Genomic DNA, 546,942 nt, shown 5'->3' with positions numbered 1-546,942 from the left:
AGATTTATTTTTATTTATTTAATTCCCCTTCCCTCCCCCGGTTGTCTGTTTTCTGTGTCTTTTTGCTGCGTCTTGTTTCTTTGTCCGCTTCTGTTGTCGTCAGCGGCACGGGAAGTGTGGGCGGCGCCATTCCTGGGCAGGCTGCTCCCTCCTTCGCGCTGGGCGGCTCTCCTTATGGGTGCACTCCTTGCGCGTGGGGCTCCCCTATGCGGGGGACACCCCTGCGTGGCACGGCACTCCTTGCGCGCATCAGCACTGCGCATGGGCCAGCTCCACACGGGTCAAGGAGGCCCGGGGTTTGAACCGCGGACCTCCCACGTGGTAGACGGATGCCCTAACGACTGGGCCAAAGTCCGTTTCCCCCTTTTCATAATTTCTATCTCTCTATTGATATTCTCTTTGTGTTCATCTATTCTTTTCATGATTTCCTTTAGTTCTTTGCCCATGTTTGGCTTTAGCTCTTTGAGTATACATAAGATCATTTTAAAAGAAGTCTTTGTCTGGTAAGTCCCAGGTCTCATTGTCCTCATTGATGGTTTCTAATGTTATGATTTTCCCCTTTGCCTAGGTCATCACTTCCTGTTTCCTTGTATGTTTTGTAATCTTTTGTGGAAACCTGGACATTTTGATATTTTAGTGCATTGTTGCTGTAATTTAGACCCTAAAGCATCTATTCCTTAAACTTATAACCAGCTAGTGTTATGATAGAGCTTTCCTTGAATGCCAGGAGGTAAAAAAAAAAAAAGGAAATGAAATAAAACACCTTTCCTAGTTCTTGCAGATTGACCTGTGTGAGTACTTTCCTTCAGGGCTTATCCATTATGACAGGTTGAATTTTGTGAATCCCAGATAAAGACTAAACTAATCCATTCTTGTGGGTGTGGGGTCTTTTGATTTCATTTAATTGCATTAAGGGGCCTTTGATTAGATTACTCAGTAAGATCAATTTAGGACTTTTGATTGGAATGCATCAGTGAGGTGTGAGCTATCTTGGGTCTCTGCCCTCTTCCTGGTCTGATATAAACAGAGACACATAGAGAGAGACACATACAGAGAAAAGAAGCCACTGTTTTTGACCTTGCTATGTGAGAGAGGACTCTAATATTGCTAGCAATCAAAGCTCAAGCACGAAGCCCTCAAGAGGCTGGGATCATAGAAAAGCTGAAGGCTGAGGAGATGAGCCCTGCCATATGTCTGATCATTATTTTGCAGGACACAAGGTTTACCAGTAGCTGACTTTGGTGAGAAAGCATCTCTGATGTGCTTTGATTTGGACATTTCATGACCTCAGAACTATGATTTTTTTACCCCAAATAAAACCTCAGTATAAAAGCCAACCTATTTCTGGTACTTTGCTTCGGCATCCCCAGGACAAACTAAGACAGAAATTGGTACTAGGAATGTGGGGTTCGTGCTGCTAGCCATGATCAAAAATGTTGGAAAGTCTTTTTAAATGGATAAAGGGTATTTTTTTTTTTTTTGAGGAATTTTGAGATGCTTGATAGAAAAGACCTAGGTTGCTTTGAAGAGACTATTGGTAGGGCTATGGACCCTAAAGTTATTTCCAATGAAGCCTTAGACAGAAATGATGACTGGATAGAAGCGATCTTTGCTTTAAAGTGGCAAAGAACTTGAAAAATTGACTCCTGATGTTAGATGGAAGGCACACTTTGAAAATGATGAGCTTGGACATTTAGCTGAGGAGATTTCCAAATTAAAGGTTTCTCCTTGCAGCTAATAACAAAATACAGTAAGAAAGAGATAAACTGAGAACAAAATGCTGGACACAAGAATCCAGAGACTGATGATTTGGGAAATTCCAAGCGTCCAGAAAACAAGCCCCCGGAGAATAGTGCCCCATGTGAGGACTTAAGTGAACTTGGAAACAGGCAGCCATTTCCTTGCAAGTCAGGATTGGAAATGCAGTTATCCAGAAAGGACTTGTATAAAGTCCTGTTGTGTGATGGCTTGGACCCCTGTTTCCTGCATGCTAAACCAACAAGTTTTTTGTGAGATCTGTATGAATGAAACCACCGACAGCCTAGACTAAAAGGTACATAAAAGGGAGATATCAAAGGAGAAACCACTTCAAGAGGAAAACTGTGGAAGCTGAGGTCTGGACTTGGGACATCTTCTCAGTCCAGGAGAGGGACCTCACATGTGTATGGAAAGGGTGAATTTGCCCCAACATTTGAAGCGGGGGATCTTCCAACCTGTAGTTCAGGAAGAGTTTGGCCACCCCAGGCTACAGGGAAGGTGGAGCACATTCCCTGAAGGTTAGAGAGGGTTAGGTCAGCACCCTACTGTGCTGAGAGGGTTGAGCCTGTATGCCAGAGATTAGGGAGAATGTTGCCACCACTCCACTCCTAAGGGGACTGAGACTGTTCCCAAGAGATTAGGAAAAGTGTGACCATCACTCCAGTGTTCTTGGAGGGTAAGGTCTTTAGCTCAGCTGCCACCCAGATGCTTGAGGAGGCTGGAACTGAGACGCTGTCCACCAGGATAGCCCTTGGAAGGAGAGGGTCATTCTAGAGATGACTCTCAGACTTTGAAATCTAATGGTGGTTGCCCTGCAGGTTTTCAGAACTGTTTGGGATCCAGTTCCTCCCTAAGGTAATGCAAATGTTTATCCTTTTTCTGTCACTCCTTTGTATATTGGGAGTAGATAACTTGTTTATAAGTTTCACAGGTCTACAGCTAGAGGGGAACTTTGACTTAAGACAGACTGCATTTCTATAACTGATTTTTATGAGATTTTTGTACTTGGCATTGCTACTGAAATGATCAAAGGCTTTCGGAATATTGTGATATAATGAATGTATTTTGCATGTAGAAAGAACATAGTTTTTTTTGGATTCAGAGTGTGGATTGTGACAGTTTGAATTTTGAGAATCCCAGAAAAGAATTAAACTAATCCATTCCTGTGGGTGTGGGGTCCTTTTATTGCATTAAGTTCAGTTAAGGGGTCTCTGATTAGATTATTTGATAAGATCAATTTAGGGCTTTTTTTTTTTAGATTTATTTATTTATTGCTACTTCCACCCCCCCCCCTCATTGTTTGTGCTTGCTGTCTGCTCTGTCCATTCATTTGTGTGCTCATTATTTTTTTAGGAGGCACCAGGAACCAAACCCAGAACCTCCCCTTTGGGAGGGAGGCACCCAATTGCTTGAGACACCTCTGCCCCCTGCTTGGTGTGTCTCTCATTGTGCTTCTTCATTGTGCCTCTTTGTTGTATCATCTTGTTGCATCAGCTCACCACGCCAGCCCATTGCATTAGCTCGCTGTCTTGCTTGTTTTCTTTAAGTGGCCCTGGGAACTGAACCCAGAACCTCCCATGTGGTAGGTGGGCTCCAACTGCTTGAGCCACATCTGCTTCCCTGATTTAGGGCTTTTGATTGGAATATGTCAGTGAGGTGTGAGCCAACTTGGGTCTCCGCCCTCTTGCTGGGTCTGATGTAAATGGAGACACACACAGAGAAAGGAAGCCACCATTTTTGATCCTATGTAAGAGAGGACTCTAGGATCACTAGCAGCCAAATCTTAAGCATGAAGCCCCCAAGAGGCTGGGTTTATAGAACAGCTCAAGGCTGAGGAAATGACCCCTGCCATATGCCTGATCATTATGCTGCAGGACACCAGGTTTACCAGCAGCTGATTTTGGCATGAAAACCTCTCTGATGGTGCTTGGAATGGTAAAATTTTACCCCAAATAAAATCCCCATTATAAAAGCCAACCGATTTCTGGTACTTTGCATTGGCAGTCCTATGGCAAACTAAGACATCCATACAATGAATTTATTTATTTATTTAATTCCCCCCCCCCTTTGTCTCTTCTCTGTGTCTATTTGCTGCGTCTTGTTTCTTTGTCCGCTTCTGTTGTCATCAGCGGCACGGGAAGTGTGGGCAGCGCCATTCCTGGGCAGGCTGCATTTTCTTTCGCGCTGGGCGGCTCTCCTTACCGGGTCACTCCTTGCACATGGGGCTCCCCTACGTGGGGGACACCCCTGCGTGGCACGGCACTCCTTGCTCGCATCAGCACTGTGCATGGGCCAGCTCCACATGGGTCAAGGAGGTCTGGGGTTTGAACCGCGGACCTCCCATGTGGTAGACGGACGCCCTAACCACTGGGCCAAGTCCATTTCCCCGTACAATGAGTTTAGAGAATAGCTCAAGACCAAAACATAGGGGCCTCCCTGGTCCTTTCTGTTCATGTATCTTGTGTTGGGCATATATATGAGGCCATGGGAAGTCTCCCCTTTACAGAGATACAAATGTCTCCTCTTACCTAGGAAACGGTTTCTTCGTGGTTCCAGCCACTGTACTGTATGGTCCCTGGCACTGCACTGTATATCCTACAGCAGCAATTTCTTGCCCAGACAGCATGACCTGAGTACTCTCCCACAGTGTTCTGTAGGAGAGCTTGGTGAGCCACTATCTACATAAAGGGCAAGTTCTTGAATGGTGAGTTCCTTAGGCCACCACTAGATAAACTGGCCAGGTATACATGCTCCCAGTATGTGTGCAAGGGTTACTCTGCTTCCTCCAGAATGGGACCAGGTATCTGTAATGGAAGCATGGACCAGCTATCACTGAGCTGGTCATGGGTGGAGGAGGAACCTACCGGGGCATCAGGAGATCCTACCACTTTTAGGTACCTTTTTCTTGATTTGGCACTTGTCCTGTAACTGCCATTCCTTTACCTGTTTTCTGGAGCTTTGAGAAACATATTTCTGCCAGTTTTTGCTGGTTATTCAAAGCTTCTGTGTGTGGTGGGGGGCACCAAGCCCTGAAGATTGTCACTCTACTGTCTTGATCAGAGCCAATTTTGAGAATGAGACCATTTATGTAAGCCCTTATTCTGATGCCTTTGATAAGCCATTAATATTTGTTGGCTGCTGCTGCCGGTACTGTTACTACTCCTGGTTTATGCTTATTTTCGCTGTATTTATTTACAAAATTATCTGTGCAACATATACATTTGTAGCCAAAATTCCCTTTTCATGTGAAGCAATACAGATTAAAATTAGTTTAGAATTTTGAATATAGCAAAGTTTTATTGAAAAGAACATTCCGTTAAGCCCAACCCACTCTAATCACATTTCAGCCATCTACTGGCTCCTGAACAGCAGATGGCAGGCCTTGCCTTCCAGAGAGTCAAAGAAAGGTCCTTCGGGGTAAGCAGTTATTCTTTAAACCCTGATTGGCAACGATAGCTCTAGTTTAGTAAAATTAAATTTGCTTATCAATCATGTTATCAGGAACCAGTTCAGAGTGTCACTCTTTTATTAAGTTTTTGGAATGATTCAGAATATGTAGAACTACAGAATATTAAATAGGGCTCTGAAATTTGCAATTGAGGATCTTCCCAATGTAAATGTTTACTTGATAGCTTTCTAATTAAAAGTCATTTTGTATTGCATATATAATTCATATAATTATACACTTTAAAACTTTTTATTTTGAAATAATTTATATTCACAAGAAGTTACAAAAATAGTTTAGATAGTTCCTGTGAAGCCTTCATTCTGCTTCTTCTGGTGATATTCTCAAAACCAACAAACTGATATTGGTACAATACTAACAATGACTAACTACAGAACTTACTCAGATTTCACCATTTTAACATGTTCTTTTTTTTTGGTATATATTTCTATGAAATATTATCGAATATATAGATTTGTGTAACCATTACCATAATCAGAATATAAAACTGTTGGATCACCACTGAGAAACTCCCTTGTGCTACCCCTTTATACTCACACCTTCCTAAATGGAATTGTATGGAATATGGCGCCACGTGAACTGTTTCCAACTCGGGCTTTTTCACTCAATATAATGCTCTTGAGATCCTTCCAAACTGTGGCACTTATTAATAAGTTGTTCTTTTTATCGATGAGTAGTATTCCATTATATGGATGTACCACAGTTTATCCATTCATCTGATAAAGGATATTTGGATTGTTTCCAGTTTTTTTTTAAGGCTATTACAAATAATTATAAATAAAATTGCTGCAAACGTTTGTGTACACATTTTTTTTGAGGTCCTGGGGATTGAGCCCAGGAACTCAAACATGGAAAGCTGGGACGCAGGCGCACAACCACTGAGCTACAACCACTCCCCAGTGAGAGTCGATTTCTTTGTTTGCTTGTTTTTAGACGGTAGTGGGGATGGAACCCCAGACCTTGCAAATGGGAAGCAGACACTCAACCATTTGAACTACATCTGCTCCATGTGTATAGGTTTTTGTTTCATTTCTCTAGGATAAATACCTGGTTCTATAAGGTTTTAAGGGTTACATAAGATCATTAATGTTAAAATACTTTGTATCCCAGGTTTGGCTCTTGGTGCCTCCTAAAAAGAAACAAGGAAGAGGACATACACAGGAAGTGCAAACAATAAGGGGAGGAGGTAGTTGGGGAGAAATAAATAAATAAAGTCTAAAACAAACAAACAAAATACTTTGTAAATGGCAATGCTCAATTCAAATTTTTTCCCACCACTCAAAAATTTTAGTAGTATTGAAGCTTCTAGACCAAAAACTGCAAAGGAAAGGAATGTTGGGAAGCAGATGTGGCTCAAGCGATTGAGCTCCAACCTACCACACGAGAGGAGTCTGTTTCAGTTCTGGTGCCTCCTAAAGAAGAGAGTGAACTGGTGTGACAGGCAGGTGCAGCAAGCTGAAGCAACAAGATACACAAGAAGAAAAGCATAATGAGAGAACAACAAAGCAGGGAACAGAAGTAGCTCAAGCAATTAAGCACCTCCCTCCTACATCAGAGGTCTCGGGTTCGATTCCTAAGAAACAAGGAAGACGAAGAGACACAGCAAGTGTAAACAATGAGGGGGTGGGAGAAATAAATAAAATAAATATTAAAAAAAGAGAAAAGGAATATCAAAATAAGTTATAACAAATTTCTAAAACCTCTCACATATTAAAAGTGGTAGGACAAAAATATGTTTTCCAACACATACCTGCCAGCATGATAGTTAAGAAAATAGTCCACATGCTAAAATTAATTCATCCTACTTACCAAAATTTTTAGTATAAGAATGAAAATATTCAGATGCTTATAAATACAGGGCTATTCAATAGTTTCTTTTGCATAACATTCTTTAGTGTTCATATAACTGCATGTTATTTTATATGTATTTATTGTACAGCCTTTTCAGACTACATATTCAGTTTAAATTGAAAGTAAAAAAATATAAATTACATAGCACAGAAAGTAGTTATAGGGTAAATATTTTGATATCATGGTATCCAAAGGTTATGGACAAGTTTTACTTATTAAACCTTAAAACAGCTATTCTTTGCTATTTCTTATAAATCCATATGTTCCAGAAATTTTTGAAAAGTTACATCCATAAGCATACATCCAATTGCAACTTTTTTTTTTTTTTTTGCTTTGTCATTCTGCTAACTTTATTCTCTATACACAGTGTGGGTAAAGAACCAAACAAGGCTTCCCCTCTCCCCATCCCCACTCCACTTTTGAATCTTTCAAAAACAACTAATAGTTGATACTGATAAGGATTCCAAGATTGCAGAATTTCCATAGCAGAGCAAAGCTGTGCATTAGGTTTCGAAAGAAACATGAGGAGCGGATGGGATCAGAGGGGTCCAATTGTCAACTTTTGAGTTGACAATTATTTATGATTCTCTCAACTGGCTGTTTCATAATATCTGGAACTAAATGAGAAGATGTAAAGCCTACCATTGCTTAGATACCAGTATGATAAGCAGATTGGGTTACCAGATAAATGGAATATTCTACTTTGGAGGAGGAAGACCAGTGAATGAATAATATGGACACAACTTTGTATAAGTACTTTACCCAAATAAATTAATTATTCATTTGTAAATATTACCAAAAGTTAAAAAAGTTGTTTTACAGAGTGGTTGGTTTTGTAATACATAAAAAACTATAAAGTTTTATTTCTCCCATCTTACTCATTATCTCCTATCACTGTCGAAGTTTCTCCCAAATAATTTAATATACATTTAAAGTGGCAATACTGATTTTACTTAATGAATTTAAGTTATTAGAAACCAGTTTTATATACAGAAAATCCAAAAATATAGAACTTTTGTTTCTATTTTATCCTTAAGTTATGCAAAAAATTGATTAAAAATTCAGTTTTTCATTAGGTCTTTGCAATAAATATGTAAATATATATTTACAATAGAGATGGTTTCTGACAGAAAGTAAGCACACAGAAGTAATTTTGGTCTTCACTAGAATCCATCATTTGTCCATTTCTCAAGATATATGATACATTATATTCACTCAAATTTGAAGATTCTGTTTATCCACATAATTCAAATAATTTTTTAAAAATTGCATAATGTTTTATTCTTTATTTAAATCTCCTTTAAGAAAGAGTCCTTAATCCAATAGCAAAGAACTTTTAAATCTTTTTCAAATATGGTAAAATGTTTCTATGCACTCATCTGCAATTTTCTTCCTTCTGGCAATATTATAACTACTGAGCCAGAGAGTCTTCATGATTCATATACCAGGGGTAATTCTTGATTTGCCTCATATGATGTCAGTACCATCTTTGTGATATTTTATGGAATCCATTTGTTTTGTCATAGCCAGAACATCATGAAATTCTAGTACTTAATCCAGACATATGTTGAAAATATGCTTCTTTTTCCACTTGAATTGTTAAATTGTGTACTCCAGCATCTTTAAGTATTCTTGTAACCTGCTATACTATTGTTTGTTCCAGCACATTGGATGTCACCTGTATATGAATTGTTCCTGCTACAACACTGGCTGAGTGACACCAAAAATGAGGGTCTCAGTATGATATAAACCTTAACATTTTGGTGTCTTTTCTAAAGCAATATGTAGTTGCTTTTCATATTCTGGTGGCAGTCTCAGCAGCAGAACCTGACAGCCATCTTTAATCAGCGGATAACACTGAGAAATACTAGCACTGATGCCTCCACCTGCAGTTCCATGGCTGTGACCATGTCTGGGATCACTGTGACTGTGCAGGTGGCGTGAATGCCTGTGATCGGATGAGTGACAGCGTCCTTGAGAAACTCCGTGGTATGGTTATGGGCATGGTGTTAAAATGTGTGTATCTAATTCTGGAGGATCAAATAATCTAGCCACTGACTCCACAAACACAAAAAAACTATTACCCTTAGAAAAAGTCCATTAGTAAATCCAGAAAGAATTTCTGTTCAGCTGTACCCTGGTGACTTGGAGCACCATGGCTTCCTCTTCACTGGGCAGCAGTTGAGAGGGGAGAAGCAGAACTCGGGTGCACCCAACAAACCAGGGACCAGAAGCCACCACTGAGCAACAGCCGTTCCTCCGCAGCGTGCTGGGAAGAGCTGGGTCCCGCTGCTCAATTCAAATTTAAGGTAGCTTACTCTGCATATTTAATAATGATGAACAGTGAAAAAGGGTGGAATATTACAGGGGAAGAAGTGGTAAGAGTTGGCGGCAGATAATATGTAAAGAAAGGACAAAGAAAAGTCAAAGCCAATTTTGATTTTTTTCCTTTGGAGAAAATAAAATAACGTCTGTTAGGTAACAGAGGGTGTGAGACTCTGGTGCAGCCCCTTTATACAGTGGAAATGTGGGATTGAATTGGAAACAAAAGATTGATATATCTTGGTACATTGGCATGTTGTATCAGCCTGCAGAGGATATTCATAATTAGTAGAGTGAATATTAACAAAAAAAAAAGATGAATAGAGACAGAAGGGCAGATATGTTCATTCATTCATCCAACAAACATTTGCTGGGGACCTAGTATATGCCATACATTAGTCTAGTCTCTACATACATCAGGGAACATATTAGATAATGCCCCTGTATTATGAAACTTAAATTCTAGTGAGAATAAAAGACAGTGAGAAGTTAATATATAATAAAATGTCAGATAGTAGTGATAAATATGAAGAAACATAGTACATGGAAAGAAATTAAAGCGAGACTAGAAATATTATTTTATAATGTATGGACAAGGGAAGTCCCCTCTAAGGAAGGGGATAATTTTATAAGTTTTGGGGAAGTTGAGTTCATAGGAAGATAAGAATTGAGCCAAGATTTGGCTCAAAGGCAGTTGCTAGAGACATTAATACGTTATATAATAGGAAGCTGGAAACCTTTTTTTGTCAGAGCCCAAACCCACTGTAGTCATTTCAGGGTAACTTGTATTTCTCTTACTTTAGTTATTTACTTATTTATTTAATTTTAGAAAAAGATTTATTTTTATTTATTTCTCTCCCCTTCCCCTCCTCCGCCCCCCCCCCCCCGCCCCAGTTGTCTGTTCTCTGTGTCCATTTGCTGCGTGTTCTTTTTTTTTTTGTCCGCTTCTGTTGTCAGAGGCACAGGAACCTGTGTTTCTTTTTGTTGTGTCATCTTGTTGTGTCAGCTCTCCATGTGGGTGGCACCATTCCTGGGCAGGCTGCACTTTCTTTCACACTGGGTGGCTCTCCTTATGGGGCACACTCCTTGCGCATGGGGCTCCCCTACGCGTGGGACACCCCTGCGTGGCGTGGCACTCCTTGTGTGCATCAGCACTGCACATGGGCCAGCTCCACACGGGTCAAGGAGGCCCGGGGTTTGAACCTTGGACCTTCCATGTGGTAGATGGACACCCTATCCACTGGGCCGGGTCTGCTTCCCCTCTTTGTTTCTTCCTGTTTTCTACACTCAGTGAAACACCTGGAAAATGGGAAGTACTATGCAAGTGTAAGTTGGTGTTTTAATGAGTTTGTTGCTCCCGCCATGCTGTTTGCATACCATGTTGGTAGCATATATTCATTTTCTAAAGAGAGGCATTATCCTTGCAACAAGTGCTGGTGTGATTCTTTTTTTTTGGGGGGGGGGGATGCAAATATGTAGGTACTGGTACCCAAATTTGCCTGGAAGACCAGGAAAAAAATGAAAAATAACGAAATAGATCATTCTTATTTCTGCATCATTTTGCTGTGCAGAGAGAGATGCTCCCATTGAACCACCCTTTGCAGCTTTTGTTTAGACAGGATGGATGATCTCACTTTCTCATTGGCCCTCTTTTTTTTCTAGGATGGAGGATTAGAGGATTGGAACAAGGTGAGCTTTAGGGCAGTTTTAAAGAATAAAGTATTGCAGATATAACTGAAGTTTCTCCTTTTGAATCCTTTTCCAAACTCACTATGTGAGGCCATAAACCAGAGAGGTCATAAATTCTAGATCAGACAAACCTCCTCCCTGTAGGTGCATCTCAAAGTGCACATGCACATTCCCAAGCATCAAAGCTATCTGTACTAGAACCATTCCTGCTACATATCAGTAAGTTCAAAGAAACATGTTTACACTCTTGCAAATCCTGACTTGCCTTACTTCTTCTTGCCCATATAACCCTTTGTAATCCCCCTAGGTGGCAAGAAGCACTACTCTGAACATTCTGTGGCTGCCCAGGATGGGCTTCTCAGTTGTTAGTTTCCTAATGAACTGTTGCTATTTTGCTATATGGAGTGGCCTGCTTCCTTTTGCAGTCTTAAACGCCCATCAAACTTTGGTGGAACCTATTCTGTAGGTTCACAGCCAGACAATTGGTGAGTCAGCCAGGAGACTGAAAACAAGCAAAACAAGAGAAATGGGAATCCATGGGGGAGTTCCCAGTGGCCAACTTCCAGTATGTGGGGGAGGTAGACAGTTTTTTAGAACATTTAGACCAGTGTGTGAGTATGGGATGCCCTGAAAAGGCCAGCCAGAGTGTTATTTGTCCTGTGGGAGAACCTGGGGGTAAATGGAAATGGCAAAGAAAAGAAGTAATTTGGGAAGCAGATTTGGCTCAACTGATAGAGCATCCGCCTACCATATGGGAGATCCAGGGTTCAAACCAAGGGCCTCCTGACCCGTGTGATGAGCTGGCCCATGTGCAGTGCTGATGCATACAAGGAGTGCCGTGCCATGCAGGGGTGTCCCCCGTGTAGGGGAGCCCCATGTGCAAGGAGTGCGCCCTGCATGGAGAGCCGCCCCATGTAAAAAAAGCACAGCCTGCCCAGGAATGGCATTGCACACACCTAGAGCTGACGCAGCAACATGATGCAACAAAAAGAGACACAGATGCCAGTGCCACTGACAAGAATGCAAGCGGACACAGAAGAACACACAGCGAATGGACACAGAGAGCAGACGACGGGGGGAGGGGAAAAGGGAGAGAAATAAATTTAAAAAATAAATCTTTAAAAAATAAAAGAAGTAATTGCAGCCACCACATGCCTATTGTTATGGGCAGTTAGATATGCTACTGGAACCCAATTAAAAGCAGAAACTGAAGTAAGGAGTTTAGAAGAGGCTTTAACTCTAGAAAGAGATATTAAGTGAGCACATTCCAACAGCACTGATGTATTAGCAAAAAAGGTGTAAACCCAAGAGAGACAATTAGAAATAATGGCGTGTAAAGTTGACAAAGTGCAAGGACGAAGGATGTCACGGCAGCAGCAGGTCCAAGAGATTACCCAGAGGGAAGGTTGGGATCTGAAGGTGTGGGATACCTGGAAAAGTGCAGGAGAGGGAGATTTGGAGGAAGAAATTGAAACTGAAGACAAACCCAAACAAGCAAGGTCATAAATGACTACAAAAACAAAAGCAACCACGTATCTCAGTGACCCTCGGAAAGAGATTCCTGCTCAGAAGCAAACAGTAACAAGGGTGTATACCTCACAGGAATTAGTAGAATTAACAGAAAAATTTAAACACCAGTGCTGAAAGGGTATAGCTGCTTGGTTACTAAGATTAAGGAACTTAGCTTAGGGGGAGACAGTATGCTTTCAGGAGTGGAAATGACAAAAATAGTTAGCATAACTACCTCTCCTCCCTCTTTACCAAGGTCTTTACCAAAGACCTGATGGCCTTCAAAATTTCTTAGTATGGTCCATTTTAGCTGTAAAATTGACCTGGCTTATTGGGGGGGATATGCCATCTGTAATAGGCAGATGGTCATCTATGGAAGAATTACAGAATACAGTCAGAGAATCAGGAGTAAAGCATGCAGCATATGCTGAACACTTTGGTGGACCTAATGATGAAATATTCACGGCTGATTTGAAGGATCAAAATATTTTAAGCCCACTAGTTGGCCAGGACATTCATCAGGTGGCACAGGAAATGGCAGACTTGGGTAAGATGGAAAGAATACAGTTGAAAGTGATCCAAAGAGACCTCCTAAGGGAAGGGGCAGAATCAGAAACTAAAGGTAGGACCCAGAAAACTATTATAACAAGCTCTCCAGTGATTTTGATGCACACTAAAGTTGAGAATTACTGCTCTAGGTATGTACGTCTTACAGTAGTATTGCTGGGTTATAGAATATGTGTATTTCCAAATTTATGAGATTTCGGTAAATTATCTCAAAATTGTGCTAATTTACACTCCTATATATTATCTCCCAGGTTATAGTTTTTTTTTAAACTTCCTTTTATTTCTTTTGTCATATAGAAGCTTTACATTTTAATGTAGTTGAGATTATTAATTTTTTACAGTTTGTGCTTTTGGACGAGTTTATGTATGAATGCCACAGAAAGTCTCCTAAATTTTCTTCTAATCATTAAAATTTTTTAGGACTTTATCTGAAATTTATTCAAATATAGTTATGCTTTTTTTCTGATCTCCCCTTGTTGAAGAGATAGGGCTCCTGACAACTTAAAAAATCTAGATAGGGGAACGAATGTGGTTCAGGCAGTTGGGTGCCCACCTCCCACATGGGAGGTCCCAGGTTTGGTTCACAGTGTCTCCTAAAAAAAGACAAACAACAAGCAGACATCAAGCACAAAACAAACAAACAAACAAACAAACAAACAAACAAAAAACATGCAGAACATGAGTAAAAACAATGAGCAGACAAGAAGAAACAATGAGCAGATGACAAGCAAAAAGCAATAAGCAGACAACAAGGAAAACAACAAAAACAAGACAGTGAGCAAACCATGAGCAGACAGTGAGCAAAAAAAAAAAACAACCAAAAATCAAGCAGGGAGAAGATGTGGCTCAAGCCGTTGGGGTCCTGCCTCCCACACGAAGGGCCCCAGGTTCAGTTTCTGATGCCTCATAAAGAAGGAACAGACAACAAGCAGACAATGAGAAGAAATAACAAGCAGGGAAGCGGATGTGGCTAAAATGATAGAGCTTCTACCTACTGTATGGGAGGACCTGGGTTGCACAGAAAGTGTGTCTGTGCAGCAAGCCAGTGCCCACACAATTGCCTGCATGGTGAGCCAGTGCCCACATGAGTGCCACGTGAGTGCCTGCGTGGTGGTGAGTCAGTTACCCGGGCAAGTGAGTCATGTAGCAAGACAATGATGCACCTAAAGAGAGACAAGGGGAGAGTCAAGGTGAAGTGCAGCAGAACCCAGGAACTGAGGTGGTGCAAGTGACAGGGAACCTCTCTCCCCATCAAAGGTCTCCAGGATCAAATCCTGGTGAAAGCTAAAGAAGAGAAAATGAGAAAAGAAGACAACACAGACAGCAAGAACAGCAGGGCAGGAGAAGGGGAAGGGGGGAAAATAAATAAATCTTTAAAAAAAAAAGTAAAGAAAGAAACAATCAGCAAACAGATGAGGGAGCCATCTCAGGGGTGGGGGAAACCCTCAATAATTCCCTAAAAGATGTATGCAAACAGTGTCATTTTAGACACAGATTTGGTGGGGTGGGAGGACTGGGAACTGGTTATGGGCAATATATGTGCATAGCAAAAAAAAAAATCAAACCAAAGGGTTTACGGTAATGAAAAACATAGCTTTAATTTAATTTAAGGTTAATAAGGGAAAAGTTGGCCCTGTGTTTTTTACAATTGTTTTCTTTATAGGGCTGTGGATTTTGTGAATTTATTTTAGTGTGCAATAGGACCCATTGCATATGGGTCCTATTAAACATACACACACATATATAGGCTGTGAAAATTACAGTACTTTAAAATATTGCTTGGAGATATGAGGTTCTTAAACAAATTCCACAAAAATAAAGGATTTGGGGGTAATTTGTAGTTCATTTGGAAAGTTTTCCAATACTTTTAATTTTAACTGATTTCCCATTATAACCCCAGAGTCTAGAACAATGCCTAGCACACAGTAAGTGCTTCATAAATGTTTATTCACTGACTGGTTGTACAAAGTGCTGAGCTACCCAAACTTTCTTGGCTCGCTCTGACTTCTACCCGGGAGCACTAGTCCTGAAGAGGAAAAGCTTAGATCATGGTATTCACATAATGCCACATTTACCAAATGGAGGATTTGGTATATGCTACATTTTAAGTATTTTCAGTATTTAAAACCTCCAACAAGCATGTGCTTTGGAAAGATTTATTAGTGCATGCGCATGATTTGTACATTAATATTGTTGGCCTTGGATTTTAATTTAAATTATTTTACATTAATTTCAGTTCTACAAATATTTTTGTGACTTACTGTGTGCTGCACTAACCAGAGCATAAAGATGAGTATGAAAGTCTCACCCTACCTTATTCATGATGAAGCCTCCTCTTTGTATTATATCTTATTTTAGCTATCTTATATCCATCTTGGTGCTCATCACTGATATTTTGAGGGATTGGAGAAAATCTTGCAAAATTAGATCTAAAAACAATCTTCATTTATTTTCAGTCTAAGCTGAAAATATTTAATAGGCCTATGGCATTGGATAAAAAATTTAAAAATAAGGGAAGCAATGTTTCAGAGGTCAGGAATGAGTTGCATGTTGGTTAGCAGTAGGGAATAGTAGGAAGCAATTATTACTCTAATTACACTGTTTAAATGACTTGGTTGGGTATTACAAAACCTGGAAGAAGTTTTCCTGACCAGAATGGCTTGCAGGGCCACTACGCACAATTGAATTGTGCTTGTTAGGGGGGTCGATTACCTTCTTTCAACTTCAGTATGTACCAGCACCTTCCCCTTATTACTCACATCTCTTTATTGTACTTTATTTGTTTTGCTTTGCCTGCTTCAATTCAGGGCCTTGCAATATAAGGTGTAGAGGCTTGGTTTTGTCACTGGAAATCAAATGAGCCTAGAGGTTATTTGGTTTTAATTATCATTCATTGAAACAATCAATGTTGAGGATTTAGTCATTCAAATGGTTAATGGAGGGGCATTTAGATAATTACAGCTGTTGAGTGTTCTCTCTTCTGCTAATTGTTTTTATTGAACAAGATTTATATCTAGCTCTTGCAGAGATGTGTTTGAAGCTATGGCTATCACAGGTCAACATTTTGGAAGCAAGTTGTAAAGGGAGATCTTCTGGGACCTAGGCCTGGCACCTTTCTCTTTTTTGGGAGAAAACTCTCTTCATATTTCAAAGATTATATGTACAGTAAATAATTCCTTGAGGCTTAGCAGGAAAAGCCAAGCTAGAATCTGTCGCATTTGGATGCTTGTGCCCTCAAATAGTCCCCTAAATCATTGTTACTACTTAATAATTAACCCTGTGCCTGGTACCATGTTTTCATTGATAAAGGGCTTGGGTTTATATGTAGCTCTCTCTTTCTCAAATATTCTTCTGTAAGCACTAACTATTAGCAGTTTTATTTGTAATTGTAGTTGTTATTTTAGCTTATTTCCAATTAACTGAATGACTCCTACTCATTATTGTAATGGTTACTTTAGTGTATTTCCATATAAATGAGTGGTTTATACTTGCTATTGTAATGGTCACTTTAGCTTATTTCCATTTCTTACTTTAATTGTAGCTGTTACTTTAGCTTATTTCCATTCCTTTACTTGATATGATAGTAATCATATATTAACTGAGTGATTTGTAACATTGCTTAGCAAAAACTCCACCTCCCCTTGTTTGAGTCCCATAAAAACCCTAAACTCTTTAGACTTGAGGAGACAGATTTTTTTTTAAAAAGGATTTATTTTTTCCCTCCCCCGCCCTGCTGTTTTTGTTGTCTGTGTCCATCCGCTGTGTGATCCTCTGTATCTATTTCTCTTTTCTTCTCTTCTTTCGCCTTTAGTGATGTAGGCCATGAGTGGGGGGCTGTGTATCTCTTCGTAGATAACCTAAACTGTATCTGACTTAGGAGCGGCAGCCCTGCCCTCCGTAACCATGGCAACCACTCCAGTCCTGGGGAAAAACAATTAAACAATGTAAGCTCTATAAACTTTAAATATTCAGGGAAAATAGAAACCAAATATGTTAAAAGCTTACCTGAAATGTATAAGGTTCATGTTAAAAGCTTACCCAGAATGAGGGGATATATGTTAGTTCAAACTTATTGAGCACTGAAACAAAGAACCATTTAACTCTTCCTCTGTTTAAAAGGAACTCAAAAATCTTATTTGGAGCTTGGGTTTTTTGGATAGAAGCTCCCGAGCCCAGCTGGTTGTAAATAAGTTCTTTTTTCCTTCCCAAAATGATTACTGAGTCCTGGCCTTTCCATATGCAATAATTGAACCTCTCTCCACGTCTACAACACTAGGATTCACCGGGATTAGATCTTGGGACCTCTGATATGGAGAGAGGTTCCCTGTCAGTTGTGCCACCTCAGTTCCTGGTCTCTGCTGCGCTTCACCTCAACTCTCCCTTTCATCATCTTGCTGTGTGACTCACTTGAGCGGGCACTGGCTCACTGCGCGAGCACTCGGCTCGCTGTGCAGGCACGTGGCTCGGCACGTGGGTACCCATGTGGACACTCGGCTCACCACGCGGGCACTGGCTCTCCGCACAGGCATGCTGTCTCTTTTCTTTTTCACCAGGAGGCCCAGGGATCAAACCCGCATTGTCCCATATGGTAGGCAGAGGCCCTATCACTTGAGCCACATTTGCTTCCCTCCAGGTCCTTTCTTAACTAAGGTTCTGGGGCCCTGGTAGGAGAGGCTCATCCAGTCGCTAGCCCTGTGTGGCTACCTTGACTTGTTTGTCTAGAGACTCGATGATCAAGACTTTCTCCTGCCCCTGCAGTGTTGCAGACCCATTGATGCAATTTTTTTCCAAGATGAGAAACAATTTCAGGTTTTGGGCGTTTTATTGTGAGCAAGGGGGAAGATAGAGTTGAGACCAGGAAGGTTCCCTAGGGGTAAAGTCTCCAACTGAGGTAAAAAGACCCCAAATCCCCCCTTCCTAAAGACCTCCTCTCCCTCTCCCTCTGTATCTGATCTGGTTCTTGAGTTATTTGGATCTCTGTAAAGTACTGGCACTGTGTTTGTAATAATGCTTGTTAATAATATAAAATTAATTTTTGTTTTTAGATAATTACAGGAAATGTTAATGGCACATCTGGGGAGCAGATGTGGCTCAAGCAGTTGAGCACCCACTTCCCACATGGGAGGTCTCAGGTTTGGTTCCTGGTGCCTCTTGAGAAAACAAAAACAAACAACAAGCAAAACAAACCAAAAAAACCAACTCAGGAAAGCCAGTGTGGGGCAGTGGTTGAGCGCTGGCTTCCCACAAACCAGGCCCTGAGTTCATTCTCCAGGCCCCAGTGCCTCAAAAAAATAAAAACTAAAAAATAAAATAAAAAATGGTATATCAAAATGCATTCTGGATAATTGATCTAACACAGCTTGGCCCCAGCATAAATTAGAATCTGGGGAACATTGGTCTGAAAATGAATTTTTTATTTATAATACTATCCTACAATTAGATTTGTATTGTAAAAGGGAAGAAACAAGACACAATCCAATATGTTCAATCTTTTATGTCTTCTTTTTATCAAATCAATTTTATCGATACATATTAATAAAGCATACAATTCATCCAAAGTGTGCAATTAATTGTATTTGGTATAATCACATGGTTGTGCATTCATCACTTCAATCATTATTAAAGCATTTTCATAATAATAAAAATAATAAATAAAAAATGGACAAACAGAGAAAACCAGCAAGATGGCAGTGGAGTAAGGAGCTCCTAGAATCAGCTTCTGCTACAGGGCAGTTAGAAAACATCCAGAGCTATCTGGAGCTAGATGACGCACCTGTTTAGGAGGCCAGAAGAGCATCCTGCAATATACTTGAAGGAATGGAAGGAGAAGACTGCCCAGCTGCAAAGAAGACTCATAAGCAGAGCTCTCCACACCCCAGAGGCCGGTGCCCATCCTCCACTGGAGGCACACGCCACCTCAGGAGCTGTTCCGTGGCTGAAATTGAAAGCTCCACTTCCCAAAACTGGGGGAGGAAGAGATGGTTGGTCACCAACTTCAGCTACTGATGAGTAAATTCAGAGGGCTGAAGTATAATCCTGAGAACAACAAAAGTTTGAGCCTGTCCAAGTCAGAAAGAGGCCGGAAATTGCCTTCTTAACTCCATGGCTGGCACAAGGAGAAGCAGACTGAAAATCACAGTGCTGGTGGGGACTGGCTTCTTTCCATCCAGATCAGATGCAGCTCTTGCCTAGGCCCCAGCACAACCTCTGGCAGGGAGGAAGCTGCGGGGACGAGTGCAAGCCTCTCCAGGAAATTACCAGTCAAGCCATGGAGGCTGATGATTGCAGCACAATCCACCCAGGAGCTATTCTGTGGCTGGAATTGGAAGCTCCATTTTCCAAAAACAGGGGAGGAGGAGATGGTTGGCTACTGATTTTGGCTACTGACTAGTAGACTCAGCTGGCTAAAGAACAGCTGGGGTGTGAATCTGTCCAAGTCAGAAAGAGGCCAGTGGTCTCCATTGTGACTCCACCCCCAGCCTGAGAGGAAGTCCTGCTGACCAAAGATCACAGTGATGGTAGGAACCAGTTTCTTTCACCCAGATAAGCCTGCAGCCATGGCGGGCCTTGCACCACTCTATCCAGGTAACTGCAGGTACATTTGGATACACAGACTGAATAATTGGCAGTCTACTGGGGCAACTGCAGTCATCTCGGACCCACATGGCATAGATTGCTGCCCACACCTGCAGCTCCTTCCCTGACCCAGGCGGGGGAGAAAGGGGCGGGAAGATTCATCAGTCTGTCTGGACAACTGCAGTCTAGGTCTGCATGACTTGGATTATTCCACAGAGCTGTGACTCTGTCCCTATCCCTGGCAAAGGAGAAAGTTGGGAGAAGCTTCATCAGTCCCTGGGGCAATGAGGGCAGCTTGAGCCTTCACAACTTATTGCACTAACTACAGCCTTGGCTCCTACTGCACAACCAGCAAGGGAGAAAGGGCAGGAAGCCCCGAACTAAAGAGAAAAACTGCACCCAGAATAAATACTCTAGTAAGCCAGATGCCAAGACACCAACAAAAAATTACAATCTACACCAAGAAACAGGAAGATATGGCCCAGTTAAAGGAATAAGATAAGCCTCCAGATGACATAAAGGAGTTGAGACAACTAACCATAGATGTTCAAACAAATCTCCTTAATAAATTCAATGAGATGGCTAAAGAGATTAAGGATATTAAGAAGGCACTGAAAAAAAAAATAAAAGAAGACACTGGATGAGTACAAAGAAGAATTTGAAAGCATACATAGAAAAATAGCAGACCTTATGGGAATGAAAGGTGCAATAAATGAAATTTTAAAAACATTGGAATCATATAATAGCAGATTTGCAGAGGCAGAAGAAAGGATTGGTGAGCTTGAAGAAATGGCCTGTGAAAAGAAACATACAAAAGAACAGATGAAGAAAAGAATGGAAAAAATTGAACATGGTGTCAGGGAACTAAATGACAGCAAAAGGCGTGCAAACATATATGTCATGGGTATCCCAGAAGGAGAAGAGAAGGGAAAAGGGGCAGAAGGAATATTTGAAGAAATAATGGTAGAAAATTACCCAACCCTATTGAAGGATATAGATATCCATGTCCAAGAAGCACAATGTACTCCCATCTGAAAAAATCCAAATAGACCAACTCCAAGACACATACTCATCAGAATGTCAAAGGCTAAAGACAAAGAGAGAACTCTGAGAACAGCAAGAGAAAAGCAATGCATAACATATAAGGGATACTCAATATGATTAAATGCTGATTTCTCACCAGAAACCATGGAGGCAAGAAGACAGTGGTCTGATATATTTAAGATATTACAGGGAAGCAGACTTGGCTCAACAGATCATGTTCGCCTACTGCATGGGACGTCCATGGTTCAAATCCAGGGCCTCCTTGACCTGTGTGGATCTGGCCCAGGTGCAGTGCTGATGCATGTAAGGAGTGTCATGCCACGCAGGGGTGTCCCTCGTGTAGGGGAGCCCCACGTACAAGGAGTGCACCCCATAAGGAGAGCTGCCCAGCATGAAAGAAAGTTCAGCCTGCCCAGGAATGGCACTATACACACAGAGAGCTGATGCAGCAAGATGATGCAACAAAAAGAGACACAGATTCCTGGTGCTGCTGACGAGAATAGAAGAGGACACAGAAGAACACATAGTGAATAGACACAGAGAACAGACAATTGGGGCTGGGGGTGGGTGGGAAAGGGAGAGAAATGAATAAAAAAAATAATAAAAAATATATTACAAGAGAAAAATTTCCAGACAAGAATCTTATATCCAGCAATACTTTCTTTCAAAAATGAGGGCAAAATTAGAATATTCACAGATAAAAAGAAACTAAGAGAATTTCTGAGCAAAGAGACCAGGTTTTCAGGAAATACTGAAGGGTGTGCTAGAGCCTGAAAAGAAAAGACATGAGAGAGAGGCCTGGAGGAGAGTCTAGAAATGAAGATTATATCAATGAAAGTAACTAAAAGTGTTAAAAGAGTGGTGAAAATAAAATATGACAGATAAAACTCAAATAGGAATAAACTTAATGATATAAAGCACTTGTATTGAGAAAACTGCAACTCAATATTAAAAGAAATTTTAAAAAGTCCTAAATAACTGGAAGAACATTCCATGCTCATGGATTGGAAGACTAAATATCATTAAGATGTCAGTTCTACTCAAATTTATATGCAGATTCAATGCAATTCTGATAAAAATTCCACCAGCATTTATAAACAAATTTAAAACATGATTATCAAATTTATTTGGAAGGGTAAAGAGTCCTGAATAACCAGAAACATCATAAAAAGGAGAAGCAAACAGACTTTAAATTATATTACCTAGCTATAGTGGTAAAAACAGCATGGTACTGGCATAAGGACAGACACAGAGACCAATGGAACCAAACTGATGGTTCAGAAACAGACCTTCACATGTATGGTCAAGTGGTTTTTGACTAACCTGTCAAACCCACACAGCTCAGGCAGAACAGTCCATTCAACAAATGGTGCTGAAAGAACTGGATATCCATAGCCAAAAGAAGGAAAGAGGACCCCTATCTCACAACTTACCAAAAAATTAACAGAATGTATCAAAAACCTAAAAATAAAAGAACAATAAAAATTCTAGAAGAAATTGTATGAAAATATCTTCAAGACCTGGTGGTAGGTTGTGGATTCTTAAAAGGAGATATGAGGAAGACTGAGATGGACTACTGATGTTTAATGTATGTAGAAGTTTTAATTAGCTTTACTGTAAAAGTTTGGAAATGTATAGAGTGGATGGTAACAGATAGTGTGTAACACCTAGTTTATAAATGGGGATGTGACTGAAAATAGTAATCTAGGTATGTAAATGCGAATTGACAGAATGCTAGAGATTAATCTAGGAACTGAATAGCACAGTAAACCAAGAGGTGAATGAGAACTGTGGTTGATGGTACAGATGCAAGAGTGTCCTTTGTGAGGTACAGCAAATGTACATCACTACTGCAGGGTGTTGGGAATGTGGAGGAGCATCAGAAAAATACAACTGGAGTGACCTATGGACAGTGGTTAGCAGTAATAATATGATATACTTACATCTATGCCAAAGATGTACTGTGTTGATAATGGGGCAGTATAGAAAATGTGACCCAAGTGCACACTATGGATGTGGTAACAATCAGATGATATTATCTTATCTGTAACAAATGTTCCACCACAGTGTGTTGTGTTGATAGAGGAGTGTTGTTTAGGAATTCTGCACATGTGTATGACTGTTTTGTAAGTTTACAACTTCTGTCATAAAAAATATATTTAAAAAATAATAGGGTGGGGTGAGGGAAAAACACACAAAATGTAAGATAAGGACTATAATTAGTAGTAAGGTTTTGATAATATTCTTTCATAATTTGTAACAAACATCTCATGACAATGCAAGGTGTTGGTGGAGGATTGACGTATGGGACCCCTGTACGATGTTACGCATGTTTGCTTTGTAAGTCCACAACTTTTACTATACACTTAATTGTTTATGTATGTTCATATATAAATGATATAAAGATAATAATAGGGTGGGTTGGGGGGAAATACTTTGGTTAGTAGTAATATTTCAACAATGCTCTTTAATCTTTAATCAGAAAAGTTTAACAAGAATGCAAGGTATTGGTGGTAGGGTGAGTTATGAGAGTACTGTATGATGATATATATGTTTGTTTTGTAGGTTCACAACTATTACTATACAATTTTTGTTTATGTATGTTTATGAGTGATATAATTCAATAAATTAAATTTTTTTTTAAATGGACAAACAGACAAGAAAATTCTTCACCTCTCAATCTCTTGTCCCTCTGTCCGTAGCTGCTATTTCTGGCTATCCTTGCAAAATTTATTTATTAAGCAGTTTTATTGAGATTTATTCACATACCCTATGATCTATTAATATCTAAAGTAAATAATCAATGGCTTTTAGTATCATCACAATGTTGTGTATTCATCATCACAAAAAATTTTAGAATTATTTCATTACCACAAAAAGAAAAACTCCACACCCCTTAGCATGCCTTCCCTAGCCCTACATAACCACTAATCAAACTTCATCTTCAGAAATTGATTTATATTTACATTTTATACAAATGGAATCATACAATATGTTACACAATATGTTTAATTCATAGTAATGCAATCATACGGTATTTGTCCTTTTGTGTCTGTCTTGCTTCACTCAACATCCTTGTTGTCATATGTTTTACAAATTCATTTCTTCTTTCCACTGCATAGTATTCCATTGTGTAAATACACCACAGTTTGGTTATCAATTCATCAGTTGATGGACACATGGATTATTCCCAACTTTTGGCAATCGTGAATAACACAACTATGAACATAGGTGTGCAGATGTCTATTGTGTCACTGCTCTTAGTTCTTCTGGGTATATCTCCAATAGTGGTATTGTAGGGTCACATGGCAAATCTATAGTCAGCTTCTTTAGGAATTGCCAAACAATCCTTCATCGTGGCTGTACCATTCTGCATTCCCACCAACAGTGAATAAGTGTCCTATCTCTCCACATCCTCTGCAACACTTGTGGTACTCTGTCTTTTTAATAGGGGCCATTCTGATAGGTGTGAAATGATATCTCATTGTAGTTTTGATTTGCATTTCCCTAACCATTAGCGATGTTGAACATTTTTTTCACTTTTTTTTCTTCCATTTGTATTTCTTCTTTGGAAAGATGTCTATTCAAGTCTTTTGCCTATTTTTAAATTGGGTCATTTGTCTTTTTATTGTTGAGTTGTAACATCTCTTTATATAAGATGGATATTAAACCCTTATTGGATGTAATTTCCAAATATTTTCTCCCATTGAGTCAGTTGCCTTTTCACCCTTTTGACAAAGTCTTGTGAGGTGCAAAGATGTTTTATTTTGAAGAGGTCCCATTTATCTATTTTTTTCTTATGTTACCCATGCTTTGGGTGGATTTGTCCTAGAAACCCACCTACTACAAAGTCTTTAAGATGTTTCCCTACATTTTCTTCTAGCTGTATTATGGTCCTGGCTTTTATATTTAGGTCTTTGATTCATTTTGAGTGGATTCATGTATAGGGAGTGAAAGAGGGGATGTTTTTCAATCTCCCAGCACCATTTGTTGAAAACACTGGTTCTCCCAGCACCATTTGTTGAAAAGACTGGTTTCATTAAATGGACTTGGTAGGTTTGTTGAAAACCAGTTGACCATAGAGATCAAGGTTGATTTCTCAACTCTCAATTCTACTGAGATCGATGTGTCTATATTTATGTCAGTACCATGCTCATTTGACCACTACAACTTTGTGATATGTTTCAAGTTCAGGCAGTGAAATTCCTTTGATGTCACTCTTCTTTTTTAGAATGTTTTGGCTATTCAGGTGCACTTTCCCTTCCAAATGAACTTAGTAATTACCTTTTCCGTTTCTGTAAAGTAGGATGTTGGAATTTTGATTGGTATTGCATTGAATCTATAAATTAGTTTAGATAGGATTGGCATCTTCACAATATTGAGTTTTCCAATCCATGAACACAGAATGTCTTTCTATTGGTTTAGGTCTTCATTGATTTCTTTTAGCATTATTTTGTAGTTTTCTGACTATAGGTGCTGTACTTCTTTGGTTAAATTAATTCTTAGGTATTTGAGTATTTTTGTTGCTATTGTAAATGGAATATTTTTCAATTTCTTACTCAGATTGTTCAGTACTAGTGTTCAGAAATATTAATTTTTGCCTGTTGATCTTGTATTCTACCACTTTGCTGAACTCATTTATCAGCATAAGTATCTTTGTTGTAGACATTTCAGAATTTTCTAAATATAGGCTCATGTCATCTGTGTTAGTCAGGATACTGTAGGGAAACAGAATCAACAAGGGATATCTGTCAATAGTAAGAGATTTATCAGAGTCTTTCACGCAGCCATGAGGATGCACAAGTCCAGGTTCCACAGGCAGGCTGCAACCAGGAGCTCCACCAAAAGTCCAGTGAAGATTCTTGATGAGTTCTGGGAGATGCTGGCTGTCTAAAGACTAGATGGGAAATTCTCTCTCAATACTGGAATCACTTCCCCTTTTAAAGGAGTCAACTGATTGGGTTAAATGTCACTCACTGCTGATGGCAATCTCCCTGATTGATGTAATTATTACCAGCTATCTATGATTTGCCACTGCAGTAACAACGGTGATGAAAGTCCATAAATGCCCTTGTATTACAGTTAGCCCAGTGCTTACTTTACCAAACATCTGGGCACAATTACCTGGCCAAGTTGACACAATAGCCTAACCATCATATTATCCAAAATAGTGAGAATTTTACTTCCTTTTTTCCTATTTGGATGCTGTAGTAGTTTGATATGGTTATGAATTCCAAAAATAGATATTGGATTGTGTTTGTAATCTGGTCTGTATCTGAGCATGATTAAGTTATGATTAGGGCTTTGATTGGGCCACGTCATTAGGGCTTTGAGTCTCCACCCCTTGGTGGATGGGGACTCACAGATAAAAGACATGGCAAAGGACAGAGTTTTCTTTTTTTAAAGATTTATTTCATTTATTTCTCCCCCCTTCCCCCCTGTTGTCTGCTCTCTGTGTCCATTCACTGTGTGTTCTTCTGCATCCATTTGCATTATCCGGCGGCACTGGGAAACTACATCTCTTTTTTGTTGCGTCATCTTGCTGCATCAGCTCTCTGTGTGTGCAGTGCCACCCCCGGGTGGGCTGCACTTTTTTCACGTGGGGCAGCTCTCCTTGCAGGGCACACTCCTTGTGCATGGGGCAGCCCTATGCATGGGTGCCCCTGCATGGCATGGCACTCTTTGCACATGGGCCAGCTTACCACACGGACCAGGAGGCCCTGGGGATCGAACCTTGGACCCTCCATATGGTAGATGGATGCTCTATCAGTTGAGCCATGTCTGCTTCCTGAGTTGGGGGTTTTTGATCTTGGAGTTTTGATGTTGGAGTTTGATGCTGAAGCCTTAAGCTAGAGCCCTGGGAAGTAAGCTCACAGAGGAAACCGAAGCAAGCCCCAGGAAGAGAGGAACCCTAGCCCAGGAAGAAGCAAGCTCTGGTAAGAGAGGAACGCTGAACCCAGAAAGAAGCAAGACTATGGAAGAGAGGAACCCAGGAAGCCTGAACCCTGGCAGATATCAGCAGACATCTTGCTCTAACACATAAAAATAGACTTTGGTGAGAGTAGTAACTTATGCTTTATGGTCTGGTAACTATAAGCTTCTACCTCAAATAAATATCCTTTATAAAAACCAACCAATTTCTGGTATTTTGCATCAGCACCCCTTTGGCTGACTAATACAGATGCCTTTAATTTTTTTCTTGTCTAATTGCTCTAGCTAGAACTTCTAGCACAATGTTGAATAACAATGGTGAGAGTGGGCATCCTTGTCTTGTTCCCAGTCTTAGAGGGAAAGCTTTAAACATTTCACCATTGAGTATAATGTTGGCTGTGGGTTTTTCATATATGCCTTTTATCATATTGAAGAATTTTCCTTCTATTCCTAACTTTTGAAGAGTTTTTATCAAGGAAGGATGCTGGATTTTGTTGAATACCTTTTCTGTGTTGATTGAAATGACCATGTGCTTCCCACCCCCACCCCCGCCTTCAATTTGTTAATGTGGTGTATTACATTGATTCATTTTATGTTGAACCAGCTTTGCATAACAGTAATAAATCCCACTTGGTCATGACGTAAAGTCTTTTGACATGCAGTTGGATTTGATTTGCAAGTATTTTGTTGAGAATTTTTGCATCTAGTTTCATTAAAGAGATTGGTCTGTAATTTTCTTTTCTTGTAGTGTCTTTATCTGCCTTTGGTATTAGGGTGATGTTGACTTCATAAAATGTGTTAGGTAATTTTCCCTCCTCTTCAAATTTTTGGAAGAGTTTAAACAGGATTGGTGTTAATTCTTTCTGAAATGCTTGATAGAATTCACCTGTGAAGCTATCTGGTCGTAGACATTTCTTTGCTGGGAGATATTTGATGACAGATTCATTCTCTTTAAATGTGACTGGTTAGTTAAGTACCTTGTATTACTTGTAGCATCAGTATAGGTTGTGCATTTCTAGGAATTTGTCTATTTCATCTAGGGTGTCCAGTTTGTTGGCATACATTTTCTCATAATATCCTTTTTAATCCTTTTTATTTCTGTGAGGTCAGTCATAACTTTCCCCCTTTCATTTCTGATTAATTTGCATCTTCTCTTTTTTCTTTGTCTAGCTAGGGTTTTGTCAATTTTATTGATCTTCTCAAAGAACCAGCTTTTGGTTCTGCTGATTTTCTTCTTCTCAATTTCATTATTTCTTCTCTAATCTTTATTTTTTTCTTTCCTTCTGCTTATTTGGGAATGGTTTGCTGTTCTTTTTCTAGTTTCTCTAGTTTTTTAGTTAAATCTTTAAGTTTAACTCCGTTATTTTTTAATATAGGTATTTAGGTCTATGAATTTCCTTCACTGTATCCCTTAAGTTTTGATAAGTTGTGTTATTTTCATTTGTCTCAATATATTTACTTATTCCACTCGCAATTTTTTCTTTGATCCATGATTATTTAAGAGTGTGTTGTTTAGCTTCCACATATTTGTGAATTTACCTTTTTCCTGTCTATTATTGATTCCCAGTTTCATTCCATTATTATCTGAGAAGGTGGTTTGTATAATTTAATCATTTTATATTTATTAAGAGCTGCATTCTGACCTGACATGTTGTCTATTCTGGAGAAAGATCCATGGAGACTTGAGAAGAATGTATAACCCCCTGAGTTTGAATGCAATGTTCTGTATATATCCGTTAAGTCTAACTTGTTTACCATATTGTTCAAGTTCTTTGTTTCTGTGTTGATCTAATTGTTCTACCTAATGGCGTGGTTGGTGTGATGAAGTCTCCAATGATTATTGCAGGGATGTCAACTTCTCCCTTCAGTTTTGCCAGTTTATCCCATGTGTTTGGGGCATGCTGGTTAGATGCATAGATATTTATAACTTATATCTTCCCAGGAGATTGTTCCTTTTATTAATATATAATGCCCTTCTGTATCTCTTAGAACTTCTTTGCATTTAAAGTCTGTTTTGTCTGATATTAGTATAGGCACCCCTGTTCTTTTTCAGTTACTTTTTGTGTGGAGTTTCTTTTTCAAACATTTCACTTTCAGCTGATTTGTATTCCTGGGTCTAAGCTGAGTCTATTCTAGGTAGCTGTTATTAGTCAGTCAAAGGGGTGCTGATGCAAAATACCAGAAATTGGTTGGTTTTTATAAAGGATATTTATTTGGGGTAGAAGCTTATAGTTTCCAGGCCATAAGGCGTAAGTGACTTCCCTCACCAAAGTATTTTGTCATGTGTTGGAGCAAGATGGCTGCTGATATATGCCAGGGTTCAGGCTTCCTGGATTCCTCTTTTCCTGAGGCTTGCTTTTCTTTCCTCACAACCAAGCTCCTCTGTGTGCTTACTTCCCAGGGCTCCTTCTCTGTGGTGCATCCCACTGATGTTGCCCAATCAATGCCCCAATCATCATTTAATCAATTAAAAGTGAAACCTCTGAATCCAATATACTCTAATATGCCTAGAGGTACAGACCAGTTTACATACATACTTCAATATCTATTTTTGGAATTCATAAACCAAATCAAACTGCTAAAGTAGCCTATATCTTTTATATTTTTAATCGATTCTCTCAGCCTATATCTTTTGATTGGGAAATTTAATCCATTCACATTCAATGATAGTACTGTAAAATCATTACTTACTTCCACCATTTTGTTCTTTGATTTTCATATGTCATATCATATTTTTATCTTTTTACTCTTTTGATTATGCTTTCTGCAGTTCTTTCTTCTATACTCTCCTCCAAGCCTCTCTCTCATGTCTTTTTCTTTTAGGTTCTAAGCCTTCCTTTAATATTTCCTGCAAAGGTGGATTCTTTTTTTACAAACTTCCTTTGTTTCTGTTTGTTTGTGAATATTTTATATTCACCTTCATATTTGAAGGAAAATTTCACTGGATAAAGAATTCTCAGCTGGCAGTTTTTCCTTTTCAGCATCCTAATTGTATCATACCATTATCTTCTCTCCTCCGTGGTTTCTGATGAGAAATCTGTGCTAAGTTTTACTGGGCATCCCTTTTATGTGATGGTGTGTTTCTCCCTTGCTGCTCTCAGAATTTTCCCTTTATCTTTGAAGTTTTACATTGTGAGTAGTATGTATCTTGGAGTAGGTCTATTTAGAAAATTCTGATTGGTGTATGGTGTGCTACTTGGACATGTAAGTTCATTTCTTTCACGAGAGTTGGGAAATTTTCAGCTGTATTTCCCCAGTACTCTTTCTGCCCCTTTCCCCGTCTCGTCTCCTTCTGGAACTCCCATGATGTGTATGTTGTTGCGTTTCATGTTGTCATTCAACTCCCTGAGCCCCTGCTTAATTTTTTCCATTCTTTTCTCTTCCATTTCAGCTGTTCTGTCTTATCACTTATTCTGTATCACTTATTCTTTCTTCTATCATTTTAAGTCTGCTGTTGTATGCTTATGTTTTTTATCTCACCTATTGTGTCTTTCATCCCATGAACTCTTTTATTTTTCTACTCAGGATTTCAAATTCTTCTTTGTGCTCACACAATATCTTCCTGATGTTATCTCTTTAGCCACTAATTTGATTTTGGAAATTTGTGTGCATCTTGTTAATTAGTTCTCTCAAATCCTGCATCTTTTCTGGAGTTTTAATATATTCCTATTCTGGGCCATATCTTCCATTTTCTTCATATGGCTTGTTATTTTTTGATGATGTCTAGGCATCTGATTGGGATGGTAGTTTACTCAGATGCTCAAATTCTTTCTCTTTCATAGGGATTTAGTGACAGGAGGCTGTGTGTTTTTGGTTCAACCTGGATATTTAGGATTGTCCCTGTCATTTGCTGAAAACTGGGCTCTGGATCCAGTAATTAGTTGTAGACCCACTTCCTAGGGCCTTGGGGAGGGTGGCTACAAAGGCCAGAAAAAGCTTCCCTTATTTTTAATTTTCTCATGTGCATTTCCTTTCTCTGCCAAAGGATGACACTGTTTGGCAGCCCTCTCAGTTCGAGGCCTGGTTGGAGTGTGTTTGCTCCGACACTGAAGGGATCGATGTAATAGAAGTTCCTGCTTGAAGGCTGAGCCCTGTAATTCAAGCTTTCTCAGAGACAGTTATCTGACATTCTCTGGCCACTCCCTCCCTTTTCTTCCCTTATTAGGAAATAATTCCACTCCCCTCTGCATCCTCAACAATCAGTCTGGCTTAGTAGAGAAGGAGATTGGGAGAGACATCTCTTTTTTTCTTTCCTTGCTGGCTCCCAAGGCAAACAATGGCACAGCTTCACCCCATCTGGAAGAGCTCATGGGACACAGCAGACCAAATTTGTGGGTCAAAAGTGGAGTCATCCTTAGGCTTTGTCCCTCTCTCTCCCCTTTCCTGGGGTAGTGGATCCCTGGAGACCCCTTTGTCTGTTGCTGGCTCAGAGGCCTGAGAATTCTAAAGTGTCTTTAGTGTGGAGGGATGTGCCTGCAGTGTAGCCACTGGTTTCAACTCATAGTTTTAAATGCTATCTCAACTCCCCTCCTTTGTCCCTCTTTCTTCTGGGTGGGTCCAACCTTTGTCTGGTATCTTAAAGAACAATCTTTTTCCAGGTCATTTCAGTCTATCCTCTAGCTATTTTTCTGGCAGAGAAGAAGAGAGTCCTGTGTTTTTCTATTTCACCATCTTCCTGGAAGTCTCATTTATGTATTTGTATCAGAATAAGAATTTCCTGAAAAGGTGCAAAATTATGGTTCAAACTAGTGAGTTTTATATTATTGTGTTTCTGTGTTTTTGTATCTGACTTTCTATTTGTCTGTTTGATGTATATTTTCCTATCTCTGGATGGTAATACCAAACTACATGGCAGAGGAGTTAGAGATTTGATCCTGGAGCCTGGGAAGTAAGCACACAGAGAGGGCTCCATTACACGTGGCAGAGGCCCTGGGAAGAGAGACAGGCCATTCACCTGACAGTTTACAGCTGACCTGTGGAGAGAGCAGAGCACTGAGCCCAGAGAGAAATGAGCCCCAGGAGAGAGACAAGACTTGTCCCAGCCTGCGACTGAGATTGGAAGAAGCTGCGACCATGGGGCCTTGGGAGGAGGAAGACTGAATCCTCGCAGACATTGCTTGCCATCTTGAGTCAACATGTAGCAACAGACTCTGGGTGAGAAAGTGCCTCTTATAGCACCTTGAGTTGGACTCTTTAGGGCCTTGTGACTGTAAGCTTCTACCCCAAATAAATACCCTTTATAAAAACCAGCTGATTTCTGGTACTTTGCATCAGCACCCTTTTGGCTGACTAATACAGCAATATTAAAATTTCTGGTCATTCTTAGGCAAATAAGGAGGAAAAAACTGGTAGCCACAAGATAAATACAGCTGCAAAAATGCAGTAACAAATTCTAGCCCTTATTTCTGTTGCGATGATGACTTTTGAACTACATGACTTGACTGAAAGTATTAAAAAGTCATGGAAGTACCAGATATAGCTCAAGCAGTTGAGTCCCTGATTCTCATGCATGAGGTCACAGAATTGATGCCTGGTACCACCACCAAATAAACAAATGAAAAAACCAGCTTACACTGGGGAGCCGATATAGCTCAGTGGTTGAGCACCTGCTTCCCATGAGGGTTCAATCTCTGGTACCTCCTGAAAAATAAAAAAAGGAATGGAAAAATGCTGGCTGCTTTTATAAGCATATCATGGCTTTAAACCAGTCCCCCCTACTTGCCGAGAGAAAGATGTTTCAGAAATTATTCATAATGTGTCTCACTGAAATCCTGATGAAATGGTACACTGAGGAAAGCAATATTTCTGGAAACCATCTCCTAAAATAGCTATGTCCTTTTGCTGGTGGAGGACTCTGGGTTCTGAGCTTTGAGGTTCTTGGCTTATATTGCATAAAAGAATTTAAGGACATGCCATAGCATAGGCAAGGGAGTAAGGAGTTTATTAAGAAGCAAGAAAACAATAAAAGTACATGGTCTAAGGCATGGACTGCAGGTGTGCTGCAAAGTGAGACACGTGTGTGGAGCCCCAGGTAGGCCTTTTAAAGTCTTTTGTCCTCTTCCTTCATAATGTTGAGGTGGGGCCCCAGCTGTTTGCCCCACCTGTTAGCTTTCATGGGGCCAATGGTGAGGCCTTTTATTTAAAGGTATCTGGGATTCTCATTCTAAATGGGATCCTCATGGCTGGGATCTTATGGGATCTTTCTAGCAGTCTTCCCCTCAGGACATTTCCGGGTGGGGTCTCATGGCCATATTGTCTGTTGATCATATTGTCTTCCAGGCTTCAACCACCTTCCCTCTTTCACTACACTGTCCTTTCTCAATTTCCTGCCTCAGAGAGTTTACACCCTTATTCCATTTTTTTTTTTTTTAAGATTTTATTTATTTTTCCCTCTTCCCCTCCTTCTGCCCTGCTGTTTTTGCTGTCTGTCTGTGTCCATTTGCTGTGTGATCTTCTGTATCTATTTCTCTTTTTGTCTTCTTCTCTCATTTTTTCTCCTCTAGGATTCACTTGGATTCAATCCTGGGGACCTCTGATATGGAGAGAGGTTCCCTGTCAGCTGTGCCACCTCAGTTCCTGGTCTCTGCTGCGCTTCACCTTGACTTTCCCTTTCGTCTCTCTTTTGTTGCATCATCATCTTGCTGTGTGACTCACTTGTGCAGGTACTGGCTAGCCACATGGATACTCGTGTGGGACTTAGCTCACTGTGCAGGCACACACGTGGGCACTCTGCTCACCACACAGGCACTGGCTCGCTGAGCAGGCACGCTTTCTCTTCTTTTCCACCAGGAGGCCCCAGGGAGAGAACCCAGGTCCTCCCACATGGTAGGCGGAAGCCCTATCACTTGAGCCACATCCTCTTCTCTACACCCTTATTCTGAAGGGAGTGCTGAAGGGCCATGGTATTTCTTCTGTAACTGCTTCCTGCTGGTTGGGGAATAGGCTCTAACTGACAAGGTGTAAAACCCTCTGGTTATTCTATTGTGTTTGAGGGAAAATGAATCCAGCACCCTGGTTGGTCTGAATGAAAGCCTCACATGACTAATAAGGCGTTGATTCTGGAAGAAATAAACTTAGTTAGAATTTAAGATCCATGAACCTTTTAAAAGAATAAAGAAGATGGTAGTAAACGGGCCCAAAAAGGGGGGCCAGCCATGACATACTGGACCACAAGAGTGAGAAAGGCCAGGTGCTTTCAGAGGCAGCATCTTCCCAAAGCTGATGGGAAACAGCATTGTTCCTTGAGTTCTTTTATGCTGTTGGTTAACTCTTCGGGAGAGATTGTGGGTATGAACTGCCAACCCCGGTTCCCATGGCAGTGGTTATGCCTAGGACAGCTAGGAGAGGTATGAAGAGTGACACTACCCTAGACATAGATTCACAAAGACAGATTAGGAAATAGCAAGACAAGCATATGGCCAGCAAAATAAAAATAGTACTTAAGAGAGCCATTCCTTATCTTATAGGCACGTTCACTGAAGGTAGCCTCCAGTATTTCACTGGCCTGGTGCATAGCACCCTTCAGCACTATGAAACAGAGCCAGTCCGTAGGCAATATCCATTGTACATGTGACCATACTGAGAGTCCAAAACTGCAATGTACTTCCCATGCACTTTGGGAGCATGTCCTGAGATGTGGTAGATACTTTTATTGTTTTAGGGGTCATAGTGACTGACCTAACCAATAACTCAAATGGACAGGCACAATACAGGGTATTTGGGCCTGGTTTGAATGCACAGGAGAGTTTGACAGCACTGAAGTCTCTCTCTTTTAATCTTTATACACTTTCTAAACACTTCCAATGCAACATATCAAATGAGCTTAACTATTTTAGTACTTTACTTTTACCATGAGTACATTAATTAATAGGTATTTTACTTAAAGCAGTACAGGAGAAATTACTTTTCCATTATTTTATGAAATTGAAGATTCCCAATGAATTCAAGGAATTATCTTTCCTTACCACCATTTTAATATGTAGATTGGGGTGGCCTCTGACAGGTGTCCCTGTTACGAAGTTACTTTTTGTTATTAATATCAATTTAGGTTTCTAATTAATGGTTTCCTGGAATTAGTCATTTAACTGTTTCAGTTTAAACAATGATTTTGCAAACTCATTATGATTAACCACAATCACCTAGACTACATTTACATTTAAGGAAGCTTATTATAGTTAGCAACCAATGAAATTTACTTTATCTTAATTTCATTAAACACGAATTTATAATTTTCATCTTAAAGATTTAATACACATAATCCTAATTTATTTAATTGGTATTCTGTAAACCTAGGGAGATAACACCCAAAATAAATAAAGTTGAACCATTACAGTTTATGCAGGGAATGTTCTTTTTCCTTCCTTTACAGGAGGCAAAACCCCTTTTCTTTAATAAAATTCTAAAACTGTGAATAATCTTAAAAGCTTACTGACTCTTAGTTTTGAAATATATTATAATTGTTTAATTTCTTTTAATTATAATTTAGAAAAGATCTTTCCAAAGCTTTCAAGGACTTTTCCTTTACTTATTGATATTTGACAAATGGATTATTAACCACCCTTATTTTAAGGCTGTTAAAAGGTTTAAATTGGGGGATTACAGGATAAACTATGATTCTTAATTCCCTGGCCTAGAAGATATTTTAATCTGCCACAACTAGAGAAGGTCTTGGGGACTGGGTAGGTCAAAGAGTTTAGAAAAAAACCTTTTCCCTTTTCCAGTAGCTTCTATATTCAGATTTCTATATGACCTTTCTATACTGCTTAGCCTGATTTGGGTCCAAGGAATAGTCATTCATACATATAACCATATATATAATTTTTAACTATTTGAATAGAGTTCCTTTAAAAATTTTCATTTATTAATTTGATATTATCATCATGATGTATGAAGATACATACTGAGCAAATAGTCACACAAAAGAGAGCTAGACACAAACATACAACTCACTGATGTTACTTAAAATTTTCAATTCTCTTACAAAATAAATTGAACTGTAAAATAACATTTTATTCAAAAGATCTCTTTGAAGGCTATTTCTCATTAATCTTCACTGTGACCATGCAGTTTTGTACAAGAATTTTGTTCCTTTTAATTATTGGCTTATAATCAAATTGTTCCTAATGTTTTAAAATACAATTTACAACAGTTTCCTTTACTTCAGAGCTTTGCTTATTTACCATTTTGACTCTGACAGACCTTGGATGAGCAACAGTAATTCCAGTATATACTCACTGACGTCACTAAACTCTCAGGGAAACTGCTTTCTCTCATGACTTGCTGCTTTTAGGAACATCAGCTGTCAGGGTGGGAGGGCCCTCCTTCCCCAGTCCTCAGAGATAGCCGGACTTCCCAGGCTGCTGAACTGGAATAGTGGACGTCCAACCCCAAGGGTTGAGAATTGCACCAGGCAGCAATCTAATCCACACCTGGAGTCATGAGAAAGCAGGGTTATTAATACCAGTGGAAGGGCAGGAAAGTGGGGTGTCTCAACCACTCATTCCCTGAGCCACAGGGAACAGAAGTTGCTGTGCAATAGGGGAAAATAGAGTAGTTACAATCAGAAAGGTGAGACCAGTCCTGAAAAACCATAAGCATAAGCAAGGGTAAGGCTAGATCTGAAGAAACCATAAACAAAGGCAGTTTAGAATTACAATCACAATAGTAAGCATACACAAGGGTGAGGTTAGACCTGAAGCAACCATAAACAAAGGTAAATTCAGTTTATAATTACCATTACAGTAGTAAGTCTAGGCTAAATCCACCTCGTTACAGCAAGTTCAGATATCTTTCTGCTGGTTTATAATATAAAGACGTCTATATAATGATCTTAACCCTTAGTTACAGCTTCTATTAAGTTTTTATTTTAGAACAAATTGGGTACTTTTGTTTATTAACTAAGCAACTAAAACAATTGTGTTAGTAACATTAATGTTGCTAAGTTTTTCTGCTTTTCCAGCTGTTCTATTAATTTTACCTGTGATTTCTTTTATGCATCAAATTCAATTGCAGGATGGTATTGAAATTTAAAGACTCATTTTTAGTTACCTTTTATCATTATCCCATTTGTAACAGGTGAATCCCAAATCTCATTTACAAGTTCCTAGGCAAGAGCAGACTGACAAAGTTAAACACCGATTAAAAACATTAAACAGAAAGTTAAGCACAGATTAGAATTAAAGAGAGAATTTTACACACTTAGCATTGGGAAAGACTTTAGAATCACCTAGATGCAAAGCTCACAGTGTCCGTCCATGGCAGAAACCTTGCGTGGGCCCCTCAAGCTTCCCTCCTCCAGGAAAATCCCTGGGCAGCTGCTAGATCTGGAGCTAAGGGGTCCAAAGAAGCCCTGCCCCCAATGAGACACAAATTGGGGCTGTTCTGGGCTGCATCCCATTAGTTACCTTCTGCAAAGGGTAAAGCCCTGCGAGGCATTTTCACTGGAGGGAGTGGAGTGTTGGAAGAGAATAGGCAGGGGGCTGGGAATAACCAGGAACCTTTTTATCTTAATTGATGGCCTATGAGGAGGTTCCTTATTCCACAGGTGAGAGGTTTAGTAAATGACTTAGATCCTGATCCCCCAATCACTCCCATTATTAGGCACAACTGAGGCTAGAAGAGGTCTGGAGTGCAGGCTTGGACCAAGTAATTGGCTCCCATGTTAATTAAGAAATTAACAATCGGGAAGCAGACTTGGCCCAGTGGTTAGGGCGTCCGTCTACCACATAGGAGGTCCGTGGTTCAAACCCCCGGCTTCCTTGACCCATGTGGAGCTGGCCCATGCGCGGTGCTGATGGGCTCATGGAGTGCCCTGCCATTCTGGGGTGTCCCTGCATAGGGGAGCCCCACGCACAAGGAGTGCGCCCTGTAAGGAGAGCCGCCCAGTGCAGAAGAAAGTGCAGCCTGCCCAGGAATGGTGCTGCACACATGGAGAGCTGACACAACAAGATGATGCAACCAAAAGAAACACAGATTCACGTGCCGCTGACAACAACAGAAGTGGACAAAGAAGAACAGGCAGCAAATAGACACACAGAACAGACAACTGGGGTGGGGGAGAAGGGGAGAGAAATAAAGAAATCTTAAAAAAAAAAGATATTAACAATCTTACCTGCCACATCAAGGATCACCCCAGGCCTCCTGGATGATGGTTCACGTGTGGCTCCAGGCTCCTTCTGTCTTCCTCGGTTGGGATGATGAGGCAACTTGGGGCCAGGGTCCTGCTGATGTAGAGCCTGGATTCAGATAACCCTGAGGTGACAGAGACTTTAATGGCAGCAGTTCAAAAATGAGTCTGTTTCTGGGCCCTATGCCTGCCCCCTCCTCATCTGCTTTTCCTTGGTGGCTCAGTCTTCATTGTTGAAAACTGAAATCTGTTGGCAAAAGGGAGGTAATGGAAGTTTTAGGGGACCAGGGAAAGTTTCTGCAGCTTTCTATGGATATATGAGGCAGATTGCTGTTCCTAGGAGGATCTGTCCTTCTCTAAAGTTAGGCTCTACAAGAGGGTTTTATTGTCTCTATCAGCTTTCTTTGAAATAAGTCTGGGTTTCCAGGTTATGCCTCTGAGTAATTTCCCTGAGCTTATTTAAAATTGAGCAGTTTGGTAGTGCATTTCCTCATCCCTTTAAGGAGAGGTGACCGTGTGGTCTCTGGCTCTCAGATCTGTCTTTCTTCTCCTTCCTCTTAAACAGGCTTAACTGGAATTCAGGTTTCCATACAGAGCCTACTCTTGGCTGTACTGTGGCCACATGGGGTGGCAGGAAAAGATTAGCCTCCTCCTTTTTAGACCATCGTAGGAGGTTATCCCCATTAGAAGCTGCTCGTTTTCCTAGGGGAGGAGAAACGCATTTGTCAGTCTTGGTGGCATCCCACTGCTAGACCTGGCTGAAGAGACTGCTTGCTAAGCCAGCATTCTGGAGACTGGGTCCCTACTTGTTGACCCCGTTTTTCTAGGAATTGGGAGTCTCTGCTCTCTGAGCCTTGGAGGTCTTGGGGACATCTGGATCCAGCTTCCAGAATGAAGCACCCAATCTGGGCTGACCTTAGTGTTACCAGATTTTGTCTAGGTTCTTGACTATGCTGCAGAAATGAATTTCAGGAGCTTGTCGGGTGAGTTAGGCCAGTAATTTATTAAGGTAGGGAGGGACGAGAAATGGGAGAAAGTAACAGACCATGGATCCCAGGTGAAAAGGAAGGGGCTGAAAAGTGATAAAGAGGACTGATTTACAGACTACAATTTCCCATTACAGATTATAAATCCCCAGGCTTACTTGTGCAATGATCCAAATTGGGGAGAAGGTGGCCAGAATTGGGGTCTAAAGGCAAGAGAGAGAATTCAGGCTTTGCATCTGCTTTTTGAACAATTATTCCACCCCTCTGTTAATGGCAGGGGAGGAGTTCCAGCTCTTTACTATTTTGATTGATTACCCCCTCCCATGAGGGCCCAATGATAAATTCCTTGGGGAATACCTGGGGCTTCTCCTGGCTTTGGAGGAAGTCTTGTTCTCAATGGCAGAATCTCGGGGAGGGTCTTCCAGCAGCCATCTCGGGGGTATTGATGTCCATGTGGTCTTCTTGCCAGGTTCCAGATCCGTCTATTGATTCCTTATCTTACTAGCCTGCTTCATTCCCCACTCAGAGAGTTTACACCTTTATTCTTAAAGGGGTGTTGAAGGGAGATGGTCTTTCTTCTGTAGCTACTTCCTGCTGGTTAAGGGCAGTAGGCCTTTCCTGACAAGGTATAAAATCCTCTGGCTGCTCTATTTCAGTGGAAGGAAGATGAAACTGGCATCCTGGGTGAATTTGGAGGAAGTCCCCATATGGCTAATGAGATGTTGATTCTGGAAGAAATAGACTTGATTAGAATTTTGAAAATATATGGTCCCACTAAGAGGACCGGACCACAAAGGTGAAAAAGGACAGGTGCCTATTAAGGCTGCAACTCCCTGACATTGGTGGGTTCCTTTTCGCAGGTTTTGAATACTGTTTAGGACTGTTTCAGAGTAATTTACATAGAGATGGCATTCTTCCTCAAGGAAAGGACATACTCTTCCCTGTGCTGCAGTTAGCATGTCAATTGCCCTGTGATTTTGCAGCACCACAGCAGCAAGAGAGTCTGCTTGCTGTTTTACAGCTTCTAAGGCATGGCTGGTTTCACTTATGCTGTTAGTAGTTCTAGGGAGTGACTGAAATAGACAACTGGGTTTGGTATAGATTGCCAACCCCAGTTTTTGATGGTGGTGGTTATGCCTAAAGCAGCCAAGAGGGGGATGAGAAAAGACATTGCCTTTTTCAAATGAAAACAGACAAGGGTTTTAAAGGGTGATGGGTTAGAGACCCAGACGATACTTAGCTTTGTCTCTTGAAGAGGTATTTCAGGCCGTCCAATGGCTGGCATTCGTATGACACGTCAGGTGCTTCTGGTGAGTCGGTACAACTTGGAGAGCTGGCTTCACTTGGGATAAGTGCACGTGGCTGGCAATTCCTTTAACTTTAACAGCTGTGGGAACGATTAAACCCACAGGATAAGGTCTCTTCCATTTAGGCTCTAATTTAGATGAGGCCTGTTTCTCCCGGTTTAAATTTAGGTAACGATAATTCATGGTCGGGGCTAGGAAGAATTTTTCTTTCCAAAGTCCTAGATGACTTGTTGAGTTTTTCCTAGTTTGGTAAAATATTTTGTGAGCTCTTGAATTTCCAGATCTAGTACCAGGTCCTGGGTAAGGAAAGGCTGCCCATAAACCATCTCAAAAGGGCTAAGCTGAAGCGGGTCCCTTGGAGCTAAACCTAGCCTTATTAAGACCACGGTAGACTGGTGACCCAATGGGATGCAGTTTCCCGGCAGAGTTTAGCTAGAATCTGCTTTAAGGTGCCGTTGACTCTCTCTGCCTTCCCTGAGGTTTGGGGCCTCCAGGAACTATGGAGATGATATTTGATTCTGAGGGCAGCTGATAGATCTTGGATTATTTTACTAGTAAAGGTTGGCCTATTATACTAAGAGGTACTTATAGCCCTGGCAAGATGGCATGTCCTTGGAGCACTGGCTACAGGCACCTTAGAGGTTCAATTTATCCCTACTAGTTGGATGCATGCCCCAGAGTACAAAGTAAATCCTGCCCCAGTAAAGCAGTGGGACATTCAGGGACAATTAAAAATTGATGGTTTATGATTAGGTCTCCCATTTGGCAGAGGAGAGGCTCAGTAAAAGATGAAATTTTAGTTTTACTGTCAACACCCACTACTGGACAGATTCTGGGGGAGGGAGGTTTGGAGTGACAGGTCAGAACTAAATAGGTGGCTCAAATGACTGAGCCTTCTGCCTGTCGCTCTTTGCCCTCGACTCCTCAAACATCTGGTCACGGTTGTTGAAGACGGAAAAAGCTACTTTTAAAAGATAATTCATTGAGGTTTCAGGACCTAGAGCTAGTTTTTGGAGTTTCCTTTTAATATCTGGAGCTGCCTGGCTGATAAAATAGGTTTTTAGTATGATCTGTCCCTCCAGTGAGTCTGGATTAACTTGGGTATACCTTCTCATAGCTTCTACCATTCTCCCTTGAAACAGGGCAGGATTTTCCTTTTCCCTCTGGGTTATTTCCTGCAGCTTATTATAAATAACAGACTTGACAATGCATTTTTTCATTCCTTCTAGTAGGCATGCTATCATATGGTCTCTCTTCCTTATGTCTGCTTGCCCCCTTTGGTAGCTCCAGTTAGGATTGGCCTCTGGAACTGTCACGACCCCTACAGCAAATTGCTGGGTAGCCATCTCCCTGGCATGCCCCTGGGCCGCTTCCCAAATGCAGCATTTTTCTTCAGGGGTGAAACACGAGACTAGGAGAGCACGCATGTTTCCCACATCAGCTCAAAATTTAGGGTTGACTTTTGAAATTCCTCAGTAAGCTTATCTGGGTCCTCTGAAAATTGCCCCAACTCTTCCTTACACTGAGTTAAACCTGTCAAGGAGAAGGAAACATGGACTCTAATTGTTCCTCCTTCTCCATCTGCTGCTTCCCTTATTGGGTTGAGGCCATTCTTGCATCCCTTACTAGGGTGGAAAGATGCTCCACTCCTAGTGACTCCTGCTGGGCTAGTTGTGGGCACATGACGTACGAAAGCAGAGGCTGGAGGGGGAGAACTGAGGAGGGGATCATCTAAGATATCACCCTCCTTCTCAGGGAGTGGTTTCACTCCCTGAGTATGGCATAGCTTGCAAGAGCCACTTAACCTCATATCCTGATATAGAGCCATAAAAAGCTGACCATAAGGAACTTCTGAATGCTTTCCTAACAGGCCTTGGGGCCCTCGGGCAAGAGCTTCCTTGCTAGCAAAGGCATTTTTCCAGTTTCATGATTTTTAAGACATTCCAAAGCATTCTAACAGAAACCTGTAAAAAGAAATTCAGTAGCAAGAAGTAGGAAGGTAAAAACGTGGTAAAAGTAATTTATGCAAGGGTATCCAGGCCTGTGATCGCCTGGGGAAGGGAATCCCCATGGCATCCATTTTGGCCCTGCCCACCCCGTCCTAGAACAGCAAGCCCCCACTCGCAGTCGCTGCTGTGCACCCCCTAGGGGAGAGGGTGGGAGAAGGCTCTGACTGCTGGCCCAGAGGGCAGAGCTGACAGCTGCTAAAAGGAATCAGTGTCGCAGTGAGCTCTTACCCTGCACCCAGCCCTCCCAACTGGGGTCAGATCTCATAAGCCTGGGCGGGTGGCATGGACACAAAGAATTCCCATGCCCCAGCCTCTTCCCCCCTGATATTACATCCTGTGGGGGCTCGTAGGCAAACCTGTTTAAAATGGAGAACCAAAGGAAGGCATTAAACAGGCTGTAGGCCATAGTTACTCACCAGTAACTTCCAGGTTGTCTCACCAAATATGTTACCGGATTTTGTCCAGGTTCTTGACTATGCTGCAGACATGAATTTAAAGATCTCGTCGGGTGAGTTAGGCTGTTGAGAAATAAAAGCATAGCCTCGCAGAAAAATACCTAATGGGCCATTCCTGCCCCCACTTCTGTAAATCAGCCCGTGAAAACATGGTCTTGCAGGAAAATATCAAATGAACTCCTGCCTCCCGCTTCTGTAATTTACCAAACCACTCAGGCCCCCTGTCCCACTTCTGTAAATCAGCCCGCAACCTTGCACCTGCATTCTGCTTCTGTAACCCCGCTTGCAAAATTTCGCCTAGCAACGCATTAGCCAATGAGGAAAAGGCATACTGATTCCCCATAAAATCCTATATAAACCTATGAAAACTGAAAAACAGAGCTCAGAATTTGGAGATTGAATCTCCTCTGAGCCTGTGCATAAAAAATGTTCCTCTGCTCTTTGAGTGTTGTTTTGGGTTTCTCTGTTGTTCAGAACTCCTGGTTTTGCTGCAACAAGGCTAGTAATTTATTCAGGTAGGGACAGATGAGAAATGGGAGAAAATAACAGACCATGGGTCCCAGGTGAAGAGGAAAGGACTGAAAAGGGATAAAGAGGACTGATATACAGATTTATAACAATTTCCTGTTATAGATTATAAATCCCCAGGTTTACTTGCATAGTGATCCAAGTCGGGGAGAAGGCACCCAGAATCGGGGACCAAAGGCGAGAGAGAGAATTCAGGCCCTGCCTGCTTTTTGAACAATTAATTATTCCACCCCTTTGCTAATGGCAGGGGAGGAGTTCCAGCTCTTTACCATTTTTATTGACTACCTACCCATAAATTCCCCATGAGGGCCCAATGATAAAGTCCTTGGGGAATATCCAGAGCATCTCCTGGCTTTGGAGGCAGTCTTGTTCTGAATGGCAGAATCTTGGGGAGGGTCTTCCGGCAGCCATCTTGGGGGTTATTGATGTCCATGTGAACTCTGCCAGGTTCCAGATCCATTTATTGATTCCTATCTTACTAGCCCGCCTCACTAGGAATGGGACTGGCTAGGGACTTTTCTTTGGCCCACTTTGCAGAGGTCTTAGGAGATAGCCATGAGAGAGCTCATCTCATGGCCACTCCCAGGGACCAAGTTCTGCAGTTAAACCCAACATTAAAAGGCAATTAAGGGAAGCAGATGTGGCTCGACTGGTAGAGTGTCCACCTACCATATGGGAGGGTCCAGGGTTTGAGACCCAGGGCCTCATGACCTGTGTGGTGAGCTGGCCCATGTGCAGAGCTGCCATGCACAAGGAGTGCTGTGCCACACAGGGGCACCCCCCCCCATGTGGGTACCCCACATGCAAGGTGTGTGCCCTGCAAGGAGAGCTGCCCTGCGCAAAAAAAAAAAGTGCAGCCTGCACGGGAGTGGCACCATGCACATGGAGGGCTGATGCAGCAAGATGACGTAACGAAAAAGAGATGCAGTTTCCCAGTGCCACTGAAGGTGCAAGTGGACACAATAACACACAGCAAATGGACACAGAGAGCAGACGGGGGGGGGGGGGGGGGGGGGAGGGAAGAGGAATAAATAAAAATAAATCTTAAAAAAAATAAAAGGCAATTAAGAAGCAGAGACTGATCTGTGGCTTAAAGGCAAAGAGCCTCAATTGCCCCAGAGGTAGTGGATTAAAAGAAACTTTAGGACTTTTAAGGGGATGAGGAAGGAAAAGACCTCCTAGCATGGTCCAGGGTGAGAATCTCCAGGCCTCACTAATAAAACAAAAAGGGCACAGACAGGCTTTATTTATTTATTTATTTTCAAAAGATTTATTTATTTCTCTCCCCTTCCCCCCTCACCCTGGTTGTCTGTTCTCTGTGACTATTTGCTGTGTCATCTTTGTCCGCTTCCGTTGCTGTCAGCAGCACGGGAATCTGTGTTTTTGTTGCGTCATCTTGTTGTGTCAGCTCTCCATGTGTGCGGCACCATTCCTGGGCAGGCTGCACTTTCTTTCGCGCTGGGCAGCTCTCCTTACAGGGCGCACTCCTTGCGCGTGGGGCTCCCTTACGCGGGGACACCCCTGCGTGGCAGGGCACTCCTTGCACGCATGAGCACTGCGCATGGGCCAGCTCCACACGGGTCAGGGAGGCCCAGGGTTTGAACCGCGGACCTCCCATGTGGTCGGACGTCCTAACCACTGGGCCAAGTCCGCCGCCCAGACAGGCTTTAATTAAAAGCTTAGACTCACCAGTTCTCTATGGGTGTTGGGAGTGTTACTTGCCCTTTTATCTCCTGGCTGGCTGGCTTGCTTGCCAAATATGCTGGTGGAAGACTCTGGGTTCTGGGCTTCTAGGTTCTTGGCTTATGTTGCATAAAAAAATTTAAGGACATGCCATAGAGTAGGCAAGGGAGCAAAGAGCTTATTAAGAAACAAGAAAACAAGGAAAGTACATGGTCTGAGGCACAGACCACTGGTGTGCTACAGAGGGCTCCAGGTTAGGCCTTTAAAGACTTTCCTCCTGCTCCTTCATAATGTTGAGGTGGGGCCCCAGCTGTTTGCTGTTCTTATTGGTTGCCCCATCTGTTAGGTCTCATGGGGCCAATAGTGAGGCATTTTTTTAAAGATATCTGGGGCTTCCCCTTGACCCTAAATGAGATTCTTGTTCCAAATGGGATTCTCGTTCCAAATGGGATTCTCGTTCCAAATGGGATTCACATGGCTGGGGTCTCATGGGATCTTTCCAGCAGTCTTCCCCTCAGGAGGTTTCCGGGTGGGGTCTCATGGCCATGTTGTCTGCCGGCCATGTTGTCTGCTGGGCCTCAGCCACCTTACCCCTTTCACTAAGCTAACCTGAACTATCATTGTTAAATGCAACACAAGTATACACTTTTATTCTACTAGGTATGATCCCCCTAAATTTATACAGACTTAATGATAAAATGAGCTAATATTATATCTACTATATTAGATCTTTAAGACAATGGAAAATAAAAATTTATGTTTAACAAAATTGAGTTATTTTAACACTTTATTTTAAGAACAATTCTGTTTTGTAAGATGTAAAAGATAGCTCAAAGATCTTTTTCGGCAATTTAAGACATGCAGGTATGTAAAGTATGTAGGATGTACTTTGTTAAGGAAATGAATGTAGTTTCGTCTTAAAGTAAAATGACTGTTTTTTATAGAATGGAAAGCAAGACTATGTAGGACAAAGCCTGCGTAGATATGGAAAGTTGTAAAGGGTTTGTGGAAATGAATTTTTTTGTCATGGTCAATGCCGAATGAGATTTGATAAGCTTATTTATAATATTTTTAAGTGCTTTCTTATCAAACTGTGTATTCACACAAAGTTGGAATTGGTTTTCTGTTAAAATAATGAAATTTTCTCAGTTTATTAGTGTGCTCTTAGTGAGAGGTTATAAAAGGTTTTTCTTACTCATCCGAGTATTCTGCCCAGAAAACAAGATTCTACATCATATCTGAATAGTATCCTTGTTGATATTTATGTTGACCTTATCATCCTTTATTGTTTTGGGAGACAAGTCTTCTCACTTTTGAAGGAACTTACCCTTTTTTACAATCATATTAACTTAAAAAAAAAAAGATTTATTTATTTATCTCTCCCCACCCCACCCCCAGCCATTGTTTTCCCTTGCTGTCTGCTCTGTGTCCATTCGCTGTGTGTTCTCCTGTGTCTGCTTATCTTCTCTTTAGGTGGCACCGGGAACTGATTCTGTGGCCTTCTGGAGTGGGAGAGAGGTGTTCAATCTCTTGCTCCACCTCAGCTCCCTAGTCTGCTGTGTCTCCTATTGTCTCTCCTCTGTGTCTCTTTTGTTGCATCATCTTGCTGCACCCACTCTCCACACAGGCCAGCACTCCTGCGTGGGCCAGCACTCCATGTGGGCCAGCTCTCCTCTTGGGCCAGCTTGCCATGCAGGCCAGCTTGCCTTCACCAGGAGGCCCTAGGAATCAAACCCTGGACCTCCTACATGGTAGATTGAAGCCCAATCACTTGAACCACATCCACTGCCCCATATTAACTTTTATTTTACTCCTTTATTGTATCTTTGGTTAAATAGGGAACCAAATATTTTTTCATAATGTTCAAACCTGACAACATTTGACATTTTGCCTTCCCCAAATCAAACACTAAAGGATATCTTTTTATTTCAAACTGTTGCAAAGGATTTGTTCTTTCACTTTTAAAAGATACTAAAAATAGCTAGGTTCATTTGATACATTATGAGTTGCATGAGAAGTATTTGAGAAGTGTTATAAAATTAAAAGGGATTTTCTAACCTTCTGTTCATTGAATTTGAATGGGTGAAGTGTTCACATAAATATTTAAAGATTGTATAAATTTCCTAAAGTCTTGACAATGTCCACACTGTCCATGTTATGTCCTCACACTGACCTGCATGATATTAGACAACAGTATAATATTGTCGGTCATGGTTTTAGTTATTAATGTTACATGTCACAAAAGCAACCAAATTTCCTTATCAACATTGTTTTACTCTGATGTTTCTTTTAAAGTGCATGTGATCAGCCATAGGTCAGAATTTCATCTTCAACAAAAAGGGATTTCAAAAGAGAAGCAAGGCAAGTATATAAGTTATGCTCTTTATTTAACATATTTAAATTATGTTCTAACTGCTAATTAACATACCTGTGGTAAAATATAAAGGTGAGACAGGAAAAAAACTGCAGTTGATGACTTCGATATAAGTTAATTGTCAAGTGTTTTTGTTTCTGGAAATTGTTTCATTTGGAAAATGCTCAGAAGGGAATTAGGGCCTAGATTTTAAGCTCTTGCAGCAGGCACATTTGTTCTGGGCTTTGGTTGTTATTTCTAAATTTTGAGGTACTTTGCTCTTTGTGTGTGACTTGGTAACTTCCTAGAACTTTGGGTGTCTGTGTGATACCCAAGAACTCAGAATTGGTGTTCTATAGCTCTGGGGTTACTGAAGGAGCTGCATTAATTCTCGAAGACAACTCAATGTAGCAACTATTGAAAAAGCTGAAGACGGGATCAGACTTCAATTGGGTATGTGAATGGGGTGATCTGGTTAGGATTAAGGTAAATCATAATACAGGGTGGAGGGTAATATTGTCTGTATTTTGGGACTTTAATTTCTATGTGAAACCAAAGGATGAAAGATTAATTTGCCCAAGATTTAAAATTTAATGTGATACACTATTTGATTTAACCTGTCTGGTCTGTTTATTTGGACAACCTAACTCAGCTTTATTTGATATGGAGCCTAGAATACAGAATGAGATCTTGGTATTCTGTGCAGGTTAATATAATACCCCGATGCCTTTCAGACAGTTTTAGGAATAAAATGAAAAAAGTATTTGTAAGATCCCTTGAGGGACTGGGGAAGGAAAGCATGAAACTATTAAACTTTCCTACCTGGGGAAGTCTTGCTATTCTCTCAAACAATAGGGGCTCCCAATTTTCTGAAACTGCAATCAAAGAACTTTACAAGGGTAAAGCAGACTTGGCCCAATGGATAGGGTGTCCTCCTACCACGTGGGAGGTCCGCAGTTCAAACCCCAGGCCTCCTTGACCCGTGTGGAGCTGGCCCATGCACAGTGCTGATGCGTGCAAGGAGTGCCCTGCCACACAGGGGTACCCCTGCATAGGGGAGCCCCACGCGCAAGGAGTGCACCCTGTAAGGAGAGCCGCCCAGCATGAAAGAAAGTGCAGCCTGCCCAAGAATGGTGCCACACACATGGAGAGCTGACACAACAAGATGACGCAACAAAAAATAAACACAGATTTCCGGTGCCACTGATAAGGATAGAAGCGGTCACAGAAGAACACATAGTGAATGGACACAGAGCAGACAACTGGGGGGGTGGGGAGCGGGCAGGAAGGGGAGAGAAATTTTAAAAAATTTAAAAAAAGAACTTTACAAGGTTTAAATCTAAAATCCATTCCTTTTGGGAAACATAAATTATCCCCATCTAAACTCCTAACAGGGAGATCTATGAAAATAAATTCTGGAACATAGGAAGCTTGCCTCATAGAAAGAAAATATGCCAGTAAGCTAAGCCCTTGATCTTGAGGCTCACATTTATAAAGTTTATTTCTGAAATGATGAAACCAGGCCTAATTGTAATTAATGTATAAGAGTCACCCCCTGGGGAAGCGGCTGTGGCTCAATCAGTTGGGCTCCCATCTACCATATGGGAGGCCCTGGATTTGTGTCCCAGGGCCTCCTTGTGAAGGCAGACTCGCTCGCACGCCGCAGAGAGTCGCTGGCCCACAAGCACAGCAGAGTGCCGTCCTGCCCGCAAGTTCCATGGAGAGCTGCCTCAGCAAGGTGATGCAACAGAAAGGGAGACAAGTATAAAAAAAACACAGAAGAGCATAAAGTGAATGGACACAGAGAGCAGACAACAAGCAAGCCGCAAGGGAGGGGGGAGTAAATAAAAATAAATAAATGCAGACACACAGAAGAATGCACAGCGAATGGACACAGAGAGCAGACAGCAAGCAAGACACAAGGGGGGGAATTAAAAAAAAAAGAGTCATCCTCTGTAAACTTCCTTGTTGCTCAAATGTGGATTCTTTTCTAAGCCAAACTCTGCAAATAAACTTATTACCCTTATATGGGTCATTACTCCCAGAGATTAAGTTCCCTGGTGTCAATGGATTAATACCAAAGGTTGATCATGCTATTCACACTGTTTTTTTTTAACTGAAGTATAATTCACACAGTATAAAATTCACAATTTTAACTATCTTAAAGTGTATTCATTGATTTTTGGTATATTCACAATGTTGTACAACCATCACCACTATCTAATTCCAGAACATTTTCATCACCTCTTAAAGTAACTTTAATCATACTGTTTTATAACTTGCTTTCTCACTTAATGCATCCTGCTATGTGAAAATATATCTCATTATTTTAAATAGTTCTCTACTATTCCATTTTAGGTACCATAGTTATTTCAATTAATGACAATTGGGTTATTCTAGATTTTTAAATATTATAAAAATGCTTTGCTGAACATCCTCAAACACTTGATACTTCTGTGTGGTAAATAATTAGAAATATAAAAATATTGAATCCAAGGATAGTAACATAAAAATATAATCAATATTGCTACATTTCCCTCCAAAAATGTTGTAGTAATTAATATTACCAATAAGAATATTTCCCCATTTTTGTTTCTCTACCCCCTTGTCAACATTGAATCAATTAAAAATTTTTTATGCCAGTCTGTTAGGAAAAAATGATCACGTTATTGCATTATTTATTTATTTATTTTATTCCCCTCCCCCCACCCTACTGTTTTTGCTATCTGTATCCATTCACTGTGTGATCTTCTGAATCTATTTCTCTTTTTGGTCTTCTCTTCTCATTTTTTTCTCCTCTAGAATTCACCAGGATTTGATCCTGGGGACATCTGATGTGGGGAGAGTTTCCCTGTTAGCTGCGCCCCCTCAATTCTTGTTTTCTGCTATGCTTTACTTTGACTCTCCTCTTCGTCTCTCTTTTATTGCATCATCACTTTGCTACATGACTCACTTGCACGGGCACTGGCTCACCATGGGGGCACTCTCGCTGCATGGGCACTCAGCTCACCACGTGGGCACTAACTTGCCACGCGGGCTCTGGCTTACCATGCAGGCATGTTTTCTTTTCTTTGTTTTCACAAGGAGGCCCCAGGGATCGAACCTGTGTCCTCTCATTTGGTAGGCAGAAGCTCTATCACTTGAGCCACATCTGCTTCCCTGTATTAATTTTTATTTGATTAATTTTAAGTGACATTGAGCATCTCTTAATGTTTATTAGCAATTTGTGTTTTTGTTGTTGTTATTGTTGTTTTTGTATGTGACTTGCCTATTCATATACTTTGCCCATAGTTCTATCGGGGTGTTTTTCTTTTCCTTATTGATTTTTAAGTAGTTAATAAGACATTTTTGTTTTTGAAAGATCTTTTGGGTTCTCATTTCAAATCATCTTTTTTTTCCTGCTCTGCTCCAGAAACATGTTCTTTCTGATTCATCTGTGTTAAGAGCTTCTAGGCCATTTAGTTAATAAAACATTTTCCTGCTGCAGGGGGCTTGGTCTGTGATCATCAAAAGAATGGTAATATTGTATTTCCATTTCCTTTAGAGCCACTACCTTCTTTTACTCTCACATTAATTGCTTTCTGTTTTCCCTATTTGATGCATTTGACCTTAGGTTTTTCATGTAGTTCTGTCTTACTAATATTCACTGGCATTATATAAGAAGAAAATCAATTACTTTGGAGTTCTGGGTACATTGTACAGGGAAACTCCATTGCACCAGTATTTCTTTCAAGATTTGTGTAGTTTTTGTCTCAATCAAAGAGTAGCCTTTGATTTAAATTTTATTCTTTAGACTTCACTAGTTCTAAGTGCTTTCTGGATTCCCAGGGTTAGGACCTCATCTGAAAGCTAAGGACAGTCATTATTTTTCTGTCAGGGTGAGGATGCTGACTAAAAGGTTAGTTGGTCACATGTAATTTCCCTGTGCTCCTTATGGTGGGAACCCTTTTCTACTTAACCCAAATGGCTATCCTGTGCTTCTATGTGCTATCAGGTATATCTTTGCCCCAGAAGCAGCAGTGGTGACCTCTGGAGCTAGCTTGAGAAATTAATGAAGTCCTATGGGATCCTTTGCAAAGGAAATGTTGGCATGAATAGGGAGGTGTGTTCTATATTGTTCTCAGGGGAGTTGAAACCAAACCAAGGATGAAAAAATGCTGCCAAGCTGCTATCGCCTGTGAGTAATGTGAGGGTGAAGTGTTGACAACATGCAGATCCCCAGAGAAAGCTTGGGGGTGAGACAGCCACAGAGCTGCTATGCTTTTTTCATGGTCTCAACACTGATTTTCAAATAACACTTTCACTTAAAGCTCACTCTGTTGTGTGGGGTGGTGGTTATGCAAGCCCCCAGCATCTTTATTATCTCTACTGCCCAGCATCAGTGTGGGAACAAATCAAGCATTCTTGGTCCTTTTCAGCTTCCAGATGGTATTAAGATTCATTTGGTCATAGACTGAAAGAGGCTAGTCAACAAGAATTTCTCCTTCCATGCCTTTGACAGTGAAGAGAATGAAGTTTTGTTTTGTTTTTAAGTGTAAGCATGGAACACAGGGCATTTTTAGGGCAGTGAAACTATTTTGTATAATACTGTAATGTTGGATACATGACATCAAGCTTGTGTCAAAACGCCCAGGACTGTATACACAAAGGGTAAACCCTAATGTAAACTATGGACTTTAGTTACTACATGTATCAATATTGGTCCACCAATTGTAACATATATACTACATTAATGCAAGATGTTAATAATAGGACAGACTATGTGCGTGTGTGTCTGTGGTTATGTGAGGGCTTTGTTCCTTCTATGCAATTTTTCTGTAAACCCAAAACTGCCCTAAACTAAAGTTTATTTAAAAAAATAATAAAAAAGAGTAAGCACAAGATTATTTTGCTAACTACCTTTCTGTCTTCATCCTCACTCACAATTCCCAGAGTAGAGCCCATACAGTCCCCTAGGTTGTTGTTTTATATTGTTAGTTATGCCACTGGTACATTTAGAAATATTAGTGCCCACCCTTTAGGCTCTATGAATGTTACGAAGGTCTTGACATCATCTATTTCTTGGGGTCTTACATTCGTTTATTACATAACATTAGTTTTTTTCTCAAATACATATATTGCACATGTTGCTGATAGTATATCTGGAAACTATAGAAAAATTATTTAAGAAGAGTTAAATCAACCACATTCTTATTACCAAAGATAACTGGTATTATTTTTTATATATCTGTGCACATTGTGTGTGTCTGTGTATATGTTTTTCACTTAATATTATATGGATTTTAATGGCTATATAGTATTTCATAATATGAATGTACCATGATTTATTTACCTTTTTCCTTATCTTGGACATTTAGTTTATTTTCAAATTTTTGCTTTTATTGTCATCTTTGAATGTAGATCTTTGTTCATGTCCACAATTATACAATTACTAGAAGAAGGCTTGTGATTCTAGTCTTTAAAGACAGAGTATTATACAGTTATGTTTTGCATGAATAATCCAGTACATAGTCCATATTTTGACATGCATGTGTGGTAAAGGGTTAACTCAGCAGACCTAGGTGTCTTAACACAGCACATTCCAAAGGTTCTCAGGACTGGCCTTGACTGGCTCCTGGGAGATATCTTCTTGGCCCTGGGAATATCCTGCCTAATAAAAGTGTCTCTATATAGCTAGGAACTTAGGCCAGGCCAGATTGTTTATGCTAACAATGTGATTTACAGTGAACACCTGTTTTTGTTTACCTGGGATCCCAGGCCATACTCTATCAATGTGACCTTTGCAGGGGCTGGAGACTCAGTTGAGTCTCCATGCAGGCACTGCGACTATGTTTTTGGTTGCCAATAAAACCCCCGGAAACCAAGGCTTGGATGAGCAATTCCTGGTTGTAATACCTCTTATGTGTTGGCACACATTGTTGCTAGGAGGATTAATTGCTTTCTGTGTCTAGCTCCACTGGAAGGAACAACTGGTTTCTCCTATACTCTGCCCTATGCACCTCTTTCCTTTGCTGATTTTAATCTGTATCCTTTGGCTAAAATAAACCATAACAATGAGTAGAACAGTAGAACAGTTTTTTTCTGAATTCTGTGAGTCCTATCTCACAATATGATCTTGGGAACCCTCAACACAATGTCTTATATACTTATGCATACTGTTTTAGTTTCCTTGGCTGCTCAAGCCAATATCATGCAGTGAGTTGGCTTAAACAATGGTAATTTATTAGCTTGTGGTTTTGAGCCCAGGAAAAAGTATAAACCAAAGTGTCATCAAGGTGATGTTTTCTTCCCAAAGACTGACATTCTGGGGCTGGCTGCGGTGATCCTTGGTCCTGGGTTGCTCCGTGACATGGCAATGCACAAGGTGGCTTCCCCTGGCCTTTCCCTTCTCTTCCAGGTTCTGTTGGCCTTCTTGCTTCCTGAGGCTTTCTCTCTGCCTGAATTTCATTCTACTTATAAAGGATTCCAGTAATAGAATTAAGACCCATCCTGACTGAATTGGGCCAAACCTTAACTGAAATAACCTCATTAAAATGTCCTACTTACAATGGGCTCACACACAGTAGAATGGATTAAATTTAAGGACATGTTTTTTGGGGGGTACATTGCTCCAAAGCACCACACATGCATACAGGATTCTGTGTACCAAATAATATCTGCTGTATTTTAGGGGAGATTTAAGTAATTGACTGTAGTTAATTTTTGTCTTACATGCCACCTTTGGAAAGCAATCCTTATTAGCTGCAATTCCATTATTGAGTGTTTTTTCAAATGCTTATTGGCCATTGAATTTCTTCCTCTGTGAATTGTCTGTTTATGTTCTTTTTTTATGAAGCTATTCTTGAATTTAGAAAATGGTATGCATATTCATATACACAAAAAGGAAATAAAATTTTATTCCCCTGTTAGTGCATGGAGCGTGGTGCTTTCCATATAGTTAGTGATTTGCTTTGTCTAAATAATCCCTAAAACTGCTCAACTCTCAGGAATACTGGTTTTCTCCAACATACATTTTTCTTATGCCCTACCTCTATTATTAAGTCATGTCAATTCTATCCTCAAATTATTTTAAGCTTTTTTTTTTTTGGATAAAACTTCCACTCACTGAATTCTGTTGATTTTTCTTTTCTAATGTATTTAGTATATGCAGTTTCCTTTATATTACCACCTTGAAAGTTCAGACCTTTAGAATTTAACATTTGATTATCATATAACCTTCCTATGAGTCCAGTAACTTTACCTTTAAATCCATCCTGCAGATGACAGATTAAACTTAAAGCACTGATTTCAGTGTAATACTTCCTTGCTCAAACTCCTCCAAAAGTTTCTTTTTTTAAACAAATCAGTTTTATTGATACACATTAGTAAAGCATACAATGCATTTAAAGTGTACAATCAATGGTATCTGGTATCTGGATTATCACATATTTGTACATTCATCACTTCAATCATTATTAGAGCATTTTCATTATTTCAATAATAATAAAAGACAAGCAAAAAATTCATTACCTCTCAATCTTTCTGTGCTGCCCCTGCTGTACATGGCTGCTATTTCTGGCTATCCTTGCATATTTATTTATTTATTTTAAAACAGTTTTACTGAGATATATTCAAATACATACTATCTATCCAAAGTGCATAATCAATGGCTTTTATTATAATCACAATGTTGTACATTCGTCACCAAAAGAATTTTAGAACAATTTCATTACTCCAAAAAGAAAAACTCCACACCCCTTAGCAGCCACATCTCAATCCCTTTATCCTTCCACAGTCCTACATAACCACTTTCATTCACTTAGCATGTTTTTTTGGTTTGATATTCACTTCTTGTAACATTAACATACATTTGCTCAGTTTCAAAGAAACAGTCTTATATATGCAATATTACCCATATTCATATTGCACATGAGGTTTTACTATGCTATACAGTCCCATGTAACATTTTTTATGGCTTCTCTTTCAGTAGTTTACCTAACCTTAGATTTTCCCTTTCAACCACTGTCATATACATATAATAGCATTGCTAGTTACCAACACTATGATGCATCCTTTTTAATCCTCAGCTTTCCATTCTCTAAACTCATTCTATTTTCTGATGACCCATTTTCAAGTTATTAACGTTATAAGATTATACAATATATTTAGTTCATAATAGCAGAATCATACAATATTTGTCCTTTTGTGCCTGGCTTGCTTCACAACATAATGTCCTCCAGGTTCATCCATGTTGTCATATGTTTCATGATTTCATTTTTTCTTACCGTTGCATAATATTTCATCATGTATATATACCACAATCTGTTTATCCATTCATCACTTGATTGACACCTGGGTTGTTTCCATCTTTTGGCATTTGTGAATAACACCACTATGAACATCAGTGTGCAGATGTCTGCTCATGTCACTGAATCTTTACCCAGTAGTGGTATTGCCAGGTCACATGGCAAATCTATATTCAACTTCTTCAGGGACTGCTAAACAGTCCTCCATAGTAGCTGTACCATTCTACATTCCCACCCTCAGTGAATTAGTGTCCTATCTCTCCACATCCTCTCCAACATTTGTAGTTCTCTTTTTTATTATGGCCATTCTAATAGGTGTGAAATGATACTACATTGTCTTTTTGCGGGGAGAGGGGTTATCAGGGCTGGGGATTGAACCCCAGACCTCGTTTGTGTGAAGCTGACAGTCGGCCACTGAGCTCGGCTCTCCTGAGTTGTTTTGTTTGTTTGCTTGTTTTTTTGTTTTGTTTTGTTTTGTTTTCAGGAGGCATCAGGAACCAAACCCAGGATCTCCCATGTGGGAAGCTGGTGCTCAACTGCTGAGCCACAACACTCCCCTTCTTGTAATTTTGATTTGTGTTTCCTTAGTTGCTAAAGATTTTGAATTTTTTGTGTGTGTCTTTTTTTTTTTTTGCCATTTATATTTCTTCTTTGGACACATGTCTATTTGAGTCTTTTGCACACTTTTGAATCAGATCACTTGTCTTTTTATTGTTGAATTGCAGCATTTCTTTATATATCATGAATATTAAACTTTTTTCAGACATGTGATTTCCAAATATTTTCTGCATTTTCACCCTTTTGAAAAAGTCCTGTGAGATGCAAAAGTGCTGAATTTTGAGGAAAATTTATCTATTTTTTCTTTTGCTGCTTATGCTTGGGCTGTAAGGTCTAAGAAACCACCACTATTTTCTTCTTGTAGTTTTATGGTCCTGGCTTTTATATTTAGGTTTTGAGTCATTTTGAGTTGATTCTTGCATAGGGAGAATCAACAGAAATGGGGTCCTCTCATTCTTTTGGTTATATATACCCAATTCTCCAAGCACCATTTGTTGAAGAGACTGTTTTGTCCTATTAACATAGACTTGATAGGTTTGTTGAAAACTAGTTGTTTGTAAAGGTGAGGGTTTATTTCTGGGACTCTCAATTCTATTCCCTGATCAATGTGTCTTTCTTTATGCCACTACCATGATGTTTTGCTTTTTTTTAAAGATTTATTTTTTATTTATTTCTCTCCCCCGCAGTTGCCTGCTCTCTGTGTCCATTTGCTGTGTGTTCTTCTGTGTCCATTTGTAGTCTTGTCAGTGGCATCGGAAATCTGTGTCTTTTTGTCGTGTCATCTTGCTGTGTCAGCACTCTGTGTGTGTGGTGCCACTCCTGGGCAAGTGCACTTTTTTTGTGCTGGGCGGCTCTCCTTGCGAGGTGCACTTCTTGCGTGTGGGGCTCCCCTATGTGGGGGACACCCTGCATGGAGGGTACTCCTTGCACTCATCAGCACTGCACATGGGCCAGTTCATCACATGGGTCAGTAGGCACTGGGTTTAACCCTGGACCTCCCATGTGGTCGGTGGACGCTCTATCTGTTGAGCCAAATCCGCTTCCCTATCATGATGTTTTGACCACTGTAGCTTTGTAATATGTTTCAAGGTCAGGCAGTGAAATTCTTCCCATATCATTCTTATTTTTTAGAATGTTTTTGGCTATTTGGGTGCACTTTCCATTCCAAATGAATTTGGTAATTTCCTTTTCTATTTCTGTAAAGTAGGCTGTTGGAATTTTGACTGGTATTGCATTGAATCTAAAAATAAGTTTGGGTAGGATTGGCATCTTCATAACATTTTAGTCTTCCAATCCATGACCAAAGAATGTCTTTCCATTTGTTTAGATCTTCATTGATTTCTTTTAGCATTGTTTTGTAGTTTTCTGAATATAGGTCCTGTACTTCCTTGGTTAACTTGATTCCTAGGTATTTGAGTCTTTTTGTTGATATTGTGAATGGAATTCTTTTCCTGATTTCCTCCTCAGATTGTTCAGTACTAGTGCACAGGAACATTATTGATTTTTGCTTGTTGATCTTATATCCTGCCACTTTGCTGAACTCGTTTATTAGTCCAAGTAGTTTTGTCATAGACATTTCAGAATTTTCTAAATATAAGGTCATGTTATCCACGAATAGTGAGAGTTTTATTTCCTTGTTTCCTATTTGGATGCCTTTTTTTTTTTTTTTTTGTCTAGTTGTTCTAGCTAGGACCTCACGTACAATGTTGATGTTGAATAACAGTGGTGACAGTTGGCATCCTTGTCTTTTTCCCAGTCTTAGAGGGAAAGCTTTCAACCTTTATCCATTTAGTATGATGTTGGCTGTGAGTTTTTCATATACACCCTTTATCATATTGAGGAATTTTCCTTCTATTCCTATATTTCTACATGTTTTTATCAAGAAAATATGCTGGATTCTGTCAAATGCCTCTTCTGCATCAATGGAGATGATCATGTGGTTTTTTCCCTCTTCAATTGGTTAATGTGGTATATTATATTAATTGATTTTCTTACATTGAACCACCCTTGCAAACTAGGAATAAATCCCACTTGGTTGTGCTGTACACGTGTATTAGTCAGCCAAACAAGGTACTGATGCAAAGTACCAGAAATCTGTTGGCTCTTATAAAGGATATTTATTTGGGCTAAAAGCTTACACTTACAAGGCCCCAAAGAATCCAAGTCAAGACACCATAAGAGGTATTTTCTCACCAAAGTCTGTTGCCACATGTTGAAGCATGATGGTTGTCAATCTCTGTTAGGGTTCAGTCTTCTTTTTCCTCTTAAGGCTCCATGGATCCGGCTTCCTTTGATTTCAGCTGTAAGCCAGAGGGCTCATTTCTTTCTGGTCATTCTCAGCTGCTCAGGGCTCTGGTCTCTTCAGCTGCAAACTCAGGCAAATGGCTCTGCTATCCCCAGGGCTTTAGGTGTTTGAGACTTCCTTCTGTCACATGGCAGGGCCAAAATGACTAAGTTCTCTCCTCTTCTATATCTATGGAGCTTTCTTTCTTCCTTTGCCTCCTTCTGTGTGTCTTCTTGATTGAGTGTCCATTTATATAGCCCAAGGGGGCAGGGACTCAACCCTGAGCCGCTGATGTAAATGAATCAAAGACCCTGAACTGATTTAATTAAGTAAACTTAAAACCTTTAAATTTAAATCAATCAAAGGGTATTATACTCAGAGGAGCAGACCAGTTTACAGACATAGTTTATATCTCTTTTTGGAATTCATAAATAATATCAAACTGCCACAATAAATCATTTGATCTGCTGTTTCATTCTATTTGCTAGTATTTTGTTGAGAATTTTTTGCATCTGTGTTCATTAGAGAGATTAGTGTGTAATTTAATTTTCTTGTTGTGGGAGGAGGGGCACCCGGCTTGCCTCAGTGGCAAATAGTGCGGCAAGAGGTGACACCGCCTCTGCCCACTGGACCTAGACAAGGTGACCACGCCTGACTAGGCCTTTGCTGCTAACGGCTAGCCGGCACCACCCTCCCCCTTCCTATCTCCCGCCTAGCCCAGCTCTCACTTCCCCTCCCCCCTCCCTTAAACCTAATCTCTTAGTACGCTGTTTGCCCAGCAACAGCTTCAGCCTATCAAGAGTTAGCACATACTCTACTGGCCAATCACTAGCCCAATGCCAGAACATTGCCTTATATGGAAACAGCATTTGCCCTAGCCAATCAGAACCCGCCACACCACTCCCCAATCCTATAAATCTGCATCCCCTTCCGCAATAGACCAGACTTGTGCCATCAGCCTGTCTCCGCGACTTCTTCCTGGGTCGTGCACCCTCCACGCCTTCGGAGCCCCCGAGGGAAGCCTCAGTGGCCGTACGAGGCTTTCTTCCCCACGCCAGGGACCCCTCTCGTCCCACAACGGGACCCCACTCGTCCCTTAACAGGGACCCCGCTCGTCCCACAACGGGACCCCACTCGTCCTGCAACAGGGACCCCGCTCGTCCCTTAACAGGGACCCTGTTTCATCCCTCATCTTGTAATACCTTAATCTGGTTTTGGTATTAGGGTGTTGGTGGCTTCATAAAATGTATTGGGTAATTTTCCCTCCTCTTCAATATTTTGCAAGAGTTTAAACAGGATTGGTGTTAATTCTTCTCAAAATGTTTGGTGGAATTCACCTGTGAAACCATCCGGCCATCCTGGACTTTTCTTTCTTGAGAAATATTTGATGACAGATTCTTTCTCTTTAAATGTGATTGGTTTGTTAAGTTCTTGTATTTCTTGTAACATCACTATAGGTTGTGTGTTTCTAGAACTTGTCCATTTCATCTAGGTTGTCTAGTTTATTAGCATACAGTTTCTCATAATATCCTCTTATGATGCATTTTATTTCTGTGGAATCAGCCATAACTTCCTCCCTTTCATTTCTAATTGTATTTATTTGCATCTTCTCTCTCTCTTTCTTTTTTCTTTGTTAGTCTAGCTAGGGGTTTGTCAATTTTATTGATTTTCTCAAAGAACCAGCTTTTGGTTCTGTTGATTTTCTCTATTGATTTTTTGTTTTCAGTTTCATTTATTTCTGCTCTAATCTGTATTATTTCTTTCCTTCTACTTGCTTTGGGAATCATTTGCTGTTGTTTTTTTTCCCTCGTTACTCCCATTGTTCAGTTAGATCTTTGATTTTAGCTCTTTTGCTTTTTTTTAATGTAGGTGTTTAGGGCTATAAATTCCCTCTCAGCACTGCCTTCGCTGTATCCCCTAAGTTTTGATATGTTATGTTCTCATTTTCATTCATCTCAATATATTTACTAATTTCACTTACAATTTCTTCTTTGATCCACTGATTATTTAGGAATGTGTTGTTTAGGAATGTGTTATTAGGAATTCACATTTGTGAATTTTCCCCTTTCCCATCTATTATTGATTTCCTGTTTCATCCCATTATGATCTGAGAAGGTGCTTTGTATAATTTCAGTCATTTTATATTTATTGAGACCTGTGTTGTGATCTAACATGTGGCCCATTCTGGAGAAAGATCCATGGGCACTTGAGAGGTATGTATAACCCACTGACTTGGGATGCAACATTCTGTATATGTCTATTAGGTATAGCTTGTTTATCATAATGTTCAAGTTCTCTGTTTCCTTGTTGATCTTCTGTCTAGTTGTTCTATCTAATGATGTGAGTGCAGTGGTGAAGTCTCCATTATTGTACAAATGTTTATTTCTTCTTTTAGCTTTGCCAGAGTTTGCCTCATTTATTTTGGGGCAACTGGTTAGGTGCAAAGACATTTATGACTGTTATTTCTTCCTGGTGGATTGTCCCTTTTATTAATATATAATGCCCTTCTGTACCTCTTATAACATTTTTGCATTTAAAGTCTGTTTTGTCTGATATTAGTATAGCTACCCCTGCTCTTTTTTGGTAACTATTTGCATAGAGTATCTTTTTCCAAACTTTCACTTTCAGCCAGTTTGTATCCCTGGGTGTAATGTGAGTCTCTTGTAGGTAGCTATGGATGGCTCATGTTTTTTTATCCATTCTGTTAGCCTATATCTTTTAATTGGGGAGTTTAATCCATTCATATTCAATGTTATTACTGTAAATCCATTATTTAATCCAACCATTTTATTCTTTGGTTTTCACATGTCATATTTCATTTTGGTTCATCTTTTTATTCTTTTGGTTATCTTTTCTGCTATTCTTGCCATCTACAAACTCCTCCAGGTCTCTCTCTCCTTTCTTTTTCTTTTGGGCTGTAAGGCTGCCTTTAATATTTCCTATAAAGCTGGATTCTTTTTTTACAAACTCTCCTAGTTTCCATTTGTTTGTGAATATTTTAACTCACCTTCATATTTGAAAGACACTTTTGCCTAATAAAGAATTCTTGCCTGGCAATTTCTCTTTCAGTATTCTAATTGTATCATAGCACTGTCTTCTCACCTCCATGGTTTCTGATGAGAAATCCACACTAAGTCTTACTAGGCATCAGTTGCATGTGATGGTTTGCTTCTCCATTGCTGCTCTCAGAATTTTCTCTTCATCTTTGACATTTGACATTCTGAGAAGTTTGTGTCTTGGAGTAGGTCTATTTGGATTTATTCTGATTGGATATGCTGCACTTTTTGAACATGTAAATTCATTTCTTTCATGTGAGTGGGAAATTTTTACCCATTATTTCCTCAAATACTCTCTCTGGCCCATTACCTTCTCTTCCCCTTCTGGAACCCCCATGACATGTATGTTGTGTTTTGTTATCATCATTCAATTCCCTGAGCCACTGTTCATTTTTTTCCCATTGTGCTCTGTCTCTAGTCTTCCCCCTCTTCAATTTCTGTTGTTGTTTTCTGCATCACTTATTCTTTCCTCTATCATTTTGAGTCTGCTGTTGTATGAATGTGGTTTTTTTTTTTTTAAGATTTATTTTATTTCTCTCCCCCCCTACCCATTGTCTTCTCTCTCTGTCCATTCATTGTGTATTCTTCTGTATCTGTCATGTGGCACTGGGAGACTGTGTTGCTTTTTATGTTGCATCATCTTGTTGCATCAGCTCTCTGTGTGTGTGGCACCACTCCTGGGAGGGGCTGCACTTTTTTCGTGCAGGGTGGATCAGGCATACTCCTTGTATGTGGGGCACCCCTATGCGAGGGACACCCTTGTGTGGCATGGCACTCCTTGCACACAGCAGCACTACACATGGGCCAGCTCACCACACAGGTCAGGAGGTCCTGGGTATTGAACCCCGGACCCTCCATAAGGTAGGCAGACACTCTATCAGTTGAGCCACAACCACTTCCCTCTAATGTGTTTTTAAACTCACCTATTGTGTCTTTCATTCCCATGAACTCTGCTATTTTCCTATTCAAGTTTTCAAATTTTCTTTGTGCTCACTCAGGATCTTCTTGAAGTCTTTTATATCTTTACCTATATTGTCTTTCAACTCATTTATTTGATTTTGGGAATTTGTATGAACCTCATTGATTAGTTGTCTCAAATCCTGTGTCTCATCTGGGGCTTTGGTATTTTCCTTTGCTTGGGTCATTTCTTCCATTTTCTTTGTATGGCTTGTAATTTTTAGCTGATGTCTAGACATCTGATTAGGATGGTGAGTTTAGTCAGATACTCAATTTCCCTGTCATAAGGATTTAGTGGCAGGAGGCTGTGTTACTGCTGTTTTTTGATTCTTGGTTTCACCTGTTCTAGGTCTTTAGGATTTTCCCTGTTAGTTGCCCAAATCTGGGCCCTGCACCCAGTAATGGGTTTCAGACTCATTTTCAAGGGCTTTGGGGAGAAAGACTGTAAAGGCCAGAAAAAGCCTCTCTTACTTATTTCCTTTTAGTTTCCTTATATGCACTTCTTTGGTCATCCAGCTGATGGTGATCTTTGGCAGGCTTCTAAGTTCAAAGCCAGGTCAGAGAGTGTTTGTTGCTACACAGACAGGATCATTGTGGCAGAGGTTCCTGCCTGGAAGCTAAGTGCCTTGTAATTCAAACTTTCTCAGAGACAGTTCTCCAACCTTTGCTGGCAGCCCCCTCTCTTTTCCCAGGTAGGACATAATTCCACTCCCCTCTGTGTCCTAGTCAGTAGGGAGGGCATTTGAGAGGGTTTGTGTGAGGAAAAAAAAAAAGCCCTGACTGAGTTTGGAATGGTTGGTCTCTTCTAGGAACAGTAATTGTGGGTTGAAGGACATGAATATTATAGCATGAGTGATAAGTCTCTTTAATTTGCTGAATAACTCAACTTTGTCCCTCCAGGAACTGCATACATAGCAGCCCTTCTTGAATTGATTCATCAGCAGAGTGGCCATGTGGGATGAAACCAAGGAACTTTTTACATTCTTGATGATTTGGGGAGAGAGATGTCACTTCAGGACTGTGGAAATCTTTGTTGGAATCAATTATCTGAACTCTTTGGCTGAGGAGATGATAAGATCTAAGAACTTATTTCTTTGAATGTGCATCTCCAGCCCACAACCTTGGTGTCACAAGTGATTCTGATGTCCTGGTTAAGAATCTTTGCTTAGGCGGAGTCCATGGCCTCAACTTGATGTGATTTACTATAACCTGATTGCCCCATAGTAATTCCCTTGCTTTCTCATTCTGACTTCTCTAATGTCTTAGCAGACTGGCATCTGGATTAAATAGATTCACTGACTCATGTCCTTCATCCACGCATGGCGCATTCCTGATATCCCATTGCTTTGGCTTGGCTGGCAATTCTCCTGGGATTTGCTCTCAAAGCAGACTTGACAGGAGCAGCTTGCATTTTAGGCTTTCCCCACCTTCTCCTATTACAGACTCAGGAAGCCAGGCCCTAGAAAGTTAGGTGGACAGATCCTAATTTATCTTTGTAAGTTTCTGTCTCACCAGTCTCTCATGGGAAGTCTTACACCAGTTAGTCTGGCTCAATCATTGCACCTAGACAATGTCTAGCCCATTGCCACCCCTGTAGATTTGCTCATTACATTCCATATGTTTGGAATGCCCCTTCCCCTTCTTTTAATCAATATGAATCTCAGGGTTTAAAAGTTATTGTGGTAAAATATATATAACATAAAATTTGAATTTTAAACATTTTAAAGTGGACAATGCAGGAGCATTAATTATATCCACTATGTTGTGCAACCCTCATCACTATAGCCAAAACTTTTTCATCACCCCAAACAGAAACACTATACCCATTAGGCAGCAGCTTCTCATTCACCTTTCTCCCCAGCTCCTGTTAATCCAAATCTACTTTCTTTCTATGAATTTTCCTATTACATTTCATGAAAATGTAATAAGCAATATCACATTATTAATATATAATATTTATACTTTGGTGTCTTGCTTCTTTTATTTATCATAATTGTTTTCAAGATTCATCCATGTTGTAGCAGATATCACATCCCTTTTATGACTGAATAATGTTCCATGTTATGTATATATACAATATTTTGTTTGTCCATTCATCTGTTGATAGACACTGAAGTTATTTCCACTTTTGCCTATTGCGAATAATGCTGCTATTTACATTGATGTACAAGTATCTGCGCAAGTCCCTGTTTTCAATTCTTTGGGGTGCATGCCTGCTAGGAGTGGTATTTCTGGATCATGTGGTAATTCTATGTTTATATTTTTGAGAAGCCACCAATTGTTTTCCATAGTGGTTGCACAATTTGCATTCCCACCAACAATGTATGAGGGTTCCAATTTCTCCACCAACACTTATTATTTAGTGTTGTTTTCTTTTAAATAGCTATCCTAGTGGATGTGAAGTGGTATCTCATTGTTTTGATCTGTATTTCCATAATGACTAACAATATTGAGCATTTTTTAATGTGCTTACTGGCCATTTGTACATTTTCTTTGGAGAAATGCCTGTTCAAGTCCATTGTCCATTTTTTAAAAATTGGATTGTCTTTTTTTGGTTATTTCTTTTTTTATCCTTTTAGTTACTCTTACCAATAATCTTCCTTTCTATGCTCTCCTCCAACCCTCTCTTCTCCTGTTTTTTCTTTTCAGCCTGTAGAATTCCCTTTAATATTTCTCTAAGGGACACTTGTTGACAAATTCTCTCAATTTTGTTTATCTCTGAATATTTTGAACTCTCCCTCATTTTTGAATGCCAGCTTTGCTGGATACAGAATTTCTGGTTGGCACTTTTGTTCCTTTTTTCTTTCAGCACCTTAAGTATGTTGTACTACTGCCTTCTTTCCTCCATGGATTCAGATGAGAAATCAGCACCTACTCCTATTGATCTTCCTTTATATGTGATGGATATCTTTTTTCTTCTCTTGCTACTTTTAGGATTCTATCTTTGCCTTGAGCTTCTAAAATTTGATAAATATGTGTCTCAGTGTAGGTCTGCTAGGATTTATTATGCATAGGGTATGCTGAGCTTCCTGGACATGGATATCCATGTCTTGCAAAAGACTTAGGAAATTTTCAGTCCTTATTTCCTCAAACATTCACCCTTTACCTTCTCTTCTCCCTCTGGGATGCCCATAATGTGTACACTTGTGTGTTTCATGTTGTCATTCAATTCCCTGAGTCCTTGCTGAATATTTTCCATTTTTTTGTCTATTTGTTCTACTATCTCTGTGATTTCAATGCCCTATTGTCTAGTCACTAATTCTTTCCTCTGCCTATTCAAATCTGGTCTTATGTGCTTCTAGTGCATTTAAAAAAAATTTTTAGTAGCTATTTACCTTAACAGTTAACTTTTAAAAAAATTTACCCCCCATCTAAGATGGCTCTCTCATCTGTTTGCTTGTTGTCTGCTCATCTTTTTTAGAAGGCACCTGGAACTGAACCTAGGAATTCCCATGTGGGGGGTAAGATCCCAACTACTTGAGTCACTTCCACTCCCTGCTGGCTGCATTGTCTGCTCATTGTGGCATCTGCAGCATCTGTTGGTTGTGGCATCTGCTGGTTGCAGCTCCTTGCTGGTTGTGATGTCTGCTCATTGCAGTGTCTGCTCATTTCTGCCTCTTTATCTTTAGGAGGCACCAGAAACTGAACCTGAGACCTCCCATATGGGAAGTGGGGACCCAATTTCTTGAGCTACATCTGCTCCCTTCTCATGTATTTTTAATTTCTTATATTGTGTTCTTCATCACCGTAAGATCTGTTAACTTTTAAAAAAGATTTATTTATCTACCTACCTATCTATCTATATCTATCTATCTATTTATTTATTTATTTATGTTCCCCCTTCACCTCCTCCCGCCCTGCTGTTTTTGCTGTCTGTGTTCTCATTTCTCTTCTCATTTTCTCTCCTCTAGGATTCACTGGGCTTCAATTCTGGAGACCTATGATGTGGAGAGAGGTTCCCTGTCAATTGTGCCATCTCAGTTCCTGGTTTCTGCTTCACCCTGACTCTCCCCTTGTCTCTCTTTCAATGCATCATCATCTTGCTGTGTGACTCACTTGCACGGGCACTAGCTCACAACGTGGGCACTCATGTGGGCACTGGCACACTTTGTTTTCTTCTTTTTCACCAGGAGGCCCCAGGGATTGAACCCAGGATCTCCTATATGGTAGGCAGAAGCTCTAACACTTGAGCCACATCTTCTTCCCTGTTACCTTTTTATGTATGCTTACAATTTCTTCTGTATACAATTTCTTCTGTATGTTTTTTAAAAGATTTATTTTATTTATTCCCCACCCCCCCACCACCACCTGCGTTCATTACCTGCTCTCTGTATCCACTCACTGCACATGCTTCTGTGGCTGCTTGTCTTCTCATCTTTTCTTTAGGAGGCACAGGGAACTAAACCTGGGGCCTCCAATGTGGGAGAGGGGCATTCAATTGCTTGAGCTACCTCAGCTCCCTGGTTTGTCATATCTCTCATTGTCTTTTCTCTGTCTCTTTTTTGTTGTGTCATCTTGTTGCATCAGCTCACAGTGTGGGACAGCTCTCTGTGGCATGGGTCAGCTTGCATTCCCAGGAGGCCCTGGGAAGCAAACCCAGGACCCCCTTTATGGTTGATGGGAGCCCAACTGCTTGAGCCATATCCACTTCCCCCCAGTGTCTTCTTGATATCCTTTATCTCTTCCTTCATTTCATTGAGTTGATTAAGAATATTTGTTTGGACATCCTTGATTAGTTGTTCCATTTTGTGTGTCTCCTCTTGCTTTTCAGTTTGTTCATAGACTGGGCCATGACTTCCTGTTTCTTAGAATGGCTTGTAATTTTTTGCTGATGTCTAGGCATCTGTTTATCTTGATGTGCTTATGCAACTGGTTCCTTTTTCTCTTGTCTTTGGTTTTATTTTTGTTTGGTTTTGTGTTAAGAGTTCTCTTTATTACTTGGTTCCACTTATTCTATATCCTTGTAGTTGCCCATGTTCAACAGAAAAAAATATCAGATCCACAAAAAAGGAAAGAAGAGAAAAAAGAAAAAGAAAACATAAATAAGGAAGAAAAAAGACAAAGAAGAAAGAAAAAATAAATAAGAGAGAAAAATAGTAAACAGGGATAAAAATTTTAAAAGGTGAACAAAAGAAAGAGGAAAAAAATAAAATAAAAGTCCAGATAAGAAGAGAAGAAAAGAAGACAAAGCAGGGAAAGGCAGGAAAGAAGAGGGAAAAGTGAAAGAAAGATAAAGAAGAAAGAAAAAATTAGAAGAGTACAAAAAGAAGGAAAAATAAAAGGTAAAATAATAGAAAGAAAAGGATGAAAAAAGAAAAAAGGGAAAAATAAAAGATGAGAAATGGGAAGAGAAGAAAGAAAAGAAGGAAAAACAGGAGAAGAAATGAAAACAAGGAAGAGGAGAAGAAACAAGCAAGCAAAACAAAACCAAACCAAAGGAAACAAAAATCTGGGTCTTCCTCTCAGATCATTAGGACAGGCTAGGTTCCTCCTTTCAGACTTCCTGTTTTGGCCAATCAATTATTCCACCAAAAAAAAAAGGCAAAACAAAACAAAAACCATGCCTCCTGCCAATCAATCACCTCACAGCCAACCTCTCTACCAGTATCCAGATAAAGAAAAAATAAAGGAAAATAAAAAAAATTTAAAAAATTTAAAGATGAAATAGGAAAACAGAAAAAAGAGAAAGTAAGAAAAAACCAAACCAAAACAAAAAGTCCTCCGGGTAAGTTCCCTCAGCTGTCCCCGTGGCTTGCCCTTCTCTTCCCTACCCCAAGCAGGCTGGGCATAGTCCCGTCTGTGGCATAGCTCCTTAGCAGCTCCTGTCTCCCCAGAGCCAGCTGCACAGCTCCCCTTCCCCCAGGGCTGACTGGTCAGTTTCCTCTCCCCCTGAACTGGATGGTAATGTCCCTTCTTCTTTGGGCCACCTGGGTGGCTCCCCTTTTCCCCAATGCCTAGCTGGGACCCTTCCCTCTCCAGCCACCTTCTCCTATTGCCCTGAGACACCCTGGCTTTCCTTTTGCCTGACAAGCCTGCCTATCTTCCCACTGTTTCTAGAGGAAGAATGCAGCCTACCATTCCCTACCCTACTCTGCCACCTTGGATCTCCCTAATCTTTTTGTTGTTGAGTTATAGGGGTTCTATATATTCTGGATATTAAACCCTTATCAGATACATGGTTTCCAAATATTTTCTTTCATTCTGTAGGTTGTTTATTCACTTTTTTGATAATGTCCTTTGATGCATAAAAGTTTTTATTTTGATGATGTCCCATTTATCTATTTTAAGTACTTATATTGAGGTCTTTGATCCATTTTGAGTTAATTTTACATATGGTGTAAGGTAGGGTCACTTTCATTCTTTTGCATGTGGAAAGAGAAGAAAAAGAAGGAAAAGTCTATGCAATGATAAAAAATTGAAACCATAAGAAAGTTTATACTACATTTAATTTGAAAATTCAGAAGAGCTGTTAATAATTTGTACATATTCTTCTGGTCTTTTTTCTATACTTTTAAAATATAGAATTGTAATTTTATTGCACAATTTGTATCTTTTTATTACTACCATATCATGAACATTTAAATATCCTTTGAAAATACAATTTTAATAACTATACATTGTCCCATCATTTGAATTAGGTATTATTAAGTCATATTCCTTCTACCCCATTCTGTTCTTTATTATATTTGTACTATTTGTAAAATGTAAGTATAGATGGTCGAATGATATGAAATGATTGACTGTTTTTCACTACAAAAATGCCTGTTTTTGACTACAAAAATGGCAATTTCATATATGTATATACATACACACAGAAGCATTTTTATCTTGTGCCTTTCAACCACAAAGGTTCCTCAAGATCAAAGAGAAGCATTCTTCATCTGTTACTTTCTCTCTGACTCAAATTATTTTTAAGTGATGGTACTGCTACACTTTCTCTCATATATTACCTTCTTGACATTCTCCCTGAGTCCTTATCATTATGAACTCAGCTCCTCATGAGGTGCTAGGGAACAGAGGGAGGGGTGGAATAGTGACGAGAGTTTACAAACTTCCTGAACCAGACAGCCTTTGTGCTATGGTGTGCTGTCACTCTGCATTTGCTCACTCGCATTTTCTGGTGAGAACCCTGACTGACTTAGAAATGTCAGAGGCAGGTGTGGTTGAATGAAACTAAATAGTGAGGACCCTCTCAGTGGCCTCTGTTTCTTGCTTTACTTGGGGAAATACACTTCAAATGTGCCTGAATCACGTTTTTTGGTAGATTGTTACAGTAGGATATTGACTCTCTGTTCTGAAGCCAGGCTATTCCTAGGGACGGTCTGTTTTTCTAAGAGCTAATAATAAGAACTGATCAATAGTGGTGGTGGTGGAGGAGGGATTGACCAAGATGAAGGAAGAGGAATAAAACCTGATCACTATTCAGAGTACACTGAATTCTGAAGATATTTTGCAATTTTTTCTGCCTTATTTTTTTCTTATTAGAAATGAAGCAAGTTTTCAATGGACATTGTACAGTTCAGTTAAATAAAGCAAATCGAAATGCTGTCTTTTTAGTTCTATGAATTTCCCTAACCTTTAGTTCTCATCATCTCTATACCTATATAGGTCAAGTCTGATTACAACCAACCCATGGGGAATTACATTATTTTCAATGTAATGGAATTTCATTATTGCAATATGAAGCTTAGTAAGATGGTGGATTGGGTCCCAGCTTGTTCCCTAGGGAGAAAATATTATACCTACCCTTTTGATTAATCATTCCCCGGCTCCCAAACAAACAGCCAAAGGGAATCCATCTTCATGAGAAGTGTACTCTGGTGGTAGTGAGGCAGGTTAGATTAGGGAATCAAGAGATGGATCTGGAAACTTACAGAAAGCCCATGTGGCTATGGATACCCCACAAGATGGCTGCTGAAGAACCTTGTGAGAACTGCCATTCGGAAGAGGATTTCCTCCAGAATCAAGGAGAAGCCCCAGATATTCTCAAGGGACCTTTTCATTGAGTTCTCCTGGGGGATTGAGGGGTAAGGTAATCAATCAAAATAGCAAACAACTGGGATTCCTACCCCAACATTAGCAAAGGGGCAGAATAATTAATGTTTAAAAAGCAAGCATGGAATCCAAACTGGCCCTGTTCTTGCCTTTTCTTCCCCTGCCTGGGTTAGCATGCAAGTAAACCTGGGGACTTGTAGTCTCTAAATCAGCTCTCTTTACCTCTTTTCAGCCCTTTTCCTCTCTCTATCTAGGACCCATAATCTGTTAATTTCTCCCATTTCTCTTCCTTCTGCTCCTTAATAAATTACTGACCTAACTAAACTGGGTGGAACTTAAAATTCATGTTTTTAGCTTAGCCAAGAACCTAGAGAAAATCCAGCAACAGTAGAGATGGGAGCCTACAGTGGTTTCATTTTTTTTTTAAAGATTTATTTTATTTCTACCCCACTCCCCCAGTTGTCTGCTCTTTGTGTCCATTCTCTGTGTGTTCTTCTGTGTTTTACTGCATTCTTGTCATGCAGGACTGAGAAACTGTTGTTTTTTTTTGTTGTTGTTGCATCATCTTGCTGCTTCAGCTCTCCATGTGTGCAGTGCCACTCCTGGGCAGGCTGTGCTTTTTTCACGCCAGGCAGCTCTCCTTGCAGGGCGCACTCCCTGCATGTGGGGCTCCCATACATGGGGTACATCTTTGTGTAGCATGGCACTCCTTGTGTGGATCAGCACTGCACGTGGGCCAGCTCACCACACGAATCAGGAGGCCCTGGGTATAGAACCCTGGACCCTCCATATGGTAGGCAGATGCTCTATCAGTTGAGCCACAACTGCTTCCCTACAGTGGTTTCATTTTTAAGTTGGAACTTCTTTTTTTGATAAGTGATTTCCTTCCCTTGATAGTTTGGCCAGTTTTATTTTATTTTAAAGCAGTGTTTCTCCATACTTTCTGCCCAATTAAAGTACCTTCAATAAAGGTAACTGTCTCACTGTCTCATCCCATCTGTCCTGTTGCCCATCCTCTTTAGAATTCTGATATGATTCTTTACAGTGGCATGCCACTTTTGGGAAGACAAAATAACTTTCTTGAGCTTCATTTTCTTTGTTTGCATTATGTGAACAATAGGTTATTTTCCCCCAGATATAAAATTATAATATTGGTGATCCAGTGCTTTTTCAAATTACACATGCTTCTCTTGTTATCAAGCAAGGGCTCATTGACCAATATGCATAGAGGTCTTTACTGTGACACCAGAATTTCAAGTGAAGAGAGAGTTTATTGTGAGGCAGCGAAACAAGGAGTCAGGAGCTAAAATTCAAATCTGTCTCCCAGAGTTTAAAGAGCTTAGGGTTTTTATGGAATTCAAAAAAAGGTAGGTGGAGATAGTGATCTTATTTAAGTTGGCATATACTTAGTGGTTATATTTCAATTACAATCAGCAGGAATGTGCAAGCACATGCCCAAGAAACCCTTGAAAACTGATAAAAGCTAGCTGGGGTAAGCACAAATTGGCTGTAAATGAGGGCCAAGCATCTGGTTAGAGTAATGTTATGACACTCAGTTGACATAAAAGAACAACTACAGTAACAAGTAAAGCAGTGGAATTGGGCTGTAAATGAAGGGCAAGAAAGTATCTGGTTATGGCAGTGTTATAAATGATTCAGTTAACATAGATAACAATTACAATAACAACTTAAGGAATGGAAAGAAACTAGACAAATGGACTGTTAAGGAGGGGCTGTAAATGAGGGTTAGGTATCTGGTTACAGTGATGGTATAGATCATTCAGTTAACATAAGATAGTAACTACAATAACAAGTAGAGGACTGGAGATGGAATATAAATGAAGAGCAAGAAAAACAACTAGGTATAGAAATATTATAAATTGCTCAGTTAACATAGGATAACAACTATAATAACAAGTAAAAGAATAAGCTAAAATAACTAATATTACAAGTAAATTCACTGTAATCAGAGGTTACTCTCTCCTTACTAATCTCCTGTACCCTGAAGTGATGATAAGCTCTCCAAGACAACTCTGAGAGGAAAATGCTATCCTTTTTTAAAATACATTTTGTATTTTTTAAAAAAGACAGTTAGATTACATATATGTTACATAAAAATATAGGGGATTCCCATATGCCCCGCTCTCTACACCTCCCACATTTTCCCACACTAACAACTTCCTCCAACAGTGTGGTAGTCATTACAATTGATGAAAACATTTTGAAACATTTTGCCACTAAGCATGGTATATTAGTCAGCCAAAGGGATGCTGATGCAAAATACCAGAAATGGGTTGGGTTTTATAAAGGGTATTTATTTGGGGTAGGAGCTTACAGATACCAGGTCATTAAGCATAAGTTATTTCCCTTACCAAAGTCTATTTTCATGTGTTGGAGCAAGATGGCTGCCAACATCTGCTAGGGTTCAGGCTTCCTGGGTTCCTCTCTTCCAGGGTCTTGCTTCTCTCTGGGTTCATGGGTCCTCTCTTCCTGGAGCTTCCTTCTCTTTCCTCTGTGAGTTTACTTCCTAGGGCTCCAGCTTAAGGCTTCAGCATCAAAATGCAACATCAAAACTCCATCATTAAGAACCCTCAGGTCTGTTCTTTGCCATGCCTTTTATCTGTGAGTCCCCACCCCTTGGTGCCCTAATGACGTGGCCCAATCAAAGCCCTAATCATAGCTTAATCACACCCAGGTACAGACCAGATTACAAACAAAATCCAGTATCTATTTCTGGAATTGATAACCATATCAAACTGCTACACATGGGTTACAGTTTACACTGTAGTTTATACTCTCACACACATAATTTTGCAGGTTACGGCAAGATATGTAATGCCCTGTACCTGTCATTGTAATGTTATTGAGGACCATTCCAAAGTACCAAAAAATGTGCCCATATTTCACTTGTTTTTCCCTCTCCCTGCCTTTAGACCCTCTAGTTGCCACTGTCTCCATATCAATGATATAATTTCTTCCATTGTTAGAAGTCTACAGTAGAAGTAAGTCTCCTTTAGCCCATGGTTCCTTCCCTGATCCTGAGGATTCTGGGATGGTGATGCCACTCCATCTCTAATTGAGAGGGGAGCTTCGATCCCATGGGGCAGATGAATAGGACTCTGTGCTTGCAGCTGTAGACTCTCTCGGTTCCTTGGGATGGTGGTTGTCCATCATCATCTCCTTTGTTAGTTATCCCAGTGAGTCCAATGGACTGGAGAGTAGGTGTTGCAATTCCATTGAGATTCAGGGCCCAGCTGGCACATGGACAGATCAAAGATTTTAGTCTCTAGGATGTACACCTGTCAACTCTCATACTAATTGTAGGTCAAATAGAAGGGTCAGAAGAGCCTTGTTTAGGAAAACCACAACTGAGTTCAGCTCCATCACATGGAGGAGCATTAATTCCAAAGTAGGGTCCACTAGCAAGACATCAAACTCCTGAGCTATCTACCCAGACTATAGTGTCTGGATGTTTCCAGAGCCCTCATGAGCCCCACTATTTGAGGTAGTATTTACTTTGGCAGTCAATAAGATCCTGCTGAGACATGCATAAGTGTAACCTCTGGAATGACCTCCCAACTCACTTTGGAAAATGCTATCTTGAAGAATGTTTTTCTTTTGTTTTTTGAATGTGTTTGTGTGTATATGTTGTGTTGTATATCTTATTAAGTTCCCTGTTTTTTATATTCTTCCTTGGAGCCTATACCAGAAAATCAGGTGGTATTTTTTTTTTCTTTTTGATATATATACTACCAATAATGATAAGACTTAAAACTCATTGAACACCTTCTATGTGCAGGCACTCAATGGTTCAATCCTCAGAACTATCCTGTGAGGTAGGTAAAATTCCCCCCATTTTCAGATGAAGAAACAGAGGCACTCAGAAGTGAAAGCACTTGCCTAAGTTTATACAATTAGTAAATGATGGAGTCAGGGCATGAACCCAGATATAGTCTGACCGTAGAGTTCATGCTTTTGTCCTATCCACTATGTTGTGTGGTCCAAAACTGGAGGAAAACACATTGTACTGACACTAATAATATGGAGCAAATGTAGTAGTGCAAATAAAATTAAAACAAATATTCTCTTTCTGACCAAAAATTTCAAGTTCCAGTTGTAGGCTAATACATTTCAAGTAGTATTTAATTAAATGCATTCCTGGTATAGGAAATATAATCAAATAGCTGAAAGTCTCTTAGAATTTTTTTGTAGTGGAATTTGGCTGTAAGAAATATACTGTAACTATATGGGGGAGTGTGGGGGAGTCTATCTATACTCTTCGTGCTGATTTGAGTCTTTTGTGGACCCCAGAAAAATCTTTTTTTAAAAAAAAGATTTATTTATTTATTTATTTCTCTCCCCATCCCCCCCACCCTGGTTGTCTGTTCTCTGTGTCTATTTGCTACATCTTCTTTGTCCGCTTCTTTTGTTGTCAGCGGTACGGGAATCTGTGTTTCTTTTTGTTGCGTCATCTTGCTGTGTCAGCTCTCCGTGTGTGCAGTGCCATTCCTGGGCAGGCTGTACTTTCTTTTGTGCTGGGTGGCTCTCCTTACGGGGCGCACTCCTTGCGCGTGGGGCTCCCCTATGTGGGGGACACCCCTGCGTGGCAGTGCATTCCTTGTGCGCATCAGCAACTGCACATAGGCCAGCTCCACATGGGTCAAAGAGGCCCAGGGTTTGAACCGTGGACCTCCCATGTGGTAGATGGACGCCCTAACCACTGGCCAAGTCCACCGCCCAAGAAAAATCTTATTCTTAAAGAGAACCCATTCCTGTCCCTGTAAACCCACTGTAGATGGGACCTTTTAATTAGATTCAGTTTAGGGTCCTTTTGATTAGATCACTTTTGAACAAATTGCTTCAGTTAAGGGCCTTTGATTAACTTGCAGGACTAAGAGTAGGCCTTAGTCCTCTTACTGGAGTTCTTTATAAAGGAGAACTAAAAAGCTGCAGACAAAGAAAAAATCTGCAGAGAAAGAGAAACCCCCAGAGGTTGAGATAGAGGTCTCAGGGGCCAGAGGTTGGAATAAGTAGATCACAGAGGCACTGAAAGAGGCCCCTAGAGGCTGAAAGAAAAGAGGCCAGAGGAGAAGGGAGATTTGAGCTGAGTTAGGGGAGAAAGTTAGCATGGAGGAGAAGGCAGAGACTGGCAGAACTGCCATTATGTCCTGCCATGTGCCTGAACACCCACAGCTGAGCTTGAAGAGAAGGCGTTTTTAGATGGTGACAACATGTGCCTGATTGCTCACAGCTGCAACTTGCTGAGTAGGAATCTCTTGATGGTGCCTTGATTTGGACACCCCCAAGGCCTCAGAACTGTAAGCTTTTAACCTAATAAATTCCCATTTTAAAATCCAACCCATTTCTGTTATATTGTTCCCAGCTGCCTTTAGTAAAGTAAAACACTCTAATAAACTTCTTTGAAAATCGATTATGGAAAAAATTACCTGTGTTTTTTTTTAAAAAAAAGACTTATTTAATTAATTAATTTATTTCTGTGCCTTCCCTGCTACCCTCTTGTTTGTGCTCACTATCTCCTCTCTGTATCTGTTTGTTGTGTGCTCATCTTTTTTTTAGAAGGCACTGGCAACCAAACCCAGGACATCCCATGTGGGAGGGAGGTGCCCAATGGCTTGAGCCACCTCCATTCCCACTTGCTGTGTCTTTCAATGTATTTCCTTGTTGTGTCTCTTTGTTGTGTCATCTTGTTGTATCAGCTTGTCTTACCAGCCTATCGCCTCAGCTCACTGTCTTGTCTGTCTTCTTTAGGAGGCACTGGGAACAGAACCTGGAGCCTCCCATGTAGGTGGGTGCCCAACTGCTCGAGCCTCATCTGCTTCCCTGTCCTTTTTAAAAATTAAAAAAAAAAAAATGACTAAACTGTTCATCATTATGGTATTCACACTAATGGGATTTTTTTTAAGGCATAATGTTTTGTTTTGTTTTTTAAAGATTTATTTCTCCCTCCCTCCATTGTCTGCTCTCTCTGTGCATTTGCTATGTGTTATTCTATGTCTGCCTGTATTCTCCTTAGGCGGCTCCAGGAACTGATCATGGGACCTTCCAGAGTGGGAGAGTGGTGATCATTCTCTTGCACCACCTCAGCTCCCGGGTCTGCTATGTCTTCTTTTTGTTTCTCCTCTGTATCTCTTGGTGTGTCATCTTATTGTGCCAGCTCTCTGTGTTGGCCGGCACTCCTGTGCGAGGCGGCATTCTTGCAAGGGGGAGCATTCTGATGCGAGGTGGCACTCCCGCATGGGGCGGTACTCTGTATGGGCCAGCTTGCTGCGCAGGCCAGCTTGCCCTCAGCAGGAGATCTGGGCATTGAACCCTGGACCTCCTGTATGGTAGATGGGCGCCCAACTGCTTGAGCCACATCCATTTCCCTACAATGTTGTTTTTAAGCCTAGAAATTGGAAATTTGAAAAGTGAAAAAAAATTATTTTGGATTTAAACATCGAGTCATTTAAAATATTTAAAAAATAGATTAAATGATCATAAAAATCCATTATAATTTATATCTCATAGTTAAGTAGCAGAAAAGATCACAGAGAATGTATGTATATGTGACCGAATTATATACTTTTTTTTTTAGGAGATACCAGGGATTGGACCTGGGACCTTGTATTGATCAGCCAAAGGGGTGTTGATGCAAAATACCAGAAATCGGTTGGTTTTTATAAAGGATATTTATTTGGGGTAGAAGTTTGTGGTTACCAGGCCATAAAGCATGTTACTTCCCTCACCAGTCTTTTGTCATGTGTTAGAGCAAGATGACTGCCGATGTCTGCTAGGGTTCAGGCTTCCTGGATTCCTCTCTTCCCAGATCTTGCTTCTCTCTGGTCTCAGGGTTCCTCTCTTCCCAGGGTTAGCTTCTCTCTGGGCTCAGGTTTCCTCTCTTTCTGGGGCTTTCTTCTCTTTCCTCACAACCAAGTTCCTCTGTGTGCTTACTTCCCAGGGTTCTACTTAAGACTCTCACTTCAAAAGTTTGACATCAAAACTCCAACTCTGTCCTTTGCCATGCTTTTTATCTGTGAGTTTCCTCCTACCAAGGGGTGGGAACTCAATACCCTACTGACAAGGCCCAATCAAAGCCCTAATCATAATTTAATCATGCCCAGGTACAGAAAGTTTACAAACATAATCCAATTATCTATTTTTGGAATTCCAGAACCATATCAAACTGCTACAGAGCTCATACATGTAAAGCACACATTCAACCTCTGAGCTACACCCACTTCACTGAATAATATATTTTTAAAAGTACTTTTTCAATAAGCTATACATTTACATGATTTAAAAGTAAAAAAAGTTAAAAAGGTATACAGTAAAACCTCTTTCTCATATCTGACCCCATCTACCCAGTTCCTGCTCCCCACAATAATCACTATCATTTGTTTTTCTCTGAATCTTTTCAGAGTTTCTAATACATAAGTAGGAATATATATTCCTCCCTTTTAAAAAAAAAAAAAAAAAAGGTAGCACTATTTTACACATAAAAAAAAACCCCACCAAACTTTATATATCCTAGAAATTTTCTTTCCATTTCAGTATATAGAACTTTCTCATGTCTTTTTTTTTTATTCTGCAAACTATTCCATTATATAGATGTGCCATAATTTATTGAGCTAATTTCCTATTAATGGGCATTTTAAATTGTTTTCTAATACTTCACTAATACAATGTTTTAGTGAGTAACCTATAGAATTAATCCCTAAAGTGGATTTTATAGACCAAAAGACTTACAAATTTTGATTTTGATAGATTTTTCAAATGGTCCTCCATATGGGGTGCCCTAATTTATGCTTCCATAACCAATGTATGAAAGTACCTGCTTCCCCACAGCTTTGCCATACTGTCCATTCTCAAACTTTTGGATTTTGCCAATCTAATAGCTAAGAAATGACATTTCAGTGTAGTTTTTTTTTTTTATTGTGGGAAAATATATGTAACATAAAAATATTCTAAACTATTTTAAGTGTACAATATTATGGCAATAAGTACATTGACAGTGTTATGTAACTTTCTCCACTATCTATTTTCAGAATATTTTCATCATCCCAAACACAAACTCATACTCATTAAGCATTAACTCCTTACCTCCCACTACTCCCCTGGTAACTACTATTCTGCTTTCTATCTCTATGAATTTGGAGTTTTTCTTTTAAGAGAAATCATACAGTATTTATTCTTTTGTGTCTGGCTTATTTCACTCAACATGTCTTCAAGGTTCATCCATGTTGTCGCATGTATCAGAACTTCATTCCTTTTTACAGCTGAATAATATTCCATTGTATGTATATATCACATTTTGTTTACCCATTCATCTGTTGATGAATACTTGGGTTGCTTCCATCTTTTGACAATTGTGAATAATGCTGCTATGAACATGGGTGAACAAATACCTGTTTGAGTTCCTGCTTTCAGTAATTCTTAGGTACACTGCAGCTCTAGACCTAGTTGAAATTTCATGAACACAGGCTCATAAGCATAGTCATCAGTATCAAGGGCCCATCATTGGACCATCCTTCTTTACTGGTCTTTGTCCTTGCACTTGGGGGATTGTTGCTGCTCCATTTGGGAATGCGACAGAGTTCCCCAGGGTAGGAACTCAGCACTCCCTTAGTTGTCATGTGTAACTCTATTCACTATGACAATATCCAACGAACATCTGAACATATCTATATATCCTATATGCATGCCCTGGAGAGTTCACTCACACCCATCAATGACACCCCACACCAGTACTCCTCCCCTGCCATAGGTGAACCCCACTGTGATCCAAACTTCTTCAAGAATGAAGCCTAATATATTGATCAGGAGGCGAGAATGGCCAACCACCACACCAGGGAACTGAGAGTGTCTACACCTGCAAGTAGGAGAATTGCATCCATCAGTCATGTGGGATCTAAGTCCCCCTCAATATAAAGGTAGAGTGGACATCACCATCCCAGGTTCACAAGATGGGGGAATATAATAAGGACTGGAGTGGACTTGCTGGTATTCTACTATAGAACTGTTGTGACTCTAGCAATGGAAGAAATTGTATCATTGATATGGAGACGGTGGCCACGGGAGTTGCTGAGGGTTGGGAGAGGGAGGAAGAGGTGTGATAGGGGGCATTTTCGGGACCTGGAACTGTCCTGAACGATATTGCAGGTTATCCTGTCATAACCCACTGGATGGACTGGGGGAGAGTGTGAACTACAATGTAAACCATGGTCCATGCAGTTTGGCAGTGCTCCAGGTGTATTCACCTAATGCAGTGAATGTGCCTCACTGATGAAAGGGGATGTTGATATGGGAGAAGCAGGGGATGGGGTGGGGAGTGGGGTATATAGGAACCTCATGTTTTTTAATGTAACATTTTATGTGATCTATTTATCTTTAAAAAAGACAATAAATAATAAATAAAAAGGACAAGGAACACCAAAGCAACATTAAAAAAATAAATCAATCTGCATAGATACAGTGTGGTTTTATTTGCATTTTAAAATTTTGATTTTTACTGAAGTATGTCATTCATACATGAACACACATAAACAATAACTGTATAGTAAAGATTGTGAACTTACAAAATAAACATAACATCACACAGGGGTCTCCTACATCACCCCTCCACCAACTCTTTGCATTAGTGTGAAACATTTGTTACAGACTGCAAAATATTACTACCAACTATATTCCTTATCTTAACATTTGGTGTATTTTCCCCTAACCCATACTATTTTTTTTTTTTTTAAAGATTTATTTATTTATTTAATTTTCCCCCCTCCCCTGGTTGTCTGTTTTCTGTGTCTATTTGCTGCATCTTGTTTCTTTGTCCACTTCTATTGTCGTCAGCGGCACGGGAAGTGTGGGCGGCGCCATTCCTGGGCAGGCTGCTCTTTCTTTTCACGCTGGGCGGCTTTCCTCACGGGCGCACTCCTTGCGCGTGGGGCTCCCCCACGCGGGGGACACCCTTGCGTGGCACGGCACTCCTTGCGCCATACTATTTTTTAAAATGTATTTTTGTTACAGATATTGTGAACTTGCAAAACAGTCTTACAGATATGTAGATTTCCCATACAACTCCACACCCTGGTGGAATATTTGTTACAGATTATAAAATAATATCATATGTACAATGGAATACTATGCTGCAATAAGGAGAAATGAAATTGGGACATATGTGATAACATGGATGAGTCTTGAGGACATTATACCAGGTGAAGTAAGCCAGACACAAAAGGACAAATATTGCATAGTCTCATTAATATGAACTAAATACAAATAATAAACACATGGAATTAAAACCTAGAGTATAGGTTATAAGGAGATAAGAGGAGGGTTGTGAAGAACTATGGATGCTTAATGTACGTAGAAGTTTTAATTAACTTAATTGTAACAGTCTGGAGATGGATAGAGTTGATAGTAACACATTATAGTAAGTAACAACTGGTTTATAAATGGGATTGTGACTGAAAAAGGTAGTCTGGGGAAGTAAATGTCAATAGAAAGAAAGCTCAAGAATAATCTAAGCACTGAATAACACAGTGAACCCAGAGGTGGTTAAGAATTGTGGTTAAAGGTACAAATGCAAAAGAGTCCTTCTGTGAGCCAGGGCAGATATACATCACCATTGCAGGGTGATGAGAATATGGAGAAACATAGGAAAACTACAATTGGTGTGACCTATAGACTGTGGTTAACAGCAATGCTATAATATTCTTGCATTAATGCCAAGCTGTACTGTGTTGATAATGGAGGTGTATGGAAAGAGTGTGTGAAATATATGCTATGGACCATGATTAGTGGTAATAGTCTGATGATATTATTGCATTTCTTTTATTATAAGGGAAGTTAGATATATTCTCCTGTGTTCAAGACATGCTTTTACTTCCTTTTATGTGAACCATCCTTGTATTTAGTTCATTTTACTTCTGAATTGGGTTGGTGGTTTTTTTCCTGTTTCTATTTTTAAGAGCTAGCTCCTAGATTAGAGAGATTAGCCTTTTATCTTTGGTAAGAATTACAAACATTTTCCTCTAATTTGTAATTTATCTTTTGACATTGCATGTGGTATATATATTTGTTGCCATGAAGAATTACAAAAATATTATGTGGCAAAATTTATCAATCTTTTCTTTAATGGCTTCTGAATTTCAAGTCATAGTTAGAAAGGCTCTTCACTACTCTAAGGTTATAAAGGAATTCTTTCTTTTAGTACTTTTATGGTTCTTTTTCTTCTTTTTACATTTAGATTTGTAATCTTTTTGGAATAATGGTAAAGATAATAATTTGTGATATTTGTTTTTATCTCCTTTTTTTTCTTTTCTTTTCTTAACCCTCTTTCAGTCAAAGTAAATAGCCTGCTCAAGGTTTCTAGAGGGTAGAAAGCAGAGGTATTATGCAAGACTTTTGGCGTTGTTTTCAAAAGTTTAAGTCCTTGAGAGAATTTAAACAGTTTGTGAAGAATGTAAAAGGGAGAAGGAGATTTTCAGAGATAGAATGTCGTGGAAGTGGAGTAGAAACACTAATTACTTCAAAAACCCCTTCTCTAACACACACACACTCACACACACATACACATACTAGAATGGGATCCTACCTGGCTAGAGGGAGGGAAGAGACAGGCCTGTGAATTCTAGGGTATGATGGTCCCAACCCTGGCTTCCTGTAGCACCCTGGGGAGTAGGACTTGTTGCCTCTAGGCATATGGGATTTACTCAGTTTCAAGGAAGATTCTCAAGTCCCAAATATGTCAATGAAATAGAAGAGAATAGCTGAAACTGAAGGGGGCATTTAGGCAAGGCCATGGAATGCTGAGCTGTGACCTGTGTACAGAGGTGACTAATTATCAGAACCAGTCCCACCTCAGTGCTTGGACAATGCAAAGATCAGAGTCTTGTCACAATTCAGAAGAAGGGGTGGGGGGGAGACTTTAGGGAGAACTAATCTTTTTTTTTTTTTTTTTTACTAGACCAGGAAAATAGGGGGCTAGTGTCAGATTTTGTTTTTACAGAAATACAGTGATATTTCTTGCATACCTAAGTTTTTAATCATACCCACTACATATGTTTTAACTTGAGTATGCACTATTTGTGATTTAACTTCTACTTTATAAGTCACTAAACTTGCCATTGTTTACAATAAAAGATTACATAATTCCAAGTTTTGAGAAATCACAAACTTAGTTCCACCATTATAGAACTACATGTACCAAGGTATCCTTGAATGCAACTGGACCACAAGGTTTTATTTGGCCGGGGGTGGGGGGAGGGGATCTTAGGTGCACAGAACAGAATTAATCCGACTCCTCAATTCTTAGCATACCATTATTATTCTGTGCAAAGTGACTCTCCTGTTTTGTTTTTCTCTTCTTCATTCCCTCGTTCACTCCCATCCTCCTCAAATGTACCAGATCAGATGTTCTTTCCATGGTCAATCATAAAGGCTTGGAATACTCCAAGTTTCTCTAATATAGGCGGCTGTGGAACAAGTGACAACAGGATAAGAAGCCAGTCACAGCAAGAGTATAACTGGAGTTACATAAATTTTCTATTAAGAATGAGGTTGATAAACCTATCCACAACTAACAAAAAAAGATACTATAAAGAAAAATAAACATGGCTATGAAATGTTTATGATTTTGAAGAAAAAACTATAAACGTACTAGAGAGTTTTCAAATATAGAATAAGCTAAATAAGAAGGAGATATTTGTGAGTATTAATGGGGAATCTCAAGTCTTTATTTGTTGGTATGTCAACTACTTGAAGTTGTAAAGGTAACTCACTGACCTGAAAAAAACACATTTTAAGCCAGTATGAGAAGTGGCTAATGGACTAATCAGAGCAAGAAAGACCCAGATGACCTTTAATAATAATTCAGGTCAGAATAGATATTGACAGGGCAAATGGTGAATGGCACTGAAAGGCAGATTTAATTTATTTACTCTTTCTTTTCTGGTTTATGTAATTTTAATTAAAGTGACTAAAACCAAAATCTTATCTAAGCATTTTTCCTTCCCAATATGAAAAGTGTTGACACATCACATCATTGAGTTGGGAAGAGAAAGACAGGGAAAAGATTGGAACTTGGTGTGAATTAACATATCACAGGGTCTTTGTGTCTGTAAAAGGTGAGGAAACAAACACATGTGTTAATGTAATGCCAACTGCAAAGGAAGGCTGTCAAGGCATGTATGTGTGCTTGGCCAAATGCTGTTGATCCCAGAAATGTAATTTCATTTGATGGATATTGTAATTAACACAGGGAGTTAGACCAACTCAGAACTCTTAACTTTATTATCTTGGGAAAAGAATTATGAAATGTGTGCACTTATAAAATAGGATTCATATTTTGCAGAGGGTTGGTTTATAATGCTAATGGATCTTGGAAACCTTCTGGGATTATGCCCTCAAGCTTGCAATTAGGGTTTCTGCTTTGTAGTCTCAAGTGTTGTTTAGAGCATTTCATCTTAAATGGTATTTAATAGAACTTGGGAGCTCTTCAGGTTAGGGATTTAAAATTTTTAAACCTATTGTAAAGCAGTAAGTTCACTGCTAGAGAAAACTAGCAGTCACTTTTTATGTGTACGCCTGGTTATTCTTTTAAATCTGACAGAGATGGTCTCTAAAATTTAATAATTCATAAAGGCAGAGAGTTTACATAAGTATATTATTATGTATTTAGAATTCACCAATATATTTTAAAAATTAAGCAAAATCTTTGAAACATGAAAATATGGCAAACAGGATAAATAAAAAGAAAAGAAATCCATGAATTTCTTCAAATATGGGATAGGAACAGTTCATTTCCTGAGGTGTCTAGAATAAAATCTTAGAACTAGAAAAAAACTACCTGGAAGCATAAAATTTGCTCAAGCTTTAGGATGGGATCTACCTGCAGGTCTGAGCTCAACCAACAACTTGGATACTGTCAAAGCAGTCTGCCCTTTCAAACCTCTCTTTGGGAAACTAATTAGCAGAATAATAAAAAGGCAAGATCATCTCTGTCTTCCTTGTTGTGGATATGAAAAAAAAGTAGTTCTAATTAGCAATAATTAAAATTTAATTAAGAACCTCTTTGCAATCCCCTCCCCCTGCCTCAACTGGCGCTTGCCAGCAAGTAATTTTGGAGCTGTTCTTATCCCTGTGGTGCTGAATCACGACTTAATCACAAAGCTTTAGATCACAGCTTATCCAGCCTGAGCTCTAATCACCACTGCTTTCCAAGAGTGACAAGTACATATTCTAATTTTTAATAACATGAGCAATTACCATCTTAAATTTTATCACCATTAATTGTGATTTTTCTTCCATTTTAATTATCTGATTACAAATGCCATTGCCTTTTTTTTTTTTTTTTAACTGATTTTTGTATTTGTTTCCCCAGTTATACCCCTTGGGGCAAGAAGACAATAGGAGACCTCTGAGAATGTTAAACATCTGTACCCAAATTGAAGCTTCTGTTTTCAATTAAATCATAAAATTAGCTTACAAAAAGAAGACTAAAACATGGATGAAGCCACACATTTAAAAAAATAAAAGTACTTAACTATGAAAAAATAATTGTAGATGAGAGTTAAGGAAAACAAAAACAGTACTTGATGCGCCTTACAAAGCTTATGGGGTCATCTAAATATTATTTTGAATTTTACATATTTCATATTGCAAAAAAGGAACTCCACTGAATTATACACTTTAAAATGGTTACAATGGTGAATTTTATGTTATGTGAATTTTATCTCAATGAAAGAAAAATGAACTCAAACTCTGATTTTTGTCCTAGTTTTGAGTATGAGGATTAATCACATAGTTAACAGAGAGAAAAAAAAGCCCCAAGATTTGATAGTTCATTATTAGCCAAAGAAAAAGGAAATAATCAAGAACAGAGGGAAATTAGTTTTTAAAAAGCCACTGTACTAAGAAATATAACCCCAGTTCTTTAATTATTAAGGGAAGGGCTCTGAATCTGCTCCATTATCTTAATTATGTTTCTGGAGCAAACATTATTTCAATGTGATAAAAGATGACATGACACTAAAGGTAAAGCCAGAACAGATGTTACATCAGTAACAAGCCAATAGGCCCACGTTCTGGTAATTTCTTTCCCACTAGACATGTTCTCATTAATCTGTGATTAATAGGATTTGAGTATAGTAAATGATGATGATCTATTGTCTGTCTTTGTTGAGCACCATGGAGAGAGTAATTTGTCAGCTCCGCTTTTGTGTGACTATTTAATAGCAAAGAGGGTGAGAGAAAAGACACTAATCTTCTAATTGGCATCTACAGAGAAGGTCTAGGAGAATACTGGCTATATGGAAATAGCCTCAATATAATTCCTATGCCTGAGGAAGGCAAATGTGTACTATATGTGTCTTTTATTTAATTGAGCCTTCTATAGAAAAAGAAGGGTAGGTAAAAAACAGCAATGAGACAAACTTAAGAGGTCATAAGCTAACATTTATTAATCTAGTTATGAGACTTTTCAACTATAGTGACTTGCTAAAAAGAGGACAAAGGAAAAAAATATACTTTTCTTAAAAAAAATTTGCCCAGATTGACCAAAAAACAATATGACAAATACAAAAGTCACCATCATCATCACCATCACCACCAACAACACAGAATGTTCTGAAGTTAAGGTGGTAAACATTTTAATAAACCAATAAATCAGATATCTGAACTAAATGAGATGATGATTAGTCCTGTCAAGTCTGTTGTGAGGCCTTCTTCAAATGCTTATAGCCTGGTCAGAACAATGTGTGATATTGCTCTCTCCATTTTTTCCCTCTCTCCCTTCTTATTTTTAAAAAATTTCTGCACAATTTTCTTATTTTAAGTTCTCCCAGGTACTTTTCTGGTTGCTCGAGATGAATAAGACACTAGCAGACATGTTTGTAATCTATAACATAAAAAAGAATTGGTATATGAAGAATATATAAAGAATTCCTATAATTAAAAAGAAGAAGACAAACAATTTCAGAGAAATTGGCAGAAAATAAGAACAGGCAACGCACAGAAGATGAAATCCAATATAGAAAATTAGCATATGAACAGATGTTCAATATGACTAGTAATTAGGAAAATTTAAGTTAAAACAATAAGATACTATTACACACCCATGAGATTGGCCAAAATTTAAGTTTGACTATGCCAGTTGGGAACTCAAACTCTGATGGGATTAAAAATTGGACAACCACTTTAGGGAACAATTTGTCAATGTTTATAGCAATATTTCCCAAAGAAACCCTTATACATGTGCACAAAGATACATTAAAAGAATGTCCAGGGAAAAAAAAAGAAGAAGGAAAAAGAATGTTCAGGGGAGCAGTTGTAACTCAGTGGGTGAGCGCCTACTTCCTATGTACGAGGTCCTGGGTTGCATCTCTGGTACCATTCCCCCTCCAAAAAAAGGAGTTTTCATTGTAATATTATTCATAGCAGTGAAAAAGTGAAAACTACCTACATATTTTCCAATAGAGGAATTGAATAAATTAATTTTGGTATGTTCGTACAATGGGATACTATATAGCAGTTTGAACGAATGAAGGAGTCAATGAATGATTTTAATAACATGGATTAATCTTAAAACCATAATAGTAAGTGTGGGCAGGAGCAAATTGCAGGGGGATACTTAGAGTATGCTATCTTTAAAATAACGTTTTAAAGTATATGCAAAACAATAAATGTGCATATATATATATGCACATATAAATGTCCATATATATATATATATATATATATATATATGGATACATACATATGTAAGAAATGCATGAGAACGACATAACACCAAATTCACAATACTGGTTATCCCTGAAAAGGGAGGGAAAAGAGTGAAATTGGAAGGGTTCAACAGTATTTTTAATGTATTTTTTCTTTTTTTATTAGCTTTTTAAAAAAGATACATAGATTACACAAAATGTTACATTAAAAAGTACAATAGGTTCCCATATACCCCACTCCCCACATCCTCCAATATTTTTTTCAAAGACAATAAATATAAAAAAATGCTAATATTTGGTAATGCTGAGTGATAAGTGTTCGTTGTATTGTTGTCTATATTTTTCAGAATGTTGAAATAGCTCATACTTTTTTTTTCTAAAGCAGAGTAGTGATTTTTTTTAAAGATTTTAAAAATTTATTCCCCACCTCCCCCTGCCCCTCCTGTTGTCTGCTCCCTGTGTCCATTCGCTGTGTGTTCTTCTGTGTCTGCTTGTTTTCTCATCAGGTGGCAGTAGGGATCTGTGTCTCTTTTTGTTGTGTCATCTTGCTGCACTAATTTTTCATGTGTGTGGCACCGCTCCTGGGTGGGCTGTGGTTCCACACCGGGCGGCTCTCCTTGTGCATGGGCCACTCCTTGCGTGGGGGCACCCTTATGTGGGGGCATCCCTGCGGGAGTCGGCATTCTTTGCACACAGCAGCACTGTGCGTGGGCCAGCTCACCACACGAGCCAGGAGGACCTGAGTATCCAATCCTTGGACCTCCTATATGGTAGGCGGACACTCTATATGTTGAGCCATATCCACTTCCCATACCTTTAAAAGTGAAAAATAAATGGAAAAGGTAAATAATGCTTGGTTCCTAGTTTTCAGATATTCATATTGTGGCAGGTGAATACTTAAGTTCACAAGAGGCTATATGATAGTTTGATAAGTGTTCCAACATGGCCACAAACAAAGTGCTATATGTAGATACAAACACCTCACATCACACTGTATATTTATATATCAAGTATTGAACTGAAAAATATAGTTGACTTTTTTTTCAAAGATTTATTTATTTATTTATTTCTCTCCCCCACCCCCCAGTTGTCTGCTCTCTTTGTCCATTCACTGTGTGTTCTTCTGTGACTACTTTTATCCTTATCAGTGGCACCAGGAATCTGTGTTTCTTTTTTTTGTTGCATAATCTTGTTGTGTCAGCTCTCTATGTGTGCAGCATCATTCCTGGGCAGGCTGCAGTTTCTTTCACGCTGGGTGGCTCTCCTTATGGGTGCACTCCTTGTGCGTGGGGCTCCCCTACGTGGGGGACATCCCTGAGTGGCAGGGCACTCCTTATGCGCATCAGCATTGCGCATGGGCCAGCTCCACACGGGTCAAGGAGGCCCGGGGTTTGAACCCTCGACCTCCCATGTGGTAGGCAGACGTCCTATTCATTGGGCCAAGTCCGCTTCTCTAGTTGACTTTTTTTTTGGAGGGGGGGGGTGAAAAATTGTAATTTATTGAAACTCAACTCAAAAAAATATAAGATGCTGTAGTGTACAATATATTACACAAAGCACCCTCAGGTGCACATTCAAGTCAAGTAAGAACTCCATATCCCTTTCCCTAGCCCTCCCACCCTGGGACTTTAGTACTTGTTCCATATACAACCTAGGAGACTTTTAAGTGTCTCCTTAACTTAAAAATAAAAAGTGGTAGTAGTAATTCAGGCATTTTTTTCAAAAGACTAGATTGTAGTTTCTAAGAGTAAAAACATTAGACATCTCTCTAGCTTTATTGTTTTCATGAATTTGGGAAATTACTTTCTTTTCTTTGTGCCTAAATTTCTTCATGTATAAAAAATCAAATAAGGGGGCTGGATAGAGACTCTTTTAAGTTCCTTTCTGTTTCTAAAGTTTTAAGTTTCCATTTTTCTTCTGAAACAGTAATTCCAATTCACCTGAAACTAAAACAGATGAGCAAGATTTTCCAGGATTTGTCCCCATTTAGTAAGGAAAGTGCATTTATTCATGAGATGCCATTGATATTATCAAAAGGCAAAGGAAAGCTTTCTATCATGAAGTTGGAAACAAACTATTCTAGAGCAAAGCAGAAACAGCTAATTGATCATGATTAGATTTGGAGATTTGGAGAATATATATATTCTTTCTTCAATGAGTACATGCGAAGAGAGAGTTGGATAGAAATTTTAAAAATTGCACGGTTTGCAGATATAAGGTTTTAAAAAAATTTTGTTTAGAATGGGGGCTAGTGAGATAGGAAGAAACATTTTGTCTTACGTATTAAACTCTGAACCTGAAAGGATTTTGCATCAGGGGTGATTATTTTTAGTTCAGACAATGATTTGAACTTCTTCAGTCCCCCATGCTGAGCTGTAAATAAACCCCCTGGTTACTTCCTATCACTTAAGTTGTTCTGAAAAATACCTTCCTGCCTTCCTAACCCTGAGTATAACATGAAAGGATCAGAAATGAAAATGTAACTATTTGTCAATAATATAACGATTATAGTCTCTGCTCAGTGATAAAATGGTTAGTAAGAAGAACTTGATAGGCCCCAAACTTAGCCTTGCAGGATGTTGATTCTTGGTTGAAAAACTGATTCCCCTGCAGGACAGTGAGTCTGAGAAAGGCAGGGAGTCTTCTATTAATATTCCTTTTGCAATCTGATTTAAAAAACCAGACATAGCACCTCCAAAATTTTCTCAGCTGTGCTTGCTTTTGTTTGGTATACCCTAAAGAATCATTTTGTTTTTCCTTTATTACAAAAGTCTTGTCCATTTTGGGTGGCATGCATTATTATGTTAAGCAAATTTTATGAGTTACTTGAGTTCAGTTGGAAGAAGAGATTATTCATCATCCATTTCCTTCTTCGATCTCTTGGCTTTTTTGGCATTCTGTCCTCAACACTCTATTAAAAATATCCTAAAATTAACTGATCCTGAATAAACCTTTTTTTTTCCCTAGACACAGCTGCTACTGCTTGCTCTTCTTCTTTCATTTTTTAATTTTGTAATAATTATAGATTTACAGGAAGTTGTGAAAAATAGTATAGAGAGGTTCTGTGTACCCTTCACACAATTTCCCTCAATGGTAACATCTTACGTAACTATAGTACATAACTACGGTACAATATCAAAACTAGAACATGACATTGACGCAATCCATAAACCTTATTCAGATTTCACCAGTTTTAAAAGCACTCATTTATGTGTGTAAGTATAGTTCTATGCAATTTTATCACATGTGTAGGTTTGTTTAATCACTCCCACCATGAAGATACAGAACTGTTCCATCATCACAAAGATCCCTTGTATTACTCCTTTATAGTAACCTTCATTCCCATCCCTCCTCCAACCCCTGGCAAAGACTAATCTGTTCTCCATCCCTGTATCATTTAGACTCTAAATTTTAGACAATATTACATAAATAGAATAATGCAGTATGTAACCTTTTGAGACTGGCTCTTTTTCACTCAGCATAATTTCTTTGAGATTCACCCAAGTTATTACATGTATCAGTAGTTCATTCCTTTTCATTGCTGAGTAGTATTCCATGGCATGGATGTATCAGTTTGCTTAACCATTCGCCAGCTGAAAAACATTTGGATTGTTTCCAATTTCTGGATATTATGAATAAAGCTACTATAAACATTCAGGCACAGGTTTTTGTGTGACAAATAGTCTTTTTAAGTCTTTTTTTTTTTTTAAAGATTTATTTTTATTTATTTAATTTCCCTCCCCTCCCCCGGTTGTCTGTTTTCTGTGTCTTTTTGCTGCGTCTTGTTTCTCTGTCCGCTTCTGTTGTCAGTCAGCGGCACGGGAAGTGTGGGCGGCGCCATTCCTTGGCAGGCTGCTCCCTCCTTCGCGCTGGGCAGCTCTCCTTATGGGTGCACTTCTTGGGCGTGGGGCTCCCCTACATGGGGGACACCCCTGTGTAGCACAGCACTCCTGTGTAGCACAGCACTCCTTGCGCGCATCAGCACTGCGCATGGGCCAGCTCCACACGGGTCAAGGAGGCCCGGGGCTTGAACCGTGGACCTCCCATGTGGTAGACGGATGCCCTAACCACTGGGCCAAAGTCCGTTTCCCTCTTTTTAAATCTTGAAGTTCTCTTTTGCTTTCACATTGATCGACTATTCTATTCTTTCTAAAAATCCTAATTTGGATGTGTGTTATGTTTATCAATTTTTGTTGCTTCTCTTTAGCTCTTACAATTTCTGACCTGTGTCTGGTTTTCTCTAAGGCTCAGGTCTTAGTTTTTATATGGTAGTTAGTTTCTAGGAAAAGTTATTATACTCCCACAGCTTCAAATACTATTTTTGTACCTTATAAGTCTATATTTGCAGGCAGCTATCTGCCCATTTAGGATCTTTATTGGTTTCCTAGGGCTGCTGTAACAAAATACCACAAGCTAGGTAGCTTGAAATAATAGAAATTTAGTGTCTCACTGTTCTGGAAGCTAGAAGCTCAAAGTCAAGGTGTCAGCAGAGTCATATGTCCTTTGAAGTTCATAGGGGAGAACTGTTTCATGCCTCTTTAGCTTCTAGCAGTGACTTTGCTGGCAATCCATGGTGTCTCTGAAGCAGTTGTTACATGGCATTCTCCCCACTATCTGTCTCTGTCTCTCCATCTGTCTGAATTTCCTCTTCTTCTAGGGACACCAGTTATATTGGAATAAGGGCCCACCCTACTCCAGTACAATCTCATTTCAACTTGCCTAATTCCATTTGTAATGACTTTCTCTCTCTCAATCTCTCCCTTCCTTCCTTCCTTCCTTCCTTCCTTCCTTCCTTCCTTCCTTCCTTCCTTCCTTCCTTCCTTCCTCCCTCCCTTCCTACTTCCCTCCCTTTCTTCCTTCCTTTCCTCCTTGGTACTGGGGCCAGGATTGAACCCCAGACCTCATATGTGGGAAGCCTGCGCTCACCCACTGAGCCACATAGGCTTCCTTGAGTTGGTTTTTTTGTTTGTTTCCTTGTTGATTTTTTGTTTTGCTTTAAGGAGGCACAGGGGACTAACCTGCCCCCCATGTAGGAAGCAGGTGCTCAACAACTTGAGCCACATCTGCTCCCAGCCCTATTTCTATGTAAGGTCACAGTGAGAGATTCTAGGGGTTAGAACTTCAACATATCTTTCGAGAGGTCACATTAAATTCCACACAATGTCTCTACTTGGATATTATGCCAGCACAAAATCATTTAAGTTTCAAAAACATAACTCTTCTATTATCTGCATCCTGAGAGGCTTCCTAGTCTCATCATTCTTCTGGTTTGATCATATTCTTGTCATTGTTTTTGACTCATTCTTTTCCTTAGCCTCCCACATTCAATCATTAACTAAATTCTGATAATTCTTTTTCTGTGTCTCACATTTTGTTCTCTCTTGCCACTCTCAGGCTATCATTTTCACTCTTTTTTTTTTTTTTTTTTTTAAAGATTTATTTATTTATTTACTTTCCCCCCTTCCCCTGGTTGTCTGTTCTTGGTGTCTATTTGCTGCGTCTTGTTTCTTTGTCCGCTTCTGTTGTCGTCAGCGGCACGGGAAGTGTGGGCGGCGCCATTCCTGGGCAGGCTGCTCTTTCTTTTCACGCTGGGCGGCTTTTCCTCACAGGCGCACTCCTTGCACGTGGGGCTCCCCCACGCGGGGGACACCCTTGCGTGGCACGGCACTCCTTGCGCGCATCAGCACTGCGCATGGCCAGCTCCACACGGGTCAAGGAGGCCCGGGGTTTGAACCGCGGACCTCCCATATGGTAGACGGACGCCCTAACCACTGGGCCAAAGTCCGTTTCCCCATTTTCACTCTTAGTCTCTTTTCTATTATATATGTAATTTTATAATAGGCCCTGTGGCTAGTCCTTCTGCTTTTTTATCCCTCTCTCTTCTAAATCCTTATATACATCACTATCAGAAGGGTCTGCCTCTACTATAGTGCTCATTATGATACCCATGTTAAAGAATCTACAGTAGTTCACTATTTTCTCTTATATATACTTCTCAACTATTGCTCTTGTTCTTCTACTTCAGTCATGCTGGCCTCTTACCTTCTTCCCATAGTTCATTTCCTTTAACTTCATACTCTTACTGTACTGTCCTTAAATGTCTTCTTTACATGTTTTTAAAAGCTTTTCCATTATAAATGGATTACATGCTTCAGGCTTAACATGGGAAATTTACAAAATATATAAAAAGCAGAAGGAGGGAAGTGGACTTGCCCCAATGGATAGGGTGTCTGCCTACTACATGTGAGGTTCACGGTTCAAACCCCAGGCCTCCTTGACCCGTGTGGAGCTGGCCCATGCGCAGTGCTGATGCGCGCAAGGAGTGCCAGCCATGCAGGGGTGTCCCCACGTAGGGGAGCCCCACGTGCAAGGAGTGTGCCCCGTAAGGAGAGCCGCCCAACGCAAAAGAAAGTGCAGCCTGCCCAAGAATTGGTGCCGCACACACGGAGAGCTGACACAGCAAGATGATGCCACAAAAAGAAACACAGATTCCTGTGCCACTGACAAGGATAGAAGCAGTCACAGATGAACACACAGTGAATGGACACAGAGAGCAGGAAACTGGGGGGGGGGGGGCGGGAATGGGGAGAGAAATAAATTAAAAAATAAAAATAAATCTTTAAAAATAAATAAAAAGCAGAAGGGGAAAAATTACCCATAAGACCACCTTGTTTTAGTTCCTTCAAGTCATTAATATTTTTCTAAGGGAATAATATGTTTGCCTTTGAATTTCCTTTAGTAGTATTTTTAGTAGTTTCTGTGTGTGTGTTTGTGTTTATTATTCAAATTTAGGAAAGGTGTTTGCCTCCCAAATAAGATCATAATTGCATCAGGGACACTGAGGGAATCATGGGGTGTCTTGCCAGTCAAATGTTAGGAGTTGCTCTCAGAGTCCTGGATCATTTGTCTGTTTATCCTTTCTCTCATGAATATTAGTTTGATGTAGCATACTTTCGAAATTCTACCACATGTAATTCTACCACTCTCCCAAAAGAATTCCTCTCCCTATCGGGAGTGCTATGGAGCAGGATAAAGTTTTCTAAATTCCCCTCTACTGGAGGAGAATTTATTTTCATTTTTAAGTTTTAAAAAAATTATTGTTGTTTATTTTAAAATTTATTTTTCCTTTTTGTTTATTTGAAACTGTTAACAACATCAGGGAACCAAAAGGGAGCAATACCACACTAACAAACTCTGTTCCTTTTTCCCAGACATTTTGGCAAAAGTAGAGTCACAGAAAAATCTTAAACAACAGTAGTAGTTGTACTTCATTGTTATTCAGATATAGTTAAATATAGCGAATATTGTCCGGCTTCTCCCAAGAGTTAAGTGGTATTTTTTAACACAGTATTGTCTCTAAATTCAATGTTCACCCTACTTTACATACAATGATCCTACCTTATATATAGGAAACATATAGAACACAAGTATTCCTTGATAATCACTGCATGGCTCTGTAATCATATGGAATTGTTTTAAAGCTGAGCTCTATGCTTACTAATGGGCTATCCGTAGCAATTAACCTGTCTTCTTTAGTCTCAGTTTTTTCCTTCTTTGAAATGTAGATAGCAAAACACACCTTCTAGGGTTATTGAGATAACTAAATGAGACATTGTAGGTAAATCACCTATCCTAGGGCTTCGTACAAAGTAGACTCTCAGCAAATATTTGTTTACTCTTTCCTTTTTTCTTAGAGCATCTTGAATGATTCTGCACATATGGACTTGTTTGTCAAATTAATGTATGAAGATTTTCTTCACTCTTAGAGATTTCTTTCCTCATGCCCCCTTCTTCCTTTCTCCAGTGGTCATTTAAATGCAACACAATTATGTCTGATCGTGTCTGTTAAATATTAAAAAAAAAAAAAAGTGGTTCCTATATTATTGCACAATCCTTGAGAATTGGGAAGCCCTATCACTAAAAGTGACAAAGTAGAGTAGATCCAGGGTTTATAACTACAGTGAATGAGTCAAGGGAAAGGGAAAGGATTGCAAAACATGATTAAAGTATTCCTCTCTAGGCAAAAAGTTCAGATAACTATGGGGAAAAGTTTTAAAATTCTAAGAAACTTCTGGTCATGGAGGGAGGACTAAAGAGGTTGACAAATCTCTCCAATAAACAAGTCTAAAACTGGAAAAAATTGTAAAAATCAATTATTTGAGGGCTCAGGAAATCTACCAAAGGTGGATAATAAATTGAGAACTGTATATTCATGAAACACTGCTGAAGAATGGGAGTCTGTGGTGTCCTTACCTGGGGCTGCCCACCTCCTCCACCCCAGTTTGTTGGGGCTGTATTTTTATTAGGGGAATGCTGTCTGTGAAAACTATTAGCTTTGCTGCTGTAGGAGGCTAACTTGATTTGGAACCGAGGGCAGTAAACCTATACCCAGGAATGAATAGGAAAAGCAGTTCTCTTAGCCTCAGGTCTCTGCTGGGATGAAAGGCAGAGAAGAAGACTAGTCAGAAATTTAATAGGGAGATCCTGGAAATAAGACTGGCTGTCTGGGAGCCTGAAGGCACATGCAGTAGAGACCTAGACGGTCCAGCAGAAAGCAAAAGCTGGGGTATACATGGAAAGTGCCCAAACTTTAGATTTATAACCAAACAAAACATAGATCTACCAAAAGAGAATGGAAGTTTTAAGAGCTGCAGGTGTTGAATACCTCTGACCAATCTTTGGCTCATCACCAAGCTATGCAATTTCCAGGTTAAAGTATTAAAACACACACACACATACACACACACACAAAACAACAGAGCAGAGGCATCTGTGGCCTCATACCATTAGGATGACAGATTCTGTAGTTTATCTCAAGGCAAATTACTTAAAGCAACAAAAACTACAACAACCCAAACAAACAAAACCAGCAATATCAAAAATCCTCAATGGGGGAAAAAGTAATCAGAGTCCAGAATTATGTCATTATATCATTTTAAAAGGTCAAACTTAAAAAACAAGCAAACAAACAAACAAATCTCAATACTACAAGACATACAAAAAACCCACATTAAAGTGTGACATATATTCAAGAAAATAAATCTGTGAATGGAAACCGTTTCTAAGTAGGCCCAAATGTTGGATTTAGCAGACAAAGAATTCAAAGCAGTTATTATAAATATGCTTTTAAAAATTGAAGGAAATCATATTCAAATAACTGAAAAATATGAATGATTTCCCTACAAATATAGACTATAAGTAAAGAAATAGAATATATTTAAATAGAAATCTTTGATTTAAAAGAACCAAATGACTATTATAAAGTTGAAAAATTCAGTAATTGAATGAAAAAATTCACTAGATAGACCTTCATTTATCTGAGGAATAGAAGGAAAAATGACTGAAGAAAACCAAATAAAACTTCAAACACCTATGGGACAATATTAATTTTTTCAACATACGTGTAATGGGGTCCCAGAAGAAAAAAGAAAAGGGCAGAAGAAAATATTTGATGAAATAATAACTAAAAACCTCTCAAATTTGATGAAAAGCTTTAATCTACAGATCTAAGAAGTCAATGAACCTCAGACTGGATCTGGACACATCATAGTAAAACTGTTGAAAGACAAAGGAGATACTGAAAACAGCAAAAGAAAAACAACTTCATCAAGTAAAGGGCAACAACAATACAATTAATGACTAACTTCTCATCAAAAACAAGAGAGGCCACAACACAGTGGAATGACATATTCAAAGTGTTGAAGAAAAACATTTATCAATCAAGAATTCTATATCCAGCAACACTATTCGTCAAAAATGAAGGAGATGACCCAGCAATGCCACTCTTGGTTATATACCTAAGAGAAGTGAAAACATATGCTCACACAAAAACTTGTTTTTGAATGTTTATAGCATCCTTATACATAATAGCAGAAAAATGGAAACTACCCAAATGTCCATCAACTGATGAATGGATAAAACCAGTTGTGGTATATCCATACAATGGAATATTATTCAGCCATAAAAAGAAATGAAGTACTGATACTTGCTACACCTTGGTGAGCTTTGAAAACATGCTAAGTGAAAGAAGTCAGGTACAAAAGCCCCATATTCCATGATGTGGACCATTGACCATGAGGTGCAGAGGTGCCCAAAGATGTACTTACCAAATGCAATGGATGTGTCATGATGATGGGAATGAGTGTTGCTGGGGGGGGGAGAGGTGGGGTGGGGGTGGTGGGGTTGAATGGGACCTCATATATATATATTTTTAATGTAATATTATTACAAAGTCAATAAAAAAAAGGCCCCATATTATATGAATTCATTTATATGAAATATCATTTATATGAAATATGATTTCATTTATATGAAGTAGGCAAATCCACAGAAACAGACAGCACATTAGTAGTTGCCATGGGCTGAGGGCAGAGAAAATGGGGAGTGAACTGTTAATGAGTAGAGTTTCTTTTGGGGATGATGAAAATATCCTGATATTAGATAGTGGTGATTGTACAATATATGGATATGCTAAATATATGTGAATATGCTAAAAAAGCACTTGTACATTTTAAATATGTGAATTATATCTTCTATCAGTGTTCTACCAGAGAAAAGAACCAATAGGATACACACACACACACACACACACACACACGTATCTGCCTCATACAAAAGAACTGCCCATACCATGATGGAAGCAGTTCAGTGTAATCAACCTGCCATCAACCAGCTGGCTAGTCATGCCCAGGGAATGGTGATGGACACACACATACACACATATGTAATAAATACAAATTTATTGCAAGTATTGGCTTATATAATTGTGGGGGGACAGGTTAGGCAAGTCTGAAATCTGTAGGGCAGGCCTGCAGGCTGGAAACTCTTGGACAGGAGCTGACACTACAGTCCACAGGCACTCGGGGCCCACAGTGACAATCAATCTTGAGGGACCAGATTTACAGATACTTGCAACAATGCTGAGAGCTTGACATACTAGACTGCCGTAACCCATTGGGAGCCACCGATTCTCTTGAGGGACACAATTCTCTCTGTTTGAGAACATCAGGTCTCCCCAGGACATGGGTACACCTTCACACTCATTGTATGGTCTCACCCAATGATTTAACACACTATGACACACTGAGCACTCACATACTCCCTAGCAGCCTGCCCCCGTGCCAGATGCTCCCCCCCTTAAGCACCTTAAACATGTAATCCTTCCTTATTATATTTTCTAAAGAGTTTTCTCAACCTTATAGTTTCAACCATATACCTGAAATTCTCCCATATTCAACTGTTCCTCCCGGCCCTTCCCCCAATTCCTTGGGTCATCTGACCCATCCTCCCAACCCTGACCTCTCTCAAGCCCACAAAGCTCCACCCAGTGGTATCCCTATGCCCCCATATTATCTCTTCCCTGTGCAAATACTTACCTCCAGTTTATCATAGATTTCACCTATGTAGGCATCAGCTCACAATCTTCCTCTCTGCATGTGTCCTTATTTTCAGTTCCTTTGGATATATACCCAGCAGTGGAATTGCTGGGTCATATGGCAAATCTATAGTCAGTTTTTTGAGAAACTGCCAAACTGTTCTCCAGAATGGCTGGATCCTTCCGCATTCCCACCAGCAGTAGACAAGTGTTCCCGTTCCTCCACATCCTCTCCAGCACTTGTAGTCTTCTGTTTTTTTGATAGCTGTAAGTCTTATGGGAGTAAGATGGTATCTCATTGTAGTTTTGATTTGCATTTCCCTAATAGCTAGTGATTTTGAGCATTTTTTCATGTGCTTTTTAGCCATTTGTTTTTTTTTTTTCTTTGGAGAAGCATCTGTTCAGGTCTTTTGCCCATTTTTCAAATGGGTTGTTTGTCTTTTTATTTTCAAGATAATCGGAGTTCTTTATATATGCAGGATATAAGTCTCCTATCAGATATATGGTTACCAAATATTTTCTCCCATTGGGTAGGCTCTCTTTTCACTTTCTTGACAAATTCCTTTGAGGTGCAAAAGGCTTTAATTTTGAGGAATTCTTTTGCTGCTCGTGCTTTGGGTGTGAAGTTCATGAAGCCATTTCCTATTACAAGGTCCTGTAGATGCTTCCCTACATTATTTTCTAAGGTCTTTATGGTCTTGGCTCTTATATTTAGGTCTTTCAGCCATTTTGAGTTGATTTTTTGTACAAGGTGTGAGATGGTAATCCTTTTTCCTTCTTTTGCATATGGATATCCAATTCTCTAGGTACCATTTGTTGAAGAGGCCATTCTCTCCCAGTTGAGTGGGTTTGATGGCCTTGTCGAAAATCAGATGACTGTATATGTGAGGATCTATATCAGAACTCTCAATTCCATTCCATTGGTCAGTGTGTCTAGTCTTGGGCCAACACCATGCCGTTTTCACTACTTTAGCTTTGTAATATGTTTTGAAGTCAGGTAGTGTGATTCCTCCTATTTCATTTTTCATTTTCAATATGTCTTTGGCTATTTGGGGCCTCTTTCCTTTCCAAATAAATTTTATAGTTAGTTTTTCTAGTTCATTAAAAAATGTTGTGTTGATATTTAATGGAATTGCATTGAATCTGTAGATCAGTTTTGGAGGATAGACATCTTAATAATATTTAGTCTTCCTATCCATGAACAGGGAATATTCTTCCATTTATTTAGGTCTTCTTTGATTTCCTTGAACAGTGTTGTATATTTTTCTGTGTATAAGTCTTTTACATCTTTAGTTAAATTTATTCCCAGGTATTTGATTTATTAATTTACTATTGTAAATGGTATTTGTTTTTTGATTTCCTCCTCAGATTGCTTATCCTCAGTGTACAGAAATGCCACTGATTTTTGTGGATTGATCTTATAACCTGCAACTTTACTGAACTCATTTATAAGTTCTAGAAGCTTTGTTGTAGATTTCTCAGGGCTTTCTATGTATAGGATCATGTCATCTGCAAATAGTGAAATTTTGACTTCTTCCTTTCCTATTTGGATCCCTTTTATATCTGTTTCTTTCCTCAGTGCTCAAGCAAGTACTTCTAACACAATGTTAAATAGAAGGGGTGGTAGTGGGCATCCTTGCTTTGTTCCTGATCTTAGAGGGAAAGATTTTAGGATTTCACCAATGTAAATGATATTAGGTGTGGGTTTTTCATATATATCCTTGATCATGTTCAGAAAGTTTCCTTCTATTCCTATCTTTTGCAGTGTTTTTATCAAGAAAGGGTGCTGTATTTTATCAAATGCTTTTTCTGCATCTATAGATGTGATCATGTGGTTTTTTTTCCTTCAATCTGTTTATGTGGTGTATTATATTAATTGATTTTCTTATGCTGAACCATCCTTGCATATCAGGAATGAAACCCACTTAGTCATGGTGTATACTTTATTTAATATGTTGTTGAATGTGATTAGTAAGTATTTTGTTAAGGATTTTCACATCTAGGTTCATTAGAGAGATTGGTCTGTAATTTTCCTTTCTTGTGGTGTCTTTGTTTGGCTTTGATATTAGGGTAATGTTGGCATCATAAAATGAGTTAGGCAATGTTCCTTCTATTTCGATTTTTTGGAAAAGTTTGAGTAAGATTGGTGTTAGTTCTTTCTGGAATGTTTGATAGAATTCACCTGTGAAACCATCTGGCCCAGGGCTCTTCATATTTGGGAGGTTTTTAATGACTAATTCTATCTCTTTAATTGTGATTGGTTTGTTGAGATCATTGATTTCTTCTTTCATCAATGTCAGTTTCTTATGTGTTTCTAGGAATTTGTCCATTTCCTCTAAATTGTCTTTCTTCTTGGAGTGTAGTTTTTCAAAGTATCCTCTTATGGTAGTCTTTATTTCAGTGGGGTCAGTGGTGATACCCACTTTCTCCGTTCTTATTTTGTGTATTTGCATCTTCTCTCCTTTTTTCTTTGTTAGTTTAGCTAAGGGTTTGTCAATTTTATTGATCTTCTCAAAGAACCAGCTCTTTGCTTTGTTTATTTTTTCAAGTGCTTTCTTATTTTCTATTTCATTTGGCTCTGCTCTGACATTTGTTCTTTCTTTCTTTCTTCTTTCTTTGGGGTTAGTTTGTTGGGGTTTTTTTTTTTTTTTTTACTAATTCCTCCAATTGTGCAGTTAGTTCTTCAATCTTAATGTTTTCTTCTTTTTTGAAGTATGAATTTATGGCTATGAATTTCCCTCACAGTACAGCTTTTGCTGCATCCCATAAGTTTTGATATGTTGTGTTATCATTTTCATTAGTTTCAAGGTAGTTACTGATTTCTGTTGAGATTTCTTCCTTGACCCACTGTTTTCCTAAGAGTGTGTTGTTAAACTTCCATATTTTGGTGCCAAATCTGGGTTGCAAATTTCCAGCTTCATTCCACTATGGTCAGAGAAATTGTTTTGTATGATTTCAATCTTTCTGAATTCATTGAGACTTTCTCTGTGGCCTAGCATGTGGTCTATCTTGGAGAATGATCCATGTGCACTTGAGAAGAATGTATATCCTGCTGTATTTGGTTGTAATGTTCTGTATATGTCTATGATGTCCAGATCCTCAACCATATTGTTCAAAGTCTTTGTTTCTGTATTGATTCTCTTTTGAGATGTTCTGTCCAATGGTGAAAGTGGTGTGTTAAAGTCCCCCACTATAATTGTCAAGGCATCTATTCCTTCCCTTAGTTTTTGCAGTGTTTGCCTCACATATGTAAATGATGTCCTTGTTAGGGGCATAAATATTTATGATTGTTCTTTCTTCTTGAAATATTATCCCTTTTACTACTAGTAGTGTCCATCGTTGTCTCTCACAATTGTTTTGCATTTAAAGTTATTTTTTTGATATTAATATAGCTACTCCTGCACTTTTTTGGTTATTGTTTGCCTGTAAGATTGTTTTCCAGCCATTCACTTTCAATCTCCTTGAATCCTTGGGTCTAAGATGTGTTTCTTGTAGACAGCATATAGATGGGTCATTATTTCCTTATCCAATCTTCCAAACTGTCTCTCTTAACAGGTGAGTTTAATCCATTGACATTCAGAGTTATTACTTTCAAGGAATTACTTATATCAGCCATATTTTCTTTGGATTTGTGTTTGTCATATGTAATATGTCACTTTTGAAAGCTTGCTTTACTGGATAGAGTATTCTTGGTTGGAAATTCTTTTCTTTTAATACCTTGACTATGTCTTAACCACTGCCTTCTTGCCTCCATGGTTTCAGATGAGAAATCAGCACTTAATCTTATGGAGCCTCCTTTGTAAGTGATGATTCTCTTTTCTCTTGCTGATTCTAGTATTTTCTCTTTGTCTTGTGCATTGGATAATTTGACAAGTATATGTTTTGGGGTAGGCCTGTTGGGATTTATGCTATTTGGGGTGTGTTGGGTTTCCTGGACATGTATATGCCTCTTCCTCAGTAGGTTTGAGAAGTTTTCAGCCATTATTTCCTCCAACACCCCTTCTGTTCCCTTTCCATTCTCTTCTCCTTCTGGGATGCCTATGATATGTACATTAGTGCATTTTGTATTGTCAATTGTCATTCAGGTCCCTAAGTCCCTGCTGGATTTTTTCTATTTTTTTAATTGATCAATTCTACTATCTGTTTGATTTCAGATGTACTGTCTTCCAAATCACTAATTCTTTCCTCTGCCTCTTCAAATCTGCTGTTATTTGCTGAGAATGTGTTTTTGATTTCTTGGATTGTGCTGTTCATCCCCATCATATCCGTTATCTTTTTGTGCATGATTACAATTTCTTCTGTATGCTCCCCAAGTGTTTTCTTAATATCCTTAATCTCTTCCTTCATTTCATTAAATTGGTCCATGATACATGTTTTGAGGGCTTTAATTAGTTGTTCAGTGTTTCACTCCTCTTCCTGGTTTTTAGTTTGTTCATTGGATTAGGTCATGTTTTCCTGATTATCGGTATGGTTTGTAATTTTTTGTTGCTGTCTGGTCATCATTGTATCTTGATGGGTTTATTCAGTTGATTAGTTTTTTCATATTGGGGTTCAATTAGTTGTGTTTTTGTGTGCATGTTAAATCTTCCATTTGTCACTTTGTTCTTCTTATTCTATTTCCTTGTTATTGGCTAAGTTCCCTTGAAGGAAAATATTAGGGCCAGAGACAGCAAAGGGGGTAAGAAAAGAAAAAGATAATAGTAGTATTGATAGTGGATGTTAGCAGAAGAACCATGTGAGATCTAGGGGAATGGATATTGAACTCATGTGAGCTGTGTGGGGTTATAACAGTAAAAAAATGGAGTACCTATAATGGGATAGTAAACTGAATATGGGGAGGAATACAGTATGAATTAAAAGGCTACTGTGGGGAAGCAGATTTGGCCCAATTGATAGGGTGTCCGCCTACCACAGGGAGGTCCAATGTTCACCCAGGGCCACCTGACCCATGTGATGAGCTGGTCAACATGCAGTGCTGATGCACACAAGGAGTGCCGTGCCTTGCAGGGGTGTCCCCCACATAGGGGAGCCCCATGTGCAAGGAGTGCGCCCCGTAAGGAGAGCTGCCCAGTGCAAAAAAAGGGCAGCCTGCCCAGGAATGGCGCCGCACACACATAGAGCTGATGCAGCAAGATGACGCAACAAAAACAAGACACAGATTCTGGGTGCTGCTGACAAGAATACAAGTGGACCCAGAAGAGCATACAGCAAATGGACACAGAGAGCAGACAACTGGGGTGGGGGTGGGGAGGGGAGAGAAATAAATACAAAATAAATCTTAAAAAAAAAAAAAAAGGACAGTGTGGTCCAGAGAGAGATAAAGAGAAAAGAAAGGACAATAATATGAAAAGTGAATAAAAGATAGAAAACAGAATAGAAGGTTAGAGATAAAAAGTCAGAAATATTGGGGGCTAAATGAAAAGAGGTGGAATGTAAGAGAAACAATAAATGATGGAGGATAGAAAGATGTAAAGGAAAATGGAAAGAGTTGGTAGCCAAAATCAGTGCACGCAGGAAGAGGAAATTAAGGACAAAGAAGCACAGCAAATAAGAATTTTTGCCCGTAGCACCTTGAGGAAGCACTAATTTTGTCACAGTCTCTCCAGATCGACATCCAGCCACCTCCTGCTTTGTAGTTTCCCGAAACAGCTCCGGCAGGATCACGTCACCACTCAGCCAGGCCTGGGGTCCATGTGGGTCTTTCTTGGAGAGCTGTGTGGATGCTTTTTATTCAACTGTCAGGACCTTGGTGGGTCCTGCGTCCAGCTCGCACACGCATTCCTGGGAATGCAGGGGGACTGCAGGGTGGGGGTCCCTGCTCCTACCGGCCTGGCTCACTGTAAATGGTAAAGTCCCCTCTCTGGCCCTGAGGACAGGCACTATTGCCTGCCAGTGGCTCCCGCTTTCGCGCTCCCTCCCACTCTTGCACTCCCTCCATTTTTCTTGATAGCATGTAACTTAAATTGTTGTGATGTAAAGTTTACTGTTATTAATACATCTTATGGTAGATGATAAGGGGATAATGGGGGAGGAAAGCAAAAAATATCTATATCTTTCTATCTATTTTTCTCATCACCTATCCATACATAAACATATTCATAACAAAATAAAGAAGAAATACTCATTATAATCATAAGCCTTATTTTGGTAACCAGTCACATGGTTGTAGCTGGCATTCAGAACTACCTTCTACTATCCATTCCATATTCCCTTTGCCCTCAGCAAGTACTTCAGCTGGTTATAGTTCTTTGCATAATGGGTGGCCCAAACCTTCATTCTTGAAAGGTCTGGATCATTATCAATCCTGCCTGGATTGAATTTTTATCATTTTCCATTGACTTTAATCATAGAACATGGTAAGACTAAGTGATGTCCTATGGGATCTCCTGTATTCCACACAGAGTTTTCCTTTTTCTATTATATAGTAGCAGTCCAATTTCCTCTTGGTAATCAGGATCATTCAACCCAGTCAATAATGAAGTTCTCTTCTTTGCCTGTTGATTCAGAGGCATGGGGATCTTAGAGTGTCCATGTGGCAGTCTTAACTTTAACTTCAATGGAATCACTGTTGTGTCCTTGTGGAAGCATTCCTCCCTTTGGAACTAAGACCTGTCTCCAGCAGAGCATAAGGTTTGGGGGCAGGAGGCAAAAAATTTGCTACTAGATCACTAGGAGTAATAGTGAGTCATGCCACTTCCATTTGTATCCCTTGATTCTTGGACCTGTGAATCCTGGCTACGGGAGAAACAGCACCATTGTGAGGATGCTGATTTAGAGCATATACAGCCTCTTGAGAACATTGCCTCAGCCCTGAAAAGTACAGTCACCTGACACTGTAACTGAGTCTTCAAAAGGCCTTTCTACCATTCTATCAAGACAAATGCATCAGAATAATGGAAAACACTGTAAGAATGGTGAATTCCATGAGCATGGACCCATTATCACACTTCGTTTGTTGCAAAGTGGGTTCCTTGATCAAAAGCAGTGCTGTGTGGAACACCATGACAATGGATAACCAATAATTGAGGTTAGCAAGTTTGCAGGATAGAAGGTTAATATACACAACTCAGTTGTATTTTAAAATACCATCAATGTACATTCCAAAATTAGAATTAATAAAACAATTCCATTCACAATAGCTTCAAAAAGAATAAATAGTGAGGAATACATTTTAAAAAATAAGTACAAGACTTATACACTGAAAACTGCAAAACATCACTGAGAGAAATTAAAGATCTAAATAAATGGAGAGACATTTCATTTTCATGGCCTGAGAGACTTAATATTTTTAAGACGGCAATTCTTCCCAAATTAACCAATGGATTCAAATCATCCATTATAAAAAATCTAGTAGGTTTTTTATAGCAATTGATAAACTGATCCTAAAAGCTATATGCAAAGGACCTACAACAGCCAAAACAATTTTTAAAAAGTTGGAAGACTTACACTATGAATTTCAAAACTTACTATAAAGCTGCAATGATCAAGACAGTGTGGTACTGTCTATCTTCCTCACTAGACTAAAGGCTCTTTGAGAGAAGGGATTATGTCTGATTTTGAGCATCACATTGAATATCTAGAGTTTAGCACAATGTCTTGCACATGATAAGCAGTTAAAAACTATTTAGCAAATGAATGAACAAATGAATGCATGAATCAGGGATCAACTAAGGGTAAAACCACTTATTGGTCCTATAAAGGTTATCAGCAAGACTCTAGTATTGTTGATACAATTAAACAAGAGAACACAATATAAAAATTTGGAAAAGAAGAAAATATAATTATTTGCTGATTATATGATTATATGTGGAATGATCAGTGAAGCAACTAAAAATTACTATACACAACAGCAGTTTTAGTAACCTGAGTAGTTAAAAACATAAAAATCAATAGCTTTTTTATATACCAAGAATAACCATTCAGAAAATATAATGGGAAAAAAGATATTCACAAGAGCAGAACAAAAATATATACTACTTAAAAAGAGTCTTACAATGTTTTTCAGTACCTCTATAAAGAAATCTATAAAACTCTACTGAGGGACATAAATGAGAACTTAGAATAAATGAAAAGGTAATCTTGCTTTTGTGTAGGAAGATTCAATATTATACAAGTAACATGAATATGTTGATATAAAAGATTCAAATAATGCAAAAGAACACAGAGCAAAAGATAAAAATTTCTCTTTGCCAACTGCCATTCCCAATCCTTTCCCCAAAATAGACAGGTGCAATCTTTTAGTCTCCTCTCTATGAATTTACTTATACACACACATACACATATTTGCACTATTTTTTTTTTACAAATTGGATTATACTATATGTTATACTCTGTAATTTGCTTTTTTTCCTCAGAAACTCTTCATATTGGATGATTTTTATTGTTCTATCTTCCAATTCACTGATTTTTCCTCTGTCCCCTCCATTCTCTAGTTCAGCTCATTCACTAAACTTTTTTTAAAGATTTATTTTATTTATTTATTCCCACCCTCCCCCATTGTTTATGCTTGCTGTCTGCATTCTGTGTCCACTTATTGTGTGCTCTCTGTGTCTGCTTGTCTTCCCTTTAGGAGGCACTGGAAACCAAATCTGGGACTTCCCATGTGGGAGAGAGGTACTCAACCACTTGAGCCACCTCAGCAACCTGGTTTGTTGTGTCTTTAATTGTCTTTCCTCTTTGTGTCTCTCTGTTGCGTCATCTTGTTGCATCAGCTTGCTGTTTTGCTCATCTTCTCCAGGAGGCACTGGGAACTGAACCCAGGACCTCCCATGTGGTAGGTAGGAGCTCAATCACTTGAGTCACATCCACTTCCCTCACTAAACTTTCTATTTCAATTATTGCATTGTCAGTTCTAAAATTTCCAGCAAGGTTCTTGTTTTTTGTTTGTTTGTTTGTTTTTTTTTTTAGGTATTGGGGGCCAGGGACTGAGCTGGGCCCTCGTATGTGGGAAACAACATCACATTGGCTTCCCTAAGTTGGTTTTTCATTTGCCTTGCTTATTGTTATATTTTTTGTTTGTTTTTTCAGGAACCAGGATCCAAACTTGGGACCTCCCATGTAGGAGGTAGGCGCTCAACTGCTTGAGCCGTATTCACTCCCTGGTTCTTTATATCTCCTATTTCTTTGCTGAGGTTTTCTAATTTTTTCATTTGTTTCAAGTGCAGTCATAATGGCTCATTGAAGCATTTTTATCATGGTTGCTTTAAAATCTTTGTTAGATAACTCTAACATCTCTGTCATCTCAGTGTTGGCATTTATTGTCTTTTTTTCATTTAAGTTTGATTTCTTCCTGGTTTTGGTATGATATGTGATTTTCAATTGAAACCTGAATATTTTTATATTGTATTTTGAGAAACTGAATCACATTCAAACCTTCTGTTTTATCAGACTTTCTCTGACACTACTCCAGCAATTGAAGGGGGTGGGATAGGTACTGCCTCAGTACTGTCAAGTAAAGATAAAAGTTCAGATTCCCCACTTGTCTTCATAGACACAGACTGGGATGTCCTTGTTACTGCCAGGCAGGAATGGAAGAGCTGGTTTATCATGTCGTCTCCACTGACAAGGTGGTCGGGATGGCTTTATGGCTCGGTGAAGGTAAAGTCCTGATCCTCCACTGACACAACCCCAGCTGGGGTGTTGGGGCACTCTGTTAAAGCCCCATAAAGGTGGAAATGTAGGCTCTCCACTTAGCCTCTGCTGGTGTTGGTAGATGTGGGGGTCACAGTTTTTTTCTGTGGTGTCTGGCTGGAGAAAAGAGGTTCTTGTCTAAAAGATTTTTGTCTTGCAAGGCTGCCTCTTGTCTGGCATTTTGACTAGAGAGAAAAAGCTCTTGTTGGCCTTTTTTGTTTGTACCTGTTTTTGTTTCTGGTTGCTGACATCCAGGTTCCAAGTCTGGGATATATGAGGCAAAAAGAAAACTCAGGAACTCATCATTGTGTCATGGACTCTAGCTGGTCTGTCTTTTTTCCACAAAAGACTTTTTTAGAGTCTTCTTATGTTTGTTTTATGCATAACGTCTGGGGTTTTTAGTTATATTTAGTGGGAAGAATAGGGATAAGTATGCTTACTCAATTTTACCAGAAGCAGAAGTCCCATAACTTGCTTTTAAAAAACTAAATTATGTTTTACTGATTCTTCCATGCATATAAGTCTCTCCCATTCTTTTTAATGACTGCATGTTATTCTATAAGTATGGATGAACATACTTGGCATAACCACTCCCTATTGATGAAGATTTAAGCATTTTCTAGGTTTAATGTTATAGAAAGCAATTCTTCCTAACAATTCAGAAATGTAATGAAACCAATGTGAGTTGGCAAAATGAATTTAATCATTTGGAAAACTAAAAACATGGGAACATACAGAAAATTCATGTAAAAGAAAAGTGATAAGGGAATTCTTGACTACCAAATAGTAAATATATTTTTAAATTACAGTAATAATTATAGTAGTGTGGGATAGATATAGATATAGACAGATAAATAGTTTCAAAATAGAAAGTAAAGAGATAAATGTACATTAGCAACTCTGGAAAATAAAAAAGAAGCTGCTTCTTACTGTCTCCCTCATATTACTAAAGTAAATCCCAGGTTGATGAAGGAGCAAAATGCAAAAAAGAAATCTGAGAGGTCTTAAGAAAAAAAACTTGGATGAATGTTTTTACAATCTAGGTGTGGAGAAGACTTTTCCAAGAATGATAGAAAAGAAACTACAGAGGAAAAGATTCATGTATTTGATTACCTGAAAGTAAAAACTAAACCCTTTTGGGGAGCAAGAAATATATTGAACAATGTAAAATACAAGTGAAAAAGGATAAAACATTTGCAACATATAAAGGACAAGCATTGTTATTTCTGCTATGAAATGTTTCTATTAATTAATAAAAATGTATATCCCTGTGGAAAAGTAGGCAAGGAACATATAAAGAGAAGTCACAAATGAAAAAATGAAAATTACCAATAAGCATATAAAATATATTTGTTATCACTAATTATCAAAGCTATGCAAATGAAAATAGTGAGATAGTTCTCATTTTTCAAATGGACAATGATAACAATTATTTGACAGGGAAGCGGACTTGGCCCAGCTGTTTGGGCGTCCGTCTACCACATGGACCTCCTTGACTGGTGTGGAGCTGGCCCATGAGCAGTGCTGATGCGCGCAAGGAGTGCCCTGCCACGCAGAGGTGTCCCCCACGTAGGGAAGCCCCACGTGCAAGGAGTGCACCCCGTAAGGAGAGCCGCCGCCCAGCGTGAAAAAAAGTGCAGTCTGCCCAAGAACGGTGCCGCACACACGGAGAGCTGACACAACAAGATGATGCAACAAAAATAAACACAGAATCCCGGTGCCGCTGATAAGGATAGAAGTGGTCACAGAAGAACACACAGCAAATGGACACAGAGAGCAGACAACTGGGAGGGGGGGAGAAGGGGAGAGAAAGAAATTTTAAAAATAAAAATAAAAATCTAAAAAAAAGTTATTTGACGAAACCTGATACCAATTAGAGTGTGGGAAAATTTGCCTTCAACATGGGTACAAATTGGAACATGCCTGTCAACCTGAGTACAAGTTGGACCATTTCTGTATGGCAATATGTATCATAATTTAAAATTGGAATACTCTCTAATACAATAATACTTTTAGGACTGTATCCTACATTTTCATTATAGTACAGCTTATAAGAGCAAAATAAGAAATGGAAATAGCTTAAATGTCCATCAACAGAGGGACACAAATAAATTCATATAGTGTAGGCTGAAATGTCCTACTGTGACAGTTCTTGTTGCTTTAAGAAATCATAGTCAACAGAAAAATAAACCAGCAGCTACCCTAAAAAATAAAAAAAGTGTTACCTTCCTGCAAAAACATCCAGTTTTTCTCTCTTCAGAAATTCTGAAGGTTTTTTTCCATCATCTCCTGGCAGTGTTCTAGAGCTCAGGCCCTCAAGCACAACATTTCAGTGTTACTTAAAACAACACATTGAGAACTGAAACCACTGTCTTTTTTTCCCCAGTTGATTTATCTCTTATAGGTAAAGTTGTAGCCAGGACTTTTTTCATGTTATAATTTTGTGTTCTCAGTTGTAAGAACTATAGATCCAAATGTGGATGAACTAATCTTAAAGCAGACATGGCCATAACTATCCTTCCTACTGTCCTCTGCTGAAGTAACTGGAAAGCAGTGCTTGTTGGGGTGAGAGTAGTAGCCTATGGGATGAAATATAGGAGTTGGTTGAAGGTGCCTAGTTTAACATAAGAATAAATAGAGTTGTGTAAAACTCTAATCTTATTTCAGGTAATAACATCTGGTGAAATTATTGTTATCAGATAAAAATATATTCAATAGTATCAGTCTCATTTGAATATAGAACACAGATAGGCCAAAGTCAGATGATAGCTTGTCTGGTTCTGTATTCTAAATCAATAATAAATTGTGATTTGACTTTTAGTGGATTAGGGCTTCAAAACAGATTCATTTTTCTTTTGTGGGAGTAAAAAGTGTAAATATTATCACATTTAAAATGATACCAAACAAAACTTTGGAAGAAAGTGAAATGGGAAGAACAATCCTTAAATCTAGAGTGAGAATCAAACTCTGGAGTCCTTTTCACTGAAAATTATAAGATAACATTTTGATAGTCTGAAGTAAATAAAGCAAATAGAAGCAATTGCTAAGTGTTGATAGGTAAAGGAAAGAAAAGTGTAATCCAATTCACTAGAAAGAATTATTATTATTTTTTGAGGTACTGGGGCCGGCGATTGAACCTGGAACCTCATATGTGGGAAGCTGGTGCTGAGCCACTGAGCCACATTGGCTCCCCTGAGTTGATTTTTTTGTTTGCTTGCTTGCTGTTTGTTTTGTTTTGTTTTGCTTTAAGGAGGCACTGGGAACTGAACTGGGGACCTCCCTCTTGGTCCACTTGAGCCACATCTGCTCCCACTAGAAAGATTTTGATCCAAAATGGAACAGTTTTCTCATCTTGGTAGTCAAGCAGAAATTTAATTTTAATTACTCTTCTCCGATCTACTATAGAGAGAAAAACCTGGGAGGTAAAGGATATGGACCACTTTTTTTTTTTTTTTAGGTGGTACTGGGGATTAAAACCACGACCTCTTACATGGAAAGTAGGCATTCACCACTTGAGCTACATCTGCTTCCTGGTTACGGACCATTTTATTTATTTTAGTCTTAGAAACCAACAAGTGAAGGTTTTGCAGTTTGCACATAGTTACTTAACTGATGTCAAGAATAAAACACAGTAATAATTTTTTTTACTTTGATTTATTCTAGTTTCAGTAATGAGGTTGGCTATTTTCATAGTCCCTTTATTTATGTGATTGTTTTAAAGATAATCTCTTTCTCATTAAGAATTTAATGTAGAACTATTTTTTACTTCATATACTGTTTCAGAAACAAAACCAGAATAAAGGAAACTTAAAGACAAGATGTGGGAAGGTTGAGAACGTAAAGTTGAACTGAAATGAGCCTCTTTCCATTGATTTGTATCAATCCTTTTACTGTTTAAATAGTTCAATCCAATGAGGCATGGGAATCAGGTCTAAATTGAAATACTCTTCTTCTCTCTTGCTTTCCTTTGCACAACAGGACAATCAGAAGAAATGAGTTCTGGACCCAGATCTTGTCCTTACAAATGGAAAGACATGGGTTGAAGGGTGGTATGGCAAAGAACTGAGAACTAGCATTCATTGTGCTCTCACTCCAGACAAGGTGATAAACACTTTACATGCATTCTTTATCTTCACAACATTTTGTAAAGTAAATGGTATCATCCCTTTTTTTTTTTAACAGATGCAGAAACTGAATTCCTGAGAGGTTACAGATTACACAGAAGAGAAATATTTTGAAGATCAGATGCAATAACATTTGAGAACTTTGAAAATTGTTAAATGTAATATGAATTTCAACTATTGGTGCTATTATTACTTTTCTCTTTGGTAAGGAAGGTAAAAACCTGTTCTTTCTAAGTGGTCTTTCCAGACAGGCTTCCACTTATTCTGCATTAATATAGCAACTGTTTCCATTTCCATGAAGGGCAAGATTAGTGTTTATAATTGTCCCATTGGCCCTTTTGTCACAACTGGCAGAAACAGATATTTTGCAAAGTGGAGCACAGATCTAAGAGGAAAACAAAAGGAAATCCACTTTCCTTACTACTCTGTTAGGCAGATATTTAATAGAATCCCGTGGTGTTAATAAAATAATTGGGGGAAACGGACTTGGCCCAGTGGTTAGGGCGTCCATCTACCACATGGGAGGTCTACGGTTCAAACCCCGGGCCTCCTTGACCCGTGTGGAGCTGGCCCATGCACAGTACTGATGCGTGCAAGGAGTGCGGTGCCACGCAGGGGTGTCCCCGCGCAGGGGAGCCCCACACGCAGGGAGTGCGCCCCGTAAGGAGAGCAGCCCAGCGTGAAAGAAAGTGCAGCCTGTCCAGAGATGGAGCCGCACACACAGAGAACTGACAAGATGATGCAACAAGAAGAAACACGGATTCCCATGCCGCTGACAACAACAGAAGCAGACAAAGAAACAAGGTGCAGCGGATGGACACAGAGAGCAGACAATTGGGGTGGTGGCGGGGGGAAGAGAAATAAATAAATAAATAAATAAATCTTTAAAATAAAAAAAATAAAAAAATTTAAAAAAAATTGGTTTTTGTGTATGTGGGAATCATTGGGCTGATGATGACCTTGTATCATAATTGGTCTCCTGGGAAGGGTCACTCTTTTTTCTTAAGACTTTTCTTTCTTTTTTCCATTCATACAAGCAGTGTACACACAACCTATTTGTTAACTTCACAAGCACTCAGGTATAAACACCAATAACCCTCAGATTATTTTAATGGTTGGTGTGTCCTGAGAGATAAGACTGTTTCTTCCCCAGCTGCTTCACTCCAAATGACTGGGAGCTAATTTAGAAGAGGCTGTGCCTTTTCTCTCATACAAAGGTTATCAAAATGCCTACCATTCAATTCTTTGTTTTCCTTTGGGGCTGCAGTTACAGTTAAAACAATTAACCTTTTGATGAGACTATAATACCAAACAGTAGGGAGAAAGAAGCAAAAACTTGATTCCCACGTTCTGACTAGGACTATGTGGTTTGTTACATCTTTTCTCAATTAACTAATGATATATCTAGCCTATTTTGCTTCCCAAGAGTCAAATAATCAAAAAAATTTTTTTGTTAATTCTCATGTTTCTCATGCATTATGATCCTTACGTATTTAGTTGGGAAACTGAGGGAATTCTCAGAAAACCAATTACAGAAAGCCTGGAAAAAACCCTGGACCAAGAAATCTGATTATATGCCTTTCTATAATACTTTTGCATGTCACATGAAGTGACCTGAGGTTTCTCTCTCCATGAAAAAAAAGAATCTACTTTATAGGATTGTTTATCCATTCATCTGTTGGTGGACCCTTGGGTTGCTTCCATTTCTTGGCAACTGTGAAAAACGCCACTATGAACATTGGTGTGCATATATCTGTTCATGTCCCTGCTTTCAATTCTGGTATACACCCAGAAGTGGGATTATAGGATCAAATGGCAGTTCTATAGTTAGCTTCCTTAGGAACTGCCAAACTGTCCTCTGCTATGTCCAGTTTATTTCCACTCTTAATGACCACTAATTTCTACATTTAGATTCCTCTAATCGGTAGTTCTCAACCCTGGCTAGACTCACTTATGGAGTTTTTAAAAGTAATAATGCTCAGAATCCTCCCTAGACCTGGCGAATCAGAAACCTTAAAGGTGAGAAGCATAATGAACAAATGAGGCAACTAGAATTCTCTTAGAGTTCTATTGTGAAGGATAATAATATGATTTTAACACTGAGTAAATTAAACTACTATGATGTCACTATAGTAAAGTACAAATATAGCTCCTTCCTGAATATTGAAATTCAAATTCATTTATGAAAAATCTAACGTTTTTATTAAGTACTTGGCTTCAATAAAGGTGGAATATGCTTTTTAAAGGTAAAAAAATATTAAATTTGACAAAGGTAATGTACACACCTATAGCAGTTTGATATGGTTATGAATTCCAAAAATAGATATTGGATTTTGTTTGTAATCTGGTCTGTACCTGGGCATGATTAAGTTATCATTAGGGCTTTGATTGGGCCATGTCATTAGGGTGTTGAGTCCCACCCCTTGGTGGTTGGGGACTCACAGATAAAAGGCATGGCGAAGGACAGAGTTGAGGGGTTTTGATGTTGGAGTTTTGATATTGGAGTTTCCCTGGCAGACGTCAGCAGCCATCTTGCTCAACACATGAAAATAGACTTTGGAGAGGGAAGTAACTTATGCTTATGGCCTGGTATCTGTAAGCTCCTACCCCAAATAAATACCCTTTATAAAAACCAACCAATTTCTGGTATTTTGCATCAGCACCACTTTGGCTGACTAATACAACACCTGAATTAGTATTTCTAGTTGTGTATTTATTGCATATATGTGTATTTCTATTTATACATATATAAATATACATATATAAATTTTATTTATACATATATATTTATTTTATACATATATATTTTATACATATATAAATTTATTTAAATTTATACATATATAAATTTATACATATATAAATTTCTATTTATACATATATACAATTAGAAGGTAGATGGTTATGCTCTAAAAAATAGTATGTTTAGAGTGTTAATTTAATGTAACAATTAATTCCCCCCCCCCGAAAATGGAGCTTTCATCTGCTCCTTATTGTTGCTTCTTTTTGTTTTTTTTTTTTAAAGATTTATTTATTTATTTATTTCTCACCCCTTTCTCCCCACCCCCACCCCGGTTTTCTGTTCTCTGTGTCTATTTGCTGCATCTTCTTTGTCTGCTTCTGTTGTTGTCAGCGGCACGGGAATCTGTGTTTCTTTTTGTTGTGTCAGCTCTCCATGTGTGCGGCACCATTCCTGGGCAAGCCGCACTTTCTTTTGCACTGGGTGGCTCTCCTTCTGGGGTGCACTCCTTGCACGTGGGGCTCCCCTACACGGGGGACACTCCTGCGTGGCAGGGCACTCCTTGCGCGCATTAGCACTGCGCATGGGCCACCTCCACATGGGTCAAGGAGGCCCGGGGTTTGAACCACGGACCTCCCATGTGGTAGACGGATGCCCTAACCACTGGGCCAAGTCCGCCGCCAAAAATTAATTCTTAATTATTATACCTTAATAGGAAAATCAGTACAATAATAGGTCTTTCTCAATATATATAGTTCCATGGTCATCAGTATTGTGACAAATTTGTTTAATTATGTAGGGTTAATCTGTTTTGGACTTTTAATTTTCAAGTAATATCAGCCTAAAGTAAATCATTAATTCACAAATGATAAAAAAGAAATTCTGGACCCTGCTGGGTTGCAGGCTCTCCAACTGTCCTTCAGTATTTTCCTATACTACTCTCTGTGCTAGCTTTTTTTCCCCTTTCTATGTATCATCTCCCTTTCCATAGTCAAAGCTATCTAAACCCTCCTTCTTTAGTATAGTTTAGTCTCCAGTGAAAAGGTTTTAGCTCATTTATTCATTGCTTTTCATCTTCTGTCATTCTCACCAGTGCCAGGCTATCTATCCTTCTCTGAATCTTTTTAAAAAATGCTTGAACAAAAAAGAGAAAATGTTATACTGTTTTTTTCTCCAGCAGAGATATATTACTGTTATTCCCTTAAGCAGGAATTTCAAGGAGAATGTCTCAGAAGAACATTTTAAACAAATGTCACAATACTTCCTCTCAAAAGAAACCTTTAGGAACAATCCTGTCCTTAAGTGCCATTGATAGTTTGGGTACTATCCTCATTTCTACTAATTTGTATAATCATTTGTGGTGAAAAATAGAGAAATAGATGCTGTATGCAGAATTGTCACAGTATGGTAAACTTCCCTCCACCCTCAAGCCCTCCTTTTTTGTATACACGTTGGTATCTCTGTACATTTGAGTCTTAATTTACTTACTTGATTTTTATTCTTTTTATTGGCTGCAGCTCTAATTGGCTAATTACTATCTGACAAATAGTAACAGTATTTTTAGAATCTCAAGTTGCTCTCCAACTTTTTTTCACATTGGTTAGAGGGCAGGGATCAAAGCTTAGAACTGGGATAGTCACTGCTTATGTTTGTGCTTTATCTTATTAAGTGCTGACCACCAGAAAAGCAAATAACCTCTCATGAAATTTGCTTGCAAAGAATATAACAAAGAAATATTCTAAAAAGTGGCTGGACAGAAGGTGTGTTTAATCCTGTTGTAGAGTTGGTTAGCCCCAGTTTCAGACCAAGAGCAATGATACTTGGGGAAAAAAAATGAGTCTGCCTGCGGGCAACATTTACCCGTGGTGTAAAGTTTGCTACAGAAACATAACTGCTGGAAGTTTTCAACTCACAAGCAAGGATTTATTAAAGGAATTAAGGTCTTTGAAGGCTCACAAGGCAATCTTACTCTTCTGCAAGATGGATGAAAGGCAGAGATTTCAAAACATTTGCTAGAAAACATCAATAGCCAATCCTGCTGATTTAATTTTTTCTATCCCTTAGGCATCAAAAAAGTTGTGACTTTTACATTTGCCTCAGAAGCAAAGCAATATTGTAAATTAAAAATGGCTGAAGCTTGGCTGGCTGCATTTCATTTTTAATTAGCTGAAGTTTCACAATATTTATCAGCATTTCTTAAGCTCCTCCTCACATTTGTTGTGAAGAAGGTACATGGAGTATTTGGTGACATTCACTTACAAACCAAAGAAAAATTCTTAGCGTTAGCTGTCTATTACAAACACTAAAAGAACTGGCAGTTAGTCATCTCTATTACTCTTTTTAATTTTTGAGAAAGCAGAGATTTCCTACTCCTTTTAATCAGTTGGGAACTCAACAAAACATAAAGATTTATTTTTATTTATTTATTTCTCCCCCCCCCCCCCCCCCCCCGTTGTCTGTTTTCTGTGTTTATTTGCTGCATCTTCTTCGATCACTTCTGTTGCTGTCAGCGGCACAGGAATCTGTTTCTTTTGGTTGCATCATCTTGTTGTGTCAGCTCTCTGTGTGGGTGGCGCCATTCTTAGGCAGGCTGCACTTTCTTTTGCGCTGGGCGGCTCTCCTTACGGGCGCGTGGGGCTCCTCTACGCGGGGGACACCCCTGTGTGGCATGGCACTCCTTGCGCACATCAGCACTGCACATGGGCCAGCTCCACACAGGTCAAGGAGACCCGGGGTTTGAACCGCAGACCTCTCATGTGGTAGACAGACACCCTAACTGCTGGGCCAAGTCTGCTTCCCACTAGCAGCTTTCAATCCCCTTTACAAGTCTATCCTCACAGTGGAGATGATGCATCAGGTTAGTTTGTAGTAAAGTTAATCCAACTAACTCTCAAGCTGTGATTCAAGGTGATCAAGCAACCTTCTTTTATAATGTGGCTTCCCATATGGATTTTCTTTCAGGGAGTGAATGTGCTCTCTATAGTCCCAAGGACTCTAGTCCTTTTGAAATTGTAGTTCTAGGGTAGTGGGTGTAGCTCAGTGGTTGAGTACCTGCTTCTCATGTACAAGGTCCCTGGTTCAATTCCTAGTACCTCAAAAAAAAAAGTAATTCTCATTACAAAAAAAAAATAGCATTCTGGTTTATATTTTAGTATATTGGGAGTTTGGTTATCATGAATCTGAACATCTCTGGGTATGTGGACAACATTAAATTTCTAGAATATAAGCTGAAGCTCAGACCCTAAAGTGGTGTTACTCTAAGGCTAGTTTTAAAATTTCTGACATAAGAATTACCTAGGGAGTTTGTAAATTATAGAGATTCCTGGGACTCATACTGTACCTACTGAATCAGAATCTTTGAGGATGGGGCTCAAGATCTACATTTTACTAAGGCCTCAAAATTATTCTGTTGCACATTAAAGCTTGGGAGTCAGGGAAACAGCGAAGCCCAAGATAACTGTCCATGAAGCGCTATTTGGGCATTTAGCCTTTCCTAGATAACATAACCATCCTTATAACTTCAGCAAAGTGAACTCTTATTCAGGCTCGATGCTTTCACCCTCTGGCTTCCTTACCTTTCCAGTCTCATTTCTCCCCTCTCCCCTCAAGCACTCTATGCTTCAATACTCTGAATACATGATGTGGCAGTTGGAGATTATTTTATGAATGCCAAAGAGAGAAAGATCATGTTTGTAAACTAATTATTCCTCTAGGTGTGATACCCTTTTATTGTACTAAATTCAGTGAGGTGCCTTTGAATAAGTTTACTTGATAAAATCAATTTAGGGCTTCTAATTGGGCTATGTCAGCAAGGTGTAACTCAGATAGAGTCCCTACCCCCTTGGTGGGCCAATATAAATAGATACTCACTCAAGAACACACAAAAGAGGAGAGAATTTTGTCATTCTGATCTTGCCATATGGTGGAAAGGAGAAGGCTCAAACAGCCAAGGCCCTAGGGAGTGATGAACATTTGCCTAATAGCTTACAGCTGATCTTGGGAAGAGAGCTGAGCCTGATAGAGGAAGTCCAGAAAGACATGAGTCTTATGCAAGGAGAGAGAAGCCCTGAAAAACCCTATGCCAACCTGTAGCTGAGAGAGAGGAAGCCCAGAGGGGAGCACTCAGCAACCCTTTTGCTTCAACATGTGGCAACTGAATTTAGTGAGAAATCAGCCTTGAGTTGGATTCTTTAGGGCCTTGTAACTGTAAGCTTTTATCCAAAATAAATACCCTTTATAAAAACCAACAGATTTCTGATACTTTGCATTAGCACCCCTTTGGCAGACTGATACACATGACTTTAATGGCTCTGTGTCTATGCATGTCTTGATGTTTGTTGGTGGCAGAGATGGGCAATAAATAGCATCCCAATTCCCTTCCTGAGTTCCAAACTAACTTAGAAAGACAAATGAGGCAGATGGGGAACAAAATACTACTTTTATTATTGATGATAACTAATTTGAAGAATGTGGCTTAAGTGTGGAAAATAAGAACTTAATTCTGAACTCCAGAATTTGACACAGTTACCCACCCTGTCCCAGGAAGAACTGGATAACTACTGGTCTCTTATCACTGAGACAACCAATCTAAGTGTATATAAGGCCAAGAGCAGACCAGGTAGATCAGAGAAGGGAGGGAGGAAGGAGGTGGTTGACCTAAGTATAATAAATTCCTGATTCCAAATTCCCTAATCCAATTAAGACACTCCTTTTTCCTTGGGTAGGAATGAATGAGTGATGGAATGGAAAGAGCCCAGGAGTGTCACCCTAATGGATGATCCTTGACATGAAAGGAAACATCAGGAGTGGGGAGTAAATGCTGACTCTGAAAACATGTACTATTCTTGGTGCCTGATATACCTTATTACTTTCCACTCCTGTCTCCATCTCCTTATTTTGCCTGCCTACTCTTACCCATCTTTCAAGATGTAGCTCAAACATTAACTTTTCAGTGAAGGAATTGAAGAGAACACTCCTACCTTTAGGCTGTCATAGGACTTTGAACAACTTTTATTACAGTATTTGTCATGTAATGTACTTATATGTTTCCTTTCCCTTGTGAGTGCAGGGACTGTGACTTACATGTCTATATCTTCATAGTAGGTTCAGTGAATTTCATAGTAGGTTCAGTGAATTTTTGCAGAATGATTGTTAAAAAGATGGTAAAGTCAAATAGTTTTAAAGCTCAGTATTTTCAAGTGTGTATTTTAGCACTAAGACCTATAAAAAGACTAAGGATTATTTTACTTTATAGGAGTTTCTGTTCTCCAAAATTTTGCTAATAAACTCCTGGTTAAGGCAGATATTACCTAGTCAAATTCCACCTTAGCAATCCCACTTGCATCATTTTATTGAAATGACATATATGACTGGTGCTCTAGTCAAACAATCAAAAGATGCTCTTTTCCAGTTATTATAATTTCCCCTACTCAAAATTAAAATAAACTACTAGGTAATAATCACTTTTTAAAAAGGCTCAACAAAGTAGAAAGTACTAATAGAGAATCTCCTTCAGGCAAAACTTAAAATTTCAAAGTTCATTACTTTAGAAAAGTTTATATTATTATTAATAATGATTTATATTTATATTTCATTAGGAGAATATTACTTTTCTCCTTTCCAAGTTTACTTATATTCTCTAATTGTGTAAAGAAAGGGTAAAAGACATCTTGGTCTTAAAAATCCAATACCGTATGTCTTTATAGGAGGAATGGTGATGCATGGTTATGAAATAATTATTTCAAAAAGTTATGGGCATAAGGAAATATTTTCAGCTTCAATTGGTAAAACAAATTTGTAGGTTCTTGTAAAAGAGAATTAAAAAGACATTTTTGTGGACTTTCTTAATTTTAAGATGAATACTTGGTGTTAGAAAATATGTATTAATAATTGTCTCTATATAATACTGCCTTCATTTTGAACTTATTTTTTGTTTCATTTTACTAGTTATGATATACCTCTTGAATCACTGGCAAATAGAATTTAGTAAGTGGTAAATGCATTGAGCTAGGATTGTACAAGGCTAACCCTCATTCTGCTCTCTAAAAACTTACAATACAAAACCAAAACAAGAACAAAAAACAACAAAACAAGTAGAAAGACACAGAGAGCTATTAAAAACAACAATACAAGTCATCCCTGCAAGAGCCACATTTGCCATTTTCTCTTAAAGAGATCCATTGGTTTGGGAATATATAGGGCAAACAAACCATTTTCAAAACAGGTCTCTAATGTCATTTTAATACTTTTACTTCTATTATTATAATCCTAGACATTCTCTAATTCTATTTCACACAGGTTGTCTTTTAGTATATTTTCATCTGCTTAGGATCTACTGTGAACTTCAAAAATTGAGCTGTTCTGCCAATGAGCATCTGCTAAACCCTGGGCCTACATACTATCAGTAAATGTGCTTCTGTTTATCTATTTACAATCATAAAAGAAATAAACATATAAAATAAATGCATCTCAATGCATAGCTGTGCAGGAGTACAGATGTTTTATTAATGAAAATGAATCCAGCTTTTTGTAAGTCATGGCAGCAATATAACATTTCATTGTTTGGTTCTGTGCTAGACAGCTCCTGCTGTTTCTACATAGAAATTCCTGTAATGCTTAATGGACATCTGGAAGAATTCAGCCAATTAATCGAATTCACGTAGGAGCTGGGCTAATGGCTGTCTGAAAGGCAGATTACATTAAATCAAACTTGCAATATGAATGAAAGCACTTAATCATACATGCAACATTCATTAGATGCGACACAGCAAGTGTTTTGATTACTTTAATGAAAGATCAGGTAAAGTGCATCAGCTGAACAGATTGAAAAGACAGCATGCTTACAAATGTTTGATTATGCTGAATATCAACAGAAACAGTGCCAGTAATTTATAGCAAAACATATTTGTGGGTGTCTAGAGCTGGTGAACTCAGTGAAATTCGGGGCTATGCTCAAAACAATAATTAATATATGATAAAACTGTAATCAGATATCAGGAAAAGAGACAGACTGTTAGAAGTTTAGTAATTTACAGTCACTCGGTATCTTCAGGTTTTGAGTGGCTTGATGTTTCTTTGAACCCCAATGCATTTACTTTGAGGTACACATTTCTTGAGTGAAAAGGTGTTGCCATATTAAAAAAATAATATTAAAAGAGGAGTTAACTTTATATATTGGGCTTTAAAATCTCAAAAATTAAAATGTTATTTTTAATAGTTGTTCTTACCATCTAGATTCATGAATAGTTCTATCTTCTCTTCACTAATTATCTCATTGGTTTTATCCTGATATTCTATAGAAAGAAAGCTTATAAAGTACAATTTCTACATCATATTAAAGTATAAAATTAATATCATAATAATAACATATATATTATGTTACAGCAAATAACATTTGTAGCTTTTTTGATAAAACAAACAAGGATGAAGGATTTTTGTTTATATTATATACTTTCTTAAATATATAAACAAAAAATTTATAAAAGAACTTCCCTTCTTTAAGTACTTTGAATATTAGACAGGGTTGCCTTTAGAGGTGGTAGAAGCCACTTGTTCCTAGGGCTCAGCAAAAGATTTTATCTCTCTAGACTGATGTAAGTGATTCTGAAAAAGAGAAATGGACGTAAGATCTTCCAAGTCCTTTTTGATATTTTATTCAATTAAACTCAATGAATATCTAGGAAGTACCCAACTGTTGAAGATGCTACGGTTGGTAGCAAGTATGAAATATAGGAGTTTATAATATTCTATCCATCAAAACAACACAAAGGAAAAAACAGTAATAGCAATAACAAACGAAAGAACACCACAATCTATGATATATTCAAGTAGTCGAAGGGAAAGTACAGATTTTTTTAAGTTGTAGAATATCAGAGAATAACTAAAATAGTGGGGGAAGGTTGCATTTAAGCTCTTTAATTCGCTTGATAATAAGAAATATGATTTAAAAGAATTAAGCATTACAGAAAAATTTTTGAATTGTGTTTTGCTCTTTTATGGAGACATTTTTAAAAATTGAATGTATTTCCAAGTACTTTTCACATATGAAATTGCACAACACATTTTTAGGCTAAATTAGTTGATAGCTTTTATAATAGGCTGAAATTCTTTCCCTTCTTAATTTACTCCCATATCAAAAAGGGAAAGAAAAAAGGGAAAGAAAACTACTTGGCCCGGAATATAACCATTAATTATAGTCTACCAACCAAAGAATTCTTTTTCCAATTATGACCTCTTGAATCCTAGAGATATATTAAGAATATAACTAGAAAGAAAGCCTCACGCAATATTGCTGACTTAGGCCTTCCCAAAACATTTAGTTCAGGTCAGTTATTTCAGTGTCCACATTTTATATATGGCAAAAAAATGCCACTGCTGTACTGAAGTATCTCATTTATCCCATTTATTTGTCCAATCTCTTATTAAATGGGTATATTGTCTACCCTTAGAAATTCAAGTTGTCAGTGCTTCTGTCTGGAAAATTTAATTATTTATATTGGCTCAGGCAGGTCAAAGACAGACAAAATGCTTTATACTTCTCTCCACTGGCAAACTTCACCAATTTCTTTTACTTATTGGTCATGAGCTATCACTTCAAATATGTTTTTAAAATTTGACATCCTTCAACCTGGAGAGACCTCCTATGATGGGATTTCACTATCTGTCAGTCAATCAGTCAGTCAATCAATACAGCTATCTTTCTGTATCTTTAATTTTTCCAAGATATCTTTTGTGACTTTGTTCCTTATGCAGTTTAGAAGGGGATAGAGTAGCCACATGATCTACTCCTATTGTGATTTGTGATCATATTTTCCAGACATTTGTGATCATATGCTTCTGAGATTTCTGAGAGACTGCATCTCAAATATACTCTCTGATATTTTTCCAGTTTGTTTTCTTAAATAGAACCTGGGATTGGAGGAGGCAGAGGCAGAGATATCAGGGATTGAACCCAGGACCTTGTACATGGGAGGCAGGCACTTAACCACTTGAGCTACATTTGCTCCCCACAATCCACTCTTTTATCTGCCTGGGATTTGTCCCATTTTCAAGAATAGGACTTGGGAATTTTATAATTAGATCAAATGTTTACCTCATTGCATTCTTTCCCTATTTTATTTTATTTATTTTTATTTTTAAAAGAGATTTATTTCTCTTTCTACTCCCCTCCATTGTCTGCTCTCTGTGTCCATTCACTGTGCACTCTTCTGTTCTGTTTGTCTTCTCTTTAGGCAGCACTGGGAAATGATCCTGGGACCCTCCAGAGTAGGAGAGAGGTGCTCAATCTCTTGCACCACCTCAGCTCCCTGGTCTGCTGCATCTCTTGTTGTCTCTCTTCTGTGTATCTTTTTGTTGCATCATCTTCTGTGTGGGCCAGCACTCCACATGGGCCAGCTCTCTACTTGGGCCAGCTTGCCCTCACCAGGAGGCCCTGGGAAACGAACCCTAGACCTCCCATATGGTAGACAAGAGCCCAATCGCTTGGGCCACATTCGCTTCCCCATCTTTCCCTATTTTATTAAACCTGGCTAGGTAATCAAAGGGCTTGATGATATCTAGAGTTCTTCTTTCTCAGGGAACAATCCTATGAGGAAATTGGAAATAATTTTATTCAAACTCAGTGGTTCTATATTCCTGAATTATAATTCTTCTCCCTGTGAACTCAACTAAAAACGAGGAAAGAGAGAAAGTTCTCATTTCTTACCTAGTCAATAGAGAGACTCCCTGATGTTCAGTCTACTAGGCTTTCACTAGGCTACTTTCAATAGTAAATGTTTCATTGTTACTTCGGTTAAAGTGACTCTTCTGTTGTTCATTTTCATAATTTTCCATGGGGTGTTTTAATGTTAATAAGTATAATTTATTGAGCTGCTACATTCTATCAGCATGTTCTAGGATTATTTACAATAAAACTATCTTTTCAACTTTCCAAGGTAAATTTCATTTCAAGGATGAGAAAATAGAGATTCAGAAAGGCTAGGTAAATTGCTCAATGTAACACAGTTAACAAAGTTGCACAGCCAGGGCAGAAACTATGGGAGTCTGTCCACCTCCAATGCCTCTATAGTTAATTTAGGAAACATCATCCTTCCGTCACGTACTTCAATACATTCTAAGAGTATCTTTCTGAAAAAATGAATATATAGGAAATAGACAAGGGAACTCTTATATCTTTAAATATAACAATGGAATCCTCTATCAGCAGCTTCCAAAAAGAGGTCAGTAAGGATTTGGCATGCAGGTACATAAAAAGGATACAGATTAATTCCTGGAGTCCTGTCCCATATTCTCAACACCTGGATTACTTTTAATTTGGAAACAGTAGGCAGTAGCACCTCTAGATTCAGCCCAATTTACCTCCAAAGACTTCTGCAGTAGAATTAGTTTAAGAAGCATAAAATTCAGTTTTACTAGTTTAAGAAGCATAAAATTCAATTTAATTTAATTAAAAGATTTATTTAAAAGCTACAATTAGTGAAATGTGCTAGATACCTAGTATTAATAGAAAGACCCAGTGGGAAGAGGACTTGGCCCAATGGATAGGGCATCTGCCTACCACATGGGAGGTCCGCGGTTCAAACCCCAGGCCTTCTTGACCCGTGTGAAGCTGGCCCATGTGCAGCACTGATGCGTGCAAGGAGTGCCCTGTCAGGGTGTCCCCTGCATAGGGAAATCCCATGCTCAAGGAGTGCACCCCGTAAGGAGAGCCGCTCAGTGCGAAAGAAAGTGCCGCCTGCCCAAGAATGGCGCTGCGCACACGAAGAGCTGACACAACAAGATGACGCAACAAAAAGAAACACAGATTCCCGGTGGGCTGATGAAGGATAGAAGTGGTCACAGAAGAACACACAGCGAATGGACACAGAGAGCAGACAACGGGGGTGGGGGTGGGGGGTGGGGTGCAGGGAAGGGGAGAGAAATGAAATAAAAAACAAATCTTTAAAAAAAAAAAAGACCCAGCCACTTCTCTCAAGGATGCTCACAATTTATGAGAGAGATAATAGGTTCAGTAAATACAAATGTAGAAAGGGTGAATAGGGTGCATGAGTGTAAGGTGATATAGTGGCAACAGTGTCCAGCAATGTCATCATGGAGCCTTAAGTTATGAGTTAGTCTTTGAAAGGCTCCTTGATTGTAAATTTAGGCCATACCCAGGTGCTTTAGCACTTGAGTCAGTTCTGTGTGGGTTCTTGGAAGCAATCTATGTTCTACGATAGTGAAACCAGAAGGGGTCACAAAAAAATAGAAGTGGAAAGAAGTTGAAGGAGATAAAACATACCTTCAACATTCAGTATAAAAACAAAATTTTTTTCCCCGAATATCCAAATAGAAAAAAAGAAAAGAAAATGGTTAACTTGAGAGGAACTGTTAGAAGAGATGACAGTACAAGCTTTTATTTCCATTAGACTTCACATCTAAGATTTTTAAAGTGCTTTACAAAATATTATGCCTCACAGTATCTTTATGAGAGAGGCAAGTGTCATTATCTCCATATAAAGGTAGAGGAAAGGAGACATCAAGGTTTGCATCTTTCATGCCAAGTGAGGACAAATATTCTGTGGAGTATTTGAAATGAGACTTGAAAATAGAGAAGTAAGGAGGGAGAAGGCTGGAAGAATTTGTAATTGAAGGGCATAATTTCACACCACGTAAGTGTCTAGAGGACGTTAATATAGTTGAATTTTCATTTCCAGTGAAGTGGCATGAAAGCCTTGAATTGCTTCAATGCATCACATCGTGCAAATAGCAATTTCAGTTTCAGGAAATCCTCCACTTACAGTAAAGTTGTTCAGTGCAAATGGTCATGATGAAGATTTTGCACGTAATTGTCCAAAGTATGTCCATATTGCTACTTTATATATATATATATTTGTCTACAAAATATATCTACAAAAAACTTTCTCAATTGAAGTATTAAATATTTATGGGGCATTGTGTAGATTCTTTGAAATATACTAATGGATATCTAATATGTTTTGGCTCTACTGTGTTATTTTTCACAGATTTCTTTCCCCTCCTTGCCTTTTTATATATTACTTTTCTGTGTTTTCTTTCATCTTGGAAATTTTTTAAAGGATTTCTGCCCAGGGAAGATAGATGTAGCCACTCATGAAGAATAAATACTATAGTCCTGGTTTTCTTATTTATTAAAAAATCTTTAAAACACATATACATATGGATTTCTTTTAAGTAAAGACTTCAAGTTCCAATATTTCCATTGAGAAAGTTATATGTTTTATATATTTTTCAATGGGGTGTTTTAAATGGAAACATTTACAAGTTTAGACCATCTACTAATAAATTCCTTACCAAACTAGGAATAAAACCTATTGATCTTGACACCAACCTAGGACTTTTCAAACAGTGCTAATGACTGCACTATGTGGTTGTTGCTTTAATTAACTGGTATCCTAATTCTTTCACTGTTAAATTAATTTCAAAGAATTAATCACAATTAACTTTTTTGGGGGAACAAATGAATCTCATTATTCATAAGAGATTGAAATGATCTAAGCTGCTTATATCTGAGTTTCAACTATATTTTGAAGTTACAATGTAACGTTTAAGGAATTATAATTAAATATAGCTGTAAACCTTTCGCAAATGGTTTTTCAGAGAATTAAACCTTAATACCCCAAGGATCCATTGTATATAATGAATTAACTTCTTTCCTGTGTACCTAGAATGACTCTAGTTATGTACCATCCTTGGAAAAATTGAGAAAATAGTCACCCATGTAATTTTCTGTGTACTGTAGTTCAGATGAGAAATCTTGATTAACAATGTTAAAGTTCTCTTAGTTTAGTCGTCTTTGCATTTTCACCCTCCCTAAGAACTCCCCTCTGTGGCAAAACATTAATAATAAATAAGCCTTTGGGGAAATCTGCTTTATTGGAAAGCATAGCACTCCTTCATATATAAGCACTGTAGTTACAATGTACCAAGGCAGGTAAAAGTTTATTAATGACAGGCAACTCTGTTAGATGATAGCATCCCAGCCAATACTCTAATGATCCTTCTGTGAGGTCCCTAAAGTGATATAAAGGAAATAAAGCAAAGGTAGCAAACTCTGAGACATCCTATCCTGCTCTCTCACAATAAGATTATCCTCTTTAACAATCATTTTCAGTACACACACACAATATTTCATGTCTTCCACTAAACAAGCATGGTTGATATTTATACAACAGAGAACCAAAAACCAAGAAAAGATGTTATAATTGCTCCCATTAGCTATTACATCCATAAGTTTAAAAAAAAAAGACAACTTACCAACAAGGACAATGAATACTAGAGGATATAATAATTTCATGTTTGTACCAGTTTGATATGGTTATGAATTCCAAAAATAGATATTGGATTATGTTTCTAACCTGATCTGTACCTGGGCATGACTGAATTATGATTAGGGTGTTGAGTCCTCATCCCTTAGTGGGTGGGGACTCACAGGTAAAAGGCATGGCAAAGAACAGAGTTGAGGGTTTTTGATGTTGGGGTTTTAATGCTGGAGTTTGATGCTGAAGCCTTAAGCTGAAGTCCTGGGAAGTAAGTTCACAGACGAAGCAGAAGAAAGCCCCAGGAAGAGAAGAACCCTGAGCCCAGGAAGAAGCAAGCCCTGGAAGAGAGGAACCCTGAACCCAGAGAGAAGCAAGACCCAGGAAGAGAGGAACCCAGGAAGCCTGAACCATCTTGCTCCAACGCGTGAAAATAGACTTTGGTGAGGGAAGTAACTTATACTTATGGCCTGGTATGTGTAAGCGCCTACCCCAAACAAATACCCTTTATAAAGACCAACCAATTTCTGGTATTTTGCATCAGCACCCCTTTGGATGACTAATACAATGTTATAGATATTTCTTCTAGTCTTTGCTGATGTTTCTCTTGGGTTTTGATTAATTCATTAATGGGTAGAGAAACTCTATACTAATAAAGGAGATAGTTTTTGTGAGTATATAATGACAATTTTTCTATTTATTCTACCTGTGCTGTTTTGTGCTATGTTCTTACAAATTATTGTTATTTTGGGATATTTGGATTTGGTGTGCTATAAATGCTGATCAAATGTCTCCTGAGAAAAAAATTACACTTACAATCTCCCAATGTGTGAATTAGGCCCTGGGAGTTATAACTGAATTTTGGAATTTTGGTTTGTTTGTTTTAAACATTTCTAACAATAAAACTAGAGCATCAAGGAAACTGTATACTCAAGTTCAAGCTGGGTCTGGTTAAAGTTAAGATATGGGAACACCAAGGTAAGAGGAAGGTTGCTCATCACTCCTCGTTCAGGAAATGTGTTTTGTAAGCCCATTAAATTTGTTAACCTACTGCCTCTTTCAACTCCAAATCAACCTAAAGTTTTAGGCCAATGTCACTTATAAAGATAAACCACAGTGTTTAAAAGACATCATATAAATGTGAATAAGAAGAACAGTATTAACAAATATATACATTTTATGTAACGACATGGTAAGTAACAAATAGGGTTTGCTCATTTACTTTGAAATATAGAACAACTATCATTTTTTTCTTGGACAAGGTGCAATGATTATTTTGTCTTGGTACAATATATAGTAAGTTTTCCAGCAAAATCATTTCACATACAGTGTATCTCATTATTTACTTCTGATATAAAAAAACTCAATTTCAATTAAATCTAATTATGTAGTAGGGAATCAGGTATTGGTATATACTGCAGGTACACATGAGGGGAAGACATTCTTTGTTTTGTCTACAATTCCTGTTGATGTAACACAAAACACTACTCATGACATCTAGTACAATGATTTATGTAATGATGTTACTAGTTAAAGCAATGACATGGATATAATACATAGTTTCAGCTAGCCAATCCAGAAAGTGGACTTTATTGACTCAGATACTTGCCTGCTTGCTTTACGGAACATTTTATTAAGTGAAAGGAAGAATAATGTCTCCAATTGAAAAACAGAGGGAGTTTGGGGCTGGCAGAATGCAATTGCCCAAGTCAGAGTGAACCAAATTGATCTCAAATCATTTAGATAACAATGTGATGGGCAGTGGACAACATATGTTTATGAAGATAGATTATGTCAGGCAAATCTGATTTAATCTGATAAAATTACTCAACATATTTGTGGATAAAGAAAACTACATGAACAAGCAATATGCCATATATCTAAATGTTTGTAAAAAGCCTTTGATGTGGGTCTGCATGAGATTAAAATAATTGAAATGCTAGGAAGATGTTGTCTAGATAACAATGCAATGGTATGGTTATCAGATTTAAAATAGAGTAATTGTAAACAATAGATCATAATATGTGATTGGTATATTTGACAGAAGACCATAAAAGAGTATCATTATAGATCAACATTATAAGTGAGTATGAAAATGATTTGGTCCACAAAAATCAGTTTATTCTTTCTTCAGTAGGCACACATATTAAAACAAAATATTAGTTAAAAGTACTTTATGGGAAATGGACTTTGGCCCAGTGGTTAGGGCGTCCGTCTACCATATGGGAGGTCTGTGGTTCAAACCCCGGGCCTCGTTGACCCGTGTGGAGCTGGCCATGCGCAGTGCTGATGCGCGCAAGGAGTGCCGTGCCACGCAAAGGTGACCCCCGCGTGGGGGAGCCCCACGCGCAAGGAGTGTGCCCGTGAGGAAAGCCGCCCAGCGTGAAAAGAAAGTGCAGCCTGCCCAGGAATGGCGCCACCCACACTTCCCGTGCCGCTGACGACAACAGAAGCGGATAAAGAAACAAGACACAGCAAACAGACACCAAGAACAGACAACCAGCGGAGGGGGGGGAATTAAATAAATAAATCTTTAAAAAAAAAAAAAAAGTACTTTACTACTTGTCCAAAATGAGCTATTACTCTATTAGAACTTCTAGTGATATTTACAAAATTCAGAATTTGTGGTGCCTGCCAAAAGCATTAAAATAGATAACCATAAGTTTGAAAGGTTTCCAAAATATAGCAAAATTCAGTAAAAATCTAAAGTAGGCTTGTGAATAAATTTATTTGTATATTTTTAAGGGCTAAGAGATAATTTACAGGAAAATAACTACAGTGATGGTAATATTTTTGAGAAACATTAGCCAATTAGAAATAAAAATTAAAGAGGACATAGAAGGAAAAAGGAATGAAGTGTGATATATTTTAAAAGCCTTATTGTCAAATGGGAAAAAATACTTTCAATATATATTCATAGGAGTTACATTTAAAGATTTAACATTATCTATAAAATAGCTACTGCCAATCAGAAATGATATTGGAAGTGGGGAAGGCCTTTTGGTGCCTTGGATGTTAACTCTTTAGTTGATGGATTATAGGGAGGTGGGTGTTGTTGAGGAGAGGCTAGAGTGACTAGGAGAATCTAAGGGGAAACATTTGGAAGAGTAGTGACTATTTACTAATAGATATGGGAATATTGCAATATTTTAACAACTGATATAGCTTTTCTGATGGGTATCAGCTTTTTAACGGCCAAAGGACTCATAAAACTAAGAAACAGGGAAACAGATGTGGCTCAAGCAGTTGGGCTCCTGTTTACCATATATGAGGTCCAGGGTTTGATGCCCAGGGCCTCCTGTTGAAGGCAAACTGGCCTGTGTGCCAAGCTGGCCCACATAGAGTGCCAGCCCACGTGGGAATGCTGCACCACACAGGAGTGCTGCCCAAAGCAGAAAGCTGGTACAGCAAGATGACACAACAAGAGACACAGAGGAGAGAAAATAAGAATACATAGCAGAACAGGGAGCTGAGGTGGTGCAAGAGAGTAATTGCCTCTCTCCTGCTCCAGAAGGTTCCAGGATCAGTTCCTGGAGCTGTCTAATAAGAATACAAGCAGACACAGAAGAACACACAGCAAATGGACACAGAGAGTAGGCAAACTTGGGGGGGGGGGGGGAGAGGGAGAAATAAATAAATAAATCTTTAAAAAGAAAACCTAAGAAACAGAAAATTTGAATAGACTAAATTACAAAATGAGAAATACAATTTCAATAAGCTTGAAATTGATTATAAATGGTCAACAACATTAACAAACAAATATAAGATATACCAAAACAATACTTCCCACTTATCTAATTTGCAAATATATTTTCTTATAAATGACAGAACACAGAAAAGGGAACAGTGAATCTGGCATTCTCATACCTACTGATAGAAGTATAAAATGGCAACTTTCCTGAAGGATAGTTTTGCAATATTCATCACAAATTTTTAAAATTTTGGTCTGACAAATATTAAGTTAACTTAGGCAGATCAATTCTTTCAATGAAAGTAATTTAAAAGGCTATATTAAAAAACATTCTTAAAGCACAAAAGGACAAGAAAAGGTAAAAAGAAATGATCAGACTAAAGATGAAGGAAAACTGGGGACCCAAATATGGAACCTGTATCTGGCTTAAGATAATTTATTAAGTTGTGAAAATTGGAATTTTCATCCCAACAGACTTGCAAGGCAAGGGAAAGAGAAGCAAAATCCAGAACTGGTTCAAGATAGGAAGTCCAATAGAAGACCTACCCCAAAGACCTTGGGACTCCAAAGCCCTTGAGTGTTCACTGCTTTGATTAAAATTGCCTGGGTCAATGAATCTCAAGTCCTGAATCTGGGCAAAAATAATTCTGATTAGTAGTGCCTCTAAGTGCTTGGCAGGAGCAAATACAAGTTCTCTTTGGGTAAGGTACCTTCAACATAGGCCTCAAAGAATTTCTATAAATAATTTTTCATATCCAGTCAAGATGTACATTGCCTAGCACATTCTCAAAGATAATCAAGTATACCATGAAACTAGATTAAATGAACAAGAATCAAAAGAACAACAGACACCAGAAACAGAACATGAAAGACTACAGATACTAGAATTATCAGGGTCTAACTGTAAAACTAGACTATGAAACAATTATGATGACTATATTTAAGGACAATAAAGATCAGCTTGATGATATCTCAGGAAATAGGAAATGATAAAAGGAAACAGCAATTTTGAGTTTGAAAAAGTAACCAAACAGAATTTTTATTGGGACTTTAAACATTGGAATTTTTATTTTAAATATTATAAATTATATATACATGTTTTTAATTATAAATAAATTTGTTACATACTTATATATTATAATATTTATAAATTAATTGTATCTATAGGTTAAGATTTATAAACGAATTTAAATCCAACAAGATTTTAACTGTAGATTAAATACATCTTAATGCTTAGTGAAACTGAAGACATATTCACAAGAATTTATCCATAGTATAGCATGGAGAGGTAAAAAGAAAAACAAACAAAAAAAAACCACAGAAAATACTTAGGAGAGAACAAACATACAGGATATAGTGATAATGTATAACATAGATTTAATCAGTATTCTAGGAGATAGAGAAAGAGAATGAGACAGAAGCAACTATTTGAAGAGTTAACAGCTGAGGATTTTCTAAACTAACAAATAACTTTAAGGCACTGATTTTAAGAAGCCCCATGTGCGGCGGACTTGGCCCAGTGGTTAGGGCGTCCGTCTACCACATGGGAGGTCCGCGGTTCAAACCCCGGGCCTCCTTGACCCATGTGGAGCTGGCCCACGCGCAGCGCTGATGTGCGCAAGGAGTGCCCTGCCATGCAGGGGTGTTCCCCGCGTAGGGGAGCCCCACGCGCAAGGAGTGCACCCCATAAGGAGAGCCGCCCAGCGTGAAAGAAAGTGCAGCCTACCTAAGAATGGCACCGCCCACATGGAGAAATGACACCACAAGATGACACAGCAAAAAAAGAAAAACAGATTCCTGTGCTGCTGGCAACAACAGAAGCGGACAAAGAAGATGCAGCAAAATAGACACAGAGAACAGACAATCAGGGTGAAGGGGGGAGGAGGGAAGAGAAATAAATAAATAAATCTTTAAAAAAAAAAAAAAAGAAGTCCCATGAACTGAAAGCATGATAAATAAAAAGAAAACAACATCTAAGCACAATTGTAGTAAAAAAAAAGAAAAATAAATAAGAAATATTAGAAGTAACCAGAGAAGAAGATAAATTACTTTCAAAAAAGGAACACTTAAACTGACAACTAACTTTTCACTAGTAATAATGGAAAAAAGGAAACTGTGGAATGTTATTTTCAATGTGCTGAAAGTAATTACCAACCTACAATCCTATAGGTAGATAGATGAAGATATTTCAGACACACTTGAGGTGAGATATTTTTGCCACTTAGCAAGTCCAGTGATAGAAATATTAAAGCCTGTGTATTAGTCAGTCAAAGAGGTACCAGAACTCTGTTGACTTTTATAAAGGGTATTTATTTGGGGTAGAAGCTTATAGTCACAAGGCCCTAAGGAGGCCAACTGAAGGTACCATAAGAGGCAATTTCTCACCCAAAGTCATTGGCTACCTGTTGGAGCAAGATGGCAGATGACGGCTTCAAGGGTTCCGCCTTCTTTCTTCTTAAGGCTCCATGGTCCAAGATACTTCCAATCTCAGCTGTAGGCTGGTATAAGGCTCGTCTCTCTCCCTAGGGCTTGTTTCTTCCTGGGCTTAACTGTTCCGTTCTCTTTACAAGGTCAGCTGTAGACTATTAGGCTCAACTCTCTCTCCCAGGGCCTCTGCCACATCTAATAAGCTGTCTCTCTTCCTCCTTGTTTTTCTTCTCTGTGTATTTACTTCCACATGAAAGTCTGCTTTAAAGGGGATGGGGACTGAACCCTGCACACCCTAATGACATGGTCAAATAAAAGCCCTAATCTTGATTTAATGAAGTAAAAGTAGGGAAGCAGATGTGGCTCAAACCATTGGGCACTCATTTACCGTATGGGAGGTCCAGGGTTCGATTCCCAGGGCTTCCTGGTGAAGGCAAACTGGCCTGTGTGGCAAGCTGGCCCAAGTGGAGAACTGGAGCAACAAGATGATAGAACAAAAGACTCAGAGGAGAGACAATAAGAGATGCAGCAGACCAGGGAGCTGAGGTGGTACAAGAGATGGAGCACCTCTCTTCCACTCTCTCCCAGGATTGGTTCCCAGTGCCACCTAAAGAGAAGACAAGCAGACACAGAAAGAATACATAGCAAATGGATACAGAGAGCAGACAACAGCGGGGAAGAGGGAGAAATAAATAAATAAAGTAAAAGTGAAACCTCTGAATCTAATACAATCTAATATGCCCAGAGGAACAGACCAGTTTACAAACACAATCCAATATCTATTTTTGGAATTCATAAACATAACAAACTGCCATAGCATGTTATTCTAGGCAGGAGGAAAATGATTCCACATGGAAAGTCAGAGATGCAAGAAGGAATTAAGCCCAGAGACTTAAATCTTTGGTCTGTTCATATGCCGGCTGAGCCCTGAATCTAAGAGTTGCAACACCTACTCTCCAGTTTCATGGACTCACCTGGGCAACTAATAAAAGGATGATGGTGGACAATGCCCATCCCAGGAAGCAGAGAGTCTCTGCAACTGCAAGCAAGACAGTTCCATCCATCTGCCTGTTGGGATATGCCTCCAATTGAGTCCCCTATCAATTGGAGGCAGGGTGGGCCTCACCATCCCCAAATCTTCAAGACTGAGGAATGAACAAACATAAAGGGGGAATGCAACTATGAACTAAAGTAGACATTATTATTCTGGCAGTGGAAGAACTTGTAGTATCACTGATACAAAGGCAATGGCCACCAGAGTTTCTGAGGGGAGGGAGAAGGAAAAATAAGTATAACATGGGGACATTTCTGGGAGATTGGAATTGTCTTGCACAACAATGCAATGATGGATACAGGCCATTACATATTTTGTCAAAACCTATAAAATTGTACGGGGCAACATGTAAACTGTAATGTAAACTGTTGTGCATGATTAGTAGCAATGTTTCAATATGTGTTTATCACTTGTAACAAATGTACCACACTAATGAAAGATGCTGTTAATGTTGGAAAGTATGAGGTAAGAGGGGTATATGGGAACCTCCTTTATTTTCGATGTAACTTTTCTATAATCTAAAACTTTAAAAATAAAGTTAAGAAAAAAAAATCTCAAGCATGTGCTTGGATGTGGGAAAGGTGGAATGAAACTGGGCTACCACAGGGGAGCATTCTACCCATGCGGAGGGAGTGGGGTATATGGGAATCCCCTATATATTTTTAATACATATTTTTATTGAAGTATATCATTCACACATGAACATATATAATGTTCATGAACAATAAGTGTATAGTAAAAGTTGTGAACTCATAAAATAAACATGCATAACATCATACAATGCTCCCATACATCATCCCACTACAAATACCTTGCGTTGCTATGAAACATTTGTTACAAACTATGCAAGAGCATCCTCAAAATATTACTACTAAATATAGTCCATATCTTATATTTGGTGTATTTTCCCCTTAACATACCGTATTATTTTTTAAAATATATTTTTATCACAGAGGTTAGGAACTTACAAAACAATCATGCATGTGTGTAGAATTCCCATACAACACCAACACACCACACTGTGGTGGATTATCAGATATCATCATCAGACTATTACCACCAACCATAGTTCATAGCATACATTTGGCACACTTTTTGCATACTCCCAATTATCAACACAGTATATCTTTGGCATCGATGCAAGAATATTACAGTATTACTGTTTGGGAATCCCTATATTTTTTACGTAAATTTTATGTAATCAAAAGCTTCTTTAAAAATAAAAAAAATTAAAGAAGAGCAAAAAAGTGGAACACATGTTAAATCTAAATGAATATTAACTGTGTAAATAATATCTTGTGACTTTTTAAAATACAAAATTAAAATATACAGCAATAGCATATAAAGTCAAAAAAGTTAAATGTAATTAAAGTGTTTTAAATACTTTATATATATTATCAAAGACAAATTTTCATAAAATAAAAATGTGTGATGTGATTTAAAAACAATAATAAAAGAATACAAAGTAATTAATTCTAAACTGGTAAAGAGAGGAAAATTGATACATAAAATCAGAAATCAATTTAAAAGAGAACAAAAGGGAAATCAAAGAAATATAACAGATCAGACAAATAGGAAGCACATTTGAAAATGGAAGATATAATTCAAAATGTAGTAAATACACAAATATAAAGATTAAATGCTCCAGTTCAAAGTTAAAGATGATCTAAAATAGTTAAAATACCAAACAAACTTCCAAATACTGTTAACAGGAGACACACTTAAAATACAATGATACAGAGAGGTTGAAATTATTAACAAAAAGAAAATACATTCCTTGCAAACACCAACCACAACAAAGCTGGTCTGCCTAGAGGAAAACACCAGATAAAACACAATTTAAGGGACGCTCTACACTGAAGAGAGGTTTGATTAAACAAAGAAATATTGCTTTTAAATTTATATGCACCTGTGACAAGGTTTCAAAATATGTATATTTATTGAGATATATTTATAATAAAATTGCTTTTAAAATTAAGTAAATGTGCAAGAATAGCCAGAAATAGCAGCTATGTACAGTAGAGGAAGCACAGAGAGATTGAGAGGTGATCAATTTTTTGTTGTTTGTCTACTTTTTGTTTACTATTGAAATAATGAAAGTGCCCTAAAAATGATTAAAGTGATGAATGCACAACTATGTGATTATACTAATTACCAATGATTGTATACTTTGGATGGATTGTTTACTTTATTAAAATGATAAAATTGATTTAAGAAAAAGACTACATGTGAGGAAAACAGGAATTTCGGGCATGGGGCATTTAAGGTAGGAGCCAAGTTTCTGAGAAGTTGGATCTAGGAGCTTTAAAGGGAGATGGCATAGTGTAGTAGTCAAGGCCTTGGGCTGTCCTGAGTTCATATTCCAGCAACACTACTAGCTGGCCTTAATCCTATTACTGGATGCCTTTCTGAGAAGGCCACAGAAAGAGAAGCCAGAGGGAACAGCCAGAAGGTGGAAGTCAATGGAACCTGGAAAAGAAAGAAGACTCTGCAATTTGTATTGTCATGTGACAGAAAAACCAAAAACCAAGGATCACCAGTAGCCAGCCCAGAATGCCACAATCTTCCAGAAGAAAGCATTGCCTTGCTGATGCCTCAATATTGGACTTCCAACCTCAAAACTATGAGCCAGTAAATTCCCATTGTTAGGCCAAACCACCGTGTGGTATTTGTTTTAGTAGTCAGGAAACTAAAACACTAGACTCATATTTCTTTGTATGGCGATTTACAAATGCCTAGGATCTGGAGCTCCACATGACTTTGTCTTTCTTCCTCTGTGCTCAGGCAGGTAGGTTACAAGTGTGTAGGCTAAGGCAATAAAAAGCTGTGGTGCTTTTCTGAATCCAGTGGTACATTACTATTCATCAATTCATTTACATATATGCCAGGCATTGCTCTAGAGACTGGACTACAACTGTGAACAACAACAACAAAAGAACTGCTCTCAGGGACTTTATAGTTTGATGGGGGACAACAAACAATTCACAAATAAGTAAATATATAATATAATGACAGAGTGATAAGTGGTGAGTAAGGGGATAGAAAATGATCAAGGATGGCAGTGGGAATAGGGTTGCTATTTTAGTTAGGGTGGTCAGGGAAGATCTTTCTGAGGTGATATTCTTGAACAAAGATCCAAATGAAGTCAAGGAGCCAGCTGAGAGCATATCTGAAGAAATAATGTTCTAGCAGAAAAAAAAGAAAAAAAACCCAAACAGCCTTAAGGTAGAATATGCTTGGTAGGTGTAAAGAAAATAAGGAGACAATGTGATTGGAACAAACTTTATGAGGAAGGAAATGGTGGGTGATGTGGTTTGAGAATAGCGAGAGACCAACCAGAGCTTTGGATTTTATTCTAAATGTAATGGGAAGTCACTGGAAGATTTTTTAAGTAAAAGGATGAAATGATCAGATTTACATTCTAATAGAACCCACCTTGCTATTTTGTGAAGAATACACTATAAGGGGGGGGGGCAAGGAGAAGGGTGGAAACAGGGAGACCAAATAGAGTACAGTGGTAGAGACACTGAGAAATGGTCAGATTCAGGAAATGCTTTGAAGATAGAGCTGATAGAATTTGCTAATGGGTTGAATATAGGGTGTTTGGTTTGAGCCAAAAGGTTTTTGACCTAGGCAGCACGTTGAATAGAGGTGTCATTTACATGAGATGAGGATAACTGAGATAGGCATCAGGTTTAGGAGAGGAAACTAAGAGTTCAGTATTGGACTTGTGAGAGGTCTTTAGACTTCCAAGTTTTGGGGGGAGAATATGCCTCTAGTAGCTGCAGCCAGTGTTAACGTTTTAGTTTGGGTGGGAGGAAGAGAGACAGAAGAAATAAAGTTCCTTCTGAGTAAAAAGTAGTCTAGTCATCTGAGCTTGTCTTATATACCCTATGATTTTAAGGCAAGAAGAAGGCACCTCTCTCCTACCAAAATTTCTGATTTTAAGTTAAGGTAATTTATTCCACAATTATAGACAGAGGGCTTAAAATGCAAATAGTCTGAGCAGTAATCTAGTGTATATGAGATTTTATCAAAGAATAACTGAGAGAAGATGAAGGTTCTGAGTATTTAAAAGAAGGGAAAGGATGTCATTATCAAAAGAAAGGGTACAGATAAGGAAATCAAAGATCTCATAATTTTTTTCCAGGGACTGCTTTATTTATCGTAATTTCTACGTTATGAGAAAAACAGTGTTCATATCTTGAAGGGTCATCTAAGCTTATACCTAGTGGGGTTTAAGCATCTAAGTTCTTTCTCTCCCCCTCCCTGCATTCTACCCTTGATCCCTAGTCTCTTCCTAAAAGTGTTCTCCAACTAGAAGGCTGTGGCACAATAGCCTTTTCACCTATTCTGTAGGGCCAGATTTCAAGCTGGTGGCCTCGGAGAATGCTGTTTTGTGCAATTCCCATTTGATGTTACACTATTTCTCTTTCAGTACCACCTGTTACCAGGGGATGCTGTACACTTAAAGGAATAGGTAAATTCTGAAAAAGAAACTGGACAAGAAGGTAGACTTCCTATATGTCCTAACAACAATGCATAGGGAAGGGGGCACCGTGTCTGACACCAGAAAGGATTTACAGCAGCTTTAACATTATATTTTTTATTATTACAGAGAGTCCTATATGCAGAAAAATTTTATTTAAAAAGTTAAAGTTAACCAAAACAACAACAACAACAACAACAATCTAAAATTGCTACCAACTAGAGGCAACTCCAATAGCATTTTGGCATATTTCCTCCCAGTTTTTAATGTATTTTGCTTTTTTCATAATTGAACTATTTATTATACAGGCAACTTTGCATCCTGATGCTTTTGCTTCACTTTATGGCATACTTATTTGCATACGTATTTGTCCATGTCATTGTATTTTCATGGTTACAATCAAATATAGTATAGCTACACCATGATATACTAAATACAATTTCTAATTATTTGCAATTATATATAACATTGTGACAAACATCCTTGTGTATAAATCCTTGCCCTTCTTTTGGATGATTTACTCTAAGAGGAACTAATGGATCAAAGGGTATAAAGATATTTTAAATCTGTGGATATACATTGTTACAATGAGCTCCAGAAATGTTATCAAATTACACTTGAGGGGAAGAGGAGCAGAGACCTATTGGAACTATTAGAAAATGTTTGACAATAGTTCTTACAAACTGCGTACCTGGGGAGACACTCTACTGGAAAAGGATTAAAGTAGTAAAAGTCTTACAGCAGATTTTCCACACCACACAATATGTGTGGGTCATTAGGGAAAGAATAAATCAGAAGATTGAGAAGTTGAGTTAGAAGCCACACCGGTCAGAAGTTGACACGTCAGTTATGAACCATTTGGGAAACTAGGCTTACCAACACAATTAAAGGACTCAAATATTTTAAGGAGTGACTCAGAGTACTGATTTTTATTATAAGTACCACATTTATTTACTTTATTTAATTTTGTATGAATTCTTGCTATTTAATGGGAAACAACATAATGGCAGTGTTTTTCAAACTTTGGGTACTAATCTTAATTTGTTTGTCATGGCCAGCATTTATAAGAAGGAAATACAATAGAATTGCATAGAAAATGCCAAAGTGCATTATGCCTAGAAAGGGGGAACCATTATTTTGTGAAAAATTTCAGTTACCTGTGTGTGTGCTGTAAGATGTATTTCTTATTTTGGTCTGTGATTAGGAAAAAAAAAAAACAGTTTGAAGGCACTGCTGTAGTGGGAAGAATCTGGGCTTTGGAATTAGCCAAACCTCTTCTGTAATTTGGACCCTGGGTAAGTTTTGCCAGTTAGGTAATTTCTCTAAGACTCAATTCCCTCATCTTAAAAAGAGGCAGTAATACTTCCTACTGCGTGTGTGAAGGTTAAATATCACTTTAGCAGAATGCCAAAAACATTGTCAAGGTTTAACAAATGTATAATTACCTCCAAATCATACAAAAATAATGTAAAAAAACCTTCATTCAGTAGGAGGAAGACAACGTGTTTTATTGATGACTAGATCTATTATGCTATTGTCTGCTTAAAAACACCTCTCTGTCTTTTTTCTCCACTTTGGTTTTAGTAAGGAGACTGAAACATATAGCGCTCTCCCCTTCCTGATCTTACATTGTACTTACCTGCATTTTGGATTTTTGCAACTTTATTATAAATCTGTCATATATTATCTAATTATTTCATGGTTCAGCCAGTACTATAAACTTTCAGATCTCTTCTAGTACTTAAAACAGTACTGCGCATATTGCTGATGCTTGATAAAAATTTGCTTTTGGTCCATCGCACACCTTTTGCAAAGTATAATTCGTTATGCAAGGGGAAGCAGATGCAGTGCTGATTCCACCAGTATTTCTCACTCAACTCCATGCTAAACAGGTCAGTTAGGCAATAAGTCATGTCTCTGGGTGGTACAAGGAGAAGATGTGAACAGAGAAACCACTTTATTCGAAGACAGACGAAAATTAGATCCTACTTTTCCCTCCCCACTCCTGCTCCCATCAATGACCAGGCATCTATAAGCCCCGAGGACCAGGGCCCAGAAACGTGCTGGCTCCTGAGCTCCAGACGCTTGCCAGCACGCACGATCTCCCTCGCTGAGAGCCCTTCTTCCCAGATGAATTCTCATAGTATCACAGACGCGCACAGGCGCGATCGATACTGGATGGCAGACGTGCTCCCGCCACCGAGTGTAGGCACAGGGCGGTGGATTTAGCCGCCCGGCCACTCGGTCGCAGCTTTTCATCAGCTCAATATCGGCAGAAGATGTTAACCCGTCCCCCGCTGACACCCACCTGGCAGTCTGCGCGGGCACCGGCGCCCGCCCCCTCCCCTCAGCGTCCTGCCTCCGGGCGGGGGCTTTTCTGTCAGCAGGGTCCCGGCCGTGCGGAGGGCGCGTGAGGTGGCCTCGCCTGCCCTTTCCCTAGTCGGACAGCCCCTGGAGGCGGCTGAGACGGGGAGTGCCAAGTTTTCTCGCACTCCGGACCTTACCTTCGCGCCTCCTGGCTGGGTGGGTGACCTGGAAAGGCGGCCCCGGGCGGCCCCTCAACTTGCGCGGGGGCCGCGCAGAGGCCTGTGGGTGGCTGGGATGGGACACGCGCCGCCGCCCGCGAGGTCGACTAGGGCGCGTTCCTCCAGGCGGAAGCCCCGCCCCCGGCGCCCGCTCTCACTCCTGATTGGCCGTTCCATTCCGAGGTGGCCTGGCTCTCCGCGGGTTCGCGTCTCAGCTATAAAAGCCGGCAGGGCATGACCGCTGCCGCGAGGTTCTTGCTGCTGCCGCGCTTTTGGGCTCTCAGACTCGGTGGCACCCTTATTCCTCCTGGTCCTGAAGCGCTCTCGATTCCACTATGCCGAGGGGCTTCCTGGTGAAGCGAACTAAACGGGCTGGCGGCTCGTACCGAGTGCGCCTAGCCGAGAGGGTCTTTCCTCTGCTGGGGCCGCAGGGGGCGCCGCCCTTTCCCGAGGAGCCTCAGAGCGCCTCCCTGCCGGGTGTCGAGCGGGCGTTCTCCGACGCCGTAGAGGAGCCGGGAAAGGGGCTGGCGGCCCGGGGACTGCCGGGGTCGCCCTATCGGGTGCCTTGGGTGAGCGTGGGGCCGGACGGGCGGGAAGGCGCGGAGTGGAGGGCGGACGGCAGCGAGGGTCCGGGACCCAGCCCCAGCCCCGCGAAGCCGGCGGGTGCGGAGCTGCGCCGAGTGTTCCTGGAGCGCTGCCTCAGCTCGCCGGTTTCCGCCGAGTCCTTCCCCGGGGGCGCCGCTGCCGTGGCCGCTTTCTCTTGCTCGGTGGCTCCAGCAGCAGCCTCTACCTCAGGAGAGCAGTTCCTGATGCCGCTCCGGGCACCGTTCCCAGAGCCCGCACTCCAGCCGGACATCGCGCCGCTCTCCGCCACCCTGCACGGCCCCAAGCGCGCGGCCGCCTGCGAGCGCCGCGCCAAAGCACCCCCAGGCTGTGCGTCGGCACCTGCAGCCGCCGGAGTCAAGAAGCCAAAGGCCATGAGGAAGTTGAGCTTCGCGGATGAGGTGACCACGTCCCCTGTTCTGGGGCTGAAGATCAAGGAGGAGGAGCCCGGAGCGCCGTCCCGGGGGTTGGGGGGCAGCCGCACGCCGCTGGGTGAGTTCATCTGCCAGCTGTGCAAGGAGCAGTATGCGGACCCCTTTGCGCTGGCCCAGCACCGCTGCTCCCGCATCGTGCGCGTCGAGTACCGCTGCCCCGAGTGCGACAAGGTCTTCAGTTGCCCTGCGAATCTCGCCTCCCACCGCCGTTGGCATAAACCGCGTCCCGCAGCGCCAGACGCCGCCGCAGCCTGCTCTGCGGACGGGAAGCCGCCTCCTTCGTCGTCATCGTCCTCCTCGGACTCCAGGGCCATCGCACCTTTCCTGGCGCAGGGGAAGGAGAATAGCCGGGCCGAACGGACTCAGGATCAGCACCAGCAGGCCAGGGACAGTTCCAGGGCAGATCAGCACCCGGACAGCGCCCCGCGCCCCAGCCTCCAGGTGCTGTCACATCCCGAGCCGCCACTTCCACAGATCCCCTACACCGAGAGAGGGTTGGGGCGCCGAGTGCCTTTGCCAGGCAGTGCTGGCGGTGTCGGAGGGTCTGAGATCTTCGTGTGCCCATATTGCCATAAAAAGTTCCGTCGCCAAGCCTATCTGCGCAAGCACCTCGGAACTCACGAGGCGGGCCCGGCCCGCGCGCTCGCCCCAGGCTTTGGCTCCTCACTCGCTTTCGCTTGCCCTCTGTGCGGGGCACACTTCCCGTCCGCAGACATCAGGGACAAGCACCGGCTGTGGCACGCTGTCCGCGAGGAGCTGCTCCTGCCGGCTCTGGCGGGGACGCCCCCTGAGACACTAAGTCCAGGCGCAGTATCCGACGAGAGTCCTCAGCAAATTTTCTCTTGTAAGCACTGTCCGTCCACTTTTTTTAGCTCCCCCGGCCTGACCCGGCACATCAATAAGTGCCATCCCTCAGAAAATCGGCAGGTACTGTTGCTGCAGATGCCACTGCGGCCTGGTTGCTGAGGCCCGAGAAACTAGAGCCGGAAGATTGTGAGGTTGGCTTTGGAGCAAACAGATAGTGGGTCCTTCTGTAGGGCTTTCTTCAATTTACACGTTTACCCTCTCTTTCCTTATTATGTTTACTCTACAAAAACTCTCCCGGTAGTCAATGTTCTGCCAGAGGAGCGGACAGCAAACTGTAAAATCTCTCAATAAAGCAGGTAAGTATTCGCATTCAGACTGTCAACTTTAAATCCTCACTTTCCCCACTAAAATAGGATTTCCCCCTCCCCCAAACTCTGGAGACCCTAAACGAATCCTATATGACTTGTAATTCCTATGGAAAGTCGCAGTGAATGCGTGCATGTCTCAATGTCTACAAAGGATTCTACCTACCTAAAGTGGTAGTCACCAATGTTTTTTTTCTCTTGCCATCGCAGGCACCTATGTAGTTTCTGTCTCAATAGGGTCAGATTATCTTGCATTGTATATTCTGTGAATTAAGTTATGTGATTGGTGCCAAACTTACAGGGGAGACAGACCTGTGTCCTGTGGGCAGGAAATGCTAAGAGGATGTTTGCTGTTTATAGGGGTGTGGGGAAAAGCCCTGATATCCCCGGTAAACTTTCCTTTCCCCAATTATATGTACGTCTATTCTTTAGTGAATGAAGATAGGGAAGATGCTACATTACTGAAGGGAGTTAAGACTGAGACACGCCCCAATTTCTCACCTTTAGCTATCTTGTGTGCAGTATTCAGGAAGAGCTACTTTAAACCTTTCCTTTAATAGCTTTTTGGACATATCGAACTCCTTTCTGAAGTTTGACTGTTTTAGAATTTCACCGAAATTGTTTAATGCTTCTGTTATAAATCTCATACTGTGTATTGCATATGAAACTATGTCCAGTTTAAGGTAAATGTTAATATCTACAATGCGCTATGGAATTGAATGGCAATTCTATATTCAATAGTTTCTTTTCAGCAGCAACTTGTTTTTGAATTGCTTTTTGTAAGCCATATTCATTCTGTACCCATGGGACAGTGGCTGAGCACTGCTTGATAGCCCGTATTTGTAATATACTTTCCACCAAATAAATGTACATGCTTTGTTGTGTTCTGCGTTTGTCTTAAGAATCCCGTTGAACACAGCCTACTTTCAAAGCCACATTTCTTATCTCACTAATGCCAGTAGAATATTAGTGACCCATTTAGATAGAATACAAAGACAGGAGAAATTATATTTTGCAAATGAATGTAATGGTGCCGAAATGCTACGGGAAATTTTCCTTTGAAGTATGGAAATCTGAAAAGACACCTTTTCTCCAACAAGTGTCCTAACAGAAAACATATTTTATATTACAAAATAAACCAGAAGCCAGTGAATAATGTTATTTGAAGAGAAAAAAAAAACTCATGTTAATTGTGCTAGTAATTTCACTATTTCAAATTGGTGTTTTCACTCCATTTTGTTACTTACCACACCATTAGATGTTTAGTTAAAAAAATCCTCAGAAACATGCAGTTATTTTGATTTTCCATTTTGTAATTCACCTTGGCTGTGGGAAACTGTCTATATTGTTTAATCTTGCTCCCAGTACTCTCTTTACCCATTGACTTATCTTCTACATGCTTTAAATAGTTTCAAAGGAATTTGTTTTAATTTTATTTATAAGAAAACAAAAAATTAAGTGCACAGGAACTCTGAAAGGTTGTTTTTGAAAAACTTGCTGTAGAAAGTTTTGTTCTTCAAAGTATATTATAAAACAAAGTGAAATTTAAGAAATCAAAAGGACATGAGGCTGAGATAAATTGGTACTTTATCCAAGTGCACTGGGTGAGGTTTTGACCAATCTTTATGAAGGCTTAAAATTTCCTATGCTTTTAATGGCTGTGGTAGGATCACTAAGAAATAAATTGGGGTATATTCTGAGAAGGGAATCAAATTTATTTTTAGTGATTAGCTAAAATAATCTAGATTCATGCATTACATTGCCCCATTAATCATACAGCTCTGCTTAAGTTTGGAAATATATGAAATATAGAAGATGAATCAACAATCATGGACAGAAAGTCGTAAGAATATTTTTATTGTATTATTAAATATCATGTCATTTTTTCACTGTTACAAATATGATGAATTATACATAATTTTATTCTATGGTTTGCAGGTATGATATATTTACACATGCAGTTAATACCAATGTCATGCTATATTTCCTTAGGAGATGCCCATTAAAAATAAAATGTGAGCGAAATGTGAGCAGCTTTTGTACTTTAGGAAAATATTTTTGGAGGGTGGAATGTATACTGGCCTGCACCATGCAAGTTCAGTATTATCAATATTAGATTTAACTTAGGTTTGTGGGTCGTGTTCCCTTTACGTATTATTTTTTTAAGGAGGTACCAGGGACACTGAACCTTGTATATGTGAACCGTGGACCTTGTATATGTGAAGCAGGTGCTCAATCACTGAGCTATGTCTGCCCCACTCCCTTTAATTTTTAATAATTCACATAATTTGAACAACACATTTATATTAGAACATTTTTTCTTTCTTCTCTCATTCTCCCCCTTTTGAAAGAACATAAATACACTAGGATCCAGTAGCTGATAATAAAAGGCCACAATCTCAAAATGGAAATGGCATTTAACAGTGATCCTACTTAAAAAGAAAAACATTAGAAAATATTTGGAAGCTAAACATAAATCAAAGTTCAGCACAGTGATTTTTCTGGTTATCAGTATGTCATGGCATCACCTGCACAGCCAAGAAATGAGACATTGCTTTGAAAAGAAAATCTTGCAGCTAAAATTATTTCAGTTGGAATTCTAGATGCCAAAAGACCATTTAAGTATTTTATTTTCATAACATAAATAATCTGTACATATCCTGTGTGTTAATAAATTTGCAACTTTTGCTATAACTTTACAAATGCTTAAATTTAAAATTTTACATTCATAAAAAGTTACATATTTATTGAGCCATAAAGTTGCAATGTGGGCACAATAAATAAAATAATGAGACTCTCTGTCCAATTACATTTTGGCTCAAAGTTAACCATGAAATTAAAAGTAAAACTACTTAGACATAATTATCAAGGAAGGTACAGGGTATAGAATAAAACTCCACTCCCAAAGATAAGGCAGCCTGGAGTGTGGGGGGAAATATCCAACCAAATAAACAACCCAAATCTAAAATATTAAATTACATATTTAAATCCAGTGTCTCCTAAAAAAAAACAAAAACAAAAACAAAAAATCCCCCATGCATGTTATGGCAGACATGAGGGTCTGAAAGAGTTAACACTATGTTCATGCTAAAGTGGATACTGTTATCACTGCAGAGCTGCTTGTCTCCTTAGGATTTATTGGCTGAGCCGGAGGAACGACGGAGCTTCATGGACATGCGGCTCTTGCTAGTTCGAGGGGACATTGGAGAGGCTAGATCAGCCCCATCTACCTGCGTTGCTGTTGAAGTTTCACTGGATACAATCTCTGTGTAGGAGCCTGTGGAAAACAGCAAGAACATTAGTACTAATCATTCAGACTCTCATCCTGTAAGAAATAACCTTTCCGCTATTGACTTGTAGTGTGGATCCCAACCCTAAAGAGGTCATTTGAGACAAAAGAACAAGCCCCAAACCTGCTCGCTATAACAGCCTGGTATTTAAAACCCAGGACCTGGTGGCTATTTCATCATATTAGCAAGAAAGCGCCAAACATCACCTCCAGAGCCAGAACCAACCAGTGAGCTCCCCAGAAAAAGCAATGGGACGCAAATTCTTTGGGCCAGAATGGACAGGATCTAAAGCACCATTGGCATGCAGGGAAAGAGTCAAGAAGCAGGTGAGAAGGACCAATTCCTATCTCTGGGCTTCAAGGTATAATCAAGAACAGGGCCTTCACTGCTCAAAACATGAAAATAATAGCACTCTCCAAAAAGGAACTCAGCACTGTGAGACTATTATACATGAAAGACATTCAAATATACTTTTAAGAAGGTGTAAGATAAATTCCTAAGGGGAAGGGCAAGAACTCTCATTTGAAAGTCAGCAACAAAAGACAAACTGACCCCAGAAAATGTCTTGCTTTAGAAAAGATAAGCAATGTGTTCGCTTTCCTTAACTTAAACTTTCCTAGATACACTATTCAGTCACAGCAAGAAGGTAATCAGTAAAATTAGTTGATATAAAAATCTTAAAAAGCAAAACAAGGGGAGCAGATATGGCTCAAGCAGTTAAACGCCTGCTTCCCATATGGGAGTCCTGGGTTCAGTTCCTGGTGCCTCCTAAAAACAAAAGAACAAACAATAAAGAAATGAAAAAACTAACTCAGTGAAGCCTATATGGCTCAATGGTTGAGTACCGGCTTCCCACTTAGGAGGTCCAGGGTTCAATCCCTGGCCCCTGGTACCTCAAAAAAAAAAACACAACAAACTAACAGCAACAACAAAAAACAAGTTCATATAAGAAAAATTCTTTGTGTAATTTACAAAGAAGTTTTTCACCTCTGTATTCTAAGAATTGTCTAATATACAGCAATAGTACAGAACCTTGTATATTGTAGGCTCTCAAATTTTATTTTCTGAATGAATAAGAAATTACATTAAAAAACAAAGAAAATAGGTAAACAAATCAGAATAACAAAAAAAATTCTCTATTTTTAAGGCAATTTTATCCTGATTTTATGGGTTTTATGTACATGAAAATTTTCTTTGGGTGTCTCAAAAAACAAAAACAAAAAACCCAAACCACAAGTTGCAGGCTTAAACTTACACATCTATTTACTTTGTAGGGAGACTTCTGGTATATCTGTTAGACAATGCAGCATCTGACTGACATATCAAGTTTGAAAATAATTATGCTAGTACTTTCATAAAATGAAATGTTTATGCTTAAATTAAAGGCATGGATATTAATAAAGAAAAACAAAAATGTTCGTATGGGGTACAGGTCCTATTATCTTAAGAATGTATCTCTGCAGAACACTTCAAAGTGTTTTTAAGGCCAAATGCTATAATTATACTTAAGAACAAATATACATCGCCAAGGGCAAAATACTTTTGTCACTCGGCATCCAGGTCGATTGTCTCCTCAAATTTTTTTTTTCCTAATCAAGTGAGGTTGGCCTTCAAAATACAAGAAGAAAATATATTTCTGTTCACCTTTACTCTTTCTGAAGATCTAAATTGGCTTAGCCCCACAATGGAAAACCTAGAGAAGAGTATGAATCCATGGCCCTCTTTAGGAAGCACTGCAGATGGATGGCAGAAGGCAGGTGAAGAGCAGTAGCTCATGCTTTTCTAGTAATGCATACTATTCCCATCATCATAAGGGGCCTTCCCATGGCTGTTTACCTTGAGATGGCCAATGTTTTCTAGTGGAGGTTTTGGGAGGAAGAGAACTATCACTGCATTTCTTTCTTTGTTGTGAATGAAGAAATGGAGTAGCGAGCAGAAGTGAGAAAACAAAAGAGAAGATAGGTAACAGATGTGAGAGGCACAGTGCAGAATTTTACAGGTGTTAACTGAGTAGCAGAGAGAATTAATCATGTTTTTATTATGAAATACAGTTGGACATGCAATGTGTTAGGGTGATGACATTTCACAATGGACAAGGCTTCATAAATTAAAAATGTTATACTTACCAACTAATAGTTTTATAGGAAAAAAGGAAAGGAAAAAAAATCTATGAGAGATTCTATAAACATTTACCTTTTAAAATGCCCATTTTACTGGTAGCATGTTATCCTAACCACTCACTCATAAAACTCTTGAGCTGTGCTGTCCAATATTGCAGACATAGTTACAGGTGACTATCTAAATTCACATTAGTTAAAATTAAATAAAAATAATTCACTTTTTAGGTGCACTAGCCATATTTCAAGTGTTTTAAGAGCTACATGAGATGAGTGGCCACCATATTGGACAGTGCAGATAAAGAACATTCTCATCATCATACAAAGTTTTATTGAAGAGCACTGCTTTATTGTATGTCAACTCAAATATTTTCCTCAAAAATAGCAATTCTTCTATGTCTCTAAACTGAAATCCCCCTTCAGATAACTAAGAGTCAAATCAAACTCTTGAGCATGTGTGGTATACAGTTATCAGTATCTCATCATGTTTTAGCAAATGATATTTGTGGTATGTACTTGGCCTAGCCAAACACTATAAATAATTTACCGTGGATAGATCTCAATTTTACATGTAAAGAATACAGTGATACCTGTATGTGATTTCAAATCCTATTCTCCTATTCTTCCTAAATACTGATTTTTATACACTTGACTTATAAAGAATGATGATTTATTTAATTATTTCAATAATCTGTGTATCTTCAAGGATAAAGTTTAAAAATTATCTATAGGCTCCTATATTTGTACATGTTGTTTGTGTTACCAAGACTCTTCCAAGGCTCACACAGATTGTGTCTATATCTTGATGATTTAATAAACTAATTCACATATTGCAATGATTATAGTAAAATTATAAATAACATGATGAATATGACTTTGGGGATTTATACAGATTTTAAAGGGGAACTCAGAGAACTGTTATTTATTGTGGTTTTGTTAGTATTATTTGCTGACAGGAATGACCATTTTAAACTGCTTATGTTATTGGGTAAATACAGTCTTTAAAAATATTTGATTTTGAAAGCAATTTCAGTTAATACTGAACTAAGAGGAAATATGATGGGTTAGACAAACCTAGGTTAAATGCTAAGTCTGTCACTTCACTAGCTGTTTGATTTTGGGCAACTGACCTCAGCCAGTTTCCTTATTTGTAAAGGGGAGACAATACCAGTTATTATGCAAAGCTCTTACGGAGATTAATGATGATATATGCAAAGATCTTGGCACACAGAAGTGTACAATAAGTGTAGCTACAAAATAATCTATTAACAAGAGATGAGTAAAAGTTAAATAGACTTTGAATCAGAACAGATGAGGATTAGGGAGAAATTAGAAACATTTTTGAAGAAAATGAGCACCTATGGAGTATAACCATTTGAATGTGGAGGATACAATATACTGTTAAGTTTAATTTTAGGAAAATCTAAGACTTTATCCTCTCTTATGCTGATATTCCTACAAAATATAGCCATATATTAAAGCCTACAGATTACTCAAATATTCTTACTGCTTTAATATTGTTAAGGAGTTTAAGTGATTATGATCAGAACAGATACACTGGAGACTGTCAGAAAGGAAATAGTAAAACGTAATATAAAATAACATAGAAGAGAGAGTCAGGCAAATGAGCAGTTTCATTTTAAGATTTTCAAGAACTACCATCGTTGCAGACTTGAACAAATCAGGCTAAACTTGTCAGATGTTATCTCCTTCTTACATATGAGAAAACTGGGTGTAGGACAGATTAATTTATTTGAGTTCATGCGGATAATAATGCAGACAGTCTGATTCTGAAGTCCATACTTCTTCCACGGCAACCTTAAACCTATTTTTAAAAAAACGTGGGAGAAGTAGAGCCCTCAAAAATCTTTTAGCAATTTCTAATTCGAAAATATGATTGTTTTTTGGGCATTTCTCTCTCTCTCAACAATAAGAAGAGGTTGAAAATATTTAGACTAAATGGGTAATTGTAATAGTTAAGATCATGCACTCTGAAGTCAGCTCTTGGTTGGAATACTGGCTTTATCAAGTACTTGGTAACTCTGGCTAAGTTCTGTTTTCCTCTTCGTAGACCTGCCATTTAGATAAGACACTGGGGGCATAAATGGAAGAAAATGTCACTGTACATATAAGACAACAGGTTTTTTACTGGATATACATATAAATTATTGAATCATACAATGTTACACAATGTATTAGGTTCACAGTAACACAATCTTATACTGTTTGTTCTTTTGAAGACATCAGATCTTATAGTGATGAAAGACATACTGCCAAAAGTTTTTAAATTAAATTTTATTATTATTACAAATTCTTTTTAACTATTTGTATTTATCATTTTTTAAACTATCATTATTTCATTTTCTTATTAATTTTCTTTGGTTATTTTGTTGGCTTCATTTCTGAAGATATTTTAGATCACAGAAGGGTTACTACTGTGGCAGGGAGGATCATTGGTGTGAGGTGTCAGTGAGGGAGATGCATGGGAGGAGGTTTACCTGGGGTATATCTATAAGGCATATGAAAGAATTCAAGTGCTCATGGGGCACTGCTGTGGTGGGTAGGAGATCCACACAATAACCAAAAGAATATCCAATTTACATTCTGGGGAGTTCTGCTACATTTATAGCAGGGCTCATGAGGGTTCTGGATTCATCTAAACACTATAGGCAGGGCTGACAGCTCGAATTTGGCACCCTGTCAGTGGGCCCTACTTTGGAATTTATGCTCCCCAGTGTGACAAGAGTTGGACTCAGTTGCAGTTTCCCTACACATGGCCCTTCTGTGCCTTATATTTGGACCTACAGTTAGTAGAGTTGATAGGTTTATGTTCAAGAGACTTAAAATTTGGGGCTTTCCATGTACCAGCCAGGCCCTGAATCTCAATAGAGTCACAACACCTACTCTCCAGGTCATTGGACTCACCCAGGACAACTAACAAGGAAATGATAATGGGCAATGTCCAACCCAAGGAACTGAGAGAGTCTACAACTGCAAACAAGACAGTCCCATCCATTTGCCCCATGGGATCTAAGCCATCTCTCAATCAGAGGCAGAGTGGGCATCACCATCCAGAATTCTCAGGACTGGGGAATGAACGATGTTATTCTAATATAGACTTATTGTTATTCTAGCAATGGAAGAACTTCTATCATTGATGTGGAGGCAGTGGCCACTGGAGGTTCTAGGGAAAATAGGTGTAATATGGGGGGCATTTTTAGGACATGGAATTGTCCTGAATGATGTTGCAATGACAGATAGAGGCCATTCTATATCTTGTCATAACTTACAAAATTGTGTGGGAGAGAGTTTAAACTATAATCCACACTTAGTGGCAATGCTCCAATACATGTTCACCAATTGTAACAAATGCACCACACTAATGAAGATGTTGTTAATATGGGAAAGTGCGGGAGGGGTAGGGAGTGGGGCATACGGGAATCCCCTACATTTTTTATGTAATCTAAGTTTCTTAAAAAAAAAAAAGATTAAATGAGAGAATGCACATACAGTATTTACCACAGTGCCTAGCATTAAGTAACTGCTCAAATATTATTTTATTTTCATTAAAAAATTTCATACTTGAATGAATGCTATATGTGGAAATTGAATACAGTAATTATTATCACAAAAGGTTAATGAACCTAAGATGGATGTTATTTGCCTCTTGGTTAAAAACATAGGTCAAATTTTCTAGTTCAAAGGACTGAAAACAACACATTTGGCTGCTTATGATTTCAGACTAACATCTAGTGACAAATATAAGTAAGAATATGTATTTTAAAAGATTAAATAAATTTATAGCTTATGCTATATGTCGAAGGAAACTGATTATCCTATCAGCAACAGTATTTAGGCTACTTATAAAACAACTCTCTTCTAAAGTTGTCTAAAACATTTTCTCTCTCAGATCATTTCCAGGCCTGGGAAGAGGAAGCAAGTTTAAAATAACTAAAGAAGGATGCCAGACTAAAAAATTATCTAAAGCAATGACTAAATTTTGGTGATACATCTCTATCAAAGAGTCAAAGATGTGGATATGAATATGATAAACATTATGCCATTCACATATGAATTAATCGTAAAACTAAGGTCAGAATAAAGGCAGATTAGATGCTATTGTAGGTCTTCATAATCACTCTATCTAGATGATATCTGATTTTTGAGGCAGAGAAATATATTTGAATCATTATTACTAATTTTTATTATTCCTTTAAATAGGAATCTATACATTTTTAAAAGAAAAGTAATTTCACAAAGTGGTATGAATGTATAGTTATATGTGTGTTTGTATGGATGTGTTTGTATGGATGGGTCTGTGTGGTCAAACAGCAATCAATCCTTTAATTTTTAAAGTACTAAGATCTTGAACTTGATTTGAGAAAAAATAATCAACCCCAAGGGAGGTATCTACTAGCTCAATTAAGTTAATAGAGTATTAGAGGTAAATCTAGATAAACTACACAACAGGCATTCAAAAATATGTATGGCTGGTGATGAATAAAAAAGACGTAATACTGGAAAAAAATATGGGTATATATTTAATGCTGAAATTGAGAGGACACACTAATTAATATTTACTGTGTACTTTCAGCAAAACAGGATAGTTATTTTTGCTGTTAGCAGTCCAGATTTTCTTAATTAGAAAAAAAAGACTATTGGTGTTGAACAAACAATGTAACAGGGAAAGATACGTATATTTTTGTATTGCCAATGTAATCTGGCCAAGAAAAGAGGAGTAATTTCATTTTGGAGTTTAGAGTCAGAAAATAATTGATCTTAAATATAAAAAGTTTTTTAAAAGACACTGTAAAACTTTTGATATTTTCCACACACACTTGACAAAGATAAAAAGATTTTTTTTCCCTGTAATTTTTTTAAACATAAAGAAGAGAAAAATCTAATAATGTTTTAATGTGCTTATGGAAAATCAACAAAGTGTGACATCATGTTATCTTCCTGAGTGACCTTAGGGATAAAAATAATTTCCCTTATGTATCAGTCTACTGTCACAGAGAAAATACAGTTATGAAATTTATGAATCAACAATGATAAACCAAAAATGTTACTCATACCTATTTAAACAGTATTGACTTAATATGTTTTTGGATTTAGATGCCATCATGGTTGGTATCTAACTAGGAAGTGGATTTTAGATAATATTGAACCAGGATAAGAAAACTTGAAAAAATAGTATTTTTCCATACTATCATGCCAAATAGAATTATGTCATAGGGTTGGCTAGAAAGAATATCCTGGTGGTTTTTTTTTTTTTTCATTCTTCATTTATTTTTTTAATTGAAGTTAATAGATCACAAGGAATGTTACATTAAAACACAAAAAACATAAGAGGTTCCTGTATAACTCACCCCTCCCACACCATTTTTTTAAATTGTGTTTTTTTGAAAATATATACATCACATACAAAAAAGTTACACTAAAAAAATGTAAGAGGTTCCAGTATACCCCCCACCCCCACCCCACTCCTCCCATACCAAAAACCTCCTTCATCATTGCGGCACATTCATTGCATTTGGTGAACACATTTTGGGGCACTGCTGCACTACACAGATAATAGTTTACCCTGTAGTTTACACTCTTGCCCAGTACATTCAGTGGGTTATGGCAGGATATATAATTCTCATTTGCAATTATGAAGTCATTTTCTCAGTGTGGCAAATAAATGTTGCAATTATATTTAAAAAAGAACCCCTGCCCTGCCCCCCTGCCCCGTGAAGTTTCCACACTATTATGTCATTTTTGTAAACTGGAACTCAGATCCTTATCACTATTATACAGCTCATTTCACATCTTCTCTCTCCCACTTTGACTTATAACTTTAAAGGGAGTGCCATATATCTGGAGTGGTTTCTAAAAGGAAAATGAAGACTTGAGATGATTGGGAACAAAACAAAACAAAATCATTTTTCAGATACAATATTTTTATACTGGAGGAATGAATATTTCATTTTTATTTTATTGCGTTGAATTAACCATTCTAATAAAAATTTCTATGTTTAAAATAAGTATTTAAGTCTATAAAAACATCAAACTGTATTCAGTAACATTAGCACAGTTATTTACAGGTAAAAATATCCTTTTAAAAATTAAATGGCCTGCCTCTAACTGTTCCTAAAGGTGAAGATTTTTAAAGATTAACTGAAATAAATTTGTACCACAGTATTATTATGTTCAAATTCACATTTTTATTACTATTTAGATGATCATTAAGTTTTATTTTAGACAAGTTGTAAAATAAATAAAATAGCAAGATACATTAAAAAATGAAGCAAACAGAACTTTGTCTTGGATGCGTAGCATTCTTTACCTAATGTCACAGAAAGCACTTACTTCCCATATTTAATATCTGGCTAAACATGCAGGATAATATACAAAATATTAAGAAAAGGAATAGGAAGGACTATAGCTGGTAAATAACTGCAACATGAAGATTGACAACCTTTATATTTTTAAGGGGAAAAATCATTCCAAATGTGGTCCTATTTTCAATAATTTTCAGTTAAGAAATGTATCACTTCACAGTGTGATACACAAAAATGCTATTCATATTTATTTTAATAATATACTCTTCTATTTTATCATATATTCTCTATTATTAAACAATGAAATTACTAGTTTTCTTTTTGTTGCTCATCAGTTTATTCTTACCAACTTTATGCTAAATTGAATAATTTGGTTTAGTGTCAATACATGGAAGCAAATCTTAGATTTCGGATCCGTGTTTCAAAAGATTCAAACTAGTCGAATATAATTTTCTCTTCATTAAATTTTTATATTAAAGGGCTCTAAAGTTTTTGGTAAAAGTATTTTTATAATGGCCAATTTAATGATGGCAGGAGTGGAAGCTTTAATTTCACTGACTAAACTTCAAATGAGAAGTACAATAATTTCTTTTTGAAATAAATTAGGCCAGAAAAGGAGTGCTGAGTCTCTTAACCTTATTTAATATAAGGAAAACTTATTTAACATAAAAAGAACTTGGAGATTTATGATGATGAACTTCAAGTATATTGTATTCTCTTCCTGTTTCCCTTTATCACTATTATAATAGCCACCTTGTATTTTAAAAGCCTAGTACAGTGATAGGCATATAACAGAATAACCTAATGAGTTAAGATATCTAATAATAATGTAGCACATTACAAAATAAAAACCGCCCCATTCAGTTGAGTAATACTACTTTTTCATGCTGAGATACAAAAAGGTCAATATAACAAGATGTAACTCATTTCAACCAAGGGTTCTATTATTGGTTTATTTTTATCCCAGAACCAGTGTTAGTGTTTCATGCAGACCTGTGTTAGTAAGAACAATTTTGGAAGAATTTAGGACAATTTCTGAAATGTTTAGTATGAACCAGGGCAGTGTTAAGTTTGCTTATGGTTAGGGTTACAAGCTTAGTGCTTGTTCATTTTTAAAACAGGAAATGGAGGAAAGAAAAGAGGGTGTTTTGGTTGATACTTTGTCTTACCTTCAGATAAACAGAACTGATATTTAATGATCTAAAGAGGGAAAATAAATGAAATAATCATAAAGAGTGCAAGGTATTACAGAATAGGAAGGCCATGAGTTACTTTTTTTTTTTTACTGATGTCTTGACAATTAGTTAATAGTAAAAATGCAGTACCCTCTTACAATCTTTTAATATTGTTAATATGATTGTATTAAATAATACTAAATCTAGACCAGTTCTTTTATCGTTATTTGTAAAACTAGAGATGACAAAGCAGTATCTTGGTCAATTCAATTTGATTCTCTTAAGTTCAGAGTGCATGCCCAACTTGTTTCTTTTGCAGAAACTTCAGTAACGATCTCATGAGACATAATAGTCGCTCTCTGTTAGCTGAGATAAAAATGTACTGCATGTACTTTTATGAACATTGCTTTAGTTTTAAAAGCACTGCATTTAGGAAAAAAAAGTACAAATCAAATTTACAAGCCAAATTCAAATACTAAATAATGATGAATAAAATTTGTATTTCAATGATAGGAATTTTACTCAAGCAAACTTCGCCATTGTTTTAAGAATATTTAGAACAAAAGGGTATTGCATTTCAAGCCCCAATAACTACAAGTAACTACTGCTTGCTTTAATCTTACCGGCATCAGATGGTAAATGATGGTAGGGAGCTGGAGAAAAAACCTGTGCTGCAAAATCTTCAAATGTTGTGGGTTCTAAATGGTGCTGTACAATCGTTTGCAGGTATCGTGCTCTCTCCTCATAGCTGATTATCTTTGGTTAAAGATGAACTTAACTGCAGTTCACATTGGAATAGAACAGATATCATCAACAAGGACTGCCACTATGGCTCAGCTATTGCCTCTTAAATATAATTATTCACTAACTATTCTTGAATATCATAAAAAGTAAGGCTCTTTAAGAGTAAAGATATAATTTTAAATATCAGTTTACTCTTCAGCATCCCACCATAAATGACAGTTTAACAGGTAGACATTTATTAGAAAATACTAATGATAATACTAAAGTGTAGGAAGAAAGAAAGGTAACAATTTACTTGATAATGTATTTAACTGCCATCAGGTCAGCCTAGGCTTGTCTTATCTTGTTAATCAGTTTCAGTCTGCAGATTTACTCTCAAAAGCCATAAAATGAATATTATAATGCTAGTTAAATACTGTATCCAAAATTCTGTATTTTTCATTTGTAAAGATTTATTGTGAAAAATTCCTGCATATCTTCTTCTTTTTCTAAAACCTACATTTTCTCAGCAATTGTTCTCATTTTGTATAGAAGACTACTATTGCTGTAATCCCTGAATAACTCCATGTGGTTAAGATAAATACATGCTGAATCTGGATGTCAGGAAAAAATACCTAGTCAATTACAACACTGAAACAAGCAGGAATATTTGCAAAGAGTCCACAGGACTCCTAAATACTAGCTAACAAAGCATCTACAGGGCACGGACACTGACAGAAAAATACTGTACTTCCCTTTCACCACATTTTCTTCTCTGATATTATTGACAAGCAACCAGTCCCTTGAAGTGTTGTTGCTTTTGAACAACCCACTCCAGGCTTCCTGTTTCAGCAGGCCTGATTGTGCTGTTAGCACAGAGAGGGCGAGAAAGAGAGAGAATATTTCTGTTGTTCACGAAAGCAACTATGGAAATGGTTGTCAAAATGTAGAGCAGCAGGCAGCAACATACAATTATCAGGAAAAATTCACATGCTGACTTCATGTCCTATAGTTCCTGAACTGAGAAATCAGTTAACCTTTCTTCTACAACTTTTAAAAGTTTTCCTGCTGTACTGTGTGTGCTATGTTGACAGGCTCTACATAAGACATTTAAATAAGTATAAAGGATCATAAGTTGCTGATTAGTTCTTTTTCCACTGATTTTTTTCCAAAACCCGTTTTAATATTCCCCCCTCAAAATTCTTTATTCTTAGGGAAAAAAAATTGCAATTCAATGACTGTAGTTCTACAATTCTAGAAATTGTAGACCAAATCTATAAGTAACACCAAGAAAAATAATTTTAGAGGAAGATAACTGAGTTCAATAGGAGATACCTGAGCCAGTTACAATGACAAAAGGTTATTCAGAAAAGAAAAAACATAAGAACTAAATGAGACCATATTCACTAAGCACTTGACTTTAAAATGAATCTGACTACAATGTCTTTTGCCCTCTAAATGGCTTGCACACTCTCTTCTTGTATTATGGTTTATTTTATGCTTCAATATTGAAATAACCTGAATCCCAATTCTTCATAATTCATTATTTTCAATTGTCCACTGGGGATGAACTTCAAAAGAATTTCACTTTTGAAATAGGTAACAGGACAAGATACTATACTAAAATGATCAATGGCAAGAATTTTATAGGAGGACAATACAGGCATTTTTGAATCTTAACATAGAAAAGTAATATAGCACATTTTAAAAGACAGTATATGATTAAAAATGGAAGAGGATGAAACTGATGGTTCAATCTAAATAATACCACATATCTCACAACTTGTTGGAAAGTACTTTTTTTCATTGGGGGAGATTCACAGCTGCCGAATTTTCTGCAGTTAATAGAGTCCTTTGATTCACAGCAGTGCCCCTTGTACAAAAAATACTGGCCTTTGTGTATTACCAGAAACTAATTTTCTATTTGGCTGAAAAGGGAAAAATGGGGTTATTGCTTCTCCCTCCTACAGAGCTTTTCATTATGCCTGATGCACTCAACTTCTAAGCTCTTCTGAGAAAAAAAATAACTGAAGAGGCAAGAGGTAGAAAAATGAGCTTGTTAGCACATTAGAAGTGAAGTATCTTGGTGGGCCCTAGAAATTCCCAGTGGTGTGTTAACTTATCACTCTATGCATGCTGGCACTGATAGTCTCCCAATTGATCACTCTCTTTTCGCACCAAAGGTGCTGCCAGGAAGCAAAGGCTGAAGGCCCACAGGAGAACAGTCTGCTATCAAAACAAGCTGTTTTTAAAAGTCTGCTTGAATGGGTAAAATGCTTCATGAAAAGTAGGGTGGAGACACCTACCTGCTTTTAAAATGCTCTACTTTCAGAAAGCCTATAAATGAAATATTTTACTTTATCGTATTACATTTAGAGTTTACACAAAAATTATGCAAAAAGAAAGCAAATGCTAATATCTCTAAAACAGGGAAGATATTTCCAGTGTAGTAAAATTAATAAATTCAGGAAGATGAAATTTCTAAATAAGGGATACAGTTTTGAGGTTAATTCTACCTCACTATACAAAGAAGTAGGTTTATAAAACTCCATAAAAATCCTAATAGGCAACTCTATGAAACTAAAATTATGCAAATGAAGTCACTTCAGATATCAATATAATGTATTCAATTTGTATAAAACACGACATATTTAATATAATACAATAAGCTTTCATGAGCAATGCTTTCTAAAAGAGTAAAAAAAATTACATAAAAAAAGGTGGCAGAGTGAAAGAAAACAATCATTAATGACTTAATTTAGAAGAAAAATGCAGTATTCATCATATATAGAACATCTGGAGTTTCCTTTTTTTGGGGGTTATCTTCAGAAAACACTGAGAGTTTAGTATATAATTACAGTTTAAGGTAACAACTTATAAAGGCTAAATATTCTTTATAATTTTCCAAGTTTGGACATAGCCAAATAAATAAAAAACCTTAACAAAACAAATCAACCCCATCTTACACCATTTTCCCTTTTTGAAAACAAATTAAAGAGACACAATGAACTGTAAATACTTAAACAATAGTCCTAAGTCCATGAACAAGTTGCTTTTTGTGATAATGATAAAGTTCCAAACAGTGCTGTTAGCATCTGCAATTGTAACCCTAATCCAAAGCAGTTAATTCCTATATCTCCTTATAATAGGTTAGAGCCTTATTCTTTAAAAGGCAGCTCTCTAGGGAAGAGTTATTAGTACCTATAAATTGAATGGCATATACAAACTTGATGGCTAGCAACAACAGGCCAACTCAAGCTGTATTCCTACTGTGAGTGCGTGGTGCCACTGGCATTGAAATAAAAAAACTAAAATGGGTGAGATGATAAAAGGCAAAGGTAAACTAAGAAAAAAATTTTAGAACAAAAATGTAAAGTACAGGTCTAAGTTGAATTAAGGTTTTTGTCATAAATTTAAAACACCTAAGCCAAATAGCTAACAAAAATCATTTGGGGAGACTTTTAGCTGGTAGGAATCTTTAATACAGAATCAGCCAATCAAAAGAAATAACACACAGGTGCTGCAATCACAGCACTACAATTATCTACTAATCCTCCTTCCTTCCACTTTCTGCAAAAGCAGAGAAGGGGAGAAGGAATATTGCTATTCTAAAAATAATAAAGGGAAACAAACATTTTCTGTATCATAAATTGTTCACACCTAATATTAAGTTATCATTATTATACATTTTTAAGTAACTACTTTAGATTTTAAACTTACATATGAAAATATTTATGGTACTCTGTTACTACGTCAAGACCAGCTGTCAAGAAACTGGGGTTTAATTTCAACCTGGTTCTGGTAAGATATCCATGATTCTCTGTGCCACAGCTTATCTATATATGTTAAATGGCAATGACATCACCTGCTCCTATTTACTTCATAGGGATGTTGAAGATAAAGGATACAGATAGAGGGTAACCCAAAGGTCCTGCTATATTTGCATTGAAAATAATTTATTTTGACCTTCAGCTTAAGTCTTTGTAAATAGCAGCTGCTGTCTCTAGGAGGACAATTTCATTGTCAGTTAAAAAAAATACACCTGCATTCATGTGCAACTCTTTAAGTGTGGTGAGTACAGAACAACTTCTGACATATTCTGATGGGAGAGAAAACTCTGATTTTTCATGGGGACAAAGACACCATATGAAGAAAAGACACTGCAGGTTAATTAGTACCAAGACTTCAATTTTACTAACATATAGGGAGAATAGATGAAAGGTAGATTTTTTTTAAGGCCAGTAAAAAGAATTTATTTGGGAAATGGGGGAAAGAACAGAGTTTGCTGAGAAATGGGAGAGAAGGACAGAAATACACACCAGAATTTGGTGTGGGCCCCTCTAGGCAGAGAGACTCTGTTGATTTGGTTTTAAACGTGCAACGAGCCTTTATTTTCCACAATATTTTCCTTACTAGTATAATATGACAATTGTGAACTGCTTTTACTGTCAGAAAATTTAAAGTTTTATGATCATTGAGTCCATGGCATATCCAGCAGGATGTGCAAACATTTAACTCACATGTAATCTGTGACTCAAAGAAATGGACATTTGTATATATATCTATATATATATGTGTTCCTTTATGTATGTGTATATATGTATATGCTATACACAACAAAAATGAATATAAGTATTCTCAAGAATAATTTTTTTAAAGTACTGGAGGCAACATTTTTAAACATGGAAATGCATAAGCATCTCAGAAATTATAATGCAATTAATAAACTATAGGACCATATTCAAAAGAGGTTGTCAAACTCCTCATTTTATGAGGAAATTGAGCTGTTAAATCACATAGCTAGTTAGAAGGTCCAGAATTTCACTGACTTAACAAATAGATAAGATTTGGCTTTATTAACAACTTTTCAGGATGTACCATAAAGATTATAGAATTATAGTATAATTTTCCATGACAAAAGAACTATGAAAATTGTAACTGTGAACAGATATCAAAGGCATATTACTGTTTAATTTCCTCTTAAATCAGGCTTAATGTTTTATATCTTAAACAGGAAAAGAAAAAAAAACTATTGGCTTCTTTTATAAGTAAAGACAAAAGTATGAAGTGTTTATATCTGTGCTCAAGGGTATAGCCTGAGGGATTTAAGGCCCATTTTGAAATTTCTAATTTAAAGCACTTGCCTGCACTCATATATTTCTGTAGCTTCTTTGCAGTTTTAGCACTTAGGAATTTCTTTCCCTTTCTCTGCATAGAAGAATCCAAGAACAATAATTTTGGGAAGAGGGAGAGTTCCAATAGTAAAAATTACTTAGAAATTTTGCCGACTGACTTATGAGGGCCTGGTCCTGCCCTGGTAAGCTGACTGTTAAACTTTAAATGTGCATCTTTCCTCATGTTTGTTCTCTTAAGAAACTACATTTTCTTAAGAAATAGTTTCTGTCCTGATTCTTGGAGGCAGATTTTGGTGGTCCTTCTATGTTGCCACTTAGCTTTATAGAGACCAGTAATCCAGCAATTATATATATATTATTTAATTTCAAATGCCAATTTCTGTGGTTAGAATAGTGGGGAAACTAATGTCATGGGGCCTATTTTTTTTTATCTTTATATCTCTGGCACCTATCAAGCACTTTATGACTGTTTATAAATGAGAAATGAATGAAGTTTTAGATTAGGATGTCTGTTACACTAGTAAATCCAGTGCCTCTAATTTCAATTTGACTCCCTTTGGGCAAACTCCTTTGGGCAAATACAGTTGGGATTTAGAGAAATAGATTCAGAGAGAGGTTTTGAATCACACTTGTGAGAACATGTGGTTCCACCTCTTCCCTTGATCTTGCTGATCTTTTTTGAAACAAGAAATTTTGAATAGACCACAATGGACATATATGTAAAGTGTAACATTAAAGGAAAAGAAAACTGATATTTACTTCTCTAAAGAATTATAGTAATTGCCTAAAGAAGAAATTCTTAAATGTTGAAAATAATTACATTTCATTACAAGTCAGCATTGAATAAACATTTTATCCATTGACTGTGACAATGTTTTTAATTTAAAGAAATTAATTTTTTTTCATAAATTCCACAATGGTATGGGACCATGACTTTAGCTAAACAAATTCTATTCTTTAAGTGAACATGTATTAAAAAGGGAGAATAGGGAAGTATCTGGGAAAATCTCTATAGATGAAAGGAGGGGTAATTTTAAAACCATATTAGGCACATTTCAAAAACTTCTCTGTACACCATTAGAATGGAAGTAATACTCTCAAAAATAGTACTTGAAAAATTTAAATAGGCTTTAAACAATGGCCATTTTGAGAAGAACTATTCAAGACAAGTCATCATTTATTGAGAATATTTAGGACAGTCTGAACTAGAGGCAGGATACATCTATCAACATTACTTTCAGGAAACTTCACAAAGTCAGCAAAATGTTTATTCAGCAATAAACCCTTCCTTGATGGAGAATACAAACAGATACTTGCTCAGAAAAAAAACTGCTGACTGGCAGAGTTGGAACTAGAATCATGGTTTAGTTCAATGCTCTTTCTACAACCACATTCAGTGATCTGGGTCTAGTTTATGTGTGAAAAATAGGTATATTAGGTATTTTCATTATATCACAAATGGCCAAAACAAAGAATATTAGCTTAAATTCTAAAATCAGCAAGTTTTGAAAGACTATACACTAAAATTGTAAATCCTCAATAAAAACTTTGGCAAGCTCTAAAATAAGTATGAAAAAATAAACCACATTTGGCATTTTCATTTTTCAAGGCCTTGACATATCTCTAAACAGTCTTAGACACTATCATTACACAAAGACTTGGGGAAAAAAAAAGAAAAATAAAGAATTTTATTGAGAAAAAAGAAATGGATAGATTTTGCAATTATACCTCAAGACTATCATAATTATCAGTAATTTTTCCAATATATATATATAGGGTAATTAAGTATCATGGATTAATAAGTGCTGCTCATTTTTAAGCAGAAAGTAAACAATATTGCTTATCTTATAAACAAGGTGTGGTAAGAAATAATTTTCAGGGGAGAAGGGGAAAGGGGAGGAAACTCCATTTCTTTCCTATAGTAGCTAATTTCTGCAAGAAAGATGTGGTTTGGTTCTGGTTCATATGCAGCAAAAACAAAATTCCCCTAAACAAATGGTATGAATATTGGTATTAACAGTTTTTCAGAAATTCTTCTCAAAATCTCCAACAGGTTAAGATAAATTATCTATGATTTTTATGATGTCTTATATTAATGAAATTCTTTAATACTTGATACTATCTACATCATGAAGGAAAAGCTGTGATTTGTCAGAGTAGACAAAGCTGGGCTTTAATCCATCCCTTTTAAACATATTGCCAAGTCTATATTGTTTTCACTGCGTCTCAATTAGGAGACAGGCAGGACACCTGGTACTTCTTTATCTAAGTCCCATGGGCTGCCAGATGACTCAAAATCCATAACAGGTGCTAAGGCAGTGTGAGGATAGCCCTATTATTGAAAGCTGGAATTGAATAAAATTTGGACCATATATAATTGCTCATAAATCAGTCAATTACAAAATGAAAACATTAAAAGGTTGATAAGCCCAATTTTACCAAATTTCATGTAAATATATTTAAAAGATTAATCTTAAATAAATAGGATTAAAAATTTAAAACTACCTAAATGTTCTGAAAATCCTTCCTGATTTAATAATCTAATAATCACTGGTGGCTTACAGAAAGCATCAATATATGATGAGCAATATGTGTATCTATTCCACTTTTATGCAAGTTGTATGAAGCAAAGCATCTAAAAGGAAAACTAAATTAAATGGATTTCAAATTTAATGAAATTTAAGTTTTGTCCTTTCACTCAAGTTCTATTTGAAAAAATCATTAATTTAGTAATAATGAAACTTTCATAGTCCATAGAGAACTACTATAGACTCACTAGTATTAGAGTAGGAGTTTAAAAAACACTGGGAGATACCAGAAATAACCACTTTGTTTTGTTCCTTTTGGTAGCAAAAAATTGAGTACATTAAAGTTGAGGAAGCAAATGTATATGTTTGAGTTAAATACTAAAACTTGGGCTCTGATAGATTGCAAAATGGAAAAAAAATAACTATGTGAAATTTTACAGTGTACAATTACTTAAGCATTATCTCTATATAAATGTGCACTAATTTAATTAAGACTTTGTTTAAATGCTATAATTATCAAGAATACAAAAAAAGTGATTTTATTATCATAGTAAGTAGTAACAAAGTACAGCAAACTGTCATTTAAGACAGTGTCATAGAACCTATGATAAGCAGTATATTGGCTTAAACTAATGCACTATATTCCCCCAGGGAATGATAGGCTTAGAGACTGGACTTTAACATTAAAATCTATCCATTAATCTTGACTTAAATATAATCTATTCTGCAGTAAAAGGAAGAATGGGCATTCAATGAATTATTGTTTTTGAAATATTGCACTGGTGTCTGTTTAGTAAATCATTTAAGAGGAGAGGACATGGAATATTAGTAAATTTTACAGACTGTTACTCATTCTACAAAACTTTGTTTGATAGTCCCCCAATATACCAAGAGCACCCCATTACAAATATTTACAGATTTAAAAAAGTTTCCTTAAAATATCTCTCTCTGGTTCTACTTAAGGTTATGGTGCATAAATTACAATATTGTAAAATAATTTAGACAAACCAAATTCAACAGGGAAAAAAAATCTATTGAAATATATGACTGTGGGGTCAGGATACCTGGGGACTGAAAATAAGCTTTAACTTTTTTTTTTTCAGGTTGCAGATCACTGCCTTTTTTTATTTTTTATTTTGCATCAGAATGACCAACTGCTTGCTCGTGCGATAAACCAGAAGAAAACAGGAAGGCAAGAGGAGCGTTTATACATCAGGGCATATGGTGCTTTATATATAAAGAAGCAATTCTATTTGGGAATTCTAAACAGCAAAGTGTAAAGGAAATTAAGACAAATTTGTCTTTATCTGATAAGTGAATTGGGATGATCTTAAGCCACTCTTTCCCTCATTTAAAAAATTTTTAAGGCAAAAAATACACTGTTTTCTAAACATAAAAAAATATCATAAAGCAAGTTACTTTTATTCTGTTATAATCTGATAGGCTGAATATAGATAATGGCATGTTAATGAGGAATTACTACAGGTAGTCGCTTAACTATATTCATTTACTTTCTTTTTGATAGTAGCTAGGTGCTAAATAAAAGTCAACACTCCTATCAAGAGAGTAAGTAAATGTAAAAACATCAGTTCTACAGCAGCTATTTTTGCTCCTTCTCTTTTCTGAACAGCAATTAGTAAAGCAACCCCTTCCCCTCCTCCCTAGTGCTGTCAAGCTGTTCAGAGCAGTTTGCAACTCGACAATGGTACCATTGTGAATGCTCTCTGGGCTTCCTTCCCACAGAGAGTTAAATGGGCAGTTCCTGCTGCCCATGATTGGTGTCCAGTGAAATAATACTCAAGAGCCAGGTTTTATCAGCTTCACGCCAAAGAAGTGAAGCCAGGGAACCCAAGCCTTCATATCATACTGAACCATATGCCAACCCTGATGGCCCCAAAGGTTTATCACTAAGAATCAGGATCCATCATGTCCCCTGTGAAATTTCACTTCACATACCTTATGTGAAATGCAAAGCTTCACTAAAAACCAAGCCTTCTTTACAATTGGCATGAACAGATGGACTGTAACAGTGGTTTGGCAAGCAAAAGTTAAGAATTAAATAGGCTATGGCCTACTGTTTGAGAGGAAAAGCAGTTAGAAGAAAATTGAAAGATTTGTGACCCATAGTTTAATTTTAATTATTGAATTATTAAAAATTCAATAGCAAAAGTCCCTATATTTAGTGAAAAGAAAGAATGGATTAAATGCTCTGCAATTCCTATGTTAAACAAGGTTAAAGATTCATTTCAGCTTTATATTCTTTACTCTTTGCTCTCTGAAATCTCCCAACAGCATCTGAATCTATTGTGGTTTTTATATTTAAACTAAGACTAGAATAAAACTTGCACATTATGTAATATCTGTAGTGAATAATAATGTGAGCATGCCAAGGCAACCTCATCGCAAGCAGCAACAACATAGGGGTTTAAAAGAGAAAAAAAATCCTGTTCTAGCACAGGTGAGAAGTTGATAAAGACAGAAGTAAAAAAACTCCAATCGTTGTTGATTTTAGGAATAGTTTGCCCATGCCCTGATGGAGCTGTCTATCTTCCTTCTGTTGCACTGTGATATGTCCCAACTGTCTCAAATGGCATATGTGGACCATACTGTCACACTGGATTTGACAAAACAGATAAGATAGTGGTAGTCCTTTTCCTTTGGTATTTTTGCTGAAAGCCAAAAATGTACTCTAAAAATATGATGAGAAGTACTTCATATATCAATAATGTATAAATGTACCCTATCCACCTTAAAGTATTTTTATGTAAAAAAGGATTGTTATGTAAGAATAAGGAGTTATCATGAAACTTAAGAATTAGGAAAATCTCAAATACTCTTTTTAAAATGGCAAACATGTAAATATTAGCAAATATTTAGAGACCTTCTTAGTCTCATTAAGAAGAGCAGGGCTGATTAACAACTTAGCCTGGCAATTACTGCAGAGCTAATTAATAAAAAATTAAGACTATTCACATAATAATCTAATAAATGAACTTACTTTGGAAAGTAACTGTTCTATTTAATAGGTAAAAATCATATAAAAGCAGATATAAAATTGTCATCTTAGACACTGGCTGCCATATCATTGGCAGTGACATTAGAAAACCAAGTCTAGGTTAACTTTCTTCCTGCTTGACCTCATTTTCTGGTTTTGACCTACTTCTTGATCCTCATTTGCTATTCTTCCCTTTAACTAACACCACCCAGAAGTGCTGAACTCTTATTTCTTGACCAAATCACACTTTTTTTTGCCACCATTCCCATTCCCCTACTCCTGAAAAACTTTTCTCTGACCTTATCCAACTGGTAGTGTTCCATGCCTTTGAATTAATGAGCAGAATAGGCTTCTTATAAAGTCATTCCTAACTTCCTACTTCTCACCATCCTCTCCACTTAAAAGTAATCACTTCCTACTCTGCTACCACTCTGCTTTGTATACATCACTATTGCTGGATTTTCATCAAAATGCACCTCAATTATTTATTTATACATTCATTCAGCTATAGGGCACTCTCTCCCCTGCACTAGACTGTAAACTCCTTGAAAGAAATAATTCTATTTTTCTATCCATAGCTTTTCTCTCAATGTCTATATAGTAGGTAGTCAATAGTTATTTGGTGAATAAATGATCCAAAATTGTTTAGTAATCTTTTCTTATTTGTGAAGAAATACATAGGTTTTTTTAGTACTTAGATTGGTCATTAGTGCATTAAATTCTTGGTAGAGAGTAAACATTCAAACTAGCTCTAAAATAACAGTGTTGATAGAAACAGAAGTCAGCCACGTACTGAAGTTGTTTTGTGAGTGCCCATCATTTAATATAAGAAAAGTAATTATTATTGGTCTATATTAGTAAAACCTTAAAAAAGATCATCTTGGGAAGCAGATGTGGTTCAAGCAGTTGGGTGCCTGCCTTCCATAAGGGAGGTCCTGGGTTTCGTTCCTAATGCCTCCTAAAGAAGACAAGTAAGACAGCAAGCTGATGCAATGAGGTGATGCAATGAGGAGACACATGAGGAAACACACTGAGGAAACACAATGAGAGACACAACATGCAGGGAGTAGAAGTAGGTCAAGTGATTGGGCACCTCCCTCCCACATGGTAGATTCCAGGTTGAGTAACCAGTGCCTCCTAAAAAAAAGATGAGCAGACAGTGAGTGCATGCAATGAGGGAGGGAGAGAAATAAATAAAATAAATCTTTAAAAAAAAAAAAGATTCTGTCTAGATAGACAAGCCATTTTCAGACATATTCTCTATTTCAAATTCTTTTGTGGCAGAATTAAAGATTAACTTCAAATTAAATCCTTTTTTCCAAAGTAGTTAGCTTTCCATTTCTTTAGGCAATATTTTCATTAGTTTTTGGTTCAATTACACAGAATAAAGTTCTTTCATTATCATTACAAACTTACTGCATATCAGAGGTGTATATTTATTGCTTATATGTATTTTCAACAGGACAGTCACATTTGTTGGACCAAAACTGACATCTTTAAAGGTGTACAATAAAAATATTCCTACAATGTTTGGAACGCCCCTCAAAATGTCAACATCACCACCAACAGGCATATAAGCCATTCCTTGAAAATAATTGAATAAAACTGATGTTGTAGAGAATACACTGGGAATCATCACAGAAGTATTGTGCACATCCTGTTTAAACAATTATCCTGTGGTCATACACAGATTTTAAGGGTTGGCAGGAAAACACAATCTAAGGAGATATTTAGCACAGGCTTTTCAGCAAAAAATTCTTTAACAGTAATCCCATGTCTTTAACAAAAGAGACTTAAATGCTCTAATTACAAAGCAGATTGTTAGATAAATAAGAATATTTGTTCCTGGAGAGGGCTTACTCTAATGATTAATATCAAGAGTACAATGGCAGCAAGCATTTCAAAGTTTACAAAATTTCGATCACCTAGCTTGTGAGATAGTTAAGGAAGTAACTTCTCTTTTGAAGCACAAATGACCATTAATTGTAGACCTTGGAGAATTTAACAAATAACCAATTTTTCCATGAAGTTTAAGACTTACATTTATAAAGTATAAAGAACAAATGAGAAAGTATTGTGAACTCCTAAAGGAATCACTAATGTAGATGTTGGAAATGTTCATAAGCACCAAAACTGGAGACCTCACCAGCATCTATTTAGACTGCCATAGCTGTTCTCTCCTACTCTCTTGTGGCTAACCACCTTCATTACTTTACAGCAGGAAGTGTGAGCCTTCAGGACAAAAGCTATGCACAGCCTCTTTGTGTGTGGGGACATCAGCTATATCGTCCCCAAAACAACCTCTATCACTATCACTGGGTCAGAGGTGTCTTAGCTCACTTTTCATCCTATGAGATTCCTCTCCCCCTTGTAAGTGGGGAGAAAAACCCCACTGCTTATTGATCTCTGAAAATTATCATCAGTAAACTATTTTGTCCTCTAATAAAAATAAGCTGCTTTATTAGTCAATTATAAAATGTTTGCTATTTTGGCTGTTTCTGTGCAAGACACAATTTCCACTAAGTTTAAGAGGTATAGCCTAGTCTGATGCAAGCTACAAATATACTAAAACAAACAAAATGCTTGGGGGCTTTTCATTCTTAAAAATTATCTATAATAATCATAAACCCCAAAAACATGCATAATAAAATTATGAGTGAACTTACTGAAGTACAACTGTCAAAGAGAAAAAAATGAATAATTACAAATATAGCCATCTATGAATCCAAATATTATAACAAATTACCAGCCATTTAATTACGGGCCACGCACTATGCTGGAAGACAGTAAAACAAGGATGAATAAGGCTTGTTGGTATGTGCATACACTTGGTTAAGTCTTATAACACAATGTTATTAGGCAGTGTGGGCAATTAATTTTTCTTAGTGAAGAGATTTTTTTTTTTTACAAGGGTATCTTATTTGGTTATGAAGAACGAGCATATTAGCTAGAAAAGAGAGATGGGCATTCCTGGGGCAAAATTATGGGTCTGACAGAGAAGGGCATTCAGGGATGATAAATATAGTTCAGCTGGACACACATGAAGTGACTTGAGTGTCAGTGTAATGGGAGATGATGAGAGTGGAACTGGGAAGAGTACAGGTATATTTGATAAAGCTACAATGAGGAATAAGAGATGGAGTAAGCTAACAGTAATTGCTTGCTGGTAGTCAAAAAATTTAGACTTGTTTCAATAAGCAGTCAAGAGCCATTCTAATACTTTCAGCATGCTTAGATTGGTGTTTTAGAAAAACATTTCCAGTATCAATGTAGAGGATAATAATATTGATAACATCATCAATTACCATGTAGCTACACATCTACTGAGTTCTTGCTACATGACAGTCTGCTTACTGCTTCGAGCTGATAATTTCATTTAATCCTTACAAAAATCCTGCGTTTGATACTATTATCTTCTTTTTTACTGATTAAAAAAAATTACAAGACAGTGATACACTTTAATAAGTGAGTTTGACTGAAGTCTATGATGATTTCCAAACAATCAGCTTCTACATTTTTAAATATAATTAACTTATGAATTAAGGATAGCCCATACTTATTGATACAAAATGATCTACAAAAGACAGTAGACACTAAAAGTATGTAGTTTCTCAATAAAGTCATTTTCTTCTAATGTGAAATGGAAGCAATATCGATGGGGCACCTAAGAGGTTTCATAATGTTTTGCTATAATGAATGGCAAACTTCATCAGCATAACCAATCAATTATATTTCATTTAGTTTGGCCCTCATATTTTTGCAACAGGTTTTTTCCATTTGAGCAGTAGAACTTCAAGGGATAACAAATTGTGACTAAATAATGATCTTGACTTCTCATAATTTGTCTGATAAAGGTAAACGGAAACCCAATTTTGGCATTTAAGAAAAAGCTAAATCTAAACATATTAGGAAAGAAATCAAATATTGGTGTGGTAGGAAAGAATATTAAGTGTAGGAATAAAACATTCTTTAAAGATGCTATTTAACCATAAAACATCCCCTAATACTTTATACTTCAAAGTATTATATAAATGATATACATATCTATATAAACAGAAAGCTCCAAAACATAAATTTTAAGAACAACAGACATGCTACTTTTCATTGACTCATATCCCAACTCCATTGAGGCCCAGATCAATGCCACATTTCCTACACATGCTCTACTGATTTTACTCCAAAGTAATTTCTTCTTCTTTGGAACTACCATAGCATTTTGCCTATTAACCTTATTGTGATACATATTTCACTTTGTATTATAATTATTAATGTATATATTACTCTCACCCCTAATAGATTACAATCCTAGTGAGGGCAAGATTAACATCTGATTTGTCTTTGCTTCTTTACCAAGGCACCACCATGTCAGTGATCAATAAATATTTTTGAAAGAAAAACAATAGTGGAGTTCTATCTCTTGACCTGATTAATAGTTAAACTGTAGTTATTCACCATTGCAATCCATGTACTTTTCTAAATTAATTTTACAATTAATGGTAAAAAGAAAAAATTAAGAAAAATAGGTCATGATTATATACAGTAACTTCTGAAAACTGCTCTACATTAAGAAACTGTACATATAAGATAGCATATTTAACATTTATACATTCAAAAGTCATAGTAAAAAATGTCTTGAACAAAAAGAAATAATTATTTTCAAATTTTTATTTAAGGAATAGAGTCATGAGAGCTACAGATCATAAAATTAATGCTTTAGAATTATTATTCCCACAAAAAAATACAAAACAAAAAACCGAAACCACAAAACAACAACAAAAATACTCATTCAACAGGTAACTGAAAAATGATGGCCAAGATCATACTTGAAATGCCCCTCAGTTCTAATCGTTACCTACAATCTGCCTAATCTTTTTTCCTCAGTATTGCATTTCAATTCTAATTGCATGGGCAAACCAACAAATCGAGCTTAAGGGACCAAAAAAAAAGAAAGATCGCAAAGAAATGCTTTGCAAGTATAAGTACTGCAAGAAACGACAAGTGAAGGAGAGGTTTCAAAGCTTGAAAGAGAGTCATCAATACTGACAGATTACTGTAATTCTGACTGCCAGCATGATCGATTTGAGCAGCATATGACAATCAATACTGTCCTCATTTAGTGAACATCAGATTCATAGTTAGAGAAGATGCTCCTAGGATAAAATTTAAACTGTATTTAATGATCATAAATAGCACAATGTATGTTGTGGAATCTTAGTGGGTACTTTTATTGGGCATAAAATAACTGACAGCCATACAATTATCTAAATACAATTGAGTTTATTACATGTTTTTTTTAATCCTTCATTTCCTCTGATGAGGATTAAAGTATTAATTCTAGTGGTTTTCAAAGATTACTTCCATCTCAATTTCTGTTGTAATTTATGTTTATTGATTTGTTTTAGAATGCATGATTTTTCCTTAATAGGAATTTATTTGGATTGTCAAAAATATACACTTGAAAAATTTAATTTCACAATCAAGTAATCCACTTATATGGCTATTTTTCCTAAAAATTTATAAATAATATATAGATGTGTTATGAATCTTTGTGAAGGTGACTATGTTCCTAAGATTAGCAAGGCCTAGGAGAATCTCTACTAGATACTTAAATAGTACAGGAAAACAGTTTCCAGATAGTTTCTAAAATTCAAGCTTCCCAAGTCAGGAAAACTTTGTTTGATCAATTTAACGTTTTTACTTTAGGTGTCTCAGAAGCAGTTTTGCTGCAGGAACTTTTCAGATTCGCTATTTAAATAAATTGTTCACGTTTATTATTTTCACCTTAAATTTTAGTTTTCATCTCAGAATTTCTTCCAATGTGGTATCTATTAACGTCTCTAGCCATTAAAAACTTCTGAAAATCCAACCCAATAAATCAACCAACCAACCAAACTACCAAATATAAGAACCCAATTAGGCATTTGGGTAGAGTTGTTTTACACTGACTGTAATTTTTTTTTTTTTTTGCTTGCTGTCTGCTCTCTGTATCCATTCACTGGGTGTTCCTCTGTGTCTGTATTTATTTTTTATTTCTTTTCCTCCCATCCTTGCGGCTTGCTTGTTGTCTGCTCTCTCTGTCCATTCACTGTGCGCTCTTCTGTGTTTTTGTCTCCCTTTTCGTTGCATCACCTTGCTGAGTCTGCTCTCTGTGGTGCTTGCAGGCCGGGCAGCACTCTGCGGCACTTGCAGGTGAGCCTGCCCTCACAAGGAGGCCCCAGGAAGCAAACCCAGGGCCTCCCATACGATAGATGGGAGCCCAATTGACTGAGCCACAGCCACTTCCTGACTATAATTTTTATAACAGAATTAATCAATGCACAAAATAATGCTAGTTTACATCCAGTGATTATTTCATTTACTAAGCACATCCAAATCATCTCATTTAATCTCCATAATTCTAAGCTAGATCTTACCACTCCTTGTGCAGATGAAGAAAGTGTAACTCAGAGATTTAGTGACTTGTCCAAGATCCCAAGGCCGAATCCAAACTAAATCAGTTTTCTAACTCCAAATCTAGCTTTCATACCTCTAGCATAATATGAAAATTTGAAATGGTTCTAAAAAGTATGAACTCTTTTAATGTCTTCAGAAAAAACGCCATATTCCCAACACTCTTGATTTTGTATTTTTAAACTACTTGTTAAGGTGTACATCTTAAATATTGTTTGTATCTCAAGCCAGAAACACTTTCTTTGCTCAGTAAATCTGAGTTCTTGTTATATGACACAAGTGGCAGATAGAATTGTGCATTATAATCTAGAATTGATCTCTCACTGCTTTCCAAAAATATTCAAGGCATGCACTTTTTACTCAGTAAAGTGAAAACTTTTATATATACTTCTGTGCTCTACTTTTTGTGAAATGAGGCAAAGGCCAAAAGGTAGACAACCTCTGTGGAACTAAAAATGTGGATAAAATCAATTTATGGGTATACTTCAGGTAAGATAAGTGCCTTCCTAGAGACATTCAGGAGACAATAAGTCTGAAAAATACACACGAAGAGATAAAATAAAATTATAAAACTTTTATGAAAGTATCACAATATGATAAAACTCAGAAGAATTAAAATTTTAGACAAAGATTAGGAAAGGAAGAATTTGTCACTAAGTATACTGTTTTGTACAAAGGAAAGAGATTCTGTATCTGGAGAGAGAAGTTGTAATTCCTAAAAAGCATGTTGTATGTAAACTGTGAGTGTCAGTTTCATGAATCACTCTCCTCATAGCTTACTTATACCTGCGTTGAAGTACTTTCAATGTTCTAGGCCCCAAAGGTAAAGGAACTGGTTTCTGGGTTAGCTCAGCAGGGTTCACAAGAACTCTAGAAGGCCCTCTTGAATCCTTAACACCGTTACAGTCTTCAAAAAAGAGCAACAGACTGCATAGTCAAAGACGTGTTAGAAAACAAATCTTGCTCCATTTTATACTACTCAGGGTATTACATCCCCACTGAAATTTCTCCTCAATTGGTAGATTCATATTAAGTAGATTTCTCCAAATATTCTTTTTTCCCCCCCTTCTTTTTTTCAGATATGCCATAGGGTAGGCAAGGGAGTAAAGATTTTATTAAGAAACAAGAAAACTAGAAATGAGATAAGTACATACCTGAGACATGGGTGCAGGCATGCTAGAGGGTGAGAGGTGCCTCCAAATCTTGTTTTGGTTAATCAATTCAAGGCCTGTAAATCCTTACCTTTTCACTAAAATGAGTACTTTTTTTTTAACAATCAATTTTATTGATACATATCTCAATTGTATTTGGTATAATCACATAGTTGTGTATTCATCCCTTCAATCATTATTAGATCATTTTCATTATTACAATAACAATAACAAAAAAAGAGACAAAAAAACCCCATCACCTCTCAATATCTCAGTGCTTCCCTTGCTGTACATAGCTGCTATTCTGTTTTCATCTCTCTAGTTAAAATGAGTATTCTGAATGAGTTTTCTACTTAAAATAAGATAAAACTGACAAAAATCAGAAATGCTATATAAGTGGCATTAAGCTTAATCATTTTAACATGCCATGAACCACCTGTAAATTCATCTTATAGTATTGGAATACATGAGAAATTACACAGGAATCTGATTGCTTAAGTCAATTTTCATCAAAAGAAGAAAATGTGTGGTAGACTATCAGGTTATGACAAATCCATTTCATATGGAATGGAACCTTCCTTTAAAACTTTACTATCTAGAGCAGGGGTTCTTAAACTGTTTTGTTCCATGGACCCCTTTGCCAGTCAGGTTAAAACCATGGACTAAGTACACACTATACTGTATATTATTTAATAAATATATCACACACACACCAACACGTCCCCAGAAGAATGTTTTTTTCTGAATTTCAATTTAAGCTCACAGACCCCTTGGTTAAGAACCCCTGATCTAGAAGTTATTATGTAAAAGAAAAATAATGGCTAAATATTTTGAATCATATGAAAAAAGTATCCAAAAACATATATCCATTTTAGAAAGGAATATAAGAAAACAATTTAAATTTTAAAACTATGTGCCAGGAACGTTCTAAGAGCGTTATTCTTATACATAACGACTGAAGTAATGAATGCACCATTATGTGATTATACCAAATACCACATACTCATTTAGTGCTCATAACCTCATGAACTAGATTAAGATCAATCATAAGGAAACTGAGACTCAGAGAAGTTAAATAACATGTCCAAGGCTACTCAGTTAAGAAACAGGTGGCCAGGATTTGAGTCCCGGCAATCTGGCTCCAGAATCCATATTCTTAAACACTCCATGTCCTCCTATACTTTTGTGACTATATTGCTCCCTCTGCTTGGAATATTCTTCTTCCTTTCATCCACCTGATTAACTTTTAGTCATCCTACAAGATTAGTTCGACCAAACACTTTTTCAGAAGCTTCCCAACACCACCACCCTCTCCAACTGAGTGAGAGAATCCTTGTTATTATACTTCGGAACACCCTATGCATACCTCTGTTACAGCATATATACTGAAAATAGTGAGTTTTCCCAACAAGATTGTGAATCTTTGTAAGGACTGTTTCAGTTATCTGTACCACCAAGTAGCAGAGTACACCTGGCACATAGTAGGAATGTGATTAATTAACTATAAGTTTAGTACAGATTAAATGTATAAAAAAGAAAACACATCATTCAAATATCATAACTGCTCAAACATTGGGAAGGAAATCTACTACCTATATATAAATGAACAGAAGCTCAACGATCTTAACAATCCATAAGAAATACTAACCTTATCTTTAAGTAGACATATACTTAATAGTGGAAACCATACTGTTAAAAAAGGATACAAGTTTTGATATAATGGAATCAATGATTTCAAAGCACGGCTTGCATTTATAGCTGTTGCTCTGACCATAATGGGTAGGACTTTTCCATTTACAATAGCACCATCAAAAAGAGGACCAAAGAAGGGAACCTGATTGACAAATTAGAAAATAATTTTATAGTCAAATACATGCTAGAAAGGTTGTAAACAAGAGCAATCAAGATACTGCTTACATTTAAAAACGTTTTTTTTTTTTTACTCCCTCTTTAGTTTTTCCTCAGTAGAAATAATATTTGAATTCAATTCTTATCTCATGATGGGTCACTCATATTAGATGTAACAAGTGAACCAAAAAGCCAGAAGTCTACGGACTGTCTATTCACAAGAACTTTGTGCTTTTTGTGTAACAGACTAAATGATTTATACACTCTGCCAATTTTCAAATTTTTGTAGTCAATTGTAGACAAAGATTCAACGTAAGTTAATTCTCTACTGAGCAAACACAGGGAAGATAAATATTCTTACAGGCAAGATTTTTTCCGTACTTTTGTATGATAATAAGCCTTATTATAGAATCTAAAACACTTTTATTACTGGCTTATTGCAGAAAAAAAATCCATGTTTAATAATTAAATGTCATTTTATCACGTGAGTGACAATTTCAAAAGTTATTTCACTTGAATATGGTTGGCACATATGGCAGCTGACAGCATAGACATTAGCTGTGTATAAAACAGTAAATATTCAGGCTTTGTGGCCACAGCTGGTCTCTGCTGTATATTTTTGATTTTCTAAAAAATACCCTTTAAAAATTTACAAACCATTCTTAGCTCACAGGCTGTACAGGCTGTGGGCTGTAGTTTGCTAACATCTGTGTTTTTCTTTAGATGAACCCTAAAAAAACCTGGCCAAGCCTGGCCATAAGTCTAAATTCACACATGGTAAATGTAGCCCAATTCAAGGAATCCTGAAGATTCATGTTTAACTGTCAAAAAGCAGATTTTCTATAAACTAAAAATATTCAATTAAAAAAAAGAGAAAGACTCCAAAATACCACCAAATTTTTATTATCTTGAAAGAAAATGGGAAGCGGACTTGGCCCAGTGGATAAGGCGTCCGTTTACCACATGGGAGGTCTGCGGTTCAAACCCCGGGCCTCCTTGACCCGTGTGGAGCTGGCCCATGCACAGTGCTGCTGTGCGCAGGGAGTGCCCTGCCATGCAGGGGTGTCCCCCGCGTAGGGGAGCCCCATGCGCAAGGAGTGCGCCCCGTAAGGAGAGCTGCCCAGCGCAAAAGAAAGTGTAGCCTGTCCAGGAATGGTGCCGCACACACAGAGAGCTGACACAACAAGATGATGCAACAAAAAGAAACACAGATTCCCATGCTGCTGACAACAACAGAAGCAGACAATGAAGACGCAGCAAATGGACACAGAGGACAGACAACTGCGGCGGGGTGGGGAGGAAGAGGAGAGAAATAAAAATAAAAACAATAAAAAAATTTTAAAAAAAGAAAGAAAATACTTTTGCAGTAGCATGTTTCAACCCTACGGTATTAGACATCTAACTTATAGGATAGATAACAGAACTACTTGTACATTGCAGAATTTTTTTTTTTTAAGATTTATTTATTTCTCTCCCCTGGCTGTCTGTTCTCTGTGTCTATTTGCTGCGTCTTCTTTGTCTGCTTCTGTTGTCAGTGGCACGGGAATCTGTGTTTGTTTATGTTGCGTCGTCTTGTGTCATTCTCCATGTGTGCAGTGCCATTCTTGGGCAGGCTGCGCTTCCTTTCGTGCTGGGTGGCTCTCCTTATGGGGCATACTCCTTGCAAGTGGGGCTTCCCTACGCGGGGGACAACCCTGCGTGGCAGGGCACTCTTTGCGCGCATCAGCACTGGGCATGGGCCAGCTCCACATGGGTCAAGGAGGCCCAGGGCTTGAACCGCAGACCTCCCATGTGGTAGATGGACGCCCTAACCACTGGGCCAAGGTCACCGCCTACATTGTAGAATTTTCATTAAGTGCCACAACTAGTTATGTAATCTCAATAAAATGTATCAACTAAAAACCATGAATCACATATTCCTATTCTAAAGGAAATGATTATTTCTTTTGTCTTTCAGGAAACTGTAATTATCCTCTTAATTAAAGGTAAGTGAGCTTAGTACTAAGGCACTTTCACTCTAGCACTATATAGCCTTCACCCTTTTGGACACAGTTTCTTGCTGCTGATCCTGTTTTAGCTCCATTCTATCAAGTTAATACATTCCACATGGCTAGCAGGATCTGTCTCTCATTTTCATAACTGGATGCCTATTCCAATCTTTTTCTGTAAGGTAAAAAGAAACTCATAACTCCATATACAACTCAAAAATATTAAAATATAAAATAAAGAACTCTTACCTCTGGTTTTTTCAGTATCTGGATACTGAACATGTGATTTTTCATTGGATATATTACAATAAGGACATCCCCAAATTCTGTAGGAATAATTCCTCTCCTGTAGTCTCTAGTATGCTCTGACCAAACAATGTGTACTTCATCATTTCCTAAATGTCTCAACTGGAAAACCAAGAAAATGGCACATAGTGCTTTAGAAAAACCTATAGTCATACAGTTACTGACAGCAATCTATAAAAAGGGAAACTGTAAATAGATCAAAAAATTTTTTTAAAATTTCATTTGCTCTTTTTCACATGAAACCCAATACTCAAAGACATTAGGGGACACTGCAGAAGATTAGATAATTTCCAATTCTCCATAGTCAACTGGAAACCAAAAGAACTTAGATATAAAAGAACCCCTTACAGTCCAAACACTGTTCTTAACGAGCACTAATTCTCCCCTACCAAACCTTTAAAAAGAGTGTTTAAACAAATCAGAAAACTGACTGATTTTAGATTCTTCTTTTTATTCTGACTCTCTGGATGTGCTAATGAGCCATGAAATGGACTGAAATAGGCAACAGGAAGAGTAAGAAAATAAATAGAAAAGTCATAAACTGGGTAGTTACTTATTGAGTAAGAAAGTTGAGTATATTTGGTTTAACACATTCATTTTCAGATTTTCTTTGCCTAGGAAACTTAAAAATTCTTCCAGATAGATTTCTGGAGATTGTTATATTCTCAAAATGTTATTTAAATATTTGTGGTGTTCACAAAGGTATTTCTGGCAATCAGATAGAGTTAACATTATGATGATTAAAACTGTAAAAAAAGCAAAGCATCCTAAAGTTGGATTTCTAATAAATTATTAGAAAAATGAAATTAATATCCATTAGTCTTGAGTTTTTTTCATAGAGACTATGAATAAACATGTATTTTAATATAAAGTTTGGTTAGACTAGTACATTTACTGATTCTGCCACTGCAAACATTGCAAACATTTGAGTCAATTTTTGCTGCTTATCTGACAAGGCTTTTCCATTCAAACAAACAGGCATATCGTGGGTGGGAAAGTTTGGAAGAGAAAAATAAGGATAAGTATCATCAATATATACACTATGAGCTAACAGGCAGTTTTCGTTTTTGAAACATGCAATTTATTTTGGCTTAAAGACCACAAATAGGAAAAACAATGCATAATTTAAATAAGAAAGGAAGTTAAATCCAATTAGTGTCACTCTTTAACCCTGGATTCTTAACCTGAGCTGAAGGGGTCTGAATACTCAAAATACCACTGTGTTCATATTTTTCTGAGAGAGGATGTATCAAATAGGAGTATATTAACCAAAAAAAAAAAAAAAAAAAGCTAAGAACCATATTCTGATGGTTTTTAAAGTCCCAAACACAAATCTACCTAGAAAATCTTAATCACAATGAATGCCAGTATTTGAGATACAGCTAAATTCCAAACTTTAAAATTTGCATTCCTAAGCAAGAAATACCTTCTCCTTCTCGGATGTTTCGAAAGATTATAGGATTGAAGCAGATAATACCCTAAAGATATTGCCCAGCTAAATCTATAAAGAAGAATCAATTATTTTAGAAGTATAGTACAAAGATTTTATTTTTTTAAAGGAAGACTTTTTTAAAAAGTAGACTATTTTCATTGAAACCATATATATATATATTTTTTTGCTGGTTTAAATACATGATGGTCGGCTTCAAACATTAAAAATAGTTTATTTTGAAAGTTTTAATTCTCATTAACTTGAACAATAAATATATACACAACTCGAATGACATAAATTGTGGGGCTTGGGCTTTGTGACATTTTTAAAAAGCAAAAAAGACTGCAACTCAGAAAAGGCATGGCTCTATAATTTCATTTTTTAATCAAAATACTTTAAAAATATCCTTCCTATACAGCCATACCCATGTGTCAGCTTCCCTAATAAGTTTAAGTTAACTGAATACAAAAGAAATGTGAAATAAATTTAACCAGGAGGGATGATCCAATCTAATTTTGATACATTAATGTCATATGCTGTACATGTTACAATAGCAGCCAGATCTAATACTAAGCTCCAGGCTATACTGAGATTTCCAAATGGCAGATTGTTTTAAGTGATATCAAGTATAATTGAAGTAATAAACGATAGTAAAAGCTGAGCACACTGTCAGGAAGAATTTAAGTATTTACTTTTTTAAAATTAAATGAGTTAGGTTAGGAAAGCCAAGACAACTGAAATAATGCAGGTCTCAATTTACAGAAAATTCCTTTTATTTATCTGCTACATTAACCCTTGAACTCTTGCCAAAACTATCTATAATTTCTAGTGCCCACTTATCTAAAGAAATGAGGGGAAAGGGCAACTGCACTTTTATCTTATAACTGAAGTTTTCCTTCAAATATCTACCACAGAATATTAAAAGTCTTATAGAAGTTTAAGGGAAAAGAACAATACATTTTTGCCAAGATGTTGTAATGATTTCTGGCACAGAACCATGTGCATAATAATAAAGTCATTCTAAACATGTTCGAACATTTTAAGGAAAAAGCTTCAAGAAAATCCCTTATTTATATTCAAATGCTGAAAAAGTAATTATTTTATGCTGTCATGATGAGGCATGTTTTTATATCTTTATATATTTAAAATGTGTTATAGAATAATTAAGCACAAGTTGAGAAATTGTTAATCACTGCTATGTATCTTGGGGATTTTTGAAAGACTACTGACAGAATGAATTTTAAGTAGTTAAGAGAAATCTCAGAAGTGTGTATATGTGACATAAATACTTTACATACTATTTCATATTTATCTTATTTATGCCTTATCTCTGATGGACATATCAGATTGCATCATATATTCACATGTTTTTGGACCCAGATACCAATTCATTTCTGAGAGTACAAGTTTTCTGTACATGGGATAGGCCTGTTAAAATGATTGGCAAACCATTCCTCCAAATTCACTTGAATTGCTTTTGAAGTCATTTTGGAATTCATGGTATATATAATAGGCTACAGATTATCATTATTAATTTATGAAGACAGAACAATATCACCAGGTTATTTAAATGAAATTTGACATGCCTAAAACTGAAGTCCTTAATACATTAGAGAATATAGAAGCCTTAAAGTTCTAAATTCTCATCTAATACAGGAACTCTCACTACCATATCCCTAACAGTGATCCTATCTCCACTTAAATTCTAAGGTTGGGTAGCTTACTAATTCACAAATCAGCCTGTTCAATTTTTAAAGAGCTACAATCTTCATAAGAACAATCTTTATACTTAGCTAAAACCTGCTGTCTTGAAGCTGGTTCTTCCAAAATGAGCCTTACAAAATAAATCCCATTACCATTCCATGTATTATCTTTTCAGATAACTTTAAGATCAATCTAATATACATTTCAACTTTTCCAGATTCAAAGTGTCCTTAGTTTCTCTTAACAAACCCATTCACTATCCTGGATTATTGACTCAGTTTACTGATGTTTCTTTTAAATTCTGGAATAGAATGCAATATTAATACATGTTTTGACTAATACAGCCACCCATAGTAGGGTTATACCTTCCTTTGTTCTGTTCACTACATTAGTTTCTGCATTTTTACAAGGTTGGCTCAAACTGAACTTGTATTCAATTCAAATTTCTGGGTCTTTTACTAACAAAGTTCTTATAAAAGCAGGTACAACCACATGCTACTAAAGATAGGATTTTATATTTATTCTTAAGTTTTACTTTGAAGTTCAGATTATCTTTGAGCCTACTTTGTTAGCCTGACTGCTGTTCAACATGTTGGCTCTCTTTCCTAGCTATGGGTTATCTCAAATTCAAATTCTTGGATCTTCATTTAGGTTTTGTATAAAAATGTCAAATTGGACAAGTTAGTTAGGAGCCTTATAGCAAGTCATTATATACCTTCCCCCTGGTTGAAAAAAATACCCAACATTTATTGAGTGCTTACTGTTCTAAGGTCTTTGGGATAATCAACTCATTTAAATTTTCAAACCCAGGTAGGCAGGCTGGTCCCAAAACTCATACTAGGGAAGTGGACTTGGCCCAGTGGATAGGGTATCTGCCTACTACATGGGAGGTCTGCGGTTCAAACCTCGGGCCTCCTTGACCCGTGTGGGGCTGGCCCACGTGCAGTGCTGTGCGCGCAAGGAGTGCCCTGCTATGCAGGGGTGTCCCCTGCGTAGGGGAGCCCCACGCGCAAGGAGTGCATCCCGTAAGGAGAGCCACCCAGCGCAAAAGAAGGTGCAGCCTGCCCAAAAATGGTGCCGCACACATGGAGAGCTGACACAACATGACGCCAACAAAAAGAAATACAGATTACGCCAAAAAAAAACCCAACCAAAACACAAAAACAAAAACAAAACCCACACTAATGTTGCCTCTCATTAAATAATTTATCTGCTCTGGGTATGGTTATACAGTCAGTTATGAATGTACGTGCTGAACTATCATAAGACCACATTTCTTCAACCTGTCCACAACAAAATGCTTTATACTATCATGGCTCCCTGAACTAGTAATCCTATTAAAACAAATGAAGTTACTTTGACGTTATTTGTTATGGTGAACTCATGTTGGCTCCTAGTGATCACTACTTCATTATTTAAGTGCTCACAAACCATCTGTTTAATAATCCTGTTTTGCCAGGCATTGATATGGAGCTCATGAATGTTGGTAATTTCTCCAGTCTATGTCCTTTTGTAAAATCAGGATGTTTGCTCATCTTATGTAAGTGTTCTAATTTTCTATGATTATCAGCAGTGACTCCAGAGTTAATTCTAGATTTCCTCAGTGCCATCAAGTATTATTCATCTAGGGCAGGACATTAGATTTTATTTAAAGAAACTATATCATCTCTCTCAAAAAAATCAGCTTACTCTCCTGATTTCCCCATTTCTGTTATAGCATTTAACAACTAATCATAATTACTCAAGGTGAAAACCTGAAAGTTTTCTCTGATTCTAATGTTTTCCTTTCTATACCTCTAATAATATATTTTTAATTTTTTAAAAAAAGTATATTCCTTTTTTGTATATTCCTTTCTATTTCCTCTATTGTTGGACTAGGTCAAACGCAAGTCATCATTGTATATACCTGGGCTAGGTCAGTGAATTCTTAAAAGGCCTTCTTCTATCCTTCCTCCCTCCTGCCTTCCTAAGTATTTTTTCATACATTAGCAAATATGAATTTAGAGCTGATTAAATGCACTGAGGTAGCTCCTGCAGACACAGTGATGAGGAAAAACAGACATGGTCTCTGTTTTCACAAATCTTCGATCTCAGTGGAGGAGACTGACTAAAATAAGCAAACAATAAATGAGTAATTACAAATGCAGATACATACTCTAAATATACTTCTCTGAATGCAAGCAGCTAAGAAAACTAATCTAAAATGGTGCCTGAATAGCTATAGAATGTGTAGAAGTTAGTTACTTTGGGAGAATAACCCGAGTATTAATCCTGCTCTAAGCCCACATTCTTTCTCCACTTCACAGACACTCATACACTTAGGGAAATATACACTATCATATACCCTCAGTCATGAGAAAATACATACTTACATACACATTCTTATAAACATATACATTTTCATACATTTACTTGCTGTGTGAATCATTCATATTTAGTAATTAAGGAAAGTTTCTTGAAGGCATTAAGTGTAACATCTAGTACTGTGCCTTAGCAGAGAAGGCAGTCAATAAATACTATTGACTATTAAAAAGATAATATAACATATTTACCTTGGAAATTTTTTCCTATATTACATACATAGCATAAAAAATAGAATGATCTGCAATTATGGCATTTATGTTTTTATGTTACTTTGATAATGATAAAGCTATCTTTATTTAGAGACAGTTCTTCTGATTTATGGATGTGATAGTTACAGTATTTCATTCAACAAATATTTATTAATTACCAATAGGCCTGGTACTAGGAGTTGGGGATATATCAGTAAACAAAACAGAGACAAAAAATCCTTCTTCCTTACAACCTTACATTCTAGTGGTGTAGGGGCTTCTTTAGCTAGAATGGTCTGCAAAGGTCCCTTGGAGGAATTGTCATATTGAGACTAGAACAACGAAAATGAGGAAGCCTGATGATGTAGAGAAAGAACATTTCAAACAGAGGGAACAGTAAGTGCATAGTTCCTGAGATGGGAATGAGCTTGACATGTTGGAAAGCAGAATGACAGCCACTGTGGCCAAATGTGGTAAATGTTAAGTGATGGGAGATGAGATCAGAGATGTAGGCAGGTAGGTAGGTGGCCAAATCATGCAGTAGACTGAAGACTAAAGTGAGGAATTAGAATTTTATTCTACATGTAACAAGAAGACACTGCTATCCCATCCAAATTATATCACTGACAGTGATGAGATAAATTTCCTCTCAACTGTTTATATTTCCTGGTTTCTCTATCTTCTATTCTTGTTACCAGGCAAATACTTGTAGAAATTGGGGTACTGGGTAGAATCCATATGACAATGGTATTATTTAGTGAAAGGTTATTTTATTTTGGACCAAAAGCATAGCTTCCCTAAATATTTTATTAACTATTATATCAGCTACAATTTTACCAAAACAATGAAAAATTTTTTGGTATTATTCCTTAAATTTTTAAAAAAATTCGTTCTCCAGGCTGCATTTAGTACATCTCTTTGGAAAGTATATTTTAATTTTATTTCTATATAAAATAAAGAAAAAAGATTTAAGATTAAAATAGGACTATGTAGGCCAGGAAGGCTCATTTATTTATGAAACTATTGTGACCAAATTTCAAGAAAGAAAGTGAAATGCTATCTATTACACTAAAAGTATTTCAGAGGAAACTGACTTAAATAAAGTGCTTCTTTCCCCTCTTTTGGGGGTCCAGGAAATGAAAGATAGACTAGAGAGTCTAACTAAGTATGTTACCATTATCTCAACTTGATCTTCATCAAACTCTTAAAAGGATGATATTCAGCAAAGTATCAGTAAGTGGCTAGAACAAGGAGACAGAGGAAATGAGAGAGGCTTCTGTGAACACTTTATACCAATGCTTGCAGCACTTTTGATTTTTAGGGGTGAATAAACTCAGCTAAGTGGAAATTATTTTTAACTATTTTCCATCAGTCTTCCTCAGGTAGAGATAATTTGTAGAAACAGATGGCTGGACTGGGTTCTACCAGGATTTATGATACGGTGGTATAATATTTCTAATAGAAACTACCCTCCTAGACTAAATCTTTGGTTATCTGTTTAAAAAGTTATGAAAATTCTATGATAATTGTCTTCAGACTTGAAAAAGCTTCTCTTTACAAGAAATAAAATTGTTCCACTTAAATAAATCCAAGGATATTTACCTTTCACTGGGAGAAAATATTTAAAAATAATTTATAAAATCACCACATGATATCTTAAATAAAAGTAAAAACTAAAATTAGTTTCTATAAAATGGATATAAATGATTTTCTCCTACCAAGTTTAAAACAAATAACTAGAGTTATAAATAATTCTAGCTTGCCAGAGGCATGGCTATTTCTTTATACTGACTGCTGACTATCTAATTTAATTAGAGGTATTAAACTCTATGCTGAGGTCAACAAGCCTTGCTTCTTCCAATATTACACTTCAACTGGTGCTCATTAATGTGTCTACTGAATGGATTAACACACCTAAAGATATATGTACAAAGGAAAGGGAGGACGACCTAATGATATCCAATTGTTCATTTGTAAGAGGACACATGTTCGAGGCCTCAACTTATTACCACTAATGTGGAATTTATTAAATTCAGGAGAAAAAATACCAATACAGAAAGTGATTTTTTTAAAAAAGGTGAACTGGTATAAGACAACTGGTTTCTATGATTAAGTTTAAACATTTAACCTTTTATTAAAGAGAAACTAATACCCTAAGAGAACTAAAACATAAGCCTGTTTGTTATATAGAAAAGTCTTATAAAGCACATTAAGGGTAAGAGTCAGAGAATAGAGAAAAAAGAAAATCAGAATATAGCAAAACTAATGTTCACAAGCTTTTTTGATTTCTACTAAAAGAAGGTTTTCTACTAACTATGATGATGTATTAGGTCAGGTAAATCTACCCTTTCTGCTGGACTTAAAAGTTGCTATTATTTTTTTAATGGAAAATGGCAGTGAAAGTATCAAGGAAGTATTACATGACTTATATTCTTCAAATATATAGAATTAAGTGAAACCTGGCTTGAATTTAGTCCCAACCTTGACAGAGTAGATTTTACTTTAAATTGATTTAAATTATTTGAGAAAATAGAAGAAATATCTTTTCCACACTGACAGTTGCTTTACTACATATTGTTCACAATTTTGACAGGTTTTACTTTTCTATGGTAGATACTATACATCCTAAAATAACAAACAAGGAAGTGGATGTGGCTCAACTGAAAGAGCATCTGCCTACCATATAGGAGGTCCAGGGTTTGATACCCAGGGCCTCCTGGCCTGTGTGGTGAGCTGGCCCACGTGCAGTGCTGCAGCATGCAAGGAGTGCTGTGCCACGCAGGGGTGCCCCTCTGCATAGGGGTGCCCCACGCACAAGGAGTGTGGCCCGCAAGGGGAGCCGCCCCATGCAAAAAAACGCAGCCTGCCCAGGAATGGCACCACACACACGGATTGCTGACACAGTAAGATGACGCAACAAAAAGAGACAAAGATTCCCGGTGCCGCCTGACAAGAATATAAATGAACACAGAAGAACACATAGCGAATGGACACAGAGAACAGACAACAGGGGGAGGAAGGGAAGGGGAGAGAAATAAATAAAATAAATCTTAAAAAAAACCCAACCAATCAACCAACCAAACAAAAACCCTTTAAAGAACAACCAGCAAGATGGCGGCAGAGTAAGGAGATCCTAGAGGCAACTCCTGCTACAGGGCAGTTAGTAAACACCCAGAGCTATCTGAGCTAGCTGAAGAACCTGTTTGGGGGCTTCAGGAGGCCAGAAGGGCATCCTGCAACATCCTTGAAGGAATGGAAGGAGGAGACTGCCCATTTGCAGAGAAGACTCATAAGTAGAATGCTCTACACCACGAAGGTTGGTGCCCATCCTCCACTGGAGGCACAAGCTGCCTCAGGAGCTGTTCTGTGACTCGAATTGAAAGCTCCACTTCCCAAAAATGGGGGAGAAAGAGATGGTTGGGCACCAACTTCAGCTACTGATGAGTAAATTCAGCCGGCTAAAGTATAATCCTGAGAACAGCTAAAGTTTGAGCCTGTCCAAGAAGAGGCCGGGAGCCGCCATCTTAACTCTGTGCCTGGCATGAGGGGAAGCGGGTGGACTGAGAATCACAGTGGTGGTGGGGACTGGCTTCTTTCCATCCAGGTCAGATTGCAGGTCTAGCCTAAGGCCCAGTGCCACCTCCGATGGGGAGGAAGCTGGGGGACCTGCACCAGCCTCTCCAGGAAATTTCCGGCCAAACCGTGGACGCTGGTGATTGTCCTCCTCTGGTAGCACAAGCCGCCCTGGAGCTATTCTGTGATTGAAATTGGAAGCTCCATTTCCCAAAAACAGGGGAGGAGGAGACGATTGGATGTTGATTTCAGCTGATTGGTAGACTCCGATGGCTAAGGAATAACCCAAAGAACAGCTGGGATGTGAATGTGTCCAAGTTGGAAAGGAAAAAGGCCAGTGGTCGCCATTTTGACTCCGTCCCCAGTCTGAGGAGAAGCTGGACTGACCAAAAATCAAAGTGAGGGTAGGAACTGGTTTCTTTCACCCAGATCAGCCTGCAGCCCTAGCCTAGGCTTCAGCCCCATCTCTAGCAGGGAGGAGGGAGGCTAGCTCTGCACCAGTCTATCCAGGTAATGTTGGGTACCTTTGGCTATAACAAACAGAATAATCTTAAGTCTACCAGGGCAACTGTGGTCATCTCGGACCTGTACTGCATACATTGCTGCCCACACCTGCAGCTCCACCCCTGCCCCAGGGAGGAGAGAAAGGGGTGTGAAGCTTCGTAAGTTTCTCTGGACAACCACAGTCTAGAACTGCATGACTTGGATTATTCTACACAATTGTGACTCTGTCCCTACCTCTGGGAACGGAGAAAGTTGGGAGAAGATTTATCGGTCCCTGGGGCAATAAGGGCAGCTTGAGCCTCCACAGTTTATAGCGCCAATTACAACCTTGGCTCCTACTACACAACCAGCAAGGGAGAAAGGGTAGGAAGCCCTAAACTAAAGAGAAAACCTGCAACAAGAATAAATACTCTAGTAAGCCAGATGCCAAGACACCAACAAAAAATTACAACCACACCAAGAAACAGAAGATATGGCCCAGTTAAAGGAACAAGATAAGCCTCCAGATAACATAAAGGAGTCAAGACAACTAATCATACATGTTCAAACAAATCTCCTTAAAAAATTCAATGAGATGGCTAAAGAGATTAAGGATATTAAGAAGACATTGGATGAGTACAAAGAAGAATTTGAAAGCATGCACAGAAAAATAGCAGATCTTATGGGAATGAAAGGCACAATAAATGAAATTAAAATATAATATATAATATAAATAATATAACAATAATTATATATATATAAGAGCAGATTTTGAGGAGGCAGAAGAAAGGATTGGTGAGCTTGAAGAAATGGCCTCTAAAAATGAACATATAAAATAACAGATGAAGAATGGAAAAAACTGAATAAAGTCTCAAGGAACTAAATGACAACCAGATATGTGCAAACACACATGTCATGGGTGTCCCAGAAGGAGAAGAGAAAGGAAAGGGGGCAGAAGGAATATTTAAATAATGTTAGAAAATTTCCCATCGCTATTGAAGGACATAGATATCCATGTCCAAGAAGCACAACATATTCCCTTGAAAAAATCTGAATAGACCAACTCCGAGACACATACTAATCAGAATGTCAAATGCCAAAGATAAGGAGAGAACTCTGAGAAGAGCAAGAGAAAAGCAATGCATGACATACAAGGGATACCCAATAAGACTGAGTGCTGATTTCTCACCAGAAACCATGGAGGCAAGAAGGCAGTGGTCTGATATATTTAAGAAACTACGAGAGAAAAACTTCCAGCCAAGAATTTTATATCCAGCAAGACAGTCTTTCAAAAATGAGATTAAGATTAGAATATTCACAGATAAACAGAAACCGAGAGAATTTCTAAGCAAGAGACCAGATTTTCAGGAAATACTAAAGGGTGTGCTAGAGCCTGAAAAGAAAAGACAGGAGAGAGAGGCCTGGAAGAGAGTCTAGAAATGAAGATCATATCCATAAAAGTAACTAAAAGTGTCAAAAGAGTGGTGAAAATAAAATATGACAGAAAAAACCCAAACAGGAATAAACTTAACCAACGATGTAAAGCACTCGTATTGAGAAAACTGCAACCCAATGTTAAAAGAAATCAAAAAAGTCCTGAATAGCTGGAAGAACATCCCATGCTCATGGATTGGAAGACTAAATATCAGTAAGACATCAATTCTACTCAAACTGATATACAGATACAATGCAGTCCTGATAATAATTCCAACAGCATTTAAAAAAAACCCTGAAAACACAATTATCAAATTTATTTGGAAGTGTAAGGGGTCCTGAATAGCCAGAAACATCATGAAAGGAAAAGAAAACCCTCATCTCCAGCCTGTACATCATACTACCAAGCTATAGTGTAAAGGCAGCATGGTACTGGCATACAGACAGACATATAGAAAAAGGAACCAAATTCATGGTTCAGAAACAGACCCTCACATGTATGGTCAAGTGATTTTTGACTAACCTGTCAAACCCACACAGCTCAGGCAGAACAGTCTAATCAGCAAAATGGTGCTGAAAGAACTGGATATCCATAGCTGAAAGAAGGAAAGAGGACCTCTATCTCACACCTTATCCAAAAATTAACTCAAAATGGATCAAAACCTAAAAATAAAAGCAAGAACCACAAAACTTCTAGAAAAACTGTAGGAAAATGGCAATGTATAGAATGGATGGTAACAAATAGTGAGGAATAGCTAATTTATAAATGGGGATGTGGCTGAAAATGGTAGTCTAGGTATTTAAATGCCAACTGACAGTATGCTAGAGAATAATCTAGGAACTGAATAGCACAGTAAACCAAGAGGTGGATGAGAACTGTAGTTGATGGTACAGATGCAAGAGTGTCCTTTGTGAGCTAGAGCAAATGTATATCACTACTGCAGGGTGTTGGGAACGCATGGGAAAAATAAACTGGGATTATCTATGGACTCTGTTTAGCAGGAATAATATTCTTGCATCTATGCCAAAGATGCACTGTGTTGATAATGGGGCAGTATGGAAAATGTTAGCCAAACATATACTATGGACATGGTAACAATCAGATGATATTATCTTATCTGTAACAAACATTCCACCACAGTGTGGTGTGTTGATACAGGGGTGTTGTTTGGGAATTCTGCACATGTGCATGATTGTTTTATAAGTTTACAACTTCTGTCATAAAAAATATATTTAAAAAATAATAATAGGGCGGGTTGGGGGAAAAACCCACCAAATATAAGATAAGGACTATGATTAGTAGCAAGATTTTGACAATATTCTTTCATAATTTGTAACAAACATTTCACGACAATGCAAAGTGTTAGTGGAGGGTTGATGTATGGGACTCCTGTATGAGGTTATGCATGTATGCTTTGTAGGTTCACAAATTTTACTATACACTTGTTTATAATATGTTTATATATAAATGATATAAAGATAATAATAATAGGGAGGGTTGGGGAAAATACTTTGGTTAGTAGTAATATTTTGACAATGCTCCTTAATCATTAGCGTAAAAGGTTTAACAACAATGTAAGGTATTGGTGGTAGGGTGAGTTATGAGAGTCCTGTATGATGTTATATATGTTTGTTTTGTAAGTTCACAACTATTATTATACACTTATTGTTTTTGGATGTTTGTGTGTGGGTTATATATTTCAATAAATTAATTTTTAAAAAAAGCGCATACACACCAAAAAACCCTTTAAATTCCTTTAAGTAAAAAATCTTATGTAGTCTGGTTAATTTTCTTTAATAATAATCAGGTGCAATTATTTTAACAGTGAAAATAATACACATGCTTGTATCATAAACTTTTAAAAAATTATGAACAAATGCTTACATTTTAAAAAGTGAGAACACTTCTGATATCTCAATATCTAAACACTTGAAATATTATGTTATGTAATTGCCTGAATTCTTTCTCCTTATTAAATAATTGGAAAAAATAGTTGGGACTTTTTCACTTGGTAAATTACCAAATGATTTTTAAATGTTGCATTAACTAGCTTAAAGGGAAAAAAAACTTTCTATACTATATATGAAACAAACTATTGGTGTTCAAAATTTAATCCCTCAAAATTCTCTAATAAATTCAGTACTTAAAACTTTTGCCATTTTAGGATAGAATTTCAATTAAAACTCAATCATTTGAGAATTCTTAAATGGTGCTGATATTTCCAAAATTTGTTCTGTTATGATAAAGGACTGTTAAACATCCATTTCAGATACTACTTAAAACAATTAAGGATGAAGTCTGTTGGCTATTTTGAGGGAAATAAGAAAACTTATTTCATTTGACATTTCTACAAAGGTTACAGGAATAAAACCTCAAGTACTATGTAATTATCAAGTTTAATATATTGAAGTAAAAATATCCTGACATAGTTTTCTACTTTGTTTTGCTCTTAGGCCTGCAATCTAAGATACTATTTAATTTTAGACTTTGCTTTGGGTTTAAAAGCTGTGTCCCTGGAGCCATGAAAATGATGATAATGATAGATATGAGTCTCTTCCAAGTTCTCAATAATTAAAATTGCTTATCTTTTTAAGCTATATTCATAACTGCCTCTAATTTGGGCATGACTTATTTTCAAAGAGATTAAAAGGAGCTGATGGAAGAAAGGGCTTAACTGAAGTTTTCACAAAGCTTTACTCCAAGCCAACCCTTCACCATCTACTTGTCAATATTCATACGGTTCATTTTATCAACAAATATTTGAACACTATTTCAATTAGTACTTCTAAAAACGATATGTCAAGAATTTCCATTGCAAACCTGTGACTGAATATACTTTCCTATACGTACCAATTACCTCTACCTCAACTACTCATTCCAATCAAACTAATGCCCATATATTACTTTTCCTAGCCATTGTCCATTCGGTAGACAATTTCCAACAAAATTCTAAAACACACAATAGGCATCAAGGATAATCAAGGCAAACATAAAATATTTCAAAAGAGTTCTGAAGTTCCTTTTTAAAGAGTGTGGGATAAACACTTTTCATAGCTTAACAATAAAGTGTGAAGAACTTTGATAGCAGAAAATATCAAGTGAAATGATTATGTTCAATTGGTTACATTTAGCAGTAGTTCTGAATATACTGAAGAGGAAGAGGAAAAGGACATGGAAGAGGAGGAGGAGGTAAAGAAAAGTAATATTGGACAAGGCTTCACTTTTAAAAATGTTTCTCACAAACAAAATCAAACATGGATTGAATACATACAAATGTACTCTGAGGTATTTCTGCCATCACTAGAGGATTTTTCAGTATCTGATCTGGCTATAGCACAATGGTGGTGTAGGTTTTAAAAGACCTGGGCCATCAAAATCACTCTATCATACCCCTTATAAATTCTAAATTACCAAAATTCATTGTAGTTTTAAAAAATTAAATATATTAAATAAATTAATGCTTATTTTACCTCACTATATTAGTTTTAGTACAGATTTTTTTTTAAAATGCACACAGCTTTTATTCGGGAAGGGAGGATCAAAAAGTGTTGAACGTAGACAGTGATGATGGTTGTATAACCTTGTGAATGGTACACTATAAAAAGACTAATTATCTCTTATGTAAATTACATCAATTTTTTTAAAAAAGCCTCCTTGAGGATTAAGTGTATTAATTCACATGATAGGGGAAGTGGATATGGCTCAAGTGATACAGTTTCCATATGGGAGGACCTGGGTTTGATCCCTGGGGCTTCCTGGTGAAAAGGAAGAAGAGCAAGTGTGCCTGCACAGTGACCCAGTGCCCGTGAATGCCAGCACGGCAAGCCAGTGCCTGTGCAAGTGAGTCACACAGCAAAATGATGATGCATCAAAAGAGAGACAAAGGGAGTCAAGGTGAAGCATAGCAGAAATCAGGAACTAAGGTGGCACAATTTACAGGGAACTTCTCTCCCCATCAGAGGTCTCCAGGATCAAATCCTGGTGAATCCTGACTTTGTGGAATAGATGCAGAGTTTCCAGTTGAAGGTCTCACTTTTGAAGTTTTACTTAGGGCTTTATTCTGCTGTAAAGCCATAGTATACTTACAGCATTCTGATATTCTCTATCATGGAAGAGAGAATCTGCATGATATACCAAAAGTTGGTACTTCTGAGATGGGGAGAATAATTCAGGGTTGTTATTACTCATGGTAAGTAACAAACTGCTGAGAAGCCGGACGTTGGAATGCAACCCCGCGGCTGCCATGTCCCACACATAGTCTATCACATTCATCCTGGCCCACAAAGATGCGGAAAGCAGCAGCAGCGGCACAAAGAGCAGGTAAAATCCTCCCGTTTCAGTACAGATTTACAATACAGCACTTTACCTTTTAATGCTTTCTAATGATTTACATTTATATTTTTCTTCTTTCAAACAATATATTTGTCTACATACTATAGGACTTAAAATATAATTTTACCAATTTAAACATTCACAGAGGTTTTTCAAATTTTCACATCCCCATTTTTTGAAGGCAAATTATGTTAAGTCTGTAACCTTTAATCACACCATGTTCTTTAAGGAAAATAGTCTGCTCTACAAAAATCCTGTTTCTGAAGACAGCACTGGGGGAAGAGTGAAGTACTATTGCCAGAAATAGTGCTTGATCAATTAGATTACTCACATCTGTTTATGTATTCATTTTCTTAACTATAAGGATTTCAACTTGAAAACACTTTTGTTTTCTTCTTAGTACTTACTTTTTTGGTCAGAGAGTCATCAGAGTCAGAAGGCATTCTTGTTGATACATGAAATATTACTTCTACTGTCGAGGTAGCAAAATATGGAGTGGTCAATCCAGTGCTTTTGTTTTTTTGTAGTCCTCCCATAAAACCGCAATGGTTTGTAAGATTTACCTAGAAGCAATGAAGTAGTCACATGAAATTAATCAACTAAACAAAATTTAAAAATTTACTCTTGAGGGGAGCAGATGTAGCTCAGTGGTTAAGCACCTGCTTCCCATGTACAGGTCCTGGGTTCAATCCCTGGTACCTCCAAAAAAATAAATAAAAACTTACTTGAAAAAGGCTTAATTAAACTTTTCACTTTGCAGAAACACTGGGAACAAAGTCTTTTACATGTTATCAACCAATGCTTGATCCAGAATTATTAGAGCTGATCTGCACATACTATTTTTTCTTAAGTATCTGAGGATCCCTAATTAGTAGGAGTTAATTAAGAAAGAAATCAACTGCTGTGCACTATGAATCTTCTGTTAGCCTACTAGGTGTTAATGGTAAATTATAAATGCTGTGGGGGGACAGCAAGACCAAAGAGCAAAAATCAAATAGCAAAAATCAAGACAGTGACAACCAGCAGAAACTGAGAACAAATCTGCCCCAACAGATTTTTAAGACGAAAAATGTGTATCTTGAAAGCTATTTAAAAATACACTGACTCAGAGAAAAAAAATCAAGACAAGGAATTATTTGGGGAAAAGTTACAACTGTAATACTAATTTAATAAAATGGTTAGGTATGTCATATTTTCTAATAAAAACTGGCTTTCAGTGTTAATACTCCATCAAAGTCCAAAACAATAATATCAAAATGTAGAACCTAACTTCAATTGTATTAAAAACTACATATTAATTTGTGCAAAGATCCTTTTAAACATTGTTTTCCTGATTATAAATATAATACATGCTAATATCAGGGATGTTGCATTGGATGGTATCTACTAGATGGTATGATGCACAGAAGTCAGCAACTTGTGTTTATTGTAGAAAATTAGAAAAATATAGTAAAGAAATAACAAAGAAAATTTTAAAATTGCTTATAATCTCTCCTCTCAGAAGAAACCACTTATGAATATGCTTTAAAATAATAAAATCTGACTGAACATATGAATGACAGATTAGTCTTAATGCCATTACTTTAGGATTGCCTCAATCTCTTAAAAATTTTTAAATGCAGTTTTTTGAATCCATAATACATTTACATAATTAAAAATTCAAAAGATACAGAAGGGAATACCATGAAAATTCTGCTTTCTATATTTTCATATATCTCACTTGTAGCCATTCAGTTCCCCTCCTAGAAGGCAATTTCTTATGAATCATTCAAAAAATATTCTATGTATACACAATTACATTCGAAAATGTAGATCTCTCTCTTTATATAGAAATACACATACATAAAAAGATGTACATTCTGCTGTTGTTGGATGGAGTGTTCTATAAATGTTGATTAGATACTGTTGGTAGATGGTGTTGTTGAGATCTTCTATATACATCATATAGATTTTCTGTATACTTGTTCTTTTAATTATTGAGAAAGGGTTGTCAATGTCTCCAATTATTACTATGGCTATGTCTATTTTTCCTTCCAGTTCTATCAGTTTTTGGATTACATATTTTTCAGCTCTGTTGTTTGGTGCAAGTACATTTAAAATTGCGTTATCTTCTTAGTGGACTGACTTCTTCATCATTATATAATGTCCTCTGTGTCTCAGATAACTTTCTTTGCTCCAGTGCTTACTTTATCTAATATTAATGCAGCCACTCTGACTTTCCTTTGATTAATGTTTGCATGATACATCATTTTCTATCCTTTGAATTTCCACCAGCCTATATTGTTATACTTGAAGTGAATTTCATTTATAAAGTATAAAGTTGGGTCATGTTTTCTTAAACCCATTCTGCAAATCTCTGTCATTTACTTGATACATTTAAACCATTTCTATTTCATGCAATTATTGATATGTTAGGACTTAAGCCTGTCATTTTATTTTTTGTTTTTTCCTCTCTGCTTTTTCTGTTTCATTTTTCCTGCCTCCTAGGGTTACTTGATGGATCATTTTTTTTAAAATTCCTTTTTATCAATTGTGTTTTCATAAGTAAATCTTTTTATAAATTTTTAGTGGATGCTCTAGATATTACATTATATATAATGTGATATCTTATCACAGTTTACTGGTGTCATTTTACCACTTTGAATGAAATACAGAAAATCTGCCTCACTTTATGTCTATTTATCCTCCCATTACAATACAGTTGTAAATGTATCCTTTACATACATTTAGAAACATACTAGATAGTGCTATAACTGTTGCTTCAACTGTCATATATAATTAAGAAAACTTAAGAAAAGAAGGAAAGTCTATTGTGTTTACCCACATTTTTTGATTACCATGCTCTTTCTTCCTTTTTGTTTTTTCAAGGTTGTTGGTTTTTTTTTATTTGTTTGTTTTTTTAAATAATTTCTACCTGTTTGGGCTTCTGGGAACAAGTACTTAGTTTTCACTAGGTATAGGATTCTGGGCTAACAGTTCTTTTCTTTCAGTCTGATAAGAATTTCACTACCATTCTAATTGTTTGTTCTCTGGCAGATTCCAAGATTTTTTGCCTTTAGTTTTCAGGATAATAATTATGATGTGACTAAGCAAGAATTTCGTTCAGTTTATCCTGTTTGGGGCTGCCCAGCTTCTTGAATCGGTTAGTTTATGTCTCCTGTCACATTTGGGAAGTTTTCAGCCATAACTTCTTCATGTACTTTTTCAGCCCTGTTTTCTTTACTCTCTACTTCTGAATTCAGATGACAAGAATCTTAGATCTTTTGTTATAGCTCAACAGTTCCTTGGGGCTCCCTCATTGTTTTGCAGTCTTTTTTCTCTGTTATTCAGACTGAGTAGTTTCTACTATTCTATGTTCCAATTTACTGATTATTTCCTCTGTCCTTCCCATTCTGTTATTGGGTTCATTCACTGAGTTTTTAATTTTGGGAACTGAATTTCAGTGCTACAATTTCTATTTGGTTCTTCTTTATATCTTCTAGTTCTTTGCTGAAACTTTCTATTTCTTTACTGTGGCATTTTATTTTTTTCATTTGTTTCAATTTCTTCCTAATTGCTTGCTGAAGCTTTTATATCATGGTTGCTTTAAAACATTTGTCATCAATTCTAATATCTTTGTTATCTTGGTGTTAGCATCTATTGACTGTCTCTTTTCATTCCGTTTGAAACCTTCCTGGTTCCTGGTATAAGAGATTTTTAAATTGAAATCTGGACATTTTGTATTATTATACTCTGGATCTTACTTAGTTGGCTGTTTTCTTTCCATTTTTATTGTGGTAACATATAAACACAAAATTTCCCATTTTGACAATTTTTATGAGTACATTTCAGTGATACCAATTATATACTATTTTCCTACTATAATCACCATCCATTACCAAACAGCAACTTAGTACCAGTTAAGCAAAAACTTCCCCATCTTCCCTACCTCAGTCCCCTGTAACCTGTAATTTACTTTATGTTGTTATGAATTTGCTTATTGGAGGTATCTGACTGAAGTGAAATTACACAATAGCTGTTCCTGTGTGTTTGGCTTAAATCGCTCAATATGTCTTCAAGACTTACTCTACATGTTGTAGAATGTATCAGAACTTTATTCCTTTTATAGGTGAATAGTATTATACTGAATGTATATATCAGTTTATCCATTCATCTCAATGGACACAGGTGGCTGCTTCCACCTTTTGGCTATTGTGAATAATGCTGCTATGAACAGCAGTGTACAATGACCTGTCTGCGTTCCTATTTTCAATTCTTTTAGGTATGTTAATTGGCTGTTTTTTTAAACACCACTCTAGCATGGGGGGGAAGGGGGTTGCACTGCCTTGTTTATGGCTGTTGGAAGCAGACATCCAGGTTCCCCACTCAGCTTCCTTTGACCCAGTTGTGGGCAAGCGGCTCCTTGATACTGCTGGAAGGGGGTGGGGATTCCAGGTTCCCATGTGCCATTCACAGACACTGAGAGAGAAGTGACCACATTACTACTGGATGATGATGAAAATCCTAATATTCCATCATTCTTCCTCTGACTCTACCGCCGTGGAAAGGGGGAAAGGTACTTCAATACTGCTGGTTTGGGATGGAAGTCGAGATTCCCTATATAGCCTCTACTGACACTGGGGGTGGGGCAGTAGGTGGGAAGGCTCCTTAGCAATCAGTAGGGATAAAAGTCTTAACTTTTTACTTAGCCTTCTCACGGTGATGGGAAACAATCTTACAGCCTTGTGAGGGTTGAGTCTAGGCTCCTCACTTGGCCTTTGTTGGTGTGGTCAAAGTTTTTCTGTGATGTTCAGCTGAAGTAGAACAGTTATTGTCTAAAAGTTTTCTGTCTTCCTAGGATACCCCTTTCCTGGTCCTTTGGCTACAAAGAACAGATTTTTTGTCTGTTTTGTTTTTGTTATTGTCCGTGCCTGTTGGTGTTCCTAGGTTGCTGGCTTCTTCAATTACAGTCTGTGACATGAGACAAGAAGAAAACCCAAGGAATTCACCAACAAGTCATTCCTTGGGTCCCAAAGTCCCTTGTTAGTCTGCCTTCTCACCTTTCACATAGTCTTCTTAGTTTGTTTGTATGTCCAAGGTTTGTACTTAGTGGGAAGAATACAGAAAAGTATGTCTACTCTATCTTCTTTGAAATGAAAGTCCCCTCTACTGATCTCTATTTTTAAAAAAATGTTTATTTTGAAATTATTTTAGATTTACAGAAAACTTGCAAATATATCAGAGTTCTCAAAAATTGTTCAACCAGAGTAACACATCTTACATGATGATAGATCAACAAAATCAGGAAATTAATGTCAGTACAGTACCATTATCTAAACTATAAACTTTATTCAAATTTCACCAGTTTTTCTACTAATATCCTTTTTCTGTTTCAGGATCTAATCCAGAATGCCATATTTCATTTAGCAGATCTGTCTCTTTAGTCTCCTCCAATCTATGATACCACCTCAGTGTTTTTCTTGACATTGATATATTTGTAGAGTACTGCTCAGTTATTTTATAAAATGTTCTTCAATTTGGGAGGTTCTGATATTGTCACATTAGAATGAGGTTATGAATCTTTGGTAAAAATACTACATAAGCAATATACTCAGTGCATTATGTACATTTTATTGCTGGTGCTGGTAACTTTGATTACTTGGCTTGATATCTATTTTCCCTTTGTAAATAATAAATATCTTAGGAGAATAGTTTGAAAACATGCAAATATCCTCTTTCTTTCAATAATTTTGTACACAAACCTTAACACCCATCAATGGAACTTGTCTGCAACAGTTATTACTGTGGTGTTTTGCCTAATTGTGATAATTTTATATTTTCCTCTTTCTACATTTATTAATTGGAATTCTTCTGTAAGGAAGAGCTGTCTCTTCTACTATATTTATGTATTTGTTCAATTCTTCAGTTCTATCAGTATTGTTGCATACATATTTACTAGATTAAGGGTTCTTTCTGCCTGGCTATATCCTTCTGACATGCCCTTATTCTTTTTTGAGCACGTTCTTAATTTCTGGCATCACAAGATATTCCAGTTCAACATGTATTTTCTCTTCCCAACCATTTCTCCAGGGAGCCATGGTTCCTTTTATGGGAGACTGGCATTTAGAAATTAATATCTGGGTGCTAGGTGTGATCACTGATACTTGGTTGTCATTGCTTCTAGGACTTCTCACATGGACCTAAGAAATGTATGTATGGAACAAGCCAATTAAAAAATGGGCAAAGGGACTTGAATAGACATTTCTCCAAAGAAGATGTATAAATGGTTAAGAAACATATGAAAAGATGCTCAACATTATTAGCCACTAGGGAAGTACAAATTAAAATTTATAATGCGATACTTAATACTCACTAGAATGGCTATTACTAAAAGAGCAGAAAATAACTAGTATTAGTGAGGCTGTAGAAAACTAGAAGTATTGTGCACTGATAGTAGGAATGTAAAATGGTATAGCCACCATAAAAAACAGTTTGGCTATTCCTTCAAAAAGTTAAACATAGAAGTGCTAAGTGCCACTTGACCTGACAATTTTCCAAAGAATTGAAAGCAGGGACTCAAACAGATGTGTGTACACTAATGTTCATAATGGTATTATTCACAATAGCCAAAGAAGGTGGGAAAAAGTCATATGCCCACTGACAGATGAATAAAAGTGTGGTATATTCATACAATGGAATACTATTTGGCTATAAAAAGAAACAAAGTTCAGGTATACGAAATTGAAAATATTTTGCTAAGTGAAAGAAGCCATACACAAAAGAATAAATATTGATCCCTTTATAAGAAATATCTAGAATTTGTTTAGCAAATTCACAGACAGAAAGTACATTAGAGTTTGCCAGGGACTGGCAAGAAGAGGAATGGGGAGTTACTGCTTAAAGGATAAAGAATTTTGTTTGGGGTGATGGGAAAAAAAAAATTAGTATTGAAATGGGTGAGCTCAACATTATGAAAGTAATTAATGCCACTGAATTGTATACGTAAAAATGATTAGGGAAGCAGATGTGGCTCAAGCAGTTGGGCACCTGCCTACCACAAGGGGGGGTTCCAGGTTCCGTTCCCAGTGCTTCCTAAAGAAGATGAGCAGGACAGTGAGCTTATGGGAAGGGCTGGTGCGGTGAGATGATACAATGAGATGACACAATGAGGAAACACAATGAGAGACACAACAAGCAGGAAGTGGATGTGCCTCAAGTGATTGGGTGCGTCCCCCCCACATGGAGGTCCTGGGTTCAGTTCCTGGTGCCTCCTAAAAAGAAGACAAGCAGACACAGAGAGCACACAACTAAGAGACAGAAAGCAAACAGCAAATGCAAATAATGAGGCAAGGGGGGGCGGGGTGAGGAAAAAAACATTAAATGAAATTATTAAAATGGCCAAGTTTATGTTAAATATGTTACCAGTAAAAAAGAAACATGTATGCAATCTAAGCATACATAAACATATATTTTCTTTATCTGTATTTAGGTCATATTGATGTCTCTGATTCCAATTATAGGGTTCATTTTAGGCTTCCCCTTTTTCTTATTTGTAAACTCGCTGACAGTGAGAAACCTGGCTCTCATTCATAATAAATTCATTTCTTTGTTCAATCCTAATAATAACATAAAGTTTCAGAATTGCTAATCCATATGACAAATAAATTTACTAATTAGATTACTGGATTTGTTTACAGTTTTTTTGTCTTTACCTTTATAGACTCCAGACAAAAATACTTCTTTTCAAAGTTACTTTTCTTCCTTATACCCCTCAGTTGGTTATGTTATTCATTTGTAAAACAAGTTTTTTTGCTTTTGTTTGTATTCCATTTTGGCTTCTCTCTACATCATGGTTGGTTTTAACTGTCTGTTTATATTTTAGTTTAAAAAATACTACAATGATTTTAAAAGTCAGAGCTATATACAATAGTACTCTAAAAGAAGTATCACTTTCTCCTTGTCCCTAACTATCCTGTTCTGATTTTCCCTTTCTTCAACTTCTCTGGCAGGTAATAAATTTCTTCAGTTTCTGATTTATCCTTCCTGTATTACTTTTGCATAAATGAGGAGTAATGTGTATTTTCTTATTTGTCCTCCTTTATTTCATGAATGGGAATATATTATTTTCTTTTGCACTTGTTTTTTTCCTCTTAGCAGTATATCCTGGAAATCATTCTCTATCAGTTCAAAGAGATCTTCTTCATTCTTTCAAAAAGACATATCATAGATTATGCAACCACTCCCCTAAGTTAAGGCATTTAGCATGTTTCTAGCATTTTGAAATCATAAACAATGCTGTAATGATCAACCTTGTTCAGTATAACTTTATATTTCTCTAAGAATATTGAGTATCTTTCATATGTTTAAGGGCCATTTGTATATATTTATTGAATCTATAATTGTAGTAGACAAATTTTTTTTTTTTACTGATTTGTAGGAGCTATTTAGTAGGAAAGTTATCCCTTTATTAATGAATTTTTTTAAAAAAGTGTTATTTGTCTAATGCCTTTTCTAGTGTTGGCTTTGTGAAGCAGAAAAATTTTACTTCTCCATGTCAAAGTTAGAAAGCAGGTTTTGCTGATGACAAAATTATTTTAAAAATTCTCCCTTGCCTTATTTTGAATATTTTAAAATAGCATTATTGAGCTGTAGTTCACATACAAGACAGTTCACTCATTTAAAGTGTACAATTCAGGGGATTTTAGTGTATTGTGCAATTGTCATCAGTCAATCTTAGGATATTTTCATCACCTCAAAAAAATAACCCTGTACTCTTTGGCTACCAAACCACTATCCTGTCATTTCTCTTCCCCATGCCAAACAATTACTAATCTACTTTCTATATCTATAGAATTACCTCTTCTGGGCATTTCATATAAATAGAATCACACAGTATTTCTCTTACATGATCTTTTGTGATTGGATTATCTTACTTAGCATCTATGTTGCAGCATATATCAATTTGTCTTCAAGTTCACTAATTCTTTCTTCTGTCAGTTAAAATTTATTATTGAGTATCTTCAACAGATTTTTCATTTCAGTTACTATACTTTTCAATTCTAGGATTTCCATTTGTTTCTTTTATTTTCCCCAAATAGTTTCTATTCTTTTTGACAATCCTTATTTAATGCTATAATGTCATTATAGCTTCTTTTATTTCTTTAATCATGGCTTCCTTTAGATCTCTGAACACAATTGTAATGGTTTCTTTGCAGTCTTCTGTTAAATCTGACATTTGTTTGCTCTCACAGGCAGTTTCTGTTACCTGCTTTTTAAAAAAATTTTTATCTTCCAGTGTATGGCTTGTAAGTTTTCATTTCTTTACCTGTCTTATAATTTTTTTTTGCTTAATTAAATTAGACATTTTAGATAATATATTGTAGCAATTCTGACTGTGACCCTCCCCTGTGGCTTGTTACTCTAACTTGCTTATTTGTTTAGGAACTGTCTGGCTTATCTGTCTCCTATTCCCAACTCTCATACCTGTTTTTTTTTTTTTTTAAAGATTTATTTATTTATTTAATTCCCCCCCTCCCCTGGTTGTCTGTTCTTGGTGTCTATTTGCTGAGTCTTGTTTCTTTGTCCGCTTCTGTTGTCATCAGGGGCACGGGAAGTGTGGGCGGCGCCATTCCTGGGCAGGCTGCTCCCTCCTTCGCGCTGGGCGGCTCTCCTTATGGGTGCACTCCTTGCGCGTGGGGCTCCCCTACGCGGGGGACACCCCTGTGTAGCACGGGACTCCTTGCGCGCATCAGCACTGCGCGTGGGCCAGCTCCACATGGGTCAAGGAGGCCCGGGGGCTTGAACCGGGGACCTCCCATGTGGTAGACGGACGCCCTAACCACTGGGCCAAAGTCCGTTTCCCTCTCATACCTGTTAAGACTCTGAGGTACAAGGTTGATATGTCTACAGTCACCCAGGGATGAAAGTATTTTCGGCAGGGTTCTTTTTTTAAAGATTTATTTTTATTTCTCTCCCCTTACCTCCCCCCCATTGGTCCCCCCCCCCCCAGTTGGTCCACTTCTGTTGTCAGCGGCATGGGAATCTGTGTCTCTTTTTGTTGCGTCGTCTTGCTGTGTCAGCTCTCCATGTGTGCAGCACCATTCCTGGGCAGGCTGCACTTTCTTTCATGCTGAACGGCTCTCCTTATGGGATGCACTCCTTGCGCGTGGGGCTCCCCTATGCGGGGGACACTCCTGCATGGCAGGACACTCCTTGCATGCATTAGCACTGCGCATGGGCCAGCTCCACACAGGTCAAAGAGGCCCAGGGTTTGAACCTCCCATGTGGTAGACTGACGCCCTATCCACTGGGCCAAGTCCGCTTCCCTAGTGGCAGGGTTCATTTTGACAGTCTCTTTACCTAAGCACAATGAGTTGTTAAACTCAACTAATTGTCAGCTGATTGCTGTACTGTTTTCAAGGATGCCCTGGGGCATAAATTGTTCTACAGACTAATCCAATCAAATTTAGGCTTTTTTGAAAGAACTGTGCCTGAGATCAGTTGAGATTTGTGTTGACCCAAGAGTGCTTCTCCCAGCAGTCTTTTTTCTGGTTTTCTCTTGCAAACTAGCAGGCCAACCATTTACCCTATATCTTTTAAAAACCTATCTCTTCCCAAATGTCTTTCACCACAATCTCCACTGTTTTTGAAAGCAACTTTAGGCTGAAATTTCTCTATGCTCCTTTGCAAACAAAGTAATTTCCTTTAGAAAGAGATTAAGACCTATCTGTTTTACAGCCTGTTTCTTCCCAGGAAAAAATTCCTGAGCCAGAGCTCTGGAGTTGGGGTGAATACAAAGGCATGCTTCTTTTTTGAGTGACACTTTTGGAGCCCAGTGCTAGAGGAGAGGAGTCATAGCCTCCGGTCTTCACAGCTTGCTCCTTATGTAAGATCAAGAGAAGTCTTCTCTCACCAGTGGGGGCTGGACAGAATAAGGCAGCCCTCACTTTTTGGCCTCACTTGCCCATACTTAACCTCAGGGTAGAGAGAGGCAGAAAGAGAAAATCTGATGTATTGCCCCTCCCAGAAATATAGCCCTCCAACTGGGATCTAGGTGGAGATGGGGCCAATATCTGTCTAAAAAAGCAAATCACTCAGTTATTTTACTCCCTTCTCCCCTGCCTCTCTCCCTCCCTCCCTCCCTTCCTCCCTTCCTTCCTATCTTTTGAATGAAGAATCTATTTATAATGTCTCTTTATATTTTCCAAACCACCTGCACATACTTCATCTCAACTGTACTTCACATCATATACGTTGGGTAAAAAAGTATCTTATGTTTAACAAATAAGCCCAGAGAGCTTAAGTAATCCCCTTAAAACAAAACAGCAGATTAGATCAGTCATAAAAATATATATACACTGAGTGCTAAAGGCTATGTGTGTCAGACACTACGCAAAACACTGGAGTTGAAAAAATTAAAAGAATGATTAAAGTGCCTGATAGTCAGGATTCTACATTACTGCAGTGATCTTCAACATTTTTGCTCATGTACTGTCTAAAAGAATTTTGAGAAACTATGTATTAAGTTGAGAGCTATAATCTAAATTTTCACCATTAAGTTTAAATACTTGCAAAGGATAAAGGTTCCAGTGTACTGTATGTGTGTTGTAAATGTGCTTTAAATATATTCTTATCAAAATATAGGAGCTACAGTTTTGGCTCATTCAATAAATATAAGATGTGTGCTATTAATCTAATGGCATAAGATTCATTTGCTGTTAAAAAGAAAATGTCCAACATGTCATTTTTCAATTCAAATCAACATATTAACAAAACTCCCATCACAAATATCTTAACTTTTGAGTTATAATTCTAAGATGGATAGATATGCTACAGGAACCTTGCCATAAGTTGGTTGCTAGGGTGCAATAAAGTATAGCAACTTTCAACATGTCTTGCTTTGCTGTCAGGAATTCTTTCTGGAACAAGCCCTCTTCAGTAGTCTTTTTTAGATTCCAAATCCCTCTGGGGCAATGTGAGATTTGAGATGGGTGAATCTTCTACTTTTATAAAGTTGAAAGAAAAATCAGAACAGGGAGGCAAGATATTGCAGAAGGGTTACTAGACTTTTAGCAAAGCTGAAACTCTAACAACTAATTTCCACAAAATTAAACATGCCCACAGGTCCCTGGAAAGTCTTTGTGTATTCCAAAGGGATTCATATCTAGTTTGAAGACTACTACATTAGTAATAACAGATGCAAGGAAAACCTAGCTTTTTTAAACTTTTGAGTTTAGTACTCTCTGATAGTATATTATCTTATAAAACATTTAATATCTTTCCTTTCAAAGTCTCAACTGCTACTATATTTGTAGATGAGATCTAAGGCTGACAGTAACAAACCCATTAGTAAGCTGTTCTAATTCCCAATATAATGCTTCTAAAATAAACAAAGTAGAAAGAAAAAGGAAAATAACCCTCAAGTCCCAAACAGAAATTAAATGATATTTGGTATAATTTAAAATCAATACCTCCCAACCAAGACCAGCTACAAAATCTTCATATGCTTGACTTCCTCCTATATTTGTGAGAATGGAGTGTTTGTCTTCTTGTCCTTCAGCGACATAAAATACAGCAATCTTGTGTGTCTCTCGGCTGTAAAATGAAAGATTATACAATTCATTCAATTATTCATTTAAATACTATATATACATAGTATGTGGCAATAAAAAGATATAAATATTATAATCTACAGAAGGAGATAGGCATGTACATAAATAATTATAATATAAGCCCAAAGTAAAAAAGTTACAAAATGGCCACTGGAACAAAAGAATAGCATGGTTACTTCTGAGTGGAGAAACAGAGAAAATTTAAAAAGAAGATAATATTTGAGCTGGGTGAAAGTAAGTTAACACATGACAAATGAAGAAGGGAAAAAGTACTGGGAAGGACACATAGGTATGAATGCATGAAGCATTTGAGGAGTTGCTTGTGGAATGTGGTTGAACGTGAAAGGTATTGTGTTTTAGAACAAAGTAGGAATACAGACATGAGTGAGAAGTGATCCATTCCTTCAAGTACTTAAAATACAGAAGAAATATACACACTAATAATATACACAAATATTATATATGGTAATTGTCAAGTTCTTTGACATTTAATTTTAGTTTTCTCTAAAATAAAAATTATAAAACAAAACAAAATAAAATAAAAATTGTAATGAAATTTGGTTTCCTAAGCTAATCAGGCACACTAAATTTGACGTAGGTTGATTTAACAAAAGCATCATGGTCTACAAACTTTATGAACCAGAAGTAATGCTGTGACTACTATACCATATAGGCAAATAACCAAACAAAGCAAAAAAAAAAAAAAAAAAATACAATAACCATAACAACATATAAAGAATTCAAGTAATTTTAACGTTTACTCTGACAACCATATTCTCCCACACATGTTGAGTAAGTTACTAAACCATGATTGCAGGTTTCAATATCAGCAACTTAAAATCAGAGACAAAGATGTTTTAGCTACTTAAAAAAATAGTAATATTTCACTTTAAGTGGTGAGCAAACAGGCACACATTCAGTGTATCCATTATTTTAGGATAATCTAGGGTAATCAGTAAAATATAATGGGGATGGGGGTGTCCCAGAATGGCAGAATAAGAAGCTTGTTTGATCCTTTCCCAAACAAAACAACAAAATAACTAGTGAAAATTAGAAAAATCAATCATTTAAAGTCTTTTCAAATTCTCCTAAGGGCATATAGCAAGAAGGGGCATACAGAAATATTTACTTAAGAAAACCTTCTAAATCTCAAGAAAAACAGCCTGTGGCACCTGAGCCATAACCTGTACACTTAACTCACCCTCCTAAGCTTCATGTTACAGATGCTTTACCCTGGGCATGCTACTAAAGCCAAGATGACTGGGTTCCCCCTTCTCCCAGTTCCCAGTTTGGTGCTACAGTTTCATACTGGAAGAGGCAGGGTGCTAGTTGGAACTTCTCATTTTCTTCCAGTTCTATATTGTATATGATCTATTCTAGGCTGGCATAGCTGAGGTGACCAGGTCTCCCTTCCATCATCCAACCCCATCTCTAAAGCTCCAGGTACAAAGAGGTGGAGGGTCCCAATCATCCCTGCTCTAGCCTGCTCTTAAGGTGGAGGTTTCATGCCAAGAGTTGCAAGCTTAGAAGACCAGTTATGGCCAACACCCCCCCAGGTGTAGCATGAGGGTGCCACTCTGGAAAAAGCTTGTCCTTCTCCCAGCCCAGGTGTAGGGCAAATGGGTTCTGCCCATGAGGAAAGTCAGATCACAAGAATGAAGAACTACTGCAATTTTCTCTAAGGGAACTATTTGGAACAGAGCTTATAGAACTCCATGTCTAAGGGTTTTGCTGAAAACAAAGGAAGACGTGTTAGAAAGCAATTAAATGAAGCTGGCAGCTCTGTGACAAAAGCATAAGAGCAGAGCATCCAGAAGTTTAAAAGAAAGAATGAGGGAAGTGGATTTGGCTCAAGAGATAGAGTGTCTGCCTACGATATGGGAGGTCCAGGGTTCAAATCCAGGGCCTCCTGACCTGGGTGGCTGGCCCACACACAGTGCTGATGCGCACAAGGAGTGCTGTGCCATGCGGGGGTGTCCCCCGCATAGGGGAGCCCAACACGCATGGAGTGCACCCGTTAGGAGAGCTGCCCCACATGAAAAAAGTGCAGCCTGAGTGGTGCCGTAGACATGGAGAGCTGACGCAGCAAGATGACACAACAAAAAGAGACAGATTCCCGGTGCTGCTGACAAGAATACAAGCGGACACAGAAGAACACACAGCGAATGGACACAGATAACTGGGGAGGGGGGGAAGGGGAGAGAAATAAATAAAAAATAAGTCTTTAAAAAAAAAAAGAAAAAGAATGAGGGAAAGACAGAGCCAAGAAAACCTCTCTTGGGATCACAGTGAATTCTGGGGGTTGAGAAGCAAGAAGAATAGGATGGAGGGCAGATATGATAGGATCCCCCATGCTGCACACAGACCGATCAACACAGGGCTTTAACATAACCTCTGACTAGACACTGATGAATGATAAGCTACTGGAACTCAGGGGTGACTCCTAGGAAGACAGGCTCAAAAATAACATCCAGCTATCCCTAGCAGTCTGGAAGACCATGAACATTCATGCCCAAGGCTCTGCTCTCTTTGGAGTGATTAGAAAGTGATGCTCCAAGCCTTTAGTTCCTGTCTCAAAGTGGGGTAAAAATGTAAATATTCCACACTATCATAGCAGCCTCTAAGCCATATACACAATCAATGGTAAAGGGTAAAAATCTAACTGGCAAAAGGAAGTTAAAGCACCAACAGTGATCACTAAGTAGGTTATGCCAACCCAGGGGTGACCCCTTTGTAGCCAGGCTAAAAGACAAAAATCTAAGCAGGGAGAGCAGAGGCTACAGAGGCTGCACACTGTGGTGGAAGACTTTGCAGGATTCATTCAGTGAAGTCACTAGAAAAATAAACAAATGACCAAGCAAACATCCACTACCCCCACTCCCTGAGGGGATCACTATCTAGACTTGCTATATTATCCAACATATCTATTTTTCAACAAAAAATTATGGGACTAGCAAGAAAACAGGAAAGTGTACACTATATGAAGAAAAAAACCCACTAGAATCTTTTTTTGAAGGGGCCTTGATAACAGACTCAGCAGACAAAGGTGCAAAACAACTATTATAAATATGTTCAAAGAACTAAAGGAAAATACACTTAATTAAAGGAAGATATGATGACAATGTCTCATTGAATAGAGAATCCCAATAAAGAGAAAGAAATTATAAAAGAACCAATTGGAAATCCTGGAGGTGGAAAATACAACAACTAAAATGAAAAAATTACAAGAGCAGATTTGAGCTTGTAGAAGAATGAATCTGGGAACATGCAGATAGATCAATAGAGATTATGCAATCTGAAAAGCAGAAGGAAAAAGACTGGAGATAAATGAATAGTCTTAGAGAAATATGAGACCATTAAGTGACCAAGTAATGCATAAAAAGAGTACCAGAAGGAAAGGAGAGAAAGGGACAGAAAATATATTCAAGGAAACAATGGCTGAAAACTTCCCAAATTTGATGAAGAACATTTATCTACATATCCAAAAAGCTCAACTAACTCCAAGTAGGATAAATGCAATGAAATCCACACCCAGGTACAAAAGAGTCAAATGCTGAAAGCCAAAGAAAAAGAGAAAATCTTAAAAAACAGTAAAAGAAAAATTACTCATCATGTACAATGGAATTCAATAAGATTGAGTTGATTTCTCATCAAAGAATGGAGGCTAGAAGGCAAAGAACATATTCAAAGTTTTCAAAGTGCTCAAAGAACAAAAGAACTGTCAACCAAGAATCCTATATTCAGCAGAACTATCTTTCAAAAATGAAAGTGAAATAAAGTAAAAAAATATGAGTATTTGTTGTTGGTAAAGACAATTAGCAAGTAACTACATAGACAGTATAACTGCATATTTCTTATTTCTTCTCTTAACTGATTTAAAAAGAAATTACATAAAATAATATGTACATAATTGTATTCTTGGGCCTATGACATGTAGAATTGTAATATATTTGACAATAACAGCAGAGAGGAGGTAGCCATGTAGGAGCAAAGCTACACTGGGGTAAGGAAATGATACCAGATGGCAATGCAAATCCAACCAAAAAAAATTAAGGAGATCAGAAAGGGTAACTAAATTAATATAACAAACTCAATAAATAAATAAGTATTCTACTTTCTTCTCAGCTTAAGAGAAATAATTAAAGCAATATATTGCTGGGTTTGTAACAAATATAGATGTGATGTACATAAAAATAATAGCATAAAAAGAGGGTAAGGGAATGAGCTATTGTAGGAACAAAGTTGCTATAATTCACTGGAACTAAGTCAGTAAAAATCAGTAGTAATTTCTAATAAGCTACTGTAATTCTAGGAGTAATCACAAGAAAATAACACAAAAACATAAAAGAAAAAAATCCTTAAAGAAAATAAAATGTTACACAACATCCACCTAATAAAATTAAAAAGGCAATAAAGGAGGAATAGAACAAAAAGGATAAGATACACAGAAAACAAATAGCAAATTGGCAGTCGTAAAGCCTACCATTGAAGTTATTACATTAAATTTAAATGAACTTTCCCTCCACTGTGGGACATGACTCCTGGGGATGACCCTCCCTGGTGCTGAGGGATTACTTCCAATCACTAAATGGTAATGCAACTAGAAAAAGACCCTGAATAAAAGGGGGAAATGGTAAAGACAAATGCGTATATATGGCTAAGAGTCTTCAAAAAAGAGTCAGGAGGTCATCAGAGGGGTTCTGCTTACGCACGCCTCGGCAGGATCCCAGAGACAGCCAAAGTAGATACGACCCCAAGTACTGGTGCTCCTAAGGGCTACGGAGACACACAGGTTCTATGATTATGGCAGTTGGCTCTGAGTTCAGTGCCATGTCAGTGGGCCCTACTTTGGAATTTGTGTTCCTGAGTGTGATGGAGTTGGACTCAGATGTGAACTTTCTACACATGCCTCTTCTGTCACTTTTACTGAACCTGTGATTGGTGAAGATGGCCAACCACCACACCTGGGAACTGAGAGTGCCCACAACTCCAAGCAGGAAAATCACATCCATCAACTATGTGAGATCTGAGCCCACATAAAGGTGGAGTGGACATCACCAACCCAGGGTCCACAGGATGGAGGAATAAAATAAGGGTTAGAGTAAACTTACTGGTATTCTACTATTATAGAACTATTGCGACCAGTAATGGAAGAAACTGTAGCACTGATCTGGAGAAAGTGGCCATGGTAGTTGCTGAGGGCAGGGAGAGAGAAGAAGAGATGAGATGTGGGGGCATTTTCAGGACTTGGAATTGTCCTAAATGATATTGCAGGGACAGATGCTAGACATTATATTTCCTGCCATAAACCACTGAATGGACTAGGGGAGAGGGTAAACTACAATGTAAACTATTATCCATGGATGCAGCATTGCTCCAAAATGTATTCATCAAATGCAAAGAATGTGCACAATGATGAAAGAGGTTGTTGAGGTGGGAAGAGTGGGGAGGTGAGGTATGGGGTATGTGGGAACCTCATATTTTTTAATGTAACATTTTTTGTGATCTATATACCTTTAAAAAAGACAATTTAATAAAAAAAGAGAAAAATGAAAACAAAATTTAAATGAACTAAGCAGGTTAATAAAATAGCAGAGAATGAAAAAAACAAACAACCCAACCAAACACCATCACCACCACCACACATAAAAAACTACCAACTATATGCTGTCTACACGAGGCACACTTCAGATTCAAAGACACAAAATTGAAAGTAAAGGGATGTGGGAAGCGGACTTGGCCCAATGGATAGGGTGCCTGCCTACCACATGGGAGGTCCACGGTTCAACCCCATGCCTCCTTGACCCGTGTGGAGCTGGCCCATGTGCAGTGCTGATGGGCACAAGGAGTACTGTGCCATGCAGGGGTGTCCCCCGCATAGGGGAGCCCCATGCTCAAGGAGTGCGCCCCGGAAGGAGAGCCACCCAGCGCGGAAGAAAGTGCAGTCTGCCCAAGAATGGTGCCGCACACACAGAGAGCTGACACAACAAGATGACGCAACAAAAAGAGACATAGATTCCCGTGCTGCTGACAACAACAGAAGTGGACAAAGAAGATGCAGCAAATAGACACAGAGAACAGACAATGGGAGCGGGAGGGGGAAAGGGGAGAGAAATAAATAAATAAATCTAAAAAAAAAAAAAGAAAGAAAGAAAGTAAAGGGATGGAGAAAGATATCATGTAAACATCGCCAAGAGATCTGGAGTGGTTATGCTAATATCAACAATATAGATTTTAAGACTAAAAATATTTACTACAGAGGGAAATTTCATAACGATAAAATCAACCTGTAAGAAGGATATGAAAATTACAAAACATATATGCACTTAACAAGAGCCTCAAATACATGAAACAAGATAGAATTAAAGGGGGCAAATAGACAAATAGTTGGGAGATTACAATACCTCACTTTATAATGGGTATAACAGTGAAGAGAAGATCAACAAGGACAAAGAATAGTTGAACAGGGAAGGAGATGTGGCTCAAGCAATTGGGCTCCTGTCTACTATATAGGAGGTCCAGGGTTCGATACCCAGGGCCTCCTGATGAAGGCAAGCTGGGCTGTGTGGCGAGCTGGCCCATGGGGAGTGCTGGCCTGCATAGAGTGCTGGCCCATAAGGAGAGGTGACACAGCAAGATGACACAACAAAAAGAGACACAGAGGAGAGACAATAGGAGATGCAGCAGACCAGGGAACTGAGGTGGCACAAGAAAACAATAGCCTCTCTCCCACTCTGGAAGGTCCCAGGATCTGTTCCTGGAGCTGCCTAATGAGAATACAAGCAGACACAGAAGAACAGACAGTGAATGGACACAGAGTGCAGACAATGGAAGGAGGCGGGAGAAATAAATCTTAAAAAAAAAAGAATACTTGAGAAATAATATAAACCAATTAGATTTAACAGACATTTATAGAGTCTTCCACCCAACAGGAATAGAAAAAATACTCTTCTCAAGCACAAATGGGACACCCTTCAGGACAGACCATAAACTAGGCCATAAAACAAGCCACAGTAAATTAAAAAGAATTGAAATCATACAAAGTATGTTCTCTGACAACATGGAATGAAATTTGAAATCATTAACAGAAAAACTTTTGGAAACTCATAAATATGTTGTAAACATACTCTTAAATAGCCAATGGGTCAAAGAAGAAATCTCAAGGGAGATTAGAAAATGCACTGAGATGGATAAAAACAAAAAACAGGGAAGCAGATGTGGCTCAAGCAATTGGGCCCCCTCTACCATATAGGAGGTCCAGGATTCAATACCCGGGGCCTCCTGGTGAAGGCAAGCTGGCCTGTGTGGAGTGCTTCCCAGTGCAGGAGTGCTGGTTCACATGGCAAGCTGGCTTGAGCAGAGAGCTGGCACAGCAAGATGACACAACAAAAAGAGACACAAAGGCAAGACAATAAGAAACACAGCAGACTAGGAAGCTGAGGTGGTGCAAGAGAATGAGTGCCCACTCTCCCACTCCCACAAGGTCCCAGGATCAGTTCCCAGAATCACCTAGTAAGAATACAAGCAGACACGGAAGAACACACAGAGAATAGACACAGCAAGCAGACAAGGGGTGGGGGGTGGGGAATAAAAAACAAAAACCATGAGAAGCAGATGTGGTTCAACTGACAGAGTGTCTGCCTACCATATAGGAGGTCCAGGGTTCAAACCCAGGGACCCCTGGCCCATGTTGTAAGCTGGCCCATGCACAATGCTGCTGCTTGCAAGGAGTGCCATGTCATGCAGGGTTTCCCCCATGTAGGGGAGCCCCACGTGCAAGGTGTGTGCCCTGCAAGGAGAGCTGCCCCATGCGAGAAAAACACAGCCCGCCCAGGAGTGGCACCACACAAGAGGAGAGCTGATGTAGCAAGACGATACAACAACAACAAAAAAAGACACAGATTCCCGGTGCCACCAAGAATGCAAGCAGACACAGAGGAACGAACACATAGCAAATGGACACAAGAGAGCTGATGGGGGAGGGGGGGGGAGAGAGAAAATAAATCTTAAAAAAAAAACAACACACACACACAAAAACAAAACTAAAACCAAACAAAAACAAAAACAGAACATAACAAAACAGGTGGCATGTATGTAAAGTTGAACCCAGTGGGAAATTTACAGCAATGAGAAGAATCTCCTCATCCAATCAACTGATGGCCTTAAGGAGATAAGTGAGGAGTTCAGCAGTCAGAAGACTTTCCCTCTTTACTTTAGCCAGACAGGTTCTCCTTGGGAATTCAGTGTACCTTCACCGAGTTCCCAACTAGTTGCTTCTCCTGTGGGATTCAATGGCACCATCAACTTTCTAAGTTGTGGCCTGACCTATGGAATTGATTTTCTAATCCCTACAATCAAATGAGCCAATTCCTATAATAAATGCCTTAATATTTACATATACATATTAAGTAAATGTGTACTGTTGGTTCTGATTTTCTGGAGAACTCTGACAAATCGAGTCATTTTCATTTGCTTCCTCCTTAGTTCTTCAGATAAGTAATCAGGCTTGTATCCAGGTTTCCTGGATTGAGAAGGAAGCTGTTGCCTGTTACATGACTACAATGAATTTTTACTTGAACATTCTATTAAAAAATAAAAGAAACTATGTTATTTTCTTCATTTAAAAATTAAATATTTTATCATTTGATGTAGAGTATCAAAAAAATATCTATGCCACCTCAAGGAAGATGTCTCCCTTAAATCTGAGGTATATATGAGAATGGAAGTAATTTAGAAAGAGCCAAGAAGTAGCAAAAGATAAGATAAATTAAACTGAATAACCATGATTGGCTGGTATGGCCTAAGTTCCAGACTGAAGAGCCTGGTTAGGTACTATGGAACAATAATGAGTAACAATCAAATTTTACTTTAAAAAAATTATTCTGTTGATAAGGAATTTCTAAATGGGGAAGAGTAAGGAGATGAAAATCCACAGACTACTAGTTATTTTACTGCCTCAGAAAGACAAGGGGTGGGAGCAGGAAGAGTAAAGAAGAGACAGAGGTGAGAAATATTAAGAAAAAAGAACTGACATAATTTAATGATTATGTGAATCTAAGAGCAAGTGAAAGGAAATAGTCAAGTATGGGTGACAGAAGTGATATTTCTACTAAACATAAGGAAAACTGGAGGAGGATCTCATTTGAGAAAGAAACAGTGAACTGGAAACTATAGTAAGGAAGCAGAAAATTCATGACTGAACACTGAGAGATAAAAGTATGTGGAGAGAAAAGAATGGGGCTGAGAAGGGAACAATGGGAGTGGGATAACCAATGTAATGAGAGTAGGAAGTAGAAGATGAGTTAATGAAGACAGAACTGGAATAATTAAACAATTAAGAGTTTAACTAGGTTATTATATGTCTAGTAGCCAGGGAAGAGGAATATTTAAAAGAGAGAAAGATGAGAATATTAAATGCTTATTATACTAAGTTTAAATAAATTAAATTTAATTAATAAGAAAAATTAAAGAGATTGATGAGAACTGAGAAAACTTTGGACTTGATGGTCAGGATACAAACCTTCAGAAGGATACTTTCAGTACAGTAGTAGAGATAGAAGCTAGATAGGTATGAAGACAGGTTAGCAAGACAACAAAAAAGATGTGATTACTGCCCTCAAAGACTTTACAATCTACTATCAAACACATATGATTATATAAGCAACAATAACAATGATGATGATAATAATTCAGTGTGACAAATGCTAAGACAGGGTTATAGCAAAGTGTCACAGTGTTCTGTTCAGAGCACATCAAAGAAGATCCAAGGAGATCCAAACATAGTTGGAGGAAGAAGGTGGAAGGTTTGTCATTCAAAATAATTCTAGGATAGGGTGGATTGTGGGAAGATGGCAGAGCAGGAAGCTCTAGGATTCAGTCCTTCTACCAGAACAACTGTTAAACCAGAAGGAACCCTCTGAAACAACTATTTTGAAACTCCAGAGGCCAGTAGAACACTGTACAGTCCCCAGGGAAGAACAAGAAGATGAGACTGATAAATTACTATAAAGACCAGTAAACTGCTATCTCCATATGGTGGTTACTGGTGCACATTCCCCACTTTCTTGGCAGGCTACCCTGGGGTCAGCACCTGGTGAGCTTGCTGGTAAAAGAAAGGTACACAAAAATCCTCCTCCCCAGGACCAGGAGTGGGCATGGCCAATCACTGATCATGGCTTCTGATTAGTGGCTTCTGATTAGTGACTTCAGCTTGCTGGAGGCCCGGTTCTGAGGGTGGCCATCAGTCCAACCCATCCAAGAAAATGATGGTGGCAGAGGAGACTTAAAAGATTCTGTGCTTCCTCAGGGTTGTGGAGGGCAGATAGATAAAGAACTGCCTTGGGAAACTCCTCTCTGGTGTTCCCCAATCCCAGAAAGAAGCTTGATACAGTGAACGAGTGTAAAAAACTATAAAGGTGGACAGCCTGGGGCAAAGGCTGGCCTGTTTTAAACATCCAGGAGAGGGAGGTCTGTCTCCTGGGAAAGAGAAGGACATTTAGACTCCTGTAAACAGGGGAAGTACAAAAACAATTAACAATCACAAGGCTAGGATAAGATACAGGCCCAGAAAAGACAGGGAGGACCCTGAATAATGCATTCACCTTGGGGAGACTTTCATGATAGGAGGCCTGAAGCTCAAGAAAATCTCTGTCTTATCACCAGCAGGTTACACAATCAAGAAACAGACATCTCAAGGAATAAATACCAGAGTTAACATTTTAATATTTAATACATTTTAATATTTTAAAATGTACAGTGTGCAGGGAGCAGATGTGCCTCAGGCAGTTGAACTCTGGCCTCGGTCCTGGGTTTGGTTCCCATTGCCTTCTGAGAAAACAAAAACAAAAAAAACAAGCAAAACAAATGATAAAACCAACTCAGGGAAGCCATGTGGCTCAGTGTTTGAGTGCCAGCTTTCTACATACTAGGTCCCTGGTTCAATTTCCAGCCCCTGGTACCTCAAGAAAGAATAGTATGCAACAAAAGAGTACAAGACAAACAAAGAAACTGGAAATGATAGCCAATCCGAAGGATAAGGATAAAAATCCAGAGAACACCAATGAAGAAGACCAGAATTTGGACATACCAAGCAAAAACTTAAAAAAAAAATTTTTAAAAATGCTCAAGGAGATGAAGGAAAATACAGAGAAAAAATTGTGTTAAAGGGACTTCATCAAAATTCAAAGCTTTTGTGCATCAAAGGAATTTATCATAAAAGAAAAATATAACCTATACAATTGGAGAAAATATTTGGAAACCACATATCAAATAAAAGTTTAATATCCAAAATTTATAAAGAAACTCTTCAACTTAACAACAGAAAGACAATAAATAAAATGGCAAAAGACTTGAAAAGACATCTTTCCAAAGAAGATATACAAATGGCCAGAAATCACATAAGATTCTCAACATCATTAGCCATCAGGGAAATGCAAATTAAAACCACAATGAGATACCATTTTATACTCCTTAGAATGGCTGCTATTAAAGAAAACAGAATTAAAAGTGTTGGAGAAGATGCAGAAAACAGGAAATCTCATTCATTGTTGATGGCAATGTAAAATAGTATAGCCACTGTGGAAGACAGTTTGGCAGTTCCTCAGAAAGTTTACAGAATTAACATATGACCCCGCAATCCCTCTACTAGGTATAAACCCAAAAGAATTGAAAGCATGGACTTGATAGTCATACCAGCATTATTCACAATTGTCAAAAGATGGAAGCAACCCAAATGTCCATCAACCAATGAATAAACAAAATGTGGTATATACACACAAAAGAATATTATCCATTAAGAGGAATGCAGTTCTGATACATATGACATGGATGAAGCTTGAAGACATTATCTTGAGTAAAATAAGTCAGACACAAAGGGAAAAATATTTTATGATCTCACTGAAATTAAATAAAATAATTAGAATAAGTTAACTCACTAGAGTCAGAATCTAGAATATAGGTTACTAGGGGACAGGGTGGGGATAGAGATTTTGAAGTTAAGGTTTAAAAAGTAGAGGGCTCCTATTTGAAATAATGGAAATGTTTTAGTGGATGGTGGTGATGTTAGCACAACATTGTGAATGTAATTAACAGTACTGACATATATAACTGAATGTGGTTAAAAGGGCTAATGTTAGGTTATATAGATGGTAACAGAATAAATTTTTTAAAAAATTTTATAATTGCACTACACAGTGAACCCTAAGTCAAACCATGGGCTATAGGGAATCGTACGATTTCAAAAATGTGATTTCATCAATTATAACAAATGTTCCACACGAATATAAGGTGTTCAAAATAGGGTGGGTATATGGGGATCCTGTATTTTATGCATGATTTTCTGGAACCCACAAGTTCTCTAAAAAAGAAAAAAAATTCTAGTAAATCTAACAAGATAGAAGTCAAAAGACCAAGTAGTTTATCCCCAAAACACAAGGATTATTTAATATTAGAGATCTAGTGATATTAAAATACAATATGTATCAGTTATTAATAGAAAAGAAAAACTGTAGGGTTTCCCTGGGCTTCAGCTTTCACAGGCCTGGCTGTGGAGTTCAGGTCCCGCTCCAGCCATGCTGCACCTGTGGCCCTGCTGGCTCTGAGCTGGGGCTGCATACCTCAGCTGGAGGGGCAGAGCTCTCACTGCATTGTGGGAAGGCTGCCACAGGGTGGGGAGTGCATGAGATTTTGGGCTGTCCTCGTGGCTCTCCTGATGCCCACCTGATGCTGACGAGGGGATAGCACCTGCCCTGCCACTCCCCTCCTCAAATCCTGTGTTGGCACCTGCTGTCCGGGTTGCCACTGAAGCCCTGAACACACAGGAAGATTGCTCCCTCCTTCTCCACCTTCCTGAGTTGGGGTGCCTGGGGCTCGGCTTCCTGCATCTCTGCCTGTCAGGCTTACTTTGTCATGGCATGGATACAGGCAGTGTTGTGTTTGAACTAAGTGAGCAATGACTCATGGGGAGCTATGAGTTCACCATGAGGTCTGTCTTCTGGATATCACACTTATTATAACTACTCAGGGAATACATCTGAGAATGAAGGCAACCCAGAGGCAAGGAGAGCCAAGAGGCTGAGAGAGACAGAGCCTGGAGAACATCCTGTAACTGCCTGGATCCAGCTGAGCCTGAAGCCAGACATCCCTGGCCTTCTCAGTGATGTACGCTCACAAATTCCTCTGCTGTTTAAGCAAATTTTTGGTGTCAGAAGTTGGATTCAATGAAGACCACTCCCTCCCCACAACGGCTCTTGGAAGCAGTGAGAAGAACAAATGAAAGGTACCCTCTGAGCCCTTTGTGCTCTCTACTTTCTGTAGCACCCAGAGATCAAGAATTGAAAAAAAGTTTACTATAAAAATTTAAAAAATAAAAAAGTTAAGAAACAAGAAGCCAAGACAACCAACAAGGACTGTAGACGAAGTGACTTCATGCCCTCTTCCTCTCCTCCTTTGCCTGAATATCCTGAACCCATGGAACTTCCTTCTCATTTAACCTTCTACTTGGAAGATGACGAAGAAAAGGAAAGCAGGCAGATATCCTCGCCATATAGACTCTCCACAGACCCTGGTGCTCTGACCTGTGGTCAAAGATGGAACTCAGAAGCGTTCATGGAAGAATTTAGAATCCTTTTGGGTTCCAGTGATCTAGGTCACAGAGGAACACACAGCGAATGGACACAAAGAGCAGACAATTGGGGGTGGGGGAGAAGGGAGAGAATTTAAAAAAAGGTAAGCAGAAAAAGATGGTTATATATTGAAATTTTCAAGAACAGAAAATGATGTAAGGTAGAGTTGCTTGGTGTGAGAAAGGTCTAAAGAACAGGGATGGCCTGGTAGGTGGCTTGTTTCAAACTAGATTCTTAAGCCTTCAGAATCACTGGGATTCAACTAATGAGAGAAGTTATTAATATACATTAAAATATAAATGTGGAAGAAGAAGAAAGGGTATGATCCACTGTTCTAACACTTTGCCTTTTGCATAGGAGGCCAAATATTTGAACTGACTTGTTAGGCTAGAGAAGAGACAACTTTCTAAGTATAATGACGGACATGATGAGAAAGAAAGTGGTTACAATAATCACTCTGGGAAACAAAATAGACAAACAATGGGTGAGTAAAAAATTTGTCAAATAGTAGAGAGGGCATAACTGAGGTAAAATGAGCATGAATTAGCAGTAACTCTAATCACACTGATTTCATAATTTTCTCTAGTACCCTACTGCAATGTTGAAGCAGAGAATGTGGATATTAAGAATGTCCCTGATCAGAAAATTGATTATGGCCAAATAGGTATAAACGTTAAGTGGAAGATTACTTTTGAAGGTGCTAGATATGACATTTAAAAAATGGATGACACTGTGTGATCTCACCAGATAGGAATGCAAGTGAAGTCAGAGGTGGGCTGACTGAATGGAAACAGGTAAAGAAGAAACACTGGTCAAGTAAGATGTGAGGAGTTAGAGCTTTCAGATCTCAAAAATATAGTAATTCTCAATAATGGTGAGATCCAAAGTGTTGCTTTATTAATGTTATCTCTAGTCATACTGCTAAAAAACACCTATCCTTAAATTTTATTTCTATGTCTCTGGTAAGGACAGTAGCACATATACATAGTTTGACTTTACGGGAGTTTTCATTAAGTAATATTTTGTAATTTCTAGTACTGGTTTCCCAGGAAATCTTGTCCAGATTCACCGGGAACTAATTAAAATAATGATAAACAGGGTTTTACACATCAAGGGCTTAAAGTGAAACCAGATTTATAGAAATACAACAAACTGTATCTATTATTTTCTTCTCATTAATATTTTTTGTAGGTACTAGCCTGTATTCACCAGTCACTGAGTGTGGGGTTTCTTAGACTAATCAAAAAGAGTATGTTTAAACTGCCAAAGTATGGAAAAACTAAAAGTTCAATTTCTTCCCTTAATTCAAAAGATGATTTGAAATACAAGAAGGAATAAACAATTCAAAGATACTAAACATTTTACTATAGTTTTATATTTTTCTAAAAAATTAATTCATTATTTCTAAGGACTAAAGAAATAGTTTCTAATCAGAAAGGTATAATTCAATAATATAGTATTATTCATATATAGAGAATTACTTGATAGCTGTTAGTTATAAAAGTGAAGGTTTTCCAACAACTTACCATTGCCTTGAATCCAAGTTCCTAAGTTCTCTAAGTAGCTTTTCATTTTTCTTCAGGAGATGAAAGCTCCTCCTAAATAGATTTATAGAAATACTTTCATCAGCTTGACAGTAAATGTCATGACAGTCTTGGAAATACTTTACATTCTGTTCATGTAACTTTTATACTTTTCTTTCCTACCTCTAACACAAAGGAAAACAGACCTTGAAAAAATGCGAAGATTATATTCATTATTTCTACCCAGGCCCTCATACATTTTTGCTAGTGGATTATATCTTTATCCGCCATTTCAATGCTTTGCTGCAGATGCTGAGTTTCCAAACTCACATGCAGAAAGAGTAATAAAAACACAGATTATGGAAAGATGATGGTGTAAGGCGCTCCAGGACTCAATCCTACCTTCAAGACAATTATTAAAAAGGAAGGAATGGTCTGAAAGAACTATTACGAAACTCTGAAGGCCAGAAGAATATGACATAGCATCTGAGAAAGAGCAAGACGAAGAGAATGATGAGCTATGGCAGAGAACAGGGAGTTACTCTCTCTGCACAAAGGCTGCTGGCACCCACTCCCCACTCTCACAGCAGACTGCAGAGGGGTTCGGTCTCTGTCTGGCTCACTGGTGACAGAAAGAGACATAGGAATCCTCTTCCCCAAGAACAGGGGTAGGCATGGTCAAACACTGATCACAGTCTTTTTTAGTTTTGTTTTTTAATTTCTCTCCATCTCCCCCACCTTCCCCCCAGTTGTCTGCTCTCTGTGTCCATTCGCTGTGTGTTCTTCTGTGACCACTTCTATCCTTATCAGCGGCACTGGGAATCTGTGTTTCTTTTTGTTGCCTCATCTTGTTGTGTCAGCTCTCCATGTGTGCAGCACCATTCTTGGGCAGGTTGCGCTTTCTTTTGCACTGGGCGGCTCTCCTTACGGGGTGCACTCCTTGCGTGTGGGGCTCCCCTATATGAGGGACACCCCTGCATGGCACGGCACTCCTTGTGCACATCAGCACTGCACATGGGCCAGCTCCACATGGGTCACGAGGCCTGGGTTTGAACCGCGGCCCTCCTATGTGATAGGCAGACGCCCTATCCATTGGGCCAAGTCCGCTTCCCTGATCACAGTTTTTGATTAGCGAAGTCTGATCACTGGGTCCCAGCTGAGACACTGTTTCCATCTGCCCTGGACAAAGGTTTTAGCTGCCCTTGTTTTAACTACACCAGACAGGGGTGGCAGCAGTGGAGATTTAAAGATATAGTACTTCCTCAGGGCTGTGGGGGACAGTTAGCAGGGAGGCTACATTTCCTGGGCAGGTCAGGAAAGCTCAGTTTGGAAAACAATCCAGGAGGCTTTTGGCACCATTTCTGATTCCCCTCTCAAGGCACTAAGAAGCTGGTCTGGGAGGCCCTTCTTGGCTGGAAATACTGACTTGGGAAAGTCCTCCTCCAGGGTGGTGACCCTCTTCCCAGAATTTGCCCTATAGGAAAAAGCAGCTAGAGACAATGAAAGGAGTGTACGAAAAAGATAAAGGGAAAAAAAGAAATGAAAAAAAGAACAGATCAAGATTCTTGGAGAAGGAACAGAGCCAAGGAAGTTTTCTCCTGGAGGTCAAACAAGTACATAAAAAGTGCAATCCTAAAATTGTACCACATATCCAGGGCATCTATCAGATGAAGAAAAGCTGAAAAAATCTGACCAGTTATATATGGGCTATTTCAAAGGACTGGAATATGCTGGACTAAGTGGCAAAGAGCCTTAACACAAAGCCAATCAACAATAAATTCCTAGGCAAAAGAGAAAAACTGACCTTCAGAGTAAATAATCAAGATAACCTGATGTCTACACAGCAGCAAAAATTACAAGCCATACTAAATAACAGAAAGATATGGTCTAGTAAGGGGAAAAAATAAAAACTTCTTCAGAGAATACCCATAAAATGGGTGAAGTAAAAACTGCCTTTACAGTAATAACATTAAATGTTAATGGATTAAACTCCCCTATCAAAAGACACAGACTGGTAGAATGGATAATGAAACAGGAGTTATCCATATGGTGTCTACGACAGACTCATCTTAGACCCAAGGATACCAATAGACTCAAAGTGAAATGCTGGAAAAAGATATTCCACACATGCAGTAACCAAAACAAACAAACAAACAAACAAAAAACAGCTGGAGTAGCTGTACTTATATTGGATGAAATAGACTTTAAAAGGAGACAAAGAAGGGCATTATATATGAATAAAAGGGGCAATTCCTCTGGAAGAAATAAGAATCATAAATGTATATGATGGGAGATGTAGCTCAAGTGGTTGAGTACCTGCTCCCCACATTGGTGATCCTGGGGTTCAGTTCCCAGTGCCTCCTAAAAAAAAAAAAAAGTGAAACAAAAAAAAAATTCAGGGAAGCTGATTTGGCTCTGTGGTTGATCACTGGTTTCCCACATACAAGGTTCCAGGTTCAATCCTTGTCCCCTGGTATCTCAAAAAAATGTATATGTACCTAACCAAGAGGCCCCAAATACATGAGACAAACCACTGGCAAAACTGAAGGGAGAAATAGATGCCTCTACAATAATAGCTGGAGACTTTAATATACTACTTTCAGCATTGGATGGCACATCTGGGCAGAGGATTAATAAAGAAACAGAGAGCTTGAAAAATATGATAAATGAACTAAACCTAATAGACACATATAGAACATTGCATACTAAAACAGCAGGATATACATTCTTCTAAATGCTCATGGATCTTTCTCCAGGATAGACCATATACTGGGTCACAAAGCAGATCTCAATAAATTCAGCAAGACTGAAATTATACAAAGCACTTTCTCTGATCATAATGGACTATAGTTGGAAATAAAAAACAGGTGGAAAATGGGAAAAATCACAAATATTTGGAGGCTAACAACATACTTTTAAATAATCAGTGAGCTGAAGAAATTGCAATAAAAATCAATAAATATCTCAAGACGAATAAAAACAAGAATGCAAATTATCAGAACCTATGGGATGTAGTGAAGGCAATGCTGAGAGGGAAATTTATAGTCCATAATGCTTACATTAAAAAGAACAAAAGGTAACACTGTGATTATACTAAAAGCCATTGATTTTAGTATAAAAATCATGCAAATATTCACATACATGTGAATATTTCTCAATAAAACTGCTTAATAAGCAGGGGAAGCATAGAGAGATTGAGAGTGGAGAATTTTCTTGTTTGTCTGCTTTTTGTTTATTATTATTGAAATAATGAAACTGCTCTAATAATGATTGAACTGATGAATGTACAACTATATGATTATACCAAATACCAGGATTGTACAGTTTGGATGAATTGTATGCTTTATTAATATTTATCAATAAAATTGTATTATTTTTAAAGAGCTAAAATCAGTGACCTAATTACACAGCTGGAGGAACTAGAAAAAGAATAGCAAACTATTCCCAAAGCAAGCAGGAAGAATGAAACAACAAAGATCAGAGCAGAAATAAATGCAACTGAGAACAACAACAACAAAAAAAAGAGAATTAACAAAACCAAAACTTGGTTCTTTGAGAAGATTAACAAAATTGACAAACCTTTAGCTAGACTGACAAAGAACAAGAGAGAAGATGCAAATAAATAAAATAAAAAATAAAAACAGGAACATTACTACTGACCCCACAGAAATAAAAGAGATCATAAGAGGATACTATGAACAACTGTATGCCAACAAACTAGAGAACGTAGATAAAATGGAAAAATTTCTAGGAACGTACGAACAACCTACACTGACCCTAAAAGAAACAGAAGACCTAATTAAACCATTCACAAGTAAAGAAATTGAAACAGTCATCAAACAACTCTCCAAAAAAGTATCATTCATTGTAACAAATGTTCAACTCCAAAGCAAGGTGTTGGTGGTTAGGTGTTACATGGGAATACTGTATGTTACGTATGATTGTTTTGTAAACTCACAATGTTACTAATTAAAATAAATATGCATGTAGGTTCCTTTTCAAGAGCTTCATAAAAACGTATTAGACAATTATTCCTCATGAGAAATAACATATTTTTAAAAATCTAAATCATTACCGAGAAAGTGTAATCTAGACAAAATTCACTTTCTTGCTTTATATTATTGTGTTTTTTATACTACGATGGAATTTACCAAATCCATTCTATAGTATTTTAAGTATGTACAAATTATGTTCATGGAATAGACATTTGCAATGGTAAAATATAGCTTCCCATCTTCAATTTTTCTTAAGAGACATCATATTAACCACTCTATACCAAGAGAGAATTGAATGTATTTATACTATAATCCAGTGGCAATAACCTATATTTAAACATATCATAAGACAAACTGGGTTCCTGATATAATGTGGCTTTCCCACAAGGCTGAAGATATTCCCTTCTATTAAGTGGAAAGGTTTAAATCAAATAAGATTATAAACACTAACCAAGCAAGTAAAACACATTTCAATGGTTCATATACATTTGAATTACTCTAAGATTTTATTTATCCTGTGATAGCTGAGCTCCCAGCCTATTATAAATTACACAGAAAAAATAAATTACACAGAAAAAATACATTAAATGTCTTCTCTACTTCCCTATAAGTTTTATATCAAATTTGAAAACAATGTATATTAATAATGCTTTATACTAGTATACAATTTTACTGTTTTATGTACATTGTCTAATTTAATTCTCATACATAAAATAGGAATTATTCTCCAGTTTGTAAACTGTAGTTGGAGGCTTAAGTTAAGTGACTCTAACCTAGGTCTTCTAATATTAGTCCACTGCTCTTTTCCTTTATCACTTACCTAACTTACCTGAATGCTTTGTGCATTTACTTTAAGTTTTAATAAGGCTTTTTAACATGAACAAGAAAACAAAATACTAAAAAAATTAAAATCAAATACAGATTTTCTTGATTTGATACTGAAACTTGAATTAATTCCTCAAGATTCAAACTATCTATGATCATATTACTCAATCTCATAAAAGAGACAACTGTTACACTAACATGACTGCTGGAAAAATAAGAATATTTTTTGATCTTATGAGCTATAAACTCTAGGTCAGATCTACCAGTTATCCTGAAAATGTAAATAGTTCATTCACTGGCTTAATTTCTCTTCTTTCTTTCCCCATGAATACACGTATAACTCAGTGGTCTTAAAAAACAAAAAATAAAAATTTAGAGCTGTCTACTCATCAAAGAACATTAATTGACTAAAATGCTTGATAAAAAGATGAATAAGATAAATGTTTAAAAAAAAAAAAAGGAAAATATTCTCTTTTATTCTTACCTTTTGTCCCAGGAATTCATTCCCAATATACTAAGAAGCAATCTGCAATAATAAAATGCTGACTGAGGCTTTTGAGGTATTGCTTCATCTTGTTCCACAGCTTTCATGTTTAAGTCATTGAAGTGTTTCTCAACAAATTCTCTTTCCTCTGTATGTTGTTTAAGAATAGCATTGATAACATCATTTTCCTGTTTTTCAGAAATACACACAGGCTGTGGAGCAGGAATATTAAGTGAGATTCCAGTTCTCTGTAAGCATTCAGGACTAGTAACACCTAAATACTGCAAGAGCTCATCAAGAGCATCTTCTTCATCTTTTATTGTATCCCAAGTTGGTACAGTTTCTCTGAATCTTTTAAACTGCAGAGAAAGTTCATCTTTTACTGTTATATCTTCTAAGCATTCATTAGATGTAGAAGGCTCTTCTGGCTTCTCTTGGTGAGACAATGAAAATATAGAAGATGTAGGCTCTGACAAGCCACTTACAGGAGGTGGCCCATAGAGGATGGCAGAGTCCCAAGAATATTTTCCGGAGAGATCACGTACTATGATTCTGACATTTGAATTGGCTGATGCCAGGCCAGCGGATAACCCTCCTCCAGGCATACTTTCTTCTGATCTGATCTGGATACAGGACACTAAGGTTGTATTGTTTAACACAAAGAACTGGATATTTGGACTCTCAAAGAGTTCAGGAGAAAGTTCAGGACTTTCACTGTACTGATTGTCATGATTTTCACACACCTGACTTGTTAACATAGCTGGACCACCACTCATTGGATAATGGCCCAAGTGATTTACCAGATGTGTAATAACAGTGCGGGCTGCTACAGAGATTAATCCTTGTTGCATCTGAGTTTTCACTGGAAATAAGAAATATAAAAGAGTAGGAATATTATTGCTTCCTAGAAAGTTATTTAACAAAACAGATAATTTATGAGGATTTCATCATATTGTAAAAACTATATCATGTATTTGAGTAAATATTATTTCTGACTTAGAATTTGTACTACAGGAATGATGGCAAAGAAAAAGAAAACCAATCTTTGATTAAGTTTTAATTTATAAGGAAGCCCTTTCTGAAATTTTTGTTTATGGATGCATAATTTAAACCAAAGTCTTTAAAAGTAGATTACAGCTTCAAAGAAGAATGGAAAAGTATTATAAATCAATCACTTGAAATCACTAAACATAGATTTAAAAGCCAACGAAAGCAATCCAACTGATAAATTCCTTATCTTATGAGTAGATTCCAGATTAAGAGAGGCAGTTTGCAGCATACATTCTGGCTTTCACTGATGATATAAGAAAATTTCAGAGAAAAGTATATTTCCACTAAACCTTAAGAGTCAGGATCAATTTAAACAGTGTCAGTGTATCCAGTATGTACCAAGAAAACTTTCTTGTAAAGGTAAAAATATTTTTATGGGCTTGTATACTTTGTATATTTTTCTAAGGTATGCTTCAGGTCAATTTGTCTAATCTAAGCAGTTAGCTGTATTCAAGAAACATTTTTTTTCTTTGGAAAGCACATAAAGAAAACAAATACTACTCAATGAGTACTCAAATGAGTAACATTTTTTTTTTTTTTTTAATTATAGGAACCAGAAAAAGAGAAAACTCAAAGAACACAGAAGAGGCACATCGAGGTGTCAGGATAGGACGGAGGAGGATCAAGGAGTGGTGGGGAGAACAGAGGAAAAGGGAACACAAAGAGAGAAAAGGGCGAAGAGATTAATGGAGAGAGAAAATGATTTGTTAAAGTCCACTTGCCAAAGACTGCCAGCGTGATTTTAAGGAGGGGTCAACAGAGAAGACACTTCTGGATTGAGTGTACCAGGAAATGGGGAGAATATCTTGATACTTTTCATCTTGGAGATGGGAAGAGACTTGTTACTGATAAAAAAACACTAGTTTATTCATGTTAAAAAAGAATGTTTAGTTTTGTGTTTAGGGATAGTTTCCTTGTCTATATTTAGACAAGAGTGACCATGTCCCTGTATTGTTCTACCACAGTCATAGAGTGGTCTTATCTGAGTACTGCTTATATCATCTGAAAGTTAGTCTGTTGGGAATACTGTGGTCTAGCTGCCAGAATAAATATGCATTTGCTAGAATACAGATTTGAGAATCTTGATGATCAAAGCATTTTTTATGTAAAATAAATCCTCCAATTTTTAAGTTTGATGAATTTTGGTAATTGTATACAATTGTGTAACCACCATCATCACAATATAGAAAAGTTACCAAAAAAGGATACATTTTATTTTCATGTAACTTAAACCTCAATAAATTTGGTATTATTACCAAATAAGATCTCCTTTATTCCAGCTCTAAGAAAGAACTTTTCTCTGGGTTTTGGTTGATTTTGAAATGTTACTGAGAATCAAAATTTAATTTTCCATTACCAATCAAGTTTATGTCTACATACATATAAACATGAATAAATATCAGTTACTTTAAAAAGTTCCAGTGATATGGAAACGGACTTTGGCCCAGTGGTTAGGGCGTCCGTCTAGATATGTGAGGTCCGCGGTTCAAACCCCGGGCCTCCTTGACCCGTGTGGAGCTGGCCATGCGCAGCGCTGATGCGCGCAAGGAGTGCCGTGCCACGCAAGGGTGTCCCCCGCATGGGGGAGCCCCATGCGCAAGGAGTGCGCCCGTGAGGAGAGCCGCCCAGCGTGAAAAGAAAGTGCAGCCTGCCCAGGAATGGCACCGCCCACACTTCCAGTGCCGCTGAGGACAACAGAAGCAGACAAAGAAACAAGACGCAGCAAATAGACACCAAGAACAGACAACCAGGGGAGGGAGGGGGGGAAATTAAATAAATAAATAAATCTTTAAAAAAAAAAAAAAGTTCCAGTGATATTGAGCTGTTCTTTAATTATGTTTATGACTAGTTCTGAAAATCAGCTATTCAACATTAGATGACAACACTAAATAATTAGCCCTCATTCAATTCTACACTTAGAAGATTATAATCAAATTTGAAAGATATGTGTCACTGGAGGATAAGAGTGGTTTTAATCTTATCTCTGCTTTCTTTTCCCTAATTATAACTAAGAATATAATGAATATTCACTGTTAAGGGGTTTTTACAGATACTCTAGCCAGTACTCTTTGCTTTGTATAAGAAAACAAATGGGTATATAGAAGTTAAGTAATTTGCCTACTATATGAAATTTCATACAAAGGCTGGTCTTTTGCTTTTCAGCTCAGTGTTATTTGCCCCTTTACTACAACTCTAATTTTCAAACTCTTCTCTTTTTCTTTTGGCAAACTACTGTGCTATATGGAAGAAAGGAATTCAAGATTTATTTTTTACTGTGTACAGTAACTTCAAAAATTATTACATAGCATGTATTACTAAGTAAATAGCCAAGATAAACTGAAAAAGCTCATCTAAATAAGACTGACTCATGTTTTAAAGAGTGGCATAAAAAATTAGGATTAAAGATATTTTTTATTTTTACATAGAAAAAATTTTTCTGCTCTTTATCCTTTTTTCCCCCTTCCTCTTGAGTGATATATTTAAATAGGTGACTTATTCTAAGAAGCAAATCTTTTCTGCAGAACATGTAAGTTAACCTTCAGAAGAAAGGAAAGTATAATTTAGTGTAACAAGATCACAGAAAAGAGAAAGGTCTCTGACTTTGTCTTTGATTTGCTCTGTGATCATTAACAAATCACATAAAAATTTTTGAATCCCACTTTCCTGTACAAGTTAAAATCTCTCATATGCAAGCTGGATGTGACAGAAAAAAAAAATCGTTTATATTTGGCAGCATTATAGGTAACATAAATCTTTGGAGTTCCTTTTCCAAACTTGCTTATTAGTAAAGTACAAAAATGAGCCTGCTCTTTCCCTAAACTATAAACTTCTAAAGCTCTAAAGCCCAGGTACTAATCCATCCTACATATTCTCATCCCAAAGGAAGTGTTAGTAGGAATGCTGTTTAAATGAGCTTCTTAGTAAATATGTCATAATTATTAACATTAAGAACACTTGAAAATTAAATTTAGATTTCAGATGTAAGTAAAAGCATTTTCTCTCCTACGGTGCTTCTCTAAATTCAGGGTATATGTATATATAAAAGGATAAAAATCTCAACTTACTAATTGGGCATTTAGATTTATGTGGGTTTATTTTTGAGCTATAAACTATATAATATACATAACTCCCTTCTACTTATCTACTTAGATATAAAGACATATGAAATACCCTAATTTAGAAATTCAAAATGAATTTCTAAAATAACCAGCCTTGTGAGAAAATGCAAAATGAAGATATCGATGCTTCTAAGGCTTTGTGTAACTAGCATTCATTTAAATAAGTCTATTCAGGGATGTCTTTTCAGATTGTCAGATTAAACAAACCCTACAGCATTTGCAGCAAACCCATAATTACAGATTATTATGGCATACAAAAGCAGCAAGACATAAAAAGCTGCTGCAATTCACTGCACTGTAATAGAACATGCTGAGGAAGTTAATTTTGGCAAATGCTTTAAATATTAGCTTTGCATAATATGTATAGGTGAAACCATAATTAGGAGAGAATGAATCCTTTGAGTCAGTCTTCTTTCACTCTGACCCCACAAATGATGACTTTTTGCTAATAAGACTACAGCCATTTGACAAAAAGCCAACTCAGTACCTTGCTTTATTCTTTAGTAAATTTAATAATTACAGCTACTCCTGCCAATAGTTGTGAAATCAGATTTGTTCACTCCAATACTGAGCTTATTAGGGACAGTCTATGTTTAGAATTCTTTGGCCAAAAACGTACTTGAAGATGATGAAGCATGCCTTAGACAAGAGCACAATGATTAGTCATTTTCACCACATGAAAAAAATCAAAACAAAAAAAACCACCAAAAAAACCCCCCCCAAAAAACCAGCACTGCAGCACATAGTCACTACTGACCACAGGATCACCTACTGTTAAGCTCATATCTGTTTCAAAAACGTTCTGTATTTATCTGGTCCTTAATACCTTTAAGGAAGCTCAAAGAGAATAAATTTGATATATTTAGAGAATAGCAGTACACAGGGTATTTGTTATCAATATTAAGCTCATCTATTTCAATTTTTTTCTTTGCTTCTTTTACACTGACTTTGATACATTACAGTATATTTTACATGAAAAACATTAAAACTTCCTTTTAAATAAGAAAATTCTAAAAAAAAAATCTATTTATCGCACTAATTAATATACCATACTGTCTTGAATCAGAACCTACCATTTTATATCTTAAAAAATGTTTAAAAGCAAATAATTTTTTCCCATAACTTTATTTTTAAATAAACACTATTTTACTATTACAAAATTACCTATATCAATTATTATCTATATTCTTTTGCTATTTTGTATTGCCCTGTACATCTCTATTACATATAAACTATAACGTAAACCTTAGGTTCTTATTTAACTTGTGTATTTGTGTTCTAGATAAATTATTAGCAACTTGTATAGCAACTTGTAGTGAACCCAGAACCCTAGCCTCACACACTTTCTTGACCTCTAACTTCATATCTTCGCTTGAATTCCATGTTATCAACCCACTATCATAGTCAATCACGTCCTATATATGTATCATTGATAACTACTCTACCTTTAAAAATTGAACTCTTTCTTAACAGCCTACTCTTCGAACACAATCTCTTAGCCTACTGATTTCCCAAAAGTGTAGAACCCTTGGGATGTGGGAGAAACAGATGGGAGTGAAGTTGATCAGACCCGAGGCCTCCACCCTGCTATATGGTGGAGTTTTTCATTAAAATGTAAAATTCATTTATTTTATATAAAGTTTTACAAATTGGGTTTCCTCATGAAATTTACTTGAAAAGGTTACACTGCTAAAAAAACAAGTTGTATGCTCTCAGTGGTTCCCAATCATGGCTGCATACTATAGTTATGCAAAGCTTTGAAAAATCCCAGCAATCCTAGATTTTAAAATCTCTGCAGTTGGGACCAGAGCATCAGTACTCTAATATGCAGTCAAGGCTAAAAATCACTGCTCTAACTTCTTATTGCCAACCACATTTGCCTTCTGACTCTCTGGATCATGCCATTTTCCCCTCAATTTATTAGCTATTTCCTTGCATCAGTTCAATCCTTCCCAATCCCAGGTTACATGGCTTAACCATACACCAATATTTTCAAAACCACAATTACAGTTCCCTTGGATTTCTGCCTCACACTGATTGTCAACTGGTGGAAATAAAACATTTTCGTTTTCTATTGGGCCCTCAATAACTTTTGTCACTCCTCTTAATTTACCTCCATCTTCCTCTTCTTCCTGGTCTCAGAAGAAGGGTTAATCCTAGCACCTGTACTACTTTCTAGCTCATCTCCTCAGGGATTTCACTCTATTAATGATCACCTTCCATTTACTTCCTTCTCAGCTTATAAATAAATTCAACATTCTATGCCCTTAACTCATCCTTTAGTTTACCTACTGCTTCATTGCTCTCTCTCTCTCCTTTTACTTGAGCCCCATGCATACTACATAGGTGACATTGGTTTCTTAAGAATACTGGTTTCTGATGTTATTTATTTGTAAATTAATATTAATGGAAGGTGGGGGAGGGAGAAAAGTGAAGGAAAGTAGAAAGATGGAAAGGCGAGTACTTAAAGTTACTGGTTCAGTAAAGGAGAGTAGTAGTATAGACATCAACCAACCAGTACTTCTTTCACTTTACTATTAAGTAGGTATGTTTCTCATACAGCTTGCTGGCCACTCAATTCTTTCTTTATCCTCTAATGCATGTCAACAGACCACTAACCACTAGCGCCCCTAACCGCAGAGAATCTGAAATTTTGAAATACACCAAAAATAAATCCCACCTATTACCTCCCAACACTAAGACTTTTCTACCACAAGGTCAACTGGTTAACTCTACAAAGAATGGTACCATTTCTTACCTTAACACCAAGATAGACCACCACTAGGTCTCAACTATAGCTACTCTTAACAAAGAATGGTACCAGAATCTCTCTCTTTAAACAGCCAAACTTCTTTAGAGTACTTTCCATGGGACGGCTCTGTTTTCTTAACTTCTGTTTGCTACTCAACCTACAGCCATCCACTTCTGCTTCTATGCCTCTGCTAAAACTAAAGCTGACACTTATCAATCCTTATGTATTTGACCTCTCCATCTATCAGCTAGCCTTTTAAAAAGGTTTTTCTTCTCTTGATTTCTAAGAAATTACTCTCCTGGTACTATTTTCTTTTTAAATATTTTTTCTCAGCGCAGGTGTATGCACACACACACACACACATAACTATATATTCTTAGTAAAGACCTCTCTGTTAATATCTCGATCTGCCTATACAACTAATTACCTACCAAATGTTTTTACATTAATATCCAATAAACACCTTGAACTAAACTATTTCCAATACTATCCTCCTAATTTTTCCTCCCAAACTTGTACTTTCTCTTATATTTTACTTTCATTTGGGGAATAACCTAACTAACCCCAAGCCAGAATCTAACCAGATACCTACTCTAAATTCCTACTTTTCCATTACTCTTTGGCGAAAACCTTTTGACTATACTGCCTCAATATTTCTATGCGCCCTGTAAGGAGAGCCGCCCAGCGCGAAAGAAAGTGCAGCCTGCCCAGGAATGGCGCCGCCCACACTTCCCGTGCCGCTGACGACAACAGAAGCGGACAAAGAAACAAGATGCAGCACATAGACACAGAGAACAGACAACCGGGGGAGGGGGGGGGAATTAAATAAATAAATCTTAAAAAAAAAAAAAATTTCTAAACTCCTATTTTCTCTCCATTCCTACTTATCATTCTTTAGTAACTATACAAAAAAATTTAATTTAAGCCTTCTTCAACTCTTGCTTGACCTACTGCAACCTCCTCTCTGCTCCTGGGTTAACATCCCTCAATTCAATCTAAAACACCAGGGATTGGCAAACATTTGTGTAAAGGACCAAACAGTAAATATTTTCAGCTTTGTGGATCACATGACCTCTGTTCCAATTACTCATACTGCCACTGCAGGGAAAAAGTAGCTATAATGACATAGAAATTAACAGGTGTGGCTGTGTCCCAGTAAAACATTATTTTTAAAAAATAGGAGACAGGTGCAGGCCATAATTTGCTGATTCTGCAAAATACTATTGTCAAAGTGCTCTTAATACTAGTTTTATTACATATCCCCCTCCTTAAAAAATCCTCCAGTAATTCCTGGGTTCTTCTAGGCTATCTGTACTTTGAATATACTTTTATTTTTTTCTAGTCATATCAAAAGGTAATTTGTTCAGATCTTTCTCTGTCACACAGTGAACTCAATGGAGAAATGATGTGACTTTAAAATATGTTATTAAGTTCCCAATGTACCAAGAACTGTGCATACAGCTTTAAATATATACTTTTTTTAAAAAAAGATTTATTTTTTATTTATTTCTCTCCACCCCCCCCCCCAGTTGTCTGCTTTCTGTGTCCATTTGCTGCGTGTTCTTCTGTGACTGCTTCTATCTTTATCAGCGTCACCAGGAATCTGTGTTTCTTTTTGTTGCGTCATCTTATTGCACCAGCTCCCCGTGTGCGTGGTGCCATTCTTGGGCAGGCTGCACTTTCTTTTGCACTGGGCGGCTTTCCTTACAGGGTGCGCTCCTTGCGTGTGGGGGTCCCCTATGTGGAGGACACCTGCGTGGCACCGCACTCCTTGCGTGCATCAGCACTGCGTGTGGGCCAGCTCCACACAGGTCAAGGAGGCCCGGGATTTGAATCACGGAGCTTCCATGTGGTAGGCGGACACCCTATCCATTGGGCCAAGTCCGCTTCTCTAAATATATTCTTATTTAGTATTCAAAACAATCTTCTGAGAGAACTAATATCCCCATTTTAGAAATGGAAACAGACAAAGTCACTTGGCTTTTAAGTAAGAGTCAAAATGCAACTATACCAGGTCTGTTTGACTCCAAAGTTCAATCCCTTATTGAACTGTATAAATTTTACTATGCATAAAATAAAATATGAAAGAGAATTGATAAAGAATAGCTTAGAAGTATACAGAAAAGTCATCACATATAATCTTATGACATATTTATCTGAAGTTATTTCTTAAACTAAAAATAAACTTGAACTATAATACACATGGTTAAGTAAACAACCAAAAAAGCAAGACATATTCTCCTTCTTCATTATTTCTACCCATGGCCTCAAATCTTACCTAGAGAGAACCCAAGCACTAATTTTACCTTGAAAATAACTCATTTTACCTTCTGTTACTGTCTGGAGTTTAGAAGATCGTTCTGAATCAGGGGAATGCAGGGGTTCAGGCTCTTTCAGACTTTCCAAATGCATGAAAGGATCATAATCTACAGATGCCAAATCAGAGAGGCTCATTGGAAAATACCTTGGATTGCTGAAACACTGAGCTCCATAAACACACCCATGTAAAACCTGAAAATACAGGGACGAAGAAAAAACACACAAATTTTCCTTTTAAATAAAAATAAAGTCGTGCAGGTCAAAAGAAGAAAAAAGCCATCCGGTAACACAAGAGCTTGGTGAAATTTTAGATATTTTTAAACTGACCTCTATAATCAAGGTAAAACAATACCCCCTTTAAAAAGAAGAGTAAGTAAAATATAACTATGATTCTCACAGTCAACAAAGATTTGCCTCCTCCCAAAATTTCAACAAAACAGAATTGTAGGAAGTACATTTTAATTTTAATTACTCTTAAGAGTACTATAAGATAAATCTATGTTCTTGAAAAATACTTAAATAGCTCTAAAACAATGAAAATGTAATACTAAGAACAGCTATTTCTTTAGGTTTTAAAAACCTTTGGTTTTTAAAAAAACAAGGAAGGTTACCTTATAAATGCAATTGAGGACAGATTTTTCTGTTTTATCATTTTCTGCTCCAGTAGTGTGGATTGGCTGGAATAGTGTCTTTAGAGGTAAGGCCATGATCCAGTCCAAAAGGCACAGAAGTAAGGATACAACCAACTATAATAATAACAAAGAAGCTCATTTCATTTATTGGACTATAAAATAAAATAAAAGGTTGGTAGTACTTAATAGTACTTATTCTTAGGTTCCCAAAACCTAAGAACCATCTTCTGAAGTTCTACCATTAATATTTATCTAGAGAGGGGTGGGCATAGCTCAGTGATTTGAGTACTTGCTTCCCATGTACCTCCTAAAAAAACAAAAAACAAAAAAAACAAAAATGTTTATCTAGGTCTAACTGATTTTAAGATGTATATGAATATTACAGTGGGTTCTTGATTATATATCAGGGCAAGTACAATGAAACATTAAAACAGTGAAATAATAAAAACAGGAATGTTAAAATTATTTAAAATTAATTTTTTAAAAAACCCACATAGCTTAAAGATAACTGGTATCAATTAATTCTATTTACTTGTGCATGGTGTGGGACACAAAAGAAAGGCTTTGGTCTGTATGTATTATAATCACTTTCACTTTCCTTTCTAATTTAACAACACCTCATCAGAAAGACCTCCTTAATACTTTCTGAAAATGTTACTCATTTTACTACATGAATCTTACCACTGGATACTAATGGATGCCATAACCCAAATTGTTTTTATCTAAAATAATTTAGAGTAAAATAGCAATATCTGTGTGGTCCATTTTATTGGATAAAGAATCACAATTAGTGCCATGAAAGCAGCAAAGAGCAAAAAGATATCTGCTGAATTTTAGGGTTGAGTCCAACTCTCCAACTCAAGAAGTAATTCTGGTCTAAATCTCCCAATATTCTCCTAAAAAACAATAAAGAACAAAAAAAAAGAACCAATAAAACTAAACAAAGCCCATACTTAGAACCAGATGACAGAGAAAATCCAAACTTCAAAGTACTTGCAAATAGAAAAATATATACCAAATTCAAGTAAACTTTTTCTCCTTCTCCCATTATAAACTTTCATGAAGAGCCAGGACAATTTGGGAAAAACTGTGAAGGACAGAAAAAGGGAGGCTAGCTGGGAACCTAAGATTGATCTAAAACCAATGCAAGAAATAAAGAGTCCATCTGAAAAGTAAAAATACTGAAAAAGTATACTGGTAGAACAGAGCACTAGTAGAAAAAAAGGGGCTTAAAAGTACACAAAAGAAAGGCAATCTTTTGGGGGAAAAGAATGTTAAGAGGGAAAGAAAAGGTATCCTTTGGAAAACATGTAATGAAATGAAAAACACAAAAGGGAGAAATTTAGGATTCTGCAAGGCTGAAAAAACATGAAAGAAAATTAATGGACTTATAACTCCTCCTCTTAAAAAAAGGTCACCCAATAAATATACTGTTTCAATTCACAGACAGAAGAGGGAGCTCTTGAACTAGGAATTTCATAAACTACCCTAAACCACCAACCTGATGACAGAAATACAGAAACAGTGATCATCTATACAAAAACTACTATAAGCAGAAAATGAGAATCCAAGCAATTCAGCTGCTGAAAATTCCCCCCAAATAAACTAAGCATTTATATATATGAAAAAGCACATCTTAAATCAAAAATTTTAAAATTAAGAAAATAAATGGAACAGGAAAAGAACTGAGTCAAGTCAAGAAAGAATTAAAAGAAAAAGACAAATTATATTAGAAATGAAAAAAGAATTATAAGGTGCCTAAGGAAGGGGAAAAAAAACTTACTAAGGGCCACTGAAAAACAGTAAAAACAGAAGGGAAAGAAAATGTCAGAGAGAAAGTGGATGAAAACAAAGAAAAAGAAAATCCAATTTATATATATTTGGAGTCCCTAAAGATTGATAAATTGATCACATAAAAATATGTTCCCATGACCAACATGAATGACATGAACGACTAAAGCCCTCCAAAACACCCACCATAAACACAGCCAAAAGACAACTGAAAAAAATGAAAGAAAATATTTGTAGCATACATTATAAAGAGTTAGAATCCCTAATATAAAAATATTAAGGGAAAAAGACCACAATTTTGGTAGAAAAATGTGAAAAGATATGAGCAGACAATTCACAAAAATTTAAAAAAAGTAAAAAATTAGGCTATTACTAAACAAAGATATAAATAAAATAAAAAAGATATTTAACCTCCCTTATAAAAAGTGAAAAGTAAATGAAAACTACATTGAGATACCATTGTTCTAACAAATATTTAACACACTCTGTGGTGAAACTTTGGAGAAACAGACACTCTCATAGTTTGCTGGTGGGAATGCTAATTTGTACAGTACTTGTTGAGGGGATTTTGGCACTATCTAACAAAATTATGTATGTGTTTACCTTTTGACCCAGCAATTCACTTCTAGGAATACACACTTGAGATACACCTCCAACAATGTAAAAATATATAAGCACAAGGTTAATCACTGCAGCATTGTAATTGCAAAATTCTGTAAACAACCTGCATGTCCAAACATAGGAGAGTTGTTGAATAACCTATAACATATCCACACAGCTGTAAGAAAAAATGAAGGGAAGCGGACTCGGCCCAATGGATAGGGTGACTGCCTACCACATGGGAGGACTGTGGTTCAAACCCTGGGTCAAGGAGGCCCGTGTGGAGCTGGCTCATGTGCAGTGCTGATGTGTGCAAGGAGTGCTGTGCCACGCAGGGGTATTCCCTGCATAGGGGAGCCCCACGTACAAGGAGTGCGCCCCATAAGGAGAGCCGCCCAGCACGAAAGTACGCGCAGCCTGCCCAAGAATGGTGTTGCACACACAGAAAGCTGACACAGCAAGATGACAGAACAAAAAGAAACACAGATTCCTGGTGCTGCTGCTAAGGATAGAAGCAGTCACAGAAGAACATACAGCAAATGGACAGAGAGAGCAGACAACGGGGGGATTGGGAGGAGAAGGGGGGAGAAATAAAAAATCTTTGAAAAAAAAAAAAAGACTACCTCTATAAACTGATGTATTGTGGTTTCCAGGATATTATATAAAGTGAAAACATGAAAATACCAAAGAATATCTAGAATATGGTACATTTTATTTAACAAAAGGGAAAAAAAGAAAATATATGTGTACCTACAAAAATAAACATAGGATGGATAGATCATAGATCAAAATAAAATAAAAACAACAGAGATGGGGAAAACCTTAAAATGGAATGTAAACAGAAAACAGACTTGAACTGATTTTGAATGAATTATACACAACTAACCACACTGGGGGATATGTAGGAGAGAGGAGGAACTAACAAACCAATACCTATGAAATAACTTAAGTTATACTCTCTTGTTAAATAGACAAAAAGAAGTCTAGAGTATATAGAGGCATAGTTAACAACTCTGAAACTGCTTTTCCCCCTAGAATGTACAAGCAAGTAAATATACTGTGTATGCATGTGAGAGCTAAGTTTCTCACTGTTGGAGCAGGGAATTATAAATATAGAATTAGTAGAGAGGAAAGACTGAATCTTATGATGTGGAACTGAAATGGGAGATTTCTGTGGGAACTCACAGTTTTTAATATATATAGATACCGAGGCATAGAAATACACACATGGATTTGCATGTGTATTTTATATATATATATATATATATATATATACATTCTATTTTTTATCTACTCAGAGATCCTAAAAGAAATAATGCACAAATAGCAGTATGCACACCTTGATCCCATATCTTGATTTCTTAATACCATTCTCCACTTAACAGAACCAGGGTTCTTTGGGAAAATAGCAATTTCCAGGGCTGGGACAGAGAATGTACAAGATGAGTCTAGAAAATCTTGTGGTAACAAACTAAGGACATGCCCAAAGAACAATGGGGATATGTCCAAAGGACAAAGAAGTCACTTTGAAGGGGCTCTTACTGGCTAAATCTGGGATATTTTGACCATCAAAAAATGATAGTAAAAAATTTAAGGATTATACTCATTGAATAAAATGAGAATGAATGAATGAACGAATGAATAAACAAAGAAACAGACAGGTGGATAGGGAAGAAGAGAAAGCGCCAAAGCAGAAAGCTAACTAATGAATGTAGAAGGAATGATGGATTAGAAAATCATCATTTGGCATCTATCATAACTATAACTGATTCAGGTAAAGGTTATCAATGGTTAGCCAAAACCAGTTAAAGTTTAAGGAGTCACAGGCTATTTACACAGTTTCAAAGTATCTTCCTACAAGATACATATTAATTAGAAAGTATTAAAGCTACAGGGGAAAAATCTGGCAAAAAACACCATAACCAACTGACTAGAGTTAACAGCTGTGTGCCTCCTAAAAAGGGGCACACAAAACCTTGAGGTATTCCTGCCAAAAGTGCATAACTTAAATCTAATACAGATAAACCCAAATTAAAGGATGTTTCATAAACAAGGACTGTACTCTTAAAAAATTTCAAGGTCAGAAAATATAAAAAGATTGAGGAACTGTTTAAGTAAAGAGACACGGTGACTGAATGCAACATATAATTTGGGATTTTCTTTTGCTATAGGACATTTTTGAGACAGCTGGTGAAATCTGAGTAAGCTATAGATTAGATAATAGTAATGTATCAATGTCAATTTCTTAATGTTGATAATTGTACTGGGGGTATGTAAGAGAATCCCTTGATTTCAGACACACATATACACACACACTGATACAGAAAACAGACAAAGCAAATGTGGTAAAACGTAAACAGTATAAAGAATTCTTTGTACTATTCTTGCAATTTTTAACCTAAAATTATACTAAACAAAAAAACTCCAACATAAAACGCAAATAAATGTTCTGAGTTAATGTTTCTAAATCAAAAGAGAGCATGGACTTTGATGTCAGCCAATTCCAGGTCCTAGTCTTTACTGTTTTCTAAAATTTGTATGAACTTGAGCACCTTAAACCCCTTGAGCCTCAATTTTCTCTGTAAAATGGGAAAAATAAAACGTATCTATCAAAATTCCAAAAAAGGTCTGAAGGTGAAATAATGCAGATAAAGTACACATTGTCTGGTATGTGATTTTTTAAAAAATCACTATATGAATGTTTTTACTTTATTCTTAATTGTATTTATCTTTAAAAAATAGTAAGGCCACATTTACCAATTATGATAAACCATTTTAGAAATCTAAAAACTCTTGACCATATAGTTTATTCATATTCCAAAAAAGCTAGGGAAAGGAAAGATCTACGTACTGGTTATGTCTGTACTATATGCAATCTGATTGCATGAGAAATACTTCCTTAAATTGCGGCTTTCACCAGAAGGTAAAGAATCAAATAATAATTAAGATAATTCAATATATCCATCTGTTTATATATAATGTAGAATTTCTAATAGGGAAGGAGATAATAAAAATCTGAGAGAATAAAAAGTATGGGAATGCAATGAAGTGGAGAAGAACCAGTGGATTTAAGCAATATTCTGATGTTCATCCCACCAAAAGGAGTACCAGGCATTCTGAAGATGCCTAGGATAATAACAAAACATATTTGAATAATTGAAAGAAATCTATTATTGGCCCAAGAAAGATTGGGAAAATCATGTTGAAGGTGATTCTCTGTTGAGAGGTATAGAGATGGCTTACATAAATATAAATATGAATATAAATATATATATGTAATGGAAATTGAATAGTGTATTATTTTTCTCAGGCAGATATCCAGGATGTAACTGAGTTTCTATTTTAGTTCTGTATTAGTCTCTGCTGATTTGTATTAGGATGAATGATAAAATTAGAGATCAGAAAAGCATTTTGGGGACTATTTCATCTTGCCTTCTGTGTCATCCTCTCTTCTGGACCTGGACCTCTTCTTACCTCTCAAACCAGTCCTTCTATGTCACTTTTACTGAATCTTCTCCTTCTGCCTACTCTCTAATTTTTGTTATAATACACTCGTTTGCTGACAATGCCAATCATTTTATTTCTAGCTTTAAACTTTCTAATTTAGGAAAAATAAGTGCTTTACTGGGAGGCCTCCACCAGGATGTTACTACTTACATGCTACATGTTGAAAATTATAACACTACTCTTTTTCTTGTACTCCTTATCTTGGTTGTGGATTATACTTTGTGAATTATCTACTCTCAGAACATCAATTCTTGTAAAGATGATTGAAATAATAACTGTTATACTTTTCCTTTTAAGTTAACTTACACATTTAAATGATCGTTCACAAATCTGATATTTCACTGCATATTAATATCCTTCAAAAACTCTCACAAAGTCCAAGGTTCTTAGTCCCAGAACATTTATAGTCTTGCTGCTTCCTATCTCTGAAGTCTCATTTTCCCCTACTCACAACCTTGTACTTTAAATCCTAAAATATGGAACTGCTTATTGTTTCTCTAAAAGATACTATGCTATTTTACAGCCCCATGATTTTATACATACTTTCCCTTCACTTGGAATAACTCTGTACCACTATCCCTTGTCTCCATTATGAAGAAAAAAACCTTAATTTTTTTTAATACATCAATTTTACTGATACATATTAATAAAGCATACAATTCACTCTAAGTGTACAATCAACGGTACCAGATATAATCATATAGTTGGGCATTCATTCATTTCCAAAAAATTTTTTAATTTTAATTTTTTTGCATTCATCCTTTAAATCATTATTACAGCATTTTCATTATTTCAATAATAATAATAATAAACCAAAAAAAGACAAAGAAACAAGAATATTCTTCACCTCTAAATTTCTGTTTCTCTTGCTGCACATATCTGTTATTTCTGGCTAATCTTTCACAATTATTTATTTATTAAGCAGTTTTAATGAGATATATTCACATACCATATAATCTACCTAAAGTATATGATCAATAGCTTTTAGTATAATCACAATGCTGTGCATTCATCACAAAAATTTTTGAATTATTCCATTACTCTAAAAAGAAAAACTCCACACCCATTAGCTTGCCTTCCCCAGCACCACATAACCACTAATCAAATTTCATCTTTAGAAACTGATTTTTATTTACATTTTATATATATGGAATCATACAATATGTTACATAATATATTTAGTTCATAGTAACACAATCATACAATATTTGACCTTTTGTGTCTTGCTTACTTTCACTCAACATAATGTCCTCCAGGTTCATCCATGTTGTCATATGCTTTATGACTTAATTTCTTACAGCTGCATAATATTCCGTTGTGTGACTACACGATGGTTGGTTTATCCATTCATTGGTTGGTGGACACCTGGGTTGTTTACAACTTTTGGTAATCATGAATAATGCTGCTAGAAACAGGTGTGCAATGTTTATTCCTGTCACTGCTCTCAGTTCTGGGTATATACCCAATAGTGGTACTGCAGGGTCACATGGCAAATCTATATTCAACTTCTTTAGGAACTGCCAAACAATCCTCCACAGCAGTTGTACCATTCTGCATTCCCAGCAATATTAAGTTGTTCCTATCTTTCCACATCCTCTCCAACTCTTGCGGTTCTCTGTCTTTTTAATACGGGCCATTCTGACTGGTGTGAAACGATATTTCATTGTAGTTTTGATTTGCTAATCATTGGCGATATTGAACATTTTTTCATGTGTTTTTTTGCCATTTGTATTTCTTCTTTGGACAAATGTCTATTCAAGTCTTTTACCCATTTTTAAATCAGGTAATTTGTCTTTTTATTGTTGAGTTGTAGCATTTCTTTATATATCATGGATATTAAACCCTTATTGGGCATGTGATTTCCAATATTTTCTGCATTTTCACCCTTTTGACAAAGTCCTTTAAGGTGCAAAAGTGTTGAATTTTCAGGAAGTCCCATTTATCTATTTTTTCTTTTCTTCTTTTTTTTCTTCAAAGATTTATTTTATTTATGTATTTATTTCTCCCCCGACTCGTTGTTTGCTCTTCTTTTTAGGAAGCATCAAGAACCGAACCTGGGGCCTCCTATGTAGGAGAGAGGTGCCTAATCGCTTAAGCCAACTCCTCTCCCTGTTTGTTGTGTCTCACATTGTGTTTCCTCACTGTGACTCTTGGTTGCATCATCTCACTGCGTCATCTTGTTGCATTAACTTGCTGTGCCAGCCCATCATGTCAGCGTGAGCTACTCCTCTTCTCCAGGAGGCATTGGGAAATGAACCTAGGACCTCCCATTGTCTAATTTTTCTTTTGTTGTATGTGATTTGGGTGGTAAGTCCAAAAAACTATCACCTACCACAAGGTCTTTAAGATGTTAGCCTACATTTTCTTTAGTAGTCTTATGGTGCTGGCTTTTATATTTAGGTATTTTATCTATTTTGAGTTGATTCTTGTATAAGGAGTGAGATAGGGGTCTTTTTTCTTTCTTTTGGTTATAGATATCCAGTTCACCCAGCACCATCTGTTATAGAGATTCTTTTGTGCCATTAACATGGACTTGGCAGGTTTGTCATAAACCAATTGACCATAGAGGTAAGGGTTTATTTCGGGACTCTCAATTCTATTCCACTGATCGATGGGTCTATCTTTATGCCACTACCATGATGTTTGACCACTGTAGCTTTGTAATATGTTTCAAGGTCAGGCAGTAAAATTCCTCTGATGTCACTCTTCTTTTTAAGAAGGTTTTTGGCTATTCGGGTGCACTCTCCCTTCCAGATGAATTTGGTAATTGCCTTTTCTACTTCTGTAAAGCAGGCTGTTGGAATTTTGATTGATATTGCATGGAACCTATAAATCATTTTGAGTAGGAATGATATCTTCACAATATTTAATCTTCCAATCCATCAATATGGAATGTCTTTCTATTTGTTTACGTCTTCATTGATTTCTTTTAGCATTGTTTAATAGTTTCCTGCATAAAGGTCCTGTACTTCTTTGGTTAATTTAATTCCTATGTTTTTGAGTCTTTTTGTTGCTATTGTAAATGGAATATTTTCCAATGTTCTCTTCAGATTGTTCAAAACTAATGTAAAAAATATTACTGATTATTGCATGTTGATCTTGTATCCTGCCACATGGCTGAACTCGTTTATTAGCTCAAGTAGCTTTGTTGTAGAGATTTCAGAATATAGGAGGATTATGCCATCTGCAAATAGTGAGAGTTTTACTTACTCTTTTCCTATTTGGATGCCTTTTTTTTTTTTTTTGGGGGGGGGGGGTCTAATTCCTCTAGCTAGAACTTCTAGTACAATGCTGAATAACAATGGTGACAGTGGGCATCCTTGTCTTGTTACCGATCTTAGAAGGAAAGCTTTCAGCCTTTCATTGAGTATGATGTTGACTGTGGATTTTTCACATATGACCTTTATCATATTGACAAACTTTCCTTCTATTCCTTTCATTCAAGGTATTTTTATCAAGAAAGGATGCTGGATTTTGTCAAATGCCTTTTCTGCATCGATTGAGATGATCATGTGGTTTTTACCCTTCCATTTGTTAATGTGGTGTATGTATTATGTTGATAGATTTTCTTATGTTGAACCAGACTTGCACACCAGGAATAAATCCCACTTGGTCATGACGTAGAAGTCTTCTGATATGCTGTTGGATTCTATTTGCAAGTATTTTGTTAAGGATTTTTACATCTATATTAATTAGAGAGATTGGTCTGTAATTTTCTTTTCTTGTAGTGTCTCTATCTGGCTTTGGTATTAGGGCGATGTCGGCTTCATAAAATGTGTTGGGTAATTTTCCCTCCTCTTCAATTTTTTGGAAGAGTTTAAATAGGATTGGTGTTAATTCTTTTTGAAATGCTTGGAAGAATGCACCTGTGAAGTCATCTGGTCCTGGAGTTTTCTTTGTTGGGAGATTTTTGACGATGGAGTCAATCTTTAAATGTGATTGGTTTGTTAAGGTCTTATAGTACTTGTAGTGCCAGTGTAGGTTGTTTGGGCTTTTCTAGGAGTTTGTCTATTTCATCCAGAATGTCCAGTTTGTTCAAAAACAGTTTCTCATAATATCTTCCTGTGATCCTTTTTATTTCTGAGGGGTCAGTCATAAATTCCCCCTTTTCATTTCTGATTGTATTTATTTGCATCATCTCTTTTTGTTAGTCTGGCTAGGAGTTTGTCAATTTTATTGATCTTCTCAAAGAATTGCCTTTTGGTTTTGTTGATTTTCTCTATTGTTTTTTTGTTCTCAATTTCATTTACATCTGCTCTAATTTTTTTAAAATTATTTATTTATTTATTTGTTTGTTTGTTTATTTCTCTCCCCTCCCCTCCGCCCTGGTTGTCTGTTCTCTGTGTCTATTTGCTGCGTCATCTTTGTCCGCTTCTGTTGTTATCAGCAGCAAGGCAATCTGTGTATCTTTTGGTTGCATCATCTTGCTGTGTCAGCTCTCCGTGTGTGCGGCACCATTCCTGGACAGGCTGCACTTTGTTTCATGCTGGGCGGCTCTCCTTACAGGGCACACTCCTTGCGTGTCGGGCTCCCCTATGCGGGGGACACCCCTATGCAGGGGACACCCCTGCTTGGCAGGGCACTCCTTGTGCGCATCAGCACTGCTCATGGGCCAGCTCCACACGGGTCAAGGAGGCCCGGTGATTGAACCGCGGACCTCCCATGTGGTAGACGGACGCCCTAACCACTGGGCCAAGTCCACCACCTGCTCTAATTTTTATTAATTTCTTTCCTTCTATTTGCTTTGGGATTGATTTGCTGTTCTTTTTCTAGTTCTCCAATTTTTCAGTAAAATCTTTGATTTCAGCTATCTTCATTTTTAATCTAGGTGTTTAGGACTGACTTTGCTGTATTCTGTAGGTTTTGACAAGTTCTTGTTTTCATTTGTCTCAAAATATTTACAGATTTCTTTCACTTGCAATTTCTTCTTTGATCCACTGATTATTTAGGAGTGTGTCGTTTAGTCTCCACACATTTGTGAATTTACCTCTTTCCTATTACTGATTTCCAGTTTCATTCCATTATGATCTGACAAGGTGCTTTGTATAATTTCAATCTTTTTATATATTTATTGAGAGTTTCATTGTGCTCTAACATGTGGGCTATCTTGGAGAAAGACCCATGAACACTTGAGAAGAATGTATACCCGCTGAATTTGGATTTAACATTCTGTACATGTCTAGTAGGTCTAATTTGTTTATGATATAGTTCAAGTTCTAGTTTCCATGTTGATCATCTGTCTAGTTGTTCTATCTAATGATGTGAGTGGTTTGTTGAAGTCTCCAATGATTATTGTGGAGATATCTATTTCTCCCTTCAGTTTTGCCAGAGTTTGTCTCATGCATTTTTGGGCACCCTGGATAGATGCGCAGATATTTATGACTGTTATATCTTCCTGGTGGATTGTCCCTTTTGTTAGTTTATAATGGCCTTCTGCATAACTTACAACTTTTTTTGCATTTAAAGTCTGTTTTGTTCAATATTAGTATAGCAACCCCAGCTGTTTTTTGGTTACTATTTGCATCTAGTGTCTTTTTCCAACCTTTCACTTTCAGCTGGTTTGTATCCCTGGGTCTAAGGTGAGTCTCTTGTAAAGCAGCATATAGATGGCTCATGTCATTTTTTATTCATTCTGTCAGTCTGTATCTTTTGATTAGAGAGTTTAATCCATTCATATTCAATGATATTACAGTAAATGCATTATTTACATCCACCATTTTATTCTTTGATTTTCATCTATCCTTTTATTCTTTTGGTTATCCTTTCTGCTCTTTCTTCTATACTCTCCTCCAAGACCCTCTTTCCTGTCTTTTCCTTCCAGGCTCTAAAGTTTCCTTTATTATTTCCTGCAAAGGTGGATTCTTTTTTAACAAACTTTCTTAGTTTCTGTTTGTTTTGTGAATATTTTAAACTCATTTTCATATTAGAAGGACAATTTTGCAGGATAAAGAATTCTTGGCTGGCAGTTTTTCTCTTGCAGTATCCTAACTGTATCATACCACTATCTTCTCACCTCCATGGTTTCTGATGAGAAATCTCCACTAAGTCTTAACAGACATCCCTTGTATGTGATGCTTTGCCTCTTCCTTGCTGCTCTCAGAGTTTTCTCATCTTTGATATTTGACATTCTGAGTAGTATGTGTCCTGGAGTACGTCTATTCAGATTTATTCTGATTGGATATACTGCACACTGCACTTGTTGGACAAGTAAGTTCATTTCTTTTGTGAGAGCTAGGACATTTTCAGCTAGTATTTCCTCAATACTCTTTCTGCCCCTTTCCCTTCCCTTCTGGAACTCCCAATGACATACATATTGTTGGGTTTTGTGTTGCCATTCAATTCCCTGAGCCCCTGCTCAATTTTTTTCCATTCTTTTTCTCTGTTCTTTTCTCTTCAGTTTCAGCTTTTCTGTCTTCAGTATCACTTATTCTTCCTTCTATCATTTCAAGTCTGCTGTTGTATGCCTAATATATTTTTTATTTCACCTATTGTATCTTTCATTCCCATGAGCTCTGTTACTTTCATGTTCAGGATGTCAGATTCTCCCTTTTGCTCACTCAATGTCTTTTTTTTTTAATATTAACTTAAAAAAAAAAGATTTGTTATTATTTATCTCCCTCCCTTGTGATGGTTCCCTTGTCTGTCTGCTCATTGCTTTGCTCACTGTGTTTGCTTGTCTTCTTTAGGAGGCACTGAGAGCCAAATGTGGGACCTCCCACACGCGAGGTGAGTGCCCAATGGCCTGAGCCACATCTTCTCCCCACAGGATGCAGCATCTGCTGGCTTGCAGCATTTAGTTCATTTGGGCAGGTGCAGCATCTAGTTCTAGCTCCTTGCGGGTGCGGCATCTGCTTGTCTTCTTTAGGAGACATTGGGATTTGAACCTGGGACCTCGCAAGTGGTAGGAAGGCACCCAACTGGTTGAGCCACATCCGCTTCCCTCAATGTCTTTTTTTTTTTTTTTAATATTTAATTATCCCCTTCACCCTTGTTGTCTGCTGTGTCCATTCACTGTGCATTCTTCTGTGTCTGCTTATCTTCTCTTTAGGCAGCACTGGGAAGTGATGCTCGGACCTTCTGGAGTGGGAGAGAGGTGTTCAATCTCTTGTGCCACCTCAGCTCCCTGGTCTGCTGCATCTCTTGCTGTTTCTCCTCTGTGTCTCTTTTTGTTGCATCATCTTGCTATACCAGCTCTCTGCTTAGGCCACCTTGCCCTGTGGGACAGCACTCCTGTGCGGGCCAATATGCCAGCAGGGGCCAGCACTCTGCTTGGGCCAGTTTGCTGCATGGACCAGCACTTTGTGTGGGCTAGCTCTCCGCTTGGGACAGCTCACCATGGGGGCTAGCTTGCCTTCACCAAGAAGTCCCGGGAATTGAACCCTGGACCTTTCATATGGTAGATGGGAGACCAACTACTTGAGCCACATCTGCTTCCCCTTCAATGTTTTTTTTAAGATTTATTATTTCTCTCTACCCCTTCACCCCGCTATAGTCTGCTCTCTGTGTCCATTCGCTGTATGTTTTCTGTGTTTGCTTGTATTCTCATCAGGTGGCTCCAGGAACTGATTCTGGGACCTTCTGGAGTGGGACAGAGGCGATCATTCTCTTGCACCACCTCAGTTCCCTGTTCTCCTACATCTTTTTGTCTCTCCTCTGTGTCTCTTGTGGCATCATCTTGCTGTGGTAGCTCTTGGTGTCAGCTGTTACTCCTCCATGGGGGGACACTCCTGCTCATGGGGGCATTCCTGCACAGGGGGGCACTCCCACGTGGGCCAGCTTGGCATGCGGCCAGCTTGCCTTCAACAGGGGGCCCTGGACCTTCTGTATGGTAAATGGGAGCCCAACTGCTTGAGCCACATCCATATTGTCTTTCAACTCATTAATGTGATTTTGTAAATTTGTGTGCATCTCATTAATTAGTTGTCTCAAATATGTGTCTTTTCTGGGGCTTTGATATATTCCTTTTTCTGGGCCATGTCTTTCATTTTCTTAGAACGGCTTATAATTTTTTGCTGATGCCGAGGCATCTGATTATGATGGTAGTTTACTCAGGTGCTCAATTTCTCTCTCTTTCATAGGGATTCAGCAGCAAGAGCCTGTGTGTTATTGCTGTTCTTTGATTTTTGGTTCCATCTGGGTCTTTAGGATTGTCCGTTAGTTGCTCTAAACTGGGTTCTGGACCCAGTAATGGGTTGCAGACCAACTTCCCCGGACCTTGGGGAAGGAGACTATAAAGGCTGGAAAAAGCCCCCCTTAATTATTTACTTTTAATTTTCTCACATGCACTTCCTTGGTCTTGTAGCAGATGGGAGATTTTTGGCAGCCCTCACAGTTCAATTCCTGATTGGACTGTGTTTGCGGCAACACAACCGGATCAATGTGATAGATGACCCTGCCCTGTAATTAAACTTTCTCAGAAACAGTTCTCCAGCCTTCATTGGCTGCCTCTTCCCTTTTCTCAGGTAGGACATAATTCCATTCCCCTCTGCATCCTCAACGATCAGTCCTGGTTAGCAGAGAGGGAAATTGGGAAGGTTGGATTGCTTTAGTCCCAGAATTCTTTAGTACAGTTGGCTCCCAACTCCACTAGCATGGAAGTGCTTGTGGGACACAGCAGACCAAATCTGTGGGTCAAAAGCTGAGTCAGCCTTAGATGGTGTCCCTCTCTCTGCCCTTTCCTGGGGAGATAAGTCTTCGACAATCAGTCCTGGTTAATAGAGAGGGGACTGAGAGGGTCAGATCTCTTCAGTCCTAGATCTCTTCAGTCCTAGATCTCTTTAGTCCTAGGTCTCTTTAGTCCCAAGCTAGCTCCCAAGGTAAACAATGGTGCGGCCCCACTTGGCCTGGAGGGCTCTTGGGACAAGACCAGAATCGTGGGTCAAAAGCTCAGTCAGCTTTAGGCTGTGTCCCTTTCACCCTTTTCCTGAGGCGGTGGCTCCCTGGTGCCCCCTTTGTCCATAGCTGGCCCACAGGCCTGAGAATTTAAAAGTGTCTCTAAAACCTGGCAGTAGCAGCTGCTGGTTTGAACTCACAGTTTTGCAATTCTTTTCTGGGCAGTGTCCAGCCTTCGTCTGGTGTCCTAAACCCTAGAAGATTTTTTCCAGGACATTTCTGCCTGTCCTACAGCTATTTTTCTGGGCCAGAAGAGAGTCCTGGGTCTTTCTAGTCTGCCACTTTCCAGAAGTTCTCCTTATTCATTTTTAAATTTTTTATTTTTTATTTCTCCCCCCCTCCCCACCCAGTTGTCTGCTTTCTGTGTCTGTATTCTTGACAGTGGCACTGGGAATCTGTCTCTTTTGTTGTGTCATCTTGCTGCGTCACCTCTCCGTGTGTGCTGCCCTACTCCTGGGCAGGCTGCACTTTTTTCGCACAGGGCGGCTCTCCTTACAGGGCTCACTCCTTGCGCCTGGGGCTCCCCTACACGGGGGACACCCCTGCGTGGCATGGCACTCCTTGCATGCATCAGCACTGCATGTGGGCCAGCTCATCACACAGGTCAGGAGGCCCAGGGTTTGACCCTTGGACTTCCCATGTGGTAGGCGGATGCCCTAACTGTTGGGTCAAATCTGCTTCCCACCCTTATTCATTTTAAAGTAAGTTTTCCCTTAGCAAGTCCCTCCTACTCCCTTCATAGTTAATTACTTCTTCCTCTATCCTACCTTGTCTTATACACTTTTCTACTTTTTATAGTAAACACTTATGTATATTGTATTGCCTCCCTTGTTTCTCTAATCTTTAAATTCTATGGGTGCAGGAACTATCTTTATCTCTATTTCGCTAGTATACAGGAGAATACCACACACATATTTGGTGCTCAATACATGTTAACTGAATTAAGTGAGTAAGGGACAATACCTTGGTAGTAAAGAATTTTCATACTAATGGCTACATCTTTAGAAGACAAAGATGATCTGGAAGGAGAATGGCTAATTATTTATCCAGATGTTGTTTACAAATGGGATATGGAGTTCTAGACTATAAAGAGGGAATTTTGGCTAAGAATGTAGTACATGTATATTTTAAAGAGGAGGAAGAATACATTTATTAAGAGCTAGATAATATGACTAACTAGGTTTTAAACTGAATATGAAGGCAAAGAATAAAAAAATTCTGACATAAACCCATGAAATTGGTGATATGAAAGACAGCAAGAATAATAGAGAAAAAACAAAACTGTGAAAGGTGTGGAAGTCACACAGAAAATAATTAGAACTAGGTCTGGAAACATAATAGGTAGAACATAATAAATAAAGCATACTTGAGATTTGAAAACAGTATGATTAAAAGGTAGTAAAACTGAGATTTGGAGAGCAGAACCCAAGATCATATAGCCACTGGTGTTTGTAGCAATTTAGCACTTAAATGTGGCTAGTGTGAAAGAAAAACTAAAATTTAACATAAACTGTTACTTACATTTTATTTAAATTTAAATCCACATCTGGCTAGAAGCTATTAGGAAGCCCAGACTTAGAATCCCTACAATATATTATCTACAATATGGTATATAATAAAAAATTAACAGATACATGAAGAAATAGGAAAATGGAACTCCTAGTCAAGAGGGAAAAAATTAAATAGAAACAGCTCAGAGATAACTCAGAAAGTGGATTTAGCAGATAAGGACTTTAAATTAACTAAAATAAAGATTTTTAAAAGCCATGCGAAGATGGATGTAATGGATAAAGAGATGCAGAATTTCAGGAAAGGTACAGAAACTATAAAAAGAAGCCATACAGAAACCCTAGAACTGAAAAAGACAATATCTGAGATAATTATTGTACTAAATGCTACTTCAGAACTTCCTGGTGGCCAGAGGGATTGGCTTCAAGGTGACACATCCTTACGCATTATATGTACTTTCTGTACTAGAAATGTCTATACTTTCTACCAGTAAGTTTTATTAAAATGAGTGATTGCCAACAGAGGTGATTAATTGCTCAGAATTAATAATCTTCAGGTATAAACAAGACCATGATTTGGCAGAATACAGTGAAATGACTTTTTACAAAAGGACAGGTGATCACCAAGATTCTTTACAACCCTGAGACTATCAAATGGCCATAGTCCATTTGAAATTTGAACTAAAATAAAATTTAGTCATGTTTAAATAATGGAAATATACATTACACACTACAGTTGATTTGAAAAACAGGATAAATTGATGATAACCATGTAGATATATACAACTTTGAAATTTTGAGATATAAACATGCATCTAACTAGATAACCACATATTAAACATCAAATACAATTTAAATTACCCTCTTGTCCATTTCATAGGATGAAGCTTCTGTACTTGGCAAAAGATGAGTGATAGTGGCTATTAGGATCTGTAGGAAAGAAAAAAAGATTGGTGAAAATATATTAATTTAAGGGTGCATCAAAAACTTAATTGTTAAATGCTAAACTGATGTAACATCTACTGGGCAAATTTATCCTAATCATATTAACATTGCTAGTTCATTTAATTAAGTTCATTACCAGTTTTTAATAAATAAGCTTTTTTCTTTTATGTATTTTTTCACCTTTATTAGAGGAGTTTTAGGTTTATAGAAAAATCACGCAGAAAATACAATTTTCCCTATTAACATTTTGCATTAATGTGGTACCTTTGCTACTATTGATGAAACAATATTATAATTATTCTATTAATTTTAGTCTGCTCATTACATTAGGTATCACTGTGTTATAAAGTTCAATGGACTTTCAAAAATTTTTAAATCTAGTACATATATAAAAATATACAACCTAAAATTTCCCCATTAAACCAAATTCAAATATATAAATCAGTGGTGTTAATTACATTGGCATTGTTGTGCCTCCATCACCCCCATCCATTACGAAAATTTTTCCATCATCTCAAATAGAAACTGTACCAAAGAAAGTTGGGTCCACCCAATAAGCAATAACTCCCTATTCCCTACCCCTACCCTGACCCCTGATAATCTATATTCTAGTTTCTGACTCCATTAATTTCCTTATTAAAATTATTTCATATCACTGAGATCATATAATATTTGTCATTTTGTGTCTGGTTTATTTCACTCAGCACGATATCTTCAAAATTCATCTTTGTTGCTGCATAGATCAGAACTTCATTCCTTTCATGGCTGAATAATATTGCATTATATGTAAAAAACACAATTTCCTTATCCATTCATTTGTTGACCAAACGCCTGGGTGGCTTCCATCTTTTGCCAATTGTGATAATGGTACTATGAATATCAGTATACAAATATGTATTCAAATCCTTGCTTTCAATTCTTTTGGATATAGACCTACAGGTGGGATTGCTGGGTCATATGGTAATTCTATACTTAACTTTCTGAGGAATTGCCAAACTGCTTCCACAGCAGCACTATTTTACATCCCCACCAACAAAGATGAGTGTTCTTATTTCTCCACATCCTCTCCAATGCTTGCTATTTTCCATTTTTTAAATAGGGTCATTCTAGTGGGTGTGAAATGGTATCTTATTGTGGTTTTGATTTGCATTTCCCTAATGATAATGATGCTGAACATCTTTTCATGTGCTTTTTGGCCATTTGTATATCTTCGATGGAAAAGTATCTATTTAAGTCTTTTGTCCATTTTGTTTTAAAGTTTTTTATTTTTATTTTTAAAGAAGCTTTAGATTACATAAATGTTACATGAAAAATATAGGTGATTCCCATATACTTCACCCCCCCTCCCCCACTTTCCACAACAACATCTTTCATTAGTGTGGTACAATTGTTACAACTGATGAACACACACTGAAGCACTGCTACTAATCATGGACTATAGTTTACATTATAGTTTACACTTTGTCCTACACAATTTTATAGGTTTTGACAAAATGTATAAAAGCCTGTATCCATCATTGCAATGTCATGCAGGACAAACCTCAATGTCCCAAAAATGCACCCATGTTACACCTATTCTTTCCCCTCAGAGCATTTGGTGGCCACTGCCTTTATATCAGTGATACAAGTTGTTCTACTGCTAGAATAGTAAGTCTTCGTTAGACCATAGTTGCAGTCTCCAGTTAGGTTTGTTCATTCCTCAGTCTTGAAGATTTGGGGATGGTAATGCCCACTCTCTTTCTGATTAAGAGGTGGCTTAGATCCCATGGGGCAGATGGACAGAACCATCTTGCCTGCAGTGGGAGATACTCTGTTTTTGGGATGGGCACTGTCCATTATCATCCTTTTGTTAGTTGCCCTGGGCGAGTGCAATGAACTGGAGAGTAGGTGTTGCATCTCTGCTGAGATTCAGGGCTCAACTGGCATATGAAGAGACCGAAGATTTAAGTCTCTGGGACATATATTTAACAAGATAGTGCTAATTATAGGTTCAATTAAAAGGGGTAGAAGAGCCACATGTAGGGAAATTATAAATGAGTCAAACTGTTACACTGGGGAGCATATATTCCAAAATAAGGCCCAGCGAAAGGGTGCTGAATTTCTGAGTTGTCTACCCTGCCTAGTGTCTAGATGTCTCTAGAGCCCTCAGGAGCCCTGCTATTGGAGCACTATTTATTGTGACAGTCACTGAGATCCTGCTGAGACATGCATAAGCGTAACCTCTGGACTGATCTCCTGATTCACTTGCCCATTTTTTAAAGGGTAGTTTGTATTTTTTGTTATTGAGTTGCAAGATTTCTTTATATATTCTTGATATAATATCCTTATCCCTAATGTAGTTTCCAAATATTTTCTACCATTCTGTAGGTTGTCTTTTTACTTTCATGATGAAGTTCTTTGATGTACAAAAATTTTTAATTTCAAAGAGGTCCCAATTACCTATTTTTTCTTTTCTTGCTTGTGCTTTGGATGTAAAGTCTAAGAAACCATTGCTAATGGGAGTTTTACAGTCCTGGTTCTTATATTCAGGTCTTTGATATACTTTGAGTTAATGTTTATGACGTGAGGTAGGTGTCCACCTTTATTCTTTTGCATATGAATATCCAGTTTTCCCAGCACCATTTGTTGAAGAGACTATTCTTTCTCCATTGAGTGGATTTGGCACCCACACCAAAAATCAACTGGTCATAGATGTGAGAGTTTATTTCTGGATACTCAATTCAATTCCATTGGTCTATATGTCTGTCCACTGGTCTATATGTCAGCCTTGTATATGGTTGTTTTGATTACTGTGGCTTTGCAACAAGTTTTATTTTTCTAAATTTAGTTCATGTAGTTTTTTAACCTACATGACACGTTTTTCTTAACAAACAATGCCTCTGCTCCAAATAAATCAAGGTTAAAATAAATGAATTCAAGATGACATCAGCCCACATAAGTCCTGGTATTGTGTGCATGAGAAGCAGCAGTCAATTATGAAGGTGATCCAAAGTAATTGCCACATTTGTTAATATTCTCTATTTCTAAATCGTCCTTAAAGAAAATCATATGGGGGTCATACCATCCTCACAGTAGTCCAGGAGGTCAATTATACTATCTGGATTCATGTTTCCACCAATAAAGCACTTGTAGTTTTTGAAATTAGCAAGGATGTGCTTGATTTGTTCTATAGACTCTGTCATAAAAAGTTTTACTCATTCTGGTCTCTGTTCTTCAAATTTGTATTTGATTTCATGTAATCCTTGATGTACTTCTTGTGGCTTGTTTTGTGAAGCTGGTTTCCTACATATGATGGTTCATGACCTTATCAACATCAGTGATGACTGTGCAGGGACCTTTACCCTTGGGGCTTTCCATTGAGGCATTTCCACCAATGCCACCAATAAGCAAGTCATCAACGTTGCCCTCTCTCCTACTGACCATCTTCCTCTCTACCCCCAGGCATAGCATGTCTGTAATCTCCCAGATCTTTTAAGTGTCCCACTGACCATCTTCCCCTCTACCTCCAGGCACAGCCTGTTTGTGATCTCCTAGATCTTGTAAGTGTTTGAGAACATCTCATCATGACTGATGAGATCTTATCACAATGATGAGGTCCCATTATGAAGATCATGATGGCGGCTGGAGAGAAATGATGGTGGTGCTGGCTTGCAAAAAAGTTTTGCACAGGGGGAAAGCTGGAATAAGATTTAAAGTCAGGAATTTAGTTCTCCAACTCTGTTATTTTTCAAGATTGTTTTGGCTACTTGGGGCCTTGTACCTTCTATATAAATTCAATGATTGGCTTTTCCATTTCTGCAAAGAAAGTTGTTGGAACTTTGATTGGAATTGTGTTGACTCTATAAATTACTTTGGGTAGAATTGACATCTTAGCAATATTTAGTCTTTCAAACTATGAACATGAAATATCCTTCCATTTATTTAGGTCTTATTTCTTTTAGAAATCTTTTGTGGTTTTCTGTGTATAAGTCCTTTGCCTCTTTTGTTAAATTTATTCCTATATATTTATTTTAGTTGCTATTGTAAATGACGTTTTTCCTTGACTTCCTCTTCACATGTTCATTACTAACGTATAGAAATATACTGAGTTTTGCACATTGATCTGGTATACCATACCTTGCTGAATTCTTTATTAGCTCTAATAACTTTACTGATGATTACAGGATTCTCCATATATTTAAGATCATGTCATCTGCAAATAGTGACAAGCTTACTTCTTTCCTTCCAATCCTTTTATTTCTTATCTTCCCTAATTGCTCTGGCTAGAAACTCCAGTACAATGTCCAACAACAATGTTGACAGTGAGCCTCCTTGTCTTGTTCTTGATATTAGAGGGAAAACTTTCAGTCTCACCAGAGTATGATGCTTGCTGTGGGTTTTTCACATATGCCTGTAATAATGCTGAGGAGATATCCTTTAATTTGTAGCTTTCTAAGTGCTTTTTATTTATTTTTTAATCTGTGAGGGGTGTTGGATTTTATCAAGTGCATCAGTTGAGATGATAATTTTTTTCCCCTTTGCTCTATCGATGTGGTGTATTACATTATTTTATTTTCTTCTGTTGAACTACTGTTGCACACTTGGGATAAATCTTACTTGACCACTGTGTATAATTCTTTTAATGCGCTGTTGGATTCAGTTTGCCAGTATATTGTTAAGGACTTTTGCATTTATGTTCATAAGGGATATTAGTCTAATTTTCTTATAGTATCTTTATCTGGCTTTGGTATTAGAGTGATGTTAGCCTCAAAGAATGAGTTAGGGGGTATTCCCTTGTCTTCAATATTTTGGAAAACTGATCAGGAAAGGCATTAATTCTTTTTGAATGTTTGGTAAAATTCACCAGTGAGGCCATCTCGTCATGGGCTTTTCTTTGTTGTGAAGTTTTGATTACTGATGCAATCTTTTTTCTTGCGATTGGCTGTTGATACCTTCTATTTCTTCTTGAATCAGTGTGTGTAGTTTGTTTCTAGGAATCTGTTTCATCCAGGTTTCCTAATTTGTAGGCTTAAAGTTGTTCATAGTATCCTCTTTTAATCATTTATTTCTCTGGGTTCGGTACTAATGTCCCCCCTTTCATTTCTGATTTTTGTTGTGTCCTCTCTCTTTTTTTGTCTGGCTAAAGGTTCGTTGATTTTATTGATCTTTCCAAAGAACCAACTTTTGGTTTTGCTGATTCTATTGATTTTTAACTCCCTTTCATTTATGTCCTCTGTAATCTTTAGTTCCTTCTGCTCACTTTGGATTTAGTATGCTCACCTTTTTCTAGCTTCTCCAGTTGTGAGGTTAGGTCTCTATTTTCAGATTTCTCTTTTTTTTAATGTAAGCATTTACAGCTTTCAATTTTCTCCTCAGCACTTCCTTTCCTGCATCTGTTAAGTTTTGGTATATAGTGTTTTCATTTTCATTTGCCTCAAGATATTTCATAATTTCCCTTGTGATTTCTTCTTTGACTGCTGAAGAGTACGTTGTTTAATTTCCTCATATTTATAATTTTCCAGATTCTGTCTGTTATTGATTTCTAACTTCATTTCATTCTTGGTGGAAAAGATACACTGTATGATTTCAACACTTTTGCATTTACTGAGAATTGTTTTATGATCTAACATATGGTCTATCCTGGAGAAGATCAATGTGTACTAAGGTATAATGTGTGTTCTGCTGCTGTTGGGTGAAATGTTTTATATATGTTTGTTAAATCTAGTTGGATTATGGTATCATTCAAGTCTTACAGTTTCTTACTGATCTTCTGTTTAGATAATCTATCCATTATTGTAACTGATGTATTGAGGTCTCTTACTATTAATATACAATTGTCTGTTTCTCCCTTCAAATCTCTCAGTATTTGCCTTGCACATTTTGACACTCGGCTGTTATGTGCATATATATTTATATTTTTGGTTTTTTTGTTGAATCGACCCCCCTTTAACAGTATATAATAACCTTCTTTGTTCCTCATATCAGTTTTTGAATTAAAGTCTGTTTTATCTGGTACTAGTATACTTACCCAAGTTCTCTCTTGTTTACTATTTGCATAGTATAATTTTTCCATCCTTTAACTTTCAGCCTACTTGAATCTCTGAATTTAAGGTATATCTCTTGTAAAGGGCATATAGTTGGACTACACTTTTTAAAATCCATTCTGCCACTCTCTGACTTTTGCATGTAGTTTAATCCAATTACATTTAAAGTGACTACTGATAATGCAGGAATTTCTTCTGCATTTTGTTATTTGATCTTTATAAATCTTTTGCCATTTTGTCCCTCAATTTTTTCCATTAATGTTTACTTTCATATTTTTAATTTTTTATTAGTATACCATTTATCCCCTTCTCATTTCTTGCTTTACATATTTTTCATATATTTTCTTTGTGGTTACCACGTGGTTTAAATTTAATAACCTAAATCTCTAACAAATCATGTTTCACTCAATACCAACTTCACTTCAATAACACACACAAATACTATTCCTATACTCATCCATCCCCTGACCTTTTTGTTGTACTTGTTACATATATTTTTATACCCTGTATTTTCAAAACCATAGATTTATCATTACTTTTTATGCATTTACATTTTAGAACTTGCAAGAAGTAAAAAAATGGAGTTACATATCACAAAATACAATACAATAGTACTGCCTTTATAATTACTCATACTGTTACCTTTATTGGATGTCTTTATTTCTTTATGCTACATGATCCTTTCCTTTTATTTCAATCTGAAGAACTCCCTGTAGCACTGTTTGTAGGACTAAACAAGTAGTGACAAACTCCCTCAACTTTAATTTATCGTTCCCTCATTTTTTTGTAAACAAATCAATTTTACTGATTCATATAATACAGTTTATTCAAAGTGTACAATCAATGGTATATGGTAATAATCACATAATTGTGTGCCTACTATTTCAATTATTAAAATATTGCTATTTCAATAATAATACTACTAAAAACAGACAAACAAAAAAGAATATTCCTCACCTCTCAATTTCTGTTTCCCTGCTGTACATAGCTGCTATTTCTGGCTATTCCTGCCCAATTATTTATTTGTATATTAAGCAGTTTTACTGATATATAGTCACAAACCATATGATCTATCCAAAGAGCATAATCAATGGCCTTTTTTTTAGCTGTTAAAAAGTCCTTTATTGTAAAATTGAAAAATAAATAGAAAAATAGATTGAAAGAAATTACAAATTTTAAGAGTATACAAGGCCAGGTTAGATTTCATATAATCCATTATAAAAAAAAAAATAGATAGCAGAGCAACAAACTTTTATAAATGTAAATGTAATTCAAATATAAAAGAAATCAATTATAACATAATTCTTTTTTAATATTACAGCTCTAACTACTTGATTAATAAATGAAATAAATTAATGGTTTAGTTATTTAATTTCCATTTAGGCTATAGTTCTTTCTAGTTAATCAAATTCCTATTTGGGAATTCTTCACATCTTATTGGAATGAATTACAGCAGATAATAATTTGCCAACTTATAATTTTCTGAGGCAGAAAAACTCAAAATATTGTTCAACTGTAGTCATGCTAAATCATCACTGAGCCAGATAGATTATTTTAATTAAAACCTATGAATAAGAAAGGGTTAAAGAAAAATGAAGCATCCAAAACTTTATCTCTTCTCCAGTTCTCCTCAATTAAAAGTGTTTATATTGTATGAAAAAAATTACAAAATACTGATTACAGGAACAATTTGCCTGTTGCACTGAGTAAATACTGTTCATATACTATAACAGTATTTTACATTTATCTGGTCTACTCCAACTCTTTTTTGGTTACTATTTGAATGGAATAACTGTTTCTAACCTTTCACTTTTAACCTGGTTGTGTCTTTACGTATGATGGGTCCCTTGTAGACAATATATAGATGGCCCATATTTTTTTAATCCATTCTATCAGACTATGTCTTTTGATTAGGGAGTTCAATCGATCAATATTCAGTATTATTACCGTAAAGGCATTACATAGTTCATCCATTCTGTCCTCCAACTTTCTGTTGCCATATTGTTCTATTGTCTGTCTTCTTACCCTTTAGTTTACATTTCCTAATAATCTACATTTCTAAACTCTTCAAGAAATCTCTCGTTTATTTTTCCTTTCAGGTTGCAGCATCCCCTTTGGTATCTCTTGCAAATCTGGTCTTTTGGTAACAGTATCTATCAGTTTTTGTCTGTAAAGACTTTGAACTTGTCCTCATTTTTTAAATTTCTCGCCACCTGCCCCCCCCTGCCCTGTTGTCTGTTCTGTGTCCATTTGCTGCGTGTTGTTCTTTTTGCCTGCTTCTGTTGTCAGCAGCACGGGAATCTGTGTTTCTTTTTGTTGCGTCATGTTGTTGCGTCAGCTCTCTCTGTGTGGCACCATTCCTGGGCAGGCTGAACTTTCGTTCGCGCTGGGCGGCTCTCCTTATGGGGCGCACTCCTTGCGTGTGGGGCTCCCCTATGCGGGGGACCATCTCTGCATGGCATGGCATTCCTTGCGCTTATCAACACTGCACATGGGCCAGCTCCACACGGGTCAAGGAGGCCCGGGGTTTGAACTGCAGACCTCCCATGTGGTAGACGGACGCCCTGTCCACTGGGCCCGGATACAGAAGTCTTGGCTGGCGGTTTTTCGCTTTCAGTAACTTAAACACATAATACTACTTCCTTCTCTCCTCCATGGTTTCTGATGAGAGGTCAGTATCAGCACTTAATCTTATCAAGTTTCCCTTGTATGTGATGCTTTGCTTTTCTCTTGCTGCCTTTAGAATCTTCTCTTTATCTGATATTTACCATTCTGAATAGTATTTGTCTCAGGGTAGCTCTATTTGGGTTTATTCTGTTTGGGGTGTGCTGCCCTTCTTGGATATTGATATTTATGTCCTTCATAAAGGATGGGAAGTTTTCTGTATTATTTCCTCAAATATTCTTCTGCCCTTTTCTATTCTCTTCTGGAACATCAATAACATGAATGTTCACGCATTTCACATTGTCATTCGATTCCCTGAGACTGTGTTCCATTTTTTCCATTCTCTTCTCCTTGTTCTCCTGTCTTCTCAAATTCAGATTTGTCTTTGAAATCACTAATCTGACTTCAAACAATTCAAATCTGATCTTACGTGTCTCTAATGCATTTTTTTTAAAGATTTATTTTTTATTTCTCTCCCTTTCCCCCCTCCCAGTTGTCTGCTTTCTGTGTCCATTTGCTGTGTGTTCTTCTCTGTCTGCTTGTGTTCTTGTCAGTTGTACAGGGAATCTGTGTCTCTTTTGTTGCGTCATCTTGCTGTGTCAGCTCTGTGTATGCGGTGCAGCTCCTGGGCAGGCTGCTCTTTTTTCATGCTGGGCGGCTCTCCTTATGGGGTGCACTCCTTGTGCGTGGGGCTCCCCTACGCAGGGGACACCCGTGTGGCACGGCACTCCTTGCACGCATCAGCACTGCGCAAGGGTTTGAACCCTGGACCTCCCATGTGGTAGGCAGATGCTCTATTCGTTGAGCCAAATCCGCTTCTAATGTATTTTTAGTATCATCCATTGTGTCTTTCATTTCCATAAGGTATGTTACTTTTCTTTGTAGGCCTTCAAATTGTTCTTTATGCTCTCCCAGTGTCTTCTTAATATCCTTTATTTCTTCAGTCATATTTTCTTAAATTCTTTGAAGTGATTCAGGAGAGTTGTGTGAATATCACTGATTCATTGTCTTAAATCCTATGTCGCTTCAGGACATTTGCTTTGTTCTTTCGGCTGGGCCATCTCTTCCTGTTTCCTAGTATGGCCTGTGATTTTTTGCTGATATCTAGGCATTTGAATATGTTGGTGAATTCGTTCTGATGGCTAATTTTTCTCTTTTGTGTATTTCCCCCCCACAATTCTTCTTTGATATTTGGTTCAACTTATTCTCAGTCTTTAAAATTGCCCAGTCTAGAGGTGGGCTCCAGGCCCCAGCTCCTGGGAGAGAGGGTGGCGGCGGGGGCCCGTGCTTGGAGATGCCACCTCACAACCCCCGCACCGGCGGGACTGGGTGGCCAGCGTCATGACGCTCCTCCACTTCGGGAACTGCTTTGCTTTTGCCTACTTCCCCTACTTCATCATGTACAAGTACAGTGGCTTGTCTGAGTACAATGCCTTCTGGAAATGCATCCAGACCAGGGTCACCTACCTCTTCATGCAGCTGTGCAAGATGCTGTTCCTGACCACCTTCCTTCCACCTGGGAAGGTGGCATCTATGACTTCATTTGTGAGTTCATAAAGGCCACTGTATATGTGGCCGACCTGATAGGCCTGAACCTTGTTTTGTCCTAAAATGCCAGCAAGGGGGAGTACAAGATCATGGTTGCTGTCCTGTGCTGGGCTACCACTGAACTCATTATGTCCCGCTGTATCCCCCTCTGAGTCGGAGCCCAGGGTATTGAGTTTGACTGGAAATACATCCAAATGAGCATTGACTCCAACATCAGTCTGGTCTGTTACATTGTGGCATCTGCCCAAGTCTGGATGATAACACGCTACGACCTCTACCACATCTTCCGGCTGGCAGTCCTCCTGCTAATGTTCCTTAGCATCTATAATGCCTTCGTCATGGAGACCCTCGTCCACCTGTGTTCCCTGGGCAGCAGCTGGACAGTACTGCTGGTCCGAACAGTGGTGACAGGGCTGCTGGCCCTCAGCACCCTGGCCCTCTATGTTGCCATTGTCAACATGCACTCCTAGGCATGGTGTCCCAGGAATTGACCTTCCTGTTCCCCATCTCCCTTCAGGATTCAGTGAAGTAAATAGTATTTGGAAAGTTAAAAAAAAAAAATTGCCCAGCCTAAGTTTTCAAAATCAGGCCAGGGATTCATTCATGGGGCAGAAATTTTCTCCCAGGGGTTGGATACAGAGTGTGCAGAGTGTGTCCATGCAATTTCCAGACCAGCCAGCAGATGGTGCTAGCCAGTGCACCTTTCCAGGGAGGTATTTCAGGTTCGGCTTTCCTGTGTTTCTGTGTTGAATCTCCAGACCAGAGATTCAAAGTGGGCTCTGTTGTCGAAGTCAATAAAGAAAAGCACTCTCACCTCTCCTTCATTTTACCTGTAAAGAGCTGACAGGGAGGAAGATGTCTGCTCCCCGCACAGTAGGCTGCAGTGAGCCAGGTATTTTACCCCAGGTTAATATCTTGGGGGTGGAGAAGGGGAGCCCTTCCTGGCTGCCACAGGGTCTTAGTAACTGACATTTATCATTTTGCCTTCTTTGTCTCTCTGTCCCTTACACTCCTGGGAGTGGTGTAGCACTGTCGTGGTCTGCTGACCCTCAAAGCAAGTCCCTCAGACAAGCTGTAGCTCTTTCTCCCTAATTTTTGTGAGTACCCAGCTCTGTCTGGTTAGTCCACTGTTATCAACCCACAATCCTAAACTAATGTGTGTTTTTTTCCCCTCATTTTTAGGAGACAGCTTCAAGGCTAGAAAATTCTTAGTGGGCAATATTTTTTTTTTCCATCACTGTAAATATTTTGTCCCATTGCTTTCTTGCCTCCATGGTTTTAATGTGAAGTCAGCACTTTATCTTACTGAAACATGCTGCTTTTCTCTTGCATTTTTCAGAATCCTCTTCTTGTCCTTGACATTCAATAGTGTCACTATTTGTGTCTAAGTATGGTTCTCTTTGAGTTTATACTGTTTATGGTTTGTTTGGCTTCTTGAATGTACATATTTACGTCTTTTGCTAAATTTGAGAAGTTTTCTGCCATGATTTCTTTAAACATTCCTTCTGCTTCCTCTCCCTCATTCCTTTTTGGGACTCCCATAATGCATACATTGATATGCTTGATGGTGATATTAGTTATGAATTCCAAAAGGGAGATATTGATTGTTTGTAAACTGGTTTGTTCCTCTGGGCCTGATCCCCTTTGACTGTAATAGATTCAGCTGAGATGTCTTTGATTAAATTATGCTAAGATTAGGGCTTTGACTTGAACACATCATTAGGGTATACAGGGTTGAGTCCCTGCCCCACTTGGTAGGCTATATAAACAGATGCTCAATCAAGAACACAAAGGAGTAGATACACAAGAGAAGAACACAGAGGAATAGAGACAGTTCATTAGACAAGGCAGAGGTCCTGGGAAGAGAGATGAGCCTGATAATATACAGCGACCTTGTGAAAAGAACAAAGCAGCTGAGCCCAGAAAAAATAAGCCCCGGTGAGAGAGACAAGCCTTATGCCAGTCTGTAGCTGAGATTGGAAGAAGCTGGGACCACATATCCTTAAGAGGAAGAAGGAAAGCTTATAAGAGGAAGAAGGAACCCTTATAGACACTGCCTGCTGCCTTGCTTCAGTATGTGGTCAATGACTTTGAGTGAGAAAATACTTCTTATGGTACCTTGAGTTGGACTCCTTAGGGCCTTGTGACAGTAAGCTTTTACCCCAAATAAATACCCTTTATAAAAGCCAACAGAGTTCTGGTACTTTGCATGAGCACCCCTTTGGCTGACTAATATAATGTCCCACAGGCCTCTTAGACTGTTTGCTTTTTTTCATTCGTTTTCTTTTTGCTCCTCATACCGAATCCTTTCAATTATCTTTTCTCTGAGTTCACTGAATTCTTCTGTTATCTCCAATCTGCTGTTGAACCCCTCTAGAGAATTTTTTATTTTGGTTTTTGTGGTCAACTCCAGTATTTCTTTTTGTTCCTTTTAAAATGTCTTTCTTTACTGAAAGTCTCATATTTATTCACTGTTTCTTTTAGTTCTTTCTCTGTGTTTTCTTTTTATCTCCTTGAGCATATTTAGGATAATTTTTAAAAGTCTATGTCTAATATGTCCAAAGTGTGTTCTTCTTTTATTTTTTCTGTATTTTAACCTTTTTCTTTTGGATATCTCATCATTTCCCATTTCTTTTTTTGTCCTGTTATCTTTTGTTGCACACTGTACATTTTAATATTTTAAAGGGTTAACTCTGGGATTTAGTCCCTGAATAGTCTATTCTTTTAAGTTTTATCCAGCTAGTGATATGACAAAGATTTCATTGAGTGCAAGGAGCTAACAAAAACAAAGAAACCAGGCAAAAAAACACCTTTCACAGTCTTTGCAAATTGGCTCTATCTTGACTGATGTACTCCCTCAGAGTTTAACCTATCTATCAAGAAGAGCAGCCCAAGGCAAATGTAATATGGAGAGTCTTCTATGTCTTTTCTGAGTCTACACGCTTGCTCCTGGCCTTAAGAATTCCCCCATTTACAGGAATTCAAACGCCCTCTACTCCCTATGAACAGACTTTCTCCATGTAGCTCTTAAAGCAGATAATTCTTTGCCCCAGGCTGCTTCAATAAGCTTCTTCTAACTGCAGGGCAAGTTCTTGGAGGCTGAACCGGGGAAGAGTATCCAGATTCATTATTTCAGGCTCTTACCCTACAGATTGGTACTGACATACAGGTACCCAGTACATACACAGAGATTACTCTGCATCCTCCAGAACAGGGCCAGGGACCCACAATGGAAGTGTAAGCCAGCTCTACCCCAACCCTGGGAAGGGCTGGGGTAGAGGCAAGCAAGGGTGCCACAAGCTTCTATCATATTTAATGCAGTGTTTTCCGGATTCAGCACTTACCCAGGAATTGCAACCATTTAACAGTTTTCCAGAGTTCTGAGGAAGATGGCTCTGCCAGGTTTCACTAGTTGTTTAATGATTCTGTGGGGGAGAGGAGTCTGGAGTGTCTTGCACTGCTATCTTGGTCGACTGGAAGTTTAATAGGTAAGCTTTTCCAGTACACTTAACTATCAGTCATGTACTATTCTCATATATAGGATCAAAATTATATATGATAAAAAAAATTATATATGCTATGCCAACTATAAATGTATATCTTGGAAATTCAATTTATGGCATGAATCAATATGTTTAAACACAGACATAATGTTTCTTACAGAAATATTGTAAGGATAAGCAAAAAGATATAGAAAAACCACAGTATCCTACCCTCTCACGAAATCTATCTTTTCTTTCCCGTATATATTTAAATATATGCTTTAAAGAAAAAGTATTGTTTTATAATGTGACTTTTTCACTTAACACATATTATACATTAAATATTACATAAACGAACTTGATATACAGAACATAAAATAAAAAAGACTATTAAAAGAAGGCAAAAATATTCATATATAGTATTACCATTTACACTGCAAATAGCTTAGTCTCTTTAAATTTTTTATGTGCATGTTAAAAATTTCAAGGAGTAAATCTATTCTATTTTTACTGTACTTTTATTGCATGCTATTAAACTTTTTCAAATTCTTACTTTAATGCATTAAATAGAAAAAATTCTCTAATTATACAGAAAAGGTTTACTTACATGTAGAGTCTGGTATATTAAATGCACTTGTTTAATATTGGTAATAAAATAGGGCTTCTATTCCTAAATCTGCAAAGAGTTAGCCATTAGTGTAATGTTCCACTCCTTGGCATTTCATTTCTTAATTCAATTGGAGGTGGGGAATAATATGTGTTCTTGTTTATCTATAGCCCTTGGCCAGTATAATATATCATGAAGCAAACTGCTGTACACTTAAAAAGCACTTAGGTAAGTACTAATAATATGTAAGCTGATGAATAAAATAGCAGAAAGATTTGGAGACTTTCAAATGAAAATGTGTTTATATTTAAAGAAAAACCTCAATTCTCAAGCAGAATAATCAATCTTAAAGGACAAAATTTTCGAAAGTTTTAAAATTCAAAGATTTTAAGACATATGTATTCACATTAATATCTAGTTTTCATGTCCCACATAACATGAAAGTGAGAAGAGCTGCAGCCAACACTTATAAACATCTATATGCCAAAAAGTGCTAAATGCTTTATATATATTTTCTCATTTTATCTTCAAAACTACTCTAAGAGTGAGATATTTCTCCAAATGTATACATAAAGAAAATGAGAGTTCAGAGGATTAAGTTATTTGTCCATACTTACAAACTTACTAAGTGCCGGAGCCAGGGGTTTCGTGTGTTTAACCCTCAAATTCAAACTCTATACTATAGTTTCCCCACACATTGCTCATCTGTTCCTTCTATTAGAACCTATAGTTGGTGCTGGAGTTGGTAGTGTACATCCAAGGGACTTGAATCTTTGGACTGTCCATGTGCCAGCTGGGCCCTAAGCTTCAACGGAGCTGCATCACCTACTCTCCAGTTCATTGTACTCACCCTCAACAACTAACAAGGAGGTGAGGATGGTCAACCACCACACCAAGAAACTGAGAGTCTACAACTGCAAGCAAGAGAGTCCCATCCATCAGCCATATGGGACTGAAGACACCTCTTGAGGGGAAGTGGCTGTGGCTCAATCGATTGGGCTCCCGTCTACCATATGGGAGGCCCTGGGTTCACCCCCCAGAGCCTCCTTGTGAAGGCAAGCTGGCCCGTGCCTGCTGAGAGCTGAGAGCCTGCGCACCATGGAGACCTGGTGCAGCAAGATGACACAACAAAGGGAAACAAGCAAACAAAGAAGAACTCGCAGTGAGTGGACACAGAGTAGACAGCAAGCAAGCCACAAGGTGGGGGGATGGGGAATAAATTAAAAAGAAAAAAAGGGAACTGGTACAGTGACTAGTACAGTGGTTAAGTGCATAATAAATGTTAGTTCCCAATCTTTTCCTAAAAATACTACAAGTATCTGAAAATGGTGAGGGAGAGCAGATGAGGATTTTTTCTTTTTTGAGGAAGCGGTATTTAAACTACTATCTCCAAATGAGAGGAACAGAGAGAAATAAAGCATTTTAGGTCAGAAGAAGAGATTAGGGATTATGTTTAGCAAGAGTAAGCAGACGCAGTAGGCTGGACTACATGGAATCTGTGTAAGATTCTGGAAAGAAAGGCTGGGTCCTCATCTGGAGGCCTTGAATTCACAGCTAAAGTATTTGGGTCTTATTTAACAGGCAAAGGAGAACCACTCTAAGATTTTTGCCTTTTTTTTTTTTCATATATGTAAAGAAGTGGTATGATAAGAGTCATATGCATGTAAATGATGACTTGAAGGGATCTCAGAAATAGACCAGTAAGAAAGCTACCGAAATTTCTCAAGAAAGAAATGATGAAGGGCTGAAATAAGTCAGGAGTAGTAAGTAATGCAGGAGATACTGAATTAGAATGAAACAACACAACAACTTAATAAACAATTACGTGAAGAGGATATAAAAGGAATGAATTAAAATAATGTCCTGATTTTGGCAACATGAAGGATGGCATGTTTTCCTTACCTAATAAAAAGAATATACATTTACAAAAACAATGGTAATTGTTACTGGTATACACATAGCATTTAATTTTCATAATGATTAATAAGTTGTTTTTTAATGCTTTTAATTTGTTGAAATCCAGGAACACAATCTCCTAACATAAAATACAAAGAGACTGTCATGAACTTTCATATTTCTGAAAAGCAACATGAGTAGCCATTATTTAACTATGAATAAAATTTAAAGAAATTGTTAAAGATTTTTAAAATTTAAAGAAATAATTTTGTAATTCAAGGTATCCAAATCTAAGAATCTCTAACAAGGTCATAATAAAAAATAAATGAGACCACAACAATGTAAGGTGTTGGTGGAGGGGTTATGTATGGGAATTCTGCACATTATGCATGATTGTTTTATAAGTTCACAACTTCTCTAAAAAAATTTTAAGAAGAATTAAAAAAAAAAAGAGTGGAGAGAAATCACTTACCTGAATTATTTTCAAAGGATAATCAGACTGGTAAATCTGAAGTCTAGGTACATAATGAACCAGCATGTGAAGCATGTTACAAGCTACGTGGGCTACTGTTTTATTAGTAAACTGCAATAAAAACAACAAAAAAATAGTTATAAAAAATTTTTTTAAACTATTCATCAATGTATTAGCTATTGACAAGCTTAAAATTTCCTACATTTTTGTTGTCATCCTACATTTATGATGTGTTTATTGAAATATAATTAGGGGGAAGCAGATGTGGTTCAAGTAGTTGGGCACCTGCCTACCACGCGGGAGGTCCCAGGTTCGGTTCCCAGTGCCTCCCCAAAAAAAAAGAAGATGAGCAGATACATAGAGCTCACAGTGAACAGACACAGAGAGAAGACAGCGAGTGCAAACAAGAAGGTGGTGGTGGGAAGAAAGAAAGAAATCTTATAAATATATATATATTATATATATATAATTAGGAAGAGAAATCTACAGCTGAAAAAAAATCCTAATACACTTTTCTTTTTTTTTTTTTTTTTGTAATGATGAACTGTCCTAAAATCCATTCTCTCTTACATGGATTTCTGTAACTGCCTCTAAACTACTAACCTTAAAATCAGTATTTTTCTCCATTCCACTCTATTATATACAATATTTCCTAATTAATCTTCTGAGTATTGTCTGTTTCTGACATTCCCCAGCTTAAAATCCTGATAATTTCCCAATGGCTAAAAATAAAATAAAAATTTTTATCCTTATTTATATCTAAATCTCAACTGTTCTTCAAGTCCTGATCAAATGGCTTCTCTTTACCAAAGTCTTCTCTGAAACCTGTCTAAATCAAGTTATCTCTGCTTCCTCTAAACGCAATCAGCAGTTTATACGCACCACTCATTTGATACTCTCAGCTTTTTATATTTTATTACTCTTATTTTAATCTTTTTTAGCTAATATTAATCTCTTGAAGTTAGGTTTACAATTTTTTTCATTCTGGTATCCCCCACTCTGCCTAGCAAAGTGCCTCAAATACAGTATGCACTCAGAAACATCTGTTAAATAATATTATTATTCAAAGACATTTATGAATTACTTTGTATGTTTAGAGTCTTATACAGTAGGCACTATGGATATTACAAAACTTCAGACAAAAATAAATATCACGCATTCTTTCACAAACAAAAAATATCTATTTACTCATTCAGACTCTCCGAATAATTAGACTATTACTTCTGAACAAATCTTATTCTGGCTACAAAGAGACGATTTAACTTGAAGCCAAAAAGGTGCACAGTCCAAGAATTCAGAAAGTGATAAAGATTAAAGACAGAGTTATAGAAGCATGGGCTACAGAGTGGAGGTGGCTCAAGTGATTGGGCTCCTCCCTCCCATATGGGAGGTCCCAGTGCCTCCTAAAGAGAAGATGAACAGAGAGCAGACAGCAAACACAAACTGGGGGGGGGGGGGAATAAATAAGAAATGAAAATAAATTTTTTTTAAAAAGAAAATAAAAATTAAAACATTGGCTAAAAATAAACAAAAACCTATGCATGTTTTAAGAAGACTAGTTTCCTTTTTAGGAGTCATCCATACGTATTCTAGGGACAAAACCAAATACACAAAAAGTTGAGATAAAATAGGTCATCACAAAGATATACTAAATTGAAAAGTTGGACCACTCTCAAGGAAAGAGTCAGAAGGAGGGAAATAATATAACAATAAATTAATAAAAGTAGTTATTAAATATTTTATTTCGTATTTTAAGGAAGGGAGAAAAATAACCACACATTTCATACATGTAATATAATTCATTAAACAATTTTCTTTACCTTTAAAGAGACACAAATCACATTCAAGGCTTCCTTAATTTGAGGATGATGTGACTCATGGACTAGTTCTTCACAAATCCAAATACCCAAATTGCAAAGTGCTACACAGCTGCAAAAAAGGCAACCAACACTGATACAAACAAGTGGCTGATCATTAAACCAAAACGATCATCACAACCAAAACACCCACAACAAAGCAACACAGAAGGCACATACACGTATTTAAGTAAATTAGTATGTTAATCTACACATTAGCTGCTGACTAAGAAAGATGACGTAGAGAGAAGCATATCTCTAAAACTCCAAGCCTTATTTTCTATTAAAATTTATTACCAAGATAAGAGGCTGGACTACCAGACAGGATCTTACTAACATATTCATATTAATAAAGTGTACATTGCTATAAAGGTACCCAAAGAATTACATAACCTGCTTTCAAAGAGGAATGAGAATAATTGAACTTTATAAAAATATGAAGTTGTTGATATAAATCAAATATTATTTTCATATCTTTTGAATTTGAGAGCTAAGCACAAATTCTTTTTAAAACAAATTGACAAAAACAAATAAATTTACATACTTTATAAAAGATTTTCAACATAAATGGAACCTGTAGAGTTTATGTTCTATTCCCTAACGCCTTGTGGGACTTCATATCCCTAGCAAAATACATACGGGAAGTTTCAGCTAAAAGGGAATAATTTGATGATCAGAATCAGCATGAATTCTAGTAGTGTGGTTAAGTTTAGGCTTCTGATGAAGCTTATAACGTTTCTTTCTAAGTATAAAAAAATACAACTGCCAGTATTCCAGTATACTAGGCCTTTCCTGATACTGATATTTTTAAAGTTAAATCCAGTGGAATGCCAAATTTCAGAAAAATTTAATGCAGAAATTTTTTTCTTCTTGAACAAAGGGGATTAGAAGGCCTTCTTAAGACCCCTCTTTTAGTCTGTCACAGTGTTAATGCTACTAAATTGTTTATGACCACAACCACCACAAAGTCTAAGTGAAGTCTACTGCTTTATTCCTTCTCTACCATTGTCAACTCATAAATCCTAGGTGATAATTACAGATCTTTTTTTTATTTTGGGGAGGTACTAGGGATTAAACCCTGGACTTTGTATATGTGAAGCAAGTTATCAACCACAGAGCTATATCCACTTCCTGATAATTACAGATCATAATAACCAAGTTTCAGGTTTAGTGGTGGAAAGAGCTACAATCCTAAAGCAACAACAAGGAACTCTGAAGTGAAGCAAAACTCTCCTAAATATAGCTGACTAAAGCTGACTAAAGGCAGACTGGGAGCGCAAATAATAATAATAATAAATAATAAATTAATTAATAAATTAATAAAATTATTGTTATTTTGTAATAGAGGGGAGATAGGGTATTTTGTTTCTATATCCCTGTGTGTGGTTTCCTACATTCTCCAAGATGTAAAAATAATCCAGAGTATTCCCAATATGGCTCAACTCACTGTTACTGCTTGGGTTTTAGGGGTATAATTTCTAAAACATCATATTCCTAAAAGATTTAGGAAAGTAAGTTGAGATAATACTGTTGACCTTCTAAAATTTTTCTTTACTCTCAACAACATAAGCTATTGTGTTAATGATTGCCAGGTCTACCTCTAGGCCGCTATGTTTTAAGCTTCACATTTTTTCACTTGAAAGACAATGAAGTTTTTAAAAAAAGGCAGATGATCTAGAATCTGAACCTCTATGTTCAAACTTGGTTCTGCCCCTTATTATTTATACATCTAATAAGGCTTTGAAGAAAAATTTCCAGGGTTTTAATCATGATTCTGCCACTTCTGGGTGACAGCGCAGGTTATTTACATTCTTTGGGCTTCCTTGTCTATAAAAAGAAGAATAATAATTGTGTCTATCTCTTATTTTGAGTTATTACAAAGATTAAATGAGATAATAAACACAAAGTGTTTAGAACAAGCCTAGCACACAGAAAGGATTTAACAAATGTTAGGTTTCCAAGCATCAGCTTCTTGCTAGCACAATGGAAAGAATAATGGTATTTTCAATAGACTCTCAGAACAGTGATGAGGATTAAAAGAAACAATATTATAGGAAAATCCTTGTAAACAGAGAGACAATATATTTGTCTGGAGTAGTTGCCAATCATTAAAATGGAATTCAAGTAAAAGAGATTTGTTTTTAGTTAATCTGGCTATTAAGTGAGAAAAATATGCAGTTGAATTAAATATTAATTGCTGGAGCTGTGTCACACTTAATCAAACTGCTCATTTTACATTAATTTAGTTGCCAGAAAAAATAAGGGGTTTAAAGTTAGAATTGCGATCCAAATGGCTGAAAGCCATCATCTGTATCTTTATGAATTTTGAGTCAAAAAAACATAGATCTGGGGAGCGGTGTGCTCAGTGGTTTGAGCACCTGCTTTCCATGTACAAACAAGGTCTTGGATTCGGTCCCTGGTACCTCTTTAAAAAAAAAGTATAGATGATTAGAAAAGAGATTTAAGTCACAGGAGTAATTAGAATAGACTAATATTGAGGATAACGACACTATTAGAATTAGTTTCAAGAAATATAAAATATAAATTTTATATGTTTTGGGAAAGAAAAGGATTATGCAAAGCTATTGGCAATCTACTGATTTAAATTTCAACTGCTTTTGGAAGGTTTAGTAAAACAAAGAAAATGCTAAAGTTTTCAATTCTTAATAAGATATGAAAGAAAAAAAATTAAATCTTACTACTTTCTCTTCTAAAAAATATCCAGATCAAATATTTAAAAACACTAAAACATATTATTTTATTAGATATATAACTTTCTATAATAAAAATTTTTTGAATTTAATTTAACAAACATTCATCAGGTACCTACTACTGCATTTCAAGATATGCACTAAGACACAGTAATAATCAGAACATGAAGAGAAAGCAAAAGTACTGAAATAAAATTAAAACAAATCATTTTAGATAGAGGGTGTGAGGTTACTGAAAAAGATGACTAGGATTTTATTTTTTTAATGAAGGAATACTAGTACTTAATGAAAAAAGTAACAGTGTTTAACCATTTAAATAATTTAAATTTGTAATTCAGAATAGCTTGTGTGTATCTGAAACAACCTGGACTCCTATAAAAATTCAATCAACTTCTAAAATAAGATTCCAAACATAGAATAGTTATGTCAAGTCTAAAAATATCTGACCTACCGTGCAGGACCAGAGGGTTCATCTCTTGCTGAGCTTAAGACAGTTTTTATTATAAGTTCCTAAAATAAGGTAGAAAGAGTTAGAAGCAATAACTAGGATTTCATTCATTCAACAAATACTTACTAAGTGACCATTATGGGCCAGGTACTGGGCCAGATGCTAGTGACACAATAGCGCAAACAGTCTGTTCTCATGTAGATACTTTGATAAATAGTCCACTATTATACATAAAAGCAGCTAAAAAAATAAAAACAATTCTGAAATTTATAACCAAAAGAATATGTTTAAAAAATAACCTTTTTTCCTGATTCTGAAAGTAACAGAGTCTCACTATCAGACAGTTTTGAAGTGGAATTGATAGCTCAAAGGTATAAACATTTTTTGAAGACTTTGAGGAATATCATTTATTTTTATTTATTTTTAGGAGGCACCAGGCATTGAAACCAGGACCTCATACATGTGAAGCACGCATTCAACCACTGAACTACACCTGCTCCAGGAATATCATTTAACAGCCAGTTTCTTCTTTCTTGATAATTTGCAAAACATGGTAATGTTTGAGTTTTAGGATATATACCATATAATAGTAGCTAAAATTATGTAAATGATAAAATATTCCAAAGGGAGAATAAGGAAAGGATACTGCCCAAGAAGAGAACCTTGAAGTATGTTCGTGTTTAGCAGGCAAAGAAAGAAAACTAACCTATGAAGGAGTCAAAGACAGAATATACAGAAAGACAAGAAGTAAATCAAGATATATTAGTGCCACATAAGTTAAAGATGAAAAGACGTATGGGAAGGACAGAGACTCAACAAGGTCAAATACTATAGTGGCTGAGGAGAACAAGAATGCTACTAGATTTGATGATTAAGAATTTGTTTACCTTTTAAAAAACTAATTTTCTTTCATTCAACAAGCATTTATTAGCTATACAGAATGTAAACTCCTTAAAAGCAGTACCTTTTTGTAAACTAAGCACTTATCCCATGGCTGGCAATTAATAGCTACCTGGAAAATATCTATTGTTTAAATTAAGCTTAAGAGCATTCTAAGTGATAGGCTCTGTTTCTGGTGCCAGAAATGAATAGTTAAGACAGAATCTATTCTTAAGAAATTTACAGTTCAGGGAGGGAGGCATATTTGTCAACAAACATTTAAAATACAAGCTTGTATGTGCAAAGTTCTATGTGAGCAAACGGCTCATCTGGGAAAGTCATAAAAGACTTCATAAAGGGTCTTAGACTTAATAGAATTTTGTCAGATAAAGTCAGAGACTATGATTGTGTGTGTTTGAGGTGATTAAGAGTCAAGAAGAGGAGAACAGGACTTCTATAATGATATATACCAATACTCTAGGCAGAAGGAAATGGATTTTCAAAAGCATAGAACTGTGAAACACCTCAGTAGGATCTATGTGGCTACAGTTCAGAATACCTGGGGAAATGTGAAAAGGTGAAAACTAAGTATCACCACCATGGTATATAACTTTCCTCTTAAATCTTCATTTTCTGACTAAAAATAAATTATAACTTACTAGAATTAGTTCTTATTTTGGAGATTTTCTCTCTCTCACACACACTCTCACACACACACAACCGTATTTTGTTATTCTTAAATCACTTCAGCCATTATTGCTTTCATGATGGCCAGTAGAAAGCAAAGCCATCAGAAATGCAGATAGTAAGTAGTAGGCTCAGCTAACCCCTAACTAAGTCAAAACTACCTAAGCATATTAAAACTATTATCCATCCTTGTATCTTCAGGACCTTTTGAAAATAGAAGAAATTATTACATCCTGAAGACCAAAGATCAATCTGTGTAGTTTCTGTCATTGTAAATTATATCACATCGACCTATACAATTTTATGTGTAATACAAATTCACCTGTTTAACAAATGTTTTCTGAATATGTACTATGTATGTATCAGGCACCGTGTTAGGCTCTGAAGACAGAGCAGTAAATAAGAACTCATGATGTCTAAAGAAGAAGTCAAACACTGAACAACTAGTTACAAGTGTAATAAAAGTTACAAAGAGAAATGGATGCTATGGGGAGTGTATGTAACACTCCTGACTTGGATTAAATAACTTCATTCAGAGAAAACTAAAATTAAAAAAATCCTAAGTGTGGCCCCTGAGGAGTTATAATGTCTCTCTTTCATCCTTTCTTCTAATCCTAGGGACCAAATTTGGTCAAACACAGAGACCATCTGGTAATTACTATGGCAGTCACAAATTCTAGCAACTATTAAAGCCTTAGGAATTTATAAAACATGGGTTTTCAATTACAACCTTAGCTTTATATAGTCAGATATTGACTTAATTATGGAATTATTCACTACCAGAAGCACACACTGGTGGACCCAGAGCACTGATTGCATTTATCCTGACTAGTGGACCTGATTGTACCATTACCCTCCACCTTGATCTAAGAATTAGATGGTCCAGAGGATCATGGATACTTACCATGTTACACCTTCCTCTTCAAACAGAGGCTAACCTCTACAGAGACACCAAACAATTTTTCATCAATTTTCAATTTGAAATTTTTGAAAAGGATTATAAGCAACAAAGGTCATTTGGTAAATATGTTTCTAATTATATAGAATTATCTCTATATTTAAGGATTAATATCTGCAATTGTATAGTCACTACTTAATTTTAAACCATGTCCTATTCAAGCTCTCTAATGCTTCAGATAAATGGGAAGCATACTTCACAGTTTTCTGCAGCAGAATAGAACTTCCCATCACTTTGTTTGTTTCATCACATTGGGAAAGTAGGAGAGGGAGAAGGCCAAATATACAGGCTAAGTTTGCCATCTCAATCTTAGAAGCCTCACATTAGCAGCACAGTATCTGCCTTGTGGGATGTTTTAATAGACATTCAGTGGGTGAGTGAAAAATTCCTAAGATGTAGACATATGAGTGTGTTCAATTCTAAGAAAAGCTTCCCAAAACAGTTAAAAACACAAAAAGGCTATGTTCCTCATGGACATTACAGAATTTGTCTCCGGGGGGATGTGGCTGGCTAATGTTCTTTAACAATTGTGTAGATTTCAAAAAGCAAAGAAAGAATGCAAATTTTATTGTATAAATTCTATGGTTATAAAATCATTTAAATGCTAAAATTAGCATCTGATTTCTTACCTTAACGTCTGTAAATTGAGACACAGCAATATCAGGAATGTTGGGATGGAGAGCAGGGAGTTCACAATATAAGTTGGGAAAGCAAACCAAAGATCCCAGAAGAACCTGTGCTTCTACTCTTGGTGCCTATGTGTTAGATTTTAAAATTCTTTAGTATTTAATTGGGTAACAATATTATCAGAAAAATTATTTTATTGCCCAACCATACTACACAGGGAAATAACAGTATAAGGCAATTCAAAAAAGAAGAAACACAAAATGTAGGTTTCCACCTAGACTTCCCGTATAAACTATTGTTACCCTCAATAATGCAACCAAAATAGCAGAACCTTCCTCAAGAACAGCTAATAAACAGAAATCACCTGTAGTTAATGAGACTTAGCTATAACGTAACCTAAAACAGCATAAATTTACCCTGATTTTGAGGAAAATACAAGTATTTTATTTTAAAGGTAACTCAAACATCATAATGTATTGTTCTGATGAGCTGATGACTCAATGTCACTAGATTCGGTTACTAAGGATGAATAAATAACTGAAGATATACTAAAATAACTATCTTTAAGAAACAGGCACTAGTCTAGATGATTTTTATGTAATTATGCACATGAGGAAAGCATTGCCTTTGCTACTTGCTAAAAGCATAATTAGCATTTATGCCTGGATTATAGATAAAGGTAACTTTTAATCTTTCCCTTTAGCCATTTCTGAAATACAAGCACTGAACATTTCTTTTACTTCTTATATCTTCTTGCATGTCCAAACCAACATTCACCTACTAATATACTGCCTTATGTACTAAAGTGCCTGCAAATTGATTTATATATTTAATAATGCCAAAAGATGTTAAAAACACATCTTTTAGAACTGTCATACTTCTACTCACATAAAACAAGAATCCATCTTCAAAAGAATTTCTTTCATTTAATAAATATTATACTGGAGGCAATGGAGTAATACTCTATTATATGACATTTAACAATTCATTTCCAGATTTAAAAAATAATCTGGATTTGCAGATACAAGACAGCAGCATGAAGGGGTGCAGTAAATTAGTAGCCACCATCCCAAGTTAAAATAAAAGATATCCTATAAAAATGAAACTGGTAAAAATAATTATTTAATGAAAGAGATAAGCTAAGAGTTCTTCTATAAATGTGGATAAGAAACTGGGAATGTTCAGGCACATTGGATATAACAGGAGCAGGACTGCAACATGATTGTAATTAAGAAAGGCAAAATCTAATCAATTATTTTGTAACTTGCCTAAGGAGTAAGGTTGGGGAAAGAAGAAAGGGGAAAGAAGAAAGATGATATGGATGGGATCTAAAATGGGAATTCAAAGAGCAAGATTTGGACTATGTGTCTCCAACACTGTCCAGGGGAAAAGACTGCCCTGACTTTGGAATTTATGCTCCCCAGTGAATCAGAGTTGGACTCAGTTGTGGTTTCCCTACACATGGCTCTTCTGCCCCTTCTATTTGAACCTATAGCTAGTACTAGAGTTGATAGGTATGTCCAAGAGACTTAAATCTTTGGGCTGTCCATGTGCCAACTGGGCCCTGAATCTCAAAAGTATTACAACACCTATTCTCCAAGTTCACTGGACTCACCCAGGACAACTAACAAGGAAATGATGATGGAAAACAACCATCCCAAGGAACAAAGAGAGCCTGCAACTGCAAGCAAGAGAGTCCCATCCATCTGCCCCTTGGGATCAAAGGCCCCTCTCAATTAGAGGTGGAGTGGACATCACCATCCCAAAATCCTTTGCTATGAATGATGGACTAAAGTAGACTTATTGGTATAAAGATTATAGACTTACTGTGATTTTAGCAAAGGACTTAATCTTGATGAAATAATTCAAAGGCGAGGAAGTTTCATTTACTCATTCATTCAGTAAACATTTACAGAGTAAAACAAAACGAAACACACATAAAACACAAACTTAAAGTGGCAATGTGGGTGTCAGGATTGAGACTTGCAATGATTTTTTTTTCTCATTCAGGCTTTCTCAACAGAGATTCCTTCTGAATCCCTTTCTGAACCACAAAGCATAGAAAATAATTATTTTCTTGCCCAAAAGTGGGGGGAGGGAGGGGTAGCATACGAACCAGGAGAGGGTCAGGTGTTGGTGGAGAGTAAAATGCCGAGAAAATCATATCAAAATATAATAAAGAGGGTTACCTGTTTAGAATGCTCGGAGGGGAGGGTCTGATGCAGGACGGGCTCCTGGGGAATGTCTAAATGCTCATTCTGCCAGAGTGGGTGACACCATGGGGTAGAAACCCAAGTAGTGAGAGTGGGGGTGGACCCACATCCTGGGGAGGACTAATGCCATCAAATAGAGGGAACTGTATCCCTCGAGAGAAAGGGTGGCTCCCAGGGCATTGGGGCAGTTGAGTAAGTTAGGACCTGAACACTATTCCATCTATCTCTGGAAGTGGCTCCTCAGGAAACGGAGGTTGGCTATCACTGAGGACACCAAGGTGGAAGGGAAAATGGACGTTAAATGTGTGGAACCAAAGTAAATGGGGGGTAAGAGAGGAGTTTCTTGAGAGTACACAAGGATGGATATAAAACATGTAATATTACACTATAACATATAGGAGATGACAGACTGATAATGTAAACCATAATGTAAAACATAGGATAACTAAAAATGTAAAGAACTGTGTATCCTAAAGTATGCACCACAATGTAAGCACAGATGTCACCTTGTTAGAAAGCTAATGTCTCAGACTCTGTACATCACTTTAAGTAAATATGATATGAATAGGGCGTAAGAGTATCACTGTGGAAGGGAAAAGGTTTTCTGGTGGATGTGTGGGAGTGCTGTATATTATATATATACATTGCTGTGGTCTAGGACTCCTGTGAAGAAAAGCTGAATAATTAGGGGGGGGGGGGAAGAAAAAGATAGGATGTGGAATTTTTTCAAGTCAACATTCTTTATCTAAGTTCTTTATCTAACTTTATCCAAGTTCTTTATCTATCCTTTAAGCTCATCGCTATATGCCATTCCCTAGTAAGGGACCATGAAATTATATTGGGCTTCAAATTTCGGGGAGTTCTGGATCACAGAGTGTTTCAACAATGGCAATGGAGGGATACTGGTATGGGGTACCAATGACAGGTGATATATGGCTGACAGGGAGCTGTACAGAACATATGTCCAGGGTGCATGGTAATGTTTGGATATACTCATAGTGGCAACAATTAAAAACCACAGTAGGGGGGGTACTGGGTTCCTGGCCAGTGGTGCTCTGTCGTGGTCCCTAGGGGAGCAGCGACAGTCTCCCAGGTACAGTGGCGGGGACTGGGAGGGAGTGAGGGTTCAACAGTGAGCCCCTGATGCTAATGACTATGCTTGTGAGCTGATAAACCCAAAATAAGAACAAGGCCTAGAACAACTTTGTGCCTGGGAATTTCCTCCTGTCAGCCTTCATGTTACTCAAATGTGGCCAGTCTCGAAGCCAAACTCAGCATGTAAATGCAATGCCTTCCCCCCAGCGTGGGACATGACACCCGGGGATGAGCCTCCCTGGCAACGAGGGACCACTATCAACTACCAACTGATGATGCAACTGGAAAATGACCTTATACGGAAGGTTCAATGCGGATCAGCAGAATATCCATGTCTACATAAAATACCATGACTTTAAAATGCTGTTTGACCTAAAGTAAGGGGGAAATGGAAAGGAGAAATGAGTTTATATGGCTACGAGTTTCTAAAAAAGAGTCTGGAGGCTGGCAGAAGGTTTGCCCTCATGCACAACTGAGCAGAGTCAGAGAGACAGATAAAGCAGATACAACCCCCAGATATTGGTTCCTTTGAGGGCTAAAGAGACCCACGGGAGTTATGGTCATGGCCGATGGGGTTAACTACCAGGGCAGATGGCCCCTCTTTGGAAATGGTGTTTATGTGTGATGAATCTGGACTCAGATGGGATCTCCCTTCATAAGACTTTCATGCCAATGTGCTGGAGGTGCAGTTAATGTTGGGGTTTAAGATATATTTAGGGGATTTGAATCTCTGGACTGACAATGTGATAGCCAGATCCTGAGCCTCAACAGACTCCAGCACCTACAATCTGATTTATTGGACTTACCACACTCAGCTAAGATGGAGTTGAAGAAGGACAACCACCACACCATGGAGCCTAGAGTGATTACAACTGAAAATGGGAGGATTGCATCCAGCATCCAGGTGGAATCTGACCCTCCTCTTGACATAGAGGTGCAATGGACACAACCAATCCAATGTCCACATAGAAGAGGTGGCATTGGAATGGGAAAAGTGGACATAGTGGACGAAGGGTATGGGGAAAGGCAGGAAGAGATGAGAGGTGGAGGCGTCTTTGGGACATGGAGCTGCCCTGGATGGTACTTCAGAGGGAATCACCGGACATTGTAAATCCTCACAGGGCCCACTGGATGGAATGGAGGAGAGTATTGGCTATGATGTGAACCAATGTATACGAGGTGCAGAGGTGCCCAAAGATGTACTTACCAAATCCAATGGATGTGTCATGATGATGGGAACGAGTGTTGTTGGGGGGGGAGAGGGGGGGTGGGGGGATGGGGTTGAATGGGACCTCACATATATATTTTTAATGTAATATTATTACAAAGTCAATAAAAAATAAAAAAATTAAAAAAAAAAAGAAAATAATTATTTTCTAAATTTTCTCAAGGATATTATATCACTGGTATCCTTCCAGACGCACAGAAAAGTTAATTAGTTACATACAATGGATGCCTTAAGACAAAGTTCTCTTACAGAACCTTGAAAAAGGCTGTAGGAAATGTGTTGCCCAGTCATCTGGAATAGCTGCCCCAATGAAGAGTAATAGTTTTCATTAATAGTAAATTAATTTTAAAAAATGACATTGGTTTTTATATCAGTATTCTTTGAGTTCTATCAACTTTTGCCAGTATTCAAGAAACAGATAAACTATATACACTGATAATATTGTAACAGCCTTATAATTTGTTTCCTATCTCTACTCTGTCTTCCATTTAATCTACTCCTAGATGAATATACTTATTTAATAATATCCAAAAAGCACAAATTCAATCATTTCTCCCCTCACTTTAAAAGATTTAACTGCTTATCTAACAAGGCATTAATAACCTGATCCCTGGCATTGAAGACCTTCTAGGATATAGTCCAAACTGGTGCTTCTCAATAACATCCATACCATTCACTTGGGATACACTTAAAATACAGACTCTTAACCTGTAGGTCTGAGGTGGGGTCTGAGATTCTGTATTTCTAACAAGCGTCCAGATTACACCAAACGTTTCTAGTCTACAGGCCACACTTTGGGTAGCAAGGGCCAAAAGCGCCTTTCTGTTCCTTCTGCCCATTGCTTACTTGCAAATTAACAATCCTCTAAACAAAATGAATTTGTTGTTCCTTGAACACACCTTACTCATGTCTATTTCCCTCTGCCTGGAATACCTTCTCTCACTTCCATTTTCACTTATTAAAATACTATTACTCTCTTAAGGGCCTATTCAAACATCTCTTCCATGAAAACTTCATGCTATCCCAAACAAATATGATCTCTTCTTTCTGTGACTAACCAAATAATGTTATTTTATTTAACAAACTCTTACATTATACATACTATATGTTAGAAAATGTTCCAAGCATGTTACAAATATTAATTTAACCCTTCTAAAATAATCCCACGAAGTTATTTATATCCATTTTATAGATAAACTGAGAAACAGTTAAATAATTTGCCCAAGATTGCACAGTTAATAAGTGCTAGGATTTGAACACAAGCAGTTTGGCTCTAAACTCCATGTTCTTAACTACTATGCTACATTTTACCCTTGGTGCCTATTTGATGCCCTGATTTCTAAAATTGTTAATAAATATCCTTACCTCTTCAGCAGACTATATGCTCCTTGAGGGCAAAGCGTATCTCATTTATTCTATATTCCTCTGTATCCTACCTAAATGAGTACTTTGTACAGAGGGAACTAAAACCACAAAAGGGCTTAGCACAAGTCTGAATACATACTAGGTGCTGAAAAAATACACATTCAATTACAGTTACTAAATGTGGTACTGGGCTGGGTTCAGAGGATACCAAGATAAATAAGACATAATCACTCCAGGGAACTGGAGAAATAGCATTATATAAGTAGCAACAAATACAGACTCTTCTCTTAGCTATACATTTCTTCTAGGTGATTGTATTCCATCTCAGCTTTATATGCCATCTATAAGTTAATGTCTTCCATCTTGATATCTTCAGTCCTGACATTTCAGGAGTCCTTGTATATGCAATTGCCTATATCCTGACTTGTATATGCAATTGCCCTCCTGATACCTCCTCATGTATGTCTAAGTCAGCTTACTATATCCCAAATAGAACTCCTTCTCTTAGCAACTTATAAAATGATAAAATTTATGATAAGCTGCTCCACAAGTTATAAAGTGCTAGTCAAGTATCACTGACATTCCTCTCCCAAATCTCTTAATTTTTTTCCCACAGACTTTCAATTTATTATTTTTCATTTTTAGTATGCTCCAGAGTGTTTTTTCTAATATAAAAATTTGATGTCACTACTTACTTAAAATCCTTCAGTGGTTACATATTTCTTTCTTAGTAAAAAATCTAACTTTTCACCCTATAAACATGACTACTGCTTTCCTCTCTAGCTCATCTCTGCCATGCATATATGAACATGTTACAGTTATACTGAGTTACTTGGCATTGTCTCACCCCTCCACAAATGTATGAAAAATATTCTTATACCGTTTTACAGTTTAGAGTTTAGTCCAAGAGCATAGGTCTGGGTAATCTCATTCTGTTTCTTTCTTCTCTTTTTGTTTTATGCCTTTACATTTTCTTAATTTTCTTCCCTCCGTCTCTGTTTCACTAGATTTCCTTAATTTTCAGTACCGTTTTGCTTATCAGACTTAATTCATTTTTAGAGTCTCTAGGTCAGTTCAACAATTAATTTTATTGTTTCTTTATACTTCAAAGTTATTTTTTACTTTTTTTTAATGTGGGAAAATAATTCCAATTGAACTCTTAAGTTTTGCCAGACATCAGACTGTTATATTTTATCAGCAATGGTTCTTCCTTTGTTGCTTTGGTAGTGGAGTCATGGTTAACTAAAGTCTGTCATAGTATGTACAACAGCAAGTAAAAACTTACATTGAGAAAAGCTGAAGAAGCCACTCTACCAGCTGCTATAATAAAATCCATAATAAGCATTGTGGCACCCGGCAAACCAAGTGAAAAAAACTGAGGTGAGCAGTGCTTAATGATTGTATTGACAATATCCTAAAAGGAACAAGGAAAGGACAAGAAAAGAATATCACATACATAATCGTGGGTATCAACTAATCAATATCCTTAAAATAGGTCACAAAATAATAAAAAAGGTAATTACTGTACATTGGCTAATTGGAAAAATTAATTTTAATTCTCCCAAATAATCAATGCCTAGCATTATATTCAGTCAAAGGAAAGTATACTTAAAACATGTTGTTTAACTGACACAAATACAGCATTTATTTCTAGGCTAGAGAGCAAGTTGGAAGGATTTTCGGTTCAGAGGGTTAAAAATATAAGGCCCATGGGAAGCGGACTTGGCCCAGTGGTTAGGACGTCCGTCTACCACATGGGAGGTCTGCGGTTCAAACCCTGGGCCTCCTTGACCCGTGTGCAGCTGGCCCATGCGCAGTGCTGATGCGCGCAAGGAGTACGCCCCGTAAGGAGAGCCGCGCAGCGCGAAAGAAAGTACAGCCTGCCTAAGAATGGTGCTGCCCACATGGAGGGCTGGTACAACAAGATAACGCAACAAAAAGAAACACAGATTCCTGGTGCCACTGACAACAACAGAAGCGGACAAAGAAGACGACGCAGCAAATAGACACAGAGAACAGACAACTGGGGCGGGGGAAGGGGAGAAAAATAAATAAATCTTAAAAAAAAATATATATATATATACACACACACACACACATAAGGCCCACAAGTTACAAAACTGAATTACAGAGTAATTTTTCTGGCCACCAAGTTGCTTCCATGTAATAATTTTGAAGACACATGACCAATGTTGCAAGTAGAGATAATTCTTTTTTTTAGATAGCCTGAAATCCTCTGGTATCTAGCCTCAGAAATCTAGACTTCAGGTATCTGTGAGAGAATATTATTAATTTGGTTATTCCTTTACTTCACCTTTAAAATTCACCATGATGATACAGTGGTGTGTAAGTTATATGATCTGACTTTTCTTACATGAAACCTACAAATAAAGATTGTCATTTCATTTGAGACATGTCTACAAGGTAAAATACTATAAAGTGATGATTTCAATTGAAATATAACCATGTTCGGATAAAGATGTTTACATTACCTAGACTTGCAACTTATTACAATTTTTATGGCCAAGATCAAGATCCTTGATAGTCATATTTATGACTATCTAATAATCGTGACTGATACAAATGTCAAATTAAGGTGACTGTCACTAAGCCATATAATAGATGGTAATAAGAATAAATGATTGCTGATTCTTAGAATGGAAAAAACCCTCTGGCTGCTGCATGACTAGAGAACGAATCTATATGCCTCTGAATCAAACATCAATTACAAAATGCCTAAGAGTAGTAAATTAGTACACTAAAGAAAGATGTTTTCAACCTAAGCATAGGATGGTTTAGCCTCTTCAAAAAGTGAACTGGCTGACATAAAATTAACGGTAGGGGAAAGATGCCTTTAATTTTTAAGTCAGTCTGCTAACAACAGCAACATGTTTTTCAACCACAATTGAAGAAGAAATGAGGTCATAAAATGGATGTTATTTATATATGGACCACTACATAAGGGGGATAGTTTTAATACTAGACCTTAAAAATTAAGATTTAAACAGAACTGAGAATCAAGATAAACAGATATAACAACTTTTTAGATGGTGTATATATTTACCTGATCAATATGAAGCAATCCACAATGCATTATATTGTAGAAATGTGTTAGAAAATCTCTATTTGGAGATACATCTTGTCTTCTTTTCATTGTATTACAAATAAGTTTATAAGCATGTAATTTACCTTGTTTATATTTATCAGTTAACATGGTTGCCTACAATTAAAAGAAAAATTTTGAATACTCAAACACAAATACTGTTTATTAAATATTTAAACAGTTGAATAAAGCAAGCAATAAAATTTTTTCCATTTATTTCTATGGTGACTCAATTCCTTTAATGAAATAAAAATCAGAATTAGTGAAACTATTGTTACCATTGAAAATGATAAAACTTAGGCATGAATAACATTGCATACTATTTCACTTAGGAAAATGTACCAAACACATTAAATCATACCTAAAAGAAACAGATGCCATTAAAAGTACTTAGCATATTCTATGACACAAATTTGATGTTCATGTCACTTTAATACAATAAAGACATATTTTTCTACATTTACATTGTTTTATTAAGAAATTTAAAATACAAATGATACATTCTGTATGTAACTTTGGTATGCCTACTCACCACTCAATGCCTAGCTACTTCCTAAGAGTACTAGTTACAAAATAAGTACTCTGGAACAATATACAACAGTTAAAATTTCAAAGAAATATATAAGTCTGACCACATGCTTATTTACTAAATGGACTTTTTAAAATGGACTCGTAAACTAATGTTTTATATATTAAACCTACCTTGAAAAGCCAAGGTGTAAGAATTCTCAGTGGAGGAATCAAAACTGGTGGAGAAGGGGAGGTCAAGTTATCAGTCGAAATGCCGAGGTTATCTCTAATCTGGAATTTTCAAATAAAGAGCAACAAACTTATAAAAATTGTTCTCTCTTCCAATCTGCTCTGCCTTAAATTTAAAGTCAATTTTTGACACTAAAGATATAGTGAATCATAATTAAACAACTTCACCATATTGGGCTCCAGTTTATCTTTAGTAAGGGATTTTGACAATGTTCTCCAAGACCTCGTCTATTACCTAATATTTTATTTTTCTTTCCTTCTCCCCTATATCCTTTCCTTTCTGTTTTACCTTAGCTAGATTCTGCCAAAGTTCACAGAGGTAATCAAACACTTGAGCATGTATTTCAGGATCTATAATAGTGTTGACATCTCCCAAAATGCCTAGCATTCTTCGCCACATTACGGTAGCAACATCAGCATGCCATCCGGTGAGAGTACCTCCTGCCATCACACTACAACATTCAGATGGAAATTCACTGATTTCTGTTGAAAAAAATATGAAGGAATACATTAGTGTCAATCATTTCTCTAGAAGACTATCACAAAAACACAAAAAAATCAAACTGATCTTAAATATCTATATGTGAATAAAAGAAATGTCAATACACATTTGTGTTATTTTTTCCTGATATATTAAAACCTCAGCAGCATATAATTCCTTATTATGGCAATACTTTCTTTTATTCAATAGTGCTCCTATCTAGATCTACCCAGGAGGAAATGATGCAACTACCACTAACTCTGAAGGAACTGACTAGAGAAGTTAAAGTATGGCATAATTAAAGATCAAATTTTAAGCATATACTCACTTTCCTCTAATAGCTACTTTAGGTTATATCATTAAAGAAACAGAGGGAAGCAGATGTGGCTCAACTGAAAGAGCATCTGCCTACCATAAGGGAGGGCCAGGGTTCAAACCTAGGGCCTCCTGGCCCATGTGTTGAGCTGGCCCACATGCAGTGCTGCCACATGCAAGGGGTGCCATGCCACCTAAGGGTATCTCCTGTGTAGGGGAGCCCCATGAGCAAGGAGTGCACCCCGCAAGGAGAGCCACCCTGCATGAAAAAAGCACAGCCTACCCCGGAGTGGTGCTGCACACACGGAGAGCTGATATAGCAAGATGACACAACAAAAAGAGACAAAGATTCCCAGACCACAGAGAATGCAAGCGGACACAAGAACACACAGCAAAGGGTCACAAGAGAGCAGACAACTGCCAGGTGGGGGGAGAAATAAATGAAGTAAATCTTTAAAAAAAAAAAAAAGAAATAGAAATTCTCAGACTGAAAGCAGGTCCTGTAGGAAGTCTTCAAAACCATATTTCTTTAACTGTAAAACTTAAAATAATCTTTATATTTTACATTTAAACTAGACTTAGGATTAAAAGAGACATCACAGTGGCATGGAAAACTATTTTACTAAAATTTAAACAATCTAAATTTCCATAAGTATATTTCTATATATCTATTAATACTGGCAAGATTATTATCAAGAAACATAAATAACAAAATTGAAAGACTGATCAGAATAGCTGTTGGGAACCTTGAGTTCTAGTCTTGTTTCTAACACTAATTATATGACACTGTACAAGTCATTGCTCTAAGACTACATTCCTCATCTGTAAAATAGATGTTCTAGCAAAATATCATTGCAAGTCTCTAAGGAGTTTTAAAAATTCCATCATTCTACTTAATACAGAAAAGGCTATAAGTCAGTAAAGATATCCATGCATCTAAAGAACTTTAGGAAATAAAAATTTTGTAGACTGAAAGGATTATAATTTTTCATGCTTGATAGCATCTCCATGTACTGGTATTTAATATCTTCTACTTTTTTTTCTTTTCTTTTTTTGAGGTACTGGGGCACAGGGATTGAACCTGGGACCTCATATGTGGGAAGCTATCCTTGAATCACTGAGCCACATTGGCTTCCCTGAGGCTTTTTCATTTGTTTTTGCTTGTTGTTTGTTTTTGTTTTTTCAGGAGGAACTGAACCTGGGACCTCCCATGTGGAAGGTGGGCGCTCAGTAGCTTGAGCTACACCCACTCTTTTAAACATCTTTTAATGCTTAAAATTTAAGATATTTTTTCTTTTTTGCATATATAGAATATAACTGACTGTATTATAATTATGTTATTAAATAATTAGTATTTTTCCATTTTAAAAAAAAGGCTTCTGGTGTAACCCTAATAAAACAACACACTGCAGTAACTCTAACAATCATAGTTAAGGCCTCCCTAGTCTCCAGCACTTTTATAATATAACAATTAGTTAACTGATTTGTCTCTAATTTATCCTTCTCAAAGTAAAGCTAACAAAATTTTATTTATTTTATTTTTTAAGATTTATTTTACTTATTTCTCTCCCCTCCCCCCTCCCAGTTGTCTGTTCTCCATGTCCATCTGCTGTGTGTTCTTCTTTGTCTGCTTCTGTTGTTGTCAGCTGCACCGGGAATCTGTGTTTCTTTTTGTTGCGTCATCTTGTTGTGTCAGCTCTCCGTGGGTGCGGCTCCATTCTTGGGGAGGCTGCACTTTCTTTCGCGCTGGGCAGCTCTCTTTACAGAGTGCACTCCTTGCGCGTGGGGCTCCCCTATGCGGGGGACACCCCTGCGTGGCAGGGCACTCCTTACGCGCATCAGCACTGCGCATGGGCCAGCTCCACACATGTCAAGGAGGCCCAGGGTTTGAACCGCGGACCTCCCATGTGGTAGGCGGATGCCCTATCCATTGGGCCAAGTCTGATTCCCTAACAAAATTTTAAATGATTAGAAAGCAAGCAACAATCTGAGATACTTGATTAAATCCTGGACCAGGTTTGTTGTTGGCGATGCGGTAGCTACAGAAGCATTACTGGGACAACTGGAGACATGTGACTATGAAGTGCAGTAACAATAATGTATCAATATTAAAATAATAAAAATACTAAAAATCCTGAATGTGATATTATATTGTGGTTATGAAGGAAATATATTATTTCTCATATTTTCTTAGTAAGTATATACTAAAATGTCTTTGTGGGGGAAGTATCTAACATTGGTAATTTCCTCTTATATGGCTTAGCACAAAAAAGGCAGGAGGAAATGTGTATGTGTATGTAGATACAGATAAAGAGAGATAAAGTAAATGTGGTATAATATTAACAACTGGTGAATTTATGTGAAGGATTTATGGGTGTTGATTTTATTAGTCTTGCAACTTTTCCAAATGTTGGAGGGGAAATTACAAACAAACAAAAAATTATAGGCTAAAAAGAGGAAAAGAAAGGGTCAGAAAAAATCCACAAACCAGAAAATTAGATCCTATATAATTGTAAGGTGATTGTACATTAAAAGAAAGAATCTCTTTAAAAAAGAGTCTAGAAGTTTTATGACCTTAAATTTCTTTATTTGGTCACAGAATGTTGTATTACCAGTGAAAACTAGCTTTTTACTTTTTCATTATAAATATATCATAAGCAATGCCTTTCGCACAAGGTATTTTGGCATATTTGCAAAAGGTCTCTATCCTGATGCTTGTGACACCATGCAGGATTTAGGAAAAATAACTTAAATTTAACTTCTAATTCCTGAGGTTTCCCAAGCCACTTTTCAACATTTACTTAAAAATAAAAATGCTAGGGAAGCAGATGTGATAAGGCCTCTGCGTACCATATGGGAGGAACTGGGTTTGATCTTTGGGGCCTCCTGGTAAAAAAAAAAAAGAGAAAGTGTGCCTGTGCAGTGAGCCAGTGCCCATACGGCAAGCCGAGTGCCCACATGGTGAGCTGAGTCCCCATGTGGCGAGCCAAGTATCCAAGTGGGTGCCCACGCGGCAAGCCAAGTGCCCACATGGTGAGCTGAGTGCCCACGCAAGTGCCTGAGTGGTGAGCCAGTGCCTGCATGGCAAGCCAGTGCCTATGCTATGAGCCGAGTGCCCATCTGAGTACACGTGTGGTAAGCCAGTGCCTGCACAAGTGAGTCACGCAGCAAGATAATGACACAACAAAAGAGAGATGAAAGGGAGAGTCAAGGTGCGTTGCAGCAGAGACCAGAACTGAGGTGGTGCAATTGACCGAGAACCTCTCTCCATACGAGAGGTCCCCAGGATTGAATCCCGGAAATCCTAGAGGAGAAAGATGGGAAGAGAAGACAAAAAGAGAAATAGATACAGAAGATCACACAGCGAATGGACACAGACAGGAAAAACAGCTGAGTGCGGGGGGGGGGGGGAAGAAAAATAAATTTTAAAAAATTCTTCCTTTGGACCAGCTACTCCCTACTCTTTAATTAAATTTAGTTGATATACTTGTAGAATCAAAATGAATGAAAAAAATTATTTATCTGATCAACTGTTTCACTGAAAGGTTTTTAGTAGGTGATAATACTACTATCTGTGAGTCAGCAAGTTCTTCAGGTACAGCATTAAAAATAATGTTAAATTACATATTTCCTGTTTAGGAAATAGCGCTGCATCAATAAATGATACTACACAAAAATAATGTAATCACCAATCCTAGAACTGTAATCAAATATAATAAAATACACAAAAACCAGAGTAAAAAAAGTGTTACAGTAACATATTTTCAAAAGACTTAGAAAACTATATTAATCATGCATAATCAAGTTTAATTTGCCTTATTTACAATTTCCTAACACTAATACACTGAAAGGAAAAATAGAGAATTTCCAAATATTGCCTAGATCATCGGGTGTTTGAAGAACGGAATGGTGGAGCTTCTCATCAAGTTGTAGATCTTTCTGTTCCATGTGATCTACATTCAGTGTGGAAGGAGATGGTGTCTGTGATCTGGATCCCAGAGTTGAATGTACTGGGGAAGCGCTTTCTGAACCTGTAAATATAATTTTATAAAATGTATATTTAACAAACTTCCTAAGATATAATGCTTAAAGCCCCAATAAAGGACACATTTAAAACATTAAAAGATAAAACAGGTTATAAATTGGCTAAGGAAATGGATCAATAAAATAATATTGTATAAGATTTTATACCTAGACATCTTCATATTTACCATGGGACTAGAATGGAATCAAAACTGGACATATCTGTTAATAGGAGTCAATCAGTGAGAGCTAGAAAGTCTACTCCCATTCCTGGCCCAGCTGTAGAAACTTGAAATTAAGTTTTCTCTCTGGGTACTCTTGCTACTGCATATTGCTTACTTCACACTTAGGGCAATTCAAGAGTAGAGATACACTCTCTGTTGCTGCATATGTCACTATCTGTTCTGGCTTGGATTGCAGTGATTCCTAGCCTTCAGTCTCTCCCACAACCCCATTCCTTCCTCCCAATCCATTATCCATAAGGTAGCAAAAAGATAAACAAATCTAAACATTTAAATCCATTAGAGGTTCTTTCTGTAACTTTCTTACCTCTTTATAATCCACCTAGTACTTTTAAGCTCTAGTCATAAATTACTTTTATTTATCAGAATATATCATACCTTTGTCCTTTCCACATGTTTGTCCTTTTCATAAGAGTCCTAATCCTCTTCTAGGTCTGTTCATTTTTATTTGTTTTCAGGTTTCAGCTGAGACACTAACTTCCTGAGAAGCCTAATTTCAAACCTGCCAGTCCTGAATAAGAAGTCTTTGCTATATACTCTTGAACATTACGCCTCCCCATTATACACAGCTTTATCATACTGACTTGAAAAAGGTCTTTTTAAGTTTCTTTATGGCAGAGAAATATCAATATTCTGGACTCAGTAACAGCAAACCACTGCCCTCTGTGACCTTTTCCCATATAGTAAAGCAAAAACCAATGTAAATAAACAGATATTTGTTTTACTTGTACATATTTGTATTATTTGTATTATATTAGGCATTTAACAGAATCCAGCACCCTTTCTTCATAAAAACACTTAGAAAACTAGGAATTGAAGGAAATTTCCCCAACATCATAAAGGGTGTATATGAGGGAAGTGGACTTGGTCCAATGGATAGGGCATCCACCTACCACATGGGAGGTCCACGGTTCAAACCCCGGGCCTCCCTGACATGTGTGGAGCTGGCCCATGAGCAGTGCTGATGTGAGCAAGGAGTGCCATGCCACGCAGGGGTGTCCCCCACGTAGGGGAGCCCCATGCACAAGGAGTATACTCCGTAAGGAGAGCTGCTCAGTGCGAAAGAAAGTACAGCCTGCCCAAGGATGGTGCCACACACATGGAGAGCTGACACAACAAAAAGAAACACAGATTCCCGGTGCTGCTGATAAGGATAGAAGTGGTCACAGAAAAACACACAGTGAATGGACACAGAGAGCAGACAATTGGTGGGGGGGGGGGGGGAGAGAAATAAACAAAAAATAAATCTTTAAAAAAACACACACAAAAAAAGAAAAAAAAAAGGTGTATATGAAACACCCACAGCTAACATTATACTCAATGGTGAAAGACTGAAAGCTTTCCCTCTAAGATCAGGAACAAGACAAGGAGCCTTACTGTCACCACTGTTATTCAGCATTGTACTAGAAGTTCTAGCCAGAAAAGTAAGGCAAGAAAAAGAAATAAAAGTCATCCAAGTTGGAAAGGAAGAAGTAAAACTTTTCCTATTTACAAATGTCATGAACCTATGTACAGAAAATCCTTAAAAATTCACAGCAAGGTAACTAGAGCTCATAAATGAATTCAACAAGGTGGGAGGGTATATACAATCAACACACAAAACTTAGTAGTGTTTTCTATATACCACTAATAAGCAATCTGAGGAGGGAATCAAGAAAAAAATACAATTTACAACAGCAGTTAAAAGAATCAACTATCTAGGAATAAATTTAACCAAGGAAGCAAAGGACTTATATACCAAAAACTACAAAACATTGCCAAAAGAAATCAAATAAGACCTAAATAAATGGAAGGGCATTCTGTGTTCATGGACTGGACAACTAAAAACTGTCAAGATGTCAATTCTATCCAAAGTGATTTCAGATTCCACACAATCCCAATCAAAATTCCAATAACCTCCTTTGCAGAAAAGGAAAAACAAATCACCAAATTTATAGAGAAGAGTGAAGGGCCCTGAATAGCCAAGGCCATCTAGAAAAGGAACAACAAAGTCAGAGAACACAATTTCCTATCTTAAAACTTACTGCAAAACAACAGGAATCAAAACAGCATGGTCTTAGACAAGGACAGACATACAGACCAATGGAACTGAAGTGAGAGTTCAGAGAGTTCAGAAATAAACTCTCACATTTATGGCCAACTGATTAGTGACATGGTGTTATGACCACTCAATGAGTAAAGAACTGTCTTCAACAAATGGTGCTGGGAAAACTATGTCCATATGCAAAAGCATGAAGGTTAAACCCCTATCTCACACTATATACAAAAATCAACTAAAATGGATCAAAGACTTAAATAAAAGAACCAGAACTATAAAATTCCTAGAAGAAAATAAAGAGAAGCATCTTCAGGACCTTATTTTAGGCAATGGTTTCTTAGACTTAAAAATGAAAGCAGGGAAGTGGATGTGGCTCAACTGATAGAGTGTCTGTCTACCATATGGAGGGCCTTCCAGGGTTCGATACCCAGGACCTTCTGACCTGTGTAGTAAGCTGGCCCATGCACAGTGCTGCTGCGCGCAAGGAGTGTACCCCGCAAGGAGACCCACCCCATGTGAAAAAGGCACAACCCAACCACGAGTGGCACCACACACATGGAGAGATGATGAAGCAAGAGGACGCAACAAAAAGAGATGCAGTTTCCTGGTGCCGCGTGACAATACAAGCAGACACAGAAGAACACACAGCAAATGGACACAGAGAGCAGACAACAGGGGGAAGGGGAGAGAAAATATTTGGAAACCACATATCTGATAAGGGTTCAATATCCAGAATATATAAAGAAACCCTATAACTCAACAACAAAAAGACAAACAACCCATTAAAAAATGGGCAACAGACTTAAAAAGACATTTCTCCAAAGAAGATATACAAGTGACCAAAAAGCACAGGAAAAGATGCTCATTATCACTAGCCATTAGGGAAATACAAATCAAAACCACAATGAGCATTTTCATTTTCATTTCATACCTACTAAAATGGCTACCATTAAATAAATGAAAAATTACAAGTATTGGAGAGGATATGGAGAAATAGGAAAACTTGTTCATTGATGGTGAAAATGTAAAATCTTGCAGCTGCCATGAGAAACAGTTTGGCAATTCCTTAGAAAGTTAAGCACAGAACTATCATATTACCCGGTAATCCCATTTCTAGATATATGCTCAGAAGATTTGAAAGCAGGGACGTGAACAAATATTTGCACACCAAAGTTCATAGCAGTATTATTCAAAATTGCCAAAAGATGGAAGCAACCCAAGTGTCCATCAACAGATGAATGCATAAACAAAATGTGGTATACATATGCAATGAAATATTTAGCTATAAAAAGGAATGACGTTCTGATGCATGTGACAACATGGATAAACCATGAAGACATCATGTTTAGTGAAATAAGTCAGATGCCAATGGGGAGTTAATGCTCAAATAGTGCAGAGGTTCTTAACGGGATGATGGAAAAGTTTTAGTAGTAGATGGTAGTGAAGGTAGCACCATATTGTGAACACTATTAACAGCACTAAATTATATATGAATGAGGTTAAAAGGGGAAATTTCAGGTTGGATATATGTTACTAGAATTTTAAAAAAAAACAACAAAAGCTATGAGACTACAACACAAACAGGGATCCCTTTTGTAAACCATGGACTATAGTTAAAAGTACAATTAAAAGGAAATTTTTTAACAAGTACAATTATAATAATATCTTTCATCAGTTGTAACAAATATCACACTAACACAAGGTATTAATAATGGTGTGTGTGTATGTGCACACGGGAACTGTATTTTCTGCGTGATCTTTCTGTAAATATAAAATTTCTCTAATTAAAAAACCCAATGTAAATACATATTTGTATGATTTGCATTGTGCAAAAGTGTCATTCCATATATTATTTATACAATTTTTAAAATAACACATTAAATGCCTAAAAAACACATATGGAACTAAGAATGCCGTACTGAATGATAACTATATGATTCCACTTAGGCTTCATTAGGATACATGGTAGGTATTAAGTTTCTGTTCCTTCGAGATTTGGGATAAACTGATATGGCACAAAATCATGTTAAAGGAAAGCTATGGAGACCTAAGAATTCTCTACATTAGCACAAACAAATTGCTGAGGGCATACTGAAAATAATTAGTATAAAGAAATATAATCTCCTTAATATTAATAAAAAAACTTTAAGCATATGCCAAAAGAGGTATCACTTTAAATCAAATGCTTTTAATCCAAATTTATTCTTATTTTCATTTTTATTTTATCTTTTTTTTTTTTTTCGAGGTACTGGGGAATGAACCTGGGACCTCGTATGGGGAAACTGGTGGCACTCAACCACTGAGCCATATTGGCTTTCCTGAGTTGGTTTCTTTTCTCATTCATTTTACTTGTGTGTTTTTGTTTTTTCAGAAGGCAATGGGACCCAAACCCGGGACCTCCCATGTGGGAGGCAGGTGCTCAATCCCTTGAGTCACATCCACTTCCCCACCCACATATTATCTTGACCCATAAAAATCTAATATGTTTTTATGAATTCAGATTTTAAATAACTTGGTATTAAGATTAGCTAGTAGAGAATCACTGTTGACTTTAATTTTATTAATAATTTCTACTGGCTCATTTACAGACTTTTTCCTCTTAAAGAGTTTTGTTGTTGTTGTTTTGAGGTGCTGGGGCTGGGGATTGAACCTGGGACCTCATATGTGGAAAGCTGGCGGGCGCTCAACTACTAATCCATATCAGCTCCCCTGAGTCGGTTTTTTCCTTTGTTTGCTTGTTGTTTGTTTTTTTGTTTTTAGGAAGCACTGGGAACTGAACCCAGGATATCCCAAGAAAAGAGCAGGTACTCAGCCACTTGAGCCACATCAACTCCCAAAAGAGCATTTTTTTTTAAAGCAATAAAACTTTTGCTATAGTTTTATGCTTTTTCTTACCTCCTATATCAGATTTTTTAGTTTCTGAAATCTTTTATATTACAGGTAAGTAGGAGATTTCACCACCTAGTTAAAGTTAATAGTGTGATAACGTATGCAAACGTCACCTTTAGAAAACAGTCTTAAGTTTGCCTATTGAGTATATGGAGGTATACTCTTCACTGAATCTTGTGTCTTTCAAACAGAAGTACATCAATAACTGCTTTAGCTTCTTAGATAATACCTCTACACAATTATTAATGGCAGTGATTAAAATTAGAATTCCTAATAAAACTTCATAGTACCCTAGAAATAGTCACTAGGATAGTAAATATAAGTGACATATATATTAAAAATTCTTAGAAATTAAATTATCCAAAAATCATACAAAGGCAAATAGGCCTAAAAGTTCTCTGTGCACATCAAGTTTTACTTTTAGAACTTTTATGTAACTTTATTTTTTATGACTAAACAGAAAAAAGAAAAAAATGTGTGGTCACTCTTTTATATTAGGTCATCTTTGAAATTACAGTAGTCTGATTGATACCTTAAAGAAAACTAGAATAAGGCTTGTATGAGAAAACTCTCTAATTCACTGGAGTGCATGATACTTGGAAATTCTTTCTTCAAAAGAATATCTGGTCTGCAGATAAAGATAGAGATACATATGGTGGGGATTCTTTAGAGTCTCAGGCTGAGGAGGGTTATGCAGTGGATCTCTAAGCCACAGAGGAAAGCTCTGAGGCATTTTATTATTTCTACCTGGAAATTCTACCCCTTTCAAGTTTAGTAATCTCTCTAAAATGTAGAGTTTTGATAGTATTAAAATTTGTGTTAAGTAGAAAATAAAACTGTACTTTTTAAATTTCACCATTTAATGAATTCTGGCAGTTGTACATAGCCCTGTAACCATCATCACAGTAAAAATTTAGAATACTTCCATCACCCTAAAAAAGCATATTTGTGCCCATTGGCAGCTGATCCCCAATTCTGACTCCCGACCCTAAGTAACTTCAATCTGCTTTGTCACTATAGTTTTGTCTTTTCTAGAATTTCATACATATGGAATAATATATAGTATATCAATCATTTTTTATATTTGATTTCTTTCACTTAGCAGGTTTTTGAGAGTAAGCTATGTTTTTGCATGTATTCATATTCAAATCTTATTGCTGAATATTATTCTATACTATGAATATACTACAATTTATTTACGCATCCCCCAGTTGATGGACATTTGGGTTGTTTTCCATTTTTCCTATTGTGAATAATGCTGCTATACACTTTTACATACAACTGTTTGACCTAGGACCTAGGAATGGTCCCATGGTAAATGCATGTTGATTTTATAAGATACTGTCTAATTTTTATAGAGTAGTGTAGCAGTTTGATATAGTTGTGAATTCCAAAAATAGATACTGGATTATGTTTGTGAGCTGGTCTGTACTGGGTATGATTAAATTATGATTGAGCTTTGACTGGGCCCTTAGTGGGTGGGGACTCATGGATAAAAGACATGGCAAAGGACAGAGTTGGAGATTTTGATGTTGGAGTTTTGATTTCGAGTTTGATGTTGGAGTCTTGAGCTGTGGCCCCAGGAAAAAAGCACACAGAGGAAAGAGAAACAAACCCTGGGAAGAGAGGACCTGAGCCAGGAGAGGAACACAGAGGAACAGAGAGGGCTTTAGAGACATGGCAGAAACCCCAGGGAGAAAGACAGAGCCATTTGCCTGACAGTCTACAGTTGACCGTGTGGAGAGGGGCAAAGCCTCATGGTCTACAACTGGCCTTGTGGAGAAAACAGGACTTGAGTCCAGAGAGAAGCAAGAGCTGGGAAGAGAGGAATCCAGGAAGTCTGAACCCTCACAGACATCAGCGGCCATCTTGTTCCATCACGTGGAAATAGACTTTAGTAAGGGAAGTAACTTAGGCTTTATGGCCTGGTATCTGTAAGCTCCTACCCCAAATAAACACCCTCTAATAAAAGCAAACAAACTTCTGGTATTTTACATCAGCACCCCTTTGGTTGACTAATACAAGCGGCTATACCATTTTTCATTCCCATTAACAATGAATGAGCTTTTCAGTTGCCCCCTTTTCAACATTTGGTATTGTCAGTATTTTTAACTTGAGCCACTTCTGTTCCTGTGTAGTGGTATCTCATGGTTTATATTTGCATTTCCCTGATTACTAGTAATGTTTTGTTTTTTTTTAAAAGATTTATTTATTTATTTATTTCTCTCCCCTTCCCCTTCCCCTCCCCACCCCGGTTGTCTGTTCTCTGTGTCTATTTGCTGCGTCTTCTTTGTCTGCTTCTGTTGTTGTTAGCAGCATGGGAGTCTGTTTCTTTTTGTTGCGTCATCTTGTTGTGTCAGTTCTGTGTGTGTGCGGCACCATTCCTGGGCAGGCTGCACTTTCTTTCACGCTGGGCGGCTCTCCTTATGGGGCGCACTCCTTGTGCGTAGGGCTCCCCTACATGGGGGACACCCCTGCGTGGCACGGCACTCCTTGCGTGCATCAGCACTGCGCATGGACCAGCTCCACATGGGTCAAGGAGGTCCGGGCTTTGAACTGCGGATCTCCATGTGGTAGACGGATGCCCTAACCACTGGGCCAAGTACGCCGCCTAGTAATGTTTAATATCTTTTGATATACATTTATTTTTGAAGACAACTACAGTAAAAGGTGATTATTACAAAATAATGATTTTCTCTAGTATTTCTCTTTGAATAGTTCAAATTCTGTGATAATAGGAATGCTAATCTAACACAATTGGATCCTACCCTTCACTCAGCCCCATTCTGCAATGGGGTACATTAAAATTCTTACTCGTCCTCTTGGAGAAGAGATGAAGAGGAGACAAGATGTAAAAATGGAGATGTATTTCTGTCTAGGTAGTACTTCCAGGCCCACTTTCATCTGTCAGGCTGGGCTGAGAAAATATGCTTAAACTAATTCAGATATGCAGAAATTGCTGCCCCAGTCTTGCAAGTTCCAGTCAACCATTAATATTTAAGCTGGAATGGATAACTACCTGACAAACTGCAGCTGGAATCAGAGTGAATTTGGATCATGCAGTAGAACTCCCAGAGCTATGGGCTATTTTAGTTGCACAGGCTTCTTTGGTCACTGCATTAACTTTACAATAATGTGACCCTGCATTTGACATATTTAATTTCCTGGACTTTACTTGACAAATTATGGAGGTGGTGGTGGTGGGGTGTTGGCCACATGTAAAAAAGTTCTTGAAAAGCATAATTTACAGTATACATGCAGAATATTCACATACTGGAAAAATAAGAGTTTTCTTGGGCAGTGTGCTTTATGTTTTCCAAAATAAACACTTTTATTAAAGAAATCTATAAAAATATAGGCTGACAGACTACAATGAAAAAGGTATGGTGAAATACCTCTTAACTGTTTCTAGTTATCTTTTTAAAAATTGTCATAGAAAATGCTCAATTGTTTAATTATGCAAAATTTTGCACAGTTATTAGGAGTTCACAGAACCATCCCTCTAAAGTTTATCTACATGGACTCAGACCAAGAACTCTTAATTTTCTCCCTCTATTGTTCTGCAAAGATGAGTAAACAAATACTTGAATAGTAATATTTAAAATCTCTCAATATTCTAAACATATTCCTTTGAAGATTTAAAAATGCATTCAACAAATACATTCCACAGAGCGGATGTAGCTCAGTGGTTCAGTTCCATTATCTCCTAAAAAACCAACAACAACAAAGAAATACATTGGCTCAAAAAACTTTACCAGTAACCGTTGCAACATCCGCAGAGAAAGCTTGGTGATTAAGACTGCTTGTTTCGGAGTCTATGTGAAGAGTAGTTAGACTAGCCACTTCCTGTTCTTCAGCACTCTGATGATGGCCAGAAACTGAATCCATATCAGTATAGGATGCAATCCCAGTGTCAGCTCCAAAACCAAAATCTATGGGAAGAAGAAATTCTAGTATATATGAGTCCCAATCTCAAAACAAATTATTGACAAAATAGATATCCTGCTACTTCAGAAAAAATGATCAAATGTTAACATTGCCCCCACTATTTTATCTGTATACAACTCAGTTAAGTGCAAGTAATGTTAATATTTTGAAGATCATAATTAGAAACATTAAAATTTTTAACAAATTTAAATAAAAACATTTAAAAATTTCTCATAGCTTATTCTTAATAATGATAAAAGATACTTTATCACTATTCTTATTCATGTCTTCTGATAGCTGGTAATATACTTAAGGCTTTTTACAATTTTTAGTACAGGTATATATATAAATGATACATTATATGGTAAAAACTATCTTTCACTTAATCAAATTCCTAGTTTGATTGAGTGAGAATCCACGATGCAGGAAAAGTAATTTTTCAATGCCTTCACAAACTCGGTTACTCAAGTTTTGACTTTCTTTTTATTTAAGTGCCCTTCACTCATGCCAAGTGTATTAGAGAATTATAGCAGAATAGCTATGTGGTAGTGATACAGTGCCAAATATCACTAATGTCACTTTAACATGGGACAATTATTCAGAAAAGTTTCTGGGTCCTATAGCATTTATCCAGTAATTCTACTCTGAGTGTAATTTGCAGCAATACCATACAAAGGAGCATTTTAAGGAAAATATGCATTTGATATAAGTGACATTATTCTGAAAGTTTGTAAATCTGTATTTGGTATGAAAAATAAAAAACTGCAAAATCTTCTGTAAATAATTTATATTATGCATTATGTACATAGATTCTTTTATACCAAGTTTCTTTAACTGAGCAATGTTTAGTTCTGTATCTGTAGAAATACACTAGGTCGGTGGTTTTCAAACATGAGTGCATGGAATAGTGTCAATCCAAAACCATGATTCTCCTTTATCTGACATCAAGTTTATCCTAAATTTTTTCGCTCTTCTTACACTTTTGGCCTTATAAACATTATTTACTTTATGAAAAGACAGTTTTCATCTTTGTTGTTGTTTTTTAAAATGCTTTATTTAGGTAAAATAAAGCAGTCTCAACCTGAGAGATTTCCTAAAACTTTTTTTTGGCATTTCAACTAAAAAAATGAAATAAAAATGTGTGGGAACCTTTGTCCTAAGTAACAAAGGAGAGGAAGGTCATGCCCATATGATCCATAACTCAGTCTTGAACAGAAAACAACTGACAAGTGGCATAATGCTCAAATAGAAAAAGATACTTGCTGTCAAATTTTCGGCCATCATACTGGAAAGCGCTGAAAGAATCCGAATGACTATCTGAGCTGATAAGATCACTGCTCCCTGCACTGGCAGGAGAAGTCCATTCTGAGGGCACACCTGGGTCATCAATAGGGCGCATTTGGTTCTGTTTGTTTAGAATATCAGGGAGGTCTTTGGGAATTTCAAGGCTGCCTGGACTACTTCCTCTTCTTGTGACAGTCTAAAAATTTAAGAAATTTTCATTAAAAATCTGAAACCTTTTTTTCTAAGATAATCATCATAATAAATATTGAGATGTAATGCCTGAAGGAGGGGGGAACCGCATTCACTGAAGGACCTATATAACTACTGGAGCAGGAGCATGAAGTTAACCAAAGTTAAGGCAGTAGAAAAAGCAAAGTATTTGAGTGGAGAAAGAGACAGTGGGAGGGAGGGAGGGAAAAGGAACCATGAGAGCATTCTATAATAAGTTTTACCCACTAAAGAAAAAAATAACCTAAAAAAAAAGGAAGGCAGGTGAATAACACAGTTATAGACTTTCCCTAAAGACAAGCTGAAATCTAAATGGACTATAACCATTATAAAAAAAATCACTTCTACGTATATTTATCATCTTCCTTAACAATTAAGCCTTATTAAGGATAAAATAGCCTGTATTTTCATTTTGCCATAATCCCAATTTTCAAGATAAAGATAACTTTAAAACCTATTCCAAAATTATCTGGAGTGATTAAGTAATATTTGCACTATCAAAACTATGGAAGTTGGGCTAGAAGATCTCCAATGATGTCTTTCTTGCTGTGGGCTCGTAAGTGGCACCAGATGAAAACAAAGGGGAGGACTAGGCTTATACCTTTGTAGTTGAACAAACATAATTCCAGTCTTTCACCTTAGTCAAAACTAAATCCTCCTTGTTTTATGTCCTTAGATGAAAAATATAAAAATACAACTTTAGCAATCAATTCAAAATAAGGGTTAAATTTCTGGAGAGGGTTTTTTTTGATTAAAAATTTCCATACACACACACACACACACAAACACACATACATATCTTCTAATTTTTCTACCCTCCTCCCTAAAACCAAATAAGTAAAAGTAAAATAAAACTTACTGAAACATTACCACTTCGAAGTCGTTCTGCTATAAACTCATCCATCAGATCAGGAACATTAGCATTGCTGCTGCCAAGATCACTATTAAGAGGGGGCAGTTTTGGGCTTGTGTCCTCTTTATTGACTAAAAATAAATAAATAACTACATATAGTGAGGAAAGACTTAACTGCATTTTCTAAATTTGAAACAAAAAAAAACCAACAAAACAAAAACAAAGTATCTATGCCATATCAATGATTTGCCAAACATGCATTTATGAATAATTTCCCTCCTCTTAGATTTAATTTTAAAAATTAGTAAATTGATATTTACTTTATTTAACTAAGCAGATGTTAGTCAATCTTCAGTATAACCTTAAACAGCAAGAAAGCTTATAGATAAGCACTAGTTGAAGTTAGGTTAATATTGCCTATAAAGAAACTGGTATATTTACCTTCCTTCCTGCCTCTATGCTTCTATTTAGAGCTTTAATAATTCATCATTTCTTTTTGTCCCAAAGAATATTTGCAACAAACATATCCTTTGAATCTATGCAAATCTCAGTGGGGCACAAATACCCTAGAATTTTGATAATTATATATAAAATTCTATGTTTTTGATATAATGTTTCTTTCCACTATAAAGTCTAATTTTATAAATTAATGTCTTAAGAAAAAAGTGGTCTATTTTCACAGTTTTTCTTTAAAAAAAAAAAAAGAAAACCACAAAAATCATTTTGATCTTTTTCTGACTATCGCATACATTATGATGTACATTAATAAGACGAATTTAACATTTGAGAAACTAACATTGAAAACAAGATGTTATTTATTTATTTCACTCTAATGCTGTTGAAAAGTTGATTTCTCTGAAGGTAAAAGAAAATATAAACACTGTTTATATTCCTAATGAACCACAAAGCAAAATGTGTAAAAAAAAAATTCACTCATCAGAAGCTCACTATGAAATACCATTATCTTTATATTCTGGCCAGGCTTTGCTAAGCTGTCAAATACTGCCCTCAAGTGGCATTAATGGCTCAATGCAAGATGCATTATACAGCGTTCTGTTAATCATGCTAACAAAACCAGGTTAAAACAAATAAAATCAAAACCTACCTTACTGCTGAAAGTTAATTTTTTATATCTGTAAAGTTATTTTAACTCTGAATCAAGACAAGAGAAAAGAGTTACCATAATGTTGCTTTCTGTAATCTGTCCATAGAGGTTCCATATTTAAATCATGATTGGTTATGATGAAACCTTTATGTACATCTAAAATCTCAAAAAAAAGAAAGTAATGATAAGTGTTTCATGGATGTAACATGCATTCTATATGAAGGAATGCAAAACTGAAAAGCCTACAACATATCTGGAAATGGCTTAAATGAAAAGTAACTAAATCCACTCTGAGATTAAGAAATAATTTCCTTTTCAATGTTAAGACAGGTAACTAAAAATGTTGGTGTTGGTAGTAAGATCTTGATTTCTATTATTTACATAGTGTTAAAGAAAAAATTAAATATATCAGCAGTAAAAAAAACTGAATTCAATACAGTAGTTAAGTGCCCTTTTAAATATAAACTCTAATGGGGCAGGGAAGAAAGATTTCCAATGCCTCAAGTAAACTTAATTTCAAGGCTCATGTACAGACTCAGACAGAAAAAGGCTTGATTTAGGTAGCCTTCAAAATGTCACTGAAAATTCCCTATATATTTCTCTTTCCTATCTTGTTGTTCAGCAGCAAAGAGGTTTAACTAAATGCCTTATGAGGGAAATTAGTAACTTAAATAAACATTTTATGCTGGGAAAAATACAGCTGGGAAAAGGCGCATGCATAACCAAACAGAGAGAAAGCAGTGACCATCCCAAAGCTTTTTGATTGCTGATAGCTTGCTTCAGTTGCGTTAAGCCAAACTGATGCTGTCTTTCTCCTTTTGCGCTCTGCACACTATTAGTGCTCACCTGCAGCTTTCCTTCCAAAATAGCCCATTACATGACTGTACAGATCCCTCAGTGGAGCCTCTGGTGGCATTCTGTTCTGCCTCTGTGGGGAAACATTTGCCTTCGGCTTCGAAAGAGCATGTACAACAGTTTTATAAACGCCACCCAGGGAGCCCTGCTGTAGTCCTGCCTCATGACTTGATGACCTAAGAGTACTACGGCTACCTAACTGATTACTTCCAATTCCTTCTTTCTGTAATGTGGTGGTGGAAATCTCTGTGGATTCCTTAATTGTTTTACTACTCACTGATGCTGTGCTAATTGTATCTAGAGGCCTGTACACACCAGGTTTGACTAGCTCTGTAACACTACTGCAGCTGCTGGTATGGGTGCTGCTAGTGCTGCTATTGCTACTATTACTAAAGCCACTGAGCTTCCGTAGTCTCATCTTCCATGGAGCCTCTTTGTTTTCCAGAGGATTAAAAAACTGAACTGACTCTGTAGATGGTCTAAAAGTAACATGAACACTATTTCGTTTTTTAGTAGCAATTTTCATGATTTTGGCTCGATGAGTTACTGTTTCAGACAAGCTCCTTTTAGTTGGAGAAGGCTTGCTAGTGTTTATAACACGAGGCATTCTGTGGTTAACGGGTGCTTTTAGTGCAGCTTTTCTGCCATGGGTAACATGTGGGAGGGTAATTTTTTCATTAATTTGCACACCCTTAAGCTTTTCAACTAGTGTTATATCTACACAGGCATCTAATTCTGTGGCTGTTTGTCTATACAGGTATTTCCTCTTTTCCTTATCACAAGGACTATCTGAACTAGGTGCCGATGACAGTTTATCACTGTTTAGTTGCTTACATTTTTCAGAAGCTTGTGTTTGTATAAAACCGTCTAACTGGTTAGGTATGGTATTACTCATGAAGACAGGTGAGTCTGGTTCTTTTTGAAACTGTGTGTTTTCAGGAGTTCCAACAAAAGGGGTGATATTTTCTGTCTTAATTTCCTGGTCTATGTATTCTAATTTACACAGGGTGGATTCTTCATCCCTATTTACTGCAATAATCACTTCCTGAGATGTTGCATCTTTACCTATCTCATTTTTACTATGAATTTCCGGGTTTTCTTTAAGATATTCTTTCAGAGAGGAAAGAAGATTGTCATCTCCTTCAAGGTCAATGTACTGGATTTGTTCAAAAGCTGAATCTGAAAGTTCTACTGGACCTATTAAATGACAAAGGTGGTCATATATGCTATCACCAACTTCCAGAGAAGACTCTCTACTATGAGTATCAGTGATGTGGCTTTCAGTGGATCTAGTTATTGAAGAAGCCTCTGTGGAACTCTGCAAACTTGGCGCATGACGGGATGAACTGTCAATGACAGGAACTGCACCTTTGGCTCGTTCAACAGAGAATGGTTCCAAGATGTCAGAAGTGCTGCTACTTCGAGGCAATGGTGGTTCCTCATTCAGTGCACCAAAAACTTCATTTCCAGTGTCTTCACTTTGTGAAAAATGTCGGACTCTAGTTGGGCGGGGAAGTATTTGAGCATCATCAATATCTGTAAAAGAGAAAAATTATGTCGAGTAGGAACTACATGAATATAAAAAATAATAATATCAACCATATTCTAAATATATGCTTTAAAATAAAAATTCTGAGATTTTTTTTTCAAGCTTAATGAAAGAAAAATTATTAAAACACAAATCTGTTTTTTAAAAAATGATGGGCACAAGCCAATATAGGTGTCAATGAATTAGGAAACTATCAGGATATATTTTTTAAAAGTTAACATGCATAGAAACAGACACTGAGATGATGAAACACTTGGAAGTGCAGTTAAAAATAGAGCTGTGCCAATAAACCAAGCAATGCAAAGTTGCTATTCAATTTTTCCTACTTAAAATTTTAAGTTCCAAACAGGAAACGTAGCTCTTAATACATAAAGCTGATCTAAATATCCCACTATAGGCTCCTACAGTTTTCCTATTTTATAGGGTCTCATAAATTCTCCAGGCTTCTTTCCTGAGCAGGCAAGAGGCATGTTCTTTCCTTCAAAGCCTGCCTACTTGTTTGATCACATATTAGAAAAGGAAAACTCCCTCTTGCCCTAAAGTTCTTTCTTTGTCAGGAAACTGTTCTGATGTATTTCAGTAAATTCTATTGTAGTATTAAATCTATTAATCTCCATGAAATAAAACCAATACATGATAAAAAATTAAATTGTATTTTTTTTCATTTTTGACACAAAGATCATTGTAATCTACTACGAAGAAATCATACTGCCTATCATCAATCCTTTCCATTAAACAACCATTGAACCCTAAAAACTGTACCAATGACTTTTTACATCTCTTTTCAAGAAGCACAGATTTTGGAGTCAAAATGGACAATTCTATTACAGATGAGGAAACTGGGGCCTAAAGAGGTAAGTCACTTTCTCAAATTTATCATCGGAAAGTTTGAAAAGCAGGCTTAGTGTTCCATACCACTGTGGATGTTTTTGCTGTCTTAATTGTTATGTATATGGCAAATCCTCACAACTGTTTATGAAATTGAAAATCAAAATATTAAATAATATTTAACGTTAGGTATGCACAAACACTCAAAGAGGAAATGCAGCAGTAAAATACAATGCTGATGAATCCATCATAGTCATTTCAAGTTACCTAGAAATAACTAAAAAAAAATTTGCAGAAGCCAAAACATGAAAAAAGTAGGACAAAAAGGTATATGTTGTTACTTAATAAGCTTGTAATGCAATAGTTACGAGTAATAGAAATATACTTGAATAAGAAAAATGAGAAAATTCAGATTCAGGGTAAAATATTGATTTGGCCAAGATCACAAAGTACTTTATGTATGGGGCTAGGTATAAAACTTAGATTTTCTTACCCTAAATTCTAATATCAGTTTCCTCATTTATAAAATGGGGATAGAATGCAATATGTTCTTGGAATCCATGTTATGGATGCAAGGAGGCTGGTCCTTCTGCTATTTCATTAGTATCACCCTTCTTGTCTGTGTGCCAAGAGGTTCTACTTCATATTGAATTCAGATTAAATGAGGTCTGTATAATGCCAAAATTCAAGTATGTTCCTGAAGATATATGGCTTTATGACTACTGTATAATTTTTCCATGCCAGTAAAGACTATAGTAAAGTGTTGTTTTTAGGAATTTCTCCCCAAACCCCGTTCCTCACCTTGCATAACAAGAAACTTATTCACCAATGTCAGCCTAAGTGGTCTTTTTTCCTAAAATTTTGTCATTAAGACAATCTAAAACTTTCATGCATGTTTAAGAGAGCAAGAGCTTTAAAAAATGTAACTGAATATTTTTCAATCAATAATGTACTGCTGAATTTAAATTTAAATATATATTTTTAAATTTTAAAACTTTAAACAGTTCTCACACAGACATATGATAATGCTGATTGTATAAAATCAAAGAATAATAGCTGGCAGGAAATCAAAGCCAATAAATGAATTAAGCATAATTACTTTATCATGACTTAAATTTACTTAAGCAACTTTGTTGAGGAGAAAAAGAACGAATAATAGCTAAAATATGCCAGGCACTGTTCTAAGCACCTTATATATATTAAGTCATTTAATCCTTACAACAACCCTATGAGGTAGGTACTATTATCCCCACTTTACAAATGAAGATATTGTTAAAGAAATAGGCCATGGTTATATAGCTACAACAGTGGGGAGCTTGGATATGAAATGAGACAGAAATTAGTCCATGCTCTTAAATCATTTTGATAATGTTTCATATTTGCAAAATAATTTAATTTTTTAACAAAAAGTTTTTAGGTAAAAATTGTATTACTAAGAAATTATGAAGTAGCTAAGTGATTTACACCTCTATAAAGTTAAGAATCTTACAAATCAAAACTAAGTCAAATACAAATATTAGTAAATTACACAGAGGAAAACAATGGGTAAATTTTGTATTGGATTGCTGAAAATAATGATATTATCAGCTTTAAATAAAAAATGGGCTCCAAAACAACTTAATTCTGCTGCTTATAATAGTCTTGGAAACAGCAGCCTTTAAGTATCTAAAGTATTAATAAACCACTTAATGAACAGGGTGAGAAAGTTTTTAATAAATTAAAAACAAAACAAAACTTTTGAACCTTGATAAAAAGACTCCTATAAAAAGCACACAAAGTTCTAAAAATGTCAAGATTTATCTCTGGATTACCTTAATAATGTCTGGCATTAGTGTTAGAATTATGTCTGGATTTAAAAAATAGTTTTTTTCCTGAATATTCTGTCTCTAAGAAGGGTTTCCTTTGCTAGTCCAGATATAAACTAATATTAGCTTGTAATGTATAAGAAAAATACTTCTTTCCACTAGAATTAAGTTTCTTGAGGATTTTTGTCTTGTTCACCACAAATATCCCATTGCTTGAAATAGTGCTTGTCATATAGTAGGGGCTTAATGAATACTGGTAGAAGGAGAGCATGTCTTTTATATAAAAATTTAGTGACATTTAATTAGTAACAATCAAGATAGTTCCTCAGGAAAAAACCCTCTTAAGTTAGAATACTAATATACCACAAGAAATGTTTAATAATTTCTAAATTAATGTATATTGTCAGTGCCAAAATCTCTTTTACCAAGGTTAAATTATTTTTTCCTGTCAATCACAAACTTTAGGTACCAGTAATAATATTTTTATAGTTCCTGAATTCATAAAGTAGTTTATATTAATTTGCATAGAAATTGATGACACCCTGAAATTCAAGATTTTTCTCTTTAATTATATGAAGGAAGTAATTCTCTTACGTAATTTTATAAATTTTTGCCTATTTGGCAATAATGGCAATGTACCTTTAAAGCAAGTAACAGAATATCTACTTTTTAAATTTTGTTACTAATACAAGTTAGTAAAAACTACATCTTCTTAAGAATAGATGTTCAATTTGTATGTAATTCAATGTAGTAACTAAAGTATTGACATTAACATCATATGAAAAGACTCACAAGCAACAGAGTAAGCTCAAAAACCACATGGTTGTCCAGAGAAGTTAAAAATAAATCATTTTAACATTTAGACCACTAAACTCTCTTCTACTCTTTTATCCTTCTAACATTATTTCTCTAACTTTTAAATCCTGGAAAATAGACAAACAGTCAATATATGTTTTATGTTAAGAAAATTATTGGTTTATTTATGATGTTGTACTGATGCTTAACCTAGCTTTAAATTTTTCTTGAGATTTTCTTTTAAAAACAACCAACATAAATTATTTTAGCAAAAAAGTAACTTGGAATTACAATAGTACCAGCAGATTATAAGTGGTAAGACTATGAAAGATTAATATTTTATTGCATATTAGCAGTAAAAGAAATTCCTGAATTGTACAAAGAACAGCACATTTGCCTGTAAGAGAAAATCATCTTCCTGATTAGGAAGAATTTAGAAACATGATAGGGGAGTGAGAGGTACCATCTTTCTTCACTTGATATTCAGAAAACCCAAGTGCAAAGATGAAAATATTCTGCTCAATTCAACCAGTGAATTATTGTTAATAAGAAGAGATCTTCCTGTAGTACCAGCACCCTATCATATCTTCTACAGCCTAGATATACTGGAGTCTAACTGCTACAAAAAATGGCAAACAAATCAGCAGTTTTGAGAACTGGTTAGAAGACAGTGGGTTTGTGAGTTTTAACATAGTTCTTAGCATAATTTCAGGGTGCGGATCCCACAGCACTTGATTAGAAATTAATAAATAAAATATCAATTACAAAAGCATTAACAGTGATCAGCTGCCCAAAATGCTTTAGTTATTTTATATCCTTTTTTCATTAAGGTTTAATTTTTAACTGTAAAAGTTAATTTGCTTAAGAATGATGAGTCACATTTCTGGTTTCTCTTTAGCACATTTATCAGGAAAATGAAGACTACTAATCTGTACTACGAATTTATAAAAGTTCACTTACAAATCTAATGCAGTAATTCTCAATGACAGATGGGAGGGAAGACAGGGAGTATGTGCTTGCTCACACATCAGAATTACTTGTAGAGCTTTTAAATAAGATATTTAGATGCTTAAAAAACGCCAGCATATTATATCAAAATTTGAGGCAGGGGCCTGGGAATATGCATTTTTTCAATTGTTACAGTTGAGTCTGATGTTAAGAACTAGTGTCACTGACCTAATGCCAATGACGTTAACTACAGTTATATAGTCCCCAGAGATAAAAAACAAAAACTCAAGGATATTCAACTATTCAAGTAGTTTAGCTTATTCAAAGTTATGTCATATAGCATCATGCTCACACCAATGTAGTAAGAATGGACATCTAACCAAGAATATTAGAGGAGAAAAAGCCAGACCAAAATAGGATAATTTGAAAACTGATGGTCCATCCTTAAACATCTTAGTATATTTTTTTTTAAAATTAGTTTTGCTCCCATAATTATTCAAGAATAAATATGGATAACTATTCCTCTGAAAATTTCCAGATCCAACCAAAAGCTAGAGTGACTGTCTTTGTTTATGAATGGTATCACTGTTATTTTGAGGAAATAATAATAGAAAACTCAACTCCTGATTTCAGTTCTATATCCAGGATATATTTTATTATAAGGTCATTTAAGCCTGCTCACACATGAGGAAGAGATATAAAACCATGAAAACATTTTTTTTTGTTATGTAGTCCATTTTCCTTTATCTGTACATACTGAACTATTCTAAAGTAAAATTTGCCCAAACCTTGGAAGAAAACATAAGCAAATAAATTGTTTGGTTGAGGATCAAGGACTGTGGTAATTTTCTATTTTATATGTAGCACTATTTTTAAAAATCTGTTCATAAAGATTCTTGTCCTTCCCTCCCTTTATTATTTTTTTTAACTAAACACATGAAGAAACGAACTCCAGGCTTTCAATTTGCCTCCAAGAATCACAGAGGCAATACCCAACCCAATAATTCAGATTTCTATTACATAAACTGGTCTAAGAATAATCCTATCCAATTTTTATAATACTAATAAAAATTATGAGGCTGTTTCAGTGTTCCCCAAATTTGTTCTCTCTGGAGCCTTAATGCTCTAGAATACTTGATGATCAAATAAGTTTAAGAAATATTAAATAGTTTGTTGTTTCAAATACTGGACTTCTATGTGTCTTTAATATGTTTATGTGCACCATGGCTCTTAAACTTTTTTCTCTATACACCTATTAACATCTTGTGGACAGTGTTATCTACTAGAATATGCTGACTTCATTCAAAGTCAGTTTTCAGGAAAGGAGGGCTTTTGCCTTTAATTTAGAATTATATGTTCCTTGCCTATTTTAAGTCCTATGAGTGCTGTCTTGGGGGAAAATAATTTTTATTCAAAAACACTAATTATGTTTTTACATTTTATATTTACAAATGCATTTACAAACTTATCAATAAATTATCAAAAAATAAAAATAAAAAATAAAATAAATTATCATTGAGTTGGGAGATTATGTATATTTTAATAAACTATTCCATATAATCTACATTTTCTAAAATAAACACTATTTTGATAATCAGATACAAAGTTCATTTAGTGACTTATGTCTCAATATCTAGCTCTTTAAATTTATGATAGAAGACATTTTACCCCAAAGGGAGGAAATGAAAACAAAACTGCCATTCAGAAGAAGAGAATTCTTTTTAAACATTCTTCATAAATCACCCGTTCTATCAGATCATAAAAACTTGTCTTTCTGAATTAAATGCTTACTACAAAGTAAGAATTCTAAAATAGGAACACTCATCTTGGCTAATGCACTACTTTAGAACATTTCAAAGGAGACAATCTCATCTTTGCTTATTTTAGCTTTTAAAATTATTTTGGCACTGAACATGCATATTTGCCAAAATATTTATGTTGCAGACTAGAAATTGTGTAAAACCCTTTAAATTCTTAGAAAAACATAAAATTTTCCTGACAGTTTTTAAAAAGCATTAGAGTATTTGATCAAACCAAACTTTAAAGAATTAGCAGCAAAAACTAATTTTAATTTTTCTAAGCGTGTCAAAAAGTGGTTTACATTAAATATTGTAAACATATTCCATTAAAAATAACTTGAAGCAAAAAATACACCTAAGAAAAATTTTTTTAATTCAGTGTTTCTTTTAAGCTATATCTAATTTAGTTATAAGAATAGACATTACTTTGTTTGCCAATTTAAATAATTATATTATAATCTGATGTAAGCAACTAAAACCATTGTTACCTACATAGGGACATAGTGTTTAAAAGCGGCACTGATAACAAATTAATATTCTTTAATTATTTGTAGCTAAGCATTCTATGTTACAAAATTTGTGCAATTTTCTCCTATCAAATTTTACATTATTCCCTCTATATGTTTTCTAATCTAATTACTTTTTTTTTTGCATTAATGGCTTAAAATACTCAGGTTGCCTAATTCTAACAGTGTAAAACTTTGTTTACTTACACATTAAATCCTTAAGCATACAGGTTTGGATTTGAGGCCAAATTTTCTTTTTATTATTGTCACTAATCAGTTAAACTGCAATATCAATTACCATGTTCATTATAAAGTGATTATATTATGGTTTCAAAAATAAACTTAAAGATATATCAAAAAACATCAATGAAGAATATTCCAAATTAACAGTTTCCCAATTAAGGTATTCTGAACTATAAACACAAACACTGCTTCCAATAATTTTGTTTTATTGTCTCATAAGTCAGTCAAACATTGTGAGTAAAGCAAATGTTTTTCATTTACAATATTTCCAAAGAATACCAAACATAAGAGTGTCTTTCTTCCTACAAATATTTAACTCTCAATTATGCACCCTCCTTTGTTGGGTATAAATCTTTAAATCTTAATGGGAATAGGGATGGTAGATGGGACTTTACCTGAAATATCACTATTAATAAAAAATGCACTTTGCCTCTGCATGTCTACAGTCTATTAGGAACTGAAAGGGTACAGTTAGGCTGTTTGGGGCAAAAAAAAAAATCAGCAACCTCACCGAAAGTGGCAATCTCAGAGAAACACTACTAAAAACAAGGAAAGAACCTAATAATGTACAACTAAGTTTCTTTGAGCTAGCATATTTTGCATAGCAACTGTACTCACAAAAGCCTGCTTCAGTATAGAAGATGCACTGTATGTTTTTATTTATACAAAAATTTGGGGTAATAAAAGGGGTAATAAAACACCTTGTTGGGGTGATAATAAAGTTTGTAAAATTCTAAAAACTCATTGAACTAACAAAGATCTGTGCATTTCATTATGTATTCATTAAATCTTAATAAAAGAAGAGACCATTCCAGTACTGAGGATCAAGGACCTGAGACAGAATTGGAAAGCTGAGCAGGCTTTGAGGTTCCTTGGGAGTTGGGGATTCACATATGGGTTTCTTTATTTGGTTTAAAATTGAGTAAATTCTTAGAATTCTATATACTATCATAATCTAACATAATACAAAGATTTATTCCAAAGCAACTTTTAAATTATGTATTAATTATGTACTTTTCTGGATTACTGAACCATCTTGTTTAATTCTATTACTGTAGATGAAGGAGAATACTGTATTCAAAATTTACCATAGCATTAGTCAAAATAATGAGAAATTGAAAGTCAAGTCTCTGATTATTATCTTCCAACTTATCTCCTGTAAGACATCTATAATGACATAAATATTCATTACTACTTTCTTTTAACCACCTGAGGTAGGAAAATCAAACAAAAACAAAAACAAAAGAGGCCATTTACAACCCAAAATACTGGACATTGGCACAGCACTAAACTTAACTCTTCCAGAGTGAACTGCAAGGATGTACATTAGAGTTCAAATAACTCAAATACTGATTTCTTAATCACTTTCCCAATTTCCCACACCTCCCCCAAAGAAATTAACTTTGAAGAGTTTATTTGATTAATCAAAATTTGAGAGCAGAAGGATTAACAAGTGATAAAGGTGATGCAGAAATTAGCAGAGGTGGCACTACCTGAAAGCTCATCAGAAAGGGGAGTGAGAACAATATCAGGCAAGAAGGGTTTGGAAGTATGGATCAGAACAGGAGCACTTTTAGCACTGCGTATATAGGCCGATGGCAGAGCACATTCACCAATGGATCGGCTTCTCATGGCTTTAAAAAAGGAAAAGAAAGAAGTGGGGAAGGAAAAAAGAAGAGTGACTATAATGAAAGGCTTGTGTCACAGAAAAAGCAGCAACAGAGAAAACTAAAAGATATAAAGGAAGGAAAATTTAAATTAAAACATTTCAGCACTGCAAATACTGGCAAGCTGTAAAAAAAAAAAATCAGAGAACACACAGGACATTTCGAATGTAAAGTTTTTGGTGTAAAGCAGGAAATGCTTTTTATTGTTAGCTCTTACAATGGTGCAGCATTTAAAAACAGCAGATACTGTTGAAAGTTCATTGACTGGAAACATTGAAAAGAACCAATTCTCTTATTTGAAAGAACTTTTTGATACCATATTTAGATATTTTTCAAGGCAATTGTGAGCCATTCTTCTTAATGAAGTTGAATTCCAAGAACAAATGATTCCTACCCTCAAACTCTTCCCCTAATAAGATGGCCATGGGTCCTTTTTAGAAAATTTTATGTTATTCACAATCAAATATATTAATTTCAAGGTTACTATTTGTTCCTGATAAGAGAAGAGTAAACTTGATCAAATCAGTATCTTTTTATTAAAATATATTTTTACATTAAAGCATAATATTATACTTAATAGAACAATTATAAAAATGTGCTACCATCAATTGTAACAAACGTTCCACACCAATGCAAGATGTTAATAATAAGGTGGTATATGAGAATCCCGTATTTTATGCATGATTATTCTATAAACCTATAACTTCTCTAATAAAAGAAAAAATTAAATAGAAACATTTATAGAAAATAGGATTTGCAATCAGCATGAAGAACCAGGTTCTTGAGAAAAACAGACAATTTGTTCTTATTCAAACCTTAAGTATAGTGTTTAAAAAAATCTTTAAAACTAAAAACTTAAAAGCTGGATAATATTTTTAAAATTGCATTTGTATAGATCTTTGGTAAGTTCTTAAAAAGAGTCACCAGCTCCCCAAATTAAAGACAGATTTTAATTCAGTTAGAAATAATACGCTAATACTCAAGTTTATACTTCCTAGAGATATTTGACTTAACTTATAGTATGGGGATGCTTAAATGAAGTTATGTGTACTATTATGCATGAATAGAGCACTTAAAAGAAATATTGCAAATATCCAGAGTAATAGTGATGATGGCAACAACAACAACAAAGCATTGGAATGTTAACATCAATTCAAAATGTTTGGTTTTTCTGATTACTGGGAACACTTGGTTCCCTAATATGTAAATTACATAGCCTGTCACACAAGGCCTTTATGTAATCTACCACTGAAGCTTCATCTTCTACTTTCTTCCCAGGTTCTTGCAACACATAATTTTATGTTCGTCCCTGAAAATTTCATGCTCTTTCATTATTCCATGTGTACATGTGTGTACTATCCTTAGCCTCCTTTTCTTCCTGCCAAACTCCTCCATGCAAAATGTCATCTCATCTGTGAAGCTTTTTAGATTCTCCCATATAATTAATTACCTTATTGGCAATCCAGCAATGAACAAAATAGACAAGAAATCTTGCTTTTCAAAACTTACTTCTATGGAATGGTATGTTGTTTTTATGTCAGTCTCCCCAACTCTTCAAATGCAAGATGATATCATTTTATCTTTGTATCCCTAGTGCTTGATACATATAAGCTCAATAAATCTTTACTGACATGAATATCTATATTTAGGTATGAGTCCAGCATAATCATTTTGGAAAAAAAAAAAAAGCTTCAAATGTGCAGCAAAATGCAGAAGGTTTTGAATATATTAAAATAGTGGCAACAATTTGCCTTCCTTGTATGGCTTGCCATGCAATGTTTTAATGAGAAGCGTATTTTTAAATTGAATTTGGATGGGTCACTTACCCTAGCACCCATACACAAAATATTAGAATCTAGACCCATTTGAGTTTTCCTGCTAGCTTCCTTTCACTCTTGAGAATGTGATCAATACCACAATCATATTTGAAATGAAAGTTATATTGACTTCCAAATAATCAGTCATTAAAACTTGTTAGAAGGAAAGACACAAGCATACAAGCAAAACTTAAAGTACTGCTTAATAACACATAAGGTAAAATACTATCTATAGTTATAATGAAATATGAGACTTTCAAGTAAAGAAATTTCTTTTAAAACTGAAATGAATAAAATTTTAGAATCCAAAAATGAATCACAGATTTTCTTCTATTTTTTTTTTCCCCCTCGGGGATAATTCCCAATATGAAAGAAGAGCTTGAGCATTTCTCTTAGTACGTTTTTCCCTTATTTGCAGGGCATAATGTGTTATGATTGTGAATGAATTCTTCAAAAATGCACCCCTCCTTTTGTTACTGAACTGTGGGTCTTTATGCATACCTAGAAGTCTGTCAATTGCTCCCACAGTTATGTAATACTTAGTATAGAAAATTTCTTACAATGAATTAGCTACTGGGATCTACTGGGATCAGTGTAAAAGCTTACACTGGAGAATCTATTTATAGTCATTGACTTTCCTATCAACACATGCATTTCTAAGCCACAAACATCAGGAATCTTAAATCTGTAATATGCTTTATTTTGGAAAGGCAGTATGGAAAATATAAAATTAATAAGTAAAAACAGATTTTTCAAACCCACAAAGATGCCAATTTTTGAAGGCTTCCTACCCCTCCTTACCCCTCTCAAAAAGAAAAAAAAAAAAAAGTGAAATACCCTCAACACGAATTCATCTTGAACTATAAAATATATATACTATATCAAAAGCTGTAACCTTTATCCATAGTTCCCATACAGCATAAGAAATTCATAAACAGCAAACGTAATGGATCTAAAAGCATACAAATGTTCAAAATAAAAACAAGGAAGGCAATCTGGCATTTTCTTATTTCTAAAATGTTACACATCTTTCTCCCTATTTGTTAAATTTACATTATGTATACATTTCTGCCCATTGGCAAGAATATCTTTCAACATCCTCACACTTAAGCACACTGGCATTATAAATATAAAATAAAAGGAAAATCTGAAAACAAAAGCATTGATATATTTGCTCCTAAAGCTAGCTACCAGATCCCAAATCACAATTATAAACAAGTTACACTGCTTCTCATGAGTATATTCTAAAATAAATCCTAAACTCATTGTAACCTCCTTTAACATTTGTTGGTATAAGTAAAACCTTAAGATATGTTCTCCAGATAAAAATTTTGAATTAAAATTTAAACTTAAGTTATATATTAACAGAAAATTTGCCTTAAGGCCATCGTAGGGAATTTGGAGATGAAAGGATTATGTCTATGCTTAATATTTTAAAAATGTAGACAAGGTCCTTTCAATTTTTTGAAGAGAAAACAATTGAGAATTTCTCTTAGAATTTCAATCTGAAAATTCTAGAAAGCAACTTTAGGTCTTACTATCATAATGCAAAATTACTACTTTGCAAATTTCATTATAGACTATTATACAAGTGTATAGTATAGTATGAGGACTAATGTCCTCATGGGCAATTACTCTACTAGGTACTTCAAAGACATAGGAAAGAATATGATAGTCTTAATAAGAGATTAATCAGATTTGTTAAGAAAGAGAATTCTGCTTAAAAGAGAAACATAAATTAAAGCTGAAAGTATCAACGTGATTTATTTCCCCAGTAGAAGTCATGACATAATTAAGAAATGGAGAATCATACAAACTTTAAAATAAAAAATTTCACAAGGAAATCTATGGTTATCTCAAATATCTAAAATTATTTTCTGTTCTAAAAGAATATATACATATTTTTTTATGAGTAGTGCTGGAACTGTTTCTAGGAAAACAGGTTATAATAAAATACCATCATAGAAACTGTAGAGTTGCTCCCTAATTTTTCACCATTCACGATATCACCACTCTTCTTTCAGTCTACAAATCATGGATGGTATTAGCTTTAACTCAATTTAATGCAACCACTATTTACTAAGCATCTATCCTGTACCAGGCATTCTACTAGATACTGATAATAGAATAATGAACAAGAAAGACTATGTTTCTGCCCTGAGGGAACTTTATAATCTAGCAGGGAAGATCAAAGTTAAATAAGAATTCACAAATACAGGAAGTGTTACAGAAGGAAAATTAAAGGATATTATAAAAGTATTTATCTGGTCTGAGTCACAAAAGGTCTAATGCAATCTCTGACCTAAAAAATGAGTCAGTTAGCCAGGCTAAGAAAAGTAAAATATCCTTAACCTGAATACAAAGGGTATTTAGGGCAGATATAAGCCTATTTACAAAAACCCTTTGAGAGGGGGAGTGTAAAGCAGAGGAAATAACGACACAGTTTAGTAAGGCTGGAAAAGACAGAGCAAAGGCGAGTGGGGAAAAAAGACTGGAGAAGTTGGCAGAGGCGAAATCTGCAGAGCCTTATAAACAATGCTAGGATTTTAAAATTTTATCCCAAGAACAATAAAAGGACACTGAAAGTTGTAAGCAAAGTAAGAGTTACATCAACCTGATTTTTTTTCTAATATCTCTATGACCAGAGGATGAATAATGGGTCTACAGGGAGTCGAGGACTGCTGCAAGGAAACAAGAGACTCTTACAGGAATCTAGGCATGATGGTGTGCTATACAAAAGTAACAGCAGTGAAAATGAGAAGTGAAGACATGTGAAAAATACTTAGCTCAAGGTATAAACAACAGAACTAAACAGTTAGATCAAACGTCTGGGAAAGAGAGAGAGGAGTCAAGGCAGACTCCCAGATTTCTAGCTTGGACAACTTGGTTACTCTTTAAATCCACTATTAGTCCTTCACCCCTGGTCCTGATCTTAAATTAATGAAGGTATTCACTTAAGGGTCCATTTTCTTTTTCTTATATTATATTGCAATGCCTTACCAGATTGATCTCTAAATACACTGGTCTTATTATTTTACTTCTCCAGCTCAAAGACAAAGGCCCAAAATTCTTTGTGTTTTTACAAGACTTTTATAATCTTGTCTCATGCGATCTATTTTCCTTATTTCCATTTCTCTCTGATAAATATCTTCCATTCCAGTCTCTATGTCCTCTCTCATCTCTATCTTTCTGCTCATGTTGTCCCAAAAAGTGAAAAGCAATCATATTTCAAAGCTCAAGGACTATTTATGAGAAGGGACTATATCTCAGAGTTCATTTATGTCCTCACATTCCCTAACATAGTGCATGGAAGATTACAATAAAACCTGATCAACTGTACCTCCAACTTCTTTTGCAGAAAATTCCCTAATCAATAAAATACAAACTTTAATATAAAAGACATTTACTGGCTAATAAACTTACCTACTTTTACATTAGCAGATATTTATAGATATCCTGAAGTAAATACTTGAACAAAACTAATTTTGAGGTAAATTTCATTTCACTGCAGTTATTTTTTTAAAAAACAAATTTTGTTGACACATATCAATGAAGCATATTATCCATCCTAAGATTATAATCAATGGTATCTGGTATAATCACATAGTTGTGTATTCATCACTTCAATCATTATTAGATCATTTCATTATTTCAATAATAACAATAACCAAAAAAAAGATAAACCAACAAACAAAAATTTGTCACCTCTCCATTTCTCTATGCTTCCTTTGCTGTATATAGCTGCTATTTCTGGCTATTCTAGCACATTTATTCATTTTTTTAAAAGCAGATTTATTGAGATATATTCACATACCAAACAATCTATTCAAAATATATAATCAATGGCTTTTAATATAATCACAATGTTGTACATTCATCACCACAAAAAATTTTAGAACAATTTCATTACTCCAAAAAGAAAAACTCCACACCCCTTAGGAGTCACCTGTAAATCCCTCTATCTTTCCCCGGCCCTACATAAACACTAATCTAATTTCATCTTTATAAATTGATTTAAATCTACATTTTACATAAATGGAATCATACAATATGTAGTCCTTTATATATGGTTTCTTTCACTTAGCATAATTTTTTCCTTGTCCATTATTAACATCTTGTAATATTAACATACATTTGTTCAGTTTCAGAGTAAAACAATCTTCTACATGCAATATTACCCATTTATATTTCACATGAGGTTTTACTATGCTACAGTCCCATGTTACATTTTTTAGTTTTCCTTTTAGTAATTTACATGACCTTAGTCTTTCCCTTTCAACTACTGTCACACCCATATAATAGCACTGCTAGTTACAAACACTGTGATATGCTTTGACGTTTTCTACTCATTTCCAAAGATGAACACACGACCATTTTACCAAACCTGCACAAGTTAACCCACAGCTTTCCACTTTCTAATCTCATTCTGTTTTCTAGTGAACCATATTCAAGTTATTAACTCCATGAGATTACACATGGATCTCACATAAAAGCATAATCATCCTTTTGTGTCTGGCTTGCTTCACTCAACATAATGTCCTCCAGGTTCATCCATGCTTTCTTATTTACAACTTCCATTTTTTCTTACAGTGCATAAAATTCCATCATGTATATACACCAGAGTCTATTGTTTGATTAATGGACACCTTGGTTGTTTCCATCTTTTAGCAATTGATAATAATGCCACTATGAACATGGGTGTGCAGAGGTCTGTTCATGTCACTGCTCTTAGTTCTTCTGGGTATATACCCAGTAGTGGTATTGCTGGGTCACATGGCAAATCTATATTCAACTTCTTTAGGGACTGCCTGCCAAACAGTACTCCACAGTGGCTGTCTACATTCTCAGCAACAGTGAATAATGGTTCCTATCTCTCCACATCCTCTCCAATATTTGTAGTTTTATCTTTTTCATAGTGGCCATTCAAATAGGTGTGAAATAATATCTCAATGAAGTCTTGATTTGCATTTCCCTAAACACTAGTGATGCTGAACATTTTTTGATGTGTTTTTTTCCCATTGGTATTTTTTCTTTGGAAAAATATCTGTTGAGGCCTTCTGTCCATTGTTCAATTTGGTCATTTGTCTTTTAATTGTTAGTTGTAGCATCTCATGGATTTTATATCATGGATTTTTTTTTTTTCAGCTAAGGCAGCAGAAGAGATGATTTATTTTACATGTGTTAACACTGGGCCATAACTGAGAATAGAACTAGTCCAGAATACCACAGGTCCAGGACAAAGGACCAAAAGGGACTGCTTTGGAGTGGGCAAGGTGGGTCTCTCAGAGGTGTTCACAGAAGTATGATGGCATTGGAAGTTCTAGATCCACTGTGAAGAGTTCTAGACAGTAGCATGCAGTCAATAACTTGTACCAGCATCTCGGCCTCTGTTATTCCATGTTCCTGCTCCCCTTGTCTCCAGGGGTATACACGCTAACTGTTTACATCGACCTCTGACTCATCTTTCTTCTTTTTTGCTTCAACCTGCTCATTCACTTCTTCTTCCATTTGGCTCTCATGGCACAGAGGTTTCTAGCAAGAGGGAGCTAAGGCTAAGAGTATATCATGGATATTAAACCCTCATCAGACATCCTTTTGACAAAGTCCTTTGAGGTATTAAAGTGTTTAATTTTGAGGAGATCTCACTTACCTATTTTTCTTTTGTTAACTTGTGCTTTGTGGTTGGAAGGTCCAAGAAACCACCATCTACCACAAGGTCTTCAAGACGTTTCTTTACATTTTCTTCTAGTAACTTCATTCTTTTGGTTATGGCTATCCAGTTCTCCCAGCATCATTTGCTGAAGAGACTTTTTTGTTCCAGGGAAACGGACTTGGCCCAGTGGTTGGGGCATCTGTCTACCGCATGGGGGGGTCCGCAGTTCGGACCCCGGGCCTCCTGGACCCGTGTGGGGCTGGCCCATGCGCGGTGCTGATGCGTGCAGGGAGTGCTGTGCCACGCAGGGAGTGCTGTGCCATGCAGGGGTGTCCCCGCGTGGGGAAGCCCCACGCGCCTGGAGTGCGCCCCCCGGGGAGAGCTGCCCAGCTCGAGGGAGGGTGCAGCCTGCCCAGGAATGGTGCCACGCACACGGAGAGCTGACACAGCAAGATGACGCGACGGAAGAAAGCACAGATTCCCGTGCTGCTGACAGCAACAGAAGCGGACAAAGAAACAAGACGCAGCAGGTAGGCACAGAGAGCAGGCAGCTGGGGTAGGGGGAGGGGAGAGAAATAAATAAATCTTTAAAAAAAAAAAAAGACTGTTTTGTTCCATTAACATGAACTTGGTAGGTTTGTAAAAAACCAGTGGTTATAGAGGTAAGAGTTTATTTCTGGACTCTCAATTTTATTCCAGTGATCAATGTGTCTATCCTTATGCCACTATCATGTTGTTTTGCCCACTGTAGCTTTGTAATATGTTTCAAGATCTTTTTTAGAATGCGTTTGGCTAGTCTTGCCATTTCTATTTCTGTAAAGTGGGTTGTTGAAATTTTGACTGGTATTGCACTGAATCTATAAATCATTTTGGGAAGGACTGACTTCTTCATGATCTTTAGTCTTTCAATCAGTGAACACGGAATGTCTTTCCACTTGTTTAGATCTTCACTGATTTCTTTTAGCACTGTTTTGTAATTTTCTGCATATATAGGTACTCTACTTCTTTGGGTAAATTGATTTCCTAGGTATTTAAGTCTGTTTGTTGCTATTGTAAATGTAATTTCTCCCCTGATTTCCTCTACAGATTGTTCAATACTAGTGTACAGAAACATTATTGATTTTTGCATATTAATCTTGTTTCCTGCTACTTTGTTGAATTCGTTTATTGGCTCAAGAAGCTTTATTGTAGACATGTCAGAATTCTATAAAAACAGGATCATGTCATTCTGCAAAGAGTGAGAGTTTTACTTCCTCTTTTCCTATTTGGATGTCTTTTATTTACTTATTTTTTCTTGTCTAATTGTCTAGCTAGAACTTCTAGCATAATGTTGAATAACAATGGTGTCAGTGGCCATTCTTGTCATTTTTTATTGTATCAGTCAGCCAAAGGGGTACTGATATAAAATATCAGAAATCAGTTGGCTTTTGTGAAGGGTATTTATTTGGGGTAGAAGCTTACAGACACAAGGCCATAAAGCATAAGTTACTTCCCTCACCAAAGTCTGCTGCCATGTATTGGGGCAAGATGGCTCCCAGCACCTGCAGGGGTTCAGCCTTCTTTTTCCTCTTAAGACTCCATGGTCCCCACTTCTTTCTATATTAGCTGTAGCTGGGATAAGTCTTGTCTCTCCCCTGGGGCTCAATTCTCTCTGGGCTCAGCTGCTCTGTTCTCCCTACAAGGCCAGCTTGTACACTGTACACTGTACAGCGAACAGCAGGCAAATGGCTCATCTCTCTTCCTGAGGCCTCTGCCATGCCTGATGGAGCCTTCTCTCTTTCCTCAGGTATCTGCTTCTCTGTGTATTTACTTCCCAAGGCTCCAGCACTAAAACTCCAACTTTTTCCTCTGCCATGTCATTTTCTCTGTGAGTCTCCACCCACAAAGGGGGGAGGGACTCAACATCCTACTGACATGGCCCAATCAAAGCCTTAATCATTATTTAAAGAAGTAAAAGTGAAACCTCTGAATCCAATCCAATCTACTACGCCCAGAGGAACAGACAAGTTTACAAACATAATCCAGTATCTATTTTTGGAATTCATAAACAATACCATACTGCTACACTGATCATAGAGCTAAGTTTCAACCTTTCCCCACTAAGTATGATGTTGGCTGTGGGTATTCCATTTTTATTCTTTATCATATTGTGGAATTTTTCTTCTATTCCTGTCTTTTGAAGGGTTTTTATCAAGAAAAGATACTGGATTTTGTTGAGTGCATATCTGTATCAATAAAGATGATCATGTGTTTTTCCCTTCAATTTGTTAATATGGTGTATTACATTAGTTGATTTTCTTATGTTGAATTACCCTTTCATACCAGGAATAAATTTCAATTGGTCATGGTTGTGTAAGTCTTTTGATATGTGGTTAGATTCTATTTGCAAGTATTTTGTTGAGAATTTTTGCATCTATGTTCGTTGAAGAGATTTGTCTGTAATTTTCTTATAGTATCATTATCTGGTTTTGGTCTAAGGATGATGTTAGCTTCATAAAATGTGTTGGGTAATTTTCTCTCCTATTCAATTTTTTTCAAGAGTTTCAGGATTGATGTTAATTCTTCTTAAAATGCTTGGTAGAATTCACCTGTGAAGCTATCAGGCCCGGATGTATCTTTCTTGGGAGATTTTTGATGACTGATTTAGTCCCTTTAAATATGATTGGTTTGTTAAGTTCTTGCATTTCTTGTAGAGTCAGTGTAGTTTGTGCATTTCTAGGAGTTTGTCCATTTCATCTAGGTTATCTAGTTTGTTGGCATACTGTTTCTCATAATATCCTCTTATGATCCTTTTTATTTCTGTGGGGTCGGTTCTAACTTCTCCCCTTCATTCTGAATTTATTTACATTGTCTCACTTTTTTTCTTTGTTTAGTGAAGGGTTTGTTGATTTTATCGATCTTCTCAAAGAACCATCTTTCGGTTTTGTTGATTTTCTCTACTGCTTTTTTGTTCTCAATTTCATTTATTTCTGCTCTAATACTTATTATTTCTTTCCTTCTGCTTGCTTTGGGAATGATTTGCTGTTCTTTTTCTAATTTCTTCAGTGGTTCAAAGATCCAGTTGATCTTTGACTTTAGCTCTTTCTTCTTTTTAAATATAGGCATTTAGGGCTATAAATTTCTCTCTCAGCACTGCCTTCACTGTATCCCGTAAGTTTTGATAAGTTGTGTTCTCATTTTCATTCATCTCAATATATTTACTAATTTCACTTACAATTTCTTTGACTCACTGATTGTTTCAGAGTATGTTTAGCCTCCACATATTTGCGAATTTCCCCCATCCCATTTCTTATTGATTGTTCCAGTTTCATTCCATTATGATCTAAGAAAGTGCTTTGTGTAATTCCAATCTTTTATATTTATGTGAGACCTGCCTTGTGACCTAACATGTAGTCTATCCTAGAGAAAGCCATGGGCACTTGAGAAGAACGTATAATCTGCTGATTTGGAATGAAATATTCTGTATATGTATGTTAGGCCTAGCTTGTTTATCATATTGCTCAAGTACTCTGTTTCTTTGTTGATCTGTCTAGTTATTCTATCTAATGATGTGAGTGGTCTGATGACATCTCCAACTATTATTGTAGAGATGTCTATTTCTCCCTTCACTTTTTGTCAGAATTTGCCTCATGTATCTTAGGGCACCTGGTTTATTTGCTGATGGTTTGTTTTTTATTTATTTTTTCCAGTCCATTCTGTCAGCCTATATCTTTTGATTGGGGAGTTTACTCCATTCACATTCAACGATACGGCTGTAAAGGAATTATTTAATTCCACCATTTTATCCTTTAGTTTTCATATGTCATATCTTATTTTCATCTGTCTTTTTACTCTCTTGGTTATCCTTTCTGCTATTCTTGCCTTTTACACTCTACTCCAAGCCTCCCTCTCCTACCTTTTTCTTTCAGGTTGTAATTTTTCATTTAATACTTCTTGCATATGCAGATTCGTTTTTAAGAACTCTCCTAGTTGCTGTTTATTTGTGAGTATTTTAAACTCACCCTCATATTTGAAGGACAATTAAACTCACTTTCATATTTGAAGGACAATTTTGCCAGATGAATTTTTGGCTGACAATTTTTCTCTTTCACTATCCTAATTATTTCGTGCTTCTATCTTCTCACCTCCACGGTTACTGATGAGAAATCCCCACTTAGTCTTACTGGGTATCCTTGTATGTGATGGCATGCTTTTCCCTTGCTGTTCTCAGAATTTTCTCTTTATCTTTGATGTCTAACATTCTGAGAAGTGTGTGTTTTGGAGTAGGTCAATTTGGATTTATTCTTATTGGGGTACGATATATTTCTTGGACATGTAAGTTCATTTCTTTTATTAGAGTTGTGAAATTTTCATCCATTGTCTCCTGAAATACTCTTTCTGCCCCTGTTCACTTCTCTTCTCCTTCTGGAATTCCCATGACACATATGCTGTTTGGTTTTGTGTTATCATTCACTTTGTCAGCCCCTGCTCAATTTTTCCCATTATTTTCTCTGATTTTCCCTCTTCAATTTCTCCTGTTGTCTTCTGTATCACTTAATTTTTCTTTTATCATTCTGAATCTGCTGTTATATGCCTCTAATGTTGTTTTTAAACTTACCTATCATGTCTTTCATTCCCATACGCTGTTATTTTTCTATTCACGGTTTCAAATTATTTGCTCACTCAGGGTCTTCTTTAAGTCATTTATTTCTTTAGCCATATTGACTTTCAATTTATTAATTTGATTTTAGAAATCTGTATGAACCTCGTTGATTATATGTCTCAAATCCTGTATCTCATCTTAGGCTCTGATATATTCCCTTGCCAGGGCCATCTCTTCCATTTTCTTAGTATGGCTTGTAATTTTCTGCTGATGTCTAGACACCTGATTATGATGGTGAGTTTATTCAGATGCTCAATTTCTCTCTTTCATAGGAGTTTAATGGCAAGAGGCTGTGTTACTGCTGTTCTTTAATTCTTGGTTCACCTGTTCTAGGTCTTTAGGATTGTTCCTATTAGTTGCCCAAATCTGGGCCCTTCACCCAGTAATGAGTTTCAGACCTGCTAATAAGGGCCTTGGGAAGGGAGGTTGTAAAGGCCAGAAAAAGCCTATCATTTATTTCCTTTAGTTTCCTCACATGCACCTCCTTGGTTGGCCAGCAGATGGTGATCTTTGGCAGCCCTCTCAGTTCAAAGCCTGGTTGGAGTGTGTTGCAACATGGACTGGATAAAGGTGACAGAGGATCCTGACTGGCGTCTAAGAGCCTTCTAATTCAAATTTTCTCAAAGGGTATTTCCAACCCCTGCTGGCAGCCCCCTCTCTTTTTCCATGATGCATACATCATGCTCCGTGAACACTTAACTTCTGAGTATATTTCCTAAGAACAAGAATATACAATTGTCTAACTACCTTATGTACAGTTAACAATTTCAAAAGAAATTTAACATTAATATAAAGCTTACAATCTTATTCCAGCTTTTTCATTTCCCAATAATGTCTTTCTGGGGTCTTTTCTCCTTCATTATTAGATCCACTCCAGGATCATGTGTCACTGTATCTTTAGTCTCTCTTTTCTTTTAAATTATGGAAACATATATATAGCAAAAACTTTCCCATCTCAACCACTCCAAAGCATACAATTAAGTGGGATTAATCACACTCAAAATATTGTGCTACCCTCACTACCATCTGTTACCCGAACCTTCCCATCATCCCAAAGAGAAACCTGGTGCCCACATAACTGCATCCAGTATAATCCTTTTAATGTGCAGTTGGATTCAATTTGTTGGCATTTTGTTAAAGATGTCTCCATTTACAATCAAAAGGAATATTAGACTGTAATTTCCTTTTTCTCCTTATATCTTTAGCTTTGTTATTAGGGTGAAGCTGGTCAAATGACTCTTTTTTATAACTTCTTTCTTCCCAACTTTTTATTATGAAAAATTTCAAACACACGGAAGTTAAAAGATTAGTATAATGCACACATGTATACCTCCACATAGATTCAAAACTCTTAACATTTGACCATATTTTAGTTTTTGTGTGAATATGTGTGTTTGCTGAAGTATTTGGAAATAAAGTGGAAGACATCATGACTCTTCAGCATGCTTCGATGGGTAAGGACATTTTCCTATGTAATCACACACTATCATACCTACAAAATTAACAATAATTCCATAATATCATGAAATATCCAGTCCATATTAAAATTGCCAAATTATCCTCAAAATGATTTAAACCAGGATTCAAACATGGTTTATGCATTGTATTCATTATTGTCTCTTTAAACTAAAATAGACCCTATTCCCAACATTTTAAAAATGATACTATCATTTTGAAAAGTCTAGGCCAGTTGTCTCAAAAAGTGTAATACATTCTAGTTTTATTTCCTCATAGAGTCAGTTAACTGGTTTCTCTATCTCCTATATTTACTATAAACTGAAAGTTAGGTGTATAGGCTTGATTAGGTAGTAACTTCTAGATCCCTCCACTGTAAAGGTGTATTTCACTCTTTGTAAATGGAAATAATATGTGGGTTGCTCCTTGGCAACATAAGAACACTGTTTCCAAACAATCTTTTACTTAATGGTTTTAGCATCCACTGTTGATCCTTCTTTGAGTCAATTATCATATTAGGGGCTAGAAAATGGAGATTTTTCTACGTCCTTCATGCCTTCTATATTTATTGGCTTAAATTTTTTAGTAGAGTAGAGCTTCAACTCCAGCCCCTATCCCCTTATACCCCTACTTTTTTAGAGCATCACTATGGATTAACACATTGTTAATGCTCAAATATAATCAAATGACTTTTAAACTTGCCCAAAGATGCTGATCTTGAATTATATCAAAGAAAAAGAACATTACAATTATAATTAGATGGCCTTTCAAATCAGACTAGCATGAAGCAAAATGTTTGCTAATATATGGCTAGTGTGTGGACAATACATGAGCTCTGTATTGTGAATGGAAATATAAGCATCTTTAGAGGGCAACTTAATTTAAAATCCTACATATTTAACCCACAGATACACTTGCATATATATGCAAAGTATCAAAGTATGTATAAGTATATTCTATAATATTTTATAGTATAAAGTTGTATATAAACTAAATGTCCATCTTCAGGACATAATTTAAATTATGTTCTTCCATGTAATGGAATATGATCCATGAAGTTTGAAGTTCAACATTTTCTGGCAAGTAATATTCTTTAAGACATAATTTACATCTTGACTTCATCTCCTAGCACTCTCCTCTTTCCTTACTCCATTTAAGCCATATTGGCCTTCTTACTCTTCTTCACCCACCCAAGCATACTCCTGTTCAGGGCTTTTATACTTTTCCTTCTTTCTAAAACACTCTTCTCCAAGATTATTCATTTGTCTCACTCACTTATTTAGGAAAGTCTCTGTTTGTATACAATTAGATAGTGACCTCCCATCTAAAATAATCCATTTTCCCATCCCTATCACTTTCTAGTCCTTACCCTGCTTTACTTTTCCTCTACTTTTCCACACAGCACTTACTACCTCCAGACATGTTTATTGGTTTATATATTTATGTATAGATATAGATTTGATCAGTTCCAATGGACTTTATTTTGTTCACAATTATACCTTCAATGCATAGTAAGTACTTACCATATTTTTCATACGAATGCATAAAAGCCATGGTTCAAAACTATGGATACATTATATTATGTGCCTATATCTTTGAAGGATGCCCAAGAAACTGGGGAGGCGAAGTGAACTGGTGAACTGAGAGGGGGACAAGGAGGGCAAATGGTGAGGGAAAGACCTACTACAATGTGTGTGTGTGTGTGTATATATATATATACTTACATAGTATGTATTTTTTAACCATGTATATTCACATAACATATAAAAATTAATTTTAAAATTTTAAGAAAATATATGTAACCAAAGCACACTGACTATCCTAATTAAATCTGTTGCCTCTTTTAGTATTTTTCTAACTTTATGTGGGTATCCTTCTTAATAAAATGTTTAATGTTTTAACTTTTTATTTGATAGGCTTGTTCAACAAACAAGAAAGACATGGTACCAGAAACAGATTAAGAACGCATATGAATTTAAGATGAATATTTTACTCATTCCATGGTTTTCAGAAAGAATTATGCTTACATGTTCACAATGATTACTTCTTAACTAGACTACTAAGCAGGTCTTTACGCTTCCTTAAACTTCACTTTCCATACTAAGCATATACTATTTCTACAAGCAGAAAACAACACAACAACATAAAACTTTATGCAAATATTTTCTGTAATTGTGACATTAAAAAAAACAAAGAGAGGCATCATTTCAGGTGTAATCAACTTTTCCTTAGGATTCCATAAAAAATTATACACCAAAATTCTTAAATATTATATTAATTTTAATTCTTCAAGATTCTTTTTATTTGTAACAGTTTTCATTCTTCCAGCTTGACATATACAATCAATATAATTCTATGCTTATTTTATAGGCAAAGGACAATTCCGAAACTGTGGTCATCTTAAAGAATTTAAAACTATACATGATTTTTAATTCTTTTAGAACCTTTAACTTTCCCTATCCTCTTCCTATTTTATTAATCTTCCTTTTGAAACCTAATTCTTAACAATTTAGAACATATAATTTTATAGAAGACGTATTCGTAGGCAGGGGTTCTTAACCAGGAGTCCGTAGAAAGATATCAATGGGTCTGTGAGCTTGAATTGAAAAATATCAACTTACTATCTTTATTTTCTCTGACCTCCGATGTTGAGTTCATAAAACTATCTGCCACTATATTCTGAGGAGGGGTCTGTGGTTTTTACCTGACTGGCAAAGGGATCTGTGGAATAAAAAAAAGTTAAGTACCCCTACCTTCGAACAGTAGTTTTGTATTTCTTTAAAATTAATTTTTTTTCCACTGATTACCATTAAATATAGAAACATCCCCTTGGGAAATTATTCCACAGAATCATAGATTGCAAAGACTAAAATAACCTCAGGCAATTTTGTTACAGGCATGTGAGGTATCACCATACCTACTACCCAGATGATGTACCTAAAACTTAGAAAGGTTCAATAAATTGTCCAAAGTTATCTATCTTTTTAATGATGAAAGAGAATTAGGAAAAGAAACTAAGACAAAACACCTTGTTTTTCTTCGTAGCATTCTCTACAATTCAGAAAAAGCTATAAACTTCTGAGACAAAGAAGAATAAGATAGTAGCTAGGTTTACATTATGATGATTGCTCCTGTGTCTAGAAAGTCTTCCCATCACTGCTTCTCTGTTGCTATTTCCCAGTACAGAAATTTTTCACATGTCTGTTAAAAACAGCAAGGAATCTAGCTATAGATTCCATCACAGCCTCAGCAATGTAGCTAACTGAAAACAGGAATTCCTCATTGGAAACTTGTAGAACCAACCTAACTATACAATTGTAACTCTGAAAATTACTCTAATATCCCATTTTGGAGATATATTCACTTAGTAGAAACTATACCAGTTAATGTTTCAATTTTGCAAAGTGAATCAGAGTTCTACTTCTTCTTTTAAAATAACATTTTAAAATTAGGTATATCTATAGTAAAATAAACTACATAAAAACAATAATGTAAGATACACCTTACAAGCATAAAGGGATAGCACAGGATGTTACTAGACTTTGAGTGCTATTAAAATAAGAGAGGTTTCACTATAGAAGGTATTCATTTAAAAACAAAATTAACTGAAAAAAAAAACCCTGTATATTAATATACATTGTTACTAAGGACTATAAACACACTGTCTATAAAAGTTTCATGATTTGAAAGAGTACATACCAACAGATTTTTGTCGTACTATGCTCCTTGCCTTTTCAGTTCCTGGGGAACCAGTGGTTGTTGCACTTCTCTGTCTCATTGGGGCTTGGCCAGGCTGATCACGGCTCCATCCTCTAGAAAATGACTTGTCAACTGATACTTTCTGAAATTCATGTCCAACTCCTAGAAATGTTTATTTTCAATCTTAGTATACAGTCACCTGATCAATAATCTCTTCAAATTATGCATGTTATCGTGCCTCAGATTCTTCCATTTACTTATAAAGAATTATCAAGTAACAGGATAAATGCTGTGTACGATAAGGCTTCTCTGAACTTCAATTTACATAAAGATCACATTTATTCTAACACTATTTTTAAAAATTATACCATCAACAATAATAAACTATTATAAATTCTTTGCCACCCACTTGCTTTGCAATAAAAAGGAATAAAAAAGCATTTAGATGAGCAAAAAAAGACAGGAAACAAGCTAACCAAAAGCCATTCTGCGGTAGAGCTTACTGAATCTCTACTTGTCAATAATAGACAACTGGGAAATAAACAGTACAGGATAAAGTAGTTCGGGCACAACTACTTGGACAGGAAGTTAAACATGAAATATGACTTAGATGTATCTCTAACTAGCAATTAATTATTAAAAGTGCAAAATACTAACAAACCAAGGATTACAAAATATTAATATAATTGCAATGCCACACCCCCGCTCCAATTTAACATTAGATGGATATACTGTACACTTTCAGGGAATGTTCCTTTTTCATTATAACTAAGCAAATGCTTTCAAAAGAATTTTCCAAATAATTATTATAAACTTTTGAAATAAAGTAACATGAATTTACTTTCTTGTTTCTAACAAAAACTTGCTTATGATAAAAAGGAGCAGCATTTTATAAATTTCCATTTTGGTTAACTTTTTTTTTCTTTCTTTTTTTTAAGGTACCAGGGCCAGGGACTGAACACCAAACTTCGTATGCAGGAAGCCAGCGCTCAGTTACTGAGCCACATCAGTTCCCCTGAGTTCATTTTGTTTGTTTGCTTGTTGTCTGTCTGTTTTTTAGGAGGCACCTAGACCAAACCCAGGACCTCCCATGTGGGAAGCAGTGCTCAACCACTTAAGTCACATCTGCTTCCATTTTGGTTAATTATTAATAATAAGATAGTTATGATTGTATTATATATTTAATTTGAGTTAGATATGTATAGAACACTTAATCTCATAAAAATAACTTAATTTTAAAGTTTAAGAAAAGTTAAAAGGCACCTACATGTTTATTGTTGGAAATTTAAAACTTTTAGGGTAAATAAAGAAGGAAAGAATTAAGAAAGAACATGACTTTTACCCTCATCCATCAACCTGGCTTGGTTTTCCCTGACCCAATTATTTAAGCAAGTTTATACTGAGCATTTCTGTGAACTGCTCTTACCTTTCCCTTTATGTTTTTTTTGTTTTTGTTCACTCAGCTTATCCAATGGTAAATCACTAAGATCCAGGCTATATAAATTTCTAGCTAAAACTTTAGTTAGTGTCTCCATAGTCAGTGACCACTCAGTGGCCAACTCTTCCCAGTAGGTCAATGATGAAAGCACCGAGAGTAAGTCATCCCAAAGTTCTCGGGAGATGTACACATTTAGATTTGCTTTGATCCAGGCAACTATAAGAGTCTGTCAAGACAATCAGAAATAACAATTAAATAAGTTTACTGTGTGACTTCAAAATCATACATTCAATTATAAAAATAAATCACCTAAAAACAAACAATTTTAAATCACATAATATGGAGGAATTTTTCTTGGTAGATAATACTTGTAAAAGGAATTTATGCAATCATTATTACCTACTATAACTTTCATTTTAATAACTGCCAACACCCAATACTCTAGCAATTGAGACAAGTTATCAAAACTGCAAAGAAATCTCCCGAAAGTCAAAACTATCTTTCATGCTGTATTACATAATAAAATAAAGTAAAATAAAATAAAATACTGTTTAAAAAGAGAAAAAAGTCCCCATATTATTAAGTGTTGAAAGTGCTCAGTAGTTAATAGTTATTGGACTAAAAAACCAAACCTACATTCCGAAAATTAAAGATAGAAATCACTAGCTATATAACCTTGAAAATTCTTTTACTAATATAGAAAAATAAGATACTAGAGATGTACTTAACTTAATGAAATATGGTTTTGAAAAATTATATGTAAATTGAAGGTTAAAATTCTATTTCATTTTAAAGACACCAGATAAATTAAAGACATTCTATAATAAGTCCAATCATAGAATCAAAACCTTAAGCAAAAAAAGATCAGAAATTACTGATAAACCAATACCCCCAAGTGAAATATTATGAATTTCTAATAAAGATATATCCTCCCACTGAAGAAAAAAGTTACAAGATAAAGGGTTTTTCAAAAGCTTAAGTTCTATAAATTTTACTAAGGAATTCACATAAATTTATACATTAAATGTAAAGATGAAAATGAGCAGAGTTTAGGGCACAATATTAACTAATGACCTTCCATTCTATCTTTAAATGTTCAGACTACAAAAAAAAGCTATTCCACACAGCAAGCTAAAAAATGTCTTCCTATAGCTTTAAGACTATTAACTGTTTTAGATATAACGATGAGGAAATGCTTTTAAAAGGCAAATGAGGTAAAGAAGTTAAGAAGAGTTTAGATAATAATAGTAGCTAGTTTGAAAGGATTATTCACAAGAAGCATAGAATTTTAAGTAAACTAGCTAATACTGAGGGGCATCTTAATTTGAATGGCTATACCTACTGCCAAGAATTAGATTTGAGAAAGTTTTTGTCTTTGATATTTAGAACCATATCATCCATGTAGTTGTACGTAATGTGTTACCGTAAAATATTTTTTGCTTTCTATATTTCAAAGAAACCATAATATATTTAAAATTAGAACTCTGTACTTGGATTGGAAAACACAATATGTAATTTCTGTAGATGAAGAAATAAGATAACTCAATAAAATCTCATGGAACAGCACGTTAAGAATTTTGATCATTTACTACTATAGACAAAGACATTTTTCCTGAACAATTCCAAAGACTTGAAAACTCATAAAGTGTGGGGAGCCGCCCGGAGCTACGTGCATTTGCGGTCTCCAGCAACATGGCGGTTTTCATAACTACGCCTACTCCACCCCCGTGCTTCCGCCTTCTTCTTCCCCTTTCCCCAATTTCCCGGGCAAAAAGTGTCACGCCTGCGCAACAAGATGTTGAAGCCATGACCAGCATTGAAGACTCGCAACCTATAGCAAGTGGTGTAACAGCATTTTATTGCCTTATATGGAAGAGCCGCTTCATCAGCCTATCACCCCCTGCTACATACCCTCCCCTTAGTATATATTCTGATGCTCTACCCTCAATAAATGGAGACTTGATCAGAATCCTGTCTTGTCTCCGTTTCTCTCGCCTCTTGTCCCCCAATTCCCACTCCCTTTCAGGTGCCGGTTCGTTTGACCTGCGGGCCAGGTCAATAAAGCAAACAATCAGTCCTTTATTCATGAAGCCCTCTGCCAGCTTTTTGCAACACATACAAGTATGTCAAGAGGCAAAGTATCATTAGCCTAACAGAACACTTTTTTTCACAGACCTGCTATTTCTTCCACTTACACTAGAATAAGTATACATAAATGGCAAATAGCTTGAATAAGTAACCTTTTATTTAGCTCTGTAAAAGATTTCTGATTTAAAACATTTTTTTCAAGTAAAAACTCAGGGCTAAATGATGTTTTAGAAATACATATCTATCTACTTATCTATTTATTTAATTATTTTTATTGCCTGGAAAAGTGGTCCTGCAAGTCGACCTGCCAAGGTCATATTTTTTTTCCCCTGGAACTGTAGAAAAGCTTGTGATGACATCTTCAGCACAGACTCCGTGACTCTGAGCAATACAAGCAGCATCTGTTCCCTTAAAGAAAAAAAAATTAATTAATTTTTCCTTCTTGTAAATGTTTGCTTTTGATAAACGGTTAACTTTCAAATTAATATTTGTTATAAAAATGGTATTATCCTTGAATAATTCAATATTAAATATCTTTGAAAGACAATTTCAATTTTTTAGAATTCTTTAAATACTAAAAATAGAAATTCCATTTTATAAATCTATACCAGCCATTTTATAATCATTTATTCAGCCACAATATCCTTTTGTCAAATACAATTTTATATAAAATCTGTGGAACTGGGGGTGAGTATGTGAGGTTGCTCCTATTCCCCCACACCTAAATCAAACAGCAGACCTAAGGCAACAGTTTGAAGACAACTCATTTATATAATACAGTTCTCTTCCTTTTTTCCATGGGAAAAAGGCATTCAACCACTGAGTTACATCTGCTCCTCAATGAGAGTTAGTTTTTTTGTTTTGTTTTTAGAAGGTACAGGGGATAGAACCTGGGATCTCGTACATGGGAAACAGGAGTTCAACCACTTGAGCTACATCTGCTCCCTATACAATATAGTTCTATCTTAAGGACCATCCATCAAGTCTAACTTTACAAGGAGAATAACCACATATCTAGAATTTTAACAGGCTCAATTTTTAAAACTACATGATATCTTAAGATTAATAGATTACAGAGAGACTGATAATCAATAAGGTACCATCACTCTATTGACCCTTTCATCCTTTTCAGCCTGAGCAATTTTTTAATCCTTTTTTGTCTTTGTGCACTACACTAATATCCTCACCGTATCTCTTTCCCCTTAAAACTTATTAAAAGACCTTAAAGCTACCTTATTAAGCCTTGTTAATTCAGAAATTGATTCAACCACATATGAAAAAGAGGCAGATGAGGCAATTTCCTTTGGGGTGTATGTTCACACTAGCATCCCAAGTCTGTAACACACCCTTCCCTTTGGCTATTTCTCAGACACATTCTAAGTACAACACATGGGCTAGGCTGTGTGAGAAATGTAACAGAGGTAGCAACTGATCCCAGAAATAGAAGTCAGGGTTTTTTCTGGGAAGTGTAGGTAGAATCAAACAGAAAAATATTGGTCAATTTAAAGATTTAAAAGTATTAACAACAAATGCATGCATTTGTGACCTTGGACTCCTAGCTTTGTCATATGAATTGAAAAATCATTTGAAATTATCAGCCTATGCAATAAAGTAGAGATTTCCAAAGAAATCTTAACTTGATGTATGGGCAAACCTATTACTCATATATGAGAACTTTTCAGTTTAAAATGCAACAATGATTTTAATTCATAGAGCAATTCTTGTGAATTCAACATAAATCTCTTATAATGCTTTGACTTTCAAGGGAACTTACAAAAATAAGGACAAAATTCTCATATTGTGTTCTACACAGCAAGTCTCTCACTTTAACCTGGCTCCATATCAGATTCAAAGCATATAAGAGAAATAAGGACTAACAAAAGAATTTCCAAAGCAGTATAGACAATGGTTATTAATAACTTGGCTCTGAAGTAAAAAAAAAACATAGTTCAAATATCTACTTACCTTTCATTAGCTATGTAAACAAGGCCAAGTTATGTAATCTCTTTGTGCCTCAGAATTATTCCATGGAAAAGAGCAGTATTATCTACCTTACAGGTTGTTGCAAGGATTCATTAAGAAAGTGCATGTAAAGTGCTTAGAAATCTAGATACCTGGCATAGAGAAGTGCTCCAAATATATTAATAACAATAACTACTTATACATTTATCTCTATAAATATTTTCAGTAAAGGATATTTTCAAAATAAGGTCTTTTTCTCCCATATGTACCACAACATAAATTAGGCATACCCTTTGGCCAAGGAGTCCACTTTAAAAGAATGACCCTAAGGAGGAAATTTAAAAACATACAATGTTCATTGTCCTATCAACCTCCTACAACAAAAGGAAATAACTACCCGTCCATTAACTGGGACTAGTTAAGAAAATTATGGTACATATATCTGGCGCAATACTATATGGCTATGTAACTATGTGTATGGTCTAGAGAACACAGATATTTACCAAGGGGCAAACAATGATTACCTCTAGAGAATGAGCTTTTGGGGAACTTTTATTTTCTTTTTCACGTTTCTCTGTTATTTGAACTTACAAGGAATACTTTTACAAAAATTGTAGAAGTGCTCTTTCTTTACCCTCCTCAAGAGGCTTTTTTCCCCCATTCAACTGAACAAATATTTAGAGGATGTCAACAAATATAAATAATACATAAATACTATGCTAAGAAATAAATGTAGGCAACATAAATAACACTGATAATCAGTATACACTTTCTAGGGCCCATCTTAATTCAGTGGCATAAAAAGACATTTATACAAGTAATTTAGGGATTAAGGCAATTTTGAAAAGAACTACAAAAGAGGTACAAATAATGAATGAAAGGAATTGAGGGGGGAAAAAAGTTAGTTAAGAATATGTAGAAAGAAGATGGAGTCTAAAGGACAGTTATGGCTAGAATAGGAAAAGATGGTAAGAATGTGATCAGGAAAGAGCAACTGATAATGCTGGGAGCAGGATACCATACTGCAGGATGAAGTTTAGGCTGGAGACAGAAGGCTAGAAAAGTAGGCCGGGGACTGACTTTACATGGCCTTGACATCAGGTTGAGGAAACTGGCACTCACACATTTACTAATTAATCCACTTACTCACTCACATATGCATTCACTTATAGGGGGCAAGGCCATCAAATGCCTGCTTTAGAAATTCAGACTAAGAGGTCTTATGGAAGTTTGATCAAAGATGTTGGTGATAAAGGGGACCATTGTTGTCATTTTGATTATTACATAAAATATTATATTTAATCATTCAATAACAGGAGCTCCTGCAATACTGTAACAAGCCTTGTTCACAGATACTATTACTGTAAAAATTATTCTACTTGTATACACAATTTAAAAAAAACACACATAAAGGATGAAAAATTTTTTACCAAGTCTTTTTGTCCATTGATACTTGTACAACCATGAATCGATAAATGTTAAGAATGCGTTTACACATATCTGTGTGCTCATCCAGAAGAGTTTTTATTTCATTCGCAGGTTCAAGAAGAAATATGTTTGATGAGTTTATAATAAATACCTATGGTTAAAAAAAAACAAAAATATTAGGTCATAATTACTGAATATCAGTGGCAAATTTCTATTCAGAAAAAAACAAACTTGGATCCTGACAACTAGGTGATCTCAAACAAACTTAGAAGCATAAGATGGTGCATCAGTTCTAACCCTATGTGTATCATCAGTGGTCACCAGCTGGGTATCAAAATTTAAACTCATTAAACCTTACTTTTATGTTTATTTAGCAAATATAAGATTAATACTAGACACTCAAGGAAAATAAAGTAGAAAAACAGCATTTTCCAAAATTGTGAGCTATAATATAATATGCCTTATTGCTGATATAAAATGAAAAGAACAATGAATAAATACACATATTTTAGGATAAAAGATAATTCCTAAATCAGGAAGAATTTTGTGAACAATCATACAAAAAATTTTATCCTCTTTTTCATGTCTACTATTGTTACATCTGTTTTGGTGATAACTATCATACTATCATACTGAGTAAACACATTACATATTAATATTACAGTACTATTAATGAGACCTGTCAATATACATTTTTAATTCATTATAATAATTCTATTTTGTTATAGAGTACAAGGGTTGTGAGTAAACACATTTCATATTAATATTACAGTACCATTAATGAGACCCATCAATATGCATCTTTAATTAAATTCATTGTAATAATTCTATTTTGTTATAGAGGACAAGAGCTGTGAGATTCAAATTATTATAAGGACACAGCTGTATGCAGAAATTCTCAAGGACGCCTTGGAGGTACAGAATATTAAGTCTATCATCAACTATAAATAGGACATTTATATCTTTCATACCCATAACACTGATTTGAATCCCATGGAGAAATTACAAGGTAAAGTACAACTGTAAAGTCAGAAAAAGAATACTAAGAAAACTTTTAAAATAGTGAAAATAGCTGACCCTGTAAGTAGAGCAAAACTGACCAATAAAAAGCAAGAAAGGGGCACAAATAAACATATTAAAAATAAGGAAGACATAAGGATAGGACCAGTAGAGGATTTTAAAATAACAATTCAATGACTGACTTTATGCCAATAATATAGAAATATTAACAAAATGGATTATTTTACACAAAAACAAATGATCAAAAGTGACCCCAGAAGAAACAGAAAATATGAATCTACCAAGAGAGAAATTTAACTAATAATCAACTAATTTAACTAATAAGAAGACACTGAGGAAGCGGATTTGGCCCAACGGATAGGGCGTCCGCCTACCACATGGAAGGTCCAAGGTTCAAACCCAGGGCCTCCTGACCCATGTAATAAGCTGGCCCACACAGTGCTGATACGCGCAAGGAGTGCCGTGCCATGCACGGGTGTCCCTGGTGTAGGGGAGCCCCAAGTGCAAGGAGTGCACCCCATAAGGAGAGCTGCGCAGCGCAAAAAAAGTGCAGCCTGTCCAGGAATGTTGCCACACACACGGAGAGCTGACGCAGCAAGATGATGCAACAAAATGAGACACAGATTCCTGGTGCCGCTGACACAAGCAGATACAGAAGAACACAGCAAATGGACACAGAGAGCAGACAACGGGGAGGGGGGAAGGGGAGAGAAATTTTTAAAAAAACATAGAAAAATAGCAGATCTTATGGGAATGAAAAGTGCAATCAATGAAATTTTAAAAAACATTAGAATCATATAATAGCAGATTTGAGGAGGAAGAAGAAAGGATTGGTGAGCTTGAAGAAATGGTCTTTGAAAGTGAACACATAAAAGAACAGATGAAGAATGGAAAAAATTGAACAGAGTCTCAGGGAACTACATGACAGCAAAAGGCGTGCAAATATACATGTCATGGGTGTCCCAGAAGGAGAAGAGAAGGGAAAAGGGGCAGAAGGAATATTTAAAGAAATAATGGTAGAAAATTTCCCAACCCTATTTGAGGACATAGATATCCCTGTACAAGAAGCACAACCTACTCCCATCAGAAAAAATCCAAATAGACCAACTCCAAGGCACATACTCATCAGAATGTCAAAGGCCAAAGACAAAGAGAGAATTCTGAGAGCAGCAAGAGAAATGCAATGCATAACATATAAGGAATATCCAGTGAGATTAAGTGCTGAATTCTCACCAGAAATCATGGAAGCAAAAAGACAATGGTCTGATATATTTAAGATACTACAAGAGAAGAACTTCCAGCCAAGAATCTTATACCCAGCAAGGCTGTCTTTCAGCGACGAGGGTAAAATTAGAATATTCACAGATAAACAGAAACTGAGAGGATTTCTAAGCAAAGGACCAGATTTTCAAGAAATACTAAACGGTATGTTAGAGCCTGAAAAGAAAAGACAGGAGAGAGCGGCCTGGAAGAGAGTCTAGAAATGAAGATGATATCAATAAAAGTAACTAAAAGTGTCAAAAGAGTGGTGAAAATAAAATATGACAGATAAAACTCAAATAGTCAGGAAAAAACTTAACCAATGATGTAAAGCACTTGTATTCAGAAAACTGCAACTCAATGTTAAAACAAAGCAAAAAAGCCCTAGGGAAGTGAATGTGGTTCATCTGATAGAGCATCTGCCTACCACAAAGGAGGTCCAGGGTTCAAACCCAGGGCCTCCTGGTCCATGTGGTCAGATGGCCCATGCGCAGTGCTGCCATATGCAAGGAGTGCCATGCCATGCAGGTGCGCCCCCCATGTAGGGGAACCCCACATGCAAGGAGTGCACCCCACAAGGAAAGCCACCCTGTGTGAAAAAAGCACAGCCCGCCTAGGAATGGCACCACACACACGGAGAGCTAACACAGCAAAATGATGTGACCAAAAAAAAAAAAAGGAAGTCCTAAATAACTGGAAGAACATTCCATGCTCATGGATTGGAAGACTAAATATCATTAAGATGTCAATTCTACTCAAATTAATATACAGATTTAATGCAATCCCGATAAAAATTCTACCAGCATTAAAGAAATAATTGAAAACATGATCAACAAATTTATTTGGAAAAGTAAGGAGTCCTGAATAGCCAGAAACATCATAAAAAGGAAAAGCAAGCCCTCATTTCCAGTCTTTAAATTCTATTACCTAGCTATAGTGGTAAAAACAGCATGGTACTGGCCTAAAGACAGACACAATAGACCAATGGAACCAAATTTATGGTTCAGAAACAGATCCTCACAGGTATGGTCAAGTGATTTTTGACTAGCCTGTCAAACTCACACTGCTTGGGTAGAACAGTCCATTCACCAAATGGTGCTGAAAGAATTGGACATCCATAGCTAAAAGAAGGAAAGAGGACCCCTATCTCACACCTTATCTAAAAATTAAGTCAGAATGGATCAAAAAACTATAAATGAAAGCAAGAACCATAAAACTTCTAGAAGAAATTATTGGAAAATATCTTTAAGACCTGGCGGTAGGTGGTGGATTCTTAAAGGAGATAAGAGAAGGACTGAGTGTGCTACTATATTTAATGTATGTAGAAGTTTTAATAGCTTTACTGTAAAATCGTGGAAATGTATAGAGTGGATGGTAACACACAGTGAGTAACAGCTAGTTTATAAATGGGGATGTGACTGAAAATGGTAGTCTGGTTATGTAAATACCAACTGACAGAATGCTTGAGAATAATCTAGGAACTGGATAGCACAGTAAACCAAGAGGTGGGTGAGAATTGTAGTTGATGGTACAGATGAAAGAGTGTCCTTTGTTAACTAGAACAAATTTATATCACTACTGCAGGGTGTTGGGAATGTGGAGAAGCATGGGAAAAATACAGCTGGAGTGACCTATGGACTGAGGTTAGTAGTAATAACATATTCTTGCATCTATGCAAAAGATGTACTGTGTTCATACTGGAGGACTATGGAAAATGTGAGCCAAATGTACACTATGGACATGGCAATAATGAAATAATATTATTTTATCTGTAGGAAATGACACACTACATTGCGGTGTGTTAATGGAGGGATGTTGTTTGGGAATTCTGCACATGTGCATGATTTATAAGTTTACAACTACTGTCATAAAAAAATATATATTTAAAATAATAATAGGGTGGTTTGGGGGGAAAACACACCAAACATAAGATAAGGATATGATTAATAGTAAGATTTTGACAGTGTTCTTTCATAGTTTGTAACAAATGTCTCATGACAATGCAAGGTGCTAGTGGAGGGTTGATATATGGGACCCCTGTATGATGTTATGCATGTTTGCTTTGTAAGTTCACAACTTTTACTATATACTTAATTGTTGATGTATGTTCGTAAATAAATGATATAAAGATACTAATAATCGGATTGGTTAGGGGGAAAATACTTTGTTTAGTAGTAATGTTTTGACAATACTCTTTAATCATTAGTTAAAAAAGGTTTAAAAACAATGCAAGTTATTGGTGGTAGGGTGAGATGTTATATATGTTTGATGTTATATTGTAAGTTCACAACTATTATACATTTATTGTTTATGTATGTTTATGTATGAATGATATATTTCAATAAATTTTAAAAAAAGAAAAAGACATACAAAATATAAACCCACATTTTTCATTAGAATCAAGAGTAATAAATGACTTAATTTCTAAACTCTCACTCCCAATTTTTGCATGTATCTTGTAGGCCAGTACTGGTCCATGGATCATACTCTTGAGGAGCAGTGATGTAAAGCCTATTAGGCCCTTGAGTCTTTAAGACTTCTCCTTTTATGCTCTGTGAGAATGGAGAGCTATTGGAAGGTTCTGAGAAGGGACATGACATGTCTGACTAACATTTTACAGGATCTCTCTGGCTACTATGTTAAGAAGAGACCATGGTGATAGGTGGGCAAGAGCAGAAGCAAGGCGATCAATGCAGTAATCTGCATGAAAGATTAGAGAGGTGTGATGGTTTAAAGCTGTACAGACCCCAGAAAAGTATGTTTTTCCAGTTAATCCATTCCTATGGGTGTAAACCTATTGTAAGTAGGACCTTTTGATTAGGTTACGTCAGTTAAGGCATGGCCCAAGGTGGGTCTTAATCCTCTTACTGGCATTATTTATAAGAGAATAAAATTCAGACAAGGAAAGAAAAGCCACAGATCAAGAAGCTGAAAGCGCTGACATCTAGAAGAGAAGGGAGAGACCAGCAGACCCCATCATGTGCCTTGCTATGTGACAGAGGAATCCAGGATCACTGGCAGCCAATCTTCAGGAAGAAAGTATCACCTGATGATGCCCTGAATTGGACATTTTTCTCAGCCTCAAAACTGTAAGCATATAAGCTAATACATTTGCATTGTTAAAAGTCAACCCATATCTGGTATATTACTTGAAGGCAAACCAAAATAGATTTTGGTACCAGGAAAGTGGGGTGCTGCTATTGCAAATACCAAAAAATGTGGGAATAGCTTTATAAATGGCTAAGGGGAAGATTCTGGAAGAGGTGTGAAATACTTGATGGAAAAGCTCTAGATTGCTTTGAAGAGATTGTTGGTAGAAATATGGATGTTAAAGGTACTTTTGAAGAGGTGTTAGATAGAAATGATGAATGCGTCACTGCAAACTGCAAGAAAGGTGAGCCTTGCTTTAAAATGGCAGAGAACTTGGCAAAATGAGTCCTGATGTCAGATGGAAGGCAGAATTTGAAAGTGATAAATACACAAGTGGGTTTGTTTGTTTGCTTGTTTTTAAGGTTGATGGGAATGGAGAGGTAGAATAGGATATGAGTCAGCTGTGCCCCAGAAACTCCTTTCCAGATGTACTCAAGCCAGAACATCCTTTGAATACTTTTGCATTTAAAAAACACAAATCACTGATATAATAGGACACTATATGCTAATAAAATATAATGTTCAACTCTAATAATAAAATAGATCTATGTATATACATTCTGCATCTTTCTACACAATAAAGGAATATGTCATTTAAAAAAAGTGATAAATATGGATATTTAGCTGAGATTTCCAAAATAAATGTTGAAAGTGTGGCCTGGCGGCTTTTTGCAGCTTATAGTAAAATGTGAGAGGAAAAGGATAAGCTAAGAACTGAACTCCTGGGTACAAAGACACCAGAAACTGATGGTTTGGAAAAGTCTGAGCTTCTGAAAAGTGAGTCCCCAGAGAACAAGGCTCCACGTGAGGATTTAACTGTAAATATAACCAGTCAGTCATTTCAGTGCAAGTCAGGATTGGGGATGCAGTAATTCAGGGAGGATCTAAGAAAAGCCCTACTGTTTAATGATTTGAACCCCTGTGTACTACATGCAAAACTGACAACTTTTCTTGCAAGGTCTGTATTAACAAAACCACTGCCAGCCTGGGGACAGACTGAAGAAAAATAACTTCAAAGGCAAAAACATAGGTGACGTCTGGACTGAAGACATCATCTCAGGCCAAGAAAATGAGTTGACTCATATGTGTAGAAAGGGTAAATATGCCCTGGCATTTGGAGAGGCCAGGAATTCTGCCCCATTGTTCAGGAAGAGTGTTACCACACCAGGTTTTTCGATGCTTGGGAGACTGTGGCAAGGCTAGACACCACCAAAATGTTAGCAAGTGTAAAGCCTAGAATCTGGTCACCACCCCAATGCTTAAGAAGTATGGCCTACAGTTCTACCACTGCACGTTTGATAAGTGTAGAGCCTACAAATGTGGTGCCTACAGTCCTGCCACCACCCAGAGCTTGAGGAAGGTGGAGCCTAGAGTCTGGCCATCACCCCGATGCTTGACAAGGTGAAGCTGAGAGCGTGGCTGTCATCCCCATGTCTGAAGATATTGGAGACTTCACCCCAGTGTTTGGGGAGAGCAGGGTAACTATACAACTTGGAAAAGGTGTGAATGCTTCTCCATCAGGTCCTAAGGACAAAGCATCATTCTATACGTGACTCTCAGACCTTGAAATCTAATGGAGTATGACTGGCAGGGTTTTGGAATTGTTTGGAACACATAACTCTGTTTCCTTCTAATTTCTCCCAACGGGAACGGGAAGCTATATCCTACAACTGTCCGTCCATTGTATATTGGAAGCAGATAACGTGTTCTCTAAGTCTACAGATCCACAACCCGAGGGATTTGTGCCCCAGGACAGAACAAACTTGTAACTGATTTTGAAGAAACTTTGTACTAGTTTTACTGAAATGATTTAAGGCTTTTGAGATACTGTAATGGAGTGAATGTATTTTAATTATGGAAAGAGCATGTCTTTTGGGGATCCAAAGGGTGGAGTGTGATGGTCTCAAGCTGTAAGGACTCCAGAAAAGTATGTTCTTAAAGTTAACCCATTCCTGTGGGTATAAACCTATTTTAAGTAGGATGTTTTGATTAGGTTATTTCAGTTAAGGCATGGCCCAGGTGAGTCGTGAGTCTTAAGCCTCTTATAGGCATCCTTCATAAAAGAATAAAATTCAGACAAAGAAAGTGAAAACCATAGAAGGAGCTGAAAGCACTGAAACCTGGAAGAGAAGGAAGAGACAGCAGTCCCGCCCTGTGCCTTGCCGTGCAACAGAGGAGTCCAGGATCGCAGGCAGCCAGTATTCAGGAAGAAAGTATTGCCTGATGATGCCTTGATTTGGACATTTTTCTCAGCCTTAAAACTGTAAGCTTGTAAGGTAATACATTCCCCCACTGTCAAAAGTCAACCCATTTCTAGTATATTGCTTTCAGTAGCTTTAGTAAACTAAAAAGAAGGCTTGGACACAAGAAGTAACTGGATACTGAGTAGTAGTTAGATTCTGTATACATTCTGAAAGTAAAGCCAACAGGACTTATTGTCAAATCTGAGGTAAAATATAAAAGATAGGAACAGGATGGCTTAATCAACTGGAAAACAAAGCTGCCTTTAAACAAAACAATGATTACTGCAGGAAGAGTAGGTTTGTTGGGAAGATAAGGAGCCAAATTTTAGACATGTCAAATTTGTCAAGCAAATAAAATATGTCATGCCAAAGATATCTATTAGATATCCAAGTGAATATAGCAAACTAGTATTTCAATATTTGAGTTTAGCACTCAGAGTTCAGATGAGAGGTCCCAGATAGGAGAGTATAAAGATGATATTTAAAACTATGAGAATGGATTAGATCAACATGAGCATAAACATAGGTGGAAAATAAATCCAAGAACTGACTCCTGGACACTTCAACATAAAAAGGTCTGGGAGATACGGAAATATCAGTAAAGATGATTGAGAAGTGCCAGTAAGGTAGGAGAAAAACAGGTGGGTGTGCTATTCTAGAAGCGAAGTGAAGAAGAGTTTGAATGAGGAGAAAGTGATCTACACTTTGTCAAGTGCTCTTGACTAGTAAAGTAGGATTAAGATTGATAAATGGCAATTTGATTTAACAATGCCATTTGTGGCCGTGGCTAGAACTGTTTGTTGAAAAAATGACTACAATAAACTTGTATAAATTATTAAGAAACAGATAAGCAATCCAACAAAATAACAGATAAAACATATAAATAGATAATTCATAGAGAAAGGTGCTCAATTTCAGTGATGATGAGGGAAATGCAAATTAAAATGGCAACTCAAATTTTAAAAAAGGAGATACTATTTCATATATATAGCAAAAAATTATCTGATTACTTGTGTCTGATAGTTCAAGTAATGGGGAGGTTATAAGGAAATGAGAACTCATAAATACTGCTGGAGAAATGAAAATTATTATAACAACACTGGAGAACAATTTGACAATAATAATAAAGAAAAACCCTACAACCCAACAATTACAGTTCTAGGTATATATCCTAGGGAAATTCTCTCACATGTGCACAAAAATATACATGTAAGTAGAGCAGGTGTAGCTTGGTGGTTGAGAGCCTGCCTCACTTGTACAAGGTCCTAGGTTCAATCCCTGCTACCTCTAAAAAAAAAAAGATACACATGTAAGATTGTTCACTGTAGCACTTTCTAGAATTATAAGAAATTGGAAACAATTTAAAAGATCATCAACTGAGAAATCATATAAAATAAAATGTGAAATAATCAAAGCATGCAATGCTGTCTACAACAATAATATGTATTGTTTATCAATATATATATTATGAAGCAAAAGTTAAGTAAAAAAAAATATGGAGTAACAATAACTGAGAAAGGTAGGTGATGAATTTATTACATTTTTAATATTAGACTCCATACTGAAAAGCTGAACTATATACCTGAAATATTTAGTGATCATTTTATTTAATTTTTTAAAAAATAGCAATAAAGTGCTCACTTGCAAAACTGCCTGTGCACCAGCTCGTATGTTTTGTTCTGTGGCTTCTTCAGAGACATTATGAATAACATTTTGGTAGGAGCCATTTTTTGTCCAACTAGAATTTCTAACATGATCAGCTGTATTGGTCCCATTTTCCTGAAAAAAAAAAAAAAATCAAGTTTTTAATATTTCATTTAATTCTTCAACAAGTCAGTAAATCAAAGAGGCAAAAACTGGAAATTATAGGTCCCACTGCTGAAAAGGTTTCATTCTATCAAAACAGAAAATGTTTTATCTGATTACAAAAACAATATATGCTCACTGTAAAAAAATCTTATCAACAAAAATATAAAGTAAAAAATCATCCATTATGACCAACCAGAGATATATCATTTCAGATAATGCAGACATTTAAAAATGAATCTAATGTATAAATCTCTCCTCTGTACACTCACACACTCAAGAATGGGATTACACTATTCACAGCTTTGTAAGAGATGAATTCAGTTCTAAATTAAATGCCAGAATCCAATTAAGTTAAACAAAATAACAGAAAATGTTTACATTTATTCTACTTAAAAGAGCAGGAAAACTACCATTACTCTAAGACAGAATAACATTTAAATTTACCTTTTTTTGAAATAAGCTGTAACTATGAGCAAAAAACTGTGCTAAATAAAGATTAAATAAGATACACAAAGTCTCTTATTTCATCCTAACACTCCTTACAACCATATAAAGTAGGTACTTTTGCTGTCAAACTCAAAGAAGCTGAGAGAGAAAGCCCCAAGAGCAAAAGCAAGAAGCTGAAATTAATGGGACCTCGGAGAGAAAAAGCCACAGGAACAGAGAGAAAGCTACAGGTGCAGAGAGAAGGCCAGAGAAAGCCAGAGGCTGAAAGCAGTGAAACCTGGAAGAGAAGAGAGACAGCAGACACCACAATTGTACTCTGCCAAGTGACAGGATCACTTGCAGCCTTTCTTTGGGGAGAAAAGCATTGCCTGATGAAGCCTTGATGTGGCTTTCACAGCCTCAATACTGTAAGCTTGTAAGTTAATATATCTCCATTATAAAAGTTAACCCATTTCTGGCATATTGCCTTGGCAGCCTTTAGCAAACTAAAACACTGGGTATATTAAGGTTAACTATGGGTCAACTTTTCCATGCATTCACCCACATATTCACTTGTCCATATGAAGATCTATATATCTAATATATACTGATTGGACCATACATCGAACATTGTGGATGATATATTTGTTACAGCATCTCTGGATTCTATTATCGGGCTCTGAAGAGTCTTCATTTTTGTTTTAGGAGGCAGTTATGTTGGTTTGACTCCACTCTAAACTGTCTCTCCTGTTGTGGGCAGACACTGACCTGAAATTATTCAGGTCTTTCTTCCCTCCAGCTGTTGGCTTTCAAAAGGAATTTTGGAGTCTCTGCTGTTCATGTGCAATTCAAGATTCAACCAGGAGTAAGGGCAGATGCAGATTTTGGGTTCACCTTCCTATGGATCCCTCATTTCATAGATATCTCCTTCACTTTGCAGCTTTTCTAACAGTACTAAATTGAGCCCTATGAAACTTCAAACCACTAGGACTACACATTTTGCAGACTAAGGAGCTCCCTCAAGTGAAAAGGCATATAAATTCAAATTGTACTCAGTGTGATAGTTTGAAGCTTTTTCCGGATCCTAGAAAAGACCATGTTCTCGAAGCTAATCCTCCATTTCTGTGGATGTGGGACCCTTTGATTGGATTGAATTCAGTTGTGGGAGCCTCTGATTGGATTACTTCAGTGAGACATGACCCAGGGTGGGTCTTGGTCCTCTTCCTGGAGTTCTTAATCAATGGAAAACTGAAAGCAGAGACACACAGAAAAAAGCTGCAGAGACAGAGAGAAAGAACCCAGGAACTCAAAGAGGAATCCGAAGAAAGGAAGCCACAGACAGAGCAGCCAGAGGCTAAAGCAATGAGATTCAAAGAGAAGCAAATGCTTCTAGGTCCCTTGCCATATAGGAATTCAGGACCACCAACCCACCTTTGGTGAGACAGCATCTCTAGTGATGCCTTGATTTGGACATTTTCACAGCCTCAGAACTGTAAGTTTTTAACCTAATAAATTCACATTATAAAAGTCAACACATTTCTGGTACACTGCTCTCTGCAGCTTTTAGCAAATTAAAACTGTAAAATTTTACTCAGTTCTTTCTGAGTAGTCAATACAATATACCATGGTCTAGGCTATACCTTTCTCTTTGAGCTCCATTCTCATATGGTAAGGTGTCTTCTAAATAGTTTTTCCTGAATGACTCAGAAGCACCTCAAACTCAAGATATATAAAGTAAGTTTATTAACCACATCATTCCCATTCCTATTAACCCTTTTAGTCATCTTGACCACCATCACCAAACTCACACTTTCATTTGTGTATTCATTTCCTAGTGTGGATGGCAACTATACCAACTGCAATGTAATAAATTTGGAATACCTTTCCATTCTTTCTCAATCAATTAACCACTAAGATATATTGATTTTACCATAAAGGAGTTATATATCTGTCCTCTCCATTATATTTCCATTGCAACTGTCACTATCCTGTATCAGGTACTTATCACCTTCTTTCTAATCACTGTTAATACTGCCTAACTGGTTTCCTCACCTCCAAACTGGCTTATAGTCTATCATCCACACTGCGCCTTGTATGATCCTCCTGAAATATGTAACTATTCATGCTGTTCTTATTCTTAATTCTTCAAGGGCTTTCTAGTGTCTAGAATGTAATCAAAGTACATTAATATGGCATACAAGGTAATGAACAGAGTCAAGTCCTTGACTATCTCATGTTGCCTACTACTCTCTCCCAACTGCTCTATGCTACAAGCAAATAAAATATTTCAAGGTTTCTCACACTTTTATAGATGCAATTCTCATTGCATGTTTCTTCTGATTTATCTATCTACTCTTCATATTACATTACTTTCTGTATGAAAGCTTCTCTGATTTCCTAAAGATGTTAAATATTCTCTCTTTCAAGCTCTAGCATCATAGCTATAAAATTGTTTTATAATACTATTGCACGTATATTTTCTTGCTACACCGTAAGTTACGTGAAGATAGAAATTATGCCTTTTCATGTTTGTGTCTCCAACACTCTCTCAGGATGCTACCATGTTTATTTAGATGGTATTTTGAAATTTGTGGGGATGTTCTGTTGTCACAAGAATTGAGGCACACTATTGGGATTTAATGGGATGGACCAGGGAATGTTAAACATCCTGCAAGGTGCATGACAGTCCTGCACATACACACAATAAACTGTCCTGCATTGTCTTTCAAATGTCTCTCAGATACTACGTGAATTAACAAAACATTTAGAATGATCTGATCTATACTCTAACTCCATTTTAAATGTAAACACCATTTTTTAATGATTTTAATATATGTTGAGTTTGTGAGAAATGTATATCAATGAAAGGTTATATCTTTATTTTTGGTTTACAACATTAACAAGAATTGTTGCCATTTTGAAAAACCACACCTCTAATGGTAACTTATTGATTATAGTATCTGAGCAACCAGCACAACACATCCTTATCACCCTGCATTTGTAGACACTGTATTCAGTGATTCTTTTCTTCCTTTCCTTCTCCTCTTCCTTTCTTCATCCCTCCCTCCATCCCTTCCTTCTTTCCAATCTTTTTTCCTTGTTTTTCATTTTTGGGGATTGGGGGATGAGTGGGACTTCTTGTATTGTTATGCTAGAATATTTATCAAAAATACATGTAGTTTTGGTATAAATTTTGTTCTTTTTATTTCTCTTTTATATTACTGTTAAGACACTTTATTTTAAAGCTATATATGTACACAGATGATATTCTCTACCAATTTCATTTAAGATTAGAAAATGTTGCACAGGAGGTAAGTATACACAGGTTTTGTATAACTAAAATATTTGGGGAAAACAAATACTTAAGACAAACACATATTTAGGTTTTTATTTTCTAGCTCAATATAAAAATCCAATCTTTTTCATTGGTGCTGGATAAATAGAAGAGTGAAAATTATTTCAAAATTTACATGACTAATTTTATTTATTTTAATTATATTTCTTAGTTATATTAGCAATATTAGATTGCTCTATATGTGTGTATACAAATGTCGACTCACTAAATCTCTGTAGAATGTGGCCTATTCATTCATATATTAATCCATGGTTAAATTCAACTGGTAAGGCTAAACTAATCACCAAGGTAAAAAAAATTACCAAATTAGTACTATCTGATTTAGTAAGTTATATGTCAATATCAGACTCCAACTTTTAGGTGACAGGCCAAATCTGAAATAATAAATAAGTTACTTTTAACAAACACTTTTGTGCTCCTAACTCTGTCTCAGCATCTGCATGTTGGAGAACCTGACCTGTGACAAGGGTTGAACAACGAAAAGACCAGAATTCCTTTAGGCAAATGGAACTAGGAACTCAAATGTCACCTCCACTCTCTCTTTTCTCATCTTTCCCACTTTGTGAGTGAACTCCAGTCTTTCTTATTGCAGACCAACTTGTTTAACCAAGTCAAGAAGTTTCACATTTTATAACCAGTAATAGTGTAAAAAAATCCCAACAAAGAATTCAGAATATACTGCTTCTGCTAGGTCTTCTAGACTAAAACAGGCATGATTTTCAGGCAGGGGAGAACTGTAGTTAGATATTCACCCTAAGAACTATGTACTACAACACCTGTTCTCGTATGGTACCACATTATTTTAAATATTACACTTTCATAATAGCATCTAATTAGATCTCAACAAACATCTTAAAGAATCAGTATACAAATAATATTATTTTTAAAACTGTGACATCAAAGAGCTTTGCAGTAGGAAACTGAAGTAACCAAAACTGCAAAATATACTGAAGTTATCTTTACATCCCTATTTATTAATATATGTATTTAACATATTATTACACTTTTGTGAAAATCTAATCTATTAAACTTACACTAAAATACATAAATTTTAAAATTTTACCTCTTCTCTTTTTTCTCCTTCTTCCACTGAAATATCATGGTCTGTAACATTTTCAATGCATGGTAAATCCGAAGAAGAGACCACAATTTCTTCAGGCTCTTGCATGAACAAAGGCTTTTCCTCTTGCTGGATCCATTCTTGATATACTTTTACCACTCTTCTCATAGCTGCTGCTTCACAAATTGGCAATAAAAACGCCTAGTGGTAAAAACAAGAAAATAGGGATAAAGATACGTTTTTCTTTACCATAAATTGCTTATACATATATTTCCACCTTTTTTTAATAAAATTTTTTTTTTAAAGTTAAAGTTAACCAATTCATTGTTGGAAAAGACTACTGTCTCCAAATAATTTGTAAATACCTAGAGATAGAAATGTTTTGAAAGACACTGACTTCAAGTGGAAGGAGCAAAGATTTGTTTCAATTGTACTATCTATCTCAGAATGGCAATACTCCTTGTTTCATGAAAAGGTTGGGTTGTACTCCTATAAACTTCAATATAAACAGAACTTTTCATAATAAATCACATTTTAGTAACTTGCATTATTTTTAAGAATTATTACTATTGATATAATTTATGATAAAATGATTTCAACTAAAAATTGAATCTATTCTAAGAGGTAATAAAAATCATATAACAATGAAAAAAGTTTAACTTTTCATATTTCTTTTTATATATAATAAAGTTAAATAATAAGGTAAAACAACTACAAAATTAAAAGGAATACCTTATAGTTATTTTTTCAATCAGGTACTTTCTGGGTTGCCATAACTTTTAAAAATAGTAAATATTTTTCTCATCACAAAAATACTACATTATCACTGCAAAAAAACTCTTCTACAATCTACACATGCAAAAAGAAAACACTAAAAGTGCTCAATCTTACAACCTGAAGTCCTTTTTTCAATTTTGTGTTTATGGATTTCAAACATTTTCATTGTGCTTTTTTTTTTTTAAGATTTATTTATTTATTTTATTTCTCTCCCCTTCCCCCCGCCCCACCCCGGTTGTCTGTTCTCTGTGTCTATTTGCTGTGTCTTCTTTGTCTGCTTCTGTTGTTGTCAGCAGCACGGGAATCTGTGTTTCTTTTTGTTGCATCATCTTGTTGTGTCAGCTCTTCGGGTGTGCAGCACCATTCCTGGGCAGGGTGCACTTTCTTTCACACTGGGCGACTCTCCTTACAGGGCGCACTCCTTGCACGTGGGGCTCCCCTACGCAGGGGACACCCCTGCGTGGCATGGCACTCCTTGCGTGCATCAGCACTACACATGGACCAGCTCCACACGGGTCAAGGAGGCCCAGGGTTTGAACCGTGGACCTCCCATGTGTTAGACAGACGCCCTAGCCACCGGGCCAAGTCCACCGCCTCATTGTGATTTTATTTACAAATGTAAATAGAATTAAACTGCTTCTACTTTTTCTTTTCATAGCCACTATCCCTTAATTTCAACTTTAAAAATCGTAAGACCTTTACCTAAAACATGCCACTTCCTACTCTAGAGTTGTTATTGGTGTATCTAATAAGAACCACAAGGCCAGATGACCTTATTTTATCTGAATGAAACTAACAAAAAAATCAACTTCCCTGGGATAATAAGGAAACGCTTAAGTGTAATACCAACAGGGTATTTAATGTTACTTGGTAATCCTTTTATTGGTTAGTATTGATTCCCTACCAAATGTCATTCTTTGCTACTTTCCTCAACCTAACAATTTTTATTCCACTCTCAATAATCCCCACTTTTCAGCAGCATCAAGGTCAATGGCATGATTTAGATCACCATTGCCTGTTCTAAGGCTAGTTATGTTACAATTACAGCAACAGCTCAGCTTTCCTTAAAAAGCTTTGAAACAAGTAAAAAGAATAAAACATTTCAAATAATCTCAAAGTTCTATTCTAAAATAATGAAAAATTAACTTATTATTTTTTAAAATAGCCAATTAGCAAATTTGTGGAAACAGAAAACAGATTAGATGTTACTAGGAGAGAGGAGGAAGAGTGAAATTGGGAAGGGGGAGAGTTTGTAAAAATATTTTAAAAATGAAAAAGAGGGAAAAAAAAGTTATCTCCAGAGCTAAGACTTTATTATTGTCAGACTATATTCCAAGTCAGACTATATTCCAAGTGGCTTGGTGAATCTACTGAAGACTTGTGTGTAACCTTTATACTTGCACACTCCAAAATACGATTTTGTCAACACACTAAATACGGATCTTGAGGACAGACTAATGTTTGTCATGACTAAAAAAGTATAAAACCAAATGCCAGTTCATAAATTTATAATGAGAAATAACTGACCCAGAAACTAGAACATTCGAGTCCACATATCATCACCTTATCGCCCTATGAAGAAGCAATTTAGGAATAGCAATCATAACAACCATATAGCAATTCTTAATTGAGGATAAGCTGCCATCAAAGGTACAGGAATTTCTGAATCTACATACTCGGCATATTTTCTCTGTATAAATAAAGGAGATCTGGTTATAACTAGAAAACTAGAGGGAAGAGGAATGAGAACAAGAGGAAGTAGAAAAATCAAATAATAGTATCAGCTTAAGAAAATTTGGTACAGTCTTTAACAGGATTGGCTTTGCCAGTGGGACCTGATTTACTGGTGACTAAGGACCTCTTCCTCAGTAAATAAACACTAACACAAGTAGTTTGTCTCTGATATTCTTTTTTTAAATATACTTCCATTATTAACGAAACCTCATTATGACGGATACATTCTTTAAGATGTAATCAAAGATAACAAGGGAAAGCATCTTCAGGACCTTGTGCTAGGCTATGGTTTCATATACTTCACACCCAAAGCACAAGCAACAAAAGAAAACAATAGATAACTTGGACCTCAACAAAATAAAAATGTTGTCCTTCAAAGGACTTTATCATGAAAGTAAAAAGACAATCTACACAATGGGAGAAAATATTTGGAAACCACATATCTGATAAGGGCTTAATATCCAGAATATATAAAGAAATCTTACAAACTCAACAAAAAAAGACAAACAATCCAATTTAAAAATGGGCAAAAGACTTGAACAGACATCTCTCCAAAGAAGATATACAAATGACAAATGGCCAGAAAGCACATGAAAAGATGCTCAACATCACTACCATTAGGGAAATGCAAATCAAAACCACAATGAAAAAACAACAACAAAAAACCCACAATAAGATACCATTTCACACCCACTAGAATGATTATTATTAAAACATCAGAAAATTACAAATGTTGGAGAGGATGTGGAAAAATAGGAACACTCACTCACTGTTGGTGGCAATGTAAAATGGTGCAGCTGCTGTCAAAGTCAGTTTTTGGTGGTTTCTCAGATATCTAAGCATAGAATTATATGACCCAGCAATCCCAATTCTAGGCCTATACCCAAGATTTGAAAGCAGGGACTTGACCAAATATCTGCACACCAATGTTCATAGCAGCATCACCAAAAGACGGAAGCAACACAAGTGTCCAACAAACAACGAATAAATAAAATGTAGTATAAACATAATGTGTGTATAGTAAAAAAATGTGTGTATACATACAATATTATTCAGTCATAAAAATGAATGAAGTTCTGATACATGCAATAACATGAATGAACCTTGAAGACATCAGGTTGAGTGAAATAAGCCAGGCACATAGGACAAATATTGTATAATCTTCCTTATACGAAATAATTAGAATGAGCAAACTCATAAAGTCAGAATATAGAATATAGTTACCAGGAAAGAGGTAAGGGTAGGGCATGGGGGGTTAATGCTTAAATTATACAGAGTTTCTATTTGGGTTGATTGATAAAGCTTTGGTGGTGGATAGTAGTGATGGTAGCACAACATTGTGGATATAACTAAAAGCAATGACATATACGTGAATGTAGGCAAAAGGGGAAATTTTAGGTTGCATATGTTACTAGAATAAAAATTAAAAAGACAAACCAATATAGGACTGTACAACACAGTGAACCCTATTGTAAAGCACAGACTATAGTTAATAGTACAATTATAAAAATGTTATTTCATGAATTGTAACAAATGTACCACACTAATGCAAGATGTTAATAACGGTGATATACAGAAACTCTGTATTTATGCATGATTTTTCTGTAAACTTACAGCTTTACTAATCAAAAAGAAAAGTAAAGAAAAAAGAAAGTGATGTTGAGAGAGCTAATCCAGACATAGCCACTTAATGAGAACTGTCATCAAGAGGCAGACCAAGGTCTAAACAGACCAGGGCTCTGATAGCAGTTCCGGTGAATTTTCAGTGAAAGGTGACAGAATCATTAACACTTGAAGTTGGAAGGACCATTGAAAAAAAAAAGATTCAATGAAGTACAGTAAGAATTTAACAAACCTGGGAATTTTTTGATTCCTCAAAGCAGTATTTTACAAACATGTTGGTCTTAGTATCCCTAACCTATTATTATGCTAACATGAATAACATATTTCATGAAAAATAACTACTTTTTCTACAACAAAAAAATGAGAAGAGTAACAATGTTTTATTTTTGTGTGTATAACAGAAGACAGTTGGATTTTCATATCTGCTTGCTTTGCAAACTGATGCAATATATTATCAGGTAAAACTCCATTGTACAATCATTTAAAAATGAGAGAAAAAGGACAAACAAAATCTCAGTATTATTAGGAAAACATTTTTGAACTCATGGACTCCCTGAAATGGTCTTGAGGACTCTCAGGAGTCACAGAACACTTTGAGAATCACTGCCTTAAAGTGACTTTGAATATGTCATCTGTATGCTTTTAAAGGTTAAAATATTAATGCATTATATCTACCTCATATCCAGGTACCTGGGGTACCTTACATAGCCTCCACGAACTGACAATATAAACATAGTGGGTTTCTTTATAAAATTAATGCTTAGAGTATATTTATGCCCAGTCTACTGGACATCAAGAACAATTTTACATACAAATGATTTTGGCATTTATGCTTTATAAATTCAATTTCGTTTTAAAGGCACATAACAATATAAACTACTTTATCTGAGATAGAACTCACAATCATTACAATGCCCCTAAAAATATCATCAGTTATACAACAAATTACCTTATGACTTCGCTTCTAGAAACCCACTGTAGCCCTGAGCTAAGAACGGCAAAGTGTTGGTACACAGTAATGAGTGAACTTCTTGATTCATTTGCCAAATATTAATTAAGTGCCTATACTGTGGCAGGCACTACATATTATATTTGGGATACAAAGACGATGATTAAGACAAATATTCATGGAATAAACCAAATTAAACAATTGGGCAAATAATTATAAAATTCAGGTGAGAGTGCTATGAAGTATACTATAGTTTTCAAAAACATCAAAAAACAGAGGGATCTACTCTGTATGTGTGTTTGTGTGTCTGTCCGTCTATCTTTAAATGTGTGGGGAGGATGGTCATAAAAGGCTTCCTCAGGTCATGGTGAACTGAATTACATACCCCAATTTAGAAATGTTCTTGGTATTGATCATCATTCCTTGAACCCACTGTAAATAGGATCTCTTGATAATGTTTTTTTAGTTAAGGTGTGTCCCAAATGAATGAGGGAGGGCCTTAATCCAGATTACTGGAGTCCTTATAAACAGAAGTAATTCAGACATAGTAAAAGAAAACCAAGGGGAAGAGAGAGAAGCTGATGGAATCCAGAAGAGAAAGGAGAGGACATCACTATATGATGACAGAAAACAAAGATATAAGCCAAAGTATCCCAAGGATCACTGGCAGCCAGTACCAAAACACTAATAACCCCATGAGGAAGCAAGCCTTATAGCCACCAAAATCGTAAGGCAAAATTCCTGTTGTTGAGCCAAAATGAGATTGTAGTATCTATCACAGCAATGCATTAAAACTAACACAGGTGTAAGCTGTTACCTAAATGGTGAGTAGCCAGTGAAAGAAGGGAGGAGGGGGGAGAAGAGAGGAAGACTGGACAAAATAAATTCATACATAAAAAATAGCAAGTGTAGGTAATGAGGATGGAAATACTTGGAAAATGAAAGTAGACATTCCTACAAAATTTCTTTTACTTATAGAAGGTATTCTGCTCTAGCTGGGATTGCTAAAGTCAAAACCATACATGCTCACATATCTGATATTATATTAACTGAGGTTACATTGTGTAACATATGAACCTTAAAGTAAGGAAGGAAACTATTCCAAAGATTTTCAATTTTGCAAAGTTAATGTCAGTATTAAGCAAGTACAAAGTGTTTCTACTTTAATATTTGAAAATGATTCCTTGAACTATGAATGGTTCATTAGAGGCACCATTGTAGAATTTCTTCTCCCTTAAATTTTCTCTTAAAAAAATCACTTTAAAAAAATTGTTGGAGGGAAGTAGATGTGGTTCAAATGATTGGGCTTCATTCTACCACACGGGAGGACCTGGGTTTGATCTGAGTGGCGAGTCAGGCACATGTGGCAAGATGCTGATGCAACAAAAGAGAGACACAGGGGAGAGTCAAGGTGAGACACGACAGAAACCAGGAAGTGAGGTGAGAGTAGCAACAGGCTGCCTCTCTCTCACATCAGAGGCCCCCAGGATCAAATCCCAGTGAAGCCTAGATGAGAAAAACGAGGAATAAAAAAAAAAAAAGAAATACTTAAAAAAGAAATTGTTGGAGGGACTTCTGGGAAGATGGCAAACTAGAAAGATATGGGACTCTCTCTTCTCCCAGAAAAACATCAAGAGGAGAGGCAGAAATGGCCTAGGACATCAGATATAGGCTGGACACAGCCCAGAAGACAGACTGGTACAGGAAAAGAATCTCAATGGCAAGCCAGTGAGTATAAGTTGCAGGTGCAGTATCTGGGGCCTCTCCCCCACCCTACAAGCAGACAATTTTGAATTCTCCAGCCTCAGACCAGTGGCTACAGACAAAGGGGGCTCCAGGGATCCACCTCCCCAGGGTAGCAGGGAGAGAAGGACACAGCCTAAGGCTGCTACAGCTTTTGGCCCAGAAATTTGGTCTGCTGTGCCCCAGGAGTACTTCCAGGCTGAGTGGGGCTGCACCATTGTATGCACCGAGAGCCTGCACTGAACTAAAGAGATCACCCTCCCTACAGACCAAGACCTGTTGCTGAGGACACAGAGGGGAGTGGAGAAGGCAAGGGACTGCCAGCAAAAGTTGGAGAACAGACTCTGAGAAAATTTAAAACTGTGAGACTCTTACCCTCCAGGCAGGATCCTCTGGTACAAAGATCCAGTCTGTGTTGCAGCACACACCCTCCCACCACCCACTGAACTATGAGGGCTACTAAAAAACACCATCTGCTGGCCGAACAAGGAATTGAATTTTGAAGAAATTACAAGTAAATAACATCAAACACTTTGTCCCTTCCCTAGTAATGATCTTTTCACATGTTCATATTATATTAAGAAATTACAGGTAAATAAGAGAGGCTTTTTCAGGCCTTTACAGCCTCCCTCCCTAAGACCCTTGGAAGCAGGTCTGAAACCCACTGTTAGGTCCAGGGCCTAGATTTGAGCAACTAACAGGGACAATCATAAAGACCTAAAAGAGGCTGAACCAAGAATTAAAGCATGGCAATAACAGAGCCTCCACCACTAAATCCCTACGAAAGAGAGAGAAATTGAACATCTGAGTAAACTCACCATCATAATCAGATGCCTAGACATCAGCAGGAAATTATAATCCATACTAAGAAAATGGAAGAAATGGCCCAGGCAGGGAAATATATCAAATCCCCAGATGAGACACAGGATTTGAGACAACTAATCAATGAAGTTCATATAAATTTCTAAAATCAAATTAATGAGTTGAAAGACAATATGGCTAAAGAGATAAAGGACTTGAGGAAGACACTGAGTGAAAGAAGAATTAGAAAACCTGAATAGAAAAATAACAGAGCTCATGGGAATGAAAGACACAATACATGAGTTCAAAAGAGGCATAAGATAGACTCAAAATGATAGAAGGAATAACTGATGTAGAAGACAACAGGGGAAACTGAGGAGAGAGAACAGAGAGAAAATAACAGAAAGAATTGAGCAGGGGCTGAGGGAAGTGAATGATAACATGAAACACAACAACATCCATGCCATGGAAGTTCAAGGAGGAGAAGAAAAGGAAAAAGGGGCAGAAAGAGTGTTTGGGGAAATAATGGCTGTAAATTTTCCAATTCTCATGAAGGAAATGAATTTACATGTCCAAGAAGTGCAGCATACACCAATCAGAATAAATCCAAACAGACCTACTACAAAATACATACTACTCAGAACGTCAAATGACAAAGATAAAATTCTGAGAACAGCAAGGGAGAAGCAAACCATCGCATATAAGGGATGCTGTAAGACTTATGGATTTCTCATCAGAAACCAAGGAAGTAAAAGGACATAATTAGGTATGAAAAAATTAGGATAGGGAAAGAGAAAAATCATGAGCCAAAAATTCTTCATCTGGCAAAACTGTCCTTTAAATATGAAGGTGAGTTTAAAATATTCACAAATAAACAGCAATTACAGGAATTCTTAAAAACCCACCTGTGCAGAAAGTATTAAAGAGAGCCTTACAGAGCAGAAGAAAAACAGGAGAGGGATACTTGTAGGAGAATGTGGAAGGCAAGAATAAGAGAAAGGGTAACAAAAAGAGTAAAAAGATGAAAATAAGATATCACATATGAAAACCAAAGAATAAAATTGGGGAAGTAAATAATGCATTTACAGTCATATTGTTGAATGTGAAAGGATTAAACTCCCCAATCAAAAAATACAGGCTGACAGAATGGATTAAAAAACATTAGACATCCATATGCTGCCTACAAGAGTCTCAAGTAAGACCCAGTGATACAAACGGGCTGAAAGTAAAAGGTTTGAAAAAGCTAATCTATGCAAATAGTTACCAAAAAAGAGCAGAGGTAGCTATGCTAATATCAGACAAAACCATCTTTAAATGCAAAAAATTTATAAAATTTAATAAAAGGAACAATCCACCAGGAATAAATAACAGCCAGAAATATCTATGCACCGAAACACATGAAGCAGATTTCAATAGCTATAAAAAGACTGAAATTATACAATGCACTTTCTCAGATCATAATGGAATGAAACAAAATCAACTAGAAACAAGAAAGGGGAAATTCACAAATGTGTAGAGGCTAAAGAACGCACTGTGAAACAATTAGCCGGTCAAAGATAGAAAATATATTGAAATGAATGCAAACGAGAACACAACTTTTCAAAATTTAAGGGATACAGCATAGGCAGTGTTGTAATTTCCAAAGGGCAGAAGGAAACTTATAGCCCTAAATGCCTATATGAAATATGAAGAAAGAGCCAAAATCAAAGACCTAACTGAACAACTGAAGAAACTAGAAAAAGAACAGCAAATCATTCCAAAGCACGCAGAAGGAAAGAAATAATAAAGATTAGAGCAGAAATAAATGAAATGGAGAACAAAAAAGCAACAGAGAAAATCAGCAAAACCAAAATGTTTTTTTGTGAAGATCAATAAAAGCAAGCCCTTAGCTAGACTAACAAGAAAAAAAGTGAGAAGAGGCAAATAAATAAAACCAGAAATGAAGGGGAGAAGTTACAACTGAACCCACAAAAATAAATAGGGTCATAAAAGAATATTATAAGAAACTATGCCAACAAACTAGATAATCTAGATGAAATGGACAAACTCCTAGAAATGCGCAAACTATACTGACTCTACAAGAATGCAAGAAGCTAACACAGCAATCACATTTAAAGAGACTCAGTCATCAAGAATCTCCCAAAAGAAACAAAATCTCCCAAAAGAATTTTGAACATGTACATGATTGTTTTGTAAGTTTACAACTTCTGTTATAAAAATACACTTTAAAAATAATAATAGGGTGGGTTGGGAGGAAAAGACACCAAATGTAAGAAAGGATTATAGTTAGTAAGATTTTGACAATATACTTTCATAATTTGTAACAAATGTCCATGAGGTGCAGCGGTGCTCAGAGATGTATTCACCAAATGCAATGAATGTCTCATGATGATTGAGGAGGTTGTTGTTATGGGGGGAGGAGTGGGGTAAGGGGGGTGGGGGGTATATAAGGACCTCATATTTTTTTAATGTAACATTAAAATGTATATATATATACACATATAGACCAAAAAAATGTATATATATATATAAAAAAAAGTCCTGTATGATGTTATGTATGTTTGTTTTGTAAGTTCACAACTATTACTATCCACTTATTAGTTATGTATGTTTATGTATGAGTGATATACTTTAAGAAATTTTTTTTTAAGTAAAAAAACCAAATAAATTTCCCAAAATGAAAAGTCCAGGACCTGATGGCTTCACAGGTGAATTCTACCAAGCATTTCAAGAAGAATTAACACCAATCATGTTTAAAATCCTCCAAAAAACTGAATAGTAGGGAAAATTACCCAGCACATTTTATGGATACAACATCTTCTTAGATCAAAACCAGATAAAGATACAAGAAAAGAAAGTTACAGACCAATCTCTCTAACGAATATAGATGCAAAATTTCTCAATAAAATACTTGCAAATCAAATCCAACAGCATATCAAAAGACTTATATGCACCACTACCAAGTAGAACTTATTCTTGGTATACAAGGGTGGTTCAATATAAGAAAATCAATTAATGTAATACACCACATTAACAAATTCAGGAGGAAAAACACATGATGATCTTGATTGATGAAAAAAAGGCATTTGACAAAGTCCACCATCATTTCTTAATAAAAACACTTCAAAAGATAGGAATAGGGAAGCGGATATGGCTTAAGCAATTGAGCTCTCGCTACCAAATGGGAGGTCCCTGGTTCAGTTCCCAGTGCCTCCGAAAGAAGATGGTGAGCTGGCATGACAGGCAAGCACAGGGAGCTGACACAGCAAGAGACATGAAGAAAAAAATAATGAAAGACATAACAAAGTGGGTGACGGTGGTGGCTCAAGTGATTAGGCACCTCCCACATCAGAGGTCGCTTCGATTCCAGGTGCCTCCTTAAGAAACAAGAAAGATGAACAGATACAGCAAGAACAAACAACAAGGAGGTGGGGAGAAATAAATACAATAAATCTTTTTAAAAATTAAGGAATAGAAGGAAAATTCCTTAATATGATAAAGGGCAAAAATGAAAAAAATTCACACTGAAATTCATAACTAATGAGTAAAGATTGAAAGTTTCCGTTTAGGATCAGGAACAAGTCAAGAGTTGTCCGTTGTCACCACTGCTATTCAATACTGTGCTATAAATTCTACCTAGAGCAATTAGACAAGAAAAAAAGGGGGATGGCATCCAAATAGGAAAAGAGGAAGTAAAACTCACTATTTGTGGATGACATGATCCTATATTCAGAAAATTCTGACATGTCTACAACAAACCTACTTGAACCAATAAACAAATTCAGCAAAGTGGCAGGATACAAGATCAACACATAAAGATGAATAGTGGTTCTGTACATTAGTACTGAACAATCTGACGAGGAAATCAGGGTACAACAACAACAAAAAGTCTCAAATACCTAGGAATCAATTTAACTGAAGAAGTACAGTACCTTTATGCAGAAAACTACAAAATAATGCTAAAAGAAGTCAATGAAAACCTAAAAAAATGGAAAGACAATCTGTGTTCATGGACTGAAAGACTAAATATCATGAAGATGTCAATCCTACCCAAACTGATTTATAGCAATGCAATACCAATAGCCTACTATAAAGAAACAGAAAAGGCAATTACCAATTTATTTGGAAGGGAATGTGTACTCATATAGACAAAAGCATTCTAAAAATTAAGAGTGATGTGGGAGGACTCCACTGACTGATCTTGAAACATACTACCAAGCAATATTGGTCAAAACAGCATGGTAGGGAAGCAGATTTGGCTCAGCTGATAGAGCCTCTGCCTACCACATGGGAAGTCCAGGGTTCAAACCCAGGGCCTCCTGACCTGTTGGTGAGCTGGCCCATGTGCAGAGCTGATGCGTGCAGGGAGTGTCATGCCATGTAGGGGTATCCCCCACATAGGGGAGCCCCACATGCAAGGAGTGCACCCTGTAAGGAGAGATATCCCACATGAAAGAAGCACAGTCCGCCCAGGAGTGGCACTGCACACACAGAAAGCTGACACAACAAAAAGAGACGCAATTTCCCAGTGCCACTGATAAGAATACAGGTGGACACAGAAGAATGCACAGCAAATGGACACAGAGAGCAGACAACTGGGTGGGGGGAAGGGGAGAGAAATAAAAAAATGAATAAATAAATCTTTAAAAAGAAAACAAACAGCATGGTAATGGCATAGAGAAAAAACATTCATCAGTGGAATAGAACTGAGAGTCCAGAAATTAACCCTCACCTATAAGTCAATAGGTTTTGACAAATCTACCAAGTCCATGTTAACAGGGGAAAACAGTCTCTTCAGCAAATGGTGCTGGGAGAGCTGGATATCCATAACAAAAAGAATGAAAAAGTAGCCCTATCTTACTCCCTATAGAAAAATCAACTCAAAATGGATCAAAGACCTAAATATAAAAGCAAGGACCATAAAACTACTAGTAGAAAATGTAGGAAAACATCTTCAAGATCTTGTGGTAGATGATGGTTTCTTGGACCTTCTATCCAAAGCATCAGTAACAAAAGTAAAAAGAGATAAATGGGACCCCCTCAAATCTAAACACTTTTGCACCTCAAAGGACTTTGTCAAAAGGGTGAAAAGGCAGCAACGCAATGGGAGAAAATATCTGGATATCACATATCCAATAAGGATTTAATATCCATGATAAATACATGCTACAACTCAACAATAAAAAGACAAATGGCCCAATTAAAAAATGGGCAAAAGAGCTAAACAGACATCTATCCAAAGAAGAAATACAAATGGCAAAAAAACACATGAAAAAATGTTCAGCATCAGTAGTGATTGGGAAATGCAAATCAAACTACAATTAGATATCATTTCATACCTATTAGAACGGCCACCATTAAAAAGACAGAGAACTACAAGTTCTCTGGAGATATAGATTTGACGCGGAAATAACCACTACTGGGTATATACCCAGAACTGAGAGCAGTTGAATGAACAGACATTTGCACATTGATGTTCAGAGTGGTGTTATTCATGATTTCCAGAAGATGGAAACAATCTAGGGGTCCATCAACCGATGAATGGATAAACAACCTATGGTGCATACACGCAATGACATATATTACAGATATAAGAAGAAATAAAAGTCACAAAGCATATCACAATATGGGTGAACGTGGAGGACATAATGTTGAGTGAAGCGAGCCAGACACAAAAGGACACATATGGTATGATTGTACCATTATAAACTAAATACATTGTGTAAACTCACGGAAGTATTAACTTGAACATGGGTCACCAGAAAATAGAATAAGGTTAGAGAAGGGAAAGCTGAAGGTTAACTTGTACAGAACTGGTAAAAAGGCTGGTGTTAATCTGTGGAAATAAATAGAAAAGGTGAAGGCACAACATAATGTTTGTGACTAGTGCTGCTGTTATATGGGTATGACAGTAGTTTGAAAGAGGAAGACTAAGGTCATGTATATTTCTAAAAGGAAAGCTAAAAATGGAACATGGGATGGCAGATGTGAAATATGAATATGGGGGTAATATTGCACATATAAGATTGTTGTTCTTTGAAACTGAACAAATGTTATATATGTTACTATTACAAGACATTTTATTTCATTTATATAAAATGTAAATTTAAATCAATTTCTAACAATGGAATTAGATTAATAGTTATATAGGGCTGGGGAAGGAAAGAAGGCTTGAAAGGTGATTGCTAAGGGGTGTGGAGTTTTTCCTTTTGGAGTAATGAAATTGTTCTAAAATATTTTTGTGATGACGAAAACACAACACTATGATCATATTAAAAGCCACTGACTGCACACTTTCGATAGAGTGTATAAAATGTGAATATATTTCAGTAAAACTGCTTTTTAAAAAAAGAACTTAACTATTAAAAATTTGAATGAAAAATAACATCCCAGCGGACTTCGGTTTCCAGCCATATTGTAAAACAATATATCTTGCAATCTTCCTGTACAGAATATCCACAATTTGTCCCATAAAATAAACACTTTTTGAAATTAATAACTCAGCATATAAGCAAGAAAGGGATACTCTGAATCTAGAACAAAATGGGAGCATTAATCCAGGTGTAGGCAAGTGAGCACTGAAAATGCTGCCTGTCTTAGACACCTAGACAGCACTGGTTTAAACGGCTAAATATACAGGGTAGAGTCAGGCCAGAGTGTTGGATATAAAGGTGAAACCAAGAAGGTTACAACCACAATACAAAGGGAAACTAGTAAAGGAAAGGGAAAAAAACCCCAACTCCATTGAAAACTAGTGGGGAAAATCTACAGACTTAGTTTAGAGGACTAGGAGGGAAGAACAGACTTCCATGCAAATTTATGTTCTCAAGATGGCTATTACATAACTTTGAGTGCTGAAAAGTGAGAGATAAGCCATAAATTGAGAACTGTAAAGTAAAGTAAAGCAAAGCAAAGTTGACAGGACTGAATACTTGAGAAAACCAAGTAGAAATCCTCTCTGAGAAATACATTCCTCAATCCAGGTTTCAAAAGATTACCACAAAATTCCAATAAAAAGTAGCCCAGAATAGAAGACCACAAAACAAAGAAACAAGGGAAAGTAAACAAAAAACAACAAAACTGCAACTGTACTGGTGGGCAATGTAAGATGTTCTAGGGTGCCATTCCCTGAAAGAATCTATGAACAATAAGAAAAAACTGGGAGAACCACCAGATAAGCTAACAAATTGTAGTAACTGGGAAAATGTGGAATCCAGAAAACACAGCTTTAAAAAAATAGTAGGAGAAGCTCCTGGTGCTTCTGCTGGCTTCTCTCCCAACCCTTCCCTTGCATAGTGTCGAGTCAGCCTGTGTTCCCATTGTGGATCTCTAGCCCTCTTCTGGAAGGGAGCAGTGTAATCCGTATGCATATACTGGGGTGCTTATATATCAGTGTCAATCTAACAGATGGCAGCCCGAAGAACTGAACCAGGAAACTCTCTCTGGTTCACCCTCCCAGAAACTGACCTTAAGGCAGATGCAGCATCTGTAACAGCAAAAGCAACATAAGAAACAATTAAGTCAAGGATTACCTGCTTTAAGTCATAAAAAAGAACACCCAGGAGTGGGTGAAAGTCTATTTCAAAGAGAGAAGGTATTCAAATTCCTGTGGGGGGGAGGGGGGGAAGGGAAGGGAATTCCTAAGACCATGAACAAGCCAGTACAAGACACTGGCTCAGAAAAGACAGAAAAAAACCCTGTACCTCATATTCTCCTTGGACTGATATTCTTGACTGGGGGGCTAAAATCTCTGAAGGATTTCAGTCATCACAGAGCCAATTTGAACAGACTGTGTCTTGGTTTTTTTACTTTGTCAGCTCCTGGCACTCAAGGAAATCTCTGTCTTATCACTAGCTGGATATACACTTAGGGCACAGACAGTTTAGTTAACCCTAGAATTAACACTTTACAATCTTAAAATATACAATATGAACAAAAGATTATAAGTCAAATGAAGAAAAGGGAAATGGCCCATTGAAAGGAACAAGATAAAAAGTTAGAAACTATCGATGAAGATTAGACTTTGGACATTAACAAAGACTTAAAAAAAAAAAAAAAAAGATCCTCATATGCTCAAGGAGATAAAGAAAACCAAAGAGAAAGAAATAAAGGATGTAAGGAAAATGATGAATTGAACGAACAATATGGGAATAACAATAAAGAAATTAAAAATTTAAAAAGCAACTAAACAAATACTTAAGTTGAAGATCACAATAACTGAAATTAAACATTTCCTAAAGAGTTAGCATATTGGAGTTGGAAGTGTACAAGTACACTTGAATACAAGGTAACTGAAATGATTCAGGCTGAGGAGCAGAAAAAAGGACAAGAAGTAAATAAAGCCTTAAAGACCTGTGAAACACCATCAAGGATACCAATAAATGTATTATGGGAGTGACAGAAGAAGAATGTGAGAAAGGAGCAGAAGGAATATTCAAAGAAAAAAAGGCAGAAAACTATGCCAACACATAGCAGTCAAACTGTTAAATGCCAAGGACAAATCCAAACTGCAAAGATTTAAGTTACCAGTGGAATTATTACAATAAATGGGCTTAATATAACATATATTTAAAAAGTGTTTAATATGTTTTAATTATGAAGAGAAAACAAAAAATATGGGTAAAGAATGAGAGACTGAAAAAATGACAATGCAGATATAAAAAAGAACCAAATACAAATTTTAGAAATTAATATGTAAGAAATGTGATTAAAAACTCAATGGGGGAACTTCTGTTTCCAAGAGTATGGTAGACTAGGTAACCCCACCAAATTTCCAACTGAAAAACAAAATTGATAGATTTTGAAAAACCTTTTATCTTTTTTAATGCATTCAGCTCAAAAGTATGCCAAAAATACTCAGGAAAGTAGATGTGGCTCAGGTGGCTGAGCTCCCACCTACCACACAGTAGGTCCATGGTTCAGTTCCTAATACCTCCTAAAGAAGACAGTGACCTGGCATGACAGGCAGGCAGAGCAAGCTGACCCAACAAGACGATACAACGAGAGACACAAGAAGAAAAATATAATGAGAGACACAAAAAAGCAGAGAGCAGAGGTTCCAGGTACCTTCTAAAGAAAATGAACATGACAGAAAGCTGATGCAACAAGAGACACAAGAAGAAAAAGCATAATGAGAGAAACAACAAAGAAGGGAACAGAGGTGGCTCAAACGATTAGCTGCCTCTCTCCCACATCAGAGGTCCCGGGTTCAGCTCCCGGTGCCTCCTACAGACACAGCACACAGCAAGTGCAAACAATGAGGGGGTAAAGAGAAATAAATAAAATAAATCTTTAAAAAAAAAATTCAAATACCAAAATCTACTTGAAAGTCAAATGCACAGAGGTATTAAAATGGAGAAACAGGGCTGGCTTTCACTTTAAGTCAAACCAACTACTGTGGTTCTAATAGTATATTAGTCAGCCAAAGGGGTGCTGATGCAAAATACCAGAAATTGGTTGTTTTTATAAAAAGTATTTATTTGGGGTAGGAGCTTACAGATACCAGGCCATAAAGCATAAGTCACTTCTTTCACCAAAGTCTATTTTCATGTGTTGGAGCAAGATGGCTGCCAACATCTGCAAGGGTTCAGGCATCCCGGGTTCTTCCATTCCTGGGGCTTGCTTCTTTTTCCTCTGTGTGCTTACTTCCTGGGCTCAGCTTAAGGCTTCTGCATCAAACTCCAACATCAAAACTCCAACATCAAAACCCCCCAACTCTGTCCTTTGCCATGCCTTTCATCTGTGAGTCCCCACCCACCAAGGGGCAGGTACTTAACACCCTACTGACACAAGAGGTTTACATAATTATTTAATCAAGTAAACCTATGAATCCAATATAATCTAATATGCCCAGAGAAAAAGACCAGTTTACAAACATAATCCAATATTTCTTTTTGGAGTTCATCAATAATATTAAACTGCTAGACATGGGTTTGCTGGGGCAAGGGAGAGAGAATACTAAGATACTTCTAAACAAAGCTGGCATTTCAAAGGTTATATATCTTTAACATAATGCTGCTTTCAAAATAAATCCACCCACTTTCAAAGCCTCCAAGGAAAACTGTCTGTATCTTAATGCAGAGTAGAGAACAACAGCATCAACAAAAATCTCCCCAAAAACACTGTAACCAAAACCTAGCCATAGGTTTTGTACTGTACATTTATATTATCTGACTGCTTTGAACCTCAAGTCAAGAATTTAGTTTAATGTAAGGGTGGTAACACCCTTTGCACCCAGCAGAAACAAATGTAACTACTCTCTGGAGTTAACCTAGTTTACCACAGGTCATGAAATAAAGCTTTAAGATGCCAACTCAGAATAAAAAATCTGAATATCTGAAAACTCAAAACATTGCAAGAAAAAAGAAAAAGAAAACAAAGTACCATAAGACAGCATATGGAGGGAAAAATTAGCGAAATCAAACCTGTAAAGACTTCAGGAATATTAGAATGATCAGTCAATATGAAATAACTATGTTTAATATATTTAAAGACAGAAAATATAAAAAAAGTAGAGACTATAAAATTGACCCATGAGACTGACCAACTTTTATAAACAGTTATAATTAAAAAGAAATTATGGGAAGCGGCTGTGGCTCAATCAGATGAGCTACCATCTACCATATGGGAGGTCCTTGGTTCGAGTCCCAGGGCCTCCTTGTGAAGGCAGGCTCTCCCGCACGCTGCAAAGAGCCGCCAGGCCCGCAGGCGCCATGGAGAGCTGACTCAGCACAGGTGATGCAACAAAAAAGAATGGAGACAAGCAAGAACACGGAAGAGCAGGCAGTGAATGAACACAGAGAGCAGACAGCAAGCAAGCCACAAGGGGGGAGGGGAAAATAAATAAATACAGATACAGAAGAACGTACAGAGAAATGGACACAGACAGCATGCAAAAAGTCGCAAGGGGAGGGTGATACATTTAAAAAAAAAATTATTCAGAATGCAGCACAGAGAAACAAAAGATGGAAAACATGATTGAGCAGTTAATAGAGATATACAGAGTGTGAAGATCTAAAATACATTTAGTCAGAGTTCTATAAGGTCAAGAAAAATATCTGAAAAGATAATGGCTAAAAAATGTGCAGAATTACTGAAATACACTGTTCTAAAATAATACATTCCCAAAGGATTCCAAGAAGAATAAAGAGAAGGAAATCTAGACCTGGACATATTATCATGAATATGCATAATGCCAAATACTAAGAGAATATATAAAAAATAGCCAGAGTAAAGATATAAGTAGTGAAAAGCAGTAAGACTTCAACTAACTGTTAACATCTCAAAAGCAGAGAATAATGGAAAAGTATCTTCAGTGTGCTTAATTAAAATAATTGTCAAACCTAGAATACTATATTCATTGAAAGAAATCTTTCAAGAATAAGGGCAAAATAAAAACATTTTCAGAAAACCAAAAATGTCAAGTATTTGATACCAACAGACATCCACTAAGTAAATTCTAAATGAACTTCAAGCAGAGGAACATGATTTTAAATAGGAAATTTGAAGGGGAAGAAAATCATAAGCAAAAAAGTAATAAATATATGTCTAAATGTACACCAATACTGAATGCAAAGAACAGTAATAATCATATTGGGGTAAAAGACAAACACACATAATAGAAACGAAATATTTAATAACAATACAAGTTGATGAGAATTAGAGTGATAGGATTCTAAAGTCCTTATACTGGCTAGGAAGATCATAAAAAATAACTTTGGTCTTTGGGAAGTGAGGTTTCCATGTTAAAATTTATGTGGTAACCATTAAAGGAAGAGGAATACAGCTAAACTTTCAAGTCAGGAGATGAAGGAAAATATAGAATGAAAAATCATTGGTTAAAAAAAAAAAAGAATTAAAAAAAAAAAAAGAAATACAAAGAAACATAGAAAGACCAAATAAAGGTATCTTTTACTTCAGTAAATATTCTAGATATAAAACAAAGATTTAAAAATCCAATCATATGGCTATTTACGAGACACATAAAATCTAAGAACAGGGAGAAGCAGGCTTGGCCCACTGGTTAGGGCGTTTGTCTACCACATGGGAGGTCCGCGGTTCAAACTCCGGGCCTCCTTGACCCCTGTGGAGCTGGCCCACGTGCAGTGCTGATGCGCGCAAGGAGTGCCCTGCCACGCAGGGGTGCCCCACTGTAGGGGAGCCCCATGCGCAAGGAGTGCGCCCCATAAGGAGAGCAGCCCAGTGTGAAAGGAAAGTGCAGCCTGCCCAAGAATGGCGCTGCACACACGGAGAGCTGACAGACAAGATGACGCAACAAAAAGAAACACAGATTTCCGTGCCACTGACAACAAGAGAAGCAGACAAAGAACACTCAGCAAATAGACACACAGAACAGACAACTGGGATGGGGGGGAAGGGGAGATAAATAAATAAAATAAATAAATCTTAAAAAAAAAATCTAAGAACAGAAAAAGCTTGAAAATAAAAAGAATAAAAAAATATATAGCAGGCTACTTCTATTAAAAAGATAAAACTATAAACTTGCATATACTTAATTACATAGCTTCAAATAATAACAAAGAAAAACTAATGGAAGGACAAAGGCAAACAGACAAATCATCATCAGAGTAGAAGATTTTAACACATTCCTCTGTAACCAAGAGAGACCAAACAGACCAAAATCAGCAAGGGCATAGAAAAGATGACCAACACAATTAATTAACTTGATCTAATAGACTTTAGAAAAACCACTGGATTTAACAGCTTCAAAGAATGTATATATTTTTTTTCTTTTAGGAGGTACCAGGGATTGAACCCAGGACCTCATACACAGGAATTAGGCACTCAACCACTGAGCTACCATCGCTCCCCAAATGAGAGGTGGTTTTTTCGTTTGTTTGTTTTTAGGAAGTACCAGAGATTGAACCCAGGATCTCATGTGGGAAGCATGTGCTCAACCACTTGAGCTTCCTGGAATACGTTCTTTTTATGCACACTGAACATTTATGAAAAAAACACTATAATATGGGTCATAAGTTTTTATAAATTTTAAATAATCAGTATCATACAGATTGAATTCTCTGATCAAATAAGAATTATATTTGAAATGTGTAAGAGAAAACTAGAAACATCAAATATGTTTGGAAGAAACACATTTCTAGATAACACATAGGTCAAAAAAGACATCATTATGAATATTAGAAAAAACTTAGAACTGAGGAAAAAAAATACTGTACATGAAAATGTGTAAACTCAGCTGAAGTCTATTAAATTAATAGCCTCAGAAATGATTACGAGAAAAAATGTGGCTAAAATTTAAAGAGCTACAAAAAGAACCACTAAATAAAATTTTTAAATAGTCAGAAGAAGCAAAGAAATAACAAGGAGCAAAAATTAATAAAAGAGAAAAAGGAACAAAAAACAGAGGATCAACAAAACCAAAAGGTTATTCTTGGATAAGACTAATAAAAGTAACATCACTCTGGCAAAAATCATCAAGAAAAAAGAAAATCAAGGCACAAGTAAATACTAATAGGAATAAAATAAAAATGCTTCAGAGATGGAAAAAATTATAAAAGAAGGGAATAAACTTCATGCCAATAAATTTGAAAACAAATATAATGAACAAATTCCTAAAAAAATAAACTTATTGCAAGTGAAGAATTAGAAATCCTGAATAGTTCTATAAGCTTTACATTTCCTCTAAAATAAAGTACTCCAACACTATTTGTTAAGTATCTTTCCTGTCCCGTTTGTTGACACAAAGCCTAAATCTGGCATGCAGAACCACTGCCAAAACTGGACAAAAAATTAAAGCAAGTCTGCTTCTTTAATTTAGGCTAACAAGGCTATTGCTGCCTCATGCTTTCTCTTACATATCAATAAAAATGAACAGGAGATGAAGATACTTTTGCTTTGCCTAGAGAGCTCTCTGGATTGTAAAGGCAGTGTGGCAAAGAATAAAGAGCACTGACACGGGAACCAGGAACTGGGACTTTTAGTCCCAAATCTACCACTTACTTGCTGTGAGACTTGAATGATCCCCGTCAGCTACAAAATTCAATGATGTTTACCTGCAAAAGTTAAGTACCTTTGCTATTTATTAAGAGCAAATGATGAATTTTCATAAGTTTTACTTTCCACAAAACCTTTCTATATTTGAGAATGTGCATTTAGGAATTTCTAGCTATTTTGATGTGAAATAGCTTTTTTTTTTTCCTCCCTTTCTTATTTTCTTCCTTTCTACCCTCCCCTACCTCAAGTATTATCTGTCTTAAACAACTTTAACTTCAGAATGCCTTAGAGGGCAAAACCAAGTCTCTGAAGGGAGGATAAAAGCAATGAAAACATCTTTTACTGAACATAGAATGAAAGATAAAGTTTTACTAGAAGTTATTAATCGAAAGATAGGAAGAAAATTGCAAACTACAAAGTAAGAAATCAGATATAGTCAATTTAAAAAACTGAAAATAAACTTTTAAAAAAAGCATTTCTATAAAGAATAAAATGTAAATAGCTAAAAATCAGTATATTTAATATTAGAGGCAGAAATCTTTATAATAAATTAAAATACTGAGAGGTATTTTACCTGACGAAAAATCTCTGTAACAAAGTTTACATTACTTCTTTTAGAAGAAAAAACTCTGCGAACTATTTCAATATCTGTGAGATGTTCTTCATCAATGCTACAGAGACTAGATGAGCTGGGTTCTCGCTCCGTGAGAGTACTTGTATTGGAATGAGATTGTTCTGGTTCTGTAGTTCTGTCTGCTTTATCAGCATTATCATTTTTGTTTTCTTCCCTGGATACCAAACTAGCAGCAGCTCTCTAGAATCCAAGTTTAAAAAAAAAAAAAGAAGACTATCATAATCATTTAATTGGGTATCTTACCTTTTAATAACAAATACTGGCAGAATTCAAGGCATTTCAAAAGAAATTTACTGCATTGTTTAAAATTCTGCATAGTTCCATTTAGAATTCATTCTAAATATTAAGTGATACTACAAAGAACTCAACAACAAATTGATACAGAGATCCCCGGTAATTAATCATATATCCATCAATAATCAGATTTGTTTTACAGTATATTAAGTGTACAAACAAGTTAATTATTAAAGCTAGGTTAAAAATAAAGCAAATGGAAGCAGCTCAGTTCTTCAAGAATAACAACATTGGATTATTTACCTACAAAACCTTAATGTTTAAAATTATCTCTATTTTTACCTTAGGAAAAAAATTATGCAAGTAAACAAAAAAATAAAGGAATTGAACAAAAATTATGACAGAGGAAGTAGAAATGAAACTAAATGAAAATATTAGAAAGCTCAAGAGAAACTAAATTCTAATAATTTAACGGAATTTTCACCAAGGCTGAAGATTAAGCCTAACACTAGGGAGAATGTAATAGCCTTAAGATGGCAATTTAAAAATTACCACAAAAGTCTGTGAGGAGTAGCACTATTTCATGGTAGAGTAAATTACATTATGGTAGGTTATTCAATTACTGGTCTCAGTTTTATCATCTCAAAATAGGAGAGTTTAAGTAAATGATCTCAAGTATACCTTCCTGATCAAAAAGTCTATGGTTTTAAGTCTGTTAAATTCTAGGATCAGAAAAACAGCTTTGCTTGATAATTGCTGTATTTAATAATTCTTTGTAGAAAACCCAGAATAAAGTTTTGGGGAAATACAGTCTGTTATAGACAAATACAAAGCTAATTGAAATAAAATTCAAATTTTCTGAAATCTTATGAATGAAACACACTCTACATCTCCATCTTATTTTAACAAGTCATACAAAAAACACATACAGTATAAGATTTTAAAACTAAATGAGGAAATCTAACTAAAGGGAAAATAAACATAGAAAAAAATATGCTGTAATACAGACAAATTCAGGGAAACACAATGAATAAAAGGAGGAAACAGGAAAAAAGAGGGACCCTTCAATTTAAAATAACAAAATTTGACAGTTCAATAATCTGGGTTAATCTGTGCAGAATTAGTAAAAAGGTTGTTTGTAAAATGAATAGAAATAGTGAAAGCATATTATAGTGTTTGTAACTGACAGAGCTATTATATGGGTATGACAATGGTTGAAAGAAAAGTCTAAGGTCATGTATATTACAAGAAAAGCTAAAAAATTTAACATGGGACTGTATAACATAGTGAAACCTCATGTGAAATACAAATATGGGTGACACTGCATATAAAATTGATTTTACAAAATATAAATACAAATAAACTAGAGAGATGGAAACAGAATAGTGGCTATGCACTACAGCAGGGGAACCATAGAGGTTGAAAAGTGATGATTTTTAAATTATTATTATTATTATTGGAATAATGAAAATGCCCTAATAATGAGCAAAGTGATGAATTCACAACTATGTGATTATACCAAATACCACTGATTGTATACTTTGGATTGATTTATGCTTCATTAATATGTATCAATAAAATTGTTTAAAAAAACCTAAAGTAATAAAAAAGAAAAAAGAATGTAACAAAAAAATGAAAATATTTTAAAAATAAATAAACAAAACAGAGTTTGATATAGTAGTCCCTTCAAGTATAGCTGTACTATACATCTCATTTCTAGTCTTGGCATCTTCATCAATAAAAGGAGAATGGATAGGGTGTCCGCCTACCACATGGGAGGTCTGAGGTTCAAACCCCAGGCCTCCTTGACCCGTGTGGAGCTGGCCCACACACAGTGCTGATGCACACAGGAAGTGCCGTGCCACGCAGGGGTGTCTCCCGCGTGGGGGAGCCCCACGCACAAGGAGAGTGCCCCGTAAGGAGAGCCGCCCAGTGCGAGAAAGTGCAGCCTGCCCAAGAATGGCGCCATACACACGGAGAGCTGACACAACAAGATGACGCAACAACAAAAAAAAGAAACACAGATTCCCGGTGCCACTGATAAGGATAGATGCCGTCACAGAAGAACGCACAGATAATGGATACAGAGAGCAGACAAATGGGGGGGGAAGGGGAGAGAAATTAAAAAATAACTCAAAAAAAAAAACCACCATTCTGCGAATGCTTAGAAACTTTAAAAGTGTGATGAAGGTCTTTTAACCATTTGATCTCAAGTTTTTTCCATTTTTAAGAATTTATGTAATTCAGAATATTTTCACACTTTTTTCTTTTTCTTTTTTTTTCAAGATTTATTTATTTATTTCTCTCCCCTCCCCGCCCACCCCGGTTGTCTGTTTTCTGTGTCCACCTGCTGCATCTTCCCTGTCTGCTTCTGTTGTTGTCAGTGGCACGGGAATCTGTGTTTCTTTTTGTTGCATCATCTTGTTGTATCAGCGCTCCGTGCGTGCAGCACCATTCCTGAGCAGGCTGCACTTTCTTTCGTGCTGGGCGGCTCTCCCCACGGGGCGCACCCCTTGCACATGGGGCTCCCCTACGCAGGAGACACCCCTGCGTGGCATGGCACTCCTTGCGCGCATCAGCACTGTGCATGGGCCAGCTCCACAAGGGTCAAGGAGGCCCGGGGCTTGAACCACGGACCTGCCATGTGGTAGATGGACGCCCCAACCACTGGGCCAAGTCCACCGCCAGAAAGTTTTCATACTGTACAAGTAAAATTAAATACAGAAAGTTGAAACAAAGGTTGACAAATGACTGAAACTGTCTTCTATATCTTCCAAGTTTTATTTGAAAACTATAAATTCTATAATTGTTAAAATTTGAATTTACATTTACACAAATAAAATACCACTATTTTTTGCTTTAAATGTGCCCTACACACAAAGCAGTTGAAATTAGTTGACTAAATCTCAACATTTCTAACTTTAATAAGCTTTCCTTATGTGTGTATTACCTGAATATTCTTTGGCAAGACTTCACCTTCCATCCCAGGAATATGAGGTCCTGAATGTGGTTTTGGCTCAAGCCAGAAAGAAACCAGCCAACGAATGACAATAACACGGGCCTTAATAAAAGGTTCCTTTGTACAATAGATTGTCTCATTAGTTTCAGCATCCTTCTTTATCATTACATAATGTGGCTTTGGTCTCATCTGTGGGATATCTATTCAAAATAAAAGGAAAACAAAAATCAAAATAAGAAATGAATTACACTTAGATAAACCTAAATTTTTTATTTTTAACATGTGAGAAAATATTTGAAGATATTCGTTTTGAAGGTAGTTTTATTAATAGTACAAAAATGTCTAAATGACATTTAAAATAATTTACTAGATATTAGCATGAAACCTAGAAAAGTGAACCAGGTTCATATATGGAACATGTCTTTTTGATAAACATTAAAAGGTTCAAAGAATCCTGCTTAAGTACAAAGATGCTTCCAGAGCCGTTTAAAATTAACAAAAGGATAGCAGATATAGCTCAAGTGGCTGAATGCCTACTTGACACATACAAGGTCCTGGGTTCAATCCCCAGTACCTCCTTAAAAAAAATCAAAGAAAAAATTCTCATACTTGATGACTTCAAAATATGTCTCTAAGTCTTAGCTTAATTGAAATGAGCTCTCATTAATTTTATTTTATATTTAATTCATTTTATATTTATTTAATTTTAATTTACTTTTATTTATTATAATGTTTTAAAAGGTACCAGGCATTAAACCCAGGACCTCATACATGGAAGCAGGCACTCAACCACTGACATACATCTACTCCCCAGTAAGAGTTTGGTTTTTTCTTTTGTTTGTTTTGGTTTTTAGGAGGTACCGGGGATTGAACCATGTCCTCGTACATGAGAAGCAGCTGGTCAAACAATGAGCTACATCTACTCCCCCCAAACTATTTTTAAAGCTAATATTGTTTACAATGGCAAATACCTGTTACTCTAATTAGAATCATTCCTCAACATCCTAATGGTTTTGCCTGACCCTATTGGTTGCCTAAACCTGGCAGAGTTTAAAACAGGAACATCTTTTTGCAAAAAGGACGTTTCCTCATACAGACCAAAAATGACCTCTATATCAGACTACCAATGCCCTCTGTATATGAAAGAGGCCAGCTTCTAACTTAGGATATGTCTAACTTAGGATATGCTCTAGCTTCTAGGCTCCAACAGAAATCTTGCATAGTTACTAAATATTGGACAAGAAATGATCAAAATATATAACAATGTAATTGTCATACAGAACTTAAGAAAGACTGATATTAAATTGAACCCTTGGGTGATATTAAAAAGAAAATTTATAATATGATCACACCAAAACATTAGAATCAAGTTCAATTTACAATCACAAATACTTTTGATGAAAATTTCCTATTAATATAATTTCCACTGTCAATGTGAATCAAAGTGTATCTCTACTGACCAATACAAATATTAAATGTGATCAGTTTTCTGCAAGTAACAAATGCCCACTTTACATTGAGAGATGTTTTATTTAGCTGGATCTTTCAGAAAGTTCCAAGGACTACTCACCAAGTACAGGATGATATAAACTGTTCTCCTTGCAGATGTTTGGGAAAATATAAGGTAAGTAATATTTCTTAAAATGTGAAAATAAAAACGAAAATCCCCTTTCTTGGTTTTCTTTGTTCTTCCATTCTAAACTTTTTACCTGAAAATAGATAACTAGAATCACACCAGGAGACAGAATCTCTTAAGTACAATTATTAGCTGTTGTAAACAACCTTATAAAAAGTAATTTAAACAGTATACTGAATTGTTACATTGTGAGGATCATAAATACATAGCTTTTAAAAACAGGTCTAATATCACAGTATTATAAATATTATATTTCAAAAAATCTTAGAAGTTAAAATGTACTCCGGAAAACAGTGAAAACTGATTCAAAGTCTGGTTCTGATAATGACAAAGACACCAATATTCTCCTTTGCCCCTTTCTCCCCTCCCTCAATAATTCAGCTGTCATATATAATAGGCATAGGGGGGTAGGGAGGAGGGCAGGGAAAGCAGTGACAGTAATCTAGTGCAGGTAATCAGAGCCTGAGCACAGCCAGCAGGGCATCAGTAGCACAGTAGCATCTCTGCGCTACTTCCTCACAGGAATGAGTAAGGTATCCATGAAGATGGAGGGGTAAGAAGCATGAGAGGGAAGAGCAGTATAAGACAGAATGTGGGAAGTCAGTGGTGTGAAGAGAACACCTAAGAAAGTGATTGGCAAAGATGCAGACGGATATTGGTGCCCAAGTGGGTAGAGGAGAATATCTACAGCTACAAAGGGGGGCTATGATGGTAAAGGGAGATTATCTAAGAAGCGGGGATTGAGTAAATAAGTAAATATCCTGAGCATAATAAGAGCCAAGTTTCTCATGGTCAGAGAAGAGTGTTACGGAAAAGAAGAAAACTAGTATGAACCCTGAGGTGTTGAACTGGAATCGGGGAGACTGGTATGAATTCAGTTTTCAATGTATTTACAAAGATACAGAGAAATGAATATAGAATATATGAGTATACATGCATAAATTCCCTAACTGTGCCACTAAGTCCAGGAGTAGAGACACCCCAACAGCAACGAGTACAATGAGTACCCAGATCAGTTTCTAAACACAATTCTCCACTAAAATAAACAAGGGCTCTTTAGAGAAATAGCACGTTGCAGAGTTGGGGCAAGGAAAGTACAAGACAAAACTGGAAAATCTTCTTGTGCTAGAAAGAAAAGTAGTATTCAAAGAATGATGGGGGACAAGTCAAAAGGACACAGGAATCAACTTGAAGAAGCGCCCACAACCAAATACAGAATGTGAGGTGAACAAAAAAATAATTTTTTTTAAAGGCACATACGGATTCATAGGAAATATAAAAATTAAATGAATAAATAGGAAAGGAAGAAAGGTTTTTTCCTATAGTATTTTGCGGTCGAATATAGAAGAAATGATGAAATTAAAGTATCACAAGTTAGCCCAAAGTGGAAACAACCCAAAAATCCATCAACTGATGAATGCATAAACAAAATGTGGTATATATCCACACAATGGAATGTTATTAGGCAATAAAAAGGAAGAATACATGCTACAACATGGATGAACCTTAAAAACATGCTAAGCGACAGAAGCCAGTCACAGAAGACTACATGCTGGATAACATTTCTGTGAAATGTCCAGAATATGCAAATAGAGACAAAAAATAGATTAGTGTTTCCCTAGGGCTGACAATAGAGAGGCTGGGGGAAAGGGAAGTAACTGCTAATGGATCCCAGACTTTCTTTTTGAGGGGGTAAAATGTTCTGAAATTAGATTGTGGTGATAGTTGCACAACCTGTGAATACGTTTTTAAAGAATGAATTGTGCATCCTAAATGGATGAACTGTATGGTGTATGTATTATATCTCAGTATAGCTATTTTTTTAAAAGTCACCAGTTGGTAACCATCACAGTAATAATTCAGTCAAAAATCTTCAAATGATCCTAAAACATATGGGCAAAAATTTTAAGGAATGGGATATTTACATAGGTATAAAATACCTCCTCACAAAATATTTACTAATCATAAAGAGAAAAAGAGTAACAATATACTGGAAAAACCTCAGATACTGCTTTATGCAGGAGAATAAAGTCAACATTGCTCATCTAATAAAAATTAGCTCAAAATGGACCATAGACCTCAACGTAAAACCAAAAACCATAAAACTTCTAAAAAAAAAAAAAAAAAAGGACAAGAAAATATCTTTGTGGCATTGGGATAGGCAGAGATTTCTTTGAAAGCACCAAAAGTCAGAAACATAAAATAAAAAATTGATAAACTGGACTTCGTCAAAATTAAAAACTTGTGTTCTTTAAAAGAACAAAAGTAATTTTCAAAAGACTGCTATGAAGGCATCCAGTGTTGTGCTACTTCTGGGATTGGGACAGCTATTGGCCGAAATTTATGCATACATTCTGTACACTCTGTTGATGGAGGACAGGTAAACCAAGATTTCATTTTCAAGATGGAATGTCCATCAGTTTCAGCTGTGACTTTTACCTAGCCCACCACAAATCTGGGAGAATCCACTATCTACCCATACAGATATTATTAGCTCAAGAAAACAACCTATGAGTGCAATACTTAGAAAACAATAAAAATAACACATTCATTTCAATCCAGTGCTAGATGATAAATGTCTTAAAGTAGAGAAGAAAGAAAACCATCAGAACTTTTCAGAGAAACCAGCTTCTTCAACATAAGAAAACCATTTGTAATTTAAAGAAAAATTGAACACAAGCAGTGAATTTTAAGAAAGCTCATATTCTGAAAACACCTTCAAGAATATTAATGCACATGAATCTAAATCACTTGATGTTGGGTTACACAATGCTCTCCAAAATAGTTTTCTGAACGAGAATCTTCCCAAACAAGGATTAAATGAAGTAAAAGCAAAATTGGTGAAGCAGGTTCAGAAGACAGTCTTTGGTCTAAAACTAGTGAAAATGTATAATCAAAGTATGACCTGTAGCAGTTACAGATGTTAATAAAAAAAAATAGAGACATTGTAACTATAAAGCTAGGGCTTTATGAGTCTAAATCAACTATGTCTGAGAAGAATAAGAAACTAAGCCTTACTCAGTTGATAGACCACTATGGAATAGATAAAAAATTGCTACATATAGAAGTAAAGATGGTTTTATAGGTATTTAATTCATAGTTTTTCTACAGAGCATCTTTGAGAATGACAACTTGACTAAAAGATAAGTATATATTTTAAAGGGAAGGCATAAACCATTTGCAGGCATTCTTAACAAGGGGTCCATGAGCTTGAATTGAAATTCTAAAAAACATTATTCTTGGGGGGATGTGTTGGTGCGGGTGTGATATATTCATTAAATAGTACACAGTATAGTGTGGACTTAGTAAGGGGTCTGTGGTTTTCACCTGATTGGCAAAGGTGTCTGTGGAACAAAAAAGGTTAAGAACCCCTCCATCAGAGCATAGTGGTCAGTATTCTGATCAACAACATTTAGTGAACTGTGGTTACTGTTTACTAAGTTCTAAAATGAAAATTTAGAACTTGGGATAAATTAGTCAAAGAAAACTTGACAGTTAAAGAAGTGTGGGGGGATAAAACCACCTTAAATCATGTTTTTAAAATTTCAGCAATTTCTGGAAAACAGTTTTAAATATTTTTTTTTGTTTATTATGGCAAAAAAGTGCTATGAAAATGAAAAGTCAAGAAAATATTTGCATAATATATACGTAAGGACTTCTAACTATAATAGAATATATAAACAACTCTTACAAATCAATAAAAAGGAGACAAATGATCCAATTTAAAAATGGGCAAAAGAACTGAATAGACACTTCACCAGAGGAGATATGGAAAACAAGCCCATTAAAGACACTCAAAATATCACTACCCATTAGGAAAATGCTTATTAAAACTGAGATACCACTACACACTCACTAGAATAGCTAAAACTGCAGACTGACATACTAATTGGTGGCAAGGATAAGAGACAACTATAATCTTCATACATTGCCAGTGGGAATGTAAAAAGGTACAAATCTTTGGAAAAGTTTGGCAGTTTCTTTTTTTTTTAATTTTTTATTATTTTTTAATTTTTTATTTTTAGATTTATTTTTTATTTATTTCTCTCCCCTTCCCCCTCACCCCAGTTGTCTGTTCTCTGTGTCCATTCATTGTGTGTTCTTATGTGACTGCTTCTATCCTTGTCAGCAGCACTGGGAATCTGTGTCTCATTTTGTTGCGTTATCTTGCTGCGTCAGCTCTCCATGTGTGTGGTCGCCACTCCTGGGCAAGTTGCACTTTTTTGCGCTGGGCGGCTTTCCTTATGGGGCCACACTCCTTGCACGTGGGGTTCCCCTACACGGAGGACACCCCTGCGTGGCACAGCACTCCTTGCACGCATCAGCACTGCACATGGGCCAGCTCCACGTGGATCAAGGAAGCCCTAGGTTTGAACTGTGGACCTCCCATGTGGTAGGTGGACACCCCATCCATTGGGTCAAGTCCACTTCCCAGGCAGTTTCTTTTCTATTCTATGACACAGCCATTCAAATTCTAGGTATCTACCCAGGAAAAAAAAGTTTATATCCATACAAAGACTAATTTAGCAATATTCATAGCAGATTTACTTTTAACAGCCAAAAACCAGAAATAATCCAGATGACTATCAACAGGTGACTGGATAAACAAACTGTGGTCTATCCACACAATGGCATGCTACTGAGCAATAAAAAAGACCGAACTTTTAAGACATACAACAGCAAAAACAATTCTCAAAATAATTATGCTATAGAGACAAAAAAAATCAGATCAATGGTTGCCAGGGGTTAAGGAGGTGGAACTGGGAGGTGGAAAGGGACAGATTACAAAGGAATCAGAAAACTTTTAGGGGTGATAGATAAGTTCATTATCTTGACCTTGGTGATGGTTTCATGGGTGTATAGCATGAAATAAAATCATCAAATTGTACATTTCAAATGTTGCAGTTTATTGTATATCATTTATTATCTCAATAAACCTGTAAAACAATTTTTTAAAAATCTACATGAAGTGTGAGTTTCTTTTAAAGAAAAACACAATGAGGGAAGCGGACTTGGCCCAATGGATAGGGTGTCTGCCTACCACATGGGAGGTCCACAGTTCAAACCTTGGGTCTCTGACCCACGTGGAACTGGCCTATGCACAGTGCTTACACACGCAAGGAGTGCCGTGCCATGCAGGGGTGTCCCCCACGTAGGGGAGCCCCATGTGGAAGGAGCGCACCTCATAAGGAGAGTCGCCCAGTGCAAAAGAAAGTGCAGCCTGCCCAAGAATGACGCCGCACACACGGAGAGCAGACACAACAAGATGACGCAACAAGAAGAAACAGATTCCCAGTGCCGCTGATAAGGATAGAAGTGGTCACAGAGGAACACAGAGAGAATGGACAGAGAGCAGACAACTGGGCGGGGGGTGGGAGGGAAGGGGAGAGAAATAAAAAAAAATAAAAAAAAACCCACAACAGTGTCAATAAAAACCACTACCCACTTTATAAGCCCTTACTGTGTGCCATGCACTATTCTAAGCACACTGCACTAATTATTTAAGCCTCAAACATCTTTATGTGATAGCTATTATTTTTATTTCTATTCTACCAATGAAGAAACAAGCAGAGAGACATCAACTAATTTGCTGAAGGTAAGATATGGAATCAGGATTCAAAATCTGGCAATCTGTTTAGGGTCCAAATTAACTTTAGAATGTCGGTTTCTGAAATACTGGGAATTTTTGTATTTGGAATGTTTCAAGGAATGTGTAATGTGTTAAGAGTGTTTACATTAGCCAATCTGCACATGTTCATTTCATATTAAGAGATGAATAGGATGCTTTACTAAATATATGCACCTAGAAATTCAAAAGGTACAAGTAAGTTTAAGTGTAAATTATATCTTTTTCTCAACCCTATGCTACAGTCCACCTCACTAGTTGCTACTGGTGTTCTGAGTTCCTTACATATCCTTCTGTATACAAGCAAGAAATGTAAATTCCATGAGTACGGGGTCACCATTTGCTGCACTGATGTATCTTCAGTGCCTAGAACAATCCCTGGCCCATTACAAGCACTCACTAAACATTTGTTAATGAAAGTAAATGGTTGTAATGAATGTAAAGGGTTGTCTACCAACTTTTTTCCTCTTGGCAGAATGATCCCTAAATCAAAGTCATTAGCTTTTCATTTAAAGTACCATAGCTGCTGATTACAAACGAAAGGATTAGAAAATAAGCCCAACTGGCTCATATAACAGGAAACATAAATAAAGAGTCTATTTTATTAAAAATTTCTTTCTCCAGCTCCCTAAGAGGTTCAGAAGCCTTCCCATGATTTTTATTTCAGGAACATATATTTTCAAAAGTAAAATTTTGCCACTTCTGCTTCAGGAAAATAAGCAAATATCTACTATAATAAAATGATGCTAAGAAAGAATTACATAGGACAATAAAAGGGGTAGGGATTACTGAAGAAGATAATATGTACCTGAATTACTATGTATTTTAAAAGTGCTTCAAGAAAGTAGCTTGTTAGATCTTCCTGTCCTTTATCTCCTGATTGTGGTGGAACAAGAGGAGTGATTTCCTCTATAGTGACTTGAGCTATCCAAAGACAAAAGTTTAGTATAATTATAAAACAAATTTAATAACACAGTAGCAAGACCCAAATAACATTGAACTGTAAAGCATGTATCCAGTGAAATATGGCTTGAAAATTTTCTAACGATGAAATAAATTGAAATCATCCCTATCGTCTATCATAACAACCAAAAACTTTAACAATTAGCTTTTCTGTGAACCCTTGATTGAGGGGATGTGACAGATATAGTGACTTAAGAGGACATGTGAAGAAAAAAAGAGTACATGTGAAAGTCTCATAATTTTAAATTAGCATTAAGAGATTTTACTACAAAAATTCCACAATAAAATACAGTGAGAAACACTGGCAATAACACACTGATTCATCAATTAAAATGACAATCTGATTACTTTAGGTCAAGACCATTTTTACTCTTAAAGGTAATCCTTCTTTCAAAGACGATATACTATTTCCCTCCCAAAAACAAACAATAGGTTAGTTCCTCATGACAAAATTAATAAAATAAAATAAATTAAATAAGAAACTTCTTTCTTTTCAGATTATTCAAAGACATTCATTATAACAAATGCATAATGCAAGAAAATCAACCCACAACCATCTTAATTCTCTTAAATATTTCCTAGGCAGCATAATCAGTACCAATTTAGCACAGTCAAGTCCCTAAACCTGTCTCTGAGTAAATATTGGCCAAGGAAGGTCACAACAGAGAGATTTCGCTTCTTAAATAATACATGGTATGTTGTTTCTAACAATCTTTTTAAAATTATTCCTTAAAAATATATACCATGGATTTCCCATACTACTCTGTCCCCACAGAAGAATATGGTTTATAAATACTTTTTTTCATGAACCTAAAAAAAAAAAATCCCCTTAAAACCCACTGGAACTCTTACATAAGGAATTCTTAGTCTCTGAACAAGTCTTCATGGGTAATAAATATATGCACACTATGTAGTTTCCACACTATGGAAACTACAAAGCGAAAGTCTATTCTCAAAATGGGAAGGAGTGAGAGTAAGTCACAAATTGATTTGAGCCTAATATTAAAAAAAAAAAAAAAAAAAACATAAAAAGTGATAAAAGAACATCTAACCTGAAAGGCTTTAGATATGTATGAGAAAAACTAATTTAAAAACATTTGGTAACTACTTCAAAATGATATGTATTATAAATAAACAGACATAGGTAGCCTACTGAATTGATTCATTTATAGATTTTATGCCGGCCTGGTATTGCTTATTGTTTCTAAAATTTTGTGCCACAGATGTAGTTTACTTTACCATAATACCTAAATTTATAGAAATACAAATTACAAATAAGATGAAGAACCCAAAAGAGTACTTTATATCACAAACATTTTTTATGAAAGAATGTATGTACATATATACATATATTTGTAACAAAAAGTAAAATCATTTTAAGTTATTTAAATAGCAGCACTAATATAGGAAGAAGAGAATAAGTAAAAAAATGACAATATTAGAAAAGTTAAGGCAAAAAGCACAAAGATTCACTAACACATCAAAGTAGAAATTAGGCTAAAACATTTTAGAATTTATAAATTAAAAAAGAAAATAAAAATACTACCGGGAATTTATAAAATTTCAATTTATAAGTAGCTTTTTTATACTCAACTATTACTCAAAGTAAAACACATACACTTCAATGTACATCCAAATTAACTCAAGAATACAAATCAAAACATTAATAGAAATTAAAGACAAATGTGAAAGGGTCTTAGATCTCTCATTTAATAAAAGGTACAGACATTTTAAAAATTAACAGACTCCACAGAAAATTTTAAAATAATAATGGATAACATTCCAAGAATCTTACTTTCTTGAAGGTTGAGTGGAGGATTAATGAGATTATCTAAAGTTCGAGGTCCATGTTCAGATTGTGGTGCTAAAAATCCTGGGATTAAGCATGAAAACATCCACAGCTGTTCTTTACTACAGTTATTCTGAAGAGCTTGTAACCATAATAAGAAAAGACGAACACCTTCTCGCCTAATCTAAAATAAAATAAAATGAAATTTTTATTTATTATTATTTAATGAAAACATTTTTCTTTTTAAGGCTGAAGTTCTCTAGAAGATGACTACAAAATGATACTTTGTTAAAAAAAAAGGAGAGAAGAGAGGAAAAAAAGAAACTACAACAATGGCATGAATAGTGTACCCTCATTCTTGAATATCTCAATAAATGGACTTTTAACAAGTAATGAATGAACTTGACCTCTATTTAAAGTCATCATGATTTTTATGCCATACTTTCTATTTGTAAAAACTCAGAAAACCATTTCCTCCTTCTCTCCCTGCATCCTTCCCTCTCTTCACCACCAAACTAATCTAAGATGTAAGAAGAGAGAGGGCAATAACTATTCTTTGGTATGATGAGTTTGGTAAAAGGAAGACTGATTATGAGGAGTCTCTGGCACACTGCTAACTCAATGCTCTTATTCTTATACATTTATCATCCTGTCATCTCATTTATTATTTGCTTCTAAGCTGCAAACCAGACACTTTGGCTATTAATGTATTCCAAGCACACACAAACAGTAATAAATATTAGAATCAATGCGTGACTGCTCTCCAAGGAAGAGAACAGGAGAACACAAAGAAAATGCAATCTCTAACAAGCTAACCACTAAGTTCCATACTAACCTAAACTACTGGTAGCTTTGGAAATTACACCTTACTAGAGCTTTATTAAGGGCCACTGTTAAGCTGCGCAACTGCTGCCATCCTCAGGGTCTAAACAGATAACAGGAGAAAGATGTAGAAGGGCTTTAATCCTTTGTACTGCTGTATCTAACTAAGACTTGACACCAGAAGAATACAATATGTAAATTTACCTACCTACAGCAAGAAGCTACTAGAATGGATAGCTTCTCTTACCACAGAACATGGAGATAATGAAAAAGAAAAGAGAAAATAAACAAAAAAATATTTATAGATCTCCTACTGTCTTCTACATTTAATAATGGTTATGATAAAAAGAATAATTTGTTGAATGACTAATTTTTTTCTTCCAGGGACCACACAGAGGAAAGTATTTCTGGAGAATGAGTCAATGCAGTAGCAAAATACAATATTTTTTCAATGATCTGGTCAACCTAGCATGTGTTTTTATAAATACTGAATATGTTGCTACATTTTTAAGTTAATTAACCTTAATTATGTGAATTGAAGACAATGTAATATTCTTTCGGAAAAAGCTAAAGCAGGAAAAATGAAACAGGTGCCATATGTCTTAGTTTTTAAAAGGTCAAAGGAAAAAAACACAAAAATGTCATAGAAAAGAAATATAATGATAGTATACCTTTAAGGAGTTTCCTGTGTGAAGTAGTTTCTTTAAAATCAATCCTGAAAAAAGAATCGAAATAAAACATGATTTTAAATACTCATAACTTTTTATTTATTTCTAAATGTCAGAGTTCTCGGTCAGACTTGAAAACATTTTTAAACAAGTCCTTGGCAACCTCCAAATTATTCTTGGTGACTTTGATAACCCTGTGGCCATAATCTTGAGACCAGAAGGGCATATTAAAAAAAATCACCTTTCAACTCATGGTTTATTGTAATTAAACATGATTTATTCTATCGAAATATAAAACATGAACTAAAAATTTCAGTTAACACAACAATCTATCATTTATGTTACTTAGATCAAGAATATAATGAAATAAAATACTTTCTCCATCACTAAAACAAACAAAATCCACTGGAGAAAATTTTCATTTAGTTAACCACTGAACATTTCCTAACAAAAAATTTCCATGTAGTAATTAATTTTACTCTCAAACACTTCTAAAATTTCTTTAATATTTTTTTCCTTTTAAATTGAGAAATATTCCAAATCTACAGCAAAATACTGAGAAAAAATTAACAAACATCCAGACCTTTACCATTCCATTTGAACAAATTTAAACACTCCACGTTTATTCAAATTTTAATAATTCATTTATTTATATTATAATGTTTCATTTTGTAGTACAGATATCATTAAGGTTTTCTGTGAACCTATTTGTAGAAGTTTGATATTATTTATGAATTTGAAAAAGAAATATAGGTTATGTTTGTAAACTGGTCAATTCCTCTGGCATGATAACCCTTTGACTGTACTAGATTCAGCTGAGACATCTGATAAAATTATGTTAGGATTAGGGCTCTGATCCAACCACGTCATTAGTATACGACTAGGCTTCAAGTTCCAGCCCCCTTGGGGATAAAACAGAAGCTCACAGAAGCACACAGAGAAGAACACAGAGTAAGTGAGAACAGCTCATTAGACAAGGCAGAGGCCCCGGGAAGAAGATGAGTCTGATTGTCTACAGCTGAGCTTGTGAAGGAACCAGAGCAGCTAGCCCTGGAAAGAATGGAGCACTGGGAAGAGAAATGAGGCTTATACCAGCCTACAGCTGAGATCAGAAGAAGCTAGGACCATGGAGCCTTAAGAGGAAGAGGAAGGCTGGACGCTTGTAGACGTCTGCAGCTACCCTGCTTTAACACGTGGCCAATGACTTTGGGTGAGAAAGTACCTTTTATGGTACCTTGAGCTGGACTCTTTAGGGCCTTGTGACTGTAAGCTTCTACTTCAAATAAATACCCTTTATAAAAGCCAACAGAGTTCTGGTATTTTCCAAAAGCACTCCTTTGGTTAATACACTATCCATTCATTTTCTTCCCTTTTTCCTTCTCTCCCCAAAGGAAACCATTATCCAGATTCTATTAATATTCCAAAAATATTTTTGTACTATTATTACTTATTTATAAATCCATAAAATACTTAGAAGTGTTTTTGTATGTTTAAAACCTAATATAGTGTACAGACCAGGGCATTCTGTGACTTATTTTTCACACCCAACATTATCTCTCAAATTCATCTATACTAATATACTTGGCTCTAGTTAATTCATTTTAACTATTGCATATTATTCCACTGTATGAATATACCACAATTTATTTACCTTCTCTGTATTAGGACATATGGCTTGTTTTCAAATTTTTGCCATTGCCAAGAATTCTATAATAAACATCCTTGTTCATATTCCTTAAACATATGTGTGTTTCCTCAAGGTATATAAATAGAAATGAAAATATGTGAGTTTTAACAGGATATATAAGTAGGATGAAATTACTTGCTTTCAACTTAACCAAAAATTGGAAAATTCTCTCCAAAGTTGTTGTGACAATTAATAGTATTCCAGCGCTGTAGGAGACCACTCCAGTACCACATTCTTGGCAACACAAGACATTGACAGATGCTCCAATTTTTGCCAGTCTGATAAGTGTAAAATATCTTAATGTTCTTTTTATTTGATGTTTCCGAATGACCTTGAACACTCTTCTTTGGGCCATTCAGGTTTCTGCAAATTGCCTGTCGTGTCCTTTGTACATTTTTTAATTGGACTGACTTTTTTTTTTAATATGAAGATTTCCTTATACATACTGGATACTAATTCTCTAAGTTCTATGAATTGGAGATATTTTCTCCAAAACAATGCAGTTATGTTTTTGTTGGGTGGAAGGTATGGTATCTTTTGAAGTATAAAAGTAAAATTTACCAATGTTTTTCTTTTTGTGTGTTCTGTGTCTAAAAATTCTTTACCTACCTTAAAGTTAAGATTAACCAAATATTCTCTTCAAAAAGTTTTAAACTGTTGCTTTTTACATTTATGTTCTTAAATCTATCAGAAATCTATTTCTGTATATGGCTGCAATGGAATATTTTTTCCAAATGGATAACCAATCAAAGTACTAACTCTTTCAGGGTTTATAATGTTTCCAACCATATTTTAAATTTCCATATACAAGCTGGGTCTCTGGCTGGCCTCAATGGTTTTTTCCACTAGTCTACTTGCCCATCCCTGCACCAGTGACATTAACTTAATTATTATAACATTATAATAAATAATTATATTACTGGGTTTATTAGCCAAAGGGGTGCTGATGCAAAATACCAGAAATTGGTTGGTTTTTATAAAGGGTATTTATTTGGGGTAGGAGCTTATGATACCAGGCCATAAGCATAAGTTACTTCCTTCACCAAAGTCTATTTTCATGTGTTGGAGCAAGATGGCTACCGATGGCTTGAGAGGGTTCAGGCTTCCTGGGATCCTCCCTCCCAAGGTCTTGCTTCTCTCTGGGTTCAGGGTTCCTTTCTACTCAGGGTTTGCTTCTTCCTGGGCTCAGGGTTCCTCTGTTTCCTCCACAAGGTCAGCTGCAGACTATGAGGCTCTCTAGGCTTTGCCTCTCTCCACAAGGTCAGCTGTAGACTATCAGGCGAAAGGCTCTGTCTCTCTCCCTGGGGCTCCAGCTTCAGCATCAAACTCCAACATCAAAATTCCAACCTTAAAAGCCCTCAACTCTGTTCCTTGCCATGCCTTTTAACTGTGAGTCCGCACCGGCACAAGAGGTTTACATAATAATTACTTAATCAAGTAAACCTATGAATCCAATATAATCTAATAGGCCCAGAGGAAAAGATCAGTTTACAAACATAATCCAATACTTCTTTTTGGAATTCATCAATAATATAAACTGCTACACTGGGTATATGAATACCCACCACTACCACCCTCCTCCCCAATTTGATATTCTTCCAATATTTTGGGCTCTGATTTTCCATATATTTTAGGATAAAACATGTCAGGTGACATAAGAAGTCCTACAGGAATTCTGACTGAGAATTGTAATCCTTGTACTATCAATCCCATCATCCATGAATATTGCATAAGATTCCATTTAAGTCATTTCAAAAATCATGTCATTGCAATACATTAATATTTTAAATGATGACAGAATTCTTTTCAAGCATGCTGGAACATTCTCCAGGACATACTATATATTCTGGGCCACAAAATGTCTCAATAACATTAAAAAAGATTGAAATCACAGAAAATAGTGAAGCAGGTATAGCTCAGTGGTTGGCATATGCTTCACATGTATGAGGTCCCGGTTCAATCCCCGGTACCACCTAAAAAAAAAAAAAGGCATAGAAAATATATTTTCTGAGCACAGAGGAATTTGAATTAAACCAGAGCAGAAAGAAATATGTGGAAACACCAAATATTTGGAAATGTAAAAGGAGAAACTCTCAAAAAGTTGTAGGTCAACTTGAATACAGACTGTAAGCTTTCTATCATTGTTATTAAATCTCTTGCACTTGATTACTTAAGGTGGTTATATAAGTGAATATTTTTGTTCTTGGGAAATGCATATGAAAGTATTAAGTATTCAAGGAGCATGATGCATATGACCTACTCTCAAATGTTTAGAAGACAGAAGACGGATGGGCAAACAGACTGATAGGTAGATAGAATGACACAGCAAATGTGGCAAAATGTTAAAAGTGGTGCACCTAGGTATATGTGTGGGGGGTATATTAGAGTTCTCTGTGTAGGTTTAATACTTGGAAACCAATTAATATAATACACACTATTAACAGAATAAATGACAAAACCACAAATAACATTAACAATGGTCATCTTAATAGATGCAGAAAGAGCATTTGGCAAAAAAATAGTACCCAATCATAATCAAAAGCTCTCAACAAACTAGAAATTGAAGGGAACTTCTTCAAATTGTAAAGATATCTATAGAAATAGAACAACTAACATCGTACGTAATGGTGAAAGATTTATTGCTTTCCCCATAAGATCCAGAATACAATAAGGATATACACACACACCACTTTTACTCAACACTGTACTGCCGCTTCTAGCCAGTGCAACAGAAGGAGAAGGAGGGGAAATTTAAAGTCCCAGATATAAAACAGAAAAGTTAGACAGTCTTAATTCACAGATGACATGATCCTATACATAGAAAATCCTAAGAATCTTTAATAAAACACACAGAACTAATTAATTACAGTTTAGAAAGGCACAGGATAAAAGATCAATAGATAAAAATCCACTGAATTTCTATATGCCAAGAATGAACAGTGCAAAAATTAAATTTAATAAATTCCATTCATAATTACATTAAAAATATATTTAATAAAAAATTTAACTAAAGAAGAGCAAGACTTGTTCATTGAAATCTATAGAACAATCCTGAGTAAAATTAAACAAGATATAAATATGTGGAATGTTCATGGACTGAAATACTCAATAATTTTTATGGCAGTTCTTCCTATATTGATCTATAGATTCAGTGGAAATCCTATCTAAATTCCAGTAGACTTTGGACAGAAATTGACAAGCTGATCCTAAAATTCATATGGGATTCAAAGGACCTAGAATAGCCAAAACCACCTTGAAAAAGAAGAAAAAAGTTGGAGGACCGACACTAACCTATTTCAAAACTTACTATAATGCTACAAAAATCAAGACCGTGTAGTACTTGGTCTAAGGATAGGCATATATATTAATACAACCAAATAGTTGGTCCAGAAATAAACTCTTACCTTTATGGTCAACTGTTTTTCAACTATGCCAGGATAATTCAATGTAGAAAGGTTAGTCTTTAAACAAATAGTGCCATGATAATTGGATATCCATATGCAACAAAATAAATTTAGACCCTTAATTCACACTATAATACAAAAATTAATTTAAAAGATGTCACAGACTTAAATGTAAGAGCTAAAAATAAAAAACTTAACTTTGCATTAAGCAGAGTTCTTAGATATGAGAGCAAAAGCATGTACCATAAAAGAAAAAAAATGATAAACTTGACTTTATGAAAATGAAAAACTTGGACCTCAACAGAACTACTAAGAAAATGAAAAGCCTGAAACTAGGAGAAAATTCTGCTAATTATCTAAGACTGGTACCCATAATATATAACAAACTCTTACAACTCAGTAAGACAAATGAGCTCATTTTTTAAATGGGCAAAAGATCTGAAAAGACATTTCATCATAGATGACATGTGAACTACTGATAAGCACATGGCAAGGGAGGTATTCAATATCGTTAATCACCAGGGAAATGAAAATTCAAGATCTCAATGAAACACCACTACATACCCATTAGAATGGCTACCATAAAAAAGACAGACTATAACAAGTGTTGGCAAAGATGTGAAGAAACTAGAAACCTCACATAATGATGCTGATGGAAATATAAAATGGAAAATAGTTTAGCAATTTCTTAAAAAATTAAACATAAGTTTACTATGCTACTTGTAATTTCACTCCTAGGAATCTACCCTAGAGAAACGAAAACACATGTCTTCACAAAGACTTACATTCATAGCAGCATTATTCCCAATAGCCAAAACTATAAACAATCCAAATGTCCTTAACTGGTGAATGGATAAACAAAACACGATATATCCACACAATAGAACACAGCTCAGTAATAAAAGTAATACTGATAAATGCTATAATATGGATAAACAAACACATTTTTTATAACTTTTATAATACGGTAAGTGAAAGAAGCTAGAAACAAATGACTACGAATTGTATTTCATTTATGTGGACTATCCAGAAAAAACAAATTTATAGAGGAGAGAAAAGAGATTGGAGATAGAAATGGCAATTGACTGCAAATGGGCTCGAGGGAATATTTTAGGGTAATAAAGTATTTTAAAACTTAAGAGGTGTGTGATATAGGGCATTTTGGGGACTTGGAGTCGTCCTGAATCATATTGCAGGGACAGATATAGGACATTGTTTATCCTGCCATAACCCACTGGATGGACTGGGAGAGAGTGTGAACTACAATGTAAACTATGGTTCAAGCGGTGTGGCATGCTCCAGGGTGTATTCACCAAATTCAATACAATGAATGTGACTTACTGATGAAAGGGGATGTTGACGTGGGAGGAGTAGGTGTCGGGGAGTGGGGAGTGGGGTATATGGGAACCTCTTATGTTCTTTAATATAACGTTTTGTGTGATTTAATTATCTATTTTTTAAAAAGACAATAAGAAATTAAATTAAAAAAACAACTGTAGTACACTTACATATGTACTAAAAATCACTGACTTGTATATTTACAATAGGTGGAATTTATGGAAATTAAATCTCAGTAAAGCTATTTCTAAAAAACTATCCTAAATTGTTGATTTCATTTCCTTTATACACAATACAAAAAGAAAGAGCTTTAGAATTATTCTGGGTGATAAAAAAAAATGACTTAAGTTATAGCCATTCAGTTAAATATTCTTAACCATTACCATTAGGTAGACTTTCAGGAGATACACTCCTGAGGAAATACAAAAGACCTCTGAAATTCAGATGTGTCAAATAAGTTTCTTCACTACCTTCAAGAACATGTTGGTAATTAGGAAACACAGAATAGGATTTCACTATCCTGTGTGCACCTTGTATCATATGCTTATTAGCAATTCATATGCAGTCTTTGGTGAAATATCTATTTAAATCTTTTGTCCATTTTAAAAATTGGCTTGCCTTTTTCTTATTGAGTTGTGAGAATCCTTTATATAATAAACACATCATTTATAGTGTCCAACATATCTAAAATATTTATTCTAAAAGGCTTCACTATTTAGAATTTTGTCTTTGTCAGCCCTTGAATCAACAGTCCAGAATTCCTTCTTTTACTGAAACTCCTAATTGGGATGGCATACAGTTTTAAAGCCTCAAAAAATATTTCAGTTGCTAGAAATGATTAAGAAATGCAGGACTTAATAATCGATTACTCTCTTTTTTAAGAGAAATACATACATTTGTACAAATGTACACATTCTGCTTCAAAAAACCCAGCCCCTGGAAGCCACATTCCCCATGAGAGAAGGACCATGAGAATTGCCAGCATTCAGCCGTGGTATAACTAAGATACTGAATTAAAGTCAGCAATTGCCTACCTGCAGTTCCCTTTTTAATCCAAGCAGAGGGTGGGGGAAAAGTTATAATGGTCACTTCAGAGCCCTGTGAGGATATTATGATTGTTGCAGAACCAGACTCGAAGCCAGTATCTTGTTCCAGGGAAGCATCTAGGCTTTAGTTCCTGCTAACAGAAAGTCTGACCTCCTACCTACGTCATCTCTGACAGTAACCCACACCTGGGTCCCATTCAATCCCTCCCCCACACATACACATCCTTCCCCTTTTCCTTTGCAGCTTCACTTTATGGATTGGGAAGCCTTTACTTTGGTCCTTCAAATAGTAATCTTAACTCCAATCCCTATCCTACTCTTTTCGTGTGTGTGTGTGTGTGTGTGTGGCAAATGCCAGCTGCCACTGCTTGCTTTCAAAATTGAAGCCCATGGCTTAGCTCTGGTTAGCACTTTGCATTTCTCTTCCATTTCTCATCCACAGCGATAATTATCTTGATGCTGAGCCTGCTTTTATTTATTTATTTAATACTTTTATCATTGTTGCTAATGTGTTCAGAGTAAAGGGAAGTGGACTGAAGAAACTTACTATGCCTTTTAACTGGAAATCCTTCATCTATATCTTATATTCACAGGCAATCTATTCCTGTACTTTTTTTTCTTAATTTTTTTTAAAGATACATAGATCACAAAAAAAGGTATCTTAAAAAATATAAGAGATTCCCTTATACCCCACCACCACTGCCCCGTATACCTCCAACATCTACAACCTCTTTCATTACTGTGGCACATTCATTGCATTTGGTGAATACATTTTGGAGCACTGCTATATGGCATGGATTATAGTTTACACTGTAGTTTACACTCTCCTCTAGTACAATCAGTGGGCTATGGCAGGATATATAATGTCCTCCATCTTTCCCTGCAATATCTTTCAGGACAATTCCACATCATACCTCTTCTTCCCTGTCCCTGCCCTTAGCAACTCCCCTGGCCACTGTCTCCACATCAATGACACAATTTCTTCCATTGCTAGAATCACAATAGTTCCACAGGAGAATACCAATAAGTCCACTCTAATCCATATTTTATTCCTCCGTCTTGTGGACCCTGGGATGGTTATGGCCACTCTTCCTCTAAATCGAGAGGGGGCTTAGACCCCACGTGGCTGATGGATGTGATTATCCTGCTTGCAGTTGTAGACACTCTCAGTTCCTTGGTGTGGTGGTTGACCATCTTCACAGTCCTGTTAGCTGACCTGAGTAAGTCCAATGAACCGGAGAGTAAGTGTTGCAACTCTGTTGAGGCCCAGGGCCCAGCTGGCACATGGAGAGGCCAGAGAGTCAAGTCTCCGAGCACACACCAACCCCAGCACAACCTCTGGGTTCAGTAAAAGTGACAGAAGAGGCATGTGTAGAAAGGTCACATCTGAGTCCAACTCCATCACGCTCAGGAACACAAATTCCAAAGTAGGGCCCAATGGCAAGGCACTGAACTCCAGAGCCATCTGCCAGAGAACTTGTGTGTCTCTGGTTCTTAGGAACACCAGTACCTGAGGTTTTATCTACTTTGGCATTCTCTGGGATCTGACTAGGATGTGAATAAGCATGACCCCTCTGACGACCTCCAGACTCATATTGAAGTCTCTTAACCATACAGTCTCATTTGTCTTTACCATTTCCCCCTTTTATTCAAGGTCTTTTTCTAGTTGCATCACCAGCTGGTGACTGGTAGTAATCCCTTGGCACTGTATTCTCTATTTCGTTTTACCTAAAGCATAAACTATGGATTTATTTTGAATTCTAACCAATTAAAGAGCATTTTCACATATTATTATTTCAAATTGAAATATATATATTTAAATTACTTACCAATACTATGAAATTGCCATCGTTGATGAATTCTTTCTGGAAGAAGTTGTAAAATTTTCTAAAAATCAACAGAAAGAAAACAAAGAAAGAATGAAAGTAATAAGTCCATATTCTGAAACATATGAAAAAATTTAAAGAGCTTATTAAGACCCTAAGAATTTCCTAAGTAAAAGATAGTACTACCAATACAAAATAGTCTGAGCTTATCTGATAGCACTGGCATTATTTCAGCACTGCATTACATGCAACACTGGCATGTTGACTGATTTTTGAAAACCTTGGAAAACGACCAACAAAAAGAGGTGACACAAGAAATTAATATGGTTTTGATGATTATCTTTTATAAACTTTTACAATAATATGGAAATTAACTATATTTCTCCATAATGATTAAATACTAATTCCAAAATATTTCAAAAGGGTTATTTACTTTTTTTTTTTTAAAGAATTTCTGCATTGTGGGTATCACTAGTAAGTTTTCGCTCCTTTCAGATATTAATATTAGTGACATTTTCCCTTTCTTCAAGTGGTACTTTATCCTGTTTGATAAACCTAGGGGAAATATTCCAATTTCACAAAAATTCCATTTAATATTGGTACTATGGTTAATTCATATAAAACCAGAGGTACTTAGATATTATGATGCATACAGCAGTGAGAGCAAAGTATTAAAATTTAGGAGGGAAACGGACTTTGGCCCAGTGGTTAGGGCGTCCGTCTACCACATGGGAGGTCCACGGTTCAAGCCCCGGGCCTCCTTGACCTGTGTGGAGCTGGCCCATGCGCAGTGCTGATGCGCGCAAGGAGTGCCGTGCCACACAGGGGTGTCCCCCCGCGTAGGGGAGCCCCACGCGCAAGGAGTGCACCCATAAGGAGAGCCGCCCAGCGCGAAGGAGGGAGCAGCCTGCTGAAGAATGGCGCCACCCACACTTCCCGTGCCGCTGACGACAACAGAAGCGGACAGAAAAACAAGACGCAGCAAAAAGACACAGAAAACAGACAACCGGGGGAGAGGAGGGAAATTAAATAAAAATAAATCTTTAAAAAAAAAAAAAAAATTTAGGAGCCTCACAATTAACATATATAGATTTTTATTAATCAAGAAGAAAAACTTTTTACATAAAATAATTTTTAAATTTTCTTTGTACTCGTAGAAATTATTCTAGACAGTGTAACTGCCTTACTGATGAACTACACACTTTCAGTATTAATCTGTTTGCTGAAGGACATTTGTGTGTTTGTTGTATTGCTGCTCTTATTGCTCATTATTATTTAGAAACACCATTAACTGAATGCTCATGGGGTCTGGCACTAGACATTTTATATAATGGTATCTCAATCATCACAACCATCCTAAAAGTAGGTTTATCAATCTCATTTTACAGATGAGGAAACAGGTAGGGTAGTAAGTATAGATTAGAAAGTTAGAAAGTGGAAGAGCAGAGATTCCTACCTTGATATGCCTATTTCCAGAACTGAAGCTTTTATACTATTCTGCTCAAAGGATGATATGCCTATTTTATACTTCTTTCTCTTCCCTTTGATATGGTTTTCTTTCATCTACTCCATACTAGAGGACTGTGAAGAAATTATGAAATTCTTCACAAATAAATGCTGTTCCCACATGAGATACATAAACTTCTCTACACTTGCCCTCCTCCTATGTCTCCCACAGTTAACTAACAATTATACAACTATATTTATTTTGATATAGGAAAGAGATGAAATTATAGAAAAGTCAAAAAGATAAGTTTGTGAACTACTCAAAATCATTTCTACATTTGACTATTAAACTACGTTTTAGACTTAAACACTTGTAAAACGGCAATATATACGTCTGTATGTTTTATATGTGGTTAACAAAGATGAAACAATAATACATAATCTTAATTACACAGAAGAAAATACAATATAAATCCTGAGTTATATCATTGACATTACATTGACACTTTTATTCCAAATAAAACAAATCACTTTATTTATACTGTCTTGATTTTTTTTTTATCATAAAAGTCTTCAATGGTAAAGGAGTGGTATTATTATCCCCATTATTCCCAATACAAGTAGAAAAACATCAGCACACAAAGTAAATATTTTTCCAAAGGAGGAAAACCCTACTATTTAATAACTTTTTCCTAATAAACACACAGTAATGTATTAATGACAAACATAAATTTGTTCTAAGAAGAACTATGGTCTGATGTATTACATATAAGAAAACGAATATTACTTTTTAAAACAGAAGGAATACCTTGGAAAGGGCTTCTGTTAACTAATCAATCATCTTACTTTCTGAATATAGAAGAAGCATGAATATTTTAAAGAACACCTATTTTCCAATAATTATAACCTTGCTTTTACTGTGAATACTGTTAATTTGTTCTATGTTTCCATATTCATGCTCATGCAAACACTTGAGGTGGTAAATATAATCAGATTCCTCAGGGTTAATGACTAATGAAAATTAATCACAGATTAGGTTATCAACACCAGGGTACATCTGACTGTAACTAAATGAATTCTCCTTTTTAGCTGTGAATAATCAACAGCTAAAATTATTATCAATCAAGTTGTTCAAATTTTTCTAAACTATATCTAAAAGCTCTATCTATAAAACTGTGAATTATCTTTAATTAGCAGCAGTTAGAAGACCTTAATCTCTAGAAAGTGATTTCTAAAATCTTTCCTATGCCTTAAGGTAACATTGTCAAGTTCTGGGGCTTTCCACAAGTCTCTAAAATTATCAGCAAAGATCAGAATATTCTTATCTTTTCTTACTCTGAAAGAGAGAACAAAGAATGAAGATTTTTTTTTAATTAGAAAAAGAGGGAGCAGGTCCAGATTTTCACTACTCTGCCAAAAATTGAAAAAAAAAACCAATAAACTTGAACAGAACATCAAATTTTGCTCGTCTACCCTTAATCTACATGTCTTCTTGACTGTTGAGTTAGCAACAAAAACTTGCCCCATTCCAATCTAAAACAATGTAGAATAATAACCTTAAAAACATTTTAAGACTGTTTTGAAAAAGTTTGCAAGGAAAAGCAATTAAAGCAGAAACATAAATTTCTTAGACAAGTAACAGTTCCATCAATTTACCCTCTTAGGTAAGAATGTTTTAGAATTTAAAAAAAAAAAAATCCTCATTTGTGTAAGCCTTATACAAATTAAAGTTTTCATTGTTTGCAAATACATGGAATAACATACCAATTTTATGGTGTCAAATGTATAAAATCCCATTTCCATATGTACCTAAGCATAACACCTTATGATTCAAACAGAGAATTATGTCAGGTACATTTTGAGGTTAAAAAATTAGATTAGGATGGCATATTCAGTGTTTCATTACACGCTTTAAAATTTCAATATAATTCTGCTTGTTCCACGGATTATTTTTGAAAAGGTAAAAAGTTAAGATTCCCAGACACTTACCTCAAAAATAAAAAGTATAGCATCCAATTCCTCCCTTTGAGACTTGTGACCTAAAACATGTTTACAGGAAAACTTTTTAACATACCATCTCCTCAATATTAACAATCACTTAATAAGTTTAAAATATTTCAAGCACTGAAATATTTTTTCACTGATTCTTTAGTAAAATATTTAAACAATATCACAGCATCTCTACACTTTTTAAATAATTAAATTTAGATTCTAAGTATTTATGTAAAAAAACAAGCCATGAAACAATACAGAGAATTTTAAACTAGTCCTTAAAATAAAAATATGAAAATGATTGCTCAAACCTGACATATGCCCCTAGAGCAAAACAAAGAATTGGGATGAGGAAACAGGGAAAAAGCAAAGTAATGAGGATAGAACTAATAATCCATTAGTGGTCTTTCAAATACATGTCACTAGATCTATGATAAGAGTGTAAGAAGGGTATCTAAAAGCTGCCTGACAAAAATAAGTGAAATAATATTAAAATTCCAGTGTCCGAGAACGTCTTTTAAAGTTAATGCTTACAACAATTATTCAAAGTATCAGCCATAAGTGTGATAGATTTTAACATCTTACCTTTCTGTTTAAGATTAGCTTCAATAGTCACAAAATTTTCAAAGAACACATAATATATATGTGAAAAATGTTGATCAAAAAACTGTTTAAGATCAATAAACTCTGCATTCTCTGAAAAATAAACAAAGACATTTTTAGTGGTTACTAATTACATATATTTTAAATCATGTGCAGCAAATATTCATAGTGTCAACTTTCTTTCAAAAATATCAAAGATCTGCTCTTAGAATTCTATCCTATTAAAATATTTGAGATATTACTTATGTATCTATACCCTTGTTCTCAACTTCAGTCTTCATAAGATTTTAGTTTTAATTTTAAATTTTAAAAGCTGTGCAACTTTGAATGAATTGTATCCTTTATTAATATACACCAATAAAATTGATCTGTTAAAAAAAGGAAAGAAAGCTGTGGAAGACAGGTTATACTGGGAAGCTGATGTGGCTCAAGCAGTTGGGCACCCACCTACAACACAGGAGGTCTCAGGTTTGGTTCCCAGTGCCTCCTAAAGAAGACAAGCAAGACAGCGAGCTGACGGGATGGGCTGGTGCAGCAGCTGACACAGCAAGGTATGCAACAAGATGACACAATGAGGAAACAAGGAGAGACACAACAAGTGAGGAGCTGAGGTGCCCAAACCATTGGGCACCTCCCTCCCTCATGGAGTTCCCGGTGCCTCCTAAAAAGATGAGCAGACAACAAACAGAAAAAGAGAACAGACAGCGAGCACAAACAATGAGGGGATAGGGAAGAAATAAAGAAAATAAATCTTAAAAAAAAAAAAAAAGAGGCGCGCGGGGCCCTTCCGCGGCCCTCACCGGCGGCTGGTCCCCTTTGCGCGGCGCCGTCCCTTTTGAGGGTTGGCGGCCAACGGCTCCTTCGTGGGCTGCCGCCGCCGCCCTCGACACTCCGCTGTCGAGAGAAAATGGTGGGTCGGAACAGCGCCATCGCCGCCGGTGTGTGCGGGGCCCTCTTCATCGGGTACTGTATTTACTTCGACCGCAAGAGACGGAGTGACCCCAATTTCAAGAACAGACTGCAAGAGCGAAGAAAGAAGCAGAAACTTGCCAAGGAGAGAGCTGGGCTTTCCAAGTTACCTGATCTCAAAGATGCTGAAGCTGTTCAGAAATTCTTCCTTGAAGAAATACAACTTGGTGAAGAGTTACTAGCCCAAGGTGAATATGAGAAAGGTGTGGACCATTTGACAAATGCAATTGCTGTGTGTGGACAGCCACAGCAGTTATTGCAAGTTTTACAGCAAACTCTTCCACCACCAGTGTTCCAGATGCTTCTGACTAAGCTCCCAACAATTAGTCAGAGAATCGTAAGTGCTCAGAGCTTGGCTGAAGATGATGTGGAATGAAAAACAAATGTCAGCGTAATCAAACCTCTATTTAAAATATTCAGAAAATTCTTGACTCGGAAGATGAACAGCTTGGGGAGAATGAGGGCAAATATGCTTGATATGGACTGTGCACCACACTAAAAATCTACCAAAGTTAATTTTTGCTTTGTGTAGATCCATTTGTCTTATTTTTCCCGCTGAGAAATGTATTTTGATGAGGGCTTTTCATTTTATAAATACACTATGAGTTATTGAAAATTGAAATATCATGGATTCTGTTTCTTCAGAAAGTGTGCAATTAAAACGTACATACGTGTAACAATACTTATCTTAAAAACACCCAGTGCTTAGTTTTGAAAGATAAGGCAACAAAAGAGTTTATGAGAAAGCTGAAGAGTACATATTTTTAAAGCTAGTACATTTTGTTACATATCAGAAAATTGGATGAAAACTCAGTCGTGTTTATCAAAGCTGAGCATTAAAATCTTCAAGAAATACTTGTGAAACGTGCTGCTGTGCTGTATTAACAGTTTTCACTCCTACCCTTTGTATCAGTCTAGAAATGTTTTAATTCATTGGGCTTAGTGAAATGTTTTGTTCTGGATATTTATCTCCCTGTATTTTAGATATGTGTAGTTACAAATAGCACTAGCAGTGTGGGCTATGCCAATTCATGTCTGTTCACGCTCATTTGTAAAGTAAGGGAACTGGTCCACTGATCTCTGAGGTGTCCCTTCCAGCTCCTGATTTATATAGTTGTATTCAGCATCTTCAGGTCAACCTTCTGATGAGTGTCTTCTGTAGGCCACTGGGCCTTGCATTTTTTAATACTCTGAATTTTGCATGCTTGCCTGACTTAGTATTTCCAAATTGATCTTTTGTTAATGTCTTAACTATTGTGTTGATTTTCACAGAAATCATACGGTTCAGTCACAAATGTAACAATTAATTTGAAGTGTATCCTTTAAGGTAACTGGGATGATGTGCTAGTAAAAAGTATTTGTTCTCAAAAAAAAAAAAAAAAAAAGACAGGCTATACTAATCTTTGTTTCCTAAAAGAAAACATTGTCTCAAAAGTATATTCAGAATTCTTTATTAACTATACAAAAAAAAAATCAAGGGAAACGGACTTTGGCCCAAGTGGTTAGGGCGTCCGTCTACCATATGGGAGGTATGCGGTTCAAACCCCGGGCCTCCTTGACCCGTGTGGAGCTGGCCATGCGCAGCGCTGATGCGCGCAAGGAGTGCCCTGCCACACAAGGGTGTCCCCGGTGTGGGGGAGCCCCACGCGCAAGGAGTGCACCCGTGAGGAAAGCTGCCCAGCGTAAAAAGAAAGTGCAGCCTGCCCAGGAATGGCGCCGCCCACACTTTCCGTGCCGCTGACGACAACAGAAGCGGACAAAGAAACAAGACGCAGCAAATAGACACCAAGAACAGACAACCAGGGGAAGGGGGGAAATTAAATAAATAAATCTTAAAAAAAAAAAAAATCAAGTTCTATTTTCAATTCACAGCTACACTTCTCCTAACTTCTCCCCAAAACAGTTTAAAACTAGTACTTCTAACAACAATTTGTGATGTGTGAAATATGTTTACTCAGTAAATAGGTATCTAACAATAGCCTTTTATAAATTGGCACATAAGGGATTACAAAGCTCAAATACAGCATACTGCTCTAAAAGAAACAGTCAGTATAAAACAGGACATGGAAAACTAAATGCGTCCTATACGCACAGTAGAAAGTTTAGATACTGAAAATGAGATAAACTGTAATAGCACATTAAAAGCACAAAAATATTTTTAAAGCTCAGTGACAGGTGAAGATGGAGAAAGAAAAGCATGTTTGAGGACACAGTATTTGAAAAGTGCTTTCAAGGACAGGAAGAACTCTGGACATGAGGCAGTGCTGAATGAGAAGGGCATTCTAGGCATAAATGAAGACATGGGGTGAGGAAAGCATGAGGCATGAGGGATTGCAAAAAGAAAATTCATTCTGGTCAGAGCTTAGAACACTTTAATGAAAATAAAATTGACAAGGATTGAGGGAAGATGGTGATGGACTAACAGGCAAAGTTGAATGCTCTCACAAAAAGAACAGAGAAAGAGCTAAAACCTGTCCGAGATTCTGCTTTGGGGGTCAGCAGCCAGGACAGTGCTACACAACTCCCAGGAAGGTGAGGGACAGAGAGACAAAGAAACCAAAACAACAAACATGAGTTACCAAGCCCTAACGGTGGCTGGGAAGGGATCTCCTCCCCTAAACACAAGATATTGAGCTGGGATAAAACACCTGGCTCACTGTAACTGACTGAGAGGGGAACAGATACCTTCATCCCTGTCAGCTGTTTCATGGGAAAAGGTAAGGGGGGTCAGGGTGCTTTTCTTCAGTGAATTTGGCCAGCAAAGCCCACTCTGAATCTCGGATCTGGAGATTCAACACAGGAAAGCTGAGATTGAAACACCTCCACAGAAAAGTGGACTGACTAGTGCCATCTGTTGGCCAACCTGGGAACTGCATGGATAAAAACTGTTCAAAAGCTCTCTGTAGCCAACCCTTGGGAGAAAATCTATGCCCCACAAGTGAGTCCCTGGCCCAATTTTGAAAACTTAAGTTAGGCAATTTTAAAGACTAAAGAATAAGTTGAACCAAATATCAAAGAAGTGCTGTGAAAAAAAAAAATAGGTGAAAGAGAGAAGTTAGCCATCAGAGTAAATTCACTAACATATTCAGAAGACTAGACATCAGCAAAAAATTACAAGTCAAATGAGGAAACAGGAAAAGATGGCCCAGCCAAAAGAACAAACCAAATATCCTGAAGAGATACAGGATTTAAAACAATCAATGATAAGAACACAACTCTTCTAAATCACTTCAAAGAATTTAAAGAAAACATGACTAAAGAAATAAAGGCTATTAAGAAGACACTGGGAAAGCATAAGGAAGAATTTGAAAGTTTGCAAAGAAAAGTAAATGACCTTATGGGAATGAAAGACATGGAGAAAAAAACAAAAAAAGAAAGACACGGAGGCATATAGGAGCAGAGTTGAATAACTTAAAGATAGAATTAGTGACTTCGAAGACAACATCTGACTGGAAAAGACAGGATAACAGAGAAGAGAATGGAAAGGGGGGCAGAAAGAATATTTGAGGAAATAACACCGAAAACTTCCCAACTCTTATGAAAGACATAATTATCAATATCCAAGAAAGACAAAGCACCCAAACAGAATAAAACCAAACAGATCTACCCCAGGCACCTACTATGGAGAATGACAAAAAACAGAAATAAAGAGAGGATTCTGAAAGCAGCAAGGGAAAAGCAAAGATTCACATACAAGGGAAACTCAGTAAGATTGAGTGCCAACCTCTCATAAAAAACAATGGAGGTGGCGGTGGACTTGGCCCAGTGGTTGGGGCATCCATCTATCACATAGGAGGTCCGCAGTTCAAACCCCGGGCTTCCCTGACCCGTGTGGAGCTGACCCACATGCAGTGCTGATGCACGCATAAGGGAGCCCCACATGCAGGGAGTGCACCCCGTAAGGAGAGCCACCCAGTGCAAGAGAGGATGCAGACTGCCCAGGAATGGTGTCACACACACGGAGAGCTGACACAGCAAGATGACACAACAAAAAGAAACACAGATTCCCGTGCCGCTGACAACAACAGAAGCGGACAAAGAAGATGCAGCGGGTGGACACAGAACAGACAACTGGAGTGGGGGGGGGGGGGAAGGGAAGGGGGGAGAAGGAAGGAAGGGAGGAAGGGAGGAAGGGAGGAAGGGAGGAAGGGAGGAAGGGAGGGAGGGAGGGAGGGAGGGAGGGAGGGAGGGAGGGAGGGAGGGAGGGAGGGAGGAAGGAAGGAAGGAAGGAAGGAAGGAAGGAAGGAAGGAAGGAAGGAAGGAAGGAAGGAAGGAAGGAAGGAAGGAAGGAAGGAAGGAAGGAAGGAATCTTAAAAACAAAAACAAAAACAATGGAGGCTGGGAAGCAGACGTGGCTCAGGCAACTGAGCTCCTGCCTACAATATGGAAGGTCCATGGATCGGTTCCCAGTGCCCCCTAGGGAGAACAGAAAACTGGTGTAACGGGCAGGCAAAACAAGTTGACACAATAAGATGATGGCAACAAGAGACACAAGAATAAAAACATGGTAAAACAACAAAGCAGGGAGCAGAGGTTCCCAGTGCCTCCTAAAGGAAAAGTGAGCAAGACAGCAAGCTGACATGACAGGCAGGTGTGTCAAGCTGATACAATAAGACACACTTGAGACAGTAGAGACTGTAACTGAGAAGGAAAATGGTGCTCCAACACGAGATGGCTCTATTTTTATCAAAGCCTGATGAAAGAAAATTCATGGCATGAATTATTTGAATCTGTCTTTTTAAAATTATCATTTAAAGTTTTAGACATAGGGATATTCATTCTGGAGAAATAGGGCAAAACTTCTGTTCATAAGATACGTTTTTCAGAGGAAGCATATCAACCTAAATGGTAGTATTATGTATAGTGTTGAACTGTGCTTTTATAAGTTATGGTTTATACTTAAGATCAGAATTCTGAGCAAAATGTTTTTGATGTATAAATTTAATTTAATCCAAATATATGGATAGATACATTTTAAAGACACAACTTGAAAAGCAAATTCTTGAATAGTAAATACCTTGGCCAGTGTTATTAAAATGTTGACTCATTGACTTCTGTTTTATGATAAAGGAAATAAGTGATTGCTTTCTCTCCTAGAAATGTACTGCTGTTATTATTCACTCTGTAATCCTTGCTTCTGTAGAGTAAGTTTGTCACAAGGCTTAAAGGTTTTTAATATCATTTTGATTCAAAGTTGTGGTTTTGTTATATGTGGAATCTTTGAAAGTTCAGCCAAAAATGCATGCAAATGTGAACACTCTTAAGTTTCTCTCAATTCGATTTGTGTTTAAGTTTTTGGCATTAAAGAATTTATAACAGTGGTAGTTGCCTCCTTTAGTATTTGTTAGATGTGTTAAGTACTGATAATATTTAGATTATTACCGTAGGTAGGTTAGTCCTTACTACAAGTGAGTGATTTTTAAAATGTGCATTTTTTTTTTTTTAAGATTTATTTTTTATTTATCTCTCCCCTTCCCTCCCCCACCAGTTGTCTGCTCTCCGTGTCCACTTGCTGTGTGTTCCTCTGTGACCACTTCTATCCTTATCAGTGGCACCGGGAATCTGTCTTTTTGTTGCGTCATCTTGCTGCATCAGCTCTCTGTGTGTGCAGCGCCACTCCTGGGCAGGCTGCACCTTCTTTCGTGCTGGGCGGCTCTCCTTACGGGGCGCACTCCTTGTGCATGGGGCTCCCCTACGTGGGGGACACCCCTGCATGGCACTGCATTCCTTGCGTGCATCAGCACTGTGCATGGGCTAGCTCCACACGGGTCAAGGAGGCCCAGGGTTTGAACTGCAGACCTCCCATGAGTTAGGTGGACCCCCTATCCATTGGGTCAAGTCCGCTTCCCTGTGCATTTTTAAATACACGGGAATCCCTCATACTTTCTATGTAACTTTTCTGTAATCTAAAGCCTCTTTTAAAATAAAGTTTATTATATTAAAAAAAATAACAAGGAGAATGATTATCCTTGGTATCTATCCACTAGTGTTAATCAGTTTCTTATTCATTATCAGTGACTGGTATTTTACTGAAGAAGCTTTATTTTTTTCAAGATACTATTGTTTCCAATATTGAGCCTGCAAAACAAAGTTGATATTATGACTTATAAACTTGAAACTGACAGGTAAAAAAAAATTGAGAAAGTAGGCTTGAAATACACTGTAGAATGTCTTGAGTATAATAAACTAAGGAGACTAGGCTTATTCTAAAGCAAGATGCCCATATATGTATATATGTATACATGTATGTATGCACAGATATTAGCAGTGTAACCTGCAGAAAGTGTGACTGGTTTTGTTGTTATTTGGTTCATTTAAAGGGAGAATGAGGAGATTAAGAAAAATTGGGAGTAGAGAACTTATATGTTATGTACTTCCTACTACCTGAATTTGTTTTAAAAACACACACATATTTCTTTTATAATAAAAAGTATTTTTTAAAAAGGCAAATTCTTTTATAATAAAAAGTAGATTTTAAAAAGGCAAATGAAAAAACGAAGTTTCTGAAACTGTGAGCAAGATAAGGAATAAACTATTAGGTACAAATAAACCCAAGTTAAAAGGTAAACAATTAATTTCCAGGATTGCTCTGAGGTCAAAAGAAGATTTCAGAATAAAGCAAAATAGTAACATGTAGATAACACTTTAAAGTCTCTTTCTGCATTATTTCATTTTATCATTATTTAAAACAATTCTTTAGTGACATCTCCTCTATGGAATTTTCCCAGATTGTTCCCCTTTTGCGATACCCTCCCAAAAGCAGGCATGGGTACCCTCTCTTCTCTATTTCTCTATTATTCTCTCTACATTTCTAGGATATTTTTGTCTTTTTCCATAACTAGATTATAGTTCTTTGAAAAAAGAAACTGTCTATCTCACCATTTCTAAAATCTAGCATAGTGCTGAGCACTCAACAGGTACTCAAATGTGTGAGCTATTTAAAAAATAATCATATTCATTTTGTAGTCTGGAAATTTAGTTTAGAAAAGATTGCATAGCCTACTAACAGAAAAAATAGCACCTTCACCTTGACTGGAATTAGAACACCCAGACTCCATCTTCTGTCTGTAACACTTATTACCTGTAAGACTTCTCACAGAATTAGAATAATGGCTAAACACAACCCAAATGCAACCTATGCTGAATGCTCTTCTAGATATTGTAAAGAAACCAAATCCCTATAATCCTCACAGCAACACTATAAAAAAAGGACTATTATTATTCCTATTTTATAGATGAGGAAACTTGGGCATAAAAAGTTTAAGTAACTTAGGTAGTAAGAAACTGGACCAGGACTTAAACCTCAGGCAACCTAGATCTAGTGCCCATGATCTTAACTTCTATGCTATTCAGCCTCCAGTGTAGTACGTCTATAGAAAATATAAAGAGCACCAACAATTTATCTATTGTCTGCCTATAAAGAGATAAGAATAGTATTTTTTGTAATACAGCATATTACCAAAGCCTGGAACTACATACTTGCTTAAAAAAATATGCTAGAGAGGAAAGGAAGAATAAAGGGAGGGAAAAGAAATAGGTATGATGGAAGAAAGAACTGAAGATACTACTCAAAATATAATATAGAGGAAAGCGGTTGTGGCTCAAGTGACTGGGCTTCTGTCCACCGTATGGGAGGACCCAGGATTGATCCCCGGGGTCTCCTGGTAAAGGCATGCCTGTGCAGTGACGAGCCAGTGCCTGTGCGGCAAGCCACACAAGCAAGATGATGACCCAACAAAAGGAGAGATGAAGGGGAGAGTCAAGGCAAAACACAACATAAACCAGGAACTGAGGTAGTGCAAGAGACAGGGAACATCTCTTCACATAAGAGGTCCCCAGGATCAAATCCCAGTGAATCCTAGAGGAAAAACACAAGAGAAGAGAAAAAAACAAGAAAACAGACACAGAAAATCACAGAGAGAATGAACACAGCAAAAACAGCAGGGTGGGGGAAGAACAAACATATACATATAACAGAAATAACAAGATAGAAAATACCGTTAGGGAAACGGACTTGGCCCAGTGGTTAGGGCGTCCATCTACCACATAGGAGGTCCGCGGTTCAAACTCGGGGCCTCCCTGACCCGTGTGGAGCTGGCCCATGCGCAGTGCTGATGAGCGCAAGGAGTGCCGCGCCACGCAGGGGTGTCCCCCACGTAGGGGAGCCCCACACGCAAGGAGTGCGCCCGTAAGGAGAGCCGCCCAGCGCGAAAGAAAGTGCAGCCTGCCCAGGAATGGTGCCGCCCACACTTCCTGTGCCGCTGACGACAACAGAAGCGAACAAAGAAACAAGACACAGCAAATAGAGACAGAGAACAGACAACCGGGGGAGGGGGGCGGGGAATTAAATAAATAAATAAATAAATCTTTTTTTTAAAAAAATACCTTTATATGCTATAAAATATATATAGACATACATATAACTATATTATATATATAATATATAAATGCATGAGAAACTCTAGGAACAAGGAAGAGAAAAATATAAGCATTATATTAAGAAATAACGTCAATTCTAAAATTGATGTAATATATAAAAGTCCTCAATCTGAAAATGTATCCTAAGTCTCAAGCAGGATAAACAGAAATAATCCACACATGGGCACATTAACACATTAAAGACAAAGTGGAACTATTAAAATCAACAAAAAAATAAAAATACAATTACCTACAAAGGAATATCAAAACAGCAGACTTAGCACAATATGGGCAAGAATACAATGCAGTTTTATATTTAAAGAATTGAGGAAAACAACAATCTAAAATTCTATATCCAGCTAAACTACTGTTCAATTGAAATCATGAACAAAAGGCATTTTATAACACACTTAGCAGTTTACCACTTAATGCAAAGGATAATGCAAAGAACTAGAAGGGTATATTTCTGTAAGAACAAAAATAAACCCAGAGAAGTAGGAATCAGGAGTAAAGATGACTAAAGTGAACAATAATACAGGTAAATCTAAATAAGCACTCACTGTTTTGTTGTTGTTTTTTTTAAAAAAGGTTACTAACAGGAAGTGGATGTACCTCAAGTGGTTGGGCGCCTGCTTCCCATGTATGAGGTCACGGGTTTGCTCCCCGGTACCTCCTAAAAACAAACAAATGAGAAAAAAAAAAAGGTTACCACCATGGAGGACATTTTTTTTTAAAGGCCAATAATGTGAAAGATGAAACAGAAGTGATGGAAAAAGTTTTTTTTAAAGGTTTATTTATTTTGTATTTATTTCTCTCCCTGCCCCACCCCCACCCCCAGTTGTCTGCTCTCTGTGTCCATTTGCCCTGCTTTCTTTTGTGTCCACCTCTATTCTTGTCAGCGGCACAGGAATCTGTGTCTCTTTTTGCTGCATCATCTTGCTGCATCAGCTCTCCGTGTGTGCGTCGCCACTCCTGGGCAAGTTGGACTTTCTTTCCCTCTGGGCAGCTCTCCTTACAGGGTGCACTCCTTGAGCCTGAAGTCTCCTACGCAGGGGACACTTCTGCGTGGCATGGCACTCCTTGTACGCATCAGCACTACACGTGGGCCAGCTCCACACGGGTCAAGGAGGTCCTGGGTTTGAATCATGGACTGCCCATGTGGTAGGCAGACGCCCTATCCACTGAGCCAAGTCGGCTTCCCGAAAAAGTATCTTAAGATCTTCATTTTGTCAAGAGGATGGTAGAAATACTAATGAACTCTGAACTTTAATTTTAGTATGCTACTGAAGTTTTATGAATAACCACTAGAAGAGTAACAACAGAATGTGTAACTTCTAAACTATTAGAAGTGAAAAATTATATAGAAAAGCTTATCAAGTTAATGGAAATGAGTATGAAAAAGCACACAAGCAAAAAAGAAGGTGCATAATGTGGTAGAAATAAATATACATACATCAGAAATAAAAATGCTAATGGACTAAATTCTCCAGTTAAAAGACAAATATAATCAGATTGAATTTGAAACACAATCACAGGGAAATGGATGTGTTTCAAGCGACTGGGCTCCCATCTACCATATGGGAGGTCCCGAGCTCAATTCCCAGGACCTCCTGGTGAAGGCAAGCTGTCCTGAGCAGCGAAGCTGGCCCGTGTGGCAAAGCTGGCCTGCACAGAGAGTAGGCCCACGTGGACAGCTGATCCAACGAGATGATGCAACAAAAGAGACACAGGAAAAAAGAGTGAGAGACAACAAACCAGGGAGCTGAGATGGCTCAAGTGATTGCCTCTCTCCCACATCAGAAGGTCCTGGGATAGGTTCCTGGTGCCTCCCAAAGAGAAAACAAGAAGAGAAGACAAGCAGACACTGAAGAATGTGCAGCAAATGGAAACAGAGAGCAGACAGTGAGCACAAGCAGTGGGGGAATAAATAAATAAATACAAAAAAACCCATACCCACAAATATCCAGCTACACAGATTTACTAGAAAAACAAAACTAAAATCCAAAGCAATTAAAGCAAAGGGATGGAATAAAATACATCATTCAGATACTAATCAAAAATACTAACGTTAAGCCAAGAATTACTACAATTAAAAAGGGTCAATATATTTTGACAAAAGACTCTTATTTACTTGGAAGTTTTTAAAATTGAAACTAGCAAACTTCAAAATACATGAAGCAAAAATTGACATTGTGGTCAACTAACATTCCTATCTCATATGCAAAAGGAGTAAGATTTTAATACTCTTGTCTCAGATATAGCAGAGGAAAAAAAAGTAAAGATACAGAAGACCCAAACAACAGAATTATCACTTGTGGCTGTTTGAAGCTGGGTGGTCTCCAAAAGATCATGCCCTTAACGCTAATCCATTCCTGTACATGTAGACCTATTATAGACTGATTAGATCATTTCAGTAAGGCATGGCCCAGGGTGGGTCTTAATTTTTTTATTGGAGTCCTTTATAAATGGAGGAATAAAAGCCGAAGACAGGGGAGCGGACTTGGCCCAGTGGTTAGGGCGTCCGTCTACCACATGGGAGGTCCGCGGTTCAAACCCCGGGCCTCCCTGACCCATGTGGAGCTGGTCCACACACAGTGCTGATATGAGCAAGGAGTGCACTGCCATGCAGGGGTGTCCCTGCGTAGGGGAGCCCCATGTGCAAGGAGCACGTTCCGTAAGGAGAGCCGCCCAGCGTGAAAGAAAGTGCAGCCTGCCCAGGAATGGCGCCGCACAAACAGAGAGCCGATGCAACAAGATGACACAACAAAAAGAAACACAGATTCCCATGCTGCTGACAACAACAGAAGCGGACAAAAAAGAGCACACAGCAAATAGACACAGAGAACAGACAACTGGAGTGGGGGGGAGGGAAGGGAAGAGAAATAAAATAAATAAATCTTAAAAAAAAATAAAAGCCGTAGACGGAAAAAGCATCAGTCAAAAGAAGTTGACAAGTTTAGGAGAGAGAAGCCACAAATCCAGAAGACAGGGAAGAGATGAGTGGACAAGCATTGTGCCCTGCCGTGTGCTTGATTACCCACAGCTGCAACCTGGTGAGACAACATGTCTTGATGCATTGAGATGGACATTTCCTTGGCCTCAGACCTGTAAGCTTTTTTTTTTTTTAGTTACTGGAGTCAGGGATTGAATCCAGGACCTCATATATGAGAAGTCAGCACTCAACCACTGAGTTACACCAGCTCCCCCAAGTTGTTTTTTTCATTTGTTTGTTGTTTTGTTGCTTTTAGGAGGTATCAGGGATCGATCCCCGGGACCTTGTGGAAGCAGGCACTCAACCACTTGAGTTACATCCACTCCCAGAACTGTAAGCTTTTAACCCAATAAATTCCCATAGCAAAAGCCAAATCATTTCTGGTCTATTGCTCCCAGCAGCTTTTAGCAAACTAAAACAGGACTTGACACATAAAACTCTAAATCCAAAGAACAAATATTCTTCTCATGCAAAACTGGGATATTTACAAAAAATGAATATGGACACAAACTAAATTAAAAAAAATACCAAGGATAAGATCATGTACAGTTTATTCTCTGACGAAAAGAAAGTGAAGTATTAATCACTAAAAAATCAATCCCATAAAAAATCAGGGGTAGTGTTGGGAAAGGATTAGATGTCCCAGACACTCACAAAAGCCAGGAAGAGTACCTATTCCTACCAGTCAGTCTAGAAAAACTCATAATTCATGGACATTGGGCAGGAGTACCTCACTAGAGGGGAAGAATTAGCCATAGACTGAACACTGTTCCAGAGAAACAGAACAAATCATAAAAGAAAGATTCAAAAGGACCAATGTTCCCAATTAATGTAACTGTATCCCATATCAAAATTCAAGAAAATTTTCTGGAATACAAAATATCCAACTTTATCCTCATGCCTGTCCTGGTCCCTGCAAGCCTTTATCCTGGTGACATTTGCCATCCAGATTTTTGCCTTGGGACCCACGTTGAAGAAACTGAAGGAATGTACTCCCCAAAACTATGTGGGGGTCACACTCCTTTGTGCGTTTTCAGCCTTGGAGGCCTGCTGTTCATTAGTGGTGTGGAAGCCATACTCTTTGCCCTTCTGCTGGTTTCCATCTCATGTCTCTGCCCTTTCTATCTCATTCATCTGCACCTTATTAAAGAAAACATTCATGGGCCTTGGAATAAGGATGAAATCAAAGAAGACCTGCCCAGGTTCCTCATGGCATCTATAGCAGTTTGATATTATTTATGTATTCCAAAAAGACGGATAATGTTTGTAAACTAGTCTGTTCCTCTGGGTATGATACCTTTGATTGTATCAGATTCAGCTGAAATGTCTTTCATTAAAGTCTGTTAAGATTAGGGCTTTAATTCAACTACCTTGGCAGGGTATGACTCAGGATTAAGTTCCTGCCCCCTTGATGGACTATATAAATGGACACACACAGAAGATACAAAAAGAGGACAGAACTTGGCAGTGCTGCCAAATGAACTTGTACAGTCCTGCCACGTGACAGAAAGGAGGAAGTTCAAACAGCTAAAGCCCCGGGAAGTAGAGATGAGCCCTATGCCAACCTACAGCTGAGATTGGAAGAAGCTGGGCCCACGGAGACTTACAAGGAAGAAGCAGAGACCAGGCAGATGTCACCCATCATCTTGCTTAACAAGTGGCAACAGACTTTGGTGAAGAAGTAACCTTGAGTTGGACTCCTTAGGGCCTTGTAACTGTAAGCTTCTACCCCCAAATAAATACCTTTTATAAAAGCCAACAGATTTCTGGTACTTTGCATCAGCACCCCTTTGGCTGACTAATACAGCACCCGTCCTGAAACCCTCACTGGGGAACTCTGGAGCCAGAGTGCATCCCCTTCATGGGTCCCCAGCCTTGTTTTAACTGGGAAAGACTGACTTGGGAAAGTCCTCTCCAGTGTGCACCTCATCCCAGAATTTGCCCTCAAGGCAAAAGCAGCTAGAAACAATGATAGCAGGATAAGAAACTACAGAGGCAGACAATCTGGGACAAGACCTGCCAGCATCAAACACCCAGGAAAGTGTGGTCTTTCTCCTGGGATACAGGGGATAACCAAAATTCTGTAAACTGGGTAACTCCAAAACAACTAGAAAGCAAAAGCCCAGTACAAAACAGAGGCTGAGAAAGACAGGAAAAACCCTATATAATGCATTCACCTTAGGCAGATCTTCTTGGTAGGAGGGCTAGAGTTCAAGAAAATCTCTACTGTCACCAGTTGGTTACAAAACTAGGAAATCGACATACCAGGGAGTAAATCCAGGTTGTAACTCTTTAAAATTATTAAAATGTACAGTGTGCAATGAAAGAATACAAGCCAAAGAAACAGGAAATGATGGCCTATCCAAATTAAGAGGATAAAAATCCAGAAAACACCAAAGAAGAAGACATGAACTTGGAAATATTGAACAAAACCTTCAAAAAAAAATCTTAAAAATGTTCAAGGAGATGAAGGAAAATACAGAGAAAGAGCTAAAGGATAATTTGGGGGGGGGGGGAAATAAAGGATATCAGGGGGAAAGACAATGAATGTACAATATGACAGTCTTAGCAAAATGACAGAAATGCTAAAAAGCAACCAAACAGAACTGTTGGAATTGAAGACCACAATAACTGAAAGAAAAAATTCCCAGGAGGGTATAAATAACAGACTAGAACTAGCAAAGAAAGAACTGGTGAACTCAAAGATAAATCTCTTAAAATGAGTCAGGCTGAGCAGCAGAAAGAAAAAAAATTATTAAAAGCAAAAGTAGGGAGTGGATGTGGCTCAAACAGGTGGGCACCCACTTCCCACAAGGGAGGTCCCAGGTTCAGTTCCCAGTGCCTCCTAATGATGAGTGGACACAATGAACAGACACAACAATCAGACTCAACAAGCAGACAAAATGAGCAGTCAGATGAGGGAGCCATCGGGGGTGGGGGCGGAATAAAAGCAAAAAAGTAGCCTAAGACACCTCTGGGACAGCATTATTCACACTGATATACGACATGGAAGTTCCAGAAGGAGAAGGGAAAAAAAGGTTAAGAGAGAATATTCAAAGAAATAATCACAGGGAGCAGATGTAGCTCAAGTGATTGAGTGTCTGCTTTCCATGTACGAGGTACCAGGTATAATACCTCCTAAAAACAAAACAAACAATGAAAAAAAAAGAAACTCTCATTGGCGAGTAGATGTAGCGTAATGGTTGAGTACCTGCTTCCCATGTACAAGGTCCCAGTACCTTCTTAAAAAAAAAAAAAAGGAAAAAGAAAATAACCACAGAGAACTTCCCATACTTAGCAAAAGATGGTAAAGATGCGAATATGCACATTTGATCCAGATCCAATATATAAATTGAAAAAAAAATAGATAGACTCAAATCCAACCATACCAATAATCACAACATTAAAAATAAATGACTCCCTACTAGGAGACAGGATGAGGGCTGAGAAAGGGTACTGATGGTTAATGTATGTATAAGTTTTAATTAGCTTGTCTGTAAAAGTGTGGAAATGGATAGAGTTGATGGTAACACATTATACTGAGTATAACTAACACAGCTGGTTTATATGGGACTGTGGCTGAGAGGGGTGGTTTAGGGATGTAAATGTCAGTTGAAAGAAAAGTAGAGAATAATCTAGGGACTAACTAACATAGTAAACCCAAAGGTGGATGAAAATTGCAGTTAATAGTACAAATACAAGAATGTCCTTCTAAGAACTTGAACAAATGTACATCACTACTGAAAGGTGGTAAGAATGTGGATATGCATGGGAAAAATACAATTACTTAGTTAACAGCAATATTGTAATATTCTTGCATCAATGTCAAAGAAGTACTGTTTGGGACACTGGAATTGTCCTGCATGACATTGCAATGATGGATACAGGCTATCATACATTTATCAAAACGTATGAAACTGTGCAGGACAAAGTGTAAACTACAATGTAAACTATAGTCCATGGTTAGTAGCAATGCTTCAATATGTGTTCATCAATTGTAACAAATGTACCACACTAATTAAAGATGTTGTGAATGTGGGAAAGTACAGAAAAAAATATACCAAATGTATGTTACAGACCATAATTAGTGGTAAATTTGATGATGTTATCTCATAATCTATAACAAATGTTCTGTAACAATGTAATGTGTTGGTGTAGGGGTGTTGTATGGGAATTCTGCACATTTACATGATTGTTTTGGAAGTTCATAACTTCTCTAATTAAAAAAATTTTTAAAAAGACCAAAAAATGACAGAGATTGTCAGATTGGATAAAAAAGTAAAATACAAATATATGCTGCCTACAAGCAATATAAATATACATTTTAAATATGTTCAGTTTACGGTATGCCAATTATGCCTCAATAAAGCCAAAAAAAAACTACTACTTAATAAAGAATATAGGTTATTTCAACTTATTTTCATTCCATGATATTTTCTGAAGTGGAGGAAAATGGAATCACAGTATTCCACTTTAACTCCAAAAACAGAATTAGTGGTATCATTCTAGGAATTGCATTAATCCACAGAATATTTTTTTTAATGTCTAAACCCTATTCCCAGCTATGCCCACAGAAGCTTGTTGCACATGTAAATATCATTTTCATAAGAAAAAAGCAAGATAACCTTCAATTTAAAACACTTGTATTTATGAAAGCATTAGAGCAAAGCAAACTAAATATATTAAAAGTCTAATGCCCAACCCGCCAATGATAAAAAACAACTTCAAACGGAAAAATAAACTCATAAAAAATAACCATTAAAAATATATTTCTATTTTTATATAATGAACCATTTATTAACATAAACGGTAAGAGCAAACTCATTCTTGTACTTAACAATGCATCAACCAGGCAAGTCAAATTCCCGTATTGATGTCTGTCCTGAATTTGACTAGCCAAAATAAAAGCTAGTGATCCTTTTCCTATACAAATGCTTGAGCTTTTTTTAATCTTTCAAGTACATACTATTCATTAGCCCTTTGTTGAAAAAGCAAAATAAACAAATAACAAAAGTACTAGTGTAAACCACAGGAAAAACTAACTAGTTTCAAAGGAAGAAAAACAGTTTAAGGTATCAAACTGATGTTTCAAAATAATTGCAGAAAAGCTTCAGAGATATGACTGAAGTTATAACTTATAGCAAGATAATATCTCCTAGAACTAAAATGGCAAAAGGAAAAGTACTTAAGGAGGCATTAAGTGATCATGATCTCAAGGTAATAAAATATTTCTAAACTTCATTCAAAGCCCATAAGCATAAAATAAAAATTATTCAAATTAAAACACCTGGTAAATTGAAGCAACATGCCCAGGTCACACAAAGCTATTAAAAGGCAAATCTGTCCTTCGGAGCCATCAATCAACAATACAGAGTATTTGTATTTCGATGGGCACAGAAGAAATGGGAAACAGGAAAAACAGAACTTAATATATACAATTACAATGTTTAATGTAAGATCAGTCAATTCTGCTTTTTCTCAAACATTCTACAAGCTAAGCATGGAGACACAGGATAGGACAGGCAAAGGCAAGCAGTTATAATCACTTAAACTGACTTAATATCTTACATATTAAGTACAGTCTAGTAAAGATAGGGCCTAGTGTATAGATAGTTGCATATACATGACCCTATTCATTCTCCACAAAAATGCTTTTTAAAAAATAGAATTATTACCTCCATTTTACAAGGAAACTAAACCTGATGTGGCAGTTTGAAGCTTTTGTGGATTCAAAAAATCCTGTTCTTAAAGCTAATCCATTCTGATGAACTCATATACATACATGATGGACTATTATTCAGCTATAAGATGAAATGAAGTCATGAAGCATATGACAACAGGGATGAACCTGGAGGACATTATGTTGAGTGAAGCAATCAGACACAAAAGGACAAATATTGTATGATTTTGTTATTATGAACTAAATATAATGAGCAAACCTATGGACTTAATAGCTAGAATACAAGTCATCAGAGAATAGAATGTGGTTAGAGAATGAGGTTTCTCTAACCTGAGGTTTAATCTGCGCAAATTGGTAAGAAGTTGAGTGTAAATACTTGGAAAAGAATAGAAATGGTGAAAGCACATCACTGGGATTTATAATTAGTAGCACTAACATATGGGTATGATAGTGGTTTGCTTTTTGTTTTTTTTTTTCTTTTGTTTGGAGTAATGATAATGCTCTAACAATGATTGAAGTGATGATTGCACACTTTGGTGATTATGCCAAATGCCAATGATTGTACAATTTATATGAATTGTATGGTTTATGAACAAAAATAATTTTTGGTAGGCTGTGGGGGAAGATACATGAAATGTAAGATAAGGATTATAGTCTGTAGTAATACTACGGGTGCTTTTTCATAATTTGTTACAAGTGTTTCACAAAAATGTAAGGTTTTGATTTTAAGAACACAATTCCGTGGGGAGAAGTCGGCATTCTCCTGGTGTGCAGCCTACAGATGTGGAGGAAGTTGTCAAGAAGGGCGTGCAAAACCTTGTGATTGGCTGAGGGATGAGTGAGGCCTTGGAGGTGCCTCCATCAACTGTGGAGTACCTCAAGAAACAAGATATTGATGTACAAGTCCTCCAGACACAGCAGGTAGTGAAAGAATATAATGCCTTGGTTGCCCAAGGGGTCAGGGTGGGAGGCGTCTTCCATTCCACCTGCTAGATGGAGTCTTAATAGGTGAATAAATCACTAAGCAATGAAAAAAAAATGCAAGGTATTTGTGGTGAGGTGATGTATAGGAGCCCTGTATGATGTTATACTTGTTTGTTTTCTAAGTTCGCAATTTCTACTACATTCTTATTGTTTATGTATGTTTATGTATGAATGATATACTTGAATAAATTTTTAAAATAAAAAATAATAGTAAAATAAAGCTAATCCATTCCTGTGCATGTAAACTTATTGTATAGGACCCTTTTGATTAAATTACTTCAGTTAAGAACCTTTGATTATATTGCATGACCCAGGGTGAGTCTTAATCTTCTTATTGGAGTCCTTCATAAATGGAGGAATAAAAAGTCACATATTGGGAGTAGTCAGAGCTCAGTGGCTAAATGACTGCTTCCCATGTACAAGGTTCCGGATTCAAAGCCTGTTGAACTCGGTATCTCCTTAAAAAAAAAAACACACATACATACAGAAAAAGCTGCAGAAACAAAGAGGATTTCAGAGGTTGAAAACAATAGAACACATAAGCTGAACGGAGGCCACTTTAGCCAGAAGCTGAAAGCAATGAGACCCCAAAAGGAAAGGAGAAAAACAGGTGGACACCACCTACATGCCTGATCGCCACAGCTGCACCTTGGAAAAAAGGTGTCTCCTGATGATGTCTTGATTTGGACACTTTCACAGCCTCAAAACTGTAAGCTTTTAACATAATAAATCCCCACTGTAAAAGCCAACCAACTTCTGGTATATTCTCCCAACTGCTTTTAGCAAACAAAAGTGAGGTAACCTGCCCAGGTCACACAAAGCTATTTAAAGGGAAATCTGCCCTTCTGAGTCATCAATCAACACCACAGGATATTCCTATTTCAGGCTGTAGCCAGAGCATAATATAACCTTCATGGCCAATATTTATCAAAGTCATTCTGAAAGAAATGTTACTTTTAAAGAACTGTTTAAAAATCCATAGCAGCTGGAATAGGGAGTTTGAAGTTTTAGTAGTGAAAAATACCAACAATGCAGAGGTATGCATACTACCCAAAGTCTCTCTCCTTGTATTAGTTATCTTCTTGAATTAACCCCAATGCCTGAAATTTCACTAATTGTATCCATTTGTAATTATAAAACATTCCTACACATAGTTTACATAGTTTAAGGATTTATGCACCATTTGGTACAGTCTTCTTTTCCACAACATACAGCAAAGGAGGAAAGGAATTCTAATTTGGGGGTGATGGTGGGAAGGAAAGAAGGCAATACCATTTACTGAGCATCAAATGTTTTCTAAGGACTGTACTACACTTTTCTTTGTCTCAACACTCTCATAGAAACCTCAAGAGACAGATCCTATTACCTTTCTTTACTTGTACACTTAGTATTTTTTTTAAATTAAGATTCAAAGAGACCAAGATACCAAGTTCCAATAGCTGTTACTGGAACGAAGCAGGTCTAACTATACAGTAAATACTCTATGTTATTCGTCCCAAGACAGGAATATGGCTGTGGTACTGATGTTTAGGCAATAACACTGACTATTGAGAGAATTGAGATAAGGAAAATTGCTGGCAAAATTTTAACATTTTTCCTCTAACTTCTCTATCTCCATGATGAGCTTTGCTTTCTCTTTATGCTCCGTTTAAATGTTGGAGTCTATCAGGAACACGCTTGCCTCCCTCTTCAACCCATACAACAACTTTAACTCTACCTACATAATAATATGTCAAATCTATAGCTGCCATTTCACATTCTTCCCTGAGATTCATGCTTACATTACCTCTCCAATTATATCTACCACAGATATCTCAGACTCAACTTGCTTATCTCACCCATCTTCCCATCTTCTCTTGTTTCTGTACTCCCTTACTAAGTTGGTGGTACTACTATGCCTTAAACCCAACATTCATTCAGACACATTCCCCCTCCTTTTCTTTCATTCCTCTCAATAAATCACACATTTTAACAAGTTTACTTTCTTAAATAGCTCTCTAATCCATTTCTTTCTCCCAGCCCCACTGTTGCTTGGTTCATATCTCATGGTCTTTTATCTGAATTACATTAGTAGTTCCCTATCTATTCCCACTGACACCATTCTAGCCCCCTTTTTATCCATTCCCCACTTATTGATACCAGAATGACTAATCCAACCTAATCCAAATCTATGTCCAACTAGCCTAATCACTGATCTGTTTAAAGTATTTCAAGATATTCCCATTACATACAGGATGAAGCCCAAGCTCCTTTGGCTGACATATAACTCCTATCTTTCTTCATTAATTTCCCACTACCTAGTCCAGGCCCCAAGCACAGTAAGGCACTATATAAATTGTTATATCAATATGGTAGAATATATAGCCACTAAAAATGACCGTAAAAGAACATTTTAATGAAACTGAAAAATGTTCACAAGTATTTGTAATTTTAAAAGACTAGAAATAGGGAAGCGGACTTGGCCCAATGGACAGGGCATCCGCCTACCACATGGGAGGTCCGGAGTTCAAACCCCAGGCCTCCTTAACCTGTGTGGAGCTGGCCCATGCGTAGTGCTGATGTGCAGCAAGGAGTGCCCTGCCACACGGGTGTCCCCCGCGTAGCGGAGCCCCATGCGCAAGGAGTGCGCCCCGTAAGGAGAGGCGCCTAGCGCAAAAAAAGTGCAGCCTGCCCAAGAACGGTGCCACACACACCGAGTGCTGACACAAGATGACATAACAAAAAGAAAACACAGATTCCTGGTGCCGCTGATAAGGATAGAAGTGGTCACAGAAGAACACACGGCGAATGGACACAGAGAGCAGACAACTGGGGGAGAGGGGAGAAATAAATAAAAAATAAAATAAAATGGCCAAAACTAATGTAGGAAGATGTTCTGTAAACATTAAATTTAAAGTATTACATACTAATACTTTAAATTAAGAACAAATAAATGGGATTTTTATGTATTCAAAGATGTATTTCACTAAGAAAAGAAATTTTAAACCAATGAAGAGTAGAAGCAGTGTGAGTTAAAATGGGAGGAAGTTAATTCTTAACACACCATGTAAACCAATACTTCTCCAACTACGATGTGAAGGACCAGAGTTTTTGTTTGTTTTTATTTTTTATTTCAATTCATCATGGACCAACACTTTACAATAAACGAATTACTAGAAAAATAAAATGAAAAGCTCCTGAACTGGCCTACTATATCCTAATTCAACAAGTCCACTAGTCACAGGCTTAAATGTCACAGCAATGTCAAAATTTATATGTTTCTCAATACTCTCCACACTTACCGAGTATTCTCTCAATACTCAATACTCAGTCTGTAGACTATGCTCTGTAGTGGTATTAACTATGGGAAGAAATGATCCAGAGTTTAGGTTTGTCAGCTGAGTTGCCTTGATACTGGAGGTAAGAAATTTGGTCCTGCTATGAAGTCATCAATAAAACAGGATTTCAGTCCCAGAGACAGATAAAGTAGATACAACCCCAGGTATTTGTTCTTCTGAGGACTACAGAGACCCACAGGTTCTATGGTCATGGCAGATGGAGTTCAGTGCCATGTCAGTTGGCCCTACTTTGGAGTTTGTGTTTCTGTGTGATGGAACTGGACTCAGATGTGATCTTTGTTCACAAGCCTCTCCTGTTACTTTTACCGGAACTGTAGTTGGTGCTGGGGTTTAATATATACCCAGGGGACTTGAATCTCTGGACTGACCATGTGATAGCCAGGCCCTGAGCCTCAACAGACTTCAGCTCCTACACTCTGGTTTATTGGACTTACCCCACTCAGCTAACATGGAGGTGAAGAAGGTCAACCACCACACCAGGGAGCCAAGAGTGCCTACAACTGAAAGCAGGAGGACTGCATCCAGCATCCATGTGGATTCTAAGCTCCCTCTTGATATAGATGATCCACAGGATGGAGGAATAGAGCATGGATTAGAGTGGACTTACTGGTTTTCTATTCATGAACTATTGTGATTAGTAATCGAAGAAAATGTGGCATTGGTGTGGAAAAAGTGGCCAGGGTGGCTGCTGGGGGTAGGGAGTGAGAGGAAGAGATGAGATGTAGGGGTGTTTTCAGGACTTGGAGTTGTCTTGGGTGGTGCCACAGGGACAGTTATCGGACATTGTATGTCCTCCCATGGCCCACTGGGTGGACTGTGGAAGAGTGTGGGCTATGATGTGGACCATTGACCATGAGGTACAGCGGTGCTCAGAGATGTAGTCACCAAATACAATGAATGTCTCATGATGATGGAGGAGATTGTTGTTATGGGGGGAGGAGTGGGAGGTATATGGGAACCTCATATTTTTTTAATGTAATATTAAAAAAATAAAGACAAAAAAAATAAAAAATTTTTAAAAAAAGGATTTCAAAAAGTAGAATGATGTAGTTAGAGAAGTGGCATAATTCCCACTTCCTAAATCCTCATTAAAACCTAGTTACCATATTCCACTAAGAATCCCCACAATGATCTCCCACAAAATTTGTTCCTATTTACTTGCCATTAAATCAGAATTTCTAGAACAAAGCCTTATATCTTTTTTTTTAAGCTTGGAGGCCCACTGCCTTCTATTTTCCTGCCTCTGAATCTGTGCTCTTATTGCTACCTTCACCCAAACTGCTCTTTTTTCACTTCTATCTATTGAAATCCTAAGCATCTTTCAAGGCTCAGCTCAAGCACTCCTGCCCCCTGAAGCTTTCTCCAAGTCGCTTGTTCAGATTTGATCCTTTTCTTCGTAGTACTCATAACATTTTTCATATGTGACATGTTTCTCTTTTACAATACCATCAGCTCCTTTTACTTCTGAGTTGCAGTTGCCCAAACCTAGCAAAGCACTGCATACAGTTTATCAAAATGGTTGTTCAGCTCATCATTTTCAAAAAAGCAAATGGAATCAGAGGATAATTATTTTTCATAAAGCATTTTTATAAGAAATGACAATTTTGCAAGCAGAGAATTACAGTACAATCTTCTTGTCTCCAGGAGGCCCTAAGGACATGATTGAAGGGAACATGACTGGGAATTTTGAAGCTACTGACTTAAAAGACTTCAAACAATGATAAAGTTTTGGTAACACAAACATCTGTTATTGTAGTTAGTCTATTTTAGTATTGGGTGTGGAGGGAAAGAGTAAAATTGATGAGTGACGCAACTAAAGGATTTCCTTGCATTTACTTGAAATGAAATACCAGCAATTAATTTTATTTCCTTTCATTCACTTAATTCTCCTTTGTTTTCGCAACATGTAACACTGAAATAACTTTCTGATTTATTCATTTTTTAGTAAGTTAGAGACTGAGATTAAAGTACAGAATCCAGACCATCATAAAGATTATTTACCGCATTCTACTATATATATAAAAAAATTTTTTTAGGAGGTACTAAGAATAGAACCTGGGACCCCGTACAGGTGAAGCAAGCACTTAACCACTGAGATACACCCACTCTGCTCTACTCTATTTTATAAGTCCAAATTTTATTAGTGATTTGAGTAGGTCACACAATTCTGATACAATTTTGTCATCTTTAAGGTTCTAGTTAAAATTGAAAGAATCTAAAATTAATCTATAAACTTTGTGCTTCAAAGGCATTTTTTTCATGAAATCATCCAACAATATTTGAGATATTATTAACTTAATTTTATAGACAGGCAAATTGAAGATTAGAATTGTTAAGTAAATAATACAGCTAAGATAAGAACCCAGACACACTGACTCTCTCCACTATACCCCCCTACTTACTAGCTATTTAATACTCAGGTTTCCTTGGGAATTCATTACTATCTACCACATGGGGTTGTTGCAGGGTTGAGGGGAGGTAACATGTAAAATCTTTAGCCCAGGGCCTAATATTTAAATGGCCAAAAAACTATTACCTATTATTACCAATAATAGCTGCTTCTATAGACATGTTTACCACTAAAACCTTCTCAAAGAGAATAGAAAGATGGAACAGTATCTGAAATGTAATTTGCATTGATATGAAATGTTGATCTAGTGATTCAGTAATTACTAACATGCTAACCATTTCTGAGACTCATACTGTTCAACTAGAAATATACCAAAATTCTGAAATCAATCCCCCCAAAATTAATGCTTAGATTGGTTCAAATTTTCACAATTCTAAACAACACTGCAATGATTCTGCATACTTAGCCATTTACTTTTTCAAAATAAGTACTAAAAACTGGAAATGCTGGTTTCAAAGGATATACATATCTTAAATTTTGATACATAACTGTCACATTGTCCTCCAATTTACATACCATCAGCAACATAAGTGTCTCTTTCCACATGTCCTGACAACATACTTTTAAATAATTTCCAAATTTTATAAACCTATAACAGTCCATAAATTAAGGAAATTCTTTTAAACATGTTGCAAATATGTGTCTTTTAATTCTATTAATGATGGGCTTTGATATTAGAAATTTAAAATATTTCATAGAGGCAAATTTACCAATAATTTCCTTGACAACCTCTAACTTTGATATACATTTTAAAAGTGGTGTTCCCAGAAGTGGATATGGCTCAAACAGTTGAGTGCCTGCCTCCCACATGGGAAGTCCTGGGTTTGGTTCCTGCTGCCTCCTAAAGAAAACAAACAAACAACAAGCAGACAATGAGCAAAAAAACAAGCAAAACAACATGCAAAGAACAAAAATAAGAAGCAGACAAAGAGCAAAAACAAACAAGCAGGCAGCAGATGTGGCTCAAGCAGTTGAGTGCCACCTCCCACATGGGAGGGCCCAGATTCAGTTCCCAGTGTCTCATAAAGAAAAAAAAAAAGTAGTTTTCCCTACCCACCAAATTAAAAATATACTTGACTACTTTTTCTCCAGTACTTTAGGGTTTCACTTTTTATAAAAACTGAACAGTTTGATCTATTAAGAATTTATTCTGTTATAAAATATTAAGTAGGAATCTACATGTTTTTATCCAGATGTGTACTCTTTCTTCTTCATCTTAATTTACCACTTAATGAATAAGTGTATGAGCTCTTTCTTTAGCAAACACTAAGCCATCCTTCATAAATTTAACATCCTTTTTAATGTATCTGTTCTTGACATTATTGAAAAAAGACATGCAAGGCTTTTTTGAAGAAAAATATAAAAATTTTATTTAAAAACATCAAGGAAAATCTAATTAAATGGAGACTTCCTTGGAATAGGACAACTGAATTTCCTACAGATATCAACTCCTCTAAATTAAATATATGAACTCAATGCAATCCAATTAAAAAGCCTAACAATGTTACTCATAGAATTTAACAAGCTCTCAAATTCACATAGAACAACAAAAGGGCAAAACAGCCAAGAGACCTGTATTAATTTCTTGTGCCATAAACCTGGTGGCTTAAAACAACAGAAATTTATTTCTCTCCTAGTGCTGGAGACCAGAAGTCTGAAATCAGTATGACTAGGCTGAAATGGAGAGGGCAACCGGGTTGCCCTCCCTTTGTAAATTCTAGGAGCTAATCTAGTTTCTGGTGGCTATTGATATTCCTTGGCTTGTGGCTACATCACTCCAGTCTTCAAGAACAGCATCTTTAAATCTCTCTCTACAGTCTTCACAATACCTTCTTCTCTGTGTCTATCTAATCTCCCTATGACCTACCCCTTATAAGATACATGTGATTACATTTAGGACACAAATGGATAATCTAGGATAATCTATCTCAAGGTTCTTAATCACATCTGAAAAGACACTTTTTTCCTTATAAAGTAGCATTTACAGGTTCCAGGGATTAAGACCTGTTATTCTTGGCTGGTGGGGGGGAGGGGGCATTATTCTACCTACCACAAGACTAACAAGGTAGGAGAACTTGCCCTACCAGACACCATAAATTGTTACAAAGCTACAATACCATATACAACAATCGATCCCAGATAATTTAAAGGCTTAAATGGGAAAGGCAAGAAACACAAAAGTTTTTAAAAGTTTGAGCAATGTTATCTTAGTTAAACTTTAATTAAATTTCCCCAATTTCCCTTCCCTGTAAAGTGGCCACAAGAGAAATATGCACAAGATTTGTCAGACTTAAATGAAGCAGCAGTCATTTTTATGCTCTCAAGCTGATGTAGGGGGAAGTAGATGTGGCTCAAGTGATAAGGCCTCCACCTACCATATGGTAGGACCTGGGTTCGATCCTCAGGCCTCCTGGTGAAAAAAGAGGAAGAGAAAGCATGCCTGCGAGCCAAGTGCACACTCAGTGAGCTGAGTGCCTGCACAGCAAGCCAAATGTCCATGTGGGTGCCCGCAGAAGCCAAGTGCCCACAGAAGTGCCCGCATGGCAAGCCAAGTGCCCACACGATGAGCCAAGTGCCTGCATGACAAGCTGAGTGCCTATGTGAGTGCCTGTGTGGGGTGCCAGTGCCCGTGTTGTGAGCCGAGTGCCTGCACTAGTGCCCTCATGGTTAGCCACTGCCTTTGTGGTGAGTCGGTGCCCACCCAAGTGAGTCACACAGCAAGGTAATGATGCAACAAAAGAGAGACAAAGGGGAGGGTCAAGCTGAAGCACAACAAACACCAGGAACTGAGGTGGCGCAACTGACAGGGAACCTCTCTCCACATCAGAGGTCCCCAGGATTGAATCCCAGGAAATCCGAGAGAAGACAAGTAGAAGACAAAAAGAGCAATAGATACAGAGATCACACAGCAAATGGAGACAGACAGCAAAAAACAGTGGGGTGGGTGCAGGGGCGGGGAAGAAAAAAAAATCTTAAAAAAAAAAAAAAAAGCTAGTGTAGGGCCTCAGGTCTGTGGCAACTCACACACATTTTCGCCGATCTGCTATCTCATCATATTGTCATGAGGCAGTACCAAGCCCAAGGCTACTCCTGTGTCAGTTAGATCTCCTTCAGTTTCTCTGAGTCCAGGGCAGGTAGATATGCAGCTTCTTTTTTTTACTTTTTTCATTTAAAAAATAATTTATTGAAGTATATCATTCATACATTGATATACATAAACAAGTGTATAGTAAAAGTTGTGAACTTACAAAACAAGCCTGTGTAACATCATACATGGCTCCCATACATCACCCTACCACAAATACCTTGCATTGCTGTAGAATATTTGTAACAAATTATGGAAGAGCATCATAAATTATTACTACTAACTAGAGTCTATATCTTATATTTGCAGTATTTTCCCCCAACCCATACTATTTTTTTTTATTATCCATAAACCATACAATTTATCTAAAGTGTACAATAAAAGGCATTTAGTATAATCACCAAGTTGTGTATTTATCAATTCAATCAACAGTAGAGAGATGTGCAGCTTCTTGACAATGGGTGCCAGCTTCTTTGGCAGTTTACCCATGTCATCAAGATTAGACATAGTGAGAGACAGACACACGTTTCCACTTTGATCATTCTTTCTACCCTTCTTGCCTAGCTGGCTGACTTACAGCAATTTTAGGCCCAAACAAGCAGCAGAAGCAGAAACCTTGCACAGAATTCTCTATCAGCTCCCACAATAATGTATAACCTTATCCCTATAATTCCCTCATTGTACATCACTCATAATGGTTTTGCTTTTCTGACTGAACCCTAAGAGATACAAAATTTGGTACTGGAAGTTTGATGCTACTGGCACGAAAACCTAAAACATGTGATAAACACGTGATATTGTGTTAGGACTTGGTAGCAGGTAGAGACTGGAAGGACCCTGAGGGAATGGTTAGCAAAAGCATGATAGACCTGGAAGAGACTTTAGTGAGGACTTTGAGGAAAACGAAAAAGTTGGACCTGGCATTCAAGGAAATCTCTATCATAACCCTAGCTGGCTATAGCTTCAGGAACAGATGCCTCAGAGTCTAAATTCCAGGGATAGCACCTTAGAATATCAAAAGGCCCAGGGTGTGACAAAAGATTACAAAACATACAAAAAAACAGGAAGCAAGGGTCCATGTAAAGAAGATTGAAGCATTAGAAATTATCAATGAGGAGAGTCAGACATGGGACATACTAGACCGTGCTGGCTTAGAATTATACACCCCACAAAAACATGTTCTTAAATCTTATTCCATTTCAGTGGGTGTGAACCCATTGTAAATAGGACCTTTTGAAGAGGTTATTTTAATATATGACAGACCTGAATTAGGATGAGTCTTAATATTATTACTAGAAAACTTACAGAGAAGAGAAGGCCACACAGAGAGAAAAACATGGGAAGAGCATGAAGCTGGAAGTCAATGGAACCCAGAAGAAAAAAAAGATGCTACCAGGTGCACTGGCAAAGACCCAAGGATCACCAGCAGCCAGAATCAGAATGCCACAGTATTCAAGAAAGCATTGCCTTGTTGGCACCTCAATTTTAGATCTTCCCAGCCTCAAAACCATGAGTCAATAAATTCCCATACTTTAAGCCAAATCATAACATGGTTATTTGTTTTAGCAGTTGGGAAACTAAAACACAAGGACTTTAAAAAAAAAAAAAGCCCTAAATATGCTCAAGAGCTAAAGGAAAACAAGGATAAAGAACTAAAGGACTGGGAAGCGGACTTGGCCCAGTGGTTAGGACGTCCGTCTATCACATGGGAGGTCTGCGGTTCAAACCCCAGGCCCTTGACCCATGTGGAGCTGGCCCATGCGCAGTGCTGATGCACACAAGGAGTGCCGTGCCACACAAGGGTGTCCCCCACACAGGGGAGCTCTACGCGCAAGGAGTGTACCCCATAAGGAGAGCTGCCCAGAGTGACAGAAAGTGCAGCCTGCCTAAGAATGGCGCCGCCCACACGGAGAGCTGACACAACAAGATGACGCAACAAAAAGAAACAGATTCCCATGCCGCTGACAACAACAGAAGCGGACAAAAGAAGACGACGCAGCAAACAGACACAGAGAACAGACAACTGGGGTGGGGGGGGAGTAGGGGGAAGAGGAGAGAAATAAATAAATCTTAAAAAAAAAAACTAAAAGACATTAGGAAAATGATAGATGAACACAAAGAGAATATCAATAAAGAGACAGAAATTGTGAAAAGGAACCAAACAGAGATGAAGGCCACAGTTAACGGAAATTAAAAATTCCCTAGATAGGGCATTTTTAGTGCATTAGAATTGTTCTGCATGCTATTGCCATGACAGATACAGGCCATTATACACTGTCAAGCTTTAAAAATTGTATGGTACAAAGTGAAAGCCATAAGAAAAGTATATACCATGGTTAGTAGCAATGCTTCAATATCTGTTCATCAATTGTAACAAATGTACCCACTAATGTAAGGTGTTATTAATAGGGGAAAAGGGTGAGGTATATGGGAATTCCCTATACTTTTTATGTAACTTTTATGTAATCTAAAACTTCTTTAAAAAAAAAAAAAAGGTCAAGGAGTGGGCATAGTTCAGTAGTTGAGCACATCCTTCACATGTACAAGGTCCTGGGTTCAATCCCCAGTACCGCCTAAAAAAAAAAAAATCCTCTAGAGGGGTTCAACAGCAAATTGGAGCTGCCAGAAGAATCAGTGAATTTGAAGACAAGGTAACTGAAATCATTCAGTCTGAGGAGCAGAAAAAAAAAAATGAAGAAAAGTGAACAGAGCTTGAGATATAAATATTGTGAGAGTCCCAGAAGGAAAAGGAAGGAAGGGACAGACAGAATATTTAAAGAAATAATGGCCAAAAACTTCCGAAATTTAAGGAAAGACAAGAATACACACATCCAAGAAGTTTGAAGACAAAACACTGGAAAAATCCAACATTTGGGGGAGGACTAGCTACCTAAGAAGAGGAATTTGTTTATATGGGATAGTAGTCAGGTAGAGAAATTAATAAAGTTAAGGATATCAAATATGGTGAAGATAGAAAGACAAAAGAAACACTTAATTATCAATATAAGTTCCTTAAGATAATGGAAAAAGAAATAAAGAAGAGGATAATAAGCCAGGTACCTAAGTCCTTGAAAAGTTTATTTTAATAACTAGGAGGCTGATAAACAACAGCAGAGAGAAAGTTTAAAGGACAATGTGATCAGGCAATGTATACCCTCAAAGCAAGAAGGATTTCCAGATAAGTGTGGTAGCATAACAGTAGCAACAGGGAGATAAAGGAATGCTAACCTTCTGGCATGAGAGAATGTATTACTCACTCAGGGAAGGGATACAAGGGAATCTGTGTCTTCAGGAGAAAATTGGGTTTCAGATGAGGGCAAATACACAACACATGTCTTTTACCTTAATATAAAACAATGTACTAAACATATCCTTAAAAAGAGGTATGCACTTTGCAAGGATCTTTATCAGAGTGAGGTACCAAAAAATACAAAATTCAACTACAACATTTACATTAAATTTGAAAAGGTAGGTTAGGGACATATAATAGAGCGTCTTGAAAGCAGGCTAAGGATTATGTATTTATCCTATAGGCAATGGGGAGTCATGAAAAATTTTAAAGCAGCTCGAGTGACATGCTCAGAAATATGCTTTAGAAAGAATGTAGCAGGACTTGGCCACATTGTCCCAACATAAATTCAACTTTTTCAACCACATGTCAAAGATGAAAGTTTCATGTCTTAGTAACCAGGAGGATGGTGATGCCTTTTATAGAAATAGAAAAGCATGAAAAACAGTTCAGGTTGTATAGAAATTTAATATTTAAATGACCAGGTATAAAAGACATATTAATCTTCTATTTGTCTATTTTCTCCAAAGTTCTATTTCTATAGTATGAATCCTTCTATTAGAAGAGACATTAGGTGATACATGAATACACACAGAGACACACACAGCCATGAAATTTAGAAGGAAAAAAAGGTTGTAACAAAAAAAAAAAAAAAAAGGGAATACTTTCTAAGACACTGAAAACTTATAACCCAACATGTTTCTCTTTTCACCTTAGCTGCCAGGTAATCTAAGAACCAAATTCAATGCCCTATAATTGTAATCAGCTCATCTCTGAAATTTAGTAATGTTTCCTTCAAGTGGTGGCTATTCAGTTGTTCGTTTTATCCCTAATTGTTACATTTCACATTTTACTCAATCATGTGAAATCTTTTAGATGCAATAAAAATGTTTCTTTTTAGTTTTAGCAGTTTCTCAGACTTTCCTTGTTGAGGACATTGACAGTTTTCAGGAGTGCTGGTCATGTAGTTTGCAGAATGTCCCTCTCTTAAGGATATCTTATCTATTGTTTTACCAGCTTCCTATCGATGGACATACTGGCTATTGCCAGTCTTTTGTCATGACAAACAATGCTACAATAAATACCAATGTATTGATGTGTTCCCCACATGGGGAAGAAGGAATTCTGTCTCGAGGCTGCAATATCAACTTTGAGTTTCTAGCCTGCTGACCCACCCTGCAGATTTCAGACTTGCCAGCCCCCACAACTGCATGAGCCAATTCCTTAAAATAAATTTCTTTTATTAAAAAAAAAAAGAGAGAGGTGAGGATGTAGCTCAAACAGTTGAGTGCCTGCTTCCCACATGGGAGGCCCAGGTTTGGTCCCGTGCTGCCTAAAAACAAAAAAAACAAATAACAAGCAAACAAACAGAAAAACCAACTCAGGGGAGCCAATGTGGCTCAGTGGTTGAATGCTAGCTTCCCACCTATGAGGTCCTGGGTTCAATCTTCAGCCCCGGTACTTCCAAAAAAAAAAAAAGAGGGAAAGAGTCACCACTAGAAATCTGGCTTGACATGCATATTCAACTATTCTCAATACTTCAGAAATTACAGACTGGAAAAGTAAATGTGATTCATTTATGGGCATATTGTACGGTTTCTTTTATGAGTCACTACTGTAACAGAGTACAGAATAAACGCTCTGTTTAAACAGACCTGAGACCTGGGTTCAAAGCCTACTTCTATTCATATATAAATCTGTGATCTTGAAAAATTTATTCAGCACCATTGAGACTGTTTTTCTTTCCATAAAATCATCTTTCATCTCCTTTATTGGACTGTTGAGAAGAGTACCTGGCACACAGAAAATGCCTTATAAATATTAGTTTCCCATTGTTTACTACCAGTGAGAACCAATATTCTAAAATCCTCAACTCATCATTCACATAGTTTCCAATTAGCTCTCCCATCATTTTTGTACTCTATCTGGTTGCTAGCCCCCCCCCCCCCCCCCCCCCGCCGTTAATGAGGTTTTAAGTGATATGAAAGGTCTGTAGTGATCCACAGATTTGGCTGCATAAATATGAAGCAGAAGGACAGACAAATGTTTTCTCATCAACATGAAAACAAGTTATCTTAAGTTAATGGGTAAAGTAGCCTTTACTGCAAGATGACAAAATACTTCACTATACTAACCTTATCTTTAGGAGAATTTCAAAGCAAACTATTGTGAAATAAATGATGTTATCTCCTTGGGTTTACCTTAGTATCTTCCGTTTACAAAATATTTTTCACACATATTATCTCAATTGATCCAGCATGAAAACCTTTGCAAACAGCTTAAACAGATAATAAGGTTCATAAAGCTTATATGACTTGCTCAAGATCACAAAGCTGGTACGGAGGACTAGCCAGTACTACACAGATCTTAAAGCATACATACTTCAAGACTTTGGAGTCTCGTTCTACGAATTTAACTAGACTTACAGTGGGAATGCATGCCAGGAAAAACATTTATACTGGGCATTTAAATTATGATTATGTTCTCATAATTGGATGCACTGAATTCTCTTATAATTACCTTAAATGGCAGTTCAATTTAAGGGTTAAAAATACAGTTCATATAAGAAAAAACAAAAAACAAAATTCTATTTAGTTGGCAATACCTAACTACTTTGCCAACTAGTTTCCTCACTGCATTACCTTATGCATAGCTTGTACCTACTTCCAAAAAGGATTTGAAGTGACTCTTCCATCTGGAAAATGAGTGACCTAACTGGCAGATCTTTACGATACCTTTCAGCTTTTGTTGCTATCCTCTCCCACTCATTTTCTTAGGAATTACATAAACCTTATTTCAAATAAAATCACCATAACCATTTACAAATAGAGAATATTTTATTCAATTTAATTAATATATTAGAACCAAGTATAGCATTTAGAGGTCCATCTTTTACTTTATGTTTTGCCAAGGTTTCTCAACCTCGGCATTACTGATATTTTGGGCTAGGAAATTGTCTTGTGCCTGAATATGTTTAGCAGCATCCCTGACCTCTACTCACTAAATGCCAACATGCTGTGACAACCAAAAATGTCTCCAGACACTGCCAAATATCCCATATGGGGCAATAAAACTGTCCCTGGCTGAAAAGTACTGTGCAAAATCACTGAAGTAGTTATCTCTGTATGGACCTCCTCCACTCACAAGGCAGGGTATCTGAAAGCACAATATTCTCTAGCTGAAGGTTCTTAAAGATATTTTAAATATATAGATACACACCCCAGTATATGCTCCATTTAAAAAGTCCAAAAATTACTAAACAAAATGACTTTTGTTTTTTTAATTATAGTTTCAATTTCAAACGGAGGACGCCAGACCCTACAAAATATATGACATATATGACCTCTTAATTTAGACCATCTCTCCCTGAAGGGAAAAAAACCTCTGTGCTGAAGAAGTGTATATAAACTATTCCTTAACCATCCTATAACTAAAGAACTATGACAGTTAACTTAAGAAATCTCAACACCCTACTGGAATTCAAATTTATAGCTACAATTTGCTTCAAGTAGGGCAACTTTAACTTTCTATGTCCCACTTCCTCCGCCAAATTTTTTCTTCAATAACTGAACTCTGAAGTAAAATTTTAAAAATCAGCACAATTGGAACAATATTTAGAAAATTTATATTTTCTTGTAAACTAAGATTTTTATATTGCCAAGCTGGAGTTAATTGCTTTCTTACTATTCCACAAGAATAAATACAACTTATGTATCATAAAGATTAGCTGTCATAAATGTAGGAAGAATAAAAAAACAACAAAAACACTGCACTGGAGCCAGGAAACCTGGGTTCCAGTTCTGGCTCACCCTCCTCCTAATTGTATAACCATTTAACTTTTCTCTGAACGTCAGTTTTGTCATTTGTATAAATGGAGAATAATAATATCTACCTTTAAAATTATTGTGAGGTTTAATTATAATCTACGCAAAATAACTTTGTAAAGCATTCTTAAAATGTTGGGTATGGGTTATTTCATGAAAGTATGAGTAAACAACATAGTGAGGAAACATGCACCTCAAATACTGGACTGATTTTAAATGTCACTGTCCAAAACGCTCTCACTAAGATAACAACTCTGAATTAGTCACCTGGGTTCTAAACCCAGTTCTGCCATTTAACTCAATTAATTAACACAGGGAGACTCACTCTCCTCTTCACCTCAAATTTGCTCATCTGAAAAATGCAAGCATTGGACCAGGTAAGTATTATATCCAAACTCAGCACTGTCTGATCTGCCAGGAAAACAGAAGTAGAGGGCAGCAGAACGAAGAAAATTTTAATTTAATAAAAACAGAATTCCAAACAATTATCGAGAAGTAAAATAAGCTATAAATACCTTCTCTAATTAATACTAATTCTCCCTCTAAATAATCGTAATGAAAAACAAGGTGCATTAAAGGGCGGGGCTCTTTCCCACAAGCTTTTTGGGTACCCCCCACTTCCCACAGAGGTATAACTACCTTTTTCTTGCCCTTATCAGCCAAGAAACTGGAAATGAAAGATTAAGGTTTTTATTGCCTGAACAAGGAATCTTTAAATTATTATTTCACTTTTGGATGAACATAGCGATAGTCATCTGGCAAACATATCCGATAAACATCATTAACCCCAAGTCTCGTTCAAGTCTCAAAAACATGTAAGTTTTTAGAGTAATTATTTTTCTAAAAACGAGTTTCGGACTATTAACTCAAAACGAGATAACCCCGCGTTAACGGCGATTAATGTTTCCCAATCACCTAGTTTTTCCTTTCCCATTATCCGCCCTACCGGGTCTCTGCAGAGGCGACACCCTGCCCTTTACTCCCGCACCGCTCCAGGTCCCAGGGGAGAGTCCGCAGGGACTCCCAGGGGAGGGAAGGCCAAGCACCGCAGGCCTCTCGGCACTGCCACGCCTCGCTCCTCACCAATGACGATGCGCAGGTGCTTGAGGCGGGTCAGCGCGTCCTTCTTGGTGTCCAGCACCTTCTGGGTGGACTTCTTCACGTCCCCGTGTGGCTTCTTGGAGAACATCTCGCCGATGCCGCCACCGGTTTCAGCCCGCTCCCGGCCCGGTCCCGGCCGCAGAGTGGAGGGAGTGGGCGGGGAGCAGACTAGCGTGAGCGGCTCATTCACTCCCCACCCAGGCTGGCGGGCCCGGACAGAGCCAACTCCTCCCAGATCCCGGCCAGGGCGGCCACCACCACGCGCCTCGCGCCGCGGCTCCGAGGCACCTTCGGCTTCGGCTCCAATATGGCGGATCCCCGATCCCGGCCCTGCACGCAGCGAGGGAGTCCCGGCCGGCCGCCTACCGTCGCCGCCGCCGCCGTCCTCCCCCGGAGCCCGCTGCTCGCCGCCAAAGGCCGGGGACACAGGCAGAAAGCCGCGGAGGTGGGGCTTTCGACGACAGCCCCACAACTCTTCTCTCCCTGAGGCCCCCTTAAGGTAGAAGCTTTTTCAGCAGCTTAGACCCTACAGAACCCGAACCCGAGGCCTAGAGTGTGCTGATGGGGTTTCACGACTCTGCCGTCGGTGGCGAACGGTCCCCTTGGCAACCGCCTTCTGACGTCAAGGTTTCTTGACGTCACGCTAGCGTGATATCATTCGTGGCACAACCCACCTCTCGGTTTCCTGTTTAAGCAGCTAAAAGCAGGAGCTCTGCAAAGTCTGGTAAAGGAGTTACTGCGTGCGCCATTGTAAGCAACGTGACTCCTCATAGCCAAACTCCCACTGTAGATTCCTATAGTTTTTGTTAGAATCCTTCAGCTCCACTGTTTAATGTCTTAGTAACTTAAAAAAAGTAGTTCCAAAACATCAAAGCAGAACATGGAATATATTTTAGCTACCAATAGTAACATCCCTTTATTTCCTAATTTGAATTTTGTTTAAACGATAGCGTTTTCATTGTTGTTTTGCAAAGGGATGATTAACAACACATTGTAGTTTTTAACTTTGTAGGGTCACACTACATCGTCTTCACTAGAATTATCTTGTATGAATAAATGAGAACTTTAATGGTTAATTTTGTTAATATATGGTGTCCACATAAAAGAATATGGGAAAATCACAGCAGTATATACCAATGACTAAAGCATGTGCAAAAAATGTTCACACTCAGTAATTTTAAAAAATCAAAGGAATTTTATTTTAAACAATAATTTGTAAACAGCATTACTGAGGTGTAATTGATATACAGTAAACTGCACATTTTAAAGTATACAATTTTATAAGTTTGACATGTGCACACATGAAAACATCACCACAACCAAAATAATGAACATACTCCCAAAAATTTCCTCTAGGCCCTTTTTAATCTTTCCCTCCTATCGCCCCGCCCCGGTCCCAAGGCAACCACTGATCTGCTTTCTGTAACTATGAGTTTGCATTTTCTAGACTTTTATATATATGGAAGCATATAGTATATTATTTTTTTCTCTGGCTTCTTACACTGAACTTATTTTATAGTATAATTTAATACATTGTTTATCAGTCAAATTAGTAATATTTTTACTTTTTTAAAAAAATTAATTTAAACTTATAGGACAGTTGCAAAAATAATACAAACACCATACAGAGAACTTGATCCTACACCTACACCCCCAGATACCCAGATCCATCAATTTTATTTTTTTGCCACCTTTGCTGTATCATTTTATCATCCATCCATCTCTCTCTCTCTCTCTCTCCCATCTTCTGAACATTTTAGAGCAGGTTGGACCTCCAATACGGAAGAGAGGTTCCCTGTCACTTGTACCACCTCAGTTCCTGGTTTCTGTTGCATCTAGCTTGACCCTCCCCTGCGACTCTCTTTTGTTGCATCATCATCTTGCTGCATCACTCCCCATGCGGATCTGGCACACCTTCGACATGAGGCCCTGGGGATCAAACCCGAGTCCTTCCATATGGTAGACGGAAGCTCAATTGCTTGAGCCACATCCGCCTCTATAATCTGTTTTACAATATATGAACCAACCTCACTGATGAGAGTAGAGGAAGAGATACTCATTTGGAAATAAGTGGCATCTGTAAGACCAGAGGCAAAAGAAATGGTAGTATGAACGCATGTTTAAATTAACATAGATACAGATGGTTACATATAGAAATATTTATAAATATATGTATATACGTAAATTAGTAAATACACATGTTTCCTTGCTCCATCAGCTGACAGGGCATAGAAGCAATGACATCCTAGTAGCAAGAAGCACACCTAGCACCCAGATCTTGGTTTTTAATACCATTCTTCAATAAAAGGAACCAGGGTTCTTTGGAATAATGGGTAATTCTAACACTGGGGCAGGACATATGTAAACTGAACCTAGAGCATCCTGTAGTGCCAGAAAGTAAGGAAGTGCTAAATACACATAAACACACAGAAAATAATGGGGCTAAATCATTTGAAAGAGCTCCCAATGGCCAAAACTGGAAAAATTTGAACAGCAAAATAGATTATAACCCAAAGTATAAAATAAATATCCATAAGTCCATACTGATATTAATAAATGACTAAGTAAATTAATGAGAGAGAAGGGGCAAATATCCCATGCAAAAATAATTCTGAAAATTAATGTGGCTATCCCACCCTCAAGGAAATGTTGCATAGCTTCTTCAGTGTGGGATGCCCATTGTGACTTTCTTCCAAAGAGCACAATATGGAAAAGGATTGGGGGAGGAGAGCAACTTTACAGTGAGTAACTTGACAAACATGACTTCAGTCAGATGGCCACGGTCAACATCAACAGCCATCAGTCATGTTGACAGTATACAGACTGGTATAAATGTGATGAAAATTGTATTTCACTGCTGTGGTCTTCCTCTCCCAAACTCATAAACCCAGTATAAACATGGGGAAAAAGCTAGACAAATTCCAGTGAAGCGGCATTCTGAAAAATACCTGACCATTCTTTCTCAAAACTGTCGAGGTCATCAAAGCCAAGGAAAGTTTGAGAAACTGTCACAATGTAGTATCCTGGATAGGATCTTGAAACAGAAAAACAACATTAGGTAAAAACTAAGGAAATCTGGCTGAATAAACTATGGAGTTTAATGAATAATAATGTATCATTATTAGTTCCTTAATTATAACAAATATACCATACTAATGTAAGATGTTAATAATAAGGGAAACTTGGTATGGAACATACGGGAACTTGGTACTATCTGTTCAATGTTTCTGAAAATCTAAAACTATGTTAAATAATAAAGTCTACTTAAAATTTAAATCCAATGTGGCAGTTTGATATTATTGATGAATTCCAAAAGGAAATATTAGATTATGTTTATAAACTGATCTTTTCCTCTGGGCATATTAGATTATATTGGATTCATAGGTTTACTTGATTAAGTAATTATGTAAATCTCTTGTGCCAGTCAGGTGTTGGGTCCCCACCCTTTGGTGGGTGGGGACTCACAGATAAAAGGCATGACAAAGGACAGAGTTAAGGGTTTTTGATGTTGGAGTTCGATGCTGAAGCTTTAAGCTGGAGCCCTGGGAAGAGAGGAACCCTAAGCCTGGAAAGAAACAAGCCCTGGGACTAAAGGAACCCAGGAATTTGAACCCTCACAGACATCAGCAGACATCTTGCTCCAACATGTGAAAATAGACTTTGGTGAGGGAAGTAACTTATGCTTTATGGCCTGGTACCTGTAAGCTCCTACCCCAAATAAATACCCTTTATAAAAACCAACCAATTTCTGGTATTTTGCATCAGCACCCCTTTGACTGACTAATACACCTGATAAATTTTTAAAATATTTTAATTTACCTAAAATAATAATAAATCATTGCATGATGATAATTGCCTTGTTTGAAAAATGTATTAATAAATAAATAAATTTATGAAAAACTGAGAAGCAGATGTGACTTAAGCAATTGAGCTCCTGCCTACCACTTGGGAGGTCCCGGGTTCCGTTCCCAGTGCTTCCTGGAGAAGATGAGCAAGACAGTGAGCTGGCACAATGGGCTTGGCATGGCGAGCTAGTGCAACAAGATGACAAGGAGACACAAAGAGGAAACACAATAAGAGACAACAAAGCAGCGAGTGGAGATGGCTCAAGCGATTGAGCGCCGTTCTCCCACATGGGTCCCACATTCAGTTCCTGGTGCCTCCTAAGGAGAAGACAACACAGAGAGAACAATGGACACAGAGAGCAGACAATGACTGCAAACAATGGGGAGGAGGGGGAAATAACTAAAAATAAATCTTTTTAAAAATGTATGAAAAACTAAAAACTATTTTTTCAAAACAAAAAATATTTGTGAGAAGTATTGTTTTACATTTTTTGCAAATCTCTTTAACATCTAAATAGAAGATAGCTAGATACCTATGATGTAATATGTTTTTTTGATTGAAGTATATGAAGAAAATTTAGCCTCACATAGATATATAATTGGAAAAGAGAAGAGTATTTTAATAGCTTTTTCAGATATTTGTGGATGTTCTACTTTGACATTACAATAACACTCAACAAGTGGTAGGCTCTTAAAACTTAGTTGCAGTGTAGAGTATGAAAGCATGCTGATGAACTTCATGTACTCTTTACATTGAAATTCATTATTCTATCTTGCACTATGAATGGGTCTTCTACCCATGCATATTTTTATAGCATTATGCCTTAGTCATTTGGAAAATATTTGTTCACTGAGTTTCATAGTTTTTTCAATGTCAACACCTTTCATTATACAATTTAAAAAAAAACATATACATTCATAGATATTGGAAAATTGTCATGCTCATGGTGGTGGATGAAAGCTTTCCAAATTTCTAATTATCACTTGAAAGCTCAAATTTTATCCTTGGTAACAAAAACTGTCAATTGTTTCTCTAAAAGTGAAAGGTTCACTTTGTTAATTTTGGGGATAATATTTGCCCAATATCTATGCCTAATTAACTATAATTTCTTATCAGTAGCTCTTTCAAGTGAAAACAGCATTCCTTGAATAAAGTGGTTAGGTTACCTCACAACTCAACTAACTGCACAAGACCACCATTGTACTTTGGTAAGCAGCATTAGTACTTTATGTTACTTCCCATTGTCACACAAAATATTAAAAAGATGTTGTATTAGTCAGTCAAAGGGGCGCCAATGCAAAATATCAGAAGCCTGTTGGCTTTTATAAAGTGTATTTATTTGAGGTAGGAGCTTACAGTTACCAGATCATAAAGCATAAGTTACTTTCCTCACCAAAGTCTATTTCCATATGTTGGAGTAAGATGGCTGCAGATGTCTGTGAGGATTCAGGCTTCCTGGGTCCCTCTGGGCTTAGCTTCTCTGTCTAGTGGCTCTCTAGACTTTGCCTCTCTCCACAAGGTCAGCTGTATACTAAAAACTGAACGGCTCTGTCTCTCTCCTTCAGGTTTCTGCCGTGCCTAAGGAGCCGTCTCTATTCCTCTGTGTTCTTCTCCTGGTTTAGGTCCTCTCTTCCAGGGGCTTGCTTATCTTTCCTCTTCATTTTGGCTTCCTGGGGCTCCAGCTTAAGACTTCAGCATCAAACTCCAACATCAAAACTCCAACATCAGAAACCCTCAACTCTGTCCTTTGCTGTGCATTTTATTTGTGGGTGGGACTCAAAGCCCTAATGATGCGGCCCAATCAAAGCCCTAATCATAACTCAACCATGCCCAGGTACAGACCAGATTACAAACATAATCCAATGTCTTTTTGGAATTCATAACCATATCAAACTGCTACAGACATGTAATCAAAGCTTGAGATTTCATAAAGTTAATAATGTTTACTGCTTCATCAATTACATTCTTATGTGAAAATGGCTTTTTTTAAAAAAAAATTGTATGTGGCAGTGAAGAATATAAAGAATATTAGTACCATTTGGTACCACTGTCTTCATACTAAGATTTCAACCATTTTATCCAATACTGCTTTTGAACCTTAAGTTCACCTTAAGAGAGTGAAAAAAGCAAACAACATCTTAAACTTATTATGGAAATACTTTTGAACTCGAGACTTCTTGAAAGGGTTTGGGGGGATCCCCAGGGATCACAGCTCTCCTTTGAGAACAGATGATATTGACAAGATAGAATCATAGGAAATACAGTTAAAAAAAAACCCAAACTTTAGTTCTAAGGGGGGGAGGGCATCTAAAACTAAATCTCTAACCATAAGTAAGTACAATAAAATCATAATCCATGTAATGACAACAGAAAGACATTATACAATATATACATGGAAGGAAACAGGAAAACAGATAACCATCACACACAAATCAAGAAGCATTAAATAAAGTATTATGCTTAACTAAGAAGAGGGCCCAAAACCATACACAATAAATATAAGAAATACGTTTTGAAGGATTTCTATTAAAGTAAATGCTGCTGACATTATTCAGAAGCATAAAGAACATGAACCATATACCACATAAAGGGGAGCAAATTTTATCTTCTCTATTATATCCCAAATTTAAGTCATTACTGCTTTATAGATTTTTCCTTTCCAGTCCAAGCTGCCATCATATATTACTTTAACTTCTAATTGATTTACTCCTTTCTTTGTTCTTGTCCACTAAGCAATCAGTGGTCTTTTCTAAAGATCTTATTTTAAATCATGTAATTTTTTTTTTAAAGATTTATTTATTTAATCCGCCCCCCCTCCCCCGGTTGTCTGTTCTCTGTGTCTATTTGCTGCGTCTTGTTTCTTTGTCCGCTTCTGTTGTTGTCAGCCGCACGGGAAGTGTGGGCAGCACTATTCCTGGGCAGGCTGCACTTTCTTTCATCCTGGGCGGCTTCTCCTTATGGGGCGCACTCCTTGCGCGTGGGGCTCCCCTACGTGGGGGACACCCCTGCGTGGCAGGGCACTCCTTGCGTGCATCAGCACTGCGCATGGGCCAGCTCCACACGGGTCAAGGAGGCCCGGGGTTTGAACCGCGGACCTCCCATGTGGTAGACGGACGCCCTAACCACTGGGCCAAGTCCGTTTCCCTAAATCATGTAATTTTATCACCAATCTAATCTTATTATCTTCCCTTATAAACTTTCCAATATCACCCCAGTGCATTTAGGATTTTTAAAAAATCAAGTTTTCTTTTCATCTCAAAGACCCTATGAGTTGTGGCCTTTGTTTACCTCTCACCTTGTGCCCCTTTCACTCTTGAATACTAATATCCATCCACATGTTTCTCTTAATTCCTCAAGTATGAACATGTCATGCTCTTTCCTATGTCAGGACCTTCCCATATATTATTCCCTCAACTATAATGTCCTTCCTCCTCCCTTAATTCCTACTCATCCCTCAGGTCTTAGCTGAAATATTAGTTCTTTTTTATTTTTTAGCTATTTTATTGAGATATATTAATATACCATCCAAACCATCCAAAATGTACATTCAATGGGTTTTGGTATAAGTACAGAGTTGTTCATTCATCACCAAAATCAATATTAGAGCATTTTCATTATTCCAAAAAGAAAATCTACCACACCTTAGCAGCTAATTTTCAATCCTTCTATCCATCTCCTGCCATATCCACTAATCTATATCCATCTCTGTAAATTTATTTGTGAAATATTATTTCTTTAGAGAGGCCCTACCTGACACTCACCTCCCATCTCAATGAGGTCTCTGTTATACTCTCATAACACTAGCAAACACCATATCTCAGTTTGTGTAGTTAATTGTTCAATGTTTATCTCTTCACTTTCTATAATATCTATAAAGACATAGGCTTTGTCTGTTTAGTTTACCAATGATCTCTTGAAACCAGCATAGTACCTGACATATTGTACACATTTAAAAACAGTTATATAAATGAATATGAGACTTGTGACATGAATGTAATTTTAAATTACAATTTAAAAATATTTTATTCATTGCTTTCATTAAAAAAACATGCACATTTTAAAGAAAAGCTAGCTACCTAAATTTATTGGTTCATGTAACTGAAAGTCTAAGGATTAATATTGGACATATACGGAGCTAGGTGCTCATATATAATCAGGGATCTTTATATATATTCTGCAGCTTTCTCTTTCCCCTATGTTGGTTCTGCCCCTAGCCCCACCATGTGTGGAAGGAGAAATGGCCCTAGAAAAACTAAACTCACAGGCTTAACAGGATTTTCAGTTTCAAAATAAGAGAACTCCTTCCTGATAACTCCAATAAAAGTTTTAACAATCCTAGGTTGATTCATATGCCCATCCCTGATTCAGGAGATCATAATTTCTGATTTATCACCTGAACCACTTGGGATGAATAGAGAATGGTGCAGAGATAGTTCTTAAAAGGAAAATCAGGGAGCTACTACCTTAAAAAAGGAGGGGATGGTGGGGAGGACCAAATGAACAATGTCCACTCTACTAACAGTAAGTAAAATTATTTGAAAGGGAATTTTATTTTTTAATTAAAAAAAACAAACAAACCTGCATTTAAAATATTTACCCTTAAGAAAGTCTGAAAGAAAATGAAAACTTCTCCACTTAAAAAAATTAGATACTGCCTATAGAAAAACACATGATCATTTAAGTTATAAGATAATGGAATAACAATCATAATGTAGTAAACATGTTTACAGAAATGTTATTAAGTATGTAGTTGAACTGATCCCGGAACTAATTTTTGCAAATAAAGAACCAAATGCAAGATGGGTCCTGTACCAGTAAACAGCCTATTTCAAGCACCTTTAAATTAAGCAACTGGAAGTATTAAGAAATTGAAATCTTGGTCTCATAACTTGGTCTCATCTAATTGTCAAAGTAGGTCCCTTAAAGCCTTTTAGTTTGAATGATTAAAATGGCTACCCAGATTGAGGACTAGATACTAGCCTCAGCGTGTGGTCTTCCGTCTATTTTTCCAGCTGCCAGCTTCTGGCCAGGGTCAATCAGTGGCGACAAGGCTGTAGAATTGTAGATGGTCCAGCTATGTCTCAGCCCCACCGTGTGGTAGAGCTCGGAATTAAGTCTGCTCTCCCTCAGAGGCAGATCAGCTGATTAAAAACAAGGAAAGGGGGAATAAAATGGGGGAAAAAAATAGAATTCTAACTCCTTCCCTATGTCTACTTTATTCCAAACAAAGATGATATTGAAAAACAATTAGATAGAAAATTTAGTGCTTTATTCCTGCCCCCGGACAAACTCCCTAGATACACATCCCCCAACATAAGAGAATGATGACCTAGAAAAATTCTCACACGTATGTCCCGAAAGATACAATGGTGTTTATTGTAGAACTTTTTTTAAATAGTGAAGAATTGGAACCAACACAAATGCCTATTAAAAGGTAAATGGGTAAAAATGTTAATATTCATTTAATGGAATATATTCAATGGAATGCCTCAGAGCAGGTAAAAATAACTATTCGATACCTGTAACATGGTGGATAAAGATCTTTTAAAAAACAGGAAAGTTTTTTAAAAGGTAAGTTTGACATGACATACACTATATGTCATGCTAAAAGATAAGTTTTAGGTAACTTACCTTTTAGCATGACATATAGTGTATGTGACCATTATACAGTTTTAAAACAAACTAAAAATATACTATATACTATTTATGAATACATATATAGATAAAAATAGTATGTAAACATGCATAATAATTAAAAAAAAAAGAAACAAAAACACCAAAGTCAGGATAATGGTTACTCTGGAAAGGAAAGAAATTAGAATTGAAGAGGGATCTCAAGCAATGTGGCAAAATGCTAAGATTCGACAAAACTAAGAGGTGGGTGGGTACTATATTGTATATGTAATATTCTAAATAACTTTCTATGTGTTTAAAATATTATGTAATATGAAAACATTCAGTAAAACAGATTAGAAACAACTATACACCAAAGAAGATATTGGGAGGAAGACTACAAGGCAATACGAAGGGAAAATGTCAAAATTATTTCATGTCTACTTTATGCCAGAGCAAACTCAGTAAGAAGTGGAGTGGTATAGGATTATCTACATGAATACTAAAACCACCAAGAAGTATGATAGGCATACCAACGGAGAGAGTGACAGTAAGTCAGGAGCTAAAGTCTTCAAAAATCTACATAACTAGAGGATCTCCTGATGACAAGTTGGGAGAAAGGGGTTAGGCAGGAGGAAGGTAGTATGGTCTGGAAGAAACAAGGAGGACAAGGAAGACGCGTACGCCATGACAAGACTCAGTAGAAGGAGGAGTGCAAAGGAAGAAGGGTCCTAAGAGAGCTCAGCTATGTTTCCTTTAGAACAAGAAGTTGAAGGGACCATTCAGAGAACAGGACAAAGATATAAGGGATTTTGCTGATAACTAGCCATCAATTCCAGAGGGCTCTCAATAAATGTGTAAATATGAATAGATTAATAGAGAGGTTTAAACTGTGTCTAATGTTTGTGTAAACCCTATGTAAAATGTAAAGTGCGACAAAAATGTAAGGCATCATTACTACCTCCTGAACTGCCTCGATTGAGGAAACTTCATTCCGTTTTTATGGTTTTCTTTATATTAATTTGTATTTTCTGTATTCACAATACTCTTCTTCAGCCTTATTAACCTTTTCCCTATGGTTTTACTTACACTCCCTCCATGTCTTTTCTAAAATGTGTTTGTGGAATGATGGGGGAGAAACGCTCCCTTTAGGCAAAACACCATCATGTAACTCTAATTGCACAATCTCCTTTCATTCTGTCTCCCTTTAATACAAGTTTCTTGATGACAGGAATTTTAGTGCTGGAAAGGAATAATACAGCCTTCAAACTTTATAGCTGATCATAGATTTTGTGGTTTGCTAAATTTAATCAGCTGGTTATTAGGAGAACCAGGGCTAGAACCCATGCCTCCTCCTTCCTACTTTCCTTCTTTTTTTAACATTGAACAGCAGAAACTTAGAAAGCACCTCCCAGAGGGATACACTGCCTGATGGCAGTTAAGACTGCAGGCTCTGATGTCAAATCTCAGTTTTGCTACTGATGAGTTGTGTGATCTTGGTCAAATAATCCAACCTCTCCGTGCCTCTGTTTCCTCATCTACAAAATCAAAGGAATACTAGTCCCTATCTCACAGGGTTGTTATGAGGACTGAACGAATTAATGTACTTAAAGTATATCACAATGCTTGGTACCTGGAGGACCAAAAATCTTAGCTATTGTTACTATTTAGCATGCATTTTGCTGCTGCTGCTATAACAGATAACAGAGCCAGAGATTTTACCCATAACTCTTTTTCTTTGGTCTGGAGTTCAAGAAACAAAAACAAAAACAAAAATTTTTGATAATGTTTATGAATCTGGATGTTTCAGAGATTTAAATTTCCAACTTCTCCTGAAAAATCATAAGGTCTGACATCTTTAGGCCAGAATTCTTAAGTACTAACAATTGGCTGGAGCCAAAAACAGCTGCCCCCTTTATTTATTTATTTATTTATTTTTTAAAGATTTATTTTTTATTTATCTCTCTCCCCTTCCCCGCCCCCCCTCCCCAGTTGTCTGCTCTCTATGTTCATTCGCTGTGTGTTCTTCTGTGTCAGCATGTGTTCTTGTCAGCGGCACCGGGTATCTGTGTCTCGTTTTTGTTGCGTCATCTTGCTGTGTTAGTTCTCCGTGTGTGCGGCGCCATTCCTGGGCAGGCTGCACTTTTTTTACACTGGGTGGCTCTCCTTACGGGGTGCACTCCTTGCGCTTGGGGCTCCCTTACGCGGGGGATTGCACGGCACTCCTTGCGAATCAGCACTGCCTGCGGCCCAGCTCATCACATGGGTCAGGAGGCCCTGGGTTTGAACTTTGGACCTCCCATGTGGTAGGCGGATGCCCCATCCATTGGGCCAAATCCACTTCCCAGCTGCCCCCTTTAGTCCTCAGCATTCACATAATGTATGTGCATGTACTTACATTCTTACCACTTCCATCTTTTAAACTTTACTACATGCCTTTGAAGTTGCTCCTAGACTAAGATAATCCTGCTGTGAAGGAACTGACAATCCAGCAGTAGAGATGCATCCACAAAAACAATTAACAAGGGAAGTGGACTTGGCCCAGTGGTTAGGGCGTCCGTCTACCACATGGGAGGTCTGCGGTTCAAACCCCGGGCCTCCTTGACCCGTGTGGAGCTGGCCCACGCGCAGCACTGATGTGCACAAGGAGTGCCCTGCCACGCAGGGGTGTCCCCTGCGTAGGGGAACCCCATGTGCAAGGAGAGCACCCCATAAGGAGAGCTGCCCAGCATGAAAGAAAGTGCAGCCTGCCCAGGAGTGTCACCACACACATGGAGAACTGACACAACAAGATGACGCAACAAAAAGAAACACAGATTCCCATGCTGCTGACAACAGAAACTGACAAAGAACATGCAGCAAATAGACACAGAGAACAGACAACTGGGGCAGGGGGGAGAAGGGAAGAAAAAAAAAACCAATTAACAAGACAGTGCCACATAAATAAGTACAAGGACTTTATATATACCATGCTCAGGCTTATAAATTATTCTTGCTAAAAATTACTTCAGATATAAGTGAAACAACTAATTTCCTCCTTAGCTTCTCACCTGAAGTTCAGGCTTTATTTTCTGAAAAGGTTTGTACATTTTAAAGGTTGATTTCCTGGTCAATGGAAGTAAAGGGCCTTGAGGAAGGTATAACTTTCTCTAATTTGCATAAAGTTGTTTGTTGGAGTAGTAGTAGGACCATGCCTTGCAAAGCAGACCCTGGGCACCATTACCTGGAAATAGCTTCATGTGAGGTCTTAATTTATATTCAGTTCCCAGACTTGCCTGAACATGCTGTGGAGTAGCGGAAGGTGACTGTAGTCCATGATGAGACCCACTGACCTGGAAAGAAACCAGTATGCTGAATTCCCCCTCCCCCCTACCTTTGCAAACCTCTGAGCACAACTCCCCTTCCTCAGTCCTGTCAACTAGGACCCTACTCATCCAAACCTCATTCCCTGTAGGTACCTTATTATCTTGAATTCTTCCCAAACCATCCTGCTCCCTTCCTTGTGCCTTCTACATCTAGTTAACAGTGAGTTTTTCTCCAGATAAACTTATATTTTACTTGTATTGGAAAACATTTTATAGCTTTTTGCATTAGCCTTGCCGCTAGAAAACATAAGGCTAAATTTATTGCTCACATGGAACAAGATACAAAAAAAAAAAAAAAACCCAAAAAACGGAACATAAGTGCATACTAAATGGTGGAAGTGCTGTTAGTGATGTATGTTGTCAAGAAAGTGGCTTTGGAAAATGTATAGAAATTTTCCAGGAAGAAAAGGAGAGGAAAGGGGTTCCAGAGGGAATAGTATGTGTAAAGGCACTGAGATAGGAAACAGCTTGTGTTTAGGAATAAGAAATTTACTTTCGAGCACATAGTAAGAAGGGGAGACATAGCTTACACTAGATAATAAAAGCTTCTTAATTTGGATTTGACCCTCTAGGAGATCTAGAATCCTTGAAAGATTTTCTGTGATTACATTCCAAATCTAAAAAGTTTTATGCAAATTAAACTGGGGTACCCTTACCATTTTCTCTAAAATACCTTTGGACCTCATGTTTGAGAAAGAAATGTTGTACAATCCAAGATATTCTATGAAATATCTTTCAATAGCAAATTCTTTCCTTAAGAATCTTTGTTTTTATAAGGAATAAATATAGTTTTTAGATTTGACTGCAAATGAAATTTCCTCATTTATAAAATGAGGCTAAGAATAACATCATTGAACTCAATAAGACCCATGTAAAGAGTGTACCAAGGTACTTGATAGAGTGAAAGTGGCCAATTAATATTAGCTATTATTATTACAAGACTAATTGTTGAGTCTTCCTTGGTTATGTACTCTGTCATTGAGAAAATATAACATTTCATTAAGTAAGGCAGGTATTTATGAGTGAAAACGGAAGTTAAATCAAGACCCGTGGCATCTTTGATTGCATCTGGTAAAAAAATAAACGAAAAATAAAAAAATAAAAACACTACGTTGAAAACACCAAAGTACAATTCCCTTTCCTTCTTTATTTTTGATTGCGAAAGTTTCAGGAACAATTTAAAGATTTTTGTGCAGCACAAAAATCTGCACTTACTAATTCAATATAATAGTTCATTAGTGATGATAGAGGTACTTTGGTATAAGAGACAGTTCTTCAGTTTCCTCAGCTCAAAGAGCAGACTAAATCCTTTCAGGCAATAGACCTTTACACGTATGACTGTAACATCTTGGACACGAAGGAGCAAAAGAACTTGGCGGGAAAAGGATAAATACCGACCAAATTGGCACAATCTGTTTCTGTTTAGTTTATAAACTGCGATCGAGTGTGTCATCTTTTGTGCCTTGTGGGACTTGAAGTCCAGAGAAAAGATATGATCAGAGGTGTTGGTGTTGGGAAACCCACAGCCTCTGCGGGTCTGAGCAGACGGGACTACAACTCCCGACACACACCAGAAAGCCGCATCGTAATTACGGACAACCAACCGTGCCCGAGAGAGACAAGCCCCGCCTCCCACATCGGAGGGCGGCCTCCACCAATGGCAGCGCTCCCAGGGCCGAGCTTGCGGGTTAGGTTGTGAGGCCGGGGCCGGGGGCGGGGAGGAGCCGAGGGAATTCAGAGCCAGCTCGGCCTCTGGGTGGGTAGGGGCGTTTGGCGCGCCCTCGTCGAAGCGGCGGTGGCCGGGCTGGGCGCCGGGAGTGGGAAGAGACGGCGCGGCTGGAAAATGCCTGTCCATTCCCGAGGGGATAAGAAGGAGACGAACCATCACGATGAGATGGAGGTGGACTACGCCGAAAACGAAGGGAGCACCTCCGAGGACGAGGACACGGAGAGCTCGTCGGTCTCCGAGGATGGAGACAGCTCAGGTGCGCGACCCAGCGGAGTTTGGGACCCTGAGTCTCCGCGCCGGGCGCGCGACAGGCCGCTCTCCGCTCGCCGGGTAGCCGCGTCCTGCTGAGAATGCGGGGCGGGGAGAGAGGGAAGGGGCGGAGACAGGCTCCCCGCTTTGGGCAGCTTCGGGGCCGGTCGTCGGGAGCTGCTTGGCTCCAGGCGGGTCCCAGTCTCCGGGGCGGAGCGCAGGTCTGGGCTTGCCCAGCCCCGGGACTCAGGATCGGACCTCCCTTGGGACCTCCGGCGGGGAACGCCCCGTAGCTGGTCTGGGAGACCCAGGAAATGCCTCCTTTCCCAGACCACCTTCCTCTTTCCTTTGCAACCCGTACTTCCCAATGTGGGTGGGTTGTCGCAGCCGAGAGATTTATACGGGCCCTCGGCTGGTGGGCTTAGAATTTTTAAATCTCAGTTTCCCAATCAGTTTGTCAGTCAGGGTTTTTTAGGGGACTGACTTGGGAACTGTCCCGCTGATAGTATCTCTCTGAACTTCTCAGCCCTGAGAGAGAGGGGCCAACTTCATGGGTCCATTTATGTTTATAAATTGGTTGATTTTTAGCAGCTTTGAAAATTTCCAAATCTTTTCTTTCCTTCCCTCTTTTCTTACTTTAGGCTATTTCAGGTATTGGGCAGGACAGATGACCACCACAAGTCAATTATTTAGGTATGGTTATTATGAAAGGAAATGGAATTTGTGATTACCTGGGTTATTTTCCTTCTATCGATATAATGGGATGAAACTCGTTTCTTTGTCTTGACCTGGTTCTGGCCGTGTAAGGCCAGGAGTACAAGATGATGACAGTTTGTTATCACTCCGATGTTCTGTTTTCCGGGTTCCTTTTCAAAGCAAATCTCTATGGAAGGATGCAATTTCAATCAGTATACCAGCCATCCAAAAATAAATATTTGAGTGACTTTGTGCAGCACTGGGCACTACCCAGTGTGGGATAGAAATAAATACTTTTGATCTGGTCTCCCTGAAAACCATTAAAGAGATGTCAGAAGTTCCCACTTGATTAAATTGCCACATGAATGATTAATTGTAAATAATGCTGTAGGAATTCAGAGGCAGAGGAAATCTTTTCAAAATAGAGTGATCAGCAAAGGTTATTTGAAGAATGTGGATTACCTTAATTATCTTGAAGAATGGGTAGGATTTGGATTGGAGTGGTAATGATTAGGTGTTCCTAATAGGGGGAGGAGTGTAAGAAAAAATGCTAAGAGTTTTTTTAAGGTTTATTCCAAGGAGGGAGAAAACCAGTTTGTTTGGGAGAAGATTGAGCTAGGAAGCGGAAGGAAAGATAAAGATGTGAAAGATTCCAATGAAAGCATAAAGCCGAATCCATGAATGCAAGTTTAGAAGGGAGGAAAGGGAAAAACCTGATACAATGAGAATGATGGTAGCATCAACAGAAATAGAAAAAGGAGATTTGACATGAAGATGGGAAATAATAGTATAGTATTTTAGAGGCGTTGGTGGTACAATTAAAAAGGAATGCCAGGCTGACATATGGAAGTGTGGGATTGGAACCTGACTAGGATGGGAAGAATAATTTGGAAGTCATCTGCCTAGCCGTGCAGGTAGGTGAGATTTCAAAATGGGAACATGGAGAAAGAATACAAGTTCTCCCTCGAACTTGAGAGAATCTAGACTCTATGTAAATACATTTCTAAATCTGTAAAATATATTATCTTTAAGTTTTCTTTGTTTCGATTAGAGTTAAGATCTCACAAAATAATATGTTTGTTAAAATTCTCCCATTACTATTTTTATATTGACTGGGTTTTTATCCTATCCTAGAAAATAATGAACATTTTGTGAAGAGTTTAAAAATAATTCAATTTACAAGTCAAATTTTTAGTGTTAAGAAATTATTTAAATTTTACGGTTTTGCTCCTTGTAAAAGCATCCATCCCTATTCTTCCATATGCCTTGCATGTTAAACTTCCACGGTTTTATTCTTCTCATACCTTGCTTGGTGTTGAACAGGTCCTAAGGCCAAAGAGAAACCTCTACTATCCAGAGATCTTGGAGAGTGAGTCATTCTGAGAGACCAAGTTTTAAATAGTCTAGGAATAAGTTAAGATCCAGGCATGAGTTTAATGTTTTAGAAAAGTTAAAAAAAATGAATCATGTACATCCTTGCTATATGAAAATAACAACATAACTGAACTCTTTTTTATAGTTTGACCTTTATTTGATGAAGATCAAGATGCAGATCATTTTGCACGACAGTTATTTTGATATGTTGAATATATGTGATGTAAAAATAGAAGATGTGGAATATAGGACAGACCTGGTAATTAGCAGTTGCTTTCCTTATAATGTTTGCTTGTTATTCTCCTCATTTGCTTTCTTCTCACTGCCTGCAGCAATTTGGAGGGAGGGAATAATGGGAGAATAAGTGTAGCCAACCAAGATATCCTGTGGTAAACGTAATGAGATTAGTTTTCTTTTTCATGTGACTGGCAAACCAGCCATGAGAGCAATTCTGAAAGAATTTACAAAGTGTTTTTGAGCAATGTTAACCTTTAAAGGACACAATCATTTTTATACATAAGTTCTGGTGAGCTGGTGGTAAACAACCCAAAAGTAGACAAACTACTTAATAGTCTTAGCTTATAGTCAGTCCTTTAAAATGATTTGAAAATGAATAAAAGTAAAAAAGGTTTTAGAGACCACTATAGTTGTAACTCTCATCTGTATTTAGGTTAACATCTATAATTGAAATTATTTTGGATAAATGCTGTTTATTTTCTTTTAAGATGAATACACCTTGCACATCCAACTTTTATTTTTTATATTTGCTTTTTCATTAACAGAAATGGATGATGAAGACTGTGAAAGAAGAAGGATGGAATGTTTAGATGAAATGTCCAATCTTGAAAAACAGTTTACTGATCTCAAAGACCAGTAAGTAGTGACTTCAGAAGGTCGTTGTCATTGAATCTCAACCATGTCACATGCATATTGCACAGAGCAATTATATTCAGTCAGAATTGTTTTTCCTTTTGTATTTTATGGGAGTACCCAATCTGAAAGAGGCTTCAACTATTATTTGCTTGCTAAAGACCTCACAAACTTAACTGAGGGTTTTTTTGGCAGGGGCCAGGAGTGAGGTACAATAAGATTTCCATGTGGATGTTGGTGATCAAAATGATTTCCCTGGGCTGTCTTACCCTGGGCTCTAATCTTCCTCCTTTATTCCTTTGTTAAATAATTGGATCAAGGTAGCATTTTTAGAATTTGAGAATAGAATAGAATGTTTCCCAAGGATTCTATGTCTGGACATGATTTTTGTTTATATTTTACATTGGATAGTATACATAACAGTTATTTAGTTTGCTTCTTACAGCAACTCTTCTTTCCAATCTTACAGGTTGGAAGATAGTCTTATCTTAATTTTGCCTTTGAGAAAATTGATGCTTAGAGAGGTTAAGTAGTTTGTTCTCAGTTTATCAGGAAGTGATAAACTAAGCCAGGCTTTCTGCCTCCTAGTGCCATTGTGTTCCTTCCATTAAGGTGCATTGTTTTGGAGGAAATGTGGTGGACTAGAAAGATCCTGGACTCTGAATCCAGGCTTCCTTGACTGATTAAAAAGGGATAATAGCTCCTTTTTATCTCCTGTGAAGATTGAGGGGGCAGCATGTAAAATTCTTAGCTAAGTGCGTGGTACGTAGTAGGTACTCAGTAGATACTGGTTTTCCTCTCTCTTTATAATGCTAGAAATGTTATGTGAGATTGGTAACACAAAATGGACCCCAGTGATTTGAGAATACAGAATAGATACAAATGCAAATTCATAAAAGAATAAAAGATGTCTTCAAGGAGAGCTTTTACTTTGGAACTTGTGGGCATGATCATGAGGTTTAGCTACATCTTAGAGGTTGTAAATGAAAGAAAAAATACAGGTACCTTAATTTATTCAGAAACTGGCTTTTTAGTTTATGAATTCTTTAGAACTTTGCTTCTTATTCCTTTGCTCTTCCTTTTCCTTAGAGAGGCCCAAGAAGAGGTGAAACTCATTTAATATATCTGATAATGGAAGAGAGGCAGTTCAGACTAAAATGGGACCGTTTGTTTACCATATTGTGCTGGTTTGGAGCTGTATGTACCCCAGAAAAACATGTTCTTAAACTTAATCCATTCCTTTGCCTGTGAGCCCATTATAAGTAGGATTTTTTGATGAGGTTAAGGCGTGGCCTAAATTAAAACAGTGTGGGTCTTAGTCCTGTCACTGGAATCCTTTATAAGCAGAATGAAATTCATGCAGAGAGAGAGTGAGCCACATAGGGAACAGCCAGAAGCTGAAGGTTACTGGAATCTGGAAAAGAAGGGAGAGGCCAGGAGAGGCAACCATTTGCATTGACATGTGCAGAGAACCAGGGACCAAGGATCACTGGCAGCCAGCCCTAGAACATCAGCCTTTGGGAAGAAGCATTGCTTTGATGACACCTTTCTCTTAGTCTCAAAACTGTGAGCAAATACATATCCATTGTTTAAACTAACTCATTGCATCGTATTCTTTGGAGCAGCCTACATATGGAGCAGCCTACATTCAACACATGTGAATCCTACTGCTTTTGGCATTTCTAATCTTAATTTTCATTGGTATTAGAGGTGAACATATAGATAATATTCCATCCTTGTGGAATAAATTAATGTAAGTAATCCAAAATATATAATAATCCGAAGTTTACCAAATTTGGCTTTGAAAAACAGGATAAAATTTTCTTATTTTAAAGGTTTAAATTATAAATTTTAAATTAAAATTAGTTTGGCTCCCAAAGAAACCATTATTTGGACAACATGGAGAGTTAATCCAGGATTATTCAGAATCATCCAGTTCATCTAGGAAGCAAATTTGTATTTTTATATTTTAGTACAAGTAATCCATGACTGAATAATTCTCATACAATTTAGATTTGACTGTTAGACTTTTAAAGTATATTTTATGGTTATCTAGGAAATGAAAATTACTGTAATACTCTAATATAATATATAGGAGAACTTTGCAACTATTAATAGTTGATCATTAAGCCTGATCTTGTTCATTTTGGGGCTGACAGATGCCTTGATTTTTGCTTTCTTGTGATTCACTTTGACCATCAGTCCAAATTCTCCTTACCAGCGTCTTTCATTCTGAGGAGTATTAAAAATGGACCCATGATCACTGTTTAATAGGGTTCTTTCTCAAGGAATTGGTTTCCAGAAATATGTTTCAGAAAAAATTGTCTTTGCCTAGGATTAATAATTATCTTTTGTCCTCTTGCCCCAATGGCCTTATTTATTTTTTATCCTACTCTCGTGTGTATTTTCTCTCATCCTCTTTATAAAAGGCAGGGAATATAATAAAACTAATTGTCCTGCTTCTCCTTGTCTAGCATCACAGGACAAATAGCATATCCTTCATAAGGCAGGAACCCCACCATTTGCAGTTTCTGTCATGGTAGAAAGTGAATTCTTCCACTTCCTTAATAAGATAGAGAAATTTATACCACCCAATTTTCCATTCATTTTAACATTCAAGAGCCAACAAACATTAATCAGGTGTCTACTTTGTGAATTGTGTTATGGTTGCTGCCAAGAGACTCATGGTCCTTGCTTTTTAAAATTTTTATTTGTTTGTTTCTCCCCATCCCTCCTCGTTGTTTTGTGCTTGATGTCTGCTTTCTGTGTCCATTCGCTGTGTGTTCTTGTGTCTGCTTGACTTCTCTCCAGGCTGCACCAGGAACTGATCTTGGGACCTTCCAGAGTAGGAGAGAGGTGCTCAATTTCCTGCACCACCTCAGGTCCCTGGTCTGCTGCACCTCTTATTGTCTCTCCTTTATGTCTTTTTTTGTTGTATCATCTTGCTGTGCTAGCTCTCTGCTTGGGCCAGCTTGCCACCAGGAAGCCCTGGGAATCTAACCCTGGACCTTCTATATGGTAGACAGGAGCCCAATTGCCTGAGCCACATCTGCTTCCCATGATTCTTGCCTTTGATGAATTTATACTCAAATTCTAAGATTGGAGAAATTAAGATTTTTAAGAATCTTTTCTTTTAAAAATTTAATTGAATATTGTTAATTCTTTATTCAAGATGCTTGTTCACAAATTGAGGATAATGTATCAATATTTTGCCTAAATTTGATGTTTTTCAGATACTGTCATCTTTTGTATGAAGTTTCAGCGTTTCACCCATAGCTGTTTTATAATTTAATCTAACAGAATTATCATGCTGTGTTTTTCTGACTTCATATATTTGCTCATCATTATTTCTTGAGTTATAGAAAAATTTTACCTAGACATGTGTCTTAATCATGTCCTAGCTGCTAAACAATAAGAATTTATTGGCTTACTGTTTTGAGGTTTGGAGAAGTCCATACTGAGGTGTCAATAAGGCAATGCTTTCTCCCCAAAGACTGGGGTGTTTTGGGGCTGGCTGCTGGGGATCCTTGGATCCTTGGCTTTTCTGGCCATTGACAATGCACATGTAATGTCCTCTCCTTTCTCTCCTGGGTTCTGTTGACTTCAAGCTTCTACTCCTCCCTGATGGCTTTCCACCTTTAGCCTTCTCTATGAAGCCACTAATAATTAAGACCCATCCTGATTCAGTTGTCCTTGCCTTAACTAAAAATAACATCTTCAGAAGGCCCCGTTCTACAATGGGTTCACACCCACAGGAATGGATTATATAATTAACAGTGTTTTCCTGGAGTACATAATTCAACTAACCTCAACATGATAATATGCTATTTTGGCAGGTAATTCAGATAATTATTTCCCTTTTTGATAAAAAAGAATCATAGAGAATATTTGTTGTATTAACCTTCAAACTGCCTTATCCTGAAGAATCATTATATAAATCTCTGTACTATTTAGAATGATCAACTGTAGACAATATTGATCATTTTAACTGGATTATGCTATATCTTCAAAAGCAAAGTGCAGAATTTAATATAAAAGCCAGGAACGTTGTTTTTAAAAGCCAGCTGCTAGTTGCATTAACACCTACAAGTATAATAGGTGGTTTCTTTTGTAAGTTACTAATGCCATCCTTGTGACAAATTATGACATATTCTTCTCTGATAGAAGTAACAAAGAGGGAAAAACAATTTAGTAAATGGTTTAAATTGTTAATCTACCTAAAATTTTTTAGGTCACCTCTTAAAATGCTATATCAGGATTAGAAATGTCCTTCATAAAGGATGGCAGTATAAACCTTTTCTTGTTAAAAAAGTTCTATCATGCAGGATTATTGCCAAAAATAAACAATGGATTGCCTTATATATACTGCCTTTGACAATCAAGCTAAAGGCACTGGTATGACAGCTGATAAATTAGAGTGTTCTTAAGTGGACACGGTAATAGGGGCCACAGTGACCACACATCTCCAATTTTCATTTCCACATCTGTTCATCAACTCATTTTGTTATAGCTTCTTTATTTGTAGTCCAGATGAACTGAACATGCCAGATTTGACTTAGTTCTATATTCACTGGTTTTACCTTCGTCACTTTACTTCCTCTTGGTTCTTTTTAAAAGTTGAGTAAACCAAATATTATATTTTTAACTTCTTTTTAAGAAATGTGGAAATATGGCAGGGAATTAATTATTTTTACAACTAATAATGTCTATATCTAAACGATTCAAAATGATTTCTTGGTTTCTTTTAAATTTGTTGTTTACAAATACTTTAAAAAAAAATTGATTTCTTATTCTCCAGTTAAAACAAGAACAACAACAAAATTGAGAATGCCAAAAAGTAGTATTTCAATTGTATCTTGTATTGTGATTTAACCATTAAAACAAAATGGAAAAAAAATTTTAATTTGTAATTATGTGCATAAAGTCAAATAATATCACTGAGTAAGGTAAAAAATACATTTGGTAGGGTATTAGAATGTGAATGAGAATTGTAAGAGGTAATGTATAGAAATGGTAAATTGATAGTCTTTGTTGGGATTTTAAAATTAATATCTTAATTTTTGCTTTGTTAAGACTTTATAAAGAACGATTAAGTCAGGTGGATGCAAAACTACAAGAAGTGATAGCTGGAAAGGCACCAGAATATTTGGAACCACTGGCAACTTTACAAGAAAACATGCAAATCCGTACAAAGGTAGCAGGTAGGGAAGTGAAACATCTTTTCCATATAATAGAATATGATTTAAAAGGTGTTTATCAAGTAAGTGTTGTTAACAAGAGTAAAATTAAATTTACACTTACTATGATATTTCACTGTCAGTCATCCCAGAATTATTTATTAAATACCTCTTACTTTACTGCTGGGGGTAAGGGGTAGTCACTCACAATGCTGTTAAGATACTTCCACATGTGATACAATTAGAAACTATGACCCCCCTTCATTGAGAAATATTGTTACTACCTATAATTGCTTATTAGAAAAGTTACAAAGTAAATTAATGAACCTTAATTTAGATACTCTTGGTATTTTTTCATCTGTAAGAGTGATAGGTTTTAAAACGAATTTTAAAATGTTTGATCAGGGTATTATAGAACAGGGAATTAGCCTTCAGCCAGATAAATTAATAATTTTTTATTTAGATAAGCTTGGTTCCTCATTTGTGGCTATGAATAGATGAAGATGTACTATATTTGTGTGGTTAAATTTCTGTTTTATGTTTGTCACTGTGATCCAGGCTCAGTATCATGTACTAGCACTCATAATCAAGAGGTATATCTACTTAAAGATTACTTATAATTTTTTGTAGTCAAACTTGTAAACTGAACTTTCATTAATGAAGATGCTGGTTGTTTTTCTTCTTTGGGATGCTACTTGATCCTCATGTACCTGTTAAGTAATATCTAAGACATTGTTGATTATGGGTTCTTCTTGATCGGTAACTAAACCCATCTTAAACCAAATTTTATTCTTGAGTTCTTAATATAAAGCATGTAGGTAAAGTGATACTTAATCTGCTGTTTCTGTATATTGGCTTGGCATACCCTAAAAATGTCCCTACTTTTCTTTAACATTCTTTTGCATGTAATGGGTGAATAGGAAATAATACTTGAATAAATTTTTTCGTTTTCAACTCTGTGGCCTCCTTTACTCTTGTATTTACAAACAGTAATGTAGGAGCAGATATGGCTCAAGCATTTGCATGCCTGCTTCCCATATGGGAAGTCTCGGGTTCGGTTCCCAGTGCCTCCTGGAAAAAACAAAAACAAGCAACAAGCAAAACAAACAAAAAAACCAACTGAGGGGAGCCGATGCGGCTCAGTGGTTGAGCATTGGTTTCCCACAGATGAGGTCCTGGGTCCAATCTCTGTTCCCTGGTACCTAAAAAAAAAAAAAATTAATGTTTGTGAGTATGTTGCTAGCTGCATAGTTACAGATATGTGCTCCCTGCATTTACTACACAAAGAGAATTACATTTCTAGGGCTATCTATGGCATAGAGACTAGTATATATATCAAGAGTTTTTTTGCTCTTTGTGGTGGCATATTTCATAGCCATGTTGCCTATTTTATACTTTTGTCTTGTTATCTCTAAGTTAAACTCTCATGGGACTCCATCCTCTAGGTAAAGTTCAGTCAGGTGCACTCCTTGTATCATAAATTTTGTTAAATCATTTTATACATTAATCCTCTTGGAAGCTCTGGATTGAAAATAAATAATAGTTAAAAAATAATGGTTTTGATGGGCTATAGTATTTAGTTGTTATTTTGAGTATATATGATGGATGAAACCACAGTTTATTGTTACCTGTTTCCATTATGAATTTTGAGAGATTGTTTTTCGTAGGAAAGAGTTTTATTTTCATTTTGAGCACTCTCTATCAAACATTTATAAGTCATCTTTAGAAGAATGGGTAAGAACTAAAATTAGCAATATAGCTTCTTTTTAGCTCTTGAACTCTTGATTTTCTAGTTTTCCTTGTTAAATATTTTAAATAATCTTTTTTTATTATCTTTTAAAGATAAAGTTAGACTCAGTTATCTATTTCTTCTGTATTCCTCATAAAATATAGTGAGGACAGAATTCCTGTTGGGAAGTGATAACGAAACCCCTTATTGCTAACATAATCAGAGTAATTGTGTTTGGTTGCAGGAATCTATAGAGAGCTCTGCTTAGAATCTGTAAAGAACAAATATGAATGTGAAATTCAAGCTTCTCGCCAGCATTGTGAGGTACTGTCATTTTGCTTAACTTTTAAGCTAATTTCATCTCTTCAAGCCTTTTCTGAGTGCAGTAGTTTAAAAGGTAAATAAATTAAGTAAAACAAAATTAAGTAGTACTTTAGCTGATCACTTTTGTGTGATTTTTTTTTACTTCGGTTGCAGTGGAAGCTGTTGGAAATAGGGTACAAAAAAGAGGACCATAGAGAAGAACTAAGTGAGATAACTTTAGAATTTTTGCAACTATCACTTTTAAAAATACTTAGTAATGATTGAATCATCTGACATCACTGAAAATGATTGTTATAATTAGTATAATATGGAAATTAAGACTCAAAAATGTATATCCAGTGGTAAAGTTAGCAAGTTGGGCTATAGAATTTATTGCTGATTCTATAGACCTAGTTCTCTAGATCTTAGGAAAAAATTCTCTATTTAAGGGGAAAATAACTATATTTCTGTATATTTTCTGTTTATTTTGAATAGCATTTGAAAAACATAATGCTAATGTCACAGCTAACTTATGAAACTTGGACAAGATCATAAATATATTGGTGGAAATAAAGGGACAAGTTCTATAATGATTGTTACCTTTAATATACCATATCTTTATAAAACTATATTAAAAAAAACTTGAGCAGTGGATAGCTATAAAGATGATGGAGCTTATTGTTTCATTTTCTTGATTACGACTGAAATTGAACATCTTTTTGATATTAACTGTCTGCTTGGATTTTCATTCCTAAGAAGTACCTGTTCATATCGTTTGCCTTTATGTTGGGTTTTTAGTCTTTTCTTTATTGAGTTGTATAAATTTGTTATATATTTTAGATATAAATGCTTTGCTGGTTATGTGCTTTACAGATATTTTTACCAGCCAGTGGGGTGTCTTTTTATTCTTTTTGATGATTTGATTCACAGAAGTTTTACATTTTAATGTAGTTGAATTCATCATGTTTCCTTTATGATGTGTGCTTTCTGTGTCTTCCCCATTTTGAGGTAAAAAAAAAAAGATGAATTTTCCTTTAAAAGTTGAAATTTTGCTTTTAACATGTAGATTGTTAAACTGTAATTAAATTTTTCTTTTGAGGTTCTGGGGCTAGGGATTGAACCCTCACATGTGGGAAACGGACAACTCAACAACTGAGCCACGTTGGCTCCCCCTATTTGGTTTCTTCGTTTGTTTGCTTGTTGTTTATTTTTTTGTTTGTTTTTAGGAGGCACTGGAAACTGAACCCAGGACCTCCCATATGGGAAGCAGGCGCTCAACTGCTTGCGCCACATTGGCTCCCCTATAATTTTTGTATATGATATAAAGTATGGATTTATTTTATTTTTTTTGCATATGGATAAGTATTTATCTAAGCACAGCAATTCCATCTCTTGCACATCAAGTGTCTATATGTGTGCTCATCTGTTTCTAGCTTTCTAAATCTGTTCCATTGGTTTCTGGCTATTTCCGTACCGGTATTGCAGTATCTTTTTTTTTTTTTTTTTATAGCTTGCAGTCTTGGTAATTGAGTAACTTGGTGATTTTACCTTACTCTTTTTCTTCTTAAAATTGTTGTTCAAAATTTTATTGTTGTTAAGTAGTATCTTTTAAAAATCACTTTTTTTTCCATTGGTTTAAATGTTTTTATTTTTTTAAAAATCACTTTTTATTTTCTGCTGGTGTATAGGAAAGTGATTTGTGTATTGATATTGTACCCACAAACTTACCTCCCTCTCTTCTTAATTCTCTTAATTTAATTATAGATAATTTTAGTTTTTCCCATGTAGATAATAATATCATTTGTAAATAATGTAGTTTTTTACTAGCATTCTTATCAGTATTCCTCTTATTCGTTTTCTTCGTCTTGCCAGCACTGCTTGTACCTCCAGTGCAGCATTGAGTGGAAGCAGAGAAAGGAGACATCTTTCTCATGTTCTTGATTTTAATAGAATAGTAACCATTTCCAAATAAGTATAATATTTACTGTTGGATTTTGGTAAATACTCTTTTTTATCAAGTTAAGGAAATATCTTTTCATTTTGTATTTTCTGAGAATATTTAATATGAATAATAGGATTTTATGCTTTGTCTGAACCTATTGAATTAGTTATGTTTTGATTTTGCTTTTAATATAATATTGTGGTGACTTACAATACTAATGTATTTTCTTTTTTTTTTTAATTTTTAATTTTTATTTTTAAAGAAGCTTTAGATTACATAAATGTTACATAAAAAATATAGATGATTCCCACATACCCTAAAAAATATGGAACGCTTCACGAATTTGCGTGTCATCCTTGCGCAGGGGCCATGCTAATCTTCTCTGTATCGTTCCAATTTTAGTATATGTGCTGCCGAAGCGAGCACAAATGTATTTTCTAATATTAAACTGTCCTTGGATTCCTAGATTGGTTATTTTTCTTTGTAAATGATGTTTAATTTTCAATTCTCATACTTTCTTTGTCTCTTTTGATTTCAATATTCATAAAATGAGTTAAGATAATTTTCTGTATTTTTCTCTCTCGTTTAATTTATATATTTAAGATTGCACTCATCAGTTCCATGAGTGATTACTACATCATGTTTTTATATTTTTTTTAACAGTCTCATACTTACAGAAATGTTACAAGAAATTACAGAGAACTTTTTTGGTGAACCATTGTGAGTGAGTTGACAACAAGATGCCCCATCACCCTGAATACTTTAATGTATATTTCCTACAAATGAGGACATTCTCTTACCTAGCCATATTGTAATCATCAAAATCAATAAATATGTATTGATACATTACTGCCATCTAATCATCAGACCCCATTCAAGTCTTGGCAGTTATCCCAATAACATCTTTTATAGCAAAGGGATCCAGTTCAGAATCACATGACTTTGTCATTGCATTTAATTGTCATATCTTTTTAAAAGTTCCTTTTATATAGAACCGTTCCTCGGTCTTTCCTTAATTTTCATGATCTTTATATATTTTGAAGATTTCAGGTCAGTAATTTTCTACATTGTTTCTCAATTTGAGTTCATAGGCTGTTTCTTCATGATTAGAGTCAGGTTTCACATCTTTGGCAAGAATTATTAGCAGTGATGCCTTCTTCTCAATGCAGCCTATCAGGCAGTGTACAATTTTAACATATACTATTACTAGTGATGTGCACTTTGATCATTTTGTTAAAGTGGTGTGTCTTCCAGATCTCACCCATATTTAAACTTACTTTCCCCCCACCTTTTTACTTAATAGGTATTTTGTAGAGATGTACTTTGAAACTATTAAAATATCTTCTTCCTCATAAACTTTCAATCTATTAATTTAGTTACTTTTGGCAGTATGGACACATTTCCTATTTTATTCAATGAGTTATGGTTCATTACCATCTTTATTTATTGTGATGCACAGATTGTCCCCAGTTGGCTAGTGGAAATCCTTCAAGCCTCTTCTGTGTCTTTTTTGACATGTCCCTATCATCCCTTGAGTACATTCTTACTTTTGGCACAAGATGTTGTTGCAGACTCATCTTGCTTTACCTGTTTCAACCCTGGAGCCAGCCATTTCTCTAAGGAGCTCTGGTTTCTTTTAGTTTAGAATGGTACTTAGAAGAGAAAAGAAGAGAAGATTTGGATACTAAGTATGCTCATAGTTTTTGAGGTATCACTCCAAGAGGACAGAGCCAGGGAAGGTATACAGACTTGCACACATAGGTTTACATTTATATTTCTTGTCCTATCTTTATTGAAAACCTGAGTTTATACCAATATCTCTAATTCCAATCTAATACCACAGAGTTCATTCTAGTTTTCTCCCTTTCCATATTTAGGACTCCTCTGACTGAAAAACTAGCTTCTATTAACTTTAGTATATTTACTTATTTGATCATTCCCCTTATGTATGACTAAACTATCACTGTCACTGCCCGTTCCCCCATAAAAATGACCTCTTCACTCCATCCATACTCTGATACCATGTTGGGCTGCTGTAGAGCCAGGTGGATGCCCATTTCACCCTGCCTGTGCATCAACACCCTGCATCCAGCCATCTTGCCACATGGAAGCTTTCTTTACCCCACCTGGCTCCAGCACCCTGTACAGGCTGTCCCCCTCATTTGAACTACCTCTTTACCCTGCATTTCTAGAACAATCATTCTTATATCTCTTTTTTCATTCTTTTTTTTTAAAAGATTTATTTATTTATTTAATTCCTCCCCCCCCCCCCCCCCCGTTTGTCTGTTCTTGGTGTCTGTTTGCTGCGTCTTGTTTCTTTGTCTGCTTCTGTTGTCGTCAGCGGCAGGGGAAGTGTGGGCGGCGCCATTCCTGGGCAGGCTGCTCTTTCTTTTCGCGCTGGGCGGCTCTCCTCACGGGCGCACTCCTTGCGCGTGGGGCTCCCCCACGCGGGGGACACCCTTGCGTGGCAAGGCACTCCTTGCGCGCATCAGCACTGCGCATGGCCAGCTCCACACGGGTCAAGGAGGCCGGGGTTTGAACCGCCGACCTCCCATATGGTAGACGGACGCCCTAACCACTGGGCCAAAGTCCGTTTCCCTCTTTTTTCATTCTTGATAATGGTTTTTTGTATGCCTTATTTCTTATTGATCCTTTCTGTTGTGTTTGTTTTCTATTTCATTAATATCTACTCCATGTTTTTTATTTTCTTCCTTCTATTTCTTTTAACTTGTTCTGTTCTTTTCCTCTGACATTTAAACTAGATACCTACCTCATTCATTTTTAAGCTTTTTTCTTTTTTAATTTAAGCATCTAAAGCCATAAACTTACCTATAAGTTCTGTTTTAACTTTATCATACAAGGTTTGATAGGTAGTATCAAATTCATTTGGATATACATATTTTCTAAATTCAATCATAATTTCTTTTTTGACCCATGAGTTATTTATTTAGATAAGTATTTTAAAAAGTCTAATCCCATGTGTTTATGGAGGATATGTTTGTTTTTATTTTTTTAATTGCCTAGTGGTCAGATAATCTAGTTACTATGAAGCTCATTCTTCGGTGTTTTAGTTTACTAAAGGTTGCCAATACAATATATCAGAAATGGGTTGGCTTTTACAATGGGAGTTTATTAGGTTAAAAGCTTACAGTTCTGAAGTTGTGAAAATGTCCAAATCAAGGCATCATCACAGATGCTGTCTTACAGAAGGAGACGCCTAATTGATTGAGCCACATCCCCTCTGTTTTGTGTGTGTGTGTGTCTCTCACTGTGTTTTCTCCCTTATGTCTTGGTTGCATCATCTCACTTTGTCAGCTCTCCCTGCCAGCCCATTGCGTCAACTCTCTGTTTTGCCACTCTTCTGAAGGAGGCACCAGGAACTGAACCTGGGACCTCCCATGTGGTAGGTAGGAGCCCAGCTGCTTGAGCCACATCTGCTTGCCTGTAGATTCTTTTTTATCTCTCCTGACTTGGATTTGTTGTGCTTTCTGAACCTAAGCGTTTATGTTTTTCTTTAGTTCTAGAAACTTTCAGTTTTTTTCCCCCTGGTATTGCCTTTCTTCCATTTTCTCTACTTCTTCTGGAATTCTGATTAGTCATATGTGAATACTCATTCTGTCTTCTGTATTTCTTAAATCTTTTTTTTTTTTTTTCCTATGTCTTTGTCTTTCTGTGCTTTACTCTGGATAATTGCTTCAGGTCTAGCTTCCATTTCATCAGTTTTTTCTACCAATGTGTCTGAACTTTTGTTTAACCTACCCATTGGGTTTTTAATTTCAGTATTACATGATTTTTCATTTATACAATTTTTCTAGTTCTTTTTCACATATTGTTTTGTTTTTGATACTATCTTATTTCTTGTTCCACTTTTAGATCCCCTCTTTTATTTCTTTAAACATATTTAATTCATATTTTTAATTTAATAAATCCATTCCTGAAGTTATTTGGGGTCTTATTCCACTCTCTTTATTTTTTAAAAGATTTATTTATTTCTCTCCCTTTCCCCCCAGTTGTCTGCTCTCTGTCCATTTGCTGTGTGTTCTTCTGTGACCACTTCTATCCTTATCAGCAGCACTGGGAATCTGTGTTTCTTTTTGTTGCATCATCTTGTTGTGTCAGCTCTCCGTGTGTGCGGCGCCATTCTTGGGCAGGCTGCACTTTGTTTCACGCTGGGTGCCTCTCCTGATGGGGTGCACTCCTTGTGCGTGGCTCTCCTACGCGGGGGACACCCCTGTGTGGGGCATAGCACTCCTTGTACACATCAGCACTGTGCACGGGCCAGCTCCACACAGGTCAAGGAGGCCCAGGTTTGAACCACAGACCTCCTATGTGGTAGGCGGATGCCTTATCCATTGGGCCAAGTCTGCTTCCCTATTCTATTCTTTTTAAATTCCTGTTGAATCCCTAGTTTATTTCTTTTTTTTTTAGATTAAAAAAATTTTTTTTATCTCTCCCCTCCCCCCGTTAGCTGCTCTCTCTGTCCATTCACTGTGTATTCCTCTGTGTCCGCTTGTATTCTTGTCAGCGGCACCCGGAATCTGTGTCTCATTTTGTTGTATCATCTTGCTGTGTCAGCTCTCTCTGTGTGCGGCGCCACTCCTGGGCAGGCTGCACTTTTTTCGCGCTGGGCGACTCTCCTTATGGAGTGCACCCCTCGCTTGTGGGGCTCCTCTATGTGGGGGATACCCCTGCATGGCACAGCACTTCTTGCATGCATCAGCACTGCGCATAGCCAGCTCACCACACGGGTCAGGAGGCCCTGGGTTTTAATCTTGGGCCTCCCATGTAGTAGGCAGACACCCTCTCTGTTGGGCCAAATCTGCTTCCCTATCTTATTTCTTTATTTCATGGTTGTGGACTGTGGCAGGCCCTATAGGTGAAGCTTGGGCAGAAGATGTAGCTCTTCATATAGTATATACTTTTTATTTCTGCTAGGATGTTTCAGGTAGGCACCTTGGTGTGCCACCAGGCCATCACTGCTTTTTTTAAAAAAAGATTTATTTATTTATCTCCCCTTTTCCCCGCCTCCCCAGTTGTCTGCTCTCTGCGTCTATTTGCTGCGTTTTCTTTGTCCGCTTCTGTTGTTTTCAGCGGCACTGGACGGCTTGCCTTATGGGGTGCACTCCTTGTGCATGGGGCTACCCTACGCGGGGGACACCCCTGCGTGGCACAGCACTCCTTGCGCGCATCAGCACTGCGCATGGGCCAGGTGCACACAGGTCAAGGAGGCCCAGAGTTTGAGCCACGGACCTCCCATGTGGTAGACAGACGCCCTAACCACTTGGCCAAGTCTGTCGCCCATCACTGCTTTAATCTTTTTGCTTGGGATTTCCTGAAATGTGCATGTAGTCTATTTTGGAATCTCAAATATGTTAGAGTCAGACCTAAGAGTATATGTTTTCAGGGAAAATCTTTTTTCCCCCACCTATAGCCTAGGATAAGACAGATATATTTTCCTCAGGTAAATCTTCTCTAGTAACCTTTTTATCAACAGCATAACCCTTCAAGGCACAGGGGTTTCTGTTCCAGCTGCCCACTTTGCTTTGGCCCAAGAACTTTATCTCTCTCCCAAGCAGTCTTTAAAAACTATGCTTCTAAGTTATTGACACCAGCAGATATTTTAAGGAAGCCACAGTTTCAACATCAGGTTTGCATGCTGGGTTGAGGCTCATTTATTTTTGGTCCTTGGCGATATTCCTTAATTTCTTATGAACTTAGCTATACTTTAAAGGATGGTTGTGTTTTATTTCATCTGGGATATCTGTCTAGATGTGCTGAAAAAAAATTTTTTTTAAGGATATCTAGTGCCCTCTATTGTCACAAACAAAAGTCACCAAGATAACTTCAAGTATTTTTTTTTCCTTTTACAAAATATTGATCTTTCTATTCCATCTTTTTTTTTTTAAGATTTATTTTTTATTTCTTTCTTCCCCCTCCTCCCCACCCCCCAGTTATCTGCTCTCTGTGTCCATTTGCTGTGTGTTCTTCTGTGACCACTTCTATCCTTAACAGCGGCACTGGAAATTTATGTTTCTTTTTTGTTGCGTCATCTTTTTGTGTCAGCTCTCCGTGTGTGTGGCACCATTCCTGGGCAGGCTGCACTTTGTTTCGCCCTGGGCGGCTCTCCTTATGGGGCGCACTCCTTGTGTGTGGGGCTCCCCTACGTGGGGGGCACCCCTGTATGGCACAGCACTCCTTGTGCACATCAGTGCTGTGCATGAGCCAGCTCCACACAGGTCAAGGAGGCCCGGGGTTTGAACCGCAGACCTCCCATGTGGTAGGTGGACACCCTATCCATTGGGCCAAGTCCGCTTCCCGTCTATTCCATCATTTTTCACCTTTGAAAGTCCTCCCTTCTTAAAGATGCAAAGAGTTTACCTAAATTTCTTTAAATTTAGTTATGGCTTGGTGTTTTTATGTTGAATATATAATTAATCTGTTATGAATAATTTGTTGAACCAAATAATGAATCTGAAGCTATTCATCAGTAGTTCAGGAACATTTTAGGCAGAGGAAATAGAAAATGGATGAAAATGAACTATATTTATATTTAGAGTACTGTGTATTTTATATTCATTCTTTTGTTTTAATTCTTAAAGTCTTATGGGGTAGGAATTATCTTTTACAAATGAGGTAACTGAGGCTCAGGGAGGTTAAAAAATTTGCCCAGGATCACACAAGTAATGAACACTAGAACCAGTGTTGAAGTCCTTTGATCTTTTTGTTATTTAGTTAGTTTACCACTAAATCTTAACTTCATTATTCAGGGCTTTTATCTGCCTATTCTTTAGTACTGCATTAGACTCACATATAGAAATAACTCTGAGAGGCAATGGAAGTGGAAAGAAGGAACTCACTCTGCCAGTTGTCAGAAGGAAAGATGGATTTGCAACAGATAGGAGGGATCAGGACCAGAGACTGAACATGTTTACATGGGTATGTATACAGAGTGTGCCAAAAAACACAGACACTATTGTGGCAGCAGATGACTTATATTATTTAAAGAAGGAAATCACGTTTATGATATACTGCAATGTGCCAGACACTAAGACAGGTGGAGATGCTTTATTTAGGTTATCTCATTTAAACCTTCCCACAGGGCTTAAGGTGAGTATTAAGATCATCAGGTGGTAGAAAGGTCTCAGTCAGAGACCTACAGGATTAAGATTCCAGTTCTATAGAAGATCTGTGAAAGCTATTCAGGGCTCTGATCTTTTGGTTGTCTGTTCATTTAACCAATTTTTTTCTGATTAAAACATTAATAAGTATCTATTGAAATAAAAGTCTAAAGAAGTTAATAAAATCAACCATAATCTACCAATCAGAGGAAATCACTGTTAATAAGTATGCATATGTTTGTATAATTTTTTTTGTACATAACTGGTATTATACTGTATATGTTATTTTGTATCATAACTTTTTTTAAAAGCAGCATTTCATGACCATTTTCCTATGGTTCTGTCACAGTTTATCAGGCCTGCTGTAACAGTACCAAAGCGTAGTTGGCTTAAACAACAGGAATTTATTGTCTCACAGTTTGGGAGGCAAGAAGACCAAAGTCAATGTGTTGGCAGGGCCATGCTTTCTCTGAAGTCTATAATGTTGTGAGTTGTGGCTTGCAGGTAATCCATAACCCAGTCTTTGCCGCCATCACATGGCTTTCTCTCTCCTCATGTCTCCAAATTTCTTCTCCTTTAAGGACTCCAGTCATATTGGATTAAGGTTTGGTGGTTAGTGCTTGAACATGCCTTTGTGGGGGACATGATTCAATCCATAATAGCCTCTAAACACTCTTCTTTAAAATATGTGTTTACCAGGGAATATATGTATATATACACACACACACATATTTCTAAAGACATAAGGCTTATAATGAAAAACAGCCATCCCTGCCTCACCTCCAGATTCTGTATCCCAGGGGAATTACTTTCAACTCTTAGCTACTTTTGGAATTTACCCTCATTATTTCTAAATTTTACCAGTTTTAGACTATCTATTGGCTTCCTGTTGTAGAAGCTGAGGATTCCATAGTTCTTCTCATCCTATTCTTCTAATGTGGTTATGACACAGTTTTGTTTTTGTTGTAAACTATAAATAATTGTTCACTGAGCCTAGAGTTATACACACTTGAACTTCTTTTCCTGTACAATTTATACAACCTTGTACAACTCCAGCAGATCTATGAAAGCACCCTACTGCTGTTTTCCATGTGATCAAGTACATCAGACAGTCTACCAGTCCTGTTTTCTTCTGGAACCCATAATCTTGGGAACAGCACCTCCAAATCCTTAAACCCCCTGTCTATCCTTCGAATGCTTTCTAGACTAACTGCATTGCTATCTTTAAGGGGCTCCTGTTCACCATCCATTCTGGGAATTCTCTTCACGTCTCTCCTGCTAGATCTCATTTTCTCTTTCTCTTTGGCAGAGTGTGACTTTCAGCACTTCCTACGGAGACTGTATAGAAGTGAGATTTTTGAGACCTCTTATATTGGCTACTGCAGTAAGCTTTGCAGCAAATTACTCTAAACTTTAGTGACTTAAAACAATAAACATATTTTCACAGTTTCTTTAGTCAGGAATTTGGGAGCACCTTAGCTGAGTGATTGTAGTTCAAGGAATCACTTGAAGTTATAGTCAAGATGTCAGCTATGGATGTAGCTAATCTAAAGGCTTGTCAGAGAGTGGAGATGAAGGATCCACTTCCATGGTGATTTATTCACAAGCCTCTCTTCCTCCCCATGTGGGCCTCTCTACAACTGCTTGAGTGCCCCATGATCTGGCTTCCTTAGAGAAAGTGATCCCAAAGACAGAAGTGACAGTGTTTTTTATGACCTAGATTTCCACCAATTCACTCCATTCAAAGTGGGTCACTTCGAATTGAATCCAGCTTACATTCAAGAGGAGAAGAATTAGGTTCCACCTTTTGAAGGTTGGAGTACCACAGAATTATTGAACGAGTTTTAAAACCACCATACATTTCAGATCCAAAAGCATCTTTACTCTCATACTTGAGTAGAGGATTCTAGCTTGTTATCATGTTTCCTCAGAATTTTTAAGGCATTGCTCCATGGTCTTCTGACTTCCAGTATTGTTTGTGAGAAGTCTCTTGTCATTCTGATTCCTGATCCTTGGTTCGTGACCTTTTTCCGTCCTGGATGCCTTTGGGATCTTCACTTTATCCTGGTGCTGTGGAATAGCAAGATCATGTGCCTTGCTATGGATCTTTTTTTTTTTTAAAGATTTATTTTTTATTTCTTTCTAAATTCTTGAGATATGATGCCCAAACTAATTCTGCAGCTCCTCCTCCCCCTATTTGGGGCAAATGGAAGGGGAGAAAAAATGACCGTGCAGCCCCCAATTTTTTCTTCTAAATAGATATTTCTGAAAAGAAACAAAAGAATCCAACAAGTCACAAAGTTTGTAATTTTTTTTTTTTTTTTTTTAAGATTTATTTTATTTATTTCTCTCCCCTTCCCTCCTGTTGTTGTGTGTTCTTCTGCATTTGCTTGTGTTATCCGGCAGCACTGGGAAACTGCATCTCTTTTTTGTTGCGTCATCTTGCTGTGTCAGCTTTCCGTGTGTGTGGCACCACTCCAGGGCAGGCTGTGCTTTTTTTGCATGGGGCAGCTCTCCTTGAGGGACGTACTCCTTGCAAGTGGGGCTCCCCTACATGGGGGAACACCCTTGCATGGTATGGCACTCCTTGCGCAATCAGGACTCCACATGGGCCAGCTCCACATGGGTCAACAAGGCCTGGGGTTTGAACCCTGGTCCTCCTATGTTGTAGCTGGATGCTCTGTCAGTTGAGCCAAATCTGCTTCCCGGTATGAGTCTTTTTCTCATTCACTGTGTTTGATACTCAGAGGAATATTTTAATCAGGAAACTCCTATCTTTGATTCTGGGGATTTCTTATATTGTTTCTTTAATATTTTCTTCATCATTTTATATGTTTTATCTTTTTGGAACTCTTACTGGTCAGATGCTGAACTTCCAAGATTGATCCCCTAATTTTCTTATGTTTTTGTTCCTAATGTCCCTCCCTTCTTTCTTTTCTTATTTTGTTTCTATTGAGAGAGTTTTCAAATTTCTCTTAAAATTCCTTTACTGGATATATTATTTCTTTTTTTTTTTCCCTTTTAAAATTTATTTATTTATTTATTTCTCTCCCTCCCCCCCCCCCCAGCCCCAGTTGTTTGTTTTATGTCTCTATTTGCTGTGTGTTCCTCTTTGTCCACTTCTGTTGTTGTCAGCAGCATGGGAATCTATGTTTCTTTTTTTGTTGCGTTATCTTGTTGTGTCAGCTCTCTGTGTGTGCAGCGCCATTCCTGGGCAGGCTGTACTTTCTTTCGTGCTGAGCAGCTCTCCTTACGGGGCACACTCCTTGTGTGTGAGGCTCCCCTATGTGGGGGACACCCCTGCGTGGCACGGCACTCCTTGCGTGCATCAGCACTGCACATGGGCCAGCTCCACGTGGGTCAAGGAGGCCCGGGGTTTGAACCGCGGACCTCCCATGTGGTAGATGGACGCCCTAACCACTGGGCCAAGTTAGTTTCCCCTCCCCCAGATGTCTGTTCTCTGTGTCTGTTTGCTGCATGTTCTTCTTTATCTGCTTCTGTTGCCCGTGGCACAGGAATCTGTGTTTTTTTTTGTGTGTGTGTGCGGCACCATTCCCGGGCAGGCTGCACTTTCTTTCGCGCTGTCCTTACGGGGCGCGCTCCCTGCACGTGGGACTCCCCTATGCGGGGGACACCCCTGCGTGGCACGGCACTCCTTGCGTGCATCAGCGCTGCACATGGGCCAGCTCCACACATGTCAAGGAGGCCCAGGGTTTGAACCGCTGACCTCCCATGTGGTAGACGGACGCCCTAACCACTGGGTCAAGTCCGTTTCCCATATACTCTGAATTTTTAGTGTCTGCAGAGGACTAATGTGCATGTACAATAATATATGTAACCAAATACCTATTATTGGATTTAACTTTGTTCCTAATTTTAATTTTATGCATTTTACATATAGCTGTTGTGAGCATCCTTTTACTTGCAGCTTTGGTGATACTGGTTATTTCCTTAGGATAGACTCCTCAAAGTGTAATTACTTGACCAAAGGATATAATCATTAAGATTCTTAATACTTACTTCTAAATTACTTTCCAAAGTATTGGATCAGTTTATGTGCTCAACATCAGTCAGCATTTTATATAATTTGTTAAAAAAACCCAAAAACACAAAAAACCTTTCTCAAGTGAAAAATATCACATAATACATTTTTAAATTTTCTTTTTTTTTCTTTTTTCTTTTGGTTTATTTTGGTAATGAGTGTGGGCAGCACTTAGATTTTTCTTACTGATTTATTCATGCTGTTTAATGCCTTTTTATGGTTATTAAGCTTTCATCATGTTGCAGATATTATTATTGCTTTCCTTTTGCCTTGTTTGCTTTTTAGTGTGTTTAACTTTACATTTTTATGTGATTAAAAGTATTAGTCAGGGAAGTGGGCTTGGCCAAATGGATAGGGCATCCACCTAACACATGGGAGGGCCGCGGTTCAAACCCCAGGCTTCCTTGACCCATGTCGAGCTGGCCCATGCACAGTGCTGATGTGCGCCCGCAATGAGTGCCCTGCCATGCAGGGTGTCCCCCGCATAGGGGAACCCCACGTACAAGGAGTGCGCCCTGTAAGGAGAGCCGCCCAGCGCGAAAGAAAGTGCAGCCTGCGGCACACATGGAGAGCTGACACAACAAGATGATGCAACAAAAAGAAACAGAGATTTCCGGTACTGCCGATAAGGATAGAAGCAGTCACAAACACAGCGAATGGACACAGAGAGCAGACAACTGGTGGGGAAGGGGGAAGGGGAGAGAAATAAATAAAAAAATAAATCTTAAAAAAAAAAGTATTAGTCATTTCCTTTATGGCTTTACCTTCTGATTTTGTACCTAGAAAGATTTTTGTGCTTCCTCTATCCCAAGACTCTTTTTGTTCTTTTAGATTCATTTTGCAAGTTTAACTCTTTAGTCCATTTATTATGATAATCAGTGTGAGGCAAAGAATCCTAATTTTTTTCCTCTAAATAGTTAAATTCATTTTTCTATTGTCATTTATTGTTATCAGATTTCCAGATGATTTTAAAAGGCACCTTTATCATGTTTCTATAATCAGGGTCTTTTTCTGAGCTATATAATTCCATTCTGCTTATCTTTTTATTCTTGTGAAGTATACTTAAAACAACAAGAAAAAATTATATTGTAGCTTTTTTTTTTCCCCCAGTAGGTACCAGGAATTGAACCTAGGATCTTGAACACGGAAGCAGGCATTCAACCACTGAGCTATATCTGCTCCCCTATTGTAGCTTTTTAATACTTTACTCTCCAATAATGCTAGTCCTTAAAAATCTTATAGGGCTTCAGTCCTGAAAGAAGTTGAAAACTATGAGATACCTTAGAGAAGTGCCAAAGGGGAGTTGGTTTCTGAATGTGGGCAGTACAGAAATGGAACCCTGGAGCCACTTTCCAGGAGCTCTTACAGCTGTCCTGATGAGAAATAGTATAGGTCCTAGAACCTGGGAAAGGACTGTGAGCAGGTTAAAGGAATCTAAGTGTGGGGATTGGAGGGATGTCGGTTATGCCAAATATATAATTATGAGTAGTATTTTTATAAAAGTCAATTACTTATTGAACACAGAGTCCTCTGCAAGCACCAAAACAAGGGAGTTTGGATGCCCCTTTCTTTCCCAGCTCACCTCTGACTGCTCTATTATGACTTCCTTTCCTTCTCACAGGAGATTTTTGAGAATCTTAAGAGGTAGGGGAAAAGGGAGAGAAGAGCAAAGAAACACAAAAGCCAGGCTATCTGTATACTTTGAAGTATACCTTTAAAATCTTCAGAGATAACTTTACATTTTCAAACATTTCAGTCCCATTGTGGTTTGTTTTTTTTATTACAAAGACTGAATGTGGATTTATTTAAGAATTTTTGCATGGCCAGGGCAGATTTATCGATAGAAAGAACTTAGAGTATACCACTTACATTTGCATGTTCTTGAAAACGAAAGCCTTATCGCTCCAGCTCTGCATTTAGGATCAGTTTTGGTTGGGGAATCTGGATCTATTTATGACTGCCATACTATGCTGATGGTGGTGGGGACCTGCTTTCCCTTTTTCTCTGATATATAATGTTTTCCAATTCTTAGAGTACAATGTAGGTAAAACTGGAATATTTCAGTAAGACTTTATGAAAAGAAAGGGAACATTCAAAAGAAAGTAAGCATAGAGAGTAACATCCAACAGATAATTTTTCATACGAGTTGTACTTTCAGTCTTCTCATCTTGGTTTTTTCTCTGCCTCCTGGCTTGCCTCAAATTGACAAAAGCCATCTTTTCCCTACCAATCATGAGTAGAGTCAAGCATGTGTAGACTCTAAATTTTAATCTCCAAAGAAAGAACTCCATGACTGACCCTGGGAATGAATGCTGCCTCCATGGGTGTGGCCTATGCCCCCCATAAGACAAATCATATCTAGCTAAAAGCCAATGGCATAATATCCTTACAAGAGCTAAGCTTGTGGTAGATAGGTCAGGAATCTGTTATAGGCCTTTTTTTTTCAAATAAAATGTTATTGAAGCATATCTGCTTCATACATGAACATACATAATAAATGTATAGTAAAATTTGTGAATTACAAAACAAAAATGCATATCATTATACAAGGCTCCCTACCACCAATACCTTGCATTGTTGTGAAACATTTTTTACCCACTGTAAGAATATCGTCAAAATATTACTTCTAACTATAGCCATTATCTTACATTTAGTGTATTTTTCTCCTAACCCACCCATTTATTAACACCCTATGTTAGTATTTTATATTTGTTATCACTTGTGTTATAGACTTTATGTAATCAGTCTATACATTATACTTATGTACATTTTATGGATTTTTTTTTATTAAAGGGTATAATGTTACATAGTTAAAATGGACTGAGAAATAGTAGATCTGGGTTCCAGTCTGTTCTGCCAGTAAATAGTCTTTTTCAGCAAGTCACTCTCTCTGTCTATAGCTTTGTTAAGAGATTTGGATATGATTAGTCTCTAAATTCTCTTTCCTGTAATTTTGTGATTTTGACTATAATTGAATTATTTAAAATGATTATAAAATTTGTACTTGAATCTTTTTCTTTTTGATATATTAGGCTATTTTAATTTGATGCTGAAGTATTGGTAAAGTATAAAGGCCCAGTTGTTACTATGATAAAATATGGTCTCTTTTGTAATGACATGCTTTATAGGACAGGTTCTCCATTAAAGAGACATGTAGGAACTGCATACATTTACAAGGAGCCATGGGAAATTGCTATGAGTTTTTTAATAAATATTTACATTCTTATTTATCCCATATTAATTTAGAAGTTCTTAACCAGAATTAATTGCCTATAGTTAAATCTTTATTTAGAATGATTTCTAGTTTTACTTTTATATGTTTGATATTTCTTTAAAATTTTCAAGTTGAACTAATACAAGTAAACAAAAACACTGCATTTTAAAGTATTTTAAGAGTAAATTATTTAGTAGCCTTAGTTAAGGTAGACCAGTTTTTTTCTTTCCACTTATGTGTAATCTTTTTTCTTTTCAGAGTGAAAAGCTTTTGTTATATGATACAGTTCAGAGTGAACTAGAAGAGAAGATAAGAAGGCTTGAAGAAGACAGGCACAGTATTGATATTACCTCAGGTAAGGGAAATGATACAATTGTGATGTTTACTTTGTGTGATGCTGAACTTTTAGTTTACTGAAGTGTCTCCTAATACCTTAGTTCTAGTTTTATGTAGATCAACTGTCCTAATGAGAGGGAAAAGGGGAGAGTTCTAAAGAATTTTGATATGGTTGTAATTGTAACTTTGATGTGCACTCACACTTAAAAAAGGTGAAAAGAATTTGATATGGTTGTGATTGTGACTTTGATTTGCACTCATACTTTAAAAAGATATAAAAAAAAGCACATGAAGTGTGATAGGAACCTACTATAAGAATAGTATTGGAAGATAGCTACAGTGTATGTTTTTCCCTCTAGGTCTTGAAATACTGTTACAGAGAAGAAGGAAAAACCTTTCTCTTTCGCACCAGATATATTAGGGCAAATGGATAGGAGTTATAGCAAGTAGATTTTTGTCTCAGAAGGAAAAACTTGAAAATAATTAGATCAGCCCAATGTGGAACTGCCTTTTTTCAGAGACATTGTAGAGAGATTTTCTACATTGGGTGGAAGGTTTACTAGGTTATCCTACATTTCTTGAATACACATTATTTTGTTTATTATAAATTTTATTTCTCTGGTGTAGAGTAGCCATAGCAAAGTCAAACAGTGTTCTGTCACCTACTAGTTGGGTGCCATGGGCAGTTATTCACCTTTTCTAAATCTCTGCTTCATAGATTCCTTTCAGGATTAGGTGAGACAATGCATGTAGCATACTATCTGATATATATAGATAGCTACCAGTGAAGTTTCATACAGTTTTATGCATAAACAGCAATATGAAATTATATAGTATTTTCCTTTGATTTCTAGAAATCAACTAATATATTTATTTACTTGTCAGAGCTATGGAATGATGAGCTTCAGTCAAGAAAAAAGAGGAAGGATCCTTTCAGTCCTGACAAAAAGAAGCCAGTTGTTGTATCAGATATCCTTTTCCAAACTTTCTGGTGTTTTTGTTTGTTTGATTTTTGGTTTTGCATTTATGTACTTTTTTGCATCATGCATACCTTTGTAACTTTCTTAGAATACATTGACTTTTTGCATTATAGTGTATATGCAAAATATGATTTATAAAACTAATTAAAGGCAGAGGGATATAGTTTTAATTAAGAGGGGGTGGGAGAAGAATAGAAATTTAGTCACTATCTCAACTTTGAAAATTAAGGTAGATTTATAGCCCACATGGATTCTGATGTGAAACAGTTGTTGGGTATATAGCATGGCTTTTTAGTTCTCATGCCCTTTTTTTTTTTCCCCAAGGTTAATTAATAAACAATTTTATTTGCCTCTTACAGTACCAGTTTTCTTACATCTCAATTAATTTGCCATTTAAGTGCTGGAAATTTTCTTAATCATAACAGTTGTTAAAAAGAAATCAAAACTACTGTCAGGAACATGGCAGTTATGACTAAAACATCTTTCTTATAAAGCACAGAATGGAAGCCCCATGTTGAGCTGGTGGCCTGGATAATTTGCAAAGAGATTCTGATTCCCTCTCACCTTGAGCACCAAATGTTTCTGAGATTGGAGCATCTTTAAAATAATTTAATGTGTGCATTCAATCTTGGCATTCTCTGCAACGGCCCTCTTACCTTCACCCCCTTCCACCTTTTGCCCCCATCTCAAAGTAGTGATTAGGTTGGTGGAGTATCTCACAATCAGTGATGTCAAAGAATTAAGAAAATATGGCCTAGGACAGCTGAAGCACAGGAATATATCCTGGTACTAAACTTTTTAAGGAATAATTTCAAGCCAGAATTCAGCATGCTACAGGATTATGTCAATAAATTGTTGTTTCATTCTCTGAGAATTAGAACTTTGGAAATATAATTCAAAATGTGAAATTCTTGAGAGCTTGTTTGGAGGTTCTAGCAGGGGAGCACAGCTACTTGTATACCCTTGACCAGAGAATGGTCCTTCTCTAGCAGGGAAGGTCGTCCTCTTCGACCAAGTGTGCAGCTTCAGGAGAGATGTGCATGGGAGCCGTGAGGGAGAAAGGGACACCCGCCTAGCCAGCCAGATCAGCTGAATCAACCCTGGCAATCAGTGGGCTGACATGTCGCAGCCAGATCACCCTCACATCCACAGTGTGAAATTCTTACAGCTAAATTGACCTTGACTTTTCAACGTCCTTATATAGTATATATGCTACAAGATCTTGACATTCTTGAAGACTGGACAACAATTAGGAAGGTATGATTTAAAAAGTAGTGGAACACACTGTATTTTTTATAGTCTACTTTTTAGGATTCTATGGTTTTTTATTAATATATGAAGTATTATTATAAAATTATTTGTAAATGACATTGTAAAATTGCGTTACTTTTGCACCATTACTTTTGCAACAAGGTAACAGGGATCATAAGACATTTTAAGAATTTAGAGGTATGTTAGCAGTTTATATTTTTTTCCATAATAATGTAATTAATAATTTATGCAGAAGTACAAAGAAGCATTTATTTAGGTTGCCCCAAAGTAATAATAAATTACCATTCTATTCCTAGTGCTTAGCTCTGCCCTGGCTCATAGAAGGTACTCAGTGAATATTTGTTTGATGAACAGATTGAATATTTGAACTTTAATATATATCATATCATTAAACATTCAAGAATTATAGGAATTTCTGTGTTTATTTGAAAGTAGAGGTTTGTTTTCATCATTAAATTATCCCTTTTTAGAAACTTCTTGCTTAAGAGTTAGAGATTATTTCAGGTATTGATAATACTTGTAGGAGAAATTGTTAGTCTATATATATATATTTTTATAATCTTAGACATTAAAATCTGTTTAAACAGCTGAAGGTTATATATCACTATCTTTGTCATTGAGCTGATCAGTAGTATTGCATGTATTATATCAGTACTAAAATATATTTTTGTTCTATGAACTCAGACAACTTCTTCCTCTTTTTTTTAAAAATTATTATTAAGGCAATGGCTACCCTGGGTCCACACAGAGTGAAAACAGAACGTAAGTCATTTAGTTTTTGTTCAAATATCTTCTCTCTGGAGGCTTGTTGAATCAGCATTGTTAAGTAATTTATATACTAGGGAGTTCTCCCATTAATAGTTTTATTTCATCTGTGAACATTATATCCAAAATTATGAGGAATTCTTCTGGAATCTTTCACCTCATATAAATGTTTCAGAATTTCTGGATGCAATGTATTTCATCTTTCAGTATTTCAGCTACCTTCGTATGACTGATATGGATCAATAATTCAAAGAATATTTATTTAGTGTTCTTTATGGGACCATTTTTTTCTCTAGGAGAAGTGTTTGGAGTTCATGGATTAGCTTCAGGGAGCTGTGAAATTTCTTTTGTGTATGAATTTTTCTGAGGAAAGATATTAGAGTGCTGGCAATAGAATCCATCAAAGAAATTTGCCCACTACTAAGATTTACACATTCTGCTATGCCTTAGTAAAATTCACATCAATACTATACTTTCTTGATTTTTTTAAAAAGATCTAAAGTCACTGCCCAAGTAGTGATGGACATTGTTGTCTAGAATAACTTAAATCTATTTCTGCCATCTTTAATTATACATGAGATTTCCTAGTCCTTCTAAGAACAATGAAGCTAGGTTTTTTGAAAACATGTTTTAAATAGCAAGAAAAGGAATTTTTAGGCATTCTCCAACAGATAAGACAGTCTGTAAGAGGTCCGTTTCTGTATTTCCTTTAACCCAAATATTCTTTTAAACTTTATATAATTTTAAAGTACCTCCATTGAGAATTAACTAGAAGGACAAATGCCAAAATCTCTAGAGCAGTGATTCTTTACATTTTGGGGGCATGGATTCCTTTGAGAATCTAACTGCTTTATTTAAGTGAGTCTCCCTCACTCCCACTCCTGTTATCTTTAACATTGCATCCTATTTGTTTTCTGCATAGTACTTAATGCAATTTGTACTTTTTAATTTCTTTGCTTTTTGTCTGTGTCCTGACTGGACTTAAGCTCCACAAAGGCCAGAATCATATATCTGTTAATTACAGTTTTATTCTTAGCAGCCAGCAGAGTTCTTCCTGTATAGGAAGTGCTCAGAAAACATTTCCTGAATGAGTAAATGAATGAATGAATGCTTAAGGAAGACTTTCTAAATACCAAGCACTATGTTAGGATCTGGGAATAAAATTGTTAAAGGGCTGGTCCTCCTGGAATCTTCTGGAACTTCCTTTAGGGAAGCAGAATAATGAATATGTTAACAAATAATTAGCAAGATAATTAGATTTTAATAATTGCTGTGAAGAAAATATAAAATTGTGAAGAAGTTTAACGAAAGAGGGGGTAGGGTGGTTGGGGAAGACCCCTCTGAGGAGGTAACATTTGAATGAAGAGATGCCTAGTTAATGGTAAGCTTTTGACAGTGTGCTTCCATAAAGAATATGTTTTCTCTCCATGAATTTATCTGATTAATACTAAACCATTTCAAGAATTTAAAAATGGAAGTCATACTTAGGGCAACTCCTTTTAGAATCAAAGACCTCAAAACTCTTGGAATAAACTTCCGAAGAAGCAGAGTTTAATATATAAGAGGCCTGCAGGGGAGAAAATAAGGAGAATTAATTTTCAATGGAAAAATGGCAATTAATATTTTAAATGTTCCTTAAAATTGGCACTACTAATTGGTAATGTACCTGTATTCACTTCTGGCACTCTTTCAGTTAATTGATGATTGAGATCATGTTCATTGTTTAACTTTGTTTAGTAGTTGTATTGAAAACAGTGAATTATATGTGTTTATTAATAATGGATTTTAGGCTTATCATCTAAGAAATAATTTTAGTGTGACACATGATTGGTGTTAATTCTAAACGTTCTGACCTGTCGATCTTCTGACAATGTTTTATTAATATAACAGTTTTTGAACTGATCCCTTTAGCACCTGTGAAACTGGAAAAACATCTACACAGCGCTAGGTCTGAAGAGGGAAGACTATATTATGATGGTGAATGGTATATACGTGGACAAACAATATGTATTGATAAAAAAGATGAATGTCCTACGAGGTAAAAAGCCTTTATCATTTCAATGTTGCTCAGTATTATGGTTTATAAAATTAATGTCATTAAATATTTTTTGCCTCCATAATGCATTTATAATACATCACTAGTTGCCTGTGAATCCATTTTTCACTTAACATTCAATTTGATTAATGTAAGTGAACACCACTGAATTATATATTGAGTTTATGAGTACAAGCATTAATACAATGGAAAATGTTGGAATTATTTAGCTAGTCAAGTGATCCTGTTTATTAATTCTTAAAGTAGATGTCTTGGTATGATCCTAATATAATGACCTTTAAGCCAGACCATTATAGATTTTTGGTGTACCTATTATTCCTTAAGTTTTTTGGGTGTGTTACAGTATTTTGGTTGAAAAGTATTTATACAAAGAAGGAAAGGAAAGGAAAATTAACATAAGACTTAAAAATAACAGTGACTAAACTATAACTTTAAAATTGAAAATTGCCTTTTAAAAAGTCTCAATAATCTGTTGGTGGTTAAATAAAGCTTATCTAGTAATTTATATAGCCTTTCTAAGTTTTATCTGTTGTGGTCTTTGAAAAATATTAATATTAATCACTGCTTTAATTAATTCAGTAGTTCAGGATTTTAATTCTCAGAGTAGTGATCTTCTGTGGTAAAAAATATATATCTTTTTCTAAGTCTTAGTGGTAAATAAAAAATTTAGTTTTAGGTTAGAATACTCATTTTACAAATATGGTGGTTTAATCAAATTGTAATTTCATCTTTAAATATTTAGGATCCCAGGATCATTGTGTTGAGTAAATTTTCTCATGGGAACTCAGAGCTAATTGCGAAGTTATATATGATATCTCTGGATTCTTCTCTTTATGTTATTACTTTTGAGACATTTCACTACATTTAGCAAAAAAGTGATTTAAAAAAAGATCGAATAGTATGAAAGGATTAAACACAAATCTATATATATTTAAAAATATCTGTGTAAAGATTAGGAGTGTCAAAAAGAAGTCTGGACCAAGATGGCAGCACAGGACATGCTAGGGTTCCATATCCTCACAGAATCTTTGAACTATTAGCAAAAGGTGGCAGAGCCATCTTTCTCAGAACTCCAGAAAACAGGGTTGCAGTAATGGGGCAAGTGTTCCATCAATAAAATACAACTGGGAGGTGGATGTGGCTTAAGCAGTTGAGCTCCCCTCTACCACATGGGCGGCCCAGGTTTTGTTCCTGGTGCCTCCTAAAGAAGACGAGCAAGACAGCAAGCTCACACAATGGGCTGGTGCAGCAAGCTGATGCAACAAGATGACGCAACAAGAGAGACAGTGGAAAACATAATGAGAGACCCAGCAAAGCAGGGAGCAAAGGTAGTTCAAGCAATTAGGTGCCTCCCTCCCACGTGGGAGGTCCCAGGTTTGGTTACTGGTGTCTCCTAAGAAAAGAAAACCAGTACACAGCAAACAGACAACAAATGCAAACAAGAGTGGGGAGAAATGGATAAATAAATCTTAAGTAAAAAAAAAAGAAAATACAACTTAAAACCAGCTGGAAAGCTTAAGGGATCCTACCTCGTCCTTTCCCCAACTTCTCCCCTGAACAGTGTCGTGTTGATCTGTGTTTTTTTGTGGGTCCCTGACTCTTCCAAAGGGCAGAATACCTCTGTGTACATACTGTATGCCAGTGGCAACCTGAAGGATTGACTAGGATTCTTCTCTCTGGCTCCCTTTCCCAGAACCTGCTATATAGACAGAAGTAGCTTTCAGATAGCTAACACAGTGTGAGAGCAATCAAATTGAAGCATCCTGGGGCAGAGGATTCTGCAAGACATAAAATAGAGTACCTGTGGGAAGCGGCTGTGGCTCAATTGATTGGGCTCCCATCTACCAAATGGGAGTTCCTGGGTTCACGTCCTGCGGGCTCCTTGTGAAGGCAAGCTGACCCACGCTCGCAGAGAGCTGGCGTAGCAAGATGACGCAACAAAGGGAGACAGGCAGACACAGAAGAACGAACAGCAAATGGACACAGAGCAGACAGCAACCAAGTTATAAGGGGGGGGGAGTAAATAAATAAAAAATAGATCTTAAAAAAATTAGAGCGCCTGTGAGTGGGGAAAAGTCTATTTCAAAAGAAGTAGAAGGGAATTCCTGAGTCCATGAGCACATGCCCTGGATGGGTTGCATGCACAGGAAAGAGAGAGGGGACCCCACACTTTACTTTTTACCTTAGGCTGATCTTTGCAGGATGGCTAAACTCTGAAGAAGAACACCAGCTAACAGTCAATTTAAAAAACTGTGAAAAGTGTTGTGTTTTTTTTTTTTGCTTTGGACTATTTGTTCTTGTCCTGGCACTCGAGGAAACCTGTCATATCACTAACTGAATACAAACTTAAGGAACAGACAGCCCAGAGGTTGAATTCCAGCATTAACACTTTAAAATATTAAGCGTCCAGTATGCAGCAAAAGATTACAGCACAAGAAAGAGGAAATAATGGTCCATCCAGACAACAAGATAAAACTAGTTCAGAAACCATTAACAAAGAAGTTCAGACATTGGACATGGCAGAAATAGACTTTGAAAAATGATCTGCAATATACTCAAGCACAAAATAAAATCAAAGAGAAAGAACTAAAGGATATCCAGAAGATGAATGAACAAAATGAGAATCTCAATAAAGGGGTAGAAATTATAAAAAGGAGCTGAACAGACATACTGGAGTTGAAGACCACAATAATGGAAATAAAAATTCCTTAGAGGGTATCAATAGCATATATTGGAACAGGCAGAAGAAAAATCAGTGAACTTAAAGGCAAGACAATCAAAATGATTCAGATTGAGGAGCAGAAAGGAAAAAGAATGAAAAGTGAATAGAGCCCAAGAGACCTGTGGGACACCTTCAAGTGTATCAGTGTACACATTATGTGAGTCCTTGAAGAAAGAAGCTAAAGAAATATTTGAAGAAATTATGACTTCCCATATGTAACAAAAGACATGATATATGCACATTCCAGAAGCCAAATGAATCCCAAACAGGGTGAAGTCAAAGAAACCGCACTGTCAAATGCCAAGAACAATATATAAGTTAAAGTCCTAATTGGATTTGTACCATCCTCCCATTTTGTTCTCAAAGATTAAATGCTACGTGTGTAAGTCTCCCCTAAATAGGTAGCTTAAACTTATGTCAGAATGTCTACAGCAGTTTATCAATAAAGTTTAGGCCTTTATTAATTTAAAAAAATGCCAAGAACAAGGAAACATTACTGAAAGTTGTAAGAGAAAAGCAACATGTCAGGTACAAAGGAGCTCCAATAAGATTAAGTGCTGACTTCTCATCAGAAACCATGGAAGCAGAAAGGCAGTGATAAGATATATTTAAGGGGCTGAAAGAGAAGAATTGCTGACTAAGAGTTTTATATCCAGTGAGATCATTTTTTTTTCAATGAGGGAGAGATTGTCAATCCCACATAAACAAAAACTGAGGGAGTTCATTACTACTAGACCTCCCCTACAAGCAATGCTAAAGGGAGATTTTCAGATTGAAAGGAAAAGATGCTAGACAGTAGATCATAGCAGCATAAAGAAATAAAGATCTCTAGTAAAGGTAACCATATGGGTAATCTTAAATGCCAGTGCTCTTACATGGTATTTTTGTTAACTCCACTATTTACTCTAGCAGGTTTTAAAATGAAAGTGCACAAAATGTAATGATAAGTCTGTGGTTTTGGACAAGGAATATATAAAGACATATTTTGTAACAAGTACAAGAAAAAGGTGAAGGGATAGGGAATAGGAATGTAGTTCGTGTATGCTATTGAAGTTAAGTTGGTATCAAAGCAAAAGAGATTGTTATAGATATGGGATGTTAGATTTATGCCCTATGGAAACCACAAAGAAAATATCTGAACAATATACACATAAGATTCACTATAAAAAATAATATAAATATGAAATTAGGCAGTAGTGGAAGGACTGAGGGACAAAAGAGATATAAGACTTACAAAGACCAAATAGCAAAATGACAGAAGAAAATCTTGCATTATCACTAGTTACTTTAGATGTAAATGGATGAAGCTGTCCAGTCAAGAGGCAGAAAGTGGCAGAATGGATTAAAAAAAGCATGACCCAACAGTAGCTGTATAAAAGAGACTCGAGCCTTAAATTCAAAGACACAAGTATGTTCAAAGTGACGGATGGAAAAAAATTCCATGCAAATAAGTAACCAAAAGAGAGCTGGAATAGCTACACTTATATCAGATAAAGTAGATTTTAAGTCAAAAACTGTTAGGAGGTACAAAGAAGGACACTATATATTGATAAAGGGGTCAAGTCAACAAGAAGAGCAATTATTACTATATATGCACCTAAAAGCAGAGCCCCAAAATATATGAAGCAAATACTGACAGACAGGAAAGGAGAAACAGATGGTTCTATGATAATAGTACGAGACTTCAATACACCACTTTCAATAATGTAGAGAATATCTAGACAGAAGATCAGTAAGGACATAGAAGTCTTGAATGATACTATAAACCAAATAGACCCAACAGGCATATTTAGAACACTTCACTCAACAACAGCAGAATACACATTCTATGACCTAGTGTACATAGGTCATTCTCCAAGATAGACTGTATATTAGGACACAGAACAAATCTCAAAAGTTAAAAAATATAAAATATTTATATGTGTCTTCTCCAATTACAATGAAATGAAGCTAGAAATCAGTAATAGGGAGAAATGGAAATTTCACAAATATGTCGAAACTACACAACACACTATTAACCAGTGGATCAAAGAAGAAATCACAAGGGGAATTAGGAAATAATCTTGGAATGAGTGAAAATGAACACACAGAACTAAGGGATGCAGCAAAAGCAGTGTTGACAGGGAAAGTTATAGCTCTAATAGTTTACATTAAAAAAGAAGAAAGATCTCAAATCAGAAACATTACTCAGAACTGGAGGGTGTAGGAAGAGAAGTGCAAGCTATATCCAAAGTGAGCAGAAGAGAGGAAATAACAACTGAAATCAAAAATGAAAGAGGAAGCATTACTACTGACCCCATAGACAAAAGTGTTATAAGAGGATACCATAGACAATTGTATGTCAAAAAATTAGATAACCTAGATGAAAAGGACAAATTCTGGAAACACACAAACTACTTATATTGATTCAAGCAGAAAAAGATCTCAACAAACCAATAACAAGTAAAGAGTTTGAGTCAGTAGTCAAAGACCTCCCAAAAAAGAAAAGCCCAAGATTAGATGGCTTCACAGGGGAAGTCTACCAAACATTCTGAGAAGACTTAACTCCAATTCTGCTCAAACTTACAAAAAATTGAAGAGGAGAGAACACTTCCTAAGTCATTCTGAGGCCAGCATTACCAATGCCAGGTAAGATACCACAAGAAGAGAAAATTATGAATATATATGCAAAAATTCTCAACAAAATAGTAGCAAATTGAATCCAACAGCTCATTATAAGAATTATATACCATGATCAAGTGGGATTTATCCCAGGTATACAGGATAGTTCAGCATAGAAAAATCAATCAATGTAATATACCACATTAACAGAATGAGAGGAAAAACCACATGGTCATCTAAATTCATGTGGAAAAGGCATTTGACAAAATCCAGCTCCCCTTCTTGATAAAAACACTTAGAAAACTAGGGATAGAAGGAAACTTCTTCAGTATGATAAAGGGCATATATGAAAAACCCACAGCTAACATTTTACTCAGAGGTGAGACTGAAAGCTTTCTCTAAGTTCAGGAACGAGACAAGGATGCCTACTGTCAGTACTGTTATTCAGCATTGTACTGGAAGTTCTAGCCAGAGCAGTTAGGCAAGAGAAAGAAATAAAAGGCATCCAAACTGGAAAGAAAGAAGTAAAACTTTCCTTATTTGCAGATGACATTATCCTATATATATGGAAAACCCTGAAAAGTTCACAAAAAAGTTACTGAGCTAATACAGAATTCATCAAATTGAGTGGACAAGATCAGAGCACAAAACTCAGTAACACTTCTATACACTACGTAATGAACAATGTGAAGAGGAAATCAAGAAAGAAAAAATTCTGTTTACAGTAGCAGCTAAAGGAATCCAATATCTAGGAGGAAATTTAAGCAAGGAGTTATATATGGAAAACTACAAAACATTGCTAAAGTAAGTTAAAGAAGACCTAAATAAATGGAAAGACATTCTGCGTTCATGGATTGGAAAATTAAATTTTGTTAAGATGTCAGTTCTACCCAAAGTGATCTACAGATTCAATGCAATCCCAATAAAAATTCCAACAGCTTTTTTTTTTTTTCAGAAATGGAAAAGCCAGCCATCAAATTAATATGGAAGCATAATAGGCCCCAAATACCCAAAGCTATCTGGCAAAAGAAGAATGAAGTTGGAGGATTAACACTTTCTGATTGTAAAACTTATTACAAAGCATGGCACTGGCACAAGGACAAACATATAAGCTAAAGGAATTGGACTGAGAGTTCAGAAATAAACCCTCACATCTTTGGCTGAATTTTTTACAGTGGTGCCAAATTCCCTAAATAGGGAAAGAAAAGTCTCTTCAACAGTGGTGCTGGGAAAACTCAATATCCATATAAAAAAATGAAGATGAATCTCTACTTCATACCATATACAGAAATTAAGTCAAAATGTTTCTAAGATCTAAATATAAGAACCAAACTATGAAACTCCTGGAAGAAAACAGGGAAACCTTCAATACCTTGTGTTAGGCATTGGTTTCTTGGATTTTTACACTGAAGAGAAACAGAAGAAAAAATAAGGACTTCATCAGAATTTAAAACTTTTATGCATAAAGAACTTTATCATGAAAGTAAGAAGACAACCTATAGAATGGGAGAAAATATTTGGGAACCACATATCTAATAATATGCAGAATATTTGAAGAAATCCTACAATTCAATAACGAAAAGACAACCCAGTTTAAAAAAATGGGCAAAGAATTTGAACAGATATTTCTACAAAGAAGATACATAAATGGCCAGTTAGCATATGGAAAGATGCTCAACATCATTAGACATTAGGGAAAGTGCAAATCAAAATCACAAGATAGGGGAGCAGATGTGGCTCAAGCTGTTGAGTGCCTGCCTCTCACCTGGGAGGTCCCAGGTTTGGTCCTAGTGCCTCTGAAAAAAAAAATAAGTAAAACAAATGAAAAAACCATCTCAGGGAGGCCAATGTGTGTCAGTGGTTGAGCACCAGCTTCCCACATATAAGGTCCTATGGTACCACTTTACAGTCACTAGAATGGCAACTATTAAAAAAAAAAAAAAGAAAATGTGTTGGAGAGGATATGGAGACATAGTAACAGTCATTCATTGTTGATGGGAATGTAAAATGGGGAGGCTGCCCTGTAAAACAGTTTGGCAGTTCCTCAGAAAGTTAAGTATAGAATTACCATATGATCTGACAATCCCACTTCTAGATACATACCCCAAAGAATTGAAAGCAGGGACTCAAATATATTTGCATGCCAATGTTCATAGCTGCATTGTTTACAGTTGCAAAAGAGGGAAGCAACCTTTGTGTCCCTCAGCAAATGAATGTATAAACGAAATGTGGTGTGTACATACAATTGGATATCATCATTCACAAAAAGGAATGGAATCTGATGCATGCTTACCCATGTATGAACCTTGATGATTGAAATAAGCCAGACACAATATGACAAATTGGTTAAGTTCAGGTTGTTGTATGTAATCAGAATAAAAAAACAACGAAACAACCACACAGCGTGTTTAACTCTAATGTAAACTGTGCACTACAGTTAATAGCACATTTATCATAATATTGTTTCATCAATTATAGCAAAGGACCCACACTGATGCAAAATGTTAATAATGGGGAAAGCTGTGTGTGTGGGAGAGGGTCGATACACGGGAACTCTGTACTATCTGCGTGATTTATCTGTAAACCTACAAGTGCTCTTTAAAAAAAAAAAAATGCCTGCACAAGTACCCTAGATGGTTTGGCCCTGGAATTAGGTATTGGATTAGAAAGATTCCCTGTATCAAAGGCTGATATGAGTTGGAGGCATAATACCACATAAGTAGGTGATTTTAGCATCTCTGTCTTTTTTCTAGGAATGGGGTAAGAACAAAAGTGCATTTAATAATTCTCATAGAAAGTAAATTTTATCAACTCTACTAGGAAAAGAAAGGAGATTCTCTTTTAAGTTTTGGTGAATATGATATTTTTGACAGCATGTTCCAGGACAATTACATATCCAATTATATTATAGTCCAGCTATTTTGGATTTATAGTTAGTCCTCTAAAATGAGTGGAGGAGTATCTTAGTATCTTGGAATTCATTCGTTCATTCCTTTTTCTTCTTTTGTTTTTAGTGCCGTAATTACAACAATTAACCATGATGAAGTTTGGTTTAAGAGGCCTGATGGAAGCAAATCTAAGCTTTACATTTCACAGCTACAGAAAGGAAAATATTCAATTAAACATTCATAATCATGATTTAAGTGTTATCTAAATCTACCTTATTAGTGTTAGCAAGTGTTATGTGCCACAGGAGTAAAAAATATGTGTTCAATAACTTAATATTCTCATCAAAACATGAAAAAAATGTGTATTTGTATGTAGACCTCTTAAGTAGACCTCATATTGATATTATTAAAAGAAATAAAAGTTTAATCATCATCAGACATTTATTTGACTCTTAGGCCCAGTGACCAATAGGTAAATATGATAGGGGTTTCTTACTCAACTTTATTCTTTGGTTTTTAAAAAAAATTATGCAAATTTGTCTTATCTTAGTGAACCATGTTCCTAAATGGCTATATTTATCTGCGTTTTAAAAATTTTTTTCCATAACTTTGTCATTCATTGTGTATTTGTAAATAAGCCTGATAAAATGTTTCCTATAATGGTTTGTACTAGTACATTATTGTTAAATCAGAATTGAAATTTAAACATGTATGTGTGTATGTATTATATATATGGTATCATCAGCTAATTTAGAACTGATGGCCTTACTTTATAATCTTGATTTACCCAAAATTAAGCTATTGGGTCCGAAAGCTAAATGGAGCACTTTTGTAGACTAGCAGCTTTTCTTCCTTGATTGTATGGTGGTGACCTATTTTTACAAAGTATACTTAATGTTAATTAGTAAAATTAGTGTCAAGTAATAACATGCTTCTACCTGTATTTCTTGTGAACCCCTAGAGAGCAGGTGTTTATGATGCAGTAAGTATGTAAGTGGTAAACAGTAACTGACAGTATTGTGATGCTTGCGTACATGTCTGATTTTTTGAAACAGATTTGTAGTAAGCATTTTTTGTAGGTAAAACTAGGTCCTTATTCTAATTTTGTTCCTAAGGCAAAACAGATAGGTATAACTTGCTTGAATCTATTCCCAAATTAATATTTTTACCTTGGGTGTTTTTACACTTTAAGGTCATTTGGTGCAATTGAGAAAGTGTTGGCCTCCCTTCCTGTAGCCACATTCAAGATTAACTTTCAAAGCCTCGGGAACAGTAAAAAGCATTGAAACTCTTAATAGAGCAGCACATTTTTATGGCTGTAGTATATATTTAGGGTACAACCCAAACAAGTATTCCTGGCAGTCTTGTGCACTTTAATTTCTGTTAAAATGAGACCTAAGAGGATGGGGAAGAAATATAGTTATTAACACATAGGACAGGATATCTGCATTATTCCGTTTGTTTTCTTAACTATTTTACCTCTGCAAACATCTCCCTGTACAGATCACTACTTCACAGTTGCCAAATTTTAAAATATTTTAATTCTGAAATTCATTATCAAGTTATTTTGTTCTGTTTCTGATAATATTAGCAATGTATATAATGTGATAATCCAATAGTATTTGACAGTACTTATATATACAATGTTTGATAAGCATTTTTAATAAGATTTGTATTTTTAAATTTAGTATAATAAAAGATGTGTTTGAGTGTCATTTGTAGTGACTTGAATTACTGATGCACATTTAGGTCTTTTATTATTTATAACCTGTCCACTTCTAAGAAGGATTTGAGCTAATTTGCAGTAATAGCTTGAGTGCTGAATAAATGTTTCTGCTTCCTATACCATAATTCAGTATATTTGGGGTATATTTTGATGTCTAACATGGCCAAATTATACTTACAGTTTTCTGGACTTTCTTCTTCCTTCATTCAGAGTTTTTAAAAGATTCTGTAAGTTTCTCTGTCCCTTATTGGTTGTGTATTTTTTTAGTTAAATAGGCAAGGCTTTGCCAGGCCTATTATTTATGTTGAAGGACTATTATATGTACTCTTCTGCACTTTTTCTAATACTAATCCTTCTTTATCAGCCCCTAGAGATCTACCTAATTCTTCTAGTATTCATTTTTATGGAAGAATCACATGGAATTCTGTGGTGGGGAATACTAATACAATAATGGACATTTAGATTGCACTTCTCTGTGCTTCCTTCCTCCCTCCTTCCCCTCTATTTCTTTCTCAGTTAAAAAAAGCTGAAGTTCACTCTTGTACATGCAACTTTGGCTATTTGAAAGAGTATATTTTTTGAATTTTAAATCGAACTGGGTAAATGGTAGAGGAATTTTATATTTTTTAGATATTGCTGAATTCCGCAAATAAATTAATCGTACCAGTTTACCCTCCAACTAGCAGGATCTGAGGATACTTTTTTCTGTTTATCCTTAGAAACACTAATTTTCAATGTCTCTTTGGTGGTGCTTTTTCGACATTCTCTTTATTTTTTAATTTTTTATCTTTATTTTTTAAAAGATACTTAGATTATATAAATGTTACATAAAAAGTGTAGGGGAGGGAAGTGGATTTGGCTCAACAGAGCATCCACCTACCACATGGGAGGTCCAGGGTTCAAACCCAGGGCCTCCTGATCCATGTGATGAGCTGGCCCAGCAGTGTCCCCCCACATAGGGGAGCCCCATGTGCAAGGAGTACACCCCGTAAGGAGAGCTGCCCAGCGTGAAAAAAGTGCAGCCTGCCCACGGTGGTGCTGCACACATGGAGAGCTGATGCAGCAAGATGACACAACAAAAAGAGACACAGATTCCTGGTGCCGCTGACAAGAATATAAGCAGACACAGAAGAACACACAGCAAATGGACACAGGGAGCAGACACCGGGGTGGGGCATGGGGAAGGGGAGAGAAATCTTAAAAAAAAAAAAAGTAGGGGATTCCCATATGCCCCGCTTCCCATACTTCCCACACTTTCCAACACTAAAAACATCCTTCATTTGTGTGGTACATTTTTGAACACATATAGGAGCATTGCCACTAAGTGTGGATTATAGTTTACATTATAGTTTAAACTCTCTCCCATACATTTTTGTAAGTTATGACAAGATATATAATGGCCTGTATCTGTCACTGCAACATCATTCAGGACAATTTCAATGTCCCGAAAAAGCAACCATATTGCATCTATATATTTTTTTCAAAGATACTTAGGTTACATAAATGTTACTTAAAAAATATAGAGGATTCCGATATGCCCCGCTTCCCATACCTCCCACATTTTCCCACATTAACAACACCCTTCATTAGTGTAGGTATATTCATTACAAATTGATGAGCACATTTTGGAGCATTACCCCTAAGCATGGGTTAAAGTCTACATTGCAGTTACAATCTATCCCACCCAATTTCGTAGGTTATGGTAAGATATACAATGGCCTGTATCTCTCCTTGCAATTCAACATTCTCTTTTAACTGTCAGTTTTCCTCCAGGCTGCATATCAGGCCTCTTTCTGATTCTCTTTAGATTTCACTTACTCCATTGGCTTCAACTCTCTTCTATGTCCTGATAAATCCCAAATCTAAGTCTCTATCCTCACCCCAGTTACATATTTCAAATTTCCTGCTGGGCATTTCCATCTGTATGTTCTTCATACTTTAAAAACTTAATATTTAAAAAACCATATACTATCTTCTCCTCCCCCCCCCCTTTTTTTCAAAGAAGTTTATTTATTCCCACTCCCCCCCACCCCCGCCCTGCTGTTTTTGCTGTTTGCATTGTCTTCTCATTTTCTCTCCTCTAGGATTCACCAGGATTTGATTCTGGAGACCTCTGATGGGGAGAGACGTTCCCTGTCAGTTGCACCACCTAAGTTCCTGGATTTTGCTGTACTTCACTTTGACTCTCCCCTTGTCTCTCTTTTGATGAGTCATCATCTTGCTGCATGACTCACTTTGCACGGGGCATTTGCTCTCCACATGAGCACTTGTGCGGGTCCTGGCTCACCAGCAGGCACTGGCTTGCTGCGTGGGCATGCTTTCTTTTCTTCTTTTTCACCAGGAGCTCCCAGGGATCAAACCCAGTTCCTCCCATGTGGTAGGCGGAGGCTCTATCACTTGAGCCACATCTGCTTCACCTGTCTCCTTTTTACCTCTCTCTCCAACCCCAAATAGTGCTCTTCTTATGTTCCCACTCTTGGATTCATGCTATCACCACCCAAATTCAGATCTTGGAGAGGCCGTGGCAGGTGGCTAAAGTCATGGAGCTTGGAGCCACACTATTTGGATGTGAACTCTGCTACTTACCAGCTGTATGACCTTGGGCAATTTCTTAGCCTCTGTCCATCTCAATTTCCCCATCTAAAAATGGGAATAATACTTAATACTTCATAGGATTGTGGTGAGGGTTTAATGAATTAATGTGTCAGGTACTTAGAATAGTGCCTATTACCTGATAAACTCTATGTAAGGGCTTTATATATATACTTAAAGTTTTATTTATTTATCCTCTCCCCCCAGTTGTCTGCTCTCTGTGTCCATTCACTGTTTGTTCTTCTGTGATGGCTTCTTATCAGTGGCACCGGGAATCCATGGTTCTTTTTGTTGCGTCATCTTGTTGTGTCAGCTCTCCGTGTGTGCAGTGCCATTTTTGGGCAGGCTGCACTTTCTTTTGCGCTGGGCGGCTCTCCTTACAGGGCGCACTCCTTGTGCATGGGGCTCCCCTATGCCGGGGACACCCCTGTGTGGCACGGCACTCCTTGCGCGCATCAGCACTGCGCATGGGCCAGCTCCCCATGGGTCAAGGAGGCCCGGGGTTTGAACCACGGACCTCCCATGTGGTACACGGATGCCCTATCCATTGGGCCAAGTCCACTTCCTTTACATATTTTGACCCTCACTCCACATCTATTTAATTATCAAGTCCTACAGATCCTAGTTCTGAAATGTTTCCTAAAATCGTTCTCTTTTCATCAGGCTACTAATGTTGCCTTTGTTATATTTTTCTGGGATGATTGTAATGGCCTACATGCTCTTTGCTTCCTTTTTCCCTCTCCAAGCTGTTGCTGCTCTATAGCAAATGTTTTCTTTCTAAAACTCAGAACTGATATTTTACTCCCTGCTGAGCTTCTATTGTTTTGCCTGCCTGGTAATCCAGCCCCACTTTTTTGGGGGGAAATGCTTCTTTCCTCTACTCTGACCATGTGGTTCCAATGTAAGCATCCATTTTTCTCATACTCCTCTCTTCCTGGTCACAGATGATTGGGCTACCTGGGTATGTAAATCAGGTTGCCCCAATTAGAATCTTGTGGGATCTTTTAAACTCTGACTGTGAGAAGAGAGTCAGTATCTCTCTGGTGTTGACTCTGGGAAGACACAAACTTTGGGAATTGCAGGCAAATTTCCTGCCATGTAGAGAATGTGAACCTTGGTTCATCAGCACCTCTTGTCTCCCTCATGTTAGTTACATGGTTCTAAAATTCTCCATTTTCCAAATTATTTTGAACTGGGTTTCTGACTCTTACAACATTAATGATGTACACTAGGGCTTCATGTTCGGTTGATTTCTATTTTGAAAATCTTAATACACTTACATAATTCACCATAAATTTAAGGAATAAAACATAAAAGTATACACAGTTGCATACGTTTGTGTGAGGAAGAGAAAAGCAGTTTTTCACAGCTATTAATTCACGTGGCACTCACAGCTAGACCTTCTTGTTTTCCTGTTGAACACAAGCAAACTCATAGAGCCCCAACATCAACAAGGCCACGGTGACCATGAGGAAGTGAGATAAAAATCAAGACTATTTCATAATCTTGTCTATGTATAAACAAAAAACAAGGTCAGTCTGCAAATCACAAAAACACCAAACATTCCCTGATTCTGGCTAATATGAATGACTGCTGCTTCATTACCAAGCACAGCTTTGGCCTCACTTCTTGCCTCCTGCCTTTTAAATAAGATTTATTAAGATATACAAACACAAAATTGTCCTTACTTCCTGACAGCATCCAGTCCAGAGCAAAGTCCTCCCCCAAACCTCCTAAACTCTATAAACCTTCCAAATTTTATAAGTCCTTTTTAATATCTCCTTACTGAGATGCCTCATATTGCCCCTCCCCACCCCCTGCCATGTGTCTTTTCTCTCAATGCAAAAGGCAAGAAACCCAACTTGTTCAATTGTAAGTGTGATTCATGGTGGCCTTTGACTGGAGGGTCTTATACATGGAATATATAAGACAGTGTGGCAGTTTGATATTGAATTTCAAAAAGAAATATTATGTTTATAAATTGGTTTGTTCCTCTGGGCATGTTCTTTGTATTAAAGTCAGAGGTTTCACTTTTACTTGATCAAATTAAGATTAGGGCTTTGATTCAGCCACATCAGTAGGATGTTGAGTCCCTATCCCATTGGCAGGTGGACATTCACACAGAAAATGACATGGGGAAGCGGACTTGGCTCAATGGATACAGCATCCGCCTACCACATGGGAGGTCCACGGTTCAAACCCAGGGCCTCCTTGACCCATGTGGAGCTGGCCCGTGAGCAGTGCTGATGTGCACAAGGAGTGCCCTGCCATGCAGGGGTGTCCCCCGCATAGGGGAGCCCCACGTGCAAGGAGTGTGCCCTGTAAGGAAGGCTGCCCAGTGAGAAATAAAGTTCAGCCCACCCAGGAGTGGTGCCGAACACACAGAGAGCTGACACAGCAGGATGATGCAACAATAGGAGACACAGATTCTCAGTGCTGATGACAAGAATAGAAGCAGACACAGAAGAACACACAGCGAACGGACACAGAGAGCAGACAACGGGGCAGGAGGCGGGGGAGGGGAGGTGGGGAGGAAGAGAGAGAGAGAGAGAGAGAGAGAGAGAGAGAGAGAGAGAGAGAGAGAGAGAGAGAGAGAGAGAGAGAGAAAACGATATGGCAGATGAGAGAGCTGGAGCTCCAGGGAGAAAGCCAAGCTGCTCACCTGATAGTTTACAGCTGGCCTTGTGGAGAGAGCAAAGCAGCTGAGCCCAGAAAGAGATTAGCCCTGGGAAGAGAGATGAGCCTTATGCCAGTTTACTGGTGAGATCAGAAGCTGGGACCATGGAGCCTTAAGAGGAAAAGGAAGGCTGAACCTTCGCAAAGACCATCTTGCTCCAACACATGGCAACAGACTCTGGTGAGGGAAGTAACTTACTCTTTATGGCCTTGTGACTGTAAGCTTCTTCCTCAAATAAATACTCTTTATAAAAGTCAACAGATTTTTTGTACTTTGCATCTGTACCCCTTTGGCTGACTAAAACAAACAGTTTTGCTTTAAGAGTTTTTCATTAGATTTAGTCTAATGCCACTTAAGTATATTCAGGAATTTTTCTGGGAGCTCTCAGTATATAATTATAGTTATAGGACAGATATAACAAATCACAGGCTTTGATTTTTGATTATACATTATAGAAGAATCATTAAAGACAAGAAGACAAGGTGAAAGGACATTTCATGAAAGATGTTTGTACTTAAATCTTAAATTATATAGAACTTTGCTTCCAAAAACACAATCATGTAAATTTCTACTACATTAATCAGAGTTAGATGTCTGAACTACTGACTCTTTTCTAGAAATGTAAAAGCTGTGGTGCTAATACAATTTGATTAAAGCCTGAAGGTGGCAGTGAATTCCTACAGGACTTAGGTACCTAGTTAAGAATTTGTATTTTCCCTTGTAATTGTTCAAAATCTTATAGTGAAACTGCAGTTGCATTTAATCCTGTTGCGTGCTAATTAAGGCATATTCAGGAAGAAGATATAGTTCTAAGTGAGGATTATATTTTTGTTACTGCATACTGACTGAAAAGAATTCACTATGTAAAAAGGCTTAAAAACATTGCAACTGATTATATGCCTCACAGTTACTATAGAAACAAAGTATATAATTAAAAGGAATATTAGAACTTTTACTTCAGATCAAAGGACTTTGAAGGGATCAGTAGTAAATATACAGTTCATTTTTTTGTATTAAATCAATCATCATGTTGCGGACTTTTGCTCTGCATTTCCCTAATTTTATCCTCAAAATTCTTAAAATAGAATGTTACATGATTGTGTTTTTACACAACTATATATTTATAGTAAGAGTCTCTAGAATATTTATTAATCCAGAATAACCCAACTAATGATTTAAAATAGAAAATTTATTAAGTAATAAATATTAGTTCATATTGGAAAATTAATTACTTCATTGATCTTTTATATAAAGATCTAGAATTGGATTGTTTCAAAGATCCTTCTCTTAGAGAAAAATTTGTCATTGGCCCATTTAGCTACACCCAAAGTTGTAGTGTAGTTTTAGTGACCTCAATATATGGGCACAAGATTATTGGAGCTTTGAAAACTAGGAAGCATAGGATTTCTTCAATATTTCTAGATAAAGGTTAAAAGAAACATGTCCTGTGTATATTAGTGTGTTAGTACATAAAATAACATTTAATTTTGTTGAGAGAGAAATAATGCTGGCATTTTAAATATCTTCCTAGGACCATGCTGGCACAGGAATAATTATGCAGTTCAGAAGTTATTAATATAGATGACATGAATTTTCAAGATGTTATTTTGTTCCTCCACTTAACTTTATTTCACTCTATTTTTTAAAAAGATTTATTTATTTATTTATCCCCACTCCTCCGCCCCCAGTTGTCTGCTCGCTGTGTGCTCTTCCATGTCCGCTCCCATTCTTGTCAGCGGCCTGGTAATCTATATCTCTTTTAGTTGTGTCATCTTGCTGCATCAGCTCTCCATGTGTGTGGCACCACCCCTGGGCTGGCTGCACTCTTTCTCCTGCTGGACAGCTCTCCTTGCTGGGTGTACTCCTTGCGCATGGGGCTCCCCTACGCAGGGGACACCCCTGCATGGCACAGCACTCCTTGTGTGCATCAGCACTGCACTTGGGCCAGCTCCACACGGGTCAAGGAGGCCCAGGGTTTGAATTGCAGACCTCCCATGTGGTAGGCAGATGCTCTATTCATTGGGCCAAGTCCGCTTCCCATTTCACTCTATTTTTAACGTGTTGTACTGTATTCATAAACTACTTTATTAACCACAGCAAATACAAGTTTAATTTTTTATAATTCCACAGATTTTGAGATTTTGGTTTTTATTCTTTTTCATGATCACCTCTCTTAGGCAAAGAAATTTTACATGACAATTGAAAGAGGATAGTAAAGAGTTTTTTCTTTTTGACCAGGGAGAAACATTAAGTTGGAAGCATAGAAAAATGACATACATTTATTCCAGAAATACTGACACTTTTTATAACACAAAATTTCCAAAACAATTTTTTTCATAAGCACAACTATTCTTTTTTTTTTTTATTTTTTTTAATTTTTATTTATTTAACTCCCCTCCCCTCCCCCGGTTGTCTGTTTTCTGTGTCTTTTTGCTGCGTCTTGTTTCTTTGTCCGCTTCTGTTGTCGTCAGCGGCACGGGAAGTGTGGGCGGCGCCATTCCTCGGCAGGCTGCTCCCTCCTTCGCGCTGGGCGGCTCTCCTTATGGGTGCACTCCTTGCGCGTGGGGCTCCCCTACGCGGGGGACACCCCTGCGTGGCAGGGCACTCCTTGCGCACATCAGCACTGCGCATGGGCCAGCTCCACATGGGTCAAGGAGGCCCAGGGCTTGAACCGCGGACCTCCCATGTGGTAGACGGACGCCCTAACCACTGGGCCAAAGTCCGTTTCCCACAACTATTCTTAATAACTATAAATAACTAGTAAATTTCATTTTCAAAGTGTTTAGATTTATTTTTTTTAAAAGATTTATTTTATTTCTCTCCCCTTCCTCCCTGCCCCCTCCCCCCCCCCCATTGTCTGCTCTCTGTGTCCACTTGCTGTGTATTCTTCTGTCTGCTTGCACCCTTGGTGGCATTGGGAAACTGTCTTTTTTGTTGCATCTTGCTGCATCAGTTCTCCATGTGTGTGGCACCACTCCTAGGCAGGCTGTGCTTTTTTCATGCGGGGTGGCTCTCCTTGCAGGGCACACTCCTTGTGCATGGGGCAACCCCCATGCGGGGTGCCCCTGAGTGGCACAGCACTCCTTGCGCGTGGCAGCTCTGCACGTGGGCCAGCTCACTACATGGGTCAGGAGGCCCTGGGTATCGAACCCTGGACCCTCCCATATGGTAGGCAGACTATCTATCAGTTGAGCCACATCTGCTTCCCAGATTTATTTTTATATTTAAAAGTTTGTATTTTTTAAAAAAGAATATATTTTAACTATAGATTCTGTGTAATACAGAGCTATTTTAACTTATGGGCCTTTTTATCAGTTGGAGAACATGATAGTAAATGTATTTATATAATTCCCTAGTATGATCACAAGCCTAAACTTTATATGTTCCAATGAAGTTTACATTAATTTTTAATTATTGACTACTGTTTTGGTTAACACCAACTTGCCAGCAGAGGGCACTGTGAGTTTTTAAATGTTACAACTCCAGGACACTTTGACCCAGGGGTCTAGACTATTTGTCTTTAAACTGTTTTTCCAAAGAGTAAAGGCATTTCTAATCTTTCTTGATTCCCCATGATTTCCTGTCTCAATTTCCAAACTCCTGCAGTGTCTGAGAAGGGACAAGAAGGCCATCTAATAAAACCAGCAGCAGTTCCTAGCTGACAGCATGAACAAGTGCGTGAGAGATGGCCCTGTGTGGTAAAATCTGAGGGAGGCAGGAAACTCCCTGGATTTTTCCCTTGGCTCCTTTCCAACCCCCATCACACAGTTCTGAATGGAGGGCAGAAATAAAAGCTTATTTGTTTGTTTTTTAATAATTTTATTTCAAATTCAAAAACATAACTGAAAAAGGCAGCTCAACAAGTTATGGAAGCATTACTCCTAAAAAGTTCTGTCTAGGCACTTTTATCTCATCTAATTCCAACTATTAACTCAATTGTTCCTCTAGTATTCAGAAAGATCCACATATGAACACAGATTAATTAGATGACATAGTCAAGGAGCATGTAGTTTTAAAATGGTCTAATTTATAACACAAAAGGGAAAAGATGAAGCTGCAGAGGAGAACCAGGGCCAAGACACCTTTTGAGTGACCTAGGGCAGCATTTAAAAAATTTTTTAACCGGGACGTGTACACACACACACATGTATCTAATCAAAAGTATCTTGAAACAATATTTACCCTTATAATAAAGGCATAAAAAACTTTAAAACAAAAATTTAAAAGATTTTAGCCAGGAAAATGACAGACTAGAAAGGTATGAGACTCTATTCTCTCCCAGAAAAATAGCTAGAGGACAGGGTGAAACAGCCTGGGAAAAAAGTCTTCTAGGGTTTAGGATACCAGGCAAAGGCTGGACACTGCCCAGAAAAGAAGGGAGAAAGGAAAAGAATTGCGACTGCAAAACTGTGAGTTAAAACCAGCAGCTGCTACTGCCGGCATTCTCCCTGCACACTAAACACACTTTTGAATTGTCAGCCCTCTGGGCCAGCTACAGACAAAGGGGCTCCAGGGACCCACAGCCCCAGGAAAGGGGAGAGAGTGGGACACAGCCTAAGGCTAACTCAGCTTTTGACGCACAAACCTGGTCTGCTATGTCCCAAGAGCCCTTCCAGGCTGGGTGGAACTGTGCCATTTTTTGCCTGGGGGGCCAGGTCCGGACTAAAGAATTCCAGAACTAAAGTGATCAGACCCGCCAAATCTCCCTCTGATTGCTGAGGATGCTGAGGGGAATGGAATTATTTCCTACCAGCGAAAAGGAAGGGAGCTTCCAGGAAAGCAGAGAAAGTTTACTTTCCTCTCTCTGAGAAAGTTTGAATTATAAGGCTCTTAGCCTCCAGGAAGGAACCTCCATTACATCCATCAGGCCTAAATTGCAGCAAACATACTCTGACCAGGCATTGAACTGAGAGGGCTGCCAAAGAGGCCATCTGCTGGAAGACTAAGAAAGTGCATGTGAGAAAATTAAGTAAGAGAGGACTTTCCTGGCCTTTACAACTTCCCCCGCTCCCAAAGACCCTTGATAGGGGGTTTGAAACTGGTTTCTATAACATGCTAAGCTGGTGCAGGACCCATATTTGAGCAAAACTAGGAACAATCCTAAAGACCCAGTTTGAACCAAGAATCAAAGAACAGCAGTAATACACAGCCTCATACCACTAAATCCCCATGAAAGAGACAGAAATTGAGTACTTGAGTAAACATACTATCCTAATCAGATGCCTAGACATCAGCAAAAAAATTATAAGCCATACTAAGAAAATGAAAGACAGGCCCAAGAAAAGGAATATCAAAGCCCCAGAAGGCCCTCCACCGCAGGCTCGGGCCACCATGGAGCGGCCGCCAGAGCGCGACAGCCCACCCTGGCCCTCGCCCATGGTCGCTTCCAGAAGGGCGCCTACGCGGAGGCTGAGGTGTTGTACTCCGCGTACCTCGGCGTGGGACCCGGCAGCTAATGCAGCCCTGAGGATTTGGCTACTGCCTGTAACAACAGGGGGCAAATCACTTTGATATTATCACAGTATAATACCTAAAGAAATATAAGGTATTTTCTTCATTAAAACAATTCTTTTGCTATTTTTTAATCCCAATTTTTTATTATAAAAATGTTATATCTACAGAAAAGTTGAAAGAGTAATAAATACCATGAAACTCTTAAAGAAAAAAAAGCCCCAGAAGAGATGCAGGACTTGAGGCAACTAATTAATGAGATGCATACAAATTTCCAAAATCAAATTAATTAGTTGAAAGACAACATGGTTAGAGATAAATGATATCAAGAAGACATTGAGTGAGCACAAAGAAGAATTTGAAATCCTGAATAGAAAGGTAACAGAGCTCATGGGAATGAAAGACACAACAGGTGAGATAAAAAACACATTAGGGGAGCGAATATGGCTCAAGCAGTTGGGCATCCACCTCCCACATGGGAGGTCCCAGTGCCTCCTAAAGAAGATGAGCAGCTGCAACAAGCTGACACAATGAGCTGATACAATGAGCAGACATGACAAGCAATGAGCGGATGTGGCTCAAGTAGTTAGGCACCCACATCCCACATGGAATGTCCCAGGTTCAGTTCCCAGTGCCTCCTAAAGAAGATAGGCAGACAACAAGCAGACCCAATGAGCAGACAATGAGTAGACACAAGAAGCAGAGACAATAAGCAGATACAACAAGCAGAGACATTGGGCAGTAAATGAGCAGACACAGTGAGCAGAAACAGTGAGCTGACAATGAGCAGAAAGACTAGGGAGACATCTTGGGGGCAGGGAGAGGGGAAAATTACAGGCATACAACAGCAGACTTGAAATGATAGAAGAAAGAATAAGTGGGGAAACGAATGTGGCTCAAGCAGTTGTGCTCATGTCTACCATATAGGAGGTCCAGGGTTTGATGCCCAGAGCCTCCTGATGAAGGCAAGCTGGCCCACAAGGTGAGCTGGCCCAAGTGAGTGCTGACCCTGGATTGGTTCACAGAGCCGCCTAATGAAAATACAAGCAGACAGAGAGGACAAAGAGAGCAGACAATGGGGGGTGGGGTGGGGGGAGAAATGAAGAAATAAATACATCTTATTAAAAAAGAAAGAGTAAGTGATACCAAAGACAAAACAACTGAAATTGAAGAGAGAAAAGACCACAGAGAGAAAAGAATGGAAAATATTGAGCAAGGGCTCAGGGAATTGAATGACAACATGAAATGCAACAACATGTGTGTCATAGGAGTTCCAGGAGAAGAGAAGGTAAAGTGGGCAAAAAGAGTATTTGAGGAAATAATAGCTGAAAATTTCCCAACTCTCAAAAAAGAAATGAACTTACATGTCCAAGAAGGGTGGCATACCCCAATCAGAAAAAGTCCTAATAGACCTACTCCAAGACACATACTACTTAGAATGTCAAATGTCAAAGATAAAGAGAAAATTCTGAGAGAAGCAAGAAAGAAGCAAACCATCACATACAAGGGATGCCCAGTAAGACTTGGTACAGATTTCTCATTAGAAACCATGGAGGGAGGGAAACGGACTTTGGCCCAGTGGTTAGGGCGTCCGTCTACCATATGGGAGGTCCGCGGTTCAAACCCCGGACCCCCTTGACCCGTGTGGAGCTGGCCATGCGCAGTGCTGATGCACGCAAGGAGTGCCGTGCCATGCAAGGGTGTCCCCCGTGTAGGGGAGCCCCACGCGTAAGGAGTGCGCCTGTGAGGAAAGCCGCCCAGCGTGAAAAGAAAGAGCAGCCTGCCCGGGAATGGCGCCGCCCACACTTCCTGTGCCGCTGATGACAACAGAAGCGGACAAAGAAACAAGATGCAGCAAATAGACACCAAGAACAGACAACCAGGGGAGTGGGGGGAATTAAATAAATAAATAAATCTTTAAAAAAAAAAAAAAAAAAAAAAAAAAAAAAGAAACCATGGAGGTGATAAGACAGTAGTATGATACAATTGGGATATTGAAAGAGAAAAATTGCTAGCTGAGAATTCTTTTTTTTTTTGTATTTTGGTTTTTTGTTTTGTTTTTTTTTTTTTAGGAGGTAACAGAGATTGAACCCAGGACCTTGTACGTGGGAAGCAGGCGCTCAGCCACTGAGCTACACCTGCTCCCCTGAGAATTCTTTATCCAGGAAAATTGTCCTTCAAATATGAAGGTGAGTATAAAATATTCACAAACAAACAGAAACTAAAAGAGTTTGTAAAAAAAGAACCCAACTTTGCAAGAAATATTAAAGGAAGCATTAGAGCCTGAAAGAAAAAGACAGAGAGAGAGGCTTGGAGGAGAGTATAGAAGAAAAAAAAGTAGAAAGGATAACCAAAAGAGTAAAAAGACAGATGAAAATATGATATAACATATGAAAACCAAAGAATAAAATGGTGGAAGTAAAGAATGCATTTACAGTCATATTGTTGAATGTGAACAGATTAAACTCCCTAATCAAAAGATATAGGCTGACAGGATGGATTAAAAAACATGAGTCAGCCATATGCTACTTACAAAAGACTCACCTTAGACCCAGGGATACAAAGTGACTGAAAGTGAAAGGTTGGAAAAAGATACTCCAAACAAATAGTAACCAAAAAAGAGCAGGGGTAACTATACTAATATCAGACAAAACAGACATTAAAAAGTTATAAGAATGAAGTGGACATGGCTTGGGCAATTGGGTTCCTGTCTACCACATGAGAGTCACTGGTTTGGATCCTGGTGCTTCCTAAAGAAGACAGCAGGCTGGCATGATGGGCAGATACAGCAAGCTGATACAACAAGAGACACAAGAAGAGGGAACATAATAAGAGATACAACCAAGTGGGAAGCAGAGGTTCCTGGTGCCCTCTAAAGAAGACAGTGAGCTGACATGAAATGGGCAGATGTGGTGAGCTGATGTGACAAGATGATACAACAAGAGATGTGAGGAGGAAAAACAATTAGAGACACAACTAAACAGGGAGCAGAGTTCGACTCCTGGTGCCCCCTAAAAAGATATAAGGCAGATGAACAGACACAGTGAGTGCAAACAACAAGGAGGGTGGAAAGAAAGAAATAAAATAAATCTTTTAAAAAAAGTTATAAGATATACAGAAGGCCATTATATATTAATAAAAGGGACAATCCACCAGTAAGAAATAACAGTCATAAATATCTGTGCACTTAACCAGGGTGTCCAAAAATATATGAGACAAGCTATAGCAAAACGGAAGGGGGAAATGGACATCTCTACAATAATAGTTGGAAACTTCAACACACTACTCATATCATTAGACAGAACACCTAGACAGGATCAACAAGGAAACAGAGAACATGAACAATGTAATAAATGAGTTAGACCTAGCAGACTTATACAGAATGTCGTATCCAAACTCAGTGGGTTATACATTCTTCTCAAGTGCCCATAGATCTTTCTCCAGATAGACCACATGTTAGGGCACAATGCAGCTCTCAAGAAATATAAAGTGAATGAAATTATACAAAGCACCTTCCCAAAATCATAATGGAACAAAACTGGAAATCAATAATAGACAGAAAATAGGTAATTTTGCAAATGTGTGGAGGCTAAACAACACACTCCTAAATAATCAGTGGGTCAAAGAAGAAATTGCAAGTGAAGTTAGTATAGAGACAAATGAAAATAAGAACACAACTTATCAAAACTTATGGGATACAGTGAAGGCAGTCTTGAGAGGGAAATTTATAGCCTTAAACATGTACATGAAAAAAGAAGAAAGAGCTAAAGTCAAAAATTTAACTGGACAACTAGAGAAACTGGAAAATGAACACCAAACCATTCCCAAAGGAAGCAGAAGGAAAGAAACAGTAAAGATTAGAGCAGAAATAAATGAAATGGAGAAAAAAAAACAATAGAGAAAATCAACAAAAATGAAAAGCTGGTTCTTTGAGAAGATCAATAAAATTGACAAACCTCTAGCTAGACTAACAAAAATTAAAGAGAGAAGATGCAAATAAATTCAATCATAAATGAAAGGGGGGAATTTACAACTGGTTCCGCAGAAAGAAAAAGTATCATAAGAGAATATTATGAGAAACTGTATGCCAAGAAAATAGACAACCTAGATGAAATAGACAAATTCCTAGAATGCACCAACAACCTACACTGACTCTACAAGAAATACCTATATCTACTTTTATTTTCTCTTTCATTCTACCCTCTGCTTTATTGGCTTTTTTTTTTTTTTTTAGTTAGGCCAGTAAGAAGAGTTTTTTGAGAAATGGGAGAAAAAGAACGGAATTATGCACCCAAGGCATTAGATGTGGGCTCCTCTAGGCAGTGAGAGCCTGTCATTCTTTTAAAAGACATAATCTCTCTTTATATATATCTATATATTATATAACACACTTTTTTTTTTTTTTTTGGCTGTGTGCAAGGCCAGGCCCAGGTGGGCATATTGGCAGAGGCTTTTGGGAATCTGCAGGTGCAAGGAGAGTTCTAGTCATGGGGGGCTCTGAATAAGCAGGGTCCCACACTTCCTTGGACTACCCCCTAAAGGGTAGGCTTTGCACTGCCTGCCAAGGAAGGAAATAGGGGAGTCTGTTTCCACGATGATTCACTCCAGCAGGATTTGCTTTAGAGTGTCCTGTGCCTCCCACTTGGAAGAATAAGTCAGGACTACTGTGAAGTCCACAGACATGTAGGGAAAGCGCTTCAATAGGGCCTTGATGACAGGGTGGCTGCCAGTGAAACAATGCCTATGGATCTTGTAGTCAGAGAGCACAAATTTTTTTCATGATGCCCAAGTGATCTTCATCAGCTTTTTGGCAGTGGATCCCAAGGGTTTCCTTAGTGACCTGTCTCTCAAATACCTTGTGCTGTTTCCTGACAAGCGTGGTGGACATGTAAGAGTAATCCAAGCCCTTTTCACCAAATGCCACAGCCTTGGGGTGCCTCAAGGCTTGAAAAAGATTTCCTTCTTGACTCTTGCTGTAGTAAAGTACAAAATGAGGGTGGCAGCCAAATGCCTCTCAAGTCAGATAGATCCTCTTTCAATAGACCCTCCCACAGGTAATCTGTCAGTGTCCGAGGATCACAGAAGTCAGAGATACAGCCCTGAAATTTCTTAGGGAAAAAAACTGCTATAGATTTTTCTGAACTTGGTAAAGTTCCCTTTGAAAGACAACTTGGAATACAAACATGTCCAAGTGACAATAGGTATCAATGAAACCTGCCTCTAGGTGTGATTCCTGGCGGCTCCTTGGCAGAGAGATGTATGTTGAGCCAGAGGTGTATTCTCTACAAGGACGTGGTGGCACTTCCTCTTGGAATGTTCTTTTCTCCTTCCCCCTTTCTTCTGAACTTCTGGAGAAATGAAATAAACAAGAATTCTGGGATCTACCTTCCTCTGTCATCTCCAGGTCTCTGGTCCTGCTTTGGGAGCTCATTATAGAGTTGGGGGAATAATCTATATTATTATAGATTATTAGAATCTATATTATTATAATAATCTATATTATTATAGATTATTAGAAGCTCCGGCTGCTTCTCCCGGCCTGGGATGTGTTGTTGCTGCTGCCCATGGAAGGGTAACCAGAAGGTTTGGGACTGTTGGTCCAATAGCTAGCATAGTCACACCAAGGACTACTGTACAAATGAGGCAGGGACATGACATAGTCAGTGCTGAAGAGAGAAAGCTCTGAAACTACTGATAGGTTCATTGAGACGGTCCTCCTGAGAGAATCTGACAGTGGAGATCTCATCCACATTAGATCAGCCACCTCGCTTTCTCGAGTCTTTTGGATTTCTGAATGAGAATCACCAACATCCAAAAATTCCATGGGTGGAGCTCTTTTTTCAATGACTGTCCTCCGGCCACCAAGTGGCTCCTCACTAGGTTTCTCCTGAGAGTCTATAATCAGTCTCCTATCACAGACGCTGCTCTTCTCTATCACAATCTTTTCCTCCTCTGCCCTGACCTCTGGGACTGAAGCTTTCTCCTCAGAAGCAGAGACCATGATATTCATGGCTGGTCTTTCTCCACCGCTGGGACCTCTCCTGTGCTCGGTTTTGTCCTGGTGACATCCTCTCCCTTTTTGGCATTGATTTTCCCAGAATGCCCTGGATAGCCTTAAGGGAGATCACTGCAGAGTCTCGGTCTCCAAGTCTATTCTTTCTCCTTCTCAGGACGTTGTTTGGTTCTTTAGTTGTATCATTCTGACCCTCAGCTTCAGCTGCAGATTCGGAGTTCGAGGAGTTACGGGAAATGTCTTTGGAATCAAACGTAAGGTTGCAGGGTTCCTCTTCTACAGAAGTCATTTCTTCTAGAGAGGGGCTGGCAGAGCACAGAGGAGATCCCACCCACAAAAGAGTTGAGTCAGGCAGCCTTTGAAGGCAGCCTGACCCACACCTGGGCCTGAGGAATGGGAGCAGGAGGAGCAGGAGGAGGAGGACTTTCCCCTGGATGAGCCCCAGGACAACCTCGTCATTGTCCTCCTTCTGGGCTTTCAGGTGCTTGGGGCTGCTGGCCCCTCCTGAATGGGACACAGACCTATAAGCTGGCTGGCTCAAGGGGCCACATCACTGGGCTCCCTGGTGAAGCCGGGGAAGTGTTGGGTTCCTCTAGGTTCTTGATTATGTTGCATAAAAGAACTTAAGAGCACGCCAGTTTAGTTAGGCCAGTAAAAAGAATTTATTGGGAAATCGGGGAAAAGAACAGCACTTGCTGAAAAATGGGAGAGAAGGATGGAAATACACACCGAGATTTGGTGCGGACTCCTCTAGGCAGAGAGAGGAATTTTGGTTCGTGTGGTCACTTTTTAAACTATTATTATTGCTAATGCTAAGGGGAGGAGTCCCAGCTGTTATTGGTTACCTTGCCGATGGAGAGGCCTATTTGGAATCTCTAGGGCCTCCCCTTGCCCTGTAGAGTCCCAACTGGGTCCTCAAGGTCGAGGCCAAGGTCTCAGCAGGGTCCTGCAGCCATGTCGTCGGTGGGGCCAGCCGCCTTCCCCTTTCACTATAATAACCTGCCTTATGCAGGCATCTGTGTGAGCTGGGACACCCTTCCCAAGTGCTGCTCCAGTGGTACTTGACCTTGGGCTGCTCAGTCGCCATGGGAACCTTTCCGCGTCCTTCCACTGCCCATCACAGTTCTCAGTGTTTCAATGATGCCAAAGTCCTTCCACTTGGTGGGTGATTCCAAAGCGCTTTGGAGAAGTCAAAACAATCCAAGATTAAACTAAAGGTTCCTGTTGGGTTTCCAAGCCCACAGTGCTTCCGTGATTGCCAATGGCTCCCGTTTGCAAGGAGCCACTTTGCGGATGTCAAAGCGCTTCTGGGATTACAAAGCCTTTGCTGCAGAGCTAAGCGCTTCGAAAGACTACAAGGTGCTTCAGGGGCTGCACTTGGCGCTGGGAGCAGAGAGCCCTAGGCCGCCGGGAGGCCCGCGCCGTCACGGGCCCACCAGCCCGCAAGCGGACGGGGCGCGACCGCCCGCCCTGCTCCCCCGGACAGCCCAGGGTTGGGAGCGGCCGCAGCCGCCGCTCAGGAGCCGCCCCTCGCGTCGCTGGCGCGGAGGCCCAGGCTATGGCCCTCTGCGCCTGCGCAGCGCGGACCAGCAGTGCCGGCCGCCGGCTCGCGCCGCACCCAAGTCCTGCAGCCGGCGCCGGCCTTTGCTCCAGCTGCCGACCTCCAGAACGAGCCCTGAGTCCTGCAGCCCGCGAGCGGCGGGGCAGGGCAGGGCCTGTAACACAAAAAATGTTTGCTCATTTTTGAAGTTTCTAAAATATGAAGTCTTATAGTTTTCTGAGACTTGCCTTATTTACTCTACATTGCACCTAAGATTCATCGATGTTGGTGCATGTAACTAGAGGATATCCCTTTTCTCTGCTATAAATACTATGGCGGGTTCATCATTTGTCCATGATCATTTAGGTTATTTCCAAGTTTTTGTTATAAAAGTTGGTGCATATGTACATGTGCCTTGGTAAACACAGGCAAGAGTTTCGCTTGGGTATATAGCAAGGAGTGGAATTTCTGTATCAAAGTTTAACTTTACAAGATAAATCAACATTCTTTTACAAACTGAAGGTTCCCATTTATATTTCATCTAGCAATGTATGAGACCTGTGTTGTTTCACACCCTTGTCTCCTTTCCTCAGTTGTCTACTTTGACTTTCCAAATAAATTACTTGTTTTCAAATCTTTTCTACTGGGCTAATCCAAATTAAGACGATTTTGTTCAGAGATTGGAGTCAGGATGTTCACTTCTATATATCATACCAAATATCAGTTGGTTGCCAAGAGGAAAAATGTTAAACAGGATTTATGAGCTCTATTTCATAAAATTATTTTCAATAATATTGCTGGTTATGATGTGGGCTATGGGTGGAAGGCTCTGTGTCTCTTCAGAGATAACTAAGTTGTTTGACTTGTGGGTGTGGAACGGTAAGAGGCTGCAGTCCTGCCCTTAGGGACAGTGACAGCGGCTCCAGTCCCAGGAAATGTTTAACAATGCAAGGGCTATAAACTTTAAGTATTTAGGGGAAATGCAAAAACCAAGGCTTATCTAGAATGTCTGGAGTCCATGCTAAAAGCTTACCTAAGATGTGGAAGAGATATATGCTAATTGAAGCCTATTGAGAACTGAAACAAAAGGACCATTTGGCCTTTCCTCTCTGTATAAAAGACGTTTGAAAATCTTGTTCGGGGCTCGGGATTCAAACTGAAAGCTCCCGAGTCCGGCCGGCCGTCAATAAACCATTTTTCCTTCTCAAAATCATTCCTGAGTCCTGGCCTCTCTATACTCAAATAATTGAACTTCTCTTAAATTCCACAACAGTTAGATATCTGAACTTACCCCTTTTCAAATAAATAATTAAAATTGTGCATAAAATAATTTTTAAAAATCTTCACAAATATAATTAACTAGCAAGATAGTAAAGGATTTTGTGGGAGTCCAGTAAGTCCCTCCCTAAGGAAAACTCGCAGTGTGCAGGTGCCTGCATGTCCCAGGACACAAGTTAAAATGTTAACAAACCTTCTCACATGGAAACAATACAGATGGTAGATGATAACATTCTCCATTCTCCAGGCTGTACAACTTCTTCTTAGAGTAATATCAATAGACCCCATTTATGTAACTGTTATGAAACGTGTTTGTTTTGAGACCCTATATATTACCCCTCCTTTTCCGGCCTCTTTGCCGAGCACTACCTTCATTCTCTGGACTTCCGCCATCAGAAAAAAAACCTCTTATGTTCCTCAGTCCCAATAAATAAAGCTCCTGTTTGACACCTTGCTGAGGGCATCCTTTGGGTCTTGCAGCTGCCCCGACTCGTGCCCTTCAGGAGCTGGACTGCAACAGCTTTACCAAAAGGTAAGATTATTTCTTTTATTTTTAAAACTTTATTTCATATTTAAAAAATAAAATAACAGACAAAAGGCAATTCAACAAGTTGTGGAAGCATTACTCCTAAAAAGTTCTGTGCAGGCACTTTTAGCTCATCGAACCCCAACAACAAACTAAAAGGTAAGATTATTATAAAAATTTTAAGTTTTTCTCAAAAGTCATCAAAGAAAACGTAAGTTTCCTATACCATGTATGGCAGTTTGATATTATTTATGAATTCAAAAAAGATATTGATTATGTATATAAACTGGTCTTTTCCTCTGGGTATGATACCCTTTGACTTAAATTCAAAGGCGTACATTTACTTGATTAAATCAAGTTTAGGGCTTTGATTCAACCACATCATTAGGGCATACAGGGTTGAATCCCTGTAGCAGTTTGATATTAAGAATTCCAAAAATAGATATCGAATTATGTTTGTGAACAGGTTTGTTCCCCTGGGCATATTAGATTGTATTGGATTCAGAGGTTTCATTTTTACTTGATTAAATTATGATTAAGGCTTTTTATTGGGCCATCACAGTAGGGCACTGGCTCACAGAGAAAACTACAGAGCAGAGGAGTTAGTTGGAGTTTTTAAATGCTGGAGGCCTGGGAAGTAAACACACAGAGAAGCAGATACAAGAGGAAAGAGTGAAGGCTCCATTAGACATGGCAGAGGCCCCGGGAGAGAGATGAGACTTAACCCAGCCTACAGTTGATATTGGAAGAAGCTGGGGCCACTGAGTGTTAAGAGAAAGAGGAAGCCTGAACCCTCGCAGACGTCACAACCATCTTGCTCCCACATGTGGCAACAGACTTCAGTGAGGGAAGAAATTTATTCTTTATGGCCTGGTGACTGTAAACTTTTACTCCAAATAAATACCCTTTATAAAAGCCAACTGATTTCTGGTATTTTGCTTCAGCACCCCTTTGGCTGACTAATACAGTCCCCACCCCCTTGGTTGGCTGTATAAACAGATGCTCAATCAGAATAGAGATGTAGATACACAGAAAAAGACACAGCAGAGGAGAGACTTGGTTTTGACGCTGGATCCCCAGGGAGAGATGAGACATTTGCAGCTGACTTTGTGACGAGAAGAGAGCAGCTAAGAAGCTCTGAGAGTCGAGCCTTATGCCAGCCTACATCTGAGATCAGAAGAAGCTGGGACCATGGAGACTGAAGAGGAAAGAGGAAGGCAGAATACTCACAGATCTTGGCAGCGTGTTGCTTCAACACATGGCAACAGACATTTGATGAGGAAAAAACCTCTTTTGGTACCTTGAGTTGGACTCTTTAGGGCCTTGTAAATGTAAGCTTCTACCCAAATAAAAACCTTTTATAAAAGCCAACAGATTTGCATCAGCATCCCTTTTTGGCTGACTAATACACCATGTTATGGATAAGAAGATTAAATATCATAACTATAAATTCCAATTGTGGGATAGTTTTGATGCAATTCAAATGAAATTCTAACAGGGTTTTTCAAGGAACTTGAGAAACTGATTTGGAAATGTATGGAAGAACAAAGGGCCAAGAATAGCCAAACACTTCAAAAGAAGAATGAAATGAGGGGACTCTCTTTATCATATGTCTGGAAATTTAATAATTAAAACAATGAGGTGTTGGCACAGGAATAGATGAGCAGACCAATGGAAAGAATAGAGAGCTCCAAAGCATAATCATCACACTAATGCATCTGCTGACACTTGATATATGACAGAGGATTGCAGAGCAAGGAGGAAAGAGTGGACTTTTCAATAAATGGTTTTGGGAAAATAGTTATCCACTATGGGAAAATATGGAGATTGAACCTCTACTATTATACAAAAATTTATTCTAGATGAATTCTGGGGGAGATGATAATAATGACAGCAGCGTAGTTTTTCAATCTCTCTGATTTTCCACATAAAAACAGAGAAACTAGATAGTAAACTATATAGCAAACAAAAAACTCATGCACTCCATTACAATAAAACTAAAAGAAAAGTTTCCTGCTAGACAACAAACTACGGTGGATGGGACTAAGCCACCATCAGGGACAAAACACAAATGGTATTTCTGCAGGAGGAATAAGGAAGCAATAGGGAAAAGCAGAACCCTAAAGTAACCAATAGATTCTACTGGGAACCAAGTACAGCCAATTTGAGAAAAGCTGAAACTGGGAGGGGCTTTGCTCTCTCCAATACCAAGTGAGGGCAAGTAAGAAGGAATGAAGGAGATGGGGAAGTCTAGCTTCTATGAAAGTTCAAAGCTGACCTGCCAGGGCCTTCTTTTGGGTCAGGGCCTCACACTGAAAAGAAATGAGTGGGAGTAAAATAAAAATTGAGCAGGATAGAGATGCCAGAGATACAGGAAAGAAAAAGTTTAAATGAAAGAGAAGGAGAAAACAGAACCAAGAAAGCTCAGAAAGCAAGCCACCAAATTATTGAACAATACACAAAACAAAATGAAAACAACTAGAGGGAACTCTGTGATGTTAGAAAAGCTTTCCTGTCCCTGTCTCATTCTAAAAGCTCAAGAAAACAATTTTAACATAAAAATAAGCAACCAAACACTATCAAGGTCAAATCCCATACAAACTTATTATTTTAAAAAAGGAGAACAAGAAATAGAATAACATCCCGATACCAGAAAGACATATCTGCAAAGTAGATAACTGACCTACTATTTCAAAATAACTAAAATCTATTAAGAAAATATTATAAGACATGAAAGAACAAACTATATTCAGAGTTAGAAAAACTCAGAAATGGGGTGATAGAACCTCAGCAAATAATTAGAAATAAAAAAATTATTTCAAAAGTGAAGACTAAACTAGAAGAAACACAAGAGTGAATAAACTCAACACTTAATGCCTTAAAAGAAATAGAAAGTGAAAAAGAGGGATGTTTAAAATATAAAAAAATAAATAAATAAATGTGGGAAGAACTTAAAAGGATTCAAGAGGAAGTATTAAATGTTGAAAATAGACAAAGAAGATTGATTATATGGATTATGGGGTCCCTGAAGAAGAAAACCAAAGTAAAGGAACAGAGTAAACACTAAAAACTATAATTAAAAATGTTTTCCTGAAATAACAAAAATATTTGAAATTATGTATAGAAAGCGTAACAGAGAATATTGATCCAGAATGGCCAATAGCAAGACATATTTTAGTAAAATTACTGAATGTTAAAGAAAAAGAAAAAAGCATTGCAGCACCTAGAGAAAAAAAGAGCACGTGATTTATAAGGAAAAGGAAACTAGGTTATCTTTACACTTTCCAACAGACAGCTTTGTAACAGAAAAAAAAAATGGAGTAATAATTTAAGATGCTCAAGGAAAGAAAGCATAAGGCAAGGATTTTATATTCAGCAAAATTGACTTTCAGAGTTAAAGGATACAAGTTGTCAACAATCAAGAATTTAGAGACTATTGTTCCCACAAGCCCTACATGAGGAATCTACAAGAGAATGAGCTCAGCCAACCACAATGACTAGAGAGCCGTCAAAATAAAGACTGGTGAGCTTTAAATATACTGCTCACTATAGAACTAAGAGTACATGAGAGATAAGAGCAGTGGTATGTTATTTTGGAAATAAAATGTATTTCATGTTAAAATACTTACCTTGTTTTTTTAGCCAATACCTATAACTTTAGTGTGATTTGCTACTTCTTACAAAACCCACTATCAGTTGTTTTTTTTTTAAAGATTTATTTATTTATTTATTTCTCTCCCCTTCCCCCCCTTTCCCCCTGTTGTCTGTTCTCTGTGTCTGTTTGCTGTGTCTTCTTCTTTGTCTGCTTCTGTTGTCAGAGGCACGGGAATCTGTTTCTTTTTGTTGTGTCATCTTGTTGTGTCAGCTCTCCGTGTGTGTAGCGCCACTCCTGGGCAGGCTAGACTTTCTTTTGTGCTGGGCGGCTCTCCTTACAGGGCACACTCCTTGCACATGGGGCTTCCCTATGTGGGGGACATCCTGCATGGCAGGGCACTCCTTGCACGCGCATCAGCACTGCGCATGGGCCAGCTCTACACGGATCAAGGAGGCCTGGGGTTTGAACTGTGGACCTCCCATGTGGTAGACAGATGCCCTAACCACTGGGCCAAGTCCGCTTCCCCAGTATCAGTTTTAAAAATTATTTCACTGACAATAGTGTCACAAAATCAGACTAAGAGTAAATGTATGATTGGTATCCAATTCAACAAAGTCCCTTATGTAATTGATGAATGAGATTCTTTCTGATATTAGTGGTTGTTAATATTTTTGGTTACATTAATGACAAATGCGAAACAATGTAGTTGTGTATCAGAAGTTCATTCATATGTCAATGACATGACTGACTTCTTTGTGACCTCTTCAAATATTTGGGTGCAATTCACTATGTAATGGCTATAAACACAATGTACTTTTCCCCCTTGGCTGTGTCCATTCTACCTATGAGTTCATCAAAGGCATTCTTCATTTCTGTTACAGTGTTTTTATTTCTAGGATTTCTTTTTGATTCTTTCTTAGAATTTCCATCTCTCGGATTACCTTACTCATCTGTGCTTGCATGCTGTTGTACTGAAAATAAAACTGACTTTAAAAAGAGGTGCAGAGCAAGTTTTTTGAGCTAAAGTTGCATTTATGCAGAAGCAGCACCAAAAGCGATTTCTGCTCAAAAGGTTGAGCTGGACAAACTTATATGGCTCCTTGAAACATAGGGAAGGTGGGGGAAAATGGGGAGGTGTGAGGACGATGGGTATGTGAGCTTTGTGAACTATGGGATTACAGGTGGTGTGGGATGGGGTGATGTGGTATTCAGGTAGGATGTCCCAGGTTGTTAGTTAGCAACCAGGATGTTGATGTTAGATTACGGTCCTTTGGTGAAGCCCAGCAAATTTTTCTGGTGTTAGCTTGAATTTTTATTACAGTTCTTCCTCCCAGGCTGGGGCAGGGTTTTTTAATATTATTTTTATCAGCACCACTAAGGATTATTGTTATGTTAGCTTCCTTCAGTTAACCTCTGTTTCTTCTTTATCTTCCTAGATAAAATGGAAGTTCAAGCAAATCAAGATGGTCATTAAATTCATTTATCATTCTAATCTCACATTCCCTTCTTTAGGTCTAGGGAATCCTTTGACTCTCTGAAGACCAAAGTATGACTAGTTTGGGGCTCTACAGATTGAGACTCTAAAGCTACATGTGACAGGATAAAAAGTATGGTGGCTTTGAGGCACTGAGCATGATGCGGATGAAAACAGATCCGAGGAGAAGGATGATGATTAGCATGATCAGCAGGGAGGCTAGGGAATACAACCAGAGGTGTTAGGTAAAAACCCCTTAATTATTACCATGTGTTTCTTGGTTGCTGGTTTACGCTGTGAATCCATTTGTCTTGCTTGAAGATTTCCTGGATGTTGGTCTTGACTTGTCCAGTGGTATTGGTCCACATACAACAGGATGTGTTGGCAACAGCACAGACACCTCCTTCTTCTGCCAGTAGGTAATCTAACTAATAGATTGTCCATAGTATGGCTGTGAGAAAATTGAAAGGTAGTTAGTCCTTGCAGGGCTTGCCCTGTTTCTTGAGCTGCTGCTTCAAGGGTGGCACTGAGGTTGAGGATGACGTGTTTTTGGTATCCAAAACCTATCCAGGGGACTAAAAGTATGAGTCTGAGCCCTATCCCAGCAAGAATTAAACTGATGCCCCTTTTATTTTGCATGGAAGGGGTAAAGTTTTAAGAGTGGAAGTTGGGGTATATTACAGAGTCAGTTGTGCTTTGTCCACTAGGATCTGGGTCAGTGAGCAGGCAAGGAAATGCTATAGGCCCTAGAGTAGTATTGCATAGGAAGGCAAAATCTGAGGGTCCATGAGGGAATAAACAAACAAACAAAAAAAACCAGTGTAAGGATCATTTTATTTAGACAATGGGGCTAAAGAAGACAATGTTTGTTACAGTCTATATAAAGGTGGTGGAATTAACTACGGCAAATAGAAGATAACAGAGTTAACAAGGGTTCCTAGGGGGCTAGTCAGGGCATTCTTGCTCTTGGGGGATAACTATTCATTAGTTAAGAAAAGAGACAAAAGGAATTTTAAGGGTACTCAGCTCATGCCCAGAGACTTGGGAGAGCTGTCTGCATCAGATGCTGGCTGCTTCTGGACCCAGCAGATCCACAGGGTCAGGTCTTAGGTGCTTTCAGTGGTCTTCTAATGTGACAGGGCTGGTTTTGGGTGCTATAGGTGAATCCAGGAGTTGATTCCTGTAAGCTTTGTAGCAGTGGGAGCTCAAGTCCATGTTTCTGAAGATGCCATTTCCAATACACCCATCTCTGGTTGCACAGGTAGTGGAGAATTGGGGAAATCTGTAGAGAGAGACTCAGAAACAGATTTGTGGAGTTCAGAAAGAGTTTGTGAGCGTTTTTGGCAGTAAGTAGCCAGTGAGGAGCTAACTTCGGCAGTTTGTGATTAGGGGAATAAGGGCTTGGGTCTGCCAGTAACTATCTCCCAGGGGAAAAGTTGGTGAGTCAATAGGGCATCCCCATAAATTCATGAGGATGAAGGGGAACTTTAACCCAGGGGAGGGAAAATGGAAAAATTCTTCAGTAAGTTTTCCTAGCTGTGTCTTAATCAAGCAATTGGTGAGTTCAACTACCCCTGATAATTGGGGGTGATAGCCACAATGGCAGTACTGCAGAATGGGAGAAGCTGACAGAAGTTTAGAGAGGGGTTGCCATGTTGATATGGGCTGTGTGTGGGGGCTGTGTGTTTCTTCATAAATAACCTGGGCTGTGTGTGTAAGTTAAATGTGCTAATTCAAGCTTACCTGGAATGTGGAAGGTATGTGTTAATTCAAACTTACCTGAAATATGGAGGATATGTGTTAATTTAAGCTTACCTGGAGAGTATATATACTCAGATAAAACACTTGAAACTCTAAGAAACTAACAAAAAGTCCTTTTGCATATAAGCACTGTTTGACTCTCCACCCCTACATCCTCTGTATAAAAGGAACCCAAAAATCCTATTTTGGGCTCAGTTTTTATTAGGACAGGAGTATGCCAAGTCAGGCCAGTTGTAATAAATCTTCCTTCTCAGCTTCTTGTGTCCTGGCCTTCAATACTGCGTACACCCAACTCCTCTCTCTCCACAACATCTGGGGGCTTGTCTGGGATATGCTAAGAGGGCCAAAGACAGCAGCAGTTGATTTCTCCTCCTGGATGTCTCCAGGGAAGCTGGGAGGGCTCAGGTGAACCCCAACCCTGGACACCCCTGGACTCCCTTAGTCCAGAGAAAGGTTGTGGAGTCCACCAGAGCCCTCCTGGAAAAACCAGAGGCACCAGAGGGTTCAAAAGGGGCCCTGAGAATGTAGCAAAAAGAAACTCCACACACCAACAGGTAAGACCCTCTCCCAGAGGCATAGTGTCAGGAAAACCTAACTCTAAACATTAGAAAGGGAGCCTGATCAGCTCCCAAAGAAGACCTCCAAAAATTTGGGGGGAGGCCACCTTCTCCAGATCTGAAAGAGAAGGAAAAAAGCCTGATATTTTAGTTTAGCTAACTGCGGGTTAGCATCTGGTTCTGCCTTTACTTAGATAGATTTGATTATAGTGGAAAAGGACATTGATGGGTTTAAGTCCTAATGCATCCTGAAAAGTTGGTCTGGATTTGGAAAATCTTGGTTACAGAAAAATGGATTGTTTTTTGTAATAAAGCTTGGTCTGAATATGAGTTAAACAGTGGAAAAGTTTAGCCAGAAATAAGTCTTTGTTTTGGTGCTGGATTGCAAATGAGTTTGTTTTGTAAACAGCAAGGGTAGGCAAAAAGTCCTGTTAAAAGTTTGGTGTTAGAAGTTCCCCCTTCCTAAAGTTGCAATAATTAACAAGTTGTAGCTCAAAAATGGCCATATCAGAAAAACAAAAATTATGAGTCAAATTGTGTTTCTGTCTGTGTGCAGTGGCTCTTAAGTGTTTGTCAGTTTATTCGATACCAGTGTATGTTTTCATGCCTCCAGATAATAGTATTAAATTGTGTGAAATGGTGAACTTTGGTTGAGCTGGAGCCCTTCCCCTGCCAGGGCTTGGGAATTCTGCACATCCATATCCATGCTGCATGCCCACGCTTGTTAAATCTGGGCCCAGTCAGGATGACTGGGTCATAGAATAGTGGCTTAAATCGTGGCCCTGCCAAGACAGAGGTCCCCCAGAGAATGCCAGGCCCTGCAAGTTTCTTCAAGCCATTTTAGCAGCTATTCTTTGTTCTAGGGTTTGCCTGCCATTGCCTTCTCCTAGGGGGATGCATGGCAATGGTGGAGAGCCCAGGACTTACCCCTCCCAGCAGGTCCATGCCTTTGCAAGCTGCATTCCTATCTGACCATACCCAGCTACCTGAGAAAATGAAAGAGGAAGGCGCCAGGCGGGGCCAAAATGAATGTAGTAGAAGTTCCTTTCCCCACAGTGGTCACAGGCCAGGATACCTTTGCATAATTTACCTTTACCTGTGTTTTACCTTTCTACTTCTTGCTACTAAATTTCTCTTTGCAGGTTTGTGTCAGAATGCTTTAGAATGTTTTTAAAACTGTGAACATAAAATGCCTTTGTCTAACAAGGAAGCTATTGCCTCAGGCCCCAAAGCCTGTTTGCTAGAACAATGAACCTCTAATCACTTAATGGCCCCCATTCCTCAGGCCCATCCACTCAGAGAGCAGCCAAATATTTCCCAGGACAGACTTCTCAGGTGCTTTGATTTAGGGTCTCCCAGTCAGCTTGGGGTCATTCATATGATATCCAGAATCAGATAATCCCAAGAAAAACCTCATGGGCCATCAATTAAAATCAAAGCGCTCCTTAAAATACTAAAAGAATAAAATTCTTTTGTTTTAATCTGTAGTTAATTTTGTGTTCAACTTTAAAATCTATTTAACTTTGTCAGTTTCCTTATGCCTAAATAATCGAATTTAGAGTTCACTTGTCACAAGGTGGGACGGTGAAAGGTAACCTGGAAATGAATCTTTGAATGCAATACTGTCTTGCTAGTAACTTTAATGCATAACACATGAGTGAAATTTATTTAATTGCTGAAAAAGGGGGAAAAACTGCACAAAATTGTTACTAATAAAATTATTTTAATTGCATAATTAATAAATAAAGGTATCCAAATTAATTTTAAGTAAAAACTTTCTAAAAACTAAGAGTTAAAATCATTGTATAAGTACCTTTATATATATATATACACATATATATATTTATAATTGAAATTATTACAGTGCAGTAAATATAGCCTAAATTTCAGCTATTGTAATAGTAATCTTAAACTAATTTACCTTTGTTTATGACTACTTCAAGTTTATCTAGTGCTTACTATAATAATAGCAATTATAACTTAAACTTATCTTTAATTATGGTTATTTTGTAACTAAGTTCACCTACTCCTAGACTTCAACCATTGTGATTGTAATTATAAACTGGGTTTGCCTTTACTTACGGTTATTGCAAGTCTAAAAACAACAGAAAAAAATTGTATCATAGCTTTGGAAACATTTTGGTTATATGCCATTAATTAAAAGGCCACAAAAGGGGGAAACCACGAACTCCTAATCTGGAAAAGCCAGCAAAAGAGAGCCTTCAGGGAAATCTTTCAATTATTGTTTTACAGTTAAACTTGTTTTATAGGAAAAAAAAATTCTTTGTTTAAGCAATAACAATTTCAACTTATTTGGCTTAAGTGTTGTCTCTTTGGTTTGTAAAATACCAGGTTAATAGGTTAGCATTGTATGTATTAAATCTTTAAAATAACAAAGGTGGGGTTTAATACATACCCAGAGGATCTGAATCTCTGGACTGACCATATGATAGCCAGACCCTGAGCCTCAACAGACTTCAGCTCCTACACTCTGGTTTATTGGACTTACCCCACTCAGCCAACATGGAGTTGAAGAAGGTCAACCACCACACCACAGAGCCAAGAATGCCTGCAACCGAAAGCAGGAGGATTGCATCCAGCATCCATGTGGAATCTAAGCCCTCTCTTGATATAGACGTGGAGTGGACACAACCAATCCAAGGTCCACAGGATGGAGGAATAGAATATGGATTAGAGTGGACTTACTGATATTCTATTCATGAACTACTGTCATTAGTAATCGAAGAAAATGTGGCATTGGTGTGGAGAAAGTGGCCATGGTGGCTGCTGGGTGTGGGGAATGGGAGGAAGAGATGAGATGTGGAGGCGTTTTTGGGACTTGGAGTTGTCCTGGGTGGTGCTGCAGGGACAAGTAGTGGACATTGTATGTCCTCCCATGACCCACTGGATGGAATGTGGGAGAATGTGGGCTATGATGTGGACCATTGACCATGAGATGAAGCGGTGCTCAGAGATGTATTCACCAAGTGCAATGAATGTCTCGTGATGATGGAGGAGATTGTTGCTATGGGGGGAGGAGTGGGGTGAGGGGGGTGGGAGGTATTTGGGGACCTCATATTTTCTGAAGGTAATAAAAAAATTTAAAAAATAAAATAAAGGCTATAAATTTGTGTTTCATAAAATTAAGTTAAAAAAATGTAAATCTGCCCTCTCCTGAATGCATAAAGTAAAATCCAGTGGTTGCCAATTATAACCTAAGGCAAATTAACCAGTCTATAAAATTGTGTTTAAGTATAAAAAATTTGTAAAAGCATCTTCCAAATTAAAACATTTAAATGGCTAATTCAAAAAGCCACTATTAATTAAAAATCTAAATATTAATAGCAAAAAATAACTTTGTAACAATAAAACCTGTCTAAAAGTCACTTCAATGTGCATATGCAAGTGGTGGTAGTAAAAAGTTACCTTAACTCCATTAGAAGTCTTTAGTTTTCATTTTAAAAATAGAAAAAAAAAGATTTTTTCCTCCACTACTAAAATATCTGTGTAATTAACATCTTCATAGAAAAAATGTAAAAATAAAAAGCAAAGTACTAAAAGTTCACTTAACACATTGCATTAAAAGTGTTCAAAAGATGTATGAATGACAAAACATAGACTTTAACATTGTCAAAGTCTCTTGTGCATTTGAACCAGGCACCCAATATACTGCAGGGTACATTTCCAAGTGAATTATTGGCTAGATTGGTCACTGACCACTGAAACAATAAAAATATCTACTACATCTCTGGTTGTGCTCCTGAAGTGGATGGGAACTACTTTGCAGTTTCGAACTTCTGTGGCAGCCAACAGTGGCTCAGTATAGCCAATTATACAATAAATATCATCTCCAAACGGGCACTGTTTCATAGTGCCAGAAAGTGCCATGCACCAGGCTGGTAAGATCTACTCCCAAGTTTCTCTCTAGAATTAACGGTGCTGCAGCTTCTAGGAAGAACATACGAAGTGGAGCAGTAAATACCAGAATAACACAATTGGCACTACAGCTTGTTCCCATGGAAAAATAATCTGTATAGTATTGCAAACCTGAAGCTTAAAGCTATTAATTGCAGCTCAGGAAAAACTTATACATTGAGTAATACATTAATTACTATTAAGGACTGTACCTGTATCCTATTCTAGATATATGTCTGATAACTGTGGTAATGCGTCTAGTAAATCATATACAGAAAAACATTGAACATATTAAAGGTCCTGATCAACTTCATTCTCTGAATAGTTAATAAACATGTCTATAAAATAAAAAGTGGCCACCTTGCCTGAGAGCAATGAGGTCAACAATGTTTTTAATTAAAAAGCTACCACGTTAACTTAGGGGTAACCTCTCACATCCTTCTCCCCACACTAGGTGAAGGATGAGCTTGCGCCCAGGGCCACCAGTGGCTTACAGGTTGTTGGTTAATTAATACTAGGCTCAATTATTAAAAACCCACAAGGTGCAAATAAGGGTGTATCAAACTCTCAACCCAGGTTTGCCTCCTACCCCTTATTCCAGCATCTGTACTAGTACCTAAAGTTCCACAGTGTACCCAGGGTAAACAAACCAGGGCAGCTAGCTTGAAGTTCACCCTAAAAACTGATGAATAACTTATTAAAAATGCTCAAATCTACCTGCCAGGAGCAGTGCAATAAAAAGTCCTTCCTGAACTTCACCTAGGCACTCATCTGGGGAAAAATACCCTAACCAGCTTGACCAAATGGGGTTTCAAAAAAAACAAAGCCTGGTAAAAACAGTTAAAAAAAATTTATCAGGAGTTACTCAATTAAAACCAAAACATAAAAACTTTACTCTGTAGCTCTAATCACTCCCACAGCTACTAAAGCTAAAGAACTGTCCAGCTTCGTGGACTAATCCTGAACAAAGTCAGCTACTCAAGAGTACCAATTCACCAGAAGCACCTGATAAAACACATATGTGCCAGTCATTGTATAGCCTGGGATGCGCCTTCAAAAAAACAAAGCTAAGTAATGTCTGTGTCAGAATCAACTGTTCCCTTTAACTCTAGCCCAAATGCCTATTGCTGGAAAAACAAACAAATCAGATTTCCCTTTAAAAACCTTGCCTCTTTTCCTCTCCTTTGGTTTAACTGAAAAGAGAAATACATCTTCTCATTTCTCTCCTCTACCATAAAAACTAATATTAACGATTTATGCCTAATTCCATTGTCTATTACAATTTCTCTGGGGTTAACCAACAACATAAAATAACTTAAATATATATATGTATATATATACTGTTCCCCACCAACTTTAGAATGGTGCCACCTTTGCAGGTACCTAAACTTTTCTACTATCCTCTTAAAGGAACATGTATTCCCAAAATTCTAATTAAGTTTGTTTCTTTCAGAATAGGCATCTTGATAGCCATGTGAAAACTTCATCCAGCTTCATATAGAATGGCAGATCTGTCTTCTTCCAGTCGAAGTAAAATAACAGGGTTTTTGCACCTTGTCAGGTAGGGACTACAGCCCATGGCCAGCAGGAAGTAGCTACAGAAAAAAGATCATCTCCCTTCAGCATCCCTTTAAGATTAAAGCTGTAAACTCTCTAAAGGAAAAATAAAGCAAGCTAATAAGATAAGAAATTAATACATGGATCTGGAACCTGGCAAAAAGTCCACTTGAACATCAATAACCCCCAAGATGGCTGTTGGAAAACCCCCAACCCCAAGATTCTGCTATCCAGAACAAAAACTTTTTCTGGAAACAAGAAAACACCCCAGATATTACCCAAAAACTTCATCTTTAGGCCCTCACTGGGAAATTAATAAGTGGAGTAATCAAAAGAACAAACAGCCACCCACCTCATAACTCCAACAATAGTGATGCCAAAGCTTAACAAGTTAAGCTTGCATCAAAGGGGGGAATGATATGGGCAGTGTGGGGAGGGGGGCTATGTGTGTAAGTTAAATGTGTTAATTCAAGCTTACCTGGAATGTGGAAGGTATGTGTTAATTCAAGCTTACCTGGAGAGTATATGTTAATTCAAAACCTATCTAATACTCAGATAAAACACTTGAAACAAGAAGAAACTAACAAAAAGTCCTTTTGCATATAAGCACCATTTGACCCCCCACTCCTATACCCTCTGTATAAAAGGAACCCAAAAATCCTATTTAGGGCTCGGTTTTTATTAGGACAGGAGTCCACCAAGTCTGGCCAGTCATAATAAATCTTCCTTCTCAGCTTCTTGCATCCTGGTCTTCAACACCACATACAGCCAACTTCTCTCTCTCCACAACAGTGTAAAGTGGGTCCCATGGTCACCATGGATTTCTCAAGGAACTCCCCACCAGGGAATTATCTTTTCTAACATAATTTTGGCTACAGATGTCACAGTTGCTTGTCTTACAGGAAAAACCTTTACCCACTGAGAGAACATACAGACCATAACAAGGTAATACCTATATCCCAGACAGGAAGGGAGTTGGATGAAGTCAATCTGCCAGATCTCAAAAGGCCCTTGAGGTAGTGGGAACTTCCCAGGGTCAGGCCAAAAGGGTCAGTCAGGGTTACATTGAGGGTAAAAACCTACAGCTTGCAGCTGCTTCTTGGCAGCAGATTAAAAATTTCACCACCAATATTGCCTTGCAAGAATTTTAAGCTGTAGCAGTTTGATATAATTGATGAATTCCAAAAAGAAATATTGGATTATGTTTGTAATTTGATCTGTACCTGGGCATGATTGAGTTATGATTAGGGTGATAGAAGGCATGGCGAAGAACAGAGTTGAAGGTTTCTAAAGTTGGAGTTTTGATGTTGGAGTTTGATGCTGAAGTCTTAAGCTGGAGCCCTGGGGAAAGAGACAGAGCCATTTGCCTGATCATCTGTAGCTGACCTTGTGGAGAGAGGCAAAACCTAGAGAGCCTCATAGTCTACAGCTGACCTTGTGGAGGAAACAGAGGAGCTGAGTTCAGAGGAACCCAGAAAACCTGAACCCTCACAGACGTGAGCAGCCGTCTTGCTCCAACATGTGGAAATAGACTGGTGAGGGAAGTTACTTATGCTTTATGGCCTGGTAACTGTAAGCTCCTACCCCAAATAAATACCCTTTATAACGCCCAGCAGATTTCTGGTATTTTGCATCAGCACCCCTTTGGCTGAATAATACACAAGCTGCTAGGAGCCCAATGGGTTTAGTGTGAAGGTGAGTCATCATTGGGTGAGAGAGGACATCTGGAAGGATGAATAGACTGTTGGGGTGGATCTAAAGTCCAGTATGGGGATCTTTATGCAGCCCCTTGACCCTCCAGATTGTTGAGATCTGGGATGACATAGTTTACTGGACTTATACAATGTCATTTAAGGACAGCCCTTGCAGGTGGGGGGGCGGGCATTGGCACAGTGCAGAGGGGGAAGGCAGGCTAGCTTGGCTGGTTCCAGAAGGTTCTTCATACTTGCACCTTGATGAGCTGCAGTGTCTGCTAGTGCATTTCCCCAGGCTTCTTCTGAATCAGCTTTGCTATGTCCTGCAGTTTTCACTAGCACTACTACCTTGGGGAGCAAAAGACTTTGGAGAAATTCACTTACCCAAAACTTGCTTTTGATGGGCTGGCCAGAGGATATAAGGAAACCTTAGTGTTTCCAAAGCATACCAAAGTCATGGGCTACTACAACGGCATAGCGACTGTCTGTAAATGATAACTGCTTTGCCTTTGCTGTGCGGCAGGCCAGTGTAACTGCTGCAAGTTCTACTTGTCCAGCTGAGGAAGCTTCAGGGAGGGGACAGTGTTGGATGATTTCAGAAGGGATTGTTATTCCACATTCTGCAACTGTTGTAGAATTTGAGAGAAGTTCAATTATTTGAGTATAGAGAGGCCAGGACTCAGGAATGATTTTGAGAAGGAAAAATGGTTTATTGATGGCCGGCTGGACTTGGGAACTTCTGTTTGAATCCCGAGCCCTGAACAAGATTTTCAAACGTCTTTTATACAGAGAGGAAAGGCCAAATGGTCCCGTTGTTTCAGTTCTCAATAGGCTTCAATTAGCATATATCTTCCACATCTTAGGTAAGCTTTTAGCATGGACTCCAGATATTCTAGATAAGCTTTTAGCATATTTACTTTTTGCATTTCCCCTAAATACTTAAAGTTTATAGCCCTTGCATTGTTAAACTGTTTCCTGGGACTGGAGCCTGTTGCCATTGTTCCTATGGGCAGGACTGCAGCCTCTTACCGTTCCACACCCACAGCCTTCAGCTTAGGTTATCTCTGAAGAGACAAAGAGCCTTCCACCCATAGCCCACATCACAACTAGATATCCCTTTTTATTATTATCAGGATTCATCTGTGAACCAGACAAAGTTAGGTTCTTTTAGAGGGGTTCCAGTGAGGTCTGGTCTTGGACTGAGAACTGGGTCAAGAAGGGTGATGCAATTACGGGGCTCAGAATCATCTTTGGTGGCCGAGTCAGGGAGGAAAGTGGCAGGATTGAGAGTCTTAACACACTCAATTGAATTATTAAGGTTGCTGAACAGGCTTCTAGGTGGCATGCAGAGAAATGCTGGGAAAAATGATTGTTTAGCAGAGTCTTCATGGTATGAGGCACAAAAATTGTGAAAGCTGAGTGTAGGGTTACTTCAGAGACTGCCAGAGCCCAAGTCACAGTGGCAATTATTGTGGAATTTAAGAGAAGTTCAATTATTTGAGTATAGAGAGGCCAGGACTCAGCAATGATTTTGAGAAGGAAAAATGGTTTATTGACGGCCGGCCGGACTCGGGAGCTTTCAGTTTGAATCCCGAGCCCTGAACAAGATTTTCAAACATCTTTTATACAGAGAGGAAAGGCCAAATGGTCCCTTTGTTTCAGTTCTCAATAGGCTTCAATTAGCATATATCTTCCACATCTTAGGTAAGCTTTTAGCATGGACTCCAGACATTCTAGATAAGCCTTTAGCACATTTGGTTTTTGCATTTCCCCTAAATACTTAAAGTTTATAGCCCCCGCATTGTTAAACATTTCCTGGGACTGGAGCCGCTGCCAGTCCCCAAGGGCAGGACTGCAGCCCCCCACCGTTCCACACCCACAAGTCAAACAACTTAGTTATCTCTGAAGAGACAAAGAGCCCTCCACCCATAGCCCACATCATTCCCCCCTTTTGTCAAAGTTTACTTGCTAAGCTTTGGCATAATTATTGTTGGAGCTATGAGGTGGATGGCTGTTTGTTGTCTTGACTGATTATTTATCAGTCTTTAGTACAGCATCCAGGACCGTTTTTAGAAGTTTAGAACTTTTCATTCTGGACAGCAGAATCTTGGGCAGGGGCCTCCCGCAGTTATTCTGCTGCCACTGGCACTCACGTGGATTTCCAGTCAGGTCCCAGATCCATCTATTACTTTTATTTAAAAGAGTTTACACCTTTAATTTAAAAGGGGTGCTGAAGGGAGACGATCTCTTTTCTGTAACTGCTTCCTGCTGGCCATGGGCTGTAGTCATTGCCTAATAAGGTGTAAAAACTCTTTAATTTATTCTAACTGGAGGAAGATGGATCTGGCATTCTGTACGAAGTTGGATGAAGTTTTCATATGGTTAATAAGATGTTCACTCTGAAAGAAACAAACTTAATTAAAAATTTGGAATACCTGTTTTTAAAAGAGGACACATTGGATTACAGAGGTAGACAAGGTTAGGTGCCTATAAAGATGGCATTCCTTAAAAGCTGGTGGGAACAGCATATATATTCTTTTTTAAGTTATCCATCTTTAGAGAGAAATTGCAACAGACACTTAGCTTTGTCTGAAGACACATTCCAAGCTGTTCAATGATTGACACTCATTCGCTCTGTCAGATGCTCCTGGTGAACTGGCACTCCTTGGGCAACTGGCTTCACTCAGGATTAGAACACTAATTTGGAAATACTCTTAGTTTTCACCTGTGGGAGTGATCAGAACTACAGAATAAAGATTTTTACACCTTGGTTTTCATTGTACAATTTCTAGCAATTTTGACTTGTTCAATAGGTGACTCACCATCAGCAAGCAAGCCTCGCTTTTGCTACACAGCAGAGTACAGCAGAATATAGAAGTTGACTGAGACTGGCTGAGACTGCCACCTTATTCTATAGACATGTTATTAACTGTTTAGAAAATGATTTTACCAGGAATTTAACATGTCTAATATACTTCTGCACTTGATCCAAAATAGAAAAGATAACATTACAATTATTAGGCATATATTTAGTACAGGATAAAAGTACAGCACTTAATATTAACTAATGTATTACTTAATGCATAAGGATTCAGAGTTGCAATTATTAGTTTTGAGTTTAAAGGTTTGTAATACTTTACATGTTATCTCTTCATGAGAGCAGGCCATAATGCCAATTGTGTTTAAGTTTTACTTACAGTATCCTGGTATCATGGCTCCACTTAGCATGTTCTTCAATGCAGTGAGCAAGTTGCAGCATCCTTCATCTTAGAGAGATTTTCCAGCATTCTACTAGCCTGGTGCATAGTGCTCTCTGGCACCATGGAACAGTGCCAGTCTGGAGGCGATATCCATTGTACACTTGGCTGTACCGAGTCATTATTGGCTGCTGCAGGAGCTTGAAACTGCAATATAGTTTCCATCGACTTCAGGAGCAGAACCAGAGACTGATATAGCACATATTTTTAATTGAGGGGTCAGTGACCAGCCTAGCCAATAACTCACATGGAGAGGCCACCTGTAATGTATACAAGGCCTGGTTCGAATGCACAAGAGTTTGACAATGTTAAAGTTTATTCCTTGTTTTATATATATTTTAAACAACTTAACGCAATACATATATCAAATGACTATTTACTTACACAATTTTACTATGAAGATAACGGTAGGTACTTTACTTTAGTAATAGAGGAAAAATATTTTTCATTGTTAGAATGAAAACAGAATATTTCCAATAGAATCAAGACAACTTTTTATTACCATTTACTTAAATGTGTATTTTGCAGTGGCCTTCAGACAGGTTTATTATCATGAAGTTATTTCTGCTACCAATCCCAATCTAAGTTTCTTTAGTTAACAATGACTTCTACAACTAGAATTATGTAAACATTTTCAGTTTGGAAGATGTTTTACAAACTCTTTATAATTGACTATAACCGCATTGACTAGACACCTCATGTTTAAATAAACTTACTAAATTACAATTACCAATGAAAGAAATTTACTCTTTATTTAAGAGAGCATATCTACAATCTTTTTCCTTTAGCCTAATTTCACCAATGTGAACTTACAATTTTCATTACTCTAAAGATTTCGTACATAATGTTAATTTAGTTTATAAATTAACTATGGGAGATTACACTCAAGTTAAATAAAATTGAAACCATAATAGTTTATGCAAGGAATGTTCTCTTTTTCCCTTACAGGAAGCTAAAAACTTCTTTTCTTTAAGTTATGAAAATTATTAATTTAAAAGCATAACTGACTACCAGGTTTTAAAACACATGCATACTGACTACCAGGTTTTAAAACACATTACACAATTACTTAATTTTTTAAAAATCATAACCCAGGAAAGATCTCTCCATAGTTTTTATGGATTTTCCTTTACTTACTGAAATTTGTTAACAGAGCCACTAATTACCTTTATTTCGTTGGAAAGAAATCTTCTGGAAGAATTAAGGCTCACCAGATTGTGGAGAAGAAAATAATTTATTCTCAATCTTGCAAGAAGGGGTGCAGAGCCAGATATGGCTGGTGCCACGAACAAAGAAAAATGACACAATTTATACCCCTAAGCCTAGCATGCAAGCTCTTCCTGTTTTTCCATAGATTGGATACTTCAGAAGTTACAGCTTATCTGAGATTTAACTTTCCCACGCAAAAGTTTGATTTAACTGCTTCCTCTATCACATTCCAACCATTTTAGTTTTTACCTGCTCCCCCCTTTTTCAAATAAGGAATAGAATTTAGTGCTGAAATGGCACCGACTTAGTTAGCTCCTTCTTGGGCATCCTTCCACAGCCCATAGGACTGGCCTAAACTGGTCTCCTCCACTGCTGTCCAACCCGGGAGTGGGAGACTGAGGCAGCAGGCCGCCAGGTTACATCAACATTTTTCTTATGTGAAAATTAACCTAATCTTTGTGTGTTTTTTTTTTTTTTTGCAATTTATGGCTGACAAAGGTTTAAACTGGGAAATTACCAGGCAAACTGATTCTTAATTCCCTAGCCTAGTAGATAGGTTTAATCTACCACACCTAGTCTTGCCTTAAAAGCTCTTGCAAAGAGGAGGCCCTTTCCCAATTGTTTCCATAATCAGATTTCTATGACTTTTTCATCCTGCTTAGTTCAATTTGGGCTTTAAGAATATTTATAAATATAACTGCATATTTAATTTTTAACAATTTGAATAGACCTCTTTTAAGAATTTTTATTTGTTAATTTGATATTATCCTGATGTATGAAGGCATACATTGAGCATTTTTTTAAAAATGGGCTGACACAAAGAGTTAGACACAAACACAACTCATTGATATTACTTGTAATTTGCATTATTTTATATACTGTTTAGCTTAATTAATTAGGGGTCCAGAAATACATATTACTTATATAACTGCATATTTAACCTCAACAATTTGAGCAAATAGGCAGACATGAATAGTTTGACACAACAACATGACTTTAGTTACTTTAAACTTTTCAAAGACTTTTGAAACTCTTCTTAATTTGCACTATGACCATGCAGTTTACCACAAGAATTTTCTTTCTTACTTAATGGATTGTAATAACCAAAATGTTCTCAATGCCTTAGCACCATTTTGTTTTAGAACTTTATATTTTACTTTGAAATTAGCAGAGTTTTGGATAAGCAACAAGATTAATTTTATATATATTTACTGAGGCTATTTGAAGCCTCAGGGAGACAGACTGCTTTCTCTCATGAATTGCCATTCTTAGGAACACTGACCGTCAAGGCAGGAGACTTCTCCCCCTCCACCCCCCCTTTTTGGTTTTGGAGATAATAAAACTCCAGTGGCCATTTAACCTTATTCTATCAGGCAGCAATTTATTTAGTTTACACGAATTCATGAGAGAAAGGGTTACTAATACCAGGAGAGGAGACAGTGATGTCCCAGCTCTTCTCAATTATGAAATAACCATAGGCAAAGGCAAAGGGTGAGGTTAGGCTTGAAGTAACCATAAACAAAGGAAAGGTTAGTGTAGAATTTACACTTAAATAATAGTTTCAGGCTAAATTCACCCACCTATAATCTCAGTTATTGTCTTTCCACTGTTTTATAATATAAATGCATTTATAAATGATTTTAACTCTTAGTTACAGTTTTTATTAATTTTTTTTAAAACCTATTAATTTTATAACACCTTTAAATACCTTTCATTCAACTTATAACATATTAAATGAACTTAACCATTACTTTAATTTTTCCTTTAAAGTAAAAGAATAAATCTCTTGCAGTTAGTTTGAAATAAAAGGCTACTTTTCAGGATTTGATTTCTAGAACATAAAATGTTCTTTTAAAAGAGGTAAGACTCTTCTTCAAACATTGAGGATATGATGAGGTTAAAGCACAAGAAGCTATTGATAAAATATTTTCTTTGTATATTGATCTTACTCAATTTAATCATAAAAATTTCCCTTCCACAAACCTTCTACACTTTCAGTATTCATTCAGGTTCTGTCCCACACTCTACTCTTTCCAATAATCAATCATTTTATCTTAGGACAAAATCATCTTCTGTTGCCTTAACAATAAAAACACACTCCATATATCCCACATACTAAGTTACCAGGCAAACTTCTTACAACATATAATTGCCATTAATACTAAACAAGTTTGTTAAAATAATGAACTTTTCTTCACTTTAAATACTTAGTAGCATGTAATACCAGAAACAGTTTTTTTGGAAGCAAGTTGGCAGGGGAGATTGGCTGCCGAATAAGTTTGTTATAAAATTGCCTTTTATTATTATTATTTATCAATTCAGTTTTGTTAAATAATGACTTTCTGCAATTAGCCACTTAAATACCTTAAACAATGCTTTGTAAAACTTTTATAATTATTTATACCCTTAAGACAAATTTTACCTTCACAGAACACATTCTCTTACTTAAGGTTACTACAATACCTTCTAAGAACCTGAGCAGAATGCAAATGTATTTTGGCTTTGACACCCTAAGGAGGGAACTTTACTGCATTTATTCTGATTCTGCTTTTCACCTCCTTCACTTCCCCCCCTTCCAGGCAGTCAGGCGCACAACAAACAGGAATGCGGCTTATGAATAGAAGGGTGGACTCACTGGAAAGGGGCAAGCCGCTCCCCCCTTTCCAGCTTTCAGCCAAAATGGGCAGACAGAACCTACTCAAATTTGGCAACTCTCCCAGGGACCCAGCCACCCTGACTGGGACATCCCCAACAAACTTGGGTGCGTGGCGCGGACACAGATGGCCTCCAAGCCCCGGCAAAGGGCCAGACCAGAGACAAGACAGCAGAGCATGCACAAACATCTAGACTCCGCAAACATCCAGACATCTTGAGGTTATTTATGTTCACATGGCCTCTTTGCCAGGTTCCAGATCCACCTATTGATTCCCTATCTTACTAGCCAACTTCAGTAGTACTGTGATATAAGGCCACAGCTACAATATAAACAAGAAGATAAGCAATTATAGGGTTTATGGGCTCTGGGAGTTGCCATCTAGAAGAGCAGTTCTTGTCTTAAAGATAAGGGAAGGATATTTCAGGGGAGACCAGAGATGCTGGATGCTGACACACATCTGCACTTCTAATAGTCCAATTGATCATGGGTTGTTGCTATAGTGGCAGTCCAGTCAAGGAACAAGTTAGAAGAAGCCCTGTGAATCTGGAAAAGAAGCTTAAGGGTTCAAGCACAAATGTTAATAGGTGCCAGGAGAGGGAAGGGAATGATTTCTCCAGGGAGTAATATAACAGTGGAATTTTCTCCCATAGGCCCTAGGGCATTTGCTTAGAGGGGGCAGGATCCAGGCTCACAATACCATACAAATTAACCCTCCATATAAAACTGGGCCCCTGAAAAGACTATAATTCTCAAGCTAGTCAATGCTGAGCTTCCAGCACTTCCTCAGCTTCAGCTCAAGCATTCCTACAGGTACTGGCTCCAGCAGAGAGTTTCTGTTCCTGGCCTTCTATCCAAGTAAGTTGTGGTTCTCTTTATCTTATTCCTCTTCTGGGGGCAGCAGTTTGCTTTGTGACTTCAATTCTCTGATATATCTAAGAAGAGTTGTTCAGTTTGTTCAGCTTCTTTCTTTTCATTGGGAAGGGAGAGACAACTTCCGAGCTCCTTATACGCCTGACTGGAAACTGGAAGCCCACAGTACACTTTTAAGTTCAATCTACATTGCTAACATTTTCTCCATTATTTTCTAAATTCTAGACCATTATAAAACAAAGCAACAACAAAGCAAAAAACAAAATGTCAAACCCTATTAGCCAGTTTTTGTGGTATAAATATAGCCACATGGCTGTTTTCAGGCTGTTAAAGTGATGTCACTGAATGCTGTGCTGAGGAGAGATGTGTATTGGCTCATCATTATGCAGTATATATCGTATTTCCACCATACTGATATAGTAGATATAAGTAAGTTCAAGAGGGAAGCTAATAACATGTAGTAAACTAATTAGGAAATGAGTTTTGAATATTTTTTACCTTTGCTTTTAATATAATTTATTTAATTATGTTTATTTAATTTTAATAATGGATGTGTTTAACAACCAGCTTGCAAAGTTCCTGAAAAGTTAACAGTTAGATTTCATGAGGTGATACGAGCTGGATCCAACACACCACTGGATAAGAGTGAGAGAATATAGAATGTAAGGGCTCTGAAAAAGTCAATACAGTACAAAAATTTTAAGAATGGGGAGTCTATGAAATTTCAAAAAATGTTTTCCATAATCATATTGGTAATGTATTAGTATAATTATTCTGAGATTGTTGTGTGTGTAATGTAGAATTAAACAAATGAGTGATTAGAGGATATACTACTTTTATAATCCTCTGCATCTTTGAAAACCAGAATTCTCAAATGGAAGAAAGAATATACAGATGCAATAAAAAGAGGTTACATAGGAGCTCTGTTGTCTTGAACTGAATTGGAATGATCAATACAGAGGTCTCAGGTATTTTACATATCATTCCTAGTTCTGTTCATTAAAAAGGCCTAAAAACAATGGTCAGTCCAGTAGCAATGATCATTCTTTGTGCCTGGACTGTGACCTTGAAGTACAATATCCTATTAAAAGAAACCAGAGCTTCCTAGAGAAATGACTGCTTCTAGGCCTTGGGCAAGAAGTGAGTAAGACAAGCCTGGAACATCTTGTATTACCAGATGGAAAGGAAGCTGTCAAATACTCCTAGGATCATGTCAAAAGGATTCAGGAGCTATCTTTAATGGCCATGGTTCCTAATGGCCAAAGATGGGGCAATTTGAGCTTCAATAATGACAAAAGTTGCAGTGGATTGAACCCCACCAAAATGTATAAATTGAAAGGTTTATAATGAGCTATATACCAATTAAAAAAAATATATATATCTTTGAAAAATAATAAGGGAACAAAAATCCATTATCTTGAAAACTGGTGAATAAAGGGGAAGAATCCAGCCTTTATATTGCTTTTCCTATATGAACTGCCCCACTGGGTAACCAAAGAGTTGATGAGGGGAAATGTCTTATAAAAGTAATCCAACAAATAAATGAAAATGAAATAATAAAATTTGAACATCACCATTTGGCAATCTCCAATGAATGGGCATTAAACATTAATGAGTACTAAGATCACAAAAAGACAGATAACCAGAAATTATATGTCCCCAAAGTATTGCCAAAGGGATTGAAGTTGGGGCTGATTCTGTCTCTGGATCCAGCTGCTCATTTGCAGAAATACAAAGGACAGATGAACATCTTGGATTACACCAAGAATGTACAATTAGCAAAATCCAGGCTGTGGAGAACTCTACAAGTCAAATGGCCCAGGTTCTTCAACTGAAAAAATGTCAAGAAATGAAGGGGATGGAGGGAGAACTTATGGATTAAGAGATACTTAAAATGTATATACTTTTGTAAAAAAATCAGGCAAGACTAAGTGATTGTGTATAGGGATCCACATTTGGGTGACAAGACTATTTAAAGATAAAGTGATTTTTATTAAACCCAGGTGGTAGTTTCCTATGCGGAAAGAGGAAGAAGTTGTACCTGGGATGGGAACATAGAAGTGGTTTCTAGACCTGCTGGTAAGATTCTGCATCTTGACTTGGGTGGCATTTGCCTTATAAAAATTTTGTTTTTTGCTTGCCAGGTGTTAGTTTTAATAATTTATTAAGTTATACATATGATTTGCATGGCTTTCTATCTTCAAATTTTATTTTATAATGAAAAGATTTAAGAAAATTAATTCCAAATGGATATATGGCTTGCATCAACATACTTGTCCATGCTACCTGTGAACCATGCCTGGATGTTTTTCCTTCTGTCATCTAATTGTTGAGAATGTTAATTAGGCTGTAGGTTGAGCTGAGAGAATGTGTTGGTGCAATAGAGGTGGGTGATGGGTCGTCTGGGTAACATGTTTGTGTTACTTACCTGTGCCTTCTGGACCTGCTCAGGCACCCCAGACTTATGATTTGATAGGTGTGACAATCTAATTCTTACTCCTGATGAACAGCTGTGGTCACAGTTACTTGATATTCTGTGATCAAGTGCTTGGTAGCTACTAAGACCCAGTAGCAACCCAGAAGCTGATTTTCAAAAGATGTATATTTCTCTGCACTTGTTTCAGAGCCCTCAAGGTCTGTAGTCAGTCCAGCTCTCCTACTGATGCTTGTCAGAGATTGCATAGCATCCATATCTGCCACGGATACTTGTAGCACCACAGGATTTGCTGGATAATAACCTATGAGTCAGGGCTGTTTATACCTCATCCTAAATCTGTTGAGATTCCTCTCTTGCTCAGGCTGCCATTCAAAACCAGCAGTCTTCAGAGTCACATAAAATATGGATTGGATTTCCAAATATAAATAATGTCTCCAAAATCTGAAGAGGGCTACAATTCACTGTGTCTCTTTCTTAGTGTTAGGAGGTACTAGGTGCGTTAAGTTGTTCTTTACCTTGGATAGTGTGATGGTTAGGCTACTGTGTCAACTAGGCCAGGTAATTATGCCCAGTCCTTTGGTCAAGCAAGCACTGGACTAACTGTAATACAAGGGTATTTATGGACTTTAGTCACCATTGACTTTACTGCAATGGTAAATCATAGATAGCTGGTTATAATTACATCAATCAGGGAGATTGTCATCAGCAATGAGTGACACTTAACCCAATCAGTTGAATGTCTTAAAAGGGGAAGTGATTCCAGCATTGGGAGAGAATTTCCCAGCTCATCTTTGGACAACCAATATCTCCCAGAACTTGTCAAAAACCTTCATTGGACTTTCATTGCAAACCCTGGTTGCAGCTTGCCTGTGGAACCTGGACTTGTGCATCCCCACGACTGAGTGAGTGACTCTTATGGAACCTCATACTTTTGACAGATATTTCTTGTTAATTATGTTTCCCTAGAGAAGTCAGACTAACAAAGCTTGGTACCAGGAGTGGGGTTCCTGAGGAACAGAGTCTTAAACACAGGAGTCTGAGGTGGTTTTGGGAGCTTTGCAACTTTCTCTCTACTCTAATTGGACTCAAGGGTACTGATGACTCCCTTTCCAATAACAAAGAGGCTGGCATGAGTTGGCAATCGAAATACACAAAATAGC

At 37.2% G+C, this 546,942-nt stretch overlaps 4 protein-coding genes, 1 non-coding gene and 3 pseudogenes across 14 annotated transcripts; 5 read left to right on the top strand and 3 right to left on the bottom strand.

Moving 5' to 3' along the window:
- The first annotated feature begins 142,672 nt into the window (after nt 1–142,672).
- INSM2 (INSM transcriptional repressor 2) lies at nt 142,673–144,340 on the top strand. Its single transcript, XM_004449642.2, has one exon. The coding sequence runs from the start codon at nt 142,673–142,675 to the stop codon at nt 144,338–144,340; it is 1,668 nt and encodes a 555-aa protein (XP_004449699.1).
- Nucleotides 144,341–146,387: 2,047 nt separating this feature from the next.
- Nucleotides 146,388–444,731, bottom strand: RALGAPA1 (Ral GTPase activating protein catalytic subunit alpha 1). Of its 7 annotated transcripts, XM_071213980.1 has the most exons (42): nt 444,093–444,705; nt 408,003–408,113; nt 407,415–407,464; nt 403,983–404,040; nt 394,682–394,725; nt 393,195–393,372; nt 391,245–391,360; nt 384,745–384,883; nt 383,166–383,374; nt 379,922–380,161; nt 357,750–357,947; nt 352,738–352,875; nt 343,426–343,574; nt 340,312–340,441; nt 337,934–338,171; nt 336,508–336,669; nt 310,470–310,637; nt 308,322–308,402; nt 307,148–307,272; nt 306,040–306,256; nt 304,605–304,781; nt 295,536–295,688; nt 291,151–291,344; nt 290,805–290,903; nt 290,064–290,219; nt 288,285–288,413; nt 281,101–281,226; nt 277,951–278,009; nt 274,753–274,861; nt 272,933–273,043; nt 256,157–256,225; nt 238,977–239,111; nt 238,374–238,557; nt 229,126–229,987; nt 223,825–223,896; nt 208,536–208,659; nt 196,494–196,649; nt 180,519–180,677; nt 178,140–178,267; nt 158,075–158,199; nt 157,446–157,476; nt 146,388–147,823 (listed from the first exon to the last, which is right to left on the bottom strand). In XM_071213980.1, the coding sequence occupies exons 1-41, from the start codon at nt 444,196–444,198 to the stop codon at nt 157,469–157,471; spliced, it is 6,192 nt and encodes a 2,063-aa protein (XP_071070081.1). In that variant the 5' UTR covers nt 444,199–444,705; the 3' UTR covers nt 146,388–147,823; nt 157,446–157,468. The 7 variants fall into 7 exon arrangements, with proteins under 7 accessions (XP_071070081.1, XP_071070079.1, XP_071070082.1 ...); XM_071213978.1 differs by lacking the exons at nt 157,446–157,476; nt 308,322–308,402 and adding an exon at nt 319,068–319,208 and having other exon boundaries at nt 444,093–444,731; XM_071213981.1 differs by lacking the exon at nt 308,322–308,402 and having other exon boundaries at nt 444,093–444,728.
- Nucleotides 266,207–267,036, top strand: LOC101421587 (BOS complex subunit TMEM147-like; annotated as a pseudogene).
- LOC139438166 (swi5-dependent recombination DNA repair protein 1 homolog pseudogene) lies at nt 387,182–387,895 on the top strand (annotated as a pseudogene).
- On the top strand, nt 408,799–409,611 carry LOC101421147 (mitochondrial import receptor subunit TOM20 homolog). The gene has a single exon (XM_058293546.2). It carries the CDS (start codon nt 408,928–408,930, stop codon nt 409,363–409,365), a length of 438 nt encoding a protein of 145 aa, XP_058149529.1. The 5' UTR covers nt 408,799–408,927; the 3' UTR covers nt 409,366–409,611.
- A 13,816-nt stretch (nt 444,732–458,547) lies between the features above and the next one.
- On the top strand, nt 458,548–500,712 carry BRMS1L (BRMS1 like transcriptional repressor). 4 transcript variants are annotated; one of them, XM_071213977.1, is made up of 11 exons: nt 458,548–458,919; nt 461,128–461,241; nt 461,765–461,855; nt 466,926–467,053; nt 469,003–469,082; nt 485,636–485,732; nt 486,599–486,682; nt 487,886–487,950; nt 488,688–488,727; nt 490,642–490,768; nt 499,124–500,712. In XM_071213977.1, the coding sequence occupies exons 3-11, from the start codon at nt 461,767–461,769 to the stop codon at nt 499,239–499,241; spliced, it is 828 nt and encodes a 275-aa protein (XP_071070078.1). In that variant the 5' UTR covers nt 458,548–458,919; nt 461,128–461,241; nt 461,765–461,766; the 3' UTR covers nt 499,242–500,712. The 4 variants fall into 4 exon arrangements, with proteins under 4 accessions (XP_071070078.1, XP_004449704.1, XP_004449705.1 ...); XM_071213976.1 differs by having other exon boundaries at nt 458,612–458,919; nt 490,621–490,768; XM_004449647.4 differs by lacking the exon at nt 461,128–461,241 and having other exon boundaries at nt 490,621–490,768.
- LOC111760764 (U6 spliceosomal RNA) lies at nt 471,323–471,429 on the bottom strand. The gene has a single exon (XR_002794369.1). It is a non-coding gene; the product is annotated as a U6 spliceosomal RNA (small nuclear RNA).
- Nucleotides 500,713–506,059: 5,347 nt separating the features above from the next.
- Nucleotides 506,060–518,620, bottom strand: LOC101424978 (putative deoxyribonuclease TATDN2; annotated as a pseudogene).
- Between the last annotated feature and the right edge of the window lie 28,322 nt (nt 518,621–546,942).

This window comes from Dasypus novemcinctus, chromosome 3 (genome assembly GCF_030445035.2).
Source record: "Dasypus novemcinctus isolate mDasNov1 chromosome 3, mDasNov1.1.hap2, whole genome shotgun sequence".
In the NCBI taxonomy this organism is placed as follows: domain Eukaryota; kingdom Metazoa; phylum Chordata; class Mammalia; order Cingulata; family Dasypodidae; genus Dasypus; species Dasypus novemcinctus.
This window is presented reverse-complemented; position numbering and strand designations above follow the sequence as displayed.

Excerpts from the sequence above, each read along its gene's own strand:
- INSM2 (XM_004449642.2), top strand. The coding sequence starts at position 142,673 with ATGCCGAGGGGCTTCCTGGTGAAGCGAACTAAACGGGCTGGCGGCTCG.
- LOC101421147 (XM_058293546.2), top strand. The coding sequence starts at position 408,928 with ATGGTGGGTCGGAACAGCGCCATCGCCGCCGGTGTGTGCGGGGCCCTC.
- RALGAPA1 (XM_058293545.2), bottom strand. The coding sequence starts at position 444,198 with ATGTTCTCCAAGAAGCCACACGGGGACGTGAAGAAGTCCACCCAGAAG. Across the intron at positions 408,114-444,092 it reads GCACCTGCGCATCGTCATTG|AGAATGCAGAGTTTATTGAT; the intron begins GTGAGGAGCGAG and ends TTTATTTTTCAG. Across the intron at positions 147,824-158,074 it reads TCATTTACCATCTGATGCCG|GCTCCTACACAGAGATTGTA; the intron begins GTAAGATTAAAG and ends TGTTTTCCACAG.
- BRMS1L (XM_004449647.4), top strand. The coding sequence starts at position 458,778 with ATGCCTGTCCATTCCCGAGGGGATAAGAAGGAGACGAACCATCACGAT. Across the intron at positions 485,733-486,598 it reads CAGTATTGATATTACCTCAG|AGCTATGGAATGATGAGCTT; the intron begins GTAAGGGAAATG and ends TTTACTTGTCAG. Across the intron at positions 486,683-487,885 it reads GAAGCCAGTTGTTGTATCAG|GTCCTTATATAGTATATATG; the intron begins ATATCCTTTTCC and ends TGACTTTTCAAC.